This window comes from Parambassis ranga, chromosome 6 (assembly GCF_900634625.1).
Source record: "Parambassis ranga chromosome 6, fParRan2.1, whole genome shotgun sequence".
Classification (NCBI taxonomy): domain Eukaryota; kingdom Metazoa; phylum Chordata; class Actinopteri; family Ambassidae; genus Parambassis; species Parambassis ranga.
Window position 1 is genome coordinate 949528 of NC_041027.1, and position 419580 is coordinate 1369107.

Genomic DNA, 419580 nt, shown 5'->3' on the forward strand with positions numbered 1-419580 from the left:
CAGGCTTTGTCTGACGCGTGTCCATCGTTGTTGCTGATTGAGAGAATCCAACAGGCGGCTCGGCTTCGTTCATTCGTTTAATTCAGTCTTTGTTCACTTACATGGAAGTCCATTTCTTAAATCTTTATAACGAAAAATTATGTGGTTGAAACACACGGTCAAAACAAATGGTTACAAACACGATCAAAATCTTTTTGGCGTGACGACCACACAGCCTTCCAAAACCATCTAATCCAAGTGCACCTGTGTGCTTTACCTAAATAAATTTGGCTCCACCCAAGGACAGATGGAGCGGCCGCCCACTGGTAATTTAACATAACGCCAATTTGCATCTAACTTAGGAAAATACTTATTCAAATTTATAAACCAAATTAAGGAAAAATACACAAAATAAATTATCCCCATTATGGCATCTACAGGCATCAATCACAGTGAGGTGTAAAACACATTAGCCAAAATCTACAGGTAGAGTAGTAAAATAAAATATAAATAGGCTAATTATAAATATTTGAATTATTCTCAACTTGTGTATTGTAATAGCTTTAGCTTTTTTATATAGAAATTATGATTACATTTGTGTTTGTATTGGCCTACTGTGTGATATTTTTGTATCATACACAGACAGGTCAGGTGTTATGATTAAAATAAATGAGTAAAGCAGCATTCATTAATCATTTACACCTGAGATTTACCAAATACTGAGAGTTTTGAGTGTGACTGTTTTTTTAGCTCTTCCTCTTACTCAGGTCGTTGAGTGCTGTTAGTGTGCATGTAGTAAGATCTGAAATGTAATGAAACTGCAGTGAACCGACACCACCACAAGAGGGCGCCAGATGAACATAAAAGAAAAAAGTTGTTCACTGATTTTTCAGCTGCTGCTGTAACCATCAGTCAGAGTGGGCTATAAAACACACATGGAGCAAGGAGCAGGGATAAAGGCTGATCTCATATATTTCATGAAGAATTCTGTAATCAAATGGATTGTTGATACCACCCAGTATCTGCAAGTGTAAAGATACATAGATAGATATAGTAGAGATATAGAAGATACATATATATATATATATATTAGCTTTGGGGATGTAGGTTGTGTTTGATTTTACTCTGGGAGAAGGCACACAAAAGGAAATCTGAACAATAAATGTTTTATTGGAACTTACACCTGGTCGAGCTGTAAGATTGTAAGATGCATTATTGTGTGTCTTTAGAATAAGAGAAATAACAGGAAGTCTAACCAAATATAGCTGTTTACATGAAGGTTAACACATCATGTTAACAAAACCAAAATACATTGCATAGACACTTCCTAAAGGTTCACAGATCACAACGAAACTGAATGAAAAATCAGAAAAATAGACACCATAAGGAATAAAAAAGCAAGGAACAGAAATGTAGCTCTTAGCATAAGTTCAATCAGGAAGACTCTTTTTCCCATCATTCACCATTTATCCCTATCCACTTCCTAATCTTTCTCCCTCTATCCCTCACTCCTCTGCTCCCCCTCTCTTCCGCTCTCTTAGTCAGGTGCTTAATAGAAAGCACCTCCCTCACCAATCAGCTGTCGCTTTCCGTCCCTCTCCTGACCAATCACAGCTTAGCGAAATTTAAAAGTCTCCATCTCCTCTCCAGCTTTCTTCTGATCGAACCCGGCAACCCTCCTCCACCCCAAGCACCACCAGATCCACGCCAGTAAGGCCTCCTATTTCCTGCCCTCCAGCTCTCCACCACCACCAGGTCTAGACCCCGGGGGGGATCTTCTGATCCAGCAGCCTCTCCTTTTGCGGTTCCCCCCCTTTTTGGATGTGGTCTTCACAACGGGGTCTAGGACGCCAATGCACATTCAAACTTTGTACTTAATAAATCTTTCTCATTCAGTTCGCTGAGTCTCTCATGATTGAACTGAAATCATCACTATCATATTTCAAGAACAATATAGTGCAACCTTTAATTTATGCAAAAAGTCAAATAATTGCATCTTTACTTACTCACAGCTCAGTGAATAACTTTAACAATAAAAAATAAAATCTTCTTTCTATTGTAACAGCAGAAATAAATACGAGCTTTGGATGGAGACCACAACCTGGGGTGACTATAAGAGCTGATAACTTTTCCTTCACTGTGAGTTTATGTTTGTATGTATGCTGTGTTGTGCATCATGTGGCCTCATTATTGTAAACACATTTCAGTGCAAAGTGACTCATTCTATCAGATTCTGCATACATAAACTACACACAATCAGCTCTGTGGACTGTATCTGTCTACTAACAATAACCTTGTCAGCATTTCACACACCTTTAACTGACAATCCTATTACTCCACTCCTTATACATAAATAATAAGCTTAAAAAACAGATGCCTTAATGTCCTATACTTCAATATGAAGTTTCATTTATAATATATCAAGAAACAATGTTGTAGCAGCACAAGAAACATTAGGTGGGTGAGAAATTTAGCCTCCTGTCTCTCTGTCTGAGGCTCTGGGCTTCACTCTCGGACACTTTGTTCCTCCACAACCTGAAGCACAGAGAGAGAAACTTTCATATTCAAGGCATTAGGGAGAGGGAGGGATACAGGTGTCTGTATGGGCCAAAATCTTACCTGATGACATGCAGGGCAGGGCAGGACCTTAAGGCTCTAAACAGGGCCTCGGCTCCCAAAGCACTCACATTGTTGGACTCCAGGCTAGAAAAAATAAATGTATAATGTCTAAAGTCCTGTATTATGTACTTTGTTGTCTACAACAACTTGCACACAATTTCCTACAGGTGCACTTGCAATAAAAAATATTTGTTTTTGCTGATTTCCAAATGAAAACCAGAAATAAAGCATTGCAAACCTTTTAAACATGTGGGTGTGTTTTTTTTAATTATCAAACTTACTCTATCCAGGTCAGCTTGTGACACAGAGGCAGAACTTTGGCCAGCTCCAGAGCCACTTCATCTCCACAGTTATTCCATCCCAAACTAAACAGAGAGAGAAATTCAAAGCTACAGTGTATAATGTTTGCTCTTTTTAGCTATGAACACAACTACACCAATACTGTTTACCTATATTTTTATATCTTACCTCACATCCTTTATGAGAGGACAACAAGCTAGACTGGCAACAACAGCATGTAGCTCTGAAGTGCCAACAGATGTAAGACTGAAAGACACAATAAGAGAAAGAAACAATCAGTAAATATAGTTATCCCTTAGGGCTCTAACTCTCTCAATAATAGGAGCACATAAGTCTTACTGAATCTTGTTGAGGTTCTTCATGCACATTATTGCATTGGACAGACTGACTGACCCCTTATTTCCAATATGGTTTTCTGAAAGACTAGATAAAACACACACACACACAAAGAGTGTAAATGTTTAGATAGCACAGTTAATGTCAGTAAGAACAGCCAAAAATGTGCCAGACTTACTCTAACACTTTGAGGTGTGTCAGTGATGGTAAAACAAGGGCGATTCTGGCAGCAGTGAGGTCACCCAGGTGGTTACTGCACAAACTGGAAGAAAGACAAAAACATTGTGCTGAAATGTACTCTCTCTTTCAAACCCACACACACATTGACTCGTTCATCATTAATAAACATAAAATATATAAAACATTTCCTGGTAGGGCTGAACGATCTATCGTTTTAGGCCGAAGACAACGGGATTTTGAGATCGTCAAAGCCACGTTTTTTTGCACTGCTCCTAACTGAATCAGGTTTTGTTTTGTCAAATGCTACGGCAGAAAACGAAAAGACAACGGAGGAACTGGTCCCTAAAACGAACTCCACCTTTATGTTCGGTGCTGTACGCGCCCACCTCTCTGAACACTACCAGCTCGTTATATTCAGGTTCGCTGCTGTTGTGCCGTCAGCAGCTCTTCTACACCTGTGTGTGTGTGCAGTGGGAGGGCCGCGTGTGTACATCAGATGCAGAGGCAACAGCTAATGACGTCACCAAAACAATAACGCAGGCATTTGATGAAGAGGCTCCATATGAAGACTCTAGTAAACGGTGGACAGAGCTGACAGCAGCAGCTCCATTTGTCCTTAGATATGATTCCCATTAAAGTTTGATCATTTGGTCTAAATCACATTGAACTTTAAGAGTTACTTAAGTCTCAATACTGTATTTATTGTTTAACCTTAGGAGGCTCACTTCAGTCTGTTTAAATGACTGTTGAATAATACTTTACAGAATTACATTAGTCTTCTTTTTAACCTATTTGAAATAAAACTTTATTTTGTTCTGTAATTGTTATTTAAATTTTCATGTTTATTGAAAACTAACACTGAGTGCACGTTATCAAAGTTTAGTTTTAGATCTACTGATAGTTTTTAAGAAGTGACAGAGTAGGCTACCTGAAGTCATTTACACAGAAACATGCAAATTAGTGTCAATGTTAAAACAAACTGTGATAAAATCGTGATCGTGATTTTATCATTAAAGAATCGTGATATAAAATTTTTGCCATATCGCCCACCCCTATTTCCTGGCTTAGCACACCATTTTACACCTTGCTTCTATGTGCAAGCAGCACATGTCAGCCGAGTGTATGATGATCAATGATCATTGTGTCCTTACTGAAGTTCCTCCAGCTGACTGCAGCTCCCTAAAGCCTCAAGCAGCTTCTCTCCTGATTGGTCACTGATGAGGTTTTTTGAAAGACTGCAGGATGATCAGACACAGATAACAATAAGCGGTGTTTGTTATGTGCAAATGTGTGATCTGATTGAAAAACCTGCCTATGCTGTCAGAAAGGTCAATTCAAGTCATTTATCTTACTGTAGTTCTGTCCACATAAGCATATTGCCTGGTGCCATCACATAACACAAAAAAAAATACGGGAATAACTGTGTCAAGTGAATGAAGATCTTTCAAAATGTATTTTCAATATTCAGAAGCTACTCCACACCATACTCCAAACTGTAAAAGCTGTGTTTTTTCAGGCTTGTAATGTGAACATAGCCACAGCTATCAGGAATTCATAAAGGAACTCACACTCAGTCAACACAACATGTAATAACTGACTGTCAGTTCCACACTGTGGTAAAGTTGCACTTGCTTAGAAAGTGATCTGTCTAATAAAATGACCTATGTGTTAAATTACACATAAGTAGAGGGACACTCTGACCTGGATGTCGTGTGTCTGTGCATAAACCCGAGCTAAGCAAACCTGATCTTCCTGAGCTCTTTCCAGACCGGAAGGATTCTGGTCAGTTCTTCAGTTCCTCTATCAGCCATCCCCCAGTTATTCAGCCTGAGAGAAAACATTGCTGATGACAAACCTGCTTTTTCCCGAGATAACATTTATTAATGCATCACACTTTCTGTATATAACTCACTCTATCTCCTCTATTTGTGTGAGTCCCTCCATAGCAGCGAGGAGAGCCACCATACTGTTGGCCTCTGACTGTCCCATTGTGGGGGCAATCTCATTCAGCCTGACACACACACGCACACAAATCACAATCTACTTCAGTGCCAAAATTATCAATATAAAGGTACCCCTTTAGGAGTGGACATCCTGTAGGTGACTGTCAGGACGAAAAAGATTAGTCATATTAAATAAATAAATATCTCATGTAATGAAGATTTATATCTGAGTCAATATGATACGTATTTCTATATATAAACACCACTGACATTTGCTGTCCCTGTTCTGATATTGCACCTTGCAAGTTGGCAGCACTTTACAGCTTAACACTTTAAGAGAACAAGGTAGGATAAATTATTTCTCTTAGGGGGAGGGAGGATTTTGGAATTAGGTCCTATAAATTTATGACAAGGTTCGAATGGACCTGATGACATGCTGGTATGAGGAGCTGCAGCAACAGTGGCTGCAATTTGATCAGTGAACTAGTATCTTTGGCAGGAACATCGAGGCAAGCTTCATGACATTGTAAATAGATTGGTATTTTGAATGTCGCTGGATATGTGTGACTAAACTGTGTTGATGTGGCTTCACATGCCAGGGACAGTTTTTCCGCTTACACACATGTAGTAATCCTGAAGACAGTGCGGTGAACAGCAAAATAGAGTTTAACTTTTTTAGCTTGCCACTTGGGTAGATCAAGTTTATAAAAATGTTTTTATAAGTAATATAATCTACTACAAAAATAATAAGCCACTACAAAAAATATTGCTACATGCTTTAGGATTAGATACATCAAGTTCTAATTAAACTGCCATAACGCTTTTCTTACCTGAGTCTGCGCATTAAGCTGATATTTCTTAGTGTTTGTGCCAGCTGCTTCTTGCTTTCTTCATTCAGCTGCACAGAATCCAGACTTGGGTCCAGAAAAGAAACATATGCAAACAGCAAAACATAGGCATTTTGTATATACACATGCAATTATACATACAGTAAATGGTCATGTCTTACCAAAGCTCCTCCAGAATAACACACTGCGCCAATGCTTCAATAAGCTGCAGCCCCCCAGCCATGGACCACACACAATGGGACAGACTATAGCAGAAAAGAAAAATAGCAATTGTAACATTCCTATACTTTTGGAATTTTTTACATATGATCAGGGGCATTATCTATCTATCAAAACTTATAATTTCACATACGGTACAATGAAAGAAAGGCTTACTTGAGTGATTGTAGACGAGGCAACAGTGTGGCCAACCTCTGAGCTGCTGGGTCACTAATGATATGACCTGACAAACTAGGAGGAGAGAGATAAGAACTGTTTCACACATTTATAGAGCTAAATTTAAATGTTTATAATTAGGACATAAAAAAGTAAAACGACATAGTATAGTATTGTTCATATCAAAAGAGGGGTTCAGATGTTAACCTGGACAAAACTGAATTAGTTCTGGCAACCCACAAAGCCCATTCCATGTGGACATTTTAATAGGAGTGCTACTCAGACTAAGTAAGGGAAATGTCTTGGTGTATTTGCTCACATTAAGCACTGAATAGATGTTGACTGCAGTAAGGCCTGTGATAACTTCTCAGCCACAGCCACGGATCTTTCTTTAGAGGCAAGACTGTGGGAGACACACAAGATTTTTGTCATGCAACACAGCAGTTTAAAACACCCACTGTTTAAAGTGTTGCATGTGAAAAAGCTCAAACCTGAGAGCAATGAGATTTGGCAACATTGGCACAAAAGAACAGAGACATTCAGCTCCTTCTACACCCAGACTGTTGAGGGCAAAACTGTGAGCAATGGAAACAGACATGATTAGTTTTTTTTACAGATAGCAGGACATTGTGTTACATTATATGCTGTGTGCATATAATGTTTTAAAATACATAAAATACAGGATACTAACTCCAGCTGTGTCAACTTTGGACATCTTTGGATGATGCTCCCTATGGAAGCAAGCTGGTACCCATCTACTGCACAGTCTACAAAACTGGAGAGGAGAGGAGAGGAGAGGAGGGGAGGGGAGAGGAGAGGAGGAGATGTGTTACTTGCAGGACAGATTCAACTGCAATAAACAGTGAAAAAGTACCCTATTTTCTCTGTGCCCATTGACTGAGCTGGATCAGTAGAGTCAGCACTGAAAAAACAAAACAAAAGACATTGTTGCATGCATTTTTATGGGTGTTTATTATGACTGGACAGTATACAGAAAAAAATACAGAAAAAAACATGCCTGCTAAACCTTTTGCAGATTTCAACTGCATCTTTTTCTAATACAGAATAACTTCATATTTACCTGAAAACGGTCAGTTCAGCAGACCTTAAATACAGGTGGAGTGTGTTGTGGTGAACCCTGCAAAATGAGTGTTACCAGTTGTATTAACAACACATGCACTGAAAATATTGATTTGACAGAGTTAGACAGAGAATTAATCAACAATATGAGGTGATGTGTCCTTATGTGTGTGTGCTGGATTGCATGCAATTTCATTTCTCACCTGATAGTTTGAATGTTTCTGTTAAGGTCCAGGCAGCGACACACTAAATGAACGGCTTTCTCAGCTGAGATCCAATCCTCCTCAATACTGACAAAACGACAGTGGAACACAGCTCAGTATTATAACAGCAGGTGAGCAACAGTGTCAATATTTAGTGTGACAGAAGATTATAACGGTGAAAATTACAATACATAGCATCTGCTGTATTTTTTCTCACCTGATGTCACATCCTCCCTGACTGCTGTTCAAGAGTTTCACAAAATCTTCAACCCACTCTGACTGCAGCAAATTGTTCTTTAATCTATAGAAAAGTAACAACAGGTGAGTGATTCCTAACTTTCAGAAAACAGATTTATACTATAATTAAAAAAGTTATTGCGCCTTTTTTTTATCATTAAAAAACAAAACAAAAACAAATCTTCTCATAGTGTGAAGTTGCAGAGAAGGTAAATTGCATATGGTACTTACTCTAGTTTTGCCAGGGGGGGGCAGCTGGACAGGATCTGTGCTAATCTGACCAGATGGTCACACTCCAGACTACTTTTTTTGACACTGGCAAAGAGGCAGAAAAATGTAAGTATAAAATAATATAATAATAAAACAGAGGTTTGTACTGCATGGCGTGCAATCATTGCACAAACACCTCTTTGTCACTTTCCTTCTACAATTAAATTCTAGGTTTTTTTTTTAATTTCCCCTTGGGGATCAATAAAGTATCTAGTATCTAGACAGTTGAGATGAAGGTTTTTGATATTTACGACTTTTGCCATTTCGTACAGTCATTTAGCTTTATTTTCCCTTCCTCACTGAGTTGCTTACATTTGTTTCAAATGAATGCCTTAACAGTGATTAAGGACTTTGCTCAAGATCCAGAAACCCTGATACTCTTGTCATTTTAAATTTCAGTCCTACCTCAGAGTTTTTTCACAAACATCATTTTGCATGAACCAGATGAGACACCTCACTTCATCTCCATGCTTTTCTTGTCCTAAACTACCATCAGAAAGAGTTCATTGATAGGAGACAAGGATGAGTAAACGTCCCTTCATGCATTCATCATGAATTCAGACACACTTACCTGACTTCTACACCAGAGACACTTGTACAGGAACACAGAGTGCTGGATAAATTCAACAGCCCCTGCTTACTCAGCTGACTGTTACTGAGACTGTTGGGGAAGAAACATCAAAAATCTGATATAACCAAATTACACAAGCCACTTTCCAAACACTACATGTGAGATGTCTTTTAGTTCAGTGTACAACATGTTTTATTGCGTTCTATATGACATCTATGGTACATCCTAAAAAAGCAGCTACAAAGGTGAGCCATTAGGAAAGATGTATCTTACTTGATATAGTTGCTGATGTTAAGCTTTGGTAGAAAATCCACCAAATGCTTCACTCCTTCATCCTCAAGTTGGCTATTTGACAAACTGCAGTTAGAAGAAAGAGAATGTAAGTGTGCACACACTCCACAACACTTTAGAAAGAGAGCAGTGCAGTTTTGTTTGTAAGATTGTGTTTGTGTGTCACATACTCCAGATAAGACAGACAGGGAACCTGCTGCAGGATCTCAAGAAGTCTCTCCATGTTGTCACCATTCAGGCAAAAATGAGTTAATCTGTCAAGAGACATAAATAAAGACATGCAGTACTAAGCTCATTGAGTTTTTCCCACTAATATTCTTACACTCAGTTAGGAAAATGTACATACTTCCTTTTTCTCTGATAATGATATTTTACATTCATATGACTTATGTATGTGCATAAACTGGGTTTTGGTTTCATTAAAAAAATGGAAATTTGATGACATTTTCAGTTGTGGCTGACAGCATCTCATTCCTGCTGGCTTATGATAATTTCAATACTAAACAAATTGGTTGCAGGTTAAAATAGAAAAACAGACATGCAAAACCTGTTGTTGTGTGTGAACACTGAATGCAGATATGGCTAATATACTGTGCAGTCTGACTAATAGGAAGGCCCCTGTTGGTAATCACACACCTGCAGCTCACTTGATCTGATTTTTCCTCCTGAAAATTGATAATGGATTCACACTCAGGCCTGAAAAAGAGTACAAATCAGCAACACGTGAAGACAAAATTCTCTAAGGGGACAATAAACCAACTAACTAACATCATCAGTTACAGTCATATTAAGTGACAAAAATTTGAGTTAAAACCAACAAGACAGCTGCTGTACCTGAGCTCCAGTGATGTGACTTGATTATCAATCAAACAACTGATCAATATCAGTGCATCTGTTGTTGATGTGATACTGTAGCTGAGACTGAAGAACAAAGAATAGGATTAAGAAAATTAAGCTCATCAGATCACAGTGGGTATTGATCTATATCAATCGAAAAAACTTACTTGAGTCTCTGCAATGATGTCATCTTTGCCAACACTTTGAGCAGATTCTTGATGGACCTGTCTGTCAATGAGCTGTGACAGAACCTGGCATGACACACACACACACAGCATTACAAAATAATATGTAAATACTGTATATAGATAGAATAGAATAGAATATATATATAGTATAAGTATATAACATTAACGCTTACTCTAACTCCAAATGGGAGCAACACTTGATCAATTTTTCACATACATCGGTTATATGTGATGGTTGAAGGCTGCTGTTGGTCATTCTACAAAATAAAGCAGAGTAATTCTTTTGTATTTAAACTGTGTTTTGTAGAAAGGTGAAGCATGTAAAATATGTATCAGCTTACTGCACCTAAATGTCTTTAGCCTTTGCTTGTCATCACTGAAAAAAGAAGTGAAGCACATTAACAAGCAAATGATTATGTAGTGGTATTCAGATGTGTGAAGGTTTTTAATTAAGCTTCCACCTTTTATTGCAGAACTTTAGAATCACCTGGTCTTTGCCTCCATCACTGAGAAACCAAAAGACACCAACATATTTTACAGCCAGTTGTAGTAATGACAGTATATCCCCTTTATAAATTCTATCACATAGCTAATATTTTTTCACGATGTATAAATCAGCTGTTCAGCAGCTGCCACAGACACCTGTTCCTGCTGTAATTATAATATTTTAAACAAACAATACCTGATGGTAATCTGTGTTAGGTTGTTATGGGAGCATAAAGCACCAGCCAGCATCACTGCTCCTTCCATGCTGATGTCATTGTTACTGGCACTAGAAAACACACACAAAAGACAATGAACAAGGAGAAAGACTTTGTTGTGTTCAAAGAAGTTATCTATCCTGAACAGGGTAGATGTAGAGGCCGCCAGGGTAACTATAAGCAGTTAGGAACCTGTTGGGTAAGAAAGATCCAGCCCCTATCAAATTACAATAACACAATAACAAAGGCGATGCCATTAACATCTGCCAACAGCATAACCTTCACAGTCCCTGTACACACATTGATATGAAGATGTTGTTAATTGTTGTTATTAATGAATAATTGTACATTGTGAATGTGTGCCTTACTTAATTTCCTGGATGTTGTTAAGATGAGGCAGGATGTCCAGCAGCTTTCTCAGACCTTTGTTTCCTAAAAAGTTACTGGACAAACTGAAAATGAATTTAGTTACTGTCAGATACACAAAAGAATTATACAGTACATACAGAACATTTAGAAGAGATACAAAAAAATCACACACTGGTGAGGGAAATATAAACCAACATAAAATTATTAAAGCATAGGTTTATTCATCTTTTTGTTGATAGTTTAGTTTCAGATTGCTAGGTGCTTGAAAATGATGTACATTTAGAAAAAAAATCTAATTATATATATATATATATACAGTAGCATAGAGTTTTTACTGCTCAATAAATTTAAAGAATGTGTGTGTTTTTGATTGTGTCTGTAGGTTTCTGTTTTTGTGCATCTTACTCCAGCAGAGTGAGATCAGAGGAGGTTCCCAAACTTCTCCACACTCTGTCCAGGTTTGCCGGGACCAGATTACAGCAGCTGAGACTGACAGAGGTGACAGCTTAGTCATTATTTGAAGATTATTACCAAACTTAAACCATTTTCTCTTTCTAACTGATCTCCCATTGGTTACCAGTTTCAATTTCAACAATATCCTGTTGCATCGGAAAACTGTTTCATTATGGTTGTGGCAATGACTTAATACAAACCAGAGTGTTTTTGATCTTTCATTTGCAGGTTTTTCATTCCCTCCAGAAAACACAATAGACGCCTGGGCAGGACTCTGTAGTCTAAAGCATAAAGAACCAGCTAGTCAGTAGTTGTAAGTACATGATAAGAATGAGGCATGTAGCATTTATTTGTACAATATGTGTTTGTACCTCACATGGAGCTCCCTCACAGGAGGACAATCACATAACAGAGCAGTCAGAATCACTAGACGGTCCACTGACGAGCAGATGTCATTCACACTGAGGAATAACAGTGCTGTTTAGTTCAAGGCAGCACACTGTTGTTTACCTCTCTATAAATCATGTGATCATTTTTCTCTTACATTATCTTTTCAGTGATGTTCATCTTTGGCAGAAACAGAGTCAGTGTCCTTAAGGTTTCTTCATCCCACTGGCCTCCAGATAGACTAAAGTGCACACAAACAGCACAACACATAATGTCACTGACATTTGATTAGCAGATAACTACAAATTGCCTAAACTGATTAATATACCAGAACACATGTAGAGGATGCTGATTGCTGATTGTTGATGCCGATTTACATAAAAAATCTGACCTCATGTAATCTTTTATTTACTAATATATTCAAGTTATCTGTGGATGCTCTCATTCATCCAGGTCATAGTAATTTCCAAGAGTTTAAATCGAGACAACTGGACTCAAGGATTGTTTTTGAAGACATTTTGCCACTCCCCCAAGTGGCTTCTTCAGTTCGACTAGCTGAAGAAGCTGAACTGAAGAAGTGCAGAACTGAAGAAGCCACTTGGGGGAGTGGCAAAACGTCTTCAAAAAACAATCCTTGAGTCCAGTTGTCTCGATTTAAACTCTTGGAAATGACTATGACCTACCAAAAATGAAACTTACAACACATTAGGGTTACATGAGCACATTAATGCGTCATATATATATATATATATATATATATATATATATATATATATATATATATATATATATATATATATATATATATATATATGTATATATATATATATATATATGTATAATATATGTATATATATTCAAGTTGCATTAATGTGCTCATGTAACCCTAATGTGTTGTAAGTTTCATTTTTGGTATAATCCTAATAAAACTAAAGGTAAATTCTTGCAGAGATATTGTAAAAGCTTTATTGCTTGCGTGACATGCCAGGCCTGGCCTGCAGGTTTGTTTTGTTCTCTCTCTCTCTCTCTCTCTCCTCCTTCCCCTTTCTTTTCAGTTACAGGTAGCAATGAACAAAGTGGGTCCAGCTGTGTGGACGAGTGGCTGCTCTGCTGTGGAGGAATCAGGCCAATCACCCCAGTTTATTGGTTGATTGTTTCATTGTAGTTTTTGTTCAGCCATTTGTAGATCATTTAGAGAGGATTGTTCTTTTGTTTGGTGTATTCAGAGAAGCTGTAGTCAGACCGGGTTTTGTGTTATTGCTTTCATTTATTTGGCACAACCTCCAGTTCCTCCCTTCCATTTACTACAGGTGTTTTGCTGCAAGGCAATCAAACTCTTGTTATTAATTTGATTGCTGCAAGGCAATCAAACTCTTGTTATTAATTTGATTGCTGCAAGGCAATCAAACTCTTGTTCTTCTCTTTTTAGTTTTAGTTAGTCTCTTCTTTCTCCTTCTTCTTTCTTATTCTTCCGTAAGTTTTTTGGCACAGCGTATCTTCAGCATACATTCACCGATTGCAGCCATTCAACTATCAAAATGTTCATCTCATAGAGGACATTCCGTCAACTTCAAGTTTTTTTTCAAAAAAATATAATTTTTCAAATATTAAGCATTTTCTGCATTATTTTTAACATGGGAGTCTATGGAGGAGCCTTCAAAACCACCTTCAACTTTGACATGTTACTAGTTCCATATGCTTTCAGCTACAGAAACCGTTCGACCATCATTCTGTTCAGCTCTTCAAGGGCTATTTAACTTCAAATATTTTTTGTTTTCAAAATATTAATAAAAATTCAAAAGCCATTTAACATTGAAGTTTATGAGAGAACCCTTCAACGAGGGTCATCTGCCAAATGTATCTCCTGCTACAAATTTCACGCTACAGACTCCATTTTAGTCTTAAAATGCTCACGAGATGCATCAAACTTGTATTCAGAATTTTCTAATTCTGAATAATTTCAGCACAAAAGGCTCTCAAAGTTGGAGTGGTTTTTGAGGTCTCCTCTGAGTTTAACATTAGTGTGTATTGCGTGGAATGCTCAAAGGCAGAGTGGATGATGTCATCACTCAGAGTGGAGAGAGGCTGAGGAGATGCCTAAAAAAAATCTCTCTAACCTGCGCTCAGGCCTGCACCGTCCATCTAACTGGGATAATTTTCCCAATTTTTTTTAATCAGTGCGAAGGAACACTCGTTAGCTTTCTGGCAGTGTGAATCTTTTAACTGAACACCAAACCATTTATAGCCAGCTGTTCGGGGAGAGTGCCGGTCATTCTTCCTTTAAGACATAATGTAAAACCAAAAACAGAGAAACAGAGCAGCCATATTTTCTAACTTGCCACCATCTCCAAATCATATCATAGACATAAAAATTATACTGTGTTGTAGAGCATCTTCTTGTGATTCTCACGGCATCCTTATTTTTTGTCTGAAGGCTTCGGTTTGGACAAAAATAGAAGTTGTTCGGAGGGTGCAACCCCCATTAAAATACATGGAATCTGCTGTGAGAGGAGTGAAAGGAGAATCACACAGGTGTCTTAATTAGGGCTTAATTAGGCAGGCAGGGCTATTACCATGGTGACAGGCTGACACACAGGAAGCATACAAAGCAGCCATATTTGTAGTCTTTATAACACTTTAAGCATTATATCTGTCATATTGATCATCCTTCAGCTGTATACTACTTTTCCACATTCAAATCACACAGCCTGAGCTTCTTATAGTCTTATGGTATTATTCCAGCCTCAGACCTTTCATATGGTATATTCACAGGCTACTCTTTAAGGTCATGACTTCATACTGTTCTTGTCTTCAGCTGTTTCTCTTTCATATCTTCCTAATATTCAAACATTTTCTACTTTTCAAAATAAGAGCTTCATCTTTTCAAATTCTTAACCGTGTTTCAGCAAATTAAACTCAGATTGCAGATTCTCCAGCAATTCAGAGCAATCCTTTACATCAGCATTCAAAGCAATGCTTCAGCTGCGGCAATCAAACTTGCATTTTCTTCAGGAAATGCTTTTCTAGTTATTATTATTATTATTATTATTATTATTATTACTTTATATCTCAGCAAAATACCGGAAACAGTCCCACCGAAGGATAAATATCTATTGAAAATACTTTTGGCAAGCCAAAATGGTTACAAATAGACCCTCCAACATTGGACCAGTGGCACAGGATCCTTAGTGAAATTTATTGTATGGAGAGACTTACTTTCGTCTTAAGACTTGAGTTGGTGAAGTGTACTGAACGCTGGGTAAAATGGACAGTGTATGCACCTTAAATAACATGACGTAAGGCCAGGATGTATGTAAAAGAATCCCATGATTGTAAATATGACACACATGATGTACCCATGTTCATTGTTTATGTATGAAAATAAACTCATAAAGATAAAGTTAGAAAAAAAACTCTATAATCAAATTGTATCATCATCCACCTGCATGGGCTATATACTCTCTATAGTCTCCAGATATGTTCTTTGTTGAGTCTTGCTGGAGATACTGAACAGAAATGAATTTGTATTATTATAGGTAACCTCTGATTGCACTTGTTTTTTCCCCCCAGATATTTACCTAACAATATCATTCAATATAGTTTCACAGAAGAAGAAACAAGTTTTTTTGTATGCTGTTCAATATCACATTCCTCTGTTGTGGTATGCTATTGCTTCAGTCTTGAATGGAGAGTTTTTGTTTTCTGTTTAGAGGTTTACTTACTTCAGGACTGAAAGAGCAGGACACCGAGTCAATGACTTGCCAACTTTTTGCACCTCAGACTTGGTCAATTTCTGGTTCAACAAGCTAAAAAAAATGATAGCATAATACTATGAATATTGAAGTTAAAATGTGCCATATATCAACAATTAAAAATATTTTTAGATTAGTTTTAATTCAATGTGCCCATGAACTAAACAACAAAAAAGAAAATTTCTGAGGCTTATGATTTAAAATGTGAAAGTACATGCATGTTTTGATAACGGCTCATCTCCATAAACGATGGAACAAAGTTCCTCCAGCAAACTAGAAATCATCATATGTTTGATAAAGCCATCAACAGAAAAGATATAGTTTAATCTTTTACCTGATTGTTGGTCCAGGCTTAGGTTTATTGCTGCAGAGAGGAATTAATAAAAGAATTCAGAATATCCCCCTTTGATCACATTATTGTTTTATTTGTGTTATCTGCTCATAAAAACTCACCTGTTTGTATTTCGGGAGTTTCGGGAGAACGTAATTTTAACTTCTTTCATCCCACTATAAAGGCAAAGACAACAACAACAAACAAGTTTAACAGTGCTTACTTGTCTGTACACTTATTATTTTTAAATTATTAATTTCAGAGTCAAATTTGCTATAAAAAAATGTTCTCAAATGTGTTGAATTGTTGAAAATGAGACATCATGCACAACCAGGCCCCATGCCTTTTGCATAACTGTGTATGTCTGTGTAGTCGTACTCTGCATGAACATGGCAGATCTTTGAACATGAGGATGTTTTCTCAAGGAGACAGACCACTGCTTTCAGGGAGGTGTTATTTCGTCCCATCCTACACACACACACACACACAGTGTCAAAGAACGAACACAAAGAACCTCTGCTCTTAAAAGCAGTGACATATGAGCTGTTAAGAAAAAGGAACTTACATCACAGATTCCAGCTTTTGTAGTTTAGGAAAAATTTCAACTATGTGTCTGATTCCTTCATCTCTCAGATTGTTGTCATTTAGACTGAAACACAGCCAAAGGTAGCAGAGAGTCAGCCCTAGGACTATCCAATATACATTATTTTACCGTTACTCTGTATGTAGTTTAGTTAGTCTGTCGCTAGTTTCCAGAGAAGATGCCCGTATCACACATACACTGCTTAAATTTATCTGTGAAATTAATATTGTACATGAAGAACAGATTGTATACTTGATATCAGTGATGCCTGGACAGCTCTGTAGACCAGAAGCCAAACTCGCTGCTCCTGCAGCAGTCAGACTGGCACTGCAAAACCTTAAGAAGATCAAATCAGTCCATCAAAGCACTGTTATGAAAAGACTGCTGCTAATACATTCTTTACAGTGTGAAGCAAAAACTGAAACCTACTCAAGTTTTCTCAGGGCTGTGAACTCTGGCAAAACAGTAGACAGCTTCTCTGCAAACTTATCACCATACTTCCGGCCACGAAAACTGGGAACACATAGTGAATAAGAGGGAAGTTTGTATTATTTCCAATGAAACAAGCCAACAGAAAGAAACTGAGGCACATATATCAATGCACAAACAGAAAGGTCACTGAACACAATGGCTTATAATCAATCAAAGGCATAAAACATATGACACAGCCATCTTGGATACAAAAAAGGCAAAAAGGAATCCCTGTGGATCTGCTGATAAGACCTGCTAATGGCATGCACTTGTCAATATATAGTAAACAACAGCCCACCAGTCTGCCTCACCAAAATTATTAATGTTTGATGTTTCTATTAATTTCTGTTAACTAATGTATCCATTGAAGGAGCCAGTTGTCTACAATTTGCACATAAGTCCAAACTAGAGAGCAGCCATGCACAGCAGGTCAGTTTTACAGTATGACAGGTGGCCAGGCAGCTCAGGAATGTCAAAGGCAACACTGTGGCTCTTTCCGAAGCGACTTGTCGCTGTTACCGTGCAACTTATGTTCTCTCTTAAGGTCCAGGGCCAAACACATGCTTTCAGATTCTTGACAGCTTAACACCATCAACCTTAGTATTCCAATTACAGTGCACCACACCTCTGACCACAAAAATAGTTCTGTGCCCCATTTTTTAATTAAATATCATATGTACAACAACTATAGCTTGTATGCATATATGTGCTGATGCTTTTGTTATGGTCTGTGTCCACCCACCTGAGGTATTGAATGTTTTGACACCTGCAGAGATCATCTAAACACTCCAGCTCCATTGAGCATGCTCCAAAGTCTAAACCAGTGCCATTACCTCCTGAGTTAACTACAAAAGCTAAAGCATCAATGTCATTTGGTAATAGCCAGATATTGCGCAGCTCCAGGATAGGTCTTGCACCCATAACCTGTTTGGCCAATTCATTGTTCTGGCTTTCCTGGACACAGTGGCAAAGTTCCAGTATCTAAAAAAGAAGGACCAGTAAGAAAGATGCAAAAAAAATACAAAATCAGGTTTTACAACTAGAAATTTTTTAATTCTACCTTTGGTCCAGTCAATGTGTTGCTGAGACACAGTTTATTCAGCAATTTCAGAATAAGAGCTTGTCGTTTCTGCACCCAGCTTTGGACTCCTGTTTCCCCATTAGCTTTGGCTAGTTGAGTCAGAACATGAGTGCAATGTGGAGAAGCCAGACCACAAACATACAGGTACAAGGAGTCAGTGAAAACAGTCTTCTGGTCTGATTTGGTTGTCCATCGAGTTTTCAGGCTGAATCTATCAGAATAACCAGAAAAAGAAAGGAGTAAAGTCAACAGCTTAGAGAGCTAAATTATCTGTTTGAGGTTTATATGAAGGGTTCAAATGGAGTCTATGATGCTTTCACACCTCTACAAAGACATCAATCTTTATCAGGGATTAAGAGAAGAAGTGAAAGGAGGCAATTTGTAAATTAAAAGGCAGAGCTTAGGATGTGTGGGCTCTGACCAAATTTAACCTCTTGTTTTATACCACTTTATGACAAAAACAAGAAATTAATGGTAGAAAGGAGCAGCACACTTTTTTCCACAGCCGACATTTTGACTTAAAAGAGCACAGGTATAATTAATACCTTTTCTTTTTTAATGAGGTGCCCTAATAGTGAGATAGCATGCACAAAAGCAGAACTGAATCTTACCTAATCAAAACGCAGCTGTCATTTGTGTGTTTTGCACACTGTGACATGGTGAAAATGTTATACAAAAAAACCACATCCACTAATAATAAATACCAGGCAGAGTTAAAGAAAGTAATAACATGTAAACTGCATGATGTAGCAATGCACAAGCTGTCTCCTAGTGCTTGGGGGTTGCCTCCTGTTGTGTCATGTCTGTGGTGGCATTTCTCACTTTCATTGCCCTCCCTCCTCTTAGACTGCACATGCATCAGTATATTTCTAAACCTCCTTTTAGGGAGTAAGGTTTAAGCATGTGTACCTTGCAGTGTGCTCACCTTACACAGCTCACATTTCTGTCACGGCAGGGTGGTATTCCTTTAAATGGTTACATTCTGTGGCACTCTTTCATACCTTTAATCAAATGTGTGTGCTAATGCGTATAGGTTTCAACACTTAAATGTAATATTTACTACTTTGTTACATATGACATGTTTTTTAGGTTAAGTAAGATTAGGTTACGGACATCTATTTTGGTAGCAGTCTGCATGATATATAAAATTGGTGGTAACTTGACCTTAGAGTCTTTCTGTTTAGTAGTTTTGGAACAAGCATAAAAAGGGGGAGGAAACTGTGAACGGATGGAGTCTCATTCAGCTAAGAGAGGTGTTGGCATTCTGATGATTTGGTTATATGTTGTACAGTAAAAATAGCTTTCAGCACATCAGTGAGATGATTTCATGAAATACTCAATTATGTGATTATGTAAAAGTAAAAATAAGCTAATCAAGACTTTTTGCAATAATTCTGAAGTTTTTGATTTTTGTTTAAAACTGTTAATTCTTTTAAGTCTCTGTTCCTTACATAAAAACATGGTCACAAGAATGACGTGGACAGACACATGGACAACTCACAAACAACAGCTGTCACAGTACGGTACATTGGTCAGAGCAGCTGCAGTTACACATGTCTTGACTGCAGTCTTCTAAGAAGATATAAATCCTCTTCCATTTAAGTTTTATTTGGCTTTCTTAAATACAGTTTCTTACCCCTTCTTAAGCTGCATGTCGCTAACGTCTTTGCTGGTCATGACTCGAAGTGCAGCCAAAAACTCCTGCACTGTCAGATGAATGAAGCAGTAGGCGTTGACAAGCATTCCATCCTGATGTCGGAGCTCCACCTACCAGGAAGAGAAGGATGTGTGTATGTTACTTGTAATGTCTTGAACAACAATTATAAATAAATGTTGAGGCCTGATGTTTATGTTTGATAATGAGCTACAACAGCTAAGTGTACATAAATTTGAGTTTTTGAGTTTTTAACATTTGGGTTTTAAAGTTAAAATCAAGCTCAGATTCATTTGAAGAAGTCAAAAATTAACTTCTCAAGCAATTTTCTCATCAACTTTCTGCACTCACATAACTCAGCTAACAAATATCATCATTATCGTTATCATCATCATAACACTCATCTGATCTCTTCTGCTATATAAACACAAATGTGTGCATAGTTAATATTTATCAAAATATCCGGCTGCTGTTTTCTGCTATAAGCTTTTTACTGTCCATCCTTGGTTTTCCTTGTCACGTTAGTATGTTTGTATGTTTCATAGTTTATTTTGCCCTAGTTTGGTTATTTCCGTTTGATTTTGAAAGTCTGTTGTCTATGTGTATCTCTGTGTGTTTTACTTCCTCTTGTGTTTCCTCCTATTTGTGATTACCTGCTCCTCCCTGATTGTGCTCCCCTTTGTCTTTGTCAGGTCATCTGTGATGCTACTGTGTGTGTTTTCATTTTTTTTCTTCTTTTTTTTGTATTTAGTGTTTTTTGTATTTGTTTGTTTATGGTCCTCTCTGAACTATATAATGACATTTATTATCAAACCACACGAACTACTGCTCTGGCCATTGGAGTAAAGAAATTACAAGTGCAGCAATGCTTAGAATGGCTAGCAAAATTACAACCTTGCAGTTTGACACAAAATAGTTGGTATGAAGGAAAGCATTTACATCAAAATTTCCAATTTACATTTTTAATGCAGAGAGTGTTCTAAACTATTAGGCCTGCACAATAAACTGACCCAGTATGTTTACAGATATGCGTGTTTTTATAACCATGTCTGACCTGGGAGAAGAGTCCAGTCCTGATGGAAAACTTTAAGACGTCCTGTGGGATTTCTTCTTCCACAAAAAGGATCTTGCTGTCCTCTAAACCTCTCCAAGCCAGCCGACTGAGCTCACGCAGCTCAGAGTGATGCTGACTCAGACAGGTCAGCATGCAAGCAGTACTGCACAGGCAGATGGAGAACAAATAAGTTAATTTGTACAAGTTTATCACTTCACTATATTACACATGTGTTTACAAGTGTACCTTTGAGTAAATTTAGTGGTTTTTGCCTTGTCATCACTTTCTCCGTGGTCAGGGTCACGACTAAGCATAGCAGCGAGGACTGTAAGGTAGACTTGTGTAAGGGTGACGGGGACTGCTAGGTATGTCCTGGCAGGTACATGGGCTTTGCCATTGGTTCCACTCAGTATTTCACAGTTTTCTGTTTCAGTTCTTTGTTCTTCTCTTTGTGTATCACCCTCACTGTCTTCCTCTTCTTTTCCTTCATCAGGTCCTCTTTGCATTCCTCCTGCATCTCTCCCTTCCAGTAGTAAATACTCCAGACACGTGCAGCAAATGCTGCAGAGGGCAGGGAGGGAGGACATGGCTAGAAGGTGTCGACTGGAATGGAGAAGATCCACTGCCTGCTGTCCAAGAACTGTGTTTGCTGAGTGACCTAGGTAATTGAGACATAAACATTTAAGAGCACATATGTTTAACTGGTGTTTTCACATTCCTTAAATAGAGTGTGTCCATGTTCAGGCTAAACTTGTTTGACATCTTCCTTACTTTCCTGCTAGTTTTGTCTTACCTTCCAAAAATCCTGTATTTGCACTGCAAGTTTAGCAATCTTACATAACCCCTCAGCTGGGTTTAGTTCAGCTTTAAGGCTGTTCCATACTCCACAAGAACAGAGAACTTGCTCCACGGGTGGTAAGAGTAAAAACAAAAAAAGTTTGTTTTGGCACGGAGGTACCATAATCCGCCAGACGTGTGTGTGCAGAACTCCATACGGCCCTCCTACGCAGCGCACGTCACACACAAAAGGTTGACAATGCAGTTGTATTGCAAATTCTGTACACAGTCGTGGTTACCTGGTCTAACGAGCTGATAATGTTCAGGGAATAGGGCGCATAGCATGACAATAGATAGAAGATTAGTGTAGCAGCAGTGGCTCAGTGGTAGAGCAGGGTTGTCCAATAACCGGAAGGTCGGCGGTTCGACCTAGTCATTGTGTGTGATTGTGTGTCCTTGGGCAAGGCACTTTACCCGCATTGCCTCCAGTGCACTCACTACTGTATGAATGCATATGAATGAATCGGCGGTGGTCGGAGAGGCCGTAGGCGCACCTCGGCAGCCACGTCTCCGTCAGTCTCCCCCTGGGGAGCTGTGGCTACCACTGGTAGCTTACCACTGCCACTGTGTGAATGTGGTGTGAAAGAATAATGCATCTCAATGTAAGCGCTTTGAGTGCCTGCCCAACAGAGCAGAAAAGCGCAATATAAGACCAATGCATTATTATTATTATTATTAGATGACTGTAGCAGACCTCTGGTCTGTGTGAGTTTAATTCTGTGAATGTGTAACGTCTCACAGAGTATGATACCTCCATACCTCTCGTGGAGTATGGATCCAGCTTAAGCAGTGGTCTGCGGGAATCAAATGTGTGCCAACTTGCAAGGGCATTTTTAAAACGCACACGAGGAAGGAGGTGTTTAATGTAAATCGAATGTCTGAACAAGTTTTCTTTGCAATTTATTCTAAAGACTAATTTTACATGTATACGTTACAACCAAGGGTGTAGCAAGCTTTATAAGAGTGTGGGGGATGAGGTTTCGGGTTCGGTTATCTGAGCAAGACTGAAGCTGAACGTAACTAAATGTGTTTGACACACCTCTCTTATTTATGACATATAGACTTTACCAGGACATTAAATGTTCTGCTTGCTATCACTGTCAGTGCATACAGTCAGTGCATACAGTTATAGCTTAGTGTTTCTGAATCACACTTTCCAATATACCTGACCCTGATCAACACTGTAAGCCATTTATGCCACTCACTCATATTGTTACACTTCACCCACATTTTTTCTGTACACCCCTGATTCATAAGTTGAAGAAATATATTCACTGTATTAAGTTATTCTGAAAAAATGATTTTTTTTCTGCATGTTAATACTGCATGGTAAAAACAACAGTGGTGGCGAGCGTAGCTAGATCACAGGATTGTGAGACTGGTAAAAAGATAGCCGACCTGTGCTAGCATACATCTCCCTAACTAACTAACTAACTGCTGAGGTGGTGATGAGGGTACATGATGGATATTAACTATTTATCCGCAGATATTACATTGTGACAGCAAGTGGCTTAACTAATTCACTGTGATGCAGTGTTCTTACATTTACTGCCTCACCTTCAGACCTGCTCCTTCCCAGACAGCCTTCTCTACCAGATCCTTAGCGGTCTCTAGTCCTTCTAGATGTTGGCGTAGTGATTTATGTTTCGATCTTACCCTGCTAACTTGCCGGTTTGCTGTGATTGGCTGTAAGGTCTGTCACTCAAGCTAACTTGACCAATGTGTCTTGCCTCCTGTATGTGTGTACAAGCAGAGAGAAAGAGAGAGAGAGGGAGAGAGTATTCTCTACCGCTCCGTGGGATCGCTTATTCACTTTCACAGACGTCATTCTGTGTACATCGGCTGTTTAGTTACGTTACGTCTCCAAAAACTGTGGGGGATGAAATGTGATTTTAGAAAAAGCTGTGGGTGTTACATCCCCCACATCCCCCACGGCTGTGACACCCATGGTTACAACATCATTAAGACTACAACATTACAGAAAGTTCTTGGTGAAAATTGTAGATTAATATTAAGTGATTTGACAACTGATGGAGGTGCTGTTTTTAAGTCCAACATAAATGTTTCCTTTTGAAGTTGATAGTTGATTTAGTTGAGTGAATGTGAACGTCCCCATCTGACCAAAGGAGGAGGAAGAAACCATGGTGTAGGAACACCACAGAATGTTATCTCAGTTTTTTAAAGATATTGCTGAGCAGGATTCAGTGCTATGCTTTGTTCTTATAGTGCAACTACACTTCCTATAATACCTCTGAAGCACCAGAGTCACTCCGACACTGAGCAGAACACCACATATCCCAAGGTCTTTACCTTTACCAAAGTAGTTGTTGACATACTCCGAGATCTGATGGCGGCTCCATCCCAGCAGCTGCCCTACTTTATCTGACATGCTTTCGAAATCCACAACATCACGTGCACGACAGGTGACCAGCACGGTGCTGCCAGGAAGAAGCTGATGATTTAACAACCCTGAGATGAGGTCTGCAACAGGCAGAGGGTTTTCCAAATCCAACTGTTCTTTCTGGGCTTCTTGTTTTCTGAGTTTGTGATGAAACTCATCGTAGCCATCCAACACACAACAGCACTGCTCTGGATTGGTAAGGAGGTATTTCACAATGGCTCTCTGTTTAAACACAGAATGTAAGAAGAAGAATATGCATCAACATCTGTTGTGTTAAATGTAACTTGTTTCTAAAGATTCTACTTTCACATTAAACATGTTGTGGCCTGTGTACCTTTGCGTCATCACCCCCCTTTGGAGGGAGGTAGTGCTTGAACAGCAGCTCATACAGAGAGAGAGGGCTGGAGAGTAGGTTGAGTTGACGAAATTCAAGTAGGATAAACATGTAAGATGAAGGGATAGGGCCCTGGATAGTAAGACACACAAAGGAGGAGAAAAAACACATTGGTTACTTGTGTGGGCATAAAGAGGAACATTGCAACAATGAAAAATCATCTGTGTGGTTCCTCTGTATTGATGAAACATTCTGCTCAACAAGCTTTTAGAAAACTTTTTTTCTTTTACAAATAGAAGCAGACCTAGAACACTGCATTAAAAAGAACAGCCATTCTTTGTATTATCCATTTGTCAAAACAAAAGCAGTCATTTGACAGCTTCTAGAAATCTAACAGAATTTTTACTAGACGGATGACTTGTTAACATCGCGCATAAATCAAAGCGTAAATGGTGAAAGGAAGGGTTGGTGTGCAGTGTAACTGGCCAGTGCTCTGTTGTTTTAATGTTTGCTCTTGTACCAAACAAATGATGACAAAATAGGAACTTACAAGTCCTTTGGCCCACTGCTGCCCTAGGCAAGACATTAGCAGAGTTTTTCCTGATCCAGCTGGGCCAACAAGGACTGTCACTTTTCCTGCACATCCCTGAAGGAAAGTCTCCAAAGTTAGTCTGGATTCCAGACTAACTCCATCAGGCTCTGAGTTTAATAATAAAAAAAGTAGTTTGAGTATGGTAGACCTTAACAATTTCCCTTGTCATCTATTATAGAAAATTAATTGACCTTTAACCTTTAATATACATTTTCCAAATTATTGTACTATTAATTATATTATATTTTTTTATCTTTATACAAAAGAAAAGTTGATTTATCACCTTCAAACACATTTAGGAGATTTTTGTTCTACAATAATAGGGAAGAGAAAGTCCTCCTGACCTGGTGTTCTGCTCCCTCTGTCTGTTGAGCCAGGTGTTTGATCAGGTCTGTCCCTGCCTCCTTTTGCAGTCCTTAGACTGACCCACACACTCTCCAACTGGATCTCTGTCACCAGGCATTCTGTCAGTCGCTCCCACCTCCTCAGCATTAAACGCCTCACTGCAGCAATGTACTGCTCCCAGTAATCTGTGGGTAGAATACATAATAAAAAGCTAAATCTGTGCCCCTCCCATACAGGAGGAGATGTAACAGAGAAACAGCATGCAACAATTTAAACTGTTGTGTGTATGTGCTACCAATGCGAGGGCGTTTGATGAGCTGCTCTGGTGGTGATGAGTTCTCATAGGTTATGCTGGAACTTGAATCTTCATATCCACCTACAATGCAGAAAAACACACAGAACATAAACACGGCTTAAAAACACCAGCAAACAAAACATACACTACATAATTAGCAACTGCCTAAAACCTAGTGAAAAATCAATGGAACTTCAGGGGATTCCAAAAGTGAAACAAAAAAAGGGATTTTTTTAATGTTTGCACAACAAACTTAGCTATGTTTTCATTTTCACTTATTTCTTTGTTAGTAAGGTTGTATCTACAGTGGGCCCAGTTTTATTCATGAGAGGATTGCAAATTACTTTACAATTATCCATCAAACATTGATCACATTTTTAAGCTTCTATTGACCAAGAACTTGTGACTTAGAGAGAAAATAGTCAAATGGGGCTCCGTCAATTAGAATAATTGAAGCAAATTTTATTTGGGGAGCTGATTTGGATGTGGTCAGTATCCAAATACACAACACTAGCAACGGTGGAAATGCCTGCATTCTGCAGCAAAACTAATGCATCTAGGTTTAAATGACAAACCCTTATATGAATGCACATACATGCACAGAGAGTAAAAAATAAATATGAACTACCTGTGTTCATGTTTGTTTCAAACTCGATGGCTGGAGACTGTACAGCATCCACTGAATAGTCAAAGCGAAAGTCATGAAGTTAGACATGCATGCAAGCAGATTTCTTATTATGAGTAAGCTGGCATTATTCTCTTCAATTCAGCAAAAACTGTAAACTGCATAACTTCTGCTCAGACATAAATAAAACAATAAATAAAAATCGTTCAATAACTATATTGGAATCAAATGACATTTCAATGCCAACTAACTTAAATATGTTTTTGAAAACGTTGTGTTGCTCTACAGTAAGTACATTTTCAATAAAAATGGATAAATCCTGGCATGTATGTTGTGAGAGGTGTGGAGCCTTACAGGATGTAAATAGAGCATCTTAACATGCAAAATATATAATAAATAATCCTTAATCATGTTTCTTAGTGAATTAAAGGCTAAATAAATGCAGCCAAGGTGGCAGTTAGTTTGAACATTAAACTGGTGCCTCACTGTTCACTGTGATTCTCTGACCACGCCTACTGTGTGCTGTCATAGGAGGTACTTTCCATACACTGTGAGACACAAACACGCCCTTCGCAGTTTAGGGCTGGACGATGGGTATGCATGAAACACATCAGTAATGACTTATTGTCATTATACTTCCTCCTCGTGTTGTGTTACAGTCTGGAGTGGGTGCAGGAACTCTGAAATGTCTTTTGAAGTGCAACTGATGATGCTCTCACACAAAAAGCAATTAGTGTAAACCTTCCCTAAAATAAGACTAAGATTTTCAGAATAATTTCATACTCACTGCTTGAATATCCAGCAACTGACATGAGCCTGGACTCCAGATGCATGGGCATGTTCTCACACAAGAGACACACACTCTGAAGGAAGTTGCGGCAATCTGCAGCAAGAGCAGCCCTGAAGTACTCAAGCATGGCTGCGATGTGTTCTGTCATGCCTGCTGCAGTGGAGGCCAGTTGTTTTTGCCACCCAGAATCACTGGGTATCATTTTACACAGCTCCATTATGACGCTGGGTGATTGTTGACTAAGGATTTGGAAAAGTTGTGAGGATTCTTGTACCAAAACAGAGTTTACATTTTCATTGTCAGGGTCAACCTCCTCATCCATGGTCAGACTCCATGAGCTGGTACACAAACAAGCAAATATCACAAGCACACCCTATAATAAAACACACTTTCAACTAAAAGACATAATCAATGAGTACACAGTGAATTGCATTCATTTTTGAATTAGTGTTTGTTTTCTAAGGAAAAAAACATCAACACACCTCAGTGAGGTACAACTAACACAGGAGGCTACAAGTGGATCCCTTTTGCATGTGGAAGACAGCATCACTTTGCACTTTCTCCATGGGTTATTGTAATATTAACAAGAAACAAAGTTTTACTAATCATATCTGAAGGATTGCGTTTCAATGCGTGTTCGTTGGCCTAATAGTAATGTGCGTTATTGTATTATCTTATCCTTACTTACGTTTGTTTTGTTCGAGCACGTCGTGTTTGTTTTGTCTTAAAAAAACATCTGTGCGCTATCGTGTGCCTCATGTGCAAAGCTTATTGTGAGCTTAAAGCAGAGGTCATTTAAGGTAACGCCACTGAGAAATTTTGCGTCTTTTGGAAGGAGCGGCTCTTACAGAGGCACGTTTAAAGCTGCACCTACTCTTTATTCTGTATTTGATAAATAAAATAAGGACTTACCAGTAATTCTTTTCAGAGACTGCCTCTTACTGCAGCCAGTGTCGATTATTTAAAAACGAAACAGAGCCGGTTACATAGTTTTGGTTTCGTTTTTACGCAGCGCCCACAACTGGCAAGAAAATTGGGAAGCTCCATGGATGTAATATATATGAATGATATATGAAGAGAAAATGCCCACGTTTATACATTAGCTCAGCTAAGATTTACTGCAATTAAATGAAATAAAAAGTATAAAAAGGAGCAACTGTGCACGGCTGCTTTGCCAACAGCACGACCTCAGCAGGCAATGCGCGTACAGTGGATGTGGATGGACAATTAGGCCAGCAGCGGACCTTTCTGTGAGTTGGTTCTTAGCACCCGAACCAAGATTGAGTTAATAGTAAGAGTGCACTGCAAAAAGTCAGCTGCTACACTGGTATATTAGCACCAGTAAGTGCAAACTACCATGCGTCATCTTCAGCTTTCCATAGAATAGCTCCACCCCAGGACGCTGCAGAAGTTGTGCTGCACTGCAATTTACCATCCCGTGTCATGTTACTTCAATCAACCTTTTTTTGGGATGTGATTATTAAGCAGCCCTGGATGTTGCCAATACGTTATTGTGATCTGTTCTATGAACTATTAAAAATCCTATCAGCAATGATATTCAATTGTTACTTCAAATCAGAATGCAGAGCTGATCTGTTTTGTTTTCTTTAATTAATTGCTCTTGTACCAACCGCGCCCCCTACCCTGAGTGGTCAGCAGTATTCTGTTGGACGCTTGAAAATAGCTTGCTGAGCAGGATTTCACAGAAAAAACGGATGGTCAGCAAATGTCACCATGCTGACAGCAACACCTGGTTCTTGACCTTTGGGGTCTTCCTTCATTCCTTCAAGTACTCCTTCATCTATCTCATTACATGTACAGTTACATTACATGTACATACACCACATTAGGTGAGCTTACATGTACAAGTACATGTTCACATTAATGATTTTTTTATTTCATAGGCAACTGTATCATATTTCTATAAGTGTGGAAATAAACAATTTTAGTTCAGTAGTAGTTTTATTTTAATATATGTTTTAAATTTCCTTTTTTTATTTTAAACGTCAGTGCTACATATTTTACTTAATGTAGCCTCATAGACATGTACTATATATGTCAGGGAGTGGAATGTTTGTCTGTATATCTCAATCAGTGTAACTACACATCTTTATAACAACAGATAAAATTGATTTTGAATACCTTCACATAATTTTTTTATTACACCATGAAAGCTGTCAACAGTTTTTCCACAGAAAGTATTTTTGTCATATCAGTGTACAGGCCTTTACTCAAATGACATGATGTGGTATGGCAGAGGGCCCCTAAAAATGCAGAGGAAAGAGATATGAGTATGTCGTCTTTACTGGTTCCCAAGTTGGCTGCTGAGTGGTTCATTGTGCACACTAAATCAATCTTATGTTCTGATGTGACAATAAAATGAATAGAATTTTGCTTGTGGTAATCTGAAACATTGAATGATTGAACTATGAATGAACTATCTTTTGTGTATAATGAGTCCATTTTTAATATTATACTATGAAAAGTAATTGGAATTGCTATTTCTAAAACTAGAACATTCATCAACTTATAATTTATATTTACTTAGACACACAGTGCAAATGAATAACACTATTGTTTCCCAGTTTGGATGAGTTTTATTGATAAATACTGAAAATAGTAAAATAGAAAGTATTAGGGCATTTATACCTCAAGATGTAAAGAGAGTGCCAATGTAGTCAAAATTTTATTTTTACATAAAAACCCTTGTCCCATCTGCTCTGCCCTTTATGTGTATGTGGCATATATTCTTCAATACATGTGACATACAATGAACTTAAAAAAGCATCTTACTTTTACTTTCAGGGTGGATTTAAAACCACTCTTAAAAAAAGCCTCAAAACTCAGCAACTCAGCAGTATTGGTAACCGTATTAGGTATGTGAACTACTTTTAGCTTTGCTCTGTAGGCAGGTCAGTTTGGTATATAAGGATGACCAACAGATGCTGCAGAGTGTGTGGTGCAAGATCAGTTCAAGCTTGTGGTAAGCACATCTACACAGCTTCACACTGTTATAGTGTAGCCTTTTTTTTTCTATTTTTTACATACGTTTGTTAAAATATGCAATGTAAAAGTAAAACTATATGTATATACTCAGTGGTTTTAATCACAAACAGATGTTTATTTATTGTTTATTTATTGTTACATACCATCTGAGTACTATTGTAAATTTTGGTTGATTTGTTTTTTTGACTCTAATGATTTTTTTGTTTACAGGGTTGTGGACTACTATTCTTTACAAAAAAGGAAGCAAGGTATGTGTACTTTTTTTTACAGTTTTTCTTTATATATTATAAATTATAGTTTAACATATGCATAATATGTGGCTTTAACAGTTGTTTATCCAATTTAAGTCATTAAAAAAAGTGTTAGGTGTTAATATTAACAACAACCCAATGGACACATGCATTTTACATCCCTGTGGGGATAATCCACTCTGCTCTGTAACACTCCTAAAAATGTTTAGGTTAAGTGTAATTATGCAATGACTTGACAACTCTTGGCAAAGAAACTTCTCTTAATGACAAACTTCTAAAGTTGTCGTTTCATTTGATACACAGAAGTAAACCGCCACCATGAGCACGGACGCGGAGATGGCCATTTATGGCAAAGCTGCCATTTACCTCCGTAAGCCAGAGAAGGAAAGAATTGAGGCTCAAAACAAACCCTTTGATGCCAAGAGTGCCTGCTATGTGGTTGATGCCAAAGAACTGTACTTGAAGGCAACCATTATCAAAAAAGATGGTGGCAAAGTCACAGTCAAACTCCTGGAGGGTGAAGAGGTTGGTATCTTGATGTCAGACTCAAGTGAAGAATGCCTGATCAGTTCTCATTGTGACCAATGTGTTGTTGCAGGAGAGGACAGTCAAAGAAGATGATGTCTCTCCAATGAATCCTCCCAAGTTCGACAAAATTGAAGACATGGCCATGATGACCCACCTCAATGAAGCCTCTGTGCTGTACAATCTCAAAGAGCGTTATGCAGCATGGATGATCTACGTAAGAATCTGTCTTTTCAGGAAATTAAAACAATAGCTTAAGCTTAATATCTGAGGAAGAGGCATAATTTTGTCTATCTCTGTAATCTCTTTTAGACCTACTCTGGTTTGTTCTGTGCCACTGTGAACCCATACAAATGGCTTCCAGTGTACGACGCTGAGGTTGTAAGTGCCTACAGAGGCAAGAAGCGTATGGAGGCTCCACCCCATATCTTCTCCGTCTCTGACAATGCTTATCAGTTCATGCTTACTGGTACGTCCTTAACTTAAAAATGAACTATGTGTTAATATTAAGGGTTGGTGTTTGCAGAAGGAAAGTGACCTTATTTGCTTCTGATTTTAACAGATAGGGAGAACCAGTCTGTCTTGATCACGTAAGTAGTACACAGTAAACTGACTTGTTCAACATAATCTAATCACAATTAAATTCTTACAAGTCTATGTCTATACCCAGTGGAGAATCTGGTGCTGGAAAGACTGTGAACACCAAGCGTGTCATCCAGTACTTTGCCACAATCTCAGTTGGTGGTGACAAGAAGAAGGAATCATCAAAAATGCAGGTATGTTATGATGAAAAAGTGTCTAAAAATACAGATTTTACTTTCAGTAAGAAGTTCTTTCCTAACCTATTGTCTAAACCTGGATTATAGGGCTCCCTGGAGGATCAGATTATTGCAGCCAATCCCCTGCTGGAGGCTTATGGTAATGCCAAAACCGTGAGAAATGACAACTCTTCTCGTTTCGTAAGTATGAAGGGACTTCTGGTGTGTCAAATATGGCTCATATGGAAAGACCTTAACACTTTCTTTGTCCAAAACAGGGTAAATTCATCAGAATTCATTTCGGTACTACTGGCAAACTGGCTAGTGCTGATATTGAGACATGTAAGTGTCCAGTTTTTTTAATGGGAATCCATATCATTTAGTCTGAAGGGGGAAAGGTTTTAACTTAAAAACAATTTTGTCAGATCTGCTGGAGAAGTCTAGAGTGACATTCCAGCTTCCTGATGAGAGAGGCTACCACATCTTCTACCAAATGATGACAAACCACAAGCCTGAGCTGATTGGTAAATAAAATGGATTGATTGCACTGTTTTGCTATTTTTCTTAAACAATGTGCTGAACATTTCACTTTGTTTGGTTTGCAGAGGTTGCACTCATTACAACCAACCCATACGACTTCCCCATGTGCAGTATGGGTCAGATTACTGTGGCCAGCATTGATGACAAAGTTGAGCTGGAAGCCACCGATGTGAGTCATTTTTGTAATACAAGATTAATCATAGTGTGTGTGTTAAAAGAGTTACTGAACTGTTGTTTGCAAACCTTTTTATGAAGTGATTGTATGTTTCTGCTTTGAACATTCCTTGAACAGAATGCCATTGATATTCTGGGCTTCACTGGTGAGGAGAAGATGAGCATCTACAAGATGACTGGTGCTGTGCTTCACCATGGTAACATGAAGTTCAAGCAGAAGCAGCGTGAGGAGCAGGCTGAGCCTGATGGCACAGAGGGTGGGTACTTGGTCATTTATACCATGATGGACAGATACAGTAAAAGACTACACATACTAACTCTAAACTTTTGTTTTCAGATGCTGACAAGGTTGCTTACCTGTTGGGTCTGAACTCTGCTGACATGTTGAAGGCTCTGTGCTATCCCAGAGTGAAGGTCGGAAATGAGTATGTCACCAAGGGACAGACTGTACCTCAGGTAAACATGAGTTAACAATGTCAAATACCCTGTAATGTACAAACAGATATCTGATGTCAACTGCGGTAAATACACTTGAATTAAACATTAAACAAAAAGGTCCATGTCTTTGTCTTAGGTGCTGAATGCAGTGACTGCACTGGCCAAGTCTATCTATGAGAGGATGTTCTTGTGGATGGTTATCCGCATCAACCAGATGTTGGACACTAAGCAGCAGAGGAACTTCTTTATTGGTGTCCTGGACATTGCCGGCTTTGAAATCTTTGATGTAAGCTTTCTTCTCAACAATTCAGCATTGATACTTTGCATTACAGTAGTAATTTGCATTACTTCGTTTTGGTTGAGACCACTGATTATGATGGTGATTTGTCAATTCACAGTTCAACAGCATGGAGCAGCTGTGCATCAACTTCACCAATGAGAAACTGCAACAGTTCTTCAACCACCACATGTTTGTGCTGGAACAAGAGGAGTACAAGAAGGAGGGTATTATCTGGGAGTTCATTGACTTCGGTATGGACTTGGCTGCCTGCATTGAGCTGATTGAGAAGGTACACATCCTGTCCTTATTCGGCAAACTGTGATAGCTATTATGCTAGAATGAACTGACATTTCATAACATTTATTCCTGTCCTTCAAAAAAGCCCATGGGCATCTTCTCCATCCTTGAAGAGGAGTGCATGTTCCCCAAGGCCACTGACACATCCTTCAAGAACAAGCTGTATGACCAGCATCTTGGCAAAAATAGAGCCTTTGAGAAGCCAAAGCCTGCCAAGGGCAAGGCTGAGGCTCACTTCTCCCTGGTGCACTATGCTGGCACTGTGGACTACAACATTGCTGGTTGGCTGGACAAGAACAAGGACCCACTGAATGAGTCTGTTTTGCAGCTGTACCAGAAGTCATCAGTTAAACTGCTGGCTTTGTTGTATCCTCCGGCTGCTCCTGAGGGTATGATGCAATATTCAAACTATAATATACATTTGTATTCACAATGTTCTACATATTAGTCATTGTGTATGTGTTTGTGTCATATTTGTAAGACAAATTTCAAATTATTCTAAATACAGAGACTGGTAAGAAGGGAGGCAAGAAGAAGGGTGGCTCTATGCAGACTGTGTCCTCACAGTTCAGGGTAAGGTTTTAGAAATGCATGAATTGCCAGCAGATGTCGGATTCCACGTTTGTTACTTTGTATTGACTACGGGGTCTCTACTTCATACATACAGGAGAATTTGGGCAAGCTGATGACAAACTTGAGGAGCACCCATCCTCACTTTGTGCGTTGCCTGATTCCCAACGAGTCCAAAACTCCAGGTACATCAATGTAACATACTGTTGTACTGCTTGTGTGGGATGAAGTGAGTTAATGCTGCTAAAGGAACAAAACAGTGAATAACTATTTATTGACAGTAAAGACTGAAAAATCTCTGTTCTGCAGGTCTGATGGAGAACTTCCTGGTTATTCACCAGCTCAGGTGTAACGGTGTGCTGGAGGGTATCAGAATCTGCAGAAAGGGTTTCCCCAGCAGAATCCTGTATGGTGACTTCAAACAGAGGTATCAATTCAATACAAACTAGGGTTGGGCGATATTGGCAAAAAATTAATCACGATTAATTGTGGCATTTAGCCGATAACGATTAATTTGACGATTTAATGACAATTGCACTTACAAACCAGCCATGGAAATATGTATTGATAACAGATGCACAAACTGCTTCAAAGTAATAATGAAGCAAACGTTTAAAGTAACTTTGTGCTTCATATGTTCTTATCTTAAGTCACAGAGCAGTGCATGTCAGCATTAAAATTAAACAGGACAAATAAGTTCAGAAAAGTCACATCAGTGATTATTAAAGTTAAAAAAATGTGTCTGTGCAAATTAACCTGTGACTGAATATGTCCCACACTAGTGCATGTTTTCACTCAGACTGTAGAACAGCAGCAGAAAAAACATTACAAACAAACCGGACAATTCCACATTTAAATGTATGTCTGTGCAAATCAAGCTGCCTTACGTTCTTCCAGCGCTTAGTTTGGTCGTAGGGAGCACGATGACTAACGTATCGCGGATTCTCGGCTGAGTGGAATTCTTTCAATATCTGCTGGAGGAGACTTCGCTGTTGTAATGTTTCCTATCTTGCTGTGGAGTCCGTAAATAAAGATTGGAGTTCATTCCTTTGATCCGAGCAAAAGTCCAGTTACTATGACAACAACCAACGCTCCACGCTTCACCTAATGCATGTGGCGGCACTATATACAGCTGTAGCCGGCGTTGTGTCCTCGTTGTGCTTTCTTCGGCTTTCTTCGTGCTCCGGCTTATGATGACAGACATTGAACCTCTGTTAGGAACGTGCTGCTCCGCATCATTTAACTAAACACCGCTGTCTTCCGCCATGATTGTTATTGTGGGCTCACATGTGCGCGCTTGACGGTGATGGTGAGTACGTCTCACACAAAAATGCGTGATCATGACGAAACGCAACTAATCGCCGTAATCGATAAGTGGCAAATATTAATCGGTGACAGTTTTTCTGACGATTAATTGCACACGATACGATTTTGCACAAGCCTAATACAAACCTCATAATAACCTTTATCCTGGACATGAACTATAAAAGAAATGCTAACACTAACCATTTGTTCTCTCATAAAAGATACAAGGTGCTGAATGCCAGTGTCATTCCTGAGGGCCAATTTATTGACAACAAGAAGGCTGCTGAGAAGCTGCTTGGATCCATTGATGTTGATCATGATCAGTACAGATTTGGTCACACTAAGGTAAGAACCCTCACTAATGTCTGGTTTGTCCTGATGTGCATTGCATATTAGGTAAAGTATTGACTCATTCACCTCGGGTTTTAAGTTATTGTAATCTTTGCACTGTTTGTTTAGGTGTTCTTCAAAGCTGGTCTGCTGGGTACCCTTGAGGAGATGAGAGATGAAAAGCTGGCAGCTCTGGTCACCATGACTCAGGCTCTCTGCCGTGGTTACCTTATGAGAAAGGAGTTTGTCAAGATGACAGAAAGGAGGCATGTTTAAAATTGTAACCACACAGTATTAAGCATAAAGAATAACAGTGCCTACAACAGAAACTTCTTGTCTGCAGGGATGCCATCTTCACCATCCAGTACAATGTCCGCTCATTCATGAATGTCAAACACTGGCCATGGATGAAGGTGTACTACAAGATCAAGCCTCTGCTGAAGAGCGCTGAAACTGAGAAGGAGCTGGCCCAGATGAAGGAGAACTATGAGAAGATGCAGACAGATCTGACTGCAGCCTTGGCCAAAAAGAAGGAACTGGAGGAGAAGATGGTGTCTCTTCTGCAGGAGAAGAATGATCTGCAGCTCCAAGTTGCATCTGTAAGTACATCTTAATAGATGTTGTATTTTTCATAATGTGTCCCTAAACTATTTACTAATGTCCTTTCTCAAATGTCAACTAGGAATCAGAGAATCTGTCAGATGCTGAGGAGAGATGTGAGGGACTCATCAAGAGCAAGATTCAACTGGAGGCCAAACTCAAGGAGACAACTGAGAGACTGGAGGATGAAGAAGAAATCAATGCTGAGCTTACTGCCAAGAAGAGAAAGCTGGAGGATGAATGCTCTGAGCTCAAGAAGGATATTGATGACCTGGAACTTACCTTGGCCAAAGTGGAGAAGGAGAAACATGCCACTGAAAACAAGGTTTTATATACAGTATCTAGCTGACTAAATAGTACAGAAATTATTGAGAGTTATGCTATAACATCTTTCTTGCAATTGTAGGTGAAGAACCTGACTGAGGAGATGGCCTCTCAGGATGAGAGTATTGCTAAGCTGACCAAGGAGAAGAAGGCCCTTCAGGAGGCTCATCAGCAGACTCTTGATGACCTGCAGGCTGAGGAGGACAAAGTCAACACACTGACCAAGGCCAAGACCAAGCTTGAGCAGCAAGTTGATGACGTAAGTGAAAAAATCAGTTGGATTTCTAAAACAAGATTCATTTGATCATAACTAACCTCTATCAATGTGCAGCTTGAGGGTTCTCTGGAGCAAGAGAAGAAGCTTCGCATGGACCTGGAGAGAGCAAAGAGGAAGCTGGAGGGTGACTTGAAACTGGCTCAGGAATCCATCATGGATCTTGAGAATGACAAGCAGCAGTCTGATGAGAAACTCAAAAAGTAACAACATTTTTTTCTATTTCAAGACAACCATCATGGTATATAGCAAAGATAAACTCTTTTGATTCGTTGTATTATTTCCACAGGAAAGACTTTGAAATCAGTCAGCTGCTGAGCAAGATTGAGGATGAGCAGTCAATGGGTGCCCAGCTTCAGAAGAAGATCAAGGAGCTTCAGGTGACTGATCCATTGTGCTGCATTTCCACATGTCGCTTACTGTGTAATTTAAATGGAAAAGTTTACTAAAAGACAACATATCCACCTCCAAAAGGCCCGCATTGAGGAACTGGAGGAGGAGATTGAGGCTGAGCGTGCTGCTCGTGCCAAGGTTGAGAAGCAGAGGGCTGACCTGTCCAGGGAACTTGAGGAGATCAGTGAGAGGCTGGAGGAGGCCGGCGGTGCAACTGCTGCTCAGATTGAGATGAACAAGAAGCGTGAGGCTGAGTTCCAGAAGCTCCGTCGTGACCTTGAGGAGGCTACCCTGCAGCATGAAGCCACTGCTGCTGCTCTTCGTAAGAAGCAGGCTGACAGTGTCGCTGAGCTGGGAGAGCAGATCGACAACCTGCAGCGTGTCAAGCAGAAGCTTGAGAAGGAGAAGAGTGAATACAAGATGGAGATTGATGACCTCTCTAGCAACATGGAGGCTGTTGCTAAGGCCAAGGTACATGATACATTAAAATGGATTTTAATACCTAGAGACTAATTCCTTTGAATAAATTGTTACTTAGGTTGTGGTTGCTCTTTTCCTCATTAGGGAAATCTTGAAAAGATGTGCCGTACTCTTGAGGACCAACTTAGCGAACTGAAGACCAAGAATGATGAAAATATCCGTCAGATCAACGACCTGGGTGCACAGAAAGCCCGTCTCCTGACAGAAAATGGTAAGCACAGACAACATTTGACGTCCAATGTACAGTGTGAACAAGACTTTCACTGTATGAACAAAAATCTAATCCTTGATCACCATTTTTACACAAGGTGAGTTTGGCCGCCAAATTGAAGAGAAGGAAGCCCTGGTCTCCCAGCTGACCAGAGGCAAACAGGCCTTCACTCAGCAGATTGAGGAGCTGAAGAGACAGATTGAAGAGGAGGTTAAGGTACGAAACATTTAAGTTAGTGTGTGGATTGATGTTATTTGATTGAGATTTTAGAATTTTGTGCCCTCAATTTTGTTATGTCCTACACTAGGCCAAGAATGCCCTTGCCCATGGACTCCAATCTGCCCGCCATGACTGCGATCTGCTGAGGGAGCAGTTTGAGGAGGAGCAGGAGGCCAAGGCTGAGCTTCAGCGTGGAATGTCCAAGGCCAACAGTGAGGTGGCTCAGTGGAGAACAAAATATGAGACTGATGCTATCCAGAGAACTGAGGAGCTTGAGGAAGCCAAGTGAGTAACACTCAGTTTAAGTTTCCGAAGAGTAGAATCAGCATAGCGTACCTTACATAAGTGATTTTGCTAATACATACATTTAAACTGTCATGTCATTTTGTGTTTCATGAGGACACATATTCTTAACAAAATCTCACATCTATTAAAGGAAAAAGTTGGCCCAGCGCCTTCAGGAGGCTGAGGAACAGATTGAGGCTGTCAATTCCAAGTGTGCTTCCCTGGAGAAGACCAAGCAGAGACTCCAGAGTGAAGTGGAGGACCTCATGATTGATGTGGAGAGAGCCAACGGACTGGCTGCCAACCTTGACAAGAAGCAGAGGAACTTTGACAAGGTAACAGGCTCAACTTTTGGTGACAAAGGACTTAACCTACATAATTGTTTTTTTAGATACTCAGATATAAAATTTGTGTTACTCAGGTGTTGGCAGAGTGGAAGCAGAAGTATGAGGAGGGTCAGGCAGAGCTCGAGGGAGCTCAGAAGGAGGCTCGTTCTCTCAGCACTGAACTGTTCAAGATGAAGAACTCCTATGAAGAAGCCCTGGATCAGCTGGAGACCATGAAGCGTGAAAACAAGAACCTTCAACGTGAGTTCCAAATAGATTAAGTCAGTGTATTGCATAATCAGTATTTTGAATCAATACAAGGACTAAATAATATCAAACATGTCTCTGCAGAGGAGATCTCAGATCTGACTGAACAGATTGGTGAGACTGGCAAGAGCATCCATGAGCTGGAGAAGGCCAAGAAGCAGGTGGAGACAGAGAAGTCTGAGATCCAGACTGCTCTTGAGGAGGCTGAGGTAAATCCCTGTCTGAAGAAATCTTCTGAAAAAAAACTGTTCCACTCTCCAAAATCAATATATATTATGGTAGAGAGAACATTCTGTGTTTTTTGATGACAGGGAACTCTGGAGCATGAGGAGTCTAAGATCCTGCGTGTTCAGCTGGAGCTTAACCAGATTAAGGGTGAGGTGGACAGGAAGCTGGCAGAGAAAGATGAAGAGATGGAGCAGATCAAGAGAAACAGCCAGAGGGTGATTGACTCCATGCAGAGCACTCTGGATTCTGAGGTCAGGAGCAGGAACGATGCCCTGAGAATCAAGAAGAAGATGGAGGGAGATCTGAATGAGATGGAGGTTCAGCTTAGCCATGCCAATCGCCAGGCTGCTGAGTCCCAGAAACAGCTGAGGAACGTGCAGGCACAGCTGAAGGTATTGTTTAAACACTGTGTTGTTGTTTGAGGCTTCACTGCAGTTTCACATTGTGATATCAATGTGTTGTCAATTTTTGTTTTGTTCTCCAGGATGCACAGCTACATCTTGATGATGCTGTCAGAGCCCAGGACGACCTCAAGGAACAGGCTGCCATGGTGGACCGCAGGAATGGCCTCATGGTGGCTGAAATTGAAGAGCTCAGAGCTGCTCTGGAACAGACAGAGAGGAGCCGCAAGATCGCTGAGCAGGAGCTGGTGGATGCCAGTGAGCGTGTTGGACTTTTGCACTCTCAGGTAAACCTTACTCAACAAAGTCACAAATCTAACTATTTACACTTTTATGTCAGACAAGAGAAATAAAATAATTTTAAATCTTTTAGAACACAAGCCTTCTGAACACCAAGAAGAAGCTTGAGTCTGACCTGGTTCAGGTCCAGAGTGAAGTGGATGACACTGTTCAGGAGGCTAGGAATGCAGAAGAGAAGGCCAAGAAGGCCATCACTGATGTAAGTTTAAATCTTGTTGTTTTACTATTCATGTTTACAATAAACTGTAATTGTTAACTGAAATGTTATTTTTCCAGGCTGCTATGATGGCTGAGGAGCTGAAGAAGGAGCAGGACACTAGTGCTCACCTGGAGAGGATGAAGAAGAACCTTGAGGTTGCTGTTAAAGATCTGCAGCATCGTCTGGATGAGGCTGAGAACCTGGCCATGAAGGGTGGCAAGAAGCAGCTCCAGAAGCTTGAGTCTAGGGTAAAATAATTACTATAGGATTTCTGCAAAATGTTAAGATTTTTCCACATGGGTCTTATGGTTGTACAAACTTTCTTTCTTTCCTTTCTGAAGGTGCGTGAGCTGGAGGCAGAGGTTGAGAATGAGCAGAGACGTGGTGCAGATGCCGTTAAGGGTGTCCGCAAATATGAGAGGAGAGTAAAGGAGCTCACCTATCAGGTACAGCCGCATGAACACTTAACATATATAGTACAGACATATACTGTATAATGTTACATTATATATTATATATATTATTATATGTTATATGTCTCACTATGCAATCCTTTATTACAGACTGAGGAGGACAAGAAAAACGTCACCAGACTGCAGGATCTGGTTGACAAGCTGCAGCTGAAGGTGAAGGCATACAAAAGGCAGGCTGAGGAAGCTGTAAGTAAAAACATACATCTTCAAAAGAGGTTTTCTGGACAGAGCAGTCAACTTTTGGTTATTAAACATTTAAATTTCTGTGGCATTGCAGGAGGAGCAAGCCAATGTTCATCTGTCCAAGTGCAGGAAGATCCAGCATGAGCTGGAGGAAGCTGAGGAGCGTGCTGACATTGCAGAGTCCCAGGTCAACAAGCTGAGAGCGAAGAGCCGCGACTCTGGCAAGGTAATGTATTTACAGGAGATGCAATATATTTACCCTACTATTTCTAGTAATTGTATACCCTATAAAATGCAATGATCAAAAATAACCTTTACCACAAGCTAATTAATGTAATTGAACCAAACTAATACAAAGCATTTTTCTTTTGCAGGGAAAGGAAGCTGAGTAAACTACTCTGAGTGCTTTAATGTATGGAATCATATAATATGATGTACTACATGTGTTGAAACAATAAAGTTGTGGCTCTTACATTGCTATGTGTATAGGTTCATTTTTTAATCTTATATGTAATACAGTAACCCCACCCATTGCAAGTTGGTATTATGAATATGAAAAAGTCATCACAGGAATGATTGATCAGAAATGCAACAGTTGTGTTTTAGATTTCCTGACCACACACATTAGCATAAAGTAAATGCACATTAAATGTGTATTCAAAATCAACAACAACAAAAACATGTATAAATAAAAATCTTTTTTTTATTCTACTAATAACAATGTACTGTCTTTAGGGAATGTTAATATAATGTCAAAAGTACTGAGTGTTTACCACTTCCTTTGGCCTGTGACATTTTTAATATATATATTGCTCAACAACAGGATAAGGTTGACATTCAAAGAGCAGTAGTCTGCCTATGCCAAAAATGGACCTGAAGCTGTTTGCAGAGTCAGTTAAAGTGTTAATAGCTTGACATATGAGTGCGAATGCCAATGACATATCCTTTACACTTAATCGCAAGTAATTACTATAGTGCTGTTATTCATTTTTCCTAATCTATTTGTTGTGAACTCAACAACTCATCAATTGCATTGCTCATATTAATACATGAATTAAGTATTTTTTTCAATAAGTGTTAATTACACCAATGAGACAATCAGTCGAACTCAGCTGAGTATCATGAATACAGCTATACATATAGCTTCAATAACCACCAGCTGTCACCCTAACCATATTTGGCATGTGTCCCATTTTTAACTCCTGCTTTGTAAACACATTCTTGCAAGGATTCTAGTTTAGGTCTATGAGTGTAGGTTGTGTTTGTGGTGAAATTATTTATTTAATATGCTTTAATTAAGCAAAGTAGTCCAAATATAAAGCACTCTAGAACAATACTCGTATAGAATTTACAAACTTTTTATATTTACATTTTTCCACCACAATGACTAAGAGATATGTACAACTATTTTTTACACATTGTAGAATTCTGTCATATCAAGTAAATATTCCTATTATGTCGTTTTTAGCATAATGTAAAAGGCATATTAAAAATATATCCAGAACTTTAAATATGGTGCTACAAATACAGTGCTTTGCTGCTCTATTTTATCTTAAAGAGAACTTCATTTACATTAACTAAAGATAATGTTTCTATAAACGCACAAATAATCTTCCACTAGTGCAGTCAGTCAACAGGTGGAAGACATTGAGGATCTAAGGGATGCTCTGAAATAGTCTGGGGGAGGGTGCAAAATGTTTGAGCAGCTGGCAACACAGATAACTATGATAGGCTGCTGAATGACTGGAAGCTTGATTAGTGTGTGCACATAAAAGAGTTTGTGTTCCACGAATGTATTTCTTGCCTATGCATGTTTTTGGAAAGCACATAAAAGTTGACAAAACACCTTACATTGTCATGAGAATATTTTTAAGGCTATTTCTGTGTATATAAAGAGATATTGATTTTATAAATTACTAACATATTTTGCAAGAATTTTTAAATTATATTATTATATATTTAAAAAAGAAAATTATTCAACTAATGAAAAAAACTCCTTTTTTTTATTAAAGTAAATGATTTTTCAACCATTCCTGGAATTAATAGATGCGTTCTCTTAATGCCACTCCCTCCACATTTGGTGGGTATTCCATATTTAACTTCTGCTGAGTAAGCTGCTTGAGTTCAATATAAGCCGGTACAGGCGAGCAGAGAAGTGTGCATGGTAGAAGACCATTGAAGACTCCTGCTTGTGGTAGGGTAATCTTAAATCTGCTTGGAAGATCATTCATTAGTTCTAAAAAGTTACCTCTGTAATTGCTAACGTGTTCCATTATTTCAACAGGATTGTGTAATACAACTGACTTCTGACGTACACAGGATCAGGTACTTCTATGTGTTATGTGAAGCATTATTTAAATTAGGAAATATTTTTTGATCTAAATGTGAAAAACTTATGTGATGTTACTTTTACATATTCTATCTAGTCAAATTTAAGATTAAATAGCTCTGTTGTTTAGTTAGTTGAGCACAAAATGGTTAAAACATTTCACTCAGACATATGTTTTTTACTACCACACTGAAGTAAACCGGCACCATGAGCACAGACGCGGAGATGGCCATTTATGGCAAAGCTGCCGTTTACCTCCGTAAGCCAGAGAAGGAAAGAATTGAGGCTCAAAACAAACCCTTTGATGCCAAGAGTGCCTGCTATGTGGCTGATGCCAAAGAACTGTACTTGAAGGCAACTATCATCAAGAAAGATGGTGGCAAAGTCACAGTCAAACTCCTGGAGGGTGAAGAGGTTGGTATCTTGATGTCAGACTCAAGTGAAGAATGCCTGATCAGTTCTCATTGTGACCAATGTGTTGTTGCAGGAGAGGACAGTCAAAGAAGATGACGTCTCTCCAATGAATCCTCCCAAGTTCGACAAAATTGAGGACATGGCCATGATGACCCACCTCAATGAAGCCTCTGTGCTGTACAATCTCAAAGAGCGTTATGCAGCATGGATGATCTACGTAAGAATCAGTCTTTTCAGAAAATTAAAATAATAGCTTAAGCTTAATATCTGAGCGAGAGGCATAATTTTGTCTATCTCTGTAATCTCTTTTAGACCTACTCTGGTTTGTTCTGTGCCACTGTGAACCCATACAAATGGCTTCCAGTGTACGATGCTGAGGTTGTAAGTGCCTACAGAGGCAAGAAGCGTATGGAGGCTCCACCCCATATCTTCTCCGTCTCTGACAACGCTTATCAGTTCATGCTTACTGGTACGTCCTTAACTTAAAAATGAACTATGTGTTAATATTAAGGGTTGGTGTTTGCAGAAGGAAAGTGACCTTATTTGCTTCTGATTTTAACAGATAGGGAGAACCAGTCTGTCTTGATCACGTAAGTAGTACACTTGTTGACTTGTTCAACATAATCTAATATCACAATCAAATTCTTACAAGTCTATGTCTATACCCAGTGGAGAATCTGGTGCTGGAAAGACTGTGAACACCAAGCGTGTCATCCAGTACTTTGCCACAATCTCAGTTGGTGGTGACAAGAAGAAGGAATCAAAAATGCAGGTATGTTATGATGAAAAAGTGTCTAAAAATACAGATTTTACTTTCAGTAAGAAGTTCTTTCCTAACCTATTGTCTAAACCTGGATTATAGGGCTCCCTGGAGGATCAGATTATTGCAGCCAATCCCCTGCTGGAGGCTTATGGTAATGCCAAAACCGTGAGAAATGATAACTCTTCTCGTTTCGTAAGTATGAAGGTACTTCTGTGTGTGTCAAATATGGCTCATATGGAAAGACTTTAACACTTTCTTTGTCCAAAACAGGGTAAATTCATCAGAATTCATTTCGGTACTACTGGCAAACTGGCTAGTGCTGATATTGAGACATGTAAGTGTCCAGTTTTTTAATGGGAATCCATATCATTCAATCTGAAGGGGGGAAAGCTTTTGACTTACAAAAAATTTTGTCAGATCTGCTGGAGAAGTCTAGAGTGACATTCCAGCTTCCTGATGAGAGAGGCTACCACATCTTCTACCAAATGATGACAAACCACAAGCCTGAGCTGATTGGTAAATAAAATGGATTGATTGCACTGTTTTGCTATTTTTCTTAAACAATGTGCTGAACATTTTACTTTGATTGGTTTGCAGAGATGTCACTCATTACAACCAACCCATATGACTTCCCCATGTGCAGTATGGGTCAGATTACTGTGGCCAGCATTGATGACAAAGTTGAGCTGGAAGCCACCGATGTGAGTCATTTTTGTAATACAAGATTAATCATAGTGTGTGTGTTAAAAGAGTTTCTGAACTGTTGTTTGCAAACCTTTTTATGAAGTGATGGTATTTTTCTGCTTTGAACATTCCTTGAACAGAATGCCATTGATATTCTGGGCTTCACTGGTGAGGAGAAGATGAGCATCTACAAGATGACTGGTGCTGTGCTTCACCACGGTAACATGAAGTTCAAGCAGAAGCAGCGTGAGGAGCAGGCTGAGCCTGATGGCACAGAGGGTGGGTACTTGGTCATTTATACCATGATGGACGGATACAGTAAAAGACTACACATACTAACTCTAAACTTTTGTTTTCAGATGCTGACAAGGTTGCTTACCTGTTGGGTCTGAACTCTGCCGACATGTTGAAGGCTCTGTGCTATCCCAGAGTGAAGGTCGGAAATGAGTATGTCACCAAGGGACAGACTGTACCTCAGGTAAACATGAGTTAACAATGTCAATGTCCCTGTAATGTACAAACAGATAACTGATGTGAATTGTGGTAAATACACTTAAATTAAACATTAAACAAAAAGGTCCATGTCTTTGTCTTAGGTGCTGAATGCAGTGACTGCACTGGCCAAGTCTATCTATGAGAGGATGTTCTTGTGGATGGTTATCCGTATCAACCAGATGTTGGACACTAAGCAGCAGAGGAACTTCTTTATTGGTGTCCTGGACATTGCCGGCTTTGAAATCTTTGATGTAAGCTTTCTTCTCAACAATTCAGCATTGATACTTTGCATTTCAGTAGTAATTTGCATTACTTCGTTTTAGTTGAGACCAGTGATTATGATGGTGATTTGTCAATTCACAGTTCAACAGCATGGAGCAGCTGTGCATCAACTTCACCAATGAGAAACTGCAACAGTTCTTCAACCACCACATGTTTGTGCTGGAACAAGAGGAGTACAAGAAGGAGGGTATTATCTGGGAGTTCATTGACTTCGGTATGGACTTGGCTGCCTGCATTGAGCTGATTGAGAAGGTACACATCCTGTCCTTATTCGGCAAACTGTGATAGCTATTATGCTAGAATGAACTGACATTTCATAACATTTATTCCTGTCCTTCAAAAAAGCCCATGGGCATCTTCTCCATCCTTGAAGAGGAGTGCATGTTCCCCAAGGCCACTGACACATCCTTCAAGAACAAGCTGTATGACCAGCATCTTGGCAAAACTAAAGCCTTTGAGAAGCCAAAGCCTGCCAAGGGCAAGGCTGAGGCTCACTTCTCCCTGGTGCACTATGCCGGCACTGTGGACTACAACATCTCTGGCTGGCTGGACAAGAACAAGGACCCACTGAATGAGTCTGTTGTGCAGCTGTACCAGAAGTCATCAGTTAAACTGCTGTCTTTGTTGTATCCTCCAGCTGCTCCTGAGGGTATGATGCATTCAAACTATATCATACATTTGTATCCACAATGTTCTACATATTAGTCATTGTGTATGTGTTTGTGTCACATTTCTAAGACAAATTTCAAATTATTAAATACAGAGGCTGGTAAGAAGGGAGGCAAGAAGAAGGGTGGTTCTATGCAGACTGTGTCCTCACAGTTCAGGGTAAGGTTTTAGAAATGCATGAATTGCCAGCAAATGCTGAATTCCACATTTGTTACTTTGTATTGACTATGGGGTCTCTACTTTATACCTACAGGAGAATTTGGGCAAGCTGATGACAAACTTGAGGAGCACCCATCCTCACTTTGTGCGTTGCCTGATTCCGAACGAGTCCAAGACTCCAGGTACATCAATGTAACATACTGTTGTACTACTTGTGTGGGCAGGATTGAGTTAATGCTTCTAAAGAAACAAAACAGTGAACGTATGTATCGACAGTAAAGACTGAAAAATCTCTGTTCTGCAGGTCTGATGGAGAACTTCCTGGTTATCCACCAGCTCAGGTGTAACGGTGTGCTGGAGGGTATCAGAATCTGCAGAAAGGGTTTCCCCAGCAGAATCCTGTATGGTGACTTCAAACAGAGGTATCAATTCAATACAAACCTCATAATAACCTTTATCATGAATTTTAAAACAAATGCTAACACCAACCATTTGTTCTCTCAAAAAAGATACAAGGTGCTGAATGCCAGTGTCATTCCTGAGGGCCAGTTTATTGACAACAAGAAAGCTGCTGAGAAGCTGCTTGGATCCATTGATGTTGACCATGATCAGTACAGATTTGGTCACACCAAGGTAAGAACTCCCACTAATGTCTGGCTTGTCCCAATGCTCATTGTATATGATGTCAAGTATTGATTCATTCACCGAGGTTTGAAGGTATTTTAATCTTTGCACCTTGTGTTCAGGTGTTCTTCAAGGCTGGTCTGCTGGGTACCCTTGAGGAGATGAGAGATGAAAAGCTGGCATCTCTGGTCACCATGACTCAGGCTCTCTGTCGTGGTTACCTTATGAGAAAGGAGTTTGTCAAGATGACAGAAAGGAGGCATGTTTAAAATTGTAACCACACAGTATTAAGCATAAAGAATAACAGTGCCTACAACAGAAACTTCTTGTCTGCAGGGAGGCCATCTTCACCATCCAGTACAATGTCCGCTCATTCATGAATGTCAAACACTGGCCATGGATGAAGGTGTACTACAAGATCAAGCCTCTGCTGAAGAGCGCTGAAACTGAGAAGGAGCTGGCCCAGATGAAGGAGAACTATGAGAAGATGCAGACTGATCTGGCTGCAGCCTTGGCCAAAAAGAAGGAACTGGAGGAGAAGATGGTGTCTCTTCTGCAGGAGAAGAATGATCTGCAGCTCCAAGTTGCATCTGTAAGTACATCTAATGTTGTATCTAATGTTTTTTTAGATGTATTTTTTTGTACCCTAAAATAATTATTAATTTACTAATGTCCTTTCTCAAATGTCAACTAGGAATCAGAGAATCTGTCAGATGCTGAGGAGAGATGTGAGGGACTTATCAAGAGCAAGATTCAGCTGGAGGCCAAACTCAAGGAGACAACTGAGAGACTGGAGGATGAAGAAGAAATCAATGCTGAGCTTACTGCCAAGAAGAGAAAGCTGGAGGATGAATGCTCTGAGCTCAAGAAGGATATTGATGACCTGGAACTTACCTTGGCCAAAGTGGAGAAGGAGAAACACGCCACTGAAAACAAGGTTTAATATACAGTATATATATAGTATAGTATGTATAGTATATATAGTATGTATAGTACTAGCTGATTAAATAGTACATACATTATTGAGAGTTATGCTATAACATCTTTCTTGCAATTGTAGGTGAAGAACCTGACTGAGGAGATGGCCTCTCAGGATGAGAGTATTGCTAAGCTGACCAAGGAGAAGAAGGCCCTTCAGGAGGCTCATCAGCAGACTCTTGATGACCTGCAGGCTGAGGAGGACAAAGTCAACACGCTGACCAAGGCCAAGACCAAGCTTGAGCAGCAAGTTGATGATGTAAGTGAAAAAATCAGTTGGATTTCTAAAACAAGATTAATTTGATAATGACTAACCTTTGTCAATGTGCAGCTTGAGGGTTCTCTGGAGCAAGAAAAGAAGCTTCGCATGGACCTGGAGAGAGCAAAGAGGAAGCTGGAGGGTGACTTGAAACTGGCTCAGGAATCCATCATGGATCTTGAGAATGACAAGCAGCAGTCTGAGGAGAAAATCAAGAAGTAACAACATTTTTTTCCATTTCAAGACAACCATCATGGTATATAGCATAGATAAACTCTTTTGATGCGTTGTATTATTTCCACAGGAAAGACTTTGAAATCAGTCAGCTGCTGAGCAAGATTGAGGATGAGCAGTCAATGGGTGCCCAGCTTCAGAAGAAGATCAAGGAGCTTCAGGTGACTGATCCATTATGCTGCATTTCCACACGTTGCTTACTGTACAATTTAAATGGAAAAGTTTACTAAAAGACAACATATCCACCTCCAAAAGGCCCGCATTGAGGAACTGGAGGAGGAGATTGAGGCTGAACGTGCTGCTCGTGCCAAGGTTGAGAAGCAGAGGGCTGACCTGTCCAGGGAACTTGAGGAGATCAGTGAGAGGCTGGAGGAGGCTGGCGGTGCAACTGCTGCTCAGATTGAGATGAACAAGAAGCGTGAGGCTGAGTTCCAGAAGCTCCGTCGTGACCTTGAGGAGGCTACCCTGCAGCATGAAGCCACTGCTGCTGCTCTTCGTAAGAAGCAGGCTGACAGCGTCGCTGAGCTGGGAGAGCAGATCGACAACCTGCAGCGCGTCAAGCAGAAGCTTGAGAAGGAGAAGAGTGAATACAAGATGGAGATTGATGACCTCTCTAGCAACATGGAGGCTGTTGCTAAGGCCAAGGTACATTTAACTGGATTTTAATACCTAGAGACTAATTCCTTTAAATAAATTGTTACTGATGGTTGCTGGTTGCTCTTTTCCTCATTAGGGAAATCTTGAAAAGATGTGCCGTACTCTTGAGGACCAACTTAGCGAACTGAAGACCAAGAATGATGAAAATATCCGTCAGATCAACGACCTGGGTGCACAGAAAGCCCGTCTCCTGACAGAAAATGGTACGCACAGACAACATTTGACATCCAATGTACAGTGTGAACAAGACTTTCACTGTATGAACAAAAATCTAATCCTTGATCACCATTTTTACACAAGGTGAGTTTGGCCGCCAAATTGAAGAGAAGGAAGCCCTGGTCTCCCAGCTGACCAGAGGCAAACAGGCCTTCACTCAGCAGATTGAGGAGCTGAAGAGACAGATTGAAGAGGAGGTTAAGGTATGAAACATTTAAGTTAGTGTGTGGATTGATGTTATTTGATTGAGATTTTAGAATTATGCACACTCAATTTTGTTATATGTCCTACACTAGGCCAAGAATGCCCTTGCCCATGGACTCCAATCTGCCCGCCATGACTGCGATCTGCTGAGGGAGCAGTTTGAGGAGGAGCAGGAGGCCAAGGCTGAGCTTCAGCGTGGAATGTCCAAGGCCAACAGTGAGGTGGCTCAGTGGAGAACAAAATATGAGACTGATGCTATCCAGAGAACTGAGGAGCTTGAGGAAGCCAAGTGAGTAACACTCAGTTTAGAGAACTAAAGAAGAGAACTATAGAAGTAGAATCAGCACATCGTACCTTACACACGTATTTTTGCTAATACATAAATTTAAACAATTGTGTCATTTTGTCTTTCATGAGGACTTATATATTCTTATATAAAATACATATTCTTAACAAAATCTCACATCTATTAAAGGAAAAAGTTGGCCCAGCGCCTTCAGGAGGCTGAGGAACAGATTGAGGCTGTCAATTCCAAGTGTGCTTCCCTGGAGAAGACCAAGCAGAGACTCCAGAGTGAAGTGGAGGACCTCATGATTGATGTGGAGAGAGCCAACGGACTGGCTGCCAACCTTGACAAGAAGCAGAGGAACTTTGACAAGGTAACAGGCTCAACTTTTGGTGACAAAGGACTTAACCTACATAATTGTTTTTTTAGATACTCAGATATAAAATTTGTGTTACTCAGGTGTTGGCAGAGTGGAAGCAGAAGTATGAGGAGGGTCAGGCAGAGCTTGAGGGAGCTCAGAAGGAGGCTCGTTCTCTCAGCACTGAACTGTTCAAGATGAAGAACTCCTATGAAGAAGCCCTGGATCAGCTGGAGACAATGAAGCGTGAAAACAAGAACCTTCAACGTGAGTTCCAAATAGATTAAGTCAGTGTATTGCATAATCAGTACTTTGAATCAATACAAGGACTAAATAATATCAAACATGTCTCTGCAGAGGAGATCTCAGATCTGACTGAACAGATTGGTGAGACTGGCAAGAGCATCCATGAGCTGGAGAAGGCCAAGAAGCAGGTGGAGACAGAGAAGTCTGAGATCCAGACTGCTCTTGAGGAGGCTGAGGTAAATTCCTGTCTGAAGAAATCTTCTGAAAAAAAAAATCCACACAAAGCACAAAGATCAATATATATGATGGCAGAAAGAACATCTGTTTTTTGATGACATTAGGGAACTCTGGAGCATGAGGAGTCTAAGATCCTGCGTGTTCAGCTGGAGCTTAACCAGATTAAGGGTGAGGTGGACCGGAAGCTGGCAGAGAAAGATGAAGAGATGGAGCAGATCAAGAGAAACAGCCAGAGGGTGATTGACTCCATGCAAGGCACTCTGGATTCAGAGGTCAGGAGCAGGAACGATGCCCTGAGAATCAAGAAGAAGATGGAGGGAGATCTGAATGAGATGGAGGTTCAGCTTAGCCATGCCAATCGCCAAGCTGCTGAGTCCCAGAAACAGCTGAGGAATGTGCAGGCACAGCTGAAGGTATTTTTTAAACACTGTGTTGTTGTTTGAGACTTTACTGCATTTTCACATTATGATATCAATGTGACTTTTATTTTTGTTTTGTTCTCCAGGATGCACAGCTGCACCTTGATGATGCTGTCAGAGCCCAGGATGACCTCAAGGAACAGGCTGCCATGGTGGACCGCAGGAATGGCCTCATGGTGGCTGAAATTGAAGAGCTCAGAGCTGCTCTGGAACAGACAGAGAGGAGCCGCAAGATCGCTGAGCAGGAGCTGGTGGATGCCAGTGAGCGTGTTGGACTTTTGCACTCTCAGGTAAACCTTACTCCACAAACTCACAAATCTAACTATTTACACTTTTATGTCAGACAAGAGAAATAAAACCATTTTTAATCTTTTAGAACACAAGCCTTCTGAACACCAAGAAGAAGCTTGAGGCTGACCTGGTTCAGGTCCAGAGTGAAGTGGATGACACTGTTCAGGAGGCTAGGAATGCAGAAGAGAAGGCCAAGAAGGCCATCACTGATGTAAGTTTAAATCTTGTTGTTTTACTATTCATGTTTACAATAAACTGTAATTGTTAACTTAAATGTTATTTTTTTCTAGGCTGCTATGATGGCTGAGGAGCTGAAGAAGGAGCAGGACACTAGTGCTCACCTGGAGAGGATGAAGAAAAACCTTGAGGTTGCTGTTAAGGATCTGCAGCATCGCCTGGATGAGGCTGAGAACCTGGCCATGAAGGGTGGCAAGAAGCAGCTCCAGAAGCTTGAGTCTAGGGTAAAATAATTACCTTAGGATTTCTGCAAAATGTTAAGACTTTTCCACATGGGTCTTACTGTTGTATAAACTTTCTGTCTTTTCTTTCTGAAGGTGCGTGAGCTAGAGACAGAGATTGAGAATGAGCAGAGACGTGGTGCAGATGCCGTTAAGGGTGTCCGCAAATATGAGAGGAGAGTGAAGGAGCTCACCTATCAGGTACAACCACATGAACACTTAACATATATAGTTCAAGCATATCTTATTACATTATATCATATACTATCTCACCATGCAAAAATATATTACAGACTGAGGAGGACAAGAAAAACATTGTCAGGCTGCAGGACCTGGTTGACAAGCTGCAGCTGAAGGTGAAGGCATACAAGAGGCAGGCTGAGGAAGCTGTGAGTAAAAACATACATCTTTAAAAGAGGTTTTTTGGACAGAGCAGGCAACTTTTAGTGATTAAACATTTTAAATTTCTGTGTCATTGCAGGAGGAGCAAGCCAATGTTCACCTGTCCAAGTGCAGGAAGATCCAGCATGAGCTGGAGGAAGCTGAGGAGCGTGCTGACATTGCAGAGTCCCAGGTCAACAAGCTGAGAGCAAAGAGCCGTGACTCTGGCAAGGTAAATATGTTTATATGTCATCATTATTGCCATTCACTTGACACAACAGACATGTATAAAGTGCTCACTGTGTATTTTGCTATCCTTTTCTTACAGGGAAAAGAAGCTGAATAAAGCACTCCATCTGATGGTCTTTTTTAGTCATACAATATGATATGAAAGATACCACAATAAATTATTTTTGAATTAATTTACCATGTCTGTTATTTTTATTCTATTACATGACTCCATTTTAATCTACCCCATCCACTGTTGATAGGAAATATTGCATTTGTGGTTCACACAAATATAGAACCGGTAACATTCATTGAGTTTCAGGAGGTCCCTTACTCGATACTTATACTGCCATCTTGTGTGTATGATTTTAATAACTGTTCTGAGGACTACAAAGTGTGTACGAGTTGCATTATGAAATAATATTAAGGCAATAGTTCTTCTATAAAGTAGAGAGTAAAGGACCATTTAATTCTGTTTCTATGGTGGCTTTGTCTAAAACAATGCACTCCCTATAACTATAAAATAACAATTTGAACAACTGAGATCAGATCTTATTCTAGAGGGCGCTGCTGAGCCATGTGGCCATGCCCACATATGAGGATGAGGTGATATGAAAACGTGCACAGGGGCTGATGTCATGATAGAGTAAGAGACAGGTAGGATTAAAATCTCAGGTCTATCAGAGCATTTCCCTAGGAGGCCACAGCCAGGCCATATGACAAACTGCTGCGTTTTTGATAACTTTTGGTCCCTGACCCCTTAAAGGCGAGCACACCAATTTTCAGCCGTATCAAGTAATTCCCCTAGGAGGAGTTCGCAAAAGTGCTGGGTGTGCAAATTAGAACATGGTGTGGCTTTTCCAAGTTGGCCGACGCCCTGTAGGGGCTGGAATTTATTTTCCAAATGCATGTTTCCTGGCATAAGGCGATACATCAGCATACAAATTTTCATGGCCGTAGCTGTTACACAGAATATTTTCAAATTCTAGGGGGCGCTGTAGAGCCATTTCGCAAGTCACTGTTATGGCAACAGTTTCAAGTCGCTTTTTGAGCACGTTCAGGGGGTCAAATTGGCATCGAATGACGCAGAAGAAAAATAACAAATTTAAGCTGCAAGCAGCGATGATGGGCCCTCGCAGTCCTTGCAGTCCGTGGGACCAGCAGCCGCCTCCCCTATTGTCCCACGACCTCTCCCCCCCGGTACCGGCATGAGCTGTGGTCTGCATGCCAGAAGAGTACACCAAAACACACACATAGAAAAGACAGGTCCTCCTGCCAGTAGGTGGCACAGTGACTGTAACATATAAGCATATCAGTGCGTGCAGAGTCAGATGTTCAGCATGACTGTAAAGTTTCATCCACATAGGATGAAGTATGAGGGAGATACAGCCACAAAAACATCTATTTCCTGTGCATTATCGAAGGGTCAAATTCGTGGCGGCGCCACAGCCAGAGCATGTGACAAAATGCTGCATTTTTGATAACTTTTGGTCCCTAATGCTTTAAGAGTAACCAGACCAATTTTCAGCCCGATTGGACAAATCCCCTAAGAGGAGTTCATAAAAGTGGGGGGGGGGGGGGGGGGGGGGGGAATTGCAAAATGGCACAGTTTTTTCAAAATGGCGGACTTCCTGTGCATTATAGAGGATACCTCCAAGAGACTTTTTTTCTCGTCCAGAGGTGATACATATGTATACCAATTTTCGTGTCTGTAGTTCAAACGGGGAAGCAGATCTCATTCCAGGGTCGCTGCTGAGCCATGTGGCCACGCCCACATATGACGATGAGGTGATATGAAAAGTTGCCCAGGGGCTGATGTCATGATAGAGTAAGAGGCAGGTAGGATGAACAAATCAAGGTGGTGGCGCAACAGCCAGACTGTATCACGAAGTGTGGCCTTTTTGATAACTTTTGGTCCCTAACCCATTAAGGGCGAGTGCACCAATTTTCAGCCGTATCAAGCAATTCCCCTAGGAGGAGTTCGCAAAAGTTCGGGGTGTGCAAATTGGAACATGGCGTGGTTTTTTCAAAATGGCGGACTTCCTGTACGTCGCGGAATTTTCGTCCAAGAGGCTTTTTTTCTTGTCACAAAGCAATACATAAGTGTACCGAGTTTCAGGTCTGTAGCACTTGCGGTGAATATTTTTACACTTTAGGGGGTGCTGCAGAGCCATGCGGCCACGCTCGCCAATGGCGACAGTGTCAAGTTGCGATTTTCGCCGGGAAACAGCATTGTGCAAAGTTTGGTGAGTTTTTGAACACGTTCAGGGGGTCAAAATTGCAATACCGGTGCCAGAACCAGAGTCAAGTATGATTAAAGCTGCAAGCAGCGATGATCGGGACCTCGCACTCCGTGCGACCGCCCCCTCCCCGTCACGCCGTCCCTTCCCACCCCCGCTCCACCCACGAGCTGCGTCGATTTTGCCAGCGGTGGGAAAAAGCCGGCAGACAGAAGCAGAGACATGTCAGTGCAACAAATCTCTCAATATATGTAAAAAATGTTAGTGTGCAGTAACCTCCCCTTTACAGTAGGTGGCGCTGTCCACAGATGTCCACACATGGTCGGGGTCGGGTCTGTATCACATGTAAAAGATTTGAGGATTTTAGGAGCATCCGTGGTGCAGTTGTAACAGCTGCAGTACCTTGTGTGTCCACTGGGTGGAGCCTAACACCTTGAGAATAGTGGAGACATGTCTGTGCATCAAACCTCAAAAAACATTTGATTCATACATGAAAAATGTCCAGAAGCAGTTACTTCCGGTTTCCTGTAGGTGGTGCTGTGCAGGTGACTCATGAGCATGCAGACGTGTGGGGGACGGACCGTTAGGACATGAAAAAAATTTGAGAACGCTAGGACGATGCACGGCGAAGTTATAAGCAGTTGATGTTTCATGGCGAATGTTCAACAGTCGCCACCGCCACGGGCAGCATGATACAGAAAACCACACAGGTGTCTCTGTGGGACGTCAAATCAATTACAATAGGGCCTTCGCACCACTCGGTGCTCGGGCCCTAATAATACCAGCAATTACAATAGGGCCTTCGCACCACACGGTGCTCGGGCCCTAATAATAATAATACCAGCAATTACAATAGGGCCTTCGCACCACTCGGTGCTCGGGCCCTAATCATACCAGCAATTACAATAGGGCCTTCCCACCACTCGGTGCTCGTGCCCTAATAATAACACTTACAATTACAATAGGGCCTTCGCACCACTCGGTGCTCGGGCCCTAATAATAAACACAGCAATTACAATAGGGCCTTCGCACCACTCGGAGCTTGGGCCCTAATAAACACAGCAATTACAATAGGGCCTTCGCACCACTCGGTGCTCGGGCCCTAATAAACACAGCAATTACAATAGGGCCTTCGCACCACTCGGTGCTCGGGCCCTAATAATAAACACTACAATTACAATAGGGCCTTCGCACCACTCGGTGCTCGGGCCCTAATAATAATACCAGCAATTACAATAGGGCCTTCGCACCACTCGGTGCTCGGGCCCTAATCATACCAGCAATTACAATAGGGCCTTCCCACCACTCGGTGCTCGGGCCCTAATAATAAACACTACAATTACAATAGGGCCTTCGCACCACTCGGTGCTCGGGCCCTAATAATAATACCAGCAATTACAATAGGGCCTTCGCACCACTCGGTGCTCGGGCCCTAATAATAAGAAACACTTGCATGTCAATAGGGCTCTTGCACCATTCGGTGCTCGGGCCCTAATTAGAATACATAATAAACACTACAATTACAATAGGGCCTGTGCACCGAGTGGTGCGAAGGCCCTATTGTGTTTATTATTCTTAGGGCAAGAGCCCTATTGAAATGCAAGCATACAAGAAAAAAAGCCTCTTGGACAAAAATTCCACGACTTACAGGAAGTCCGCCATTTTGAAAAAACCACGCCTTGTTCCAATTTGCACACCCCACACTTTTGCTCCTAGGTGAATCGCTTGATACGGCTGAAAATTGGTGCACTCGCCCTTAAGGGGTCAGGAACCAAAAGTTATCAAAAACGCAGCACTTCGTCATACGGTCTGGCTGTGGTGCCACCACGAAGTTGACCCTTCGCCAACGCACAGGAAATGGATGTGTTGCTGTATCTCCCACATACTTCATCCGATGTGGAAAAAAATCAGGCATGCTGAGCCTGTCATTCTGAACAGATATGCAAATGACCACAAACTCTCATAGCGCCACCTACTGGCGGTATGAATTGTCTTCAGGCTGTTCCATGTTCCACACCTCGTATTTGAACGAACTCCTCCTAGGGAAATACTCTGACGGACCTGTGATTTTGTCACCTGGTTCTGAAGACATGGCTGAGCAAAAGTTATCAAAAACACAGCTCGATGTTACACCGTGTGGGCGGGGCATCGCCACAAAGGTGACCCTTCGCCACCATACAGAAAGCTGCTGTGTTTCTAGATTTGTCTATCCTACCTGCCTCTTACTCTATCATGACATCAGCCCCTGTGCACCTTTTCATATCACCTCATCCTCATATGTGGGAGTGGCCACATGGCTCAGCAGCGCCCCCTGGAATGAGATCTGCTTCCCCGTTTGACCTACACACACGAAAATTGGTACACATATGTATCACCTCTAGACAAGACAAAAAGTCTCTTGGAGGTAGCCTCTAAAATGCACAGGCAGTCCGCCATTTTGAAAAAACTGCGCCATTTTGCAATTTTCACTCCCCGCACTTTTATGAACTCCTCCTAGTGGATTTCTCCAATCCATCTGAAACTTGGTCTGCTTACTCTTAAGGCATTAGGGACCAAAAGTTATCAAAAACGCAGCACTTCGTCACACGGTCTGGCCGTGGCGCCGCCACAAACTTGACCCTTCGCCAACGCACAGGATATAGATGTGTTTGTGCCTGTATCTCCCACATACTTCATCCAATAGAAACTTTACAGTCATGCTGAACATCGGACGCTGCACAGATTGTGTTTATTAGGGCCCGAGCACCGAGTGGTGCGAAGGCCCTATTGTAATTGCCGGTATTATTAGGGCCCGAGCACCGAGTGGTGCGAAGGCCCTATTGTAATTGCCGGTATTATTAGGGCCCGAGCACCGAGTGGTGCGAAGGCCCTATTGTAATTGCTGGTATTATTATTATTATTTGAACGCATTTGAATTATTTGAATGCCTCCATATGTTGAAACCCTTACTTGGTGGAGACAGGAAGTGCCATGTTCTTCACTGACATGCACTCTGTTTAATCCTTCTCTGTCATTACACAGCGAAATGAGGATCACAGATTTGACGTCCCACAGAGACACCTGTGTGGTTTTCTGTATCATGCTGCCCGTGGCGGTGGCGACTGTTGAACATTCGCCATGAAACATCAACTGCTTATAACTTCGCCGTGCATCGTCCTAGCGTCCTCAAATTTTTTTCATGTCCTAGCGGTCCGTCCCCCCACACGTCTGCATGCTTATGAGTCACCTGCACAGCGCCACCTACAGGAAACCGGAAGTAACTGCTTCTGGACATTTTTCATGTATGAATCAAATGTTTTTTGAGGTTTGATGCACAGACGGGTCTCCACTATTCTCATGGTGTCTGGCTCCACCCAGTGGACACATACGGTACTGCAACTGATATAACTCCACCACGGATGCTCCTAAAATCCTCAAATTTTTTACATGTGATACAGACCCGATCCCGACCACGTGTGGACATCTGTGGACAGCGCCACCTACTGTAAAGAGGAGGTTACTGCACACTAACAATTTTTACATATATTGAGAGATTTGTTGCACTGACACATCTCTGCTTCTGTCTGCCGGCTTTTTCCCACCACTGGCAAAATCGCCGCAGCTCGTGGGGGGAGCAGAGGAGGGAAGGGACGGCGTGACAGGGACGGGGCGGTCGCGCGGAGTGCAAGGGCCCGATCATCGCTGCTTGCAGCTTTAATTATTAGGGCCCGAGCACCGAGTGGTGCGAAGGCCCTATTGTAATTGCTGTGTTTATTATTATTATTCTTATAATTAGGGCCCGAGCACCGAGTGGTGCGAAGGCCCTATTGTAATTGCTGTGTTTATTATTATTCTTATTATTTGCCTGCCTGTTTAACTGCATTTTTCACCCCTTTGCCATGCACGAAAACTCACGAAACTTTGCACACTCATCAGGGGTGGCGAAAAATTTGATATTTTGTGGTCGCTGCAAAGGGGCGGGGCAAAATGGCTCTACAGCGCCCCCTTGAAATTTTCAAAACACCCCTCGCATTTGGCTTAGTTTGGAGTAGGTGCACGAAAATCGGTACAGATGTTTATCATACTAAGACGCACCAAAAAGTCTCTTGACACCATGACCTTAACCCAACAGGAAGTCCGCCATCTTGGATGGAAAATGGCGATTTTGGCGATTTACACCATTGGTATGTGAGCGAACTCCTCCTAGAGCTGTTGCCCGATTGACCTGAAATTTGCTGGAGGTCACCTAAAGGACCTGCTGATCAAAAGTTATCAAAAGCTTTTCTCTAACTTACAGGGCGTGGCCTCTGTGGCTCGCCAAACTCTGGCGACGATTCATGATTTCGCCATGTAACTTTGAACGGCTCTCACGCCTGCATACTTTATCCAAACGTCTTCAAACTTTATGAGCATGACGAGGGCTCCGCCCTGAACACCTCCATATGTTGAAACCCTTACTTACTCGTGGCGCCCCCTGCTGGTAACAGGAAATGGCCTCTTTTTACTCTGACGTGTACTGCTCCTACATAGTTGACAGCATCAACTTCATTTCACCTCTAGAACCTTCCCAACTAGTTGGTGAAGCTACACTATGAAGGCCGTGAAGCTGCGTGCAATGGTGTCCGTGTGGCGGGGCGCCAACTGTCGATCCTTCGCCGTGAGATTACGTTTGAGTATTTAATGACCTTAACGACCTTCTATGATCATGAAAATTCATACACACATTCTCGGGGGCATGTACTAGCAACTGATGGGGGTCTCGTAAGTGGGCGGGGCAAAATGGCTCAATGGCGCCCCCTTGAATTTTTAAAATACTCCTCTCCATAGGGGTTTTTTTTGGAGTAGGAAGACAAAAATCGGCACACACACAGAACACGTCCAGGCGCACATAAAAGTATCTTGCACCATTGATCTAGACCACACAGGAAGTCAGCCATTTTGATTTTGGCGGTCAAATTTCAGCGATTTCCACCTTTGGTATGCGGATGAACTCCTCCTAGGGATTTCGACCGATTGACTTCATATTCGGTCGCTGTCACCTAGAGACCATGCTGATCAAAAGTTATCAAAAGCTTTTCTCTAAATTAAAGGGCGTGGCCGCTGTGGCGTCACTTCGCCATTCATACAAGAACAGCTCTCTCTCCTACATACTTGCTCCAAACGGCTTCAAACTTTCTGCACGTGGTCAGAGCCCCTCCCTGAACGTCTCTATGTCATCATGATCTATGGCGCTCCCTTGTGGTGGAGACAGGAAGTGCCATGTTCTTCACTGACATGCACTCTGTTAAATCCTTCCCTGTCATTACACAGCCAAATGAGGATCACAGATTTGAAGTCCCACAGAGACAACTGTGTGGATTCCTGTATCATGCTGCCCGTGGCGGTGGCGACTGTTGAACCTTCGCCATGAAACATCAACTGCTTATAAATTCGCCGTGCATCGTCCTAGCGTCCTCAAATTTTTTTCATGTCCTAACGGTCCGTCCCCCCACACGTCTGCATGCTCATGAGTCACCTGCACAGCGCCACCTACAGGAAACCGGAAGTAACTGCTTCTGGATATTTTTCATGTATGAATCAAATGTTTTTTGAGGTTTGATGCACAGACGGGTCTGCACTATTCTCATGGTGTCTGGATCCACCCAGTGGACACATACGGTACTGCAACTGATATAACTCCACCACGGATGCTCCTAAAATCCTCAAATTTTTTACATGTAATACATACCTGACCCCGACCAGGTGTGGACATCTGTGGACAGCGCCACCTACTGTAAAGAGGAGGTTACTGCACACTAACAATTTTTACATATATTGACAGATTTGTTGCACTGACACATCTCTGCTTCTGTCTGCCGGCTTTTTCCCACCGCTGGCAAAATAGCCGCAGCTCGTGGGGGGAGCGGGTGAGAGAAGGGACGGCGTGACGGGGAGGGGGCGGTCGCGTGGAGTGCGAGGGCCCGATCATCGCTGCTTGCAGCTTTAATTATTATTATTATTCTCTTTTTTTCTTCAGCGTCATTCGACGCAAATTTGACCCCCTGAACGTGCTCAAAAACTCACCAAATATAGCACACAGGTCTGCTTCGCGAAAAATGGCGATCTGAAACTGTCGCCACGACAGTGACTTGCAAAATGGCTCTACAGCGCCCCCTGGAATTTGGAAATATTCAGCGTAACAGATACAACCATGAAAATTGGTACGCTGATGTATCGCCTCATGCCAGGAAACATGCCTTTGAAAAAAAAATTCCACCCCCTACAGGGCGTCGGCCATCTTGGAAAAACCACGCCATGTTCCAATTTGCACACCCCGCAGTTTTGCGAACTCCTCCTAGTGGAATTGCTTGATACGGCTGAAAATTGGTGCACTCGCCCTTAAGGGCTTAGGGACCAAAAGTTATCAAAAACGCCGCACTTCGTGGCTGTGGGGCCACCACGAAGTTGACCCTTCGCCAACGCACAGGAAATGGATGTGTTTGTGGCTGTATCTCCCACATACTTCATCCAATGTAAATGAAAAAAATCAGGCATGCTGAGCCGAACAGATTGATATGCTAATGACCACAAACTCTCATAGAGCCACCTACTGGCGGTTGAATTTTGTTCAGGCTCATTATCCATGTTCCACACCTCGTATTTGAAGGAACTCCTCCTAGGGAAATACTATGACGGACCTGAGATTTTGTCACCTGGTTCTGAAGACATGGCTGAGCAAAAGTTATCAAAAACACAGCCTGATGTTACACCGTGTGGGCGGGGCATCGCCACAAAGGTGACCCTTCGCCACCATACAGAAAGCTTCTGTGTTTCTTGCTTTGTTCATCCTACCTGCCTCTTTCTCTATCATGACATCAGCCCCTGTGCACCTTTTCATATCACCTCATCGTCATATGTGGGCGTGGCCACATGGCTCAGCAGCGCCCCCTGGAATGAGATCTGCTTCCCCGTTTCACCTACAGACAAGACAAAAAGTCTCTTGGAGGTATCCTCGCACAGGCAGTCCGCCATTTTGAAAAAACTGCGCTATTTTGCTGTTTTCACTCCCCGCACTTTTACGAACTCCTCCTAGAGGATTTCTCCAATCCACCTGAAATTTGGTCTGCTTACTCTTAAGGCATTAGGGACCAAAAGTTATCAAAAACGCAGCACTTCGTCACGCGGTCTGGCCGTGGCACCGCCACAAAGTTGACCCTTCGCCAACGCACAGGAAATACATGTATTTTTGGGTGTGTCTCCCACATACTTCATCCTATGTGGATGAAACTTTACAGTCATGCCGAACATCGGACACTGCACAGATTGACATGCTGATATGCTACAGTCACTGCACCACCTACTGGCCGGAGGACCTGCCTTTTGTACATGTGTGTTTTGCCGTACACTTCAGCCCTGCAGACCACAGCTCGTGCTGGTACCGCTGGGAGAGAGGTCGTGGGACGATAGGGGAGGTGGCAGCTGCTGGTCCCGCGGACCGCAAGGGCTGCGAGGGCCCGTCATCGCTGCTTGCAGCTTTAATTATTATTATTATTGCTGCTTATCTTGCTTATCTTAAACGTATCCTAAACTGTGAAGTGGTTTAACTTGCTGTTAAACAATTTGTTCCATCTTATGCTATCAGATGAGAGACTGGCTGTTTTCCCAGATAACAATTCGAAGCACAGAACTGCTACAAAAACTAGCACACAACCTGCGTAACAACATTAGGCACAACTGCTTATATCTGAACAACAATACCCACAATTCCACTGGGCAGCCTGTGTACGCCTTAGATATGCCGCGCACGAACAGAACTGGCATGCTGCAGCAGTCAGAAGAGGATAGCTCTGGCTCGGCAGAAGACACACCCACCCGTCTCATTAAGCCTTAATATATTCAGTCCAAAATATTCCCTCACAGATATAGTGGACTCAAAAAAAAGATCAGCATTACATTCGTATTTTCATGCCAAAACTACATAGAAGTTTACCTTAGTGTAATACTTGTATAGTAAATGTAATGAAGGCTACACTATTTTCTCTTTAAGCTAGCTCACTACACAGCAGAAGCTAGCTTAATTTCCCGAAGTTAACTAGCAGCCTATTTTTAATATGTAATAGCAATATTTTTTAAAAAGCCATTAAAGACAACACAAAGATGCTCAAAGTAGCACACCTTACAGCGGCTGTACTGGCATTTTAGTCGGTTTACTTTTACCTTCAAAGAATAGTGTGGAATTGTCTCCGCCCGATGTGTCCAGCAGTTACCCAGGTGCACTCAAACTATCGCGCATGGTGCATGCACTCACACGCTGCACTGACATAGGTCATGTGAATAATAATCATAGATACATATATATGTGAATATTTATGAATAATAATCGTCATTTGGTGCTAATAACATTTAGGATTTTTCTGACTTTATTATATACTATTATAATTCACAGTGCAAAATGTTTTACAAAAACAGTAGAATATGCAATGCACGGTATTCATTCAAATAAAGCATTTAAACATATAATTGATTTTATCATACCAATTTATTATTATTTCAGAAATTTACATTTTATAGACCAAATGAATAAAATCATACAAAAAACATCAACATTGTTTAAAAAAAAGATTGTTTGCAATCATTGTTTACAGAACCAACAGGTGGCAGCAGAGGAAAAAGATCAGCATTGCTACCTGCTTCTACAAGCAAGTAATAATTAGACAAAGTATACGTATATGGATTGTGTTATATTTGTATTTTCTTTGTAACAATAAGGGCACTTACTTTATGCTAAACTTGATTTCTTGGGCCCCCACCTATGCTTATTCACATAATAAACAGAATTGTCTAGTTTAGTAAAGACTTATTATATTTAATTTAATGAATGTAGCACAAAATACAGATCTTCTCAGTATGAATATGATTTTTTAGAGCTAAAAGAGAGAGAGAGGAGTGGTGAGTGAACAAATAGACCAATAGGGTTCCTCTATCAGCTGAGCTGTTACTCAGATCAGCAGGCCGTGCCACTTTGCTACTGGCTGGCGTACTGAGCGCATCATCAATGTAAAGTGCTCATCTTCCCAAATGCTGTCCCTCTCCACTCTGAATTGTCCAATTAGATGTTTTGCTGACTTCTTAGTCTCATACACAGAGACCAAAATCTTACACTGCTCCAGAGGAAACTCCAGAAGGGAGAACATGAGGACCTCATTGAAGACAGTTACCAGGCAGCGAGGCACGGCAGAAGTTTTCTGGTACCTCAGCTTGCAATGATTGCACTGCACGCTGATCCTGGCATACAGGGCTGCACAGCACAGACACAGATGCTGTAAATGCATGTTACACTGCATGTAAACTGAAAACCTGTCTGTTATTTACCAGCATCTGAGGAACTCTCAGTGAGGATCATTCTGATCTTTAGAAGGCCAACCTCAAGTCTCTGAGAAGTGGGAAGAAACTTCAGTGAGAGCAGCACCTCTCCAACAAGATCCTGTGTGGGCAGTAACACAAAATGCATATTCATATACAATGTAGGTTGCCTGCAGACCTTTGAATCAGTCCACTCCACAGAGTTTAGCTCGGCGGACTCAGTTCCAGACAGTCCTGTCTACTTCAAAATCTGATATGTGTATTGTATTGCAAGCACAACAGCTCGACATATTTATGGTAAAAGTGATTGTAACATTCAAAAGATGGAAACGTTTTTGTACTTTAATTCAAGTATCTACAACCTTAGTTTTTAAGGTTTTAGGTTCAGACCTTAGTCAAAAAAAGGCCTGCTTGACCTTTTAACACACCGGCCACAGCACAGCACCTCATCCCCCCCTATCTCCCTCAACACCAGCTCCCCCCAAGAGGTGTGTTCAGAGCCATCTGCTGTACGCTGCAAATGTGACTGCTCAGCTAAATATCAGGATAGCTGTATTGACAGTAGTTGTGGGACAGAAATCCCACAATGATGAGTCATCTTTCAGCAGGAGGTAGAGGACATTGTGAAGTGCTTCAGAGTAAATAACATCCATATGAACTGTCCCCCTTCCCTTGGGAACATGTTGTTCTGTTATCCTTCTTTTAAATATATTGCATTTTTTTTATTGCTCTTTAACTTCTCATCATTTGCTGCTGGTCCAGAGGATGACTTTCATTTTCATGTGTAAACACGAAAATAACAATAAATGAACCTTGAATTTTAAAATGATGTTTTTGGATTTAATGAAAACATGACATCTTAAAACTGCACTTCACGAGGATTCAAAATAAATGTTTGTTTTGATATGGTTGTGTGAATGTGTGTGAATATTGTGTGTTTTTCAGTACCTTCTGGGGTATTTGCAGATCCTCTTGCAACTCCACAGGGTAGGAGGTTTTAAGCTGATCTAGAGGAACCTTCACCTCTCCTAGCACCGTGTCTCTGGAGAATTTATCAAAGTTCCTCACCTGAGACACACAATGTCCACACAATGGCAAAAATAATTTTTTTTGTATTGTTGTTTAAGTGATACATATTGATTCTTACTAATAAAAAAGATTGTTGTGTTTGTGAATGCGATGTGTGATTGTGTTACTGCAGGACCTCCATCCTAAGATTTAAGTCATGAAGCTTCTCCCTATCCTCCTTCAGAATACAGCTGAACTGGTCTCCAAACAAAGGGTTGCAGCTGCCTTTCACAATGCAAGTCCGCCACTCGTGCAGCACCGTCCACAGAACAGGTGGAGTTTGTTCACCCTGTGAGGATTACAGCAGGAATACATGACCTCTTTACACCTTTAGTACAAAAACTAAAGGACAGTGCTGGATTCAGGGTAAGAAGCCAAATAATGTTGAGTTGACATGTCAGATGTCGGATAATGTAAGTCTTTATGTAAATGAGCATAAAAAGATGAGTCAACATTTGCCAGAAAAGACTTACCTCCTCATCCTGTAAACCCTCCACTTCAAGTCCTTGGGATCCTGCCCACATGAGTCGTACTTTAACAAATGGCTGGAGGCTCCGAGCCTGGCTGTGCTCCAAAAGCCCCTCCACCTGCAGCACGGTGACCACCAGACGTGACTGCAGCTTGTCGTAGTAGACGGAGAACCGTACCGACCCATAAACCTGATGCAGGAGAACATTATTGATTGTGGATCACTTGAGGCAGATGTTTGAAAAATGTATCTCCATTGGCTGCTTGAGGACACCACACAATAGGTTGAAGTCGATATTTTGTTTGGGTAATTGAACATCATTCATTAGCACTGTATGTGAGAAAAGCTTCAGCCTTTATGCAGTCATGCACTACCTCAGTTTCAAGAACGTATTGCTCACTGGGTTTCATGAAAACCAACGTAATCAAATAAGGGCATATATAATGATAATATCATCTTTGATCAGGACACACTGTGATAGTCCTGGATGGACTTCATCTGTTCACTTCCTGTTTTATTTTGAAATTTGAAATAAGTTTCGTTTTTGCCATGTTAGATTCTTCCACCCTTTTTTTAGTTTCCTGTCATTTCTGAAAACTCACCAGTGTCTAATCAACCAATTACTCATTCATAGTTTTTTCTTGATTTGTTGTGGTTGACTCCTGCCTATTCGTTGACTTTACCACTGTGATTCAGAGTAAAATTTTGTAAGTAGACATCAAATTTGAGTAGTTACTTCTCTGCTGCCAGTAAATGTTATCTTCTAAATATTTCTGTATTCCTATTACAGGCATAAAAGAGATGGACAGCCTTTTATATCCAGACTTTTACCTGTTTAATGTTTTCCTGCTCTCTGGTATCCACGTCTGCCAGACCGGCATCTGAGGAGGGAAATGAGGCCAACGACAGACAACGGCTCAGTCTGTTGGCCTCACTATTGACATCCTCCACCTTAAGAGCATACACATACGCAATCAGGTTTGTGCAAATATCCTTTTTAGTATTGCATTATTCAGTCCATTTTACCTTACTTTTTTAATTTTCTATTTTATTTTGCTAACGTTTATATACTCTTAAAAATCCATACCTGACATAACTATACTGACACATATAGTATAGTTACATGATGGAGAGCAAACAGTGGACTATCCAAACATCTACACAAATACCTCACCTAACCCATGGTCTATTAATTCAACTTGTCTCAGTGGTATAATAACACTGTTGCAATGTCACACAGGCATGTATCCTGAAGATATCGACAGGAGACAAGTTTTTATACGTTTTCAAAGACTTTGTTTTTAACCGTACCATAGTATTTGGAGCTCCTGAGTGGTTTCCTGCTGTTGTTGGCTTTTCTTCTGAGTACAGCAGATCATTGTTCACTACGAGATAAAAAAAATCAACAAATAATTGATCACTTATTTCTAACCAGTCTTATCTATATATATATATCTATATATATATAGTATCATCCTTACTCACCTATATTGTGCTGTATGTATGTGCTGTCTGCATGTGAACAGAATCTGAACATCTGCCAGAACAAGATGCTCAGTGCCAGCAGGAGGAGAGCGACAGAGATGCACAGAATGCTGTACTTGACTGCGTCTGAGTAAGGTATATGCAGCTCTCCGGCAGACAGCAGCCCCAGAGGATGATAATAGTCTACAAAGCTTAGCATGACTCCCTGGCTCCATGCAGTCTATACATATGCTTCTGCAATACAGGATACACATTATGTGAGGAACATATATATGGCATTATGGACACACTATGGACCACAATCACTGATGGGTAACACTCCATAATAAGAGTATAAGTAATGCTTAACTCATGATAAACTTCATGCATGACTTCATAAATGATATATCATGTTGATCTCTAATTCAGTTACATCATACTTAAGATAACATCACATATTTTATGTGGATGACACCTTATTGCTTTTTGTTGAACACATTGATTCATTTTTGCTTATGTAAATATTAGTTTGATGGCTGCAGTGCGAGAGAACATCTGTTATTCTTACAGCTCTATTTATCAGTTACTATATGAGGCAACTATGGATAGACATTTCTAAACAGTTTAATTGTTTTGTGGAATATGAAATAAAACAATGAGATTTAATTTAAATAGGTGTACAACAATAACTTTGGAAGAGCTCTGTCAGAAATATAGCCCTTCAAACACCCAATAAGTGCCAGACACTCCTGTGCTCCAAAGGTTAGAGAAATAACAGGGTTGCAGTTTATAAAAATATTCAAAAATCCTAACATTTTCAGGAACAAAGCTGCTGAAATTGGCAAAAAATTACCATTTATAATGATGGAACGAAGAACTCAAGAGGAACTTTCCTGACTAAACATATCATCATCTCAGTCTGACTGAGCTGCATTCCTCTGGCTGCAGACAGCATTGAGCAGTTTCATTGAAATGCTGTGAATCAGTGCAAAATACATTGTTACTACAGGAAATACTTCCATCCATCCATCCATCCATTTTCTATCGCTTATCCGGGGCCAGGTCGCGGGGGCAGCAACCTAAACAAGGACACCCAGACTTCCCTTTCACCGGATGCCTCAAATGCCTCCTGAACACCTCCCTATTAGATAAAAGTTCTGAGGTACCATGCTGGTGCATGCAGGAGGACTTAATATCAATACATGATTTAGACATATTTCCTAAATCAACAAAAGACTGGGGTGATGTTGCACACATGAAAGAGGTCTATGTGAAGACACTATTGCCTAATGAGCTGTGTCTGTCATGATGTTTCCACACAAATTTACAAGCATGGCACAAAGATGGCTGACCAAAAACTGCTGTTCCTCATATGGCCATCGTTGTTCACAACCTAGGCTGTGGTTGTGCTTCCGTCAAGAGTAAGTAGATCCAATGTTTACCCAGAACGGAGATTTTAAAGCACCTTTACATTTACCACTTACTGCGACAGGGGGCCGCCAAAAGAAAAAACAAGATATCACTACTTACAGTTTTTTCTGATTGCTTAAACACTAACAATGATTCTTATAGCACAATTTCTAAAACTATTAAAAGTTATAGCAAAATCACTCACTGAGTTTACAAAACTAAAAGCAAAAAAACTGCTTTACACTCAGTTTGCACTTTTGTAACACACAATTTGCAATTTGCAATTTGTATAAATATAATCCACTTCACAGCACTCTTTTTACTGAACTGTAAACACAACTCACTGCTTTACACACAACTTCCAAATGATCAACACACTCCTAGTAAAACTACACACATTTATGGCTAGTATTTACACTATTGCACAAATAGCCAATAGTTACAGAAATCTGCTTACAGTTTTTTCTGATTGCTTAAGCACATTTCTGTAACTATTGGCTATTTGTGCAAAACTCTACACACAAATAAAAAAACCTTACACCAAATACGCAAAACATTGTAGATCTCTTGCAAAAGCCAATACATCTTGCTTAACTCTTCAAACCTTTGTAAAAATGGTATTTTTGTACCACACAGTTAACACAAACCATCATATTACTAAGCACACAATGTGCCAACTACACACTGATGGTATTAACTGAAAACACATCTGGCTTTTGCTTTCTCTGTGCACAAGGTCTGTCCATGTGAGGTCAAACTTTTGTCATAAATAGTTCTATAAACACACAGGGATTCAAATTTCAAGTATGAATGTTTATTCACACACATCAAAACAATCACAAGAAAACATACAATTTCACTGAAAGCGAGAGAAAATCATTGTCTCTCTGGGTCCGGCCACAGAATTTCATCAACATCACATGCAATGTCTTCTAGTCCAAGGCACCGGGGAACATGTCTCCTGGAGTGCCGTATCCAGGCCTGACATGATGCCTGGTCCATATCCTTGCATGCCTCCTTCCAGATGCTGGATGTCTAGTAATTCTGTGGAGTAACAGTTTCAGTTTTACATGTACAGTATTGTTGTTTTTCTCATTAGAGTATGGTACTACTGCAAAACTTAGTGTGAGGGAACTGTACTAACCCATTCTCATCAATATGTCCTTATGATGCTTGCTACAGTGTAGCGGCTCAGGCTGAACCCGTTGTCCAGCTTCCCTCAGGGTCAATCCATGGTTGATCACATGATCCATTATTGTAGCTCCGATGACATCAGTAATTCTATTTCTTCTTACCCTTCCTCCTTCCTCTTCACCTCCTCGTCCTCTTCCTCTAAATTCACCTCCTAGTCTTCGTCCTCCTCCTCTTCCTCATGTTCCTCCTCTAATTCTCACTCTTCTCAGTCTTCTTCTCCCTCCATTGTTCTCCACACTGAAGCTTACCTGTGTCTTATTTACAGAGCTCATGCTGATTGCAAAGTGAACTAATGATGTAAAACAGTTCTCACATGTGACAGTGTAGCCAGACAGTTGGCAAAATAGTGTAAATACTAGCCATAAATGTGTGTAGTTTTACTATGAGTGTGTTGATCTTTTGGAAGTTGTGTGTAAAGCAGTGAGTTGTGTTTAAAGTTCAGCAAAAAGAGTGCTGTGAAGTGGATTATATTTATACATTTACAAATTGTGTGTTACAAAAGTGCAAACTGAGTGTAAAGCAGTTTTTTTGCTTTTAGTTTTGTAAACTCAGTGAGTGATTTTGCTATAACTATTAATAGTTTTAGAAATTGTGCTATAAGAATCATTGTTAGTGTTTAAGCAATCAGAAAAAACTGTAAAATGTCTTCATTTTGAATAGCTTCTTGTTCACCTGCCAACTTCTGAACCACTTAGGCCTGATAATATGCTATATCTATAACCTCAGTAAAAACTTGTTTTTCATTTTTGTAATGTGTGAATACCAAATACCTGCTGAATGCCATTCACACCGATGAACAGGTCCTGTTTTTATTTCAACAGTTACAGCTATATCTCGGTTGTAAAGATAATTTGATCAGGACAGTTGTCCTGCTCTCACTCTATGCAAAACATGTAGAATAGTATGAGGAAAAAATATACAAAGTTTAAAATACAGACAGCAGTGACAGAATTCAATGTCACCACTGGCCTGTTTCAAAAAATTAAACCTACCTTAAAAGTTTAGCTTGTCTTTTTCTTCAAGCATGTTCCTGTGATACACATCCAACCTGTGAGCCCTCACATCCACTCAGAAACATAACTCGTCTGCAAGAGAAATTCAAATGAGTACCTTATCATATGACTCTTCCTCCTGCTTAGGGCACTCTAGACACACACTCTCTCTCCTCTCTCTATACACACACACACCTAATGCATGACTTCCAGTGCAGAACAGGTTAGGTTAGATTAAAATGACATTTCAGGGAGCTTATCTTGAGCTGTCCTACTGCTCTTTACCTCTTTAAGATTCTTCTGCACAACTTAAGATGACACTAAACACTGCCATGTTTCATTAACACACTAAATCTATATCAGGAAATAAACATTTTTATTGTCAACTGAATCGTATTAAAACTTCAAACAAATCAAACTTCCAAGGCCTTTTTTATGTCTGTTTTCTATAAGCTGCACATTCAGCTTCAGCTCTGCTCTACCATCTAACTGTACCCAAACCAGCTGCTTTAATCTTGCAGTAATAGCAAATGTCAAACTGTAACAGCTCACAGGACACACAGGAGGAATCTTGTGTGTCCTGTGAGCTGTTACAAATGTCAAACTGTAACAGCTCACAGGACACACAGGAGGAACACACAGCAGGGCTCATTATCATGCAGACTTCTCACCTATTGTTTTTCCCGCAGTGATCAACAGTGATGCACAGTGAGCAAGAGGAAATATACCTAAAAACTGGGCTATAACAATGACAGCATGACATCAAGGACAGGGAAGTAGAACATTTTAACTTAACATCCTGGAGCACTTCATTTAAAGCCTACATGTTCACATTTCACATGTTAAGATGTTAAACTGAATTTGTCTGTGTTTATGAAGCATATCCTTGCCTCAGTTTGTGTTGTTGACAAATGAAAAGGCACTTAAAGTAGCTTGGATGCCCTTCAGTCTTGAAACTGGCGTCAGTGGGTAACGTATTGCGTCACTTCCTGTTTCGACACTGTCCTGTTTGTTCACTTGGTGTGCTCTGTTGGTGCTACGGACTTTCTGCATTAGACATATTGTGTTTGCTTTTATTGTGGTAATACACAAGCACCGTAGTGTTAGAGTTAAGTGCACCAGTTTCTGGGTTCCCTTCTCGTTTACCACTGTAGCGAAGCTTACCGTAACTTAGCGGTTAGCATTAGCGCTTAGCATGGCTTCTTCCACTCGCTCTGCATCTCCCTCTCCTGCTCACTGCACGGTGTGTGACATGTTCAGCTACTCCTCTGCCTCCTTTAGTGAGCGTGAGGTGTGCACAAACTGTAGCTTATTCACAGTCTTGGAGGCGAGGCTAAGCGAGTTAGATAATAGACCTGTAGCCGCAGCAGCTAGCCAGCAGCAGTTAGCCTGTGCGGACCAGCCTGCCTTAGCTGATGTTAGCCGCCCCCGGCAGCCCCTGAGCAGCCGGGAAGTCAGAGAGGTTGGGTGGCGGTTCGAAGGAAGCGTAGCCCGAAACAAAGGCCCGTGGTTCACCACCAGCCGCTAGACATATCGAACCGTTTTTCCCCACTCGGCGACACACCCGCTGAGAAGCCGACCCTGGTTATTGGCGACTCTGTTCTGCGGCATGTAAAGCCGACACCAGCGGCTATAGTTAAGTGCATCCCGGGGGCCAGAGCGGGCGACATAGAGGGTAGCCTGAAGCTGCTGGCGAGAGATAAGCATAAATACAGTAGGATTATAATTCACGTCGGTGTTAATGACACCCGGCTTCGCCAGTCAGAGGTCACTAAAGTTAATATTGAGTCGGTGTGTAATTTAGCTAAAACCATGTCGGACTCCGTAGCGTTCTCTGGTCCCCTCCTGAATCTGACCAGTGATGACATGTTTAGTCGCATGTCCTCGCTCCGTCGCTGGCTGTCATGGTGGTGTCCAGAAAATAACGTGGCCTTTATAGATAACTGGGAAACTTTCTGGGGGAAACCTGGCCTTATTAGGAGAGACGGCATCCATCCCACCCAGGGTGGTGCAGCTCTGATTTCTAGCAACATAGCCAAGTTTATTAGACCAACCTGACAACCCAGGGTCGAGGCCAGGAGGCAGAGTCGCTGTCCTACACACCTCTCTGCTGCTTCTGGAGGACTGCCGCCCTCAGTTAGAAACACATTAAACACAACTACACATAGAAACACTAAGCTTAATAATGTTATTGAAGTGGTGACGGTCACACGTCCTCCCACAGTTCATCAAGCACACAAGTTAAGATATATTAATCATAATAACCTCATAAAAATACACACTAACACACACAAACACATAGAACAAGGTAACAGAACACTCAGGTGTGGATTGTTTAACATACGATCCCTACACTCTAAGTCGCTCTTAGTTAATGATCTAATTATTGATCATCACACTGATATACTTTGTCTCACTGAGACTTGGTTACAGGGTGAAGAATATGTTGCTTTAAATGAATCAACTCCGTCCTGTTATATTAACTGTCATGTTCCTAGAGTTACAGGTCGCGGAGGAGGAGTGGCAGCAATCTACCGCTCCAGTCTTCAGATGAATCCTAAACCTAAGTCTACTCATACTTCTTTTGAGAGTCTCACTCTCAGCCTGTCTCACGGAACCTGGAAGAAGTCAGAATTTGTTTTACTCGTCGTAGTGTATCGTCCACCTGCTGCTGCTTATTCAGAGTTCCTGCTGGAGTTTTCAGACTTCTTATCAAGTTTAGTGCTTAGCACAGATAAAGACATTATAGTGGGTGACTTTAACATTCATATGGACGTCGACTCTGACAGTCTGAAGATTACCTTCAACTCACTCTTGGATTCAGTTGGGTTCTCTCAGTTAGTAAATGAACCCACACACTGTCACAGTCACACCCTCGACCTGGTTCTCACCTACGGCCTGGAAGCTGAGAACCTGCTAGTGTGGTCTCAAAATCCTGTTCTTTCAGATCACTCATTAATAACTTTTGACTTCTCTCTTTCAGACCTACCAGCACCTGAGGAAAAGGTCTACTACAGCAGATGTCTGTCTGAAGACGCCGTAAAGCAGTTTAGGACAGCAATCCTACCAGTACTCCCCACAGTCCCAAGTACTGATGGGGGTACCAACTTAAATGTTACTCCTGCAGAGCTGGACCGCTTTGTCAACAACACTGCAGACACACTACACTCAGTCTTAAACAGGATTGCTCCACTGAAGAAGAAGAAAACTACAAACCAGAAGAGGCTAGCTCCGTGGTACAACTCAAACATCCGATCACTGAAACGGATTACACGTAGGATGGAGAGGATGTGGCAGTCCTCTAAATCAGATGACTCCCGGAGGGCCTGGAGAGACAGTCTGCTGACGTATAAGAAGGCCCTTCGTAAAGCCAGGACAGCCTACTATTCATCACTAATAGAAGAAAACAAGAACAACCCGCGCTTTCTCTTTAACGCCGTGGCCAGGCTGACAAAGAGCCACAGCTCTGTGGAGCCTCGCATTCCTGCAGCTCTTAGTAGTGAAGACTTCATGAGCTTCTTCACTGATAAAATCACCACTATTAGAGGACAAATCAACCACAATCTCTCTGTGACCGCTGAGGATACACCGCCACTTCTGGAAACGGATCCTGATCTAACTCTGGACTGCTTCGTGCCCATCGGCCTCCCTGAGCTGACCACCAGCATCTGCAAGTCTAAACCTACTACCTGTCTTCTGGATCCGATCCCTTCACAGCTCCTCAAGGATGCTATTCCTCTGATCGGAGACTCTATATTAGGACAGATCAACTTGTCTCTGGGAACAGGATATGTACCGCAGGCTTTTAAAACTGCTGTGATCATTCCGATACTTAAAAAACCTTCACTGGACCCGGACGTCCTAGGAAACTACAGACCGATCTCCAACCTCACCTTTATCTCCAAACTACTCGAAAGAGCTGTTGTAAGTCAGCTAAACGACCACCTGTGTAGTAACAGTCTGTTTGATGCTTTCCAGTCTGGTTTCAGAGCCCATCACAGCACAGAAACAGCACTGCTTAAAGTCACCAATGACCTCCTCATGGCATCGGACCGGGGTCTCGTCTCTGTACTCGTTCTACTGGATCTCAGTGCTGCCTTCGACACCGTAGACCATCGCATCCTGCTACACAGATTGGAACACGAGATCAGGATTACAGGAACAGCACTGCGCTGGTTTAAATCATATTTATCTGACAGATTTCATTTTGTTCACACTAACGATGTGTCTTCCACAGGTACAAGGGTTAACCACGGTGTTCCACAGGGTTCTGTGCTCGGACCGATCCTGTTCACCCTCTACATGCTCCCTCTAGGAAACATCATCCAGAAGCACGGCATAAACTTTCATTGTTATGCTGATGATACCCAGCTGTATTTATCCATGAAGCCTGAAGAAACGGAGCCGCTAGTCAGACTACAGGCGTGTCTAAAGGACATAAAGGACTGGATGTCCTCCAACTTTTTACTATTAAACTCGGACAAGACTGAGGTCATTGTTTTTGGACCGAAACATCTCAGAACTAGTTTATCAGATAATACTTTCTCCCTGGATGGAATTACTCTGGCCTCCAGTACGACTGTGAGGAACCTTGGAGTTATCTTTGATCAAGACATGTCGTTTGTCTCTCATATTAAGCAGGTCTCCAGGACCGCTTTCTTTCACCTGCGTAATATTACTAAGATCAGGAGCATCCTCTCTCAGAGTGATGCTGAAAAGCTCATCCATGCTTTTGTCACTTCAAGACTGGACTACTGCAACTCTTTATTGTCAGGATGTCCACATTACTCCATCAACAGTCTGCAGCTGATCCAGAACGCAGCAGCTAGAGTTCTGACAGGAAGCAGCCAAAGGGATCATATCTCTCCTGTCCTAGCGTCTCTTCACTGGCTCCCAGTGGACTCAAGAATACACTTCAAGATCCTTCTTCTAACCTACAAGGCTCTTCATGGACTTGCTCCATTGTATCTGCAGGACCTGATTGTACCATATGTTCCTAATAGGACACTCTGAGATCTCTGAGTGCAGGTTTACTAGTAGTTCCTAGGATTCATAGAAGTAGAATGGGAGGACGAGCTTTCAGCTATCAGGCACCGCTATTATGGAACCAGTTACCAATCTGGGTCCGAGAGGCAGACACTGCCTCCACCTTTAAGACTAGACTTAAAACTTTTCTGTTTAGTAAGGCGTACAGTTAGCCTTAGACCTAGTGTGTAGCACAGCTATGCTGCTCTAGGCCTACGTTGTCGGGGGGCACAAACATGATCCACTGAGCAGTTTCCCTCTCACCCTCTAACCTCTCCTTTTCTCTCCTTAGTCTGGCTCACACTGGTCTCAAGACCTGGATGATGACCTGCAGTCCGGCCCGTGAAGTCTCTCTTGCTCTACGTTGTCGGGGGGCACAAACACGATCCTCTGAACACCCTCTGACCTCTCCTCCACTCTCCTTAGTCTGGATCATACTGGGTAATATCGTCTCATAATCTGTGTTTACTGTCTTCCTTGTAGTTCTGTGCCTCGCTCTCGCTCTCTCTCTTTGCAGGTCTCAAGACCTGCATACTGACCTGCAGTCTCTCCTGTGCTCATCGACTTCACTAGCCCCTGCTGCTCATCTTTACTATCAAATTACTATTCCTACTTATGGACCGACGATATATATAGATATCTATTGCAATATAATCACTGTTTCATCTTGCTGTCATGTTTGCTCTGTACTGTATCATGTTTGTATCATGTTTGCTCCTCTCTCTCTCTCTCTCTTTCTCCTTCATCCTCTCTCTCCCTCTCTCTCTCTCTCTCTCCCTCATCCTCTCTGACTAGCAGCAGGACTGGTTCCCCCTTAAGTTGACGGGTCCTGCTCAAGGTTTCTTCCTCTTAAAGGGAGTTTTTCCTTGCCACAGTGCTCTTAGGGGGGTTCCTGTGAAGCGCTTTGAGACAATGTCTGATTGTAATATGCGCTATATAAATAAAACTGAATTGAATTTGAATTGAAAACCAAAATGTACGAAAAAACTCGAGTTTTTTTTTCTTACCCTTACCCATGATCGAGCTTAATATGTTAGCTTGTGATTGCTACAAACCCCTAAAAGAGATTTTAGGAAAACATACAGTATTATCACAGACACTCATAGAAACACAAGCAAAAGGAAAGTACATTATTCGATGAGTTTATTTGTATGATAAAAATGCTTTGAAGGGTAACCAGTATATTATGTAAGGTAACATTTCTATGTGTAAACAGCTGAGTGCACTAGTGTTGAAATTGTGAACTATGTTTTAAACACAGGGTACAGGTTTCACTATAATTTTGTGCTATACTGAGTAGTAGGAAAACTTTAAAGCTAATCATTTCTCTAACCCTGAAGTAGTTTTCACACTTTTTTTTACACTACATGTTGTCCTGTTTCACAGCGTTGACCTGATCAACCACAGCATGCCCCCTCTCAGAGTGTAAGCGGCTATGATACGAGATCAATCAGAAAATCCAAACATTTGAAGAACATGGCACTTCCTGTCTCCACCACAAGGGAGCGCCATAGATCATGATGACATAGAGACGTTCAGGGCGGGGCTCTGACCACGTGCAGAAAGTTTGAAGCCGTTTGGAGCAAGTATGTAGGAGAGAGAGCTGTTCGTGTGTGAATGGCAAAGTGACGCCACAGCGGCCACGCCCTTTAACTTAGAAAAAAGCTTTTGATAACTTTTGATCAGCATGGTCTCTAGGTGACAGCGACCGAATATGAAGTCAATCGGTCGAAATCCCTAGGAGGAGTTCGTCCGCATACCAAAGGTGGAAATCGCTGAAATTTGACCGCCTAAATCAAAATGGCTGACTTCCGGTGTGGTCTAGATCAATGGTGCAAGAGACTTTTATGTGCGCCTGGACGTGTTCTGTGTGTGTGCAGATTTTTGTCTTCCTACTCCAAAAAAACCCCTATGGAGAGGGGTATTTTAAAAATTCAAGGGGGCGCCATTGAGCCATTTTGCCCCGCCCACTTACGAGACCCCCATCAGTTGCTAGTACATGCCCCCGAGAATGTGTGTATGAATTTTCATGATCATAGAAGGTCATTAAATACTCAAACGTAATCTCACGGCGAAGGATCGACAGTTGGCGCCCTGCCACACGGACACCATTGCACGCAGCTTCACGGCCTTCATAGTGTAGCTTCACCAACTAATTGGGAAGGTTCTAGAGGTGAAATGAAGTTGATGCTGTCAACTATGTAGGAGCAGTACACGTCAGAGTAAAAAGAGGCCATTTCCTGTTACCAGCAGGGGGTGCCACGAGTAAGTAAGGGTTTCAACATATGGAGGTGTTCAGGGCGGAGCCCTCGTCATGCTCATAAAGTTTGAAGACGTTTGGATAAAGTATGCAGGCGTGAGAGCCGTTCAAAGCTACATGGCGAAATCATGAATCGTCGCCAGATTTTGGCGAGCCACAGAGGCCACGCCCTTTAAGTTAGAGAAAAGCTTTTGATAACTTTTGATCAGCAGGTCGTTTAGGTGACCTCCAGCAAATTTCAGGTCAATCGGGCTACAGCTCTAGGAGGAGTTCGCTCACATACCAATGGTGTAAATCGCCAAAATCGCCATTTTCCATCCAAGATGGCGGACTTCCTGTTGGGTTAAGGTCATGGTGTCAAGAGACTTTATGGTGCGTCTTGGTATGATAAACATGTGTACCGATTTTCGTGCACCTACTCCAAACTAAGCCAAATGCGAGGGGTGTTTTGAAAATTTCAAGGGGGCGCTGTAGAGCCATTTTGCCCCGCCCCTTTGCAGCGACCACAAAATATCAAATTTTTCGCCACCCCTGATGAGTGTGCAACGTTTCGTGAGTTTTCGTGCATGGCAAAGGGGCGAAAAATGCAGTTAAACAGGCAGGCAAATAATACGAATAATAATAATTAAAGCTGCAAGCAGCGATGATCGGGCCCTCGCACTCCGCGCGACCGCCCCCTCCCCGTCACGCCGTCCCTTCCCTCCTCTGCTCCCCCCACGAGCTGCGGCGATTTTGCCAGCGGTGGGAAAAAGCCGGCAGACAGAAGCAGAGATGTGTCAGTACAACAAATCTCTCAATATATGTAAAAATTGTTAGTGTGCAGTAACCTCCTCTTTACAGTAGGTGGCGCTGTCCACAGATGTCCACACATGGTCGGGGTCGGGTCTGTATCACATGTAAAAAATTTGAGGATTTTAGAAGCATCCGTGGTGGAGTTATATCAGTTGCAGTACCGTATGTGTCCACTGGGTGGAGCCAGACACCATGAGAATAGTGGAGACCCGTCTGTGCATCAAACCTCAAAAAACATTTGATTCATACATGAAAAATGTCCAGAAGCAGTTACTTCCGGTTTCCTGTAGGTGGCGCTGTGCAGGTGACTCATGAGCATGCAGACGTGTGGGGGGACGGACCGTTAGGACATGAAAAAAATATGAGGACGCTAGGACGATGCACGGCGAAGTTATAAGCAGTTGATGTTTCATGGCGAATGTTCAACAGTCACCACCGCCACGGGCACCATGATACAGAAAACCACACAGGTGTCTCTGTGGGACGTCAAATCTGTGATCCTCATTTGGCTGTGTAATGACAGGGAAGGATTAAACAGAGTGCATGTCAGTGAAGAACATGGCACTTCCTGTCTCCACTACAAGGGAGCACCATAGATCATGATGACATAGAGACGTTCAGGGAGGGGCTCTGACCACGTGCAGAAAGTTTGAAGCCGTTTGGAGCAAGTATGTAGGAGAGAGAGCTGTTCCTGTATGAATGGCGAAGTGACGCCACAGCGGCCACGCCCTTTAACTTAAGAGAAAAGCTTTTGATGACTTTTGATCAGCATGGTCTCTAGGTGACAGCGACCGAATATGAAGTCAATCGGTCGAAATCCCTAGGAGGAGTTCGTCCGCATACCAAAGGTGGAAATCGCTGAAATTTGACCACCTAAATCAAAATGGCTGACTTCCTGTGTGGTCTAGATCAATGGTGCAAGAGACTTTTATGTGCGCCTGGACGTGTTCTGTGTGTGTGCCGATTTTTGTCTTCCTACTCCAAAAAAACCCCTATGAAGAGGGGTATTTTAAAAATTCAAGGGGGCGCCATTGAGCCATTTTGCCCCGCCCACTTATGAGACCCCCATCAGTTGCTAGTACATGCCCCCGAGAATGTGTGTATGAATTTTCATGATCATAGAAGGTCATTAAGGTCATTAAATACTCAAACGTAATCTCACGGCGAAGGATCGACAGTTGGCGCCCCGCCACACGGACACCATTGCACGCAGCTTCACGGCCTTCATAGTGTAGCTTCACCAACTAGTTGGGAAGGTTCTAGAGGTGAAATGAAGTTGATGCTGTCAACTATGTAGGAGCAGTACACGTCAGAGTAAAAAGAGGCCATTTCCTGTTACCAGCAGGGAGCGCCACGAGTAAGTAAGGGTTTCACCATACGGAGGTGTTCAGGGCGGAGCCCTCGTCATGCTCATAAAGTTTGAAGACGTTTGGATAAAGTATGCAGGCGTGAGAGCCGTTCAAAGTTACATGGCGAAATCATGAATCGTCGCCAGACTTTGGCGAGCCACAGAGGCCACGCCCTGTAAGTTAGAGAAAAGCTTTTGATAACTTTTGATCAGCAGGTCCTTTAGGTGACCTCCAGCAAATTTCAGGTCAATCGGGCAACAGCTCTAGGAGGAGTTCGCTCACATACCAATGGTGTAAATCGCCAAAATCGCCATTTTCCATCCAAGATGGCGGACTTCCTGTTGGGTTAAGGTCATGGTATCAAGAGACTTTTTGGTGTGTCTTGGTATGATAAACATGTGTACCGATTTTCGTGCACCTACTCCAAACTAAGCCAAATGCGAGGGGTGTTTTGAAAATTTCAAGGGGGCGCTGTAGAGCCATTTTGCCCCGCCCCTTTGCAGCGACCATAAAATATCAATTTTTCGCCACCCCTGATGAGTGTGCAAATTTTCGTGAGTTTTCGTGCATGGCAAAGGGGTGAAAAATGTAGTTAAACAGGCAGGCAAATAATAAGAATAATTAAAGCTGCAAGCAGCGATGATCGGGCCCTCGCACTCCGCGCGACCGCCCCTCCCCGTCACGCCGTCCCTTCCCTCCTCTGCTCCCCCCACGAGCTGCGGCGATTTTGCCAGCGGTGGGAAAAAGCCGGCAGACAGAAGCAGAGATGTGTCAGTACAACAAATCTCTCAATATATGTAAAAATTGTTAGTGTGCAGTAACCTCCTCTTTACAGTAGGTGGCGCTTTCCACAGATGTCCACACGGGGTCGGGGTCGGGTCTGTATCACATGTAAAAAATTTGAGGATTTTAGGAGCATCCGTGGTGGAGTTATATCAGTTGCAGTACCGTATGTGTCCACTGGGTGGAGCCAGACACCATGAGAATAGTGGTGACCCGTCTGTGCATCAAACCTCAAAAAACATTTGATTCATACACGAAAAATGTCCAGAAGCAGTTACTTCCGGTTTCCTGTAGGTGACGCCCTTTAACTTAGAGAAAAGCTTTTGATAACTTTTGATAAGCATGGTCTCTAGGTGACAGCGACCGAATATGAAGTCAATCGGTCGAAATCCCTAGGAGGAGTTCGTCCACATACCAAAGGTGGAAATCGCTGAAATTTGACCGCCTAAATCAAAATGGCTGACTTCCTGTGTGGTCTAGATCAATGGTGCAAGAGACTTTTATGTGCGCCTGGACGTGTTCTGTGTGTGTGCCGATTTTTGTCTTCCTACTCCAAAAAAACCCCTATGGAGAGGGGTATTTTAAAAATTCAAGGGGGCGCCATTGAGCCATTTTACCCCGCCCACTTACGAGACCCCCATCAGTTGCTAGGACATGCCCCCGAGAATGTGTGTATGAATTTTCATGATCATAGAAGGTCGTTAAGGTCATTAAATACTCAAACGTAATCTCACGGCGAAGGATTGACAGTTGGCGCCCCGCCACACGGACACCATTGCACGCAGCTTCACGGCCTTCATAGTGCAGCTTCACCAACTAGTTGGGAAGGTTCTAGAGGTGAAATGAAATTGATGCTGTCAACTATGTAGGAGCAGTACACGTCAGAGTAAAAAGAGGCCATTTCCTGTTACCAGCAGGGGGCGCCACGAGTAAGTAAGGGTTTCAACATATGGAGGCGTTCAGGGCGGAGCCCTCGTCATGCTCATAAAGTTTGAAGACGTTTAGATAAAGTATGCAGGCGTGAGAGCCGTTCAAAGTTACATGGCGAAATCATGAATCGTCGCCAGACTTTGGCGAGCCACAGAGGCCACGCCCTGTAAGTTAGAGAAAAGCTTTTGATAACTTTTGATCAGCAGGTCCTTTAGGTGACCTCCAGCAAATTTCAGGTCAATCGGGCAACAGCTCTAGGAGGAGTTCGCTCACATACCAATGGTGTAAATCGCCAAAATCGCCATTTTCCATCCAAGATGGCGGACTTCCTGTTGGGTTAAGGTCATGGTGTCAAGAGACTTTTTGGTGCGTCTTGGTATGATAAACATGTGTACCGATTTTCGTGCACCTACTCCAAACTAAGCCAAATGCGAGGGGTGTTTTGAAAATTTCAAGGGGGCGCTGTAGAGCCATTTTGCCCCGCCCCTTTGCAGCGACCACAAAATATCAAATTTTTCGCCACCCCTGATGAGTGTGCAACGTTTCGTGAGTTTTCGTGCATGGCAAAGGGGTGAAAAATGCAGTTAAACAGGCAGGCAAATAATAAGAATAATAATAATAAACACAGCAATTACAATAGGGCCTTCGCACCACTCGGTGCTCGGGCCCTAATAATAATAATAATAATAAACACAGCAATTACAATAGGGCCTTCGCACCACTCGGTGCTCGGGCCCTAATAAACACAGCAATTACAATAGGGCCTTCGCACCACTCGGTGCTCGGGCCCTAATAATAAACACAGCAATTACAATAGGGCCTTCGCACCACTCGGTGCTCGGGCCCTAATAAACACAGCAATTACAATAAACCTGAGTCCAGGTTTTCTTAAAGCTTCTGGTGCTTGGGAGCAGCAGATATCCTCAGGTCCGCTCCGGGTCAGTTAATTTGGATTTTGGCTGCTATGCCTCCATTTACAGACACATTACTTTTGGCACTGAGCACTGAAATGATGAGCTGGTAGAAGGTACAATGTGTGGTGCAGAGATGTGTCTGTGGAGCTGTTTACTGACTTGTCTGAGGGCACACACAGAACAGTGAGGCATTGTCTTTACAGAGAATGCAGTCAGTTAATGGCTTAGATTGCAGTCGGTCTGTCCAGTAATCGGCGCAGATGGACATTTTTTGCCTGCTTAAAACATTTGTTGACTAAACAAAATCACATAACAAATGTCCAGCAGAGTTTAAAGTTAACATGCGTATTACTTTAAACAGCTGCTGCTAAGCTTTAGGAACATTTAAAGAGTAAATTATATGAAGTTTCACATTGGTTTATATTTGAGTTCAATATGTTGCTTGCAGCTTTAATTAGGGGTCCAAGCACCGAGTGGTGCAAAGGCCCTATTGTATTTGTAAGTATTATTATTATTTGAACAATTAAACGCCCATTTTTGCCCCTTTGCCATGCATGAAAACTCACCAAACTTTGCACACTCATCAAGGGTGGTGAAAAATTCCTTAGATGTAGCTGCACGAAAATCCATATCACATCTTTACCCAGACACACCAAAAAGTCTCTTGACACTATGACCTCAACCCAACAGGAAGTCCGCCATCTTGGATGGAAAATGGCGATTTTGGAGTTTTACACCATTGGTATGCGGACGAACTCCTCCTAGAGCTTTCGCCCAATTGACTTGAAATTTACTGGAGGTCACCTTAAGGCTGATCAAAAGTTATCAAAAGCTTTTCTCTAACTTAAAGGGCGTGGCCTCTGTGGCTCGCCAAAGTCTGGCGACAAGTCATGATTTCGCCTGATTTCGAATGGCTCTCAAGTTGCATACTTTATCCAAACATCTTCAAACTTTATGAGCATGATGAGGGCTCCGCCCTGAACGCCTCCATATATCGAAACCCTGACTTACTCATGGCGCCCCCTGCTGGTAACAGGAAATGTCCTGTTACTCTGACGTGTACTGCTCCTACATAGTTGACAGCATCAACTTTTGTTTCAGCTCTAGAACCTTCCCAACTAGTTGGATTCCCAACTACGCTATGAAGGCCGTACAGCTGTGTGCAATGGCGTCAGTGTGGCGGTGCAGCGACTGTCCATCCTTCGCCACGAGATTACATTTGTGTTTTAATGATCTTAATGACTTTCTATGATCATGAAAATTCATACACACGTTCACAGGGGCGTGTCCTAGCAACTGATGGGGGTCTCGTAAGTGGGTGGGGCAAAATGGCTCAATGGCTCCCCCTTAAAATTTTTAAACACCCCTCTCCATAGGGGTTTTTTGGAGTAGGAAGACAAAAATCGGCACACATACAAAACACTTCCAGATGCACATAAAAGTCTCTTGTACTATTGATCTAGACCACACAGGAAGTCGGCCATTTTGATTTTGGTGGTCAAATTTCAGCAATTTCCACTATTGGGATTTGGACGAACTCCTCCTAGGGAGGATGACTTGATATTCGGTGGATGTGACCTAAAGGACCTGCTGATCAAAAGTTATCAAAAGCTTTTCTCTAAGTTAAAGGGCGGGGCCTCTGCGGCGCCACTTCGCCATTCATACACGAACAGCTCTCTCTCTCCTACATACTTGCTGCAAACAGCATCAAACTTTGTGTACATGGTCAGAGCCCCACCCTGAATGTCTCTATGTCATCATGATCTGTGCCGCTCATGGCGCTCCCTTGTGGTGGAGACAGGAAGTGCCATGTTCTACACTGACATGCACTTATCTCTCACTGTTTAATCCTCGCCCGTCATTACACAGCCAAATGAGGATCACAGACTTGAAGTCCCACAGACACACGTGTGGTGGCGACTGTCGAACATCAACTGCTTATAACTTCGCCGTACATCATCCTAACGTCCTCAAATTTTTTTCATGTCATAACGGTCCATCCCTTCTTGACAATTTTTTATGCATGACTCAAATGCTTTTGGAGGTTTGAAGCACAGATAAGTTTCAACTATTCTCTGGTCTGGCTCCACCCAGTGGACACATAGGGTATTACAGCTGGTATAACTCCACGATGGATTCTACTAAAATCCTCAAATTTTTTATACAGACTGTACAGTTATACAGACCTGACCCCGACCATGTGCGGACACCTGTGGACAGCGCCATCTACTGTAAACAGGAGGTTACTGCATACTAAGTGTGCGAATTACATCCATTTGCGAGGGCAAGTGGATGTAATTTCTCAAAGGAAAATTTGGCGATGTTTAAGGGGTCCAATGGAATTATTACTCGAATCTGAAGCTCCCCTTAACACTTTTGGTACCCTTTAAGTCAGTATTGATCTCTAGTGTTATTTATCTGGATCATAAGAAGCCTCTTGTGGATGGTTTTCTTTATAGCCAAGCTACTATGGAGTATTTCTGTCTACTGATCCCATGTTCAGCGCCACCAACCAGAGATTGTAGAACTTAGGTATTACAGTGCTGCGACAGAAAGCTAAGAAAATCTAAAGCAGTGTATGTGCCTCAATGGACGTGTGTGTGTTTTGTGACATAACGAATGTCTGTTTAAGTGTGCACATGCCTGCACTGGGTGTATGCTTGTATGCTTGGAGTGTACATGATACACAAGAATCTAGGTTGGAACATCCATTTTTCAATCACTTATTTAATTCACATGAGCTATATTTAAAGAGATCATAAATAAAATACCAGGGTTCCTTTCGTCAATGAATAAATCATGGCTGTTATCCTCTTATATTCACATTCTCTTCCTTCTTTCTCCACTGCACGGTGTAGTCAGCTGCCGCTGGTCTTCATTACGATGCTTTATCACAGTGGGCGAGATGTATGATTAAGTGTATTTACAGGCACAACAGTATCCTTTCGCTATTCAGTCTAGTCAGGCATTCACTGTTTAAGTTTGTTTGTGTAAACCGTAGCCTGAATATGTTCCTTGCTCATCATCATGTAGAATCCTGAACATGGTTCAGGGTTCGAAATGGTTAGTTAGAAGGAGGGCCGGGGTAATCAGTTAACAGCACATCATTGGCCTCGAGCAACACATAGTCCAAAGATGGACCTCCACATTTTACATCCTGCTGACAGCTGCAGTGTTTATTCTGACTGAAATGAGGCATGGCATTGGTTCGGGCAGAGCACTGCATGCTCTACAATGATAGACTCAATCATTGCTGTTCAATCACAATTTTTGCACGTAACTATTGTTTTTGTATTCACTGTTAATGCTCACTTTGTGCTGCTGGTTTAGATTGAGAACATGGTAATAGGTTTAGAAAAAAAATATGTTTTGGGTCTCGGTAAATGGCTACCATTAACATTTGATGGCAAATATGTGAAATTTTCAGCGGGGAAACAAAAGATCTTAACCTGTCAGAAGGACAAGCGACTGAAAAACATTCATGTCTAGCCCTCTACTCAGTCCTGGCTGCTGACTTTGCCCCAATTCTCTTGGGGATTTTTGACATAAATGAGACGATAACATATCTTTCCGGTGTTCTAATCAGCAATTCTTGAGCATCTGAGTGTGACAGTTGTCAATAGATAAACAAGACAATGCAGCGTATATGGCACAGGAATTGTTGCCAGAAAATAATGTGTTTGTGTCATGACATTTGTTAATGCTACTATTGTATATTGCTGGTTTAGGAATATAAACAGGAATACTCCTGAAGTTGCAGTGCATGTAAATGATTCAGAATATTGCCTTAACATTGATCAGAATACAGTGAGCATATAAGCATCTTCTGATCTCTTCCAGGTGATGATCTGCACATAAATTCATTTGATGATGTGCAACAATACAAATAAATAAATAAATAAATTGTTTTATTTACTTACATTCACATACACACAATTTCAGATTCTTTATCAATCTTTATCAACCTGACATGCATATTTTAGGATTTTTGGGGAAAACCGGAGAACCCGGAGGAAAACCCACCTGGCACGTGGAGAGCATGTAAACTCCACACAGAAAGAGGCTGCAGACAGCTGAGTGTGAAGCAGTGCTGCTCAGGATCAGGGTCCTTCATCCTCTGCATGGAACTGAACTGCTGCTGCTACCTGGAAACAGAGAGAGAGAGACTTATGTCTCAGGGGCTATAAGAGTATTCCTTCGATCAGACCAGTGTTTTGTGTTTTTTACCTTTACATGTTTCGACTGCTTCCTGCAGTCTTCTTCAGAAGTCACGTGATGTTACCGGTGACATGTCTGCCAGCTGATTTTATGCAGGTTGTGGCGCCATTCTCCCACAAGAGTTCGAAGCGTCAGCAGGCCTTAAATAGCCTAACTCGTTCCATTTCCATGACGTCAATATTGACATTACATTTAATAGTTTTTGGTTTTTATTGTGATTTTTAACAATAATATGTAAATATTTTGAGCTTAAAATGCCGTAAACAATATATATATTATATATTTTATATATATATATATATATATATGTACACTCAACAAAAATATAAACGCAACACTTTTGTTTTTGCTCCTATGTTTTATGAGATGGACTTGAAGATCTAAACTTCATTCCAGATACACAATATTACCATTCCTCTCAAACATTGTTCACAAATCTGTCTAAATGTGTGATAGTGAGCACTTCTGCTTTGCTGAGATAATCCATCCCACCTCACAGGTGTGCCACATCAAGATTCTGATCTGACATCATGATTAGTGCACAGGTGTACCTTAAACTGCCCACAATAAAAGGCCACCCTGAAATGTGCATTTTGTTTCTGCTTTATTGGCGGTCTGGGGACTCAGAACCAGTCAGTATCTGGTGTGACCACCATTTGCCTCATGCAGTGCAACACATCTTCTTCGCATAGAGTTTATCAGATTGTCTATTGTGGCCTGTGGAATGTTGGTCCACTCCTCTTCAATGGCTGTGCGAAGTTGCTGGATATTAGTGGGAACTGGTGCACGCTGTCGTATACGCCGGTCAAGCACATCCCAAACATGTTCAATGGGTGACATGTCCGGTGAGTATGCTGGCCATGCAAGAACTGGGACATTTTCAGCTTCCAAGAATTGTGTACAGATCCTTGCAACATGGGGCCGTGCATTATCTTGCTGAAACATGAGGTGATGTTCATGGATGTATGGCACAACAATGGGCCTCAGGATCTCATCACGGTATCTCTGTGCATTCAAAATGCCATCAATAAAATGCACCTGTGTTCTTCGTCCATAACAGATGCCTGCCCATACCATGACCCCACCACCACCATGGGCCACTCGATCCACAACATTGACATCAGCAAAGCGCTCACCCACACGACGCCACACACGCTGTCTGCCATCTGCCCTGAACAATGTAAACCGAGATTCATCTGTGAAGAGAACACCTCTCCAACGTGCTAGACGCCATCGAATGTGAGCATTTGCCCACTCAAGTCGGTTACGGCGACGATCTGGAGTCAGGTTAAGACCCCGATGAGGACGACGAGCATGCAGTTGAGCTTCCCTGAGACGGTTTCTGACAGTTTGTGCAGAAATTGTTTGGTTATGCAAACCAATTGTTTCAGCAGCTGTCTGAGTGGCTGGTCTCAGACGATCTCGGAGGTGAACCTGCTGGATGTGGAGGTCCTGGGCTGGTGTGGTTACTCGTGGTCTGCGATTGTGTGGCCGGTTGGATGTACTGCCATATTCTCTGAAACGCCTTTGAAGACGGCTTATGGTGGAGAAATGAACATTCAATGCACGAGCAACAGATCTGGTTGACATTCCTGCTGTCAGCATGCCAATTGCACGCTCCCTCAATGCTTGTGGCATCTGTGACATTTTGCTGTGAGACAAAACTGCACATTTCAGGGTGGCCTTTTATTGTGGGCAGTTTGAGGTACACCTGTGCACTAATCATGATGTCAGATCAGCATCTTGATGTGGCACACCTGTGAGGTGGGATGGATTATCTCAGCAGAGCAGAAGTGCTCACTATCACACATTTAGACAGATTTGTGAACAATGTTTGAGAGGAATGGTAATATTGTGTATCTGGAATGAAGTTTAGATCTTCAAGTCCATCTCATGAAACATGGGAGCAAAAACAAAAGTGTTGCGTTTATATTTTTGTTGAGTGTATATATATATATATAAAATATATGTATATATATATATATATATATATATATATATATATATATATATATATATACATAAACTTATATAAATGACTCCACAAAGGCCTCAATGCTCTGTACTGCACCTTATTTAATTCAATTCAATTCAATTCAGTTTTATTTATATAGCGCATATTACAATCAGACATTGTCTCAAAGCGCTTCACAGGAACCCCCCTAAGAGCACTGTGGCAAGGAAAAACTCCCTTTAAGAGGAAGAAACCTTGAGCAGGACCCGTCAACTTAAGGGGGAACCAGTCCTGCTGCCAGTCAGAGAGGATGAGGGAGAGAGAGAGAGAGAGGGAGAGAGAGGATGAAGGAGAAAGAGAGAGAGAGAGAGAGGAGCAAACATGATACAAACATGATACAGTACAGAGCAAACATGACAGCAAGATGAAACAGTGATTATATTGCAATAGATATCTATATATATCGTCGGTCCATAAGTAGGAATAGTAATTTGATAGTAAAGATGAGCAGCAGGGGCTAGTGAAGTCGATGAGCACAGGAGAGACTGCAGGTCAGTATGCAGGTCTTGAGACCTGCAAAGAGAGAGAGCGAGAGCGAGGCACAGAACTACAAGGAAGACAGTTAACACAGATTATGAGACGATATTACCCAGTATGATCCAGACTAAGGAGAGTGGAGGAGAGGTCAGAGGGTGCTCAGAGGATCGTGTTTGTGCCCCCCGACAACGTAGAGCAAGAGAGACTTCACGGGCCGGACTGCAGGTCATCTTCCAGGTCTTGAGACCAGTGTGAGCCAGACTAAGGAGAGTAGAGGAGAGGTTAGAGGGTGAGAGGGAAACTGCTCAGTGGATCATGTTTGTGCCCCCCGACAACGTAGGCCTAGAGCAGCATAGCTGTGCTACACACTAGGTCTAAGGCTAACTGTACGCCTTACTAAACAGAAAAGTTTTAAGTCTAGTCTTAAAGGTGGAGGCAGTGTCTGCCTCTCGGACCCAGATTGGTACTACCAATTACTGAGGAGTTTCCTCACCAATTACTGAGGAGTTTCCTCAGTATCCTCCTCTCCGTCACCTCCACCACAGACTCCAGCTCCACTCCCAGCACCGAGCCAGCCTTCCTAATTAGCTTGTTGAGTCTGTTGGTGTCGGCCGTCTTCATCCTGCTGCCCCAGCACACTACAGCGTAGAAGATGACACTGGAGACCACCGAGTGGTAAAACATCTGCAGCATGGTCTGGCAGATGTTAAAGGACCTGAGTCTCCTTACGAGATACAGGCAACTCTGTCCCCTCCTGTATATTGCCTCTGCGTTTGTGGACCAGTCCAGTTTGTGGTCAATGTGGACACCCAGGTATTTGTAGCTGTCTACAATGTCCACGTTGGTACCTTTGATGCTGACCGGGTCTGGGAGTGTCTGGTGCTTCCTGAAGTCCACCACCAGCTCTTTTGACCAACTCTTAGAATGGTGACAACACGAGTGCCTTTACAATGATTCGACAATGTCCATCGTCCTCCATAACTGTTGTCTTGTAAAGTCCTGTTTGATCATGCTGTTGGAGCTCCTGACTGTGGACTTACCATGGTGGAATTGCAAACAGCAGGTGTGTAGTCTGGCTGAACCATCTTGTGTCTGGATTCAGACTCACGTATTTATAAAATATATTATCTAATACCTGTTTATATATGGATTTACTTCCTTGTTGTCCTCCGGTGCAGATTTAATGTGTAAAATAGAACTTCACGCTGCATTTGTTTGTTCTCCTTCCAGATGACAACAGCGCTTAGATTGTGTGGATGCATCTTGCCTTCTGTGGCGCCTTCAGCTCAGGCTCAAACTCACATGGTCCTCTATAGGGAAAAAAAAACTGAATGTGGAGAACACATGAAGATGTTTCCCTCTTGATGACTGACAGTGTTGTTAGAGAGATTTATTTATTTATTTATTTGATAACTAACTCAGCATCTTCAGCAAAATGTTTAATTACATCTTTTTTTTAATGATGTAGAGATGGGACAAGTTATTACCACACCAGTGCATCCTCTCCCTAAAGCATCCTGCCTAATAGCAGATGAGTCCTCTCTGTACTTCACCACCAGCAATTCTTGGTGTGTCAAGAAGAAAGAAAATACATTTTAATTTACTGTTTATAACTGAAGAATGTCCATTGATACAACGTGTAGTGAATAACTGAATAGCTGATGTGGGGTATTGTGCCACAGAGCAGCTGTAGGTGTGTGCAAAAGAAGACAGAGGAAAGGATGTGCCAGTGATTATAAGTTGAAATAACGTATGTGTGCTGGACTATTAATAGTGTCACATACGAACAAATGCATCGTGACAGAATTTAGTAATGGCATCCAAGAGATCAAAACCAAACTATAGATTAATTGACCTTCAGGTGGAGTTTATGTAACTCCTGTAAGATGACATGCTTCAGGTTATTAAGATTTATTCACATGATTCCGTGATTGTGAAGATCCTTGTACTTACTTATCTGCACAGATGTATTGGATTTAAAAAATTGAGCTGCAGCAGATGCTGCTGATCACCTTCATCCTTGATGAATTAATCCTCAGCAGGTGTACAGACCTCTATAAAAACAGATGTTTTGACAGTTTGCTGCTCTGGAACATTCAGGTGTGTGTTAACACAATGACGAGAGAAAGAGAACATCAATCTGGAAAAAAGCATTTCCAACATTAATTGTCTGAGATTGTATTTGCCTAATACTGAGACAAACTACAATCTATATAAAAGTCTATATATATATTTTAATCTTTCTATTTATTAACAGACTTTTCTTGTGCTGCTATGCGTCATATAAAGAGTTAAACTCTCCTGATTAATTGATGTGGGTTTGCACCAGCCCTGCAGTGAGCTGGGAACTTGCTTGCTGTATTATTCAGGTGACTTTAAAAGCATGTCAACTCAATTACGGGGGTTTTACTAGAAATATCATGTCCTGTCCTACTATCTCAGGAGTAACATCTCAGCTCAGCAGCAGGGAAAACATTCCCATCACAGAGTCAAGTGAAGAGGATGGAGGCTTCCAGTGCACCACTGGAATTTAGGTTTTTTTGGGGTTGTCAGTATAAATCATTGTTGACGTTGGGTTTTATGCAATAGGCTGTGCATCCATGTTTCTATTGGCATTTAAAACTTCTGAGACACACCATGTTTTTTTCCCTTTTGTCAGATCAGGTCACCTTCTCTAGATGACCTATGATTTATTTGGTAATTAATGAGACACAGAAAAATGATTTTTGTTGATTAGAACTGAAAGTCTAATAACCTTTTAATGACTATTGACTCATTTTTTTCAGCTCATGTTTTGTGCAGCAGTTTGTGATTGCTTCTGTAACTCAGGGAGAAAGAGAGAGAGAGAGAGAGAGCAGACCTGTTTATGCTGTTTCATTTCATTCACACAAGAGGAGGAAAGCATTGACAATACTTCACAGTGCTGACTCAGCAATATCGCCGCACTTGTTTTTTTTCTCCAGTCATTTTCATTACAACGACCGGGAGAGAAAGACATCATGCTGCAAATAACACCACCTGACTGAGTCCCTGCTGCAGGGAAACATCCATTATATTTCCATTGCGCACGCTAAGCAGCAAATTTAAATTTTAAAAGCTTTGCAGTCACAAGTTGCCCTGACACTGACAGCTACAGTGACGACTGCCGTATGTGTGTCTGTAAAGAGACCCTAAAGCATTTAAAGTGCACGCCGTCTCGCACCATTGTTAATCCTTCTTGGACTGAGAAGTGAGGGAGCAGTTTACAGCTGGGACACCGCAATAAAGCAGCCATATTGGTAATGCAAAAGGTCAGCACAACAGAAAGCAATCAGGAAATGTAACTATGACACAACACATTTTCTAGCATAAATAAATAAAGCCATTTACGTGAAGCCAAATCGTAATATATTTTATTAATATTTTCAATTGACAGTATAAGCCATAAAACAAAAGCTGGAAATGAAAATCATGTCATTGCAATGGTAAAGATGTTGTCAGAGAAATAGAAGTGGGGAAAATTATTCTTATTTCCATCACAGATTAGAAATGCGACCAGTTCCAACACACCTGTCTGCAGCTTTGTTTGAATATATATTGTATTTAATGCAAAGTTGAAAGAGTGAGGGGAATGGAGGGGATAGTGGACATCAATAGGTAATTTCTGTGGAGTCGGGCACAGCATGGGGAGGGGGGGAGGGTGGAGCTCGAGGTTCCAGCCGGGTCATGGTAAAGGAAGCAGAAAATGCGTGCTGACAGTGCACTTATCATTCATTCTGACTTTGTTACTTAGGAGCAGGGTTTGGGAAATTATTTTTATAAGGAGGGGGCCGGGTGGGGGTGGGGGTGGGTTGGTGGACAAGGGGTGTCCGGCACATGCACCTGGTATATGTTACCACTCAGCTGGAAGAGGGTGTGGTCTCAGGACAATAGGGGCGGGGCAGGCATAGAAAATTGATGACAATGCAACAAGAGAAGAAGAAGAAGTCACACAATTGGCTCCCTGCAGAGGACAATTTCCAACTCGCCGCGGTACAGTTTCCCTCCGTCGGACAGGCTCATGATGCTCTGCTTGTAGCCCGACAGGTTCTGCAGGTCCACCTCCTGAAACACAGACAACGCAAAGTAAACAAACCGAGTGCCAAGCCAAGTGGCATGAGGCTCAATCTGTGTTAAGACGTAAGCTTTCACTCAGAAGTCTGAGTTGCCCTGTTTTTACCTAATGTTCTGGTTTCACCTACAGTCAAGTCTAGTTTTAATCACAGTTAAAAACCCTGCTAGTTAAGTAAGCTATCAAAATCAGGGTAAGTGATTAAGTAAACATACTCTTAAAACACACAGTCATAAGATTTTCTGTTGAGCGATCGCCAATTAAAGCTACCATTGTGATGAGTTCCCGCTCACATGAACACATAGAGTTGCAGTTGGGGAAATAAGCATGCATGTTTTGTTTTCAAGGACTGAAATGTCGACCTCATGTTAAGCTTTCCTGATGAGGAACGGCTGATATATCCATGTTAACTTGATCGAACTCCCCAAAACATCCCATCTACATATACATACATTTACACTAATGGTGGAGCCTTTATTTTAGTAAAAGGGCACATGATGGAACTCAGAATAATTGTAGCCTGTTTTTAACTGTGCTATAAATTATGTGTATTATGATTGAATCCTGATATTTTTTTGAAATAAGATGTCGCCCAAATGTTTGTGTAAGTTTGCATATTAAAATGACCAGTGTGTGTCTAGGGCTGTATGCACCCTCAAATGGTCCTATATGAACAAGGGCATGTAAAATCTCCTGGTCTGGGCAGGGCTTGTCACCATGGTAATGAATAAAATGTCATTCTGCGAATGTATAAAGATGCATTTGATGTATATTGAGCCAATAAATAATATTGGAGCTTATCCCCCTCTCTGACCTTCTTGTTTGTCTGGTACAGGTCTCGTAGCAAAGCTTCCAACTCCTGCTCATCAATGTAGCCGTTCCCATCCTAGAAGAAACACCACAAATAGTTAGTTTCATTTCCAACAACAACAGTCAGTAAATCAAATCTTGATTATTTGAATGAAAAAAAACAGTGTAGCAGTCACTGAATGGTTTCCATTGTCACCTACTTCAGCTCAACTTCATTTATTATTTTATGGCAGCAATCATGAATATATGTGCCAAATGATTAAAAAAAACAACAACAGCTTCCCATTCACAACTCTGTGCAGGGAGTCAATATGGTGTATCCTTGCTAATTAATGAGTTATGTCTCATGGTGGTGTTTATAGTTTGGGCCCAGAAATAAAGTCTCAAGATGACTTCAGAACTGAGTGTGTTGCCAATTTTTTATTTTTTTCTTACTTTGGGAGATGCTCTTTGATGTTTACAAAGCCAGATTGAAGTGTCCTAGATCCTGGGAATAAAGTGTGAATTCTATTTATTTTCCCCTTTAAGGATGAATGGGCCAGTTCTCTGTAGAGTTACAGGAAAGTGGAGCAACATCAGGTATCAGCCGTTTTTGTTTTTTGGGTTTATATATATATATATTTGCCATAGTTGCATGCCATCCGGCATTTTAGACAGTTGTCAAGTGTTTGCACAGTTTGGAGGCACCATGGTACTTTGAGCCATGTTAGTGTTTGGCTGACCTGGCACACTCCGCCAAGCACAACAATCTCATCTGAGCTCATCACAAAATGATGAAACTAAATACACACATAAATGGTGGTGCTCCACTCGCGGAGGGTGTCAACATGAATAGACTGCAGTGGCTCATATATAATTGAACAATCAACCCTGTGCTCTGCAAGTGAGCCAGAGAGAATGCAATCCTTTATTCCAACCCACCACATGAACTCGCACGCAACCCCCCCCTCCCCCCAGCCCTGCTGCTGTGACGGGGGTGGCCCCGTTCTGATGTCTCACTCCAGCTCCATGACCACAGACATTAACTATGGCCCGGACAGGGGCCAGAAATCAAAACAGCATAAAGAATACTGAGCTTGAAGGTTCATTACTGAACAGTTTGTCAAAAACTCTTAGCACAGGGTCACTGCGCTTACACATTCATAGCTCAAAGTCAAAGTTCATGGAGCCCATCAACACATTAAGATGTGTCTCAATTCACAGGCTGTTATTTGAGGACTGACTGCATCACACTGATGTGACAAGGCCGTCTCATTTTAAAGGTCTTCTTCCAAGCAATCCCAAAGATTCATTGTGTGCCACTAAAGGTTGGATTTCTAAATGTAATTATTAGCAGCAACAGTTAAGGTTGCTAGTCGGCAGGAGCAGAGCTTTGTGACAGGAATTCCTCTGTGGGCCAGAGCGTCTCATCGCTCGTAGTGACCTTTTGTACACTGCAAAGGTCAAATTTAGTGAGTCATAGAATAGGATGTGGCCCCTGAATCGAGATTAAGTGGCAACCTCTGAGTCTGAAAAATGAAGAAAAGATCCCCAAGTGGTCACATGGCTTCAAAAGTTAGTCACAGGCCATCGTGTAATTTCCCCTATACATGACTAGTGTATGCATGCAAGTGTAAGGTAAGGCAATGCAAATTCATAGCACTTTGAGTGACAGGTGAGTGTCATCACAGATTGCTAGTAGTTCAAGCATCACCTGCCAACCTCAGATCCACCCCACACTTCCTCTTTGTCCATTTCTGTAGATTAATGTGGCTCCTATGCAGAGAACTACTTAAATACTTTGTTGCTATTCAACTTAATGGCGGAGCCTGACAGAAAACTTTTTTTAATAGATTTAAGGTGCAATATACTGTACCTTGAGACAGTAAAAATTGAATAAAACATCAAGCAGTCATAGTATGCCTACAGATAACAGTCTATTGTAGTTTTCCACTGTGAATGCAATGCACATATTTTAGTTCATCTTTATCACCACAGCCGAGCTAACTAGAGAACCGGTGCCGTATTGCATCAAGCTAAATGGCTAGTTTCCTCCAAAAACTCTTATAGCTCCAAAGATTATAGTAAGTCCCTGAGGCGGACAAAAATCACAAGATGTCATAAACAAAAAAAAAAAAAAAAAAAAAAAAAGATTTAGCAGATGTTCAGCATTCTGCACTCTCCTCTCTGTTCCCCTTTGCCTTGTATCCCTGTGGTACCTCCACAACAATCTGCTGCTAATGTGGAAAGTATATGGCCATTAACTGAACCACTGCTCAGCCAACCTGAGCTGTTTGCAAAGGGGACAGGTGGGCCAAGCCAGCCTAACTCATTTCCCTGGTAGACAAAGAAAATTTGCATATTCATGATTTAAACAAAAAAAGGAAACTCAAAACAAACAGTTCTGTCATCAAGCTGCAATCATTTCTCACACACCTCAATTCCACACATTACCCCTAACATGTTAGTACTACTTACAAAGTAAAACTTTAAACAACAGGTATGGTTAGGCTAATATTTGCACATTTGTGGTTAATAAAATATGAAGAGTGCTACTTTTAGGACCAGAACATCAGACGTGTGTTTAAGTGTGTCTGCATTTATTAATATAACATCACATACCTTGTCATAGAATGCGAAGATGGCATTGAACTGCTCAGTAGTCAACTTGACACCCTGTGAAAACAAAGATTTTATTTTGGTTACTAAGTTCACATAGTGAAAGATAAATATACTTGCACAATATTCTGCACTCCATTGTGTCTGCGGTGCCATGTTTGCTCCATACCTGGAATTTGAGTAGGAAATTCTCTTGAACAGGGAGAAGCCTGTGGGAGAAAGGGACTTTTATTAGCAGACACAATAGCGGTTACATTATTTAAATCTGTCTGCAGTTAACATCATTGGTGTTTCAATATTTATACGGCCTACAGAAGTAAGTAAAACTTCATATTACCTAGCCATCTCTGAGAGGCCCAACTTCCCGTCTCCGTTCAGATCAAACATCCTGAGCTGCAAAGCAGAAAAAAAAGATGTTTTATAGAATTATGGTGTCAAATAAAGGGCAATGTGATTTCCATTGGCTGAGAGATGAAATTGGTAACTGTAATGTGTGATTTCTTTTAGATTTCTTTCTTTCTTTTTGTTTATTAGAGGACCAGCAGTGAGATTTTGCTTCCAGTGTGGGTTAAGCTTTGTAGAATAATAACCCAGAATGTGTTCCATGCACAACAATGGCAGAATGGATTTATAGGTGATGACACAAAAGATGGCCAAGTTATAATGGTGGTGTTAGCCAAACTGATAGTTTGACAGTTTTTGTTGTAGTAACAGTAAATACATAAGGTAAGGTATAAGGGTATTTTGGGGTGTGAGGAACTTATTATGGGTATGGGTACAACAATGAACTTCTAAAATGTCCTCTTGTGCTTATGTAAGGTGTAGAATCTGTGGGGTAGTCAAAAATGGTGGAGAAGTTTGTTACAAATCGGCTAAGTTCACCCTGCCGTTTTAAGCTAATAGGCTAAAAATGTTAAAGGGTCAGTTTTTGACCCAAACAGTTATGTTTAGACATGGGACATGATATCAAATTTTTGGGTTAGTGTTTAAAATCCTCAGTTTGTAGATTTTTCCAATTTATATGTAGAGAACCATTGACCATTAACCTACCCATACTGTGAGTATGGACCAGGGGGCAAGTATGAGAAGCTGAATGACTTGAGTTTTTTCTCCTTTTGCTTCCATGTGTTTGATGCTAAACATGCAGTGTGAGTGACTGTGAGTCTTACTATGGTCTGTGTGTACTCTTGCAGCTTCTGGTCATCATAGTGTCTGTTAGCTTTCTTCAGTAAGTCTGACAGAAAGCCCTGAAGACACACACACATACAAACACACACACACACACACACACACACACACACACACACACACACACACAGATTAGAGGGGGGGAGAAAAGTGTCTCAGCCTGATCATCAATTTTACAAGAACCAGAATGCACAGCAGGGGAGGCAAGAAAATGTAGTGGAAGATACACAGGACATACATTTTTAAGGATGTAGACACTTGGTATGAGTGATGATGCTTTTAATATTAAGAAAATGTCATGAAACACAGAAGGTCACAGATCTAGAGAAAAATAATAAGAGGAGGGTAAGAAAATAATGACAGGCAGTAAAAAGAACAAGGATAAATGGAAGAAATTACTAAATTATATGGAGTCTTATTAGTGTTTTCTAACAAAAGTAAAGAATAACTAAAGTATGCTGAAGTATCATTACATCACACAAATTCAATCCCTTCTAGACTACTTGAGTCAATAATTTCCATGTCTGCTGACAATTATGTGGCGAGACACGTGTCTGCTGCCCGAGATCTCATCTGTATTGTTCCAAAAGCTTTCAAAAAGCCACACCTGAGTAACTCATCTGCACCATGGTCAGCTGGAAGAAACGTGATTCCCATAACAACCCCGGAGCAGCCTGATCTACACATGATCACTTGCCCAGTAATGTTCAGCTCCCCGGACGAGGAGCTCTTACCTTTATGTAATTTTACATAACATTTCCAAGAGGCGTTGATGTAAATAATATTTGTGTGATTCATAAAGCTTTAAAGTGTTCTCACATTTCAAACAAAAACAAAACAGCAGGGAATTTGCTGTGGAGATGCAATTCAACTCTCCTGTGTCAAAGCCCGACATGTATAAAACGTCTTTTAGATTCAGATTAATGTGAATAAAGATTATGTTGCAAAGACTTAAAGATCCACATGGACAAAGGTGAATCCACCTGGTAGTCATTTGTAAAACTCACAAACTAAAGGATCACTTTGCCTATTTTCAGCTTTATATTGTACTATATTCCCTTAAGATACAGCAGTTGTTTTGATACACACACTGTGTCTCTGGGGCTCCTTCTACTAAATGAGTTACATCAGTGGTTCTACGAAGAAGCTGTTTTACACCTGGTCCCTGTTCTCAGAAGGTGTTGCAAAGGGTGTAATGGAGGAGGATAGTAGTGGTATTGTGATAGTGTGTTGGTCGACTGATGCCCTGCAATAGACAATGGATGGAAGGATGGGGGGGGGGGGGGGCATATATGGCCATCCAGAAATTAAGCTGCTGAGACAATTGTAAATGTGACAATTGCTCTCCATTGCCTCAAAATGTTGCCTTTATTTTCCAGTCTTATTAGTATAACTTGATTATATGTTATTCACTTTTATTTTTAAATAAATAGTGCTAGTCATGACAAAAAATATGGATGGAATAGATGTTTTTATTGATCACACAACATTACATGAAGTAGGGGGTGTCAGTTAAAGTTTAGGGTTTGTGCTCTGTGTGTGTTTCTGTGCACATGAATGTGTGTGGAGGGAAAAAGAAGAGAGAAAAATAATAAGTGACAACTTCAACAGATGAATAAATAAAATTATAGAGATGAAAAAAAAAGTTTTAATAAATGTATTGTCGAGTATAGTTTACCTTCAGTTCATTTGCTTCGATGTAGCCACTGCGATCTGTATCATATCGCCGCCATGCCTGAAAAAAATCAAAACAAAGAGAAAGTTTGATTGAATTTTTTTAATATAAAGAAGCCTGTCTCCATGGTGATTTACATTCACCCCCTCTTCCTCCTGAGTAATTCCTCTCTGATCGACCCCTCAGCTTGTTCTTTAACTGTGCCGAGGGGGTCTGATGATTCTCGGAGACGACCGCAAAAGCCCAGAACAGTCACTGTAATCACACCGTTTTCAATACAATCCCATTCAGCCACATACAGAGCAGAGGACAGCGGGTGACAGCGAGAGGACTGAGTGAGGGAGAGAAAGTAATTTTAATGAATGTTTTAATCTAGCAGCTGTCCCTGTCCAAAGAAGGCCTGCTTATCAAATATGGATGGCCTTCCCCTTTCTCCTCCTCCTCCTCCTCCTCCTTCACTCCTCCTCCTCCTCCTCTGGGTTCTGCCAAGAGGAGCTACGGTTCTGTTATCCATTATATATGACTCTGAAAATAGAAAGTTCTGCTTTCTCATTCTAACCCTTAAAAACCTCTCTGCCCACTTACACTCTTCAACAAAGACTGATTAATCCCCCTCTCTTGTTTTATGTTCTCAAACTCTGCCTCTCAAAGTGTCCCATCGACATTTCATTTACGTCTTCACTGTTCCCACTTTCACTCGTTTGCCCTTCATATTATCATTCTTGCCTTCCACACCTTTCTCATCCATTCATCTCGTCTTCTATTTATTTCATTATTCCTTCTCCACATGTCACAGGGAACAGGGACAGCCTCTTCACAACGTCTGATTGGTTTGTAATTGGTAGCAGACCTAACATGAAATCTGCCATTTTTGTCTTTTTTTCTGGAGCTGGTATTTAATTAATTAAGTAAACATATACATGGTGTGGTTCATTTAACTTTTGTATTTGTCTTGTCTTTTGTTTCCTGTTTTCTTGGTTCTAAAATCGTGGATGCAATTGTTATTGTTTAGACTTTTTTGTGTTTTAAATTTGGCAACTCAATTTCTGGAAACATTCTTTGCAACATGAGGTTGATATTTTAGTCCTTGAAAACAGAAAATATGGGGTGAAGGGCCGAGCTCAAGTAACACAAACCGTCATTGGAAAATGAAACTTAAAAGCAGGATAAAAACAAAATACACTGACGGTGTCAGGGGTCCTGGAACCTCAGACTTCTGCTTGAAGGTTTGCCAGATTACATCAGATTACACCAACATGTTTTTTTAGATGGGTCCTGTGTATTTCTGAGGCTCTAGCATGCGTAACCTTGTTGTAGCATATTCTCTTTCCAGTGCTAGTTGGCTTAAAATGCACCTGCCAGATTAAAAATGAAGTTTCTGAGACTACTCAGGACTGATGGGGTTAATGTGCACTGCTGGCAAAAGCTTTAAATGCAACATACGTTTATTTATCTGCCAAGAGAATCAAATCAATCCAACTACTTGGACGTCCGCTTGTGCACAACGAGTCATAACTTCTCTGCATGCGTCTTTAGAAGTCCATTCACTTTTTAAGCATTTAACAATGGCCAGTTACTCAGCAAAAGACTGGAAACTAATGGTTCCTCCCAGGCTGCACTACTCCACAAGCAGACACATCAAATATCCTGCAGATACACTTTCAGACTCCTCCCTCACTTTATTAGCCACTTATCTGGTCTCAGGCGGGGATGGGGATTTGTAATACAGGTACTTTTAACTATACCGTCACAAATAGACATGTCACTAAAGGGTAGCAGTCTGTTTTAAGTGAGTGCTGGCTAATGATAGCTCAGACTGAACACAAAAAAAGTACAAACATGCTACAAAAGAACTGATCAAATGGGCGGGTTTGTCAGGAGTAGCATCAGTTATACAAAGGGACATCCATACTCACTCAGAAACACTTACCGCCATAAACTCGGCGCTGGAGCTGACAAACTGTCTAAAGCAGAGCAAGAAGTTCTCTTCAGTTGGGAGAATCTGGGCCAGCTGCAGAGACATGACAGAGAAAAGGGGAGTGGTGAGAACACAAGATGACGGAGCTGATATGCTGGCAAAGATGGAGACTGGTGAGCTTTTTTGTCCGTAAAGCCTTTAAATGGGCAACTCGACATAAATAATAGAGAGCCATAACCTCAGAAACCGGGCTATGCCTAAGTTAGATACAGTCATTGTTTCTGACTGTTTGAGACGATGCAGGATTGAACCTGAAACTCATTTGCAGATTTTCCATGTCAGCGGTAGAGTATTGATATTGCAAAAGCTCTGTCTCACACCTTTTTTCCAAATCACTCACTAAAAACTGTGAAATTGAGAGAAAGCAATATACCAAACCGACGTTCCATGGAGACCATCAGGAAGATATAGCATTTACGCAATCGATCAGAGTATTGACCAAGCCTCTCGCTTGGACCGTATTTTTGTCTCAGTGTATTATCTGTTCTTGTTCTTTACAACTTTTCTCACAATCTGCAGAGAGCAAGAAAATCTTCGTTTCAGCTCTGAGCTACATTATAGTGACCAAACTACCTGTAGTCTTTACAAATATATACTTTATATTACTATAGACTTTATAATGTAGTTTTATTTAGATGCTATGTGTAGCTTTATTTAAATATTTCATAGTTAGCTTACCCTCCTAGCCTGGCAGTGTTCATGTAGTAAAACACATCGTAAAAATCTCTGTGAATATTTCCCAAAATATCAACACAGTGTTTGATAGACATATAGGTCTATAATGTTTCCAATCTTTATGCTGAGCTAAGCTAACTGAATTTTTGCTTCTTACATACTATATATAAGTTATGCAAAATAACGTGTGATTATCTTACTCTTGACAAGAATTGAATGAAAAAGTCATATGTCCCAAAATGCCTAGTTCCTAGTCTTTAATCAGCTTCTCAACTTACGCTTGAGAAAATTGATTTGTCAAAATCATTTTGTGACACTAAGCTGTTTCCAGTCTGTGTCTTGTTTGTTGACCCTGATTGTTACTGTCTGTGGTTGCGTATACAAATAGGATCAATCCATCCTCTCACTAATACTTCCCAAAATGTTAATCTAAAAGTTTTGGTAGAGCTGTTTCCTGTTTGTGTGTCTTTACACTAAGCTAAAAGAGAACTTGGCTAAAAAGCAGGGTATCCATTAATCTTCATATATTTTTCTGCTGTCACTTTAAAAATATCTAACTAAGGTTTGATAGAGAATAAGTCTATGATTTCTGCTTTATGCTAAACTAAGCTAAGCTAGTTATTATTATTGGCAATTATTTCATAATTGCAGACGAATTTGTTTGACTGACCATCCATCCTTTTTTAAAAAAATAATTCTTGGATGATGTGTAAAAAACATTTGACTGGAGCTTAATATTTCTCTACTTGGAGTCTTTATGCTAAGATAAGCTAAGCTAGCAGTTTGTTTGTTTGGCAGCTGAGCTTACTTTCTGCTGCCTGTTCCTGTGTTAGCATCACAATGCCATGGCTTGACAGCCTTACCTCTGACATCTCAATTCGTCCGTCTTTGTTCTTGTCGAACTTCTGCATGAACTCCTTCATCCTTTCTCTGAATGTGGGGTTTGAGGGATCCTGTGAGGCACGTGTGCAAAATTGAAAGTGAAACATGAGTGGTCAGAGCATGTGAATCTGCCATTTAACCTGCAGTCCTTGAACTCACCACCCCTGCTCCTCTTCGGGCCATCTCCAACTCCTTGAAGAAGTTCTCCAGTTCCTTCCCTTCGATGTAGCCATTCCCTGTGAGACAGACAGGACATAACAAGTATATGTGTTACTGCAACATGCTAAAAACCCACTGTGGTCACAGTGTCATACAGATCCCATCATGGATCTATTTTTCTTTCAGTATTGATTCAAACATGAGCCTTTTACCAGTAACTCTCTTCCTTCCCCTCTAATAGATCACACTATTGACCTACGTGATGCAAACTGATCACTCCTCAAAGACTGTTCACTCACAGGATTGAATGCAAAGGAGAGGCTATTTATGGAAAACTGCTTTTCTTGGTTTTTCAAGGTGATGATCTACAAGCAGCTTCTTTTCATATATCAGATATCAATATTGAGATTCAATGGAGAGTGTAGGAAAAGAGGATCAATCAATATACAGTAGATAGGCTGCTGTATATTGACAAGACAAAAAAAGCTCCTCTTTAGACTAATTTTACCTGAATATACTTTTCTGTCTGCTATCAGTCATTTTGATGAATTAAGGGTTAATTTTCTTATGCTAAGATGCTGCCAATCATCTTATCATCTTATGAAATTCTGCCATGGCAAAATCGTCTTGTGGGGCTGTAAATTGGATTTTCTTCTTCCCTCCTCTTCTTATTCTTGGTGTTCTGTTGCCCTGACAGTACCTATTCAGGGGACAAATGAGAGTGCCCACTTCACCTAGGTATTATGTGAACCTGTGCCAATGTTCTATCAACAATCATGCTGAATGGCTGGACAGATGGCTCTAAACGATGTGACTAGCTGCTTCAATAAAAGCCTGGAAGGCAGAGCCTGCCTCATTAAACGCTAACAAAGATTATTATGCCATCCACTTCCTCTCCTTTCCCTCTAACTCACTCTCTCTTTCTCTCTCTCTGTCATCTTTGATCTAACTCCTTCTCTCTATCCAACCGGCATCTTAGCACCTTTGTTCTACCCATGAATTTATGTGTGTGTGTGTGCACATATGCGCATTCCTTAGCGTTCTTATCAAAACTCATAAATACATAACTCTGCTGTTTCAATAAGTGGGACAGCGAAATGCCTTGCTGCTTATGGAGCCTTTTCTCCTTGTGGGTCTTATTGACATTTAGCACTCTAGAGAGAAATGATAATTAAACAGAGTTTAAGATGTGATGAACTACAAGGCTTATAGCCTTGATTTATGAATATATTACTCCACCGAACTGTCGTTATATGTTCAGCAGTGTATCCATCCATACACACACATATACGCTGCATCATATAAAACCACATCAATATTTTAGGGATCAAGTCATGCAGTATGTGCTGAGAATCAATGATGTCATATTTACATTTTACAGCTGATCATAGCTCGGAACTTTGTGTTGAAATGTCGTTTCATTCATAACTATTCTCTCATTTTCCTATTAAAGCACTAAAAGCTACACAAATAAACACTTTTGGCTTTGATGCACACACACACACACACACACAGTCTTTGGGATACTGCGTCACTGGGGATGCCGGTAAAGACGCTTTACTTGTGATTCTAAAAATTCAACCTCAATACAGAAAAACTCTCAGTGGCCAGCTGTGCTACGTATAAGAGCATATTTAAAGCTTATATAAAGTGCATTTGCCTTTCAAAGGAGAGAGTCACTACAGAAAGTAGATTTTTTGTTTTCCAAAATTTCCATATCCAGGTCAATAAAGCATATTTGACAGCAAATGATCTATAATTAGCAGAAGGCTGTTGGAGACGGTAGAGAAAAGATGAGAGGGACACAGAGCAGAGAAGTTGCAAAATGATGCAATCCGAGATAAGATCTGATGCCGGGCAATCAACAAGGGAATATGTGGTTTCATCAGTATCATCTCTAGGTGCTTTGCCTCTTGTGTATTTGTTTGTTTTTTTTTTAATCTGCAACTCAGAGAGGTTTACTTAATCTGAGCAAACAAATTAGCCATCTCTCTTTTATTCCTGCACAGGCCTAGAAGACACTGGCAGTATAATGAGAGGAGAAATCAGATGCTGCAGCCAAATCTGTGGCAGCATTTGATTTGCAAAGTGGCTCATTGCAAAACCCAACATGTAAAATACCTCAGCATTAGGACTACAACACCTGCCCAGCAGGAAAAAATAAAACAAAACAATATGTTAAAACTTTCTCTGCTCTCTTATGGAGGAGCTCAGCTCATCAGTCCCTCCACCCATCTCCTCATTCCTCCCTGATTTCCCTGTGGAAAATGTTTCAGCGTGTGCACTGGTGTCAGAACACATCACACTGACAATGAATCCCCCGGAGGGTGTGTGCAAAACAAATAGGTGACGCGTGTTTGTGTGCGCGCGTGCGCGCGCGCACACACAAACACACCCACAGTTGCCTTGTCTGCAGGTGTGTTTTAGAGAATCATACAACCAGAAGTGTTTGAGTTTTTAAATCAGTTACTTGGCCATTAACAGAAATGACACTGTGAAGCACTCATACTGTAAATAATGTACTAATACCAGTAAAATATCCATGATATTAAAGTGGGTGGTTAATTAAGGTTTTCTTTTGATGAGGAGGATCACTATAGACTGAATCCTCAGAGGAGTCTGCACATAGACCTTCAAAATAAGACCCATAAGAAGACTTGCGCAATGAACGTGTGTGTGTGTGTGCGTATGTATAGGTTAATAAATTAGAAGAACGGGACATGTTTTCTGCCGTCACGTCACATATATCCATTTTTAATTGATATCCACTGCGTAAAGCGCACCGCCACCTGAACTGACCGATCAATAAAAATCTGTTTGCTATTGGAAGCCGATCAATACAATCTATATCGCAGGACACATGGTGACATTTAAAACGCCAGTCATTATAGCTCACTTGAATCCACGCAAAAAAAACACTAATTGGCTAGAGAGTTAATTGCAAAATGACACTTTTAAGTGAATGAAAGAAACTGCAGTGCCAAGGACCCTCTCCGGGTGCGCTCACAAAGCAGCATCCACCGCACTTTCCTATTAACCATCCACACCCAGTAGTCAGTAAGTGAACGCTGGATCCGTGCAGATTTCGAAAGTTTTAAGATGGTAAAAATAAAATACATCCAAAAATCATTACAAAAATTCTCCAACTTTCTTTCTCTTCTTCATGCAGCTGTTATTGCATATCATTTGAGAGAGGTTTATTTGTTCATATCATCAGTGCCTAACTGACAAAATAGCGCTAAAACTTCTGTCTCTCAGGACTGACAAGATGACTAATAATGGATTTCTTCCTGAGATTTATATGCGATAAACTTCTGCGTTCGTCCCGAGAGACAGAAAGAGAAGTTCTGTTTTAAGGTTGCATCTATCATTGTTTAAGAATTTCTTCTTGCTTTTTAGCGTTTTCATTCGGCTGCATTTCATCTATATTCTTAATTTTGAATTTATTGAAATCAAACTCCTACCGTCGGTGTCGAAATGTTTCCAAATGTCGAGGAACTGGGATGCGGTGACCTCGGCCAGGTGCAGGTGAGGAGGCTGCTGTGCTTTGTTTGCCATGATGATGATGATGGTCTCGAAGGATGCTGCTGCTGCTGCTGGTCAGGGAAAAAAATCCGAACTTTGTGTCTTCTGTTCAAACACACAGCCCACACTGTGGCCCCGTGCGCGCCGCCTGCCGCTTTTTAACCCTGATACAGAAGCGGCAACGCCGCTCAACCGCCGCTGGGGGCGCACCGCCACCTTCAGCATCTATCTGAGTCAGCGTCCGTGTGTGTGTGTGCGTGCGCGCTGCCAAAAGCTTGATGTAGTTGTGATAGGGCGTCTTGGGCACTGCAGTGGACAGAGTGATGAGTGTGTAGCCTCAGTGTGTGTGTGTGTGTGTGTGTGTGTGTGTGTGTGTGTGTGTGTGTGAAAGATGAGAGAGATGCAAATGAGCATCAACTGTTTTGTTGTTGCATCATCGTTCTTTACAGTAGATGCTATGTGTATGTGTTTGATCTGCTGCATGTGCGTGTATGTGGATTCCCATATGTCTCCATGCATGTGTGTGTGTGTGTGCGCGCATTTGTGTGTATCTAAGCATGCAGCTCCCCGAGCCTGTCTGCCAGTGTGTGTGAGGCTTCACAGACTTAATTAGTGCTCACACACTAATCACATTTCTCACAGTGCCTGCAGCCAGCAGTGATTAGCCCACATAATAAATGTAAATTCTTAAAGAAAAAAAGACAGAAAAATAACTTTTTCATTAATTTTCATTCTACAGTGCAGGGGAGGTGGCCATAGATCCCATTAAGAGAATGAGGATAGGGTGGAAAAAAAAGAAATGTAAGGCTTGCTCACATATATTTCTTCAACTCATTTACTGCAAGAGGTAATAAAATTCCAGATGAAGAAATAAGACAGTAATGAAAAGGAGGACAAGTATCCCTAGAAGCATGTTTCTGCTGCTCAATGAGATGAAATAATATTCTCTAGTGGACTCACATGTGTTTTAAATCCTCTGAATGCTCAAGTAACATCTCATTTTGGCATTTGCCTAATAATAAAAAAATTCACATTTATATATAGGTCCTATATGCCTACTATATCAACAGTATAAAGGCTGTTCCATACTCCACGAGAACAGAGAACTCGCTCCAGGGGTGGTAAGAGTAAAAAAAAGAGGTACCATACTACGTGTGTGCAGAACTCCTCATACGGGCCATCCTACGCAGCGCACGTCACACACAAAAGGTTGACAATGCAATTGTTGTCAGCGTTTGTGGTGTGGGAGGACACAGTTGCAGAGAGCAGAGCAGTTTCAAAAACAAAAGCAGTCTTTATTTTGTGCCAGGAGGGCAAAGAGCAAACAGTCCAAAACTAAAAATCACACTACTAGTGGAAAAACGACATGGCATGGCAAAAACAATAAACTAGATCCTGAGGCAGGCTAGGTCAAAAACCAGGTAAAAGGCTAACAAGGTCAAAACACATGGCATGGCATAACCTGGAGACGAGACTGTGGCTAAGTGTCCAGACATCTGTGAGCGACGAGAAAAAACCCCGGGAGTGACGACGAGACAAACTGGCAGAGAGTGCAGGGAAGACAAAGACTAAATACACAGGGACCAGGGAAGGCAACGAGACACAGGTGACACACATGAGGGCAGGGCAGTTAATCAACGAGGAGGGAAAACACAGGAAGCAAAACTCAAGACAATACACAGGGAGGACAGGACTACCAAAGTAAAACAGGAAACACAAGACAAGACTAGACAACTAAACACAAACCCAGGGAGACAAAACACCAGGACTACAGGAAAATACAATAACTAAACACAGATTAAACTAAAAACCCAAAACAAGGAAAACAAAACCATAAATAAACACCAGGTCCTGACAATTGTATTGTAAAATGTGAGCACAGTCGTGGTTACCTGGCCTAACGAGCTGATAATGCTCAGGGAAGAGGGCGTACAGCATGACAATAGATAGAAGGTCAGAATCAGAATCGTGTTTATTGCCATGTAAGTGAAGGGGGTTCACATTACTAGGAATTTGCCTTGGCTGACTGTAGCAGACCTCTGGTCTGTGTGAGTGAACGTGTGGATGACTGTCTGCAATAATACATCCCGTCTCCCGGTGTTTAATGTGCGCGAGCCACTGTAACACCGTGATCAATACTGGGATTAATTTTTATCGCCACCTTTTGGACAGACGCTCTCCTCTGTGCGCCGTCTTTCTCCTTCCAGGAGCTGTTTGCCAGCTGCTCATCTAAACAGTCCATCATTGCTGTACTTCCTCCTTCTGTCTGTGTGTTCTGCACCTGAAGAAGCTCTTGCGCTTCTCCACATTCACCACCAATCACAGCATGGTTGACGCACAGCCTTGAGAGAAAAAGTTCTGCCCGGGCAATGTGTACGAGAGAGCTGCACAACTGGCGGTCTGAGATTAAAAACAAAAAATGACGTCATTTTGTGGGCGTAACGTCTGCAGGGGGAAGGGAGTTCTCTGTTTTTGCAGAGTATGGATCCACTTTAAAGGGGAGGAAAATACTACACAGTGCCACTCCTGGCAACTGCAGTTCCTCAAATGGCCACTTGAGGTTGGCTTCTAATTTAGGTCAGTCTCCTTGTTCATGATGGATTTATTTATTTTTTTATACACAGCACCTGTTAAAATAGTGTTAAGGCTGAAAATGTAAAGGCGTGGCTGTTTTAGTGACAATTGTGACAAGGCTGGTGGCTCTATGCCTATAGGTGTCGCAGATGTTTAAAAACCTGCAGTTCCAATTGGTGACACTAGGGGCTGTCTCCAAAAGTGAGTCAATTCCAATAGACCTCCATGTTTTGGGCGGTGTTGATATTTTTTTGTGACAATTGTAGGACTTATTTTTGCATTTGTAGGTGTGACCACTTTGAGTGACAGACAGGTGCCAACTCAGCTCCACTGGAAGTTTAATCACTGCCAACATGGTTGGACCCTCCCACGGGGACTCAAAATGGCTCATCAGAAACCTATAGGTGTTCATTTTTCATAGTGGCAAACTTTAACTTTAATCTTTACTGGGGTTGAGAGTGCATCTGAGTAAGCTTTAAAGGTACGGTAGGAGGTTTCCTTTTGATGCACTTTTTGTTAAATCGTCAATCTGGGCATGTGTTTACTTTCAAAATCTGGCTGACTCTCACTGAGTTTTCAAAATCCCCTACCCTACCTTTAATGAGAGCTTTAGTGTAAAGTTTGATTGATTGGTACCTTGTCAAAATGATAGAGATGATGCACAGATGCACCAGGTTTGCCAAAAGATGCAGTGTGAACTTGACCTATCACATCTCCACAGAGGTGGAGCAGTAGTTTTCCAGACCCACCCTGCATATGCTGGTACAGTGCTGACATGCTGCTGGCAGCCGACTCGTTTAGCAGGCGGCGTGTGAAAGTCAGCAGAGACATCCCCTCTTTAATGCTGCTTCTTCTGCTTGTAGGACTCACATCCAATGACAGGACAGCACTGCTGTTTTTATACACGGTACCCAGCACAGGTACATGACGCTTCATATGATCAGCCTATGTGAGATAAGGGTAAAAGATTTCAGAGTGTAAACTCAGCAGAGCTGTCCTGCTCTATTTCCTCTGCTTCACTTTTCACCCTATTATAATCAATAGAGGGCCCTATAGGCTCAGTTGGCACAGTGACAGATGAAGCCTGTCGCCAGCCTGTGGGGACTGCCGAGTCAAACACACTTCATTCTCCTCTCTCACTATCTTTAGCCCCTCTCATCATCTGTCTTTGTGTGTGTGCTGTTTCCCACTTGTCCTTATCCAAAAGCAGAGAACCCACTACCTGCACATCTTTGTAGATGTCTTGCTTTTTGCTGTAAAGCAAAATTGTGAGGCATCGAGCATAGGTGTTGTGTTTTGTGTTGTCGGCTGCCTCAGCTCATTTGTATTAATATTTCAGTTCCACAGTGGGCTGCACCTCTACATGCTGTATGTAGATAAATTATGTAAAAGAAGGGAGCAAGGCATGGAACAGCCATTTCCACTTCATCTCAATCCAACAGCGACTTCATCTGTTTGAGGTCTGTTTAAAGTGAAGGATTGAAAGAAAGTGAAGCTGAAGACAGTGTGTGTGTGTGTGTGTGTGGATGAGCAGATAAGATGTGTGTTTGCCATTATCTTTATGCTTTTCACAGATGTCTCCCTGCTTACTGATCCTCATTATCTCTGAAAGTGAAAGAAACTTCCTTTTCTCCTTGAAAACAACTTCCATATTGATTGATTTCAGGCTGTGGGCTTGCTCAGTACACACCACACAAACATGTGCATGTATCCATGACTTAAAAAAATACCACAAAAAAGTTTTTATTTAACAGCAGCAAAATTTATTAAGTGAATTTGATTCTAACCTGAGATCTGAACACAATAAATATGATTAAACTAAGAAGACAATATTATTCATAAGGAAGACCAGACAACAGAAAACAAATTTGCCAAATTTCTTAATCCCATTTGTGTAAATGGAAAAAAAAAGAGAGTATAGCACTAGCGCATACATTCATGCGATTTGTAGGTTTCAGAAAATGCATCTAAAAAATGGACAACCTCCGGCTTGTGTGTGTGTGGGTGGAATTGCCCTTTGCATTAGCAGCTTGATGGCCTAAGAGATAGAGAGACTGCTGATCTTGGACTTCTTTGGCCTTTCCAGCATTAATGAATGAGACTGTCAAGAGAAGCTGGCAAGAGCCTTCAGATCAAAGAGAGAGAGAAAGAGAGAGAGACGTAAACACACAGGTCCAAGTGTCATAGCCCGCTCTGGTGTTACAGTGTTGTGGTCTCTTAGTGTGCAATAAAACAGATCCAAGTACAGAGAGACCTCCATACATCATGGTTCTCCTTTAGATTGTTCTTTTGTGGTGATTAGTTCCGTTTCTGTATGCTCACACTCACACTGAGAGATTTCCTTTAATGGTCTTTGAGTTTTCTAGAAGCTGATTAAACTTTCTTCACATTTCCTATTTTGACTAAAATCTGACAAAAGATTGACAATCCTTTTACATACTTTTTACTAATAATAGAGATTTATCTGCTTAAAAATATATATATATTTTGGTCAGAGAGTAACTATTGTAAAACAAGGTGAAGTCCTCACCCCATGGGACCTTATCTGTGTGAAAAATGTCTCCAGTTGCTGATTTAAATGGACAAACACTGAATGTGTAATTCAGATGTAATTCAAACAGCATTGAGAAATTACTTTCCTCTCACTGCTGACCACTGTTTCCATGGTGATACATCTGAAGGGGTGGGACTTCACTTCTCTATACACACTTTTGATTTATAGTTAAAATAGGAACTTATTGTGACTTTCTAACGAAGATCACAAAATAACAGATCACTCTATATTCTTTCTAAAATAGCAGCTATTATAATTTGGAGTTACTAGTATTTTTAAGCTGTGTTTTCTTATGACCAGCCCATCTGAAAAAAATTATGTATTACAGTTACAGGCTGACAGAAAGGCAAATAAGACATTTAGCATGTATTCATGTAAAAAAAGGTCACACCAGTGCTGAATAATAATCTAAAGATGAGGTAAAACATGTTGTAGAGTCTGACCGTGTCAGTAAACTAAAGGAAACATGTGATTATCCAGCAGCGTAAAGTGACCGCATTGCAGGTTGCGTTGCAGGTTTAGCCATCTGTTTGCTCATAATGGCAGGCAGATAAGGGGAACCCCCCCCCCCATTACCTCACAGCACAGAACAGAAATACAAACTTGGTGGTTACACAAACGCCACCGCTCCACTCTTGTTACAGTTATTGATCTGTGCTCTGCAATATATGAGAACGTTGCCATTTTAAACAACGGAACAGTATACTTTGATCACAAAGTATGTTGTGATCTAAGTTCCCATAAGTTAAAACAAACAACAAAAGTCAATACGTCACCCAGAGATGCTCTTCAGCTGTCATAAAAACATTGCTAATTGTCATGCGACTCAATCCTGAACTGGCCAATAGGATTGTCTCTCATTGTAATATTGCCATTCATATTTTTACCCTGGTTTTTACCCGCCTCTGTTTAACTTATCTTCTGCACCTATTTTTTTCTTCAAAGCTATGATTATCCAATCACCTTTACTGTTAGGCTGTCTGCAAACACATCTTAGAATACTAGAAGTTACTAGAGCCTTGTGATGACATGGCTGACGAGCCGTTGGAGGTCCTGGGTCCTACGTTCCGTGGTCTTTAGCACCTCTGCGTGGTTTGCCTTCTCAACACTCTCATAATCCATCACGACCTTGTTGGTGATGAGGGACAGACCCAGCACACGCATGTCACAGTGACGAGCCACCACCACCTCTGGGACTGTGCTCATACCTGGACAGAGGGTAGAAGATGATGTTTGATAAGGTATGTAGAAACATACAAACATACAAACCCTTTAAAACATGAGATCAGAGCAGAGATGTGCTGACTGCAGCCCTATGGAATCCTAAGATTCAAACACTTGGATTTCCCATAATGCATGTTGACAACAACTTTTATCGAACACTCCCTGTCTGATTAGCTGTCATGTCCTTCAAGCTCCCATTTTGTAGTGCAGGCTTTCTGTCATTTACTTGATACACCAAGATAACTAGACAAAGTTCTTCTAGAGGAGCAAAAGTTACACACTGTGAAATGCAGTACAAATGGGCTTAACTGGAAGTTTAAAATCCCAGTCAAACCCCTAATTAAATGGTATTTTTGGCTGGTTGGCAGCAGCAAAAACAGGTTGTGCAATATAATGGAATACTGACTTATGATATTTACACATTTCAAAGTTTTATAAATATTTGAACAGAATTTACATGCATTACTCTGCATCCAACTTCCTGTTAACAGCCTGCATACTAATTTTTAGAAGAAGAATTCAAAAGAAGTCAATGCTTAATTGTCCATATTAGCCAACAATAAACATGCAAAAACATACTGTAACTGTACTAATATGTTATATTGCCATATAATATCTTACATACAGCTAAGACCAATGATGTAACGATGGTTGTCGAGCTAGCTATAACTTAGCTTCATTATGGTTTGTCGCTGGTTTGTAATAGTCAATTCTACATTCTTATTATATTAATAATCAGATAAAAAGTAAAAAAGGTGTAGCTATGGTTTGTTAGGTGCAGTAAATGTGTCATACACACATAACAGTGTGTGGGATATAAACATAATGGTGTAGAAAGGAACTATATCTCTGTACAAGCTAAGTGCTCATCAGCTACCTGGCTAAATTGGTGTCAATATGCTACACTATATTGAATATTCTGCATATTTCTCAACTTTTTCTATAGTCCGTCACAATCTTTTAACAGTTTAATGAGATAAAATGTCATTAGCCATCCATAGCTATAGCTTACAGCCCAAGATGTTTTACATATATTCAAATGAATAGTTTAGATTTGCAGCTAATAGCAGTGATATGTCTGCACATGGCAGAGCTGCATCACAGTTTTCTGCCAATTTGATTAAGAGGTTGAATGGGATTTCATCCTAGGTGCATGCAGACCCAGTACTGTAGACTATGTTCACTTAGTGTCAGCAGAAACATCGTAATTCAGAAGGTGATGCTACAAAAAATGCAATTTCAGAGCACATTGTCTCCCCCTGTGCAAATAATTCATTTAAATGCTTGTAGTAAGCTGTGCAGTTGCTCTTTTAGATGCATTGTTAAGAACTTCTGAATAGTGGTGTCCTTTTAAGTGAACATGAGGGAGCTGTACTAACCCACAGCATCAGCCCCAAGCATCTGCAGGACTCTGCACTCTGCGATGGTCTCATATGTCGGCCCAGCCAGCATGCAGTAAACCCCTTCCTGCAGGAAGCTGTCGCAGCCCTGCTCCTTTGCTGTTCTCCTGGCCAGAGCTCTCAGCTCACGGTCATACGCATCTGACATGCAGGGGAAACGCACTCCAAACCTGCAGCAGCATTAAAAGCATTAAACAGACTGCAGTGATAATCTGTCTTCATAGTCCTGCCTCTGCATGTCTCTTACCTATCATCATTATGCCCACACAGAGGGTTCTGTCCTGAAAAACCCGGCATGTTAATGTGATCCTTAATGAGCATGATGTCTCCCACATTGTAGTTACCACTGAGCCCTCCAGCCGCGTTCGTTACAATCAGAGTTTCCACTCCGAGCAGGAAGAAGACTCTCACTGGGTATGTCACCTGGAGAGACAAACATACTATCGTCAGATTCTGAGAAACAGCAAGACAAATGGGAGTTAGGAAACTGAGGTAACCTGGGAACAATACTGACGCATAAAAAAACACGAAAAGCTTATATTATGTAGCTGTTTGTACACATTTGGAATATTTGCTCTTTTGTGATAACCTTTCTTAGAGCATCTGATGGCTCATAAATGCTTTTTCACTGCAGTCACATTCAAAAATTGCTTTTTCTATTTACGTTTCTCAACAGATTGAATTGCCAAAGAAAGAGCCATCTCTTGTTAGTGCAGAACTGTCAAGTATCCTGGGATCTTGATAAGGTCAGTGCTGTCGCTTCGGAAAATTGGCCTAGTTGATTGGAGTTCTGTAAGGATGAAATGTACTGATCTGTGTATGCAATAACAGGAGTGTCATTAGTTAAAAGTAGCACGGTAGCAGGGAGTTGTTAATAGTGAGTTGACTTAATTAAATTATTTGCTAAGCAGCTCTTGGATGATATTCAAGAAGATTTTTTTTTCGTGGAAAACACCAAAATCTGCATTTATTCAAATGACCACATGAGGCTGGCTTCAAACCCCTTGGACTTCTATTTTGACGATTGATGATAGTTTATGCACAAAATAAACATATAATTATGTGTTTGGAGGACTTAAAATGTTGAGCTGAACCACCTAAATGATTAATCACATTTGAGCTTCTCAGTTCTACTTTATTTTATGTAGATGGTACAACTGGAATCATTTAATATACTGCTTGGATAATGTTCTAACTGGAAACAGAGGGTTATTATATGCGTCTATTATTGTATATATAAACCTGGATTTTATAATTCAGTGGGGTTATATGAATGTGTTTATGTGGTGATGACACATCTCGGCTGGTCATAAAACAGGACACAGTCTTCCTGGGTCAAAGGCCAGGTACATGCTACCTCTGTGACACGCGAGGCGGTTTGTTAGTGTCATCATGACTCAGCTGATCATTCAACACACATGGTCAATTGTTACCTAAAAGTGTAACTGCACAGTGGTCTGTCAAACACCAGTCAAATATCATTAGGATGCAGTTTGATAAAAATTAAAAGGATTGATAAGGATAAGGATTTGATCAAATCTGAATGTATCACACTATATGTCTTCTCCCTTCATATGGGAACAAATACTTGACAGTGTCCTATTACAACTTAAAGTAAAGGGGATTTGTCAATCAATAATATGTCCTAGTAACTGTCACGTCCAGGGTTTAAAGATTAGGCACACACCAGTAAGGCCTGTGAATGTTTTTCTCAATGTGTCACAGTCACAGTTTCAACTGCCAGCTTTAGGTTAGTTATACTGTATAGTATATCGTTTGCATCAGCAAGGTCTCGAAAGACAAAAGTGAGTTGGCTTGTGAAAGAAATTGCGACAGAAAGCAACTTGCAGCGCAAATCAGAGCAGAAGGAGAAATAAAAATATGCCTTGAACTCAGCCGCATCCAGTGTTATCACAGAGATGATTCAAAATTAATTTGATCTCATGTAATTCATCATCCCACAAAACAAATCTAAATGTGAATTCAGTGGACAGATGGTAGCAGTACAGTTGTACTGTTAGCAAATAAGCAGTGGAGGCCATGCCAACCATCTACTTCTTTGTTTGGCCATGAACTTATCAATCACACTTCTTATAACAAAAAGGAAAGAAGCAGAAGCAAACATTTTAGCAAAGCTTACCGTGTGTATGTCATAGCCCTCATAGAAGTGGAACCGCCCCTGCATGCAGACACACTCAACCCCCTGCAGCCTGCCAAACACCAGCCGACCCGCATGGCCCTGCACTGACCAGAAGAGGTACACAGTATGAGCTGCATGCTTATGTATAATAAACAATTCTTATTAGTTTTTTTCTTTTTTTCTATTAAATGGGACCTACCAGTGCTGGTAGGGAAACGTGGAATATTCTCGTATGGAAATATAGCACGGTCTTCCAGCAGGTCAGCCAGGCCGCCCAGGCCTGAACCACAGATGATGGCTACTTTAGGACGCTGCTCTGTGTGGGCCAGGAGCCAGTCAGCTGTCTCCTTGTACTCTTCATAACTGTACCTGAAGACCAAACCAGTCAAACTTTAAACACAATAAATGCTTATAAACATCAGTCAGGCTAAAGGGAAACTAAAACTCCACCGCATTATATTGCATATTCAGCTGTAGGTGTTTTTTCATGTTTCTTGTATGATTCAATATTCTGTCACAAAGGATCAGCTGGAGGCTAAGACACTTTGATATACAGGCACATAGACACATAGTGTAAACTGTAAAAATAGGAATAAATAATAAACATTGGAACACAGTAACCGAATTATTATTCAGGGATGTTGTTTTGATTGGAAATGCCTAGAAGCACAATATTACAAAGTCTGGATATAAGTCTGGTTGTAATGCGTTTACCAAATGTTCCCTGTCAGTCCTCAAGCTTTGTTATTAAAACATAATGGCACTTCAGGCTGCAGACCAATCTGCAGCAGGACAGAGCCTTATGACTTTGAGACCATTTTAGAGCTGCCATCTAAGATGACTGCTACATCTGACTGGCCCTGGCTGTTCAATCTATCAACATGTTCCCTGTGTTTGTTTATTTAACTCAAAAGATATCTGGAAATATTCTATCAACAGTCACACTGTTTTAGGACCAAAGAGTCATGGACTTGTTGTCACAATCGACCTGTCACTTGCAGAAGTTGCCCTTTTGTAGTTCTTCAGGTGGTAATGGCAGTATTGCACACAAACAGCGACAACCAATCAGGTGACTGCTGGGTTGGTGCTAGTACAATATGAAGGATGAATGACAGGGAGCCATTTAACCTTTAAAAATCAGTGATTTATAAACACAAGGAAGTTAAACACAGAGGCATCAGCAGCTATAAAGATTATTTTCTTTTTTTTACATGTCTCTGCTGCACATAATGTGCAATAACACACTGCTGATACAGAGCACTATAACTTTTTCTAACTCAGCTATGTAACACAACCTATTGTACATTTGTGCAGAGGGGTGTGTGTACACTTATTATTATAATTCAACAAAATATGCTTATAATATGTAAATGGTTTATGCTTTTGTAAAATCAGTAATAGAGAGTACTTGGTTAGATGTACCATCTTACCTAAATTTGCTACATCAACCTGTTTTGTTAGCATAGTAGCTAGATTTATGTAGGCATACATTTATTTATATTAAACAAATGTAAAAACATGTATTGTCTACCTAGCTAAATATCTGTAAATGTATTTGTTTTGTGTGATAGTATTTATACTGATAATAATAATATATTTTTCTTTCCTTTTTATATATAGGCTATATAAATAAATAAATATATATAAAAATATAAACATGTAATAAACATGTAATATATATATATATATATATATATATATATATATATATATATATATATATATATTTACATTTTACTACAGAAATATAACCCCCTATTAGGATTGCACGTGCCTTTGTTACGTAACATCAAGCAGGAAGTAAGCCGCTGCGGTTCTCTGGGAGCCAGCAGCAGGACGGAGCTGTCCGTGGTGCTGCGAGGAGTTTACCTTCAGCCACCTTAGCAAACAGCCTCCGGTAGGCTGGAGTCTATGTATGAATGTATGTATTGTGTTTTTTTTTCTTTGTCAGACGCACCACAAGTTCCACAACACAAGCGAGTTTGGCCTGCTATGCTAATAAGCGCCAAGGATGTGTAGCCTTCCTAAGTCACAGGATTGGCAGGCTAAGTGAGCAGACATATGAAAAGAATCTGATTTATGAGAGGAGAAGGAGGGATTTATGCGGTAAATATTGTTTTGTATAGGCGATACCACCTGTAACATACTACGTCACAGGTAGGAGCTACATCTGATAGGCTGCTGTAATCCTCAGAATAACGCCGCTACCATGGCGTCTCTGAGTGAATTTAACATAGTAAAATACACGCCTTGCAAACTTTACCGAAAGGATTAAGCACCACCGGACCTCCATTAATATCTGCCTGAAAACCATGTGTAGCCTTGACAACCATGACGCACACGTCAGCCCATATCAAGCTCTTATCAGTCCTACCTGCACTGACTGCGTGAGGATGAGGACGCCGCTTCCATGTCCAATGTTGACAAAGACGTTGTATTTGTTTAATATATTTAACTAACGCGTTTCCCCTTTGCGGACTTGACGGTAGTACAGTAGCAGGCTGATGGAGACTTGAGGGAAGACGGAGTGGCGGGGGTTATGCTACGCGTTGACGTCACAGCATACAGGGGGGCGAAGGGGGCGGGCCACACGCACATATTGCCGGTCTCTTTGAAGAGGACTAAATCCAATTTTCTACCAGGCTGGGCAACTCACTGATCCGTTCACTGAAAGAGACAGGGCTGGGAACACTGCGAGGGGACAGGAAAGAGGGAAACGCGGGCGAAGGGAAGAACTACGACAGAAATAATGATAATATATACATTATTTAGGTATTTAATAGTCGTTAGGGCAGAGCTTGACCTCAAATCCAGGAAGGTCTGAATAGCCTACGTGCCTGAAGCATGCTGAGCAGATTTCTCACACACAGAGCCCAGACAACAATTCAAAGTGCTGACTCATTAGTTACAAGAAGAGAATGGAAGTCATAAAGAGAGAATAGTCTGCTAAAGCAATTAGAAAACTGCCAATGAAATCATCAAATGTCTCCTAACTTTGATTTGCATAGGAAAATTTTTTATGGTAAAACAAAATATCAATATTTTTTTTTTTATTTACTTATTTACAGTTTGAATAAATTATGTTTTACAATATAACAGATTTTCAGCTTCTTTATGAACAACATTTTGAATTATGTGACTTTCAAATTAACATTTTTACCAATATAATTCACTGATACTATTCTCGTGGAGAAAAAATATTTAGGATTTGTGATCAGGGTCAAAGATTAAGGGACCCTTGAATGTATGAGAAATGAGTTCAAATATAGGTTATGTCATGAATAGTCACTCAAAGAGGATAAAAGGTTTTTAAAAGTTGAGGAAGTGGGAAGAAAAGAAATCTGTGCTGTCATCATGCTCACTGGGTTTTCAAATCCCTTTTGTAGTCTCACTTGCCCCTAATGACCCTCCTGAACACACTCACACACACACGGTGCTGTGTGTCAGTGGTGGTTTTGTATGCAAGGGTGAGATAATGTGCATTTGAAACAAGCTAATTGTCTTTTTTTGGTATCTTGTTTTGTTTGTCATAGGTTTAGAGACATTATTCCTCCCTTAAGTTCAAGAATTCCACTGTTTGCTTTAATTAAACTAAAAGTCAATTTATCAGTCTTGTAAAATTAGAACCAGGGATACCAAGAGTCCTAGCTGTGCTTACAAAAAATAGCTTATTTCTACACTGTAAAAAAAGTCTGTAGAAGTTACGGTAAAAAAACTGTCAAATAGCAACAGTCAAAGGCCGTAAAATACAAAATAGTATATCACCGTAGTAAATACAGTGAATCACTGTAAATCAAGAAACAATATATAACTTTAATATTTACAGTCATAATATGTAGAAAACAGAATTTTTCTGTGAAAATAAAAAAGGGTCAAATTATGGGAAAATACCATTAAGTCAAAAAAACAATAATTACCCTAAAATTAATGGAATTATTTTGCATAAAATAAAGATTTTGCTGACATTTACAGTATAAAACTGTTATAAATTCTGCAAAATTATACCTTAATTTCTCAAAGAATATGTTGAAATATTATTTGTTGTAGAAGACCTGTCCAATAAGCCTATACATGTCCAAATGCAGGCAGTTTGTAAAACTGGGACACAAACCTTTAGTATGGTCAAACGTTCCTTGGGCACTTAGCAGTAGTGTTAACAGTAAATTTTATATTTTTATATTTTTGTTTATTAAAACATTCTACAGTCTGTTCTGCCTGTAGCCTGCAGCTTTCAGCTCTTTGGTTGCCATCCAGAGGTAAATTCAGTTTCATCATTTGAATGAAATCATGGTAATAAAAAGCATCTTGACTTAATATATGTTTTATTTCACTCCTACTGTTTGGAGATTGTGCATGTGTTGCCATTAACGCGCCTTATTTCAAATAGGCCAATCAGCGCATTGTACTGTTTCTGACACTACGTCCAACCTCGTGTCACCAGGCTTCTCATTATTGTAAAAATAATATGTTTGTATATGTAACGCCCTGGCACTGTTCTTTATTGATATTGATCTAATAAAGTTTAAAAAAAAACAACAAAAAAAAACAGGCTCCTCGTTAGCTACTAACCGAACTCCAGACCGGTTTGGTTGTGTGCAACCATTCAAGTCCACAGACTTCACCGGAGGAGCTTCATCAGTGGTCTGGATTTTTAAGAATTTGCCACAGCCAGGAGCTGAACCTGTCTTCAGTTATCTCGATAAGTAAGCAAATCAAGTGAAAGGTATTGTGTTGACTCCTTCCTCACTGCTGCCTCCTAGTGGAGTATTTTAGTTGAACCGCTTGTTTAGTTTTGCCTTTGATGTTTTGTCACATGTGAAGTTCAGTTGAAGACATGCAAGCCAGTTATTCTTATGCTGAAGCCTTGGACTAGATTTGTCCGTGAGTGCAGTTGAAAATATTTACTTTGTGGTTGTATTTCATGTAAAATTATGTACATTTGTTTCATTTTATTGAAGGTTAACATTGTTTTGTATGTATATCTGTTTTCAGTTTTACAAAAAAGGAAGCAATACCCAGAAAAGTCACACCTGAACCACACCTGGGTTTATTGGAATATTTTTTTGTTTGCTATCTGTCTAACCTCAATTCTGTGCATCGTGGTGAGGACAGAATAGGTTTTATGAATTGGATTTATTCAGTTTATTAAGAGGGTTGCACTGCAGACAGCTAATGTGAACGTTGTGCTGATGTCTGCTTAGCTTTACGTCTAACTAAGCAGACTCTAACTTAACTAAACAGCCTGAAACGTGTAATACATGTTTAGATGTGTTTAGGAGCACAGTGTATTATCAGCAGTAGTTTTATTAAAAAAGTTTGACTGTTTTTGAAAGCAGCGGGCTAAATCGGGAGTCTATGTGATTAATGAAGCTAATCGCGCCATTGGTGTATGGTTATTGCACCTCGGTGTATTTTACCACCAGATGTGTTCTTGTAACATAGTGGAGAAAACGTTCATGTTTTGTGTTGCAAACTGCACGCAGTGAACGCCGATATATTTTAAATGTGTTGGTACACGTTGTAAGCAGGTGTTGTCAGGCTATACAGCATTAAAGGCGCGCTTGTATCGCCACTACAACAGTACACCAGCCGTTAACGTTATTCAGGATGTGACGACATAAAATACACCGTCTCACTTTGACCGCCAGTGTGAGGGAACCAAACCGCTGATTGCTCACTTAAAGGAGCACATCACAGGGCGTCAGGTAGCTTGAAAATCTGTCTTTTACCTCTCACATGTCCAGAAAGCACAGACGTTGGTCAGAAAATGTTATTTGGAAGTTAATCCAGGAGGCTCATTGTGACAGTCCCACTACAATACAGGAACCTGCCTGTGTGTCTGATGCTGAAGACACTGTAGGGAATGGGTCTAATTTCAGCGACCTATATCTGAGAAATATATGTATGTTTAACTTCTTCCTGTCAGTGTATGATGCAGAAATTCTTTCACACTACCACATGTACTCTGTACTCTGCAATAATATTGAAATTATAATATTTTGCAGCCCTATCTCTAAATTTATCAACACGCAACATTCTGTTACTGGGTAGCAAAACATTAAAGGTTTTATAATTTCAAATCTCTTTTGTTGTACTTTTACATACTGCTCTACTCCAACTCCATCCCCGACGTATTCCTCTCCAGTGTCTCTTCTTTCCTCTCCCTCCTCGGTCACTACCTCACCGGCATCAACACCAGCGGTTATCTACCTGCACCAAACTGGCTAGACAATTTTCAGATACCACAGCAGAAGCGACAAAGAGATCGTTTACCCACTACCCAGTGGGACTGCACTGGAGTTCCTCCAACGATAAATTTTCTTTCTTGTTATAATATCACAAAATGCAAGGCATTTGATATCCCACCTGAGATTATTCTCTCTCTCTTTCATAAAGGTGTCTTTTCTATAAATCCTGAGAAAGGCAACAAAGTACTCAGTCAATCCCAGAGTCTTCCCTCTAATCTCAGACCTTGCTGACCATGAGTGGACATTCCAGTGATGTTGAGGGATGATATCACAAAAGGTACACTGGATGTTATATACACACTGCAGATGTGTTAGAGATTCTGACAGTTTTAGAAGATGTAAAGTTTTACTAGATAGATTGTCTGGTACGGTTTGTACATGTTCAGCTTTACTGCACTGGTTTTTGTACTGTAAACAAGTTGAGCTAAACCTGATAGTTCCAGGTATGTCTTAAATTGCAACACTTAACTGGAGGTGTATAATAAAGGAATAGTTCACTTTAAAGTTAAGTTCTGTCATTATCTACTTACTCTTATGCTGATGAGAAGTCTGTTACCTTTTAAACATGATTTTCAGTCATACAGAAAGTATTTCTTCAGATTTATGATTCAAGACTTTAAACTTGCTGATTTTATTTTGATAAAATGATTTGATGCTTGAAAACCATACACTATATGTACACCACTTAGTGGTTAGATTTGTACCAAAAAGTACATTATATGTTCTCAAATTAAGCATAGGGCTTTCCTGGCAAATTGTTACAGTTTGTAAGTAAAAACTACAGATTTTAAAATTGGAACAGTTTCAAAGTGAATTTTGTGATATGTTAAACTTCAAATATGTCATATTTACAACTTCAAAAATATCAAATAAAGAGATTCTATATTTGAACATTGTAAGGTTATAATTAAATATAATTAATGCTTTTATTTTCTATTTTTTAATAAAATATTCTTAAACACATGAAAGCAGCATTAATTATAATCAATCTCTGAGTGCTGAACTACAGAGCTAGTGATATAGATATAAAATATCATTTGAATATTGTGTACTCTCAGAATAAACAACACAACAGTTGGCATTATAACTTTGACCCCTTGAAAAAATTAGGATAATAATAATAACAGTATCATCTATAATATTAAACATTAGAATATTGGACTAGTCTACATTATATATACATTTACGTCATACTACTGTACTATAGAATAATTCAGCTCCTCTACTTGTATTTCCTCGTTTTCAATACAAATAGGAAGTTTGTGCTGTAGTAGCAGCTGTCCAATAAGGCGACAGTTTATTGGATGGCTGTTGAGTGCGTTGCCACACAACAAACCCATAGCAACAACTTGACTGGAGAGCTGCGTTGCCACACAACAAACCCATAGCAACAACTTGACTGGAGAGCTAGTGCTTCAGTGAGAGACTTGTCTATAACAGAAGATTGTCTACAGGAAGGTAAGACTATAGCAAACAAATGAATACTAGAAAAGCATTTCCTAAAGAAAATGCAAGTTTGATTGCTGCAGCTGAAGCATTGCTTTGAATGCTGATGTGAAGGATCGCTCTGAATTGCTGGAGAATCTGCATATCTGAATTTAATTTGCTGAAACATGGTTTAAAATTTAACAGATGAAGTTCTTGTTTGAAAAGAAGAAAATATTTGAATTTTAGGAAGATATGAAAAAAATCCTTTGAAGAATGCAACCTCCTGAGATGACACAGCACATGACCTTTCTCTGTTTTTGTTCTGCATTGCAGGTTATTTTTCAATCAACACATCACAATGAGCACTACATATCCAATGAGGGTATCTCTGCTCTGCAATAAAAAACTTGTAAGGGAAGACGAGCCAAGATGGGTGAGTGAATCCTTGTTGTTTCTCTCCAGAATTAACTTTGCTACTTCTGGTTTAACTGTGAAACATTATGGCAACATGACCGCTTCAAGTCACACCGAATTAGAAGTATAGGCTAACACAGCAAAACACAGAACCCAGATTTTTCCTTGTGAATTAACAAGGGGCCAAATGTCCTGTGACCTACGTATTGGACATTATCCCATTCTTTTAAAGATCCTGCTTCCAATGACAGATTGTCCTAATAATTACCTTGGCTTCTCAAAGGGGACAAAAATCAATATCTGACTGCAGTGTTTTGTTGCAGTGACCTCAACTCAGCAATTTTAGGCCTCTGCTCTCTTCTGCTTTACTTACAGTTCCTCAAAATTGGAAAAAGCTCAATATATCACTCATTATCTGTCTTTAATGTTGACTGGAATCATTTTCTCTATATAACATACATTACATTTGTGTATAAAGCAGCACAATGTTTACACCTTAACTGATGACGATTCAAATTTATCATGTAAATACATGCCACATCATTTCACACACATAGCTTTATAGAAAATAGTGTTTACTCGAGCAACTTTGTTGTCTCTGAATAATAGATCGCAGTGTATGATGAATACACACCTAACAGCTGTTAAATATTGCATATACAATAACCCCCTCTGCTACATAATTCATTTACATCTGAAGCTAAAAATCCCTTTCTGAATTAACCCTGAAACAGGCTAAGTGCAGTTAGATGTTTCTTTGCTTCTTGAGCACTGATAAAGAGGTGCTAGAGGATTGTGCAGAGAGAAGGTATTAAACATAAAATGATACTGATGGTCCTCACTGAAGCAGGAGAGTATCAAGCACATTATTAAATTAGCCAATGTTTTTAATACAGGTCTCTCTTGTATATATGGTACAGCTGTAACGCCTCAAGTTGAGCTCATTATCTCTTTACTGTTTTCTGTAGTATCAGTCACTGCTAATTTAAGATACCATAAACAGGCTATCAGTGCAGTTAGTCTAACAGCATGTGCTGCTCTGTGGTTGCAGGTGACTCCATCGGTTTTCTCCCAGGAGATGCAGCAGTCCACAGAGGAGCGGTTCAGTAACATCACCGAGGTGCACCCGCCTCATGTCCTGGAGTTGCTCGACATGGCGGCGCATCACAAAGTAAATGCAAATCCTCACTGGATTAATAACTTACATCCCAGCAGGAATAGTTGCAGATGGCACAGTGATGCTGAAAGCTGACACTAATAACTAGAATGATGTGGTTTTATGTGGATTTGATGTGCATACTAGAGGCTGGTAAAATCATCAGTGACACAATGACAGCAGCAGAAAACAAAAGTCAGACAGGAGTTTCAGAACTTCAGCTGCTGACTTCCATCTTTATGAGATCAAACCCACAGGGAGTGCACCTTAAAAATTTGAGTCTGGGAAAAACACTGGAATCAACAGTTGATATTGACAGAATGTCAAAAGACCTCAAGTGAGTGCATTTGTTAACACACACTGTTGGCTCTTGTTACCTCAGTCCATAATTCTGTCACGTGGTTGGCTTATTGGAAGTGAAACTAACTTAAACCAGAAACAAAAACAACAATCCATTTAAACTTCTTATTATTTTAAATCATTACTACCGCTGGCTACAAAGCACGGACTGTGTGCATAAGGAATTTACATTGAACTAAAACAGGCAGGCACTAAGTGATGGGCAGAGGGCAACCAATGTTACTTAATTCTACTTTCAGAAGGAGAGTTTAACAAGAGCTTGAAGCAGAAATGCTATCAAACCGTTGAAATGTTCCCTCAGTTTGCATCTCACCTTGTGAATCTTTTGCTACGTTGTCAAATATGCAAATGTGAATGTCTAATTTCTAGTTTAGGTCACAGCAGGTGAAAAGTAGGAGCAATGACCAGCAGGATCTTTTTAGGTCATACTGAATGCCAGGAAATGTTGCTATATATTATGGCACTTCAGTTTAATGCAGTAAGAGGGGGTATATAGTCTAGATATAAAGTCTAAAGTTTGAATTAGTGTACATTTAAATTGTAAGTCTTTCTTCTTTACTATAATTATTAACTTAATATAACCTGTATGTTGTGCACACAGGTAAAACAGGAGTGGGGCAGGGCCTCCCTTAAAGAATGCAACCTCATTTCTTTCTTATGGTTCCAAACCACTGCACTATAAATACATATTGCAAATATTGAGACCATATGCCAAATAGCTGTACATGGAAGAGCTGTTCATCTATCCATGTTCTGAACCGACTTGACCCTGTAGTACAGGGTGAGGGGGGATCTGGAGCCTATCCCAGCTATCTACGGGTGAGAGGCGCTGTACATGAAAGAGCTGTTCAACTATTATGAATTAACATTCCTTACCTAATGATGCAGTGTGCAGTAATCACATCAAACCACTTCATTCTTCCATGTCGTTTATTAGTAATCAATATGAAATTATGATATTAATTATTCTGTGTTTTAACTCATCACAAGTTAAGCAATAGTTAAGTATATTGTAGTGCATTACAGAGGATTATGAGGAATTGTGTTTGTATGTGTGTTGTCAGATATCCACTGTAGATATGGATCAAGCACTTTTCCAGCCCTACCCATCTAAGCTGGTCTTCCAGAACTTCATTCCTGCGCAGACCTACAAGCTACCGCTGCTTCTTCTCAACAATGACAAGGTGTGTGTATAAATAAGCTTTGAAAAACAAAGACATTCAAGAAATGTTCAATGTTGGTTGTGTAGGCAGTAAATATTTTTGTGTGTGTGTTTTTTAAGGTTTTACGGCAAGTGAAACTGGAGCAGCAGGACTCCCAGTATTTCCATGTGGTTGGTCCAGAAAATGCAGGTAGCAAGGTTGCACCTGGAATGTCTACCACTTTCACAGTCATCTTCACCCCACAGGAAAGCAAGGTATAGTGCAGTTTGACTGCTTCACACAATAGTCAAACACATTAGGGTGAGCCTCAGAGGGCACAAAGATGTACCATGGTATTGCACTTAGACTTCAGATAAGAAGCTGACACTCTTTTCAAATCTCTTTAGGGATTCAAGATGTAGGTCAGAATTTGGACATGATGCACTCACTATGTCCATACAGGACAATTCTATGGGAAAGCAATGTAATCAGATCACAAACTACCATGATGGACACATACAAGTCTTTTAATACAAGCGTACATCCTGTGCGTTGATTTAGTTGAAGCCTACAGAGTTTTACTGTTGTCCTGTTCTATTGTGTAGCACTTTTATACCTCATCTATGTTGTCTTGCAACTGAAAAACTATAATGTAGGCCGTTCATTATGCTGATTGAACTGAATTAAATGTTTTAAAGTAACCAATGCTACTTCTACACAACACACGTACACATGTGCTATTTCTTTAATGGTCAACTAGTGTGATGCCTAAGTGTTTTGCAATTAATAACATGATTGAACAAGCAAGCTAAGGTTAGCATGCTGGCTGTAGCTTATTATGTGTAGTACTCAGTTCACAGAGTTGTCTTTCTTCTTCCAGGACTACCACCATAGACTGGTTTGTGTGACAGAAAGGGAACGCTTTGAGGTCCCAATACATGCCATTGGGCCACGTGCCATTCTAGACATTCAAGATGAGTTTCATTTACCCGTCTGTGCCGTGAAAGCTGGCACAGAGAAAACTCACTTTGTCCGCAACATAGGAAACAGCATGGCCAAGTTCAGTCTGCACACACAGAGGTGAGAGTACTGCCAATATGGGCTCTGTGCTACTGTGTTTATTATACAGCAGAAAGTCCTGTTCAAAAGTATGCCCTCTTTTGATTTTGTGTTTTTTTGCGTGAAAACATTGTAATGGGTATCAGTATTAAGTAAATACAACCTCGAAACAACATATAATCATAACTGTATATAATGATTTATCTAAAATAAAGCCAAAAGGAAAAGAAAAAAACATGTGTTCAATACTGCGTCCCCTCTTACTGCTTCGGTAGGAGTTAATTAGTTGGGCTATAGCAGGTGCTGCTGATGATCAGTCCTCGATGAATTGATCATCGGCAGGTGTACAGACCTCTATCAATCTGGAAAGACTTATAAAACCATTTCAAACTATTTGGACCCAAGAGCTGCATGTCAGAGCCTACAGACCTCACTGAGCATGCTCAGTATTAATGTGACATGTGACTGTCTGGCAGCAACTTAACTCGGCTTCTACAAAAACAGAATTAAAAAAGGGTGTACTAACTTCATGAAAAATTAGACATAGAAGCAGTCATCCACTTCTTCTCATAGTCTCTAAAGCATTAACCTATAATTCCAGGCCCTTCTCGGTGACGCCCTCCAATGGAACTCTTGATGTCGGAGAAGGCATGCAGGTGACTGTGTCTTTCAACCCCATGACTGTAGGAGACCACAGAGAGAACCTGTTGCTGCACTACCACACTGGTAAGAACTTTCATGACTATGGCCTCTGATAAAGCCAGTGTCTGTTGTATAGTTGCATCCTCATGATTTCCCAGAGCTGCGGTGAGATATTCACAGCACATTCCGATTTATTTTTGATAATACAAATAACCATGGTGTCAATTTTTCATGCTGTTATTTTTCTGAAAACTAGATGATCTCAAATATTTTAAATGCCTTGTGAATCTAATGTCTCTTTTTGTCAGGCTGTATCAAAATGTCATGAGGCTGAACTCTTGGTGTCATGTAAATGTATATCAGCATGTCTTTTGTCATATTTTCACTCATGTACGCACACGCATGCGAGACATCAAACTATAGAGAAGTGTCACCTCACCAAAGCACATCTTCTGATTATATGTGTGTTATGGCCTGGCTGACACACGCACATACAGATGAAAGCAGATATTTTCAAACTACAAACAGAGTTTGCATAATCAGCACTGTCAAATGGAGTGGAACTAAAAGGATGAATGTGTTTACTGTATTCACTACAATATGATTCTCTATCTGCAGAGATGGTGACCCTGCAGCAGAACAGGACTGCTAAACAGGGCCCACTCCTGACACACGCAAACACACACACAACACAATGGTTAATAGAATTTACATTTTTTCAGTTCATCTCACGATTTGTTAATGTTGCCAGACAGAAGGACATTCAATTTTATCAAGTTAGAACCCAGTTTGTTTTATATTTTTTTAAGCGTGTGTATTTCGTGTGCCACATATGCAGCCTTATCAGGGTTTTCCATCCTCAGACCTATCAGTAGCATCCCCACACAAATGGATTTTCCTGATGATCCAGTTACTGGCTCATTGTTTCCTCTCTTGTTTTTGCTAAACCTAACACGTGGAGTTTTCAGTTATATGTGTATAGATGTTTGTGGTTTTGGATTTAGAATGATCCTTTAGCCAAGACAGAGCAGATGAGTGTACTAACGAGGTACTTTGGTATGTGTATGTGTGTCTGCTTGGGGCCATGAAGTCAAAGGTGACATTAGTAATGGTAATGAGAGGAGAATCTATATAACATCCTCAGGGAACTGGACTGTGAGCATAGTGAGAATGCAGCTCCTGATATCTGTGCTGTATTGTATTTATTTGTTCACTGCAAGTGATCTCCTTTTCTCTTGTTGGTGTTTCTAGTTAGTGTGAGCGTGAGTGTAAGTTGTGGTGGGGCGGAGTTTAAACTGGTTTTCTGGTCTGTTTTTCATTTCTTGTTTTCACTGTTTTCTCCTGCATTATCAGATAAGACGGTTTCTTTATTTGTTGTATTCCTGTTGTCAGGAGGTATGGCGTCTGTGACGCCTCCTTCCACTATCTGACACGGTGCACACATAGTTCCGTCAGATGGACCATATGTACCATGTGTTCCACCGTTCATTCCAAATGAGTTGTTTGAGTAGGAGCTAAGCCCTTCTGGAGTTTAACAGTGAGTTTAAAATTGTGAGTTTGGGGTGTAAAGACCCCAAACTGTAGGATGTCCAGTCTATGAGGAGACAGGTGTTCATGTTTCTAGACTCGCTGACAAAGACTTTTGAAAGTGCCTTTCTATGTCAAACAGGGTGACGTCTCCTACATGGCGTATGTGAGTTCAGGACAGATGAAGTGTTTTGATGTGGTGATGTGGGGCATCAATGGTTTGCGTGTCCACACAAGCAGCAGGAATGTGGCTGCTTCCGCAGCTGGTGGGTCTGCACCCAGCCGATGCCTCCATGGGAGCATCAGCTCCGGAGACTGCCACAAATAACGTGTTGGTTGTTAGGGAAGTGAAGAGGTCCACTTCTCTCGGGGGTAACAGTACTATGGATGAGTGTGGGTAAAGGGCAGGGGTCTGCAGGTGAGGTTAGTCTGAGCTCCTCTCAGGCTGTAGACAACAACATTGCAACAGGGCTGGTTGATGAGAAGTGGCCTTCAGTGATGAGAGCTTGCTATGTGACAGCCAGGCTTCATGTGTTCCAAGGGGGGATATGGAAGATGAATATGAGTTGGACAATGCATCCATCTCTGAGACACCCAGCATGAGCATGAATAAATCTGTTTTTGACGAAACCTTTAAAAAAATCTGTCAAAGTGGAAGGTTACTTTAGGGACACTGATACATTCAGTAAATTTTCTTAAAAAACAAGTTGGTTTTGACCTGCTAAATGAGAAAAAGTGCTTCCGTCCAAAAAAAACACATCACTAGTAAAACCCAAAGGGTGAAAGTGAAATGATGATGCAGCCTTGGGTATTTCTTTCTCCTCTGTTTTCTAATTGCTTCTATCTGTCTGTTTTCCTTCTCTGGCCTATCTCTGAGAAGCCTCAAATTGGGGTCTCTTAATATAAGTGGTGGGAGGGATAGACAGAAAAGAGCTTTAATCTTTGAGATATCAGAAAAAAGATTGATGTGTTGTTCTCACAAGAAACACATACAGTCAAACAAGATGAGACCGAGTGGGGCCTACGGTAGAAGGGTGCCTATAGGCTTAGTCATGGAACAAATTTCAGTGCATGGATGGATGAAGTAGCTGTTCCCAAAATGTTCATTTTTGTTCCCTTAAGTTGTGGTGGGAGGTAAAAAGGAAAAAAAAGGAAAAGGCACAAACACATATTTTTGCCAGCATTACACCTCCTATTCCTCTGCCATGATAAAACTGGTAATTAATGACTTGGAGTCAGATAATAAGAGCATCGAGGAAGGCTTGAATAGGAGTGCAAACAACATCACTGACCCTCTGCTGGAAGGTTGGAGTTGAGCTCACTCTTGCAAGAGAGGGTTAACTGATCCCGGTTCCTTCAGCTTAAGGACATGGATGCCTCAAGCTCTTTTTTTAGGGCCCAGCACCGAATGGTGCAAGAGCCCTATTGAAACCCTTAGGATTATTATTAGGGCCCGAGCACCGAATGGTGCAAGAGCCCTATTGAAACCCTTAGGATTATTATTAGGGCCCGAGCACCGAATGGTGCAAGAGCCCTATTGAAACCCTTAGGATTACTATTTTTTTTTAGGGCCCGAGCACCGAATGGACGCATTCCAAAACTCTTACAAAAGTCTGACGGTGTGGCCGGGGCGTGGCCGGGGCGTGGCCTCAAAGTTTGACCATTTCTGAGGACACAGAAAGTCTCTATAACTTCTTCGTTTTCTGTCCGATCTGTACGAAATGTCACATGTATGATCAGAGTCTGACCCTAAACACATCTATACAACAATATTGAGGCTTTGACAGAGCGCCACCTACTGGCTACACAAAATGTTGTGTTTTCATAGGTTTTTCTGCCTGCCCCTGTGGCCTGTTTTGAGTAGGGTCACGAAAATTGGCACACATGTTTATCACCCCAAGACGCACAAAAAAGTCTCTTGGACCCCCCCTCCAAACCCAACAGGAAGTCCGCCATTTTGAAATTTCTGTTAATTTTTTTGCGATTTGTGACCCTGCTACAAAACTTTTCACGCCTCGCATACTTCATCCAATCAAGCTGAAAATCACTGTGTCCACTCAGGACACGATACAGAATAGACGCATTCCAAAACTCTTACAAAAGTATTACGGTGTGGTGGGGGTGTGGCCTCAAAGTTGACCATTCGCCATTACAAAGGAACTCCCTGTGTTTTTTGCCCTAACACGTAGCCCCGCTGGCCAGTTTGACACAGGATCATGAAAATTAGCACACATGTGTATCACCCCAAGACGCACAAAAAAGTCTCTTGGACCCCCGCTCCAAACCCAACAGGAAGTCCGCCATTTTGACTTTTGTGGCCATTTTTTGGCTATTTGTGACCCTGCTTCAAAACTTTTCACGCCTCACATACTTCATGCAATTGAGCTGAAAATCACTGTGTCCACTCAGGACACCATAGGGAATAGACGCATTCCAAAACTCTTTCAAAAGTATTACCGTGTGGTGGGGGCGTGGCCTCAAATTTGACCATTCGCCATTACAAAGGAACTTGCTCTATTCTATGTAGTACTACCCATATACTTCATGCAATGTGGACAAAATCTTACACTACTACTGCTATGCTAAGCTACTGCTATGGACCCGAGTCTGAACAGATATATATGCTAATAGGATGATACGGTCATAGCGCCACCTACTGGTAGCAGGAAAGTTTGGTTGTAAACATGTGTTTGTTGTACATCTCTGCAAATCGGAGGAAAACAGAGCATAGGACAGGAGAGTATAGGAGACAAGAGCATAGGAGAGAAGACAGCAATAGCCCCGTGGATCGCAAGGTCTGCGAGGGCCCGCAATGCTGCTTGCAGCTTTAATTTTTTTTTAAACCTTGAGAGATCGGTGGCAGAGAGAAAGTTAATGACATGCCTAAGGCTGCCAGGGGGAAGTATTACCACTGTTAGAGGGCAATACTCTCTCTGCTGCCCAAAAAGGGGGATTTGGCACTTTTAAAGAACTGGAGACCAGCTGCCTTGCTCTGTTCAGATTTTAAAATACTGTTTAGAACACTGTGTAACAGACTGAAAGAAATACTAGCTAAATATTATTCATATGGTTCAGAGCTATTGTGTTCTGGACTGGAATGTTATGAACAATGATGTATGCAATTGTTACAATTTTAATATTGGTATTCTCTTAGACTCTTTAGACTAGGAAAATGCATTTGATAGGGTGAATCACTCTTACTTGTTCTTAATGCTTAGGGCTTTTGGCTTTGGTGATGGGTTTGTGTGTTGGTTAAATGTACTTTATTGCAATGCACAGTGTTTGGTGAAAATGGGGGCTGGGCTGAGCTGGCCAATCTCTGTACAGCAGCGCATAAGGCATGGCTGCCCCATCTCTGTCTGGTTGTATAGTCTGGCAATTCAACCTGTGCAGGTTGAGGGATCGGCTCAGAGGGTTTTCTTTGCATGGGTCCTGCAGGTTTTAACATTCCTTAATATTGTCTGCTCACACAGATAATGTAAATATCTTTGTGTATCCAGGAGGATGTCCAGCCCAGTTTAGATGCATGGGCATCTAAACTGGGCAAAAAGTGAGGCACTCTTGTTAGGTCAGTGGAGGGATGAGGCAGTGCCCTTTCTGCCAGAAGGTCTCTAATGGGAGAGAGAGGGGTTGAAGGTATTGGGAGTTTTTTTTTTGGGCACTGAGGTGTACAAATTAGGGAACTGGGAGGGAAACAGGGAGAAAGTGTACGCTCTGTTGTCTAAATGGAAATAGTTGCTACCCCAGCTGTCTTATAGAGGAAGGATTCTGGTTGCTAATAACTTGGTTGCCTCGACTCTTTTCATAGAAGATAGAAGATATCCAGAGGAAAATCCTGAACTTTTTCTGGTTTGGTACACACTGGATCCGGGAAGCAGCCCTGTACCTACCTGTAGCTGAGGGTGGGCAAGGTCTTATTGACAATAAGTCCAAAATTGTTGCTTTTAGACTGCAGAGAGTGGAATAGTTCCTTTCTAATAGTGGTCCAAGCTAGCTAGACACAGCTCAGCTGCTCATGAGAGCTGGGTGTTTGGACTACGAAAAACAACTTTTCCTGGTACAGAGTGCAGATCTTAAACTGTCTGGACCTACGCTGTTTTACAGTTCTGTATTGTAGGCCTGGCAGGGTTTTAAATTCCAACGTGGATGAAATCAGACTCCAGATATGTGGACTTTTGAAGAGCTACTGCAATGGCTTCCTGGAGACTCTAGCACGTCCTCCATCTCCGGTCCACTGAGCTCTTTGGCCCAGATACTTTCCTGAAGGGCAACTGGGGGTCCCTGTACAAGTTGCCGATTGAGAAGTAGACAGCAGACCTCCAGTGGAGGATTGTACATGGTGCAATAACTACGAACAGATACAGAGCACGCATGGACCCTGGGGTGGGAGAGGAGTGTGTGTTTTGCTCACCGATTGAAACACTTGCACGTTTGTTTGTCGAGTGTCCTAGACTAGGACCACTGATTGAGCTGGTAAAAAGGTTGTTTTTGGGATTTGGGATTTTCTTTTGCCTTATTTATTTTTGGCCCAAAATACCAGGCAACGAAGAAATCTGTTTTTATATTGATGAACTTTTTATGTGGGTCTGCAAAGTTGGCTGACACGCAGGAACAAAACCCTGAATTCTGGGTGCGCGGATCTGGTGCCAGTTTTTGAGGGACTGTTAAAGTCTCTACTCAGGGTGCAATATGCATTCTTATAAAAAAATGGACAAGTTACAGGACTTCATATGCATGTATTCTTTAAGCACTTGTTGTACATCCACACGTAGCCATTTACTTTCCCAGGTCCATCCAGCTGGTGAATAATAAAATCTATTACTTCTCCGACATCAGAATAGTCTTTGCGTTTAAGCCCATGCCATTTGTGTGGTGTTAGAAAAGAACTACAAAGTCACAGAGTGATGACGTCAGAGGGAAGCAACTGTTGGAGGGGTTAAACAGCAGAAAAATCTGTTATGTTATGGAATATTATGTTAGGGTATGCAATGTTATGGTATGTTAGGGCATGTTATGGTATATTATGTTAGGGTATGTAGTATGGTACGTTATACGTTAACTGACAGTTTAATGAAGTGATGTTTAAGCTAATGTTGGACTTACAGTTTTAATAACACGAAATTCTGAGCAGCCAAGTGTCTCTTGCTCGTAGTAATGAGCCTAACCGCAAGTGACTTAAGTATGTCATCGTAGTTCATCCCAAGCATAAAATAAAAAATAACGAAATTAATTCAAACTTGTCCATGTTAACAATCAGACAAACAGTCTAGTCCCTGCATGGAAATGACAATAATTTTCTCGTGGCCAGACATTAACTATCTCTTGGCCACGTGTTATTTTTTTTAATCCAATCCCACAAGAGGGGCTCTGTAGCTTTGTATTCATCAGTTGGTGGAAAGTGGAATCTTTATTGATGATGTCTGCTCCCTCCACGCGGATCACCATATCGGGTGATGTGCTGTGAGTTTAGGGTGTAAAGACCACAAACTGAAAGATAATCAGTCACTGAAGTGACAGGTGTTCATGACCAATGGGTCACACACTGAGGATGTGGGGGAGAGGGAAGAGAGGCATAGCCAGCCTGAGAGGGAGGAGGCCTCAGCGGTGCTGGGGATCCGAGCAGTTCATAGGCTGCAGGTGAGTAGGAAGGTTGAAGTAAAATGGCTGAGGAAATGTGTATGACTCAGAGTCGGACACAATCTCACAGGGTAAAGGGAGCAGGTAAACAGAGCTTTATTCCCTGGAGGATATACATCTTTTATTGCATGAAATGAGTCAGTGAATACTTTCAGGCCAAATTCATCTGGTTTGTCGATGTTCTAAAGAGACTGGTAGGTTTTGACCTTCTGGATGAGAAGAAAACGGTTCAGACTGAAAAAACATATCAATACAATAAGAAAAGAGAATAAAGTGAAAATGACTAAACGTTTGAGGAGGAAATGATCATGCAACACTTGGTGTCTTCATCACTTTACTGTTGGCTGCTGGTTTCTGTCTGACTGGATGTTATAGTGGGGTGGCTCTTCTGTGTTTAGCCATGGTACTAACACCGGTGCCATTCTTTTTAAGTCTTCATTGAATGCAGTAACCTTATCTTCCGCAGAAGTTGAGAAAAGGCCGTTTACTTATTGTCAGGGCAGATATAGATGGTGCAGTCTTCTCCTTTTGTTAATGTGTATAGTCCAAATGCTGGGGTGAGAGCACTGACAAAATGCAAACATCAGGCAGAAAGGATGAGAACAGAGAAATGATCTGTGGTCAGCACCTGCAGAACCTCTCCTTTATAAGGGTTGTCTTGATAATTGAGTTACACTGTGTTCTTTAAGTGTTCCCTTTATTTTTGAGCAGTATATTTATTTCATTTGTGAAAATGCAAATTAATTTATAACTTTTATGAAATGTTATTTTTCTGTCTTACTGTTCAAAATAAACCTACCATTCAAAGTGATGTGTAGTGTTTGTTGGTCCAGGTCTCTAATCCCAACATATTAGTAAGAAAGATTTAAAACAAATTACATATAGTGTTAAAAATGTGTGCAGTGGTTAGCCTACCACCACTTACGCTGTAATATTTATTAATTTATGCTGAGGCTAGAGTGCAAACTTAACAGCTATTTTGTCTGTCACTTTTAATTTATTGTCAATACCCATCAAGAATATATTATAAATTAGATGAATGGAATTTCAAATGTTTGTTTATTCTGTTTAACAAATGGGTCTAACCTCAGCGCAGTATCTTAATGAATCATTCACTCTCTCTTTGTTTACTCATTAAGTCTTTCTATTATAGGTGATAGAGCTGCTTGATGAATGTATGTTTTGATAGACACTGATTCATTTTTGTGTGTTTTTATGATAAATCTGCACGTTTGTGATAATCTTGTTAATGGTGTTTCTGATGGGCTTATAGCATGTTGTAGTTTGTTGCACAGTGGTCATACAGTATCCTGTAAGAGTAGCCTCAATTTAGCCAGACTCCCTTACATCAAAGGCAAAAAGAGGAAGATTTTGCCTTTTTTGGTGCACACAAAGGGATCAATTAGAGGTGAATGAATTGTTAGCATGTGAACAGGCCTTTTCTTAAGTGCATGTCATGAAGCCTTGTGAGTTACATTTGTGCAATCCATCCATGTATGGAGGGCTGTCGTCCCTCTACTGTAGGACACACACTTATCAATCACCCTTCTCCATTTGTTATTCTGGAAAAACAGCAAATTGTCTGCAAGATAATTATTATTGGATAAAAATAGAAACAGCAAATATGACAAGTCAGGTTGATAAATCATAGGGATACTTCAATCAGAAACAAATCAGCTTGACGGCCTCATCAAAGTTTCCATTAAAGCTATTTCTGTTACATATCCACCAGAGCAGAGCCATAGCTCTTTACTGGTGATTGTTTTGAGTAACAAAAACATGGCTCTTTGTATGTTTTCCCTCTCTGTACTGTATTCGTTATTGTTTTATTCCCCCATGTGTGTGACTTTTAAAGGATCAGGGGAGCTGTGCGGCTGTCTAAACAGGCTGAAGGACTGGCAACAGTAGCAGCATTAAGCTTTTATAATAGGAGGGCCAGCCCAAGTCCATAACACTACTTACAGCCCATCAAGAGACTATCATTTTTAATTTAGCACCTTTCCCTGTCTCCCTCACTCTCATGTATGTTTCAGGTCAGCGTGCTGCGAAAGACTGTGGGGGCCAGGGAGACCTCAGCTTAGGCTTTGCAAAGTCTATGCATGTGTACTGTATGTTAGTGTGTGTCAATTTGCATGTACATTAGCCTGCAGTACTTTATCTCCTGTTGTCAGTTAAAAGCCAGTGCAGCTTTATAAAAATAATTGTTTGCTCGCTTGTTTTCCATTAGGCTGCGTTAAACATTCCTTTTTCTTCCTTAAAAGTGAGCAGAGACTTCAGTAGCAACCCCCCCCTGTCGCTGCTGCTGATTGAAATGAAAAGATGGACAGCTCTTAGGGAGCACTGAGGCATCTGCTTTGACAGGGCTATAGCACTAAGGGGACTTGAGCACAGCAACCTTTTAGAGAAGCAACACACACACACACACACACAAACACAAACATCATGCAACTGCACATAAAACAAACACTAATTCAAGTACATGTACACACACTCACACAAACTGCAGATCTGCTGTTTGTGCTGTAACCAAAGGTAGCTGAGGGGGGCTGAGAAGTTCTGCTGCTGTGTACATAGAGCAATTATGAGAAGAGAAAGCCAGTGGGGTGGAGGGGGGAGGAGGGACGTGGTTGTGGTGTTAGACAGCCATGATGAAAGCTTAGCAATAAGCTGCAGCTCTCCCTGCCTGTCAGCTGCTGTCATAGCATCCGGATGCTGGAAGATAATTGCTTTTCTCTCTGGTTTTCCCCAGTTCTTCGTTCTCTTTCTCTCCCCTCATTTCCTTCTATCACTCATCCTCTGTCTCTTTGGTTCTCTTTTCTTTTCTATCCGATTATAGCTTACAATTTCACAGAAAAGAGAAAAGGCTTGGCCCTCCTCCTATGGAACTGTGCCAGGCTCTGCCTCTAGGTACATGATGAAAATCTTTGTGATAATTGGCCCGTTGGAATCAAAGCTTGAGCACTCCTTGAATTCTAATGTGTGTTTTTACCATGGGGCATGTGTAGTCACTGTGTAGATTTTACTAGTCTGCATTTGTTACAGTCACAGATTTGTTGTTTCCCTTCACCAGGACTGTGGTCAGCTTCTTGTCGATGCATTTAAAAAGCTAAAAAGGTCACACGGTGAGAGTTTGCCTATGAATGAGGCTATCATGTTTAGCAGAAATGAGGTATTTCAGGACCCAATTAATCACTTCCTTTACTGTTAAAGCACACAGATGGATTAAAAGCTTTCCTATTCAGCCTGCAGTGAGGAGGACTTGAATCCCAACAGAATGACTCAGCTTATAAAAATTCAACATCTGTTAGATAAATGTTTTGATTGAGTTGATTCATCACCCTTGGCTGTCTTTGACAGATAATGCAAACATCAGATTTAACCTTTGCTTCACTGTTCCCTAAGTGTTCTTTAAGAAACATGTGAGCAAAATTTCACTCCAATTGGAACAGGATTGTTGACTGATTTTTCTTCACAGGGGTTATGACATGGAGGCAAAGTTATTACAGAGACTGCAGTGTAAGCACAGTCTGACCCCTGCTGCCATATGCGCACGTTTGGTATTTTTTATTTTATTATACTGCAGGGGTTTGGATTATATTTACAATTCTTTTTTTTCTTGTTCTTCTGTCACAAATATCTTTTCTCTCTCTCTCTCTAAATCTAATGTATTGTCTATACCTGTCTATATTGTTCATCTTTGCAGTACTAGTATACTTTACAATATATCACCTGTAATATAAATAAACACAGCTTTTATTTAGCTTGCCTTATAACAACAATAACTTGCCATGTTTGTTCTTTAATGTATGCTGCATCTTTGTCTCCTTCATCCTCTCTGTCCTTACGGCCTCTTTTTTGTCTCCTTTAACTGGCTGGCCCTGAGCAGTAGGGTCCCATCCCATAAACCGGGTCCTGCTCAAGGTTTCTTCCCATTAAATAGGAGTTTTAGCTCGCCACAGTGAAAGATGCTATACAAATATAATTGAATTGAATTTAATTAAATTACTTCTTGTTCTTCTTCTCCCCTCTCTACACTGAAATAAATTTGGAGTGACATTTACTTAAGAAAACTGTGGCAAGTTTATTGCACTCAAAAAATGCTTGTAATCTTTACTTAAGTAACATTTACTTACTATAACCAATTATTTTTACAAAAAATACCCAAGTAAATTTCTTTGGCAATACTCACTGATAGTTTGTAACTTTTACTGAGATTACTATTGTATCTAATTACAAAACCCAAGTAAAGACTGCTGGTGTTTCTGTGTTGTTGTACTAACCTTTTCTTTGTTATATTCTATGTAATTATGAAGTAAAATTTAATAGTATATAATACACTACCTAATATGAATTTAATAATTTAATATTTACCAAAACATAACAAAACATTTGCTGCAAGGGGATGTTTGAAATACATGTTTTTATTTGACACTTATATATTTAAAATATGTACATATTATTATAACCACAAACATAAAAACGTAGTCATCTGACTTAATTCTAAATATGAACAGTAAAAACACCAAATCAACTGTCCAATAATAACACATTATTGTTGGTTTTCTGTGCCATGATGGATGGATGACAGTGATCTTCATGATGTGATTCCTGCAGTCCTCTGTCACTGCTTCTTGGCTGACATCCTGTGAAAACACATAAGCCACAATTAGATTTTTGATCTTGTGTTAGCACAAGACAATTACTAGAAGATCATCTTCATATGGTCATTGTGACCATCACATACCTGATAGCCTTCAGCTCCACAGAAAGTACAGAAATTTTGCTTAAAACTCACCTCTATGATTCCATATCCATGAAATTCCCAAATGTATTCAATGAAGTCCGCCGCCCTCGTTCAACTGTAGCTTCTCTGGCTGTTTGACGGAAAGATTCAAATGTGGGGAGGGGCTCTGACGTCATGCTCCAAGTGCAGGGAAGGTTGCCAGGTTCACTCAGTTCACCCCATTACACTTTACTTAGAAACATCTAGTAACTAAACCAATGACGTTCTTTAGTGAATATTACTTGGATTGAAGAATTAAATTTACATACAAAACTGAGTACACATAATTACAAACAATCACCAAGTAAATCACTTCATCAAAAACTGCTATTTTAAAGTAAAAGCAATAAATTCTTATTTCTTTGTAGAATTAAATATATAATTGAAGTAATAATTACAGGGCCCCAAAATATTTTTTTCAGTGTAGGTGTTTAGGTTACTATCAGTGACTCTATGATCATTTAAACTTTGGATTTACTTGAAAAAAAAAACTAAAAGCCAGATTTAATTAGCCATCCAGCAGAGCGACCATCATCCCTCAAAATCATTTGTAACCATGAGGAAGAATATATCAAAGGCAATTATCCATGGTACAAGCTTGGACAGCAGTACAATCACAATTAAAGCTGCAAGCAGCGATGACTGGCCCTTGCAGCCCTTGCGGTTCGTGGGACCAGCAGCCACCGCCTCCCCTATTGGCCCATGACCTCTCTCCCAGCTGTACCGGCATGAGCTGTGGTCTGCAGGGCAGAAGAGTACAGCGAAACACACATGTACAAAAGACAGGTCCTCCGGCCAGTAGGTGGTGCAGTGACTGTAGCATATCAGCATGTCAATCTGTGCAGTGTCTGATGTTCAGCAGGACTGTAAAGTTTCATCCACATAGGATGAAGTATGTGGGAGACACAGCCAAAAATACATGTATTTCCTGTGCGTTGGCGAAGGGTGAACTTTGTGGCGGCTCCACGGGCAGACCGTGTGATGAAGTGCTGCGTTTTTGATAACTTTTGGTCCCTAATGCCTTAAGAGTAAGCAGACCAAGTTTCAGGTGGGTTGGAGAAATCCTGTAGGAGGAGTTCGTAAAAGTGCGGGGAGTGAAAAATGCAAAATGGCGCAGTTTTTTCAAGATGGTGGACTTCCTGTGCGTTTTAGAGGATACCTCGAAGAGACTTTTTTTCTTGTCTAGAGGTGATACATATGCATACCAATTTTCGTGTCTGTAGGTCAAACAGGGAAGCCGATCTCATTCCAGGGGGTGCTACTGAGCCATGTGGCCACGCCCACATATGACGATGAAGGGTCACCTTTGTGGCGATGCCCCGCCCACACGGTGTAACATCGAGCTGCGTTTTTGATAACTTTTGCTCAGCCATGTCTTCAAAACTATGGGACTAAATCTCAGGTCTGTCAGAGTATTTGCCTAGGAGGAGTTCATTCAAATACGAGGTGTGGAAAATGGAAATCAGACTGAACACAATTCATACTGCCAGTAGGTGGCGCTATGAGTGTATCAGGTCATTAGCATGTCAATCTGTTCAGAATGACAGGCTCAGCGTGCCTGATTTTTTTCATTTACATTGGATGACGTAGGTGGGAGATACAGCCACAAATACATCCATTTCCTGTTTAATGGCGAAGGGTCAACTTCGTGGTGGCACCATAGCCAGACCGTATGACTAAGTGCTGCGTTTTTGATAACTTTTGGTCCCTGACCCCTTAACGGCAAGCACACCAATTTTCAGGAGTATCAAACAATTAGCCTAGGAGGAGTTCGCGAAAATGCGGGGTGTGCAAATTGGAACATGGCGTGGTTTTTCCAAGATGGCCGACGCCCTGTAGGGGGTGGAATTTTCTTTCCAAAGCCATGTTTCCTGGCATGAGGCGATACATCAGCGTACCAATTTTCATGGTCATAGCTGTTACGCTGAATATTTTCAAATTCCAGGGGGCGCTGTAGAGCCATTTTGCAAGTCGCCGTCGTGGCGACAGTTTCAGATCGCCATTTTTCGCGAACCAGACCTGTGCGCCAAATTTGGTGAGTTTTTGAGCACGTTCAGGGGGTCAAATTTGCGTCGAATGACGCGGAAGAAAAAAAGAGAATAATAAACGCTTGCATTTCAATAGGGCTCTTGCACCATTCGGTGCTCAGGCCCTAATGAAATAAAACACCTATAGGACCCGTGATGTCTTTTAAACTTCGCTTTTTTTTTATTATTTAGCAATTTTATTGAGCAAGGTATCTGTGTGTAAGTTACATCGAGGGAATTATAGACTGTGGAGAATTCAGTTCAGTGCCAAGACAATTCACACACACACTCCTCAGGAACAAAGAGTACAAAGTGTGTATCTGTTGAAAAACTTTGCAGACAAACAAATACACAATACAGGATGAGCATTTCAGCAGGATAAACCCCACTCCTTCTGATTTGAATGTAAACAAACACTTGTCAAATTTACATACAGCCTTATTCTTGGTGGCTTTATACAAAACCTCGCTTTGCATCTTATTTCTGTTGCTGGTTATTGTTGCTCTTTGTCTCACTGTAAGTAGTTATGGTGCACCTTGTTGTCATTAGAGATGATGTCATATTTTCTGTCTTGCATTGTTTCAACTTAAGGCTGTAAAATTGTGGTCAAACCAGTTATTTATTTGTACATGCTTTGTTTGACACACAGAAAGACTTTAGCAGCATAATAAAGTAGATTCCTTCCCAGACAACATGCAATGGCTGCTCCTTAACCTGATTGCAGAACCAACAGCTCTTTAGTATTAATATTGCTTGTTAGATCTATTTATGCTTCTTTTGATGTGGAATTGTTTGTAAATGGAGGTTTTTTTCCATGCACTCACATGATAATTCTCCATGTTTTCTCCTCAGGCGAAGATGTGTACATCCGCTTGTGCGGGTCTTGTACAGAACTGGACATCCGTCTTCAGCCTGATTTTGTGTGGTTTAATAAAACTTACATCTCCCTGGCCAGTAAATACATAGTGACTCTCACCAACACAAGTGAGGTTTGTCTTCAGTATCGCTGGAAAGTGTGGCCCAACCAGCATGAGGAGGACCCAAGCTTTTTGAGGTAAAGGGCTTTTTGAGAAGTTTGTCTGTTTTCTGTGCCTGTTTTTTTTTTTCTTTTTTCCTCAGTCGCTCTTTTCTTGCTTCACCTCTTCTCCTCTCTCTAGGGAGAGGTTGAATGTCCAAGAGAAGGACAAGGAGGAAGAGGAGCGGTTGCAGCGTCTGTTTGAGTCTAACCCCGCAGCCACCCATCAACTGCCACCACTGTCCAGAACCCTGCAAGAACACAGAAGCCAGGCTTCAAACCAGGACCACCTCCTAGCACTCTCAAACAGCTGCATCATTGTGGAACCTGCGGTGTGTTTACATCTCAACCACAGCTAATTATCTTCACCTTGCCCATGGATTCTTTACATCACACTGCAGAGATTACAACATTTTATTTATGTCTGATTATTTTGTTGAGCTCATGGCTGTTTTGTCACCAGTGCTGTGATACAAAGTAAAAGGGCTGAAATTTACATTTCTCAATCAATTTGTGATTCGATCTGTCACTGAGAATTACTATTATCTGGCTCTGTTGTTTGCATTTAAATCCTGTCTGACTCCTCAGTGACCGCAGGGTCATGGACTGGGCCCTTTCTGCCCAGGGCCCTTAAGGTAGCTTGACCTGTTCTGACACCACAACGCCTCCTCTTCTCTGCCAGTGTCTCCTTAGCTCAGCTCAGCCAGGCTCCCTGGACAGAGAGAGGGAAGAGATGAAAAACAGAAATAGTGGGGGAGAGTAAACAGTCTGTTGGGCCAAAACAAACTTTGAGAGAGCATTTAATATTGCGTTCTACTTCACATTTGTTCTTCTATATCTGCTTTATATTGTTTGACCTAAATAATCTTTCTCATCCTTTATATGATTTAGGAAGGAGAGATATGGCCCAGAATGGCCACACAGTTCCACATTGTCTTCAAACCAGAGGAGGCCAAACTTTACCAGCAAACCCTATTCTGTGATGTCACAGGTCAGTGAAAATGCTACTGTCACATAAAGTCCTGTACCTGTGTGGAGTCCTGTCCTCTGTGGAAACAGCACAGTCATAGCTAGCAACAGAGAGCTGTGTTTGTGGAGTGTGACAGTTAGAAAGACATAAATGTTGAAAAATAAAGTTGAATTTCTTTGATTTTTACACAAATTTAAATAAAATGGAATCCATGTGTGCAACATTAAGTGACCATAATGTCCTGCACTCAACATGTTATCAATAAAAACATTTTGTGAAGATATTAGTATGCTGCTGTAACCGATAAGTAGTCTTATGGGTTACACCTACATTTTCACAGTGGATATTTTGATTTTAATAATATTGAAATTCTTAGGTTTTGCTGCATTGACCATTGACCACTAAAAAAAGCAAATACATCTACTAGATTTAAGAAAATTCTATTAAGGTCTTCCTGAAATACAGCAGCTTGAAAAATGGCATCTACATTTAACATAAACTTTGGATTTGTAATACAAAACCCTTAGAAGCAGTGGAGAACTCTTTTGTTTGTTCTTTACCACCTTGCAATTGATTGTTTAAACAACTTTAAGCACACAGTACACCTCTCCTGTAAATCAATAGCTTTCTCATAAAAGAATTTCCTCTCCTCTGTGGGTTGGTGCAGACAAAGGTAAGACAGAGAAGTCTGGGTAGCAAGCTGTGGCTGTCTGTTTGGTTATTATCAGTGGACATCAGCTCCTGTCAGCTATGTCTCTTTTATGATCCCTTCCTCTTTCACTGATAATATCCTCAATCAAACACCACAAACGAACTCCGCAAATGACTCCATCTCTTTTTCATATTCGATAGTGGTTGCCCAATATACAAATACATCTCACCCCAGAGGTAGTAAAAGGTTGTTGACAAAATTTGCATGTAGCCTTCATGTGTGTTTTCTAAGCCGGAGGCCAGATTTACATTAATTTCCATTTTTTGTGAGGCAGGTGATGCCTGACCAGCCCAGGTCAATGACAGCAGGACTGCTGTGCCCTGATTCCTCACTTTGCAAAAAGCTTCAGGACCTGACTAAGCAAAACTGAAGGCTACACCTCTTGTGGCCTTTAATAAGTTTGGACAGAGAAAAGTAGAAAGTAGCAGTTACAATCAGTGTAAATGTTACGTGCATTTAAGTTTCTGTGAGAGAATTGTGTCTGTTATATTGTCTTATTTCTAACTTTCCCTGACCTTGCCTGTTTCCTTCTTTGACTTTACATTTATTATAACCTCTCCTGATGTCTTTCTGTATCTGTCTGCAGGCCGTGAGTTATGTTTACCCCTCACAATCAAAGGTGAAGGCCTGGGACCTAAACTTCAGCTCAACTATTACCTTATGAACATGAAAGATGTATTTATAGATGACGAAAACTGTTATGAGGTAGGAAAGTGATCCATTAGGACAGACTGCTGACCAAAGCTGCTGTCTGTAATGTGATACATTAAACAGCAGACTGTTGAACTCAGGACATCCTGCCTTTTTTTTTGTCCAGGTCCAAGTGTCAAACACAGGCCTGATTGACGCCCCGTTCAGGCTGTCACACCCTGACACCACTTTTGGCCGCTGTTTCTCCTTCAGTCCTGAGGAAGCTGTTGTTCCCCCTGGGGCCTGCCAGATTGTGGAAATCACCTTTCACAGTCGCACCTTAGGAACGTTCTCTGAAGACTTGCTGCTAACTGTCAGAGGACATCCTGAGCCACTTACCTTGACCTTCAGGTGAAGCATTGGAAGTCATGTTCTAGCTTAACATTTAGATGTAAAGTGTCAATATTCAACCCTAAAAGTTATGGCAGTATTACTAATCAAAATTTTAAGAAGTCACTTTCTGCTACTTAGTTTAGAGTTTCTCAGGGCTCATGTATTTGTCTTTTCCTTCAGAGGTTGTGTCACTGGTCCCACATTCCACTTTGATGTCATAGATCTCGAGTTCGGAGATGTAGCCTTTGGTAAGTTACAACATTTTCTCCCTGAGTTTGTCATGTTGCTGCCTCATTATCCAATAAACTACAACTCTCAAAGGAAGTGTCTCCAACTCTCAGACTCATCTTGATTTTCCCTCTCTGTAGGTTTCCCGCAAACAAAGACCTGTATCCTCTCCAACACCTCCTTTGTACCCATGACCTTTGCCTTGCATTTCCTGGGGAATGGAAAGGGGTCTCCTAGTGTTAGCAGCGACCAGCAGGTGTCTGAACTTTCAAGGAAGAATTGGCAAGGCCATACAGCTGAAGACCATCGTCCACGGCCTGTTGAGTTTACTGCCAGTCCTGCTGCTGGCACGGTGCCGGCCATGTCAGATGTTACCATTAAGGTACAGTTAATACAATATAGACACACCCAAATAAATTGTACTAAAACATATAATTTACACATATAGTGCGCCTAAACTCCCTAAACATGCAAAGAAGTGGGTGGGCAATTATGAAAGCAGTCAGCCTCACTGAACTCCTAATAGCCAAACATCGAAATTCAATTCAATTCAGTTTTATTTATATAGCGCATATTACAATCAGAAATTTTCTCAAAGCGCTTCACAGAACCCCCCTAAGAGCACTGTGGCAAGGAAAAATTCCCTTTAAACAAAGCAAACATGACAGCAAGATGAAACAGTGATTATATTGTAATAGATATCTATATATATCGTCGGTCCATAAGTAGGAATAGTAATTTGATAGCAAAGATGAGCAGCAGGGGCTAGTGAAGTCGATGAGCACAGGAGAGATCAGGGGCCGGACTGCAGGTCAGTATGCAGGTCTTGAGACCTGCAAAGAGAGAGAGAGAGCGAGAGCGAGGCACAGAACTAAGAGGAAGACAGTAAACCCAGATTATGAGACGATATTACCCAGTATGAGCCAGACTAAGGAGAGTAGAGGAGAGGTCAGAGGGTGAGGGGGGAAACTGCTCAGAGGATCATGTTTGTGCCCCCCGACAACGTAGGGCAAGAGAGCCTTCACGGGCCGGACTGCAGGTCAGGATGCAGGTCTTGAGACCAGTGTGAGCCAGACTAAGGAGAGTAAAGGAGAGAATATAGACTCTCCGATCAGAGGAATAGCATCCTTGAGGAGCCGTGATGGGATCGGATCCAGAAGACAGGTAGTAGGTTTAGATTTGCTGATGCTGGTGGTCAGCTCAGGGAGGCCGATGGGCACGAAGCAGTCCAGAGTTAGATCAGGATCCGTTTCCAGAAGTGGCGGTGTATCCTCAGCGGTCACAGAGAGATTGTGGTTGATTTGTCCTCTAATAGTGGTGATTTTATCGGTGAAGAAGCTCATGAAATCTTCACTACTAAGAGCTGCAGGAATGCGAGGCTCCACAGAGCTGTGGCTTTTTGTCAGCCTGGCCACGGCGTTAAAGAGAAAGCGCGGGTTGTTCTTGTTTTCTTGTATTAGAGATGAATAGTAGGCTGTCCTAGCTTTGCGAAGGGCCTTCCTATACGTCAGCAAACTGTCTCCAGGCCCTCTGGGAGTCATCTGATTTAGAGGACTGCCACATCCTCTCCATCCTTCGTGTAATCTGTTTCAGTGATAGGATATTTGAGTTGTACCACGGAGCTAGCCTCTTCTGATTTGTAGTTTTCTTCTTCTTTAGTGGAGCAATCCTGTATTGCTGTTGCGGGTCATATGTGCATTCATAGGCCACCATTGGAGGAGAAATTGAATGTTGATATCAACTGTGGGTTGGTAGGCAACAGAACCAGTGTGTCGTGAAGACTTCCACAGACCAGACCTAACCACTGGTGGCCTATGAATGCACATATGACCTGCAACAGCAATACAGCCATGAAGGTGCTTTCCTTGCATGTGTGACCACAGTTATTGTATTTTCAGCACTAGGAACATCGTTTTGTTTTGATAAACCACAAGCAAATGCATCAGCTAGAGTGGTTTGTCTTTCTAGGTTTAGCTAATCTGGTCATAGTTTGCTTTGCTAACTTTAGTATATGTGCTGAGTCAAACTTTCTGTGTAAACTTAAACTGCATGTAAAGGTACAGATACATGTATGTAATTTGAATATGTAGCTGTCCATTGTTTCTCATTGCATATTATATGTACAGGTGACCCTGTGCTCTAACACGGTCAGGAGATACTGGGAGGCGATGGTGGTTGACGTTGAAGGTGTCGGGAAGCAAATCAGTGCTCTGCCTATCAATGCCAGGTTAGACACATTTACAGAGCATACATTTGTTGAAGGTAGTATCTCAAAAGCTGCAGGAAAAAATACACACAGACACAGATTATAAAGTCAAAATTTATTACATGGACCTTAGCCTTTATATAATTTATTACACCTCTACTCACACTTATGTAAGACAAGGTGCCATAAAACTTCTATTTTTCCTTTTGCTAAAGTAAAGTGTGTTTTTTTGCTGTAACCTCCAGGCTGTCTGACTGTTCTGATGCTTTGACAAGGTGTGAATGTGGTCCATTGAGTCTGCATACAGGTGTCGACAAATTCTGGGGAGGATGTGTTAAATATTCAGCACCTAATTTGCATAATAATACAGTGGAATGTCACCTGCACCATTGCTCAGAATAGGGCAATGTTAATCTGACTTCCTCACAGCAATCACCGTCATTGTAAATTTATGAATCGGTTCTAATTAATAGGCTTCAGTTTTGGCATAATGCAATGCAATTACTATTCAACTCATAAATAAGCCTGTGATCCTTTCTTCTCTCTGCTGGTGACAGGTGTGTTGTGCCTGAGATTGTGGTGGAGCCTGCGGTGCTGGACTTTCAAAGGTGTTTCCTTAATCACCACTACGAACAGAAAGTGCGTCTGACCAACCCCAGCATACTGCCTGCCTGCTACGGCATGCTCAATCAGGTAAGAGTGCACCAAGAGCTGACAAACTTGTCTTCTGTCAAGCAGGGCCTCTTTTTCTAGAGTACAATGTCCAACTAATGGTGTCTACAGTTAGGTGGTCAAAGCTGCTAGCTTTGACCAGTATCCAGCCTGTGCCATTAATGCTTATTGGTTGTAGAACAAAGACAATAGCTTAAAGTAGCAGTTCTCAAAATTTTTCTGTCCTTTGTGGTAAGAGGTCTGCATTTATGAAGCACATTTCTAACTTACTGGGGTACTTAAAGCACTGTGAAGTGCATCACATTTTAGAAGCATTCTCACACAAATGGTGCAACCATTGGGATGGAGTTTAGGTAAAAACTCTTGAATACATGTTTGTCTCTCCTCTGCCCCAAACATCCACACTGTGAATCTAAAGCAAAGACGGGCTTTTTGGTTAATTAAGGACACCATCTGTTATGTGTTTGCCTTCTGGCACTGATGTTTTTTTTGTGTGTGGCCCATGTAACAAATATTCTTTGAGGTTATTCTGCTTTGTTTGTGTGTAATTGTTTAGTTGATAGTGTATGATGTTTTTATTAATGAAAATAGGCACAAAAAGAGGGATTTGGGTGGGAAAAGTGTACCCCTCACTTTGTGAACCCCGCTCAAAGCAAAATGAGGGACAGAGAGTTATTAATCCAAAAGATGGCTGCAGTGTCTTTTTTAAGCCTCAGACATTTCTTTAAACATCATCCGAGCATTCTTCACACTACCAACATCACACACTGATATTTCCTTGTGAAATCCCTTTAAAAAAGGATCAGCACACACCTCAGCCAATAATCAGTGCCTTCAGGTGGCTGTGACAAAAAAATTGAATGATTTTCTCAAATGTGCATTTATAAATACCATTACCAGTGACCCACAGACTTAAAAGCACTTCTGTGACAATTTGGATTACCACTCACTGCATAATGTCTCCCTCTGTCACTGTTTTCAGGAACATGAGGAAAGTCCATCACTCCTCTTTAGCAGCTCTGCACCAAGAGGAGTGATTCTTCCTGGCAGTTTAGAGGAGCTTCCTGTGAGTCTGCTGGTGAAGGCCATTGGAATTCAGCACCGCATTCTGCGTATTGCTGTGTTCGGCAGCCTCCAGCCACCCATGGTTAGTGTCATCAGTCTTGATGTGATTCTGAGTGGGAATGACTGTGTGATGAGTCCTCTAATCCTCCTGCTTTCTGTTCTGCTCCAGGAGGTGGTCCTGTCATGTATCGGGCAGGGACCTGTAGTTCACGTTCAGAGCAGACTGGATTTTGGCAGAATCCCAGTACTGACGGACATCGCTAAAGCTCTGCGCCTCTCAAACCAGTCCCCTATTCCTGCACACTTCACAGCTCACATGGTACTGAAATATTATTGACATTATGCAGGCAAGCATGTATTAAAACATAAAAATATCACAGTATAGAATGTGGGAGCATTTACCTGCTGCTTTTCTTCAGCTGCTCCTGTGACTAATTAATTTCCAGTTTAATTGGATGTGTAATTAATGTGTTAATAAATTCAATGCTTTGTTAGCTTCTTGAATTAATTAGTTCAATTTCAGTCCTATCCTATGAGAATTTTCCTCAGAGTGGAGCTCTTTGTGCTGCCATTATAAACCAGTCAGATGGTGACATTTAGTCAATTCAGAATGACGTAAATTAAATATGCCAGGGTGATCTAATTCTCTCTGTTTCTAATCTAGCATTTTATACACAAATTAATATGTGTTAATATCCATAATACAATGTTCATCTCCTATCTCAGTGCATCAATTAATGTTTTAGCTTTTGTAAAAAAAAAAAATTATGAAGAATAACTCTGACTCCACTGCGTATTTTTACGCTTATTTAGTGCAAATAAAACCCAAAACTCTACAGCAACCTGAGACCAACAATTCATCATATTCAGTGTTTCACTTGCCTTGTGGAAACTCCTCTTCCGCTCTGCATCACCTTATCAGCGTTGCCTGATATCTGCAGGCAAACAAACCTGCAGCTGTAAACCGTACCTCTGTGCCTTTTGAAGTCAACATACACAAAAGTGCACACGCACAAAGATTCGAGATGCACACGGGCAAACCTGGTGTAACTGCAGTTGTGTGACCCTGTCCTCTCCTCTAAGGCATTGTTGAGGGAAGGAGTTTCTCCTCTGCACTCTCAGGCGTCAATCGATGCAGATTCTCCTAGAATTACATTACATCTCGCTCAATATGCTGGCAGAGAACCACACAAATAGACCTGACAACAGAGGATAGTGCACAAGGTATCCGTGCTTAACTTGTGAGAGAGAGTGTCCCCAGTCTGACATTTTATTAATGATTTTATACACTGTCAATACTCAGAAACAAGAGGAGAATCTGTAAAATTGTATCTGATTCTGTTGTCCTGTATTGTATTTGGCATGAGTTTAGTCAGTGCAGCATCGGTGCAGGATTTATTCATGCACATTTGACATTTTGATGTTGTGTTGATAACTGCATAGCATACAGCACACATTTGAATTCTAAACTGCTCTGACTTGTGCTGCGTTCAAGAAGCAATCAATGCTAATCAAGCTGTGGGATGCGGCAGGTTTGATGTGATTATTGAGATTCCGGTCGTCTTGCTCCTCACTCCGGGGAGTCAACGTTGTGCTCTTTCTTCCTCCTCTGACTCCTCCCACCCTCTTTTGCCGTGATCTCCCCGGTATCGATCCGCTTCAAGCGCTCTTTCAGTGGCTCCTTTGCTTCTGCTCATGCAAATGCTAAGAAATGGATCTTTGACTCCCAAAGTCACCCGCTGGTCAAATCCTGCTTCTCTGAGAAAGTGGCTTTGAACATAACCTTCAATATATTTTGTGCAGTTTTTGCTTCTGTAAGGTGACACCATGTCAGCTGCAGTATCTGGGTAAATTGGGTAAATCATCTGTTTGTCCTGTAGGCAGTGAAAGTGGCCGAGCTTTACTGCATCTGTAGAAGCTCATTTTCTAAATCCCAATTAAAAGTTTATGTTCTAGCCATTTGTCAACAGAAATGCCGTATAGAACATTGATTGTGATCCTGACCGCTGCTTGGTCAGATGTACAGTACAGTGAGCACAATGAAGAGCTATCTGCCCTGTTGAGAGGCTGTTGATGGACATTAGATTTATATCTGTTTTTTCATTACACTGGGCTTTGCTCAGCACTCCAAGTGTATAGATGTGGGGCAAATTACATTTTTAAACAATCTTCTGTGTAATTGTACATATAGTATATATATCTATAATTCTGCACATCTGCATTCAGTACCACACACCACATATTACCCTGCTTATGACAGCCTGGGAGCCTCTGCTCTTCTCCTCCTTCTAGGATCTCATGGTGCTTTAATGTGTTGATGTGATTAAACAGCTATATGATATACACATCTATCTCTCAAGGTCCATCCATAGCACAGGTCTCAATGGCTTATGCAGCACAGTTTGAGGAAAGTGCCCCCACAAGGGAGATATTTTCACGCATCACATTTCAGTAGCTCCTGAATGCACTGTGCTCTAAAAGCAGACATCCTGTGGTAACATCTCATCAGGTTCACACTGTAAGTGGACTCAGATTGTGTTTCTGCTTCCTTTTAGAGCCATAGAGGTTCCGCTTGGTGTGTGGAACCCAGTGAGGGGGAAGTGCCACCAGGAAGCCAGTTGGATTTGAGGGTTGTGGCACACCTGAAGGACACGCTTCCCTTCCAGGACCAGCTAATGGTGTCCATACAGGATAGTCAAACACACTCTGTCCGTCTGTCTGCTACCGGGACTGGCAGTACAATCGTCACAGACAGGCCTTTTGCCCCCAGCCTTGACCTGGGCACACATTTCAGGTAGAAGAAAGATGGTTCAAACTTTTCCCATTAACTCCACAGTACTTTATATGGAGGTGACAGCCACCCTTAACCTTTCTCTGTCTTCTTATGTCTTAAGCCATGAGCCATGCCAGTACCACTTCAAGTTGATCAACCTTGGGCAAAGGGTACACCTGATGTACTGGAGGCTGGATAGCATCGTGTCCTCAAAAACGCCAAAAGGGAAACGATCATTCCTACCTCCCATCTCTTCATCCAAGCAGAGAGATTGTCTGAACAATACATCTTCAGTTTCCACCAGCGGAGAGAAGCCAGTGTTCAGCCTCAGTCCATGTCGTGTTGAACTTTTTCCAGGTTGCTCTGCAGACATGGTCCTGACAGGATATTCAGACTCACCAAAGGTAAAACAGCCTGCTCACAAATGCAAATAAATACATAATCATTTTACAGTACATGTAACCAATTATTCCTGTCTTCCCAGATTGTTCATGAACGTCTGGTGTGCCATGGCAAAATTGGAAGTCAGAGCTCTCAGGAGCAGATCATGTCTGTAGATGTTACCTGTCGCTTTGTGGCTCCAGTTTTCAGCATCTCTTCAAAGCGGCTGAACTTCTACATCAAGAAGGTCAGGATATGTTTTAAACACTGCATACAGTCCATTTTTTTCTCTACTGTATCCTGAAGAATCACTTTTATTATAAAGGATGTGTGGGAATCTCTCTGTAGTGTAATTAAAGGTTTTTATCAAGGAGACAAACAGCTCAAATGTTTATGTTTTACAGGACAAAGGAACGAGTCTCCTGCCTCTTTATGAGAAATTGGTCTTGAAGAATGTATCATATCTGTCTTTATCCATGGAGCTCTCGCTTGTGAAGCCTTTCTTTCTGTGTGAGGCCCCAGGAGACCAAAGCTTAACTACAACCAAGGTAATAACTCTTCTTCGTTCAGTCCACTCTCTTGTTTGTCTTTTTGTACTCATTTCAGAATGAAGAGCCCATAAAGATTTGCTGGATGCTCTTAGCTATACATGACTGCACATGGAAAGCAGTTGTTTTTCTATTTGTTTCGTTTGATCTCTGGTAGTTGGGCTAGCATTTATTTTATTCTTTATTTTATTTCTATTTATACTTGGAACACAATCCACTCATATGGACTCCACTCAAAACATACATAAAGAGCTTTCAGTGCTAAATTATTTATTCTGGCTGTAGCTACAGCTGTCAAAGATATTGGAGAGAAATAACATTTCAATGAAGGTAAGCACAGGGATTAAGACAGACTGTTCTTTAAAATGTGTTTCTTTCCTTCTCTGCAAATGTTACAGCTGCTCCATTCAACATGCATTGCAGTGCAGTAAAATACCTCAGCCTGAAGGCAAAAGCAGGGCTTTGTTGTTAACCTGCAAGCCCAAAGAAAACAAGACGTCTAATGAAAGGCCTGGCTGTGCCCCAGCTGTGTTGTATTAGTGAGGTATTATTGAGGCATCAGTGGCATTGTGGTATTTCCATCTCTTAGCAGAGGGAAACTACAGATGACATAGCAACCCAAAATATGGTGGAAAAACCTATAGGAACCCTCCAAGAAAGGTTTCTGGTGTTACTGATTAAAAAAAGGAAAAGACAGTTTTGCACTAAAACTTTAACCATCTAAACCCTAAATAGTTTTGTAGGGAGTTGCAGATGAAAACAAAAACAATATATTGACCTGAAACACTTTTTGTAGTCCCTGGTTGTAGGTGACCAGAAGCAGGCTGAGTTGTGGGTTTGCTTCAATCCAGCTCTCTATCGGGATCGAGTGTCACAAATTGTGGATGAGGTAACTGTGATACCTACATAATGCTTTGCTTTTTGGACTTAAGTGGTTACTGATGCAATTAACTAAAGAACATACTTTTTTCCCTCTACAATTTTGCTAGGTCCTTGTAATAAATTACATGGGACACCCACAGAAAGATGTGGTGGAGCTGCATGCCGAGGTCCATTACCCCAACCTCTACTTCTCCACCACCACGGTGGATTTTGGCTGTGTCGTCAACTGCACAGAGACCAGCAAAGTAATCACTATCACCAACTGCTCTCCAGTGCCAGTGTCTTACTCCTGGGTTTTTTTGGATGACCAGAAACATAGTGACAACAGGTATGGTTACATTAAAAACATCCACACATTGTTACAGATGACATCACACAGTTATTTATTATACCCTTTATAAAGCTTGACGATATGTGGACTTAGCTAACTAGTCTTACAGGCTGAGCCACAAACTTTACTGTTACATCATTGACCTGTCAAAGGTCAAAGTTCACCTGAGGGCATAGTGTTGGTGTAGTTGCTCTCACTGCCAGAGGAGGGACACAAATGATCCACACTGTAGTTTAAGGCAATAGTGCAGGAGCCATATTCACAAACATTCTTAGAATTCCCTCTTATCTTAGCCTAAAATATCTTAGTAAGGACTACTAGCGTAGAAGTGATTTAAGAACATATGCTTTTGTGATTTAAGAACGTATTCTCATGTTTTTTTTCCTGTCAACCAATCACATCTCCTCCTTACTAAGATGAAACTTTTTACTTTTTTTTAGTCTGCTCCTTCCTCAGATTTGCTCTGTGAATGTTCTTAAATCACTTTTAAGAAAAGAGTCCTTACTAAGATTTGTAGTCTTCATAGTCAACCACAAACATTATTCCCGTTCATTCTATTCTGTAGCGTTTAATGAGCGTTCAGCATCACTCATAGTTTGGAGAACGTTTCTCCTCTCTGTCGCTTCGTCATGTTCTCCCTGGTCAAGGCACTATTAAGCCTCTTAAAAGTCCTCCTCTCCAGTCTTAACAGTTTTTTACCTTAAGGGGAAATTATTAGAAAATGTCAGAATTTTACTTCAGATTTCACCACTAAGAGAAACTCGGCCCCAGATGTGTTTTAGAGCCTTCCTGTTCTTCCGTAGCTTAACAGTGTCTGTTACACTGCATGTTATTTCTTCTACTCTATTTGTCTTATTGCTTTCTATCTATAGCATGTTTCCTATTGTAGACAAAAGATTATTGTTAGACCGTAAAGCTAAAAGGTTTGTGCTCTGAAAGACTAGATCCCCCCAAAAAACCAACCAGTGTTATATTGAATAGACAAGATAGGGAGGGACAAGAACTGCTGTATATTGAAAGTGCCGATAGGAATGAGTCAGTGCAGCAGCTATACATTTAACCCTGTGAATTGAAAGCCAAATCCATTATAAATTCTCTAGAGAAAGATACATTTACTGATTGTGTACTTTAAAAACATTACAGTTTGCCTCTCTCAAGCTTTTGCTCTGGCTCCCATCCACTGAAATGAACTGCAAACACTACTCTCTCTGTCTATGGCCTTGAACCAACTAACTCCAATAGCTCTACAAGATTTATCACCCTCAATCATCTTCCCCCCTCCCTCCTCCCTCATCTATTGGTATTCTTCCTTTTTGTTTCTCTCCTTGTCCTGATCTCAGGCCTTTACTCTGCTTTTTTTTATCTTTACCCCCGCTTACTCTCAGCCACTGCTGCTTCTGCTCTTCTGTTTTCAGCCCAATCCTTATCAACCTTCTCTTCAACCTCTCCCTCTTAGATTGTGACCTCTCTTAACAATCTGTCTGTTAGTCTGTCATGCTAATTAAAAGGAGACCTCACCCTCTCACACACAGTCTCCAAAGTCTCTCTCTCTCTCTCTCCTACATAAGAAAACCTGCGCTATCTAGCCATGTCCAGCTAATTACCCTTCCTAACAGTAATTACACCACAACCCTTGTAGGGTCTGTAAGTAGTAAAGCTCATTCTACTTTTTTTTGGAAGATTGTACTGCAGGTGCATGATGGATTATAGATCACTGTCCAGGTGAATGACTAATCACAATTAAATGTAAGTTTGAACTGCTTTGTCTGAATGTGCAGGACGTCATTAATGTTTGCATTCAGCTGCAAGCTCCATGCAAACTGCCCTATATGGTGAGTGTAGATGAGTAAAAAATAGTGCTATGCTGCAGTTTTTCTCATGTATCTGGGCCATGTTTCTGGAGATATTGTTGTATTTTTGTTAGTGAATTTTAACAAAATGTGTATAAACAATATTCACATTTTTTTTTAAACGTAGAATAATCTCATCCTCCTCCTATTATTAGAGCCTGCAGTACACTTTTGAGCCACAACTAATTTTTTCATGGTACTGATGAACATTTTATATGTATATGTCTTTCAAGATAATGTTACAAAGTAGTGATTCGTGATATTTAATTTTTTGCAGATATTTGATATTGCCAATATTCATAAATGTTTCCCTAATTGTGAAGAATACTAAGCCTTTCTGATAGTGATTTGAATTTTAAATGGGCTTATTAAATGTGTAGTGTTGAATCTATGCTTGTTTAGTTCAGTATTTTTTAATTGGAAGACAGACCAAGTTCATTTTAAGTGTGAAGATGGCTGGAGAGGGGACCATAGTGTGGTAACAGGTGAGCTGAGCGGAGAGGCAGGCAGGTTTAAGCTGAGCAGACAATTTGGCGCAGAGCAGAAACAGACGGCTGATCAAGCATGGAGGGATGAGAACCTGAGGCACAGAGAAGTACAAATTACTCAGACAAATTACCAGCAGGAGGAACAGCTGAACTCGAAGAAGAGCTGGTTGAAGGCAGACTGAAGGATCTTGTGGAGAATGAAGTGTAGTTTGTGGATGTACTGCAGTGGCTGCAGGAGGTGTCCCAGGTGTACAGGTTTATTGACTGCAGCCACACCCAGACAAACAAAGAAGAAGAGTGTTACTCTGTGTGCACCCCAGCAGCTATTTTTACCCACCAGTATAATTTTTCTGCATTATACTCATACTTATTTCTCATCACTTCCTTTTTTTCTGACAGAGTGCTGGAAGTGAGATGTTTGTGGTTTAGTAGTCTCTGGTGTGCAGACTCACCCACTGTGTGCATAAATATGAAGAATAGAAGGAAAAGAGAGGAAGAGAGGATGTCAGAGCGGGCTATTTCGGTTTTGAGCTGAGCCCTTGCAGAGTCATCATCTGCTGTCTCACCATCTGTTCCTCTGTCCGCACCAGTGAGTTCTAAACTCTTTCTTAGAGGACCCACACTAAAAATAATCTGTATTTCCCTCTCTGCACGGGGTCCTGATGTGTTGCCATGCGCTCTTCTGGAGTCTTATCTACTGATAAATGAACCCTGTTTTGAAAAGACATTGACCTACAGTGTTCATCTTACATTACTGCACTCATTTCCCAAGGCCAAACATGTCCCATAAAACAACATCCAATGCAGTCAAATCATACAACAGTGCCCCCTGCTGGTTCCATCTTAACCACTCATGATCACATTCATTACTTCTGCAGCAGTCTTGGACACTGGTGCATGCACAAACATGAAGGATGCCTTACATGCATAGTAGAAGCTCTCTCTCTGTCTCTTTCTCATATGCACAAACACAAACTTCTGGCTTCACTCACTAAATCTCTTTCATTCTCATCCATGTTTATTCAGCTCTTCACTGCAATTTATCCTGACCTGTTTCCTGCTGCCTGCCTATTAAAATTCTTCTTAATTATAGAACACTCTGTTTAATTAACTTGATGGATGCACCCAGTGTGATCCCACAGGGAAAGAGAGAGGAGAACAGAGAGAGAAAATGAGACTTCTTCGGGGTGTGGGTGCTGAAGATTTTCTCCTCCACTTACATTATGTGCTTATGATATATTGTCTATACAATAGAGTAAATGTTTATATAATTTACTGTACTTTCTCACAGAGATGTGTCAGTTCTTGTCACTGGAAGAGGATTCCCAATGTACTATTGACTGCATGGCGTTTTATGGACTTTTACTACAAATATGGGGAAAAATACTAATTTTCTTTATTATTGTTTTGACCGCATAGAGAGACAGAAATGCTAGAGGAAAGGAAGGAAAAAGCGACTAAAGAAAGGAGCTCATCAGCTGCCCTTTCAGCCCCCGCCAGACAAAGGTTTAGTGCAGAAGAGCGGAGCGGCACACAGAGCCCTGCATGTGTGGGAGAGGTAGGCAAATGATCACATGTGAACAAATCAGGGCTTCCCTGAGGTTGATTGGACATGGGCAAGTCTCATTCCACACCTGTGTACAAAAACACAGTTTTGAAAATTGAAATTAAAAGTCTTTACAGGGGTTTGGATGTGACTCTAGTTCCCTGATTAACTCATTAAGTGAACACAAAGAGATCATTACCCTTAATCTGCAAACATTCTCACTCACTGAATACAAATATTAGACCTGTCCACTGTGCTCATAGGCATTTGACATCTTGCCGATGTTTGGCACTCTGCAACCTGGCGACCACCAGGCGGTCACGTTCATTTTCTACGGAGATGAAAATGTCAGCAGAGAGATGGTGGCTCAGTGTGAGGTGGAGGACGGGCCTGTCTACGAAGTCACACTCAGAGGGGAGACATCAGTTATCAGCTACAGCCTCAACCCCGCCCATCTGGACTTTGGATTGCTGGTATGTATTACAGCCCTCCCAATGTTTGAATACTTCATTATTTTGTGTTCATTTACCTCCTGTATGTTTTGTTATCTTGCTTTTTTTCTGTCCTCCATCTGTTTACTGATGTGTCACGCATGGTATCTCAGACAAAACTAATTGGAGTTTTACAAAACATGGTGGATCCTGACACTCTAAAAAAATGACACTGATGGGCCTTCTTCATTCATCGTTTATTTGTGTTATCACAGAACAGAACAGGCAGCTGCAGGATGAAAGGCTTGTGTTTTATTAGGTTGCATAATATTTGAAGTGTGAATGTCACTGCTTAGTTTTCCACAGTTTGATCTTTTGCACTTCCACTTTCTTTTTATGTATGCAAGCCATCGGGACCATTTATCATTGATATTCAAAACAAGGACATATTGATTTTTGATTTAGTTGAAATAGTGAATCAGCAGAACATTTTGAACAGATTTGATTTATCAAGTCCTACTATAAATTATTATTTGCATCTGTGCTTCTCTGTTTTATTTTTAGCTTACAAGACAACAGTTCCATTAAAAAAACACTAGGTGGAGTAGTTTGCCTGTTCTATTAAAAAAAGTGATTTAAAAGCAAAACTCTCCTCTTCATCGCTTCTTCTTCCTCCAGGTTTTTCATTGTGTGGGTGAAGCTGTGGTAACCCTGAAAAATACTGGCAAGATAGGATTCAAATTCAGCATTACACATTCTCAAAAAGGGGAGGAGGAGGATGGAGCAGGGGTGCAGATGAAAGCCCAGGGAGAGACTGGGCAGCAGACAGATGCACAGCAGCAGGAAGACACTGAGCAAAACGAGAATGGACAGGAGGTCAGACCTGGCTGGCCCGTGGTCTTTCCTGCTGTGGTGAGTTTATTTTGGATGTGGATGTTTCGGGGTTATTTGTTACATATGGGGCTGGTTTTACCTGCTGTGTGTGTGTGTGTTAGGGCCACATTGATGTAGGTGCGGAGCAGTCTCTGCGAGTGCTCTACCTCCCAGGCATCCCTGAGGTATTTAGGAAGCATCTTCAGCTGCAGGTGGCTTTCCTTCCACCGCAGGACATCACTCTGACTGGAGTTGGAGTGTTTCCAAGGATCCGCCTCAATTTGCCACAAAACATGTGTATGCAAATACAAAACCTTTGTTTTTGTACATTGTTGACTTGTCTTTATCACATCTAAAACACAAACTCAGCCTTTTTTCCCCTGGTGTGGTTCTCTTGCAGCGGAGGAGTGCTACGGTGAGGTGGTGGAGCAGGCCTCAGCTGCTGTGGAGGCAGAAAGAGTCAGAGGAGAAGCAACAACAGCAACACAGGCTGTCTGCACATTCACAGTCAGTAATAATACAAACATTATTTATGATTTGTTCAGGATTCAATGTCAGGATTATGTTCTCATAATTAGCTGGGATAGGCTCCAGCCCCCTGTGACCCTGCACTGCAGGACAAAGCGGGTTCGGATGTATATATGTATGGATGTATGTATGTATGGATGTTCTCATAATTGGTGATTTTATCTCTAACCTGCTCCTTTCTTTTGAAATTTCTATTAGTGATGAGGGCGAGGTTCACCAGACAATAGCTTTAAACTATACTTACTAATCACTTTATGAGCTTAACTTGTTTAACTGCTCCTTAAAGCAAAATCTTATAAGCCAATCACATGACAGCAACCCTGCATTTCTACGTGCATTTATGGTGCAGACAACCTGCTAAAGTTCAAAGTGAGCATACGAATGGAGAGAAAGGTGATCTTACTGACTTTGAATGTGGCATAGTTGTTGTTCTGAGTGTTGCAGAAACTGCTGATCTACTCGGGTTTCCACATTTAAATATATGTACTGTTTACATAGAATATCTTGAAAAAAGAAAAGCAGTAGTTTATTGTTAATGCCAGGTCTCAGGGGAGAACAGACAGGTCAGACTGGTTGGAGCTGATAGAAAGGTAAATTCATGATTCACATCATGGATGTGTAGGCTACCAGGTGAACCTTGCTGAATCTGTAACACCAAGAAATAAGGCAGTTTTGAAAAAAAGGCGTCCAACCTGGTACTGGCAAGATAGCATTAGTGCCTCAAAGATCAGTCCTCATACTGCACCCCAAAGGCCATATTTTAGAAAATGTAAAACTTCACACAAACTAATATAAGTTTGCACTGCCCATTAAGACCGGATTTAGGGACAAAAAACACAGCAGAAGTTATTGTTTCTAACTTGGTATAAGGTTCCTGGTGCTTAAAATGGCTTACTTACATGTACATACAATCATTTTTTATGAAATGAAGTTTAAAAATCTGATGATGTATTTAACAACACAAATTCAATTTGGACCATCACCTAACATTTTTAAGCTACTTGTGTAAATAATGGAACTGTATAGTTGTAGGTATCAGTTTCAGTTTCAGTATTAGTTTTAGCTTGTAAAAACATCTTTTGAATTGCTAGTCTTACCTGTAAGGTCATGCTGCTTCTTCCCTGCTGATGTAACTTTTCAATACTTTCTTTACTAACTTCTGAGTGTTTCTTCACCCCCTCTATGACTTCCCTTACTTTCTTTTCTGTAGTACGAGGAACTGCTTCATATGGAAGTAGAGAGACTGTTGGTCAAAGAAAATGCTCTTGCTGTGTCTGGCATCCTGCTTGAGCTCAGAGAGCTGCAAGGTCTTCCTGTCAAGTGGCATAGACTTAGCAAGTACGTACAAACACACACATACACTTTAACAGGTGGTCTGCTTGCTGGACTAAAGTGAGAACGGTGTGAAAGTGTGCTGTGGAATTTAACCCTCATGCACTGTTTTTGTCCTTTGGCTCTCTTCCTCTCTAACATACACACACAGTGTGTAGACACACAGTTATGTGCTAAAATACTCCCTATAACTCCATATACAAGCCAGAAACTACAGTACATGAGCACAGGCCTGCAGGTAAAGGGTTAATTAATATGGTCATTAAGTTGTTAACTGTAAAAATCACAAATTTTACCTCCTACCAACAGGGTAAACCACCAACAATCAAGAATGCATGATTATTTAGTGCCATGGCTGTGCAGTCAAAAAAGTGTGGTTATAATGTAAGTCTATGGGACAAAATGGGAGAAAAAAAGAAAATCCAGTGCTGTGCAAAAACTAATAATGCAATAAAGTCAATTTTTTTACTGATGTTTGACATGACCAAGACTGTAATAAAGGTTAAAGAAAATCCAGTCCACATTCACCTTTTCTATTAAAAATGAGCCATTTTGTGTGTTTTTTTCCAATTTTCAGCACCACCCCTAAAATTGGTGATTAAAGGGTTAAAATCCTGGGGAAAAATGATTTTTTCACTACTGTTGATTAGAACTGAAGTTAATTAAAAGGTCTATGCAAAAAAATTTCAAAAAAATATTTATCTGATATATTTTTAAAACCGTTAAAGTTAGGGGAGGTTTTTGTCCCAAACAACACATAAGGGTAGTGTTTGCGAACAGTCCATGAGGGTTAAAGAGTCTTCAATAATAAAGAATAATATCTGCTGGGTATTTGTGCAAGTTGATGGCAGCATGGTGTGCATTGGCTGTTTACTCTCACTTTATGATACCATATTGTTATGTCTTGTTTACAATGATAATCAAATACTTAAGTTGCTGTACAGGGAAGAAAACTGTGTTCAAGGGATTAAAAAAGAACACATTTTTTGATTACTGCTCACTGATCTTTTTTTCTTCCACCCTCACAGGTTCCATCTCCCAGAGTATGTTCTGGATTTTGGTTTTGTCATCCTCGGCAAAGTCGTCAGTCACACTGTAAAAATCACCAACAGCGAATTAATACCTGTGTCTTTCCAAGCCATTTGCAAGCGTCTTGAAGGCACAGGTAACAAAATACCTGCGTTCATATGTTGCATCACAGAATTTTTGTTATACTAAGCCAAAAGCTTATTTTTGACAAAGCTCCTGGCATTAGTAATTTAGACTTGATTATTATATATTTAGACTTGATTATATAGACTCGTAATTATGGCTTACTACAGTGTTAGCTACCTCAAATGTGTCCCAAAACATTTGTCTTCTTGGTTATTTTGTATATTCTGTCAACAAGTGTTTCTTTTAGATTTGAATTTTCCCACAAATTCTAGGAAAAGTACTTCTGTTTCTCCTCAGCCTCCTACACTTTGAGTTTTTAAAATATATTGGAATGAGTGACTGTGTTTTTGCTCCTGCAAAGGTTTCACAGCAGAATTTGAAAGGGTGAAGAACCTGCCTCATGACGAGACTCACACTTTCACAGTCAAATTTGATCCAAGGGGAGCCAAGCTAGGAATGGGGGACACGAATGTTGTCTTACCCATCCAGGTAAACAATGGCATACACAAACATTCACATACATCTGAATTAGAATTAAATATGTGTGTTCTGAGAGGATTTTGTATTGTATTGCAGGTCACAGGTGGTCCTGTGGTGCCGGTAAGACTCTGTGCTGTGGTTACAATGCCAGCCGTCACTGTTTCCACGGAGACACTGCAGTTTGACACAGTGCATTGTGGCATGTGTCAGGTATGACAAACAGAATTATATAGTATTATGTTGCCATACAAAGCTGTCCTGTACCAAAGTGACTGAATAGTAGTGATATGTACATATATATATATATATATATTCTTCTGCACTCACAGAGGCACAAAATCATATTCCAATTAAAGAACGCATTTTTCTCACACCCTAATGTGATCAGTGTGCATAAACAGAAGAACAGGAAAGCAGGTGAAAGCTCTAAAGGTTTATCACGTGACTGCATAGTACTTTAACGAGGGGTGCTAATGAAAAAGCACTGCACTGCCTCACTGTGGTGCCCTCTCTTCATGATTGTAAAATCAAGTGAATCTCTTCTTATATATGTCTTATTCACTCAAACCATCTGATATGTGTAAAACTGCAATGCATTTTTAACTGGTACAGGTGCACATGAGGAAGGTGATAAAACAGGGAACATCTGCTAATACTGAAGTCTTGTAGATAACACTGTGCATCCCTAGTCATATAGTATGTACTACATGATACCAGGAGCTAACAAAGGTTCACCGAACTGAGGTCTTTCTTGTTTTGATAAGGCACCTGGTAGTTTTTGAACAAACTGTGGTTTCAATGCCCTTTAGAGCGTTGCATGAGGTGAGTGAAATGAATGTGTGCACAGGCTTGTTTGCAGCTTATTTGGAGAGAAGCAGATGCACCCTTGCAATATTTTTAAAATGATGGCTTTTTTATGTAGATTTATATTACTGCATTTAAATGTCTAACCTTCAGTTATCTCCAATCCTCAGATGAAGACAATACAGCTGCTAAACAATGAGTTAGTGCCTTGTTACTGGAAAATGGCTGAGGGGGTTAAACTTCTCAAAAAGGTACAAACAATTAACATCCATCCAAAAAATAGAGACTGCAGGGCATTAAGGGTTGTTGTCTTTTTCCCCTCAGGTCGATAAGTCCCTGTCTCTCTTTGAGCGTAAGAAGGTCTTGCAGGAGCCGCAGCCCCCTCCAGCGGTGTTCGAGATGGTTCCCTGCTCTGGTATGCTGTTACCTAGTGAACGGGTTAACGTCCATGTCAAGTTTAGCCCTACTGAGGGGGTAAGAGGTTCACTCATTTTAAGAAAACACTTGTTATTGTTATTAAAGATGAGGATGCTGACCAGCTGATTTTCTTTTAGTGTGCTTACAAAAGACAAATAGTGGTCCACGTGGCTGAGAGCACGCAGCAGGTGGTTGTTACAGCTGAAGGTCAAGGTGAGGAGCCTAAACTGGAGTTCAGCCCGGCCATACTGGAGCTGGGGCCGTGCTTTCCTGCCACTACTGAGGCGGAGGCCGAGGTTACAGTTAAAAACCCCTGCTCGTACCCCATCGAGTTTTACTCTCTGGAGTTTGACACAGTGTACCTCAAGGAAGAGACGGTAGCTTTTTACATTAGCTTATCATAGACATGTTTCTGGAAAAAGGTCAGTTTTTGAAAATATCTTCTCTCTCTTCTTGTTCTATCCATCCTTTCAGATCTTACGTCTCATGCAGGGTTATGATGAGAACAACATGCTGCTGCTTCCCCCAAGGACGCCTGGAGAAGGTCTTCCACAGGAACTGCTTGACTACTACAATGACTACTGCTCCAAGTCAAAAGAAGACGGTAGCTTTCTGCCTGGAATTATACACCCATAGTTTTAATGCCTGTCATAATGCTTGATCTGTGTCACAGAGGAAGACTTTGGAGAAGATGAAGATGAGAAAGAAAAGTCAAAACAAAGCCATCCAGCTGAGCAATGTGAATATTTTTTAGTTTGTTTGCAAGAGGCACATTTATGTGGTTCCTTCTTTTCTAATTCATTGTGTATTTTTAATTTTTAATTTATGTATTCAGTTTTAGACTTAGCCAGAGAAAGAGGCAGTGTCAGGCTGGGAGAGTTAGAGATGACCCCTGTTTCCAGAGTAATTGCCCGCCATATGGGTGTTGACATGTCACCTGAAGGTCTGGCTGCGCTCAACCGCAGAGGCATCGCTGTCATCGTATATGGAGCCCCACTGACAGGTAAGGAAGAAACTCATGAATGACTGTAGCCATCTTACAGGACAAAGGGTGTGTGTGTGTTTCATTCCTTTACCTGTCTTTCAAGATAAGAGCAGCACAGCAGCTACTGTGGCATGGTTCTATGGAGCAGCGTGCCTGAGTGTTGATGCTGTGGTGACAGATGTGCTCATAAATGGCACTTCACCTGTGGGCCTGAGAGCGAGGCAGCTCTATGACAGTGCTGCAGCATTGTATGCTCAGAAAAAGGCTGAGGAAGCTGGTAAGTACAGTATATACTCCTGTAGGTTGGGGATGCTTTCACTTTACCTGTCATTATGCTGTTTAACAAGATTCACTAATACATGTGATTTTACTAAGTTCCTTGTTATTAGTTGTAAATACTTTGTAATTAAAAAAAGGGTGTCTGAAGACACTGCAGAAACATATACATGTCCACCTACTTCCAGCTCAGGGTAGTGACCCCACAGAATTGAGAACTGCAGCACCTTCAGATTCACATTCACCTCCAGCTTCACTCGATACCACAGAAGGTCTGCAAAAACCCACTGAGGACAGCTGCAGTGAAAATGGCTCCATGATTCATCTGAAGACTCAAAACACACACATTGCTCTCAGTCTGGTACACTTTTGAAAAATTCTTGATTCTTTCTTTTTACATTTAACCTATAATTTAGGAATAAAGCACCTATAATAGCACACTATAATGTAATGATGTCATTGTTGATGTATCCGCACTGAGTATTAGTGAAGGTTAGTCAGCTTATCATCTGATATCTCCATTTTATTGGCTGATTACCAATTTTTTTAATATAAATTGACAGAGTAACTCCATATTTTTGCAGCTAGAGCATCAGTTTTTAATTCATGGTGCAAAAAAGTTGTTTAAAAGTGCGAATATATTGTAACTGGTAAATAGATTAAACCTATTTATCTGCTACAGGGAGGAGATGTGACCTCACTCAGCAGCCTCTTGCCCGAACAGCTACTGGTTGATATCCTGGCAGAAAGATTTCAGGTAGGCTGCCACTGTATTCTAATGGCATACTGTGTAACACAGTGCTATCGCAATTTGAGTTTGAATAAATTCTGCAATCAAGCTCATGAGTATCACTATGCATCTTTTCATGTTTCTTATCTCATTTTATCAACGCTGTTGGTCCTGCCAGTCAAGCGACTGTCACCGTGGAATAGTGATCGATGGCTTGGAATCAGTGTACACTCAGTGCACATCCAGCACGCTTCAGGTTGTTCTCAAGGCTTTTAACAACCGCAAGCACATCTACATAGTCAATTTATTTGACTCCTATGCAGCCCTGAAAGAAGCTGAAGGTAAAACCTGCACCAGCACATACTCATTCTTATTCCAGGTGTATGTACATTAGGTTTATGACAATATGTAATATGTGTATGTCATTCAGCGAACTTGCAGAAGGAGAGAGCTGACAGGGAGAAGCAGTGGCTACAGCAGCTGGATGAGGAGGGGTATGATGCTCTGCCAGAGGAGGACAAGAAGCGCATTACCCAGCAACTGACAGAGAAGCAACAGCAGCAGAAGCTCAGGTACTGACAGGAAAATACACGGATACCTTATACATTGTTGGTTTCAACATCATAAACTTGCCTAAAATAACCACAAGGTTGGCTCAAGTACCGTGGAGTGTACCATTCTATAATACCCCTTTGTTCCACAGAACGGAATAGTGAATGTAGTATTTTGCTCCCTTCTATTTCTGAATTATATTCTACATATTTGGCAACACAGACAAAAAATGAAACAAAGTTGGGCTTTTTTTGTGTAAATTGTAAAAATATTGCTCAATTGTAACTCATCATGATGGCAAACACATGTCAAGTTTCCTCATACACTGTAGAAAGAATATTGTTCACAAATCTGTCTTCTTAATAGCCATAGTTTCTGTGAGATATTAGTAAGAAAAACTGTGAAATACCTGTGTGTGTGTGTGTGTAAGGAAATGCGAGCAGCAGGAGAAGGAGCAGGAAGAAAAGAGGCAACAGAAGGAGCTGCAAAAGCAGAAAGAGGAAGGCTTGAAGAAGAAGAGTAAAAAAGGAGGCAAGGACTCTAAAGAAGTGTCCAAGAAGAAGAGCGTGTTGGATGGAAAACAGGTCATTAAATGAACCATCTCTAAAAATCTATGGTCTTTAAAGCTCACACATGCACACATTTTGTCTTGTGCATGTGATAATTGACTTTTTTTCCCCCCTCTCTCCAGTCAGGGGCATTGAATGGCCAGAGAATGTCTCCCTGTAACACTTCTAAAGAATCACTAGTGGATGCTAAAGAACAACAGCCAAATGAAGGTTCAAGCAGCTGTAAAAAAATACATTAATTATGAAACTTATTTGTAACATGAAAAATATACAGTAAGTATTTATAGATTGGTCTTTGTTTCTTCAGTGCAAAGTTCATCCAAACATACAGAAGAAACAAAAACATCAAATGCAGAACCTCCTCAACCTACAGACAAACAGGAGAAAGAGAAGGTAGGTGCATGCTGAACTCCACGGACATGATGTCTCTGTAAGAATCCTCCCAAAAAGGGGGCCCTTCTACCTACCCAAAGTGCCAGACAGTGATTGTGATTCTTTTCTTCTCTCGCCAAATATTGCACAGGATGGTCAGCAGATGTCTTCCTGCAACAACGATTCAACCCAAGACTCTTTAGTGGAAACAAAAGAGCAGCAAAACTTAAATGACCCTGCCATCAAATGTAAGTATTTATTTAATCTATATCCATACAACTATCTATATATATATATATATATATATATATATATATATATATATATATATATATATATATATATATATACACCCAATGTAAGCTTTTATAGATTTCCAAACACCAAATGGAATACTTATCAATACTTATCAAGCTCTTTCAGGACATTCATTCATTTTTAATACAGAATAAATCAAGATTGATCACTACTGATTTATTTATGCAGTGCCCCAAAAGGAGGAAGTGAAAAAAATACATATAATGTCTCCTCAACCTGTAGACAAGCTGGAGGGAGAAAATGTGAGTTTCTTACAGTTCATAGATCCATTTTATTATTGCATTATTGTCATAATAGTCTCTTTGCTGTTTCACTGACCCTGTTTTGCTCCCACATCCAGTCCAGTGTGGATGAACTGCAGGTTAAGTTCAGTAATTATGAGCAGAGTCAGGCTCAGGTGGAACATATCCTACACCACTGGGACCGGACTCTAGGCCTGTTGCTGGTCCCGCTCCCCAGTGAGGAAGCCCCATCAGCCCCAGATGACGCCACAACAGAGAAACAGGTGCGTGAGTTGCATTTGTAATAACAATGGAATTGTTTTACGCAACAACATGATTATCCATCACCCCTTGTACCCAGTCCCCTGCCGGCAAGAGGAGCAGAAAGATCAACAAGACCCTGTCACCACTGCCCAGTCAGGCAGTAGCAACGGACATAGTGTCTTCACCTGACATCATCCCTCACATTGTGCTGAAAGTGACAGGGAAAGATCATCAGAGTGCCACACAGGAGTTGCTCAAATGCAGCACCCTGCCTCCACTGGATGAGGTACAGATTTTATCACTTGTTACCGGTACAAGATTATATTTCTAATCTATTTCCTTCTCTTTTTTTGGCCTCCTTAGTTGTTGGATGATTTAGGGATAGGACCCAGCGGCCCGCCAATCCCTCCACCTACCACCTTCTCCATCGTTACTTTTCCCAAACACAGAGAGCAAGCTAACATTCAGCAGACCTGTTTCACCTTCTTGAACAATCAGGATGAGGAGAAAGAGGAGGATAAAGAGGAGGATGATCGGGCCTCAGTGGTAAATGTACGTCATTTTCCACAACAAGTCATTGTCTTGGAATCTGGATAACACACAGTACTAGCTGCAGTTGTGCTTATTTGTGTTTGCCCAAAGGAAAAAGCTGTAGCAACAGCCTCTAAAAGCCGAGGAAAGATTAGCTCTAAAGATACCACAGCGCCAAAGGACAAAGACAAAAAGAACAGAGAGAGTCAGAGGAGCAGAAAAAGACCTCCAGACAAGACAAAAGCAAAAAACACAGGCTTGCCTTCACCTTTACCTACCTCCTCCACCTCGGCTATTGACCACGAACACCAAGAAATCTTAGAGCTGAAACGCAACCAAAGGCAAGGGAAAACACACAAACACAATCACACTTGAGGTTTTGCTTTGTCATTTTGCTAATTGTGTGTTTGTTGTGCACAGTCTGACTACATGTCGCTGGGTTGTACCAGCCGGCGGTGAGGTGGTTCTGAAGATCTGGTTCTACTCAGAGACACAAGGGACATTTGAGCAGACCTTCAACTTTGAGCTAGTGGGGACACAGAGACAGTACCAGCTTGTCTGTAGAGGAATCGCTACCTATCCTACCATCTCCAAAGATTACAAGTCAGTGCTATTGTTTGATAAAGTAAAATGACTGTTATAGGGGGGCTGAAAGGCTGTTATAGGCTAGGAATGGGCAACTGCTTTTTTTGACTTTGATACAAAGAAAGGGCCACTGATTTTCCTTGAGAGGGGAGGATCCTTTTTGAGATAAATACTGATAGTATTATTATGGTGTTTATCTTTATTGATATATACTCCTTACTTTGTCAGCAATGTGAGAGACTTTTGCTGTCATTTGCTGTGTACTGTTCTGTCCATTGGAGACATAATTCATACTTTCTGTTATATTTTCTATCATGTACTCTTACACACACAACTATACTATCTTACATTTACTATAAAGTGGGTAGACTTGCTGTCTCCTAAACCTTCATATCATATGAATCCATAGGACTCTCTTTGCCTTCAGTAAGACGGCACTACAAATGAAAGAAGGGCTTCAGAAGACCTACATAATCCAACCTGGATACTTTGAGTTTGGACCTTTACTCTGTAGCAAGAGCAGAGACAGGTAAGAATGATGCCAGTGAGTGGTTTAATGTGCCTGCATCAGCCTTTGTTTTTGCATTTACCGATTCATATCCAACTTGTCTAGATACAAAGAAAATAAGTACCCAGAGAACACAGAGAAGCTGGTGATTCATAACCACTCTGGTCTGGCAGCTGAGGTCCAGTTCCGTTTCCAACATGACACTCAGGCTACCACTTACCTGCTGGACCCACCAGCCATGAGTCTTGATCCTGGACAGAAAAAGGTACCAACAGGTGCAACACCACCTGATGAATTCACACAGATAGCACGACTAACTTCACGTCTGTTCTCTCTGTTTCTCCACTAGGAACTGACAGTGTGGGCCTACCCAACGAAAGTAGGACAAATGACAGACAGTTTAGTTTGCCACATTAAAGACAATCCTGAGCTTGTGATCATCAACCTATCTTGCTGGGGTGTTCGACCAGAGCTGGAGCTGGAGCACAGGCATTTCAACTTTGATAAGATTTTGCTGCACCGAACAGGGTATGACTGTGACAAAGCACTCCCTTTATAGACTGAATCGATCAGTTGCAGTGATTGAGTCTTTTTCTTCACCTGCCCCTAGGACAGAGAGCCGTAATGTACTTATGCATAATAAGACAGCTCTGCCCGTGTCCTGGAGGCTTCAGGGTGTGGAGGAGTTGGGTGATTGCTTTATTGTGCCACAGGATCAGGGCACCATCCTACCAAACTCCTCTGCCAGTTTGACCATGTACTTCAAACCCAGGAGGCCACTTGACATCAAGAAGATAATACGTCTGGAGGTAAAAATACAGTCTGAATGGAGGTAGTCAGGGGTGAAGTTCAGAGCTAATATAGCTGTGTTTTGTTTCAGGTGTCTGATGTACAGAAGATTCTGGGAGTTGTGCACACTGAAAACATTCAGGTTACCGCTGAATGCTACGATATAGCTCTGGATATCACACCAGGTGCAAACTCTAACAACAGCTTGTGGGAAGAATGATTTAGGCCTTCAAAGCCTTTTAAGTGTACCAACTTACATTTGGACCATCAAAGCTGCCAACCTCAGCATATTGTTGATGCTAGCAAAGTGCTTCTCTTGTATTCTATGTCCAGAAAGGCACAACAATCATTAAGTATTTTTTAATGCTCTTCATACTAAAGTTTTATACTGTATATTACAATTTTACTAGCACAGACGACAGTATAACTCAGGCACAGGGGGACTTCTTAATGTTAATGTTTATGGTTGGCATCGCAAAAATATATACATTTTAAAAATGGTTAGAATGTTTGCAGCCTGTTATATACTAAACTGTTATATACTCCAGGTGGCTGTCTAGACTTTGGAACCGTCAGAGTCTTCGAAGAGGTCGGACAGTCTTTGAAACTGAAGAACAGAGGAAAATACCCAGTAGCTTATAAGTGAGATTCTTATAACTTCTAGTTGAGCCATGAAATGATTTAAAAATAATCATTTGGCCATTATTCATCGTTTTTCTTCTTTCTTCACAAGGTTTAGCCTCCAGCAGACTGACCTAACCCAGCCAAAGCTACAGTCCATGTTCACAGTGTCCCCTGAAGGTGGTACTCTAATGCCCAAAGAGAAATCCACAACAGTGCATGTCCTCTGCAGACCCACTACGGAATTATTAATCAAAGAGCAGCCTTTCCTGCAATGCCAGGTCCGAGCAATACAATGGTCTTTATTATCGCTAAAGCAAGAAAATATATATTTATGTAATAATGTCAGAATGGTTATTAAGATGGCTTTCTAAACAACAGTTTGCGGTACTATTAACCTTGCTTGTGATTGTGGTATGACCCCCACACTGACTCATTTGCCCAAGGGAAAGTGAATTAGACATGGCCATGTAATAATAAAGAAGATACAGCAAGAAGACCCACCAACATTGGAGGGTTATGTGAATATTTACAAACTAGACTAACTAACCTGATTTTCTTCAGATGATTGAGCCCAGCATTGGGAATGGAGGACAAACTATAGCAAAATTAGACATCAAGGTTTCTGTCCAGGCGGTTTACTCCAGGTAATATACAAGTAGTATATATATATATATATATATATATATATATATATATATATATATATATAGATATATATATATATATATATCACTTACCATGTTGTTGTTCATTTGAGACACAAATTGTGTTGCCTCTGTAGATACAAGATCACACCAGCTTATGACATCAACTTTGGTCCAGTCGTCAATGGCTGCAAGAAAACCCAGAGCTTTACCATCGAAAACAGTGGAGTCTATGAGACGTCTTTCACCATCTCCCGCTTGAGCACAGACCCACTGTTAGAGAAAAGGCCGGGGTAGGAGAAAAACACACACTCACAAATATTTACCATATACACGTGGTGCCTAATACTGAATCTAGAAATATTTGTTGTGTGTGTTTTAATATTGACCAAAAAAGCTGTGGATTTGTTGCTTTAATTTCATCAACTGCAGTGTGGCCTGGGACTGCTCTTGTAAAGCATACAGGACCTGACTCTGTTTCTGTCCTTCATATGACCTCTCCCACCATGTACTGACCTGCTGTCCAGTGTCTGGAAATGACAAGTTCAGACTGTGTGTTTGTTTAAAGCTCAAAAAATCATAAATGCATCCCTTATTTTCTTTGTATTCTTTTCTCAGGGTTCCTGAAGAGAATCCTTCAGGGAGACCAGCTGGTGCCAATGCCAAATTAAGACGAGAGTCTGTCCAGAAGGACGTGCATATTGCACAGGTGAGAGACTACTGGTGAACCTGATAGCAGTGTTTCTTTCTGTCCTCAGTCTGGTGTTAATACACAGGGGCAGAAATTGATTGTCATCTCTACCTCTCCTCTTTCACCATCTCTGTCTCTTTCAGAATCGCCTCACTGTGGGGGTCTTTTCAGTGTTTCCATGCACCGGCACCCTACAGCCAGGATGTCAGCAGCTAGTGACGGTTGAGTGTGTAGCCGAACAGCTAGGTACTTGGAACCAAGATTTGCTGATTCACATTAATGGCCGCAATCCTTCAGATCATCCTGATGGCATACCATACAGATTACTGGCTGAAGTGTGCAAGCCAGGTGAGAGGCCTAAAATCTCTGATGGCACCACATTTTAGATTTGACCCGGCGTTATTCCTCTCACTATTTTTTGTTTCTTCCTTCATTCCCAGGCATATTGACAGACATAGCCTCCATCTTCGAGGAACACCATCTTTGTCACACCAGCAGCCAGCTCTCCTCTGAGGAGTTTTGCAGTGCCGAAAGCATTTTTGTCCTTGATGAGAACAAGTTTATTTTCAACAAAGTGCTGGTGGGGCAAACTGCTCAGGCTCGATTTAAACTCAGTAACAACAGCAAGGTCCCCTGCATGCTCAGCATGGCCATCAGATATGGAGGCGCTAAGGTAAAGTATTTAAAGCCACAATTGATCCAGGACTATCACTGACTGCAGATAGAAGCTGAGTCATGAATATGATGTGTTTTCTTATAGATGGCGCAGAACATTGAAGTTTTTGATTTGCCCTCAACAACTCTGTCCATTCCCAGCCAGTCACATGCTTTTGCTGTGGTCAACTTCACTCCTCAGACAATGCAGCTTTACAGGGCTGTCTTCGAGGCCACAGTGGATGGAAGCAGCAAGTAAATAAGTGCACCATGCTGAATGCTGATTTGTTGTTTATTTTTTATAACGTGTGTACGCTAATAGTCTTGTTGACTATTGCCCAGGTTACTTTCCACCACTGGACACAGAATGACACCCACACCTAACGTCAAGGTGCTGGAGTTTAAACTAATGGGAGAGGGCACACTGCCCAGTGTTTGTGTGGTGCGTCCAGTTCTCAGAGACAGCGGAGGAAGCCCAGTCCTGCAGTTTAGACGGGCATCGGTTGGGCGTAGACATACCCTCCCTCTGGTGCTACAAAATGATGGAAATGTTACAGCACAGGTGAGAGAAGACAGTTAACATTCCTCATCAAATTCCACATATCATTGTTTTTCATTAGTTTTTTTTTTTTTCAATGTTGTTAATGCCCATATAACACAGATAATACCGGGTAAACCGGTACTGTTTTTTTTTTATAATGTTTAGGTCCAGATTGACATGCTGGATAAACATGGTGTGTTCACACTTAAAGCTGCTCCTGGCAACACATGCAGCTCCATCCAGACCACAGAGCTTGAGGGCTCTGCTTCCTCAGGTAAATATGTGATATTCTCTTCCCTTTCACATTGTTCCGTTTACTCAGTGGAATACTCAATACAACAACAATTAAAACATGACAGCTTTTGGGGTGGGCATAATCTGTTCCAGTGCAGGCTGGACCTAACCTGTTTGGGTAAGCTAAAAACAAGTATGTGTGCACATGAATACTGAAATATATTCAAGAATGATGAAAAGAAAGATGATGAGTACAGGAAAGTAGTCAGTGACTTGATGAGTACAGGAATGTAGTCAGTGACTTTGTTACCTGGAGTCAGATGAACCTTCTCCAGCTTAAACTCCTCAAAGACTAAGGAGCTGGTCATTGACTTCAGGAAGTCCAGCCCACAACCTCGCCCAGTGACCATCAGGGATGACAAGGTGGAAATTGTAGGCAACTACAAGTACCTTGGGTTGTGGCTGGACAACAAGCTGGATTGGACATGCTGTACAGATCACCTGTACAAGAAGGGACAGAGCCGTCTGTACTTCCTGCAAAGACTGGGAACCTTTTGTGTTGATGAAGATTCTCAGTCATCCAGGTCATCGTACGTAGAGAAGATTGAAGCAAGGCGTCTGGACTTGTAGAGTTTTCTAGAAGACGTTTCGCTGCTCATCCAAGCAGCTTCATCAGTTCTAAACTGTTTGGTGGGGAAACATGGTTTATATGTGGTTACAGACCTATGTGGGTGGGTCTGGGTAAAAACTTAAAAACTGAAAAAACAATAGCACTAAATGTTTCCATACTTACCTGTGATGTTCTGGCTGACTGGGCCAGGTGTGTCTAACGACTGGCTAACGACTATGACAATGGACTGGTTGACAGCCCTTTGTTCTTACTGTGAGTATGTGCAAACTTCCTGGGAATGGATGGAATCACTGCATTATATGTGGTAGAAAGATGATGTCTGAGGCCACCACCTCTGTTAAGGGAAGGTTTTTCCAGCTTAACATAGATGGCTTCCTTGACTCCTCTTTCATACCACCTTTCCTCTCTGTCTAAAATGTGAACATTGTTGTCCTCAAAGGAGTGTCCTTTGTCTTTGAGGTGGAGGTGAACAGCTGAGTCTTGTCCTGAGGAGGTGGCTCTCCTGTGCTGAGCCATTCTTCTGTGGAGTGGTTGTTTAGTTTCTCCAATGTACAGATCAGAGCATTCCTCACTGCACTGGACTGCATATATCACATTGCTGTGTTTCTCCCTGGGAATCTTATCCTTCGGGTGAACCAGTTTCTGTCTCAGTGTTGTCATGGGTTTGAAATGGACCGGGATGTCATGGTTGTTGAAGATCCTGCGGAGTTTCTCTGATACTCCTGACACATATGGAATGGCAATGTTCTTTCTCCGCCTGGTGTTGTCCTTCTTCTTGTTGTTGGGGGGTCTTGTTTTTGTGGCTTTGATGAGTGCCCACTTCGGGTAGCCACATGTTTGCAGGGCCTTCCTGATGTGGTGTTGCTCCTTCTTCTTCCCCTCTGAGCTGGTTGGTACAGTTTGTGCTCTGTGCTGCAGGGTCCTGATGACTCCCAGTTTGTGTTCCAGTGGGTGGTGTGAATCAAACAACAGGTACTGGTCCGTGTGTGTGGGTTTCCTGTACACTTCCACATTGAGGCTCCTGTCCTCCTCAATATGTACTGTGCAGTCCAAGAAGGCCAGATTGTTATCCTTGGTGTCCTCCCGAGTGAACTTGATGTTGTCATCCACTTGTCTGCTAGGGGGGTAACATGAACAAAAGGTGTGCTTACAGGCTGGACAAACTTATCAGGCGGGCCGGCTCTGTGGTTGGCAGGAAGCTGGACGCCCTAGTGACAGTGGTAGAGAGGAGAACACTAAGAAAACTTCTGGCCATTGTGGACGATGCCAGTCATCCTCTGCACACTGTCATCAGTGCTCAGAGGAGCCTAAACAGTAACAGGCTGCTCTTCCCCAAGAGCAGGACCAACAGACTCAGAGACTCCTTTATCCCCAGAGCCATCAAACTTCAAAACTCTGCTTTTGGCAGGAGGGGTAGAATAAAGGAGAAGGAGGAAGGAGTACACACACACGCCTGACACACACACTTGCAATAATTTATATGTGCAATAACTCATCTGTGTATCAATAGCTATGCTGGTGTGCAATGTTTGTATATAATTCCTCTCATCTTTTTTTTTTTATTATGCTATATTCTATTTTATTCTATTTAATTCTTGCTCTGACTGTTGTATTGCTGCTGGTACCCGAATTGAGGGACCTTCCTGAAGGGATTAATAAAGTATATTCTATTCTATTATATTCTAAGAATGTCCCTGTTCCGTTCTGTCTTTTACAGAGCATCAGTTCGTGCACAGAGCCATCCTAACGCTGCATGATAACCAGCAGGTGGAGTTGGAGGTCAGCTTCTGTTCTGACAAACCCCTGAGAGTCAACGCAAAGATTTCACTGCAGGTGGAGGGCAACCATTATAGCAATACCACAATACAAGTCAAGGGAGAGGCATACCAGGAAATTGTCTCTCTTCTAAACATCAGCAGGTCATCACAGGAAATTGAGGATGAGGAAAATGAAGGTACTGAGGAAAAGGTCAGGAATGGGAGTGATAGGAATGGAAAGGAATAGCAGTAATTCATCTGTATTTCTCACTCAGGAAATTATGAGGTGCTGAATTTTGGTGACTGTCATGTGGGCTGTTCATACCAAGAGAGCTTTACCATGGCGAACCACAGCAGCAGCCAGGCAGTGAAGTTTGAGTGGTCTCCAAGTGGACCCAACATTGCCTTTTCACCGAAGGTAAAGCAACAAAGGAAGGAATGGTGGTTACATTTCTTGTTTTTATCATTGACCACCCTATACACAGTCCCTCATAGTATACACCCATTCTCTAAACTGCATATAACATTCTCTAAATGCTCCTGGTTGTGCATCCAGAAGCATCCGGGGTGGAGACAAATGTAATCTTTAAAAAAGACCTCAGTAGGCTGTAGGTTGCATATTTTGGTGGTCATTAGATCAGACGTTTTGTGGGAAAGTGTGACTGTATTTTTTCTTATACAGGTGGGGCACCTTCATGCTGGTTGTTCTAAGGAGGTGACTGTCACCTTCACCTCCACTCAGCCTGTGACTCTCACCAGCAAGTCAATGAAGTGTAAGATTTGTGTGGTGGAGTTCCAGCAGCCGTCCGATCAAGTGGCAGACTGGGATGACCGGAAGAGGACAGTACAATGGCTGAGTTCTTCAAAGCTGGATTCAGAAGGATTGCAACAGCTTGTGCAGAATAAGGTACAGGTCATGTTAAAGAGGATGATGCACTGTGAAAGGAACTGTTCATTCATGTGTGTGTGCCTGAAGGTGATAAAGACAGACCCAGAGCCCCCTTGCACTGTGGTTGAGGGCTCTCAGTGGGAGTTGGAGTTGCGTGTCAGTGGAGTTTGTGACTATGTGAAGTTCAGCTGTGATACTGACACCATCCACTTCAAAGATACCATGCTATACCAAAGCAGGCTGCATCAGTAAGTCACACTTTTTACTCACCTGGCCATCAAGACAATGGTTTGCACTCTAAAAATCTTTAGATTTGTGAGTTGTCTATGTAAGTGATCTTACATAGACAATTGTTTGTGTCTGTGTGTGCACACAGTGTGAATATAGTGAATAAAGGCAATGTGAAAGTGGAATTCTCCTGGAGCGTTCTAATGGATCCAATCAGCAATACTGTCCACGGTAACCAAAGAAACAACAGAAACATTTATGTATATTTAGCTCATTCTTTCCATGTACTTTAAAAGATGTGTTGTTTATAACAGATGGGACCTCCACCTCCCGACCTAGCAGCAAGTCAGCAGGAACGCTAACTGTAGCCCGTCCTACCACTGCTCTGGCCAGTGTGATGAATCTTCTGGCAGGAAACCTTGAGCTGCCTTCTTTCAGTGTTGAGCCCAACTTAGGGGTCATAAACCCAGGTGCCACACAGAGCTTCAGCGTTCGCTTTTCACCGCTGGAAGTGGCCCAGTTTCAGGGCAGGCTGTGCTGCAGGTAAAAGTGACATACTAATATTGTTAAATCTGCCTATGTTCAGACTGCCAGGTTAAAGCCATTTTTCCTGATGATGGCATGTAAATCTGATTTCTGGGTTTGTTTAAATGTTTACATATTCTCTCCTCCAGTATCCCAAACCTGCTGGATGGCTATCAGGCCCCATGTATTTTGACGTGTGGCCGCTGTCTGTTACCTCATTGTCACTTTGACTTGAAGGACTCAGATTACATCAGTGGGGGCCGCCGCAGCCTTAAATTCAGAGCCCCTCTGGATCCAAACACTAGAGTTTTGGAGTTCAATGGCATTGGCGTCTCGGCTCCATCAACAAGGTAAAGAACAGAGAGAGGATGAGCTTTTTAGCTCCATCACTATTAGCCCTAATTCTTTGTATTCTTGATTTGCTCTGCAGGTGTTTCACTGTGCTGAACCCAACCAGTAAACTCTACTCATTCAAATGGATTTGTGAAGACAGAGAAAGCAGCCAGTTCTGCTGTCTCACCCCATCTGGTACCATCCAACCTGGGAAGAAAGTAGAAGTGAGAACAATAATATCCTAAAAACGTTTTCTTCTTTTCTTCAGTTTCCTACACACAATAGTCACTTTATTCCCACTCTTCTCCCCCTGTTACTTTTCATTTTGCCTGCAGATGTGTTTTGAATACACAGCTGAGCAGATTGATACGGTGGAGTCGTTCTGGAGCTTTGTGATTGAGTCTCTGTCACTGTCCATTTGCTTCCTGTTTGTGGGCACCAGCAGAGAACCGCATGTCTACCTCGAAAGACCTCACCTAGACTTTGGAGAACTGCTTCTTGGTATGTGATACAGAGACATACCACTTATTATACACAATGGTATGTCTATGGTTAAGACTAAGCCTACAAACGACTTGTGGGTTTGATATGCAAGCTTTTTAAGGAGGAAGGACACCAAATCATTTGATTTGATTTGATTTGATCATTTGATTGTACTTGCATGCACCATGCATACAGTTCTGTTAGTAATATAACCAAAAATGGAGTCACTTCATCCTAGTCACTTTATTCTTTATCTCACTTGCAGTTACTCTAGAAATAATCCCCTTACAATTAAGATTCTGTAAATAAACATTTTTATTATTAGTATGCATGTTTCAGCATAACTAGCCATGACTGACCTACCTGTGACCAGTGGTCATGTGACCAAAATTCAGAGTTTTTGATATACCATACCCAAAATAAAAATGCAAAATCGCATCACTGGCTGATCCACTTTAAGTGGAAATTCCACATTGTTAGGCTGTAAGAACAAGCTCCAATTGTGGACGTCGGGCCCTCATACCACTCTCATGGAGTCTGTTTCTGACAGGTTGAGCAGAAACATGCATATTAGTGGCCTGCTGGAGGTTATGTTGCAGGGCTCTGGCAGTGCTCCTCCTGCTCCTCCTTGTACAAAGGAGGAGGTAGCGGTCCTGCTGCTAGGTTGTTGCCCTCTGTTATGGAAAGTAAATCTTCTGGATCCTTTCGTTCATCTTCCCCAGTTCTTTGATTAAGAAGAAGTTGACAATATCTGGTCTCAAAATTACAATTTATTCTAACAGTAAAGAAGCAAATTCTGAGTCACACAAACAGAGATCTCTGTGGTTGCCTGGCCTCACAGCCAGAGAACAACATGCCATTCTTTTGGAAACACCTTTTATCCTATCTTGAGATCCCATAAAATCATGTCCTTCCCTAACTCTACACCAATGGGGTCAGGTCAACTGATATTTAGTTTACCTTATTTGGTAATGGTTAAACCTGAGAGTCAGGAGAAAACAGAAAGGAAATAGCAGGGGGTCCCATTTTGTCAATCGTAAACCTAAGTTGAAGATAAGTTCTCCACGAGAATGATCACTGTCCCATACAAGTGACTTTATGACGCCCCATAAAAGCTTACACCTCTTCCCCATGTAAGTTCACTTTATGTCCTAAAATCTCGTAGGCTGTGGGTCAGATCTGGAGGTGACCAGGAAGACAAACTCACAGGAAGGGTGGGTCGTAAAATGGGGTCATGGAGATGAACACATTCTTTCAATCAAGATCTGGATTTACAACCTTAGCTTGATATCAACCAGAGCTGTCTCCAAAGAGCAGACAACAGCTAACAGAGGAAATGAATTACAAAAGTCTATGAGAAGTAGGGAAATTACACACTTCTCAATACATTCAGTATACCTGTCTTCCTTTGATCTTCTGTAAAACTTAACACATAAGTACTCATAAAACACATTACAGTAATATGCATACAGAAATGAAAACTTCATGTTAGGGACACACTTCTAGATATGTGGACCCACACAACATAATAACATCATGCAAAATAAAATCTTTCACCTAACACCTCCTACGGCCCTGGTGTACTGGCCTGTCTCCTGGTATCTCCTCCATGCTCTGGACACTGTGCTGACAGACACAGCAAACCTTCTTGCTACAGCTGTCATTGATGTGCCATCCTGGATGAGCTGCATTACCTGAGCAACTTGTGTGGGTTGTAGACACCGCCTCATGCTACCTCTAGGGCTGAGAGCACTGACAAAATGCAAAAGTGATCAAACATCAGGCAGAAAAGATGAGAACAGAGACTGTGGTCTGCACCTGCAGAACCTCTCCTTTATAGGGGTTGACTTAATAATTGCCTCTCATTTCCACCTGTTGTCTGTTCCGTTTGCACAACAGCAACTAAAATTGATTCACAATCAGTGTTGCTTCCTAACTGGACAGGCTGATTTCACATAAGTGTGACTGACTTAGAGTTACATTGTGTTCTATAAGTGTTCCCTTTATTTTTAGGAGTGTACATATTATTCAACAACTATATCATGTAAGCATTAGGTACTGCTGCTTAATAGCACAGATTAAAAAATACAATTCACTTCGTTAAAATAAAACAAGTACTCTGGGACTTACAACACAGCTTTCCTATTTTTAGCTCCATGGCTGAAATGTGAAACATAGTTTTGCAATAGATAATGAAACTGTTGAAAGTGTCACCATTTATTCATATAAAGGAGTCGTTCTTTACAACTGAGAGTTCAATTTACCCTCTCTCCTGAACAACATAACTTATAGTATGATTTTATTCTTATGTAAATGAGGAAGTGAAGCAAAATTGGAATGGTTTATTCCACTCATGCACTCATGTAAGCAAGCAGCACAGACAATTGTGTGTGTATTTGTGTGTGTGTAGGTCGTAAAGTGGAGCAGACAGTCAATCTTGTAAACAGAGAAGAGGAGCCTTTTCACTACGTCGTGCTGCCGTCATCTCTTGTCTGTGAAGACCAGCAGTCGAGCCTTGTTGTGCAGCCCATGACTGGCACGGTGGCTCCCAATGACAGGTAATAAAACTACACTTAACACAGTTAAACGAGGCAGTTTACAGCATATAGTACCTAGTCACAGAAAGCGGGTGGATCTATCAGTTGTTGTAATCTCTGGGGTGCAGGTTGCCACTGTCTGTGTCCTACACACCATCCTCGGAGGGACATGTGAGTTTTAGACTGGTTCTGAGGGTGAAGAGGAAGTCAGTGTCACTCACTCTGACTGTTAAGGCTGATTGTTTTGCCATGAACGTTTCTGTTCAAGTTGAAAACCCTAAAGGAGGCCTCAAAGAGATCATCCCTAACCACCAAGATTCTCTGGACTTTGGAAAGGTCAGCGCACTTTACAGACACACAATCACACCCCTTTACATGGACACTTGTCTGACTGTCACATTAACGTTTGTGTTTGTTTAGGTTGGAGTTTTAGAGCAATCCACCTTTAGTTTTCTGGTGTCCAACCTGGCAAGATTTAATCTGGAGGTGACCTTTGACCTAACTGGTCCACCAGAGGTACTGCAACATTTAGAGGTGAAGCCACAAAACGTTGCTATGGTCATGGTTGGGAAGCAGCTGCAGTCGTCTCTGTTCTTTTGTCCCAAGAGCACTTGCAGCCTTCAGGACGTCAGACTAATTATCAGGGTAAGGAAGCTTCTGTTACATAATCATCTTAAAGGTAGGGTAGGAGATTTCATTCTGATGCACTTTTTGTTAAACTGCTGAACTAATTGGTTGCTATCGGATTGTAAAGAGAACTTCTCTTTACAATCCGATAAAGCCGTTTTGCTTTAAAACGAAGAATATTAATCATCTGTGGAAGCTATAAAATGCTAAAAACATCAGCCAATCCTACGAGGCGCACCTGCACGGAGTATTGGCTGGTTGTCACTGTCTTCCTGCTCTGCGTGCACCAGAGAGGTACGTGCATGATGGCCGAAGTCCCAGACTGGTTGGGAGGCATGGCGCCGAGGGAAAGGGGCGTGTGTTTACTTTCAAAATCTGGCTGACTCACTGAGTTTTCAAAATCTCCTACCCTACCTTTAAAGGGATGATAAAATTGAGTGGCCTCTTGTGGCAAAGTTGCATATCACAATTATTATTTTCAGCCCTTGTTTATCAGCATCACAAATAAACTAATACTCTTTTTTTGTGCTTTCTGGGTTACTGTAGAAATTTAGTGTTGAGAGTCCAAGGCTCTAACTGGCAAGTGGGTATTTCTCTCTCTTTGTTGCTCCTTCTCATCAGGTAAAGCATGGCCCAACATTTACCTTTGCCCTTAAAGGCAGGGCTGTAGCACCCACCCTTGAATTCTCCTTCACCAAGTTCAACTTTGGCAAGCGCCTCCTGTACTTTCCTGGCATGGTGCCGGCATCCCAGACGCTTGCAATCAGCAACAAAGGCAAAATGGATATCAGGTATGTGTCAGTTTGTTTCTCTTTATCTGTGGGTCAAATTAAAAATAAAATATATCATATGGTCTGCTTCCCTCTCCTCAGCATCCATTCGCAGTTTAAGAACACTGAGTACCTGGAGATGGACTTTCAGCCAGGTGTTTTGTCCCCTGGTGCTGTGATGGAGCTACCGATCACCTTCTATCCTCGTGAGGCATGTCAATACCACGAAGAGCTCCCCTTCATCTTAAACAACTGTTTCCAAAAACAAGTTGACATACTGGGACAAGGTGTTGGGATAAAAGTGAGAAATTGTACAATCTGATACTGATAAAACCACATCAACACCACTGTAAACTGACAACTTTAAAATTTGATTTGTTTGTTGTGTCAGCTGGAAGTGGAGGATCCACGGGAGAGGAAACTGAGGCTGGTATCTCTGACTGTGGGACAGAAGGTGAAAAAACGGGTGGTTCTAGTCAACCGCAGCAGTGTAGACCTTGCTTTCACCCTGATGCTCAACACAGATATACCACAGGACTTAAAGGTGGGGAAAACAAACACACGCACAACCCTAGATATTGATGAAAGATGTTAATATAAATAATGTTAAATAAAATAAATTAAAAAATTTTCTGCACTGATTTTATATATGTTTTGTAATTTTATGTCCTCCATAACACCACCAACACTAAACAACACTTGATACCTCCTTCAGGATCTGTCTCTCAGTCCAGCTGGTGAGCTGAAACTGAAATCTAACGGCGGGTTGTGTACTGTTGAGCTCCAGTTCTCGCCTCGTCAGCACCTTCCTCCCTTCACTGCTGAGCTGCAGGCAGACTTTGCAGGCTTCCTACACCCCCTGCTGACCATCCAGGGCAGCTGCCAGGTAGACAGAGATGTGCATGTCCTGTCAACATTTTTAAATTATATATATAAAACCAATGTTCTGATTGTTAGAATTCTGATAATAGACACTGGCCAGTTAAACACCTTCTCCATTTTTAGGATGTGCAGGTCCTGCTGGATCAGAACTACTTGTCTTTTGGAGCTGTAGTCCAGCGCTGCCAGATCAGGAAGAAGATTGTCATGATGAACACTGGTGATCTTGGTGCACGGTGAGGATTATAGTGTGTCATCCAATGCTTTTCAGCTTGTCTCTACGATCATGTATGGCTTACATTTATCCTTGCACCTTAACACCAGGTTCCACTGGAACACAGAGGCCTTTCCTGCAGAGGTGTCCATCACACCAGTTGATGGGTACATTGGCCCCGGCGTGGATATTCCCTGTGAAGTGACTTTTGCCCCTGTGGAACTCAGTAATGACACAAGATACGAGAACCTGTCTTGCTTTGTGGTGGGCTCCTCCTCACCCATAACACTGACTGTCACAGGCTCCTGCATCACAGCCTCAACAGGCAAAGAGGTTAGACATCAAAAATTTGCAGCGTACATTTTAGTGTTTTTTTAAGTGATTTCTTCAGAGAATACATCATGTATCTTGTGTGCGTGAGTGGTTATTACCAACACAAAATAATTTTATGTGTCATTTCATTTAAAGTGCAGAAAGTGTTCTGATGTTTCACTACACACACAAAGCACAAGGAGTGAAGGTAATTAGGCAATTATGGAGGTTTGCCTTCAGACGTAAGACCTTCCCAGCTAATATATCACCATATTACATTAAAAACAGATTTTTGAGGCCTTTCCAGCGTGCATAAAACCTAAAAGCTGGCCTGAAATGCTTAAAGGCCGATAGTTTCAGACAGTCATTTGGCTCATTTGGAACAGCAAGCTACATTAACAGATTTATCTGTAAATTTTCTGTTTCATTTAGCTGAGTACCGGAGAAAATCTGCCATGTCATGCTGATTTCAAACTAATCATTTTATTATAAAAGCACATATCTCATGCTTATCTCTGACATCTACTGAACGAGATTATGTTATAACATCATGCCTTTATTTTATTTGTTGTAAAATTCTTACTTGTGTCTCCAGGTGGTGAATTTCGCTTGTGATGTGCGCAGCTGTCACACACAGACCCTGTTTGTGCTCAACCCCACAAGCCGGCGCTGCACCATCAGACCTGTCATTGAGGGCGAACAGTGGAGTGCTGCACTCTTTGTGACCTTTGAGCCCAACCAAAAAAACACATATGACGTTACCTACCGACCACTGACCATGACTGCTGAGGGAAAGAAACACCAGGTAAAGGAGTGATCACGCTGAAAGCCATTTATGCCTGGAAGTTTGTGAACCCCCCCCCAATACAACCCAAAACATCAGTTGATTTTCAGTCCTGGCAGTAACAAAAAACACAAAAACAAGTGAAAGTAATATTTCATTTTGCCAGTATCCAATATGACATATGTGTAAAGTAGCAAGAGTGTACAAACCTCAAGGATTGGCAAATTAGAATCCAGTCTGATCTTCGCAACACATGTTTGTTGAAGCGTACAAATGCATAATCAAAGGACATTTCTGAGAACTTCATACAAACGTTTGTTGCTGCTCATCAGGCTGGAAAAGGTCACACAACCATCTCTAAGGAGATTGTACTCCACAGATCCACAGACAGACAGACAGACTGTATGAATGGAATCAACAATCAAGTCCATTGTTACCCTCCACAGGAGTGGTCTGTCCACAAAGATCACCAAAACAAGTCATGTAATACACTGTGAGGTTACCCAGGGTAAAAATGATGTAGTAGTAGTAAAAATTATTTGGCTCAAATTATTATTTGGCCCAATGACACTGCATTCTAGCATATGAACCTATCACATCTGTTAGACATGGTGGTTGGTAGTGTCATGGTTTGGGCCTGTTTTGCTGAACCTTCTGAACCAGAAGGATACTAAAAGCAAAGGTTCATAGTCTTTTGCCAATGGATCATTTTTTCTTGATTAAATAAATGGCAAAATGAAATATTTTTGTTCTCCTTATTCTACTTACAGGACAGGAAAATTCTAGAAAGTTCACAAACTTCCTAATTAAGCTTATTATTATTATAATGGTTAATACCCGATGTGTGGTATATTTCTTCTCTTCATTCCCTTAGGGATCAGTCTTTTTCTCCTTCCCTGATGGGATAGGCATCCTGTACTCCATGCAGGGAACTGCTGATCCTCCCAAGGCAGAGGACACCATTGTGCATGAGCTGCCTGCCAAAAGCCACCACTCATCGCTGCTCCCTGTACACAACTGGTTGTCCAGGCAGCAGCGGTAAAACACACAATCATCACTTCCTAAATGTACAACAGTCCCTTTATAATTTAGTGTAAACAAAAATGTGGTACTATATAAGTCCTTGTAAAGTCAGGATTGTGCCTGTGTTCTCAGGTTCCGTGTGCTGATAGAGACAGTGAAACCTGAGAAAGTAGATGCCTCAGTATCCATCAGTGGTGTGGAGTTCATTGAGGTCCCTGCTCAAGACAAGAGGGACTACAAGTTGTCTTTCTTCACATACAAAGAGGGGCACTATAACATTAAGGTTTGCTCACACACTACATGTGTCTGTGACTGAACATGGACACATTACTAAACCTCATCCTCACTGTTCTTCAGGTGACTTTTTGTAATGAGGCGACAGGTGAGTACCTGTTTTACCTTGTCAACTTCAAAGCCACGTCTCCGGGAGTCCTGTCCACAATTGAACTGGTGACGGCTGTTCGCCGGACGGCCTCCGCCGGCGTGCAGGTGGAGAACCCCTTGGCTGCATCTGTTTGCCTCACAACTGAATGCAAATGCCCTGACATCAGTGCCCCAGCCCAGCACATCGTGCCAGGACAGTCCAAGGTGGATTTCATATCACACTGATATAATATGTCCACAGACAGACTGACACTGATTGTGATCAATGTGTGTCCTCTCTTCAGTGTGTTTTAAGCTTTGAGTACCAGCCACTACGAGAGGGCGAGTCTACAACACAGCTGACTCTGTTCAGTAGCGACCTGGGTTACTTTCGCTACGACCTAATTTTAAAAGCTCTGCCACCACCGCCAGAGAAAACAGTCCATTTCAACACGTCTTTGGGTAGCAGCCACTCCGTCCTCGCCAAGTTCATGAACTACACTCGTGTCAAAGCCGAGTACTCCTGTAAGGTAAATAAAAAAGCTAACAATTATGTAGACAATAAAAACACAGAGTGGACACACTTTTGCCTGGTTTGCCTGAAAGGAGTGACAGTGACTACACCAGCAGATTTTCAGCTAGACAACCAGTGCTATTACTCTCACTTGACTCAAACAACTGGAAAAAAAGACAAGAATCTGGTTATTTCTCTATTTTCAATGCATTCTCCTAATGTCTTCCTGCTCCATTGACTGCAGTGATTACTTGCTGACCTGTTATATCTCTCTGTTCCAGACTGACTGTCCAGATTTCATTGTGGACAAGAGTGTTACTGTCCCCCCTGGTTTCCAGGCGGGGTCAGAGGCCAGCGTGGAGGTTTGTTTTGAGTCTCATCAACTGGGAGAAGTGAGAGGCCAGCTCAACCTATCCTCAGGAACTGGTGGTGAATATGTCTTTCCCTTACACGGGGTCTGCGTCCCTCCCAAAGCTCAGGGTCCGTTCGTCATCAAATCAGGTCGCAACATCATGATCCCCTTTAAGAATGTGTTCCTGCAGACCACAGCTTTCTCTTATCAGGTAAAGAGCCAGAGCCAATATGTGAAAAAAAGTTATTTCAGAAAAGAATAGCTGAAAATGAAAACGATAAATACAGTCTTGTTCAAAAGTTACCACTCCCTAAGTACCCTCCATGATTCAATAATTGTTTCCTCTGACTTTATCAGTCTTTCACAATGTTTTTACTTCTATGATTTTATGTAAAAACATAATAAAAAAGCATGTGATTGTAGTAGATCTTAACATTTGGGTTCTAACTTTTGAACAGGGCCATGTCTTACACAGCCTGGCCCATCTGCTTTTATACTCCTATCATTCTCTTTTTGTCTTACTAGGTTGACAATCCCAGTTTCACCGTCAAGGGGGTGGACAGCATGCCCTCCAAGAAAACCCAGAACATCCTGGTGTCCTTCAACGCTCCTCCAGGATCCCCAGGCCCATGGTTTGGCAGCATGACTGTCTTCAGCCAGCGCTTTGAGGGCCACAAAAAACCTTGCTCATGGGTCTTTTACCTGAAGGGATACCGCCCGGAGTCATCTTAAAGACACATGGACACATAGAGGGTCGCACAGAGTACATTGTCACATACTTTTTAATTTATTTTTGCCCTATAGCCACACATTAAAGCTTGATGTTAAAGCCAAAAATGCAAGCCTCGGTTGCCTTATATTTTGAAGAATGACTTAATACAAAGGTGTTGTTTAATATTTAATAATTATCTAAATAATCCTGCAGAGAAAAGCCGACCTTGGCCTGTCATTGCACTTATTTCCACATGGGGGCATTCATGTCAAGTGTTCTGACCCACTCCAGTGATGAGGCCAGGATACATAATTTAACCTGCCTTTTCTGCCTTAGTCATCCTTACAACCTGTGCGTTGTGTGTCAACTTTCCACCAGTAGTTAATTTGTCCAAACCTATCCTGTGCTGTTAGACACACAGCACATTGCAGGAAAGACTAGCTACTCTGCGCAAAGGGCAGAGCTGGGGGAGTCGCTCATTACCAAAGGTTAGATCTGTCACAACACACTCACCCATACACACGCACACACAAAGCTCTAATGAGGAGCTGGAGTGACAGATCAGGAAACACTTCTTTTTACTCCATGAGAAAAATCCTCTGATCCTCCCTTTGGGATGCAGAGCAGTGGTTCACACCTCCTGCTGTGGCTGTTTAACAGAAGAAAAAGGGAATATGACAGACTTTAAAGCAGAGAGAGGACAGAAATTAATGTAATCACTTGTTTCACAACTCAGCTTGATTCAGATGGCTTTAGTTCAGAGATGCCAGCAGCTTTTTTCTACAGCACAAATGCTTGATAAGGTAAAACCTTTACAGAAGTGTATGGAAATATGCAATGGAATACATTCTACTTCACAAGTGTCACTAAGACTTGTAAATGACAGTCTACTTATGAATATTTAAAGAAAAAAACATTTGCCAGGTAATTACTGGGGCTGTGTAGGATGTGTGGGTGTGTTTTGGGATGGGTGATGTAAGAGGGGAGGATGGGGACGGAGGGTGGGGCTACTCTCTCTCCCCCATAGAGCGCAGCATGAGCGCTCCGCAGCAAAAGGATGTGTGAGCAGGCAGCGCGCTACTGTAGGGACGGAGTCCACAAACTGCTTAACAAAGAACAAGTCAAACTTCGTGCCCAAGAAAGCCGCGAGCAGCCGAAACCCGTAGCCGGTCAGGACAGCGAGTCCGCGACGGCAGCGCAGTCCGGAAACAGCGGCGCTCAGCCCGGTGGAATCGACGGGCTCGTCCGCTGGATCGTCACCAAAATGAGCGACAACAAGAACATCTCCAGCCGGGAGTACGCCTCCACCAAGGAGGAGGTGGCCGTGGCTCAGGAGCAGTTCTTCGCACCTGAACCTCGGCGAGGCATCTCCGTTATTTTGGATGTGAGTATGTGGAAGGAGGCACCGGGCAGATAGGGCGGGTGGGTGAGCGGGATGAAGACATCCAGAGAGCGGTGCAGTGCGCACTTACGCACAGAGGCGATGTTACGAAATACTTAAGAATTGTAGCTGGCGCTTGGTAAATAGATTTTCCTGGTTAACTGATACGTTGGTAAGACAAAGTAAGACACCTGGGTGTCAAAGTAAAAAGATTTGGACAGTCTCTTCCTGGATATGTTTATCCTTTTAAAGTTTGGCCCGTCCAAAAATTGGCCAAAATTTCCCAAAGCTTGACTCAGTTTGTATACTTCATATCAATAAAACAGTCATCATTAATTCAGACAGTTTTACTGTCAGCAGCTACACCCATGGCAGTTTTATCCCAGCTATTAAATTATTAAAGACAATTTCTTACAACTGTATGCTGTAATTGATCCCTGCGTTACAGCAGGACCAAAGTACGTACAGTCCAGCGGATAAACGCGCAGTCTGCACAGGCTTCATTTAGGTCACTTCATCAATACTATTGCCCTCCCCCCTTCATCTTTAAATGTTTTCCCTGGAGATGTGCTAAAACACTGAAGTAGTCCAGCTCCTGCAGACACCTAAATTGACTGAAAAGATGATAAAGAAGGGGGTCTATGAAAACCTAATTATGATCAATACCAGTAGGCCATTGTATCCCAGTACCCTAGTAAACCAATTCTGTGTGCAAGAGAGTGGGGGGTGGGGGGTGTAGCAGCTGATACTTCAGTCCTTGAACATGCAGCTGTCCTCTGCTGCAGTAAATGTGGTGAGAGTAAAAGCTGGCTCATTGACACCTCTCCTTCTCTCCTCATTTCCTCCATATCCTTCTCGCCTTCACCCTCGCAAACATCCATTCCTAATATGGTTAAAGAATGGCTGCGACACCCTTCTTCTTTTCAATGTCTCCCCTCTGCTGTCTCATTTTCTTTTCACTCTGTCTTTTTGTTACAACTCTACACACACACAACATTCATCGCACTACTTTCTCTCCTCTATGAGCTTGTCTGTCTCCAGCAGCTCCAGAGTTGTTGGCTGTTTTTCTGTAGAGTTGAGTGCGCCCCAGGGTAAGCAGAACAGCAGAACAATGCAGAACAGCTTGTCATTTGGAACGCAGCTTGTCAGCAGTTAATGATTTTCACTTTGGCCCGTTCAGGTGGCTGCCTCTTTCTGTGAATGCACCACTGAATATAATATATACCACTATATACCACTGTATATACTGTATACTGTATATCAGTCAATCAGTTTATTATGTACTTTTGTATTACAAAGCCATACATCCTTTCCTTCATAATGACTGGTATCCGTGTTGTCCACTTACATTTCTTTAAAAGTCTTGGCTGAAACTAACCATTTGTGTTGCATTTGCAGATTGATTTGGGTTAATCAGTGGAAAAAAATGTGCACTCATGCCTAGGTTTAGTCATTATAAGCACTTGGGTAGGTTCACAATTTCCAGTTACCATGGTGATAAGCCCTTATAACGGTACATTTTACATGCATTACATACATACATATGACACAACCACAAGAAGGCGCAGATGGGTCTACTTGATGTCCATATCCAGGTTAGGCTACTTTTTATGGGATCCAAAGTTAACTGTTTGAGATACAGCATCTGACTATATTTGCTCAGGACTGTAGCCCCACCCCCAGCGGATTAAAAACAGGTAATGCTGTCATCAGTGGTTTCACTTAGTTTGAAGAGTGAGGAAACAACAGAAGAAAAAGTCTTAAATTTGTCATGTATGATGAGAAAATAACTGATTAATACATACAGTGTTTGCCTAAAAATGTCTAAAACAAGTTGCTAATTTAATTTCTAAAAAAGAATTTGATTAGTATATGAAAAACACGTCTCTGCTCTGCAATGTGATGCAAAAGAATGTGTGCAACTCACAGACTTTCACATTCTGCCTGTAATAAAGTTTAACATCTATCCTCTCAGCAGCAGTCTCTCAGCTCCTCCAGGTGAAAGGATGTCAGTCTTGGCCCGGTTAAGAAAACACACCTCTCAGAATACACAACCTACTTCTTTTCCAAGCTGTAAATTTCAGCAGCCATAGCTTCCCACAAAATATGCCTAAATGCTTTTAACGTAAAGGATTTTAACGTATCGGCGATCTACCAGAACGGACAGATCGTTTTATCGTCCATAGAGCACGTTCTATTAATTGCAGTTCTATGTTCGCGCAGAAGCATGAGTTTTTTTCACTCGGCCAACTCTCAATGCGCTTAATGTGAACACGACCAACCAATGACAGCCTCCCTGTTAGGAAGCTACGGCTGAAAACGAAAAGAGAACGGAGGAACTGGTCCCTAAAACGAACTCCACCTTTATGTTCGGTACTGTTTCTGCCGGTAGCAGCGGCGCGTCTTCTAAGCCCGTGTCTGTGTGTGTCCGCGCGACATGTGTCGCAGTGGAAGGGCCGTGTGTATTATAATGCTACGAGCACGTACGCGCCCACCTCTCTGAACAATACCAGCTCGTTATATTCAGGTTCGCTGCTGTTTCTGCCGTCAGCAGCTCTTCTACACTTGTGTGTGTGTGCAGTGGGAGGGCCACGAGTGTACATCAGATGCAGACAGAGGCAACAGCTAATGACGTCACCAAAACAATAACGCAGGAATTTGATGAAGAGGCTCCATATGAGGTCTCTAGTAAACGGTGGACAGAGGTGACAGCAGCAGCTCCGTTTTTCCTTAGATATGATTCCAATGAAAGTTTGATCATTTGTTCTAAATCACATTGAACTTTAAGAGTTACTTAAGTCTCAATACTGTATTTACTGTTTAACCTTAGGAGGCACACTTCAGTCTGTTTAAATGACTGTTGAATAATACTTTACAGAATTACATTAGTCTTCTTTTTAACCTATTTGAAATAAAACTTAATTTTGTTCTGTAAGTTATTTAAATTTTCATGCTTATTGAAAACTAATACTGTGTGCACATTATCAGAGTTGTTGTTTGCCTTTAAAATCTACTGATAGTTTTTGAGAGGTGACAGATTAAAGAATCGTGATATAAAATCTTTGCCATATCGCCCACCCCTACCTCACTCTTTCCTTCTCTCCGTCCTCTGCCTTGTCATTGTGCTGTTTCATGGCCGTCCTCCTCAGTAGGAACACTTCATATCGCACACTGAAACACTGACGAAAGTACCAGTCCTGACACTTTCAGCTCCTTCGGAAACAAGCTTTCACAAAAGCTATGAATTAGCTCAATATGGCGCACACACAGCATGTAATCATCAATTAGTGGCAGAATAGCCACTCTCTTTGTGGTTGTGTGTTTCTGTCATCTTTCACACTAATAAACCTTTCCGTCTCATGGCTCCTAACAAGCCTTATTATACACCACTGCACCATGTCAGAATGAGACACTGTGGGATACAGCTGACTGGATGGAGGTAAAAAAAACAAACAAACCGGACAGGAGGTTATTGGTAATGACCACACTCATACATTGACACTCTGATGACACTAGTAACGTCACACAGAAGCTAGAAAAACTTCACGGACTATATTATATGTCTAAATAAGCTGAAACACAGCTAATCTGTGCTTGTTAGGTTTTGTTAGGAGGATCCAGAAGCAGAACACAGATGGAGCTCAGGTTAGTTTGGCTTTTAATTTTAACACACACATACATACGATAAGTCAAACACAATGAAGCCTGGTTAGGTTGGGAGGCTCTACAGCATGGCTGGCGTGATCTGGCTGGAGGAGCGATCAAAATGGTGAGACAGCACAAAAACCCACGTACTCTAGAGACGAAGAAAACTGTCACACCAGGTAAACAGCGGTGAGAGAGTTACTGTTGGTGCAGCCATTCTTTAAATAAACTTAAAATGCCGGAATAACATGATGAAGGAAACATACAACACCAGGTTCACTTTGACCTGCACACACACGTTGCAGCAGTGGCCATTTATTAAGAATTGCACACCGGTGTGTGACCCCGCCCACTTCCAAAAACTAGGTCACTGGGTCAATTAAGAGAATACAATGACATAGCTCAACAGTTACCAAACAATGTGAACGATCCAATGTCGAGGCAGAGTCATGCTCTGGCTTAAAAGGAGTGAAGAGATGAGATCATGTGCAGGTGTGCTAACCTTCAGCCAGCAGGAAGCCACGCCCAGCACCCCTGAAAAAACGAAGGCCTCAAAAGGAGGGAGAAAACGAAAACAAAGCACAAGCATTCCAAAAAACACAAATCATACCAATGCTACTGCTTTATCCCAAGGAGATAATCCCAGTTTATTGTTTTGTTACAAATAAAATCTTTAACTTATACCTCTCACATCAAGAACATTTTTGTGTGTGCAAATATGTGCAAATATTTTGTGTGTGCAAATATCTGCTCTATGTTCCTCTGGGTTTTGAACTGGATCTTGTTCCTTATGCAGACGATACACCATTGTTCTTACACAGAAGAACTACAAAATATTCCATAAGTTTTAAATGACTTAACTTTCAGTAACCCCAATGTCCTGTTTTCTGTTTACAGATATTCAGAAGAGCCGACAAAGACGGTGAGTATCATTATTCTTATTTATTGGTCTCTGCAGACATGAAGAGAATGTGTTTAACTTTATCCATTACCGCATGTCTAGAGAGCTGCATTATATAATGTTGCTGTATATGGCATAGTCATTGTGAGTCACGTGTCTTATTAATGTAAGATTTGAGTTACATTTGTGTTTTTTTAACTTATCTAAAAGGATTCCACTCTAATTACTTTAAAACATAATTTAGTTACTTACACAGTCTAAAACACAGAATAATAACAGCATTGGATGTTTTCCCAGCCATTAATTAATTAGTTTTAAATGTGAAAAATAAAGATCTAACAGTTGTAATTAAAATGTTCAATATTAAGCATAAGAAGACATGAGTTTTGAGCTTTGTCTGCATGCATAAAATATGGCACGTTACATTATATTACAATTTTCCATTTAAATTTTTAATGGAGATGATTTTTTTTCACTATTCACACACGCATAGGCGTCACTACCATTACATCAGAGGAGGACGTGTGTCTCTTATAGTCCAGAAAATACAGTATAATGTCTGAGGCCTGTGCAGGTTTGTTGCACACCTCAGTCAGTTTATATGTCTAAATGTTTGTTGTAGCAGTGAAAGAGTCTGGTTCAGTGGAAGGTGTTTGCATCTACACTTCTTCCTCCAGGAGCAACAACAACCTGCTCCTGAGCTGTTTTGGCCTTGTGTTTTGTGTTTCTTTTTTTATTTCATATTTTTAGCATGTTGGGGAGAAGTGTTTTCAGTGGGAAAAGTTTTTGTGTAGCTGAGCCAGTGAGCAGTTTGTTTATACCCTCTGGCATCACAGGCACTGCTATTTCCTCTTCATCTCTGTCTCTTCCCCTCCTGCTCCATCCATCTTTTCTCATCCTGTCCCTTCTCTTTTGTTTGATCCCATCACTGTGCTGTTGACAAAAAAAAAAGAATTTAACTAATGAGGAAACAGCATAAAAAGCTTTGCTCTTATCGGAGCCAGATGGTCATTTGCTCTTCCAGTGTGTGTTTTGTGTGTGTGTGAAAGGGATTTCTCTGCCATCCATCTCACTTGTCTTCTCTCCAGCACAGATACTGTCCCAAAATGTGTTTTTTTTTTTCCGGCAACATTCACAAATAACCTATGTCATATTTTTCTCTCATTTTTAGTTTTTTTTTGGTGTCTTACATTCCGATATTAACCTGTACATACATATCTGTACAGGCACCTGTGGTCATATCGATGTTGAAAATGCCAATATACAATGTTGCAAACACTTTTGTGGTGGAGGTAACAAAGTAGAGAAAATGAGCACCCGCAACACTGACTAAAACATACACAGGAAATGACAGCTACATGCATGCATGATAGGTTTTTGCGATCAAACTTACATGAGAATCGAAGTCATTTGAAAACTGAATTGCGATTAGGGGTGAATCGACATCGCGATATAATGATTTATAATGATCAATTATTATATCAAATATTAACGATTAATCATGCAGGCCTACTGTACTATATGGCCATTCCTTATGAAGCAACAAGTCCTGACCAAAAATGACCAGAAAAAACAACGGAACATATGGACAAATGTCTGAGTAAGGAGGTTACATGGGAGCACAAACAAGAGATTTCAAGTTTTCCCACGCTTAAGTAATCGTGGTTGAGTTTGACATGGTAGTGGGTTAGGTAAAAACCCTTACTGGTGTCAGCATTTTCAGCTATGATTGCAGCAAGTTCTTGTCCCCATTAACACATAAAGATGTGACAGGAAAAATATGCACACGTTTCATATTCTAGGACTGAAATATCGACCTTGTTACATTGTCCTGGTGAGCACATGCTGTTGTGAATCTATGCAACCTCCTGTGGTTGTTCAAACGATTGTATGTAAATCTCAGAAAATCATATGGAAGCTTGTTGATGACAGGAGGTTGTTTGCCTCGTATTGATGTTGATGTAGCTCTAATGCCTTAATCAAACTAGAGAAAACAAAAGTAGAGATTCAGACAATCTTACTTTGTGTGTCTTTATAGTTTGAAGTACTGCATGACAGTACCCTCGTAAGACGATTTAACTCTTGTCATCATGCTGCAGATGACAGTCTTATCTCAGCCGCTGTTAGAAATGACTGTGGCCTCTGCTTTCAACAATTTTCAGTACTTGCACTACCTAATTACCAACTTCTCTGATACACGTCAGTTAAAACAAGTTTACAGTTTTATTTCACGCTGATGTTATCCTTAGAACGGAGCAGCTCTTTCACAAACAAGCTGTCGGATTGCATGCAACCCTCTGATAATGTTATCACACTGGGTTTTTCAACAACTTTATTGCAGATCCAGATATGATTGTGAGCGAGCTGCTGCTGCTGCTGCTGCAGCAGAGAAAAGAGAATCAGCGAGGAACAAAGATGGCGTTATTTCATGTGTGGAGCGCGGCCTGAAGAGAAGGAACCAGTGAGCATAAGCTGTATAAGATGAAGAAGAAGAAGAGAAGAAGCTATTTTTACCCTCCTCCTCCTCTCTCCTGGGAGAAGGGTTTTAATGAGAGAGGGGGAGAGAGAGAGAGGAGGGGGATGCTAACGGGGAGAGGAGAGAATAGTTTAAAGAAGGTTCAGGGAGGGAGAGATTGACAGAAGGAGATGCAGGTGGTGGCAGGAGGAGTCTAACAGGGAGAGGAGGAACAGAAGAGGAGCGAGGGAATAAGGGAGGGCATCATACATCTGACAACAGGCCAGTAATTAAGGTTTAATTGGCTGCGTTCTGTCTTTACATTCACAGTGCAAATTTCAGCGCTGCCCTCGAGCTGCTGAAACAGCAAGCCTGACAGAGTGTGTGTACATTATACAACCATGTCTACCCAGTGTTGGTGTGTAATATAAGCATACAAAAAGTCACTGTGCCTGAGCTTCTTTGGATATGTGTGTGTGTGAGAGAGAGAGAGAGAGAGATGGATGTTGTTTTCCAGCTGGGGGAATGCTTCAGTAGCCAATAAGTTGCATCATTTGACAGCACTTAGTTTACCGTTTGCACCTCTAGCAGCACCTCTAGTATGCCACAGTCTGACTCTTCATCTGTGTCACTGAAATGGAAATGTTTGGAAACAGATTCTTTTTTAGTGGCTAATTGTTGAAATATCATTTCAGTTACACAACTTATCTAATCAAAGATGGACAGCAATCATCCTGATCACCCACATAATGGCTGCTTGCTGTAACCCTGCCCTCTTCCATGTTAGTGGAAAGGACATGGACCCAACTAAGAACTAAAAGTACAAAAGTACACATTTATTTCCAGAGATGGTTTATTGCTTGTTAGCTAGGTTTTGCTGCATTTTTGTCAATATGTTTATACTAATTAGTTATTGTTGGCTAAAAAAGGGGAGTTAAGGTTGCAGTCAGTAGCCAATGGAGCGGCATAACACATTTTCTGTGTCATGGTCCTAATCTGTGTCACGGTCCTCTTGAAAACCTCTGATGGCTCAGTTGGCAGCCTTTCAGAGTGCAGAAGATTTACCAAGAGGAATCTGAGGACCTGAATGCCTGTCAGACTGGTTTATGATGTAAATGCGGGCTGACTTTAACCTTCGGGTTTATTTGGTGTCTGTGTGTATGGCATCTTCCGTTAGCTGGTAGCTGCAAGCTTGTGCCACAACTGTTTCAGGGCGAAAGAGAGAAGTATCAGAGGTATCAGGCCTGATGATCTGGCTTTGTTCTCATGTTTTGAACACATGGTGTCTTTATAGTGTCCAGCTTATTTTCAAAGGATCGGCCCACACACTCCCCAAAATCTGACAGTCAGTGATCATTGCTTCCAGGTGACTGCTCCTCGTGTATCTGCCAGATAATGACACATGACACATGATTGTATTTTTCACCATCTGATACAGCTGCAAAAGTCTGTTAGGAGGTAGGCGTTGGGGAACATACAATGCGATGGATATTCCCTCAGGAGTCCTGTAAAGTTTAACCATGGAGGTTTATGGGGACTGACTCACTTTTGGACCCAGCCTCTAGAGACTGCAGGGTGAACTGCAATTTTTACAGGTCTGCATGGGCTTCATGCTCAAAATACACAAAGACATGACAATAAAGACAACTTACAAAGAAAACCATTCTCTTCTGTGCTCACAATTTGTGTTTATCACACACACATATTCCATTTGGAATCAAGTATTGACCTTATGTCACACTCGTGAAGTTGGGCTGTTTTTTACATTAGCTGCACTCTGGATGTGTGTAAGTGCTGCCTAATCAGACAGTGTGTGATTAAAAACCTGTGCAGGTGAAACATGGGCATGTTAATTCCTGTGTAGCCACACGTGAAGGTATTTTGTATGTGTGCTCCCACCAGTTATTGGGTAGCCCCCCCCCCCCCCCCCCCCCCCCCCCTTCTTCTCACATTGTGACACATCAGCCATCTGCTAATTATCGTCAGAGTGTTTGACATGAGGACAGAAAGCAGACGGAGTTTAGGGAGGCTTGTTTATCTGTGCTGTCAAGTCTAGACAGAATTACAATGTTACAGCTTAAAGCAAGTAGAAGGGTGCAGCTGCTTCTGTTCACTGTGGCCTGACGGAGCACGGTTACATTCATTAAACGGACTTCCTCATTTTGTTTGTACTTTGTCTGCAGATTAGGAGTCCGTGTGTTCTCAGCTGCACGTCCTCCTGTCCTATCACCTGTCTTTGCCTGTGTCTTGCTTTGCTTGTATTTAGCTCACAGCTCAGGCTTCTGTCTGAATGTAAATAATAATTTAAGAATGAGAAAACACACTTTTGAAACATTTGATCAATTTATTAGCATAAATTATATCATATTATAATTTAGTTTACCATTGTTGAATATTTATACGTTTTTGTCCGCGTTGTCACATTTACATTACATGACATCCTTGACAAATTAATGAATACATTGCTTAGTTAGCTCATTAGCATCAGGTAAATTTTACATAGAGACATCTGGTATCTGTAGTGATCCCATGTTGATATTTTAGTTGCTAAAGAAGAGCTACCGTAGCCATGGTGATAGATAATGCTGCAGCAAGAAGCAGAAGCTAGGAAATAGGAAAAGTTTCCTGTAAAGTTGCTGATGTAAAATAAAGAAACACTTTTAACAAAAGCAACCAATCAATAGAAGTATTATTATCAAATACGTTCCCTTTATTGACCACATTTACTAAACTGTAGTAGAACACCAGAAAGACAGTCGATACACTGGATGTATGGATGGACAGAATGTAACCAACCAGTACTTGATGAAATCATGAGATCATTTTGAAACACAACAGAGTTTCATGTAAACACATTAGGAACACTAAACAAACAAATCCATTAACCTTCCCCCTGCATCTCCATTATTTATACAGACAGTGAATCTGTGAATGAATTCATCCCGGACAAGCTGGATAATTACAAACTATAGCAACCAAAGAAATATGAAGGTATTATTATAATCCTTACTGTAATGGTGCAGTCAGACCAGCGCTTTAGGTTAGAACCAGTGTATCAGATGGGATGTTTGATGTGATAAATGGTGTTGTATGATCCAAAGGGCAGCATGGTGGTGAAGCTTTCTTTCACATGCTAAAGATGTGCTAGGTTTTTTAGGTCACTCTAAATTTCCCGTAGGTGTGAGTGTGAGCGTGTATGGTTGGCTTTATGTTGCCCTGCGATGGACTGGTGACCTGTCCAGGGTGTAGAAAGATGAGAATAAAGATTCAAAAAAATAAAAAAATCTAATGCTGCTAAAACAAAGAAAAACAGCAGGAGGGAAAGAAAAGACATGAATCCATGAAGAAAGATGAGCTGACGGGGCAGACAGGAGTGAGAGATGAGGCGGTGTAGACGGACAGCATGATGGGCCTGTACGGTGCATTTAGTTCATGGTTTATTTAGCAGGAGCTGCCGATTCATGGTACGCAGGTCTGAAAGAGAGGCTGGATATATCTCTTTTAGCTGTCTCAAACATTCTGCAAGGTTCCCTAGACTCTGAAGTTCAGAACAGCACTATAATATTAATAACAAGTATTTACGTCATTTTGTATGAAGGTCAAAATGTCCACTAAAAGTTTCCTAGAATAGCAAACCCTTCACATCAGCCAGGCGGTTCCTCAGTTTGTGTTCACTTTGTGTAAATGTTCATCTGCTGCTCAATACACTTACACATTGACCTAGGAAATGGACAGATCAGTCATCAATGTGAAGCCATGCTGAACACAAGGACATAAGTAAACAATGACTCTGTGAGCCAGCAGGGGGTTTAATGTTATGTATATGTGCTACATTTACTGGGAAGACTGATATTTAAATTGAAAGAACATTAAATCACTTAAATGATGATGATTTCCAATGGGACAGCATCAGCGGGAAAGAGCTACAGTTTTACAAATGACACCGTTGAAAATGACACAAAATGAGATTTACACAACCAAACAGAAACAATGCACAGCTTAATCAAGAGATATTCATGAATCAGTGATTCAGATGTGACAGTCGTCTCGTGTCTTAGATATTTTTTTAAGCGCAAATTTCTCTTATCAGCTCTTTTGTTTTTTTTGTTTGTTTTTTTTTATATATTTTTATTAATTTTAAGGTACAGCATGTATAGCAACAACAACAACAAAAAAATACATTCACAACCATAACATAAAAGTCAGAACATAACACATCTATGTCTGCGACAATAATGCATGGTCATGGTTAAATAAGGAAGATAATTGGAAGAAAAAGGTTAGATTCCATACAGCAAGACATAACATGTCAGCCATGGTTTTTGACTGATCACTTGTTAAAGTACTTCAATATAGGATCCCATGTCTTATCAAACTCATTTCCTCTATCTTAATCATACAACCTCAATCTCTCTAAATGCAGCATGTTAGACATTTCACTCAACCATAAGTTATATGTAGGGACAGCTTCCATTTTCCACATACGTAGGATCATTTTTTTTGCAATTACCATTCCAAATTGAACAGCTCTCATATTTAGTAGCAGAAGGAAAGACACTTGTAGCTCCTAAGATCGCTACAAGAGGGTTAGGTATCAGATGTTTGCCAAAAGCCCTGGAAAAACATTGAAAGATGCATTGCCAATATGAATGGAGTTTGGTGCATGACCAGAAGGAGTGTGTCAAGGTACCTATAGTAGATTTAAACCAATTACAGTCAGGTGAGAAATCAGGATAAAATTTATGTAGTTTCTCCTGTGAATAATGGAGCCTATGAAGTACTTTAAATTGTATAAGATTGTGTCTGGCATTAACTGAACATTTGTGCTTGCTTGTAGAGGCTTAACATGACCAAAAGTCAAGTCAAGTCAAGTCAGCTTTATTGTCAACTCTGCTATATGTGCTGAACATACAGAGAATCGAAATTGCGTTACTCTTCACTCCGCAACATATAACATGTAACTAAAAACTAAAGATAAATATAAAGTGTAAAAAAATGTACCTACAATGAGGCACACACAAAATACAAGGCACATAATGAAGGCACAATGCAGTAAGAGTGCAAAAGATGTATAGTGCAAGTCAGTGCAGTTGGCATAATATAAACAGGAATGGTTTAACTTATAACTGCTTATTGAGACTGGTATGAGAGTGCAAAAGATGCAATGGTGCAAGTCAGTGCAGTTGGCATAATGTAACAGTCCAGGAATAGTTTAAGTTATAGCAGCTTATATGAGACTGGTGTGACATGACAGGGTAAAAAGTGACTGGTGTGCACACTATGTAGACATTCCTCCCATATCATATCGCTTAATTCCACATTCAACTCATCTGCCCATGCCTGTTTATGTACCTCTGTTAGTAGCAGAGCTTTATCAAGAAGTATTCTGTAAAAAAAGGAAACTTCCCCTCGAGTAGCTGGATTAAATTCATTAATTGTGTCAAGAGTGTCGTGTTTATTCAGGACTTCAAAATTTGGTACACTTTTCTTAATAAAATCTCTTACCTGTAAATATCTGAAAAAACTAGTGGTAGGTATTGTAAATTTAGCTTGCAGTTGTATAAAGGATGCAAAATTGCCATTAATATACAAATCTTTTATGGTATTGATTCCCCTTTGTTTCCAATCAGAGAGAACTTTATCATTTAAAAGCATGATTTTTACAGATAGGTGCATCAGTATATACCCGAGGGGCCTTAATATACAGTTTTATCTGTTCCCAGATACGTATAGTATCTTTAATTACAACACTGTTATTATAATGTACCTTATTGACTTTGGTAGGACTGTTAAGCAATGCTAGCAAAGAGGTATTTCTACAAAGCGACCATTCCATGCTTATCCAGGCGGGGTAGGAGTATGAAGGTGAATCTGGAGAAAATGTTCTCCACCAGGAAATTACAGACAAGTGGGTGGCCCAGTAGTACATGTTAAAGTTTGGCAAAGCAAAGCCTCCAACATCCTTCAATTTGCACAGATGTTTTTTGAGATTCTGATGGCTTTATAATTCCATATAAAGGGCACAATGATAGTCTAATTGTTTAAAATACGATAGAGCAATAAAACATGGAAGGCATTGAAAAAGATGTAGAAAACGTGGCAACACAATCATTTTAATCGCATTAACTTTACCAACAAGGGAAATGGGCAGGGTCTTCCAAAAATATATATTCTGTTTAAGTTGCTCGATTTTATTATGCCAATTCTGTTGTAAAAGGTTCTTAGGATTCTTAGTCACAATTACACCAAGATATGAAAAATCATGAAGGGCTTTCCTGAATGGTGTAGATTGTATATATGTCATATCTATTTCCTTTGAAATTGGCATTAGTTCACTTTTGTCCCAATTAACAGAAAAACCAGAAAGTCTGCCAAAGTTACTAATTAATGTCAGAAGATGAGGTATCGAAGCTTGAGGGCTGGAAATGAATAGAAGGATGTCATCCGCATATAATGAAATATGATGTTCTCGTCCAAAGACGTCAATAGGAGATATTAAACGATTTTGCCTAATACTAGCAGCTAGTGGTTTAATACTAATAGAAAACAAAAAGGGAAGAGGGGGCACTCCTGGCGGGTTCCCCTACTGATCAATATAGGTGATGAAATATCCTGGTTGGTAATAACTGAGGCAGTTGGGTGTGAATAGATAAGTTCAATCCACTTAATAAAGGAGGGTCCAAATCCAAATTTTTTAAGAGTAAAAAACATATAAGGCCACTCCACTTGGTCAAACGCTTGCGCGCGTCCAGGGAGATTACTACTGCCTCCTCTGAATGTTCTGCATATAAAATGTGGAACAAGCGGCGCAAATTAAAATACATATGTCTATCTTGCTTTAAACCAGTCTGGTCTGGATGGATAATAGAACAAATGTGCTCCTTTAATCTGTTGGCTAAGATTTTCGCAAGAATTTTAGTCTCAATAGGCAATAAAGAAATAGGACGATATGAAGAGACCAAATCAAGGTCACGGCCAGGCTTAGGGATAAGTACAACATTGGCCTTATATAAAGTAGGAGGTAATCTAGAGGTCTGCAAAGAGTGTTTTAGCATACGTAATATGAACGGGGCAAGTTTATGTATTAAATGCCATAAAAAATTCAATACAAAAGCCATCTGGTCCACCAGCCTTATTGTTAGGAAAGGAGGAAATTATTTTTTGTATCTCCTTTAAATCAATATCCGCTTCTAGTAAAGAGATGGACTCATTGGACAATTTAGGCAGTTTCAAATCCTTAAAGAAATTTTCCATCAACCCTTGATCAGGTTCTCCCTGCGATTGATAGACCTGTTCATAAAACTTAGAAAAACATTTACTTATTTCCCCAGGATCGGTCAGAAGAGTCCCATTATTCATCTTAATAGAATGTATGGCTCTGGATGCCTGTGATTGTTTCTCCTCTGGCTTTTGTGCTAAAATTTGATTGATAGACATGAGATGAAGGACACAACATTTTCGCAGCTGTTTTCTTTATATGTGTTTCTTGAAGAAAACAGACATCAGCTTTCAGCTTTCGCAAATGTGTGTACACTTTTCCTCTTTTTAAAGGGCTATTCAGTCCTCTTACATTCCAGCTGACTAATGTAAGACCATCTTCAGTATGTTTACTTAACCCATTTAACATATCTATAATGCAAAATGACACATTACATGACCATGGCAGGAAAAAATATGCATTAGATTATTAAGATAGATGTGTTGAATAAAATAGAACATTGAACAAAACGTATGAACAAACAGGAGGAGGAAACCTTGCCCACGTGCAGTACTTCCATACGCCAAACTCAAAGTCAAAGCTAAACAACGGTGCCGGTTTAGGGCCCACGTTAGCATATAACTACTCTTCTCACCTCATCCAGTGGAGGACTCCATCTCCACAAATAAATGTAACAAATCAAGAATTTTACCTCACCCAGATCACAATATAAACAACTTTTTACCAGTCAACATTTAGTCCATGTTCTGGCTGGATCCAAATTCTGTGTCCCAGTCTTTAGCCTCTCGGCCTAGAAACTTTTCAGCCTCAGCCGGGGTGTTGAACACTCCTGTGCTATCATTCACCGTGACCACGACCCTGGCACGGTGCCTGAAACCACATTGAATTTTCCTGATTCTGCATTTCTCCTTGATGTGCTGGAAGCCATTCGTTTCTTCATGGTCGCAGAAGTCAGGTTGGGAAAAATGAACACAGGGCGTCCATCGTACCACAGCGGAGCCTTCTCCCTCGCAAGTCTCAGTACGAGCTCTTTCGGACCGAAGTCCCTTGCCTTTTCTGGTCATTTCGTCCTTGAGTTAAGCTAGACCACAAAATTGTTTTTTTTTTAAAGGTGGAGCTCCCTCAAACACATCTAGTCTGTCGCGTGGTCCGGCATCTTCCCCATCAGCTCTTTTGTTATAGATGTTTCAGCCAGATACAAAACATATAACATATTATATGTTACTTTTACATTAATGAAACATGTAATTATATTGCCCAGCATCAGCAGACTTTCACTTAGGAGTCTTAGGTTTAACTCCACCTGACACTGCCAGTTGTTTTTTTTTCACTTGTGGTTAAGTTTCACTGTTAATCATGGTTGAATTAGGCATAAAAACTACTTGTTAAGGTTAGGCATACAATATATAAAAACAGGGTAAGGTTAAAACCAGGGATGTCCCGATCCGATCACATGATCGGAAATCGGGCCCTATTACGTGATTTCGACTCGATCGGAATTGGACGTTACTTCCCGATCGGGACCTGGATATATATTTATTAGGGCTGTCAAAGTTAACGCTTTCTGTGCAGGGTGGCTCTGTTTCTTGTAGTGTAGGGGTATGACCGTTGCCTTTGGTGCGAGAGGTCCTTGGTTCAAGACCTCAATGAGCCGCTGCGTGTGTGAAATGTCCTAGCTTGGGAAGCAGCGCATATGTGGAGATCCACAGTCAATGCGACAGTGATGAACAGTCAGCACGAAGCACTCTGGACACACGCACACAAGTTTTGCTTGCAATAACAGGAAAAGTCATTGCAGTGTCATTTATATGGCTCAAAGGTGCAGGATTGCTCAAATGACTGCAACGAGTGACTTGCTATTTGCCTTTGTAGAGAACCCTAAAAGTATCGGATCAGGACTCAGTATCGGCAGATACTCAAAATCAAATGATTTGGACTCGGACTCGAGGGCAAAAAAACCTGATCGGGACATTCCTAGTTAAAACACATTTTACAAGGACAACCGCTCTTGTCACCTGATCGCCGTTTTCGGCTATGAGTCCCCACCTCCATAAAGGACTTAAATATCAACCTTGTGTTATGCTTTCCTGGCTGACAGCTGATATCACTTCTACAGAGCATGAATCTTTTTTTTCCCACATTGTTACATTAAGTCTGTGTACAGGTGAAACAAAGATATACAATGTTGAATTAGTGGCAGATACTTTCTGCATTTGGGTTTATGGAGGAGAGTAGCAGCATCTTGTGTGTTCAAGCATGTCACTCAGCACAATGACTTTCAGTGACATCCAGGTTATTGGAGTGATGTGCAGGGAGCTGTGCAGTGAAAGGTAAAAAGGATTGAGTGCAGTTTCCTTTGGTGGTCTACAGAAGAAAGAATGAGGGTGGGAGGGAGGAGACTGGAGGGGATTGAAGACTTTTTGTTTGCCTTCTTGGTCGTCTGGATTTGGATCAAAGCTGTCAGTTAAGACGCACTTTGAAGACGTTTTTCCTCACCTGATGCTTTCCGGCCTCTGCTGGGTCAGGATCAAACCCGCCTCTGTTCAGCTCATTCACCTGGAATATTTGTACTAAACTGAAATGACAACCTTTAGATAAAGCCTTTTTCGGAATGTTTTTTTACAGAAAGGTTGGATTTTTAGAGGTAACATTTTCTCTTTTTTCTTCACCATTTCTTTTTTTTTTTATTTGCTTTAAAATAGCGTAAAAATAAAAAGCCATATATGGCAGTCCAAAGGAACAATCCCACTAATCCTCTAAATCCTGTTAATATAGTTCTACCTCTCACAGGGTTGCCAGGATATAAAAAAGCCAGATTTAGCTTGTTTTATGGACAGTATTTAGATTTTGAAAAGAAGCCATCTCAGTCATGACCTAAATCCACTTAATGCAAAATATCACCAATTGGAACCACTTTCTGCCAGTCGCCATTTGTTGTGAGAGTAAATCTTCATTTTTAAGAAAAGCTGACTGAGACCTGCATGCAGCACAGGTCAAGCACACAGGATGCGTCCAGATGGAACAATGAGAAGGTGTGTTATTAACATTTTGGTCCAGCAAGCACTGCAGACAGCTGTTTGATGGTGAGGTTATCTGTCTTAAGTGTCTTTAAATCTTTTGGTTTGATGCTAAAAAAAAAATGCAGAAGTGAAAGCTAAGTGAACCAGATCTGAATGATTATTTTCTGCTCTGATCCAGTCCAAATCCTCTCTTATCTGTTCCTCTGTCTGTTCCTTCAATGATCCATATCATCCTCATAATTCCCTTATCGCACTAAAAATCATCTTTTCATGTTTCAGATTGAAAATGTTCCCCTTTTTTCCTTCTTTGTCAGACCATTCATTTTTTTTCCCTCTCCCCCTCCTACTTTCCTATCGGGTCCCTGTGTCTTTTAGTGGGACTCCCCTGGCTGAACCGCATTTGGCAGTGCTGCTGAAACAAAGCTGAGCTGCTGTGGGGATGGATCTCACCCATTCTTTTCTCAGATAACACATCTTCTCCATGTCTGTGTAGTCGTGTCTTTCCAACCATCATGTTTCATTCTGATCTGCCAGAAACAAAAGGATCAGACGTCATCAACAAGCCTCTGAAATCTTACTCTCGTCTTACTTTGTTTTGGTATTTTAACCAAAAGCGCATTTAAAATAATCATCTGTCTCTAACAGAATAAAAGGTTGTTTTCAACCTTCACAATCACCTCCACTGAACCTGCATACATTTGAAACACTCCTATTGATTGACAATTCAATAAAAGACACAAACCAAAGGCCAACAAAATTATGTAATCAGGAACAAAGCAAAACCTTTAATCAGTCCAACCAGATTCTCCACTTAACTTCCGCAGCTATGAGAGGCAATCATTGATTCGCTGATGTGACCTTTTCAACCACCCTCTAAGACACAAGCTCTCACAAAAAACCTCTTGAGAATCTGAACAAACAAGCACTGATGAGATCAGGGCTGTATTGTGTCCTAAACAGATTACAGCCAGTGATTGTGTGCTCTGTGTTTTGTGTCGGGGTGCATTTATGTAAAATTTGAAACAATGTTTATTGCAAAGTGTTTGACAAATAAGACAATCAGAGCCAGTTATGTTATGACATTTTAACATGTCACAGCAACATAAGGTATCATTTCCATTGCATTAATTTGCACCAAGACTGCAAAGTGATTGACTCACTTTTTTGAGCCAGCCCCTAGAGGCTGGAGGGTGAACTGCAGTTTTTAGCACATACACTGTTTACAGCTTACAGTCTGAGCTCAGTTTTACAGTGTGCATTTGGAAAGAAAAACTAATTAGTTATGCAAATTGCTATCTAGGTATTTAGATATATATATATATATATTTCTATTTCATATTTCAATTTATCTTTGGCTTCTATTTGTCTGTAACAAACAAGAATTTCCCCTCATTCCCAGGGATAAATAAAGTAATTCTGATTCTGAAAATATGACAATGCAAGTTTCCCAAGCAGCATCCATTATCTTGCGGTGTGACGCAGTTGTTGCTGGATTCCACTGTTAGCAGCAGAGGAAGTACCTGCTGCAGCACCTGAACAGTGTGGCGCCTCAGCGTCTAAAAGCAAAGGGTAAGCAAGGTGTGTCAGGAGGTTGTGAGACGGAGGACACAAATGCAGACTTAGCCGGAGGTGAAAGCAAACTCAGTGTTTTATTACAGACTAGGTTCGGTACACAGAAGTTCAGTCCGCGAGGCAGAGGTATCCAAAAGGGCACAGGCAGAAACCAGTGGTCAAAGTCCAAAGCAGTAATCGGTACACAGGAGTTCAGTCCACGAGGCAAAGGTATCACAAAGGGTGAAGGCAATGAACAGTAGTCAGATCCAATATAGTTCATTCACAAGAAACTCCAAAACTCACTCGGAAAACTCACTGGGGAAATCACAAGAGCGGAAGGCTACTTGGACGGCTGTGTCGCAGGATAACTCACAAAACGAACTGGCAACAAGGGGAAGGAAACACACAGGCTTTATACACAGGAGGGCGGGAAGACAATTGGACACAGGTGAAGCACATTAGGGCGGAGCAGGTAATCACGGGAGGGGGAAGGGAGCACACATGAGGAAGGGGAAGTAAATAGAACTGAAACACAAGGGGAAGATCAAGTTTCAAAATAAAACAGGAAGTGACTAGTAAAACTAATACAAACAGAAAATGAACTACAAAATAAAAGACCTGGCTGAAACCATGACAAGGTGAGCACGGCGACAGTAAATGATTGGAAGTGGTGATGGAAAAAAAAAAAAAAGCTGCTCACCGCTTTTTCTTCCTCCAGCCTGACTTCATATTAGGAGAGAATCCATGAGCAGCAGACTTTTTTTCCACTGTTTAATGAGCAGCGGTTGGGAGCTGCCATTCAGGAGTGTGCGTGCGTTAGCATCTGTGTGCACTATCTATGTGTATGTGTTACAGGAAGAGCGGGGGTCTTCTGTTATGAAGCTGAAAGCACCAGGGGCACTTAAGACATGACATTTACATGCCACATAATTAACACTGTGGCCTTGGTGGGTGTGTCTTAATGTGTGTGTGTTGTGAACATAATAATTCTGCCTAAAGGTCTTGAATGGTTGCATTATGTTTGTCGGCACCTAAGTTTGTGACATAAATCTGGCCACTTCAAAGCGTGTGGTGCACATGCATTTAAAGTCCACAGCTAACTACAGTGGCAGTTTAGGTTCTGATAGGTTTCCTTCCCTGTTCCACATCTAACAGTCGGTTTACCTCTGCAGATCAGGTAACAGCAGCCCTGGATACCACTTAGTTGCCCCTGGTTACAGCATCCCTCTGTTCTCCTCCCATGAGACTTTATGGCCTGCTGTTGCTATGACACCAAAGTTACCCACCCCCAACACTTTTTCCTCATCACACTCACCCAAAGAAAAAAACATTCCTCTGCAGCTGTTGGCCTTCGGATCCTAATTTGCACTCAAGTGTCACCCACCACCTGAGGACACAGAGAGACAGTCACTTTGCTTTTAGACTGAAATGTCTTGCTGCTTCTTGCCTGTATTCCTCAGAGACTGAGTCCTTCTGACTCTGACAAACCTCTAACTGTCAGGGTTCGTCAGGAGGGAGGACATAAATGCAGAGGCACAAAGCAGTTTAAGTTAACTAAAACTCCTTTATTCAAGGCCAGGAGGGCAAAGTAATACAAGAACCAAAAGTCTAACGCGTGGTCAAAAGGTAAAGTACGAAAGTAACAAACTAAAAATCACACCTCGCGTGGCAAAACAAGATTAAGGCAAACAGGCACATGGTGTAAAAAGGCAGGAACAAAAAACATGGCATGAACAAGGCTACTACCTGGAGCACCCTGAGGTCAGGCAGAAGTACATGGCATGGTAGGTGAGGAACAAGGCATGGCATTGACAAGACATTGACAGAAACAAACCCTACACCAGACGAGACGAACTAACAATGACAGAGGGGAAGACACAGACTATTTACAAAGGGACCAAGGAAGACAACGAGACACAGGTGAACAGGCAATCACACGAGGCGGGAAAACACTAGAAATCAAACTCACAGGAACACAAGGGGAAAAACAAATACAGAACCTTCAAAATAAAACAGGAAGCACAAGATGAGACAACATCACAAGAACAACACAGAAACCCAGAGAACAAAAGAACAACATAACAAAGATAACAGGAGAGCACAGGATTAACAAAAAACCCAAAACAAAGACAACAAAACCAGAAATAAACACCAGGTCGTGACACTCCACATAAACCAATAGACAGTTGTATAAATCATGTATCATTCCCATTATCCTCGACGCTAATGAGCTAATGGTAGCAAGAAATGGTTAAGGGAGCAATTTGTAATTAAAATCTGTGTGTAAAACCCATATAGAAACAATATTGATTGGAATTAGAAACACTTATGCCACCATACATGGCAAAAACACGACATAGTCAATCTACTACCTCACCAGTTATGAGTTGATGTCAACACACCTGGCACAACTCAGTGGTAGGTCAACAGAGGTATTCAGAACTACATTTCTGGAAAACAAAGATGCGAAAAGATGTGATAGATGTGCTTCCCTGTACAAAGAGCCATGTGTCAAGAAGACCCTGTAGGTTATTCAGCAGATTATTATGGTTGCTTGATGATTTCTGTATAAGACACCTGTTCCATCATTGTCCATGCTAGATGCTCATTAGCAACAAAGGTAATTCATTCTATTTTATGCACACTAACAGAAAAAATAAATTACACACATAAAGTTATTCAGCTATTCTGTCTATGTATTCTGCAGCAGAGCTATCATCAGGCAGTCCCAGTCTGTTGCCCTCAGACTCATATTTTTGAGCAAAGTAATACAATCCTGTTTCTATGGGATGTGACAGGGTTGTGGTTACAATCTGCTCCCCCTGGATAGTGCTGTTTGTTCTTATTGGACTGAGGGCAACAGACTGGGACTGCCTGATGATAGCTCTGCTGCAGAATACATAGACAGAATAGCTGAATAACTTTATATGTGTAATTTATTTTTTATAATCATCCAAATCTTCCTTAGTAAAGAGTGAACTTGACAGTTTGACAGTGTAAACATCAGCCTGTAAATGTCAGTGGGTATTTTCAGCACCCCCTATATGACCATATTATGACTCAGATCCACACTACACAACATCTCCTTTAGTAAAAAACCTGCTACATACTGTATTTACTGTTACACTCACCTAAGATCTCAGTGTGATTTCAATTTCTATTTGTTTCCGTCTACACCTGCAGTGATGCCTCACATCACAGCTGCTCCCATATTACTGCCACACTTCACTGATTTACTGTGGAGCACATTTAATATTCTCCTTGCAGCTGGCACATAGTATAACATCTGTTACATAATAAAAGACACAACATCTCGGAGGATTGTTTCACAGCTCATATTTAGCCAGAGAAGAAATTGCAGAAGTAAGCTCAGTGGTGCTTTTTTTTTTTTTACTCACAGCAAGAGGGATGCCGGTTCAAATTCTGCATACTGAAGAGGTCATGGAATTGTTTTGTATCAATGATGACTCTGTCATCTTGTCTCTTCAGAACCAATGCATTCTGGGATAGTCCCATTGACCCTCTGGTTATCAATAAGATCATGTTCACACAAATACTTGATGCAACCCAACAACCCATTCCAACATTGTTCACTTTGCATGACATCACACTGCTGCCGAAAGGAAATGACAAAACAGACTTGTTGGTTTAAAAGACAACAAATTCCGCTTAAGCAGACAGATTAGCAGCTCATATACAGTCAGACACATCGACACAATGCATCCTCAGCTGGAACTAACTGAGTGGAAGTGCAGAGTGGTGAAAAGATGCAGGATGCACAGTATCTCCCATTCTTCTCAGGTTTATCAGAGATCTGAGAGGCAGAAGATAGAAGAAGTGGTGGTTGAATCTTCTGCAGAGGTGGAGATGAGCACATTGAAACATATCAGTGATGCAGTTTGCATATTCAACATGATTTATTGGCTTCAACGCCATCATGAGGAGGTCAACTGTCAGGAATTAAAATCTCACAAAAAGTCAATGTGGGCATTTCTCAGTTCACTGCCTGAATCTGATTACAGCAGAAATAAACATGGGTAGGAGATGCAGGACGTGAGGGATTATATCTCTCAGCTGCTTTAATTCATTTCATACATTGAGATCTAGGATGTGTTATTTTAGTGTTCCCTAATTTCAGTGGCAATTCAATTTGGGCAGTGTATATCCACCACATATGACACATGTTTATATTCATGCTAACCAAACATAAGAATGTATTGCCTGACACCACAAAAAACACGTCCTGACACTGCAAGCTGCTTTATTTTGGAGGTGACGGGGTGACAAAAATCAAATAATAATTTGATTGATTATTTGAACAATATAAAGGGCAGATATTTCTATTTTAACTATATTTACATAACTGACCGGGGGGGGGGGGGACTTGCATAAAGACTTTTTCCCTTCCAAAGAATTCTACCTTCGGTGGTAAAGACAAAGGAGGAGAAAGCAAAGAAATGCATGGTGGAAATATAATTGTAGCATTTTAGTCCCTATGGAAATACAAGGGGCGAGTTTTTCATTAGTAGTTCTGTCTGAAGCAGGAGGGAGTAGAGAGTTGGTGGCAGGGAAGGCGGAGGGAAAGATGAATGAGGAGCAGAGAAAGAACAGGCCTGAAGTGTATGAAGCCAAAAGAGGCAAATAGTGATTAAAAAACATCTTCTGAACACACACTCTCTCTCTCTTTTTTTTCTTCTGTTCCACATCCTCTCTGCTCCTCTCCATTTTTTCCTTACAGTCAGTTAAATCCATCTCCTCTTGTTTTTTTTTCTCCACCTGTCAGACCTACAGCTTCATTAATTATCACTGAGCAGAGGCCATGACAACAGGTACTGACCATGTGGTCACTCTCTTTGTTAGCCAAACTGTCAGCCTGTTAGGTGTACTTGTATCTTTTGTGGTTCACTTACTGTCGCTGCGGGCATCTGGTTAGATTCTGGAGAGATGTCCCATCTGAACTGTCTGAGTGTAACTAGATTAGTGTTTGAGCTGCAGCCCATAACAAGGAGGCTGAAGGCTGATCCATACTCCACGAGAACAGAGAACTCGCTCCTCGCTCCATGGGTGGTAAGAGTAAAAAAAAAGTTTGTTTCGGCACAGTACCATACTCCGCGAAAAGTGTGTGTGCAGAACTCCTCATACGGCCCTCCCACGCAGCACACGTCACACACAAAAGGTTGACAATGCAATTGTATTACAAATTGTGTGCACAGTCGTGGTTACCTGGCCTAACGAGCTGATAATGCTCAGGGAAGAGGGCCTATAGCATGACAATAGATAGAAGATTAGTGTAGCTGACTGTAGCAGACCTCTGAATTTAATTCTGTGAACATGTGGATGACTGTCTGGAATAACACATCCCGTCTCCCGGTGTTTAATGTGCATGTCCAGCCACTGTAATGCTGTGATCAATACTGGGATTAATTTTTATCGCCACCCTTTGGACAGACACTCTCCTCTGTGCGCCGTGTTTCTCCTTTCAGGAGCTGTTTGCCAGCTGCTCATCTAAACTGTCCATCGTCGTTGTACGTCCTCCTTCTTTCTGTGTGTTCTGCACCTGAAGAATCTCTTGCGCTTCTCCACATTCATCACGCCCACTAAATTCCGACCAATCACACAATTGTTCTCTCACACCACTGAGAGAAAAAGTTCTGCCCGGGCCATGTGTCCGCGAGAGCTGCAGAACAGGCTCTCCGACAGAAAAATGACGTCATTTTGTGGGCATAACGTTGGCAGGGAGGAGCGAGTTCTCTGTTCTCGTGGAGTATGGAGTATCCAAATTCTCATTGTGTGCAGGAAGGATTAAATTCTGTCCTTTTCTGGCGTCCTACCAGTAGATATCCTCCTATCGTTGGTCCTACCCAAAACCGTTGATATTGAGATTCTGATTGGGTTATATCAAGGGCTCTGGTCCTACCGTAATACATATGACCATGTGATTGGTGTTACGTTGGTAGTGGTTGGTTGGTTTGGCAGTGCCAAAAACATGCGAAACGGCAAGTGCAAGACAGTTGTTGGAATCTTTGGTCTCCAGCAATGTCAAAAGCAAATCTACTCCCCACCTCTGGTCAATATAAATTACCCAGTTACAGTTTTTCTCGATTGTTTACACACAAATTCTGGTACTCTAGACACAATGACCACAACATGTAACATGCATTTACCAACCCCCTGAACCAATTCTGCTAAACTACAAGCACAATTCCTGCTTTACACTCAAATTGCAGTTCTAAAACACACTTTTTTCAAAACAGTACACACATTTCTCTACTTTTGGCACAATTTTCATGCAGAACATATCTTGTTTTCACAAGGAACACACTGCCATTCAAATATGCACACTGACTCATCACAAGGGCAAACACCCATCACACAGTTTTACAATTAGCATAAAAGGGCAACAGGTGAGCTATTCTGTTTTGGAGCAATGGATTGGTGTATGTACTCTCACTAGAAAATGGCAGTGCTGCATATCAATTCAGTACTCAATGAGTACAGTAGTACAGTAGCTACCCTTGGCCCCTACAACACCGCCCATCTGATCACATTCCTGGACACCCTACACAACACACTCATTCCATCAGATCATGTAGATGGCCCAGAGCAGCTCAGGTAAGTTTCCACAGGGCTGCTCTGGTTCGTATCTGGTTCACTGCCCATGCATGCTTTTTACAGTTTTTCTCAATTGTAAACCCCTCAATTCTCCTGCAAAATATAACATTACATTCTAAACAATGTTATTTCTTCTCAACATGGGTTTATGTTTTCAAATGACACACACAAACCATCATATGAATAGACATTTATAAGAACTAGCTGAACACTGATGTGCTCAGTGTAAAACACTATGATGAATAGAGTGTTTTCCAATGACTTGGTTTTTTGGTTCAGTTTTACACTGACAACAGACAGTACATACATAAGTGTGTTGTAAAATATTTGAGAATATTGTTTTTATACTCAGAACACACAAATACACTGTAACATTTTATTTTATTTTTCCCGCAAAAACAATGTACACAGTGTACATCCCATTCCCATCCCCAACCAACACAAAGTTGCACATACACTACATACAAAACAACAGAATAATTTACTGTATACAGTTACAGTACCAAAAAAACAAAAACAAAAAAAAAACAATGCTCCATCCTCCCTTCTGTTGCGGTCTGGCCACAGCACCTCATCCACATCACAAGCAATGTTTTCCCTGGCCAAGTAGTGGGAGAAATATCGCCTAGCATGGCAAATCCAGCCATGAAAAGCATCAGCTGCCATATTTCCACATGCGTCCTCCAAAGCTTGGAGAAGAGGTATACGCGTTTGTGGATTTCGGTCATACACTTTCCATCTCCAGGCAGAAAAAAAATCCTCAATAGGCTTGAGGAATGGAGAATATGGAGGGAGATATACAACTAAAAAGCATGTGTGGGCAGTGAACCAGTTATGAACCAGAGCAGCCCTGTGGAAACTTACGTTGTCCCAAATGACAACGTACCTGAGCTGCTCTGGGCCATCTACCTGATCTGGTGGAATGAGTGTGTTGTGTAGGGTGTAGACCTGTGTTGAAAAAATCGATTCTCCGATTTTAAATCGATTCTCATTTTATTTCCTAAAGATCGATTCGTACGTCCAAAAATCGATTTTTTAAAATAAATTTTCCTCCGGTGAACTTTAACCCCATTAGTCGCGTCATTGAATTTACGTAGGCGCGCTTGCTGTGAAGACATAAAAACAATGAACATGGCGTCGGACACTAGCGACAACGTTAGCCAAGCCCTGGTTTTAAAAACGCCCGACACGGTCAAAGCTACTATCTGGTCCCATTTCGGGTTCAGAAACGACAAAGAGAAAGATAAGCTTGACAAAAGCAAAGCGATATGCAAGGTATGCCAAATGGAAGTGAAGTATTGCGGGAATACGACCAACCTCAGGAACCACATGTTGCGACATCACCAAGATCTCATGTCAAAGCCGTCTACCGGGCCACAACAGATGAAACTTAAGCAAACACTACAACTACCAGCCAATTCTGCACGTTCTCTCAAAATAACTGAGGCGATTGCGGGCTTCATTTGCAAAGATATGCGCCCGTATTCTGTTGTTGAAAACGAGGGCTTCAGGCGGCTAATTAAGGTAACTGAACCGCTTTATGTTATGGTGTCTCGCAAACGTCTGTCTGAAGAAGTTATTCCAAACATGTACCAGTCAGTCAAAGAAGATGTAAAAAGTAAGCTCAAGTCAGCAGTGAGGGTGGGCATTACAAGTGATACCTGGACATCAGTGGCTACGGAATCATACATGAGTGTAACGGCACACTACATAGACGAGGAGTGGAACCTCATTTCATACGTACTTCAGACCACGGAGGTTGAAACTGACCATCGTTCTGCCAGTTTAGCAGAAATGATGACAGTGGCGATAGAGGAGTGGGGGCTGATGAGCAAAGACCCCGTCATGGTTACTGACAATGCAGCAAATATGGTCCATGCGGTTGAGATTATGGGGCTAACCCACGTTGGCTGCTTTGCACACATCATCAACCTTGCCTCGCAGGCCGGTTTCAAACTCCCTAATATTGCACGCCTGCTTGGGAGAGTGAGGCACATCGCCAAATTCTTTCATCGCAGTACGACAGCCACCCGCATTCTCAAAGAAAAGCAGAAGCTACTGCAGCTGAAAGCACACAAGCTCACAATTGATGTTGTGACCCGGTGGAACAGTGTGCTGGAAATGCTAGAACGCTTTCTGGAGCAGCAACCTGCAATCTCTGCCGCTCTGCTCTCACCTGAAGTCCGCAGAAAGGAAAGGGATCTGTGCAGCCTCAAAGAGGAAGACATAACAGATGCAGAAGATGTGGTCAGAGCTCTGAAGCCAATGAAGACAGCCACTCAAGTCATGTCAGAAGAAAAGTCCCCAACTCTCTCAGTGATCGCACCCCTGCATGCCATGCTGCTGAAGGAGATGACCAGCCTCCCAGAAGACTCCAAAGTTGTTAAGGACATCAAGGATGAGATCAAGAAAAACCTGAGCACAAGGTAGGCCTATGCTGTGTGTGTGTGAGAGTGAGCGAGTGTGAGATGAATTAAATGAAACATAAGAAAACATTAGCACCCTCCTCTGATTGTATAAAATTATTTAAATGTGTGAAATTTAAATTTCAGGTATTTGAACCAGAAGGACATGCTGCATGTTGCCTCAGCTGTCGATCCACGCTTCAAAGCCTTGCCATTCCTGAGTGAGGAGGAGCGAGACAGCACCTTTTCCAGACTCCAGACTGAAGCAGTGGTTGGGATGGAAGAAGAAGCATCTAATGTAAGTAATAATACAAAGCCATGTGGAAAAAAATCTCACTGTCATACAGACATACACCTCTGTATACAATACACATTCTCTCTCTACTCTCTCAAACAGCAAGATGATGCTGATGATGAAGCAGATGGAGTGGAGGAAGAGGTGCAACCTCAACCCCCTGCAGCCAACCACAAACAATCCAGCGCCATGGAGTCTCTCCTTGGGGAAGCTTACAGACTAAGAGAGGAGGGGGGAGCACAGAAAACTCGAGCAGAAGAGGCAGAAGATGAGATCAAAAGGTACAGAGCAAGGAGACCTGCAGGACTGCAGGACAATCCTCTGGTCTGGTGGAGAGAGAATGAAAACGAGTATCCTCTTTTGGCTCATATGGCAAAGCGATATCTCTGTGTCCCTGGGACCAGTGTCGCATCTGAGAGGGTTTTTTCAACTGCAGGTGACATCATCACTGCAAAAAGAAGCTGCCTTACCCCAGGGCATGTCAATGAGCTACTTTTCCTGCAGAAAAATCTTTCCATTCCCAAGTGAGTTGACCAGTGGACAGCTTACCCAGTTTGTCTTAAGTTAAGTTTACTTCCAGTTTATTTTTATTTGCACTTTAATAGGCGACGCCTTTCTCTATTTGTTTCTGTTTACAGTACGAGTTAAAATGTACAGTTTACATGTTTGCACTTTAAAGGCAATTGATTGTCTTAGACACTTATATTTCCTAAGTTACTGTACTGTGATTTTTATTTAGATACTTTGAAGCCATACTTTAAACAATGTTTACATTTACACTGGCTGAGAATGTTTTAGTTTTTTATATTGATAATTAAAATAAAAGTGCATTTGTACTCAACAGTAATGGCTTTTGGGTGAATTTTTAATATAATATTTTCAATAATGCACCAGGTTAGTGTCCCAGTAGCAGTCAGCTGCTGCAGGTATAGACACCTCCGGCATACTCCGTTTGCTGCCCTGGATCTGTATTCTAACCCACAGCATGTTTGTGAAAGCAATTGTATCAACATTCTGGGAGGGGGATTGGTCTTTACAGTCATCATGAACTACCAATACTTCATTAATTTGCTGTTGAATGTCAGTATAACACTAGGATTAATATGTTGCATAAATACACAGTCAAGTGATTCAGGTAACAACTCAAAATGGTTTAATAATACTAACCAGAATCGAGATCGGATCGGATCGAATCGAATCGAATCGAATCGTGATAATCGATTATAAATCTTGAGAATCGGAATCGAATCGATTCTTGAAATTTGAATCGATACCCAGCCCTAGTAGGGTGTCCAGGAATCTGATCAGATGGGCGGTGCTGTAGGGGCCAGGGGTAAGCTACTGTACTACTGTACTTATTGAGTACTGTATTGATATGCAGTACTGCAATTTTCTAGTGAGAGTACACACACCAATCCATTGCTCCAAAACAGAGGATGTATGCTAAAGCTCTGATTGCTCATTGTAAAACTGTGTGATGGGTTTGCCCTTGTGATGAGTCAGTGTGCATATTTGAATGGCAGTGTGTTCCTTGTGAAAACAAGATATGTTCTGCATGAAAATTGTGCCAAAAGCAGAAAATTGAGAAAGAGAAAATCAGTCTTGTCGTCTCTCTGGGTCCAGCCACAGAATTTCATCAACATCGCATGCAATGTCTTCTAGTCCAAGGCACCAGGGAAAATGTCTCCTGGAGTGCCGTATCCATGCCTGACATGATGCCTGGTGCATATCCTCCATATGGATGTCTAGCAATTCTGTGGAGTAACAGTTTCAGTTTTACGTACAGTATTGTTGTTTTTCTCATTAGAGTATGGTACTACTACAAAACTTAGTGTGAAGGAACTTTACTAACCCATTCTCATCAATATGTCCTTATGATGCTCTAAATTCACCTCCTAGTCTTCATCCTCCTCCTCTTCCTCTTGCTTCCTTGTGTCCTCATCCTCCTCTAATTCTCACTCTTCTCAGTCTTCCTCCTCTCTCCATTGTTCTCCACACTGAAGCTTACCTGTGGCTTATTTAAGGCTGTTCCATACTCCGCGAGACAAAGAGCGGAGAACGCACTCCACGGGTGGTAAGAGATAAAAAAAAAGGTCTTTTCCGCACTGAGGTACCATACTCCGCGAGACGCGTGTGTGCAGAACTCCTCATACGGCCCGCCCACTAAACTATAAGGAAAGACTTTACTGAGTTTTTTAACACACCACAAGGACTTGTGCCATGGCAAGAGGGCATTATACAGAGAGGGTGCCTGCAACAGCGTGAGATGTCTGGTGATGAGTTGTGAAAATGCGACATTAAAAGTAACAATAGCAAAGATTCAGTGTTTGTGCCTTTATGACCACATTTGCACATCTACTATGTTCCAATGTGCCTGCGATACTTCAAACTGTCCGGTGATGAGCTGTGAAGATGCGACATTAAAAGTAACAATAGCAAAGATATACAGACATTGTTAACGAGCCTATTATGCCCGGGTATGTAGGAGTATATAGAATGGTAATAACAGTCACCATCTGGTATGTGTGAATGGCTGTCTGGAGTTATTGGTGACAAATCACCCTGACTTGCCTTTCTTTCTTTTATTGCTCATCATGCAAAACCAGTATGGTCTTACCTAAATCTGTTGAATCAGTGCTGTTTATACACCTACCTATATACCTGGAGAGGCTCTTGCGCTTCTCCACTTTCATCACGCCCACAATAAATTCCGACCAATCACAGCATGGTTGCCGCACAGCCTTGAAAGACAAAGTTCGGCCCGGACCCTGTGCACAAAAGTGCGGATCAGCGGGCGGTCAGATTCTAATGATCTAAAACAGTTCTCACATGTGACAGTGTAGCCAGTTGGCAAAATAGTGTAAATACTAGCCATAATTGTGTATAGTTTTACACAATTATGGCCAACATTTGCTTTACAGATGGCTGCTCTTCAACAATTTCTTTACATCTCAATGAGAAAGTCTGGCTCATCAGGCGATTCACATAGAGTACATTTGGTGACCTTTTCTTCATTTCAATTTCCAGGATATGTCGAGAGCTTTCAAGTGTTAATCCATCCTCACCCTGTGGAAAATTTGGTAGGAAGTTTGCCTCACTTCTCCTGGGTCTCTTCAGATTTTTTCCTGATGGCTCTCCATCTGGGTTCTGTCTGTTTTTTTTGTTACCGTTAACAGACACATCTGCCATTCCACACTGGCGAAGTTTGGCACGGAGATTACCCATTTTTTAATGGACATCAAAGTTTAACAGTTTTAAACTGTTCTTCCATCCATTACAAGCCCTGGTAGATCCTGGCTCTTTAAGGCAAGGGTGCTTACTGATCAGTGCCTCAGCAACAATAGAGAAGTGTTCATCTTGGGGATACGCTAAGTATTTATCAGAATCAGAATCAGTATCAGAATTACTTTATTGATCCCAGGGGGAAATTGCTTTCATTCCAGGTGCTCCATGTATGCTCAAAAAAGACAGGTTAGAAATATAAATAAGGTAAAGTAATAAGCGTAAAATAAAAATAAAACTTAATAAATTCTAAACATTAATTAAAGCTGCAAGCAGCGATGACGGGCCCTCGCAGCCCTTGCGGTCCGCGGGACCAGCAGCCGTGCCTCCCCTACCGTCCCACGACCTCTCTCCCAGCTGTACCGGCACGAGCTGTGGTCTGCAGGGCAGAAGAGTACAGCAAAATACACATGTACAAAAGACAGGTCCTCCGGCCAGTAGGTGGCGCAGTGACTGTAGCATATCAGCATGTCAATCTGTGCAGCGTCCGATGTTCAGCATGACTGTAAAGTTTCATCTACATTGGATGAAGTATGTGGGAGATACAGCCAAAAATACATCTATTTCCTGTGCGTTGGCGAAAGGTCAAGTTCGCGGTGGCGCCACGGCCAGACCATGTGACGAAGTGCTGCATTTTTTATAAAGTTTGGTCCCTAATGCCTTGAGTAACCAGATCAAGTGTCAGATGGATTGGACAAATCCACTAGGAGGAGTTTGTAAAAGTGTGGGGAGAAAAAAATGCAAAATGGTGTGTTTTTTCCAAAATGGCGGACTTCTTGTGCGTTTTAGAGGATACCTCCAAGAGACTTTTTTTCACGGCTACAGGTGTTACATATGTGTACCAATTTTCGTGTGTGTAGGTGAAAGTGCAACCCACATGTCAAGGGTAGGGGGCGCTGGCGAGCCATGTGGCCACGCCCACATGTGCATATAATTATATCAATCTGTTCAGAATGACAGGCTCAGCATGACTGATTTTTGTGATCCACATTGGATGAAGTATGTGGGAGATACAGCCACAAAAACATCAATTTCCTGTGTGTTGGCGAAGGGTCAACTTCGTGGTGGCGCCACAGCCAGACCGTATGACGAAGTGCTGCGGTTTTGATAACTGTTGGTCCTTGACACCTTATGGGCAAGCACACCAATTTTCAGACCAATGAAGCAAGTCCCCTAGGGGGAGGGCACAAAACCGCGGGGAGTGCAAATTGGAACATGGCGTGGTTTTTTCAAAATGGCGGACTTCCTGTACGTCGTGGAATTTTCATCCAAGAGGCTTTTTTTCTTGTCACAAGGGGGACAATTTTGTGCCAAGTTTGGTGAGTTTTTGAGCATATTCAGGGGGTCAAAATCGCGATACCAGAGCCGGAAGAATAATCAAGTATAATAATAATAAACGCTTGCATTTCAATAGGGCTCTTGCACCTTTCGGTGCTCGGGCATTCAAGTTAAATCCAGGCAAGTGAAGACTGAAGTCATATATAATACAATACAACTTATACTGTGTGCAGTAAAATCTCTTCTAAATAAATCCAATATGGATATGATTACAAGACAGTGCGTTAGATCTGATCTCAGAGGGAGGAGTTGTACAGTTTGATGGCCACAGGAAGAAAGGACCTCCTGTGGCGCTCAGTGGTGCATTTGGGAGGGATCAGTCTGGCACTGAAAGTACTCCTGCACCTCAGCAGCACGTGGTGGAGAGGATGGAAGCTGTTCTCCAGGATCCCCTGCAGCTTAGACAGCATCCTTCTGTTTGACACTGCTGTCAGGGAGTCCAGCTCGACCCCCACAACATCACCGGCCCTTCTGATCAGTTTATTGAGTCTGTTTGTGTCCGCTGCTTTCAGTCTACTGCCCCAGCACACAACAGCAAACAAAATGGCACTGGCAACCACAGACTCATAAAAAATCCTCAGCATAGTCCGACAGATGTTAAAGGACCGGAGCCTCCTCAGAAAATAGAGGCGGCTCTGGCCCTTCTTGTAGAGGGCTTCAGTGTTTTTAGTCCAGTCCAGTTTATTGTCCAACACCACTCCCAGGTATTTGTAATCCTCCACAATGTCCACACTCTGCCCACCGATGGAAACTGGAGCCACAAGTGTTGAGAGGACTGTCCCTTGTGGGGCCCCGGTGCTGCTGACCACTGTATCAGACAAACACCGCTGCATCCGCACATACTGTGGTCTACCAGTTAGATAATCCACAATCCATGACACAAGGGGGGGCTCTACCTGCATCGCTGTCAGTTTCTCACCCAGGAGAGCCGGCTTGATAGTGTTGAAGGCACTGGAGAAGTCAAAAAACATGACTCTCACAGTGCTCGCTGACTTGTCCAGGTGGGTGTAGACACGGTTCAGCAGGTAGATGATGGCATCCTCAACTCCCAGCTGGGGCTGGTAGGCGAACTGGAGAGGGTCCAGGTGAGGCCTAACAGTAGGCCGGAGCTGTTCCAGAATGAGTCTCTCCAGGGTCTTCATGATGTGTGACGTCAGTGCCACTGGTCGGTAGTCCGAAGAACCACTGGGCCGCGGTGTCTTTGGCACCGGCACTATGCAGGACGTCTTCCACAGCACAGGGACCCTCTGGAGACTCAGGCTCATGGTGAAGACCCGGTGAAGCACTCCACAGAGCTGTTCAGCACAGTCTTTGAGGACCCGAGGGCTAACACCATCCGGTCCAGCAGCCTTGCTGGTGGGGAGTTTGCTCAGCTGTCTTCTAACCTGGAGAGGTGTGAAGAGTGGAGACTGAGAGTGCGGAGGAGGGGAGTGCACAGACAGAAGAGGGCCATTAGAGGAGGTGATTGGAGGTGGGGGTGGGGGGCCATTGTAGGTGATGGAGGCATCAAGAGGGGGGAGGGGAGGGAGCAGTGCAGGTTCCAAACCAGTTGACTCAGCGTGGACTGGGACCGCAGTGTCAAATCTGTTAAAGAACAGGTTTAATTCATTGGCCCTTTCCATGCTACCATCAACCCCTCTGGTAGCTGGTCTGAAACCTGTGATGGTCCTCATGCCGCTCCAGACCTCCCTCATGTTGTTCTGCTGGAGCTTCCACTCCAGCTTCCTCCTGTAGTTCTCTTTAGCCTCTCTGGTTTTCACCTTCAGGTCTCTCTGAATGGCCCTCAGCTCCTCCCGGTTGCCACCTCTGAAAGCCCGCTTCTTTTCATTGAGGATGGCTTTGATGTCCTTTGTTACCCAGGGCTTGTTGTTTGGGTAACATTTAACAGTCTTTGTTGTGACGTTGCAGTCAACACAGAAATTAATGTAGTCAGTGATGCACCCTGTAAGCCCATCAATGTCCTCACCATGCGGCTCACAGAGCACCTCCCAGTTTGGTGTCTCAAAGCAGCTGTCCTCTGACCATCTCCTCACTGTCCTTGTGGTCACAGGCAGCTTCTTAACCAAGGGTTCGTAACAGGGGGTGAGGTGAATCAAGTTGTGATCCGATCTTCCCAGAGGGGGGAGGGGGGTACAGCTGTATGCATCCTTCACGTTTACATACAGCAAGTCCAGGGTCCTCTCCTCTCTGGTCTTACAGGTCACATACTGGGTGAATTTAGGGAGTGTTTTGTCTATGGAGCGTGGTTAAAATCACCCGAGATGATGATGAGAGCAGTCGGGTGTTCCGTCTGAAGTTCGGCAATTGCTGTGGATGACGTCACAGGCCACTGTCGGGTTAGCGAGTGGTGGGATGTAAACTGCGACGGCGATGGTGTGTGAGAACTCACGGGGCAAATAGTATGGTCTGAGGCCAACCGCTAGCAGTTCAATGTCAGGGCTACAGATACGGTCCTTGATTGTAATATGACCGGGATTGCACGATCTGTTGTTAACAAAAACAGCAAGCCCTTTCTGCTTACCGCTCTCGGTGTAATCCCTGTCAGCTCGAACCGTCTGAAATCCCTCGACGGAGACGTTGTTGTTGGGAATATCCGCATGTAGCCATGACTCGGAAAAAATCATCAGGCTACTCTCCCGGTATTCTTTCTGGCTCCTGACTAGCCCTGTTAGCTCGTCCATCTTGTTGCCCAGTGATCTCACGTTGCCCATGATCACAAAGGGGAGACACGGCTTGTATCTCTTCCTCTCCAAGAGTCCCTGTTTTTTCATGGACCGGGTTCTTTTCCTCCTCCTTAGTGATCCTTTCCCTCTGCAACCCCGGTGTGCCTTCCTCCATAGTTCAGCTGGAATATCCTCCCTTGCCATTACTGAGCCGGCCGGCTTCAGCGCCATCAGCTGATCCCTGGTGTAAACAAAGCGTTGTTGCTGAGCGACGGTCACATTGCAGAACAAAAAGAGTAATTCCGCCGTGAAAAACCAGACAAAGACTCTCCAAACCAACATGTTTAGTGGAGGTTATTAAAGTCTTGCCGATGTTCAAAAATAAAGTCAAAAATAACTAAGAAAAAAACAATAAAAGTAGGAAAAAGTAGGCGAGAAACACGGAACAACTGAAACAGGCTTCATGCGTCGTGACGCATGCGTACTGAAATTATTTATACATCTCCTCTGCTAGCTTCTGCAAAATGTCATGTTTCATGTCTCGTGACACTGACATGCGTGTTCCATCTCTCATGTAAATAAGGTCTCAGTCTATATTCAATATCCACAGAAAAATATGGCACCTCAAATGTAGAAGGCCATGGGTCAGGTGAGGTCTCCTTGTTGTGTGGCAGAATATCGGTGTCAGATGAACTTGCTGTAGACAAGTCACATGGTGAAGATAAAGGGCTGACTGAAGACAATGTCACAATTACATTTTCAAGTGAGACAATCTTCAGTGTGGGTCTTGTAGGCAATTCAGTCAAATCTGAGACATTGCAAAAAGCATTGTTGAACTCCGGGTCCTCATAGTGAAGTATGAAGTCATACTGCAGATTGAGACGTTTTTTCAGCTCATTTATGAGTTCTTCCAAATTATTGGGCCTTTCTTGGAAATTGACAGATGTTGCGGCAAGGACTGTCTTTTGAGGTGAATATCTTGCCAACAAATATTGCTGCACACTGTCTGGGAGGGAAGAAACCAGGATGCTCTTTACTTTATCCAGTTCTAAAGCTGGTTTAAAAAATGAAGCAGACTCTAAATGGTAGGCCATCATCTTCTGATGTCTATCAGCTAATGTCAGAGGAACATTTCTGAAGTTGTGGGCTTCACGAATGACTCGCTTAAAAAATTTGTGTTTGGCCTCAAACCTCATTGTCCACACATCGGCAAGTGGTCCATATACTTGAATCAGATGGGGATAATGCTCCAGGTAATGGTGTTTGGGATGGAGCCTGTAGTGAGGGAATGCCTTTTGAAGCAAAGTCCGATGCTCTGACACCTTGAAATTCAGATAGTGGAGTGTCTCCTCTGTAAACCTTGGAGACATAGCCAACTCAACCACATCTTTCAGGCACAGAAGGACTTCCCATGTTTCATCTCCCTCTGGGATATAATGCCCAATCAACAGGGGAATCAGTCTGATCATGCTCCAGTTTTCATGACCATTTCCACCAATGGTCCCTCTCGCTTGAAATGTTTTTGATATTGCCCGAGGCTGGTTAGTCTTGTCTGAATGTGAGTAGGGAAAATCCTTTATAGCACTATTGAGAATCTCAAGTGTAAGAAACTTCCTTTTTATCAAGTCCTGAATGCAAATGCACAACTCAGAAGGAACAATACCTTCAAGCAAATCATGGAGGATATCAGGGGGAAAACCACCCAGGACATGAAAGTGCTCCAAGTGTTCGCTGAGAGGACAGCTGTCTTTCACACCATATTGCTTTGCCATGTTGGCATCTTGCTGAACTTCCAACACATGTTGATCATGTTCTTGTTTTGTTCTCAAGCAAAAGTGGCCAGAACTAACTTCTTTATCTTGTATTTCCTGTCTGGTCGCCATGCAAAAGCGGCAAATCTTATCAGAGACAAAACTTTCGTGGAATCCTCCCAATGAATGAGCTGCCAAATTATCTGCTGCAATATACAAAACAGTTCCTCTCACACTTGATCCCAGTTTCTCCACATATACACCATGCTTTTCAAGTAGAACTAGATCGTGAATGAGTGGCCGAAGAACTTCAGAGTACCCGCATGCTTTAACAGTTGTTGTCTTACAAAGAAGAGTCAACTGTATTGAGTTGAGAGATTAGCGAAATCTTGGTGCAAGATTTAGAAGTACCCAATACACTGCACATATTTTGTGCTTCTTTTTGGAAGTTCCAAGTGGATTTGCAACTTCAAAGTCATCTATGTAGAGACCCAAAGCAATGGTAAAATTTTCTTCCATCAGTAAAGTATTTTCTTTGAAACATGAACCATCCCTGAATGTGTTGTATCCTTGCTTATCACTACTGTTTACTTTGAGAGCCTTGTCCAAGATCTCCTCTTTGTTTAACAAAGCCTGGAGCATTTGAAGGACAGGTATGTAAACAACTGACTGCTTTTCTTCACCTGTAACAAACTCAACAGGTTCCACAATTTTAAATTCTTTTTTTGTGTAAGATGCTCTTTTGCAGGACGTAGATAGGGAACCTCCAACCTGAGTGTGTTTCAGAATAACATTGCTCTCTGAGATTGCATTTACCATTTCTCTTGCTATGGACACATCTGCATCAGGATAGTAGTTCAGGAGTATTCTTTGAATAGCAGAAAAAAGCAAAGGCTTTGAATGGTCCATTATCTGTTGTATTTGCTGAATTAAATCTTGTACAGCACTTTCAGATATATTGAGTACAGTTCGCATTCTGAGGAAGAGGGCTGCCAAATTGTGCTCAAGCTGATTCTCCAAGTCATTAATATTACTTGCTACCAACTCCTCTTCATGAAAATCTGTTTCATCTTGAATGTCACTTTCCACTTCAGATCTAGCAACTTCAATCAAGGGTTCTGTGTGTGTTAAAATCCCTGGCTTGAACTGCAACTGGCCATGCGTCTGTCTGCCATCATGGTTCTTGCTTTTGTGGGCATTGAATGTTGTATAGACACTTGTTTCAAAATCACAATCCTGATAGGGACACTGGACTTTTTGACACATTCGGATACGTGTACGTAAATGTGAAAAAAAATCATTATCTGCACATGGCTCTTTGAAATCACAAAGGTGACACTGGAACACATGTTTTCTGGCATCAACCAGGTGATCATCAGTCAGTGAATGTACTCTTGATAAATGTACTTTCAGTGCGTTAAAGGACTTAAATGTGCAGGGGCACTGCTTATGAAGACAAGGTAATGGTAATGCTCTTGTGTAGCCACCATGTTTCAGTCTATAATGTTTAAGAAGCAGCCCTCGCTTTTCACATGTGAAGTTGCAAAACTTACATGTCCACTGCATCAGGGTTGATTGTCTGTCTGCTAATCTGCAAAAAGCAACAAAACCAGTCACAAACATGGCTTTAAATGCATAGAGATTACAAGAGGAGGTGGCTTACGCTAATTCATAGTGCACTTTAAATAATAATTTAAGTTGCACTGACACATATTTCCGTTTTATTTTCTCAACTTCAGATATCACCAATTTTATCAATTTATAACTGGTATGTTGGCTCTAAACCGGACCGGAAATAAAGAGCTGACATTGCCGCGGTGCGCAACCACCCCCATCCTATATGCCCTATGCAAACAGCGGTATTTGCTGATGCATAGAGCAATTTGCCGTAGTTTTCATTCCAACAAAGTATGTCTAGAAAAGACGCACAAGCAGTGCTTTTGGCTTGCTCTGTAGATACACACCATGATTAGTTTTAGTGAAGCAAGAGCCGGAGACCCCACAGCAACAGAGTGAAAGCGGCCATTAGCCATGTGCTCCCAATAAAACAAATGTAATACTATAGCTATTACAGCATAGCTTCCACGACGACAAAGTTTGCATCAACTTAGTACAGAATTTTGGTGCTCACCTCGGACCTGTACCTTAGTAGTTTTCCTCCGGTGTGGTCTACTCCTGTTCTATCGCTTTTCATCACCCTGAAAACTGTGGTGCAAAACTCCACTTAAAGTAATTAAGCAATCAGAAAAAAAACTGTAAGCTGTGTCTGAATTCCCTGAATTACACAAGTGTGTTTCACCTGGAGGAAAAACCACTATCAAAGTAATATCCATTGTTTTACAGTTTTTTCTGATTGCTTAAGCACATTTCTGTAAATATTGGCTATTTGTGCAAAACACAAATAAAAAAACCTTACACCAAATCAGCAAAACATTGTAGTCCTCTTGCAAAAGCTAATACATCTTGCTTAACTCTTCAAACCTTTGTAAAAACTGGTATTTTTGTACCAAACAGTTAAAACAAACCATCATATTACTAAGCACACAATGTGCCAACTACACACTGATGGTATTAACTGAAAACACATTTGGCTTTTGCTTTCTCTGTCAAGGTTTTGTGAGGAGCGGACACAGTTGCAGGACGCAGAGCGGTTAAAAGTCCAAAACACAGTCTTTTATTTCAAGCCAGGAGGGCAAAACAATACAAAGACCAAAATCTCTCTCTCAGCGTGGTCAAAAGAAAAGTACAAAATAACTACCGTATTTTCTGGACTATAGAGCGCACCTGTATATAAGCCGCATCTGCTCTATTTTTTAAAAAAAGAAAAAGAAAAGAAAAAAGCCGCACCCAGGCTATAAGCCGCAGATATTTATTTTGAAAAATTAGGTATTTACTGCATGTACAGAACGATTTTGTACTGAAAATGTACATGTATGTACCTGAACAGATTCTTTCCGAACAGTGTCTTTTAACACGGCAGCAACTTTGCTGATTAAAACGGAACAGAACCAAGAGAAAATAACCGGTATTTATTTACCTTAATTTCTCCTGTGTTTTAAACCACAAGTCACTTTAATCATCTTCGCTGAAACCCATGAAGTCGTCTTCTTCAGTGTCGGAGTTGAACAGCCTCAGAAGCGCTCACATCTGTCTCCATCAGTCTCGCTCTCCGTGTCACTGTCATCCTCCGGTGAAGTTAGCTCTGAAGGTGCGCCGCTCTCTTCGCGTAGCAGTCCAGCCTTTCGGAACCCGTTGGTAATGGTGGATTCTTTCACAGCACTCCACGCTGTTAGGATCCACTCACAGACATCAGAAAAAGATGCTTTTCGCATGCGACCGGTTTTTGTGAAGGACTTCTCACCACTTGTCATCCAAGTCTCCCACTCAACCCGGAGTGCAGCTTTAAATGCCCGATTCACACTAATGTCAAGTGGCTGCAAATACTTTGTTGTACCTCCAGGAATCACAGCTGGAATGGAGTTTGTTTTCTTGATCGCTGCTTTCACAGAATCTGTGATGTGGGCCCTCATGCTATCCAAAACAAGCAGTGCTTTTTTCCGGTGAAAAAATCCTCCCGGGCGCTTACCGTAGCACTCTGTTAACCATTCCTTCATTAGGCCTTCCATCATCCACCCTTTGGTGTTAACTTTGACCACTATGCCTTTCGGGAGTTGTTCTTTCGGCATAGTTATGCGCTTAAAAATTACCATTGGTGGAAGCTTTTGTCCGGATGCCGTGCATGCCAGAACGCAGGTGAAGTGCGTTCTCTCATGGCCTGTTGTTTTCAACAACACGGATGAGGCACCTGTCTTGTTAACAGTCCTGGTCAGAGGCAGATCAAACGTCAAAGGTACTTCATCCATATTTATGATGTCGTCTGGTCCGATGGAGTTTTCTTGTATCTTTGTTTCAACGAATTTGTGTAAGTTTTCAACTTTGTCCTGATAGTCAGGAGGGAGTTGCTGACAGAGAGTGGTCCGTGCCCTAATGGACAGGTTTTTACGTCTCATAAATCTGAAACGGCCCAGCTTTGAAATCCTCAATATTCATTTTGCAGGCGATTGTTTTGGCTTTCAGTTGGATCTGTACAGTGGATACACCTCGGCCACCTGCTGTGCCAGTCTTCCAGGACATTTTCAAGTTCAGGCCACCTGCTTTTATGTCCTCTGAAAGCTTTTCTCGACTTTTGGCATTGCATGAGCTCTTCTTGCTGCTGCCTCCAACGTCTCACCATAGATTCATTGACGCTAAGCTTGCATGCAGCAGCATGGTTTCCTTCCTGGATAGCAAGCTCAATGGCCTTCAACTTAAAACTTGCATCATATGAACGTCTTCGTGTGGTTTCCATGATGAAGGGGCGAGGATTTGTAAAATAATTACCAGTTAGTAATTTGTCGTGCTTGTTCTATCTAAGAAAAAGTAGCATAGTTTTATTTTTCTTTGCATTGCTTTTTCGTCTATCTTTTCATTCTACTTCCGGTTACTTCCAGTTAGAGCGTCCCTAGCGGTGGAAGAAAAATCCACAGTATATCCGCACCTTTGTATAAGCCACTTGGTTCAAAACCTAGGAAAAAAGTAGCGGCTTATGGTCCAGAAAATACGGCAACTAAAAATCACACTTTGCGTGGCAGAAAAGGACTAAGGAAAACAGGCACATGGCGCAAAAAGGTAGGAACAAAAAACATAACATGAACAAAGAAACTACCTGGATCAAAGCATGGCATGGCATGGCATGGACGAGACATAGACAGAAACAAAGCCCATGCAGACTAGACGAACTAGCAAAGACAAAGGGGAAGACACAGACTATATACAAAGGGACCAGGGAAGACAACGAGGCACAGGTGGGACACATTAGGGCGGGGCAGGTGATCACACAAGGAGGGAAAACACAGGAAGCAAAACTCAAGACAATGCACAGGGGGGACAGGACTACCAAAGTAAAACAGGAAACACAAGACAAGACTAGACAACTAAACACAAACCAGGGAAACACCAGGACTACAGGAAAACAACAATAACTAAACACAGATCAAACTAAAAACCCAAAACAAGGAAAACAAAACCATAAATAGCACCAGGTCGTGACATTCTCTGTGCACAAGGTATGTCCATGTGAGGTCAAACTTTTGTCATAAATAGTTCTATAAACACAGGGATTCAAATTTCAAGTATGAATGTTTATTCACACACATCAAAACAAACACAAGAAAACATACAATTTCACTGAAAGAGAGAGAGAACATCAGTCTTGTCGTCTCTCTGGGTCCGGCCACAGAATTTCATCAACGTCACATGCAATGTCTTCTAGTCCAAGTCACCAGGGAACATGTCTCCTGGAGTACCTGACCAGGCCTGACATGATGCCTGGTCCATATCCTCGCATGCCTCCTTCCAGATGCTGGATGTCTAGTAATTCTATGGAGTAACAGTTTCAGTTTTACATGTGCAGTATTTTTCTCATTAGAGTATGGTACACCTACAAAACTTTGTGTGAAGGAACTGTACTAACCGATTCTCATCAATATGTCCTTATGATGCTTGCTACAGTGTAGCGGCTCAGGCTGAACCCGGTGTCCAGCTTCCCTCAGGGTCAATCCATGGTTGATCACATGATCCACTATTGTAGCTCCGATGACATCAGTAATTCTATTTCTTACCCTTCCTCCTTCCTCTTCACCTGCTCGTCCTCTTCCTCTAAATTCACCTCCTAGTCTTCGTCCTCCTCCTCTTCCTCCTGCTTCCTCATGTCCTCATCCTCCTCTAATTCTCACTCTTCTCAGTCTTCTTCTCCCTCCATTGTTCTCCACACTGAAGCTTACCTGTGGCTTATTTACAGAGCTCATGCTGATTGCAAAGTGAACTAATGATGTAAAACAGTTCTCACATGTGACAGTGTAGCCAGACAGCAAAAAAACTGCTTTACACTCAATTTGCACTTTTGTAATTTAAATAATAATATACAATTATATACAATTTGCAATTGTATAAATATAATCCACTGCACAGCACTCTTTTTGCTGAACTGTAAACACAACTCACTGCTTTACACACAATTTCCAAATGATCAACACACTCCTAGTAAAACTACACACATTTATGGCTGGTATTTACACTATTTTGCCAACTGTCTGGCTACACTGTCACTTGTGAGAACTGTTTTACATCATTAGTTCACTTTGCAATCAGCATGAACACTGTAAATAAGCCACAGGTAAGCTTCAGTGTGGAGAACAATGGAGGGAGAAGAAGACTGAGAAGAGTGAGAATTAGAGGAGGATGAGAACATGAGGAAGCAGGAGGAAGAGGAGGAGGACGAAGACTAGGAGGTGAATTTAGAGGAAAAGGACGAGGAGGTGAAGAGGAAGGAGGAAGAGTAAGAAGAAATAGAATTACTGATGTCACCAGAGCTACAATAGTGGATCATGTGATCAACCATGGAATGACCCTGAGGGAAACTGGACAACAGGTTCAGCCTGAGCTGCTACACTGTAGCAAGCATCATAAGGACATATTGATGAGAATCAGTTAGTACAGTTCCCTCACGCTAAGTTTTGTAGGTGTATCATACTCTAATGAGAAAAACAACAATACTGTACATGTAAAACTGAAACTGCTACTCCACAGAATTACTAGACATCCAGCATCTGGAAGGAGGCATGCGAGGATATGGACCAGGCATCATGTCAGGCCTGGATACGGCACTCCAGGAGATATTTTCCCGGTGCCTTGGACTAGAAGACATTGCATGCGACGTTGATGAAATTCTGTGGCCGGACCCAGAGAGACAATGAGACTGATTTTCTCTCTCTCTCTCTCTTTCAGTGAAATTGTATGTTTTCTTGTGATTGTTTTGATGTGTGTAAATAAACATTCATACTTGAAATTTGAATCCCTGTGTGTTTATAGAACTATTTATGACAAAAGTTTGACCTCACATGGACAGACCTTGTGCACAGAGAAAGCAAAAGCCAGATGTGTTTTCAGTTAATACCATCAGTGTGTAGTTGGCACCTTGTGTGCTTAGTAATATGATGGTTTGTGTTAACTGTTTGGTACAAAAATACCATTTTTACAAAGGTTTGAAGAGTTAAGCAAGATGTATTAGCTTTTGCAAGAGATCTACAATGTTTTGCTGATTTGGTGTAAGGTTTTTTTATTTGTGTGTAGAGTTTTGCACAAATAGCCAATAGTTACAGAAATGTGCTTAAGCAATTAGAAAAAACTGTAATGACAAAATGGACCGACACAACATCCAGAGACGATCTTATTTAATGTGCTGACATTCTATGTCCCATAATGCACCATTAAATACCATCACTGCATTAAAACAGTTCCATTGTGGGCAATAGTAGTCAATTACTGGCTGGCGAAGTAGGATATTTGGCTGTAACAGGAACCATAAAATACCATTTGTGCAAATGAGGCCTCCACAAAGGACTGATTGAAGGCGGAGAGGCTGCCGATGGTGTCAGATCTGCAGTAGAGGCAGTCACCTGAATGTATCATACTCACAACTCACTGACACGCTGCTATTATCTGCCATCACCCAGAATTACTCATCATTAGGATAGACCTGTACACACACCCACTGCTGAACGCACGCATCTTCTCTGCACCATCGCACCCATGGTGCTGGCACATTCCTGTAATAATAACATTATTATGTTCAGGCAGCAGATTGATGATGATTATACATCATTCCACTCTGTGCTTAGACAGAAAACAGATAAGAGTGAGGGATGATCATCAACTGTGACACACAAGGCATCGTTTCCACCAGGGATCCATCTGTCACCTTGGAGATGCAGAGAGGATTATATCCTTCTCATTAAGACAAATTATTACCCACACCGCTGTTTTTTTTTCTTTGTTTGAAAAAAAGGAGGACAGTTGGGTTTGGATGTTGCAGAGGAACATGCTGTCACTTTGAGATCTTTAGCTAATGGTGCAGTGCTGTTGGATGAAAAGTCAATGGCAGTGATTGTCTTACTGTGGCTCATTACCTGCAGCTTTAGTAATCTTGTTGTACAGTAAAAGAACCGATGCTTTAAGCTATGACAGTAATTATAGATCTTTATTGTCAGACATGTTGCACATTATTGGAAGGTTGTTGGAAAATTGATTTTTTTTTAGTGGCTTTCCTTCGTTTAAGGTTGTGAAAACCAGCTTACATTGCAGAGAGTGCATATTTGAAACTAACCATGATCGTGTTGTTAGTGTAACATTATTGACACGATGCAAACACTAAATTCACATTACATTACTGTGAATGACAGTGTGAAACTTTTATCAACTTTTCCTGCTCAAGGACACTTCAGCAGTGCAGATACCAAAGTGCATCAGTGGAGGAAGCTGATTGGTTAAAAAGTAAGACACTGCTGCTACTATTTTTTTTGCAACTTGAGGGAATACTAAGTGAAATGTCAATTATAGTGTTTGTATGTGTATGTGTGTGTCTGTGTGTGTGTATGCACGGTAAAGAGTGTGAGCCATGGTTACTTAAAAAAAATATGGCAACAAAGTGACACGTAATATAATTGAGTAGATTTTAATTGTGTAAAAATTGATTAAAATATGCTGAACTGCTCAATTAAATGGAAACAAAAAAATTTAGTTGATATTAATTAAAAACAATGCTTAAAATGTGTTAGATTTAGTCATAGCATGTGAAATCATGAGTTAAAACTCAAGTATATCTAGTATATCTAGTTGGTAGAAAAATGTGGCAAAAATCTGTTAATTTTGACAAGAATCTCAGCAAATTCAATTAATATTTACTACATGTTTGTATTTAGATATACTGCATTTCTAAGGTAAATTGATTTAAATTTAAGCTTTAGTTTGCACTACAGGACTTTAAATCTACCCAATAATTTAATAATTTTTGTGTATAATCTACACAACTACTATGTGTAACAAACAACCACACATAAAAAATGTTAGAAATTTTATTTGCTTTTACATAAATTGTGTTCACTTTTGGGGACAGCCTGGAATAGTCCAAGTCAGGGAGCAGTTTCTGAAAAACTTTGATAGTATACCTGAACTCCTTGGAAAGGGAAAGGGAAATGCAAGGTCCACTACATAAGCCTCACACCTTCTAGCACATCACTGAGACCATCAATCTTTGTACTGTAGATTTTCATCCTTTGTGTAGCACGATGTTGAGACACACCATCTCCGTCATCATCCTAAAACAAACCAAACAGTGTATTTCAGAGTCAACAGCTAAGACCTATGGTCTTCAACCAGCAAAACCTAATCAGTTATTCTTGAGTGCCAAGTCAAAGTTTGACCTGAAAGTACTCTTACTTAGCTTTAAATAAACTGAAGACATGTCAGGTGGGACTAGAAGCTATAGCGGAGAAATTAGCATGTGCTTCAACTTACATCATACTCTGTAAAGCTGCTCTGTGGCTTATCCCATGTGCACCATCCAGCAACCAATGCCCTCCCTTGTCATGTTGATGCTCTGACTAACAAAAAAATATATTTTCGATTACCACTCACTAAACTTTGTTATTTCTTAATAATCCAAATCAATGCTGTTCTTGCGCAGGCTGGTCAAATAGGTTAAAAAGATTATACAGTCCTATTGTCACTATTACGAGGTTACTTACAAAATGCTGACTTTTAAGAAAAAAGGACACATCAGATACCTTCATTGATTTTTGTGTAAGGGATATCAGACTTTCATCTAACAAGTTGTACTTTTTTCAAGACCAAGTACCTTAGATCACTGTTAAGCAACCAAATCAAGTTAATAAGGGTACTTGCTGAATCCCAAGGAAGTCAGAGGTCCTAATCAACCATCAATTAACCTTTTCAACCTCAGCTCTGGGGGCTGCCTTGCAAATTTCATATCAAAGTAGCTTTTAAACAACAAATAACTTGAAATATTAACTAGAAATAACCTTAAAATATTAACAAACAAGCACACTGAATAATACCTTGAGGGAGAGCAGCCTGCAACTTCAGCCCAACATTTCCACCCTTGGAATGGAAGAGAGACAGGAAGCTGGGAGTGTATTCATCTAGCTTTGACATGAACTTTGGTTCCAGGAGCACCTTGGTGATTCTGTGAAACTTGTCCTGAAGCTGAAAGACAACAAAATAAAAAAAACACATTAAGACCAAAATAATACAAGTAGACTTATAGTTCTTACATTTTTAAAAGGAAAACATTTTGATCTGTCTTTTTAGTATGACCATTATGGAATCCCATATGGCCTTACACTTTCAAGCACTATTGAACATGAATCCTGTTAAAACCCTTTTACACCACCCTCAATAGTTGACAAACGCCTGTCAAAGGCATACCCAAATTAAACTACAAGCTGTTTGTGAGCCCTTAGGAGTATGTGCAAAAGCTTGGTCTCATTGTGAAGGTAACACTCTGAAATTTTTATTTTAGCTGTGTGATTTAGTAATTGGACAAGAAATGACCATTTGGGACAGGTTTTTCTGTAGGTATTCCCAGGCGCTCTCCAAAAAGTGCCATTTGGAGTCTCCAAATGGACACTTTGGCACCAAAGTGCATAACTCTGGAATGCTTCAACATACAGACATCAATGAGAGCTCTAATGAAAGGTGCCACTTAGAGGAACCTCATTCCATATGCAAATTCACTATTAGCATGATTGAAATAATGTTAGTGAAGCAAAAACACATTGAATGCATTATTCTACTGAAACTGAAATTGTGCATCAAAAGAAAAGACTCAGAACAAGAGATATGGTCAAAAACAACACCTTTATCTAAACAAATACCCAAACTACTTACAGCAAACTGTTTACATGTTTACAATTCCACAGGTTTCACAGCCACATGTTGTTCTCAGTATGCCACTGTTACAGTCACGGGCTGCTACAAAGCACAGCTAGAAAGCTTGATGGGTGTCTTACTGTCACCAGAGATGTAGACTGGCTTGTGATGTTGTACACTGGGAGTAGGAGGCTGCTCTGGCTCTGGTGCTTGGCTCCCACTCTGTATCTGAATCAGTTTGCCTAAAATGCAAAAAATAAGGTTTTCATTCACAGAACAACTGTATCTGCATTCATTGTTCACCTCACAAATCAATAGTAAAAGTGCACACCACACAGGTAAACAAAATAGAACAGTGTTTGCCTAAAATGCAAAAAATATATATAAAACAAAATAACTATAGACATATGTATGTCTGTATGTATATATCAGATATTCATTCACAGAACAACTGTATCTGTATTCATTGTTCACCTCACAAATCAGTCCTCCACAACTACTTGTAGAGGAATAGTAAAAGCGCACACCTCCCCCATACACGTGTAAACAAAACAAAGGACACAACACTGTATTCACTAATTCTTCGAAATGTCTACATTCTGTTTATTAAACTGCAACATGTATAAAAGTTACACTTACTTGTCAAGGACTATATCTCCTCCTTCAATGAACATATCTTCTTCCACCGAGTCAACACATAACACATAACTTTCTGCGTCCGACACGTCCTCGTCAGAAAAGTTGCTTTTCCTTATTGTAAACTCATCGATAACTTCTTCAATGGTGTAATTCTTCTTTTCTGTGTGTTTCGTCATCTCTCTGGTCGCTAGAAACACCAAAATATGTAGCTATACGCTCACTCTCACTGTTACGCACGTACGCACGGACAGCCGGCATCCATTGTTCATGTTTACGCTTAGGTGTGTAGCCCACCCTCCTTCCACAACCCCTTCATGTGGGACATCCCCGTGACGGAAATCTTATTGGCTATACGTCCATTGCATCAGATTCAGCGTCAAATATAATGGGCTGAAAATACAAGCATAAGAGTGGGGGGAGGTGCTTCGCTCGATATAGTCGCTCATTGGATTCTTTTGGCTAGGGACAGGCCCTCGATCCTTTTGTATGGTCAAACGAGCTGTCAATCAATAGAGTAGGGAAGTGGCTTTCCAACGAGGTGTAGGTTGTCAACAAAGAGCACAAAATGGCTGCGCCCAGACGGAGATATTGCAGTGAAACATGAACCGTCCCGTCCTCGGGACGCGTGTCCATATGTGTATGTAAAAGGTCAAAATTAATCTGAATATCACTTAGGAAAAGGTTGACATTCTATAAATTAATCAATCCAGTTTTCATTTATTTATTTTAACAAACGCGTTAAAATAAAACCTGTAGGATTAATGTTGCAACTGTATTCGAGCCATAAGCACTGCAACACAAACTGAGGTGAAGTTAGAGCGAGTTGACTGACCGAGCCGAGGAGCGAACCAGTGGGGACATGCATGCTGTTAACCTGTGTAGACAAAAGGGTTCAGTTTGTTGACATTGGCATTAAACGTGTCCGAGTTATCAAAGCACTCACTTCTCCCGCGTACACAACAAACGCGAACAAGCACATGACACATACTAAAGTGGAGCATCTTATGCATAACACAAGCTGTTTGCTGCCGCACAAGCATCACGCTCCTAATGTGGATTTCACTCCTGCTCCAAACATTGTACCCTCTCAAACATTGTAGATACACACACACACACATGTAACATAGTTACACTGTGTAGTGATAGCTATGCTAACATGTTAACGCTATTTTAAATAGGCTACTTGGTTGCAAAATAACACTCTGGTGCCACACCATGCTAGCTACAGGGCTTACCCATGTGTTTGACTGATGCATTACTATGCAGCTACATTCAAACTTACAGCGCGGTGAGTGAAGTAGGTACGTTGTACAGCAAAACAATGGCCAACTGCTGCATGAACTGGCTAAATAACGTTTTGTTCTACATCAATAAAATGGTTTTACCTGTCGAAAGATGGATGACTGCAGCTCTTGCAGAGTGAGGATGGCCGTATGGGCAGAAACAGGGTGGAAGTTAAAGTGATTGAAACCAAATAGCTCCCTATGAGTAAAATCCATCAATTTTCTGCATTTTTTGCATTCCTGATCAAATCTAATTAACCTCTATCAGGGCTCATTTTAGTCGATCAAAACCTGAGTAGAATAAATTAATAAAGCATACAAATGTATTAAATTTAACTTAGCCTGATTTCAAACTGCACATCCTCTTTTTTATTATGCATACACTGAAAGAAATGACTTGTAAGATTTACTTAAAAAAATTTCTGTAACAATTTGCACGAACATTTTTTAAGTAAATTTTAATGCTGCAATAATAAGTAAGACTTACTTTGTAGATTTAATTTTTAAGTTATTTACAGTTAACTCAATACTGGTAAGTTTAGAACCTACTTTTGTGAAGATATTAAGTAAATGTTACTTAATTGCTTTTAAGTTGATATGTTATTTTTATTCAAAAAATTAAGTAAAGAGTATTATTTATTTAATTAATCTAATCAAAACATTAAGTAGATTTTACCTTTTAGTTATGAAAGAACTAAGTAGAATTTATTTCTCTCTTATTTTATTAATTATAAATTCTACTCACTGTAATTAAAATGATGCAGGAATTTGATAAATGTAAATGACAAATCAAAACACACAAACACGGCCAAATACATTTTTTTTAATTGGAACTTTTGTGTTGAACAATTAGATCTAAGCATCCATAATTGTAACAGTGGCCACAGTGACATGACTTATATCAATTTATAAAACATTTACCCACTGATTTAGACTGTTCATAGAAAAAGGACAATGGTACTGAAGGCTGCTGATGTTTCAGTTTCCTTGTAATAACATAAAGTTACCAAAAATAAGAAGATATCACTAGTTTTGACCTCAGCATAAAATATGAAATGATGTGTATGACACGAGACATATCTGATTGACAACAGTAACAATACATAAGTCTATTAGTACCTTGCTTTTAAAGACTGTTCTGCAAGACTTCAAATGTGTAGAGGAGTGGTTGAGCATAGGCAATCTTAAGTGCTTAAATAAGTCCCAATGCGGAGCACACATGCCACCACATCCCTGCCTTTAAGAAGGATGGAGGCCTCCACTGGATCCTGTCCTTCCGCTTCATGGTACATGAAGATCTTCAGGATGTGTTCCATGTCTTCCACCCAGCAGCCCACCTGCATACAATGTACAACACAAATTAAAATGCATACATTTAAAAATAGAACTTATCGTTCTTCAGACAGGAACCATCCATGCATCATTGAATAACGATTAGATCACACTAAACAAAGTCAAAATTATTTTCCAATGAGCTGGCCCTATAAAAATAGAACATCTTGATACACAACATCATTGGAGGGTGTGTGGATCAAGGATGCAGATCTCTTGCACATTACAAAAGATACGTGTGGAAAAATGTTAATACAGCTATTACAAAGAGTTGGGGAAAAATTGCAAACAGCTGGACAGTGATGAGATTAGAAGATTTCTATTAAACTAAGGTTGTACTTGCACCCAAAATAAAACAGTTTTTGAAAATCATGTCTGACAGTTTGGGAACATTAAACACGTTACTTACCAGGCAATCTTTAAAAAGTTCCTCTTCTTTTACACCAAGGTACAGTCTGAGGCCCCAGAGAGCAGACTCATGTCTCATCTCAATCCTCTGGGGCTGTGAACAGATGTTTGTGTCAATACTAAACCATAATTTATATGCCATGAACTGTCAAATGTGAAGAGAAGAGCATACATTTGCAAAGACCAGTAAGACCACTGCAGACACCAGAAACCAGTCAGCCTGTCCTCCCAAGACCTCAGCTGTCCACTGCCTGGGCTTGTGTTAGAAAAGACATCACCCTGTGAATGAACAAACACCACATGTGTTTTAACAATATTACAAACACTTTATGTTGCATTAAGCCGATTTCCACCTATCTGAATGACAATGTTTTTACAAGAGGGTGCTATTCAGCTCTCTGTTGACACAAACACAGATTACAGATTAAATTAGTGCTGTCAATAGATTAAAAAAAAACAAATTAATTACAAGTTTAAAAATGAATTAATAATTTTTTAATACTATTTATAAGACCAAATTCTTTTATTTCAAACAGTGCAAAAGACTTAACACTGAAAACAATATGACTCTACAGCTATTGTTGCAAACGTGCCTTAACATACATGTAGAACAGCTAAACAGTAACAGACCCAGGGCCGCGTGATACCTCTTGCTTGCAAAGTGTGCGTCTGTACAGCTGCTCCAGTGAGGCTTGGTGAGGCTGCAGGCTAGCGGCTAGCTTGTGTTAACTTTCAAGTGATACTTCGTCACATCAACAGAGCTGGTGCGCAAGGGGGGCGAGACACGTTATTGTCAAAGGCAATAACTGACGGTAGTAGTTTTTTAACACGTTCGCTCCTTCGTTTTAATCTGCAGTACTAATCTTTATACTTCTCCCTGACATGTTTTACTGTGCAGTCTCAATGTGGACGGGGCTAGTCATACCTTGGGAGCCTCCCAGTGACCGCACATAACGTCCACAACACTGCCTGTACCACACTCGCTGTCGCAGCGGTGCGACGTGGCTCGGTTGCCAAACTACGTAATGATACTTGATTATGTGCAAACTAGCTTTAACATATTGCTCGCTGCTCAATGTTAAAAATAAATATTAAGGACTCACCGTGTGCACCTAGCTAGTTGTCAACCTAGGCTGCAGATGTTTTAAACTCATGAGAGCTGTCGCTGCCAAAATGCCTGGTTGATCTGACCAGATTATTTTCCACAATAAGCACAGTACATACTAACGTATTCTACAGTCACAACTTTAAAACAGAAATACTTACATTACACGTGAGTATATCCAGCCGCGCAGCTCCTCCAATACAATGTCGTTCAACTGAGAATGCTCGGATTCAAACTGCTACCTACGCTTCTGGATTAAAGATTACTCAATATTTATAGTATATGTGCAGTGAATACAAATTAGTTACATTCTATGCACAAATACATAATAAAACTTACTCTTTTCATACAGTTCGATTGATACATGATAAAAATGAGTATATATTTATGTTTTTACTTAAGAAATTCTAGTATTCTCTTGATTTTAATATTATTATGTAGAAAATGTTACAGGTAATTTAGTAAATTTTAGAGTCCGTTTTTTCAGTGTAGGTTACTAATAGTTATTTATTAAATACTACTCAATCTTAATCCCCCTTTTTACAGTGTGTGTGTGTGTGTTCCAGGTGGTGCTGTGATGGATAGGGAGGAAGAACAGGAGCTGACAGCTCAGTGAAAAACACTCCTGTTCCTCATCTATCAGATGAAACAGCTCACTGGCAGCTGTAGGGGATGAAATTCCCCTTGTTTCTTCTGATCACCTTCCCGGGTTTGTTTATGAGGAAGGAGCGGATGAATTCTCGTCTCAAGATTACAATTTATTGAACAATGAGGCAGATTCTAAGTCACAGAGCTCTGGGTTGTTGCACACAAAGAACCAAACAAGAACAACACAAGAAGAGAACAACCAACAAGAACATACAATCATGCAGCAACAACGAACAACGCAACAACAACTGGACATAGAATTCACACATTGATATACCACAGGGGCGTTCCTGCCTGCTGGCCCACAGGGGCATCTACTGCCCCCCCCCCCCCCCCGCAGACCCTGGGTCATACAGCGAATAGACCATTGTTTATTCCCTAATAAGGTAAAGCTTCAATTGCTTAAATCTCAAAGGCTGATCTAGGGGTGACCATAAACTAAGCACTCAGGAGAAAAACACATTCCTTTAGAATCTGGCTTTTATCAGGTCAAAGGTGCTGCTGTCCTTAGTCTGAATTTATGACCATCTTGTACCAACCGGAGCTCTCTTCAGAGAGCAGAAAAACAACTGATCTCATCAGCCACAGCCTGAACTGCAGAAAACAAAGTTATATGACACACTATGAAATTACTTCTTAATACATTCAGTATCCTCGAATTACTTTGATTTTTTTATAAAAACTGCCTAACAAATAAAGACTTATGAAAATTACATTATTAAGTAATATACACTTGAATACTTCATGTTAGGGACACACTTCTATATATGTGAACACACACTGGATGTTAACAGTACAGAATAAATTCTTTCACCCTTCACAGCCCTGCATGCTCACACACACACACACACACACACACACTTTTTGCTCTCTAACGACTACTGATAGGGATTATCAAAAAAGACAGATAATTTAGACAAAGAAGGAAATGCTGGTTTGATACAACAAATCTGTAACCCTTTCTGACAGAGCAGGTGTCGTTGGATGAGGAAGTCGTAAAGATAAAGAAACATATGTGACAGAAGGAAAGGGAAAAAGAAGAGTCAAGAACAGTATGTTATATGTGTTAATGGTGTACAGACAAAGAAAGTCATGGTGATATTCTGAGCTTGACAGGAGGGTCAATTCCTCCCTCCTCTTGTTGCTATGACAACCCATCATGCAGCACCCCAAAAATAATCATAAATAGCAGGAAATGCAGAAAGGGGAGGGACTGCAGAGAGGAGACAAGGATCAAATGCAATCTTAAAAGTACACAGTCAAATCAAGACAAGTACAATGTTGTGTGTGTGTGTGTGTGTGGGTGTGTGTGTGTGTGTGTGTGTGAAAAACGTAAAGGAAAGAGCAGTGTGGGCATGCATGTTCTGTCTTCCTACTCAGTGTGTTGCTGCTGTGTGCAGGATGTGGAGCCCAGCAGGAAGAGGGAAGTGCTAATTGCTTCTCTTTCGTCTGCACTGTGAAAAGAGGGAGCAGTTAGCGCAGTAGGTCCACCGCTCTGACTGTCCCCTCGCTCTTTCTCTCACACACAGTGAACACTCGAGTTTGGCAGAAGTGAATATGTTGTACAGCAAATTCTGATGTCTCCACCCCAGAGTGTTCACCCTCAGCCCTTTCAAACCGTACTGATGGTCCAGATGACATGGCCTCCCTCGGCACTAGTCAAACAGAGGCTCAGTTTGCTGATGCAAAAAGACTGCTGTTAGTCCAAAGCAGGGATTAGTGTCTTTCTGTCTCTCTCAGTGAGAGTGGAGAAGAGAAGAAAGACTTTTTCCTCTTTAAGTCTTGACCTTTGACAGCTAGACTTCAGCCACCCCCCACCTTGTGACCCTGTACAGGACAAGCAGGTTTAGAATATGGATGGATGGATGGATGGATGGATTTCCATGTGGCAGAGCCTGGAGATAAACAGAAGACAGCAAGTCACGTTAAAGAGGATTGACAAACAAGTGAGAAATGTGTATTCTGACAGCAGGATTGGTCAATTTCTCACCTTTTTTGTTCTGCTGATCTTTACTTATTTTTCTCCTGCTAGGCTGCAATTTATTTCCTTTCAATGCTGCATACACAAGACATTAGGTTTACCTAAAAACCTAAAAAACTTCCAAGAAAGTAACACCAGCCATCTGCCATCCATCCTGGAGTGGCTCAGCAGCTCCTGTGCCTAAACATTTTCTATGAACCAACAAAGTGCAGGATCTTGGGCTTAAGATTTCACAATTGAAAACAAGAGATATAGTCTGATGTAGTCAAATGCTGACCAGACTGTTTCTCAAAAAGATGGTGCCACTTTATGTTCTTGCTGAGAGTTCTTGCTGAGAGTTCCTGCCGTGGAAAAGTCAATGTTACAGCCCGTCCTCACCATAAAAACGTGACATGAGGTCAATATGACAGTCCTTGAAAATGGAACATGTGAGCCTGTTTCTCTGGCTGCATCTCTACATGTTTATGAGGAACAGTGTCTCAGTGTGAGCTAGAAATGGCAACCATGCGACAGGAGCAGTTTTTGTGTGTTTTAAGATTATCTTTACCACAAACAGTAGGTTGTTATTCCAACTACAACCATGAAAAAAAAAAGAACAGCCAAAAAAGAATGAAGTGAATGAAAAAGTAATGTCAGGGGACACAAGCCTCAGACTCCTGAGTAACAGTCCATTGTTTTGGAAACCCACCCACTGCCCCCCTCCCAACTCTGTACATGGACTTTTGAGCCTTTATCGGCCCAATGCTACGATGATGTCAGCCGATTCGATCATATATTCCACTAATGTAAACGTAAAATAATGTCTCCAGTCTTCTGTTGCCTTTTGTCCTCGACATGCCTTAAAAGAAAGAAAAGTTGAATTTATTTAGCAGATCAAGTTAAAGTGACATTATGATTTAAATCTCGGTTAACAGAAGTACTTGAATGAAATCAGAAAACCATGCAGACACAAAATTAAAAGGCAGCAGTTTAATCTGACTGGCTGCAGTTCCGGTTGAAATCAATCACTCGCAAAACAATTCACTGTCATGTGAGTCAGATGTGGAATTGCTCTTGAATCAGTGCAGCGCTGTTAAAATGACAGGGTGCGCCTTTGGCATTTTTTACCACCTGTAATTTGAGACTCCACAGAGTCTTATGTAGATTACCAGCTTTTACCGCTGTGCTATCAAGAGAATTCTGACCAGCACATCACAGGGACTCCACTTTCAGCCCTTGAGGATGTCCAGAGGAACCACTGTCTGTGTTGGACTTGCAGCATTCTTAAGGACTCCTCCCTGTCCTTGTGGACTCTTGCCATCTGGCAGGTGCTTCAAGAGCTTCAAGACCAGGACTAGCATGCTGAGGAACAGCTTCCTCCCCAGGGCTGTCTCTTTGCTGAACTCACCCTGACCCTCACCCTTTACCACACCCAATTACACCACCCTAACCTGACTGAGTACTATGTACTGAATTATGCACTAGTTCTTCTACTTTACTGTTAACATAGTTAGCATACTGCTCATCATTGTATTCACTATATAATGTTCATTGCACTAGTGATTTATAGCTTAATACAGCATCTGTATGTTTATAGTACTGTATATTATAAACACCATCTGTAAATCATGTTGAAATAACAAAAGGTTTAATGTTCACAGGGTCTATCACACAAGAGCAAAACAACTGGTAAAGGTATCCAAAAAGGGTTAGACAAAGCCAAAAAGACAAAAGTAGATGATGCACTGGTAACTTAACCCTCAGGAGGACATTTTGTGCCATTTCATTTTTAATTTTTAAGCCATTTTAGGTGTGTTGAAGGTACATAGCTCAGGCTTCCAATTTTTAATTTTTATATTTGTCCACTAGTTGGCACTATTTTTTCCCATTCCATACCATGTAGCAAAAATTCACAATTATTACTATTTTCTGCCAGGGTGTCTTGCTCCTGAATTTGTAAATTTGCATCACTTTTAATGTTGAATAACGATGTGTGTGTGTGTGTGTGTGTGTGTGTGTGTGTGTGTGTGTGTGTGTGTGCGTGCGTGCGTGTTTGTGTGTGTTTGTGTGTGAGAGAGAGTGTGTGTGTGTGTATGTGAAAGAGCTTTTGTGTGCTGTGTGTAAGCACCTCTCTGTGTCTGCATGCGTGTGTGTGTGTGTGCACGTGTGCATGTGTGCGTGCACGTGTCTGCGTGTGTGTCCAACTTCAATGGTCTTGACTGTTTGAACACAGCAAGAACCCAAACAAAACTGGACTTTTTTTTGGTTGTTGCTCAGGTTGTTTATGCAGGTGCAGTGCCAAAGGTATTCCCTCACCCATCCAAATAACTGAATTTAGGATTTCCAATAATTTCCATGGACATAGGTAAATCAAGCACCTAGACATGCAGCCCATTTTTTCACAAATGTTTGTAGGAGCAAACATTTGTGAAAAAATGGGCTGCTCTCATGAGCTCAGTGAATTCCAGTGTGGTACTAGGATAGGAAGCCACCTGTGCAACAAGTCCAGTCGTGAAACTTCCCCGTTACTAAGTATTCCACAGTCAACTCTCAGTGGTGTTATAACAAAGTGGAAGTGATAATAGGGCTGACAGCAATTCACCCACGAAGTGGTTGGGCATGTATATTGCCCACCACCAATGTATATTTATTTAATTCTTTAAAGAATGATGTAGGAATAAAAATTGGTATTGCCTGAAACAAAAAGAGCAACTGTGGCATTATAGTCATTTTAACAGAATTTATCCTTCCAGCCAATGAAAGGGGGAGAGAAGACCATCTTTCCATATCCAGTTTTGCCTTATCCAATGTTGCTTTGAAGTTATGAGTAAATAGGTCTTTATACCTACTTGTTACATTAACCCCCAAATAGGTAAATTTATCTTTACATATTGTAAAAGGGTAAGCCTGGAATGATAATTTCCTTGCCTGCTTATTGATTGGAAAAAGAACACTTTTCTCCAGGTTGATTTTATACCCAGACACTCTACCAAAATCATCAATAATATCAAGGGCCACCGGAATGCTCATGACAGGATTTGACACGAAGAGGAGGAGGTCATCGGCATATAAAGAAAGCTTATGGTTGTGTGCCCCTCTATGTATCCCCCTCAGTCCAGCAGCATTCCTCAGCATTATAGCAAGGGGCTCAATGGCGATATCAAAAAGCATTGGTGACAGAGGGCAACCTTGCCTTGTTCCTCGAAATAGAGGAAAAGCCTCCAATATTATATTGTTTGTCCTTACCATAGCCTGGGGGCACTCATAGATTATCTTAATCCACGAACAAAATTTGGGACCGAATCCAAATTTTTCAAGGGCAGTGAAGAGATAGAAATACTCTATTCTATCGAAAGCTTTGTGGGCATCCAGGGAAATCACAAGTTCAGGCTCATTATTCTCCTCAGCATTATACATGACGTTGAACAGACGACGAAGATTACCTGAAAGTTGTCTGCCAGTAACAAACCCTGTCTGATCAGGATGTATTATCTTAGTTAAAATAGGTTCAATCCTAGCAGCCAACACTTTGGTCAATATCTTATAATCACAGCCAAGTAAGCTCACTGGGCGTTATGATTCACACTTAAGCGGATCTTTGTTTTTCTTAAGAAGTACAGAGATCATAGCCTCCGACATTGTTTGAGGCAAAACTTTTTTATCAAAGATCTCCTCATATACTCTGCGTAGCAGGGGTACTAATTTGGGAGCAAATGTTTTATAAAACTCACTGGGGAACCCATCAGGGCCGGGTGCTTTACCTGATTTCATCTTCTGAAAGGCATTCTCTATCTCTTTTATCGTCACTGGTCCCTCTAATCTATTCCTATCTGTCCCCTCCAACAATGGCATTTCCATTTTTCCATTTTTGAAAAATGTCTCAACTCGCTCCCTGTCGTGTATTTCTGAAGTATACAGGTTCTCATAAAAAGATTTAAATTGAGTATTAATGCCCTTCTGATCTATTTTTTTGTTCCCCTCATTGTCCCCATAAAATAAATAAATAAAACAATGTTTTAAAATCAGTGTTACTGCCAATCATTGGCCCATCTCAGGGTCTAATCATAATAATTCAATAATAACAGTAATTCAAATGTTTTATGGAAATTACTAGATTTTGTGGTTTTCCTGATTTAAAAAAACAGGAGTTTTGGTAAACAACTGGCCTTTAAAAGGGTTAAAATCCCCAAAATATAATTAATATTTGATATGTATATTTCAGGCTGAAGTAGTTTTAAAAGACTGAGTCATTTAAAGTGTGAAAAAATGTTGATATATCATAGTTTTACAGCAGTTTTTAAGGTGGGTACATTTTTTGTCCCGAGGATCATAAGTGTGAGTTTTGTGTTAAAAATGCCACTGCAAAAAAATAACAATGCATCAAAATCAATGTTACTGCCAATCATTGACACATCAAAGGCTCTTAGTATAATAGTAATCAAATACTACATGGAATGTATTTTATGGAAATTATTTTGGTTTTTTTCCATAAAAAACAGAGGGGGTTTGGTAAACAAACTGGCCTTTAAAGTGTTAGCTTTAGCTTTAAAAGACTGAGTCATTTAAAGTGTGAAAAAATATTAATATATCATATTTTTACAGCAGTTTTTAAGGTGGGTACATTTTTTGTCACAAGGGACAAATCTAAGTTTTTTAAGGATCTCCTAAGGGTTAATCAGAATAAGGCTTGAAACGCTCAGTAAACAACACAAGACGATCTTGCAGGGACTGCAGGCAGACACAGACATTAAATACAGGGGGTAAGGAGACACAGCATTAGGTCAGGGCAGGTAATCAATAAACGGAAGAGACACACGACCTGAAACCAGAGGGAAACTATCAACAAAATAAAACAGGACATGGAAATAATTTTAAAATAAAACCAAACCCAAGTAAAATTGCAATTGCTTCGTGGTTTTAACCCAGACCCTGATCAAAACATGAGTGAAATACTCCAAGTTAAATTGAAGTGAAACCTTAAATAAATTGGAGCTTTTAAACGCAAGACAGCAATGATCCCAGGTCAGAGTCCCTGTCCACCCTCTGACCCCTATATGTCAGGCTTCCAGAGCAGTTGTGTGGCTCTCACTCCAAGTCTTTTTTTTATTTACATAAATGTAGTTTTTGCAGTTCATGCACTTCAGACCAAAGACTCCTGGAAGATGACAGACGTTCCTTTTCAGTGCCACTTCAGGTGTTGGGGGAATTCCTTAGTGTGTGAGTTTGCTGACACAGGGAAAAAAACACTTCAACTTTAGTTACTTTAAGAGTGCCAAGCTTGCACCTCATCACCTCCCTGCTGTTAGAATACATTTGTGTATGTGGGTCATTTCCTTTTCAGTAGACTACAGTGGATACAGGAGGCTGCCGGCTATGGCGTCATCTCCTTCAGTGATGGAGGACACTAGGGTGTAGTACATTATTTGTTAATGCACAGATCTACCCATGCTCTTATTAGAAGAATACAAATAGAGAAACAGTGACGTAGAGTGAAACACACATAACACAACTTGTTTGACAGGGATTGTACATCAGCACTTAGAGAGCCTGTAGTGTTTTGCAGGTTTTTAACATGTGTAATTTGGGGGCATTTCATGCTTTTAGAAATGGGGTTAGTGCACTGCTTAGCTAGAGTGTGGTGTGTTGCTGGAGAATTCCTTAGTGGGTCTAACCGGGTTGGCTGGCTGTATGTAGTAAATTGGGTCACTGCTGAATTAAACACCAGTGCTGCTTCACTGCTGCACCAGAGACGGGCAGGTTAGAAATAGTCATGGGTACAGACTCTGAATGGAAGGTCCAAGAAATGGCATTTCAGAAGTCCACCTCCAAAAAACACGCCTTCTGTTATGCCAAAAGAAAGGCGTCTGTGAAGGTGTTTCTGAAAAGCAATCGACATGGCACAACATCTGAGAGGCAGCTTCTACTGTGCATTTCTCTAACAAGGAGGCAGCAAGCAGTAGAACAGTCAAGAAAAAAATAAAAATAGTGTGACTGGTTCTGGGTGTTGAGTTCCTGGAAGTTTGTTGACAGTTTGTTTTCTTTTTTAGTGATGGTCGAAATTGTGAGTGTGGCTCTGTGGGTATACCGGAGAGGAGAGGAAACATTGCAGGGAAAATAGCAGCAGAAGAAAGAACAGAGGAAATAAAATATTAATACATTCTTAATGTTAAAATGAGAAATTCATAAACGTATGCCTCCCTAATCCTGCAACCGAGAAACAGCACGGGGGGAATAGATGAGGCTGCCTTAAGAGCAGCAGCAGCAGCAACAGCAGCACATTTCAATTCAGCCTTTTGTAAAGTAAGGCTGCAGTCCCTGTGGTTTCCAGTGTGCAGCAGTGGTCCCATAGCTCAACCTGCTGCATCCAGTCAGACACACTTAAGGACAAACACACTTTGAGGGCAAGGGAATTAATATTTGATATCTAGCTCTGCATCATGTGGTGAGACAGACAGTCAGGCGTACAGTAACAGCAAGCAGATACAGAATAACTACTCCCTGCTGCAGAGCCACCAGATAACCTGCAACACATTTAACCAGAGAACAGACAAGAGAATTGGTTAAATATGGTGCAGCAATGTATGGCTATAGATACATAGAATTAAAAAAAATTGTTTTTATGAACAAACAGTTGCTTCCTGCTGCCACCACTTTGCACGGCCACACCCAGTGATCTCACAAGATGTTGCTGTCAGTGGTTTTAATGCTGTGGATCACTTTGTGCTGATTCCTCTTACTTGCTCACTCAGTTGGGTTTGGCATACACTCTGAGGGTCTGTGTGTATTGTCTGCAGGTTTTTGAAGGGATTTGATGTTCACAGCGGTGTTTCTGATGGCTGATCTTTTCTGTGATCACATCCTGTCCACGTCCTGTCAGTTAAGAGAGCAATGAACCACACAGAGGATGTCTGAACCACATAGTTAGGTGGTAGCCACTCTGGACGGTTGATCCCTGAGATCCTTGTTTATCAGTGAAACCTAAGTTTCTCCCCATGGAGCCATAGTCTGCTGGTTTTGTCCCTCCCACAGAGACCACCATTAAAATTCCCTCCACTGTGTCCTGGGTCTACCCCAGGACCTCTGTCTGGTTGCAAATGCCGGGGAGACAGCATCCTAACCAGATGCCTTGAACCACCCCACCTAGCTCCTCTCAACATGGAGGGGCAGCTATAGCTTCTCACTATATCTGTGAGAGATTGACAAGCCACCCTGCAGAGGAAACTCATCAGCTCCTCAGCTGCTTGTATTTGTGATCAAATTCTTTCAGTCACCACACACAGCTTGTGGCCTTACAGATCAGGGTTGGAACATAGATTGACTGGTAAACTGAGAGCCTTCTTCACCCCAGCTTCCTTTAAAACCTTTCTTTGCAGCGTTCCATTCTCCTACAGGCAGCACCTGAGCAGAGCATACATTACTGCAGATGCTGCTGTGATCTGCCTGTCGATCTCTCCCTTTTTCGTCCCCTCTAGGACCATCTTACTAGTGTCCTAGAGGGGGGCATAATGGGAGATCACCCAGCATCAGACTGTTCGATGCCACATATGTCTCCTACAGCTTCTACTTACAGTCTGTGAATTCTGTAGAGTGTCTGTTCCCCCTCCTTCCCAAACAACAAGCTTACTTATAGTGGAAGTTACAGATGAAGGCCAGTAATCCGACATTGGTTCCTGAGTATGTTGCTTATCAGTGGACTCCCAAAAGGTTTCTGAAACATAATCAGCATTGTGTGTTTAGACAGAAAAAACAGATTCAGCTTAGGTTTTTAACAGTTTGAAGTGCAATGCTGGATTGATTTCACAGCAGCCTAAGAAAGCACTGAAGGCACGATAACACTGAATACGTGCGAGGGTCAATCATAGGACTGTACAGATGCAAAAGTCAGACTCAGGAGTCCAGGGTTTGAGCATGCTTTTACCCACTGTTAAGTTTTGTTTCCTTTTAGATTTGATGTAAAAAAAAAAACAAACAAAAAAACTCCTGGTTAAGGTTAAGCATTTGTAGCTTCCTTGCTGCTGGGGCTCTTCCCAGGGGAGAGGGTGATCAGTAAACACACATCACCTGCAGCAGTCAAACACTCTCTGACCTGGCTTGTTAAGTCACATCTGATTGTCCCTCCTGCCACAGAGCTGCAACCATACCACACTTCCACAACATTAAAAACTGAGTAAGGTGTAAAGATCATCTTTAAACACACTAATTTATAACATTGAACTGTGCTGGTGTCAAGTCCTGTTTTAAATTGAAATTTGGACTCTGAAATTCCAGAAATGCCAAAATCCACAAACGTCCAAGTAGACCAAAGCAAGGACTGTTAACTTTAGACAGACAAAAACATAAAAGAATATGTGGTTGAGCTGGATGAAAAATTTATTGGACAGGATCTAAGTGTAGAGCTGCAGCAGGCTATTATAATGACCTATAAAGTCACTTTGTGGAGGATGCTTTGTCTTCCAGATTATTTCATAGGTCTGTGTGTGTGTTTTTTTTATTCAGATGATGGGAAGCTATCTCTGGATGAGTTCCAGGCTTTCTTCTCCGATGGCACGCTGAACGATGAGGAGCTGGAGAAGCTGTTTCACACCATCGACTCTGATAACACCAGGTCAGCACTACTACACTGCTGCTGCATGAGTGTGTGTGTGTGTGTGTGTGTGTTTACCTGCAGCATGCATCATCTCTGCTCACTGTAGCAGCATGAAATATATTTACATACAATACATTTACATGTGTGCATGGTGGCATGCTCACTCTGCTGCGACTTTTGTTTTTGATCACATTTCACTATCAATTATGAAAAGGAGTGGAATGTAGCTGTTTTCCTGCTGCTCCATTCCAGCCTGTGTGTGTGTTCATGTGTGAATGCTAGGGTAAAATGCATGTAATTTATCCTGCACTGAGGAAATGTCACATCCGGTTTTGAAAGCTATCTTTATAGCGAACCTTATGTACCTCTGGCTGTTTCTGAAGTGACACATTCAATGTAGAAATGCCAAAATAAAAGACAGAAAACAGGACAGAAAAAAGAGAAGAAACAAAAGAGTGGACACCATTTATACATCATTTACTGTCTTTTTTTCCAACCTCTCTGCAGCTTCTGCTCCCTGGGACATTCTCTCATTAAATCAATTTATTGACCTTTTTTATAATATAATCAGCCAATCGGCTCATACACCCTGCAATCAGTAGAAGTGTGCTGACACAGTAGGAACCAAAGTAGTCAAAGGTTTGACTCAGTTAATTTACACAATCTCTGAATCCTACAGGGGCTCGAATAAAATAAAACCAAGCAGAACAAAAGCTGAACTTTATCGTTGTTGAAGAATTGAATGAGGTTCAATATATAAATCGTCCACCAAGCTCAGCCATTAGTCAATTTTTTTTTTGGGTGCTGTAAGTGGACCATGTAGCAGCAGCTATCTTATCTTTGACGTCAGTCATCTTGAAGGTGGTCTTGCTTTATAAATTTCATTCAGCGCAGTGAATTCAGTAAAAAAAGTTTCTTCTTATTACAGTTAGGTAGATTTGGCAGCCACATGCCAGGCCTCAACACTATCATGTGATAAGGTTATTGATTGGTGCGAGTAAAAGCAGAAATGATGGTGCAAGCATTTCCTGTTTGAAGCAGGAAGTTGATGGATGGAGAGGAGAGACACAGCCGGCAGAGACTGAACGCCATCCTGCCTCCAGTCTGTCTCACTCTCTGGTTTCCTCCCATCTCCCCTCTCCTCTCTCCCTCCCATCAGGCTCTGTCAGGCTCTTCATGCTTTCATCTTTCTATCACTCCACTCTCTTCTCATCTGCTCTCCATCTGTCAGTCATTCCTGTCTTTTCTGACATCTTCTTTGTCTTTTTTTTGTGAAATCACAATCTCAAAATCGCTTTTTCTTTCACTAGTTATCACGCAAATTAAAGAAACACTCACCAGCAAGATTGACAGATTGTTTTATTTAAAAGGCAGCACCTGAAGAAATGTGCAATAATTCAAACCAATTTGATAAAAACAAAAGCTTGTTTTCTGCTTGCTGTTGTAATATAACAAAAGAGTGGAGAGAGGAGAGCGACACCAGTTGGTAGATTAAGTAGGCTCCCATCCACTGTCTTCAATGTGTGTTTGAAACCACCAATCAGCAGATTCCACCTGCTCCTTCACCAGATTGAAAGCCACACACCCACAGACACACTGGGGGGGCGAGAGTTCAGACTCCTACCCTAAAGACAGAGAAAGGGAGACAGGGAGGGAATTGCCTCACATAAAAAAGTATTTCCACAAAAAGAACGGGTTTCAAAAAAGTACACATGTATGATCCAGCATGTAGTATAGCCAGACCCTACATTTCCCACAATGCAACATAAGCTTGGTACACAGGCTGCAGACCGTAAGAATTTAGGGTCCAGCTGACAAAACCCTTTAATAAACACAAATCCAATATCTAAACATTTCTTCTGCTTGGTCCACAAACATAAACGAGCATTACATCAGCACCTCTTCATTGAATGTGATTCTTTTTACTCATAATAAGGAGCAATCTCAAGGGCAAATGAAACTTCTCACTATGATCAGCTGCAGAGAACAACATAATTACTGGATTTAACTCCAGCTTACATCTGGAGCTACTATTTGGATAGTAAAAAATTCATTACACACACATCACCAGATTCAGTTTAACTACTCTGCTATTAGCTAGCATGGAAGTGCATTTAATGCTGGGTAAAAGTAGACTTCAGGTGGATGTTTTTAGAGGCCATCTGTCACAGTGATGATTTGCTCTGGCACTAGGTACTTCTAACAAGGATCAACAAAACATATGGCCTTTTGTTGATGTTTGAAATATTCATAGCATCTTTACTTAGTTTTTTATCTGTATCATTGTAAATACTGTAAGGATTTTATAAATGAGTTTGCTGCTTTTTTGGCTGAGATCATGCCAAGATATGACTCTCTCCTTATCGTAGGTGGTTTTAATATTCACATCTGCTGTGCAGACAAACCGATGACTAAGGAGTTTTTGAACCTCATTGACTCTTTAGCTCAGTGGGTGTGCACCTACACAGGAGCGTGGACACACACTCGACTTTGTTTTATCTTCTGCTCTTCCTGTTCTTAACTTGGAGGTTTGTGGCTTTTTTTCTCTGACCATATGCCTGTGTTGTTTGACACCCCTCTGCCCTGCAATGGCTTCTGCCCAGTGCTCTCGTGTTTTTAACCCCTCCACTGCAGCCTAGTTCTCTGCCTGTTTTAATCAGTGCAACATCCTTAGGCCTATCCACGGCACCTGCCAGACTGTACTGGACATCGTGGCCCCGCTTAAGGCTAGGCAACCTAAAGCCAAGTCTGAGCCCTGGCTAAATGAAGAGACTCGTGCTGTGAGACGTGAGTGCCGCAGGGCTGAGCGGAAATGGAAAAAAAGACAATTTGCAGGTGTCCTTTCAAATGCTAAGAGACAGGTTGGGGTCTATGTCAGTCCACAGTGAAAGAAGTGAAAAGGAAATATTTTGCAAACATCATTGTGTCAACTGTCACAAAACTCGTGTATTGTTTAGGTCGATCAAGACTATTCTTAGAGCTCCTCAGACTCCCTGTTTGGAGCCCTCCTCAGAAATGTGTGACACTGAACTTGCTAAATCTTAATGACTCCAAGACGGAGGTGATGATTTTTGGACCAAGCTCTGTAGGTGCCACACCTGCAGACCTGGATGACTTGAAACTGTACTGCAAACCAGAGATTGTGAACGCGGGTTTTAAAATGGATCCTGACTTAAAGCTTGAAAGCCAAATTTGATCCGTTGTTAGATCAAGCTTCTTTCACCCATGGCAGCTAGCTAAGATACAGCACTTTTTAACTAAACAGCAGTTTGAAACAGTAATCCATGCCTTTGTAACCACGCGGCTGGATTACTGTAATGCACTTTATTTTGGGGTGAGTCAGTCAACTATCTCGACTGCAGCTTGTGCAAAATGCAGCTGCACGTCCTTTAACTGCCACACGTAAATACAAGCACATCGCCCCAGTTTTATCTTCCCTTCACTGGCTGCCTGTGCATTTTAGGATCCATTTTAAACTTGTTATGTGGGATGTAGGTTTTCAACAGGACCCAGGCGCAGACAAAAAATAAAGTTCAACAAAGGGAGTTTTATTTAAAGCTAACTACAACAAAGACCAGAGAAGCGGGAGAACAAAAGGAGGGCTACTGAAAAACAGTGCCAGTCAAAAATGCAAAAGACAAAAGTACAAATAAACACAAAAGAAAGGAGGTCAAAACCAAACCTCAGGAAGATGGGAGGACAAGGAAACACGGAGGAAAAAGGAGGACGACGAGACGGTGGAAGACAGGTAATCACAAGGGGAGACGAGCAGGGAGACGAGCAGGGATTCACACGGGATTCACATGGGATTCACATGAACTGACAAAGACAGGGCTTAAATAGGGGAGAGACAGCACAGGTGAACACAATTAGGGAGGAGCTGGTAATCAGGAGGAGGGAACTGGGAGGAAGTAAAAACTGGCAGGGAGACATACAGGGAGGACAGGACTACAGAATAAGACAAGAGGGGCACAGCAACACTGAGGAAAAGAGGGAGGAAAGAGGGATCAGAGGAGGAGAAAGACTAATAACAGAAAATCATAACAAAAGATGAGGGAACAGAATAAACATGATGATCCACAACAGTACCGGCTTCCAGATGAAGCAAGGAGAGAGTCCAAACCAAGCCGGGAGGGTGGGGGGAGGACCGGAGGAGGGACAAAACAAAATAACAGTGACCAGAGTTCAAACAAGGGTGACCCAACGGGCAATAGTACAGAACAAAATCGCAGTTCAGGGTGGTCCAGGGGCAAACAGAGTCAGAATGGCCAGGAGGCAAAAAACAGCCGGGGTCTGGGCGGAAGCCCAACAAGGGCAGGGCAATGGGAGTAAGGGCCATTGGAGGAGGACTCATGGGCCCTCCAGGGTCTGGTCGGAAGACCAGCAGGTACAGGGAGGTGAACTCTCCAAGGTTGGGGAAGAAGGCCAGCAGAGATGAGGAGATGGACCCACAAGGGTCCGGGTGGAAGGTCACCAGAGATGGAGTAGCAGACCCTCCAGGGTCCGGGCGGAAGACCACCAGGGATGGAGATGTGAAGCCCCCTGGATCAGGGCGGAAGTTCGGGAGCGGTGGTCCACCAGGGTCTGGGCGAGGACTCAGAAGAGGAGGCCCACCAGGACCGGAGCTGGAGCTCGGGATCTGTGGATTGCCGGGGTCAGGACGAGGACTTGGGGACGGAGCCCCACCAGGACTCAGACAGGAAACTGGGGACGGAGCCCCACTAGGATTAGGATAGGAGACTGGGGACGGAACCCCACCAGGGTCAGGACTGGGACCCGGAACTGAGGGTTCATCAAGGCCTGGGCTGGAACCCAGGACGGAAGACCCTCTAGTGTTGAGGAAAGTCACCCCCACAGTCAGTGTCAATGCCACAAATGTTCCGAAGTATAAAAAAATCCAACGTCTTGATAGACAGTTCACATTGGGCAGCACAGGAAGGACCACCCTGTGACATCAAAAAAACGACAAAACTGCTTTTATTTGTTTTTAAATATGGAAATGGCATTGCCCCATTGTACCTCTCTGAGCTTCTCCTTCCTTACACACCTCATCGGGCTCTTAGGTCAGCTGACAAACTGCTACTGAGTGTACCTAAAAGTAATCGGAAGCTCAGAGGGGACCGGGCCAAAATTTTGGAACGACCTGCCTCTGCACATTAGACAGGCCTTCTCTGTACCTGTTTATAAATCTTTTCAAGACCAAACATCCAAGCACACACAGCGACTACAGACCAGTTGCTCTGACTTCACATGTGATGAAGTCTCTGGAGAGGCTGGTCCTGAAACACCTGCGTGCTGTTGTGGAACCATCGCTGGACCCCCTGCAGTTTGCTTACCAGCCCCGTATTGGAGTGGAGGATGCCATCATCTACCTGCTGCACAGAGCACACACCTACTTGGAGGAGGCAGGTAACACTGTTAGAATCATGTTCTTTGATTTTTCCAGTGCGTTTAACACCGTGCAGCCTGCCCTTTTGAATAGGAAGCTCCTGGACATGCAGGTAGAGACCCCACTGGTCACCTGGATCACTAACTATCTTACAGGTCGACCACAATTTGTGAGGCTGAGGAACACCGTCTTGGACATGATAGTGAGCAGCACGGGGGCACCCCAGGGCACAGTACTGTCTCCATTCCTGTTCACACTCTATACATCGGACTTCAGACACTGCTCACAGTCCTGCCACCTGCAGAAGTTCTCGGATGACTCTGCCATTGTGGGCTGTACCAGCAGAGGTCGGGAGGCGGAGTATATGAGTGTGGTGGACAGCTTTGTGGAGTGGTGCGGACAGAACCACCTGCAGCTGAATGTCACAAAGACAAGAGAGCTGGTGGTGGACTTCAGGAAGCACCAGACACTCCCTAACCCGGTCAGCATCAAGGGTACCAACGTGGACATTGTGGACAGCTACAAATACCTGGGTGTCCACATTGACCACAAACTGGACTGGTCCACAAATGCAGAGGCAATATACAGGAAGGGACAGAGTCGCCTGTATCTACTGAGGAGACTCAGGTCCTTTAACGTCTGCCAGACCATGCTGCAGATGTTTTACCACTCGGTGGTCTCCAGCGTCATCTTCTACGCTGTAGTGTGCTGGGGCAGCAGGATGAAGACGGCCGACACCAACAGACTCAACAAGCTCATCAGGAAGGCTGGCTCGGTATTGGGAGTGAAGCTGGAGTCTGTGGTGGAGGTGACAGAGAGGAGGATACTGAGGAAACTCCTCAGTATTCGTAACAACATGTCTCACCCCCTGCACGACACACTGCTGTCCTACAGGAGCACATTCAGCGGTAGACTCAGACTACCGAGGAGCAGCACAGAACGCCACAGGAGGTCCTTCCTGCCAGTGGCCATCAGACTGTATAACTCCTCCCCTTTCTGTAGGGAGAAGCGCTAGATAATCATGTCAGGCATCACTGTCATTCCCTCCACTTGTCTATATTTATGCTTACTTAGCACCTTACATCTCCATATTGTATCCATGTATCATATATTGTGCTCATACTGCGTACTGTACTCTTATTTTTGGATTATAGTGACACTTATACTCTGATACTCTGTACTTAACTGCATGTAATGCAACTTGATACCTCTGGCACAAGAATTTCCTTCGGGATTAATAAAGTTTTATCTTATCTTATCTTATCTTATCTTATCTTATCTTATCTTATCTTATCTTATCTTTTCTTAAAACGCACTTGTTCACATTGGCGTTTGGCACCACTTGAGATGTTGACATTTGACCTGATTTTATTTTATTTTATTTTATTTATTTTATTCTACTTTATTTTATTGAATTTTAATGTTTTTTTTTATTTTAACATATTTTAAATTAGTTTTAATATATTCTTTCATTTATTGTTTTTAGTTTATTCTATTGCTTTTTTAGATGGTTGTAGCACTTTGGTCAACCTGGTTGTTTTTAAAGTGCGTTGTAAATAAAGTTGCAGTTGCAGTATCATTGGGCTGTAATGAAATATAATGAAGAAAAAGATGGACAGATGGAGTGTTTCTGTCAGTCTTCTCCTCTGACCCACAGTTTTGTCACCATCTCATCCCACTCTTGGGCCGTGCTTTCTTCTTTGCTCCTCTCTCTCCCTCCCTGCTTCCTCTCCTTCTTTGTTGCCCTCTTTCTCTTCTGGTTAGTCAACCAGAGAAAGCCTCCTTCACACCAGTGAAGAATTTGCTGCAAAGTGAGTCCCCACACAGTGAAATGATGACAGTGGATTGATTCAGACTGCTGTCAGTGTCTTGTTAGATTGTCCTATGTGTGTGTGTGTGTGTGTTGACTGCATGTGAAATGCCTTTCCTCTGTTTTCTGACCCTGCTCTTCTCCGTCCTTTCCTTTTCCTTCCTGTTTTCCTGTGGTGGTCTCCTTCTGCTGCTCCTCTGCTCTGCTGTGATAGTAATGTTGACACTAAGGAACTCTGTGGTAAGTAGACTGTGCCCATACACACACACACACACACATACACATCCCAGCCTCCGTCCTCATTCCCTCACTTATCTATTATTAAAAAGTACTGCTCAGTTAAAATGCAATTATTTTCTTTTGGAATATATGGTGTTAATTCAGTCTCTTGTCAGTGTGAGTTATTTTGTGAACCTAATGTGTAAATCTTGATGTGTGTGTGTGTGTGTGACACAGACTACTTTGCCAAGCACATGGGAGACTATGAAGGAGTTTTGGCCTCATTGGAAACACTCAACCTTTCCATTCTCAAAGCTATGGACTTTACCAAAAAGGTAGGCGTGTATGTGTGTAGTGTGTATATGTGTGCACGCAGGATGTTGTTCTTCAGAATATTCACAAACAATTTTATTGCCTGGCATAATAATATAGCGGATTCTGTCTAATTTAAATAATGTGATGAACAACGTGGGTTTGCAAACAAACGACCTTCTGAGAGTCACTTCCGTGGTCAAGCTCTCCGAGGTCAAGCCAGCATTAAACTGGGTCTCTTTGCTAAGTGGTGAGAGTTCAGTTCACTGCTCTGACATGGATGTATTTTTTAATTTGACTGCTACTTGTTAATATTAAAATATTGTTTACAATTTACTGTATCAAGGTTTTGGCAAAGTTATTTTAAAAGTAAAATACTAAACAAGACTGCAGATGCTGTCAGAGTCATCAGTGTAATCTCTGTGTAGGTGGTGTTAAATTCATGTTAGCATCTGTACTAATTTTTGAATGTAAATTCTAAATACAGCTGAAATGTCTTAGCCATATTGTCAAACTCCTTTTTCCCTGTGTGTGTGTGTGATTCCCCAAACAGTGCAATCCATCCTGACTGCTCCTATACATCAGTTATAATTATGTGTGTGTTAGATGGTGTGTGTGTGTGTATGTGGCAGCTGGATAGCAGTAATGTGTTATCCTAGTTTTACCCATGTGCTATATATAGCAGCTGGTCCGCAGCCACTCTCATACCATGTTCATATGCTCTACCAGAGCGTGTGTGTGTATATCTCTATCCAGCAGCTCTGTCTTTATCTTTCTTTCAGCTGCAGGCATTCAGGAGCACTCTCTCTCTCTCACACACAACCTCAGGCCAGTTTCTCTCTAATGAGCAGCCATTGTTTAATCAATCAGTGGAGTGTCTCTCTTGTTCTGCTGCTGTATTGCCTGTGCTCTCTTTTCTCCTCACTCTCATTCATACCATCCTTTCCCTGCTACACACACTTTCACTCCCTCTGCTGTCTCTGATATCATTACATTGACTTTTGTAGGAAGAGAATGAGAGCTTCAACTGTACTTTAGTAGAGAATTGATCAGTTCACACAGTTAAATAACCAAACTGAAGCTTAGACTGCAGGGAGTCAAATATTGATGGGCTGTGTGTGTATGAGTGTGTTTTAAACCTTTAAGCCCTCCTTTCTGCAGAGGAAAAAGAGAGGGAGATGTAAAATGGAGGTCTAATAATCTTTTTTTTTAAAGTTCAAAATAGAACAAAATGCTTTAAGTTATTTCCCATCTAAAATGTCCTTTTAGATCAGAATTAAGCACTTAAATTTAACATTTAAAGCAGTTTCTGTACCAGCATTGTTATATAAATCAGTGTTTCCACTAAATGTCACCTTTGTTATTGTTGGTCAGTTTTTTGCTGCCACAGTAAATATGTCCTCAGGTCACCTAACATGAAGGTTACGTTTGGATAAAATAAAATGTAATTTGGACTGAAAATTTGGAGCACTGAGAGGGAGAAAGAAAAAGTGCTTTTCTAGTGATGCTAGTTGTCAGAAAATATTCTAAGCTTCCAGTGCCTAATTTCCAAAGTTTGGTCAGAAAACAATGAGGCTGGAAGTCCTTTATATTCTTACATGGACCAGAAGAGGAAAACCGCTAAGGGTCCATAGTCACATATAAATATTGTAGTTCAGCACATTTTTAAACTGTAATCTAAGATGCACCGTTTTACCCAGGAGTGACAGACAGGGAGCGAGTTTCCTTCTATATTGATCATTCCTTTGTTTTTCAGTCACTTCATTTGAACTGCTTGTGTATGCTGATCAACACAAGCAGACAAATCAGCACAGATTCATGGTGAACTGTTACCTGTTGTGCAGCTTTTTTGCAGCTTTTTGGAGGCTTTGAGTAATCTGTTTGTAACCTGTTTAATCTGATCTGTTTTGTGAAGTCTGTCTCTAAAATCTGACAGTCCAGCTGATGGTCTCATTGGGAATAAGGTATTATATTTTGTTCTAATAATCTGTTAGTGTAGTACCACCATGAGGTTGACAACTGAATGGAACTGTTTAATTTTCAGTTTTGTATTTGTCATCATTGCTTAAAATAAATGAGTTATTATTGAATCTCTCAGTAATAGTTGTTGAGTTGAGCCTTTACTTCTTTAGGTAAAATAGATGTTGAAATCCACCAGAATGCAGGAAATGCTTCATTAAAAATTTTCTGGGGGAGGACCACCAGACCCCCCTCCCCCCCAGGTGCCCCCTACAATATTTTTACAGTGTCTAAATTCAACTTAACACATTATCTTCATACTTCCTAAATGTACAGCTTGAATTATGGCTTTGTTGGTATAGGCTCCACCCCTCCTTTATCCCCTCTATGAATATGGGTTGGTTCGATTCAACCAGTTATTGTAAAGTGTGTTTCTGTATGGTGTTCCAAATTCATGCTCCATGTGCCCCTTTTTCATTTTGAGCACCCGCCCGTCCAAAGGTCTCTGCACGTCCCTGTACTGTTGTAGCATTAATATGATTCAGTATGATGTGTATAAAAATAGGAGAGAAGCTTGTTGCAGATGAGATACATTTACCTGTGTTTAATGTTGTGAAAAGTTTAATTTCAACCCAAACCATGATTGTATCACACACCTGAAAAAAACAGCTGATCATTCTATGCAAAAATCGAGACTTTTATATGTCAGTACACGGACCCTGTTTGCTCTCTTTGAGGGTTAATCTGTGTCTGTACTTTCTTATCCACACAATACATAAGTATGTCTTTGAAGGGATTGTTAGGCCCTTTCACTCAGAGATCATTTGCTCATTCACAAACAAACAAAGAAGCTTTAATGCCGCCACAGTGCACACTTTCACAGTGCATGTTGGTGTCCTCTAATCAGAGGTTTTTGTTGGGTTTTCCTAACGAGAGGATCCAGAAGCAGAACAGAGGCAGAGGGTTGCTTAAGTTCAGTTTAATGAGAAAAGAAATAACAAAAGGCGAATCCAAAAGGGATCAGTTCACAAAAGGCTATGCTGTTCGGCGTGGCTGGCTAGGAGCTGGCTGGAGGAGCAGTCAAACAGGTTGGTTTCCTGGCAAAGAGAAAGAGGGAAACAGTCACTGAAAAAGGCTGAGAATGCTCAGATCCACGATGAGGAGAATTAGTTCTCAGGAAAAGCTGTAACTGACGAGTTACCAACTACGTAGACAATCCAGCGTCGAAGCAGAGAAGAGCTCTGGTATAAGTAGAGAGCAGAGATGAAACGAGGTGCAGGTGTGCCAACCTCCAGCCAGCAGGTAACCACGCCCAGCACTTCTGAGGAGAGACATGCCTCCAAGAGGAGGGAGAAAAACAGAAGTCAACACAATCATGACAACAAATAAGACCCAATCCCCATATCATAACAGTACCCCCCCCCCCCCCCTTAACGAACGCCTCCTGGCGTCCGACCAGGCTTGTCAGGATGCTTAGCATAAAAAGCCCTCAATAGTGCAGGACTGAGGATGAGCTTGCGGGAGATCCAGGAACACTCCTCTGGACCATACCCCTCCCAATCAACAAGGTACTGGAAGCCCCTACCACGGCGTCGAACATCCAGAATCTCTTTGACCGAGTAGGCAGGGTGTCCATCAATCAGCCGAGGCGGAGGGGGCAGGGGATCAGAGGGAGGGCAGAGTTCACTAGAGCAGAAGGGTTTGAGCAGGGAGACGTGGAAGGTGGGGTGGACCCGGAGGGAGGGGGGCAACTTAAGGTGAACAGAAGTGGGATTGATGACTTTGTCAATGACATACGGTCCAATGAAGCGTGGAGCCAGCTTGCGTGATGCCACCTGGAGGGGCAGGTCGCGGGAAGAGAGCCAAACCTTCTGTCCCGGCTGGTAATCCGGGGCTGGCTGCCGAGACTGATTGGCTCTTAACTGGCTACGGGTGGAAGCACGGAGCAGAGCAGCTCTAGCGGTGCGCCAGACTCCTCGACAGCGGCGAACATGGGCCCGGACAGAGGGCACAGCCGTGTCCTCCTCCTGAGCGGGGAAAAGGGGAGGTTGGAAACCATTAGACACCATGAAAGGTGACATACCTGTTGAGGAGTTGGTGAGTGAGTTATGGGCGTACTCCACCCACGCTAACTGAGAGCTCCAGGAAGCCGGATTGCGGGCAGTGACGCAGCGCAGGGCTGTCTCCAGGCTCTGATTGGCCTGCTCCGTCTGGCCATTAGACTGGGGGTGGTAACCAGAGGAGAGGCTGGGGGTAGCGCCAATCTGTCTGCAGAAGGCTGTCCATACCTGGGAGGCAAATTGAGGACCCCGGTCTGAAACAATGTCCACAGGCAACCCATGAAGGCGGAAAACGTGTTGAGTGAGCAGGTTGACAGTCTACAGGGCCGAAGGGAGCTTAGGAAGGGGAATAAAATGGACACACCTAGAGAAACGATCCACAACAGTTAGTATAGTGGTGTTACCGCCTGAAGGGGGCAATCCAGTGACGAAATCCAAGGCTATGTGAGACCAGGGGCGACGAGGTATGGACAGGGGATGGAGAAGACCAGAAGGTGCATGATGGGAAGGTTTGCTGCGGGCACAGACAGAGCAGGCATTAATAAACTCACGGATCTCTTGGGACATCTTCGGCCACCAGAAGCGTTGCTGGATGAAGTGGAGGGTCCGGCGAACTCCAGGATGACAGCTTAATTTAGAGGAGTGTCCCCACAGAAGCACTTGGGAACGCAGGTGGTTGGGAACGAAGAGCCATTTAGGAGGGCAATTGTGAGGAGGAGGATGGCCAACCAGAGAATCCTTGACAGTAGTCTCTATGTCCAGAGTAGCAGCACCGACAACGCAGGAAGGGGGGAGGATGCAAGGCACCTCAGGGTTGGGAGGGTCTGGTGAGAACTGCCTGGAGAGAGCATCAGCCTTAGTGTTTTGTGAACCAGGGCGGTAGGTCAGGGTAAAGTTGAACCGACTGAGGAATAGAGCCCATCGAGCCTGGCGGGAATTGAGGCGCTTAGCAGAGCAGATGTAGGAAAGGTTCTTGTGGTCAGTCCAAATCAAAAAGGGAACCTCAGCTCCCTCCAGCCAGTGGCGCCACTCCTGGAGAGCCAGGACCACCGCCAACAGCTCCCTGTTACCCACGTCGTAATTCTTTTCAGCAGGGGACAGGCGACGGGAAAAATAGGCGCAGGGATGAACCTTGTGATCCTCTGAACTCCGCTGGGAGAGGACCGCGCCTACTCCAGTCTCCGAAGCATCAACCTCGACAATAAACTGGCGAGAAGAGTCAGGGTGGATGAGAATGGGTGCAGTAGAAAACAGAGTCTTCAGGTTAGAAAAGGCCGTCTGGGCCTCCTCTGTCCAGAGGAAGGGCTTAGCAGGGGAGGTTAGGCTGGTGAGGGGAGCTGCCACTCTACTATAATTTCTAATGAACCTTCTGTAGAAGTTGGCAAAGCCCACGAATTGTTGTAGCTTTCTCCGGGTCTGAGGAATTGGCCACTCCACGACAGCTTTAATCTTGGCAGGATCAGGGATGAGTTGGCCTGTGGCGATGATGAAACCTAGGAAAGAGATCTTGGGCACGTGAAACTCACATTTCTCCCCTTTAACAAACAGTCTGTTCTCAAGGAGGTGTTGGAGAACCTGGCGAACATGGAGGACGTGTTCAGACAGAGAGGGGGAGAAAATCAATATGTCCTCCAGGTAGACAAAAACACAGCGGTTGAGCTTGTCTCTGAGAATGTGAGGGCCTGGAAAACAGCAGGGGCATTAGTCAATCCAAATGGCATGACGAGATATTCAAAATGTCCTAGAGGAGTGTTGAATGCTGCCTTCTATTCGTCTCCCTCCTTAATGCGAACCAGGTGGTAGGCTGACCTGAGGTCGAGTTTGCTAAAGATCTTAGCATCATGGAATGGCTCAAAGGAGGGATCTATGAGGGGAAGAGGATATTTATTCTTCACAGTGATATTGTTCAACTCACGATAATCGATGCAGGGTCGGAGGGATCCGTCCTTCTTTCCCACGAAGAAGAAACCAGCACCGACAGGGGAGGAGGAAGGTCGGATGAGGCCTGCAGCCAAGGATTCCGTGATGTACCTCTCCATGGAGTCTCTCTCTGGCCTAGAGAGTTTATAGAGCTTGCTTGAAGGTAGGGTGGCTCCAGGTAGAAGGTCGATCGGGCAATCATAGGGTCGATGAGGGGGGAGCGAGGTAGCCTTAGCCTTACAGAACACTGTGGCGAGATCGTGGTATTCAGGGGGCACAGAGGATAGGTCAGGTGGTTCAGAGACAGCAGGGGGAGGAGAATGAGCGGGAGGACTTGCAGCTTGGAGACAGTTAGCCAGACAGTAGGGGCTCCAGTTTAGAATAGCCAATTCATCCCACCCAGACTCAACAGCTAGGACGCGAAAATCTACAGAGTAGGCCGCAACTGAGCGTGAACCCTGACGGAGATCGAGCAGGCGTATAACTGCCTCTTGGCCCTGCAAAAGGTGGTCAAAAATCTTACGCATCTCTGCCAGGAAGGAGGGGTAAGAGCGAAGGACAGGTGAATCACTCTGCCAGAGGGCAGTAGCCCATTGACTAGCCTTGCCCCACAGTAAATTAACCATATAGGCTACCTTAGCCTCATCTGAAACATAGGAAGATGGCCGCTGACTAAAAACCATAGAGCACTGAATTGGTTACACGACCCTACATCACACACAAAAGGCTATGCTGTTTGGCTGGCTAGGAGCTGGCTGGAGGAGCAGTCAAACAGGTTGGTTTCCTGGCAAAGAGAAAGAGGGAAACAGTCCACAGATCCACGATGAGGAGAATTAGTTCTCAGGAAAAGCTGTAACTGACGAGTTACCAACTACGTAGACAATCCAGCGTCGAAGCAGAGAAGAGCTCTGGTATAAGTAGAGAGCAGAGATGAAACGAGGTGCAGGTGTGCCAACCTCCAGCCAGCAGGTAACCACGCCCAGCACTTCTGAGGAGAGACATGCCTCCAAGAGGAGGGAGAAAAATAGAAGTCAACACAATCATGACAACAAATAAGACCCAATCCCCATATCATAACAGTTTTGTTGCATCAGTCGATGTCTCATGTACCACTCTGTGCAACCGTGCCCCGATGTTCCACCTCTATACCTTTCCACAAAACAATGTGCGGGCAAAAAAAGGTGCAAACAATCCCGTCTTAAATAGGTGGAGTGAAAGGGGCTGTTGGCCTGCTGTTGACTTCTTCTGACATTTGTGTGTGAGGGCTAGTTGCAGATGGGGTAGACCCAATTTTAGCCTCTTACTCGAAATCACTCACCACATCATTTGAGCTACACTTCGAATGTTTCATGCTTTGGCAGTTCTGGTTTGTGATGGAAAGCTCCTCATCAGAGGTCTGAGTGGGCTGTCTATGTGCTGATCCACTCAGGCAGCCACTGGACTGGTGGTAATCACTGCACATCTAAAACTGCAGTGTTTATTTTTCTCCCTTCTTCTGTGACCATCTCCATTTAGGTTGTTTCTAATGTACTAATCGGTACCTTGAAGTAAAAATTAAATGGGCTGTATTTATTTTAAAAAAAAGCAGGTCAACATCCATGTAAAAACTGTAGAAAACCTGTAATTTGCAGCAGATGTGAGGAGGCGGAGTGGGTGGAGCTAAAAGACAGAGCGTGATATTACTTTGAGCAGAATGCTGCAGCCTGAGGTCTGGCCTTTTAGAGCCCAGTGAGAATTGATTAGCTCTCCATCCACCTCAATGAATATAGACATAGCGGAAGAATGAGCAGAATAGAAAGGCAGACTCTATACTCTGCATTTTCTCACTGTAGAGTACAAGGTGCTTTTTTTTCTTTTTCTTCATTGGCACCTAAGGGAGGTTTGCAGTAAGAATGAAATGGGTCTCCTTATTATTCAGCTAAAATTTATACCTCAACGATATTGGGTCAGCACTGCTGTTAAAACCTTGCCAAGTCTTTGCGATGTAGGATAAGATAAGAATAAATAAAATCACAGACAGGTCGCTCCTGGAATAAAGTACTGTATGCCACTGCAGCGCCTTTTTTTTCATTTTTCGCGCGTTCCAAGGGGAAAAAGTTTGATACCTGCAGCTGTAAACGAACTGTTAGAAAACAGAGGGATGGGCTTCGTCCCCCCCTTACTGCTCCCAAAGGGACAATCAACCCACTAATAATTCATGCAAATGTGTTATTTCCATTCACATCATGCACTATTCATTATTTTGACTGTCAAGGTATCAATTAGTAGAAGCTGCCTGCCTAAGAAAGCTCTCCAGTTTCTGCACATGAGCTGATCATGAAGTAATTAATAGTGATTAATAAACTCAAATCACCTCTGACCTCATATCAGATCAGTGCTAATTATCCTGCCATAATGATAAGGAAGCAGAGGAGTTAAATTAGATAAGTTAGAAAATGCTTAAACAGCTATAGAGATGGCTATACTTATAAAATACCTGTTCTATTTACCAATTTTAATGTCACACTAAGTCACATTATTTTCTCCATTAGCTTTGGGTATATGTTTCTTTTGGGGATCATGAAGTTTGTGTCTTCAGATGCTTCTGCAGCCTCATCCAAATAAACTGCTGCAGACAGTGACGGTGCCAGTGTAGACCTGCCCAGTATGAAGCAGGTCTCACCAGCTGCCAGTACTAGACTCCTGGCTGGGATCATGTCTGTCTTTTTTCCGATTTGTGTAAAACATCCTGATTGTATAAATGGCCCTCTAAGAGAGAAGAAGAAGAAACCTCTATTAGTCCCACAATGGGGAAATTGCTTAAGGCAGCCCAGCAAAGAGCGCCATACACCAGTGAATACACTGGAGGCTATGCGGGTAAAGTGCCTTGCCCAAGGACACACAACAGTGACTAGGGAGGAGTTGGGATCGAACCACCAACCTTCTGGTTAGTTGTTTACATAGACTGGCAAGCATGTGAAAAATGCAAAGGTTGGTGCAACACCTTTAAGATGAAGTGTTCACTGTCATTACTGTTTTCCATGTGGACCTTTGCTAGACAGCTGAAAGAAAGAAAGAAAGTGAGAAGGCTCACTGCTAAAATCTGCCGTTTCCCTTTAAATCAAAGTACTGTATTTTCCGGACTATAAGTCACACTTTTTTCATCCTTTGGTTGGGTATGCAACTTATACTCTGGTATAAATCCTCTAGCCTATAGGAGCATCACCATCCAGACCTAATGTGACTCATGATCTCTTCACATCCCCTAATGAGTCAAAGCTGGAGAGTCTCCCATGTGAGTTGGTCTGGCAGACTTTATTGTTCTATGAAAGCTAATATATTTAGGGCCTGAGCACAAAACGTGCAAGAGCCCTATTGAAATGCAAGCGTTTATTATTACTATTAGGGCCTGAGCACTGAAAGGTGCAAGAGCCCTATTGAAATGCAAGTGCCTATTATTTGTTATTTTTCTTCAGACTGGTCAGGTTCACAAAAAATGGCGACCTGTAACTGTCGCCGTAACGGTGACTTGCGAAATGGCTCTGCAGCGCCCCCTAGAATTTGAAAATATTTAGCGTAACAGCTACGGCAATGAAATTGGTACGCTGATGCATCGCCTTATGCCAGGAAACATGCCTTTGGAAAAAAATACCCCCCACCTACACGGTGTCGGCCATCTTGGAATAACCTCGCCATGTTCCAATTTGCACACCCCGCATTTTTGCGAACTTCTCCTAGGGCAGGGTTCGCCAACCTTCAGCATTAAAAGAGCCATTTGGGCTGGTTTCCCACTGAATAAAGCACACTCGGAGCCACAAACCCCTAACTACTAATCTACACCTATTTGATCACTAAATTGAAGGTAATATTAATCTATATATAGGCCTAATATAGATAGATATAGATAATATTTATCTGAACAAAAAATGCCAGTTTGTTATTTTGATTATTTTGTGCCTGAATATGAAACGTTAGTTCAGGGTCTGATATAAAAATATGTATTTTCAGAATAACAGCTTGTGTAATTATTTCTTTCACCTCGTTAATGTGAGTTCTGCTCTGGAACTTCACTCCACAGCGTATCGTATCTATTTCAGGGCTGTAAGACGTCACTTTGATTTTCACGAAGGACTGAGCTCTCATCTGGGAGGCTTGAGCAATGTTTACTTTTAATGTAGTTCATGATGGAAAACACCAGCTCGCACAAGTATGAGTATCCAAAGATCGACAGGGCTCCAAATGCATAGGCTACTTTTCCATGTTCATATAAGCATCAGGAATGTCATTTCATGTAGGCTGTCGAACAAGAGTTTGTCCAGTGTCACAGTTGCTGCGCACAGGACGCCACCGTGATGCATATTTTGACAAAATATTAAAAGTTTTATTTTAATATTACAAGAGCATCTCAATCTCCAAAGAAACAACTATTACTAAAAACTACATGAATAAAATAAAATACATTTAAATTAAACAGCCATTATTTATTCAGATTATTATTATTTTTTTCTAAAAATGAGCTCGCCGCCTGGAAGCCACAACAGAGGGATGAAAGAGCCTCATACGGCTCCGGAGCCGCAGGTTGCCGACCCCTGTCCTAGGGGAATTGCTTGATACGGCTGAAAATTGGTGCACTTGCCCTTAAGGGCTTAGGGACCAAAAGTTATCAAAAACGCACCACTTCATCATATTTGTCATACTTCGTCAACGCACAGCAAATAGATGTTTTTGTGGCTGTATCTCCCTCATACTTCATCCTTTGTGGATGAAACTTTACAGTCATGCTGAACATCTGAATCTGCACACGCTGATATGTTACAGTCACCGCGCCACCTACTGGCCGGAGAATCGTCTTTTCTATGTGTGTGTTTTGGTGTACTCGTCTGGCATGCAGACCACAGCTCATGTTGGTACCGGGGGGAGAGAGGTTGTGGGACGATAGGGGAGGCGGCGGCTGCTGGTCCCGCTGACCGCAAGGACTGCGTGGGCCCGTCATCGTTGCTTGCAGATTTAATCAGATATAGTCTTTTTCCTAAAGTGCTTGACGCAACCCTATTTTAAAATAGCAGCTGTAGAGCATACAGAAATTGGAAATCCAGAAGACATCATCATCATTGTCAACCCCCCTGAGCTCCTTCTTGACAAATCAGGTGAACAGCTGACTGAGACCAGAATAGAAACACCCCAAAAAGCTTCACACTTCTAGCATTGAAATCCACCTCTGCCCCGCACCTTGATTGCCTCTTTCTCACTGGAGCTTATGACAACATGCATGACCTCAAGTTCTTAAGTTCCTATGGTGACAGTTGCTATGGTGTCCCAGTACATTGGTGACAGTTGTCATGGATACAGGGTGAGTGGTTGCGCCAGTTTGTCAGGACAAGACATCGGCCATCTAAGTTTGGCAGACTTTTATCTCTGGGAGCAGATCTCACTCGTGTCGTCTCCCGGGATCAGATGCAGGACAGGCTGTGAGCTTCATTCAGTGCTACACTTAGGCCCCGAATTTGGTGATTATCATCAGAAATGTCATCTGTGAAGTAGAGGAAGCAGTGAAGAAACATTCAGGAGAAAACTGTAGAAAAGGAAAAGATACTAGTGAGTTTGTTATGCACAGAATATTTATATGAAATCTCCTAATGCATGTGGGCAGTTTAACATATTCCCAGGTGACGTCTCTGAATGCCACAATTAAGAGAGAGAACAAATCTGCAGGGATGGAGCAAATGTGTTGAAATGCTTCAAACCCAGTGTTCTTTCAACTGTTTATTTTGCTGTCTGTGTGAAAGCTTTTATGACACTATCGGAGACAGAAGTGGTTCCAGAAAACAATTTTAATTGGCTCTCCAGCAGGTGGAAATATGTAACATCCCCTCCCATGAGGTGTGTGCATGTGAGGTGATGAAAGCTGAAGCAGGCGACAAAAAGAAAAGCAGCAGAATTCATTAAATCTCCTGTCCCTGTCTGTCCTGTATAAATGCTGTGTTTAATTAGCCACTCTCATTAGCACTTTATTTTTTCAAGCTTTCACAGAGCAGGCCCCCACACTCACTGACAAGTCACACACACATAAACACAAAAAATCTTATTAAGCCTGTCTTTTTAAAATAAAATCTGTTGAGGAAATTGTTGCGTGCCTGTGAGAGACAGTTTTTTAGCTGCTTTTTCTCTGACTCCTCCTCCTCATCATCTCCTCTTCCTCTCCTCTAACCTTCTCTCCCCTTTCATCTATGCCTCTATTGTCTTCTTCCACAAAAGTTGAGCATACAATGAAACAGAATCGCTAATGATATGGCCAAGCAGTACTAATTGTTTCGATTAGTAACAATTAGTTACTTACCTTACTTACCACCAAGTAAGTAAGTAAGGACAGGTAAGTAATCGGACAGGTAAGTAATTACAGGACAGGTAATTACAAGTAATTAGGGACAGGTAAGTAATTACTTACTTACCTGTCTCAGTGACGCACACACTCAGTGACAAACTGGCTCAACCACTCACCCTGTATCCATGACAACTGTCACCATGTGCTGGGACACCATAGCAACTGTCACCATAGGAACTTAAGAACTTGAGGTCATGCATGTTGTCATAAGCTCCAGTGAGAAACTCACTTTCACACTGTGAAAGTGCAATCAAGATGCGGGGCAGAGGTGGATTTCAATGCTAGAAGTGTGAAGCTTTTTGGGGTGTTTCTATTCTGGTCTCAGTCAGCTGTTCACCTGATTTGTCAAGAAGGAGCTCAGGGGGGTTGACAATGATGATGATATCTTCTGGATTTCCAATTTCTGTATGCTCTACAGCTGGTATTTTAAAATAGGGTTGCGTCAAGCACTTTAGGAAAAAGACTATATCTGATTAAAGCTGCAAGCAATGATGACTGGCCCTCGCAGTCCTTGCGGTCAGCGGGACCAGCAGCCGCCGCCTCCCCTAAGTAATTACTTACTTACCTGTAAGTAATTACTTACTTACCTGTCCGCAACAGGCAACCACCTTCCCTTTTTATCCTCTTCATCTGTCTGGCTTCGGTCTCGAGGTGAGGACACAGATGCAGAACAGGAGCGGGTTACGGTTTAACAAAAATACTTTATTTCCTTAACAAAAGAGAACTCCTTCAACAGAGTCAGTAAAAAAGTCAAAGGGAGATTTCCTTAGCACAAGGTTCCACAATTAGCTCTGTAATTCAAGGTTTTACCATAGCTTGGAGTCATTCAAAGCGAAGGCTGGCAAGGCTCAGGTAGACAACACGAACCCACAGGGAAACAGAACAAACTGACACCGAGTGAAGGGAAGACAGACTAGATATACAAGGGAGGCTTGGAGACAATGAGACACAGGTGGCACACATTAGGGAGGAGCAGGTAATCCCCGGGAGGCGGAGGGAGCACACGAGGAAGGGGAAGTCAAGACACCTGGAACGAGAGGGAGGTCAGTGCTTTCAAAATAAAACAGGAAGTAAATACAAAAACAGAAAATAAAGCCAGAATCAGGATAACAGAACAAAATACCAAAATAAAAGCCCTGGCTCAAACCTGACTCCTGACATCATCCTCCATCCATTAAGGTGAAGCGGATCACGAGGGAAGAAGAGGCCGTTTTAGTCTGTACACAATAACATTGCACACAATGTGGGGAGTGAGATTGATAGAGGAGAATAGGAAGAGGAGAAAGGGCCGTGGGAACGAAATGAGGAGTGGAGTTGGTGAGGTTAGGGGGTGTGGTTAGGAGAGGGAAGAGGGATGAATGAACTGTCTAAAACTGGCTGGTTGGTACAGTAGACTGGTAGGGGCGGTTTGTGTGGTGTTCATCACTTATTCAGTAGAATTTAATGAGGCTTTGAGATGGAAATGCATATGTGCAGTATAGTAGGATGTAATGCAGACGTAGAGAAGCTTAAACTTTCACTTTGAGTGTGAGGTAATTCTTTGAAGCCTCGGGCTTAGGGGTTATCAGGCAAGTCAAAATATAACTGAATATATGAATGAAATCTCTGCATATAAACGAATCAGCTTTCTTTAGCCAATTAACTGGTCCATTAAGAAGAAAACCTCCCTGCCTTCCTACACTACAAACACTATGGAGTGACTTTGTAGGCCAACCAGCATCAGCACCAGCAGGAAACCATGATATCCTTGACAACAATTCAATTAAATGGGATTTTTTTCATTGGCTTTTGGATTAATGTACAATGTTAATTTTTTTATACAAATGACTACTACTTTATGATGATTTTTTATGATTTTTTAATGATTTTTAATTATTTTCTATCTAATAATATCATTCATATACAATTACCACAATTAATAAAAATTTTGTTTGTGATGCGATTACTTTATAAACTGCAGGTGTACTTAGAAATCACTGCATGTCCTCAGGTGATTTGAGTGCTGTGGACAGGCTGTGTGTCCCTCTGCTATGTGGCGGCAGTGTTCAGTCCAGGGAATTCCTGAAGAGATACACACATTTATTATACAGACATGTCTTCACATGATGTCAACCCACACACCAGGTTCATCCCTCAGCCTCTATTACCTGGTGACCAGGGTTACTGTTTCCCTGGCAACCAGAGGGGCAGAGGCTATAACCAGTAATGTTAAAGAAGTTAGAATCAGAGAGTGAGGTGAGGAGACAGAGGATTTAATAAAGAATTCAATAAGGGTAAGAGATATAGTAAAGAAAGTTTTAGGGAGTTGTAAAGCAGGAATAAATACAAAAGAAACAGAATTCAGGCAAGACAGGAGGAGCAAAGAGGCTGGGGAAAGGTGTAGGAGGAGGGGATGTAAGAGAAGAGGAGTTTGAGATAAACCAATAGGTCAGACTCAGTAAAGAAGAGGTCAGCAGCTCCGCTTCTTTCTCATTTCTATCATCACTGTCAAATGAGGAGGAAGCTGAAACTCATCACTGATTACATGGTTTCATTTCATTTTGCTTCTACTGCATTTTAAGCATGCTAATCAAAGGAGCTGAACATGTTGCCTTTGCCATTGTCATTACTAACTCAGAACACAGCTTCACAGAGCCATACATTGTCATACATTTTGAGTGTCTACAGAGTAGGAAGGTGGAAAATTTGGTGATACAGAGGGCCAGAGAAAACAGAAGATTGTCTGTGTTGTTCCCGAAAAATGACTAAAACTGGAGTACCCATAATACACAGGCACTTGTTACCTTCTATGCTGGTTGCTAATAACGTTAGTTAAAAGGCATGGCAGTGGGTTTATCACCATTAACACATAGGTAACAGATACTGATACTTTGAGTGGGCAAACATTTACGTATATACTTATATATACTTAAATATTTACGCATTTTTTTATGCTTCTGTTTTTTGCTTGTATAAGAAACCCTGCAAAGCCTGACATTAAGAAGTGTGTGACGAGCAGAAGAGGTTGCAGTCTGATGGTACATTTTATATCACCTGGATAGAGGAAGTGGGAGCAGGCTGCATGGTGGGAGGGGACACATTGTTCACTGGCGTGTAATTTCTGTCATGACATGACTGAGATCGGGTCACAAGGGAGCAAACGGTTACGCCACCCATACCCATCCCCCTGCCTGCATTGCTATGCACCAAACCCTGTCTCTGGGCTGCACTTTTTCTTTAAAATATAAGGCAAAAGGGGCGTTTGGGCACTTTTTACCACTGACTCATTTCGTTTCAATTGCCACATGTTTGCAGGAGCCCTGTTTCCTCTATTCAGCAGCTTTAGTCATTTAGCTTTGTGTTGGACCAGCAGCTCCCTTCAGCAGTACATGTGAATTCAATTGGTCCTACGCTTAGGCTTAAGAGCTACTGTAACTGTACTTTAACAGCAGCAGTTGTAAAGGTTATTGTACAGTCGATAATGGCACAGCCCCTTCTCCCTGTCTAAACTTATGAGGTGTTACTGTTAGAGCTTTCTTTTGCATGTGATCTACCGAGTATACAACTGACTGACTGACTGACAGTGACGTGAATAATTTGGGTTTGTGTGCAAGAAGAGAGTGTGTGTTCACAGCTGTGGAGTGAAGGAATGAGAAAGAGAGAGTCAGCATAGAGAGAAGCAGAAAACCCAACACTTTACACTCACTCTTCTTGCCTTTCTTCCCACTCTTCCACCCTCTTCTTTCTCCCCACCTCTGAACCTCCACCCTCTCTCTTTCTCTGTCTCTCTGTGGGCCAATGATGCTGGCATGTTATCTGAAGAGGCTTTGATGGCTTTGTAGGCTCGCCTTCTGTTTAGAAATAAACTCAGGCATGCTGCCTCCTGTTTACCACTTCCACACTTCCAGCAGTTAAATCTGTCCAATAAACCAAATGTTTGCTTTGGTAATATTGTTGTCTTTTTATAGATAAAAAATGAATGAGCCCTCCATCATGATGGAAGTCTCTCCTTTCATGTATGGAGCAGCTCTCATCCTGACTAGCTGTGTTTTACCTCTTTTCACAATTGTGATTTGCAATGGCCCAAGGTGACATATTGGTTATGTGTATTGTGTAAGATGAATACTTTGACATAAAAGTACTGAACTGTCTTTTAAATGGATGTCAAACCCTGTTTTTAACAAGGGTCAAAAGGAAGAGATGGGACTTGTCGTTTTACAAAAACTGCTAATTTAACCTAATCTGTGCTTCGGGTTTTTGCTTTTGTTTGATATTTGTTGTCTGTGTTTTTGTGTTAGAAGTACATTTGTATTTGTCTTTGTAGTTTAGAGTTAATTTCTCTATGGTAACTGTGCTGTGATGACAGTAAGAATCTAGGGTTCACTTTTGACTCCACCCTGCAGCAAAACAGTAGCCTGTTATTTTCTTTAATAGCTGCAGCATAAATAGTGGCCACAAAATCCCAGTGTAGAAGAGATGCTGATAGTGCAGTGTGTGTTTGTGTGTGTGTGTTCACCCTAAGGTTAGTGTCATGTTAATGGTGTGGAAGATTTCTCCAGGGGAGGAACAGTAGGTGGTCAGCCATCCTCATCCACCATTAGTGATCATCTACACACACACACACACGCTGTTGAACTCTCTGTGGTCAGTAAGTGTTGCAGCTGGGATGCAAGAAGATGCTAAGATAGAGGAGATGTTCAGACGAGAGTAAAAACTCAAGGAACAGACTGAATGTGTGCGTGCGTGCGTGTGTGCCTTTACAGAGCTATGAGAGTAGCAGAACTTCAGTCCAGTGAAAAGAGATGTTTAAAAGGAATATTTCCCTCCCTGTTAGAGATCTGCTGCTCAGATTTAATTTCCATACCGCTAAAATGGTGTTGCTTAGAGACATATTGACGGGGGTTGCTAGGATACCATTTTAATTGGTTGATGTGTGAAGCCGCCGCAGGGTTGTGGGGGTTTTAAGAGGTAGCGAACCAGCCGAGAAGCTTCCTGACACATCAAACCTCTGTTATCCTCGCAGATGGAGAACTACTGTCTGCTCTGCAGGGACGCTCCTGAAATAAAACTTGATACCACTAAGCTGTGAAATGAAAGCTGCAACATAAACAACCCTTATTGTTTGCCATGGCGAATAAGATCAAACACATGGAAAGTAATAAAAATTCTAAAAATAGGCAGCCGAGGAAGTCTCCAGAGAGAACACCTTGGCTGAGGTGTGGGCGTATAGAAGCTGTCTGAAGACCAGTTGAAAGGAAATGCAGGAACAGCAAACTGTTCACGGGCTACACGATGGAAACTACCAGCCTTTCTCTCCTCTCTTCTCTGTTTTGTCCTTTTATATACTGTATTACAGTAGTCCAACCCTGTCTTGCCACTCTTCATACCATGGTGTAGAGCAGGGCCGGCCCATGGCATAGACAGTATAGGCAAATGCTAAGGGCGCCGTACATCCAGGGGGCGCCAGAAATGGAGGAAGAAAAAAAGTGCAACTTCCACTATTCTTAAAACTAGTTGTTATAATGTCTTCAGAAAATAATACCCTCACATTAATTTAACTACATTGCAAAGCCTACTAAGTAGTAATAGTAATAACAACAATAATAATAATATAGCCTACTTTCTGAAGATGCCCCCTCTTCTTCTGAATAATGGACTTTACCTGCTACAAGGTGTTTTGATTGGTCAACAAGCCGCAACATGTCAAAACTTCCAGTCTGATGCCCAGGGGAGAAAACAAGGAAAGAAGAGGAGGAAAAATGCCACAAAGACAGAGGTAATGTTACTGTAAAGATTATGTCAATTATATTATTTTGCTGTTGCAGACGGATGATTGATAACGTTATTAACAATTAGCATAACATGGTTTGCTAATCAATAAATAGCCAGCGCTATCTGTTAGTTTTACTGTCAGCTAATGTTATGGACCAGCCTACTTGTTATGGAAAGTCATGTACCTCCCCATCACTCCTTCCTAAGGCAAACGTGTAAACATGAACACAACACATTTATTCAGCAGGTCTTATAAAGTTAATTTACATGGTTATCTGATGTTTTCCCAGCTTGTAATAGTCAATCAGAATGCTCATCACATCAGTGTTAAAGTGCACATCATTAATGTCACAGCATAACTTAGCATTCCCACATGCTAAATTATACTGCAGTTTACTGATTCTGCTAATTAGCATTTCACTGTTAAAACTGACATTGTTACTAATTTGTATATCAGATACAGTACACTGTATATTACACAGTATAGTCTGTATCATGCATGTAGGTCTAGGTTTTACATTTATATTATTTCATGTTATTTTATTCTTGAAATCATGTGTTTATTATTAGACTGCTGTCACATACTCCTCTTCTGTCTTCAGAGGCACTGCTGAGGTTCCTTCTCCTGTTACCTCCACCTCAGCAGCACCACCCAGCACTGATGCAGCAGCATCAAGCAGACTTTCTGTTGCTCCAGTAGTGGAAAGTGGAGCTGGCAGTCATGTACATTATCCTGGCAAAACAATCCTAAATGAACTGATAGAGTCCATCAGTTCTAAAATAGTAGAACACATTGTGACAGAGATCAAAACATCCAAATATTTCTCCATCATGTTAGACTGCACCCCTGATCTGAGTCATAAGGAGCAGCTCTCTGTCATAGTCAGGATAGTGTCACAAGAAGACATTCCTCAATTAAATTTCTTGGGTTTTCTTGTGGCAGAGCAGTCAACAGGAGAACATTTGTCATCTCTAGGCCTATATTGCATATTCAATTCAATTCAATTCAGTTTTATTTATATAGCGCATATTACAATCAGACAATGTCTCAAAGTGCTTCACAGGAACCCCCCTAAGAGCACTGTGGCAAGGAAAAACTCCCTTTAAGAGGAAGAAACCTTGAGCAGGACCCGTCAGCTTAAGGGGGAACCAGTCCTGCTGCTAGTCAGAGAGGATGAAGGAGAGAGAGAGAGAGGAAAGAGAGAGAGAGAGAAAGAGAGGAGCAAACATGATACAAACATGATACAGTACAGAGCAAACATGACAGCAAGATGAAACAGTGATTATATTGTAATAGATATCTATATATATCGTAAGTCCATAAGTAGGAATAGTAATTTGGTAGCAAAGATGAGCAGCAGGGGCTAGTGAAGTCGATGAGCACAGGAGAGATCAGGGGCCTGACTGCAGGTCAGTATGCAGGTCTTGAGACCTGCAAAGAGAGAGAGCGAGAGCGAGGCACAGAACTACGAGGAAGACAGTAAACACAGATTATGAGACGATATTACCAGTATGAGCCAGACTAAGAAGAGTAGAGGAGAGGTCAGAATGTGAGGGGGAAACTGCTCAATGGGTCATGTTTGTGCCCCCCACAACGTAGGCCTAGAGAGAGGTCAGGAGCCGGACTGCAGGTCAGCATGGTCAGCATGGGTGTTGAGACCTGTAAAGAGACAGAGAGAGAGCGAGAGCGAGGCACAGAACTACGAGGAAGACAGTAAACACAGATTATGAGATGATATTACCCAGTGTGAGCCAGACTAAGGAGAGAAAAGGAGAGGTTAGAGGGTGAGTTGGAAACTGCTCAGTGGATCATGTTTGTGCCCCCCGACAACAGGGGGGCACAAACATGGGGGCACAGGCCTAGAGCAGCATAGCTGTGCTACACACTAGGTCTAAGGCTAACTGTACGCCTTACTAAACAGAAAAGTTTTAAGTCTAGTAAAGGTGGAGGCAGTGTCTGCCTCTCGGACCCAGATTGGTAACTGGTTCCATAATAGCGGTGCCTGATAGCTGAAAGCCATCCTCCCATTCTACTTTTATGAATCCTAGGAACTACAAGTAAACCTGCACTCAGAGATCTGAGTGTCCTATTAGGAACATATGGTACAATCAGGTCCTGCAGATACAATGGAGCAAGTCCATGAAGAGCCTTGTAGGTTAGAAGAAGGATCTTGAAGTGTATTCTTGAGTCCACTGGGAGCAAAAAGTATTTTGAATGTGCAATTGCTTTATTTAAATAACACTTTTCTGCACACACGGGGGTAGGCGGCCCGAAGACGGGATGGTTCATGTTTCACTGCAATATCTCCCTCCGGCCGCAGCCATTTTTTGCTCTTTGTTGACAACCTATACCTCGTTGGAAAGCCACTTGTGAGTGAGTGAGCGTATAGCTACATATTTTGGTGTTTCTAGCAACCAGAGAGATGGCGAAACACACAGAAAAGAAGAACTACACCATTGAAGAAGTTATCGATGAGTTTACAATAAGGAAAAGCAACTTTTCTGACGAGGATGTGTCAGACGCAGAAAGTTATGTGTTATGTGTTGACTCGGTGGAAGAAGTTATGTTCATTGAGGGAGGAGATATAGTCCTTGACAAGTAAGTGTAACTTTTATACATGTTGCAGTTTTATAAACAGAATGTAGACATTTTGAAGAATTAGTGAATACTGTGTTGTGTCCTTTGTTTTGTTTACACGTGTATGGGGGAGGTGTGCGCTTTTACTATTCCTCTACAAGTAGTTGTGGAGGACTGATTTGTGAGGTGAACAATGAATACAGATACAGTTGTTCTGTGAATGAATATCTGATATATACATACAGACATACATATGTCTATAGTTATTTTGTTTTATATATATTTTTTGCATTTTAGGCAAACACTGTTCTATTTTGTTTACCTGTGTGGTGTGCACTTTTACTATTGATTTGTGAGGTGAACAATGAATGCAGATACAGTTGTTCTGTGAATGAAAACCTTATTTTTTTGCATTTTAGGCAAACTGATTCAGATACAGAGTGGGAGCCAAGCACCAGAGCCAGAGCAGCCTCCTACTCCCAGTGTACAACATCACAAGCCAGTCTACATCTCTGGTGACAGTAAGACACCCATCAAGTGTTCTAGCTGTGCTTTGTAGCAGCCTGTGACTGTAACAATCAGTGGCATACTGAGAACATGTGGCTGTGAAACCTGTGGAATTGTAAACATGTAAAGAGTTTGCTGTAAGTAGTTTGGGTATTTGTTTAGATAAAGGTGTTGTTTTTGACCATATCTCTTGTTCTGAGTCTTTTCTTTTGATGCACAATTTCAGTTTCAGTAGAATAATGAGCATTCAATGTGTTTTTGCTTCACTAACATTATTTCAATAATGCTAATAGTGAATCTGAATATGGAATGAGGTTCCTCTAAGTGGCACCTTTCATTAGAGCTCTCATTGATGTCTGTATGCTGAAGCATTCCAGAGTTATGCACTTTGGTGCCAAAGTGTCCATTTGGAGACTCCAAATGGCACTTTTTGGAGAGCACCTGGGAATACCTACAGAAAAACCTGTCCCAAATGGTCATTTCTTGTCCAATTACTATCTACTTTTAACTGGGAATAGGTAAGACTTCAGCCTGTGTCACTATATTGTCATCTAATCAACATCTCCATGCTCCAGTTGTCAAGCAGCCTTTTTTTACAAAACAAATTTAGGCGAGCTACAAAATCTTTTTATTTCTGTGTTTAGACTTCTCTCACTGTTAACCATTTGCAATTGCAGTAAATCACACAGCTAAAATAAAAATTTCACAGTGTTACCTTCACAATGAGACCAAGCTTTTGCACATACTCCTAAGGGCTCACAAACAGCTTGTAGTTTAATTTGGGTATGCCTTTGACAGGCGTTTGTCAACTATTGAGGGTGGTTTAAAAGGGATAAAAGAATGTCTAAGACAAAGCTATTAAGTTTCTTATGAGTATATGTACACTAGCAGAGGAATGTACTGCGATGCAAGGGGCGCCACCTGAAATCTTGCCTAGGGCGCCAAATTGGTTAGTGCCAGGCCTGGTGTAGAGCTCCATTTTTTGCACCTGATTGCTTGTCCACCCCTGTCTGAGAGCTCTGACTTGATTCCTGTCTTTGGAGATTGATCAAGCTCCTTCATGCCAAGCTGAAGGATACAAGGAAATTATCAGTGAATCGATACAAACACTTACATCCCCTCTCCCAGCCGTCTCTCTGAGATGAGATGGGTCGACTTCTGACACATGAACATGAACTAGGAAGACTATTGTTACATTATTTAGGCTACGATCACAACAACCCCAGTCATTACTCTTGATTGGGGGTTACAAAGAGCCTCTAACTGTCTCATTATTCAGAACCCCGTCATTGCAGACTGGTGGGTGCTGCTGTGTGTAGAAACTCTCATGCTGACCTCTTCCCTGTCACAGTTTGTCAGAGTAGACAACAAAGAGGTGGAATGGCTTTGTTTACAGAATAAATAAATGTACTGTCATGATTGTTTCTCACCATTTAAAGTGTGGAGAGTGAGTATGTGGATGATGTTGAATAGAATTGAGTTTGTCTTGATGCAGTTGACTTGTGGAATTCATTGGACAAAAGCGTTATCAGACAATTCCACATCCCTGTCATCTTCCACACAGCGTTTGTATCTCAATCTGATCATATCCACTTTATAATAAAAAATGTTGTTGGTCAGAGTGACTTCATGCTTGTTGTTGCTTTACACGCACAGTTTGTGATGAAGCCTTTGGTTTTGTTTTAAAAATGACACAGTGAGGTGCAATGTTTGGTGTTATAAATTCTGGAGAGCACTGTCATCAATCAGCACCCAGAAAACAACACACACTAACAAACACAACTGATCTGAGATCTCATGTGTTAACAGTAAGACACACTGTAGCTGATCACTATAGGCTGCAATCTGGGTGCCTGCGGAGAGAGAATGTATGTCCTCCTGGGTCAGTGATCTGTCTGAATTATAGATCACAGCTTTTTGTAACCAGGCTCATGGAACACATTCGCCAGAGGGAGAGAGGGGATGATAAACACATGCAGGACACCAAACAAATTTACAGAATGCAAAAATAAGCACACTGCTTGTTTTACAAAGACAGTTCAGACGTTAAAGCTGGATTATCAATAAAGGTTAAAGTAAGTCCACAACACTTACCGTATTTTCACGACTATAAGGCGCACCTAAAAGTCTAAAATTTTCTCAAAAGTCGGCCCTGCGCCTTATAATACGGTGCGCCTTGTGTATGGGTTGAGTACCAGACAAGGGGACGTGGTACGTAAACTACGTACGCTGGCAGCAATTCACCAATCAGCTGAACAGTACGTCATACGCACACTACGTACACTAGCAGCGATGAACCAATCAGATGGATACTACATAACACACCGGTTCAGCCGATTGGTGAATTGCTGCCAGCGTACGCTGGCAGCAATTCACCAATCGGCTGAATGCTACGGTACTGGCGCAGCAACTTCCAGCGGATTACAGCTTCCGCGTTATGCAGTGACAACATTGCCAGCAAAAACATCCAGCCCAGCCACATCACCAACATGGATGAAGTCCACCTCACTTTCGAAATCCCCGTGAACCAAACTGTGGAGAGAATGGGGACCAGCACGGTATCAATACGGACTGTAGTGGTGGACTGGATGGTAATGGACAGAAACTTCCGCCTATGGAAGAGAAAGACTCTGCCTAAAGAAATGTTTCCAGCAGGAGTCTTCGTTAAGGAGAAATGAGGAGACGAGGAGTGGCTCAGGGAAGTTTATGTAAAGAGACCGGATGGTTTTTTTCCACGCATCACCCTCGCTGCTGATCCGCGACTCCACGTACGCCCGTCTCACCGCTGGTGTAAAAATACAGGCGAAGCAGATGAATTCATAGCTTGCCGTTATCCCGGGAGGGTTAACAAAGAACTCCAACCGCTGGACATCGGCGTAAACAGGGCGTTCAAAGTAAAGTTGCGAGCGGTGTGGGAGCGATGGATGGCGGACAGCGAGCACAGCTTTACTGCGAGGCAGCGCCGGGCGAGTTACGTCAGCATATGTGAATGGATTGTGGACACATGGACTCATGTTTCTGCAGTGACTGTTGCCCGAGCTTTTTTAATTTCCGAACAATAATAATAATAATTTCCGAACAGCCAACCGGCAACCGGTAACGTAGTTACTATTGTTTAGTTACATGTACCTGTGTTTCAATGTCTTTCAGCCACACAGAAAAACTGCAGCCCAGAATAGTAAAATGGCACAAATTGGACTGTGATTGTTAGGAGCAGGTGGTAAATAGGGCTCCAGCAGTTAAACCTCCATCTAGCAGGTCATATTTTGTTCTCTAGTATTCAGCCATGATCTTATCCTTATTTCCTAGAAGCAGTTTATTTATTTTTTTTATTTATGCTTTCCCATTTGGAAAATTGTGAAAAATCTGATTTTTGAAACTATTTTACCATGTTGAATCCTCCTTCAGGTTCTACAACACTTACATGGTTGCACTAGTTTGACCTTTTTTTAGCCATTATTATTTTTCTTTCAGGTCTTCATTCGGTCTATTGTTCCTTTTTCAAAGCAAAGCAAGTTTATTTATATAGCACTGTCAGGGCTTGGTGTAGAAAGAGGACACAGGTGCAGAATGCGGGTCAGTACTCTAAACAGAGTCTTTATTAAAAAAAGCCAGGAGGGCAACAAGCCCAGAGTTCAAACTCAAAATCACACGAGATGTGGAAAAATTCAAAAAGACAAAAACAAGATCTCTTAGCGGGGAGTCCAGGAAAACAAAGCAAGGCAAGGCAAGGTAACCAGAAGATTGCGAGGTCAAGGCTGGTAATGCACACACACATTCCCAAAGAACTGGCACCGAGTGCAGGAAGGACGCAGACTATATACACAGGGAGCAGGGTAGACAACTAGACACAGGTGTGACACATGAGGGAGGATCAGGTAATCTCCGGGAGGAGGAGGGAGAACACAAGAAGGGGGGAGGCATGACACCTGGAATGAGAGGAGCGTCAGTCATGCAAAACTAAACAGGAAATACCAAAATAAAACAGGAAATAACACAAGCACAAATAAACACAAACCAATTTCAAAACAAAAGCCTGGCTCAAACCTGAAACCCTGACAAGCACATTTTATACACAAAGGTAGTTCAATGTGCTGTGCAAAAATAAAAGCTTAATACAGAAAATGACAAAAAAAAACAAAGGATAAAATATAATAAATTAAAGGCATAAGATGATTAACATAAAAAGAAATATTAAGGAAAGATTATAAGACACATCTTAATTAAAAGTAAATCTTTTACCACAGCGCATCTGAGAACAGCTTGGTTTAAAGTCTAAGACTTGAGTCTGCCAACAGTAGGTTCGTTTTTGATCTCTTCTAGAAATTGGTGCTGGAGCTGAACTGCATAGAAGCTGAAAGCTGTTTCACCACATGTTGTTTTGACTTCAGGATTAACCAACACGTTTTCTTCCTGTGACCTGAGAGACCTAGTTGGTGTGTATTGCTTACAATGCTAGATAGGTAATTGTGTTCTGTCCCATTTAGTGAATACATTCTGTAGCTTACAGGAAGCCAGTGCAGAGACCTGAGAACTGGAGTAATGTGGTCAGTCCTTGTATAGCTGTATTATGGATCTGCTCAAGCAGTCCGATGGCCTTTTTAGGCAGACCTGCAGTATTAACCCTACTGGAGATAAAATCATGCGATACGTTTTTCTAAGTCATTTAGTGACATAAGACCTCTTGGTTTGGAGGTCGGGAGGCGGAGTATATGAGTGTGGTGGACAGCTTTGTGGAGTGGTGCGGACAGAACCACCTGCAGCTGAATGTCACAAAGACAAAAGAGCTGGTGGTGGACTTCAGGAAGCACCAGACACTCCCAAACCCGGTCAGCATCAAGGGTACCAACGTGGACATTGTGGACAGCTACAAATACCTGGGTGTCCACATTGACCACAAACTGGACTGGTCCACAAACGCAGAGGCAATATACAGGAAGGGACAGAGTCGCCTCTATCTACTGAGGAGACTCAACTCCTTTAACGTCTGCCAGACCATGCTGCAGATGTTTTACCACTCGGTGGTCTCCAGCATCATCTTCTATGCTGTAGTGTGCTGGGGCAGCAGGATGAAGACGGCCGACACCAACAGACTCAACAAGCTCATTAGGAAGGCTGGCTCGGTGCTGGGAGTGGAGCTGGAGTCTGTGGTGGAGGTGACAGAGAGGAGGATGCTGAGGAAACTCCTCAGTATTCGTAACAACACGTCTCACCCCCTGCACGACACACTGCTGTCCTACAGGAGCACATTCAGCGGTAGATTGAGACTACCGAGGAGCAGCACAGAACGCCACAGGAGGTCCTTCCTGCCAGTGGCCATCAGACTGTATAACTCCTCCCCTTTCTGTAGGGAGAAGCGCTAGATAATCATGTCAGGCATCACTGTCATTCCCTCCACTTGTCTATATTTATGTTTACTTAGCACCTTACATCTCCATATTTGTATCCATGTATCATATATTGTGCTCATACTGCGTACTGTACTCTTATTTTGGATTATAGTGACACTTATACTATTATACTCTGTACTTAACTGCATTTAATGTAACTTGATACCTCTGGCACAAGAATTTCCTTCGGGATTAATAAAGTTTTATCTTATCTTATCTTATCTTAAAATGCTGACTGATTGCTTTTATGTGACTGTTGAAGTTTAGGTCACTCAAAGACATTAAATAACTTTTAGGTTCACTTTTTATCTTTTAGTTTCTAGTTTCATAGAATAAATGAGAGGTTTGTAGAAATACGTTTGACCTTGTTCTCTGAACTTGCAGTCAAATGACTGTACCAGCTGAAACATAAATTCAGGGGCATGGCATCCCCATATCATCAGCATCTTGATATGATCAGCAGTCTGGTGGGATTGAGATCATGATGGGCGCAGAGCTCTGTAAAGACTAGACAACATGGTGGTTATTGAGCCTATTATCTAAAGACTCAGACTACAAATCCATACTTAAGTTTCATGCCCACAAAACAACATGGCACATAAAAGTGACCACAGCATCGATATCCACAGGAATAAAGGCTGTGTTTTACTGTGTGAGTGTGACACATGCATTCATCCATATCCACACACATACGCAGACAGTTTGTCATATCGCACACAGAGGATGATGGCAACAACAAATCTCATGTGTGCTGCCAGGGGCTTTACTTGACTGTAGCACAACCATTTTATTCCTAATTCATCGTGCATCACATCTATAATGATTTTTCTACCAGTCAATAAAACACATGTATTCTTGTTCTTGTTTCCTTCAAATATCCACCTGTCACTTAAAATAAATGTCAGTGTGTAATTTGCACGTCTCTGCAAAGTAACCATGCTCATTTAGCCCAATAACTGGCAACATCAACATTGTAATTTAACGATTAAGCAGCTGAAATACTCTCATAACCACTTCAACCAATATTCCCATTTATCACTTCCATTTATTCTGTCATGTAGCCCACTTTGGTAATTGAATCCCAGCATGGTAGTCATTAATGTGTCATCAGTGTGTCCTGAGTGAAGCAGCTATCACAAGTTTAAACTGTGATCATAGTCATAATTTGCTACTACAGATATGTGTTTATACTTTCTTTTGAAAGTAGCTAAGTGGACCGCTCTGTGCCCGAGCAGGGCTTGTGTGTTTGTGTGCATGTTTGTGTGTGCACGTGTTAGAGCCATTGACTGTGATAATAGAAGTCAATACGGCCTATGTGATTTGACCTCTCGTGGGATCTTTTGTCTTTGATTAGAGCACAGCAGAGAATGGCTGACTGCACAGGAACCTTAATTGTCTCTCCGAATCACTGCACTGTGACTTCTGAGAGTAAAGCTGACATGATCGACTGACTCCGCTCTCCGGAGTACATGTGTAGTCAATTATGGACTTGTGTTTGATAGTTAGTTTTCATGCATTATTTTGACCGTTTTTGTTGTTGTTTTTTTTGCCTTTAAACGCATCTTAAGCGACACTTGGACATTGGCAGTTTTGTAAAATGTGAAATATTCAAGGAGAGCCTCAAAGGCAAGTAACTTTCTCGGAGTAATACTCTCCTGTGGATGCAGCTGAAGACATCACATTTTAGTCTGCTTGAAGAAGTTGCTCTACTTGCACGATACAGTAGATTGGATCCTGGGCAGTTCCCCTTGCACATTTCTGTGTCTATTATTTTAAGAAATATCATATAGATGGTTAGCAATAGGCTTCCTCACACAGTCAGTGTCTTCAATTTAGGACCCTTCATACAGAAGTGTTGACACAACAAAATACAGGCCATGTTGATTTCTGCTCGTACACCTTCTGACAAAAATCATGCCACACAAAACGTGACTATATGACATTCTTGGAGTAAAAATGATCTAATGTGATGCTCATGAGGTGTTGTTTGGGTTTTGTCATGACAAATATCACTCTTGCCTTTGGTTGACATTCGCTGGTGTGTGTACCCTCATCCAAAACTGATGTCAGCATAAATTCTGATGACAGACCGGTCTGGTGCCAGATCAAATAATACAAAGACTCCAGAGATATCAGCTTTTTAGCATCTCATCATAGAAAAGAATTTGTAACAACTGACATGTCAGGATATACTACAGAGTGTTAGGAGTCAACAAGTATGACAAAGTGCAGGCTTCCACCTAATTAAAATGTTGTGGTGGGACCTTAAGATGTTATGATCCCCTGTTCTGATGATGATCTACTGTTTTGTATTTTCCTGGTTTATTTTCTGTGCCCTTTGTGTGTATCAGTTCGTCCTGCCTCACGACCTTGTCTTGTTCCTGTGATTCCTGTGTTTTGCTCGAACTCTTTGTTTCTGGTTTGAACTTAGTTTTTGACTGTTTTTGTGTTTAATTTTAGATTTTAGAATCTAAAATTTTAGAATTTTAGATTTTTGTTAAGTACTATTGTTGGATTTATTTATTAAAGCTCACTTTTATTTGGACTTGTTGGTTTTTGTTGGTCTGCATTTGGGTCCTTTCTGAACATAGTGTCAAGTGAATGTTCAAAACCCTGAATGAACTGAACCAGCATAGTGAATAAGAGTGGAGCAAAATTCCTCCATAATGATGTAAGAGACTGATAAAGCCATACAGGAAACTATTACATCAAGTTATTGCTGCTAAAAGTGGATCTACAAGATACTGAACCACAAACACATCTTTATTTTATTTTACTTAGCTAAATAATGGAACAGTGAAAGAAGTTATGTTGTGCATCTGAGGTTGTATTTTTTTTTTTATTCTAAGACCCATTACAATCAGATGATTTTAGTATGTTGTTTTTTTTTTTTACAAAAACAGAATTAAAAGAGGGAGTAACATCTGAACATCACTAGTTTGGGTTGCTCCCTATAATATTTCTTGTGTTATGTGGGTTTTGATTGAACCAGTTAAAAAAAAACACCTCCTAAACATAAACAGCAGATATAAGTTGCAGGGATAAGGTCATCAGAGTTAAAACAGGAGCTCCAGTCTCCAGTGAAACACTCACGTCCTCTTGGTAGTTTGGCTGTGTTCACACCTTTTTAGCAGAGAGGCTCAGGGACTCCCACATTTTTAAGCTGCCATCAGGCTGTCACTTCATCCTTCATGTCCTGTCTTTAGAGATGTGTCATTCACGTGTCTGTCCTGTAGAAGTAAATTCTTATGTTGGCAGATTTCTAATCAAGGGTTTATCCCTTTACATTGACTTATCTAAACTTTTAAAATTAGTTTATAATATTAACACTAGACCAACAAACTTGACCCAAGCAGTCTCTATTCAGAGCTCCAATGTCACATTTGTGTGAAGTGACAGTGGCGACTGAAGGCTGTATGGATTCCTGTGCTTTTTTTCTTATTTTGTGTTGAATAAGAGGAGCGTAACGTTTCAGTCTGCCCTTTTTGTAATTCCTGCTGAACCTGAACTGAAACCATGTACAGTAAATAAAAAGCACTCTTAAGTCCCACTGGGCGACGCTGTAAGCTCAGACCTTAAAAGCTTTTTAAGGATTTATGTCTGTTTTTGGCACAAACGCCCAAAAACAGAATCTTATATATGCTCAAAATACAAAAGTGATCTTTTTTTGCATGTTATTTTTGCCTCTGCATGCTATCCATCCAGCTTTAGAACCCGTAACTCACATGCGAGACACATTTCTGCTAGGACTTTTATTCAGAGGAGTGACAAAGAGTGCTGTGTGGTATGAAAGATGCAAAAAAAGAAAGAAATTGTTTAAATTAATAATCGCATGCACATTTTTCCTCTCCTCTTCCTCAGGTATATGAGAGAGGAACCAACGTGGAGCAGTTTGTGACTCGTTTTCTGCTGAAGGAATCGGCCAATCAGATTCAATCTCTCCTGAACTCCGTGGAGAGTGCTGTGGACGCGATTGACGAACAGCACAGCCAATCAGGGTGAGCCAATGAGGGTATTACTAGCTGTTATGTGTGAAATTGGCCGTGTGTGTGTGTGTGTGTGGTTGTTCATGACTGTGCACATTCATCACAGTATTATGTGTAAAACTCAGACTGTCAGCGGCTGTAATGGAAACCAGGCAGTGGTTAAAACATCTGTCGCTCTCTCTCTCTCTCACACACACACACAAACCAATTTTCATCTCCTTTATCACATTTTCTTTACCTTCTATCTCACCCTTGTTCTTCTTTTCTGTCCCCTGTGCTTAAACCAATCCTCCAAATCCAAACTATTTAATGTTCTTTCTCTCCTCTCCCTTTTCCCTTTCTCCATCTTTCTTTATATTTCAGTCATCCACCTGCCAAAGTGAGTCCACGGGTATCAGAGAGGCGCTGCGAGAACACTGTGCCTGACTACCCACCTAACAACAGAGTCAGTGCCAGGGAGGCTGTCCGGACCATAAACACTGCTTCAGGTGACAAACGCACACAGAGGCTCACACTTTATGGTTGACGGCCATCCGTCGGGCACCGGTCTGATTAGCGTCGTATCTCATACCTTTACTAAGGCTGCATCACTCAGGGTGAACAGAAATCAAACTGCCTCCTAGTCAGCAGTTTTTCATCTACACACACACATACACAGACATCCATGTGTGATTTATTCTCCATTGTAAAACATACCAATCCTGCACATGTCTGCTGCTTCCCTGCAGTGTAAAGGGCAGCGCAGGAAACTTCTTGGGGAGATGAAGGTTTAGGGATGTCAAGGTGTGAAGAAGAGAGAAAAGAAATCTATTATAGAGGAGAAGAAACAAGTGAATATAAAGAGTTTGTTAAGCTATTCCTCAAAGTGTTAGAATTTATCTAGTCCAGTCAGCACTTAAACACTTAAAATCTGCAGTGCCTTGCTGTTTGTGGAGTGTGTGTGTGTGTGTGTGTGTGTGTGTGTGTGTGTGTGTGTGTGTGTGTGGCATAACAGCAGTTGAAACGCACATTTCAAATTGACTGATTGGTTGTTTATCCTCTTTCAAGGTGTGTTACACCATTATCACTCTCGATCTTTCTTACCATTACACTCTTCCTCTTTCACTCTATATGTCAATGCTCAGGGCAGAGTAAACAGTCACATCTCAAATGTCATTATTGACAGACCACTAGAAAGGTTAAAGGTTCATTCTTGTCACTGTCATTATTGCTATGGTAAACATAGTTATATACCCTTTATTTTTAAAGCAACAATATGGAGTTGGACATCAACTCACATTAGATTGAATGACCTACGTCATGAAATCCTGAATAGTGGGAACAAATCTTCCTCCTCCGTTTCAAACACGGTCACCTAAACTGCTATTTCTGCCCTTATTCAGCAGCAAAACGGCTTCAAAACCTGTGTGTGTGTGAGGAGTTCTGCACATGCGTTTCTTGTGAACACATTACACAGACTCTAAGGAACGCTAACCTGTTAAATTTTAACATTAAAAAAGAAAGAAATGTTTTGAGAACATTTATTGTGCAAAAATATTATAAAAAAATAAATAAAAGTTTCTTTCCAGCAGTGCCATGCAATGTTGTTTCCCAACCAGTGCTGCGGCACATTAGTGTGCATCATCAAGTGTGCGATGGGAAATAAATCCAATTTCACTTAATTGGGTCTGAAAGTGATTATTCATTTACTTATATAAATAATATATAATATAAATAATTTGTCTTAGTTTGTTTATGCCAGCAACTGTGACAGGCAGAACATATCCCCTAAAGTTAGATAAGTTCACAAACTTTTGTGTCAGGCTCAGCACATGCATTGCAGTCAGTGTGTTATGAGTAGAATCTAGGTGGATTTAAAATCCAAACATTTGTGTATATAACCAGGTTTATTGAATAACTTGTCAGTAGATCCATGTTTACCATGTTTAATAAATAGATAATAATATTTAACCCTACCAGTGGTATTATAAGGTTACAAAACATAACCTTCCAGTTTTCAAAAATTCTTCTCTTAGTCTTGTTTAATTTCCATGGCATATCTGGCTTAGAGCTGTGGAATAAATTGGCAAACACAACTCAGCAATTACTGATTTATTGAACAATCAACAGAGCGCAGATTGATCTGGTTTAATAAGCCAAGTGTTCCTTGTGGCTTTCACACAGAAGAGTCTTTGTCCTGGTAACCCTTCAAACAAACTGGACTTGTTCAGTCTTCTTCTAATTGTGCTGTCACATTAACTCTGAGCATGATCAGCGAGGTTTTTTTGTATGCCTCTGATCTTGGGGTGAATTAGCGTCCACTCCTGTGAAGATTGACAGCTGTCCTGAATGTTTCCACTTGTGAATAATCTTTCTCACTGTAGAACGTGAACTCCAAATAATTTGAAATGTTTTTATAAGTCTTTCTAGATTGATGTGCAGCAACAGCTGCTTCTCTAACACCATTGTTTATGTCTTTCTCTCTTGTCATTGTGTTAACACACACCTGAATGTTCCAGAGCAGCAAACTGTCAAAACATCTGGTTTTATAGAGGTCTGTACACCTGCTGATGATCAATTCATCAAGGACTGATAATCTGCAGCTCAACTAATTCAATCCTATGGATATTGAATGCATTTTTTTCTCATTAGCTTTAGTTTTGATAAATAAATAATGGCACAGTTAAAAAAGTTACATGTTGTCCCTCTGAAGTTGTGTTTACCATCAGAAGGTTACACACAAAAAATATAGAATTAAAGGAGGGGGTGTTAACTTGTGAACATGAATGTACATGATATGACATATTAAACATATAAAAACATTAAGCAACAGCCAGCTGGACTGGCTTTGTCTACATAAAAAATGACATTGTTTAATATGAGCTATGATTAATTAAATATTGTTTGCCCAGTCACTGCAGGCTAAAATAAGCTTGTAGCCAGATCAAGTAGCATACATATTTCTGTAATAGAAAACAGTTTTTCAAAACAAGACATCCTTTGAATATAACAAAATCAAAGGGCTGCTGGGTAAAATAATGGTTTTTAGTGGACACACTACTCAATTGTGCAACACCCAGTCAAACTAAAAATTCATAGCCTTTGCTTTTTTATGTTTATCCAAATGAAAATACACTATTTAAATGCGCTCTTTATTTAAAAAAAAAACAAAAAAACATCTAAATAAAACACAAAACAAAGCCCCTGGTGAAATAAATAACACAAATAAAAATATACTCTGTCCCTGAGATTGCTGAGGTAAAAATTGATAATCATAATAAAAACGTCTGATTAGAGAGCCTCTTTGGCAAACCAGTGGAGCATCTTAGTTGATGAAGAAGCACTAAAAGCAAAAAAAAACACTGAGCCACTGCTGCCCATACCTGCTGTTTCATGTATTCCAGCGCAGTTATAAACACTACATACATATGAGTGCTTCCTTGCACCACAGAAGCTTTTGTTGTTTTCTTAAAGGGCAGAAAAAACAGGTTATTAGACATGCACTGCTCTAATCTGAGAATTTTAAAAGTTTCTCAAAGTTCTTCAGTTCCAGTGCTTCAGAACACAAAGTTGAATCATGACTTGCACAAATAGAATAGAATAGAATAGAATAGAAATACTTTATTCATCCCAAGCTGGAAAATTTCACTGTTGCAGCAGCCAAATACAGTCACTCAAGCATACCAAAAAATAACAAATATACCTCTAATTGTAAAAATTAAACAGTATAAACATTATTTACAGCAAGATAAATATAAACACAGGTGCAGAAGCAAAATTGTGCAATGTGGTATGAAGATATGAAATGATATGATATGATATACAAGAACAACAGTGTGCAATTCGAAAGTAAGAAAAACCTAAACCTTGTGCAAAACCTTGTGCAGAACGTGTCCCTTACAGCAGTAAGTCTGTGTTGTAAGGTGTTGTACAGTCTTACAGCGTGAGGCAGGAAAGATTTCCTGTAGCGTTCTGTGTGACAACGAAGCTGTCTGAGCCTTTTGGAAAAGGCGCTCCGTTGTCTGTCCAGTACAGGAAGGAGAGGGTGGTCGGGGTTATCCATGATGGATAACAGTTTGTTCAATGTCTTCCTCTCCACCACTGCTTCAAATGTCTCTTGTCTGCAGCCAATGACAGAGCCAGCCTTCCTGATCAGTTTGTTCAGTTTGTTGGTGAACAGAGTGCTGGCAACAACATACAACAGACAGGTAAAAAATCTCCAGCATCTTGCTGCACACGTTGAAGGACCTCAGCTTCCTCAGGAAGTAGAGTCTGCTGCAGGCCTTCTTGTACACAGCTGTGCTGTTGGTCCTCCAGCTCAGTCTGCTGTCGATGGTCACTCCCAGGTACTTGTACTCCTCTACCATCTCCACATCCTTACCCAGGATGCAAAGGGGCTGCGATGCTGTTCCCTTCTTCATGAAGTCAATCACCATCTCTCTGGTCTTGTCTACATTAAGCAGCAGGTGATTCCCTCCAGCCCACTCCACAAATCTGTCCACCAGCCTCCTGTACTCCTCCTCGCTTATACACCCCACAACTGCAGAGTCATCAGAAAACTTCTGTAAGTGACATGACTCTGAGTTGTACTGAAAGTCTGAGGTGTATAAGGTGAACAGGAATGGATAAAGCACAGTGCCCTGTGGGGCTCCTACACCACTCATCACCGTATCAGACAGGACACCACCCAGACCACCCACCAGAACTGTGGCCTGTCTGTCAGGTAATCAGTGATCCAGGAGACAGTGAACCCGACAGCACCCATCAGCAGCAGCTTCTCACCAAGTAATGGAAGCTGGATGGTGTTGAAGGCACTAGAGAAGTTAAAGAATGTGATTCTCACCGTGCCTCCACCACCATCCAGGTGTGAGTGAGCTCGCTGCAGCAGATAGATGACGGCATCATCCACCCCCAGACGCGGCTGGTAGGCAAACTGCAGAGGGTCCAGCGAAGATCTCACCTGCGGCCTAAGGTTAGCCAACACCAGCCTCTCCGGCACCTTCATCACATGAGATGTGAGGGCAACTGGGCGGTAATCACTGAGGCCAGATGGAGATGACTTCTTAGGTACAAAGGCAGCAGCTCAGCCTAAATGATTTTTTACTTCATTTGCCTTCACAGTCCAAGCCTCTGTCATCTGTCAGGGGATGTGTTTGAGTTTGCAGCAACCAGAGGCCAAGGCCACTGAGCCTCACTGCAGACACAGGCCAGGACTTATTTCTACTGCAAATATGACTTTATTTGCAGTCGTTTTTTGCAGTTGTCGTGTTACTGCATTCTGATCACCTCCTATGCGTGATCTGTTGAACTCTTGATGTGCACCATAAAACCTCTAAGTTGCCAACTTCATCTGCAGCACCGCTGGGTCATGCTGAGGTTCAGTGCCTTGCTTAAGGCTGTAACAGCTCCCAGCACACTGTGTAACAGATGGTGTACAATAGGAGACAAGTAAGTTCAACCCAAAGGACTCCAAACTTTCACTGGGTAGCAAAAATGCACCTTTTTAGGTATTTATGTTTATGGCAGTGGCAGCTCTGGGAAACGCTTCCATTTATAGGCTGGGCTGGTTACACTTCAATCCAATTCATACACACAAAAAAATGCTTGCCCTGTAATTTTTTTGCACACTGTATATTGTATTATGTCAATGTCAATGTCAGCTTTATTTATATAGCACATTTATAAGGGCGTCACCCACCAAAGTGCTTAACATTAAAATACATAAAATAAACTCAAACTGATAAAATACATAAAAGAAATAAACTGCAGTAAAATACAATAAAACAAAGATACAATCATAAAACATAAAATCCCCAAGAGCTGCCAATACTCAGGCAAAGGCCAAGGTGAAAAGGTAAGTCTTCAGTAGAGATTTAAAAGTGGTGAGGCCATTTGCCGACCGCACAGCTAGAGGTAGAGCGTTCCACAGAGTGGGAGCCACGACTGAGAAGGCCCGGTCACCTCTAGTTTTTAAAAGAGATTGGGGGACCTCCAGAGCCATTTGGTTAGCAGACCTAAGAGCTCTGGAGGGCCGATGTAATACCAGGAGGTCTGATAAGTAGTCCGGGGCCAAGGAGAATTAAAATGGCACGGTTGCCACAGTCAAGGGTTAGCAAGAGATCATTAAAAACTTTTAAAAGAGCAGTTTCAGTGCTGTGGAGAGGCCTAAAACCAGATTGAAACAGTTCACAGACATTGGCTGTTTTTAAACATTCTTGGATTTGAGTAAGAATAGCTTTCTCTAAAACCTTTGAGATAAAAGGGAGCTTGGAAATTGGTCTAAAATTGGTTAAAACCGAGGGGTCTAGGCCTTTCTTTTTAAAAGAGGCTGCACTGTGGCATGTTTAAAAGAGGATGGAACAAATCCAGAGTTCAGACACAGATTTATAAATTGTAAGCTAAAAGTGTCAACTGTGCAGAAGACCTCTTTAAAAAGACGGGATGGGATGCTGTCAGATTGGCAAGTGGCAGGCCGTAAATTTTTAACAATCTCAGTGAGGTGAGATAGTGAGACAGGCTCAAATTTGTCAAAGACAGCGGAGCTGGGAGAACGAGCTGATGGGTCCTGGGCAGACTGCAAGAGCGGGTGTCTAACTGCTAAAATTTTATCGATAAAAATTCCTTAAAAGCCTCGCACAGAGTAGGAGATGGCTCAATGCTGACAGCATCACATGGATTCACCAGAGAATCAAACACATTAAAAAGAACCTTAGGCTTATGAGCATTTGCAAGTGCGGAGAAATATTCTGTCTTTGCAGCTTTAACAGCCTGCTGGTATGATGTGAGATCTTTTTGGAGGAGATCCCACGTTTGTCCTTTTTCCATCTCCTCTCTGCCTGCCTACATGCGCGTCTGAGCGCACGAGTGGACTCGTTGAGCCAAGGCTCTTTCTGCGGCCTTACAGGCTTGAGAGTCATGGGCGCGACTGAATCCAAAATCTCGGAGCAAAGTGAATCAAACATCATTACACAATCATCCACACTGTGGCTGCTAAGATCAAGGGAATATAAAAAGGAGTTTTTAAAAGCAGCAGTAAACAGCTGGGGAGTTGAGGGGTTAAAAACACGGAGACGGCGAACGGGAGCGCTGTTCATGGTGGCGGGTGCAGGCACAGAGAGGGAGAATAACACAGGTAGATGGTCAGATAAGAGGGAGTGTCCAATTTCAGTTATCTGTACATCCAGCCCATATGACAACACAAGATCCAGAGTGTGGCTTTTCTCATGCGTCGGCTCCAAAACGGACTGCATGAGATTAAAAGAGTCAATGGCACTCAGAAAGTCTCTGACCAGAGGTCTGCTCTCACAGCAGACATGCACATTAAAATCACCAACGATCAGAAAGTGATCATATTTAAGAGTGACACCCGACACAAAGTCCGCAAAGTCCCGAACAAAGTCTTTGTTAATTTTTGGTGGGCGATAGACCACCGCACAGAGAACAGTCACGGGAGCTTTACCTCGAAGAGTTGCAGCTCAAAGCTGGAGTAGCTGACAGCCGGAGATTGTTGGCAGTGGAATGAGGATTTAAATATCGAACCCAGTCCTCCTCCTTTGCCAGTGGTACGTGGGGAGTTAAAATAATTACATCCAGTGGGGAGCAGCTCCGAGAAAGGTACCAGTTCTCCTTCACGTAGCCAAGATTCCGTCAGGAACATAAAATCCAGTTTACGCGAGGTAAAGAAGTCGTTCAGGAGAAACGTTTTGTTGGTGACGGACCTCACATTCAGCAGCGCCAGATTTAAATTAAGAGTGCCAGTCGAGGGCGAAGCAAGCTTCAGTGAGCGGAGATTCTGATGATCCACACCACATCTACCTGTTCGCGGCCGCCGGCTGGCAGGAGGCGGCAGCAGCTGAGCGGGATCCACCAAACGCCGTCGTAGCTGTCGACCTCCGGGAACACCGGTCGGATCCATTGGGCCCTGATCGCCAGCGAGTGTAGAGCAGGATCATCCAGCAAAAGCAGATCACGACCAGGCAGCGAGCAGATCTCAGGAGAGCCTCGGTCCTCACCTGGACGCCACCGCACCGCGTTTCCCCCGTCTCCTTCGGCGTTTCTTGCGGGTGAGATACACAGGAGGGCGCCTCAGGAAGGCCGGTATTTCCTCAAGGAACGGAGGAGAGCTAGTCACTGGGTCAGTTTTAAGCTGATTGCAGAAGCATCTGATCTCAAGCAGAGTTTGCCGATCGTATGTGAGAAGCGAGAACACCTCTTGACAGCACAGGTAAAGCAGCATCCACATGAAAAACACAGAGCACCCTAGCGCCATCTTGCCACGTCTACAAGTTCCAGTCCAGTATTAGGACCTATTGATAAGCTAATTGCCAAAGATAGAAGGAAACAGCTCTCATTGACTCATGGGCAGCTCAACATTTCTCCACACTGATCATAATGTGTATGATGGAGTGGAAAGTGTTCATAAACGTGGAGGTTATTATCCCAATATTGTTTTTGTATCCTTTGACTTTATTGCTGTTGACTTGCATAAGAATGAATCTTTACCTGCAAAATCTAGACAAAGATGTTTTTGCCCCACCCCCACCCTCTCTTCTATACTGTAGGCTGTAAAGCAGCACTGACAGCTCAGGTCCTTAATGTCAGCCATGTTTTGTCTCTTCAGTCAGGACAAGTCAGTTGATTAATGACTCCCAAATCCCCCCCCTCTCTCCCCACCTATATACATACTTGCAGTTCCTGCTTGTTTTAATGCTTTAATATAGAGAGGCCTGGGTGTGAACTGATCAGAAGTTCTATTTAACATCAGAGAGGGGAGGGAAAGGAAAGACAAAAAGTAAAAGAATAAGAAGGGGAAAGAAAATAAGATGCAAACATGTATCCACCACCAACTTTGAGCAAGTGTAAGTACACTTGTCACTTCAGTGAAAAGATTTAATGTTAAATGAACTGCAGTTTTTGTTCAGTGCTTTTTTTAGTGACCACACATATTTCTATATGCATTAAGTTTTTGATAAGCCCTTGTTCTAATGTTGCCTTGTTGTTAGGGGTAATTTTCAATTCCACTTAAAGAAAATAAAATGGACAGAATAAGCCTCAGATTGGCTTTCATTCAGTGGATAAATAATATATAGTGGTTGTGCCAGTCGTAAATGGGGCATTTTCAACTTTTTAACTACTGTAGTAAAAATTAAAGTGTACCTTAGATGTTCAGTTCAGTATTATTGGTGAAATTATTTTAATGCACTCTATTTTCATCAAATAAATCAGAGTAGCAGTAAACATAAAGTTATGGAGCATTATATTGTAAAATGTTCAATTCTTTGAGACAGACAAAGCAAAAGCCTGAATACTGCAGGCATGGAGTAGCAAAGGCAGAGTATATCCACTCAACTAAGAAAACATCTTTTTATGTCCCAGCACTTCTTCAGTTTCTGCTATTAGTGTCCCTTTGGTAAACATACAAAGCTCGACAAACCTGTGGTGAGTTATGTTCGAGCAGTTGGTATAGGTGTGAGCAGCCCATTCTCCTCCCGTTACATGTAATAGTCACAATTTAAAAAAAAATATTGTTTTGTACTCACAGTTTCAAATGGAATTGTGTTTTATGCCTTTTTTGTCTGTCTGCCGACTGAATGGCAAACTACAAGCTCACCCTATTATTATATGCCTTACTCCACTGACTGCATAACAGATGGTGGTCATCATATCTGGTCGAAATATCTCACTTATCAGTGCTGGAATGCTGGCACCAGTAGATAGGGTCTGAGAGGTGAAGTTCATTGTTGCTGTCATGCCCAAACACTTGCTGGCTGCTCTGTTGACTACTGACATTACTAACTCCCTTTTTAACCAACAAAAAGTAATGGAATGCAAAAGTATTGCAGTGATAAAAATCAGCTAACAAGTCATAAACCATTTAAAATGTATTTGAGGAGTACTTTTAGTTTTTAGTTGGGTCAATGATATAATTACTTACATGAGGCAGACATGAGGCAGTAAAGGCACTTGCCTTTACATGAGGCAGACCTACACTAGGCTTAACCTAACTAGTTTTGATTTAATGCCTAATGAGTAGAAAAACAGAAGTAATGTTCTGAATTATTATAAAGCTTGACGAAAATAATAACGGTGCCATAATTTTGGACGCTAACCTAGTACTCATGCTGTCTGATCTGCGTTAAGGCCATCTATCTTTCCTCCTGGACTTTCACAACTTTATTCCATGAAAAAACTGGACAATTTGTGTGTCAAATTACATGACTATTTTAGTAGGAGGTGTTGGTGTAAGGGGTTTGACCAGCTATCCATAATTTGTTTGTTCCTACCATCTTTTTGCTGGCGTTTATTTGTTTTACATCCAGCTGTGCCTAACATTATATGACTGTGATGGAGACCTTCTGTTTTCCAGTCTGCTGAAGCAGATGTCTATAGCACAATGTAATACACAAGCTGTTAATTAGTGCCAGTAAGGTGCATTATATTACACATTGTTTCTTGGGCTCTGTGTAAATTCTCCCATTAACTGCAATCATCATAAACAAGAAGCTTGTGTTACTTTATACGTGGGCCAGTGTTTGGGAGGATAAAAGAACAAAGGCCCTCTGTTTGTGTACCCACAGTAATTGTTGGCCTGCTACATTCTTTTCATGTGTCATTTTTTTATTAATTTGGCATCCCTGACAGTAACATTATGGCACATCCTAAAAAAGAGACAAGACAAGCCTGATCAAACCGAACATAAAACAATGAAGACATCACCACCTACACTGTTTTGACTGACAGCTAGTATGTGGGGGTCCAGTGGGCAGAAGAGTGCAGAAATCTCCCAAAAATCACGGGTAGTTTTCTTTCCACTTTAGCCGTTTCTGTCTTTAAATCCAGCTTGTATTTCTCATCAGTTGATTTTGGAAAATTTAGCAAAATCAGTGGAGCCATTCATACTGAAACCTGTCACCATTTAATACCCCTATAATACAGTACATATAGCAATATAACATAATGCAGACTCCTTGTGGAAATGTACAGCAAAAATAAATCAGTCAAATATAACAAGATTCTGGCTCTTAAAGTTGACTCTGAAACTACAGGCAGCTAATGTAGTGCTGCAAGTGATACAGCTGCACTTATAGTTCACTTAGAAATTCCATTTTTAAGATGATTTAAGTGAAATAAAGTTGCTGTAATGTTGGTGACTGACTTGAATTGTCAGAAATATCAAACAGAGCTGTTATCAGAGTCTAAAAGGCATAGAGGCATAGAAAATGACATTTTTGGCTCACACTTCAGGGCTGAGCAGATCCTAGCAGGGCACTCTGCAGGAGCTCATCTTAGCCTGCCCTGTGATGAGTCTTTAGTCCTCTGGTGGTAGGTGGAGTTTGGGAGATGGGAAGACACATCATTGAATGACAAAGCACATGATGCGTGATTGGATAAATGAATGAGAAAAAGGCTGAAAGACTAAGGAGAGGCAGGACTGGAGACGTGCATGAGAGAAAAGGCCTGGTCTCATCTTTGAATTAAAGCAACCTTTCTATTAGCAACACCGGCCATTTATTTTTGACAATTAGTGCATAACTTCCAGTTTAAGTATGGAGGAACTTTAGCACACCACGTGGGACTCGGTGTCATTGAGTCAGAGGCAAAAGGCTCTTTGTGTAGCTGTTTCTACTAGCGTATTGTTTTTCTACAAATCCTTAAGGAGAGTGCTCGCTGTCCTTTTACCTCTTGCTCTCGCTGTCCATTGGAAATCAAGATATGGAACGACAGTGACCCTTTTTCTGTGATTCATGTCAGCACATTTTTTGAAGAAAAGGCTGACACAGGATGGAAGGATGAATTATGTGAATGTAGAATCATTCAAATCAGGTTTAATTGAGCAGAAAGTCAATAGAGACCCTCTATCTCTTACCCTGCTGCTAGATTTAAAGGCTGTAATTCCTCACTCACTTCTATAATTGACCAGGGCACTTATTTTCAAAGTCCATTGAAATGACCACTAGGCTTTTATCCTCAACTGTCTCCATGGCTACGGAGTATGGTTTAGTAGATAAGTGTGTGCGGGTGTTTAGGGTTGAGGGAGGCAGTTCCTAATTGACTGGCTGTTAAAGCTTTTAATGAAGAGTGGGCAGCACGCTCTCCAATTAGCTGTGAGGGGGCCGTCAGGGGATGAAAAGAGGGCAGGAGCTCATGGGAGAATGAAGAAGAAGGGAGGGCAAAGAGGATGTAAAGGGTGAAATGGATGATTGGAGCTCAGGGAGGTGAAAGAGGCAAGAGTACAGAGGTGAGACGAGAGGCGTTCTAAATCTTTCTGAATTTAGGTAAATGAAAGAGAAACAACACATTTTTCCAGTGTTCCTTTGCAGATGTCCAACTGTATGAACGTGCACAGGCATCAGTCATCAACAAAGAAAATGAGAAAAAGGATATTTTGAAGTTCCAGATGCACATATGGTGTATATGAGCAAATAAATATACAAAGGCTCTCTGAACAATTAGCATAGACCATAAACACATAAGAGCACTTGTTTGTTCTATATGGGACACTGGGTCAGAGCTAGTGCGGTATTGATAGTAGATTATACCTCTACCAAATAAAATGCTAAGTAAAGTTTTTGAATTACATCAATTAAAAACAAATGATAGAGATACTCTTTTAAATAATTGGTGGTCTCTCTTGGTAGAGTAAAGCTTTTGTGCATCTTAAAATAAGAGTAGAATAAGCTCCAATTAAGCGGAGCACCTCAAAGGAGCTGGCTTCCCATCCATCCATCCATTTCTTTGAACTGGCCGAGTTCTCTCCGATAAACAGATATAATTACCTATTATTCACCCTGTTTGGAAATATGTATGACGAAATAATGCAAAATAAAAAGTGAAAGGATGAGATATTGATATATATCTGAAATATTTGAATAAATGTAATCTAGCTGCAGCAGATCTCATCACAAACCAGAAACAGGTGATGTGTGTTAATGCATATTCATACTGTTTTAGATATGTGTATTTACATTGAGTGTATGTGTGTGTGTGTTGCAGGTGCAGTGGAAGTGAGGAAAGAAGGTCTGGAGGCTCAGATCAACCGCCTGGCTGACCTGATTGGACGACTGGAGAGTAAGGTAAGGAATAAAAACATGCACACCGAAACTTGTGTTGGTCATTCAAGAAGAAATGGCAATTGCTTTGATTTACATGAATCCCCTCTAAGCTTATTGTAATCAAAACCCCTGCATTCCCAATCCCAGCCCTGACCAAAGCCTGTGTCAGAAAGGATAAGACTGGCAGTGTTCAGTATGATTCTAATGTTAGCAAATTATGTAAAATACACCATTACACTGGAGGACATGCTGTTCATTACTGTGAAAAAAATGCAGCTTGTTTTGGGTAAATATTACATCTAACAAACTGCTACAAGTACTGCATGGTGATTCAGAGGGAAAAGAAATTGTTTTCAGCAAATCAATTGCTGGAAAGTACAGTATTGATGTGTTTTGAGTCAAATGATGAGTTAAAAGGAATCACTGTGTTTTTCAAACATAACACGTTTCTGTCCTGTCTCCACCACAAGGGAGCGCCATAGATCATGATGACATAGAGACGTTCAGGGAGGGGCTCTGATCACGTGCAGAAAGTTTGAAGCCGTTTGGAGCAAGTATGTAGGAGAGAGAGCTGTTCGTGTATGACGCCACAGCAGCCATGCCCTTTAACTTAGAGAAAAGCTTTTGATAACTTGATCAGCATGGTCTCTAGGTGACAGCGACCGAATATAAAGTCAATCGGTTGAAATCCCTAAGAGGAGTTCGTCCGCATACCAAAGGTGGAAATCGCTGAAATTTGACCGCCAAAATCAAAATGGCTGACTTCCGGTGTGGTCTAGATCAATGGTGCAAGAGACTTTTATGTGCGTCTGGACGTGTTCTGTGTGTGTGCCGATTTTTGTCTTCCTACTCCAAAAAAACCCCTATGGAGAGGGGTGTTTAAAAAATTCAAGGGGGCGCCATTGAGCCAATTTGCCCCACCCACTTATGCAACCCCCATCAGTTGCTAGGACACGCCCCCGTGAACGTGTGTATGAATTTTCATGATCGTAGAAGGTCGTTAAGGTCATTAAAAACTCAAACGTAATCTCACGGCGAAGGATCGACAGTCTGCGCGCCGCCACACAGACACCATTGCACGCAGCTTCACGGCCTTCATAGTGTAGCTTCACCAGTTGGGAAGGTTCTAGAGGTGAAATGAAGTTGATGCTGTCAACTATGTAGGAGCAGTACACATCAGAGTAAAAAGAGGTCATTTCCTGTTACCAGCAGGGGGCGCCACGAGTAAGTCAGGGTTTCAACATATGGTGGCGTTCAGGTCGGAGCCCTCATCTTGCGCATAAAGTTTGAAGACGTTTGGATAAAGTATGCGAGCGATACAATATATAATACCAGCAATTACAATAGGGCCTTCGCACCACTCGGTGCTCTGGCCCTAATAATAATAAACATTACAATTACAATAGGGCCCGAGCACCGAGTGGTGTGAAGGCCCTAAGTAAAGCTGCAAGCAGCGATGACGGCCCTTGCGGTCCGCGGGACCAGCAGCCGCCGCCTCCCCTATCGTCCCACGACCTCTCTCCCAGCTGTACCGGCATAAGCTGTGGTCTGCAGGGCAGAAGAGTACAGCGAAACACACATGTACAAAAGACAGGTCCTCCGGCCAGTAGGTGGCGCAGTGACTGTAGCATATCAGCATGTCAATCTGTGCAGTGTCCGATGTTCAGCAGGACTGTAAAGTTTCATCCACATAGGATTAAGTATGTGGGAGACAGCCAAAAATACATGTATTTCCTGTGCGTTGGCAAAGGGTGAACTTTGTGGCGGCGCCACGGGCAGACCGTGTGACGAAGTGCTGCGTTTTTGATAACTTTTGGTCCCTAATGCCTTAAGAGTAAGCAGACCAAGTTTCAGGTGGATTGGAGAAATCCTGTAGGAGGAGTTCGTAAAAGTGCGGGGAGTGAAAAATGCAAAATGGCGCAATGTTTTCAAGATGGCGGACTTCCTGTGCGTTTTAGAGGATACCTCCAAGAGACTTTTTTTCTTGTCTAGAGGTGATACATATGCGTACCAATTTTCGTGTCTGTAGGTCAAACGGGGAAGCAGATCTCATTCCAGGGGGCGCTGCTGAGCCATGTGGCCACGCCCACATATGAGGATGAGGTGATAGGAAAAGGTGTACAGGCGCTGATGTCATGATAGTAAGAGGTAGGTAGATTAAACAAATCAATAAACACAACAACAACAATGTCTTCAGAACCATGTGACAAAGTCTCAGGTCTGTCAGAGCATTTCCCTAGGAGGAGTTCGTTCAAATACGAGGTGAGGAACATGGATAATCAGCCTGAACACAAATCATACCGCCAGTAGGTGGCGCTATGAGAGTTTCAGGTCATTAAATTCAATTCAATTCAGTTTTATTCATATAGCGCATTTTACAATCAGAAATTGTCTCAAAGCGCTTCACAGAAACTCAGAGCATGAGACCCAGAACCCGAACCCCCTAAGAGCACTGTGGCAAGGAAAAACTCCCTTTAAGAGGAAGAAACCTTGAGCAGGACCCATCAACTTAAGGGGGAACCAGTCCTGCTGCTAGTCAGCCGGGTAGAGGAGGAGAAGAAGAGGGAGACAGGACAGAGAGGATGAAGGAGAGAGAGAGGAGAAGAAGAGGGAGACAGGACAGAGAGGATGAAGGAGAGAGAGAAAGGAGCAAACATGATACAAACATGATACAGTACAGAGCATACATGACAGCAAGATGAAACAGTGATTATATTATAATGGATATCTATATATATCGTCAGTCCATAAGTAGTAATAGTAATTTGATAGTAATCAAAGCAAAGATGAGCAGCAGGGGCTAGTGAAGTCGATGAGCACAGGTCTTGAGACCTGCAAAGAGAGAGAGCGAGAGCGAGGCACAAAACTACGAGGAAGACAGACAAACACAGATTATGAGACGATATTACCAGTATGAGCCAGACTAAGGAGAGTAGAGGAGAGGTTAGAGGGTGAGTTGGGAACTGCTCAGAGGATCATGTTTGTGCCCCCCGACAACGTATTGCAAGAGAGACTTCACGGGCCTGACTACAGGTCAGCATGCAGGTCTTGAGACCAGTGTGAGCCAGACTAAGGAGAGTAAAGAAGAGGTCAAAGGGTGAGAGGGAAACTGCTCAGTGGATCATGTTTGTGCCCCCTGACAACGTAGGCCTAGAGCAGCATAGCTGTGCTACACACTAGGTCTAAGGCTAACTGTACGCCTTACTAAACAGAAAAGTTTTAAGTCTAGTCTTAAAGGTGGAGGCAGTGTACTCAGTGCACTCAGAGATCTGAGTGTCCTATTAGGAACATATGGAACAATCAGGTCCTGCAGATACAATGGAGCAAGTCCATGAAGAGCCTTGTAAGTTAGAAGAAGGATCTTGAAGTGTATTCTTGAGTCCACTGGGAGCCAGTTAAGAGACGCTCCGAGTTTAATAGTAAAAAGTTGGAGGACATCCAGTCCCTTATGTCCTTTAGACATGCGTGTAGTCTGACTAGCGGCTCTGTTTCTTCAGGCTTCATGGATAAATACAGCTGGGTATCATCAGCATAACAATGAAAGTTTATGCCGTGCTTCTGGATGATGTTTCCTAGAGGGAGCATGTAGAGGGTGGACAGCATCGGTCCGAGCACAGAACCCTGTGGAACACCGTGATTAACCCTTGTACCTGTGGAAGAAACATCGTTAGCATGAACAAAGTGAAATCTGTCAGATAAATATGATTTAAACCAGTGCAGTGCTGTTCCTGTAATTCTGATCTCGTGTTCTAATCTGTATAGCAGGATGCGATGATCTACTGTGTCGAAGGCAGCACTGAGATCCAGTAGAACGAGTACAGAGACGAGTCTACGGTCCGATGCCATGAGGAGGTCATTAGTGACTTTGAGCAGTGCTGTTCCTGTGCTGTGATGGGCTCTGAATCCAGACTGGAAAGCATCGAGCTGACTGTTCCTATGCAGGTGGTCATTTAGCTGACTTACAACAGCTCTTTCGAGTATTTTGGAGATAAAAGTGAGGTTGGAGATCGGTCTGTAGTTTCCTAAGACGTCCGGGTCCAGTGAAGGTTTTTTAAGTATCGGAATGATCACAGCAGTTTTAAAAGCCTGTAGTACATATCCTGTTTCCAGAGACAAGTTGATCTGTCCTAATATAAGGTCTCCGATCAGAGGAATAGCATCCTTGAGGAGCCGTGATGGGATCGGATCCAAAAGACAGGTAGTAGGTTTAGACTTGCTGATGCTGGTGGTCAGCTCAGGGAGGCCGATGGGCACGAAGCAGTCCAGAGTTAGATCAGGATCCGTTTCCAGAAGTGGCGGTGTATCCTCAGTGGTCACAGAGAGATTGTGGTTAATTTGTCCTCTAATAGTGGTGATTTTATCGGTGAAGAAGCTCATGAAATCTTCACTACTAAGAGCTGCAGGAATGCGAGGCTCCACAGAGCTGTGGCTTTTTGTCAGCCTGGCTACAGCGTTAAAGAGAAAGCGCGGGTTGTTCTTGTTTTCTTCTATTAGTGATGAATAGTAGGCTGTCCTAGCTTTGCGAAGGGCCTTCTTATACGTCAGCAAGCTGTCTCTCCAGGCCCTCTGGGAGTCATCTGATTTAGAGGACTGCCACTTCCTCTCCATCCTTCGTGTAATCCGTTTCAGTGATCGGATATTTGAGCTAGCCTCTTCTGATTTGTAGTTTTCTTCTTCTTCAGTGGAGCAATCCTGTTTAAGACTGAGTGTAATGTGTCTGCAGTGTTGTTGACAAAGCAGTCCAGTTCTGCAGCAGCAGGTGGACGATACACTACGACGAGTAAAATAAATTCTGACTTCTTCCAGCTTCCGTGAGACAGGCTGAGATTGAGACTCTCAAAAGAAGTATGAGGAGTGGTAGATTGCTGCCACTCCTCCTCCGCGATCTGTAACTCTAGGAACATGACAGTTAATATAACAAGACGGAGTTGATTCATTTAAAGCAACATATTCTTCATCCTGTAACCAAGTCTCAGTGAGACAAAATATATCAGTGTAATGATCAATAATTAAATCATTAACTAAGAGCGACTTAGAGTGGAGGGATCGTATGTTAAACAATCCACACCTGAGTGTTCTGTTACCTTGTTCTATGTGTTTGTGTGTGTTTTTATGAGGTTATTATGATTAATATATCTTAACTTGTGTGCTTGATGAACTGTGGGAGGACGTGCGACTGACACCACTTCAATAACATTATTAAGCTTAGTGTTTCTATGTGTATTTGTATTTAATATGTTTTTAAATGAGGGCGGCAGTCCTCCAGAAGCAGCAGAGAGGTGTGTAGGACAGCGACTCTGCCTCCTGGCCTCGACCCTGGGTTGTCAGGTTGGTCTAATAAACTTGGCAATGTTGCTAGAAATCAGAGCTGCACCACCCTGGGTGGGATGGATGCCATCTCTCCTAATAAGACCAGGTTTCCCCCAGAAAGTTTCCCAGTTATCTATAAAGGCCACGTTGTTTTCTGGACACCACCATGACAGCCAGCGACGGAGCGAGGACATGCGGCTAAACATGTCATCACTGGTCAGATTCAGGAGGGGACGAGAGAACGCTACGGAGTTCGACATGGTTTTAGCTAAATTACACACCGACTCAATATTAACTTTAGCATTGATATTAGCATATCAATGTGTTCAGAATGACAGGCACAGCATGCCTGATTTTTTTCATTTACATTGGATGAAGTATGTGGGAGAAACAGCCACAAACACATCCATTTCCTGTGCAATGGCGAAGGGTAAAATTCGTGGTGGAGCCACAGCCAGACCGTATGACGAAGTGCTGCGTTTTTGATAACTTTTTGTCCCTAACCCCTTAAGGGCGAGTGCAACAATTTTCAGCTGTATCAAGCAATTCCATAAGGAGGAGTTTGCAAAAGTGCGGGATGTGCAAATTGGAACAAGGCGTGTTTTTTTTTTCAAAATGGCGGACTTCCTGTACATCGTGGAATTTTCGTCCAAGAGGCTTTTTTTCTTGTCACTAGGTGATACATCAGTGTACCGAGTTTCAGGTCTGTAGCACTTGCGGTGAATATTTTCACACTTTAGGGGGCACTGCAGAGCCATGCAGCCACGCCCGCCAATGGCGACAGTGTCAAGTCGCGATTTTCGTCGGGGGACAATTGTGTGCCAAATTTGGTGAGTTTTTGAGCACTTCCAGGGGGTCAAAATCGCGATACCAGTGCCGGACCAAGAATGACAAATAATCAACGCTTGCATTTCAATAGGGCTCTCACACCATTTGGTGATCGGCCCCTAATAATAAACGCTTGCATTTCAATAGGGCTCTTGCACCATTCGGTGCTCAGGCCCTAATTAAAGCTGCAAGCAGTGATGACGGGCCCTCGCAGCCCTTGCAGTCCTCGGGACCAGCAGCCACCGCCTCTCCAATCATCCCACGACCTCTCTCCCAGCTGTACCAGCACGAGCTGTGGTCTGCAGGGCAGAAGAGTACAGCAAAATACACAAAGGCAGGTCCTCCAGCCAGTAGGTGGCGCAGTGAGTGTAGCATGTCAGCATGTCAATCTGTGCAGTGTCCAATGTTCAGCATGACTGTAAAGTTTCATCCACATAGGATGAAGTATGAGGGAGATACAGCCAAAAATACATCTATTTCCGGTGCTTTGGCGAAAGGTCAACTTTGTGTTACTGTTGGTCCCTAATGCTTTAAGAGTAAGCAGACCAATGTTCAGCCCGATTGGACAAATCCCCTAGGAGGAGTTCGCAAAAGTATGGTGAGTGAAAAAAGCAAAATTGTGCAGTTTTTCCAAAATGGCGGACTTCCTGTGCATTTTAAAGGATATCTCCAAGAGACTTTTTTCCTCGTCTTGAGGTGATACAAATGTGTACTAATTTTCATGTCTGTAGGTCAAACGGGGAAGCAGATCTCACATCACATATGTCGATAATGTGATATGAAAACGGTGCATGGGGGCTGATGTTATGATAGAGTAAGAGGCAGGTAGGATGAACAAATCAAGAAACACAGCAGCTTTCTCTATGGTGGCAAAGGGTCACCTTCGTGGTGTTGCCCCGCCCACATGGTGTAACATCGATCTGCGTTTTTTAAAACTTTTGCTCAGCCATGTCTTTAGAACCATGTGACAAAATCTCAGGTCTGTCAGAGTATTTCCCTAGGAGGAGTACCCCGCACAGCGGGGTGTGTCTGCGGTGGAAGTTAAAATAAATTTTCAACAAAACAAGTCGCAAATTCAAATGAATCCATAAAATCGATTTATTACCCAGCCCTAGGTGAAAATCAGCATATATTAATGCAGTATGAACAATAATGTTTTAATGTATTTTTTAGTTAGTGAAGATATGCTGCAATACCTCAGTGGTGTGAGGCAGAAGGAGATGAGTTAGCTCTAGTCTATAATGTATATGCACTTCTAGTCTTTAAGTGACTATGCAAAAACATTTGGAGACAGATTTATCAGTCATGTCTCGAATGATCAAGAGGTGTGGGTCATAAAGGAGCCGTTTGCCAGAAGTTTGCTCTCCCTATATGTCTGTGTGTGTGCATTGTTAAAGTTCATTGTGATACAAAGTATATGAAAGAATGCCCTGTGCAAAGGAATGTTCTCCAGTCTAGTCATATTCAGCCTTGAAACAGACCAACAGGCTGGGTCTCTTTTCTATTAAACCTGTATCCATTCTAAATTTCTCTATAACCTACAAACTCCAAGTCAGTCATCACAAGCTTACCACAGCATGAGGAGGATTTGTACGTTTGGAATGTGGTATTGACCACAATATGCAGAAGCTAATGGTGGACAGAGGCAGAAGGAAGAAAAATGAAAGACACTGTGAGTTAAAGAGCAGTTTGCAGTAGGGAGGAGGGAAGGAGTTAATTATGTGAAAGAGGGAGAGATGTCCAGATTTTATATTTTTTCATCGGCTAAAGATGCCTATTCATCCTTTCATTCTTCCTTTCATTCTTCCATGTATCATCTCCTTCCGCCCCTCCTCTTAAGCTGGATCCATACTCCATGAGAACAGAGAACTCCCTTTCCCCTGCCGACGTTACGCCCACAACATGACGTCATTTTTCTCTTGGACTACCCGTTATGCAGCGCTCTCGGACACATGTCCCGGGCAGAACTTTTTCGCTCATGGATGTGCGTCAACCATGCTGTGATTGGTCGGAATTTATTGTGGGCGTGATGAATGTGGTGAAGCGCAAGAGCTTCTTCAGGTGCAGAACACACAGACAGAAGGAGGAAGTACAACGACGATGGACAGTTTAGATGAGCAGCTGGCTAACAGCTCCTGGAAGGAGAAACACGGTGCACAGAGAGAGTCTGTCCAAAAGGTAGTGATATCAATTAATCCCAGTATTGATCACGGTATTACAGTGGCTCGATGCACATTAAACACCGGGAGACGGGATGTATTATTGCAGTCCACACATTCACAGAATTAAATTCACACAGACCAGAGGTCTGCTACAGTCAGCTACACTAATCTTCTATCTATTGTCATGCTGTACGCCCTCTTCCCTGAACATTATCAGCTCGTTAGGCCAGGTAACCACGTCTGTGCTCACAATTTGCAATACAATTGCATTGTCAACTTTTTGTGCGTGATGTGCGCTGCGTAGGAAGGCTGTATGAGGAGTTCTGCACACACGTCTCGCGGAGTATGGTACCTCTGTGCTGAAACAAACTTTTTTTTTTACTCTTACCACCCGTGGAACAGCCTTTAAGCTCCTTCCCTTTTTTGTCTGCATCCCCCACACCTCATCCAGTGCCAAACATGTTAAGACTAGTAGAGCCCCAGCAGACTCAGCTGTCTTTGGGTACTTTTGGAGAGGGAGCCATACCAGAAAGGACGGAGAATAACTGAACACTTATAGGAGAGGATGTTTGTGGAAACAGTCACCAACCATCACCTTCTCTTTAGAAATAACCCTTGGCCCTTTGGCCCTCAAGGGCCAAGATATACTTCTAACAAATCACTGGGGTTTAACTGAAACTGTTTTGTTGAGTGACTTTTATATTGTCAGGAATTGTTTAATAATCACCTGTGACCTCAAAACCCTCAGGAGAGCCCATTACTCTGTCTACCTAGAGACGGACTTGTAATGTAGAAAGTCAATCTTCTCACAGTTGACTAAACAAAGCCAAGGTTTGTATCCGCTTGGACAGCAGTAAATACTTCTCGGCAATAATTTATGTTCTTTTTATGGTGTCAAAGTAGTCACTTAATAATCAAAGCTTGAAATTAGCACAAAGTAGGAGTGGTGCATTTATTCCATCCAATCAAGCTAAGTAAATCCAAAGAGATGTCTAATAGTCAGGGCAGCTCCCAGGCTGCCCAGCTGAAAAAGGCACACATTTACCCATGAATAACAATAAAGACAATGATAAAAATACAATATTTAGGAAAGCTTCAAGACTGATGTAGCTTATAAGAAGACAAGAGAAAAGGGTGCTCAGAGGTACTCATAAATACACAATAGGGACCTATTTTAACGCTTTAAAATGCACTGTTACTAGGTAACAAATCAGTAAATTGGGGGAAATTACCTCTTAATGGCCCCCAAATGGTGGCAAAGAGACCAGCATTATTTTATTTTATTTTATTGTCATTTCCTGATAGTCGTATTCCTGCAGTAAAATCTAGTCACTCAGGACACAGTTTCTCAATATTACCTTATTAAAGTTTTTTTCCTGTCTTGACGTCTTTGTCTGCACACTGCTGAATATCTATGGCTAGGTTAGGGTGAGCAAAATGGATAATTAATGCATAGCAGTTATGTGAGTACAGAAAAAGCTGCCAAATATAAAGACTATATATTTGTTTTTTGTTTTTTTTGTTATTAGAAGAACAGTGCACACCACCTGTTAGGGCCTGCATTAGCGGTACACAATAGCATTAGTGCATTAGCATAATTACCTGATTATGGCATTAAAATGAATTGTCAACAATTAGCAACATCCAAAATAATCATCAACAGACAGATAAAGTTAGAAATGATGTCTTTACAATGGCACTGATAGCAGAGTTGCTTCTTGCAATCATACCTGGTGAGGCCAAATCACACTTTTTGCTACACAGCTACACATTTAATTATAGGGTTGGCTTTTTAATTACACTACAGCAGAGACTTGTTCTTTCCAGTTGGGTAGAAAAATTATGTTCATATTTATGTATCATCAGTCAGCCCAATTAACAGTGATATCTGCAATAATCCAATATAATGCTTCTCTTTTCTGCAGTCAACCATTTGGATAAGCACAGTACTTTATCTGTAGACAGTTATATAAAAAATACATTATTTTACTAACAGTATGTTAGCAAGTATTTTTATCTTTTGATAAACAGGATTAGAAAATTTCAGGTAATACAGATAACTTTATTTTTCAAACTTAAGTCCTTTTAGTTATGTAACAAAACATTTTGTGTTCCCTATTTTTTTTCCACCTTTGGAAAAGTTTCCTCTATAGAAGTGAGGAGAAAAGAAAGTGCCCATAAAATTGCCTTTCTATTAACAGCCAGAGAATAGCAGAAAATGAGTACACCCAGGACAACCAACTTTCAAAACACAGAGTGTGTCTTCAGAATAATGAGACGTGTAGAAAAACGTATGAATGGGAAGTTTTCACCGGACTACATGTGGAAAGCGACCAGACAGAAACCACTGCTCTGGAGCTGTATTGAAAGTGTCTTTGTCTCTTGTCTTTGTTGGAGGATTACCTGCCTGTATCTCAGCATTAAGACTGTGCAGGTGTCTGGATGAGGAAATGATATTATCACACTACATCAGAGTGAATCAAGAATTGTTTACTGAATGAATAATGTTCCAGCAACTCACTATACCTGGTGAGATGAAAATTCTCTGGCAGTGCTGCACACTAGAAATCCTGTTACCTGAAAAACCCCACTCCAAGCTGAGAATTCATGCTTTTTAGTTTTCAGTTTTTTTTTCTCCACCTTTATTTTTTGGGTTTTCTCTGTTTCTTTGTTTAGAAAACATTTTTATTTGTGCCAAAGACATGAAATGTGTTTCTCTGCTGAAAACAAAATGTCAGGATGATGGGCTTTGATTGTAGCTGTTCATGTGGGTGTAGGTGGCAGTGGTGCTGAATACTGACAGGCAGAATGACACAGCTTTCTACAGAAACTCTTATGTTTGTTTGTTTTTTCTTTTTCAATCACTTTAACTGCACTGTCCAGCAAGATCTTCAAGTTTTTATAAAATACAAAGGCAACGGCAAACTACAGCTCACCAACAGACAAGACAGGAACATAGCTTGTGTAAAGTCACAAATAATGGGAGTGTAAATAATTATAAGCTATTATAAATTCTATGACACCTTGACAGATTCAAGTATCCACTTTAAGAGAACAACTTTTCATGACTTTCTGTGAGCAATACCTATGCATTATGAGCTATCTATGTGTTATTTGATGCTGTTTAACAAAGTTGCAGTTCAAGCTATTCTTGTGTTATTCTGCTCCATTTCTGTCCAAAACAAAATTTTGATGATGTATTAACTGATGTCACTCAACATGTCACCTAATCATGGAAAAGTCTGCGTAAGGAGGAAGGCTGGAACTGGTGGTGGGTCATATAATGCTGCAAGCATTCACCCAAGAGTCTGGGGTTCATGTCCCCTGACACCATTGATAACAACGCCGCTAACTTGTTGATGAAGATTCTCAGTCATCCAGGACCTAATTCATACGATACGATTAATGCAAGGTATCTGGACTTCTTGAAGACATCTCGCTGCTCATCCAAGCATCTTCATCAGTTCTGTTTGGTGGGGAAACCGAACTGATAGGGCTGCTTGGATGAGCAGCGAAACATCTTCAAGAAAACTCTACAAGTCCAGATGACTTGCTTCAATCATCTCTACGAACACCGGTAACTGTTTGTTTTCACTTGCTGTTAGGTTTTGTTTTCGCTTGTACTTACGTTTTATCTTCACTTTTGTTTTCTCTTGTGGCTGGCTCTGAAAAAGATTGGCTTTAAAACAAGGTTAGGGGTTAGGTAAAGATCATTGTTTGTCACATTCATAACATTAAACACATTTAAAACTGCCCATCTGCTGCCATGATGACATCAGAAGATAGAAATGCAAAATGCTAAAAATTCATATTAATAACACACAAAATGACTGGCATGCTATTCATATAGCATTTGGTGACAGCAGGCTGGGATGGATGTATTCTTATGGATAAACAGCTCTGCTAACACACATTACCTCAGTCCAGCTGTGACCACACTGTGTCGCATTAAGCTCAAATCATTCATCCTTGAACTCTGGATGATGTGTGAGCATGTACAGTATGAATGTGTGTATGTGTCACACACAGAGCAAGACCCCTTTGCCTTGACTTTCCCTGCTGCGTTTGGTGAAAGTTTCCCGACGCTAACAAAATTCAGCCAGTGTATCAGTCACCTTGGTGACAGAAACCTGCTGTGCTCACTGTGATTTGTTAGAACAGGTTTATACTAGATAAATCTGACTCACAGGAAGAAAGTCTGTTGCCTAGACATCAGTGTCTTATTATCCTTGCACTCAGACTCAGACATACTACCAGGCCACCCGGCTTGGCCAATGACTTGTCTGAAGATGTTTGAACTGTTTAAACACACAAGTATACACATGTCAATCAAAACATGCATAATATATTTTTTTAAGAATTTATTTTGTGTTTTATGCTGCAAAACCTAAACCCTTTAAAATAGGTAAGTAATGAAGGTAAACAAGCAGCATTAAAGCAAGTATATTTTTTCTTCTGTCAATAGTGAAAGAACAGTGTGTAAGTGCTGCTTGAATGGAGAAGAATAGAGTTTGTGGCTGAGACAAAGGGCTACTAAAGAGGAAGTGCACATATAAACAGGGTTAGATTGCCCAAATGTTTCTTTTACAGTACATTGTTGCTGTTGGAGCTGGTTTAACTACTGCAGTCATTTTCTCTGAAAAGTGATTGCCGTTTCCCTTGATGGTGAAAGCTAAATATTAGTGGATATTATTAATTTTTTGAGTCCCATGGAAAAGTGGCTTTATCTAAATTATGTTGTGTTAAATCTGCCATAGATATTATCTTAAACTGCATATCTGCTAGTGCATGATATTGAAACCTTGACAGATAGTGTTGCTGAGGAGAGCATGGTTTAGATGGTTAGCCTCCTTATTTTGCACACCAGTTTTGCTGTATCGACTCCTCATGTTTCACCTCTCATGTTCTGCCATAAGTTATTCTATTTCATTTTTTACCTCTCGTATTATCATGCTTCCTCTTTCAAACTTTAATCTGTAGGACTCATTCTCAGCTTCCTGCCTGTCCCTGCTCTCAGCGTGCCCACTAATACCTCTCGTTGTGAGTGACTAATGTCTGCTTCAAGCTGTTGTTGTAGTAGCTGCTGCCTGTTGGTCTTGTTGATTGACGTGTTGCTGCTGTTGTTGTTGTTGTGCTTGCAGACATTCTGGTTTGATCTGCACCAGAGGCTAACAGAAACAGACGGCACCACCAGCGCAGTAAGTAGACTAAACACTAAATGGATAAGCGTTGTACATTCCATGGCGGGACACAGCCCCACACCCCCACCCCCTCAGGGGGCCGAGCATCACTCAATGATGCACTGCCTCAAGACGCACCTTCATGGTGCAATTAACACTTGTAGCACAACCAGTGTGATACAAAAATAATCTCAGTGATGGAAATGTGTCTGTTTTGTTTTGTTGCCTAGACATAAATAATTCATAAATGCTGGGTATTCTCCAGGAGAATTAATAGTCACACTCTAACACCCACAGAGAAAATAACAGGCATATCAGGAGTCCAAGACACATGCAGCATTTTGGGTACGTGTCTGTGATAATGATCTGTGATTTATATGAATAAGCCATAAGCACAGCCTTTTTTTTCAGGATGTGGTTGGATTGAATCATAGGTCATTTTCAGTCACTAAAGCTCAAAAAGATGGCACACATGCCGGCAGTGAAGCGGCGATAAGAGTGCCATGAATACAGTCTCAAGCTATACAAGTCAGAGTAACCCTTGCCCTGACTCTAAAAGTCCTCTAATAAAAGGAAGAGACTTGAGATAAAGCTGCCTGTAGTAAAATGTCAGGTGTCAGTCTTTGAGCTGTGCATGCTTTTGATTTTTTTGACAGTCGTCAGCTTGTTGGAGGATGTTAGCTTGCAAATTCAGCCTGCCCTCACCAGAAACTGAGAGAATTGAACCTAACCCAGGGTGAAAAGATAACAGCTAATGGTGTCAGGGGGCTTGAACCTCGGACATCTGAGTGAAAGTCTGCTGTGTTGCATGTACCTCCTTCATCCCTAACCTACCTCTTTACTCAGATTTTTGAGGCTGTGTTGGTCCCATGTTCAGATGATGTTGGGCAATACAGCCATAAAATCATATCATATTTGGCAACCAAATTTGGTGTTTGTTTGTGAGGACATGTTGGCAAATTATGCATCAACTTCATTACATCTTTTTTTATAGGATGTTGGGGAACAGTTAAATAATACTGGAAACTGGTTGCTGATATAAAGTCCCCTTCAAAAGTATTAGAACAGTGAGAACAATTTATTTTTGCTATAGACTGAAAACATTTGGATTTGACATCTAAAGATGAATATGGGATCAACATTTCAGCTTTTATTTCCAGCTATTTACATCTGAATCCAATACACAACCTACAAGACAGCACCTTTTTGTTTGAGACTTAAAGTAGATTAAAGTGAAAAAGACTTAATATTTAGTTTTAAATCCTTTGCTTGCAATGACTGCATCAAGCCTGTGACTGTAAATAGACAATGACTAGTCTAAAACCTTCAATTTCTTGCCCCTGATGAACTCCTTTGTTGTTTTGGCTGTGTGTTTTGGGGCCTTATTCTGCTGCATGATAAAGGATCAGTTTGGGCAAATCTTTCTTTAAATTGGAAGCCAGGACGTTGCCTCCACTATGTTTCACAGATGAGCTTGTGTGTTTGGGATCATGAGCAGATCCTCTTTCTCTCCAAACTTTAGCCAGTTTGTAACTTTGGTAATCTTTGTCTCATCAGTCCATTAAACTTTGTCTCAGAATGTCTGTACTTTTTGGCAAATTCCAGCCTGGCCTTCCTATTCTTCTTGCTAACGAGTGGTTTGCATCTTATGGTGTAGCCTCTGTACTTTTGTTTATGAAGTCTTCTGCAAACCATCACTCCCGCCCTCTGGAGGTTGTTGCTGATGTCACTAATAGTTGGTTTAGGGTCTTTTATAAATGCAGTCTGCACAGACAAAACCAAATCAGAAACTGAGCGTTGACATTCAGTACTATTTATTCTTTGTAGTCAGTGTGTATCTCTAAAGCGTCAGGCATAATTTATAAAAGTTGTATGTATACAAACCACCTTTTTCCTACCTAGGTACTTAGTATGCAGGTTGTTTCTTTTCCAATTTTCTGCCTCAAGAAATGAACTACCAGATCATCCCCTGTTCACAGTAAACCAGTGTAATAATCACCTATTGCACTTTTGCCCATGGCAGTTGGGCCACTTATGGCTCCCCATTAGTTGCTGGGAAGCTGTGAGCACCCTGACTAAATTGTCCTGTTTTCATGGGCACAGACACAGAAAGGTTATTATAAAGACCTCTCACACCACTGAGAGAGAGAGAGAGAGAAAGTTCTGATCTGCTTTCAAAATGCATCTCTAAGAAGCACTTTAAAAACACTCAATACAGAGCAATTATATATGAAGCTAAAAAGAACAAGCACCAGAGGAATAAGAGTAAATTATAAGCTTTGAATAAAGTTTAGTTACTGTGGATACAGTCTTAAGAAACATCCTGGGAATTTAAAGGGGTCACTATCTGCAATTACCTTGCTTTTCAGGGTCCATTTGGTTGTTTAGTGTTCTGCTTCAAAGTAAACAGTATCGGTTGGGAACATTTTTGGTTTTGATGTAATTGTATTTGTGTGTTAGCACAGGCTGGTACGGTTCCCATGGTAATGCAACAACCTTCATTGCCCTCCCTCAGTGCTCCCAAACATGTGGTCAATCCAATTAAATGTGAAAACTCACACTAAAATCATAATTTTAGATGTTAAAACATTTCACTATGTGTACAGCATATGTACTGTACATATTAAATAATACCACAGCCAACAAATGGTGCAAAATGTTTCACATTTATATAAATAAGTGTGAAGGACTTTACTTGTTACTTGTTTAGTAGACCTTGAAATGTTTTTGTTTTTTATGAAAGTGATAATCTCTTGATCCATTTAAGGATCAAGCTCTGATATGGAGTTTAACTGCCTCATGCTGCTTTATACTGCAGATACATTGAACCACATGAAATTAAAAAAAATTAAATAAAATTTCATACCAAAACAAAACAAACAGATGAGTCCTTCACTTCCTGCTCCTGCACCCTTTACTGGGCTGTCCTTCCTCCACCTCCAGCTGTGAGCTACATGTGCAGCCAGCAACTCTCTGGCCAAGACTTTTCTTGGTGTTCACATGTTAAAATAGTTTAAGAATCTTAAGAATAACTGAATTGTAACTATATGTGCATAATTTATGATTGTCTGTCTTTTCATAAACTCAATATTTAAGGAAATGTAACGAATCTGCTGCCCTCTGACCTCACAAAACATATTGTTAATCATAATTTAAAAAAAGGTAGTAATTCCAGTCTTTTGTCCTCTTGTCAGTTCAAGTGTGCAGGACACAGAAGCTCTATAGACTGGTACACTGACTGGCAGAACCTTTACCCACAGCCCTGTCATTGGTCTAACACTAAAATGCAGCTGCAGCCCTACACAATAGTGTGCCATTCTCTGGTCTCTGCTCTATCATTAGGTGACATATTTCTATTGCTCAGGCTCTTGATGATCTTCAGGTCAAGATGGCCTCTTCCCCTTTCAACCAGTATTATTACCCATCAGAGAACATCCATCTGTCAGCTTGTTACTAATGAGTATGGCCTCCTTTCTTGTGGTCTTCTTTTCTTATACTCCTTTCTTTACCTTTTAGTTCACCCAGGCTGTCAGCACAAATCTGCATTTGCTTTATAGAGGCTGAATATGTTTTCACAAACAAAGCGCTTTATTAAATTGTCTGCGTCTCAGTAAATGCAGTTGCAGATGCTGTTATTTGCATCCTCTCCTAAACAGTGAACACTGTTTACACTGATTACACACAAACTCTGCTTCCAGGCTGGGGGCGTCGGTTTGATAAATAAAGACACAGACAGACTGTAAAACCGCAGAATAATAAATGTGTCCTCAAATAATGACAAAGTACCAGAACTTCTCTTTTCTTCCACCACCACCTGCTTCCTCCTCTCCTCAATCCCTTAACGCACACCATCACCTCCTGAGTCCTTTGGTCCTCTCTTCTCTTAACAAGGTCATGCTCTGTTTCACCTCTACATAATTCACCTCTCCTCCCACTGCCAGCTCAGTCTATTCCCCCGACCTTCCATTTTCCACCATGAGAACGACTCAGATGTGATTACCCATCATCTCCTCTTCCCTTTCAGTCCTCTGTCAAAGCAATCATCCCTCCTCTCTGCACAAAGATGGTTCGCTAAATCGTATCAACACACGGGGGATCATAATAAGATCACATACTGCAAGAGAGGTGTGGAGATACTTGGAAACTGCAGTTGTGGAGCTGTATTATTATATGGGGCAGCAGTGGCTCAGTGGTATAGCAGGGTTGTGCAATAACCGGAGGGTTGGTGGTTCAACTCAACTCAACAAGTCATTGTTGTGTGTCCTTGGGCAAGACACTTTACTCACACTGCCTCCAGTGTACTCACTGGTGTGGTGTGCCTTGCTGGTCATTGTATGACACTGCTTGGCAGCAACCTTAAAAACAATTTCCCTCTGGGATTATTAAAGTATCTAAAATATAAAAAAAAATAATGTGCATTTTACTTGGACACTTGAGTGGTTCGCTGACAATGATATCTGTCATGTGAAGTAGGTAAATCAATCACATGCGTCTCTCCTGTGCTTTTAAACCCCCAAGAGGCTTGTCAGGACAGAAAATCAGAGAAGCAATAAAAACTGCAGAAGATAGGACAAAAAGATGGAACATATGTAGGGATGAGTGGGGTAGAGGGGCAGATTATGGAGTAATAAAAGAAAGATAATAGAAATGAGGAAGGCAGTGGCGTAGGAAGCATTAAAGGGGGACACCTTCTGTGGGTGGGTGGTGAAAAAAAGTACATCAGTATATTATGAAATATAATATAATAATATGAAGTAGTTGCGATTTCCTGGGGATTTTAACAGGTTGTTAAACTATTTTACCTACAGAAGTAAACACTTAATGACTATTTCAGAGACAGATTCAACAAAAACTCGGTGACGAACAGAAACTAATTCCAAGTGAAACAACAGTTTTGTCAAACATACTGGTGCTACTACACTAACAGCCTCCATATCTGAGGCCTTCTCTCATTTACAGAGACAAAAAACTGGCAAATCCCATAGAAAAATGAACCAAACTGCTTAATGCAGATAATACTGAAACACTAAAAATACTAACTTACAAAAAGATGCATGTCTTTATCTTTATTTGCTTATAAAACTGCTCAATTCACAACAAACCTTGTGGATGTGTTTATAATGATGCCCTGCCTCATCTGCTGCATCAGTGTTTCCCTGTTCATATAATGCTCCACTGTGTCCTGACGGTCCATCACATGTATTTTATTCTTGCTGATAAGAATACAGCAGGTGGCTATGTGCACTGGCTCGGCGAGGCTGAAGCTAGCAGGCTAACAGGGGCTAACCTGGCCTTATTACAATATGGGAAAACAACTCTAACTCTCCGTGTCTTTGTTAGAATCTCCTCATGTCCATTGTGTCTGGGGAGGGAGCAGAAAAGGCAACAACATGTCATCAGACAAATAATACCGTCTACTGTAACTGACAGTAAACAGCAGCTTCCTCCCAACTTTTCTAAGTTGATTTAACATCAACCTAACGTCACCTGGGGCCATGTGACAAACAGTCAGGCTTCAGCATGAGCTGGACTTTGTGGGATGACACTGACGTTACCTCCTCCAGCTTCGAGCAGCACTGACGGTTCTCTTTACGGTGTTTTACGCTCGCTCGAAGAAAGCCACTGGCTTTGTTAGGTCTGTTACTATAGTAACGGTATTGCAGCGCTGTGGTAACCAAAACATGGAGTGGATTTCACCGGTGTGAGGTTATTCTCTTATGAACCAAGTGGAACGGAGTTTTTCACGAGCAATCGAAACAGCGTTAGGTGAAGTTTCCTACTCACTAAATGTGGGGGGGTCCAAACAGGCCGTTTTAAAATGTGGGGGGGACACGTCCCCCTCTGATATAATGGTAGAGACGCCTATGGAGGAAGGGAACCAAGAGGGAAGAAAGGCCACAAGAACACAAAGCATGTTTTCTATTTTAGAAGCGTCATTTTTTAATGACGTCTGAGATCCTGCTTTTTTTTTATTGCATACAGTATCTTTGCACAGCTATGTTTTGTATAAATGAAACACATAATCAGACAGCACAGAGCACAAACCTACACCCACGCCCAACTATTCATCCATCTTGTCAAGCTACACCATCTGAAGTATTGTCTTCCTTCTAGGTTTAATTTTGCGAGAAAATATGCAGTAATGTTTGACATTAAGCCAGGATATTATACCTGTAGACAAGCCCATGGAACAGAAGTGTGATAGTGATAAACAGTGATAGCAATATAATAAAACAAAGAAAGAAACACTGGCATTGAAAAAAAGATGCAGAGATGCTAGGCTTTCTGTGCATGACTCCTAACTGTATTGAACTCTTCCCCTCTATATGCTACAATTCTGTCTTCTGTTTATATAAACAGCCTCCAATGTCTGAGTCATACATAGGAAGGATTAACATTGATATTATTGTGACACTGTAGCAATACAAAGCTTGTGTAACCAGCTTTTCAATTTTACACCAACTTTGTACTAAGCAAAGACAAGATTCAAACTGCTTTACAATTTGATTAATAGAATGGAATAATTACAGACAATAAGAGATTAATAAGGGGGAGGTGTGGGGAAACATAGGAAAGGTGATAAGCTGGCATTTAAAAATTAGTGAGAGGGCTTAAAAAAGAGGCCACAGGGAGAAAGTTAAAGCTAACATAATGAGGAAAGAGGAAATAAAGGCTGCCAGCTGGAGAGCAGAGTCATGCTGTGTGATTAAGAGATGAATAAATAGCTTCAATTCATGATATAATGTATGTTTCAGTAGGAAATCGACAAATAGAACAGGCACTCAGAAGGTTAGAGAAGTTCACAGAGGATCATTCAGGACAGTAAAGAGTATAAAAAAATATCAATAATCAAGACATTATAAATATGTATAGCAGTTCACTGCAGTGCTCGCTGCAGAGATGGACTCTTTGAATTAACCATAATTCTCCAACAACAGCAGTGCTGACTCAGACACAGTGTGAAATAGGCTACCTTACAGCTAATGCGTGTCGACCGTACACAATGGCGCTTTAGTGCTTCAACTGTGCATTTCATTCAGCACAATCTACATTCATTCAATTATATAATTATTATGCAACTGCTTTATACTCGTGTGCCATATGTGCAAAATTGTAAGACCTTTTAGCTTAGCTTGGTATGAGCACTTAACACAGAGAAACTGACGGCCTGAGAATATAGACTAACAAAACCTGACTTATCGTAGTGTTATCTTCAGCGCATAACTAACAGTGACATCACCAATAGACAGGACACGCTATGCTTATCAAGCAGCTCACTCTGCTGCAGTATCTGTCTATGTGTCTGTCTGTCTATGTAACATCACAATATGTTGTTTAATTTGGTCTGACAACATATTAAAGGTACAAATTGTAAGATGGTTCCTGGTTCAAGTCTGGCTGGGTAGCTGTGTGGAGTGTGCGCATCTCCCTGTGCCTGTGTGGTTTTCTTCTGGTTACTCCAGCTTTCTCCCACATAAAGATGTGCATGTTAGGTTAGTGGTGGGCTCTGAATTGGCTGTAGGTGAGAGTGTAAGAGTGTTTTATCTCTCAGCTGGAATAGGCTCCACCCCCTGTTGATTTCAGAAAATGGATGAACGTACCTTTGCCATCATGTGACATCTATGTATTGTGTTGCAGAGATATTTGCTGACAATAGCATGCTAAGCAATGTAACCTTAGATAGGTCTAGTGCATCCCTCTTCTTCTTGCCTTTATGCTGGTTAAAATACATGTATTTTAAATAGATGCAAAAGAACAAAAAAAGCATATTTCCTCAAATTATTTGTTCCACTACATCTACGTACTATCAGTGTCCCTGAATATATATGTAGGCCTGATTCTCTCTGTTCAACAGACCTTTCTGTAGCCTTTCTCAGAGAGACTATTTTAACGCTTTACATTTAATTGTGTCTGTTTAGGCTTCTACACTAATCTTAATTGCAGTATATGTAGAATTAAAAGGTCTTGAAAGTCTTACATATGGGTTTCTGAGGCCTGCTGATGCGCTCCAGTGAAGCAGTTGATTTAAGCTGCTTTGCACAAGAGCACATCAGTGGGAAAAGTGTTTTTGTGAAGAGGGCTCCTCGCATTCATTTCCTTCATTCCTCTACATCTGACTCCTGCTGTCAACATCAGGTTACCATTATTCTCCTTTTCATGAAATAGCTTTTGATGCTTCAGTTTCAGCTCCAAACGAGCTCTTTCATTTTGCTTTTTATCACCCCAGCTCACAGAGATTTTTGTCTGAACACATCCAAGCCACTCTCTTGGGGGCATTTTTTTTATAAATGCAAATTTACAATAGCTGCACTACAGTGATGAAATAAAGAGAGCCAGGTGTTTATAAAGTCTGCGGTCTTTCTGCTGCTGTGACAAGTCATCGCTGTCGATATTTGAAGGTTATATCACAGTGCAGAATGAAAAGATTCAAAAGGATGAGAACCGATTCCTCTCTAGGTTCATGCAGTGAATATTGCCAAGGTTGAAGCTTAGGAGCATTTACGTCTTGACAGCACAGCAAGTGTCATACAGTATTTACAGTTATTAGAGTTATGTGCAACGTTCGCAAACACTACCCTTTCATGTTGTTTGGGACAAAAACATCCTCTAACTTCAGTTTTAAAAATATATCAAATAAATATTTTTTTCATATTTTTTTGCATAGACCTTTTGATTAACTTCAGTTCTGATCAAAAGTAGTGAAAAAATCATTTCCCCCCAGGATTTTAACCCTTTAATCACCAATTTTATAAGGGGTGGTGCTAAAAATTGGAAAAAAAAACACACAAAATGGCTCATTTTTAATAGAAAAGGTGAATGTGGACTGGATTTTTTTAACCTTTATTACAGTCTTGGTCATGTCAAACATCAATAACAACATTGACTTTATTGCATTATTAGTTTTTGCACAGCACTGGATTTTCATTTTTTCTCCCTTACGTGTTGTTCGTGGCCATTTTGTCCCATAGACTTCCATTATAACCAAAATTTTTGACTGCACAGCCATGGCACTACATAAGCATGCATTCTAGATTGTAGGTGGTTTACCCTGTTGGCAGGAGGTAAAATTTGTGATTTTTACAGTTAATAACTTAATGACCCTATTAAAATCCTGGGGGAAAAATATTTTTTCACTGCTTTTGATCAGACCTGAAGTTGAGGTCTAAGCAAAAAAATTTCAAAGAAATATTTATCTGATATATTTTTGAAACCGTTAAAGTTAGAGGACATTTTTGTCCCGAACAACACGAAAGGGGGTAAAATTTGCCCACAGTGTACTGTTGACCTATGAAAATTTTTAAAATCATATTAACAAAATGTATTTAAAATTAAGCTTGTTGAGCAGAAATTATTCAATTTGCTAACATATTGACAATGTTATGGCCAAAATAAACAGAAAAATTACTCTCGGAGGACAAAAATGTCCCGAATGTTGCACAAGGGTTAAGCTTAAGATCATTTGACCTCTGACCTGAGGAGAGAGATAAGATATTTTTAAGGAACAATACATTAGTTTATCTCATTTGTGAGAAGTCCTTGAAAAGCAACGTAATGCTGCAGGATCCAAAAACTATAATTATGTGAGCCTACATTTTAATCCAACAATACAACTGCTATGCTATTTATACATGCCCAATAAGATTTTAACATCTGTAGCTCTTGGTTAAACGAGTATTATTAATGTGGTTAGATTAAGTTGTGTTTGTCTTCCCTTTGGCTAAAACAATACTAATGCTTCATCCCACTTCCGTACCTATGGCTACTGTATATAATTACATAAATAATGCATTTTGCAGCTTGTTTGCAATTAGGGATTCAATTAGCTAAATTGTTAAACAATTAGCTAACTATAGTAAAAATACTAATGTGGTCATTTTATTTGCTAATAGTATCCTGATGGTTAAGTGCAAGAAACTTAAAGGGATTAGGTGTTAATATTTCTTTCAACATTTACTCACACTACACTAGTAAATAAAGTAGTAAAGTATCATGTGACAATAGCATATATTAGGATTTGAAGTCAGTCATGACTGAGGGATGTACTACAAAGCAGAAGAACATACGGTAATAGGGAAGTTGACCTATGAAGCAGAGATCCTGGGGTGACAAAGTTCATATCTCCATCACAGCTCCCGACATGCCTGGCTGTGAATTTAGGGCACACAAAGAAAGGCTTGGCTCTGTCCAACTTGCTTCGTGGAATACACCCTTGCATCTTCTCAGTGTCTTGATGTATAACTGGTGGCACTTGTTCTCTGAATGTCTCCAATCCCCGGGTGGCTGTTTGTGTTTTTGGCACTTGAGATTTTCTCTGTAAATTCAATAACTGCTCCTACATGCATTAATCAACCACAACCCGCACTGCCTCCCTCCTCCCTCTTCTTCTGTCTCTGCTGAAACACAATTTAGTCCACTTAGTCTGCAAACCTGATAGCAGGCTCACTGTATCTGTCGCTGTGTGTGTGTGTGTGTGTGTGTGTTTACCTTCATATATTTTGACTTAGCCTTTATTGCCTGCCTTCTCTCTTTAATTGACTTCATTGACTATTTTGTTGCAGGCTTTTATCCAAACAACTACTTACCTAACTGTGCTGAAAGGCCTTGTTGGTTGTGAATACAGCAATACTGCATTGTTCTTTTTTAATCAGTAACAAAAGCACACTCTATGATCCATATTTAATTATTAACAATCATCAAAACAAGAGTAAACCCAGAAAACAAGTAGGTCAGCTGTTGCACAACTAACAAGGATGAATGTGCTGCAAGCGTTTGATAAAAGCAACAAAAGGTCAGGAAGAATAAAAGAAGAAAACCAGTGAATTACGCTGAGCGGGAGAAGAAAAAAACTTCAGGATCAAAGCTGTGAAACACACATTTACACACACACACACAGTGCGGCTATGTTTTGCTGTTATCAATCCCAGCACCTTCGTTTGTCTTCTGGAGTCAGCACAGCGTTATTTCTCACACAGTAGGACTCAATAAATGCAAATCACAGTGTCAGTATGACTAAAGATCACTGATGGACAATAGAGAGGGGGAGAGCCGGATAAATAGAATAAGGAGTCAGATATATAATGTAGATCCAGAAAAAAAGTTAGAGAGAGGTAGTGCTGTTTGTGAATGCAAATCAAGTTGCGGCATAATGACATACTGCAATATGTTATACAAAAAAAAATTCAAGTCAGGTTGTGAATGTCAGGATTTTTTTTTCCCTCTGAGCCATTTAAAATGCCTCCTTTTTACATGGACATTAAGCAAAGCATTAATTTACAGAGAGCAGGCTCTCTGCATCCTGCAAATGCACTACTGAGCTGCAAGACACAAGCAACCCTGCCAGAGCCATTGACACTAAACATACTGGTGAATTATTTGGCCATAAAATGTATTTATAATAACTTACGTATGAGAACATGTGTGTATTTTCCAGTGTGTGTTCATGTGGACAGAGACCCTTTGCAATGGCAGCCAAAATGGCAGCTGCAAAAGGAAATAGTTTTCCTTGTAAAACATATATGATGTTGATGATCTTTACCTAAGATGATCTTTACCTAACCCCCTACCGAGGTTTAATGCTAACTTTAACCAGTAGTTTTCTTTTTTTTGTGTTGATGTATTGTTGACCAAATGTGGCACATTGTGGGGAGGACATATTGGTGAAAATCAGATGGTAGTGATCGCTTTAGTCTTTAAAATTGAAGCAACAATGCCATGTAAGAAGGACAGGGAAATGGTCCACTGTCAGTTGGAGCCATCTACCAAACCTCCTACCTTCTAATATGTATTCTGGCAACTTTACACCATGCCATGGAAGAAATAGCTGATTTGCACAAGTGAACATGAAAAAGTGTCCATAAATGGACAATTTGTGTCAGTGTGCAACAAAGAATACATTACATAATGTGACTTTTACTACTATGACAGTGTGTGGTGACAGCACAAGATCAGTGTAGCATAATTAGCAGTTCAACAGATACTGCACATATGCAGAACTGTCAAAAGCCCCAATTTAAAAAGCATTTTTTTGTCCACTATGAGCCTAAACAGCTGGACTTAGAAGTGTTTAACAACTATATCTCCCAATATTTGCTTCACTGTAATGTTTGATAATTTGCTGTAATTTATGCAGGTAAATGCTGTGTCTCTCACTGGGAAACACATTTGTATGTAAACCCTGGGAAATCAGGAGATAATGGCACAGCTGTGAAGCATTGGTGCTGTGGGTGCTGATGATGATCTCCCAGTCTGACGTTCACAACTCACTAATTATTGTGAGGACTGTGATTCACCTCACCTGAGGATTGATAGTAACTTAGACAATGTGGTTAGAAGAAACATGTAGTTAATGAATATATATTTAACAACCTGATCTCACAGAAATACGTGACATACACACGGATTGTTAACACTAAATTACGTGGCACCGACACAAAAAGTAGTGAAATTACGTGCAGGCACCACGGAAAACTGTCTCCATAGAAAGTCAATGCGGGGCATTTACAGGGACACAACGTTTTTTTAATACGTGTGGACACCACAGTCATGAGCGGCAACAGAAATGAATGAGCCGATTCGATACAGTCATGTCGCTCTGACAATTCACGCATTTCTCTCAGCGATATGGCCCTTAATAAACCTTTTTAGGAAACAATCACTATTTTATTATTATTTAACACAAACGAACCGGCCCAACACGACCATCTATGTCGACATACACATTTATTTGATCTATAAAAGTTGTTTTTTAATGCAACAGTGCTTGATATGATTGTGTGCGACAGCATTTCCTTATGAAATGACAGGAAATGGGGTGTGTAGAAGTAACGTGGAGACATTTGTTGAAGTGAGCATGTGGTTATTTCATTTTTGAGAACGACTAGATTGAAAGACGGTCAAAGCTAACGTCGGTTAACAGTTGCTCTGGACGGAAGCGTCGTCATGTTGCCATGGTAATGCAACTTGCAGGCCCGCTCGTGGTTACGTAAATTGCCTGCGACAACGCATGCATTTCACTAAGCGATTTCACCTAAATAAACGTTTATTTTTTACTTGGTTTACCTCGTTTAATGTATACTTCATCTCCAAAATCTTCTACATATTTATCCGTGTCCATCTTTTGCCTGGTGCACGTTTGTTCATATTGTTTTCTAAGTAGTTGTGTATTAATTAGGGCCCGAGCACCGAATGGTGCAAGAGCCCTATTGAAATGCAAGTGTTTATTAGGGTGCAAGAGCCCTATTGAAATGCAAGCGTTTATTATTATTATACGTCATTCTTGTTTCGCCCACGGTATCGCAAATTTGACCCTCTGAACATGCTCAAAAACTCACCAAATTTGGCACAAAATTGTCCCCCGACGAAAATCGCGACTTGACACTGTTGCCATTGGCGGGTGTGGCTGCATGGCTCTGCAGCGCCCCCTAAAGTGTGAAAATATTCACCGCAAGTGCTACAGACCTGAAACTCGGTACACTGATGTATCACCTCGTGACAAGAAAAAAAGCCTCTTGGACGAAAATTCCACCATGTACAGGAAGTCCGCCATTTTGAAAAAAACACGCCTTTTTCCAATTTGCACACCCTGCACTTTTGCGAACTCCTCCTAGGGGAATTACTTGATACGGCTGAAAATTGGTGCACTCGCCCCTTAAAGGGTCAAGGACTGAAAGTTATCAAAAACGCAGCACTTCGTCATACGGTCTGGCTGTGGTGCCACCACGAAGTTGACCCTTCGCCAACGCACAGGAAATGGATGTGTTTGTGTCTGTATCTCCCACATACTTCATCCAATATAAATAAAAAAAAAACAGGCACGCTGAGCCTGTCATTCTGAGCAGATTGATATGCTTAATGACCACAAACTCTCATAGCTCCACCTACTGGCGGTATGAATTGTGTTCAGGCTCATTATCCATGTTCCACACCTCGTATTTGAACGAACTAGGGAAATACTCTGACGGACCTGAGATTGTCACATGGTTCTGAAGACATGGCTGAGCAAAAGTTATCAAGAACACAGCACGATGTTACACCGTGTGGGCGGGGCATCGCCACAAAGGTGACCCTTCGCCACCACAGAGAAAGCTTCTGTGTTTCTTGCTTTGTTCATCCTACCTGCCTTTTACTCTATCATGACATCAGCCCCTGTGCACCTTTTCATATCACCTCATCGTCATATGTGGCCGTGGCCACATGGCTCAGCAGTGCACCCTGGAATGAGATTTGCTTCCCCGTTTGACCTACAGACACACAAATTGGTACGCATATGTATCACCTCTAGACAAGAAAAAAAGTCTCTTGGAGGTATCCTCTAAAATGCACAGGAAGTTAGCCATTTTGAAAAAACTGCGCCATTTTGCATTTTTCACTCCCTGCGCTATTACAAACTCCTCCTACAGGATTTCTCCAATCCACCTGAAACTTGGTCTGCTTACTCTTAAGGCACTAGGGACCAAAAGTTATCCAAAACGCAGCACTTCGTCACACGGTCTGGCCATGGCACCGCCACAAAGTTGACCCTTCTCCAACGCACAGGAAATAGATGTATTTTTGGGTGTATCTCCCTTATACTTCATCCTATGTGGATGAAGTATGGGCGATAGGATAGGAGGATAGGCAGCGGCTGCTGGTCCTGCGGACCACAAGGGCTGCGAGGGCCCGTCATCGCTGCTTGCAGCTTTAATATTTAAATTGCACTTCATATTGGTAGTAATCACCCATGCAGCCAGTAGTTCCTCAGTTGTGTGGTTCCATGGTGTAATGGTTAGCACTCTGGACTCTGAATCCAGCGATCCGAGTTCAAATCTCGGTCTCCCTGTCACTGTTGTGTGTTCTTGGGCAAGACACTTCACCCTAGCCTGTGGCGTGCCTTGCTAACCCTAACCTGATTAGTCTGAACTGCTGCTAGCACACACAGTAGCTTGCTTAACCTGGCTTTTAACATGAACAAACTATAATCACATGACACTGGTTGGATTTCTTTGTGTAACTGTTGTATTTTATTAGATCATCTGAAGTATGTTGACATGGCTGTAGATCTACGTTGCAGATCAGATTTTGGTGGTGGAGATACCACCATGCAAACGGCCGCCATTTAGCTGACGATGACGTCAATCTGCTGTCTTGATGTGACAGTTAACGTTAGCATGTAGCATATAGCCTAGCAAATAGTTGGCAAGTAGCCGCCAAATGAATGACAGCTTGATGAGGCGACACGTGACGTCCGTTGCCGTGGAAACCATATGGTTTATACCGGTAGTCTTCTTCAAAACTTTACTTTTGTATTATAATATTATCTAAATACTATACATCATAATATTAATATGTTTACTGTCATGATTACTACCAATATGTATAAGTGCAATTTAAATATTAATACACAACTACTTAGAAAACAATATAAACAAACGTGCACCAGGCAAAAGATTGACACAGATAAATATGTAGACGAATTTGGAGATGAAGTATACATTAAACGAAGAAACCAAGTAAAAAAATAAACGTTTATTTACGTGAAATCGCTTAGTGAAATGCGTGCATTGTCGCAGGCAATTTACATAACCACGAGCGGGCCGCAAGTTGCATTACAATGGCAACGTGATGACGCTTCCGTCCAGAGCAACTGCTAACCGACGTTAGCTTTCACCATCTTTCAATCCAGTCATTCTCAAAAATAGAATAACCACATGCTCACTTCAAAAAATGTCTCCACGTTACTTCTACACGCCCCATTTCCCGTCCTTTCATAAGGAAATGCTGTCGCACACAATCATATCAAGCACTGTTGCATTAGAAAACAACTTATATCGATCGTGTATGTCGACATAGATGGTTGTGTTGGGCCGGTTCGTTTGTGTTAAATAATAATATAATAGTGATCGTTTCCTAAAAAGGTTTATTAAGGGTCAAATCGCTTAGAGAAATGCGTGAATTGTCAGAGCGACATGACTGTAATTAAATCGGCTCATTTATTTCTATTGGCGCTCATGTCCGTGGTGTCCACACGTATTAAAAACTGTGGTGTCCCTACGAAAATGCCCTACATTGACTTTCTCTGGAGACAGTTTTCCGTGGTGCCTGCACGTAATTTCTCTACTTTTCATGTCGGTGCCATGTAATGCAGTGTTAACAATCCGTGTGTATGTCACATATTTCTGTGAGATCAGGTTGTTATTTAATCATTGTGATGGATGTTATTCTGCGATCGTGGACTTCATACTGCACTGTTGTGCTTACTACTGCAAACATGTTTACCAGTGTAAGTAGAAGGCGATGAAAACACTAAATAAAATGTATTAAACTGAAATATTTAGTTAAATGATGCTGTCCATAAGCTTCATACCATACCTCTAACCACTAAAATGTCAGGTTCAGGTCTGTTTTTTTTAACCAAATGATGAGGATGGTCTATATTTACCTCTGTAAAAAGCTGCATGGTTTCAAGTTTTGCTGTTTTCACCTGCCCAAGCATAAAACTTATTAGAGCTCAAACACATTTCTGTAAATGCATGTCCTGAGATGCATACAGAGAAGAACCACAGAAATGAAACCCTCAGCAACAGATATAAACATCGATAAAAGGAATAATTTGGAAGATAGATGGAGAAGCAACAAGCAGAATGAATTTAGTGGAATTCATAATTAGAGAAGAACTGAACTGAATCTTCTGGGATAAGAAAGGAGCACAGCTTATAATTATGATATTTTAAAGATGTGAAAAAAATCTTGGTATTCACTACTTGGAGGTCAAGATTATACTGCCTGAAGGAATACAGAGTGAGTTATGCTGCAATAAAAAGAAGAAGAAACACCCTTACTGCAGATACCCCTAATGAATAAGTGTATTACTACAATGTGTGTGAAAGATGCAGGCAGCTTCAGAGGGAATGTGTTTGTAAGTGGAAAATGGATGAAAGGATTGACTGAAGGTGGCGGCATTAAAAAAAAAAAAAAAAAATTTTGTCCATGGAAATGTCTCAGCTGGTGTTGCGTTATCAGGACATCAGTGGCAGCTGTCATTTCAGATGTGCTTTCTTTATGAGTTTTGCCATTTCATGATAGCTCCACTGGGATTCACACTGAGTAACAACAGACAGCGATGTAGGTTGCAGGTTTAGCAACAGTGACAGTGGTACCATTTGAAATTGTGTGTAAAACATTTCATATTCTGCCTGTGGTTAGCCTTGTTTGAATGTCTTTGCTTTTGGAAGCAACAAGCTAAGATATTGGATGATTGTCTGATTAGTCTTTGGTCCAGTAACATTGATTTTTTGTGTGTGTGTGCAGAACGCACAAAAAAGAATGAACAAAAAACAAAAAAACAGCAGAACAAAGACATTTTAATGTAACAAGTGGAAGACAGACAAAAGATATAACTCGATAGACTTTGAACATAAAATGTAAGAGTGGTGTCTTGTGATGCTGTGCGTGCTTGTGTGTGTGTGTGGGAGGGATAACAATAGCATAAGATCTGCATGCACACTCATGCATACAATCACACACCTCTGATTATATTAAACTTATGTTAACAACATCTGTAATAAAAAGAATAAACATATTTATTGACATTGTATTACACTGGGTGTTGTGGCTGCAGTAGGGTAAGTACAAAGAAATTATTATGAAGAAAATGTATTTATTTTTTAAGATTCTACTCTACAGGCACTTATTCAGCCTGTGAACAACAGGATTGTAATTCAGTCCTTTGACAATCGTGATGAAGCATGTAAAACAACAGGAGCTCAGGGGACACGAACCCCAGCATGTTCAGTGAAAGTCTGGGATGTCAGCTTCACCACTGCCTCTGCAGCTTCCTAACACTGACCTTCTTGGCCTATTGGTCACATGGCCAGGTAACATCATGTGTTTTTTCTAGAGTGGGTTACAACAGAATATGTCAGGATGTGTTGGATTTTTGACACATTTTTAGCAGATAAATATATTAGGGAAACCGAAAATGAGGAATCCAAGGCCGAAAACCAAAACACCAAAACAAAACTTATTATGCCAATTATTAGTACCATTGCATTTATGGCTATAACTGTGTACTAACCTCGCTAAAATCAAGGCATTGCAAAGGCACAACTTAATATTAATGTTTCAAAGAATAAAGCAATTGAAAAATGTATTTAGCACATTCAAACAATGCACAATATAAAATAAAATAACTTAGCTTGACCCCACTTATGTGTACATTATGTGTACATCTTATTTAAATATGGCCAGTGCATATTAAACATTTTGTCAAATTAAAAAATTGTCCAGCAGAAAAATAAACCTGATGTCACATATACAGTAAATCAGAACAGAATAGCCTGTCTATGATTTTTTTGAGGCATTCTACTGCAGGATCTGACTGAACACATCAGACAGCGAGGGCGCGCTGTGCGCTTTCCCGTCTCTAAGCGGTTCTACGCATCCATGCGGCCTGGATCATTTCGCGTGCACTCCAAGTATGATCTTTAATACGCAGATGAATACACTGATGAAGTGCACAGAATCCGAGTAGTGAAACGTGTGCTGACGGACTACGAGTGTACTTTTTAAAGTTTTCACTCCGCGGCCCGTCTCAACCTCTTTACTTAGAAGACGCTTTAGTGCTGCGTTTAAAAGAATAACAGCTGCAGGCGCATCAGAGGAGCAGATCTCTTTAGTTAGCTGCTCAAATGGAACAAGAAAAGACACCGTGCTACATGCTGGAGTGTCATCACAACAACATCCTGTTTCGAAAATTCGGTGCATCCCTAAAATATATATTTAATGCAGACACTGAGATTATACTTTAAGTATAATATGTCTACCTACCACGTGGCGTCTGTTCCACCAACCAGAAAACAAACACACGAAAAAAGATGTCAGCTAATGCTTAAAAAGGACTGCTGCTGTTCCCTGAAAGATATTTCTTCGTGTTCTCCAACTGCTGGAGTCAGCAGGTCATTAGAGCCATACTCCAGTCATCCATCTATTAATGCTTCCCAAGGAGAGATGCAAATTATTCTCAAACTACTGAAGGGGTTCTTTCCTTCCCTTGTTTCCTTCATTTGAATAAAGGAGGTATTCCTTGAGCCCAGAGCAAGAAGAAGGGACAGCAAGGAGGACAAGGAGGGGTGAGAATAGGGAAGTATAGAGAAAGAGTGATTAAAAGAGAAGTAAATGATGAGAGAAAAATGAAGGGATGAGTGTGTGGAAAAAAATACTGCGGAGCATTGAAATGTCAAAGAGAGGAACTGGGGAAATGAAGAGGAAGGCCTGAAGACAAGGCGGTGGGGGGTGGTGGGGTCTATTGAGAGATGAGGGAAGGTTTGAGAGAAAGCCCTGTGTAAAAGGAACTGGTATTTCCTAGTTCCCATGGTAACACAGCTGATACTCCAGCTCCCCCCTCCACATGCTCACACATCTGCTGCTCCCGTTTCACACCCAGTGGGATAACATACCTCTCTACATCATATTAAACGCATACATACATACATATACAGTGCAGTGTACAGTGTCCTTAATAGATGGTGAAGATCTCTGCATATTTTATATAAAGCCTCATAGGGGGTTCACATACAGATGGGAAGAGTGTCAGAAGTTTTATACAGTCCAACACACTGCTGTGCTCCCATTATATAACCGAAGAGCAACATTTCAGTCAGTACGACCTTCCTCGGGCACTTATTGGCCACAAATGGTGCTTTCACATGTCACACAGAAAAAAAACAGGCTGCAGTAGTTTCATTGTAAAGACAGGATGGTTATTTTATTTTATAGAGACAGAATTGAGACATTACTGAAAAAGCAATGTGACCAACACTTGTGGTTGCATTGTCCAGTAGCATGATGTGAAAATGCTCACAAGGCTTAAAACAGCAAAAAATACAGAAATCAATAACATTTTTATAACTGTATGAACTAGGCTTCATGCATATTTACAGTATACTGTGATTCAACTTCCTGTCCAATCAGACACTCAGAAGGATCCTATAAACACACATAAACACACACTTTAGTCTTTATAGGTGCAAGAAGAAGCACTATTATTGAGGTTCTTGCTGACACAACATACTTTTACACACATGCTGATCAGCTGCTGGCAGTGCAACATAATATGTCATATACTGTATATTGAAAGTTCAAGTTAGGTCATCAGTGGTACAAAGCAATGGCTGACATCTAGCACAGTATACATATTTACAATTAAATTAAAATGACTACAAATACATTAACTGATAAAGATCGTGTGATGTGATTAAAAGCTTTAGATGGCTACTAAATAGACCCGTTGGTGAGATTGTTTGATCAATTACTGCCAATTAGTTTGTAATTTTCTACATGCGCAAGTTCGCAGGAAGGGTGTTCAAGCTTGTTGCTTCCAATCAGTCATGGGAATGTAAATAATTGAATATGCCAATGAGTTAATCAATGGCAATACAGGAATATGTTTTGTAACTTGACAAACATTTAAGAGACACTGTACTCATTGTTTTTATCTTAAAATTTAAGGGTGATAAGTGTGCAGGACATAATTCTTCAGAAACCAGATATAAAGTTGTGCTTTTTCTGCTTAATGATATCATTCAGATAGTACCACAACCTAAAAAAAGATAAATGAGTTATCTGCAGTGTTGTTAATTTAAATCCAGACTAAAGTTAGAGTTGAAGTGGTTATGCAAACTAAAACTAATGTTTTTGTCAGGGGATTCGGGTGGCTTAGATGAGCACTGTATGAACATGGTGTATATATTTTTAAAATGATTCTTACAAATGCATTGAACAGTTGAAATAGCTGTTAGCTGTTATTTTCCCAGGTGTTAATGAGTGATGTGGTTCCCAAGGACTGTTACCTACACGGGTAGTGCTTTGATGCTGACCATTAATACAGAGGTTAGCAGGGCAGAGGAAACAGAGACAGAGTGCCAGAGGCTCCGTATTTATCACCTCTGCAGAGCCACAGAGATCGGAAGAGAGCAGATGTAATCACAGTGATTTGCTCAGGGAGGCGGGATGGTTAATGGAGTGGTGCTGATTAGATTAGCAGAGGCTGCTGGGCAATGTAGTTTCTAATTGAGTTGGTACAGATGTGTGTGTGTGTACATGTATTTAGGTAGAGTGTAGACCATTGACAGTAAAAACTATGGACAGAGCTTTCGTGACGTCACCCGTTTGTTTCTGAAGAGCCGTTCTGAGGCTCAGTGGGAGGTTCCAGGACGTTGATGACCGCCGCCATGTTGGCAGCGTCACGTCAACTAAAACTCCGAATATGGACAAAGAGGGGGAGCACGAGCGGGGTTTAGGGGTGCGGGCGATCGTGGGAGCAGGAAACTCACGCTGTGATACGTCAACTGTCTGTCACTCAAGCGGCAACACCCATAATTATGCGTAATTTTAAGTCCGAATACAATTGAAACGAGTGAGTTGTAAAAAAATTCACCCCCCCCTACAACTGACACTAGAAGAGAACCTATCATCTGAGACCAGAGTGGTTTTTTGTACCAGGCTGTAAACATGTACTTTTCTGCTGTGAAATCGGCCATTTTAACATGGGAGTTTATGGGAAATTACTCGCTTTTGGAGCCAACCCCCAGCTGTTGCAGCGTGAATTACAAGTTTTGACACTTCCACATGGGCTTCCACTTTGAGCCCCGAAGGTTGCCGCTTGGTGTAGACGGATTGTAATCCTGTCTGATTTGATCCTTTTTGAGTATTTCATTCCTACATGCCGGTGCGATCATTGCCTCGTAAATCACACACATACATACAATGCGTATATTTACAGCCTAATGTGGCAGCAGTGCTGATGCCTTATGACAGCAATTTAAAGCCTCAGTATGCAGATGCAGATGTGTTGAATACTTTGAGCCTGCACGTGTAGAAGATGTGAGCGATGAAGCTAATGGAGGGCTCTCACACTTGCTAGAACAATTAGGAATGTTTATTATAACAGGATACATAACAGGGGAAAGGTAACATAAAAATTAAAGCTGCAAGCAGCGATGATGGGCCCTTGCAGTCCTTGCGGTCCACGGGGCCAGCAGCCGCCGCCTCCCCTATCGTCCCATGACCTCCCTCCCCCCGGTAGCGGCATGAGCTGTGGTCTGCATGCCAGAAGAGTACACCAAAACACACACATAGAAAAGACAGGTCCTCCAGCCAGTAGGTGGCGCAGTGACTGTAACATATCAGCATATCAGTGTGTGCACAGTCAGATGTTTAGCATGACTGTAAAGTTTCATCCACATAGGATGAAGTATGAGGGAGATACAGCCACAAAAACATCTATTTCCTGTGCGGTGGCGAAGGGTCAAGTTTGTGGCAGCGCCACAGCCAGAGCGTATGAGGAAGTGATGCATTTTTGATAACTTTTGGTCCCTAACCCCTTAAGGGTGCACCAATTTTCAGCTGGATTGTGCACAAAGGTGCGGTGAGTGAAAAATGCAAAATGGAAGAAATCATTCTCCGGGGGCTCCGGTGCTCCCTGCCTGGGCCGTTCGTATGGCCCCAGCTCCGTTCACGGCTTCAGCACAGACAACACCACCCCCTCCCGCTCCGCCTGAGGGCGGGCTCCCGATGACATCACCATTTCCGGTTCCGCCCGGAGGCGGGCTCCAGATGACGCCATTCTCTCCGGCGCCGCCCAGGGGCAGGCTCCAGATGTCATCGTCCCTTCCCCAACGGGGATGTCCCAACGCCGGTGGTCTTCGGCTCTGGCTTCCTGTCTGGACCCTGGAGGGTCTTCTGCCTCGTCTTCGGCTCTGGCCTCCTGTCCGGACCCTGGAGGGTCCTCGGCCTCGTCCTCGCTGGCGTTCTGCCCGGACCCTGGAGGGTCAGCAGCCTCATCTCCGCCGACCTTCTGCCCGGGCCCAGGAGGGTCTGTCGTCTCGTCCTCGCTGGTGGTCTTCCGCCCGGACCCAAGAAGGGTCCGTGTCTCCATCTCTGGTGTTTTTCCGCTAGGACCCTGGAGGGTCCCCGTCTCCATCTCTGGTGTTTTTCCGCCCGGACCCTGGAGGGGCCGTGTCTCCATCTCTGTTGTTCTTCCGCCCAGACCCTGGAGGGTCTGCGACCTCGTCTCTGGCGTTCTCCCGCCGTTTTTCTCGACCCTGGGAAATCTCGGCCTTCTTAGCCTCTGGTCTTGCTCTCTGAGCTCCCCCAGACTTCGTCATGCTGGGTCTCTACCCAGTTTTCTGAGTTTTGTTTTCTGGACCCTTTAAGACTGATTCTTTGCGCCCTGTATTTTTGTTCAGACTTTTGGTTTCTAGTGGAACGTCTGGGAGCCGTTCCTTGAGGGGGGGTACTGTCATGGTTTCAGCCAGGTCTTTTATTTTGTAGTTCATTTTCTGTTTGTATTAGTTCTAGTTTTACTAGTCACTTCCTGTTTTATTTTGTATTTCACTAGTTCCCTTGTGTTTCAGGTCTGTTGACTTCCCTTTCCTCATGCGTGCACCCTTCCCCCTCCTGTGATTACCTGCTCCGCCCTAATGTGCTTCACCTGTGTCCTATTGTCTTCCCGCCCTCCTGTGTATAAAGCCTGTGTGTTTCCTTCCTCTTGTTGCCAGTTCATTTTGTGAGTCTTCCATGCGACACAGCCGTCCAAGTATCCTTTCCGCTCTTGTGATTTTCCCTATGTGGTTTCGAGTAAGTTTTGGATTCTCTTGTGTGTGACTTGTTTTGTTCTCTCGCACGTTTAGTGCTCGGGCCCTAATAAAGCATACCATACAGCAGTCTGTTTGTGTTGTTGTGAATATTGTGAGTCAGATCTACCAGCAAATCTTGCAAACAGAACTGGATTACATAGATAGGCCCAGTGTATTAGCCCTTTATCCAATACCTAATGTAGTTGTTTGGGTATTAATCCCAAATATCGGTGCTAATTATAGTAATGTTCCATTTACGAGTATTTCTTGACTGTTCTACCCCGCAAAAAACCCTGCAGAGTATAAATAAAACTACAATTGTGTGCAAATGTTGATGTGATGGAGATAATTGAATAGCAATGGTTTCTGAAAATGATAAATAATACAATGATGACACAATAGTGCATGTGTTTGGTGTGCTCATATATTAGGATGCACAGTGCGTGTTTGCACATCCGCCGGCGTATGAATGCATATTGTAAAGTCTGAGTGAGATGCTGGAGTTATCTAGGTCAAAGTGGATTAATTTTTTATTTTACTGTAGTGAGCTACAGTAATGATGACACATACAAAGTTGGAGATAGCTGCATCTGATCAAAACCATTGCTGAGGCAGTTTTGTGGTTCTTGTTAGAAATTAGATTTACACCAATAACTGCAAATAATATCCCAGGCTCTAAATGTGCATCACTTAACTATTTCACACACACACACGCATGCAGAAACACACTTTTCACACACAGCTAGGCATACTGGGGCACTTAGCTGACTATATTAGTGTACAGTCTCTCACACACAAATACACATAGACAGAGAGATTGCTGTAGATGTTATAATATCACCAATAAATCATATCTATAGGCGATAAGAGATTAAGAACACAATTTAGTGTTAGGGATAATTGTTATCACACTAGTGGAGGCATAATGCTAATGGAAAAAAAGATTTACATCTACATCTAGACAACTACAGAAACCAGTCAGCCACTGTTGAAGGTATCTTTTATCATGTTTATATCATGTCCAGTAGTCCATTAAACACATCCGCAGAAAGGGTGTTCATTTTGCAACCATATTGCTCCATTTGTTAGAAATTAGAGGAGGCTTATCCCAGTAGAATGAGTAGAAGGTTACACTGTGGAGGTTTCAGCTCCATTATGTTATGTGCACTTAATTGAAACTACTACTACTAGAGAAGGGCCACTGCTGAGTTAAGATGCATTGAACGGACTCCAAGCATTTACAGTAAAAAACTATGGACAAAGCTTCCGTGGTGTCACCTGTTGATTTTTGAAGCGCTGTCTTGACTTCCTGTGGGAGGCTCCAGGAGGCTCTGACCCTCACCATGTTGGCTGCGTTACAGCCCGCCCTAACTCCAAATAAAGACAAAGAGAGGGAGTGTTCGCACAGTTGTCACTAATAAGAATCATTTTATTTGTATTTGTAGGCTGTAAACGTGTTTCTGCTGTAAAGTCAGATTTTAACCTGGAAGTCTATGGGGATTAACTTGCTTTTGCAAGGCCACCCTCTCGGGTGACTGAGCTTCTCACCCTATCTCTAAGGGAGCGCCCAGCTTTATTTTTTTTTTTTTATTTTTTTTTTTTTTTACTGTAGAGGGAAATTCATTTACGAGTATTTCTTGACTGTTCGCCTCTCAATATGGGCAACTCCAGAATAGAAGAGAGTCCAACCCCTCTCAAGGAGTTGGGTTCCAGAACCCGAGCTGTGCGTGGAGGCGAGCCCGACTATATCTAGTCGGTACCGCTCGGCCTCCCGCACAAGCTCAGGCTCCCCCCCCCCCCAGCGAGGTGACATTCCATGTCCCCAGAGCCAGTTTCTGTCCCAAGGCCGCCGAGGCCCCTGCCTTCGACAGCCACCCAATCCACTCTGCACCGGCCCCTTACGGTTCCTCCCACCGGTGGTGGGCTCATGGGAGGTCGGCCCCACGTCGCTCCTTCGGGCTTAGCCCGGCCGGGCCCTGTGGGGAAAGGCCCGGCCACCAGGCGCTCGCATTCGAGCCCCAACCCCGGGCCTGGCTCCAGGGTGGGGCCCCGGCTGCGCCATACCGGGCGACATCACGGTCCTTGTTTTTCTTTTCTTCATAAGGGGTGTTTGGACCGCTCTTAGTCTGGCCCATCACCCAGGACCTGTTTGCCTTGGGAGACCCTGCTGGGGGCATTAAGCCCCCGACAACATAGCTCCTAGGATCATATGGGCACTCAAACCCCTCCACCACGGTAAAGTGGCGGTCCATGGAAGGGTTATCCTAAGATATACATACAAAATACAAAAAGTGGATATTTGTGTTGATAAATTATACATTTCAGTCAATAAAGAAGTGCAATGTTTTTCACTGAAATCCTGCTACAGTGATAAAACAAAACAAAACAAAAAGCATGTCATCATAAATCTGACCTCCTTCTCTCTCTCTCTCTCTCTGTCCCTGCAGTCCTTGTTGCTGATTCGTCAGGAGATGGTGGTTCACCAGAAGAAGCTGGGCGATTTTTGTGAGGCCCTAAAACAGTACTTGAAGAATGTCTCCGCTCAGAGAGACTGCTTTCAGTAAGTAACACTAATGCGCTACATTTTCACAACTGCTGCGGTGCTGCACAGAGCAGCACCATAACCTTAATCATTTTAAATATTTAATGCGTTCCATTTTCAGAGTCAGGACCTCCACTGTTTTTCTTACTTTATTAAGTCCTACCACACATATTCCCCACGTCTGATCTTGGACTGTACCAGTATTTTCTCATGTTTTCTTACTCATACAGTTCAGCTTTGAGTGGATATTGCATCATTATCTTTGCTGCTGTAATACCCAGGTGGTTTGTATCTAACACTATGCTGCATACCCCGTGGTATCATATCGTACCTGTAATGTAGCCTTTAAATATATGCTGTAGCTATTATACACCTCCTGTGGCACCCACTTGGAGCCTTGGGGTGACGAGGAACATTCTAATCCAGAGAGATTTCTCCAAATCCCCAGCCTCAATGTGCTACATTCATAGTCCGGCAAAACTTTAAGCTTTCTGGCTTTATTGTATTTGTTGTATATGCAGCAATACCACTGTAGTTCTGGCAGTCTGTGCTGAAAGTTAAAGGGTCTGCAGCACAGACAGAGACAGAGGTATAAAGGCACTTTTATTGTTCTGCTTAGTGTCTGTTTGTGTTTGAGCTCTCAGTGCAAAAGAATTATGTGAAAAATCAATCATTTTTTATTTGTCAATAATCAAAACAGCAAAGTTATGAGCCTTTATATGAAAAATAATAAACTTAAAGAGGTGAAGAAATCCCCATAGAGCTGACAAAATGTTGTACTGGGAGACATTATCTCCTTTCTTACATCATTAAGGAACTCTTGTTATTATGTAAACATAATAACTTGACCCATTATTGATCATAGTAATGCTATGTGGTGGACATTTGAATGCTGATCAGAGCACTATAGACTGATATAGACTGGCTACCCACAACATATGTAAATAATTAATGGAGTGTATTTCAAGTGTAATTAAAGCTGCAAACAGCGATGACGGGCCCAGCAGCCACCGCCTCTCCTACCGTCCCACGACCTCTCTCCCAGCTGTACCGGCACGAGCTGTGGCCTGCAGGGCAGAAGAGTACAGCAAAACACACATGTACAAAAGACAGGTCCTCCGGCCAGTAGGTGGCACAGTGACTGTAGCATATCAGCATGTCAGTCTGTGCAGCGTCCAATGTTCAGCATGACTGTAAAGTTGCATGCACATAGGATGAAGTATGTGGGAGACACAGCCAAAAATACATGTATTTCCTGTGAGTTGGCAAAGGGTCAACTTTGTGGCAGCGCCACGACCAGACCATGTGACAAAGTGCTGATTTTTTTCATCCACATCGGATAATGTATGTGGGAGATACAGCAAGAAACACATCCATTTCCTGTGCGTTGGCGAAGGGTCAACTTCGTGGTGGCGCCACGGCCAGACCGTATGTCGAAGTGCTGCGTTTTTGATAACTTTTGGTCCCTGGCCCCTTAAGGACGAGTGCACCAATTTTCAGCCGTATCAAACGAATCCACTAGGAGGAGTTTGCAAAAGTGCGGGGTGTTTTTTCAAAATGGCGGACTTCCTGTACATCGTGGAATTTTCATCCAAGAGGCTTTTTTTCTTGTCACGAGGCAATACATCAGTGTACCGAGTTTCAGGTCTGTAGCAGTTACGGTGAATATTTTCACACTTTAGGGGGCGCTGCAGAGCCATGCAGCCACACCCGCCAAAGGCGACAGCGCCAAGTTGCGATTTTTGTCGGGGGACAATTTTGTGCCAAATTTGGTGAGTTTTAGAGCATGTTCAGGGGGTCAAAATCGCGATACCGGTGCCGGAACCAGAGTCAGGTATAATTAAAGCTGCAAGCAGCGATGACGGGCCCTCGCAGCCCTTGCGGTCCGCGGGACCAGCAGCCACCTCCTCCCCTATTGTCCCACGACCTCTCTCCCAGCTGTACCGGCACGAGCTGTGGTCTGCAGGGCACAAGAGTATAACAAAACACACATGTACAAAAGACAGGTCCTCCGGCCAGTAGGTGGCGCAGTGACTGTAGCATATCAGCATGTCAATCTGTGCAGTGTCTGATGTTCAGCATGACTGTAAAGTTTCATCCACATTGGATGAAGTATGTGGGAGATACAGCCAAAAATACATCTATTTCCTGTGCGTTGGCGAAGGGGCAACTTTGTGGCGGCGCCACGGCCAGGCCGTGTGACGAAGTGCTGCGTTTTTGATAACTTTTGGTCCCTAATGCCTTAAGAGTAACCAGACCAAGTTTCAGGTGGATTGGAGAAATCCACTAGGAGGAGTTCGTAAAAGTGTGGGGAGTGAAAAATGCAAAATGGCGCAGGTTTTTCAAAATGGCGGTATACCTCCAAGACACTTTTTTTGTTGTCTAGAGGTGATACATATGCGTACCAATTTTCATGTGTGTAGGTCAAACGGGGAAGCAGATCTCATTCCAGGGGGCGCTGCTGAGCCATGTGGCCACGCCCACATATGACGATGGGGTGATATGAAAAGGTGCACAGGGGCTGATGTCATGATAGAGTAAGAGGCAGGTAGGATGAACAAATCAAGAAACACAGAAGCTTTCTCGATGGTGGCGAAGGGTCACCTTTGTGGCAATGGCCCGCCCACATGGTGTAACATCGAGCTGCGTTTTTGATAACTTTTGCTCAGCCATGTCTTCAGAACCAGGTGACAAAATCATAGGTCCGTCAGAGTATTTCCCTAGGAGGAGGTCGTTCAAATACGAGGTGTGGAACATGGATAATCAGCCTGAACACAATTCATACCGCCAGTAGGTGGCGCTATGAGAGTTTGTGGTCATTAAGCATATCAATCTGTTCAGAATGACAGGCTCAGCATGGCTGATTTTTTTCATCCACATTGGATGAAGTATGTGGGAGATACAGCCACAAACACATCCATTTCCTGTGCGTTGGCGAAGGGTCAACTTCGTGGTGGCGCCATAGCCAGACCGTATGACAAAGTGCTGCGTTTTTGATAACTTTTGGTCCCTGACCCCTTAACGGCAAGCACACCAATCTTCAGGCATATCAAGCAATGACCTGTGTGCCAAATTTGGTGAGTTTTTGAGCACGTTCAGGGGGTCAAATTTGCGCCGAATGACGCGGAAGAAAAAAAGAGAATAATAAACGCTTGCATTTCAATAGGGCTCTTGCACCATTCGGTGCTCGGGCCCTAATAATAATTAAAGCTGCAAGCAGCGATGAACGGGCCCTCGCACTCTGCGCGACCGCCCCCTCCCCGTCACGCCGTCCCTTCTCTCCCCCACTCTCCCCACGAGCTGCCGCGATTATGCCAGCGGTGGGAAAAAAGCGACAGGCAGAAGCAGAGACATGTCAGAGCACCAAATCTGTCAGTATATGTAAAAAGAGTTAGTGTGCAGTAACCTCCTGTTTACAGTAGGTGGCGCTGTGAGTGCATGTCAGTGAAGAACATGGCACTTCCTGTCTCCACCACAACGGAGCGCCATAGATCATGATGACATAGAGACGTTCAGGGAGGGGCTCTGACCACGTGCAGAAAGTTTGAAGCCGTTTGGAGCAAGTATCTAGGAGAGAGAGCTGTTCGTGTATGAATGGCGAAGTGACGCCACAGCGGCCACGCCCTTTAACTTAGAGAAAAGCTTTTGATAACTTTTGATCAGCATGGTCTCTAGGTGACAGCGATCGAAATCAAAATGGCTGACTTCCTGTGTGGTCTAGATCAATGGTGCAAGAGACTTTTATGAGTGTCTGGACGTGTTCTGTGTGTGTGCCGATTTTTGTCTTCCTACTCCAAAAAAACCCCAATGGAGAGGGGTGTTTAAAAAATTCAAGGGGGCGCCATTGAGCCAATTTGCCCCACCCACTTACGCAACCCCCATCAGTTGCTAGGACATGCCCCCATGAACGTGTGTATGAATTTTCATGATCATAGAAGGTCGTTAAGGTCATTAAAAACTCAAACGTAATCTCACGGCGAACGATCGACAGTCGGCGCGCCGCCACACAGACACCATTGCACGCAGCTCCACTGCCTTCATAGTGTAGCTTCACCAACTAGTTGGGAAGGTTCTAGAGGTGAAATGAAGTTGATGCTGTCAACTATGTAGGAGCAGTACACGTCAGAGTAAAAAGAGGTCATTTCCTGTTACCAGCAGGGGGCGCCACAAGTAAGTCAGGGTTTCAACATATGGAGGCGTTCAGGGCGGAGCCCTCATCATGCTCATAAAGTTTGAAGACGTTTGGATAAAGTATGCGAGAGTGAGATCCGTTCAAAGTTACATGGCGAAATCATGAATTGTCGCCAGACTTTGGCGAGCCACAGAGGCCACGCCCTGTAAGTTAGAGAAAAGCCTTTGATAACTTTTGATCAGCAGGTCCTTTAGGTGACCTCCAGCAAATTTCAGGTCAATCGGGCAACAGCTCTAGGAGGAATTCGCTCACATACCAATGGTGTAAATTGCCAAAATCGAGACTTTTTGGTGCGTCTTGCTATGATAAACATGTGTACCGATTTTCGTGCACCTACTCCAAACTAAGCCAAATGCGAGGGGTGTTGAAAATTTCAAGGGGGCACTGTAGAGCCATTTTGCCCCGCCCCTTTGCAGTGACCACAAAATATTGCAATTTTCACCATCCCTGATGAGTGTGCAAAATTTGATGAGTTTTGGGGCATGGCAAAGGGGCGAAAAAGGGCAGTTTAGAGGTGCAAATAATAATACCTACAATTACAATAGGGCCTTCGCACCACTCGGTGCTTGGGCCCTAATGAACACAGCAATTACAATAGGGCCTTTGCACCACTCTGTGCTTGGGCCCTAATAAAGAGAATAATAAACGCTTGCATTTCAATAGGGCTCTTGCACCACTCGGTGCTCGGGCCCTAATAATAATAATTCCTTGCATTTCAATAGGGCTCTTGCACCTTTCGGTGCTCGGGCCCTAAATATTAACATTATTAACTCCTGCTTGATTAATTTTCTGTCCCAGTCAATTATTGACTGGACCAGGATGTCCTAAAATATCAATCAAGGCCTTTGAGCACACATGAGATACAAAGAGGGTTCTTTGAAGTTCAAAGTTATTTTTGAAGTCATTTCATTGGTAATGGCAGCTTCATGCTGTGGGTTTTATTCTCTGCAGCTTGCCTTAGAAGGCCTGTGAGATCTGACAGAGCTTGAGTGAAAGAAAATGTGCAAAACACAGAAAGTCAAAGCTGCTGAAGGTTCTCTGCTAAATACCGATGTGATGCCAGATGGAGACACACAGTGGCTTTCTGAATGGGCCAAAACCGTTAGAGCAAGGTCAGCCATGACAGTAGTTACATTTTAAAGCAAACTTGCGGCAATAAATCCATATTTTTTATGCTTGCTCACACTACTTTTCAATTCAGCTCACCACACTTTGTGACCTCCCAGCGAAACAGTCACACCATATGTTGTAATAAGAGCTGATTCAGAGCAAATAATATCCTAAAATCTTTGATAGAACTGGGGGAGGTTTCTGTAGACTGAGCACATTTTTATTGCTTCATTCTGCTGTAAAGTGCTGTAATGCTTCAAGTTACACTGAAATGCTTAAAGAAACTTGGAACTCACCTTAAACACTGTCAAACTGTATGACTTGTTTTGTTTCTGTGCCAAACTGCAGTGATGCACTTCTATTAGTAGATTAGACCATTTACCAGTGTTGCTAAGTGTGTGCTCAGTTTAGGCATTACTGTAAAACCTGGATACTGCCACTGGTTTCTCTCACTATCAGGAAAGGTGCAACACTCTAATGTGACATCACATGGATTCTAGCAGTAACATTTTCATTTGTTGGTTTTTTTGTTGCATCATGGTAAATATGGTGGCAGCACAGGACTTGTGTAGCTAGCTGATGTAAATAATGCATGAGGGGGAACAAGGCTTGTTGATGTGGGCCTGCTCATTACCTGTGAATACACTTCACTCTCCTGAGCTGCTTTGATATTTCCCTTTCAGATCTAATTTTCCTCTCTGCTCATACATTTAATCTTTTACAAACTAACCATGATGTACAAAGTTTATTTAGCCTTCCCTGCTCATTGTCTTTTAGGGTGTGTGTGTGTGTGTGTGAGAGAGAGAGAGAGAGAGTGATTAAACACATTATTATATCCTCCAGCAGGGTTCAGAACATTCAAGTTATTTCTGTTGAATTTTAGTACGTAGCAACGTCTGTCCCCCCAGTGCCCTCTACAGGTTTGACCAGGAATTGCACCAAAGTTCCTTTTAGGCTGCACATTATGAATTAGTTGTACATTATGGCTCAGCAGTATTGGTATGATAATACAATAAACATTCAGGAATATATTAGTAGTAAAATTATATTAATAATAATATTAATATAATTAATAGTAATATTATAGTAATAATATATTTGAAATTATTATTGATTTATTTACATAATAATATCATGTTTAAATTTTTTTATTCCACTTCCTGACAGCATTCTATCCAATCACTCATACTTGTACTTAAATCGACACATGGACAAAAATCCCATGTGGTTGATTTCAGCGTCCTACTGCAAACTCCTCTGAAGATGGATATTTATTGCAACAAGCATATTTTATGAAGTATATCTCAGTAACAAGCGGCTGCATTGTATTATTGGATGTTTTTTTTGGGTGTAATATTCTCTATTTGGTGTTAAGTGCAGGGACATCGAGGTAATAAAATGTTCCCAAATGTAAGCTGTTGTTTGCTCCCCTTTTCCTTTTTCAATGCTGCTTTTTTTCCTCCTCATCATCAACCCACCAGCCTTTCTCTCACATCTTCCTCATCCTTAACTTTCCTCACTTCCTTCTTTCCTTCATTATCCACTCATTCTTATTGTTCTCTGCCTCCACTTCCAGTGTGACTGCGGTGCGTCTGCCGGACGGTTTATCCTTTGTCGTCTATGAATTCTGGGATGGAGAGGAAGAGTGGAAGAGGTGAGTTTTCAATCATGTTCGCCTCAGGTTTTACCATTAAGCACAAGTCTCTTGCTTCAATATTGAGAGCAAAAAATTGATCTGTGGCAGCAGCATCTACAAATGCTGAGGAAAGCCCATTGCTGTAAAATGATTCATTCCAAGGACTGCGCCACTTTAAGTCATTACTGGGTGAAGGCATTCATACTGTTCTGGGTCAGCATTCTGCCTCCTTTGAATATTTTTGGGGCCCCTGTTTTCATTGATCTGCAATTTCCAAAAAAGTGCTCACATTTCTTCCATTATTGTCATTAGCCTTCAGCATCCAATTCAGCCATCTACATTTAATTATCATCCTTGCTCCAGGGTTGCTTAAGTACTCCAGTTGCGTCAGGTCATCATGATGTAGTGGTGGTTGCTGGGCATGAGGAGGGTCTGATCTGACTTTCTGCTCCGCCATCCAGCAGCACCTCACCGCCATTAATATTTCAGCTCCTACAGTTAAAAGCGATGGGGTGTGAGGTCATGTGTGTTTTTGTGAGTGCCTTTGCAGATATGTGTAAATGTGCACACATTTGTGTTTTGTATGCGTGTGAGAAAGAGGTCTCATTTTCTCCTCTGATTCCAGGCACCTCCAGTCGGCTCCCAACAAAGCCTTTCAGCATGTGAAGGTGGACACACTGTGCCAGCCGGAGGCCATGTCCTCTGTAGCCGTGCCAGGTCAGTGATGAAACACCTGAGAATTAATTGTGTAGTAAAAAAATAATGGTTGCAATGCAATTTTAGTTAAAGAAGGAGCCCTTTGATTTTAATCAGCTTGTCATTAGTTTGAGAGGCCAGAGCATTTATGTACAGTACTGTGCAAACCTTTTAGAGTCAAATTTAGATTTATTCTGTAGCATACAGCAACCCCAAACGTACAGTTTCCTGCTGCAGATGGTTTTCTCAATTTATTTTATTTTTTAATTTATTATATGTTATTTATTTCAAGAGATGTTTTTTTTAAATATTCTGATTAGATATGATGACATTAGGTAATAGATTTTATTCTGATGTTTTCTACACTAAAAATCTATATATATATATATATAATCCATTCATCTTCTAAACCCACGGACACCCTGGAGTGGTCGCTAGTTAATATACAAAATAATTCTTAGATTAACTGTTGGCTGCAGAAAAGCTGAAATAAAGCTACTTTACTGTTGTTTTGTGCCCCTGTGCAGCTGTCCTCTTACCCCGTAGGTGTGTAATCAAGTCATCAGCACTGTAGGTGATTCATTTTAATTAAAGCGACACTGGAGTGAGAAAAGACCTAGATTTGAAAATCTGTTAGTCAGCATTGGACATAAAGGATGATGCTATAGTGCGGTTACAGAGCAGAATACAGTTTCTGCAGCGAGGCTGCAACATTGCTCTTAGCTGGGACCTGAGATGATGGCTGACAGCCATTTTTGTTGTCTAACTCCCTTTTCACCTGCCTGCTGCTACTTCTTTCTCCTCCTGGTTAAATCTGCCTTCACCTCCATTCAGTCTGTATTCTCCTGTTGCTCGCTCTGTACTCCTGTACTCCCTCTGTAGCTCATTTTCTTTTGAATCCCTCTCTAACCCACCCCTCCTTTTTTTGTGTGTGTTGCAGCCGCCTGGTGCAGTGTGAACAGGGACTGAGCATGAAGATATTCAACTACACACCAAGACTCCCGGACACACCCCCACCCCACTACTACTTTAAAACCTTTCTCCTCCCCCTGCGTCTCACCTGCTCTCACCCACCTTTCCTTCCCTCCTCCCCCTCTCAACTCCCACCCCCAACACCCCCCAACTCTTTTTGTAAGTACATGTTTACATAGTACAAATGAATGGTGTCAACTGCGGTGAAAATTCAACAAACAGTGCATTTTAAACACATTTGAGATTTACTAAAACATGTTTGCATCTCACCATGGTAGTTTTCTGGTTGCAACATTTTGGATTATTTTGGACATGTTTCAAGTAGCTTTGAGCCACTGTAAAAAGGTGGAGATTGTCATGTAGCAAGGACCCCGAGGTTAAGTTTCTCATGTAGCAGTTTTTTGGGTAGTCCATTTTAATATGGCTTTTCTTTTTTTTCCTTCCAGACACACATGCATTCAGGTTGATAGCAGCTTGATCGAGGAAAGTAAGGCAGGAACTTTTGTTTGCCGATGACACATTACTCTCACATCAGCCATTCTAAACACACCTGGAGGATGGCAGACCTAGTTGTCAGATTAGCTTGCAATCTCAGGAAAACAGTAAAGTACGTTTCTGACAGCTAGTAAGTAAGATAGCTAACTGGTACGTGAACTGGGGTGTAAAATAAGAACAACAAAGGACGGGAAACAATGAATAAATACAAATATATATTCATTATTGGTATACAAAATACTGGTGGGAAATTTCCTGAATATTCATGTGTAGATTAAGAATGTGAGTTTACAGATTATCTCATCTAGTTCCCTATTAAGATTGAGTTCAAATCCTAAGATTTGCCAAATACACCAATAAATACATGGGCAAGTGATCAATGTATGCAACTCTAACAATGTATTTCAGGGCTAACACGTGACATCATTTAACTATTTTAGAGAACTAGCACATAGATGCTCACCAAGAGGTGAGCACATGGATGCTCACCTCTTGGTGAGCATCTATGTGCTAGTGCAACTAAATCCTCATACACATGTTTGAGAGTCTGTAACAGGATTAAACCTCTTTTTAAATGTCATATATCAGCTTCATCTTTCTTCACCCAATGTACATTCACTGTATGTACAATGGCTGCTGTGGGAATAATGTCCATATGTTAGGTTTAACAGTGAGTGGCAGCACCTTCTGGGGGGGTCTTCTCAGAGATTTGTGCATGTATTTCTCCACGTAGCTTTATTTCTGTTAAACACTTTAAGGCTAAGAGTGGAACCCCTTAGCTTTGATATTGACGGATCTATCCGACTTCACAGGCAGCACCTCACTGTTCTCCATGCAGCTTAATTTTTTTAGCCTTCTCTTTGTGTATTCTTGGTCTGAATTGGCGATGGGTAGCTTATATTAGCCGTGTAAGTCTAGTAGAGATTGTAAATATAAAAATGTTGTTCTATTATGATTATATTTGTATTTATGGACATCTTTTAGTGCTATCGTGCAGGTTTTTTTCCTCAGTGAAAGTGGCAGTAGCTTTCTAGGTGCTGCAGCTTCGCTTGTTTGAATCAGAATAGCTACCATCAGAAACAGATCCATCTGAATGACGCTGAATATAAAGCCTTAAACATCACCCACATGGTCGAGGAGTTTTTTTTGTTTTTCCCACTAAAGCTCTTTTTGACTGCACGCCTTTGTTTCAGATAACATACTGACACAAGGACAGTTTATAGATTTCTAAACTTCTTTAGCAATATAACATATCATAAGAAAAAAATAACCCTGACTTTAAAACAGAACTTGGCCTACTATAGTGGACAGATCCAACAACCTGTAATAATATTGCAGACAATTATATTGTTGACCCAAACTTTATGGTGTAAAAAAACAACCTGAACAGGATGTAAAAGTTGCTCCAAATTTCAGGCTAGCAGAGGCTTCATCCATACAATTTTAGATGATTGACATAACCATCTAACCATCTTTGTTATCTAGGTAGACATAACTGAGGTTGATGATTTCTTCTAGTACTTCTTCTGGTGAGGTGTGATGAAATAGGAGTGATTATTTTCAAAAGTCTATGGTTGTACTTCAGAGTCGAGGAAGAATCCTTCAGGACAGTCATCATATCCTGAATGATTTGTTTTGTTGTAGCAGCCACCATCATACATGCAGATGTTGGTGCTCATGGTATTATGTGTTCTCTTAATGCTAGGAATAAGTTTCGTTTTTCGTCTGAAAGATCTTATTTGAACAAGTATCATTGACTTTAGGAAACAGCATCAGTTTCTACAAACAAAATAGACCACAAGAGGTTTGAAACTATAATGGGGTCAGCAGTGTTTCATAAAATCTTTAGGATCCTTAAAAGAGAATGAAAGATTAGTATGGATGTAGCCAGAGTCAGATACGGGACATATCTAATCAGCTGGGTTATGGCCTTTAGGACCAAGTTTTTTTCTTCAATTCAGTTCAATTTAATTCAGTTTTATTTATATAGCTCTTCTTGTCGGGAGCTTTACAGAAACAGCAAGATAAGAGCAACAGTGACAAGGAAGAACTCCATTTTAACAAAAAGAGAGAGAGAGAGAGAGAGAGAGAGAGTAACAAACATGCATAGACATCATACATTACAGAGAACAAATATGACAAGTTCAAGCAAGCTGAACTCATTGGGTTTATATTATAGTGGATGATAGACTGGTGCAGGCAATAAGCATTGGAATGATCAGGGGCCGGACTGCAGGTCAGCATGCAGGTCACTTCCTGTGCAGTTTACATACCAGTAGATTAAAACCTGTACTGTGTATGAAGGAGATCATCTGTCCTTCCTTGAACTTGATACATCCTGTAAACAAATCTGAAACTGAATTTTCCATGTTCACCACCACCACTGTAACCCCACCACTGTAAAACAATCACTCAGAAAGCACAATGTAAAAATGAGTGAGTATTGTGACCTAAGGAGACCTTATATTAGAGGACAATGATGAGAGTATATAGATAGATAGATATATAGTGTTACAGTTTACCTGGTTTAAAATGTGTTGATGACTCACATCTTTATAGCGCTACACTTTCAAAGGTGCCATCTAGCTCACTGTTGAGTCTCTTTTTTCATTTTAAAATGACACTGTGGTAGCAGTGAGTGGGGATCCAGCTACACTGATACTAGCAATACTTCTTTTAGAGTGCTGGGCTGCACTCAGCTGGCCAGGACTGTAAATATTATTCCATACATTGTAACAAATATATAACTGTATGTTTGTAGAACAGGCATGAAAAGGCGCCACTGCTTTGTTAAAGGAGCCCTGTGGAGAACTAAAGCAGCAGTGGTTGCACACTTGGGTCCTTGCCCCGCCCGTTTTAGTTCATTTGTGACACATTTGGGACATCGACAGTGATGATAAAGTGCCAAGAAATGTAGCAACATTAGCCAACAAACACAGGTACAAACATAAAGGATAAAATACATTCAGTGAGGGCTTTTTTTTAGATCTAATGTGGTGCTGTTGCCTGGCATTCCTCTTGATCCAGTCACAAGTGAACACGTGAATCCCTCATTCAAAGGTGGAGCAGATGATAACATTATCAGAGCCAAGTTATCAGAGCCAAGGCACCGCTGTTTACTGTCATCAGGCTACTCAGGGTGTAAGAATGATCTGTGACTAGACAAATTATAGTCAGTTAACAACCTAATACTACTAAAATATCATGATAATAATAATAATATTAATAATAATACATGTTTAATTTGACTTGATAACATATTTCATTTGAGACATTTTGAACATTAAACTGCAGCCAGCTAATGACCTTGTTTACAAAAAACCTCCATAGGGCAATATCACAAACCACTCCCAATAGTCCATAAAGCATCTGCTGTGTCCTGTGGCTGACAAAGCCATATTTGCATGGTTTGGTAAACTGACTTTGCAGCATACCGCTGAGCGCAGCCCACATGCTCTAAAGGAGGCCTCTGCTGTTATGTAACCTTGTTTGGTTGGGTTGTATATGAGGTAGATAGTGAGTAAACCATCAGAAATACCAATACTGTTTCCTGTTAATACATTCCTAAATGTCCCTCAGACTGTGCAACTACTTTCTTTTTCTATCCTACTCCTCAGTGCAACCTGTGCTTCGTCATACAATGAAAGAGTTAGGCTTTGAGAGGTAGTGCGATTCCTGGATTTTAGAGGCTGTAGGGAAGCTGGTGGAAAGGAAGTGTCACCAGGTTTACCTCAACAACAAATGTTAGAGGATACCAAGCCAATTAGCAACATCAGGGCTGTAACTTTTCCCTTCTATGGCTGTGTTCTTTTCTATCCTTCAACTGAGTGCATGTCAACTGAATGTCCAGTAACTTCTTTGCTGTAGTATTAGGCCATGCTACTCTTCAATGGGTTTTGTGCATTTCTTACCTTCTTTTTCTAGTATTCCTATGAAGGAAACAGAGACTAAAATCTATTATATAATATATATATAATATAAATATGACTAGAAAATGACACAAGAATGAACATCACTTTTATGGCAATGTTTAATGAAATATTAATTCTCAATGTATGTTTCAGTAAAACTGCTTTCTCTTAAGTGTAGAGACTTATTGCAGGGATGCAAGCATTATATTTGGTCTTTAAAGAATATATTGTTGAAATTCTAGATAATGTAGAGTGATGCAATTCAATAAAAGTATAAAAGTTGAAACTGCTGTGTGGCTCTGATGTGAAACACTGCAGAGTGAGGCTTGTTTCATCACATGGTTCTCTTCAAACTTAACTTTTCACATTCGTTTGAAGAGGATGGATTTGGTCTTTAAAGAACATCTTTTTAGCAGTGGATCATCTGCTAAATTAAAACCTATCTTGTCATTTGCAAATCTTATCCTTATCTTAGCCTTATCAGTCAACCAAACCCATACACCCCCCTTTGTTTTTAACATCACAAAACTCCTTTGATCGTAGTGTATCTTAGTATCAGGCAATACAACTTCCGGTGAACAACAACATATTACTTTATTTTATTATTCATTCATTACTGCAACCCCTCTTACTGCTTCATAAGATTTAATTAGTTGAGCTGCAGCAGGTGCTGCTGATCGTCAGTCCTTGATGAATTGATCATCAGCAGGTGTACAGACCTCTATAACAGATGTTTTGACAGTTTGCTGCTGCTCTGGAACATTCAGGTGTGTGTTAACACAATGACAAGAGAGAAAGACATAAACAATGGTGTTAGAGAAGCAGCTGTTGCTGCACATCAATCTGGAAAGACTTATAAAACCATTTCAAACTATTTGGAGAAAGATTGGAAATGGAAAAGTGGAAAACATTTAAGACAGCTGTCAATCTTCACAGGAGTGGACGTCCCAGCTAATTCAGCCCAAGATCAGAGAAATACAAAAAACACAAGAGCTACATGTCAGTCTACAGACCTCACTGTCATGCTCAGTGTTAATGTGACAGCACAATTAGAAGAAGACTAAACAAGTCCAGTTTGTTTACCAGGAGAAAGACAATTCTGTCTGAAAAACACATGAAATCAGGACTGAGGTTCACTAAACTGCATCTGAACAAAGAACAACACTTGTGGAACAATGCCCTATGGACACATGAGACACAATTGGAGTTGTTTGGTCTTAATGCTCACCACCATGTCTGCTGAAAACCAAACCCAGAAACACCTCATACACACTGTCATGTGTCAGCATGGTGGTGGAGGACTGATGGTTTGGACTTGTTTTGCAGCTACAGGACCTGGACACCTTGCAGTCATTGAGTGGACCATGAACTCCTCTGTTTACCAGAGGATTCTAGAGACAAATGTGAGGACATCTGTCTGACAAATTACTAATGCATCCCAGAATTTAATTTTTTCTCATCAGCATTCAAGATGATCTATTTACACCCTCATTGGCACACACACTGAAGCAGATTGTCCTCCTTTCCTCATTCATGGCACACTCATGTCACCTATGGCTCCACAGAAGAAACAGACTAGTCAAGCCATCCTCACAGCCTCTAGTGGTAATTTGCAAACAGTGTAAATGGTGCAAAAATTAAGTAATCTATTTAAGCAAAAGGAAACAGGCAGTGCCATACATGTTAATACACCTTGCTCTATTTAAAGCCCCCACAGATGGTATGTAATGTGCTAATATATACCTGAGGACATCAGTCGGATGTCAGTGGGAGGCAGAGGCAAAGCAGTCCACCCAAGTGAGTGTATGAGTTTTAAATTCAATTTCATTTTTATGTATATAGCCCCTTTTACAATCTAGGTGCTTTACAGAAACCCAGAGCCTGAACCCCCGAGCAAGCAGACAGAGGTAAGAAAAAACTCTTTAAATTTTAACAGGAAGAAACATTGAGGTGTTGACAGTAGACACTGGGTTTGTCAGAGGGCCGGATGCTGATCAGCATGCTGATCTGTAGGGAGAGAGACCTGCAGAAGATAGAGAGAGAGAAACACAAAACTGCAAGACTTACAAAGTTAGTGAGTAAAATAATGGATCCTAGGTCGGCCTGATGAGAGGAGAGGAGGTGGGGGAACTGCTCAGTGGATCGTGTGTGTGTCCCTGCAGCATAGCTATGATAAAGATTAAAGACTAAGAGTTAGTCAGCCTATATTGTGGCTGTCTAGAAGTAACAAAAGTATGAACAAGTTTTTTGGCATCACTCTGAGAGAGGATGCTCCTGATCTTAGCAATATTACGGAGGTGAAAGAAGGCGGTCTTAGAGACCTGTTTAATATGAGGGATAAATGACATGTCTTGATCAAAAATAACTCTGAGGTTCCTCACAGTTGTACTGGAAGCCAAAGTAATGCAGAGAGAGAATTTTATCAGATGATTTATTTCTGAGATGTTTAGGGCCAACTATGACCTCAGTTTTATCAGATTTTAACACTAAAACATTGGAGGTCATCCAGTCATTTATGTCCTTTAGACATGTCTGTAGTCTGACCAATGGCTCTGTTTCTTCAGGCTTCATGGATAAATACAGCAGGGCATCATCAGCATAACAATGAAGGTTCATGCCGTGCTTCTGAATGATGTTCCCTAGAGGGAGCATGTGAGGATGAACAGAATCGGTCCAAGTACTGAACCCTGTGGAATACTGTGATTAACCCTTGTGTTTGAGGAGGAAACAACGTGAACAACGTGCAATCTCTCTGATATATGTGAATTAACCAGCCTGGTGCTATCCCTGTCCTAATCTTATGTTTTAATCTGTGTAGTAAAATGCTGTGATCTAAGGTGTCAGGGGCAGCACTGAGATCCAGTAAAACAAGTACAGAGACAAGTCCATTTAGTCTGTTGTGTAAAGGCCACAAGCTGAAGAGTTACTGTCCTTTGTTAAAGAATCTTTGGGGGCTCTTGGGGGAGAGGAGGAGGATTTGTAGAAAACACCTGTATTATAGAGGAGAGTTAAGAGTCAGATTTTTCCGAGGAGCTGCATGACGGCGATGGTGGTGCTTTGGCCAAAGATAAAGGCTCCGCAGATCAGAGTCACCGTTCCCCAAACCGTGAGGACAACTCTGGGGAGAGAGAGAGAGCTGGGTGATGAGCCACATAGACCAGGAGACTCAACAAAGGCAAAGACAACTGTTCTACTTCTGGCAGTTATTTACCCAATGCGTAGGATTAACAAAACAGAAGCACAAATACTGGCTACATATCATAAAACCCACTGTTGAAATCTGCAGAGCGACAACCAGTGACAATTTTAAAATAGTTCAGTTTCATACACACATTTTTTGGTTGGCTCATTTATAGTGAAATAATTACAAACTAGAAACTAGAAAATCCTTTGCACTCAACGATGGCTGAAGTCTGGAAGCCATGGACATGACCATGACCACATGCTTCCTCACACCAGCACAACACAACAGCCACCACTGACAGAGATACATGCCCATGCCAGAACACTGCCTCCGCCATGTTTGACTGAAGGTGTGCCGCTTTGAACCATAAGCTGTTCCTTTCCTTCTCTATTAGCTTTTCTTTTAGTTTTCTGCCAAAGTCTAATCCGGCCTTTCTGTGAGTGTGACCAGTGGTCTGCACCATGTTATGAAGCATCTGTATTTACACTCATAAAGCAGCCAACCCTTAGCATTGTTTTAATATTTATCAAACTAACTGAATGCACACAAACACCCACAACATAGTTTACCCAACATATTTATTCTTCATCTCGTGCAGACATCTATTTACATTACATTAACATTTAAATACAGTTCCTCACCTGGTCTTGCAGGATACTGGCTCAGACTGCATGGCAAACATTAAGCAGAGTCCTGTTCAAACAAACAAAGGCTTTAACAGAACATCTGAGACTATGGATGGATTGCGTACAACAAAGAGCACTACCTGGGAAGATAAAGATGAAAAAGGCACTGATGCCTCCAATAACGCTGATGACCTTGCTGATGTCTGGTACGAAAACAGCGATGAGCAGCGTCATCGTTATCCACAGCACCGTCAGTGCGTATCGGCTGCGGCTTTCAAACTCCACCGTCACCGCGCTGCTGCGATTCCGCCGCCAGCTGAGCAGCAGGTCCTGTATCACTGACCTGATGAGCAGAGGTGGGTTCGTTTAGGTCATAAGCTTTTATTGAACAGTGATGTTAACACCCTTAATTCCACGTAGCTGACCTGCCCAGCAGAAGGGTGATGGGATATATGGTGATGATGGAGACACCAAACAGCAGCCTGGCGATCAGCATCAGCAGATCATCTCCAGGGTATGACATTAAAATGTCGGCCTTCACGTTCTTTCCAAATGTCAGGTACCCATACACCCCTGCAACAAAGAGAAGGTAACCGTCATTAAAAACACTGCAGCGTCTCCTCAAGTTTAGTTTATTTCCTGATGTGACTTCTACAACTTATCTGCAATTTAAATGTCTAATTTTCAACAAAAAGCTACAGGGTGTGACCTTTATGCTAACATTAGCTTTATAGCTACTGGATGGTGTAAAACTCTAAATGTATTTAGACAGAGCTTTTCTTCACAGTCACATTCACATTCATCAGGACTGGCTGGGAATCAAACCAACAACTAAACAATTAGCAGTCAACCCACTTTACCCCATAGTCTCAGCAAAGCAGGCTGCTAAGTTGGCTAGCATGATACACAGGTGTATGACATGCAATAGTGTGGATTTTAGTTTCAAAGAACTGATGAGTGTATGAAGGAGCCAGGAGTGAGGGTGGTTTTCCAACTTTGCCGCACACAGTCTGACCTGTGAGGGAGTAAATGATGAGACAGATGATCATGGAGACCACAGAGATTAGGACCCAGTGAGAGAGCCGCTGGTTCTCCAAACTGCTGTAGATGGCGATGGACGCCTCATGGCACTGTAACACAAAGCAGAACAAGCAGAAGATGGGTATAGCCTGACATTAAAGCAGGCACAGTTTGTGCCTCTCTCATTTCTCAGAGCAGCCCAAGGATCCAGGACTGACTATCTGCCATCTTTCTGCTGCTGTAATGAACTGATTCAGGGAATTAAATGGCCGCGAGAGGCACAAAGGGGCCGAGTTAAACCATCACAGACTTCAGGATACAGACTCTCCTTGTCCCCACTTGATCCCACCTGCCATGTTTTTTTTTTTTAACCTCCTTTCACCCGCTCCCACCACTCCCCACTCATCTCAGAATCTCATCAACTCTCTTTTCAACCCCTTGCACTGCAATCACTCACCCTGAGGGACTGTGTGTTTGTGAGCAAGAAAGGGCATGCATCAATCCTCTTGCAATTTTATTAGATATCGCTAGCAGCCTTCAGGGGTTACTGTGGCAACTCTGGAAGTTGTACATCACTCTGTCCTGCGTTAGATTGACAGAATGATTTTTCTCTACATACACTACCCTGCTATTAAATATGAAACGGCCACTCTGCGAAGCTCCCACAGAGCACAGTGAGAAGCAGCCTGCTGACCTTTACCTACTACAGTTAAACACACACTCCTGAGGACTGCAGAGAAAAATCCTGAAAATGTGTGTCTGACAGAGTCGCTTTGAATGGAAGTGTGTGTATAAAAACAGCTGCAATGTGAGGCTCTGAGAAGTGAAGCCTACGTATTAAAGCTGCATTCTTAATGGCCAGCAGGGGGCAACAACACTGGTTGTATGTGAACATGATTTGCAACATTTTACTTTTTTGGAGCTCTACTGGGTACTGGGACTCCATCACAACATAGAGTTCTTAAAGGAACTTATAGAGGAAAACAGAGCAACTACATGAGAAAGGGAGCAACAACCGAAGATAAAAGAGAAAAATAAAATGATCATTATGTTAATTAGGGTCGGAGCACCGAACGATGCAAGATTATATTAGATATTATTAGGGCCCGAGCACCGAATGGTGCAAGAGCCCTATTGAAACCCTTAGGATTATTATTTTTAGGGCCCAAGCACCGAATGGTGCAAGAGCCCTATTGAAACCCTAGGGATTATTATTTAGGGCCCGAGCACCGAATGGTGCAAGAGCCCTATTGAAACCCTTAGGATTATTATTAGGGCCCGAGCACCGAATGGTGCAAGAGCCCTATTGAAACCCTTAGGATTATTATTTTTCCTTCCCCCCCTTAGATCGCATTTTTGGGGGCCTTAACATGCCCAAAAACTCACCAAACTTGGTAGAAAAATTCATTCGCCCGAAAAATTTGAAATTTGCTGACGTTTGAAACGCACATAGGAAAATGACTCTATAGCGCCCCCAACGCGTAGCCCCTCTGGCCAGTTTGACACAGGATTATGAAAATTGGCACACATATGTATCACCTCAAGACGCACAAAAAAGTCTCTTGGACCCCCCCTCCAAACCCAACAGGAAGTCCGCCATTTGACAGTTGGCCATTTTTGGCGATGTGTGACCCTGCTGCAAAACTTTTCACGCCTCGCATACTTCATCGGATTGAGCTGAAAGTCACTGTGTCCACTCAGGACACCATAGGGAATAGACGCATTCCAAAACTCTTACAAAAGTCTGACGGTGTGGCCGGGGCGTGGCCTCAAAGTTTGACCATTTCAGAGGAAACAGGAAGTCGCTATAACTTCTTCGTTTTCTGTCCGATCTGTACGAAATGTCACATGTATGATCAGAGTCTGACCCTAAACACATCTATACAACAAAATTGAGGCTTTGACAGCGCCACCTACTGGCTACACAAAATGTTGTGTTTTCACTGGTTTTTCTGCATCCCCCTGTGGCCTGTTTTGGGGAGGCTCATGAAAATTGGCACACATGTGTATCACCCCAAGATGCACAAAAAAGTCTCTTGGACCCCACCTGCAAACCCAACAGGAAGTCCGTGATTTTGAAATTTCTGTTAATTTTTGGCGTTTTGTGACCCTGCTACAAAACTTTTCACGCCTTCCATACTTCATCCAATTGAGCTAAAACTCACTGTGTCAACTCAGGACACCATAAGGAATAGACGCATTCCAAAACTCTTACAAAAGTCTGACGGTGTGGTGGGGGCGTGGCCTCAAAGTTGACCATTCACCATTACAAAGGAACTCCCTGTATTTTTTGCCCTAACGCGTAGCCCCGCTGGCCAGTTTGACACAGGATCATGAAAATTAGCACACGTGTATCACCCCAAGATGCACAAAAAAGTCTCTTGGACCCCACCTGCAAACCCAACAGGAAGTCCGTGATTTTGATTTTTTCTGTAATTTTTGGCGATTTCTGACCCTGCTATAAAACTTTTCACGCCTCGCATACTTCATGCAATTGAGCTGAAATTCACTGTGTCCACTCAGGACACCATAGGGAATAGACGCATTCCAAAACTCTTTCAAAAGTATTACCGTGTGGCGGGGGAGTGGCCTCAAAGTTGACCATTCGCCATTACAAAGGAACTCCCTGTATTTTTTGCCCTACTATGGTGTCCACTCAGGACACCATGGGGAATAGACGCATTCCAAAACTCTTACAAAAGTCTGATGGTGTGGCCGGGGCGTGGCCTCAAAGTTTGACCATTTCAGAGGAAACAGGAAGTCGCTATAACGTCTTCGTTTTCTGTCCGATCTGTACCAAATGTCACATGTATGCTCAGAGTCTGACCCTAAACACATCTATACAACAATATTGAGGCTTTGACAGAGCGCCACCTACTGGCTACATAAAATGTTGTGTTTTCATAGGTTTTTATGCATGCCCCTGTGGCCTGTTTTGGGGAGTCTCATGAAAATTGGCACACAAACCCAACAGGAAGTCCGCCATTTTGACTTTTGTGGCCATTTTTTGCGTATTTGTGACCCTGCTTCAAAACTTTTCACGCCTCACATACTTCATGCAATTGAGCTGAAATTCACCGTGTCTACTCAGGACACCATAGGGAATAGACGCATTCCAACACTCTTTCAAAAGTATTACCGTGTGGCGGGGGTGTGGCCTCAAAGTTGACCATTCGCCATTACAAAGGAACTCGCTGTGTTTTATGCAGTACTACCCATATACTTTTTGCAATGTGGACAAAATCTTACACTACTGCTATGGACCCGAGTCTGAACAGATATATATGCTAATAGGATGATACGGTCATAGCGCCACCTACTGCTAACAGGAAAGATTGGTTGTAAACATATGTTTGTTGTACATCTCTGCAAATGAGAGGAGAGGAGAGCATAGCACAGGAGAGTATAGGAGACAAGAGCATAGGAGAGAAGACAGCGATAGCCCCGCGGATCGCAAGGTCTGCGAGGGCCCGCAATGCTGCTTGCAGCTTTAATTAGGGCCCGAGCACCGAATGGTGCAAGAGCCCTATTGAAACCCTTAGGATTATTATTAGGGCCCGAGTACCGAATGGTGCAAGAGCCCTATTGAAACCCTTAGGATTATTAGGGCCCGAGCACCGAATGGTGCAAGAGCCCTATTGAAACCCTTAGGATTATTAGGGCCCGAGCACCGAATGGTGCAAGAGCCCTATTGAAACACTTAGGATTATTATTAGGGCCCGAGCACCGAATGGTGCAAGAGCCCTATTGAAACCCTTAGGATTATTATTAGGGCCCGAGCACCGAATGGTGCAAGAGCCCTATTGAAACCCTTAGGATTATTAGGGCCCGAGCACCGAATGGTGCAAGAGCCCTATTGAAACCCTTAGGATTATTATTTTTTTTTTTTTTTTTTTTCTTTCCCCCCCTGAGATCGCATTTTTGGGGGCCTTAACATGCCCAAAAACTCACCAAACTTGGTAGAAAAATTCATTCGCCCGAAAAATTTTGAAATTTGCTGACTTTTGAAACGCACATAGAAAAATGACTCTATAGCGCCCCCAACGTGTAGCCCCTCTGGCCAGTTTGACACAGGATTATGAAAATTGGCACACATATGTATCACCTCAAGACGCACAAAAAAGTCTCTTGGACCCCCCCTCCAAACCCAACAGGAAGTCCGCCATTTGAAGGTTTGTGGCCATTTTTGGCGATGTGTGACCCTGCTGCCAAACTTTTCACGCCTCGCATACTTCAACGGATTGAGCTGAAATTCGCCGTGTCCACTCAGGACACCATAGGGAATAGACGCATTCCAAAACTCTTACAAAAGTCTGACGGTGTGGCCGGGGCGTGGCCTCAAAGTTTGACCATTTCTGAGGACACAGAAAGTCTCTATAACTTCTTCGTTTTCTGTCCGATCTGTACGAAATGTCACATGTATGATCAGAGTCTGACCCTAAACACATCTATACAACAATATTGAGGCTTTGACAGAGCGCCACCTACTGGCTACACAAAATGTTGTGTTTTCATAGGTTTTTCTGCCTGCCCCCCTGGCCTGTTTTGAGTAGGGGCATGAAAATTGGTACACATGTTTATCACCCCAAGATGCACAAAAAAATCTCTTGGACCCCCCCTCCAAACCCAACAGGAAGTCCGCCATTTTGAAATTTCTGTTAATTTTTGGCGATTTGTGACCCTCCTACAAAACTTTTCACGCCTCGCATACTTCATCCAAATGAGCTAAAACTCACTGTGTCCACTCAGGACACCATAGGGAATAGACGCATTCAAAAACTCTTACAAAAGTCTGACGGTGTGGTGGGGGCGTGGCCTCAAAGTTGACCATTCGCCATTACAAAGAAACTCACTGTATTTATTGCCCTAATGCGTAGCCCCGCTGGCCAGTTTGACACAGGATCATGAGAATTACCACACATGTGTATCACCCCAAGACGCACAAAAAAGTCTCTTGGACCCCCCCTCCAAACCCAACAGGAAGTCCACCATTTTGACTTTTTTTTTGTAATTTTTACCGTTTTCTGACCCTGCTATAAAACTTTTCATGCCTCGCATACTTCATGCAATTCAGCTGAAATTCACTGTGTCCACTCAGGACACCATAGGGAATAGACGCATTCCAAAACTCTTTCAAAAGTATTACCGTGTGGCGGGGGAGCGGCCTCAAAGTTGACCATTCGCCATTACAAAGGAACTCGCTGTGTTTTATGCAGTACTACCCATATACTTTATGCAATGTGGACAAAATCTTACAGTACTGCCATGGAGCCGAGTCTAAACAGATATATATGCTAATCGGATGATACGGTCATAGCGCCACCTACTGGTAGCAGGAAAGTTTGGTTGTAAACATGTGTTTGTTGTACATCTCTGCAAATGGGAGGAAAACAGAGCATAGAACAGGAAAGTATAGGAGACAAGAGCATAGGAGAGAAGACAGCAATAGCCCCGTGGATCGCAAGGTCTGCGAGGGCCCCCAATGCTGCTTGCAGCTTTAATTTTTTTTTTTTTTTTTTTTTTTTTTTTTTTTTTTCTTTTTCCCCCTCCGAGATCGCATTTTTGGAGGCCTTAACATGCCCAAAAACTCACCAAACTTGGTAGAAAAATTCATTCGCCCGAAAAATTTTGAAATTTGCTGACTTTTGAAATGCACATATAAAAATGGCTCTATAGCGCCCCCAACGCGTAGCCCCTCTGGCCGGTTTGACACAGGATTATGAAAATTGGCACACATATGTATCACCTCAAGACGCACAAAAAAGTCTCTTGGACCCCCCCTCCAAACCCAACAGGAAGTCCGCCATTTGAAGGTTTGTGGCCATTTTTGGTGTGTGACCCTGCTGCCAAACTTTTCACGCCTCGCATACTTTATCGGATTGAGCTTAAATTCGCCGTGTCCACTCAGGACACCATAGGGAATAGACGCATTCCAAAACTCTTACAAAAGTCTGACGGTGTGGCCGGGGCGTGGCCTCAAAGTTTGACCATTTCAGAGGAAACAGGAAGTCGCTATAACTTCTTCGTTTTCTGTCCGATCTGTACGAAATGTCACATGTATGATCAGAGTCTGACCCTAAACACATCTATACAACAAAATTGAGGCTTTGACAGCGCCACCTACTGGCTACACAAAATGTTGTGTTTTCACTGGTTTTTCTGCATCCCCCTGTGGCCTGTTTTGGGGAGGCTCATGAAAATTGGCACACATGTGTATCACCCCAAGATGCACAAAAAAGTCTCTTGGACCCCACCTGCAAACCCAACAGGAAGTCCGTGATTTTGAAATTTCTGTTAATTTTTGGCGTTTTGTGACCCTGCTACAAAACTTTTCACGCCTTCCATACTTCATCCAATTGAGCTAAAACTCACTGTGTCAACTCAGGACACCATAAGGAATAGACGCATTCCAAAACTCTTACAAAAGTCTGACGGTGTGGTGGGGGCGTGGCCTCAAAGTTGACCATTCACCATTACAAAGGAACTCCCTGTATTTTTTGCCCTAACGCGTAGCCCCGCTGGCCAGTTTGACACAGGATCATGAAAATTAGCACACGTGTATCACCCCAAGATGCACAAAAAAGTCTCTTGGACCCCACCTGCAAACCCAACAGGAAGTCCGTGATTTTGATTTTTTCTGTAATTTTTGGCGATTTCTGACCCTGCTATAAAACTTTTCACGCCTCGCATACTTCATGCAATTGAGCTGAAATTCACTGTGTCCACTCAGGACACCATAGGGAATAGACGCATTCCAAAACTCTTTCAAAAGTATTACCGTGTGGCGGGGGAGTGGCCTCAAAGTTGACCATTCGCCATTACAAAGGAACTCCCTGTATTTTTTGCCCTACTATGGTGTCCACTCAGGACACCATGGGGAATAGACGCATTCCAAAACTCTTACAAAAGTCTGATGGTGTGGCCGGGGCGTGGCCTCAAAGTTTGACCATTTCAGAGGAAACAGGAAGTCGCTATAACGTCTTCGTTTTCTGTCCGATCTGTACCAAATGTCACATGTATGCTCAGAGTCTGACCCTAAACACATCTATACAACAATATTGAGGCTTTGACAGAGCGCCACCTACTGGCTACATAAAATGTTGTGTTTTCATAGGTTTTTATGCATGCCCCTGTGGCCTGTTTTGGGGAGTCTCATGAAAATTGGCACACAAACCCAACAGGAAGTCCGCCATTTTGACTTTTGTGGCCATTTTTTGCGTATTTGTGACCCTGCTTCAAAACTTTTCACGCCTCACATACTTCATGCAATTGAGCTGAAATTCACCGTGTCTACTCAGGACACCATAGGGAATAGACGCATTCCAACACTCTTTCAAAAGTATTACCGTGTGGCGGGGGTGTGGCCTCAAAGTTGACCATTCGCCATTACAAAGGAACTCGCTGTGTTTTATGCAGTACTACCCATATACTTTTTGCAATGTGGACAAAATCTTACACTACTGCTATGGACCCGAGTCTGAACAGATATATATGCTAATAGGATGATACGGTCATAGCGCCACCTACTGCTAACAGGAAAGATTGGTTGTAAACATATGTTTGTTGTACATCTCTGCAAATGAGAGGAGAGGAGAGCATAGCACAGGAGAGTATAGGAGACAAGAGCATAGGAGAGAAGACAGCGATAGCCCCGCGGATCGCAAGGTCTGCGAGGGCCCGCAATGCTGCTTGCAGCTTTAATTAGGGCCCGAGCACCGAATGGTGCAAGAGCCCTATTGAAACCCTTAGGATTATTATTAGGGCCCGAGTACCGAATGGTGCAAGAGCCCTATTGAAACCCTTAGGATTATTAGGGCCCGAGCACCGAATGGTGCAAGAGCCCTATTGAAACCCTTAGGATTATTAGGGCCCGAGCACCGAATGGTGCAAGAGCCCTATTGAAACACTTAGGATTATTATTAGGGCCCGAGCACCGAATGGTGCAAGAGCCCTATTGAAACCCTTAGGATTATTATTAGGGCCCGAGCACCGAATGGTGCAAGAGCCCTATTGAAACCCTTAGGATTATTAGGGCCCGAGCACCGAATGGTGCAAGAGCCCTATTGAAACCCTTAGGATTATTATTTTTTTTTTTTTTTTTTTTTCTTTCCCCCCCTGAGATCGCATTTTTGGGGGCCTTAACATGCCCAAAAACTCACCAAACTTGGTAGAAAAATTCATTCGCCCGAAAAATTTTGAAATTTGCTGACTTTTGAAACGCACATAGAAAAATGACTCTATAGCGCCCCCAACGTGTAGCCCCTCTGGCCAGTTTGACACAGGATTATGAAAATTGGCACACATATGTATCACCTCAAGACGCACAAAAAAGTCTCTTGGACCCCCCCTCCAAACCCAACAGGAAGTCCGCCATTTGAAGGTTTGTGGCCATTTTTGGCGATGTGTGACCCTGCTGCCAAACTTTTCACGCCTCGCATACTTCAACGGATTGAGCTGAAATTCGCCGTGTCCACTCAGGACACCATAGGGAATAGACGCATTCCAAAACTCTTACAAAAGTCTGACGGTGTGGCCGGGGCGTGGCCTCAAAGTTTGACCATTTCTGAGGACACAGAAAGTCTCTATAACTTCTTCGTTTTCTGTCCGATCTGTACGAAATGTCACATGTATGATCAGAGTCTGACCCTAAACACATCTATACAACAATATTGAGGCTTTGACAGAGCGCCACCTACTGGCTACACAAAATGTTGTGTTTTCATAGGTTTTTCTGCCTGCCCCCCTGGCCTGTTTTGAGTAGGGGCATGAAAATTGGTACACATGTTTATCACCCCAAGATGCACAAAAAAATCTCTTGGACCCCCCCTCCAAACCCAACAGGAAGTCCGCCATTTTGAAATTTCTGTTAATTTTTGGCGATTTGTGACCCTCCTACAAAACTTTTCACGCCTCGCATACTTCATCCAAATGAGCTAAAACTCACTGTGTCCACTCAGGACACCATAGGGAATAGACGCATTCAAAAACTCTTACAAAAGTCTGACGGTGTGGTGGGGGCGTGGCCTCAAAGTTGACCATTCGCCATTACAAAGAAACTCACTGTATTTATTGCCCTAATGCGTAGCCCCGCTGGCCAGTTTGACACAGGATCATGAGAATTACCACACATGTGTATCACCCCAAGACGCACAAAAAAGTCTCTTGGACCCCCCCTCCAAACCCAACAGGAAGTCCACCATTTTGACTTTTTTTTTGTAATTTTTACCGTTTTCTGACCCTGCTATAAAACTTTTCATGCCTCGCATACTTCATGCAATTCAGCTGAAATTCACTGTGTCCACTCAGGACACCATAGGGAATAGACGCATTCCAAAACTCTTTCAAAAGTATTACCGTGTGGCGGGGGAGCGGCCTCAAAGTTGACCATTCGCCATTACAAAGGAACTCGCTGTGTTTTATGCAGTACTACCCATATACTTTATGCAATGTGGACAAAATCTTACAGTACTGCCATGGAGCCGAGTCTAAACAGATATATATGCTAATCGGATGATACGGTCATAGCGCCACCTACTGGTAGCAGGAAAGTTTGGTTGTAAACATGTGTTTGTTGTACATCTCTGCAAATGGGAGGAAAACAGAGCATAGAACAGGAAAGTATAGGAGACAAGAGCATAGGAGAGAAGACAGCAATAGCCCCGTGGATCGCAAGGTCTGCGAGGGCCCCCAATGCTGCTTGCAGCTTTAATTTTTTTTTTTTTTTTTTTTTTTTTTTTTTTTTTTTTCTTTTTCCCCCTCCGAGATCGCATTTTTGGAGGCCTTAACATGCCCAAAAACTCACCAAACTTGGTAGAAAAATTCATTCGCCCGAAAAATTTTGAAATTTGCTGACTTTTGAAATGCACATATAAAAATGGCTCTATAGCGCCCCCAACGCGTAGCCCCTCTGGCCGGTTTGACACAGGATTATGAAAATTGGCACACATATGTATCACCTCAAGACGCACAAAAAAGTCTCTTGGACCCCCCCTCCAAACCCAACAGGAAGTCCGCCATTTGAAGGTTTGTGGCCATTTTTGGTGTGTGACCCTGCTGCCAAACTTTTCACGCCTCGCATACTTTATCGGATTGAGCTTAAATTCGCCGTGTCCACTCAGGACACCATAGGGAATAGACGCATTCCAAAACTCTTACAAAAGTCTGACGGTGTGGCCGGGGCGTGGCCTCAAAGTTTGACCATTTCTGAGGACACAGAAAGTCTCTATAACTTCTTCGTTTTCTGTCCGATCTGTACGAAATGTCACATGTATGATCAGAGTCTGACCCTAAACACATCTATACAACAATATTGAGGCTTTGACAGAGCGCCACCTACTGGCTACACAAAATGTTGTGTTTTCATAGGTTTTTCTGCCTGCCCCCCTGGCCTGTTTTGAGTAGGGTCATGAAAATTGGCACACATGTGTATCACCCCAAGATGCACAAAAAAGTCTCTTGGACCCCCCCTCCAAACCCAACAGGAAGTCCGCCATTTTGAAATTTCTGTTAATTTTTGGCGATTTGTGACCCTGCTACAAAACTTTTCACGCCTCGCATACTTCATCCAATCAAGCTGAAAATCACTGTGTCCACTCAGGACACCATAGGGAATAGACGCATTCCAAAACTCTTACAAAAGTCTTACGGTGTGGTGGGGGCGTGGCCTCAACGTTGACCATTCGCCATTACAAAAGAACTCCCTGTATTTTTTGCCCTAACGCGTAGCCCCTCTGGCCAGTTTGACACAGGATCATGAAAATTGGCACACATGTGTATCACCCCAAGACGCACAAAAAAGTCTCTTGGACCCCCCCTCCAAACCCAACAGGAAGTCCGCCATTTTGACTTTTGTGGCCATTTTTTGCCTATTTTTGACCCTGCTTCAAAACTTTTCACGCCTCACATACTTCATGCAATTGAGCTGAAATTCACTGTGTCCACTCAGGACACCATAGGGAATAGACGCATTCAAAAACTCTTACAAAAGTCTGACGGTGTGGCGGGGGCGTGGCCTCAAACTTGACCATTCGCCATTACAAAGGAACTCACTGTATTTATTGCCCTAATGCGTAGCCCCGCTGGCCAGTTTGACACAGGTTCATGAAAATTAGCACACATGTGTATCACCCCAAGACGCACAAAAAAGTCTCTTGGACCCCGCCTCCAAACCCAACAGAAAGTCCGCCATTTTGACTTTTGTGGCAATTTTTTGCCTATTTTTGACCCTGCTTCAAAACTTTTCACGCCTCACATACTTCATGCAATTGAGCTGAAATTCATTGTGTCTACTCAGGACACCATAGGGAATAGATGCATTCCAAAACTCTTTCAAAAGTATTACCGTGTGGCGGGGGAGTGGCCTCAAAGTTGACCGTTCGCCATTACAAAGGAACTCGCTGTGTTTTATGCAGTACTACCCATATACTTTATGCAATGTGGACAAAATCTTACAGTACTGCTATGGACCTGAGTCTGAACAGATATATATGCTAATAGGATGATACGGTCATAGCGCCACCTACTGGTAGCAGGAAAGTTTGGTTGTAAACATGTGTTCGTTGTATCTCTGTGGAAATAAGAGGAGAGCATAGGACAGGAGAGTATAGGAGACAAGAGCATAGGAGAGAAGACTGCGATGACCCCGCGGATCGCAAGGTGCGCGAGGGCCCGCAATGCTGCTTGCAGCTTTAATTTTTTTTTTTTTTCCCCCTCCGAGATCGCATTTTTGGAGGCCTTAACATGCCCAAAAACTCACCAAACTTGGTAGAAAAATTCATTCGCCCGAAAAATTTTGAAATTTGCTGACTTTTGAAATGCACATATAAAAATGGCTCTATAGCGCCCCCAACGCGTAGCCCCTCTGGCCGGTTTGACACAGGATTATTAGGGCCCGAGCACCGAATGGTGCAAGAGCCCTATTGAAACCCTTAGGATTATTATTTTTAGGGCCCGAGCACCGAATGGTGCAAGAGCCCTATTGAAACCCTTAGGATTATTATTTTTAGGGCCCGAGCACCGAATGGTGCAAGAGCCCTATTGAAACCCTTAGGATTATTAGGGCCCGAGCACCGAATGGTGCAAGAGCCCTATTGAAACCCTTAGGATTATTATTTTTTTTTTTTTTCCCCCTCCGAGATCGCATTTTTGGAGGCCTTAACATGCCCAAAAACTCACCAAACTTGGTAGAAAAATTCATTCGCCCGAAAAATTTTGAAATTTGCTGACTTTTGAAATGCACATATAAAAATGGCTCTATAGCGCCCCCAACGCGTAGCCCCTCTGGCCGGTTTGACACAGGATTATGAAAATTGGCACACATATGTATCACCTCAAGACGCACAAAAAAGTCTCTTGGACCCCCCCTCCAAACCCAACAGGAAGTCCGCCATTTGAAGGTTTGTGGCCATTTTTGGCGATGTGTGACCCTGCTGCCAAACTTTTCACGCCTCGCATACTTCAACGGATTGAGCTGAAATTCGCCGTGTCCACTCAGGACACCATAGGGAATAGACGCATTCCAAAACTCTTACAAAAGTCTTACAGTGTGGCCGGGGCGTGGCCTCAAAGTTTGACCATTTCTGAGGACACAGAAAGTCTCAATAACTTCTTCGTTTTCTGTCCGATCTGTACGAAATGTCACATGTATGATCAGAGTCTGACCCTAAACACATCTATACAACAATATTGAGGCTTTGACAGAGCGCCACCTACTGGCTACACAAAATGTTGTGTTTTCATAGGTTTTTCTGCCTGCCCCCCTGGCCTGTTTTGAGTAGGGTCATGAAAATTGGTACACATGTGTATCACCCCAAGATGCACAAAAAAGTCTCTTGGACCCCCCCTCCAAACCCAACAGGAAGTCCGCAATTTTGAAATTTCTGTTAATTTTTGGCGATTTGTGACCCTCCTACAAAACTTTTCACGCCTCGCATACTTCCTCCAAATGAGCTAAAACTCACTGTGTCCACTCAGGACACCATAGGGAATAGACGCATTCAAAAACTCTTACAAAAGTCTGACGGTGTGGCGGGGGCGTGGCCTCAAACTTGACCATTCGCCATTACAAAGGAACTCACTGTATTTATTGCCCTAATGCGTAGCCCCGCTGGCCAGTTTGACACAGGATCATGAGAATTAGCACACATGTGTATCACCCCAAGACGCACAAAAAACTCTCTTGGACCCCCCCTCCAAACCCAACAGGAAGTCCACCATTTTGACTTTTGTGGCCATTTTTTGCCTATTTGTGACCCTGCTTCAAAACTTTTCACGCCTCACATACTTCATGCAATTGAGCTGAAATTCACTGTGTCCACTCAGGACACCATAGGGAATAGACGCATTCCAAAACTCTTTCAAAAGTATTACCGTGTGGCGGGGAGTGGCCTCAAAGTTGACCATTCGCCATTACAAAGGAACTCGCTGTGTTTTATGCAGTACTACCCATATACTTTATGCAATGTGGACAAAATCTTACAGTACTGCCATGGAGCCAAGTCTAAACAGATATATATGCTAATAGGATGATACGGTCATAGCGCCACCTACTGGTAGCAGGAAAGTTTGGTTGTAAACATGTGTTTGTTGTATATCTGTGGAAATGAGAGGAGGAGAGCATATCACAGGAGAGTATAGGAGACGCGAGCATAGGAGAGAAGACTGCGATGACCCCACGGATCGCAAGGTGCGCGAGGGCCCGCAATGCTGCTTGCAGCTTTAATTATTAGGGCCCGAGCACCGAATGGTGCAAGAGCCCTATTGAAACCCTTAGGATTATTATTTTTTTTTTTTTTTTTTTTTTTTTTTTTTTTTTTTTTTCCCCCTCCGAGATCGCATTTTTGGAGGCCTTCACATGCCCAAAAACTCACCAAACTTGGTAGAAAAATTCATTCGCCCGAAAAATTTTGAAATTTGCTGACTTTTGAAATGCACATATAAAAATGGCTCTATAGCGCCCCCAACGCGTAGCCCCTCTGGCCGGTTTGACACAGGATTATGAAAATTGGCACACATATGTATCACCTCAAGACGCACAAAAAAGTCTCTTGGACCCCCCCTCCAAACCCAACAGGAAGTCCGCCATTTGAAGGTTTGTGGCCATTTTTGGCGATGTGTGACCCTGCTGCCAAACTTTTCACGCCTCGCATACTTCAACGGATCGAGCTGAAATTTGCCGTGTCCACTCAGGACACCATAGGGAATAGACGCATTCCAAAACTCTTACAAAAGTCTTACGGTGTGGCCGGGGCGTGGCCTCAAAGTTTGACCATTTCTGAGGACACAGAAAGTCTCTATAACTTCTTCGTTTTCTGTCCGATCTGTACGAAATGTCACATGTATGATCAGAGTCTGACCCTAAACACATCTATACAACAATATTGAGGCTTTGACAGAGCGCCACCTACTGGCTACACAAAATGTTGTGTTTTCATAGGTTTTTCTGCCTGCCCCCCTGGCCTGTTTTGAGTAGGGTCATGAAAATTGGTACACATGTGTATCACCCCAAGATGCACAAAAAAGTCCCTTGGACCCCCCCTCCAAACCCAACAGGAAGTCCGCAATTTTGAAATTTCTGTTAATTTTTGGCGATTTGTGACCCTCCTACAAAACTTTTCACGCCTCGCATACTTCCTCCAAATGAGCTAAAACTCACTGTGTCCACTCAGGACACCATAGGGAATAGACGCATTCAAAAACTCTTACAAAAGTCTGACGGTGTGGCGGGGGCGTGGCCTCAAACTTGACCATTCGCCATTACAAAGGAACTCACTGTATTTATTGCCCTAATGCGTAGCCCCGCTGGCCAGTTTGACACAGGATCATGAGAATTAGCACACATGTGTATCACCCCAAGACGCACAAAAAACTCTCTTGGACCCCCCCTCCAAACCCAACAGGAAGTCCACCATTTTGACTTTTGTGGCCATTTTTTGCCTATTTGTGACCCTGCTTCAAAACTTTTCACGCCTCACATACTTCATGCAATTGAGCTGAAATTCACTGTGTCCACTCAGGACACCATAGGGAATAGACACATTCCAAAACTCTTTCAAAAGTATTACCGTGTGGCGGGGAGTGGCCTCAAAGTTGACCATTCGCCATTACAAAGGAACTCGCTGTGTTTTATGCAGTACTACCCATATACTTTATGCAATGTGGACAAAATCTTACAGTACTGCCATGGAGCCGAGTCTAAACAGATATATATGCTAATAGGATGATACGGTCATAGCGCCACCTACTGGTAGCAGGAAAGTTTGGTTGTAAACATGTGTTTGTTGTATATCTGTGGAAATGAGAGGAGGAGAGCATAGCACAGGAGAGTATAGGAGACGCGAGCATAGGAGAGAAGACTGCGATGACCCCACGGATCGCAAGGTGCGCGAGGGCCCGCAATGCTGCTTGCAGCTTTAATTAGGGCCCGAGCACCGAATGGTGCAAGAGCCCTATTGAAACCCTTAGGATTATTATTTTTTTTTTTTTTTTTTTTTTTTCTTTCCCCCCCTTAGATTGCATTTTTGGGGGCCTTAACATGCCCAAAAACTCACCAAAGTTGGTAGAAAAATTCATTCGCCCGAAAAATTTTGAAATTTGCTGACGTTTGAAACGCACATAGGAAAATGACTCTATAGCGCCCCCAACGCGTAGCCCCTCTGGCCAGTTTGACACAGGATTATGAAAATTGGCACACATATGTATCACCTCAAGACGCACAAAAAAGTCTCTTGGACCCCCCCTCCAAACCCAACAGGAAGTCCGCCATTTGAAGGTTTGTGGCCATTTTTGGCGATGTGTGACCCTGCTGCCAAACTTTTCACGCCTCGCATACTTCATAGAATTGAGCTGAAATTCACTGTGTCCACTCAGAACACCATAGGGAATAGACGCATTCCAAAACTCTTACAAAAGTCTGACGGTGTGGCCGGGGCGTGGCCTCAAAGTTTGACCATTTCAGAGGAAACAGGAAGTCGCTATAACTTCTTTGTTTTCTGTCCCATCTGTACCAAATGTCACATGTATGATCAGAGTCTGACCCTAAACACATCTATACAACAATATTGAGGCTTTGACAGAGCGCCACCTACTGGCTACACAAAATGTTGTGTTTTAATAGGTTTTTCTGCCTGCCCCCCTGGCCTGTTTTGAGTAGGGTCATGAAAATTGGTACACATGTGTATCACCCCAAGATGCACAAAAAAGTCTCTTGGACCCCCCCTCCAAACCCAACAGGAAGTCCGCAATTTTGAAATGTCTGTTAATTTTTGGCGATTTGTGACCCTCCTACAAAACTTTTCACGCCTCGCATACTTCATCCAAATGAGCTAAAACTCACTGTGTCCACTCAGGACACCATAGGGAATAGACGCATTCCAAAACTCTTACAAAAGTCTGACGGTGTGGCGGGGGCGTGGCCTCAAAGTTGACCATTCGCCATTACAAAGGAACTCACTGTATTTATTGCCCTAATGCGTAGCCCCGCTGGCCAGTTTGACACAGGATCATGAGAATTAGCACACATGTGTATCACCCCAAGACGCACAAAAAAGTCTCTTGGACCCCCCCTCCAAACCCAACAGGAAGTCCACCATTTTGATTTTTTTTTGTAATTTTTACCGTTTTCTGACCCTGCTATAAAACTTTTCATGCCTCGCATACTTCATGCAATTGAGCTGAAATTCACTGTGTCCACTCAGGACACCATAGGGAATAGACGCATTCCAAAACTCTTTCAAAAGTATTACCGTGTGGTGGGGGAGTGGCCTCAAAGTTGACCATTCGCCATTACAAAGGAACTCGCTGTGTTTTATGCAGTACTACCCATATACTTTATGCAATGTGGACAAAATCTTACAGTACTGCCATGGAGCCGAGTCTAAACAGATATATATGCTAATAGGATGATACGGTCATAGCGCCACCTACTGGTAGCAGGAAAGTTTGGTTGTAAACATGTGTTTGTTGTATATCTGTGGAAATGAGAGGAGGAGAGCATAGCACAGGAGAGTATAGGAGACGAGAGCATAGGAGAGAAGACTGCGATGACCCCGCGGATCGCAAGGTGCGCGAGGGCCCGCAATGCTGCTTGCAGCTTTAATTTTTTTTTTTCCCCCTCCGAGATCGCATTTTTGGAGGCCTTAACATGCCCAAAAACTCACCAAACTTGGTAGAAAAATTCATTCGCCCGAAAAATTTTGAAATTTGCTGACTTTTGAAATGCACATATAAAAATGGCTCTATAGCGCCCCCAACGCGTAGCCCCTCTGGCCGGTTTGACACAGGATTATGAAAATTGGCACACATATGTATCACCTCAAGACGCACAAAAAAGTCTCTTGGACCCCCCCTCCAAACCCAACAGGAAGTCCGCCATTTGAAGGTTTGTGGCCATTTTTGGCGATGTGTGACCCTGCTGCCAAACTTTTCACGCCTCGCATACTTCAACGGATTGAGCTGAAATTCGCCGTTTCCACTCAGGACACCATAGGGAATAGACGCATTCCAAAACTCTTACAAAAGTCTGACGGTGTGGCTGGGGCGTGGCCTCAAAGTTTGACCATTTCTGAGGACACAGAAAGTCTCTATAACTTCTTCGTTTTCTGTCCGATCTGTACGAAATGTCACATGTATGATCAGAGTCTGACCCTAAACACATCTATACAACAATATTGAGGCTTTGACAGAGCGCCACCTACTGGCTACACAAAATGTTGTGTTTTCATAGGTTTTTCTGCCTGCCCCTGTGGCCTGTTTTGAGTAGGGTCACGAAAATTGGCACACATGTGTATCACCCCAAGATGCACAAAAAAGTCTCTTGGACCCCCCCTCCAAACCCAACAGGAAGTCCGCCATTTTGAAATTTCTGTTAATTTTTGGCGATTTGTGACCGTGCTGCAAAACTTTTCACGCCTCGCATACTTCATCCAAATGAGCTAAAACTCACTGTGTCCACTCAGGACACCATAGGGAATAGACGCATTCCAAAACTCTTACAAAAGTCTGACGGTGTGGCGGGGGCGTGGCCTCAAAGTTGACCATTCGCCATTACAAAGGAAGTCACTGTATTTATTGCCCTAATGCGTAGCCCCGCTGGCCAGTTTGACACAGGATCACAAGAATTAGCACACATGTGTATCACCCCAAGTCGCACAAAAAAGTCTCTTGGACCCCCCCTCCAAACCCAACAGGAAGTCCACCATTTTGACTTTTGTGGCCATTTTGTGCCTATTTGTGACCCTGCTTCAAAACTTTTCACGCCTCACATACTTCATGCAATTGAGCTGAAATTCACTGTGTCCACTCAGGACACCATAGGGAATAGACGCATTCCAAAACTCTTTCAAAAGTATTACCGTGTGGCGGGGGAGTGGCCTCAAAGTTGACCATTCGCCATTACAAAGGAACTTGCTGTGTTTTCTGCAGTACTACCCATATACTTTATGCAATGTGGACAAAATCTTATAGTACTGCTATGGACCTGAGTCTGAACAGATATATATGCTAATAGGATGATATGGTCATAGCGCCACCTACTGGTAGCAGGAAAGTTTGGTTGTAAACGTGTTCGTTGTATATCTGTGGAAATGAGAGGAGGAGAGCATAGGACAGGAGAGTATAGGAGCCGAGAGCATAGGAGAGAAGACTGCGATGACCCCGCGGATCGCAAGGTGCGCGAGGGCCCGCAATGCTGCTTGCAGCTTTAATTTTTTTTTTTTTTTTTTTTTTTTTTTTTTTTTTTCCCCTCCGAGATCGCATTTTTGGAGGCCTTAACATGCCCAAAAACTCACCAAACTTGGTAGAAAAATTCATTCGCCCGAAAGATTTTGAAATTTGCTGACTTTTGAAATGCACATATTAAAATGGCTCTATAGCGCCCCCAACGCGTAGCCCCTCTGGCCGGTTTGACACAGGATTATGAAAATTGGCACACATATGTATCACCTCAAGACGCACAAAAAAGTCTCTTGGACCCCCCCTCCAAACCCAACAGGAAGTCCGCCATTTGAAGGTTTGTGGCCATTTTTGGCGATGTGTGACCCTGCTGCCAAACTTTTCACGCCTCGCATACTTCAACGGATTGAGCTGAAATTCGCCGTGTCCACTCAGGACACCATAGGGAATAGACGCATTCCAAAACTCTTACAAAAGTCTGACGGTGTGGCCGGGGCGTGGCCTCAAAGTTTGACCATTTCTGAGGACACAGAAAGTCTCTATAACTTCTTCGTTTTCTGTCCGATCTGTACGAAATGTCACATGTATGATCAGAGTCTGACCCTAAACACATCTATACAACAATATTGAGGCTTTGACAGAGCGCCACCTACTGGCTACACAAAATGTTGTGTTTTCATAGGTTTTTCTGCCTGCCCCTGTGGCCTGTTTTGAGTAGGGTCACGAAAATTGGCACACATGTGTATCACCCCAAGATGCACAAAAAAGTCTCTTGGACCCCCCCTCCAAACCCAACAGGAAGTCCGCGATTTTGAAATTTCTGTTAATTTTTGGCGATTTGTGACCCTGCTGCAAAACTTTTCACGCCTCGCATACTTCATCCAATCAGGCTGAAAATCAGTGTGTCCACTGAGGACACCATAGGGAATAGACGCATTCCAAAACTCTTACAAAAGTCTTACGGTGTGGTGGGGGCGTGGCCTCAAAGTTGACCATTCGCCATTACAAAAGAACGCCCTGTATTTTTTGCCCCAACGCGTAGCCCCTCTGGCCAGTTTGACACAGGATCATGAAAATTGGCACACATGTGTATCACCCCAAGACCCACAAAAAAGTCTCTTGGACCCCCCCTCCAAACCCAACAGGAAGTCCGCCATTTTGACTTTTGTGGCCATTTTTTGCCTATTTTTGACCCTGCTTCAAAACTTTTCACGCCTCACATACTTCATGCAATTGAGCTGAAATTCACTGTGTCCACTCAGGACACCACAGGGAATAGACACATTCCAAAACTCTTACAAAAGTCTTACGGTGTGGTGGGGGCGTGGCCTCAAAGTTGACCATTCGCCATTACAAAGGAACTCCCTGTATTTTTTGCCCTAATGTGTAGCCCCGCTGCCCAGTTTGACACAGGTTCATGAAAATTAGCACACATGTGAATCACCCCAAGACGCACAAAAAAGTCTCTTGGACCCCGCCTCCAAACCCAACAGGAAGTCCGCCATTTTGACTTTTGTGGCCATTTTTTGCTTATTTTTGCCCCTGCTTCAAAACTTTTCACGCCTCACATACTTCATGCAATTGAGCTGAAATTCACTGTGTCCACTCAGGACACCACAGGGAATAGACGCATTCCAAAACTCTTACAAAAGTCTTACGGTGTGGTGGGGGCGTGGCCTCAAAGTTGACCATTCGCCATTACAAAGGAACTCCCTGTATTTTTTGCCCTAATGTGTAGCCCCGCTGGCCAGTTTGACACAGGTTCATGAAAATTAGAACACATGTGTATCACCCCAAGACGCACAAAAAAGTCTCTTGGACCCCGCCTCCAAACCCAACAGGAAGTCTGCCATTTTGACTTTTGTGGCAATTTTTTGCCTATTTTTGACACTGCTTCAAAACTTTTCACGCCTCACATACTTCATGCAATTGAGCTGAAATTCACTGTGTCTACTCAGGACACCATAGGGAATAGATGCATTCCAAAACTCTTTCAAAAGTATTACCGTGTGGCGGGGGAGTGGCCTCAAAGTTGACCGTTCGCCATTACAAAGGAACTCGCTGTGTTTTATGCAGTACTACCCATATACTTTATGCAATGTGGACAAAATCTTACAGTACTGCTATGGACCCGAGTTTGAACAGATATATATGCTAATAGGATGATACGGTCATAGCGCCACCTACTGGTAGCAGGAAAGTTTGGTTGTAAACATGTGTTCGTTGTATCTCTGTGGAAATAAGAGGAGAGCATAGGACAGGAGAGTATAGGAGACAAGAGCATAGGAGAGAAGACTGCGATGACCCCGCGGATCGCAAGGTGCGCGAGGGCCCGCAATGCTGCTTGCAGCTTTAATTTTTTTTTTTTTTTTTTTTTTTTTTTTTCCCCCCTCCGAGATCGCATTTTTGGAGGCCTTAACATGCCCAAAAACTCACCAAACTTGGTAGAAAAATTCATTCGCCCGAAAAATTTTGAAATTTGCTGACTTTTGAAATGCACATATAAAAATGGCTCTATAGCGCCCCCAACGCGTAGCCCCTCTGGCCGGTTTGACACAGGATTATGAAAATTGGCACACATATGTATCACCTCAAGACGCACAAAAAAGTCTCTTGGACCCCCCCTCCAAACCCAACAGGAAGTCCGCCATTTGAAGGTTTGTGGCCATTTTTGGCAATGTGTGACCCTGCTGCCAAACTTTTCACGCCTCGCATACTTCATCGGATTGAGCTGAAATTCGCCGTGTCCACTCAGGACACCATAGGGAATAGACGCATTCCTTAACTCTTACAAAAGTCTGACGGTGTGGCCGGGGCGTGGCCTCAAAGTTTGACCATTTCTGAGGACACAGAAAGTCTCTATAACTTCTTCGTTTTCTGTCCGATCTGTACGAAATGTCACATATATGATCAGAGTCTGACCCTAAACACATCTATACAACAATATTGAGGCTTTGACAGAGCGCCACCTACTGGCTACACAAAATGTTGTGTTTTCATAGGTTTTTCTGCTTGCCCCTGTGGCCTGTTTTGAGTAGGGTCACGAAAATTGGCACACATGTTTATCACCCCAAGATGCACAAAAAAGTCTCTTTGACCCCCCCTCCAAACCCAACAGGAAGTCCGCCATTTTGAAATTTCTGTTAATTTTTGGCGATTTGTGACCCTGCTGCAAAACTTTTCACGCCTCGCATACTTCATCCAATCAAGCTGAAAATCACTGTGTCCACTCAGGACACCATAGGGAATAGACGCATTCCAAAACTCTTACAAAAGTATTACGGTGTGGTGGGGGCGTGGCCTCAAAGTTGACCATTCGCCATTACAAAGGAACTCCCTGTATTTGTTGCCCTAACGCGTAGCCCCGCTGGCCAGTTTGACACAGGATCATGAAAATTGGCACACATGTGTATCACCCCAAGACGCACAAAAAAGTCTCTTGGACCCCCCCTCCAAACCCAACAGGAAGTCCACCATTTTGACTTTTGTGGCCATTTTTTGCGTATTTGTGACCCTGCTTCAAAACTTTTCACGCCTCACATACTTCATGCAATTGAGCTGAAATTCACTGTGTCCACTCAGGACACCATAGGGAATAGACGCATTCCAAAACTCTTTCAAAAGTATTACCGTGTGGCAGGGGAGTGGCCTCAAAGTTGACCATTCGCCATTACAAAGGAACTCGCTGTGTTTTATGCAGTACTACCCATATACTTTATGCAATGTGGACAAAATCTTACAGTACTGCTATGGACCCGGGTCTGAACAGATATATATGCTAATAGGATGATTCGGTCATAGCGCCACCTACTGGTAGCAGGAAAGTTTGGTTGTAAACATGTGTTTGTTGTATATCTGTGGAAATGAGAGGAGGAGAGCATAGCACAGGACAGTATAGGAGACGAGAGCATAGGAGAGAAGACTGCGATGACCCTGCGGATCGCAAGGTGCGCGAGGGCCCGCAATGCTGCTTGCAGCTTTAATGAAAATTGGCACACATATGTATCACCTCAAGACGCACAAAAAAGTCTCCTGGACCCCCCCTCCAAACCCAACAGGAAGTCCGCCATTTGAAAGTTTGTGGCCATTTTTGGCGATGTGTGACCCTGCAGCAAAACTTTTCACGCCTCGCATACTTCATCGGATTGAGCTGAAAGTTACTGTGTCCACTCAGGACACCATAGGGAATAGACGCATTCCAAAACTCTTACAAAAGTCTGACGGTGTGGCCGGGGCGTGGCCTCAAAGTTTGACCATTTCTGAGGACACAGAAAGTCTCTATAACTTCTTCGTTTTCTGTCCGATCTGTACGAAATGTCACATGTATGATCAGAGTCTGACCCTAAACACATCTATACAACAATATTGAGGCTTTGACAGAGCGCCACCTACTGGCTACACAAAATGTTGTGTTTTCATAGGTTTTTCTGCTTGCCCCTGTGGCCTGTTTTGAGTAGGGTCACGAAAATTGGCACACATGTTTATCACCCCAAGATGCACAAAAAAGTCTCTTGGACCCCCCCTCCAAACCCAACAGGAAGTCCGCCATTTTGAAATTTCTGTTAATTTTTGGTGATTTGTGACCCTGCTGCAAAACTTTTCACGCCTCGCATACTTCATCCAATTGAGCTAAAACTCACTGTGTCAACTCAGGACACCATAGGGAATAGACGCATTCCAAAACTCTTACAACAGTATTACGGTGTGGTGGGGGCGTGGCCTCAAAGTTGACCATTCGCCATTACAAAGGAACTCCCTGTATTTTTTTGCCCCAACGCGTAGCCCCGCTGGCCAGTTTGACACAGGATCATGAACATTAGCACACATGTGTATCACCCCAAGACGCACAAAAAAGTCTCTTGGACCCCCCCTCCAAACCCAACAGGAAGTCCGCCATTTTGACTTTTGTGGCCATTTTTTGCCTATTTGTGACCCTGCTTCAAAACTCACTGTATTTTATGCAGTACTACCCATATACTTTATGCAATGTGGACAAAATCTTGCAGTACTGCTATGGACCCGAGTCTGAACAGATATATATGCTAATAGGATGATACGGGCATAGCGCCACCTACTGCTAACAGGAAAGTTTGGTTGTAAACATGTGTTTGTTGTACATCTCTGCAAATGAGAGAAGAGGAGAGCATAGGACAGGAGTGTATAAGAGATAAGAGCATAGGAGAGAAGACAGCTATAGCCCCACGGATCGCAAGGTCTGCGAGGGCCCGCAATGCTGCTTGCAGCTTTAATTTTTTTTTTTTTTTTTAGTTTTTTTTCCGACTCAATGATCGCATTTTTGGAGGCCTTAACATGCCCCAAAACTCACCAAGCTTGGTAGAAAAATTCATTCGCCCGAAAAATTTTGAAATTTGCTGAGTTTTGAAATGCACATAGGAAAATGGCTCTATAGCGCCCCCAACGCGTAGCCCCTCTGGCCGGTTTGACACAGGATTATGAAAATTGGCACACATATGTATCACCTCAAGATGCACCAAAAAGTCTCTTGGACCCCCCCTCCAAACCCAACAGGAAGTCCGCCATTTGAAAGTTTGTGGCCATTTTTGGCGATGTGTGACCCTGCAGCAAAACTTTTCACGCCTCGCATACTTCATCGGATTGAGCTGAAAGTTACTGTGTCCACTCAGGACACCATAGGGAATAGACGCATTCCAAAACTCTTTCAAAGGTGTTACGGTGTGGCCAGGGCGTGGCCTCAAAGTTGACCATTCTCCATTACAAAGGAACTCGCTCTATTTTCTGAAGTACCACCAATATAGTTCATGCAATGTGGACAAAATCTTACAGTACTGCTATGGACCTGAGTCTGAACAGATATATATGCTAATACGGTCATAGCGCCACCTACTGGCAACACGAACTTTCTCTTGTAAACATGTACGTCTCTGGAAATGAGAGGAAAGGAGAGCAGAGGAAAGAAGAGCAGAGGAGAGGGGACTGCAATGGCCCTGCGGATCGCAAGGTGTGCAAGGGCCCGCAATGCTGCTTGCAGCTTTAATTTTGTTCTTATTTTCACATAATTTGTGAGTGTTTGAGAGTTTGAAAGAAATCTGTTTAAACAACCCTTTAAATGTCACATGCCATTTGTGTGATATAACTTTTACACTTAGTCACATGTTTGCAGTGTTTTCCCTGCTGCATCATATGTACACACAGGCCTCTGCACTCTCAGCCTTATAGCCACACACGCTCTCAAAACTCACCTGGAAACCAAAGCAGATGGTGGGGATGACGCTAAACATGGAGGCCCAGGAGCCGATCCTGCGCACACACACACAGGAGAACACAGGCACATGGATCAATCTCTGTTCACCACTGACACCAGAAGAAGATATGAGCTGTTATTAGGGCATTCAGAATGCTGTGGCATTTAGAGGCACTTCACTACAGAGTTAATCTGTCTGCCACAGAGAGACCTAGGTACAGTCAGTGATCCAGACGTCTCATGTGCAACGGTGTCCTGGATTCATCAGTGATTTATGGCTCCTGAGAGACAATTCCATAATGTTGACCTGGCCTAGTCATCATATATATTTATGACACAGTAAAGACGATCTATGACACCAATTAAAATATATTTCATTTCTCTTTTGTTATTGACACTCATCAAGACAAAAAATGAGCATAAAGGAGCAGTCAAACAGTTGTATTGTGTAATCACAGACTACAGTGTCGGTGATGTCACCAAGCTTACAAGCCACAAACACAGGTTTCCAATTTATGTGATAGTTATCATGTGTCTCACACTCTTTGGATAGTTTTACAAAGGCGTTCTGTATTGAATTTGTAGATTAGAGTTTAGGACTATTACATTTATTGTGGTTTTTCTAATTCAAGTGCTAACCAATGCTTCTGTAATGTTTACAGATGAAAAAAGACAACATCAACTGTGAGAAGATGTAACTATGGAACCACAGGAGACCATTAGCTTAGGATAAAATTAATGTTATATCTCAGTGTAGATTGCTTTCCCTGCCTAGCAGCATGCTGTCTTGTATACTTCCTTGCTTACCTTGTTATCCAAGTGCAGTATGTATGACAAGCACGGGTGTGAAACGGGACACTATAAATCAGCAACATTTTACTCATTGAGCAGAACGTAGCACACAACACAAATATAAAGTTCACTGCTGTACACTTTAGGCTATGCTATGCTAATTGTCTCCAAGCAATGATGCACAAACAGTGGGAAATAATAATAATAACAGCACTGATAATTCACTGCACTCTCAATGGACCAATTTATCCAAAGCCCAATTGGGACTTTACTGTGACGACTGAACCAAACCAAAGTTTGTTTAGAGCCCTGGATCCCATTGTTTGTCCTCTCTCTCACACACACACAGACACACTCACAAGTACCTACCCACTGCTGTAGAGGGGTGTGTTGTGAACCAGAACAGCAGGCATGGTGTGGTATTTGATGATGATAGCTATGGTCAGGTAGGTCGCAGCCAGAGTACCCAGAACGCTGTAAGGGGGGGCGGAGACAGAAATCAGGCAGACGCCGGATAACCAAGTCAAAGTGACATTGATGGGGGGGGGGGATTAGTGAGAGCTGACCACAAGGGTCAGCACACAGTCAGTGGGGTCATGTGAGAGCCACACAATTACCCACAAAGGAGCATGATTATTATTATTATCATTATTTCATGTTTCAGCAGGAGACATCATTGCTAAGAACTGACCTGATGTATTTCTGGATGCTGATCTCTTTGGGGATGGACAGTGGAAGAATGAGGAAGAAGCAGAGCAGCACCAGGGCAAAGTGCTGGTCTGTGTAGAAATGGTACGGCAACTCGGATTTTGGCAAACTAGCCACTAGATCATACAGGGAGTCACACACTGACGGGCACAGACACAAGAACACGAGTTCAAACGCACATAAAGAGGCAGAAAAAGTACTCTTTATCCACCGCAAAGACAGATTTGAATGAGAGGGTGGAGCAGGAGAAGGATAACAGGATGGTCAAAAACCTGCTTAGCCATACAATGGTGATTTGTCAAGCTTATGTTTCTATATTCTTGGTGACCTAACGGAGCTGCCAGGTTGTTCACCAAGAGCATCAATAAAGCTTACAAATTTTCTGAAACTCACATTTTTCCAGCTGGTCATCCACTATGACCAGGAAGGCCACCGAGATCATGAAGAGGTTGAAGACAAAGCAGATCTCACACAGCTGACCGATGGCCGGCCCGCACACCTCTTTCACTACCGCCTGGTAGGTGCACTGACCGCTGATGGACGAGGAGTAACCCAGGATGATCAGGCCACTGATCAGGAACACGAGTGAGACCTGAACGGAGAGAAAAACGAGCTCAAAGACAACCAACAACCAACAGCGTGGTGTAACAATCTTGCCAAAGTGATGTTGGAGCTGCACTTTTAATCCAGAATAAATTATATTTTTATTCATCATTTAAATGTGTGGCATTTAGTTTGACGGGTAGCACAAAGTGACAGTAATAGAATTATTAAATGCCTGGATGGATGTGTGTCATTTAGCAAAGCAGACGAGTCGTGACGAGTCGATTTAATGCTGAGTACCAGATCATGACAGCTGACAACAGCCAACCAACCAAGAACATGTGTTTCCTGCGACATCTCATGTCATCTTTAAAATGCACACATTGCTTGTATATTTAAATACTGACATGTCTCCACATTATTTATATCCACTTTAAACAGACAGGACACCATCTGTAAGCATCTGTTAGATTTCTATGTGATGCATCAGTGTGCAACAGCTAGCATTAGCTTCTTAGCTATCAAATGAAGCTAAATCAAGTCTTTCAATCTTTTTCTGAACTTCTCACAAGAAATGTACCATTAAAGTCTGCAGGATAAAATGACAAAGTTGCATTCAGAAGTGCAGGGTGTTTGTGACAGACTAGAAAATGAGTAAAATAAAATCAGCTGCAGATGGAGCTGATCACCTGAATTGATCTTAAAGGACCTCAACTCTGAGGGGATAAACATCTGTATATCAATAAATATCAATAAATACAAAGGTAACTTGAGCTGGTACAAGAACTGTGAGATACGCAGATAAATAAAGTAAAGCCCACCAGCTCCACGGTGACGGCGCTGCGGATCCCCCCGGCTCTCTCGAAGGCCCAGGGGAAGTTGAGGAGTCCTGCGCCCAGGGCAGACTTCAGCATGATGAAAATGGCCCCAAGACAACCGAGCCGCGGCCCGACGTCCAGCGGGGGCTTGGTGGAGGCTGAAGCCAGCAGACTAATGCTCTCTCTGGCCAACTCCTCCATGCTTTAACCCAGGAGAAACTCAGAGCAGGACGCGGCAGTGAGCACACATGTGCCGGTCAGCTCCTTCTGCTTCTGCTGCTGCTCCGCTGGCCGCAGGTGAGCAGGAGGGAGGGTAGACTGGGTCTTATGTTGCATTCACGTACTGCTCGGAGAATGGAGTGTTTACTCGCAAGAGACACAGGTTTCGTCTTTGTGCTTTGTTCATTTAAACTAGGTTTTAAGCAGACAATACTATTACTGTGTCTAATAAAATAACAATGGGACTAAGGCTATTATATAGTATACTATTATATAGTATTATAACGGGCTAGCTGTAAGAAAATCATGTTTTTATTTATCTTTTGCAAAAGTTTTAATCAACAGCAATTACAGAAAAAGTGTCATGGTTTCAGCCAGGTCTTTTATTTTGTAGTTCATTTTCTGTTTGTATTAGGTTTAGTTTTACTAGTCACTTCCTGTTTTATTTTGAAACTTGATCTTCCCCTTGTGTTTCAGTTCTGTTTACTTCCCCTTCCTCATGTGTGCTCCCTTCCCCCTCCTGTGATTACCTGCTCCGCCCTAATGTGCTTCACCTGTGTCCAATTGTCTTCCCGCCCTCCTGTGTATAAAGCCTGTGTGTTTCCTGCCCCTTGTTGCCAGTTCGTTTTGTGAGTCTTCCATGCGACACAGCCGTCCAAGTAGCCTTTCCGCTCTTGTGATTTTCCCTACGTGTTTTCGAGTAGGTTTGCATTCTTGTGATTTTTTCCTACATGTTTTCAAGTAAGTTTTGGATGCTCTTGCGTGTGACTTGGATTGGACTTGACTACTGCTTTTTGCCTTTGCCTTTTTGGATACCTCTGCCTCGTGGACTGAACTCCTGTGTACCGAACCTTGCTTGAATTAAACACTGAGTTTGCCTTCACCTCCGGCTAAGTCTGCATTTGTGTCCGCCATCTTACAATCCCCTTGACAAAAAGAGCTGGTAATAATTAATGGAATGGTCAACTTTGAGGCCACGCCTCTACCACACCGTAACACTTTTGAAAGAGTTTTGGAATGCGTGTATTCCCTATGGTGTCCTGAGTGGACGCAGTAAATTTCAGCTGGATTGGATGAAGTATGCAAGGCGTGAAAAGTTTTGTAGGAGGGTCACAAATCGCCAAAAATGGCAGCAAACCAATTTTCATGACCCTACTCAAAACAGGCCAGAAGGGCAGGCCCAAACACCTATGAAAACAAGATTTTGTGTAGCCAGTAGATGGCGCTGTGTCAAATCCTCAATATTGTTGTATAGATGTGTTTATGGTCAGACTCTGATCATACATGTGACATTTGGTACAGATCAGACAGTAAACAGAAGTTATAGCGACTTCCTGTATCCTGTGAAATTACCAAATTTGAGGCCACGCCCCCGCCACACTGTAGGACTTTTGGTGGAAAGAGAAAAAAAAATTAAAGCTGCAAGCAGCATTGTGGGCCCTCGCGCACCTTGCGATCCGCGGGGCCATCGCAGTCTTCTCTCCTATGCTGTCCTCTCCTATACTCTCCTGTCCTATGCTCTCCTGTCCTCTCATTTCCACAGATATACAACAAACACATGTTTACAACCAAACTTTCCTGCTACCAGTAGGTGGCGCTATGACCGTATCATCCTATTAGCATATATATCTGTTCAGACTCGGGTCCATAGCAGTAATGTAAGATTTTGTCCACATTGCATGAAGTATATGGGTAGTACTGCATAAAATACAGTGAGTTCCTTTTTAATGGCGAATGGTCAACTTTGAGGCCATGCCCCCGCCACACGGTAATACTTTTGAAAGAGTTTTGTAATGCATCTATTCCCTATGGTGTCCTGAGTGAACACAGTGAATTTCAGCTCAATTCAATGAAGTATGCGAGGCGTGAAAAGTTTTGTAGCAGGGTCAGAATTCGCCAAAAATGGCCAGAAAATTCAAGATGGCGGACTTCCTGTTGGGTTTGGAGGGGGGGTCCAAGAGACTTTTTAGTGCGTCTTGGTTAATACACAGGTGTACCGAGTTTTATAATTCTACACAAAACAGGCCAGGGGGGCAGGCAGAAAAACCTATGAAAACACAAGATTTTGTGTAGCCAGTAGGTGGCGCTGTGTCAAATCCCCATTATTGTTGTATAGATGTGTTTATGGTCAGACTCTGATCATACATGTGACATTTGGTACAGATCGGACAGTAAACACAGAAGTTATAGCGACTTCCTGTTTCCTGTGAAATCGCCAAACTTTGAGGCCACGCCCCGGCCACACCGTCAGACTTTTGTAAGAGTTTTTGAATGCGTCTATTCCCTATGGTGTCCTGAGTGGAAACAGTGAGTTTCAGCTTGATTGGATGAAGTATGCGAGGCGTGAAAAGTTTTGCAGCAGGGTCACAAATCGCCAAAAATGGCCGCAAACTTTAAAATGGCGGACTTCCTGTTGGGTTTGGAGGGGGGGGGGGGTCCAAGAGACTTTTTTGTGCGACTTCAGGTGATACATATGTATGCCAATTTTAATGCTGCTGTGTCAAACTGGCCAGAGGGGCTATGCGTTAGGGGGCGCTATAGAGCCATTTTTCCATGTGCTTTTCAAAACTCAGCAAATTTTAAAATTTTTCAGGCGAATGAATTTTTCTACCAAGGTTGGTGAGTTTTGGAGCATGTTAAGGCCCCCAAAAATGTGAATTGTGAAATGTGAATGCGTCTATTCCCTATGGTGTCCTGAGTGGACACGGTGAATTTCAGCTCAATTCGATGAAGTATGTGAGACGTGAAAAGTTTTGAAGCAGGGTCACAAATAGGCAAAAAAATGGCCACAAAAGTCAAAATGGTGGACTTCCTGTTGGGTTTGGAGGGGGGTGTGCGTCTTGGGGTGATACACGTGTGCTAATTTTCATGATCCTGTGTCAAACTGGCCAGCGGGGCTACGCGTTAGGGCAAAAAATACAGGGAGTTCCTTTGTCCTTTAGGGGGCGTTGTAGAGCCATTTTCCCATGTGCTTTTCAAAACTCAGCAAATTTCAAAATTTTTCAGGCGAATGAATTTTTCTGCCAAGTTTGGTGAGTTTTGGGGCATGTTAAGGCCCCCAAAAATGCGATCTTAGGGGGGGAAAGAAAAAAAAAATGAAAAATTAAAGCTGCAAGCAACGATGACGGGCCCTCGCAGCTCTTGTGGTCCGCGGGGCCAGCAGCCGCCGCCTCTCCTATAGTCCCATGACCTCTCTCCCAGCTTTACGGGCACGAGCTGTGGTCTGCAAGGCAGAAGAGTACAGCAAAACACACATGTACAAAAGACAGGACCTCCGGCCAGTAGGTGGCGCAGTGACTGTAGCATATCAGCATGTCAAGCAGTGCAGCCTCCGATGTTCAGCATGACGGTAAAGTTTCATCCACATAGGATGAAGTGTGTGGGAGATACAGCCAAAAATACATCTATTTCCTGTGAGTTGGCGAAGGGTGAACTTTGTGGCGGCGCCACGGCCAGACCGTGTGACGAAGTGCTGCGTTTTTGATAACTTTTGGTCCCTAATGCCTTAAGAGTAAGCAGACCAAGTTTCAGGCGGATTGGGGAAATCCTCTAGGAGGAGTTCGTAAAAGTGCGGGGAGTGAAAAATGCAAAATGGCGCGTTTTTTTCAAAATGGCGGACTTCCTGTGCGTTTTAGAGGATACCTCCAAGAGACTTTTTTTCTTGTGTAGAGGTGATACATATGCGTACCAATGTTCGTGTCTGTAGGTCAAACGGGGAAGCAGATCTCATTCCAGGGGGCGCTGCAGAGCCATACGGCCATGCCCACATATGACGATGGGGTGATATGAAAAGGTGCGCAGGGGCTGATGTCATGATAGAGAAAGAGGCAGGTAGGATGAACAAATCAAGAAACACAGCAGCTTTCTGTATGGTGGCGAAGGGTCACCTTTGTGGCGATGCCCCGGCCACACGGTGTAACATCGAGCTGCGTTTTTGATAACTTTTGCTCAGCCATGTCTTCAGAACCAGGTGACAAAATCTCATGTCCGTCAGAGTATTTCCCTAGGAAGAGTTCGTTCAAATACGAGGTGTGGAACATGGATAATCAGCCTGAACACAATTCATACCGCCAGTAGGTGGCGCTATGAGAGTTTGTGGTCATTAGCATATCAATCTGTTCAGAACGACAGGCTCAGCATGCCTGATTTTTTGCATCCACATTGGATGAAGCATGTGGGAGATACAGGCACAAACACATCTATTTCCTGTGCGTTGGCGAAGGGTCAACTTCGTGGTGGCGCCACAGCCAGACCGTATGACGAAGAGCTGCGTTTTTGATAACTTTTGGTCCCCGACCCCTGAAGGGCGAGTGCACCAATTTTCAGCCGTATCAAGTGATTTGTGGGGTGTGCAAATTGGAACAAGGCACGTTTTTTTTCAAAATGGCAGACTTCCTGTACATCGTGGAATTTTTGTCCAGGAGGCTTTTTTTCTTGTCACGAGGCGATACATCAGTGTACCAAGTTTCAGGTCTGTAGCACTTGCGGTGAATATTTTCACACTTTAGGGGGCGCTGCAGAGCCATGCAGCCACGCCCGGCAATGGCGACAGTGTCAAGTTGCGATTTTCGTCGGGGGACAAGTTTGTGCCAAATTTGGTGGGTTTTTGAGCACGTTCAGGGGGTCAAAATCATAATAAGAATAATAAACACAGCAATTACAATAGGGCCTTCGCACCACTCGGTGCTCGGGCCCTAATTAAAGCTGCAAGCAGCGATGATCGGGCCCTCGCACTCCGCGCGACCGCCCCCTCCCCGTCACGCCGTCCCTTCCCTCCTCTGCTCCCCCCACGAGCTGCGGCGATTTTGCCAGCGGTGGGAAAAAGCCGGCAGACAGAAGCAGAGATGTGTCAGTACAACAAATCTCCCAATATATGTAAAAATTGTTAGTGTGCAGTAACCTCCTCTTTACAGTAGGTGGCGCTGTCCACAGATGTCCACACGTGGTCGGGGTCAGGTCTGTATCACATGTAAAAAATTTGAGGATTTTAGGAGCATCCGTGGTGGAGTTATATCAGTTGCAGTACCGTATGTGTCCACTGGGTGGAGCCAGACACCATGAGAATAGTGGAGACCCGTCTGTGCATCAAACCTCAAAAAACATTTGATTCATACATGAAAAATGTCCAGAAGCAGTTACTTCCGGTTTCCTGTAGGTGGCGCTGTGCAGGTGACTCATGAGCATGCAGAGTTGTGGGGGGACGGACCGTTAGGACATGAAAAAATTTTGAGGACGCTAGGACGATGCACAAAATTTAGTATGCAGTAACCTCCCGTTTACAGTAGGTGGCGCTGTCCACAGATGTCCACACATGGTCGGGGTTGGGTCTGTATCACATGTAAAAAATTTGAGGATTTTAGGAGCATCCGTGGTGGAGTTATACCATCTGCAGTACCCTGTGTGTCCACTGGGTGGAGCCAGACACAATGAGAATAGTGGAGACCTGTTTGTGCATCAAACCTCAAAAAACATTTGATTCATACATGAAAATTGTCTAGAAGTAGTTACTTCCGGTTTTCTGTAGGTGGCGCTGTGCAGGTGACTCATGAGCATGCAGATGTGTTGGGGGATGGACCGTTATGACATGAAAAAAATTTGAGGATGTTAGGACGATGCACGGCGAAGTTATAAGCAGTTGATGTGTCATGGCGAAGGTTCAACAGTCGCCACCGCCACGGGCAGCCTGATACAGGAAACCAAACAGTTGTCTCTGTAGGACTTCAAATCTGTGATCCTCATTTGGCTGTGTAATGACAGGGAAGGATTAAACTGTGAGAGATAAGTACATGTCAGTGCAGAACATGGCAATTCCTGTCTCCACCACAAGGGAGCGCCATGAGCGGCACACATCATGACGACATAGAGACGTTCAGGGAGGGGCTCTGACCACGTGCAGAAAGTTTGAAGCCATTTGGAGCAAGTATGTAGGAGAGAGAGCTGTTCGTGTATGAATGGCGAAGTGACGCCACAGCGGCCACGCCCTTTAACTTAGAGAAAAGCTTTTGATAACTTTTGATCAGCATGGTCTCTAGGTGACAGCGACCGAATATGAAGTCAATCGGTCGAAATCCCTAGGAGGAGTTCATCCGCATACCAAAGGTGGAAATCGCTGAAATTTGACCGCCTAAATCAAAATGGCTGACTTCCTGTGTGGTCTAGATCAATGGTGCAAGAGACTTTTATGTGCGCCTGGACGTGTTCTGTGTGTGTGCCGATTTTTGTCTTCCTACTCCAAAAAAAACCCCTATGGAGAGGAGTATTTTAAAAATTCAAGGGGGCGCCATTGAGCCATGTTGCCCCGCCCACTTACGAGACCCCCATCAGTTGCTAGTACATGCCCCCGAGAATGTGTGTATGAATTTTCATGATCATACAAGGTCGTTAAGGTCATTAAATACTCAAACGTAATCTCACCGCGAAGGATCGACAGTTGGCGCCCCGCCACACGGACACCATTGCACACAGCTTCACGGCCTTCATAGTGTAGCTTCACCAAGTAGTTGGGAAGGTTCTAGAGGTGAAATGAAATTGATGCTGTCAACTATGTAGGAGCAGTGCACGTCAGAGTAAAAAGAGGCCATTTCCTGTTACCAGCAGGGGGCGCCACGAGTAAGTAAGGGTTTCAACATATGGAGGTGTTCAGGGCGGAGCCCTCGTCATGCTCATAAAGTTTGAAGACGTTTGGATAAAGTATGCGAGCATGAGAGCCGTTCAAAGGTACATGGCGAAATCATGAATCGTCGCCAGACTTTGGCGAGCCACAGAGGCCACGCCCTGTAAGTTAGAGAAAAGCTTTTGATAACTTTTGAACAGTAGGTCTTTTAGGTGACCTCCACCAAATTTCAAGTCAATCGGGCAACAGCTCTAGGAGGAGTTCTCTTACATACCAATGGTGTAAATCGCCAAAATCGCCATTTTCCATCCAAGTTGGCGGACTTCCTGTTGGGTTAAGGTCATGGTGTCAAGAGACTTTTTGGTGCGTCTTGGTATGATAAACATGTGTACCGATTTTCGTGCACCTACTCCAAACTAAGCCAAATGCGAGGGGTGTTTTGAAAATTTCAAGGGGGTGCTGTAGAGCCATTTTGCCCCGCCCCTTTGCAGCGACCACAAAATATCAAAATCTTCGCCACCCCTGATGAGTGTGCAAAGTTTCGTGAGTTTTCGTGCATGGCAAAGGGGTGAAAAATGCAGTTAAACAGGCAGGCAAATAATAAGAATAATTAAAGCTGCAAGCAGCGATGATCGGGCCCTCGCACTCCGCGCGACCGCCCCCTCCCCGTCACGCTGTCCCTTCTCTCACCCGCTCCCCCCACAAGCTGCGGCTATTTTGCCAGCGGTGGGAAAAAGCCGGCAGACAGAAGCAGAGATGTGTCAGTGCAACAAATCTCTCAATATATGTAAAAATTGTTAGTGTGCAGTAACCTCCTCTTTACAGTAGGTGGCGCTGTCCACAGATGTCCACACGTGGTCGGGGTCGGGTCTGTATTACATGTAAACAATTTGAGGATTTTAGGAGCATCCGTGGTGGACTTATATCAGTTGCAGTACCGTATGTGTCCACTGGGTGGAGCCAGACACCATGAGAATAGTGGAGACCTGTCTGTGCATCAAACCTCAAAAAACATTTGATTTATACATGAAAATTGTCCAGAAGCAATTACTTCCGGTTTCCTCTAGGTGGCGCTGTGCAGGTGACTCATGAGCATGCAGACGTGTGGGGGGACGGACCGTTAGGACATGAAAAAAATTTGAGGACGCTAGGACGATGCACGGCGAAGTTATAAGCAGTTGATGTTTCATGGCGAAGGTTCAACAGTCGCCACCGCCACGGGCAGCATGATACAGGAATCCACACAGTTGTCTCTGTGGGACTTCAAATCTGTGATCCTCATTTGGCTGTGTAATGACAGGGAAGGATTTAACAGAGTGTATGTCAGTGAAGAACATGGCACTTCCTGTTTCCACCACAAGGGAGCGCCATAGATCATGATGACATAGAGACGTTCAGGGAGGGGCTCTGACCACGTGCAGAAAGTTTGAAGCCATTTGGAGCAAGTATGTAGGAGAGAGAGCTGTTCGTGTATGAATGGCGAAGTGACGCCACAGCGGCCACGCCCTTTAACTTAGAGAAAAGCTTTTGATAACTTTTGATCAGCAGGTCCTTTAGGTGACCTCCAGCAAATTTCAGGTCAATCGGGCAACAGCTCTAGGAGGAGTTCGCTCACATACCAATGGTGTAAAACGCCAAAATCGCCATTTTCCATCCAAGATGGCGGACTTCCTGTTGGGTTAAGGTCATGGTGTCAAGAGACTTTTTGGTGCGTCTTGGTATGATAAACATGTGTACCGATTTTCGTGCACCTACTCCAAACTAAGCCAAATGCGAGGGGTGTTTTGAAAATTTCAAGGGGGCGCTGTAGAGCCATTTTGCCCCGCCCCTTTGCAGCGACCACAAAATATCAAATTTTTTGCCACCCCTGATGAGTGTGCAAAGTTTCGTGAGTTTTCGTGCATGGCAAAGGGGTGAAAAATGCAGTTAAACAGGCAGGCAAATAATAAGAATAATTAAAGCTGCAAGCAGCGATGATCGGGCCCTCGCACTCCGCGCGACCGCCCCCTCCCTGTCACGCCGTCCCTTCCCTCCTCTGCTCCCCCCACGAGCTGCGGCGATTTTGCCAGCGGTGGGAAAAAGCCGGCAGACAGAAGCAGAGATGTGTCAGCGCAACAAATCTCTCAATATATGTAAAAATTGTTAGTGTGCAGTAACCTCCTCTTTACAGTAGGTGGCGCTGTCCACAGATGTCCACACGTGGTCGGGTCTGTATCACATGTAAAAAATTTGAGGATTTTAGGAGCATCCGTGGTGGAGTTATATCAGTTGCAGTACCGTATGTGTCTACTGGGTGGAGCCAGACACCATGAGAATAGTGGAGACCCGTCTGTGCATCAAACCTCAAAAAACATTTGATTCATACATGAAAAATGTCCAGAAGCAGTTACTTCCGGTTTCCTGTAGGTGGCGCTGTGCAGGTGACTCATGAGCATGCAGACGTGTGGGGGGACGGACCGTTAGGACATGAAAAAAATTTGAGGACGCTAGGACGATGCACGGCGAAGTTATAAGCAGTTGATGTTTCATGGCGAATGTCAACAGTCGCCACCGCCGCGGGCAGCATGATACAGAAAACCACACAGGTGTCTCTGTGGGACGTCAAATCTGTGATCCTCATTTCGCTGTGTAATGACAGAGAAGGATTAAACAGAGTGCATGTCAGTGAAGAACATGGCACTTCCTGTCTCCACCACAAGGGAGCGCCATAGATCATGATGGCATAGAGACGTTCAGGGAGGGGCTCTGACCACGTGCAGAAAGTTTGAAGCCGTTTGGAGCAAGTATGTAGGAGAGAGAGCTGTTCGTGTATGAATGGCGAAGTGACGCCACAGCGGCCACGCCCTTTAACTTAGAGAAAAGCTTTTGATAACTTTTGATCAGCATGGTCTCTAGGTGACAGCGACCGAATATGAAGTCAATCGGTCGAAATCCCTAGGAGGAGTTCGTTCGCATACCAAAGGTGGAAATCGCTGAAATTTGACCCCCTAAATCAAAATGGCTGACTTCCTGTGTGGTCTAGATCAATGGTGCAAGAGACTTTTATGTGCGCCTGGACGTGTTCTGTGTGTGTGCCGATTTTTGTCTTCCTACTCCAAAAAAACCCCTATGGAGAGGGGTATTTTAAAAATTCAAGGGGGCGCCATTGAGCCATTTTGCCCCGCCCACTTACGAGACCCCCATCAGTTGCTAGTACATGCCCCCGAGAATGTGTGTATGAATTTTCATGATCATAGAAGGTCGTTGAGGTCATTAAATACTCAAGCGTAATCTCACGGCGAAGGATCGACAGTTGGCGCCCCGCCACACGGACACCATTGCACGCAGCTTCACGGCCTTCATAGTGTAGCTTCACCAACTAGTTGGGAAGGTTCTAGAGGTGAAATGAAGTTGATGCTGTCAACTATGTAGGAGCAGTACACGTCAGAGTAAAAAGAGGCCATTTCCTGTTACCAGCAGGGGGCGCCACGAGTAAGTAAGGGTTTCAACATATGGAGGTGTTCAGGGCGGAGCCCTCGTCATGCTCATAAAGTTTGAAGACGTTTGGATAAAGTATGCAGGCGTGAGAGCCGTTCAAAGTTACATGGCGAAATCATGAATCGTCGCCAGACTTTGGCGAGCCACAGAGGCCACGCCCTGTAAGTTAGAGAAAAGCTTTTGATAACTTTTGATCAGCAGGTCCTTTAGGTGACCTCCAGCAAATTTCAGGTCAATCGGGCTACAGCTCTAGGAGGAGTTCGCTCACATACCAATGGTGTAAATCGCCAAAATCGCCATTTTCCATCCAAGATGGCCGACTTCCTGTTGGGTTAAGGTCATGGTGTCAAGAGACTTTTTGGTGCGTCTTGGTATGATAAACATGTGTACCGATTTTCGTGCACCTACTCCAAACTAAGCCAAATGCGAGGGGTGTTTTGAAAATTTCAAGGGGGCGCTGTAGAGCCATTTTGCCCCGCCCCTTTGCAGCGACCACAAAATATCAAATTTTTCGCCACCCCTGATGAGTGTGCAAAGTTTCGTGAGTTTTCGTGCATGGCAAAGGGGTGAAAAATGCAGTTAAACAGGCAGGCAAATAATAAGAATAATTAAAGCTGCAAGCAGCGATGATCGGGCCCTCGCACTCCGCGCGACCGCCCCCTCCCCGTCACGCTGTCCCTTCTCTCACCCGCTCCCCCCACAAGCTGCGGCTATTTTGCCAGCGGTGGGAAAAAGCCGGCAGACAGAAGCAGAGATGTGTCAGTGCAACAAATCTCTCAATATATGTAAAAATTGTTAGTGTGCAGTAACCTCCTCTTTACAGTAGGTGGCGCTGTCCACAGATGTCCACACGTGGTCGGGGTCGGGTCTGTATTACATGTAAACAATTTGAGGATTTTAGGAGCATCCGTGGTGGACTTATATCAGTTGCAGTACCGTATGTGTCCACTGGGTGGAGCCAGACACCATGAGAATAGTGGAGACCTGTCTGTGCATCAAACCTCAAAAAACATTTGATTTATACATGAAAATTGTCCAGAAGCAGTTACTTCCGGTTTCCTCTAGGTGGCGCTGTGCAGGTGACTCATGAGCATGCAGACGTGTGGGGGGACAGACCGTTAGGACATGAAAAAAATTTGAGGACGCTAGGACGATGCACGGCGAAGTTATAAGCAGTTGATGTTTCATGGCGAAGGTTCAACAGTCGCCACCGCCACGGGCAGCATGATACAGGAATCCACACAGTTGTCTCTGTGGGACTTCAAATCTGTGATCCTCATTTGGCTGTGTAATGACAGGGAAGGATTTAACAGAGTGCATGTCAGTGAAGAACATGGCACTTCCTGTCTCCACCACAAGGGAGCGCCATAGATCATGATGACATAGAGACGTTCAGGGAGGGGCTCTGACCACGTGCAGAAAGTTTGAAGCCGTTTGGAGCAAGTATGTAGGAGAGAGAGCTGTTCGTGTATGAATGGTGAAGTGACGCCACAGCGGCCACGCCCTTTAACTTAGAGAAAAGCTTTTGATAACTTTTGATCAGCATGGTCTCTAGGTGACAGCGACCGAATATGAAGTCAATCGGTCGAAATCCCTAGGAGGAGTTCGTCCGCATACCAAAGGTGGAAATCGCTGAAATTTGACCGCCTAAATCAAAATGGCTGACTTCCTGTGTGGTCTAGATCAATGGTGCAAGAGACTTTTATGTGCGCCTGGACGTGTTCTGTGTGTGTGCCAATTTTTGTCTTCCTACTCCAAAAAAACCCCTATGGAGAGGGGTATTTTAAAAATTCAAGGGGGCGCCATTGAGCCATTTTGCCCCGCCCACTTACGAGACCCCCATCAGTTGCTAGTACATGCCCCCGAGAATGTGTGTATGAATTTTCATGATCATAGAAGGTCGTTAAGGTCATTAAATACTCAAACGTAATCTCACGGCGAAGGATCGACAGTTGGCGCCCCGCCACACGGACACCATTGCACGCAGCTTCACGGCCTTCATAGTGTAGCTTCACCAACTAGTTGGGAAGGTTCTAGAGGTGAAATGAAGTTGATGCTGTCAACTATGTAGGAGCAGTACACGTCAGAGTAAAGAGAGGCCATTTCCTGTTACCAGCAGGGGGCGCCACGAGTAAGTAAGGGTTTCAACATATGGAGGTGTTCAGGGCGGAGCCCTCGTCATGCTCATAAAGTTTGAAGACGTTTGGATAAAGTATGCAGGCGTGAGAGCCGTTCAAAGTTACATGGCGAAATCATGAATCGTCGCCAGACTTTGGCGAGCCACAGAGGCCACGCCCTGTAAGTTAGAGAAAAGCTTTTGATAACTTTTGATCAGCAGGTCCTTTAGGTGACCTCCAGCAAATTTCAGGTCAATCGAGCAACAGCTATAGGAGGAGTTCGCTCACATACCAATGGTGTAAATCGCCAAAATCCCCATTTTCCATCCAAGATGGCGGACTTCCTGTTGGGTTAAGGTCATGGTGTCAAGAGACTTTTTGGTGAGTCTTGGTATGATAAACATGTGTACCGATTTTCGTGCACCTACTCCAAACTAAGCCAAATGCGAGGGGTGTTTTGAAAATTTCAAGGGGGCGCTGTAGAGCCATTTTGCCCCGCCCCTTTGCAGCGACCACAAAATATCAAATTTTTCGCCACCCCTGATGAGTGTGCAAAGTTTCGTGAGTTTTCGTGCATGGCAAAGGGGTGAAAAATGCAGTTAAACAGGCAGGCAAATAATAAGAATAATAATAATAAACACAGCAATTACAATAGGGCCTTCGCACCACTCGGTGCTCGGGCCCTAATAAACACAGCAATTACAATAGGGCCTTCGCACCACTCGGTGCTCGGGCCCTAATAAACACAGCAATTACAATAGGGCCTTCGCACCACTCGGTGCTCGGGCCCTAATAATTAACCCTCATGCATTGTTCGCAAACACTACCCTAATGTGTTGTTCGGGGACAAAAACGTCCCCTAACTTTAACGGTTTTAAAAATATATTAGATAAATATTTTTTTGAAATTTTTTTGCATAGACCTTTTAATTAACTTCAGTTCTAATCAACAGTAGTGAAAAAATCATTTTCCCCCAGGATTTTAACCCTTTAATCACCAATTTTATGAGGGGTGGTGCTGAAAATTGAAAAAAAAAAACACAAAATGGCTCATTTTTAATAGAAAAGGTGAATGTGGACTGGATTCTTTTGAACCTTTATTACAGTCTTGGTCATGTCAAACATCAGTAAAAAAATTGACTTGATTGCATTATTAGTTTTTGCACAGCACTGGATTTTCTTTTTTTCTCCCTAATGTGTTGTTCGGGGACAAAAACGTCCCCTAACTTTAACGGTTTTAAAAATATATTAGATAAATATATTTTTGAATTTTTTTTGCATAGACCTTTTCATTAACTTCAGTTCTAATCAACAGTAGTGAAAAAATCATTTTCCCCCAGGATTTTAACCCTTTAATCACCAATTTTATAAGGGGTGGTGCTGAAAATTGAAAAAAAAACACACAAAATGGCTCATTTTTAATAGAAAAGGTGAATGTGGACTGGATTCTTTTGAACCTTTATTACAGTCTTGGTCATGTCAAACATCAGTAAAAAAATTGACTTTATTGCATTATTAGTTTTTGCACAGCACTGGATTTTCTTTTTTTCTCCCTAATGTGTTGTTCAGGGACAAAAACGTCCCCCAACTTTAACGGTTTTAAAAATATATTAGATAAATATATTTTTGAATTTTTTTTGCATAGACCTTTTCATTAACTTCAGTTCTAATCAACAGTAGTGAAAAAATCAGTAAAAAAATTGACTTTATTGCATTATTAGTTTTTGCACAGCACTGGATTTTCTTTTTTTCTCCCATTTTGTCCCATAGACTTACATTATAAACACACTTTTTTTGACTGCACAGCCATGGCACTACATAATCATGCATTCTTGATTGTTGGTGGTTTACCCTGTTGGTAGGAGGTAACATTTGTGATTTTTACAGTTAACAACTTAATTACCATATTAACCCTTTACCTGCAGGCCTGTGCTCATGTAGTGTAGTTTCTGGCTTGTATATGGAGTTATAGGGAGTATTTTAGCACATAATTGTGTGTCTACACACTGTGTGTATGTTAGAGAGGAAGAGAGCCATTTGCACACTGATCTTGTTGTCTGTGAGTACACACAACCACAGAGTCTTCATAGTAAACAAAAACAAAGAAAGTGTTGCTATGCACGTGTGGCCCTTTGATGTCTACAAGTGCAGACTAAACAAAACAAAAAGGCAAGTGGTCTTACATGTGACCTTGTGGTCATTTGATGGTGAGAAGAGCAGAAAGCAACATGAAGAGAGGATTCACTTGTGCACAATCTCTGGAAATGATTGTGCAGCCTGGCTCTATGAAGGGCCAGGCTGTGAAGCTGTGAAGGCTGCACAAGTAGATCCGTCACTTGTTCACAAGCGAATCCTTCATTCGTTCACAAGTGAATCCTTCACTCATGCACAGGTGAATCCTCTCTTCATGCTGCTTGCTGCTCTTGTCACCATTAAATGACCAGGAGGATGCATGCAAGTCCACTAGTGTTTTTGTTTTGTTTAGTCTGAACCTCTCAGCATCAAAGGGCCCGGCACTTACTTTTAGGGCTGCAACAAATTTACTTTACTTTACTTTACTAAACTACTTTTAATACTAATTTTAGTAGGGGACTAAACTGTAGATTAGATTTGGTTAGTCAATGATTATTTATTATGTTATCAAGTTATCTATCTATGGTGTCTATTTAGTAACATGCACATGTACGTATGGTCGTGTGGAGCGCAACACACCATGGAAAAGGGGCACTTAGACCTCACTTAGACTAATTCAGTGATCTCAACTGAGACACTAACCTAAAAGTAAAGTCACTCTACTGGAGGACGTGTTTTCCGAAAGCTAAAAAAAAAAAAAAAACAGCTATTTTACCCATCCACAACTTCAGACGCCAGAACTCCTGGATGTTTTCATTTTACATGCTTATGCATTGCCGTTGTAAGTCTGAATTAGGTACACTTCACTTACTTAGTAACTTTATTTTCCTGACTTTCCTTCCCTGACAGTGTGCAAATGGCTCTCTTCCTCTCTAACATACACACACAGTGTGTAGACACACAATTATGTGCTAAAATACTCCCTATAACTCCATATACTTAAGCCAGAAACTACAGTACATGAGCACAGGCCTGCAGGTAAAGGGTTAATATGGTAATTAAGTTGTTAACTGTAAAAATCACAAATGTTACCTCCTACCAACAGGGTAAACCACCAACAATCAAGAATGCATGATTATTTAGTGCCATGGCTGTGCAGTCAAAAAAAGTGTGTTTATAATGTAAGTCTATGGGACAAAATGGGAGAAAAAAAGAAAATCCAGTGCTGTGCAAAAACTAATAATGCAATAAAGTCAATTTTTTTACTGATGTTTGACATGACCAAGACTATAATAAAGGTTAAAAAGAATCCAGTCCACATTCACCTTTTCTATTAAAAATGAGCCATTTTGTGTGTTTTTTTTTCAATTTTCAGCACCACCCCTTATAAAATTGGTGATTAAAGGGTTAAAATCCTGGGGGAAAATGATTTTTTCACTACTGTTGATTAGAACTGAAGTTAATTAAAAGGTCTATGCAAAAAAATTTCAAAAAAATATTTATCTAATATATTTTTAAAACCGTTAAAGTTAGGGGACGTTTTTGTCCCCGAACAACACATTAGGGGGTAAAATTTGCCCACAGTGTACCGTTGACCTATGAAAAATTTTAAAATCATATTAACAAAATTTATGTAAAATTAAGCTTATTGAGGAAAAATGATTCAATTTGTCCACATATTGACAAAGTTATGGCCAAAATAAACAGAAAAATTTCTCTCAGAGGACAAAAATGTCCCGAACAACGCATGAGGGTTAAAGCTGCAAGCAGCGATGACGGGCCCTCGCAGCCCTTGCGGTCAGCGGGACCAGCAGCCGCCAGCTACCCTATCGTCCCACGACCTCTCTCCCAGCTGTACCGGCACGAGCAGTGGTCTGCAGGGTAGAAAAGTACAGCAAAACACACATGTACAAAAGACAGCTCCTCCGGCCAGTAGGTGGCGCAGTGACTGTAGCATACCAGCATGTCAATCTGTGCAGCGTCCGATGTTCAGCATGACTCTAAAGTTTCATCCACATAGGATGAAGTATGTGGGAGACACAGCCAGAAATACATCTATTTCCTGTGCATTGGCGAAGGGTCAACTTTGTGGCGGCGCCACGGCCAGACCGTGTGACGAAGTGCTGCGTTTTTGATAACTTTTGGTCCCTGACCCCTTAAGGGCGAGTGCACCAATTTAGAGCCGTATCAAACGATTCCCCTAGGAGGAGTTCGCAAAAGTGCGGGGTGTGCAAATTGGAACAAGGCGTGTTTTTTTCAAAATGGCGGACTTCCTGCACATTGTGGAATTTTCGTCCAAGACGCTTTTTTTCTTGTCACGAGGCGATACATCAGTGTACCGAGTTTCAGGTCTGTAGCACTTGCGGTGAATATTTTCACACTTTAGGGGGCGCTGCAGAGCCATGCAGCCACGCCCGCCAATGGCGACAGTGTTAAGTAAAGATTTTAGTTGGGGGACAATTTTGGGTAAAGTTTGGTGAGTTTTTGACCACGTTCAGGGGGTCAAAATCGCGTCCAAAGACGCGGGAGAATCATAATAATAATTCCTTGCATTTCAATAGGGCTCTTGCACCTTTCGGTGCTCGGGCCCTAATAATAATTCCTTGCATTTCAATAGGGCTCTTGCACCTTTCGGTGCTCGGGCCCTAATAATTCCTTGCATTTCAATAGGGCTTTCCTGCTACCAGTAGGTGGCGCTATGACCGTATCATCCTATTAGCATATATATCTGTTCAGACTCGGGTCCATAGCAGTATTGTAAGATTTTGTCCACATTGCATAAAGTATATGGGTAGTACTGCATAAAATAGAGCAAGTTCCTTTCTAATGGCGAATGGTCAACTTTGAGGCCACACCCCCGCTGCACGGTAATACTTTTGAAAGAGTGTTGGAATGCGTCTATTCCCTATGGTGTCCTGAGTGGACACGGTGAATTACAGCTCAATTGCATAAAGTATGCGAGCCGTGAAAAGTTTTGTAGCAGGGTCAGAAATCGCCAAAAATTACAAAAAAAATCAAAATGGTAGACTTCCTGTTGGGTTTGGAGGGGGGGTCCAAGAGACTTTTTTGTGCATCTTGGGGTGATACACGTGTGCTAATTTTCAAGATCCTGTGTCAAACTGGCCAGCGGGGCTACGCGTTAGGGCAAAAAATACATGGAGCTCCTTTGTAATGGCGAATGGTTAACTTTGAGGCCACGCCCCCACCACACCGTCAGACTTTTGTAAGAGCTTTGGAATGCATCTATTCCCTATGGTGTCCTGAGTTGACACAGTGAGTTTTAGCTCAATTGGATGAAGTATGCGAGGCGTGAAAAGTTTTGTAGCAGGGTCACAAATCGCCAAAAATTAACAGAAATTTCAAAATCGCGGACTTCCTGTTGGGTTTGGAGGGGGGGGGGGGGGGGGTCCAAGAGACTTTTTTGTGCATCTTCGGGTGATACACATGTGTGCCAATTTTCATGAGCCTCCCCAAAACAGGCCACAGGGGCATGCAGAAAAACCTATGAAAACACAACATTTTGTGTAGCCAGTAGGTGGCGCTCTGTCAAAGCCTCAATATTGTTGTATAGATGTGTTTAGGGTCAGACTCTGATCATACATGTGACATTTCGTACAGATCGGACAGAAAACGAAGAAGTTATAGAGACTTTCTGTGTCCTCAGAAATGGTCAAACTTTGAGGCCACGCCCCGGCCACACCGTCAGACTTTTGTAAGAGTTTTGGAATGCGTCTATTCCCTATGGTGTCCTGAGTGGACACGGCGAATTTCAGCTCAATCCGATGAAGTATGCGAGGCGTGAAAAGTTTGGCAGCAGGGTCACACATCACCAAAAATGGCCACAAACCTTCAAATGGCGGACTTCCTGTTGGGTTTGGAGGGGGGGTCCAAGAGACTTTTTTGTGCGTCTTGAGGTGATACATATGTGTGCCAATTTTCATAATCCTGTGTCAAACCGGACAGAGGGGCTACGCGTTGGGGGCGCTATAGAGCCATTTTTATATGTGCATTTCAAAAGTCAGCAAATTTCAAAATTTTTCGGGCGAATGAATTTTTCTACCAAGTTTGGTGAGTTTTTGGGCATGTTAAGGCCCCCAAAAATGCGATCTAAGGGGGGGAAGGAAGAAAAAAAAAAATGAAAATTAAAGCTGCAAGCAGCATTGCGGGCCCTCGCAGACCTTGCGATCCACGGGGCTATTGCTGTCTTCTCTCCTATGCTCTTGTCTCCTATACTCTCCTGTCCTATGCTCTGTTTTCCTCCCATTTGCAGAGATGTACAACAAACACATGTTTACAACCAAACTTTCCTGCTACCAGTAGGTGGCGCTATGACCGTATCATCCTATTAGCATATATATCTGTTCAGACTCGGGTCCATAGCAGTAGTGTAAGATTTTGTCCACATTGCATAAAGTATATGGGTAGTACTGCATAAAACACAGCGAGTTCCTTTGTAATGGCGAATGGTCAACTTTGAGGCCACTCCCCCACCACACGGTAATACTTTTGAAAGAGTTTTGGAATGCGTCTATTCCCTATGGTGTCCTGAGTGGACACAGTGAATTTCAGCTCAATTGCATGAAGTATGCGAGGCATGAAAAGTTTTATAGCAGGGTCAGAAAACGGTAAAAATTACAAAAAAAATCAAAATGGCGGACTTCCTGTTGGGTTTGGAGGGGGGGTCCAAGAGACTTTTTTGTGCGTCTTGGGGTGATACACATGTGTGCTAATTCTCATGATCCTGTGTCAAACTGGCCAGCGGGGCTACGCATTAGGGCAATAAATACAGTGAGTTCCTTTGTAATGGCGAATGGTCAACTTTGAGGCCACGCCCCCGCCACACCGTCAGACTTTTGTAAGAGTTTTGGAATGCGTCTATTCCCTATGGTGTCCTGAGTGGACACAGTGAGTTTTAGCTCATTTGGATGAAGTGTGCGAGGCGTGAAAAGTTTTGTAGGAGGGTCACAAATCGCCAAAAATTAACAGAAATTTCAAAATTGCGGACTTCCTGTTGGGTTTGGAGGGGGGGTCCAAGAGACTTTTTTGTGCATCTTTGGGTGATAAACATGTGTACCAATTTTCATGACCCTACTCAAAACAGGCCAGGGGGGCAGGCAGAAAAACCTATGAAAACACAACATTTTGTGTAGCCAGTAGGTGGCGCTCTGTCAAAGCCTCAATATTGTTGTATAGATGTGTTTAGGGTCAGACTCTGATCATACATGTGACATTTGGTACAGATCGGACAGAAAACAAAGAAGTTATAGCGACTTCCTGTTTCCTCTGAAATGGTCAAACTTTGAGGCCACGCCCCGGCCACACCGTCAGACTTTTGTAAGAGTTTTGGAATGCGTCTATTCCCTATGGTGTCCTGAGTGGACACGGTGACTTTCAGCTCAATTCTATGAAGTATGCGAGGCGTGAAAAGTTTGGCAGCAGGGTCACACATCGCCAAAAATGGCCACAAACCTTCAAATGGCGGACTTCCTGTTGGGTTTGGAGGGGGGGTCCAAGAGACTTTTTTGTGCGTGTTGAGGTGATACATATGTGTGCCAATTTTCATAATCCTGTGTCAAACTGGCCAGAGGGGCTACACGTTGGGGGCGCTATAGAGTCATTTTCCTATGTGCGTTTCAAACGTCAGCAAATTGCAAAATTTTTAGGGCGAATGAATTTTTCTACCAAGTTTGGTGAGTTTTTGGGCATGTTAAGGCCCCCAAAAATGCGATCTAAGGGGGGGAAAGAAAAAAAAAAAAAAAAAATTAAAGCTGCAAGCAGCATTGCGGGCCCTCGCGCACCTTGCGATCCGCGGGGTCATCTCAGTCTTCTCTCCTATGCTCTCGTCTCCTATACTCTCCTGTGCTATGCTCTCCTCCTCTCATTTCCACAGATATACAACAAACACATGTTTACAACCAAACTTTCCTGCTACCAGTAGGTGGCGCTATGACCGTATCATCCTATTAGCATATATATCTGTTTAGACTCGGCTCCATGGCAGTACTGTAAGATTTTGTCCACATTGCATAAAGTATATGGGTAGTACTGCATAAAACACAGCGAGTTCCTTTGTAATGGCGAATGGTCAACTTTGAGGCCACTCCCGCACCACACGGTAATACTTTTGAAAGAGTTTTGGAATGCGTCTATTCCCTATGGTGTCCTGAGTGGACACAGTGAATTTCAGCTCAATTGCATGAAGTATGCGAGGCATGAAAAGTTTTATAGCAGGGTCAGAAAACGGTAAAAATTACAAAAAAAAATCAAAATGGTGGACTTCCTGTTGGGTTTGGAGGGGGGGTCCAAGAGACTTTTTTGTGCGTCTTGGGGTGATACACATGTGTGCCAATTTTCATGATCCTGTGTCAAACTGGCCAGCGGGGCTACGCATTTGGGAAATAAATACAGTGAGTTCCTTTGTAATGGCGAATGGTCAACTTTGAGGCCACGCCCCCGCCACACCGTCAGACTTTTGTAAGAGTTTTGGAATGCGTCTATTCCCTATGGTGTCCTGAGTGGACACAGTGAGTTTTAGCTCATTTGGATGAAGTATGCGAGGCGTGAAAAGTTTTGCAGCAGGGTCACAAATCGCCAAAAATTAACAGAAATTTCAAAATTGCGGACTTCCTGTTGGGTTTGGAGGGGGGGTCCAAGAGACTTTTTTGTGCATCTTGGGGTGATACACATGTGTACCAATTTTCATGACCCTACTCAAAACAGGCCAGGGGGGCAGGCAGAAAAACCTATGAAAACACAACATTTTGTGTAGCCAGTAGGTGGCGCTCTGTCAAAGCCTCAATATTGTTGTATAGATGTGTTTAGGGTCAGACTCTGATCATACATGTGACATTTGGTACAGATGGGACAGAAAACAAAGAAGTTATAGCGACTTCCTGTTTCCTCTGAAATGGTCAAACTTTGAGGCCACGCCCCGGCCACACCGTCAGACTTTTGTAAGAGTTTTGGAATGCGTCTATTCCCTATGGTGTCCTGAGTGGACACGGTGACTTTCAGCTCAATCCGATAAAGTATGCGAGGCGTGAAAAGTTTTGCAGCAGGGTCACACATCGCCAAAAATGGCCACAAACCTTCAAATGGCGGACTTCCTGTTGGGTTTGGAGGGGGGGTCCAAGAGACTTTTTTGTGCGTCTTGAGGTGATACATATGTGTGCCAATTTTCATAATCCTGTGTCAAACTGGCCAGAGGGGCTACACGTTGGGGGCGCTATAGAGTCATTTTCCTATGTGCGTTTCAAACGTCAGCAAATTTCAAAATTTTTCGGGCGAATGAATTTTTCTACCAAGTTTGGTGAGTTTTTGGGCATGTTAAGGCCCCCAAAAATGCGATCTAAGGGGGGGAAAGAAAAAAAAAAAAAAAAAAATTAAAGCTGCAAGCAGCATTGCGGGCCCTCGCGCACCTGGCGATCCGCGGGGTCATCTCAGTCTTCTCTCCTATGCTCTTGTCTCTTATACTCTCCTGTCCTATGCTCTCCTCCTCTCATTTCCACAGATATACAACAAACACATGTTTACAACCAAACTTTCCTGCTACCAGTAGGTGGCGCTATGACCGTATCATCCTATTAGCATATATATCTGTTCAGACTCGGGTCCATAGCAGTAGTGTAAGATTTTGTCCACATTGCATGAAGTATATGGGTAGTACTACATAGAATAGAGCAAGTTCCTTTGTAATGGCGAATGGTCAAATTTGAGGCCACGCCCCCACCACACGGTAATACTTTTGAAAGAGTTTTGGAATGCGTCTATTCCCTATGGTGTCCTGAGTGGACACAGTGATTTTCAGCTCAATTGCATGAAGTATGTGAGGCGTGAAAAGTTTTGAAGCAGGGTCACAAATAGGCAAAAAATGGGCAGAAAAGTCAAAATGGCGGACTTCCTGTTGGGTTTGGAGCGGGGGTCCAAGAGACTTTTTTGTGCGTCTTGGGGTGATACACGTGTGCTAATTTTCATGATCCTGTGTCAAACTGGCCAGCGGGGCTACGTGTTAGGGCAAAAAATACAGGGAGTTCCTTTGTAATGGCGAATGGTCAACTTTGAGGCCACACCCCCACCACACCGTAATACTTTTGTAAGAGTTTTGGAATGCGTCTATTCTGTATCGTGTCCTGAGTGGACACAGTGATTTTCAGCTTGATTGGATGAAGTATGCGAGGCGTGAAAAGTTTTGTAGCAGGGTCACAAATCGCCAAAAATTAACAGAAATTTCAAAATGGCGGACTTCCTGTTGGGTTTGGAGGGGGGGTCCAAGAGACTTTTTTGTGCGTCTTGGGGTGATAAACATGTGTGCCAATTTTCGTGACCCTAACTCAAAACAGGCCACAGGGGCAGGCAGAAAAACCTATGAAAACACAACATTTTGTGTAGCCAGTAGGTGGCGCTCTGTCAAAGCCTCAATATTGTTGTATAGATGTGTTTAGGGTCAGACTCTGATCATACATGTGACATTTCGTACAGATCGGACAGAAAACGAAGAAGTTATAGAGACTTCTGTTTCCTCAGAAATGGTCAAACTTTGAGGCCACGCCCCGGCCACACCGTCAGACTTTTGTAAGAGTTTTGGAATGCGTCTATTCCCTATGGTGTCCTGAGTGGACAGGGCGAATTTCAGCTCAATCCGATGACGTATGCGAGGCGTGAAAAGTTTGGCAGCAGGGTCACACATCGCCAAAAATGGCCACAAACCTTCAAATGGCGGACTTCCTGTTGGGTTTGGAGGGGGGGTCCAAGAGACTTTTTTGTGCGTCTTGAGGTGATACATATGTGTGCCAATTTTCATAATCCTGTGTCAAACCGGCCAGAGGGGCTACGCGTTGGGGGCGCTATAGAGCCATTTTTATATGTGCATTTCAAAAGTCAGCAAATTTCAAAATTTTTCGGGCGAATGAATTTTTCTACCAAGTTTGGTGAGTTTTTGGGCATGTTAAGGCCCCCAAAAATGCGATCTTAGGGGGGGAAGGAAAAAAAAAAATGAAAAATAATAATCCTAAGGGTTTCAATAGGGCTCTTGCACCATTCGGTGCTCGGGCCCTAAAAAATTAAAGCTGCAAGCAGCATTGCGGGCCCTCGCGCACCTTGCGATCCGCGGAGCTATCGCTGTCTTCTCTCCTATGCTCTTGTCTCCTATACTCTCCTGTGCTATGCCCTCCTCTACTCTCATTTGCAGAGATGTACAACAAACACATGTTTACAACCACACTTTCCTGCTACCAGTAGGTGGCGCTATGACCGTATCATCCTATTAGCATATATATGTGTTCAGACTCGGGTCCATGGCAGTACTGTAAGATTTTGGCCACATTGCATGAAGTATATGGGTAGTACTGCATAAAACACAGCGAGTTCCTTTGTAATGGCGAACGGTCAACTTTGAGGCCACTCCCCCGCCACACGGTAATACTTTTGAAAGAGTTTTGGAATGCATCTATTCCCTATGGTGTCCTGAGTGGACACAGTGAATTTCAGCTCAATTGCATGAAGTTTGTGATGCGTGAAAAGTTTTGAAGCAGGGTCACAAATAGGCAAAAAATGGCCACAAAAGTCAAAATGGCGGACTTCCTGTTGGGTTTGGAGGGGGGGTCCAAGAGACTTTTTTGTGCGTCTTGGGGTGATACACATGTGTGCCAATTTTCATGATCCTGTGTCAAACTGGCCAGCGGGGCTACGCGTTAGGGCAATAAATACAGGGAGTTCATTTGTAATGGCGAATGGTCAACTTTGAGGCCACGCCCCCACCACACCGTAATACTTTTGTAAGAGTTTTGGAATGCGTCTATTCTGTATCGTGTCCTGAGTGGACACAGTGATTTTCAGCTTGATTGGATGAAGTATGCGAGGCGTGAAAAGTTTGTAGCAGGGTCACAAATCGCCAAAAATTAACAGACATTTCAAAATGGCGGACTTCCTGTTGGGTTTGGAGGGGGGGTCCAAGAGACTTTTTTGTGCGTCTTGGGGTGATAAACATGTGTGCCAATTTTCGTGACCCTACTCAAAACAGGCCACAGGGGCAGGCAGAAAAACCTATGAAAACACAACATTTTGTGTAGCCAGTAGGTGGCGCTCTGTCAAAGCCTCAATATTGTTGTATAGATGTGTTTAGGGTCAGACTCTGATGATACATGTGACATTTCGTACAGATCGGACAGAAAACGAAGAAGTTATAGAGACTTTCTGTGTCCTCAGAAATGGTCAAACTTTGAGGCCACGCCCCGGCCACACCGTCAGACTTTTGTAAGAGTTTTGGAATGCGTCTATTCCCTATGGTGTCCTGAGTGGACACGGCGAATTTCAGCTCAATCCGATGACGTATGCGAGGCGTGAAAAGTTTGGCAGCAGGGTCACACATCGCCAAAATGGCCACAAACCTTCAAATGGCGGACTTCCTGTTGGGTTTGGAGGGGGGGTCCAAGAGACTTTTTTGTGCGTCTTGAGGTGATACATATGTGTGCCAATTTTCATAATCCTGTGTCAAACCGGCCAGAGGGGCTACGCGTTGGGGGCGCTATAGAGCCATTTTTATATGTGCATTTCAAAAGTCAGCAAATTTCAAAATTTTTCGGGCGAATGAATTTTTCTACCAAGTTTGGTGAGTTTTTGGGCATGTTAAGGCCCCCAAAAATGCGATCTAAGGGGGGGAAAGAAAAAAAAAAATAATAATAATCCTAAGGGTTTCAATAGGGCTCTTGCACCATTCGGTGCTCGGGCCCTAATAATTAAAGCTGCAAGCAGCATTGCGGGCCCTCGCGCACCTTGCGATCCGCGGGGCTATTGCTGTCTTCTCTCCTATGCTCTTGTCTCCTATACTCTCCTGTCCTATGCTCTCTTTTCCTCTCATTTGCAGAGATGTACAACAAACACATGTTTACAACCAAACTTTCCTGCTACCAGTAGGTGGCGCTATGACCGTATCATCCTATTAGCATATATATCTGTTCAGACTCGGGTCCATAGCAGTACTGTAAGATTTTGTCCACATGGCATGAAGTATATGGGTAGTACTGCATAAAACACAGCGAGTTCCTTTGTAATGGCGAATGGTCAACTTTGAGGCCACTCCCCCACCACACAGTAATACTTTTGAAAGAGTTTTGGAATGCGTCTATTCCCTATGGTGTCCCGAGTGGACACAGTGAATTTCAGCTCAATTGCATGAAGTATGCGAGGCATGAAAAGTTTTATAGCAGGGTCAGAAAACGGTAAAAATTACAAAAAAAAATCAAAATGGTGGACTTCCTGTTGGGTTTGGAGGGGGGGTCCAAGAGACTTTTTTGTGCGTCTTGGGGTGATACACATGTGTGCTAATTCTCATGATCCTGTGTCAAACTGGCCAGCGGGGCTACGCGTTAGGGCAATAAATACAGTGAGTTCCTTTGTAATGGCGAATGGTCAACTTTGAGGCCACGCCCCCGCCACACCGTCAGACTTTTGTAAGAGTTTTTGAATGCGTCTATTCCCTATGGTGTCCTGAGTGGACACAGTGAGTTTTAGGTCATTTGGATGAAGTATGCGAGGCGTGAAAAGTTTTGTAGGAGGGGTCACAAATCGCCAAAAATTAACAGAAATTTCAAAATTGCGGACTTCCTGTTGGTTTTGGAGGGGGGGGTCCAAGAGACTTTTTTGTGCATCTTGGGGTGATACACATGTGTACCAATTTTCATGCCCCTACTCAAAACAGGCCAGGGGGGCAGGCAGAAAAACCTATGAAACACAACATTTTGTGTAGCCAGTAGGTGGCGCTCTGTCAAAGCCTCAATATTGTTGTATAGATGTGTTTAGGGTCAGACTCTGATCATACATGTGACATTTCGTACAGATCGGACAGAAAACGAAGAAGTTATAGAGACTTTCTGTGTCCTCAGAAATGGTCAAACTTTGAGGCCACGCCCCGGCCACACCGTCAGACTTTGTAAGAGTTTTGGAATGCGTCTATTCCTATGGTGTCCTGAGTGGACACGGCGAATTTCAGCTCAATCCGATGACGTATGCGAGGCGTGAAAAGTTGGCAGCAGGGTCACACATCGCCAAAAATGGCCACAAACCGGTCAAATGGCGGACGTCCTGTTGGGTTTGGAGGGGGGGTCCAAGAGACTTTTTGTGCGTCTTGAGGTGATACATACTGTGTGCTAATTTTCATAATCCTGTGTCAAACTGGCCAGAGGGGCTACGCGTTGGGGGCGCTATAGAGGTCATTTTCCTATGTGCGTTTCCAAACGTCAGCAAATTTCAAAATTTTTCGGGCGAATGAATTTTTCTACCAAGTTTGGTGAGTTTTTGGGCATGTTTAAGGCCCCCAAAAATGCGATCTAAGGGGGGGAAGGAGAAAAAAAATATAAAGCTGCAAGCAGCATTGCGGGCCCCGCGCACCTTGCGATCCGCGGGGGTCATCGCAGTCTTCTCTCCTATGCTCTCGTCTCCTATACTCTCCTGTGCTATGCTCTCCTCCTCTCATTTCCACATGATATACAACAAACACATGGTTTAAAACCAACTTCCTGCTACCAGTAGGTGTCGCTATGAACCGTATCATCCTATTAGCATATATATCTGTTTAGACTCGGATTCCCTGGCAGTACTGTAAGATTTTGTCCACGTGCCTAAAGTATATGGGTAGTACTGCCTAAAACACAGCGAGTTTCTTTGTAATGGCGAACGGTCAACTTTGAGGCCACTCCCCCACCACACGGTAATACTTTGAAAGAGTTTTGGAATGCGTCTATTCCCTATGGTGTCCCGAGTGGACACAGTGAATTTCAGCTCAATTGCATGAAGTATGCGAGGCATGAAAAGTTTTATAGCAGGGTCAGAAAACGGTAAAAATTACAAAAAAAAATCAAAATGGTGGACTTCCTGTTGGGTTTGGAGGGGCGGTCCAAGAGACTTTTTTTGTGCGTCTTGGGGTGATACACATGTGTGCTAATTCTCATGATCCTGTGTCAAACTGGCC

The 419580-nt window shown here is 42.0% G+C and overlaps 9 protein-coding genes across 19 annotated transcripts; 4 read left to right on the plus strand and 5 right to left on the minus strand.

Annotated features, from left to right (window-relative positions):
- Positions 1-1776: 1776 nt before the first annotated feature.
- nlrc5 (NLR family, CARD domain containing 5) lies at positions 1777-28293 on the minus strand. Of its 6 annotated transcripts, none has more exons than XM_028407734.1 (56): positions 28225-28293; positions 27310-27650; positions 26526-26576; positions 25898-25978; positions 25602-25787; positions 25216-25364; positions 24666-24797; positions 24241-24553; positions 21340-21751; positions 21094-21256; positions 20022-20152; positions 18365-18596; positions 18047-18285; positions 17263-17346; positions 17086-17169; positions 16816-16899; positions 16629-16718; positions 16373-16426; positions 16254-16283; positions 15890-15973; positions 12325-12408; positions 12152-12241; positions 11981-12061; positions 11733-11816; positions 11327-11410; positions 10940-11029; positions 10719-10763; positions 10604-10633; positions 10431-10514; positions 10237-10320; positions 10067-10153; positions 9869-9928; positions 9403-9486; positions 9215-9298; positions 8942-9031; positions 8776-8856; positions 8332-8415; positions 8081-8164; positions 7864-7950; positions 7662-7718; positions 7455-7502; positions 7272-7355; positions 7072-7155; positions 6900-6983; positions 6581-6655; positions 6367-6450; positions 6188-6271; positions 5327-5425; positions 5158-5241; positions 4566-4649; positions 3413-3496; positions 3238-3321; positions 3067-3144; positions 2880-2963; positions 2599-2682; positions 1777-2514 (listed from the first exon to the last, which is right to left on the minus strand). In XM_028407734.1, exons 2-56 carry the CDS (start codon positions 27632-27634, stop codon positions 2433-2435), a joined length of 5784 nt encoding a protein of 1927 aa, XP_028263535.1. In that variant the 5' UTR covers positions 27635-27650; positions 28225-28293; the 3' UTR covers positions 1777-2432. The 6 variants fall into 6 exon arrangements, with proteins under 6 accessions (XP_028263535.1, XP_028263534.1, XP_028263531.1 ...); XM_028407733.1 differs by having other exon boundaries at positions 27310-27651; positions 28229-28281; XM_028407730.1 differs by lacking the exon at positions 28225-28293 and adding an exon at positions 28001-28167.
- A 1930-nt stretch (positions 28294-30223) lies between these two features.
- On the plus strand, positions 30224-41250 carry LOC114437804 (myosin heavy chain, fast skeletal muscle-like). Its single transcript, XM_028408738.1, has 40 exons — positions 30224-30295; positions 30529-30566; positions 30873-31094; positions 31168-31311; positions 31407-31563; positions 31657-31684; positions 31765-31870; positions 31961-32053; positions 32131-32194; positions 32278-32376; positions 32458-32561; positions 32685-32823; positions 32904-33022; positions 33141-33290; positions 33403-33573; positions 33667-33970; positions 34090-34154; positions 34249-34336; positions 34461-34578; positions 35678-35801; positions 35916-36052; positions 36130-36385; positions 36469-36711; positions 36793-36969; positions 37042-37187; positions 37274-37364; positions 37459-37848; positions 37942-38068; positions 38166-38284; positions 38376-38572; positions 38724-38907; positions 38994-39159; positions 39250-39374; positions 39477-39785; positions 39878-40081; positions 40168-40293; positions 40371-40541; positions 40635-40739; positions 40857-40952; positions 41044-41250. Exons 3-40 carry the CDS (start codon positions 30888-30890, stop codon positions 41248-41250), a joined length of 5856 nt encoding a protein of 1951 aa, XP_028264539.1. The 5' UTR covers positions 30224-30295; positions 30529-30566; positions 30873-30887.
- A 1865-nt stretch (positions 41251-43115) lies between these two features.
- Positions 43116-53014, plus strand: LOC114437882 (myosin heavy chain, fast skeletal muscle-like). 2 transcript variants are annotated; one of them, XM_028408817.1, is made up of 41 exons: positions 43116-43143; positions 43234-43274; positions 43474-43692; positions 43766-43909; positions 44005-44161; positions 44255-44282; positions 44362-44464; positions 44555-44647; positions 44726-44789; positions 44873-44971; positions 45053-45156; positions 45280-45418; positions 45499-45617; positions 45736-45885; positions 45998-46168; positions 46262-46565; positions 46680-46744; positions 46839-46926; positions 47049-47166; positions 47254-47377; positions 47491-47631; positions 47709-47960; positions 48063-48305; positions 48429-48605; positions 48678-48823; positions 48910-49000; positions 49095-49484; positions 49573-49699; positions 49797-49915; positions 50009-50205; positions 50392-50575; positions 50662-50827; positions 50918-51042; positions 51148-51456; positions 51549-51752; positions 51839-51964; positions 52044-52214; positions 52308-52412; positions 52505-52600; positions 52693-52824; positions 52921-53014. In XM_028408817.1, exons 3-41 carry the CDS (start codon positions 43486-43488, stop codon positions 52936-52938), a joined length of 5796 nt encoding a protein of 1931 aa, XP_028264618.1. In that variant the 5' UTR covers positions 43116-43143; positions 43234-43274; positions 43474-43485; the 3' UTR covers positions 52939-53014. The 2 variants fall into 2 exon arrangements, with proteins under 2 accessions (XP_028264618.1, XP_028264617.1); XM_028408816.1 differs by having other exon boundaries at positions 47491-47627; positions 47705-47960; positions 52921-52938.
- Positions 53015-63722: 10708 nt separating this feature from the next.
- On the minus strand, positions 63723-74211 carry syt19 (synaptotagmin XIX). 4 transcript variants are annotated; one of them, XM_028408140.1, is made up of 11 exons: positions 72143-72195; positions 71650-71718; positions 70979-71071; positions 67404-67637; positions 67230-67303; positions 66750-66869; positions 65923-66108; positions 65586-65738; positions 65330-65449; positions 64391-64502; positions 63723-64316 (listed from the first exon to the last, which is right to left on the minus strand). In XM_028408140.1, exons 4-11 carry the CDS (start codon positions 67600-67602, stop codon positions 64018-64020), a joined length of 1263 nt encoding a protein of 420 aa, XP_028263941.1. In that variant the 5' UTR covers positions 67603-67637; positions 70979-71071; positions 71650-71718; positions 72143-72195; the 3' UTR covers positions 63723-64017. The 4 variants fall into 4 exon arrangements, with proteins under 4 accessions (XP_028263941.1, XP_028263943.1, XP_028263942.1 ...); XM_028408142.1 differs by lacking the exons at positions 71650-71718; positions 72143-72195 and adding an exon at positions 74195-74211; XM_028408141.1 differs by lacking the exons at positions 71650-71718; positions 72143-72195 and adding an exon at positions 73033-73096.
- An 18893-nt stretch (positions 74212-93104) lies between these two features.
- Positions 93105-107440, minus strand: calb2a (calbindin 2a). The gene is made up of 11 exons (XM_028407958.1): positions 107260-107440; positions 103796-103872; positions 103618-103707; positions 102032-102112; positions 100105-100161; positions 98408-98485; positions 97576-97631; positions 97408-97447; positions 97242-97295; positions 94645-94716; positions 93105-93823 (listed from the first exon to the last, which is right to left on the minus strand). The coding sequence occupies exons 1-11, from the start codon at positions 107351-107353 to the stop codon at positions 93707-93709; spliced, it is 816 nt and encodes a 271-aa protein (XP_028263759.1). The 5' UTR covers positions 107354-107440; the 3' UTR covers positions 93105-93706.
- Positions 107441-111864: 4424 nt separating this feature from the next.
- pnp6 (purine nucleoside phosphorylase 6) lies at positions 111865-119714 on the minus strand. 2 transcript variants are annotated; one of them, XM_028408095.1, is made up of 7 exons: positions 119587-119714; positions 117412-117581; positions 117213-117316; positions 115320-115495; positions 115052-115242; positions 113461-113656; positions 111865-112019 (listed from the first exon to the last, which is right to left on the minus strand). In XM_028408095.1, coding segments are annotated over exons 1-7 (876 nt in total). In that variant the 5' UTR covers positions 119625-119714; the 3' UTR covers positions 111865-112018. The 2 variants fall into 2 exon arrangements, with proteins under 2 accessions (XP_028263896.1, XP_028263895.1); XM_028408094.1 differs by having other exon boundaries at positions 113412-113656.
- A 5532-nt stretch (positions 119715-125246) lies between these two features.
- Positions 125247-190386, plus strand: hydin (HYDIN axonemal central pair apparatus protein). Its single transcript, XM_028408739.1, has 93 exons — positions 125247-125321; positions 126354-126473; positions 127883-128002; positions 128101-128235; positions 128841-129040; positions 129621-129745; positions 144488-144689; positions 144793-144982; positions 145542-145641; positions 146919-147037; positions 147150-147373; positions 147536-147603; positions 147724-147965; positions 149710-149810; positions 150347-150482; positions 151444-151608; positions 151696-151845; positions 154082-154320; positions 154421-154703; positions 154784-154927; positions 155085-155228; positions 156025-156117; positions 156218-156438; positions 159179-159188; positions 160589-160798; positions 161435-161668; positions 161752-161926; positions 162030-162136; positions 163368-163495; positions 164518-164654; positions 165006-165133; positions 165221-165334; positions 166099-166179; positions 166253-166402; positions 166483-166722; positions 166820-166949; positions 167019-167084; positions 167181-167348; positions 167434-167607; positions 167858-167967; positions 168289-168363; positions 168515-168677; positions 168767-168908; positions 169319-169454; positions 169580-169667; positions 169765-169850; positions 169981-170077; positions 170316-170389; positions 170488-170652; positions 170730-170918; positions 170996-171175; positions 171275-171419; positions 171562-171766; positions 172158-172277; positions 172362-172521; positions 172606-172784; positions 172867-173065; positions 173137-173230; positions 173594-173687; positions 173779-173947; positions 174231-174313; positions 174451-174606; positions 174932-175022; positions 175148-175352; positions 175445-175677; positions 175765-175913; positions 176025-176220; positions 176365-176473; positions 178782-179018; positions 179097-179239; positions 179504-179716; positions 179807-179958; positions 180087-180169; positions 180253-180481; positions 180613-180813; positions 180894-181020; positions 181132-181297; positions 183690-183837; positions 183945-184152; positions 184237-184461; positions 185065-185234; positions 185316-185514; positions 185605-185757; positions 185929-186099; positions 186219-186328; positions 186417-186639; positions 187214-187423; positions 188277-188440; positions 188558-188708; positions 188783-189013; positions 189094-189318; positions 189584-189865; positions 190180-190386. Exons 1-93 carry the CDS (start codon positions 125247-125249, stop codon positions 190384-190386), a joined length of 14568 nt encoding a protein of 4855 aa, XP_028264540.1.
- Positions 190387-191423: 1037 nt separating this feature from the next.
- On the plus strand, positions 191424-356089 carry necab2 (N-terminal EF-hand calcium binding protein 2). Its single transcript, XM_028408298.1, has 13 exons — positions 191424-191750; positions 196290-196314; positions 255526-255634; positions 263030-263055; positions 263272-263369; positions 293734-293870; positions 294222-294346; positions 306831-306910; positions 320331-320387; positions 346429-346541; positions 353402-353479; positions 354087-354178; positions 355098-356089. The coding sequence occupies exons 1-13, from the start codon at positions 191424-191426 to the stop codon at positions 355124-355126; spliced, it is 1296 nt and encodes a 431-aa protein (XP_028264099.1). The 3' UTR covers positions 355127-356089.
- A 6401-nt stretch (positions 356090-362490) lies between these two features.
- slc38a8a (solute carrier family 38 member 8a) lies at positions 362491-392319 on the minus strand. The gene is made up of 10 exons (XM_028408297.1): positions 392122-392319; positions 391151-391349; positions 390741-390897; positions 390419-390523; positions 389256-389313; positions 364361-364475; positions 363771-363918; positions 363486-363688; positions 363361-363412; positions 362491-362653 (listed from the first exon to the last, which is right to left on the minus strand). The coding sequence occupies exons 1-10, from the start codon at positions 392317-392319 to the stop codon at positions 362551-362553; spliced, it is 1338 nt and encodes a 445-aa protein (XP_028264098.1). The 3' UTR covers positions 362491-362550.
- Between the last annotated feature and the right edge of the window lie 27261 nt (positions 392320-419580).

Bases quoted from the DNA above. Each gene is read 5' to 3' on its own strand.
- LOC114437882 (XM_028408817.1), top strand. From the start codon at position 43,486: ATGAGCACAGACGCGGAGATGGCCATTTATGGCAAAGCTGCCGTTTAC. The intron at 48,606-48,677 runs GTAAGTGAAAAA...GTCAATGTGCAG, and splicing joins TTGAGCAGCAAGTTGATGAT to CTTGAGGGTTCTCTGGAGCA. The intron at 50,576-50,661 runs GTAACAGGCTCA...TGTGTTACTCAG, and splicing joins AGCAGAGGAACTTTGACAAG to GTGTTGGCAGAGTGGAAGCA.
- LOC114437804 (XM_028408738.1), top strand. From the start codon at position 30,888: ATGAGCACGGACGCGGAGATGGCCATTTATGGCAAAGCTGCCATTTAC. The intron at 37,365-37,458 runs GTGACTGATCCA...CACCTCCAAAAG, and splicing joins AGAAGATCAAGGAGCTTCAG to GCCCGCATTGAGGAACTGGA. The intron at 38,908-38,993 runs GTAACAGGCTCA...TGTGTTACTCAG, and splicing joins AGCAGAGGAACTTTGACAAG to GTGTTGGCAGAGTGGAAGCA.
- hydin (XM_028408739.1), top strand. From the start codon at position 125,247: ATGAGCACTACATATCCAATGAGGGTATCTCTGCTCTGCAATAAAAAA. The intron at 169,455-169,579 runs GTGTTGGATGGA...CCCTCTCTCCAG, and splicing joins AAGTGTCCAAGAAGAAGAGC to TCAGGGGCATTGAATGGCCA. The intron at 183,838-183,944 runs GTAATAAAACTA...TCTGGGGTGCAG, and splicing joins ACGGTGGCTCCCAATGACAG to GTTGCCACTGTCTGTGTCCT.
- necab2 (XM_028408298.1), top strand. From the start codon at position 191,424: ATGTGTGAGCAGGCAGCGCGCTACTGTAGGGACGGAGTCCACAAACTG. The intron at 263,056-263,271 runs GTAAGTAGACTG...TGTGTGACACAG, and splicing joins TGACACTAAGGAACTCTGTG to ACTACTTTGCCAAGCACATG. The intron at 293,871-294,221 runs GTGAGCCAATGA...TTTATATTTCAG, and splicing joins GAACAGCACAGCCAATCAGG to TCATCCACCTGCCAAAGTGA.
- calb2a (XM_028407958.1), bottom strand. From the start codon at position 107,353: ATGGCAAACAAAGCACAGCAGCCTCCTCACCTGCACCTGGCCGAGGTC. The intron at 100,162-102,031 runs GTAAGTGTTTCT...GATTTTTTTCAG, and splicing joins CCAGCGCCGAGTTTATGGCG to GCATGGCGGCGATATGATAC. The intron at 93,824-94,644 runs GTCAGAGAGGGG...TCTGTGTTTCAG, and splicing joins TGTACCAGACAAACAAGAAG to GAGGTGGACCTGCAGAACCT.
- syt19 (XM_028408142.1), bottom strand. From the start codon at position 67,602: ATGCTAAGCTTTGTAGACTATTATCATCCTCTGGGGCTGCTGTCTGCC. The intron at 67,304-67,403 runs GTGAGTAAGGAT...TTTATCTCGTAG, and splicing joins ATACATACAGCACAATATAG to TGAACAATGATCTGCTGTAC. The intron at 66,870-67,229 runs GTACGGTTAAAA...TATGCTCTTAAG, and splicing joins CAGGAGCTCCAAATACTATG to GTGGAGGATGTCAATAGTGA.
- pnp6 (XM_028408095.1), bottom strand. From the start codon at position 119,624: ATGGAAGCGGCGTCCTCATCCTCACGCAGTCAGTGCAG. The intron at 117,582-119,586 runs GTAGGACTGATA...TTTGGTCTTCAG, and splicing joins TCCTCACGCAGTCAGTGCAG to GTACAGTTATGAAGAGTACA. The intron at 115,243-115,319 runs GTAAGAGACATG...ATGCTGCTGCAG, and splicing joins TGTGGGCATAATGATGATAG to GTTTGGAGTGCGTTTCCCCT.
- slc38a8a (XM_028408297.1), bottom strand. From the start codon at position 392,319: ATGGAGGAGTTGGCCAGAGAGAGCATTAGTCTGCTGGCTTCAGCCTCC. The intron at 390,898-391,150 runs GTGAGTTTCAGA...TGTGCCCGTCAG, and splicing joins GGATGACCAGCTGGAAAAAT to TGTGTGACTCCCTGTATGAT. The intron at 363,413-363,485 runs GTAGTGCTCTTT...TTGTTTGAACAG, and splicing joins TTTCATCTTTATCTTCCCAG to GACTCTGCTTAATGTTTGCC.
- nlrc5 (XM_028407730.1), bottom strand. From the start codon at position 28,071: ATGAGGCACACGATAGCGCACAGATGTTTTTTTAAGACAAAACAAACA. The intron at 16,900-17,085 runs GTATACAATCTG...GCTGTGTTTCAG, and splicing joins CCAGGCATCACTGATATCAA to TCTAAATGACAACAATCTGA. The intron at 9,487-9,868 runs GTGTGTGATTAC...GTCTCTTGACAG, and splicing joins TCAGATCAAGTGAGCTGCAG to ATTAACTCATTTTTGCCTGA.